At 42.3% G+C, this 555,837-nt stretch overlaps 17 protein-coding genes, 2 long non-coding RNA genes and 3 other non-coding genes across 51 annotated transcripts in view; 15 read left to right on the top strand and 7 right to left on the bottom strand.

The window, feature by feature from the left end:
- The first annotated feature begins 426 nt into the window (after positions 1–426).
- On the top strand, positions 427–19,822 carry c1qtnf12 (C1q and TNF related 12). Its single transcript, XM_030421669.1, has 8 exons — positions 427–2,060; positions 12,916–13,020; positions 13,116–13,227; positions 13,437–13,621; positions 14,861–14,969; positions 15,191–15,284; positions 17,309–17,387; positions 17,480–19,822. Exons 1-8 carry the CDS (start codon positions 1,878–1,880, stop codon positions 17,576–17,578), a joined length of 966 nt encoding a protein of 321 aa, XP_030277529.1. The 5' UTR covers positions 427–1,877; the 3' UTR covers positions 17,579–19,822.
- On the bottom strand, positions 4,332–9,023 carry LOC115584327 (uncharacterized). The gene is made up of 3 exons (XR_003984522.1): positions 8,950–9,023; positions 5,876–5,967; positions 4,332–4,759 (listed from the first exon to the last, which is right to left on the bottom strand). It is a non-coding gene; the product is annotated as an uncharacterized LOC115584327 (long non-coding RNA).
- A 20,693-nt stretch (positions 19,823–40,515) lies between the features above and the next one.
- olfml3a (olfactomedin-like 3a) lies at positions 40,516–48,969 on the top strand. Its single transcript, XM_030423966.1, has 3 exons — positions 40,516–40,887; positions 43,182–43,494; positions 45,923–48,969. The coding sequence occupies exons 1-3, from the start codon at positions 40,777–40,779 to the stop codon at positions 46,705–46,707; spliced, it is 1,209 nt and encodes a 402-aa protein (XP_030279826.1). The 5' UTR covers positions 40,516–40,776; the 3' UTR covers positions 46,708–48,969.
- A 2,236-nt stretch (positions 48,970–51,205) lies between these two features.
- On the bottom strand, positions 51,206–118,724 carry syt6a (synaptotagmin VIa). Of its 3 annotated transcripts, XM_030423801.1 has the most exons (8): positions 90,771–91,134; positions 90,480–90,617; positions 66,926–67,343; positions 63,718–64,279; positions 56,917–57,037; positions 55,757–55,928; positions 54,857–55,007; positions 51,206–53,009 (listed from the first exon to the last, which is right to left on the bottom strand). In XM_030423801.1, the coding sequence occupies exons 3-8, from the start codon at positions 67,102–67,104 to the stop codon at positions 52,938–52,940; spliced, it is 1,257 nt and encodes a 418-aa protein (XP_030279661.1). In that variant the 5' UTR covers positions 67,105–67,343; positions 90,480–90,617; positions 90,771–91,134; the 3' UTR covers positions 51,206–52,937. The 3 variants fall into 3 exon arrangements, with proteins under 3 accessions (XP_030279661.1, XP_030279659.1, XP_030279660.1); XM_030423799.1 differs by lacking the exons at positions 90,480–90,617; positions 90,771–91,134 and adding an exon at positions 118,063–118,724; XM_030423800.1 differs by lacking the exon at positions 90,480–90,617.
- A 25,446-nt stretch (positions 118,725–144,170) lies between these two features.
- On the top strand, positions 144,171–156,532 carry klhl21 (kelch-like family member 21). Of its 3 annotated transcripts, none has more exons than XM_030424123.1 (5): positions 144,171–144,310; positions 150,406–151,490; positions 152,713–153,118; positions 153,658–153,730; positions 153,853–156,532. In XM_030424123.1, exons 2-5 carry the CDS (start codon positions 150,464–150,466, stop codon positions 154,186–154,188), a joined length of 1,842 nt encoding a protein of 613 aa, XP_030279983.1. In that variant the 5' UTR covers positions 144,171–144,310; positions 150,406–150,463; the 3' UTR covers positions 154,189–156,532. The 3 variants fall into 3 exon arrangements, with proteins under 3 accessions (XP_030279983.1, XP_030279985.1, XP_030279984.1); XM_030424125.1 differs by lacking the exon at positions 144,171–144,310 and adding an exon at positions 146,885–147,426; XM_030424124.1 differs by lacking the exon at positions 144,171–144,310 and adding an exon at positions 149,409–149,546.
- On the bottom strand, positions 155,597–167,452 carry zbtb48 (zinc finger and BTB domain containing 48). 2 transcript variants are annotated; one of them, XM_030424115.1, is made up of 11 exons: positions 167,316–167,452; positions 165,440–166,191; positions 165,041–165,348; positions 164,868–164,973; positions 164,680–164,772; positions 164,488–164,574; positions 164,187–164,341; positions 163,962–164,098; positions 162,948–163,112; positions 162,769–162,857; positions 155,597–158,362 (listed from the first exon to the last, which is right to left on the bottom strand). In XM_030424115.1, the coding sequence occupies exons 1-11, from the start codon at positions 167,326–167,328 to the stop codon at positions 157,931–157,933; spliced, it is 2,337 nt and encodes a 778-aa protein (XP_030279975.1). In that variant the 5' UTR covers positions 167,329–167,452; the 3' UTR covers positions 155,597–157,930. The 2 variants fall into 2 exon arrangements, with proteins under 2 accessions (XP_030279975.1, XP_030279976.1); XM_030424116.1 differs by having other exon boundaries at positions 165,440–166,188; positions 167,316–167,440.
- On the top strand, positions 160,096–160,168 carry trnar-ccu (transfer RNA arginine (anticodon CCU)). Its single transcript has one exon. It is a non-coding gene; the product is annotated as a tRNA-Arg (tRNA).
- trnar-ccu (transfer RNA arginine (anticodon CCU)) lies at positions 161,276–161,348 on the top strand. The gene has a single exon. It is a non-coding gene; the product is annotated as a tRNA-Arg (tRNA).
- On the top strand, positions 162,474–162,546 carry trnar-ccu (transfer RNA arginine (anticodon CCU)). Its single transcript has one exon. It is a non-coding gene; the product is annotated as a tRNA-Arg (tRNA).
- nol9 (nucleolar protein 9) lies at positions 167,270–174,737 on the top strand. 4 transcript variants are annotated; one of them, XM_030424120.1, is made up of 13 exons: positions 167,270–167,406; positions 168,332–168,854; positions 168,950–169,160; positions 169,272–169,402; positions 169,568–169,703; positions 170,370–170,466; positions 170,576–170,673; positions 171,168–171,335; positions 171,424–171,676; positions 171,774–171,888; positions 172,393–172,567; positions 173,393–173,526; positions 173,632–174,737. In XM_030424120.1, exons 2-13 carry the CDS (start codon positions 168,390–168,392, stop codon positions 173,746–173,748), a joined length of 2,100 nt encoding a protein of 699 aa, XP_030279980.1. In that variant the 5' UTR covers positions 167,270–167,406; positions 168,332–168,389; the 3' UTR covers positions 173,749–174,737. The 4 variants fall into 4 exon arrangements, with proteins under 4 accessions (XP_030279980.1, XP_030279979.1, XP_030279978.1 ...); XM_030424119.1 differs by having other exon boundaries at positions 167,293–167,418; XM_030424118.1 differs by lacking the exon at positions 167,270–167,406 and adding an exon at positions 167,570–167,995.
- Positions 174,738–186,245: 11,508 nt separating this feature from the next.
- Positions 186,246–248,154, top strand: plekhg5b (pleckstrin homology domain containing, family G (with RhoGef domain) member 5b). Its single transcript, XM_030424104.1, is given in 21 exon segments — positions 186,246–187,118; positions 195,898–195,974; positions 222,382–222,523; positions 223,547–223,646; positions 223,881–223,941; positions 224,309–224,400; positions 224,498–224,634; positions 227,008–227,174; positions 240,404–240,595; positions 241,848–242,018; positions 243,472–243,567; positions 243,789–243,989; positions 244,962–245,072; positions 245,190–245,339; positions 245,435–245,572; positions 245,677–245,796; positions 245,968–246,100; positions 246,500–246,615; positions 246,708–246,865; positions 247,085–247,513; positions 247,515–248,154. Coding segments are annotated over 21 exon segments (3,555 nt in total). The 5' UTR covers positions 186,246–186,994.
- Positions 248,155–262,006: 13,852 nt separating this feature from the next.
- Positions 262,007–288,747, top strand: LOC115585615 (ankyrin repeat domain-containing protein SOWAHB). Of its 5 annotated transcripts, none has more exons than XM_030424130.1 (14): positions 262,007–262,308; positions 265,997–266,058; positions 266,514–266,726; positions 267,448–267,558; positions 271,373–271,429; positions 271,856–271,957; positions 276,813–276,825; positions 277,110–277,114; positions 282,223–282,309; positions 283,620–283,622; positions 284,026–284,028; positions 284,119–284,191; positions 284,541–284,636; positions 285,806–288,747. In XM_030424130.1, the coding sequence occupies exons 1-14, from the start codon at positions 262,176–262,178 to the stop codon at positions 285,976–285,978; spliced, it is 1,131 nt and encodes a 376-aa protein (XP_030279990.1). In that variant the 5' UTR covers positions 262,007–262,175; the 3' UTR covers positions 285,979–288,747. The 5 variants fall into 5 exon arrangements, with proteins under 5 accessions (XP_030279990.1, XP_030279992.1, XP_030279991.1 ...); XM_030424132.1 differs by lacking the exon at positions 277,110–277,114 and adding an exon at positions 277,509–277,511 and having other exon boundaries at positions 276,813–276,824; XM_030424131.1 differs by lacking the exon at positions 277,110–277,114 and adding an exon at positions 279,907–279,909 and having other exon boundaries at positions 276,813–276,824.
- Positions 273,074–428,976, bottom strand: LOC115585614 (tripartite motif-containing protein 16). 4 transcript variants are annotated; one of them, XM_030424127.1, is made up of 7 exons: positions 427,695–428,976; positions 389,444–389,517; positions 368,602–368,673; positions 360,686–360,723; positions 299,530–299,610; positions 298,811–298,895; positions 273,074–275,370 (listed from the first exon to the last, which is right to left on the bottom strand). In XM_030424127.1, the coding sequence occupies exon 7, from the start codon at positions 275,216–275,218 to the stop codon at positions 273,548–273,550; it is 1,671 nt and encodes a 556-aa protein (XP_030279987.1). In that variant the 5' UTR covers positions 275,219–275,370; positions 298,811–298,895; positions 299,530–299,610; positions 360,686–360,723; positions 368,602–368,673; positions 389,444–389,517; positions 427,695–428,976; the 3' UTR covers positions 273,074–273,547. The 4 variants fall into 4 exon arrangements, with proteins under 4 accessions (XP_030279987.1, XP_030279986.1, XP_030279988.1 ...); XM_030424126.1 differs by lacking the exons at positions 360,686–360,723; positions 368,602–368,673; positions 389,444–389,517; positions 427,695–428,976 and adding an exon at positions 300,157–300,478; XM_030424128.1 differs by lacking the exons at positions 273,074–275,370; positions 298,811–298,895; positions 299,530–299,610; ... (1 more) ...; positions 368,602–368,673; positions 389,444–389,517 and adding exons at positions 401,643–402,574; positions 403,117–403,194.
- irx7 (iroquois homeobox 7) lies at positions 296,861–298,467 on the top strand. The gene is made up of 2 exons (XM_030424145.1): positions 296,861–297,160; positions 297,460–298,467. The coding sequence occupies exons 1-2, from the start codon at positions 296,939–296,941 to the stop codon at positions 298,210–298,212; spliced, it is 975 nt and encodes a 324-aa protein (XP_030280005.1). The 5' UTR covers positions 296,861–296,938; the 3' UTR covers positions 298,213–298,467.
- On the bottom strand, positions 300,582–306,931 carry cd40 (CD40 molecule, TNF receptor superfamily member 5). Of its 2 annotated transcripts, XM_030424143.1 has the most exons (9): positions 306,729–306,931; positions 306,066–306,147; positions 304,735–304,857; positions 304,503–304,649; positions 304,315–304,408; positions 302,802–302,860; positions 302,215–302,307; positions 302,097–302,122; positions 300,582–301,216 (listed from the first exon to the last, which is right to left on the bottom strand). In XM_030424143.1, the coding sequence occupies exons 1-9, from the start codon at positions 306,807–306,809 to the stop codon at positions 300,917–300,919; spliced, it is 1,005 nt and encodes a 334-aa protein (XP_030280003.1). In that variant the 5' UTR covers positions 306,810–306,931; the 3' UTR covers positions 300,582–300,916. The 2 variants fall into 2 exon arrangements, with proteins under 2 accessions (XP_030280003.1, XP_030280004.1); XM_030424144.1 differs by lacking the exon at positions 302,215–302,307.
- On the top strand, positions 310,675–352,004 carry LOC115585609 (formin-like protein 13). Its single transcript, XM_030424114.1, has 17 exons — positions 310,675–310,847; positions 312,099–312,227; positions 313,693–313,767; positions 314,196–314,369; positions 314,571–314,728; positions 315,293–315,481; positions 315,621–316,221; positions 316,512–316,677; positions 324,223–324,334; positions 327,416–327,506; positions 330,176–330,262; positions 335,254–335,406; positions 338,960–339,089; positions 339,230–339,262; positions 339,648–339,745; positions 341,698–341,781; positions 350,290–352,004. The coding sequence occupies exons 1-17, from the start codon at positions 310,773–310,775 to the stop codon at positions 350,389–350,391; spliced, it is 2,457 nt and encodes an 818-aa protein (XP_030279974.1). The 5' UTR covers positions 310,675–310,772; the 3' UTR covers positions 350,392–352,004.
- On the top strand, positions 361,510–375,441 carry cbln4 (cerebellin 4 precursor). Its single transcript, XM_030424146.1, has 3 exons — positions 361,510–362,612; positions 366,854–366,970; positions 368,482–375,441. Exons 1-3 carry the CDS (start codon positions 362,346–362,348, stop codon positions 368,677–368,679), a joined length of 582 nt encoding a protein of 193 aa, XP_030280006.1. The 5' UTR covers positions 361,510–362,345; the 3' UTR covers positions 368,680–375,441.
- A 1,372-nt stretch (positions 428,977–430,348) lies between the features above and the next one.
- On the bottom strand, positions 430,349–435,577 carry pfdn4 (prefoldin subunit 4). Of its 2 annotated transcripts, none has more exons than XM_030424147.1 (4): positions 435,425–435,577; positions 434,854–434,961; positions 434,125–434,265; positions 430,349–430,742 (listed from the first exon to the last, which is right to left on the bottom strand). In XM_030424147.1, the coding sequence occupies exons 1-4, from the start codon at positions 435,449–435,451 to the stop codon at positions 430,611–430,613; spliced, it is 408 nt and encodes a 135-aa protein (XP_030280007.1). In that variant the 5' UTR covers positions 435,452–435,577; the 3' UTR covers positions 430,349–430,610. The 2 variants fall into 2 exon arrangements, with proteins under 2 accessions (XP_030280007.1, XP_030280008.1); XM_030424148.1 differs by lacking the exon at positions 435,425–435,577 and adding an exon at positions 435,344–435,382.
- A 1,655-nt stretch (positions 435,578–437,232) lies between these two features.
- LOC115585622 (uncharacterized) lies at positions 437,233–439,411 on the top strand. The gene is made up of 4 exons (XR_003984729.1): positions 437,233–437,629; positions 437,770–437,856; positions 438,279–438,363; positions 439,103–439,411. It is a non-coding gene; the product is annotated as an uncharacterized LOC115585622 (long non-coding RNA).
- Positions 439,412–446,432: 7,021 nt separating this feature from the next.
- bcas1 (brain enriched myelin associated protein 1) lies at positions 446,433–453,484 on the top strand. Of its 8 annotated transcripts, XM_030424135.1 has the most exons (13): positions 446,433–446,762; positions 447,762–447,821; positions 448,203–448,238; positions 448,481–448,696; positions 448,824–448,892; positions 449,688–449,732; positions 449,905–449,946; positions 450,092–450,148; positions 450,429–450,467; positions 451,196–451,318; positions 451,427–451,507; positions 451,828–452,046; positions 452,409–453,484. In XM_030424135.1, exons 1-13 carry the CDS (start codon positions 446,742–446,744, stop codon positions 452,487–452,489), a joined length of 1,089 nt encoding a protein of 362 aa, XP_030279995.1. In that variant the 5' UTR covers positions 446,433–446,741; the 3' UTR covers positions 452,490–453,484. The 8 variants fall into 8 exon arrangements, with proteins under 8 accessions (XP_030279995.1, XP_030279999.1, XP_030279997.1 ...); XM_030424139.1 differs by lacking the exon at positions 451,427–451,507; XM_030424137.1 differs by lacking the exon at positions 450,429–450,467.
- A 7,903-nt stretch (positions 453,485–461,387) lies between these two features.
- znf217 (zinc finger protein 217) lies at positions 461,388–469,555 on the top strand. Of its 5 annotated transcripts, none has more exons than XM_030424111.1 (6): positions 461,388–461,611; positions 464,643–466,004; positions 466,214–466,321; positions 466,407–467,804; positions 467,921–468,045; positions 468,174–469,555. In XM_030424111.1, exons 2-5 carry the CDS (start codon positions 464,681–464,683, stop codon positions 468,031–468,033), a joined length of 2,943 nt encoding a protein of 980 aa, XP_030279971.1. In that variant the 5' UTR covers positions 461,388–461,611; positions 464,643–464,680; the 3' UTR covers positions 468,034–468,045; positions 468,174–469,555. The 5 variants fall into 5 exon arrangements, with proteins under 5 accessions (XP_030279971.1, XP_030279970.1, XP_030279968.1 ...); XM_030424110.1 differs by lacking the exon at positions 461,388–461,611 and adding an exon at positions 461,823–462,173; XM_030424108.1 differs by lacking the exon at positions 461,388–461,611 and adding an exon at positions 461,823–462,159.
- A 43,886-nt stretch (positions 469,556–513,441) lies between these two features.
- The window catches only part of tshz2 (teashirt zinc finger homeobox 2), a 110,176-nt gene continuing 67,780 nt past the window's right edge, over positions 513,442–555,837 (bottom strand). For both annotated transcript variants that reach the window (XM_030424106.1, XM_030424105.1), the window contains one exon: positions 513,442–517,245. In XM_030424106.1, coding sequence (XP_030279966.1) covers positions 514,205–517,245 — 3,041 coding nt within the window. In that variant the 3' untranslated portion in view covers positions 513,442–514,204. The remainder of the gene's footprint in view (positions 517,246–555,837) is intronic.

Raw genomic sequence — 555,837 nt, forward strand, 5'->3', positions numbered from 1 at the left:
GAGTTTGACTTTCCCTCTTTTATTTTGCAGGCGAATGGCCCGACTTCCCCTTTTGGTTCTGGTTCCCCCTGCAGGGCTTGATGCTGACGGCTGCTGTCAGAGGATACAGGAAGTAGGCCGGCACCAGCACGGAGCCATGTTGGAGAGGTCACTGTCAGCTGTTTTGCACTGCAGGCTGCTGCCTCTGGGTGGCAATGTGTTAAAATGTAATAACACCAAGTGGACCAGAAAAGTTTGTGGAGTTGAAAAAAAAAAATCTTGCGGGCACTCAAGAGCTAACATGTTATTTATCCTAATAAGAGCATGAGAGGGCTTAAGTCATTCTGGACAACAGTCGTGTGTTATTTAGCCTTCTGAAACCTGCAATTTACGCTACTTGAAATATAAGCATTACTTTTAAATCTGTTTCTAATAGAGCACCAGGACAAGTTGGACTTTTTGCTGAACATCAACACTTAATAACACAAACAGGACTTGCGCTGCGGTGTGCGACGCAGACAGGATTCTTTGGCTGGTTTTCAAGCAACAGATTACACAAGATAATGCCTTAAGGTCGGAGGGGGAAAAAAAAAGTGCATTTTTATACTTCTTTGGATCTAAACACGGGGCTTTGGGTAGAGGAGGCTAATGCCGAGCCAAAATGACAGACGCTCTCAGACAGTTGCACACATCGCGCACGCACACAACACAAGTCCTCTGCTGCCAAAGAACCTCTTCAGCCCGAGCATTTCATCTATGAGATAAAACAGAGCTGAAATAAGCTAGTTCGGTTGCCAATAGAGGCAAGGGGAGAGGAGAAACAGCGAGAGAGAGAGAGAGAGAGAGAGAAAGGAGAGAGACAGGGAGGAGGGGGAGTGAAGAGAAAGCGGGAGGGAGAAAAAAGGGTGATGATAAAACTCCACTGTGAGCCCTCCTGTAAGCTCAGTCAGAGCAAAAGGAGCAACTGAGACCAGAGGGACAACGGAGAGCCGACAGAAGAGGGAAGCTACCGCCAAACAAATCACAGCACTCTGACGTGAGACTCGCACGTGGCCTGTCGGAGGAAGCACCTGAGCTGACACTGCTAACTGCAGAGCTTTACGTTTTCGTGAAAGTGCTGAGGAACGAACTTATACTATAAGGAGACAAGAAGGAATCAAAGCTCCTGGACCTCATCCATCTCCCGCTGGTCGATTTTGTACACTGAGCTGCTTCTTTTGATCCGGACTTTGGTGGATCCTGCAGCGCTCTCACACCAGCAACAACCCTGCTGGAGTCTGGATCCACTGCTCAGTGTGAGAAGCAGCAGGAGAGAGCTGAGGAGGAAAAGGAGAATATTGCCATCCATCTCTCAGCCCCCCCTCCCGGGCAGCCCACCCTCAGCTTCTGACGCCCCTCCTCTCTGCCTCTTCTTTTGCCCCCTGTACACCCCCTCCTCCTCCTCCTCCTCCACCTCCTCCTCCTCCTCCTCCACACCTCACCCCCCAACAGAGCAGAAAGCGTGAAAAATCTCACTAATGGGTTTATTTGCTGTCAGATCTGCGCCGATCTGTCATTCCCTTGGACCATTCTGCTTGACACATTTCATAGTTGAGTAAGCCTCCTGGCTTCTCTGGCTAGAGTTAACAGTGCCCCTGCAACGCTGCGCTGGCTGAGAGCTCATCAAGAAGGGGAGCAACGGCGGCAGCAGTCAGTCTGACAGTCTCTTCTTGGACGGGGAGTCCCTGAAGCTGCATTCCTCTGGTCTCCTTCTCCCCCCCCCCCCCTCCCCGTTGGGACTTTTGTGTTTTTGTGAGCCTCGTGGGCATCCTCAAGCTTTCTGTCCTCGGCACAAGATTCAGGCGTTTTGTGTTTTTTCTGCAGGGACTCTTGGGTTCTGATTGTCAAGTAGTGTGAAGATGTGGTGTGGGGCCGGGCCTCTGGCTGTGGTGGCCGCAGTGTTTTGGACTCAGTGTGTCCTCCTGGATGGGGTGGACGCCAAGAAGGAGAGAAAGAGGCCAAAGGAGGCCATCCCACCACAACACACAGAGACCTTCAACGCCACGCTCTCCAACAGCGAAGAGGTCGGCGGAAGCATCAAGGTAGTGACGAAATCTCTCCTCAAGTTCGTTGTGTTTGTGATGATGTTGCATGTAGAAAAAAACAATCGTGCAGTTTAAAGTTTGAGATCGAGCTGCAGATGTGTGAGACAACATGCGGGGCGAGTGAAGGTAAAAGCAGGTGTGCCCCTCCAGGTCAAGCCTCAGACAGGGAGACGGACCGAAATGTGTGAAACCCCAAATGGATGACTTGGGAGGTATGCGAGGAATGTGGACATCTAAAGGCTGATCAATGCATCAATTAGTGCGCGCTGCGGGTGTCTGCCACCAATTTTCCAGCCTATGAGAACGAATCGGGATGCAGAGAGCACAGGCGTGAGGATAGAGTGAAGATGTCATGTCAGGATTCACAGTATTATCCCGATAATCATCAAAGTATTTGTAAAAAAAAAAAAAGACTTTAAAATAAGAACAAAAATTGCACTATAAGTCACTTTTCGCTTACACTTAGAGGGGAAACACATTTTTTTATGGCCTCACAGAGAGAAAGCACAGTCAAAGTATCTCGAGTTTATAATCATAAATCATGAAGATTAGATGAAAAAAATGGCGGTAACCTCATCTCCCTGTTGATTTTGGGTCTGGAACCCATCATATTTACACACATCTAATTTAGAAACCTTAGGCAACCATAAATAAACCAAGCAACCAATACAGGACCGTACACCAGTGATTCATGGGAGGATGTTCACAACTATCCCGATGATGAACGCAGGATCAACTTATTGTGACTGTTTTTATTGCCCATCTAAATCAGAGAAGTTTAATATATCAGGTTCATTCCTGCAGCAGGATGTTAAGTGATGAACACAAGATCATAAAAAGCGGAGAGAAAACATTCATCTGTGACTGAACGCTCCTCCATGAAAAACTGCATTTTACAGTGGTGCAATTCCATCTTCAGGAGCAACAGTTGGCCCTTGACTCTGTTATTTATTGGTTTATTGCTGGTGTTGCATATTTGCGAGGGTTTTCCAACGGGCTATTTGTTTTGCTTTCAGCCCACCCATTATGTTGGCATTCTCATATAACTCTCACTGCCCTATATACCAGCCTCCAGCTCGAAACCAGCAACCCAGCCTCTGGAATCCTAACCTTCACCGCCTTTTCCACCGCCACCAAGCAGTGAGGTCTCCTTTGTATCTTTAAGAACACATTGTAGGTGGTTGCGGCCTGGCGGGTGTTTATTTGACTTGGTTTGCCCTGTAAAAGCAGAGGCTATGAAGGATGACCTTGTGTCAACCCTCAAGCCCGCTGCAGATTGCACCCCGCTGGGTTTTCACTCCTCTGCCGGGGGGCCCACAGGGAGCCGGGTGTCTTCACAAACACTGTTTCTCCCAGAGGTCCCTCGCAGGCCTGCTGCCATGATGTAACTCCTGGGAAAGTTAGGTGGGCAGATATTTAAAGACCTATGGCGATGTTGTTCCCAGCCCATTGATTCTGTCATTCACAGGCCCAGTCTGACTCCGCTGTGTCTGGGACATCCGATAGGGGCGGTGCGGCCCCGAAAACTGGGGCAGCATGCCGTGTAAGCCCCTCACAAAGCCCCATAGAAAGGGTCCTGAAAGAGAACACCTCGGTGAGGATTAGCCCCCTGTGCCTCCCTCTCTAACATTCTTTTCATCTCATCTCCCACAATCAGAGGGTAATGACATAATCACTCTTAAGACGCAGTGTTATGCCAGATAGCGTCTTTGCCAAACATTGTCACCTCTGACGAGAACCTGAGCTTTAAGCTTGACATCCGTGGAAGTGGTTGTACTCAAGGTCGCATTTGTTTGGTGCCACCCAATCCAGGTATTCTGTTCAAGAGAAGAAGAAGAAGAAGAAGAAGAAGAAGAAGAAAAAAATGCCACACACGCTGAAAAGTGGTTTCATTTTTCTTTTCTTTTTTTTTGGTAGTTTGTAAGTTTATCCTATTACGCATCTGTTAGGTCCAAGAGAAAAACAACATGTCCGTTGGAGCCGTCTTGGCAAGAAATCTGTGTTCTCAAACAAGCCAAACATTTACACTCCACATTTACATGTTTTTCCCTTGTGCCCAGTGGAAACAGTGGAAACAGTTCTTGTGATGGCATTCGCTTTTTCTATCTGACCAATCCCGTGTGTGGGCTGTTGGCAGCGTGCAGTCGTACACTGCATTCCTCGGGAGATTTTCCATTTTGAAAGTGATCACAATAGTGAGGTGTGGAGTTGTGCTGCGAGTGGAATTTTTTTAATGAGACCGAGTGCATTTCAAACGACTGCGATCTGTTTGAATCGTCACACATTTTTTATTTTTTTTTTTTAAGAGGGAAAGCGTCGAGGGTGCATGTGTGTAAAGTCTTATTGCCCTCCACTCTGAAGATGAGAGGAATCTGTCACGATGAGAGCAGCGAGGGATCTGTGATGGCTGTAATTGAGGGAGTCAAGTCAAACATCACGCCTGGCGTGTTGAGTAATGGCTGGGTTTAGCCCGAGGCGAGGGTTTTTTGTTTCCTCTCTCTCATCCCCAGCGATGATTAATGCGGCAGTGTGTGGGACCGTTTGGATCGACCTCCACGTAACAGACGAGATCGAGCCCCACAGGAAGCAGCGCCCTCTGTGAGAGCTCACACCTTTCACACGCTGCTGGAGGTGTGAACGACCCATCGTCTGTGGAACTCTGCGTCCAACACGCCGGACTTCCAAACATGTTTCATCTAAAAGAGAGCGAGAAAGAGACAAATCGTAAACAGTCTTGTCATTACATCTTTAAATCTGAACGTAAAATAAACGGCTCAGCGATGATGAGTTTTCACCGCACACACACGGAGTGAGCTGTTTTATTTGGATTTGTTTCATTTACAATAGCTTCAGATTGATGCCAGATTTATAGAAAATCCCTTAATCTTGAACCTGATTCTCATCACGTGTTGGTCATGTTCCCGAAAACCATGATATCAGAATTATCGCTGCACTCAACGGTACGTTGGTCTGTGAAACAGCTGGCGAGTGCTGACGAGTCAAAATAACACATTTGATTTGTTTTTGAAACAATTTTCTGATCTGTACATATGATGCGCTTTATAAGAGAAGATTATGAAGTTGCATGTGATGTTTATAATCCATCACACCTGCTTGATAACTGGTTTATAAAGCCTTTTATTGTTTGTCAACAGAGAAATAACTATTAAGGCATTTATTAAGTTACTGTTTGTTTAAGCTGTACCTCTGGTGCATATCTTAACTTTATATAACACTTTTATTTACCTTTTATTTTTTTTACCTTTGAACAGTGCCAAGCTAGCTCCTTCCCACCTGTTGTTAGTCTTAAAGCTAAGCTACGCTAGCAATCTCCTGACTGTAGCTTCACATATATATTTTCTATTTTATAGATAAGAAAGTTGTATCTTTAGTTAATGTGAGCTTTAGAGGTGCTGGTAGGTGGAGTTTGTTACCTTCAGACACAGTCTGGCCAGCTGTTTCCCCCATGTTTGCAGTTTTTTTTCATGCTAAGCTAAGCTAACTGTCTGCTGCTAGCCTCATCATAGTTGCAGCACATACACCAGAGTCATGTTGTGGAGCTCTCGTCTAACTCTTGGCAAAGGAAGCGAGTGAGCATTTTTTCCCAAAATGTCAAACCATTCATTTAAAAATAACTTCATCTTTTTGGCATCCGTCATTTATCAAAATGTGCACGATGTACAACAGTTTGCAGTTTTCAGGGCTGGGACAAACAGCTGCAAAATGAACCCATTGCAGTATGCACTTATGTAACACATTGGAGAGCCACAAATTAGTCGTATAAAAAGGAGGAGGATCTAATGACTCCTTACCTGAAATGAGGTGCCTGCAGTCACACCACGGGGCGAACCTGTTTACCTGAGATGGATCGGGATCACTGCTGCTTTTCAACAGCTCGTTTTACCTACCACAGGGAAAATGAGCACTCACTCCAATTTCAAAGCTATAATTCCTCCACAAAACAGATGTGACACATCGCTCAGGGTTTTCTCTCGACTTGAATTGCCTTTTATGCATCGAGAGGAAGCCCCGAGATGATTTCTCAAGCATAAACACAAATTTATTCACTTTCTCTCACACATAATAAGTGCATACACACCCTTTGTTGGGACAACAGCGGCGTTCAAAATCAGGCCAAATTATAAGAAGCATGTTCGACTGTGTCATTATATAATAACTGTGTTTCATTTACGCTTCCAAACGGTGTTGTTGAACTAATAGCAGCATCCTCATGGTGTGATAGAGTAATTGTGTTTTGCACACGGTGTGGCTGCCAATTGAGTAATAACACAGTCAGGGGAGAACAAAGTCAACATCGCATGCCTAACTGTATTTAGCTCTTCGGCGATAAATCCTCGAGGCAATCTGTGTCTGTGGAGTGCAGCGGCGAGGAACACGGGGGTGGATGCATGACGACTGGGATGCACGCAGGTTAGCAGGATCCCCTTCGTCCCACACAGCCCGGGGATCCCTGCCTCCCGGGGAGGGATCGGCCCAGCGTCGGGCCCGTCCACCCATGCATGGATGACTGCACAGGGAGCAGTACGGCGATGTGAAAACAAGGGATTATAGAAAGCTCTCCATCATCCTGTCGAACCTTAAACCTGCCTGTGCAACATTTTTTTTTTTTTTTTTTATCAGCAGCGAAAAAGTTTCATGTCGTCTCGTGTGTGCGAACAGGTAGAGGAGCAGATAGCGCAACAAAAGAAAACAAGATAAGTTCGACTCGTGGAAGAATTCAGGAGCTGCCTGCCGATGGAGTAGAGTTTCAGGATCTGGTTGCGGCCCCAGAGACATGTTTTAACAGTTGTGTTTGTGTTTTTGGTGGCACGCTGCCCCGGGGAAATATTTTCCCGTTTTATTGCTTCAAATAAATTCAACCTAATTTTCCCCAAACTACATGACAAACACACTTAGAGCAGAGCACATAGAAGCATTATTCATCCAGACCCAAACCCAACTTTCTTTTTTAGGTAATAAAACCTCTTGAAGCTTCTGTGAAGGATCAACAGTGATTACAGCTGATTCACTTATTGATCCAAAAGCTCAGAGCTCATAATACAAACACTTTTATTGCATGCCATGGGTACTAGGCACGATCCATGATGGAGCGTAACTAAGTATATTCACTCAAATGCTGGACTTAAGTCCAGGTTTGACGTATTTGTACTTTACTTCAAGCGATTGTGTACTTTAACTCCTCTACATTTCAAAGGCAGTTCTTTTTTACTTTATTGGCAGGTACACTTGCTTTTCAGATTAACATTTTTCCGTAAAAGACATGTAATAAGTATTCAAATTACAGTATGTTGTTAAATATTGAAGCAGTGTTCACAACCTTTGGCTCATGACCCCTAATAAAAAAAAAGGGATCGGGTGCCTTGGCGTGTTTCAGATGTCCATGAGTTGTTAGCAGGTCCAGGGTTTGATTTTAATAACCGTTCAAGGCCAAAAGAGGTAAAACTATTTCATAACAAAGCAATATAAGAGAGAAGTCCAGAGCATTAAAACACATTTCTGCTGCAGAGCTTTGTTTTTTCTTTTCCCTACCCCATTAATCATCTCATGACCCCTCAAATTTATCTTGTGACCCTTCAGCCGGGCCAGACCCCCTGCTTGGAAACCACTCGACTATATCTCACAGCATATAAAGAAGTTTTGGGACATTTTGGAAAACATTCTTACTGGTTTTGTTGCAGAGAGTTAAATGAGAATACAGACACCGCTCTCATATCTGTCTGTTTAATTTAAGGTGACAGCTAGCAGCCGGTTAGCTTAGCTTAGCTCTAAGATTGAAAATGGGTATGTAGTTTGCCTGGCTCTTTCTAATTGCAGCCCCTTTAACGCTAGCTGTCTGGTTTGCCTAAGGGTTCAGTTTGTAGGATTTTGGAGCAGAAATGTAATATGATATTCATAGCTAGAATTATGCATACCTCCGTGCAACAATCCCTTTGAATTCGAATCAAGCCTAATCTGATCTCAAATAAAATCATTCACTAGATCTGCATCACACTGACTCTTTCAAAGATACCAGCCACCTAATTATGCTGATCACCAAGATCCTTGCAAAAAACGCAATCTCACGATGTCAAGGAAAGTAGGGAAAGAAATCCTGGATCTGCATCAAAACTTAATGGGGTCTATTCTGGGCCGAGACCCATCTTCCATCCAAGTTTCATTGAAATCCATTCAGTAGTTTTTGTGTAATCCTGCTGACAAACCAACATTTTTTTATGTACATGGGTCCTCTTCCATTGCGAAATCCGCCATGTTGCACCACTCTGTCTCTACAGTAGCCCAGAATGGACAAACCAAACTTGGACTCGGGCCTCTCTCATTTTTGGCTGCCATCGTAGAGGAGGCTGAGACGAGGGGCATTTAGTTGGTTGCACTATAGAGGCCAGTAAATCCTACACACTGGACCTTTAACTTACACAGAGACTAAAGTGTAAATATCACAGCTTTAAGGACTGTTTCTTGGCAGTGTGCTGCAACTTCCTGGAGTCTTTGCTGGTTGCCTGGCAACGATTTAGAGGACTGTGTAACAGTTTGACAGAGCCAAGCTAGCTGTTTCCCGCCTGTTTTGAGTACTTATGCTAAGCTATGCTAAGCTAATGTAAACAACAACTATCTTGTACTATGTTGACCTAATCGTCAACTACAACAGTGAACAATCTCACACCAACGGACACTTTTACTTTTACTACTTTAATACTTTACTTTTTTCTACTTTAAGCACATTAAACATTGTTGCGTTTCCACTTCTGCTTCCTTGGACTTGAATACGTGGACACAACACATCCCATTTTTATAGACCTGAGAGTGTCATGATTTAAAGCTCCGTCAGTGAGGATAAACACTGTCTAGAAGATTTAAAGTTTCTTACCTTCAGACAGAATACCTGACACATTCTCTCCGTGCTGGAAAGGCGTGCGCTCACACCTGCTGACAGACGAGGCCACTCACACATCAGCGCTGATCAAAGCCAGAGCCCGGGTGTTCTTCATCAGCTCTCAGACTGATACCTGGATCCGCTCCCTCCCCACTTTGTTCACAAGTTGTACGTGCTGATACAGAGCCGCGCCAAGGAATCCATAGTTTACTTTACGCTGCAGTCAATAGCAGCAGCGAGCGAGAGGCTGAGCACCCCTGACAGGTTTTTCTGTGTCATCAAGCAATATGGTTTTCATGTCTGCATGTGTGTCGTCTTTGATGTTCAGGGTCGAGACGGAGACTCACCTGCACACAATGAATCAGATTTTTATTTTTGGAAAGTTGTGCGAGACATCTCAGCTGTCACTCAAGTGTTACGCGATGTTCTGGCGATGCAGATGCCCAAAATAAAAAAAACTCTGTTCAATGGAAAGATTTGAGCATTAGGTAAACTGATCATTTATACAATGATCTGCTGTTATTTTTTTAAGTTCAGAAATGAAGGTAATAATTACCTTGGTCACAGCCTTTCTTCCTTGAGCACAGAAAATCCTCGAGGGCAAGTTTTAATGGCTTAATTACAATGACGTGTGTTAAAGAGGATAAAAAGTACGACTGATTTCCTGGCAATGATATGCTGTCTTTTTTATTATTATGTAGGGAATGGCTAAGATGTGTAATTATAAGTCACATGTGTGGGCCAACTCACACTGCTTCATATCTCTGGAACACTAAGACAGTGATATGAGCACAGAAAGAAAATGTGAAACTGTGACCTTTTTCTTGAGTTAGTGTCCGCTGGCTCTCATAATTGGGTGGGTGTCTTCTGGTGAAGTGATGATTCAAAATTTTACAATCAGTTCCAGTGGAAATACACTCAAACTGCTGCAGGCAGATAGCTGTGTCACATAGATACTGGAAACAGCTAGCACGCTTTGCCAAGCTAACAGCGGTAACTAGCTGTAGCCACGTATTAAATGGACAGGGATGTGAACGGTATCAATCTTCTATGCAGTCTCTTGTCAAGGAAGCAAATAATTGTAAAAGATGCTGGTTTTAACACCAATTGGCAACTAAAGAGTCAGATATTTCCATCCGCAGATGGTGGAGACCAAAAACAGAGGTAAAATGGAGTGAATATTGGTTTGAACGATAATGTTTCTCTGCAACTCCAAGATGTGTGAAAAGAAACAGGTAATAAGTGCATCATATCCTACCTTAAAGGGGCAAGAATTTTAGTTTAAAACTTATCAACAGAGTTCGAAGAAACGAGAGTTGACGTTATGTCAAAGACGACTATACACTGTGTTGCAGAGATGTACACTGAAGTCAGCATGCTAACAGTTAGCCCTGGCTCATCCTGTCTTGTAATACCACTTTGTATCACACAATGTCAAGAAATTAAGTATTTTTACACTGACTTTCTTTGCTTAACATAAAAAAACAAAACACTGTGCACCATCTGAATTCAAGTTGGTCTCTTTTACTGAACTAAAACTAGCTCAGCTGCCTCGTTAGCTCATCATAAAACACACTTTGTTCAAACTTGGCACATAAAACATTATAAAGCTCACCAAAACAGTCTTGGTTTGTCAATCAACTCTGGTTTGGTCGAAATAAATCCTCAATTTAAAGAGTAAAATGCACTGCGTTTTCATCCTCTGCTGACACCGACTTTGTCTTGGTCCTCGGTCGCTTCACGCCTCTCCTTTTCCTTTTCCTTTTCCTGAATTTTGTGTCTTCCCGTCCCACACTCATGACTCACAGTCTCTGTACTGTGTCACCTGTCTTCAAACTGTCGGTGTCAGAGGCTTCAGATGTTCAGTTCCAGTCCTGAACCCAATTGCAAACTCTCGTCGGCTAAGTGGGCCACTTAGCTCCACAGCTAACTTGCTAACACAGCTAGCAGCTACAGCCAAAGACAGATACAAAGTGAGTATACTGAGTAGAGGTTAGCGGCTGTGCTGCCCCCTAGAGGTTTGGAGCTACTTTGGATTTTTGGCCACTTCTTCCAAATAACACACTTTAAAAGACAGTGATGTGTCGGCGTTGTGTTCACCAAAGTATTTCCCCAAAAAACGCTCGAACTATTCCCATAACTCTGACATAATTAGGATGTCAGTGAAAAATGTACACAGCAGTGGAAAAAGCAGTTTACCCAACAGGCTCTCAAGACTTATGGAAACAGTATTGAGCAGTGAAAAAGTATTCCTGTCTTGACCAGATCAGCCCGTCTTTTATCTCCCTCCAAACCTCAGAATCACAACAAAAACACAGAGCGATTCAACATGCAGCCGGCGCAGCGCCTGTTAAGTTGTTTATTTTGTCTGCTGTCACAGGGAAGAGAAAGTCACAGAGAGCGAGAGAGAGAGAGAGAGGGGGAGAGAGGGGAGACTGTTGCAAACCCCATGTATGAAAAACAATTTTTTATTCCTCTATATCTAAAAGACAAACAAGGACTCACTTTGTTGCGTTGAAACCAGAGACAGGTCTTTTGACAGTGAAGAAAGGGGGCATGTTGGTTTTGCAGATAAGTGATCCGTGTCTCGCTGCCAAACCTAAACAAATTCCATTTCAGGCAGCTCACCTCCGCGGCTCGTCTTTATCTCCTCTTCTATCTCGACTGAAGGCGCGTGACATTTGGCGAAGGGTTCTCGAGTGTAAGATTCAAGCTTTTTCTGTAATTGGAATTCGTTCGGCCTCACTTTTTTTTCTTTTTTTTTTTACGAGAATGAAAACACGTCAGTTGTAGCATAAAAACGTTGCTTCCAGGGAAACTTCTTGGAAGTGTGTTTCCTTATCTCCCGAGCAGATCCCAGCCTCCTATACATGTTATTTATTACAAAGGAGTTATTTCAGTTAAGCCCATCGAGCGCATACACGCAGTTAGGAAACAGACTAACAACCTTAAATCACAACTCAACCCCCCCGGCGCACACACTGTATATACATTTGTTATCTTGTTTATTACATTTTCCGTCATTACATTCCCTCAAACAAGCAGCGTTAATAAAAAAAAAACAACGCCTTTTGGGTGTGAGGGGGGAGAAAGTGTCGGCCATTTTGACATGTTGTTATGAACGGCAGTAATTGAGGTCTGCAATCCACAGAATCTACATCACACATACACAGGCAGACTCATTTTTCACCAGACGGCTCATGGAAATTTTTCATGTGCAAGAAGAAAAAAAAAATCACTCGACGAGAGTTTGTTTACATTCATCTGAGCTTATTGGGCAAATAAGACCCGACGTGGCACCTGAGCGAATTACACAGCATGAACAAATAAGCATTAAAAGTGAAGCCGTTTTTTTCGGAGGAGGACGGCGAGTAAGACTTTAGGTAATTGACAGAGTCGACTGAGCAGGACAGACAGATAGACAGACGGACAGACAGACAGACAGAAGAGAGGTTTCCCCGTGTGACCTTCTTTGGTGTCTGGCACCATTTAATTGTATCTTAGGGCAAGATTTTCCAGCGAAGGATTTAAAGGAAAAAATAATGACTCATTGGATTTAGCTTCCTTTGCATTATGCCCAATTTGCGGGGGAAATATTTAAAGAATAAAATATATGATTAATCTGGTTAATAGCACTTTTCTAAAAGGCTGTTATTATTGAGCGTGTGGTGGCTTCAGGGGAAAAGTCTTCATCTGGCCCGTGTTATGAACTCGGTTTTTCGTGGACGTTTACGTGCATTTTGTCCTCATTTATTTTATTATACGAGAGGGCTTTGAACCCCGCTGTGTATGAAACGTGATCTTTATCGAGTTGTCGTACAGCTCGCCATCACCTCACCACATCATTGATTTGTTTGCACAGTGTTTTTTTCATCGAAATCCACTTATTTTCTATTGATTTATAGTCGAATTAGCTGAATTACTAATGTGGGAAAATTTTCTTTTTCTGCGTCTCTGCAGATTTCTGAGAACCAGAGAGTGGATCCGCTGGGATCATGGATGGACTTCGTCAAAAGACCTGTGGGGAACTTCCCTGGGAAGTGTCGCAAGCGCAAGCGACCCCTGGTAAACCCAGTAGATTGACTCGCAGTTTTCCGAACAATTACTTTTTTCATCCAATTTGAAGCATGACAATACTATGCACTTCTGTCCTCCACCAGCCGGGCCCACCCGGTCCTCCAGGTCCTCCTGGCCCACAGGGACCTCCTGGCTCTCCGGGAGCTGAAGTGACCCAGGAAGTTCTTCTCCAGGAGTTCAAAGAGATGATTAAAGGTGGGACAGTGTTCATTTTTTCACCCCGGATACATTTCAGCTTCTCTTCGGGCTACAAAGTTGTTGTTTCAGAAAACTTGCAGACAAAAACCAGATGACCGTTTGCGCAATTTTTATGTCCACCACATTTTTGGTGTTTCGTCATATTACCATGGTGGAACAGTCTGAATGATCTGCACTGTTCTGACCTGGACATGTTTTTCTGTCAGAGGCTACAGAGAGGAGATCAGCGGCACTGGACAGACAAACCAGCCCCAGCCAGCTACCGACTGCTCTGCTCACCCTGGAGGGGATGACCTCCTACCGACGAATAGAGGAGGCTTTCCACTGCAAGCTCAAGGGACCCGTGGTGGTCGACAAGAAGACTCTGGTGGAGCTCCAGAACTTTCAGACGGTATGTTTGTTTGAAACCAAGTAAATGTTTATGGACTGGTTCAGCTACGCACCCTGTGCATGGCTGAAAAAGAACAGTTTTGGCTAATCCTCCTCTGCATGGTTACACGCTCTATTCTGACCCATTTGCCTCTCTGTCTTAACTATGTTTGAAAGAGCGAGTGTTTGGTAATCATTGCTTAGTTTGCATGTGGGGGAATTATGAGAGGATCATCCCCTCGCTGGTAACTGGCACTGGGAAAAGCATGCAGTGCCACTCTGAGACTCAGACTGGCTCGCTGGTCAAAAAATATCGACTTTTTCAATTCTACACATCACTCTCTGGGCGGCATACAAAAGGCACTCTGTCTCTGACTTGGAATAAAGTGTGGAGAGGACAGAAATAGACACTGTTTGAAACGGCATGCTGTAGTGGAAGAACTATGCCCTGTTGGGATGGGCTGACAAGGCTGCAGGAGAGAGGATTAAGCTTCGCTGTTTAACGTGCTAACACAGCACTATGTTAGAATGGGCATGTTATTGTTTTTTTTACACGTTTCTGCAGAATCCAGAGAGTTTTATCATCATGAAGAATTTAACAGAATAAGCTTTGTGACACGGTGACAGCTCTCAGGTGTAGCTGGCGAGGCAACCGGTAACACGCTAGCTCGCCCAGCTTGCGCTAATTATCAAATCAAGGAGGTTCTCTCTACTTTTTCGGTACTGTGCCGACATGTTGTTCACAGGATTGCACATCATTTCATTTTCATAGCCTACAGAAGTTCTTAAGGTGAAAAGCGCTTTCAGCTAGCAAACTTATCCCCTAATAGTTAGGCTATATCGATCGCTAAAATGTTTTTTTTTTCACAGTAACTAAAAATAAGTTTATGTTATTCTTTTTTCGTGGAGAACTTTAGGCTAAAGTGGATGATGTGACACAGCTAAGCTAGCTACGTAGATAGCTTCCTCCATTTTGGCTCAGCGTTCCCTCAACAGTTTGCCGTTGATTAACAGAACTACATTTCAGATGGGGGCACAAAGTTTTACAAAGCAAAACTCGACAGGAAACATCAATTAATTATGTTATTCATTATTTTAAAAGCTGGTGTATAATAAGCTCAAGTTCCCTTGAGCAAGATACTGAACACATGCCCACTGTTCTGTAGATGAGTTATAGTTTTGAGCTTCCAAAGATGAGGGAGCTGATGCAAATTGTGAACATAATAATTAAGTTTTTTATTTTTTATTTTTTTCCCAACAGCCACCAGCTAAAGGAGCGTTCCTCAGAGGGACTGGAATGGACCAGTCTACCGGGAGGTTCACAGCTCCAATCACAGGGATCTACCAGTTCTCTGCTAACGTCCACATTGGTAGGCTAATTAACTGTTTTATATGGGGTATTAAGGTACATATGCTAAGGTGTGAGTGTCAAAGTACAGTCCTTAACGTCATTGTAGGCTAGGTGTTATTAACTGGTTGATAACTGTTAGTTAGCAAGCAGGCCTGCTATGTTTAGTTAGCCTACAGATGCTAAGCTAGCATGAACGAGTATCTTGATGTTTTTGTGGACATTCTTCTCCTTTCTTTACAGACCACAATGAGGTAAAGAGGAGCAAGAGTCAGCTCAAGGCCCGGGATAACGTCCGGGTGCTGATCTGCATCGAATCACTCTGCCACAGATACACGTAGGTATTCTCAACCACTGAGTACGTTTACATGATGCTTTTATATCGACGTGTATATGAATCCAACAGCATCCAGGACTCTGATCAGCTGAATGCATTTTTGTCTTGATGTTCTGCATCACCTTAGATTGTTCAGAAGCCTGGATACGGTTATAAGTTGTACTCCAGGATTTATTCAGGTTCCTATGAGCAAAACACATAACCGGGACACTTAATGAACCTGATAACAACCAAAATACAAGTTCACCTGTAAACACACTCATCGTCAAATGTGCTGGAGAACTCCCCTGAATCCAAATCAAATATACTCCTCTCAACACTCCTGTTTTTACTTCAGTTGTATCCATGTGGTTTTCATTTGTTATGGCTCTGACACATGCTGTTCAGTTATACCACCTATCGCCAATAAAAGTAAATAAAATTGATCGTGGGAAGTAATTAATCCGACAGCAAAACCACACCGTGCATTCTCCACATTTTCGTTTTGATACATTTGTTTACTTTCCCCATGTAACGGGGACATTTTACTGGTGTTTAATGCTACCTCAACGTTCGCCAGAATTTATGAGCTGTTAAAGGTTTTGTCTGTTACACTTTGCGTGGAACCAGTGTGGCATTTCCTGTATAAAAAGCAGAGCAGTCTTTAAAAGGGAAATGTCCTCTCACTTAGAGCCCTCGTCCCTGTCGCCTGACTAATCTTTATAGACTCACCTTTGACACTTCGGGCTGGCTGTTATATTCTGCAGCGCGGCAGTGAAAAATGCCCTTGTTTGGGATGTGTGAGAACAGATAATAGAGTAATTCGGCCGTTCCACATGGCGAAAAATCACACATCCAGTTGGGAACGGTTCTTTCCAATATTTCAAAATGTCTATTTACATAAAGAATGAAATGGATTGCTCCCTCAAGTCTCTCCCGGACTTGTGTAGCGCTCCGCAGCCTCCCTCTTCGAGCTTGGTACAATGAGGGGAACGTATAAATAATATTATTATGATGGGTTACCTAACCCAAAAGAGTCCTTGGCTTCTTGCGTTTTTCTGAGCCAAAGCCCCAGCCAGTCTCGCCCTCCCACACATGAAAATGCAGAGAATGTGAAATGAGGCTCATTGTGATGGCAGTTGGAGTGAAGACAAACATGATTGATTTGCCATAAAAATGTAGCATTTTCCACTTAACAGGAGCCAGTGCTCTCGCTGTGTGGTTAGCCCGCAGCGATGTTACAATCATCTCTGCAGACTCGGAAAGAACTGAGTAGTTCAAGAAAAAGCTTGTCACTTTTATTATCATGAGAATTGTTGTTGTCTTTCTTTGTCGAGAGTTAAGAGGGACGATACGGGTGTTTTAACATTTAGGGGAATACTTTTATACGCCGTTTCGCTCAGTTGGTCGAGCAGGCGTCCCGTGTACAGAGGCTTTGTTCTCGCTGCAGTAGCCCTGGTATCGAGTCCCGGCCTGGGGCCCTTTGCCCCCCTCTCACCATGTTTCCTGTCATCTCTTGAGCTAATTCTGTGAATAAAAGCCATATAAAAAGGCCAATATATGAATATAACAAAGCTATAACATGACAAAAAGATACACATTTCATTTTCTTGGCTAGTGGCGACCGTGGCTCAGGTGGTAGCGCGGGTCAGCCTATGTTTGGAGGGTCGGTTCGATTCCTGCCCGGCCAATTGTGTCCTTGGGCAAGACACTTCATGGTCGTTGTGTCCTTGGGCAAGACACTTCACCCACCTTGCCTCGTGTGAATGTGTATGATTTTTGTATGTTTGAGCCGGTGGTTGGAGGGGTGGTAGGCGCTGAATGGCAGCCATGCTTCTGTCAGTGGCTACTATCATAGTTTACCACCACCAGTATGGTGTCAGGCGCTTTGGGTGTCTTGAAAAGCACCATACAAATCCAATCCATTAAAAATTACTCTGATAAAAGTGGCCTTAAAGGGACAGTATGAGTCTCCTTTATATAAGATCTTGAATCATGCATTGTGTAAACCACACGACTTATTCCATATATTCATCTGGTTGCAGCTCACTGGAGATGATTGTTGGATTAGAAAGTAACAGCAAGATATTCACCGTCAGCGTTCAGGGGCTGCTGGAGCTACAGGTGAGCAGCACACCAAGTAGAACAAGCAGAAAGAATCTGTACTTGTTTAATATTTTCTTCATCACTGTTGTGTTTTATCTCTCTCTCTGCAGGCCGGACAGTACACCTCCATATTCGTGGATAACGCAGCGGGTGCCTCCATCACAATACAGAACGGTTCAGATTTCATGGGCATGCTGCTCGGCGTATAGCCTCACACACGAGCAGGGTCATCATCCAAGCTGTCCACTGCTGCCGCTTTCATTTTTTTATTTTATTTTTTTTCCAATGGACTGCTTATGAGCACCACCACACGGTACCAAACCACAGGGGGGGTTTGAAGGAAGGAAGCGAGGCTGACATTGACTTGACTGCTTGTCAGACGGTGAAAGGACAGTGTGAAGAACTCAAGGACTGAGTTTGTTTTTCACAGTGCGCTGCCACTTCCCCCCGACGAACTTGGATGCTTGTTGCTTCACCAATAAAATAACCTGAAAATAAAGCAGTGGATATGTCTGTTTCAGTATGTTTATCATGGATGTTGAAGACCGTTGCGGTAAAACCAAATATCAATGTCTGTAATGTTCTCTGGAGAGATGTTTGGGGGGGGGGACGAACATGAGAAAGTACATGTGTGTGTTTCTGTATGCTGACTTTGTTTATATTTTTGTCTACCTGATCTTTTATGTACACTCTAATGAACTATAGTTGTTGTTGTTGTTTTTTTTTATCATGGATTAAATCTCACATTTATATATGTTATATGGTACATAGACTGAGTACACTGGACAATTGAGACATGCTCAATAAACAGAATACAGCCTCAAAACACCTTAGAAAAGTGACGTCCCACGTATTTAATTACATGTTCTGTGAGATAAATATTACTGCATTTTGTGACCGAAATATCTGAACAACTGTATGATCATCATGACATTTTGCACAGACATTCATGGTCCCGACAGAATGAATCTTACTGACTTTGGTGATCAACGGACTTTTAATCTTTCTGTGTACGCCTCACAGTGAGGTTTGCAGTTTCTGAGTGAAATATTGCAACAGCTTTTTGGTGCACAGATTCATATCCCCTATAGGAAGAACTGTAACCGGTGTTAAAATGCTAACATGCTAAACTATGATAACGTCATAACATCTGCATGTTGAGCTCAAAGAACCTTTGTGCTTAAGGCTGCTACGAGCGATATTTATTAATTAAACTAAGTGTTAAACAGCTCTATATTCAAACAGTTATCTCCGCTATAGTGTGTTTGGTCTGTAAGCCAAGAGTCTCCTCCCCCAAAAATACATTTTCTGGTGTCCCTGCCCACTTTATCCAATCAGAAAAGAGAACCCTTTAAAGAGGCGGTCCTGTCTATTCGTGAACACGTAGAGAGCAGGATTCTCCTGTCAGCTGCTATTTCTGGTGATTACTGCTGCGCGATCATGTGGTGGTGTAGAGAGGAAGGAGGCGATTGCCAACTGCAAAAAAGGACAGGAAGTTAGCTAAAACAGCGACAACGCGTACAGCAGCAGCCCCACAGAGCTGCTAGCATAGCTTCCAGATTCTTATGGTGCAACTTCTTCATTGGTCGACACAGTATTTACCGCTCCAGGCCTCTCGGTGGCGCTGCATCACACAGCACCTCCTTGATTTGTTTTTGCTGTAGATGTACAATGAGAATCGAATAGCTAACTTCCGCTTTAGCCCCCGGCCGACTTAAATGTGGATACAATTATTCAATCATGGGACTTGTCTAGATTTGTTAAATATTATTGGACGGAATGAAACAAATGGTAACAGTGAAACAAGTCATTTCGTAGCAGTATCCATCGTTTTTTTACAATGTAAGCTAATGGGAAAATTTTAGTGTCAAATGTGGCACGTTAAGTTGTAATTACACTTTTTAGTCACTACACCAATTTGGCTTTAAAGCTTGGCGCCCGTCCTGTTAGATTGGAGATGCTTCTCATCTTTCAGTTCAGATACTGGTCAGCAGCGATTGGTTGAGTCTGCAAAGGTCAGCACAGCTTGGGTCAACACCACATACACAATAACGGAAAGTAGTTCGGTAATAATATAAATACGTAGTTACTCGTGTTGAACTGTGGGAGATAAATTGAGAAATGCATTATGGCCGTAAGAGAGCTGTTAAGAGAGCGACTTCAGGGTAGGCTCAAGATTATTTGTATTATGGCATCATTAATCACTTGTTTTGTTTTTATTGTATTTTATTATTTTCTTGGCATTTAGATGTTTGTAATTTATCGTGAGAAGCCAGAAACATGGGAAAGCATTTGATATTTATGTTTGAGGAATTGCAGGAATCACGTGTTGATTCACACTTCTGGACTGTTTTAAACCACAGATTGTTACAAGAATAAAATTATATCTTTTTATTATTTTTTTACTACTCATACTATGCTGTAATTTGAAATTAAACTTTTTGAAAATGCTATGACATGGTCTCTGCACATTATTATGTCAGATGCTCATAAATCTCATCAGATTTCTTGTTTTCGGTATCTCAGATTGTCTTTATGAAACGTCTTCTGGAGTTAATCAAATCTTCACATTTCTCTGTGGCATCATTTGAATTGTAAAACACCCCAAAAATACTTCAAATACCTTTGCAAACACTGGCAGACAGCCCAGTAAACTCATGACTGCAGTTACCTGCCGGTAAAATATGACTAAAACATGTTGTTGTTTGAAATGAGACACTCTGCATGTCTAAATCTAATGGCCATTACCTTTCGTCCGATTTCATATTTCTCCAGTTTCCAGTTTAATTAAAACTGAATAGCTGTTGTCCATCAAAACATGGAGCAGTCCAGCAAATTGGACTTTATTACTTCTCTTTGGAGATTATTAGACTTATCTTAAATATCGCTATTTTGTTTCTTGGGTGGTCCCACGAGGCTCTAATAAGAAGGTCTCGGACTTTATTGCACAAATGCTCGTCCAGCCAGTAAAATAATCTTGTTAGCATCATTGCATGAATGCTTTATAATAGAGGCTTCTCATGGAAGCATTGCTGAGATGCCAACTGTCACATACTGTACCCAAGGACCGACCACAAGAACGTTGCACCCACGTGCTATTTCAACCACCTACCGTAGCACACATTTCAGGCAGGAGTGGGCTGCTTGCTGAAAATGCATGCCCAAAATTTGGAAAACAAACATTACGACTGCACAACATTTTTAGGCACCGGGTAATGTGTGTTTCTTATTTCCCCACAGCTTCATTTTCACATAAACTACCAGTCAGGAGAAACGTTTGGAACATGACAAATGAAAATAAAGATGCTGAAAAATAGCTCGGCCTGGATTTATTGTGTGTATAAGGTGATTGCTAAAGCGCGTTCACTTTCCTTTTTTTTTCCCCCCACAAGCTGAAGTCTTTCAACGTGTTTAACGGTGCGGGGATGACAGACGATACACGTTTACATAATATTTGTCTTTTCATTGCTCAAGAAGCAAGAGAATGGCACACACTTGTGAGTTTTGATTGTCTTGTGTTTTTTTTCTCCAAAATGTGTTTAATGACAGCTATGTGAGCATGCCGTAACGCATTCGCTGCCCTGCAGTGGAACACGGAGCCTGCCAAAGGGGTTGCGAAACCACCCTGCGCCACGACTCTGACAGGAATTTCCCATCGCCCCATTATCAGCATCAGACAAGCTGAGTGATTGCAATTACATCTGCCCAAATGCTAAGAGCAACTGCTTTTTCTCTTTTCCTTCAGAGAAGTGAGGTATCATGAATGGCCCCATTGTGAATCTGTGAGGTTTCTGTCTGCCCTGTAAACCAACATAGTCGGGCTGTGTAGCTTTAATGAGGCCTTAATTATGAGATTCCTCTACCTTAGTGACTGACTCATTGGGTGACGGCTTTAAAGCAAATCCCCCTGTGTGCAGGCGTCCTTAAGACAAAGGGAGACTAAACTAAATGTGGCATTTTTAATACCTTATACTCCGTCTGACAACTTAAGATTCAGTTTAAGCAGAAAAGTGAATCCAAACCATGTCTAGTTTTTTGTAAAAAGTGCTGAAGTTTACTCCAAACACTAATAATCAGGCACGGTTGTGAGAGGTGACCATAGTTGGAGTCCAAATATGAAGAAGATGTGACATTTTGGCGAGTATCCAGCCACCGGCCCGGACCCCGTGCTTTCTGTCTTTCTTCTCTGTTTGTCAGCACTTCCTAACATGGCTACCTGCAGAGAGGGACAGACAGTCAGGCTCTCTCTTAGGGATGCCAGGCTCCTGTATATTATGTTTTTAGCATGCCACGGATTTTTTCACAGCAGCCTAAGTTACTCCAAACAGAGGCGAGCAGTCCGAGTCCTGCTGATACCGAGGCGGCCCTAAACAAACCTGTTGCTGTGATACCGTCCCCCTGTGTTCCCCAGGCGGAGAGGAAGATGAAAGATTAATGCAGCGCAGTGGAGCTCATTACCAGCTGGTTTTCATATTATATCCTGGTACCACTTTCTAATAAGCAACCTTTCATAAAAGGGCACAATTCTTGGTTATATTAATGTTGCATAAAGCATTTACTGATTTTTTTTTTTCGAAGACATTATTAAGAAAAACTTTGGGGTTTCTGGGTTGCAGAAATTATAGCTTGTCCCCATCAGGAAAATGGCAACATAGGTCGACTGTGAAAGTGGTTTATAACGACTAATTTGTTGTGAAGTAGTTTAAATGTTGAAAGAGTTTGCATGAGGAGGAGCTCACGGTGGACTTTAGGGATAAACCCGCACAGGACTGTTATCCAACGTATGTTACAACTAAATTTACCAAGATAAAAGCAGCTGTTTTAACCCAGATCACCATGTTTCGCTTAACCTAACCAATAGTTTTGTGCCTAAACCTAATCAAACTCCGACTGTATGATGAGGGTATGTCAGTCATACACTGCGGTTATGTTGTTTTGCTTGTTTTAGCTGCTCCCAAGTTGCCCGCATTGACCTTTTGTTAATGACCCATTACGACTGCAGATATATAGTGTTTTGCAGCGACTGTATTTCGGCTTTGTTGGGCCGAACATTGTCTAGCGTTCATGCTAATAGGAGTAATAACTCAGGTAGAGAAAGTGTTGGTGTCTGTACTTCATCTCTCAGCTGCCACCTCACGATTTGTCAGGCTTTGAATTGAATGAGACAGATTTTAAATTGCATTGTTCGTTCGTTTTTTGCCCAGCAACGTCATCATTGCCGAGAAGAAGACAAAAACACAGATCACGTCTTTCTGCATCGTATGCAGAACATTATCCCGATAGACCTGTGCAAACTGGGTGCCATGACCACTTTTCTGCAGCCCATTAAAGACTGAATGTGTCATATCGTCCTCCCCTGTGTAATCTTGCACTAATGGCGTCTGGGCGGGAATGGTTTCAAAAATCAGACAGCAGCTATGTAAGTATTTTCAGCAATTTAGTTCTCAAATTGCGGCTGTCAACACTATTTGAGGCTTCCCTCAGTCATGCGTGGGCCCTGCAAACATTGTCTCATGTATCTGTCATGTCTACATTTCTGCACCTTCAGAGGTTCAGTCAGCAACCTCTGCTACAGTTACACAAAAAGTTATACGGGGACACATTAGAAACACTTGTCCAGCTTGACATTTATGCACCAACAACCCACCGCAACCCCCAAAAACACACACACACACACACACATCTCACAGCATGGACAGACAGCAGGAAAGAGTCTGGTGTAGTTGGAGTGGAGACGGTGGGTTTTAATGACACAGTATCTCTCAGAACGCTGTTCCCATAATTACGCTCTGTCTGACATGGATCTGTCATTGGCATTGATTGTTTGTCCTGATGCCCACCTCCTTGAGGAGAAAAGTGTGTGAGTGTAGAGGCGAGGGAGGGGGCTGGATGTTTGGATCCCCTCGAGCTGGACAGGTTGCATTCAGGAGCCCACGGGAGGCCCGAACTGGAGCCAATGGTGAGATTGGTATCGTGTTAATAGCTCCACAGGCTCCAAGATACATAGCAGCAAAACCATAAGAGGCACTGGAATGCGGAGCTCCCTTGAATCCTTGTCATAATTAGGGACAATTGCACACACAGCAGACCCAAGACCTATTGTGCTCATTTGGAACCAGCTTTGTCTGACGTCTCTACGCAGCTTATGTCTGGGTGTTTACGTGTGTGTTAAAGGCAGAGTTTGACATTTCGGGGAATGTGTTGTACTTGCCTTTTTGACATCAGTCAGATGAGCAGATTGATACCTTCTTCATGTCTGCGTGTTAAATATGAGTCTACAGCCAGGCGACAGTTAGCTTAGCGGAGATGAAAGGCTGAAAACTGGGAAACGCCTAGCTTGGCTCTGTCTAACTCGATGATTTCACTCGTGGATTTTGGTGTGGATTGAGAAATATTCAAAATTTGACACTTTGCCAAAAAAAAACCAGTTGAGACAAATTAATGAATGAATTAAAATAAAACTGTACCTCCTATCCCAACACCTCCTGCCATCCTATCTCTATCTGGGGATTATCCTGCTCTTAATTTTGGAACAACGGTTCCCAAAATGCTTTGAGGCTGTGTCAGATTTTGTATATCATTGGGAAGGAGGTCAGTCGGACACAGTGACTTTACTGTTTAATCACAACCAAAAATGCGACAGAAATTAGCTCGTGAGCATGAGTGACCCCGGGAGGAAGAGCAGCAGACCGGGCAGAAGGCCAAATAGGTTGGTGTGTTTACCAGGGAAACTACAGATTATAAACCGCCATATCAACACCGTGACACAACAACAACTCCACACAACACAGCTTCTGTGCTTGACTCAAACTGAAACTCACAGTTAGAGCAGCAAAACCAAATGAGTCAACCAATCGGAAGGTGGAGTACGCCTCTTAGCAAAGTGCCATGCTTAGTTAAGCTAACCCTCACTTGACAGTAAACCATCTGATTCACATTCATCAAGCGGACACAAGAGTAATATCAATCTTTTGGTTAACAAGCTAGAAAAGAAATGGACCTATTCCTTTAAAACTGTTTACAGATTCTCAAGTGTCCAGAAACAGCAGCATGTTCCCAGGCCTCCTTATGCAACAACAGCCCAAAGCTCAGTTGTTATGAAAAATCTCAGACATCCAGTGTAATACATGCCTCTCCTTAGGACAGATGATTGGACCTTAAATAGCAGTATTGACACTAATAAGGGCAAATATCCCTCATTATCTTTTCCCCCAGTGATAGCAGAGGACAGAGCAGGAGGGGGGTGCAGGTGAGGCGACTCAGACATGGGTCTCCTGGGAATAAAAACAGCAGACCTGGTCTGGTCGAGGGCTGGCAGCTCATGTCTGAGGGTGTGGCGAGTCTGAGGTTGATACTGTGGATAAGATAAGGCCATGTAGTAATCAGAGTGAGTCCAGGGATGGAGGAGGGGGCCCTGAGTGATGAGGCAGGTGGTTCATGATGGAGTCACATATACTTGGGAGAAAAACTTGGGTTAAGAACGATGACTATACTTGAAAAATGAGTACAGTTCTGTTCATTTTCAATTTTAATTCCACAGAACTGTCTTCTTTTAGAGTCACTTAATCAATCTAGTTAAAACAGAGAGAGGCGTCCCCCAGGGATCAACCACTGGACCACTATTCCTTTTTTTTTTTTCTTATAATAAAAGATCTGCGGTGGTACTCTTCTGTAAGAAGATGATACAATTATTTATACATAAAAAAATATTCACTGTGAATTCAGTCGCACTTCTGTTTGAATCTGATACAGTTCACAGTTGGTGTCATGCCAAAAAAAGTTGCTTTTTGGCACTAAAAAGCGGGTTAAAAGATAATATATATACTTTAATTTACATTCAGTGATGGATCTTTATTATAACAAGCTGCGAGTTGATTATAACAGCCTTTATGTCAACCTCCATGTAGGTGCTGTTTTAGAGAAACATCAACCGAGGTCTTGTCTTGAAACATCAACTCAATGGTTGCAACCTATTTTGTCTTATGGTGATTATTGTCACATCTTTTACAATTTAGCCGTAGTGCCATTTACACTTCTTTTATGACGATTTATTTATGTACATTTCATGCACATCATTGTTATATGTATTACACCCTTTATAGTTTGGCTTTAGGTGCTAGAGGAAAGATTCATGGGGTCATATACATTTTAATGATAGTATATGTAGTAATGGTAATTCATCATTTCGGGTCCTGACACACCAGGCTGAACTTCAGCCTTTGGGTCATTAGTTAGCTTCTGTGGCCATGGTTTTGTGGCGAGTCCCACACTGTTGGAGCTAGTCGGCCATCGTCAGTGGCTTTTAAAGTCTATTGAGAAAGTCGAATGGGTGGCGGAGTCCGTCGGGGACAGAAAATCACTTTGATTTGATTTTGGCTGTTCAACTTAGTGAATCAGTGCATGTGAAGAGAAATGGAAAAAGGAAGGGAAAGCCCCTTGAGCCTGTCACAGTAGTCACCGTGATTTCCCCGATTTAGTGAAGTTTCTTCTCATTTTTTGTTACGCCAGTGCTTTATGCAACTTTTAATCAGACTTGTTCTAGATTAGAAACAGTTATAATAGCAAGAGAAGTGTGAAAAACAATCCTGAGTCTTCTGGTTTCCCTTTTTTTATGATGACTGTCTTTGCGGTGTGTTCAAGTGCAGCTTTTTGGCTTGGTCACAGTCAGCCTTCGTCACTGCTCTATTGCCTTTGCTTTCAATGTTGACTTGTGATGATATCAGTTTTGTTATTGCTTTTATAAGCTATTTATCACGTTTTCATTACCGTGTTTCTGTGCTTGTTTTTCTGTGCACACCACCTACTAGGTGGTCAAATGTAATGACCCTGTCAGGACATTTTTGTGGAGATGATTCATCTCAAGAGGTTTCATCCTTGTTTAATATTAGGATGGTGTCCATGGTGATGTTTTGGTGAAAAACCCTTGAGCAAGCCTACAAGTCTACATAAGTAATTGGTTAAATAAGTGATTCAATATAAACTTGGAGAGGGAAAAAATCTTCACAAACTCAAAAAGTGTATGAAAAAAGCAAAAATATTTAATAAAGTGCACTGAATGGGAAGCGGCATGAGAACAAAACAACCTTTTTCGAGGACCTTCATGTCATCCTCCCATAACACTTTTCAACCATCAAAAGTCAGCACTCACTCCTCTTGTCGTCAGCGTGTCGGTGAAGTGTAAACCTCGAACCCCGCCACACCCTGCCTCCCTCACATCCACTGCAGCGCCATCCATTCGCCTTAACTTTCTGGGTAATCCACCCTTGTTGGAGAGAAAAGGCTTCAGCCGAACCCCACGAACCTGCGCCCATGCCTCCCTCTGCAGCTTGACCCTCAGTCAGTGTCAGCCCGGCCCATTCTCACCCTGCAGGGAGAGCCTTTGTGGTTTTTCATCACTCAGATCAAGACCGTCAAACCGACTGTGTATATCCAGGCGGAGACTGATCCAGTCGGCTCATAAAATGCCCGGGCTTCTGCCATCCATTTGTTCACGTGTGATCTCATATATCACACTTGTCACTCCTGGGCAGCTATAATCTCCAAGAAGCTTTTAGTAGAAATCCCGCTGACAGTGTTATTTGAAGTGGCCTGTGATTATTCACTATAGAGTTTATATATATATATATATATATAGGAAGATCTCCTAAGGTGAAGAGGCGTAGAGTAACTGTGAGGGAAATAGCCTGTAAAGTTATTTTAAGGAAATAACAATAACTTTGCTCCTTGCTGGGACGGTTCCTCCACGGCATTGCTTATAAAGCTGGTGTATTACCAGCTTAATACACGGGGATATAATGAGACGGCTCGTGGGATGAGCTGTTCGGTATGAAGAGGATAAACACAAAACACCAGTGTTCTTTCACACAGTTCGCAGCCTGCAAACTGTAATCTTCCAAATCCTGTCAAAATCCGAGGGATGTATGTTTCACTAGGAAATATACACACCGACTGTATGTACCTCCTATCCTTCACTGCTGTGTGATTACACCCTTAGATGCATCTGAATGAGAAAGAGCATCTCTAGATGTTTTGGCAGGCCTATAAAACCGTGAAGAAGAAGAAGAAAAAAAAAGTGTAATATTTGTGGACGTAACTCTTCTGCCTTGAGACAGGTTTACAGTCTCGTGCTGGCAGGATGGATTCCTGAAATAAACTTTCCAGACCAGGGGAGTGAAAACAACTCCCTTTCTTTTGTGAAGGGAGACGAGACTCGGCCCCGATATTCATCAGTGGGGATAACCTCTGACCCCAGAATCATATGACGCTGAGTGCTGGAGATCCCAGTGCAGCCAGACAGTCTGTCTGAGACGCCATCTCTCTCTCTCTCTCTTACTGACACTTTTCCTCCCTCTCTTTCTCCCCATCTCCCACTTTTTCCTCTTTCCTCACCTTTCTGGCTGACTTAGAGGCTGCAGGAAAGATGTTGGGCTGTGTTTCACTGATTTGAAAAGGCAGTGTACATCTCTACTAACCACAGATATGTTGAAACGTGATATTTCTTTATGATGCAACTTTACTTAGGTACAGTTTTTCATCTTTAACGCTGTACTTCTGATCTGGTTTAGGTGTTGTTTGGTTACCACAAACTAGGCGAACTGGAGATGTCCTGAATTTTCTTGGGGGTTAACGCTCGTTAAAATGTTGAAACGCAGACTCGGACATGGTCATTGGCTTGGCGCCTGTCACCCATGGACTCAGCTTGTCCGTCGAGGGTGCCTTATAGATGTAAAAAAAAATATGGCCACCTGTCGAATTTATACTCCTGACATTCACCTAAGGTCTTGTAACACCGTATGAACTTGTTTTATAAGCTGAGGAAATCTGGAAAACATGAGAAACATCAGCATCGCCCCCACCCTCCCCTCCACTGCTGCTGCCGCTGTCGCCTCCACTCCAAACCCCCCAGATACCAGCACGCAGACAAGACAGGGCTCTCACCGCTCCAAACAATTACCATTAGGTAGGCCATGACAGAGCTTTTCCACACCGTGCAACAGACTGAAACAGCTGCTGACAGGCCCATCTCTCCCGAGCCCTGCCCCAGTCTGCCGCGATGCTCCGATTGTGACACCGGTTTTTGGGGGATAAAGTACTCTCAGGACATACCTCAAGATGACGGCCCGATAAACAAAATACCTAATGCTCCTTCCTGCGACGCTTGATTGGATTTAACCTCGCGTCCAGGAACTGCTAAATTGTTTCCATCTTGCAGCACCGTGCTGCGGCTAATTGTAGCTGCGTTTCAGTCTGATCACAGGTTTTGAACCTTAACGTGACGCAATGGGTGTCACGGCCGATGTTTCGGAGGGGTTTCCATATGAGGCGCGTGGTAATTATAGAGCAGCTATGGATAAATCTCAGGGTAGGATGCATTCATACTTTCACTAATCCAGACATGGAGCCGCTAAACATGTAATTACCTTATAAAAGAAGTATGCGGCATTTACATGCGCGGCGATCATTCAACAAAATGTGGGTGCAGATAATGTGGTGATTTTCAGTCGGATAACTAGCGGGATCTGCATGTTTATGCACTAATCAGTGCTGGAGCACGTTGCGAGCGCCGACATAATGAACTCAAGCAATTATAACCGTAATTTAATGTTCTCTCTGCAGACTATGACCTCATTTTTTATTGCTCTGGTGTTGACAGTAAATAAAGTAATATATGCACCCGTGATGTATGCCGGCGAAACATGACGGGTTTGTTTTGACGAGGCAGGTGGGTCTCTGCTTACAGGAAGAGGAGGCCGAGCCCCGCGCATACATTTTCTGTTCGCTTCACAATTTGGCAACTGTAATGTTCGAGGCATTTCACTCAAGTGAGTCATGGATTCGAGCGGAGCCCCGTGCCAAAGAGGTGTTGGGTTTTTGAGCGCTGCGGTGTTCAGAATGAGGCGGAGAGCGTGAGGTGACATGTTCGGCTGGTATAGAGGATATGGGAGATACTCCTGTAATGAGTGCTTTGTCAGATAATGGTATGCACGAGCCCGCCTCCTGCTATGTTTCCTCACTCGGCTCCAGAGGCAGAAACAGCAACAAGAACAATGCCGGAACATGTCATGTAGACGAGCCCGGGACGCACACGCATGTGGCGCTTGAGGTGTGGCTGGCAAAGTGTGCAGGCAATATAATCTGATTCTTACATGGCAGGCGATTATCTGGGGCTGTGTTGCATTGAATAAATCTCTCCGAGCACTCCCTGACAGCTCCCGAGCTCGGTGGCACCTGATGGAAAATAGACTCCTGCAGTCCAAGTTTACCCGCTCGTATCTCATTCATATTTTAAAGGATCGGCTTACACATTTCCAAGTCTATCAGTGCAGCGCATCTGCACATTAAAACAGTTTGTTCTCGCTGTAATCAGCCAAGTCAGCCCGGATAAAATGTTGGCAGATAACGTTGTACCTGTCAAAGGCTACTTAACATACAAACGTGTCATACCAGGTTCACATTACATGTTTGCGACCTGGCCGAGGCGGCGGAGTTAAGCAAGAGGGCTGCGTTTCAACATTTGAAAGCGTGAAACCTCGGGACAATTTCCATCTGTGTTTGTGGCGACCAAAGGATGATCATTTTGATGAGAAGCTGGGACATGTTTGTGGTGACCGAGGGTGGTATTGGGCAGAAAACACACTCTTTTTCTGACCCTAACAACATGTTTTTATGTGCCTTAACCTGACCAGATCATAAGCACAGTGTCACAGGATAAAACTCAAATTTGAACCTGAAGACATGTAAAGTTGGGGCTAACATTAGATCCAGGAGGGACAGAAACGAAGAAAAACAGGTCCGTGGGCGATAGGAAAGATTAACACCTCGATGGTCGAAAGGATCAAAACAATGATAGCAGATATTGTTCTCTGGACACGACGTGGGTTCTTCTTGAAAACCGAATTAAAGAGGCAATTTTCTTTGGAAATTTGAGAGCTAAAACTGATTCCTGTAGAAACACAACTTATCCCATCACTTTATCTGGTGTCCATGTAACAGGTTAAGTTGTTTAAGTAGGCTTAGGAAACATTGTCCATGTAACCACAGCTAGTGTTGTGTTAACAACTTTGTTCCACTGCTTGCCGGTAGCCAAAAAAAATCTGTTATCGCAGGTTTAACTTAAAGGAACTTTGTGAGAAAAGTTGATTTTTGAGACTCATTCCCAAATCGCCAAAAACTGACGCTTCGGGATGGCGGACTGATCCGTCCTACAATCCGTAAAATCTTTTTTTCACCTTTAATACGAGGCCTTTTTCTGCTGAAAAAGTGTTCTGAGAGAATATGGCAGTGAAAAGGCTGCAACTTTGGAAGATACTCATTGATTTCTGCATCTCAGACTGCCAATGCCTCAAACCATAAAACCTTCAAATAAACTTTGGATTCCATTTTGTTGCACAGAATAAGGACTGTGGATTCTGTCCCTCGTTTTTTTCTATTAGAAGCAATCTTTGAATGTCCAGTGATTGGCTTATGATTACTGTTTTAAGACGCACTTACACAAACCTGTACTTTAAACTCCTTGATATAATTCAGTGCTGGAAACCTCTTGGCAGCACAGAGCAGCGTGTAGACCCAGGAGCTGTGTGGCTAACAGCTGTGTGCTCCTGTCCAGGGACAACTGGCCGTGACGGCATTTCCTTGGATATTCTCTCACATACTGTGTCTTTATTTCCAGCGGTCAAGCTCCCATGCAGCGCCCACCATGGATAAATGCTGCTTTTGTCAAGAGTTTTCACTCCTCTGAGCAGCTGTCCACAGCCCCTCAGGCACTCTTCTGCCCGGGCAAGTGCATGTCGGCTGTCAGGGCAGCGAGAAATGCACATTCAGGATGAGAGACAGTTTTTCATTATAGAAGCACGGGCCAACTTTAGATATCACGTTGAAAAAAAAAAATGTATCTGAAGAAGCCCCTGTACGTGACGAATTAAAACAAGACACACCTGTGAACTGTGCGTACTTGATGTGTGTACATAATGCATACCTCGTTGGAATCTGGCTTGGATACACCTAACACCTCAAAACATTTCACAATTCCCGGTAGTTATATGACTCACTGATGCTCTGCGGATGTTCCCAAAAGTCGGTTTGTAGTCACACTAAGCTGTTAACTTTCCAAGATTATGGGGCCAACAACACAAACACAGAGATCCCCGCCGCAGTCGCCAGGATAGAAATGATGGCACCTCATGTTTCTGCAAACCAACCAACCAAACAACCAACGCTCATCTATGAATGCATCACAAGCTACTTACCATACACGACATGTCTACATTACATGTGTATGACCTGACTGTGAGGGCAGATGTTTGAGTTTGAGACTGCGTTTCAACGTTTATAAGTGCGACAAAAACTGAACATTTTTGATAAAACGTTTGGATGATTTCCGGTCATGTTTGTGGATATTGTTGATGGGAAGTCAGGACATGTCAAGTGTCATTTCTGGCATTAAACACTGGATATTTTTGGATTGAGGCCAGGACAGTTTCCAGCTGTGTTTGTGAGAATGAACATCGGATATATTTGATGGGAAGTCGGGACATTTCCAGACATGTTTGCGATGACAAAAAACAGATTATTTAGATGAGAAGTCAGGACAATTTCTAGCCTTGTTTATGTCGACAAAAACTAGATATTTCTGACAGGAAGTCAGGACATTTTCAGTCATGTTTGTGGCGATGAAAATCTCATATTTTTGATGGGAAGTCGAGACAATTTCCAGCTGTGTTAATGGTGACAAAGACTTTATATATTTTGACAGGAAGTCAGGACATTTCCAGTCACATCTGTGGCAACTAGAAACAGATATCTTTGATGGGAGGTCAGGGCCGGTTCCAGCGATGTTTGTGTGGGTGAAAATCGGATATTTTTGATGGGAAATTTCCAGCTGTGTTAATGGCGACAAAGACTTTATATTTTTGACGGAAAGTTGGGACGTTTCCAGCTGTTGTTATGGCAAAGGAACACAGATATTTCATATTTCATGTATTTTCAGCCATAACATAATGTTTCCCTAACCCTAACCAATGTTTTTTTTTTTTGCCTAAACATGACCGGAGCCACAAAATTTGGGATGAGGCTAACAGTGCCTTTCAGCTGCGGATCACATATGGGAGATGCCATGAGGGTTTGAAGCCCGGCAGTGCAAGTGTGTCACTAATAAGGCCTTGACTATTACCTGGACTGACAGCCAGAGAATGGGAGGAGAAGGGCTGGCTCCACACTGCTCAGTCAGCCAGAAAGCCCCCAAACGGCAGGGCTAACGCAGGTCAAGTGATTTGGCGCCTCGGGTGTATTAAAGCTATTTACAAGGGACTAAAGGATTTACGTTGCTTCACCCATTCGGTCTGTGCTTTTATACGACCTGGCACCGGGCTGCTCAGTTTTCTCTCAATCAATACGAAGGGGGTAATAAAGAACGTCGCCTTTACGGGTGTTTGGCTTTTTTGTTTAGTTGCAGAGGAAAGGAGGTATTTTATGGGTGGCTCCTGACGCCTGGTGTGAAGGCAAACCCATGAGATTATATGAGATCCTCTGCACTGTGTCAGACACACACACACACCCAACATTGACACATACAAGCCGATGCAGACACATTCAGAATCAAAGTCAAAGTTAAAAAAGGTGTCGTACTTGAGTTAGAGCATGTTGGGTAACATTTTACCAGTTATAAGCAGCATACACATTTATTAAATGTGGTTTTAAACACTCTAATATAGTTTCTAAGCAGATAAATTGACATTTTTAGGTGTTTATCGTTGTATTTGTCAACATCTATAACTTCTCCTGTAAGTACCTGCACATTGAGGCTGGTGTATAAACAGATAATGATCAAGAATATTGTGAAAAACAGCTGTAATAATAAATGTCTCTACAACTGTGAGCAACTACATCATAGTGAGTTACAAACCATTTATCTCAATGCTAGGTGGTGTTATGCTCTCCGGAGACTCCAGATCCACTTTAAACAACTCGAAACATATTCTAAACTTTGTGTTATCTGTTCAATCACACGGCTTTTATAGAGTGTTTCTAACTGATGATGCCTCAGAAGTGATACAGACAGAAAACAACATATTTTTGGGGGGTCAGCTGTAAAACATGTTTCAATATATTAGATTTCTGTGTGCTTATAGTAATGATCACAAACTCCCTCAAGTCTTTGAAATAATACGTTTGATATTATTATTCGTATATATTTTGTGGCCTATTGTTCAAATGATTGTGCAGGAATTATTTAAATCTTTTCAAATCTTGCTGTATCAGTTCCTCATTTACCTTCTGTCGATATTCACCTGAATACGGCCAGCAGTTGCTCAAAATATCACCAATAAGAGCTGTGATTCCAGTGTGAGGAAACTCCTCGTATTGTATTTGTGTATCTGGCAGCCCAGTTTGTAAAATATGCTTCAGTGTTATCACTCCCACAAACCACGTTTTAATTAGGTCCGATAGGAAGGAGAAAAAAAAAAAACCAGGAATTTAAAGGGAGAAAAGTTGATTGATTTTGTTGTTATTGTTATCATTTTTACGCATGAAGCTCTGGGATCTGTTTGACCTCAAACTATGAGGACGTTAAGGCCAGTTTCAACAAAACAGAAGCGATAATATCTACTGTACCTCAGGGGACGACGTTCTGATCCAAACCACAATGAAAGCCAAACACACCGACTGTCAAAGGACGAGGAAAAGAACATTTACTCAACTACAGTTGAGAGGAAAATACTGTAGTAACACTTTACTTTTACAGTTACTAGATATTACAAACGTACAAAATAACTGACATGACCATAAATAACTCCGGGGGGGAACTTGTTATGTTGCAGTTGTTTATGAGTTGTTTGCAGTTTGACCAAAGAGACATTTCTCCTCTAAACTTCCTCAACAGTTTGATTTAAATAAATGTAAAGAGGCAAAATTATGATATTTCACGTAAACACACACACAAATGATTACAGAAAACTCTCAAAAGTTGCAGCAAAATCGTTCCTGGTTAATCATCTCACGACCCCTCAGATTTATTCTGTGGCACTTTAGGGGAGACCGACCCATAGTTTGGGAACCGGTGGAGTAAATTACAACCAAACTACATCTGTAGTTGTCAGAACAAGCTGCACCCTGATGAGCTACAACTGCAAAAAGCTGCGTACACATTGATTAATCCTTATTAACAATCTGTTTTGTGCAACATAGTAACCTGCCAGTCAGTACTTCTACTTTATACACTTTAAGTTCATTTTGTTTATGATCAGTTTATTTTTCAATGTAATGTTCTTGCTTTCAACAGTATTCTCACACTGGTGCATTTGTAATCTTACTTGTAACTGAAGGTCTGAGCTCCTCTTCCTCCACTGCGCTCTATACATTTTTCACCTACAGAGAGATGCTGCCATCTTGTGGATAACTTTGCATAGGACTCATGCACAGCGGCGCTTATCAAAGCTCCCCACAGTCTGTTTCTGTCTTTCTTTCCCCCGAAAAAATTGAATCAATGAGACCCGCCCTCCCACAAATATCACAGCAACAGTCGCAGCGCTTCATCGCCGGGCTGAAAAGGTTATGAGTCTGCGATACGCCGATGTTTAGTCAAACATAATGGATCCTGAAGGGTGCCTTGCCCTTTTTGATCACATCACACTACTCAATGGTGCAATTAAGCCTGTAATTAATAATAGATTAAAAATCCACAGTGAATGGCAGACGGCATGAGACGCATGCTTTCAAATCGATTTGGCAAAATAGGAGAGGAAAAAAAAAAAGGGGGGTGAAAACTGTAATTACTCACATCAGTCAAAAAAAAAAGCTGTGATTGAGCAAAACCTCGGAGCATAGCAACACACACACACACACACACACACACAAACACACATAAACACACACATGATGTTACAGCCGTTGGCCTGTCAGTGCCCTCGCCTGCCAGCTCCAGACAGGCAATGTGTTCCAGATTAGATCAAACTCCAGGTTGCCCCTGTACGACACTGCGTTACCATGACAACACTCACAGTCTGGTCTGGTCTATAAAAATAGATGGGGGTGGTGGTGGGGGGGGGGGGGGGGGGGGGGGAGATGGGGTTGTGGTTCAGTCCAGGACTTTGCTGAGATGATAGTGGGCAGCAGACAATCAAAAAAAAAAAAAAAAAAAAAAAAAAAAGAGGGCATGATTGGACCACGCTCATTAGGCTGCTGGAGTATCTGGCTCAGGCTCTTAATCAGAGACGATGATACAAAAAACACTCGGCAGCCTCCGAACCCGGAGTTCTCTCGCTGGTTTGTTTCCTGAAGTCTGCACAGACCTCCAGGTTCTCAGATTGGTGTGCTGCGACAGGTGAGGAACACGGGCAGAGCTGATTGGACCCCCTGACCTCCCCTCTCACCTGAGTTCACAGGTGGTAGTTTACGTAACTCGTTCATATCATGGATGGATTGTTGAACAGGCCGACGAGATGTGAGGGCCAGAGGAGCCAGGACCAGAGTCTCTGTATTAAATGACTTGTTGTAAAGTCAAACTACAACAAAGACACACATGTAATGATTAAAACCTGACATGAAACAACCACAAGGAGAGGCAGAACAACTAACAAAGGGCTGTAAAATAACTACAAAGACACTAAACGACCATAAAGAGACATAAAACAACTTAAAAAAGGACTGCAAACGACCACAACCACACAAAACTATTAAAAAGAAACGTAAAATAACCACAAAAAGCCCCAACAGGACCACAAAGAGAAGTAATCTACCACAAAAGACGCAAAGAGACGTAAAATGACAAAAAAAAAGGGTGTAAAACATCCACAAAGAGATTTAAAAGAACTAAAAAGAGCTGCAAAACGAGCACAAAGACACAAAATTACCACAAAAAGACACAAAACATCCACAAAGAGACGTAAAATGACTCAAAAAAGACTCAAAATGACGACAAAGACTTAAAATGTTGACAAAGAGTTGTAGCAGAACTACAAAGACCTGCAAAGCAACCACAAAGAGAGACTGAATGTCAACAAAAGAGATATAAAATGACTCAAAAGAGCTTCAAAATGACCCCAAAGAGACGTAAAATTACTCAAAAGACTCAATATGAACACAAAGAAACTTAAAAAGAGAAGCCAAATGCAGCTACATCCTTCATTTTGTGTCTCATTGCTGTATTGTTAAACAGCTGTGGCCCTAAAGTTTATTAGACACATGTTAATCACACTGAATGAATAATACAACTTATTGATAACTCACAGTCTTTTGTTGCCAAGAAACAGGGCTGCAGTCCGGCCCGACTCAGCCCACGAGGGGTGAAAGGTCACCCGGTGTCAGTCGGTGTGATGGTCTGTGAAATCAAACCCTCGCGCTCGGCTGCCCCTGCAGAGAAGGTAATCTACAGTATTCGCTCAAATCACAGCAAACTCCTTCCAAGGAGCCATGAAGTGCTATTGACTAATTCCAGCTGTCAATGTGAGAGTGCAGCCGCGAGTCCGACCCGATCAGGCGGATCAACCAGAGAAGAAGACGTGACGCTCGACTGTTTTTTTCTCGTTTTTTGAATAACTTAATAAAAACTTTGGTACAAGCTCGACAGTTTCCTTCAGATTGATTCATCATCTTCATATTAGCTCTGCTGGTATCGTCCGTCTTTTTTACCTCCAAAAGATCTTCTTCTCTCCTCTTTTTATTTATTCAGAAGCAGCACTTTGATATATTTGGCCGTATGAACGCAGTTCTCCAAGTGGCTGCACGGCTTTAATGTCTCACTGCCAACTCGGTCGCCGAACATGAAGCACATTCATTTGTTTACGTCTTTCCAAACAAAGTTCTGGGAAGGAAAAAGAGAAACACACCGGAGGACAACAAAGATGCATCTGATAAAAGTTTGTCCTTTCAGAGAGGCCTGGAGAAAAACAACACGTGTGACCTTTAACTTGGTACGAAAATAAAATGTGATATCTTGACTTTCATTGTACACAGGACAGGGAGAGTAACCCCCGGCAACAGAGAGGTCAGACGCTGCCTTCTAGACGACTGGGAACTCGAACATTTCAGACTATGGTTGAATATTCAGCTTCATTTCCACTTATATAAGTGCAGTTAATTAAAGCGCAAACTGGCGTCTGTTACCTCATGTGTCGTTTTCACTTCTTCATTTCACATCCTCATGCACGGATGACGCATTAGTTGCTGTGTCTTGATTCAGGGTCTGCATCCTTCGAAGGACCCGGCCTTTGCGGTCATCGAAGGCGAGTCCTTCAGAGAGTCCTTGTTAACCGCGTCAGCCGTTGTTAAATGGGACGGTATAGCCTTTGGAGCATTTCTTGGTTTGCGTCACCAGATGTTTTACCCTGACGTCACGATTTTTGCCACCCAGGCTGGTAAAAGTGATGATCTACGCCACACGATGTTGCCATTTTCTCTCTTTCTTTCTTCTTTTTCGGGTGCGCAAAGAATCTTGGGATGTGTGAGGCCACGAAGGAACGTAGCGGTGCATCCTACAAAAACAGGGAAAAGAAGGCCGTGTTTGGAGGAGCCTTCAAATTGGGACGGCCTTCAAATGCTCCTCCGAAGGATGCAGACCCTGAATTGAGACATAGCATGTGAGGGTTTAATGTGTTTTTCCTCTCTGTGTGTCATGTCAGGTGTTACTTTATGTTTCCTGTGCCTGATTGTCTTCCACGCTCCCCAATTGGTTTCACCTGTCACCTCGTTATCCTCCCCTGTCTCGTGTATTTAATGTGTGTGTTACACTTTTTCAGTGCTGTCTGTTTTTGTAATATGTGTCACGCAAACTGGCCGTTTCCTCGATTTATTCACTTTCTATGGTTTAATAAACCCTTTCGATTTTGTTCGTTCTGTTCTTTAAATTCATGTCCAATCCTTTGTTTTCCTGTTGACTCTGCAAGTGTGACAATCTCTCGCAGTTATCAAAGATCAGAGCTGAGGACAACTTAATACTTGTATTATATTGATTACAGTGTTAAAGTGGAGAACGAGCCCGCAAGAGCCGGAGGGGAAGGCAGCCATTAAACCTGCAGCGCTCAGGCCAGCACCCATCAGCTTCCTGGAATCCCCTAATTAACTTGTTCATGGCCTCGTCCAATCAGAGAGGCTCACCTGCAGCCACCACAGCAGGTTCACCAGAGAGAGACATACAAATACACAAACATGCAAACAAATCGCCACAAAATATTGTCAGGGTGCAAAACTTTATACTGTTTACTGTCCAAAACAACACTGAAAGTATATTTTCCCGGTGACAGGACATGAACTGTTCCAGGCTTTAACATCATGATCATCAGAATTATTATATTACATTGGCCCCCAAACTTCACTATTGTCGTTTTATCATCGTTTCGTGCACAACATTTTTATGGCGAGTGCGGCTGTAAATGTTTTCGCCCCTATCCCTCGGTATGGCCTGATGTTTTATTAATAATGTACACTAGATTAAAGCCGCTACAAGGAGCTGTTGATTCTGGCACTCCTGTGGACAAAAAGGTACTAATGCCTTTAACTGGACAGCAAGTGCATTTGTTTTAAAAGCGAAAGTGAAGCATGTATTTATTTTTTATAAACAACTTTTTTTTCACAGCACAGTGCTAAGGATGAACCGAGGGCTCTCATAGCCCGAGGAAAGTGGCTGCTCTGTTGTCGGGTGATGCAGTACAGAACCAAAACGACCTCGACTTTGTTTTTCCCTCATCATCTTTTGTGCGAAGGTGTCACAACAAATTTAAAGTTCCTCGTCGCAGGTACATTTTCCTGATAAAACTTACATTGTTTTACTTTCAGCTGGGCTTGCAGAAGAGCAACCTACATTTTTAAAGTTTCCCAACAGAAAAATCCCAACCACTCATTCAGGCCTCGCTCTACAGCCGCTACTCCAAAATGCATGAATGTGCACCGGCCTGACCTCCTGCTGGCCAGCAGGGAGATGTGTGTGTGTGTGTGTGTGTGAATGAAGCTAGTTTGCCAACTTTCACAAGCTCTTTTTTGCTTTTATTGTCTAAATAAATAACAGCCGACACGTACCTCGGTCCAAAAAAGACTACACCGCACAACAGATATGCCTCACTTTGGTATACAGTATGTGTGCTTTGTGCTAACGTTAGCAAAACTGTTGGTACCACAGTGGTTCAGGGCCTGTGTGCTTTGTGCTAACGTTAGCAAACTGTTGGTACCGCAGTGGCTCAGGGCCTGTGTGCTTTGTGCTAACGTTAGCAAAACTGTTGGGACCACAGTGGCTCAGGGCCTGTGTGTTTTGTGCTAACGTTAGCAAAACTGTTGGGACCACAGTGGCTCAGGGCCTGTGTGCTTTGTGCTAACGTTAGCAAATATGTTGATGCTGCAGTGGCTCAGTGCCTGTGCGCTTTGTGCTAACGTTAGCAAAACTGTTGATGCCGCAGTAGCTCAGTGCCTGTGTGCTTTGTGCTAATGTTAGCAAATATGTTGATGCCGCAGTGGCTCAGTGCCTGTGTGCTTTGTGCTAACGTTAGCAAAACTGTTGGTACCGCAGTGGCTCAGTGCCTGTATGCTTGGTGCTAATGAGGTGTCAGCTAGCAGGCTGCATGCAGGCGGCCAGGACAGGAAGCTGGTCCAGCTTTTTAACACGTCTGAAGGAACTGATTGGATGGGCTTATTAGCAGCCTGCAATAGCCACAGTCACTGGATTTGTGTCTCTCATTTGTCAGAGCATTTCATTTATTGATTGCTGATTGGGATTAGATAAATTCACACTTCTTCCCACTGCTTTTCATACATGTACATGTGCAATTTTCTTTTGCTGGTTTGTTTGTTTATTAAAAAAGCATAAACCTCAAAAGATGTACTTGTTCAAAATAAAGATTTAAACAATCTTAAGTCAATCAATCAATTTTAAGAAATTTTCTACAAAGAACAACAAAAAATGCCTCCAAAAGAACTCACAAATCATCGCTTTGAGTAACACTTTCAATGCCGGGTTGTAACTTGTAATGGAGTATTTTCACAGTGTGGTATTAATACTTTTACTCCAGTAAAGGAGAATACTTTTTCCAGCTCTGATCGTCGGATCTGTTCGGTTGCGTTCCGTCTACAATCCCGGCTGACCTGTCGGAGACATTGTGTACGACATGTGCAACAAACACACACACAGTGAGTGCAGCACACTCACTTTTCGGAGGACAGAGAGGGGTAAGAGGCACAAGGCTCCTCCCTGAGAGTTTGTGAAAACATTCCAGCAAAGTGAGGGCAGTCAAAGAATTGGAAACTCTCAGAGCGGCCTCCGGCTCTCTCTATCCTCCTCACCTCCTCGGCACATGTAGTCGCACAGTGTGTTAATCTCTCAGGACAGGTCTGCAGGGGGAAACAGCCCAAGGAGGGGAAACCTGAAGAGTCCTCGAAAAAACCTGGACGGACAAAGAAACTCAGCTGTCCTGTTTATCGTCTCACAATGAAGCTGGTGTTAGTCCTCCTTGTTTCCACTGCCTGGACCTTCACTGGAGCCCAGTATTACTACCAGGGGCTGATGGATTATCTGGAGAACAGGTTGTTGGCTATCGAGGTAAGAAGAAATGCCCCTTTAAATGACTGATAATTCATCAATATGCTGTAAAAAGTTCTAAGAGAGACCTCTCTGGAGTTTTCTTAACATGATAAATAGCAGTTGATATTTGCGAGTCCTCCTCGTCCTCTTATGTGAATTTTAGCTAACGCAATCCAATTAATGTGATGTCTGCCCAGCTCATCACCCTCGCAGGGGCCTCTGGGGGAAATATCAGTTGATGCACGCAATGCGCAGCTTCTGCCCGGCAACATTACAGTTTCCTTCAGCCTTTAAGACAATGACACAACAATAATGAGTACAAGCTGAACCCTTTGCTGCCATGGCATCGAACATCAGAGCAGCCTAATAGAAAAGACGTGTTCTGCAGAGGTAGAATAAAGCTGCGTTACAGCACAGGGCCTGGGGGAAGCAGCGAAACACTGAGAGTTCAGTACTGTGTGCTGAAGGAAGCTTGTAAGACAGAAACGTTTGTGTAAGGGGAGGACTTTTGTTGGCTCCAGGTGAGTGTGTGGTATAAAACGGAGGATTACACGTCTGGTTACCTGAAGGGAGTCGTTCCAGCAAACTCTTTTAAATGCATTCTTTCGGAGCACATTTCCAAAGCTTGGATCGTTTCCTTTTTCATCAGCCTCTTGGCTGCACACCCCCCCCCCCCCCCAAAAAAAACAGAAAAGAGACAGTCTTATAACTGTAATCCACATGAAATGAATTGTCTATTTACAGCTAAATCCTGCCGTCCTCGCCCCCTGTGGCCTCCCTCCAGTCTCAATTCCAATATGCTGGCTCAACTTCTTGCCTTGACGTGCGCGCGGCAATTCATCAGCAAGTTTTTCATTGGACTTTCATTTCCATTTGACCACAGGCCCACCGCGATGCACGGCGAGAAAATGAAAACCGAGACAGGACGAGACAGTGGAGGATGCGTCGGTTATTACATCTGGCTCTGAATAATTTACCTGTCACCCCGACTGTGTCAATCACTACACCGGGAAACTGTGCTGTATTCTATCTGGTCACGGTTATAATGCTTTGATTGAAAAGGGTCATGGCGCTGTTTGAGATTTATTACGGCAGGCTACGCGACTCCACAGCCGTGCTGCCGGCTCTCTGAGGCTGCTAACAGCTTTATGCTAACACGCTAGCAACGTGAATGCCAACATGCTGCTTTGCAAGTACAGTTATCATGTTCACCATCTTGGTTTAGTGTCTTAGTGTCCAAACGCAACGAATTCAGAGGGTTATCAGTTTGAAACATATTTGATCATTAACTTACTGTAAAAGAGCGATTTGTAAGAGATGTCTACTAAAGTTAGCACGCTAACCAGCCAGTGAGACCGTATAGTAAGAGGTAATAGTCTAAAAAGCCCTCCTAGTTTCAGCTGGGAGATGTAAAAGAAGAAAATTTGCTACCTGGTCAAATCAATAAACAAGATACACTCAAAATATGTAAAGAAGGACGTATTTAAACACTGATTTTTTTTCTTGCCAAACAGAAACAACACACTGTTCACCGTCTGGATTAAGGTTTCTCTCTTTTACCAAACTAAGATGAGCGACAATCACCTCAGGTTGTAAGATGTAAAAATATTTAGGCTCTACTTGCCTTCTTTTACCCACCGCTGATGTCCAAATCTCTTGCTCCCCGTCCTGCCCTTGACCTCTGCCAGCTCTTCTCGTCCCTGAAGCCATAGTCTTGGTCAGGACCGCTGAAAACCACCTCCGCGCTGTATCCCCTGTCATCAAAATGACCTCCGTCGGTCTTGTCCACTCATGTCAGGATGCCAAACCCAGTAGAGCCGGGCCCCACTGCTTGTGGTGACGGCCCAGACAAACTCTTTGGCCCACTGAGCCATGAGCTAATTAGCTAACCGTTAGCTAGCTACAGCCAAGAAAAACAAGGAAAGAAGTTGTTGAATGCTGGAAATGGTATGCTGCCTCTTATGTTTTTGGATCTACTTAGTCATATTCTACAAATTACACCTTTTGAAACTTGAGATACTTATGTTCAGGGTTAGGTTAGGGTTTCCATCAGCCTATGCTTTACTGTGATATACTGGGGCTAGGCTAAAATGCGGATGTTAGCATGCCAACACACCAGAACTATAATGGTAACATGGAAAAATAAAACCTGTCAAACGTTAGCATGTTAGCAAGGACGCTGACCGTAACATTTAAGTCCAAGCTACGCTACACAGCCTCACAGAGAGGCCAGCATGACCTTTAACCCCTGAATCTTGTAGCTGGCAGTTTGTGTGAAATAACTTGTTTTGTGCTCTGCCCGTGTCTGATAGGACCGAATGCAGCTCTGGCACGATCAGTCCCACCGCTACCACACAGAGCTGCTGGATTTCAAGAAGCTAACCGTCGAGGCCATGGAGGGAATAAAGAACGAGCACGGCCTGCTGTTCAAGGACCTCGAAGGAGCTGCGCTGCGAGTGGACCGGGTCGAGCGAGAGATGGACTATGTGGAGACCCAGACTTCCCCTCGGGCCTGCGCGAATAAGGCAGACAAGGTGGTGGAGCAGGGAGCCTGGGGGCTGCAGGAGAGCAGAGGGGAGGAAGAGGAGGAGGAGGACTGGGAGGAGCTGTACTCCAGAGTGTCTGGTGAGCTGCAGGGAAACGTCCTCCGCAGGATCTTTGATCCCTCATTTCCATTCTCGACAGCCCCGTCAGAGTCTGTATAGCGTATATAGGCTGTATGTTCCACTTGAGGTTAAATTTGGAAATTCACATCACGCCAAGATTACACCCACCCACCCCACACTTTTTTGCAGACTCGCTGTCTTGGAAAAGCCATCCCACTGGAAAATGGGAAACAAACACAGCGCTGTTACAAGTCATTTAACGGAGTGCTTTGAGTCAGTGGGCAGTCATGTTTTCCAGGAGAAATGTGGCCTCGTTCAACTCATTTATTTCAGCAGTGCCGCTCGTCTGTTTGTGCTGCCCGAGCACGACATTTGTCATGATAATCTTCAGTCTCCCAAAGAGCGCCGCGGTAAACAACGCAGAGATGTGACTGCTGCACTGAGCGGTTTACTCTGGATACACAGGGACTTATAAACCCTTTTTTAAAAGCTTCACATGGAAAAGTTGTAAAAGAAAAATCACATTTTAATTCCACGGGACGCGTCAGACTTTACACTGGCAGTTTTCACCGAATGTGCCCATTAAGCAAAAGATCTGCATGAGCCAAATCCCAGCAGGAACATTAAAAAAAAAAAAAAAGACTCCTCACACAAAGCGAATGAGGGAAAATATTGATTTCTGTATTATCCTCGCTGACTTAACAAGACGATCGATAACGCATTAATTCAAGAATTATGCTGTAATAACTTAAAAGCTCAGAATCGTAATGCTGCTCATGCTCCGTATAATCAGGGGGAGATTTCTCTCATTTCAAATACATATTGGATGATAGCACAATGCGGCGCGAGAGGCTTTCTCTGTTGCTGAGTGTCAAATCTCCTGTTCCATCTGGAGCCGTGTCTCTGCAGAGAGGAGGGACAGGAAGCTGCCCCGAAGCTGCAGCGTTATTCTCCGAGCTCATGTTCGCAGGACTGAGCTCTGCACACAGTGAGCCATTGTGAACGTCTGCGAACTGACCTAAAACGAACTTTACCGCATTGTAACGGACCCTTTTTTTGTCAGATTTGTGAGCATAATGCTAATTTCGCCCCCCGGACACACCGGGGGAACGTCCTTTGTCCGTGTACATGCATGAAAGCTCTGTATTATTAATCTCTCTCTTCTTTTACAAAAAGCATCCTCATGTTGTCTGTGCTGCACTAATACATCCTCTCATAATGAGTCTGTGTCCAATTTCCCCATGACTGCTTTGAATTTACCTTTTCACGGAGAGCCAGATACTCACTGCTGCAGGCGGCCTGATTTCTGAACGTCGGGCTGCAAATACAGATTTCATCTGAAGGGAGAGCACTTCACCGAAACATGTTAATGGAAACAAATTGAGGCAGCTGAGGATCAGAGTCCAGGTGATGTAATTATGTTAACACACCTGTGAAATATGTGATTGCAGAGAGCGGCAATGTGAAATATGTTGCAAAGACATGAAATTCAGGGGTGTGGATTGATGTCGCAACGATGTTTCTCTCTCAGCGGCGACTCGATCGCCAGAACAAATGTTTGGCAGTGGACAAACCGCAGATACCGCAGTGTGATTATGATCTGGTGAGAGTTCGGCACAGCTACCACTCGGTGAGGGCGAGGGAGGGATCATGTTTTGACTTGAGCTGGAAATTGTTGTGAGGTCTCCCTGGAAGTATCCCGTGGTTTCGGCCTTTTACAAATGTTGAAACACAGTCTGGATCTGCGGTCGCTGGCTTCCCAGTCTGGTTGTCTCGCTTTAATTCCACCTCCATCCCCCTCCAGGTCCTGATTATGAAAGTCAGTTATGGGAAATGTCAGTGTTGTAGCCATGTATGACACAACTATTGTCGTCTTGGTACGATTTTTTTCCCGTACGTTTCTCCCACAGGGAAGCTATTCCTGTAACCGGGTTAAAGAAAGAAATGTGTCTCCCCGTGTGCACCACAGCCTATAATCTCTAGATATTGATAAGAATTGACCTTTTGTTTTGCTTTAATAGATATCTGAGGACGTCTTTTTATTAGTCTTTCAAAAGCGTAAAACACAAGAGCATCGCGGGCATGAGAGGAGTGTTTCACGCTGTGTGTTTCTCTGCACTGGCTGCATGTCCAGCTAACCAGCTCACAACCTAATAACAGCACTCTGACCTTATTTCTGAGGCCAAGTAGCACAGCATGAGTAACCACATTAGTTTGTGGGTTTACGTAAGTAGTTGTAAGTAATTACCAGGAGCATCTACTGTGTCGTTCCTGTGTTTGACTCAACCTTAGACATTGGTGCTCTTCAGGCTTGGTTAGTTGATTTTAGATTTATCTGAAAAACTGGCAGCAACAGCACAACAGGACAGCGAAATGTAAACCTGAGCATGGTTTATTTCTTTAAGCACAAAAGCATGATTCTTCCTTTGTGGTCTCTCTCCCTGCAGACTGTGTGGAAATCATCTCTGGCATCAGATCAGTGAAGATCCTGAAGAGAGTTGGGAGCCCCAAAGGCATGTGGACCAGAGACCCGAGGTCGTCCAAGGTTTACGTCTTTAACGGGACGTCGGGAGACGACGTCTACCAGTTCGACTCTGTCAGGGACTTCTCCCGCTCTCCTGGCGTCACCGGCAGCCGACGGCTCGTGCTTCCCTCTGATTGGATCGGTCCCGGCAGCGCTGTTTATAACGGCTACTTGTACTACATACAGCAGGAGGCTGATACGGACGTGCAGGTGGTCAAGTACGACATGCTGAGCGGCTCGATGACAGATATCGCCATGTTCCCCGTGGAGAGCCAGGCTGCTGTGTATAGCCTCAACCCAGAAACCGCAGCGGACCTGGCAGCCGACGACGAGGGCCTCTGGCTCCTCTACGCCACCAGCGACAGCGAGCCAAACATCTACCTCGCAAAGATGGACCCCGCCACGCTCGATATAGAGCAAATCTGGGACACCCGCTGCCCACGGGAGAACGCAGAGGCCGCTTTTATCGTCTGCGGGACCGTCTACGTGGTTTACAACACCCGCCTGGCCAGCCGCTCCCGGGTCCAGTGCATCTTTGACGTCAACGACATGGTGATCAGCGAGGAGGCCCCGCTGCTCTACTTTCCCAGAAGGTACGGATCCCACGCCAGCCTGAAATACAACCCCGAGGAGAGGCAGCTCTACGGCTGGGACGACGGCTACCAGATCATTTACAGACTGACCATGAAGAGGAAACTCCTGGTCTGACAGCGGGGGAGCGGCGGTGTCGTGTTTTTCAAAAGGCAAGGGGTGAAAAATAGGAGCAGCGAATTTGTTCCGAGATACGCCAAATTCTTTCCTGCAGTCGATTTTAACACAGATCAGATGTAACATCACACATTTCTAAGGAAATCAAAGGGCTTTTGAACCCGTCAGTCACTTATTTCATCCTTCATCTTACGTGTGTAATATAACAGGGAGAAGAAGAAAATGCCACTCTGTTAATTAGAGGCGGTCTATGCGGTGTGTCTGTGTGTGTCCTCCTTTCATTTGGTTTGGCCGTTTGATTCAGGCGAAATCTAATTTCCTTTTGCGCCTCGCTCTCCCTCCGCTTGTTAAGCCAGCGCCTGCGTTTGTCACCGCGAGTTATAAAAAAACACACACACACACAACGACGAGTGCATTTTGCATAAGTCTTTTAATCAAAGAAAAACAAAATCATGTCACAGAAACTGATAAACACATCACATCCCATGGGAGGAAGAGAAAAAAAAAACAACAAACTATTCTCCGCTGTTGATTTTTTTAGACTCGATCAAACCCAAAAAAAAAAAGAAAAGACAGTTTGTGGCGTAAAGACTGTAAATCTATTCTCAGATACTTCTTATCACACACTGGGTCAACTCGTGATTGTGAGTCTCAATTAATGATCTAAAAGGAACTCGTGTGATCGACTTTTTTGGTCTGAACTGAACGACTCGTTGATATCAATCACCAGAACAATTTTTTTCTCAAACTTTTTTTTTTTTCTTTTTTCCTTTTTCTCTATTAGTACAAATACAAAAAATGCTCAATAGAAAATTGGAAATTCAGTGCTATCGTAACAGTTGGAAGGGATACAAGATTCATATCAAGAAACGTTTACAATATATTAGGCAAAGCTGAAGGAGGGCTTCGAGAAACAGTCCATTAACCGAGGCGATGGATTTAACAGGTCTCCTCGACTATGAAAGAACACACCACACTGTCAGAGAAACATATGACCATCATAAAGCACATGAGGAGACAAGAAAGGTTGTTTTTTTAAATTATTTTCAACCACTTTATTCAAATCTTTACACTAAATTTAAGAATTAACAAGGAGGGGTTTCACCATCGCAACAACCGTGTGAATCTCAGACGGCGCAGTGCCGATGCTGTGATGGATTTGCGTCACGCGCGGACGGTAACGCGCTGACTCATCCTCTCTGTAACAAGGGCCAATTAGAGAAATGCCACTGCTCTGTAGACGCTGACCTGTCCACCCATCAGCTGCCCCCGCGCTGTCGTCTCAGAAACCTCGCGTACGTACACACACACACACACACCGAGGCACTAAACAGCTCGCTACTCAAGGCGGAAATGGCGAAAACAGATCTGTCGAGGGTTTGGTCTGCTGAATGCATCTGGCCGCCCCCCCCTCTTGACGATTTTCTCCCAGACGTTTTCACAAACTCTGTGATATATGGAGTCTAACCGAGGGCAAGCTCGAGCCAAAAGTATTACTCGCCCTCTCTCTCCGTCCGCTGAACGAGGCACCGGCAGTCTGGACGAGCCGAAGCCGCTGCCAAGAACATTTTCACGTATCAGATTAAAGATGCTGCGGGGCTGCTGTTGAGATAATAGGGACGCTATTCAATAAATGGTCCTCATATCGAAAAGAAATTATCTGTACAAGCCTTACCAATATAATCTGTGCATGTCTCCTGGCGGGTTTCCTCCTGCCTGATATCACTCTGGCTCTCTAGATGAACATTTCCTGGCCACAAATGTTCCGATGGTATCTGCGCTCGCCAATTACAGAACACCAAATCTACTACGACTGGAAGGTTAACCTGAAACTTGAAGAAACCAAGTTATGATGTTGTAATCACAGAGATGTATGGAGCCTCTACTGCTGATATTTTTTAAATCAGAACTTTGTGAATGTGTGTGTAGCAAAGGGTTTGAAAACTCTTCCCCACCATGTCGTGATAGCCTTTGTATAAATACTGTTATATATATGCTATGTTTTCATTGTTTAGAAATGAACCGACTTCCAGGAAACCAGTAACCTGACTATCAACGTAACGTAGAAACAATAAAAATCTGAATAACAACGAAGCTGGCTCTCGCAGGTGATGAGAAATTATCTTAAAAAAACGGCCAAAAAAAGTGGAAGCAAAACAAATTTAGCATATAAATCATGACGTGCGTGAAGCAGCAGATCTGTGATGACGAGACTGTTAAATTCCTTAAATAAATGTACGAAATAAACACATAAATTCCATATTTCCATTGCATTTTCTACGTGGTTATATGTCATTCGCGGTTCGACTGACACTCTCTCCTCGTGTAATGTAGGGGAATTAGAGCCTCCAGCTGTTTATCTGGATTAACCAATTCTATCAATCGCATAACGCCAGTGGATAAAAATGTATGTAATAAAATCTGGCTTGCAACTGTGACCGAGAAACAGCGTTTCTTGTTTGCCAGTTTATGTGCAACTCTGTCCTCCACCTGTTGAAGTCCAGTGCTCTGAGCTGAAAGGAAGTTTTTGCATTGAGGGAACATTGTCAGCCCATCGAGTTTGGGGTTTGTGCATTGTGCGGCAAAACAAAGAATTGCTCTTCAAGTTGATCTCATCTCATCTCTATTAAACAAACATCTGCATACGAACGCAGACATTGTGTGCAAGGTATAGGTCGATTACTAGCGACTCCTAAAACAACATGAACATCGTTGTTGACGTGTAACAATGACAGATGAACCGGATCGCTCGCAGTTTGGTTAGCTTTGAGCAGGTAAAGAACTACTTGGTTAGGTTTGGGAAAACATTGTGTTTTGGGTTAAAATCAATGTTTCTTCTGTAACTTCAGTAACAAGACGAGGCTACATTATGTAATTGACCCAACTACATGAGTTAGTTAAAAGCCCGGTTTGAGTTACATAAATCTGGCCCGGCATTACTGAAAAAGTCTTTAACTATCGGAGTGGAGAAAGTCACCAGACTCCCTTTGAAAAACGCTCAATTTTGAAATGTGATGTATTAGGAGAAACTACACATTCTTAACTATTTGTGCCTACTTCCGCAAACGTTATACGTGGAAATATTTATTTCTTTGTGTAAAAAATGTTGTGTCCATTTGTTCTCATGATGTCGGTGAAAGCCTATATTTGCATATAGAGCTGAGAAGTGAGATCGGATCACAAGTGGTCGCTCAAGACGCACGTCGAGACGCATTTAAAACACTCATCACGCTTTCCCTTTCTCTTGCAGAACACACCTGTTGTATTCGCTATTATCCTATTTATCTGTTTTTTTGCCCTGACATTGGTTGCGGTTAATTATTTTAGAGACCCCAACAAAGCTCAGATTATAACTCAAACCCTGGTTAAAAGAACTCAGTCGACTTATGTGGCTGTGCACTGAGAAACGTTATTATGAGTCACAATTAGCTCTATTTATAGTCGACCTGTATGGTTGTTTTCATATGCAGTAATTAAGAGTTTCCTCATGAAGGTCCAATTAGTAAGAATTCCCAACTCCTCAACAAATGCTGACGCTTTGGGCCGGCAGCCAACCCGACCTTCAATCCCAAGGCGTCAGTGTTTAATGAGTTGAGAATGAGACTGAAATCTAACTTTCTTACAAATTGGACCTTTAGCTCCAGTTTTCCGTTCTTTATAATGTGGATAGGCGCTGGCTACACCATGAAGCCCGGAAACAGTAGCCGTTTTTATACTGGGCAGCAAGCCGCGAAAGGGGGCCGTCCTTTTTGCGGCTAGGTCCGTGGATTTAGACAGAAGACGATAAATTGGGGGTCTCTTTTGGTCCGCCAATTTGACGCCATGGAGGATACACTTTTTTCCACCCCCATTGCTATGTAAATCCGAGCCGTCGATGTGCCGGATATTGCGTGAGGTGGGCGGAGGTGTCAATGACCTGCACTGATGTGCAACCCGCAGCCGGGGAGTTTTAAAACCAGGAAACAGCTGATCACAGCAGTCAGTCCATCACTTCATCCGCGGACGTCAAGATGAGCAACTGTAAAGCCACTGAGATCCAGGAGATGCTAGCGTCTCCTCGGTCTCTGTAGCTGTCTTCGTTGTCCACTTGTTGTTGTAGCGGCAAGCTACGAACAGTCGCTACTTTCAAATTAAAAGCCCTCCGCTAAGAACCCAGTTCTAAACTCCAGTGGGGTGCAATGTAAAGCTCTTATTTTGAAGACAAATTCGACCTGCTTCACTCTTCACGCCGATCTTCATGTCACGTCACATGTTTACGCCTACCCCAGTTGCGGCCAAGTGGCGGCTTTTTGGAATAGAAGGAATATTACACCTCCCTTTTAGAGAGACAAGGCGGCACATTGCAGCCATCAGACAATAGCTGATAGGTTCTCAGTCTTAAGTCACGTCTTCTGCCCTTGTGTTCACACATTTAAATCCTTGGAAACTATCTATTAATGCGAAACAAAACAAAAAATAGAAACCAAATTATTATAATACATTTTTCTCACCACAAAGCTATATGGAACCTCCTTTTTTTTTTATTTAAAAGCTATAGATACATTACTGTTTTTCACCTGAACAGTTACAGGACCGTAATCTTGGCCTTAACTGGAGATTTTTGTGCATTTTCTATCCGACAAAAAACAAGTTATCGTAAATAAGAACAAACAATATGCAGGGACCCAATGAAGGACTCGTACCGACGTAAACTGATATGCAGTACTTTTCTCAATCGCATCGAATGTCTTCGGAGATAATCCATTGGCCACATGTTGCAGATCAAACATCTGGATGGCGAATCCAAACACACGCTATCCCTGTACAACAGCATGAGATATGACCGGATAAACATCAAGAAAAGTTGCATGTTTCTAAGTTCAAAAAGACGAATATGTTCACCTTTGTTCAGAGTTTTTCTCAGTCATCACCAACAACAAGGCTACAAATATTCAAAATGTCAGTATTTTTTTTTTTTTTAATCTATACCTATCATTATATCTTATCTGGAGAAATGAAACATACATACAGCAACTGGCAGACGGCTTTTACATGAAACTATACACATCCACCAAAAAAGACCTGTTCAGAAAAAGAACAAGAGGAGACGGAGAAGAAGAAGAAGAGGAAGTGCTCTCGAACAAGTGAGTCTGAAGGAAAAGACGTGAGCGCTTGAGTGAGTTTTTCCATTTGGAAGAGAAAGGGTGACATCGTTCAGAAAGCGAACACCATACAGAGAAGGAGGTAAGGGTGTGTAAAGTGTGCTTCACCTGTTCACAGAAACCTCCAGAGCGCCTTTGTTTCTGTCAAAATGTCTATTTTAGGAATTGTGACTCTGCTTGTGCCTTTGTCAGGTTGTTTAACCTTCTACTTCTTGTTTATAGAAATTGAAATAGAAGCCAATTTGCTCTTGTGAACACCAATAATCCAGTTTTGTACATAAAATCTGTCGTCTTGCTGCTTGTTAAAACACACCAAAGCTGCAAAATCAAATCGCCTAATTGAGAATATTTTGGATCCGACCTCTCAGATAATTTGCTCGTGGTGTTTGATGAAACTGGAAGTACAGCAAGCTCAGCTGGGTGTTCGAAATGAATTTCAGTTTTCTGCCATTCACAAACAATAACGACTAATGGAGCAGTTTTTACATCTAACAGTTCAGTGTCGTTTTATGCTAATACGGCACTGTGAAATTCAATGAGAGCGCTGTAGAGTTTTTGAAAATTGCTTCAGATCGTCTCTTTTTTCTACCCCCGGCCGTGTCCTCGGCTTCTCTTTTTGTGAAACTGAAACCGCTGCTCTCAGGGATCTAAAATCCGGCTGAGTTTTTTTTTTTTCCCCCCATCAAAGAGTCTCCGCAGCACAAAGCTGAATCCTCGACGGTTGGAAAGTCTCCTGTGAGGACGCCGAGGTCCGTTTCACCTCGGACGTTCAGCCGGTCTCTTCTGAGGACAGCGAGGGCAGGGCTCGGTCACCACAACACCCAACATTTTCAAATCAGCGACCCCTAAAACTTTAACCCGAAAAGACTGCGCTTCACACAACTAACTGACTGACGGTGGTCCTAGATCAGTTCTTGGGAGTGCTCTGGGACTAGACTTGAGGGAGGGAGGGACAGAGAGAGAGGCATGGAGGGAGAAAGAGAGGGAGAGACAGTGGGGTTGTGTTTCTCCTCAATCAGACAGACGGGAAGTGGATCAGCAGGAGGGAGGAAACCCCCTTCTGGGCTGCTGGGTCACAGGTGGCTCTGCTCAGGGACTCGCAGGGGGCCGGGGTGAGGGGCAGGAGCCTTGGCTGTCAAAGCTGGCTGTCCTCGCCTTCCACTGCAGGACACACAGACACAAGGAAGTGATTCATAACACATATGTTGGTTTTTTTGATTTATTTATTTTTTAAATAGCACCATCACTCTCTGGTCAGTCTGAGCACAGAGCAAATATGTGTGTGGAGGAGACTGTCGGTACTCCAGGAACATGAGTAACCCATTTTTTTTTTAAGCCATTTTCGTGTTTAGCTTGGTGATGGTGCAGGAAAATAACACTAGGGCACTCATACAAGAAGCATAGACTCAATAAATAATACAGATACCCGCATAGAATCTCATCAAAAACAGAGACAAGACTAGATTCTCCGTCTCGGGTCTTTCAATTATTGAAATAATAAAAACAACAACAGAAAAAAGTCCGGGCCCTCGAAACATAACGAAAGAATAAATAAGTTAACAGAGAAGTTGTTTTTTTTTTAAAACATTATCAAATTATAATGTGTTTCAGATAAATAAATGACAGAATAAATTACAAGACTGGTTTACAGGACATTGTGAGTCATTCCCACAATGCCTTGGGGATGTAAACAGAAAGTATGCTGCCATAGATTCAGTGAATTAAGCTTTTCGCCACACATTTTTAGCCAACATTTGTTCAAATATTCGCAAATTTTCCCCATATAAGTATGCTGAATTAACTATTAGCAGCTCCTATTTGCAGTGTACCCATTTATGTTCAGGCAGCTGTCTGGATTATTTCGATTCTGAAGAAAACTTAAAAACGCAATGTTTTTAAGGCAAGTTCTGTATTTATGAGGAGCATCGTCTTTCTTTGATTTCTGGGCAGATTTGCGGATGCTTATTCTTGATGGACATCAGATATTGACATCCTCAGAAAGAGAAAGTCGCACTAAGTTTACAAATGTGTGTATCGCGTCTCTGTTTTCAGATTTGAGGCCGAAAAGGAGTCAAATTTTTTATCCACCAGTACCTTTAAGATCCAGTCCCTGCTGGAAAAACCTGCAGACCAGCACCAAAACCTGTTTGTTATGTTGTGCTGTTTTTTTTCCAGCAGGGGTGGGGCAGCGGCTCTATTGGCAGAAATGGAATGTAAAAGTCATAATTATATTTTCACGAGTGTATCATCCCCTGAAAATAAGAGTCAATGTGTTTTCAGGACTTTAAAATTGGCTTTTTATATACAGGGTTCGAACACATTTTTCAAGGTCAAATTCAAGCACTTTTCAAGCACTTTTAAGGGTCATTTTTAAGATTTTCCAGCACCTTATTGCTGTAAATTGCGGTAAAATACGTATCTAAAGGAATATATATATACTTATGATTTTTTTCTTCACTTTTTATCACAATTATGTACATTGTATTATGCTGTAAACATCTAAAATTATATTCTATAATAGCAAAAACTTCAGAAATTAATTATCCAGCCTGATCCCAATTTCGTGAAAGACACAGAGTTATAATGTCAAGCACTTTCAAGCACTTAAACTAAAATCCAAGCACTTTTCAGACCTTGAAAACACAACATTGAAATTCAAGCACTTTCAAGGATTTCAAGCACCCGTACGAACCCTGTATATATCGACAGACGGAGAGGCTCCTCCTCTGCGGAGTCTGCCATGTTTCTAAAGTGGCTCAGAACAAACTAAATACTGGCCATTGTTTGTGTTCTCCTACACTATTAGAAATGGAGGCTGAGGTGAGGGGTACTTAGTTGGTTTCTATCTGAAACCTCACTAAATCCTCGTACCGGCCCTTTTACCAGTTGTTTTAACCCCAGAACCTCCTACCATGTCTCCCACCCTGTCCTACCCGCCTGCTTGCTCGTCCTAGATGATGATCACACACGGAATACTTCTTTATAAAAGTCTCCAGTACCAAACCTACCTCCTTCTCAGACTTCTTGGACTCCAGCAGGGGGTGCCAGTGTGCAATGGGCTTGCGCGGGTAAGCCAGCATCTCGTTCCAGTGGTCCCGGCCGAGTCCCTCGGCGTGGCACCCGAGTCTCATCACACCAATGATCTCATTATGACCTACCCTGTGGGGACACGCACACACGTACTGTATGAATACATCTGACTTAACCTGACACGACATCTCATACATCAAATACTTGTTTATAATTGCAAGAAGGGCATCTCGTAATGAAAGGAGACACGAATCAGAATCCGGTTGTCCTGGCGATTCTGCGCGGCGGATCCGCAGCTGATTGTCTTCGGTGACACCAGAATTGACTCATCTTTGGACGGCTATCAAAGGAGATCTTGATGAAAGCAGAGTGTTTTGTTTTTTTTTTCCTTTGGCACGCTCGCCGGGGTTATTAGCACAACCTCATTTAATCCCAGCATCATAGCAGCCAGTCAATGAAACGCAGGAGGCTGTGTTTCAAACTGGTCTCTGCTCTTTTTATACTACACGGTAAAAGAAAAAAAAAATAAATAATACCACTCACAGTCTGACCTTTAACACGCCTGTTCTCATTCTGTCAGCTGCACTGCGTCCACTTTTCCTCTTTCCTGTTATAGCTTCACATACTGTAAATATATAAAGGTGCACTCCTGCGCTACGCTGAGGAATAATTCGATCTCCTGCAGATGTATAAATACACTCGGCGTTTCAGCAATAATTCATGTCTGATGTGGTTTTTCCGCACAGAGACATATGCTCTTTCTACTTCATTAAAAAACACAGAATCCGCAAATATGCCGATCTTTAAGGTTTTAAAAATGCAGAACACGAGTCGATTCTCAGTGTCTGCTGGCGGAAGGATTCGAGTTATGTACGTACAGGTCGTAGTCCATGACGGAGATGTGCAGGCTGACGTGGTCCATGCTGTCCGGGGGGATGTCGAAGATGATGGCCTCGTTGTAGGTGGGGTTCAGAGTGTTCTTCTTGATGCTCGTCTTCTTCTTTTTCAAACGTCTGCCGTCACATATGAGCGACACTTTGACGTAGGGATCTGATCGTGGGAACAGAAGGACGGGTGGGGGGGAAACAGTTACAAACAGGAACTGCAGATAATTTAAAAAATCATCGTGTTTTTTGGAAATAACGGAGCGATAATTAGCATGAAGAGGCTTTTTGGGGGGATTATTCAAAGAGAGCAGAGCTTTTTACAATGTCTGCCTTCACATCTTCAAAAGATGTCTGTGAAGATAAAGGCATCAGTGGCCTATTTCATCAACCAGTGTGTGTGTCTTCTTCTCTGGTTTCTACTTAAGCATGAAAGCCACCCTGGAGGACCCGGCTACAGTAATAGCGCATAAAAGTAGATGAGTCAACGCCTTGTGTAAACAAAGAAGACGGGAGGCCGCGGATAGCGTGACGGGGAGAGCTTCCTGATGAATGCCGATTTCAATCTTCATCCCTCAGCGGTAAATCGCCTCGTATGATCCATTATGCTCCGCTTCTGTCAGACGTAAGCTGCCCTGAATCTATAAACAACAAACACAAGGGTTGCTTGCTTTGCAGCCCTAATATGCTCGAAGGCGCAATTTGATAGCGGCCGGGTTTTTTTTACGACGACCGAGATTGAGATAAATAATGGCAGACAGTTAAAGCCCCCCTAAAAAAAATTCCGGGGATTAAAATGTCATTAAACACGGGAGGGGGGAAAAAAATGCCACATCCACTTGGAATTACACCTGAACCCTGGCATTTAATGCACAATGAAATGTCACATTTTCACAAGTGATATCAGTATTAGGGGCTTGGAGACAAAAACGGAGGAGCAGTCGATTAAAATAAACAGACCGCCCTGCCTCTATTTGCTGACAATGTCTTAATATCGCAAGTGTTGAATATTAATAACTGCTGAAATAAACAGAGCGCAGCTGTAGAGGCGGCTCTCCACTGTTTGCGCGCTTACAATTGGACATTCACGCGGGGGTCATTCACTCTGAGCCACTGCAGCTGTAAGTGAATCACACACACACATAAACACACACCTGAGTATCCGGTGATGTCCATGGCCTTGAGGTTCCTGCACTTGATGACGGTGAGTGTGAGTCTGCCCGCGGTGGGCAGGTAGCATAGCGAAAACATGACCTCCCCGAGGTCGACACTCTCCTGTTGGACCACACGGAAACAAAACAAAACAAATCCATTTTTCAGATTCACATTAACATTCAACACCGCTCCTTTTGATCCAGAGCGATGTACGAGCAGTGCGGCGTCTCGTCCGCCAGGTCCGCATGTGCGATCGATGGCATTTTTTATTTATAGTCAGAGCTGTGTAACTGCTCGAGTGCACAGTCAGTGAAGCAAACGGAGCAGAGGAGCAGAAACACTATATTTTATGTGCCACTGTGTTGTCGGTCATCCTCCTCAATCATTAAACTGCAAAACATGGTAAAGTTCCCACAAGAAACACAATCAGATTCTAACAACTGGGACGAATAAGCTGGATAACTGGAGCGCAGAGTAGACATAAAGCTGCGTTAAAGAACTAATATGATGTAAAATAATGCAACTTCTCAATTTGCATTTTTTTGGGGGGGTGAAGTTGCTGCATTATGAGCCTGTGGTTTGGTAACTGCTGCATTGTTTTTCTAATCAGGCACAGGAGGAATGCAGGCGTATTGTTAGAGGAACATTTCATGTTTGTTGTCTTTGTATTGTCGACAATAAAAAAAAGTCTCAACCACCACTTTGTTTAATTAAGGATACGTGTTTTTCTTACAGAGATTCGGCTGAGAGCATCGACGCCACTCCCATGTTACAGCCAGGAGGCGATTAGCTTAGCTTAGCATAGAGAGTGAAACCAGGGGGGAACAGCTAGCATGAGTACACCAGCATCTCTAAAAGCCTGGTCAGACCTGAAAATGGAAGAACATTTTACATTAATTATTCTATTAATGGTTTTATTTTGTTTTTCTTTATTTTATTATTTTATTGTTTATTTTTTGTTTATTTTATTATGCCAACCTTTCCTTTGGTGTTAGCTGAGTCGCTAATGGGCCGGAACTTATTATTTTTTCCCACTTCCTGGTTGAGAACAAACTGAAAAGACAAAAGGTAAAAACAACATACTGTATTTGATAACGCGTTAGCCCCCGTTAGATGAAAGCTAACATTAGTATTCAACCACTTTCTGATTATCATTTGATTTTATACAGGAAAGGGCGGAAATTAACTCTAAAATATTAATGCAACACTGAGTGTAATTAAAGCAGATTGGCTGATTACTGCATGTAATTGCTTTGTGGGTTTCCTGGGCAGCGAGTGCTGTAAAGACTAGAAAAGCTGCAGTGATTCAAATAGAAATGCTCTTTCAAAAATGTGATGATTCTCAATAATTGATCAGTTATGGGTCGAGGGGCAGATGGGACAGCGTCTGGGTCCAGCGTCTGGGTCCAGCGTCTGGGTCCAGACCCGTGTAGTAGTCCGCCTATTAGCGATCTCTGGGGAGGGGGGATAACTCTAACCCTGCATTTTGGTCATTTTTGCTAACAAGGTGGATGGCGTCCCTCCTCAAATCACCTACTGGCTCTAGCTTCATGATTAATGCACGGACATGAAGACGTAGGACGTAAATAATGTATAATTTCAGTATCATTTCTTCGTGACGAAATCATAAAGTTGTCAGAAAAGAAAATGTGAATCAGGAATAATCTGTAGCACCCTGCTTGAAGCACACCAGGAAGAAAGGTCTACAAAGTCGAGCCAACAGCAGCGCAGAGCTAATCAATGAGAAGAGGAAACAACAACAACTGGGCTTCACTTCAAGTCCTTTGTGTTATTAAGTTAAACGTTTCTCCTTGAAAACAATCTGGTTCAATTCTGAAAATCATGGCCGACCCTCCGATCAACTCCCCGATAAAACTGCCAAAACGGCAGAAAACGTCATTATTCTCACTGCAGGTTTTTTATTGCGTTGCCTTCTGATCATGTTCCGGATGATCACCGTGAGGAAATTAGAAACATCAGATTTACAGCTCAATAACTTCCACGTAACGTAGCACGATTACCCACATAATCAACAAGTGAATGAGTCAAGCAGACAGTTTTTTTTGGGTTTTTTTCAGAGAGCGATCCCTTGTGTGAGAATGTGTCATATAATCTAAATCACCTTAGAAACAAAACTTTGCAAACACGAAAAATTGGCTTCTTGTGTGTAGAAACAGTCGCGTTTGAGTCCCGACTGAGCTAATAGCCTCGAGTGGAGTGAAAGTCCTGTGGTCTGTCTCATGCGAGTTCTTAGCCCCATCCTATGAACAGTATTAAGGTCGCACAGACCCCTAATCTCTCCGAATGAGCTCGGTGAGAACCCCGCTGATTGGCAAATCTCCACACGTCTGTCTGAGTGCTGCAGTCTTAGCGTCTCCTCACACACACAGCTGTGCTCCGGCTTCTCTCTGCTGCGGAAGTGAGGGATTTCTCTCTGAAGGGTGTGAAGGTTCAGCCATAATGTGAGAGCACAGCAGAAATGTCAAGTGTTGTAAAAGCATAAAGTGACACTTTGATTGTCCTTGTAGGAACACAAGCTGTTTCGGTGCCAGTCAGTATCATCTGCACGGCATTAATCATGTTTTAGCCACGCTGGCAGCGACACTGCGGGGATGACGGCGTCGGTCTGTTGATCGGTCGTTAGGTCAGACGGGATTACCTTATATAATGAGCGGTTTATTGCTATCTATGAAATTTTGTAGAGGGATTCATGATTCCAAGATGATGTATTCAAATATCTTTGGTGATTCTCTGACATTTCCTCTAGAGGCGTGAAGTCGACACTGGACGGATTGTTTTGTCGCCCTCAGGATGAACTGTTACATATTTGGCGAACTCACCTCATGTTATTATTATCATTAGGGATTTATCTTTACATTTTGTTGAGGGCTATTTTGCAAACTTGACTTGACAAAGCAAGAACTGTACAACACATATTGCCCCAAACCACAGACAAAACGACCTTAAGAACTGCACAAGAACACAAGAAACACGCGATAAATAAAGCAAAAAAACAAAACTACACACTGAGGTTTCAGTCAGCTGATTCTGTGGTTCTGTGCTGCAGCACAGCCTCTGTAACCTCTGCTTACTGTCGGCTGCTGTTTAAAATTCCAACTGATAACGGCACAAAGGACTTCTTAAACTGATCCAATTTGCACCTCTGAGCTCCGACTGGCGGTAAGAGCTCATACTGAGAGTGCAGGGTGAGGGATGAATCACAAAGGATTCTCTTGGCCTGTTTTTAGAACATGATGGTCAAAGACACACTGAAGATTGTAATGATCTGTCTGACTGATGGTTTTCATCGCAGTTTGAACCAGATGCGATAACTCTCCAGAGTCATCACATTCTAATACATAAGAGTGGGGGTCGACTGATATCGCTTTCTAAAGGCTGATATTGGTTATTAGCAATCAAGGAGACTAAAAACCGATGTCCTTTGCAGTAAAAAGGTAAATCTTTGTGTCAAAATTTACCAGTTACTTTAAGATTTAGATTAATTCAGTGTTTATAGGCCATACATTGTGAAGTGTTACCAATCAGATGTTGTTGTGGGCAGGATGCTTGGTCAGAGCCAAAGTTGCACATTTTAAATTAGTTTGTTTTATCGGCAATCCGACAGAAAAATCACTGATACCGATAAGCGGAAAAAGCTGAATATCGGCCAGGGTTGATAATAGGTTTACACAGACAGAACAGGTTTGCAATTACTCTATATGATGAATTAAATCTGATGTCCAAATCAACCACTGCTGTCTGCTCATGCTGGGAAGATACCCTCTTGGATCCGGCACCTTAGTGGTGGAACGAACTCCCGTCCAAAGTCAGGACAGCGAAATCACTCGCCATCAAGACTCTAGACTCATTTGTTCAGACTTCACCTCCACCCCGCATAGCGTGACTCCAGCGGATTTAGCTCTAGCAGCACATGGCTGTTTGCTTTTATCGGCCGGTCATACTGAGACGGTATGACCGTGCATACGACGGCCGGTTGGGCACGCGGCCCTGAACCACAGGCCCGAAACATGCGCCTTTTCCAAGGTCATTTTTAAAGCGGCTGCACCTGCAGCGAAGAGTCTCTGTGTGATCATAACGACACTTACAGCCTCTTGGGTTTTAGTCACTTCCACTTGATAAACATTCTCCTCCATTCATGCCACTGATCAGCATGTACAAACCATCCCAAAATAGTTCAGTCAGATCGAACACACGTGAGAAATGGTCTGAAATCGATAACTCACCTCTGCACTCTTTATTTTAGTAATGCCTGTGTAAGTTGGCGGTATTGATGAATAGCTCTCCTTGATCTATGAACTAAGTAAAGCTCCCTCCCTCCCTCGGCTCGATATTTCTAACTTTGCAGAGTCCTTCGAAGCAGTGTCTTAATCTCACCCGAGACTTGCATTACACATCACTTCATGTTTTGTGTTTTGTTTCCACCCAGCCTCGCCATCTGTGCGTCCTTTATGTTGCCAATCGAGGATTTAATGTGAGCAAGGGATTCTGTCATAAAATCATTTGGCGGTTCAATAAAGTTTGTGTGCCAAGGATAGGCCACGCCGCTGTTCTGCCTCCTAAGCAATAACGTTGAGATTATTGAACGACCCTCGTAGAAGCTCAAGTTCAACAACTGGAGGGGGGTAAAGCTGTCAGAGGTAAAGGCTCCGTGGATGTGATGAAGTGGTGAGGGCTCTCCGGTCCTGGACACGATGCCAAAGACAAGGAACGCTTAGTCCCTGAACACGGATCCTGGACAACATCAGCACGTAACCAAGCCCGAAGAAACATGAGTCAGAAATGTTTCTCTTTTATTTTAGAGTTGTTGATATCTTGTGACTCATCCCTTAATGTGTTCTCATAAGTGACAATTATGTTTGTCGTAGGATATGAATCTGATTCATCATATCGCACCGGTTGATACATCTCCAGTCATTTGATTCACATTACCTGGAATTCAACTCCCTCGACACACTCCTTCCCGAAATCAGACACTTAGAAGACTCTAAATCTTTTGCGATTGTTTGGATTTTAAATGTTTTATTATTGAAATCACTGTTGGATTATGTTTTCTTGAAAGCTGAATAAAGATGCTCAAATGTTGCCGTCTCTGCACACTGGCAGGAGGAAACTTCAGATGGGGGAAAACTGAATCCGTCATCGATTTTTTTTTGGGGGCCTAAAACTAGAGAAAATGTTTTTTTGGGACCATTTTAGCAACACTCGGCACAAAGTCAGTTGGCAATTACATCACATTTGCATTTGTTTTTTTCAGCTCTGCATAGAAATATGATCCATGCGAGAGTGTTTGCTAACTGTCCAGACTGCATCGCCTATCTTAGAGGAGGACTAGGAGGACCAAACTGTAACTTACATTGCTGCAAGTTAAAAGTCAAGCCTTTTGTTGCCTTTTTTCCTGTTGTACCGAACTTGTACCAAACCGTGTCCTCTGATCCCTGGTGTGTATCGAACTGTGGCTTCTGTGTACCTTCACACCCTCGATTGTGCAGCGGTGCAAAGTGCAAACAGGCTGGTTGAAGTTGAGCGTAGATCAGAGCGTCTCAGCTTGTCACATTAGCCGTCTCGTCGCTCTGAAAACAGCTGATCCAAAAGCTCAACAAAAGTGTCACTTTCCTTCGTTCTGTCGCAGAACCTCACTTATTCAGTCCTAATTTGTTGCTGCTTCGTGGCGATGACTTTGTTGAGCCGATCACCTCAACACAAAACTTCAAAAAAACACAAAGAAGTCTTTGAACTACTCTTGGGAAGGCCACTGCAGAAACGTGCCTGGACTCTTATGTGACACTGCGCCAGAAACCGTCTAAGATGTCTATTCTGAGAACAATCTGAGGCCCAGTTTCCACTAGAGTACCAAAAATGTGCTTTGTGCACCGGCTACCAGAACACCCCACAGAGTACAAAGAGAATTTCAAGGTCAGAAAAATACCAAACTGTCAGAGTGCTGCCTGCGCTTGTCATTGAGCTGCCACGAACGTAAAAACCCATTTCGAAGGGCTCATTTGCAAAAACAGTTATCTCGCTCTTGAGTTACTTTCCTAAATAAGGATTTTTAATTGTGCACTCCAGGGAATATCAATCAGACTGGTGTTAGTTCATTCATTTTAGGATGGATATTATTTGTTGCTACAGCTGGGCGGACACTGTTTGAATTTTAATCAAACCTGCGTGTTGTTTTAAAGGACCTATTTGTAAGAAAAGTGGATGTTTGAGTCTCATTCCCAACTCATTAAATACAGTAATGACAGGAATGACACTCTGGGTTTCCCACCTCGTCGAAAATTGACGTTTTGGGATTGTAGGATGGATCAGTCGCCATCCCAAAGCGTCAGTTTATGATGAGTTGGGAATAAGACTGTTCTTTTTTACGAATAGGACCTTTAACTTACCCTACACCATTTAAATTTTCCCTTTTGCAGGACCAGAACCTACAACTTTTATCAAACAAGACAACTGCTTCATCAACAACTACTGTCTTTTAACGGCTCTCGTTAGCTTGGACCTGAACAAAACATCTGACATACCAGAAATTCGTCTGATCGTCTGACAGGCTCAACGTTTTTCAACTTCCTGTCAAACGAAAACCAATTATCAAGTTGGTCGATGGTGATTGATTCAGGGTTCAAATCTGTCTACCCAGTTAAAACCTCCCCCAGACTTCTAGTAAATGTCCAGAGGAACCCGACCTCAGTGTCTGGACCTTTGACCCTGGGTGCAAATGTGACTCATATGTATAGATTGTAATGCATAGTGTATAAGAGAAAAAGCCAATGGATTCTTACACTGGTGGCGTATTGGATTTCCCTCCATATGTTCGTCTCCCTGGAGAGGTCTGACGTCTCGAACAAGTTTTCCAGCACCACCTCCCCGATCATATCGTGTCGAGAAAACCGGTCAAAGTCAAAGACGCTCATGTGGAGCTTCCTGACCGCCAGCTCGTCGTAAGGCACAGGAAACTGGAAGCTCTCGCTGAATGTGGGGTTGAGTGTCTTCCGGTGGACGCGAGTCTGGAACTTCTTGCGGTCGGGCAGCAGGTAGATCTTCACGTACGGGTCGGATGTGCCGCATAAGTCCTTGGCAGGTAGGTCTACTGCCTTGAGGATGTTGACTATGAGGCATTCGTTTTCGTAGTCATACTTGAGAGAGAAGTTAATGGAGCCACAGTTTTTGCTGCTGCCGTTCTTGGACGAGTCCTCTGATTCGAGCGCCTTCTGCTGGTAGAGCTCCGGCTGGATGCGGCCGATGCTGGTGGACGTTTCCTCTTTGTCCGGCACATAATCATTTCCCAGGTCTAGACTGCTCACCTGCATCTGCCTGGGCAGGTGTCTTTTGAATGAGTTGTGCCTGCAGGGAGAGAACACACAAGAAGACAGAAAGAGAGAGTGACAGAGAATGGCTTGTGTTAAAGTGCTGGGGCGACGACGAGCGGAGAAACTGCAGGTGGTTTTTGACTTCACACATTCAAAGACGCGCCAAGCTGACCTCAAACTACTAGCGCTGACAAAGGGTGACTGATTGTGTCGCCTCGTGTAACCTCACATCTTCTGCTAAAGACTGATCAAAGACAACAGCCAATGACTAGCTGGTTCTCCTGTGGGAGGAAATAGCTCATTGCCTGTGGCTTGTTTGTATATTGTCTTTTAAAAATGCATGAGAACAATTACCCTACTATTCTCATGCCACTGTCACTGCCTGGAATACCAATTAATTATGAATTATGTCTAATTTGCAACAGTTAAAGGGGAATTACAGTATTTTTAAACGTGGGCCCTGTATTTACATGCTTCGGTGTATTAATGATTCATACCTGACCTAATATTTGGAATCGGTCCAGTAGATCACGTCAGCTGCAGCCGTGACAACAGCTGTGATGTAAACCTTTGGGGCAACTGCAACTGTCAAAGTTACAAGTTCTTGTTTTTGCCACAGGTTGAGGTTGTTTTGGACCTTTTTGTTGAATAATAAAATCCTTTTTCCAGCCAGAAACGCAAGTCTTCAAGGAAAAGTCTTCCTCGGAAATCTCAGGAAGTTGACGGCAGAATTGGAGTGAAGAAAGTTGGAGAGAGGAGTTTTGAGCACACCTAAACAGCATTTTCTCACTTTCCAACCTGTCAAATACAGCCTGGTTTCTCTAGCATCCCCTCTAGAACAGTAGTATAACGAGCGAGAGGGTCAAAGTCTGGGAGTGGGTGGGTGGATCATCCACTTCCACTTTCCCTCTGGCGACTGGAGCTCCTGTCTCATTTGTGGCCAAGAGTCAAGAGTGATTTGTGTTTGATTTATGTATTAAATAAGTGAACGTATGTAAATAATGTCACATATTTGTTACGTCACTCACAAAACGTACATTATTTGAAACCAAGGTAATAATAGTCTTTTCTTTACCCCAAACAGGTAGGCTTTGCGCCCAAACATAACCAAGCCGCAACCATTAGACAACGTTAATAACACTCCATAAGTTATATTATGTCATATTAACAATTTGTCTGTCAACCGATGTTTATTGTGTATTATTGCTAACAGAGCCCTTCATGTACAAATCTGAAGTAAGATAGGTAGGTAGAGCGTCATAGTTTGAAGTGCTAGGGCCAAATTTGACGAGATAGGAGTGAGAATGTGTTGACCTCGAGGAACTGCCAACAAGAAGTCGTGATTGAACTGATCATTGAACTGTAACAACTCCCCCAGAGCAAGACTTCTGCTTGACCCAAGACCTGTGTATCTGGTTACAAATAGGGTCTTATTATTTAACATAAAGGTTAATCTATGCAGGGAATCTTTTCAGTTGTCCAGACACGAGAATAACAACCTCAGCGTGTCAGTGACAAAAATAACCACTTCTGCTACACAGTTGCCCCAAAGGAGAGAAGTGCAGATGTATCTCAGCTACCAGCTGAGGCAATCTAGAGGGCGGATCCATAAACTTTTTGGCAAATATCACTGATTTACACACCAAAACATGTGAATATAGGGTTTAGGTTTTAACATATTGGAATTCCCCTTTGAGTAAGACACAAGTCTTCGAGTCCAAGTCTCAAGTTAATCCCATGTCATGTTTTCTTCGGCAGGTCAAGACAACCTATTCTAAAATTGGATTCAATTGAATTTTATGTTAATCTCTTTTAATTCACAACTCATCTTGTCTCAGATCAAGTCATGAGTCCAAGTCAATCATTTTCTGTCAAGTCAAGTTGCAAGTCATCAGAATGGGGACTTGAGTCAACATCTCTGCCTTTAACTTTTGCTTTTCTTTGCTTTTTTCCCTTTACCTGAGCAATGGGAAAATACAATAAAAAGGTGCAGCTGAAAAATAAAAGTAAAGTCAACATAAAAATTGCACTGAATGAATGAAACAACAACAACAACAACAACAAAAAGCACAGTGACAGCCCAGCGAGGACCAAACGAGGACCCAGGAGTGACTGATGGTTTGCTGTGTCAGGACTCTTAATGCAAATCTCTGCTGCTTTAATCCAAGGACGGAGAGACGTGTGCTTTTTTAAAGGGTAGCTGCATAATAAGCAGACTGATATTCAACACTAACATGCCGAAAATGTGCAACTCTGCTTACACTGGCACGGCTGTGTCTTTTTTCTCCACTCTGTTCCATTAATTCTCATGAAGAAGCCATCACATATAATTAGCCTTACCATAATGACCTGCAATGAGCTGCCTCTGAGGCAGCGAGCAACACGATCTACAGTATTTACTATAATTAACTTTTGTAGATACCAAAGTGCTCAGATTGAAAATTCCTGCTTTCATTAGAGATATAATAAGGCTATTAGGTGCCTACTCTCTGAAAATACACAATGAGTAGCTGATTTTTCTGACTTTTTTCTTGTATTGAAGGACCCTCTGTGTCTTAAACTCTGCTTATGTGTGCACACATGCATGCTCGTATGTGCCCTCGAGCTTGTTTTCGCATCAATAACCACACGGCACAGTCTTGTGCGGCATCGGCTGCACATGCACATGTATGTGACTAACCGAGTCGAGGAAGTCGGCTCAGTGGTTTGCCTCTGCATGCGTTGCGTGCGGCGCAGGAAGTGCTCCCTCATGGACAGCTGCACATCAGTGGGGATGTCGGGAGAAGTATGGCTTATCTTCACGGCCGCCTCCAGGAAGCCCATCGAGCCCACGGGGTCCTTCACCTTCTCTGTCGCCATGGTGACCGCTGGCTGCTGGGGACTGGGGAGCTGGGGAGGAAGAAGAGGAGGAGGAGGAGGAAGCGGCGGCTGCAGCAGGCGGTGCTCTGGGCCACAGGCCGGGCCGAGGGATGGACTGTGGAAATGGGCCTTAGCGCGCCAAGGCTCACAGCACAGCTTCCAGGAGGCGAGCGTTAGAAGGCCGAGCAGAGCCAGGCCACAGACCACAAACACGCCGAGCAGGAGGCCAGAAGAAGCGTCTGGTGGCGAGCCGCGGGGACCAGAAACAGGAGGATCACACAATATGGACAAACAGATGGTGATTACAAGGGTCGAGGGAGGAGAGAGAGGGAGAGAGAGACAAGCCATTAGGACGTGATTTTTCATACGGTCTGGTGCTATATCAGTGGGTTTTATATAAGACGTGGGACAGTGCGCCGGGAGATGTGCCTCATAAATATTAAAGTAACCTCCATTAGTCTTCAGTTCAGCCAAAGGGTGAGAGCAGCATATTAATGTAAACAGAATTCGGGATGTGAGCATGCGGCGCTCTCGTGCACATGTACGCATATCATTTATGGCAAGAGGGCTCGCTGCGGAGGTAAAAGTAATTATAGTCGGACGGATGATAGACACAAAAAAAAAAGCAAACAATGTAATAAATTTGAATTTTTCTCTCTACTCATGGGAATAAAACCAACGTGTCAGAAGCTTTCCCTCTTAACATGGAACAGATAAAAAGGAGCAGGGCACAGTCAACCTCATTTATTTCCCGCCATTTGAATACGCGTCTGCAGAATGAAAAGACCTGGAGACGCACCAAGAATGCTGACGAGGACCCATCGGCACAGACGCAGGAAACACACAGGACCGTATATCTCTGGTTGTTGCCTTCGGGACGTTCGCCACAGTCCCCTCCATTCTTGATTTAAAGTAATTACATTTCACCTGATACTGGAATGTTGTCCGCGCTTTCAAATTCTTTACATTTTGCCCGATAGCTGTTTTTCCCACACGTTTATCTACAGTAGCTCCTGCAGAGCGGCGTCGCGGTGGCCCTGAACTCAAACACCTCGAACGCTCCAGAGACAGCAGGAAAGCAGCTGCGAGGCCCAACGAAGAAGCTCCTTTTCTAATATTTACCTGGCTCAACCTTCGCCCACATTAGTAAAATATGAGCATCGACAGGCGCTGAAACCTGCAGGTGGGGTTGTGTTTTTTTTTTTGAGAGAGAGAGAATATGTGTGATTTATTATTTATATGAAAAATCAGACAGGGATTGATGTTGTGGTCTCTGGCAGCTGTGGAGGAGGAACTTCTTTTTCTTTACTCAACTTAGAAATTGCAGTATCATAGATGGAAAATACCCGAGATGTGGAGCTGAGTCATTCTGAAGCTAAAGACTTGAAACACGATAACGTGATTTAATTATCCGTGTTTATTTCAAGTTTTTCGGTTTGGTTTCTTGTAGGTGACAATATTTGAATATTATCTTTAATCGCTGGGTATCTTAATCTGTTGTAATCCATCACATTTCATCAACGCTTTCATGCACAAATGATTAAATCACAGAGTAATGCTTTTCTGTGTTTGTAGAAATCATGCCAATAACTTTTTTTCAGTGGCCTGTTTGTTATTTCGACAGCGTTACGTTGGAGACACCGTGCATCGGTGATGTGAAAAGTGATCCAAGAGTAACTTTTAAACCAGAACTTTTACGATACTTTTCAGCTAAACAATCCTCTAATAATACTTATCACGTACATCTTTTCATCTGCGTCTGAATATACATCCGTGCACTGCAGGATGTTATGCACCACAGTTGTAATTAGTTAAAACAGTCATGTATTAGAATTAAATCCAAAGTATTGCTGATTAATAAAACTATTAAAGTGTTAAATATATCATCATTTTAAATAAAACATGCACAAATGGGAGAATTACCCGTTGGCGCATGACGTCCGTCGGAGAGGACGGATTTATTTTCAGCCACAGAAAAAAGAAAACACCTCCTGAGCTCTTGAAAAATATGTTCTTGCCCGTCTAGTTTTGAGAATAAGACGGTTATACGACTGAGGTGCCGGATGCATCTCGTCTGTCTGTATGGTGTAATAATCTCCACAGGTATCTGATAAATACGACTGTGTATAAAGTCTGGTATCACCCTCTGAGACGTAATCGAGTAGAAGTATAAAGCAGCATCACAGTAAACTGCCCTGCTGGTCTGTGATGTCAAACTGTATTACATTTCAAAACATCTCAGTTTCACGAGCGACAAACGACATCTTTTATGTCTGAACTACCCCCAGCTGACCAAAAAGGCTGTAAAAAGACCACTTCCTGCACAAATTAACAGCTTTCATGTCCAAAATTCAAACTAAATGGACTGTCCACTAAGCTGAATTTATAGCTTAGCCCAGCGGTGGACAGGATTTCAAGTCTGGAGGATTTATGCCTGAGGAGGAGGATTTTCTCAGCTGTCCACAGCCCTGGTCTCTCTCCCATGTCATCTGAAATTTCACACAGCTCCCCACAAAGCTTTTCGCCTCGACTCGACTGTCGCTCTCAGAGTCTTCATCCGCCGTCACGGCAAATTGAAGCAGACCCTGCGCTCTGCACCGATATACGAGCGCCCGTGGTGACAGTGTATCGCTACAAAACGCGTTGACAGGTCAGAAATGTGTATTTGAGTACGGAACTGTGTCTTGTTTTACTTTTTTCTTTCTTTTTTTTTCCACTGCAGCAGAATTCTTCAACGTGGAGCATCCACTAAAGCCGAGTTTAGAGTCTGACACTGTGTGACCCTGCCAGACGAAATCGAGACAGCGGAGTCTTACTCGTGTCCAAAACATATATCGATAGTGAAACACCACAACGTTTATATTGACAAATTTCGTCACTTTCGCTGATATTTCCCCGAAAATCATGATGTAACTTCTGGAACTACAGTTCGCATAATGTATGTAAGCAGCAAGTTAATATTGACATCTGGGCTGTGTCTCATTTCAGGGTCTGCATCCTTCGGAGGAGCATTTGAAGGCCAATTATGTCACAACGCCACGCGAAGGCTGTCCCAATCCAAAGGCTCCTCCAAACGCGGCCTTCTTTTGGAGGATGCACCGCTACTCTCCTTCGTGGCCTCACATATCCCAAGATTCTTTGCGCACCCGAAAAAAGAAGAAAAACAGAGAGGAAATGACATCGCATGGCGTAGATCGTCACTTTTGCGGGCCTGGGCGGCAGAAATTGTGACGTAAGGGTAAAACATCTGGTGACGCAACCAGGAAATGCTCCAAAGGCTAGACCGTCCCATTTAACAACGGCTGATGTGGTCTCTCCGAAGGACTCGCTTTCAAACACCACAAACGTCGGGTCCTTCGAAGGATGCAGACTCTGAATTGAGACACAGCAAGTGACTGAGGGCTCTTCTCGTTTCTGTACGTCCATCTTAAAGGTCCAATTCATAAAACAGATGATTGTTGAGTCTCAATCCCAACTTGTCAAATAATCAGTCGGGCTGACCACAAGGTTTCTAAAGCTTCAGTATTTGTGATTTCCTTTTGTGTTAATGAGTGATTTTGGTTTTTATTATGAACCTCCAAACCCTACTAGGTAAAGTGAAAGGTCACATAGTGTTGTCCCGTTCCTATCAGACCAATTCAACCATTTCCAATCACCGGGTGGTTAGAGAGCCCTGGACTAACCGGGACAGAGCTTTAAATCTGTGAGTTCGGACGTTGGGATTCTTTTGCGCCTCCTCGTCTCCTCACTAGTTTGTCCTCCTGACTGTGACATGGAAATCTTTCTCGGCATGTTTTCTCTGAATTGTTATCTCAATTCCTTAAAATGCGTCTCAAGGACAGAGGAGCGAGTCGAGAGGAGGCTCGCCGGTTGTATTTATCGAAGATGACCGGTCAAACTTTCTGCCCTTCCTTGTTTTTTTGCAAAGTGCTGTTCCGCCCACATTCCTTAATGCCATTGCACCTTTAATTTCCTGTCAGTGCAACATAACGCCACGCTGTGAATTGAAATACAAATAAAATATATAAGTTGTCATAAACACTGTTGGCTTTAACATAACCTCAGACAACGCAGCTGTGTCACACCATCACATGTAACTGACATTCTTTAAAATGACGCTCCAAAAGCGCGGACGTCTCATTTTGTTCAACCCCCCAAAATCAGTGGGATGGGAAGGCAACTTTTAGCCCCCAACGGGCTCCCTAAGCAGAGCTCGCTGTCTGGAAACCGAGCAGGGGAACACAAAAGTCCCCCAAAAGATCAGGACCGTTCATTCAGAACCAGCACCGCACCAGCAGAAGAGCCACCAGGGATTTGTTATCAGCCCCACAACAATTTACATCATAACTTTCTAAAGTGTCTCTAAACAGTAAAAGTCACAAATCCATGTCCACTGTGGTGACAGCTGTATTGAAGTCAATGGAGAAACACGCTAAAACCCAACATATCTACACGGACGATCACTTCCTGTGAAGAAATGCTTCCAGGAAATGAGAAACACACTTCAGAGGGCAGCTTCACCACTGATTTTTTATTCTTTTTAATCAACACGTTGTTTGTTCCTCCAGTTCGTGCAGGAAAGGCTCCTGTTCGCAGTGTAATTACAGTCTCATCAGCGGAAATCAAGTCGGACCTTCCCCGTTTGATCGCGATATCATCAGCGCTGTCACTCATTTGCTGCTCTCTGAAGTGTGTTCCTCATTTTCTTGGAGGCATTTCAGTCATACAAGATATGTTGGCTTTCAGTAGACGTTTTTTTTACTGGGCAGCAAATCGCCAATTTGGCTGTCCTTTTTGCGGCTAGGTCCGCGGATTTAGACAGAAGGCGATAAATTGGGGGTCTGTTTTGGTCCACCAATATGACTCCTCGGAGGGTACACTTTTTTCCAACTCCATTACAATGTAAATCTGAGCCGTCGATGTGCCGGCAATTGCGTGAGGTGGGCGGAGGTGTCGATGACGTGCGCTGTTGTGCGACCCACAGCCGGGTAGTTTTAAAACCAGGAAACAGCTGATCACAGCAGTCAGTCCATCACTTCATCCGCTGACGTCAAGATGAGCAACTGGACAGCCGCTGAGATCCAGGAGATGCTAGCGTCTCCTCGGTCTCTGTGGCTGTCTTAGTTGTTCGCTTGTTGTTGCTACTTTCAAATTAAAAGCCCAGTTCCAAACTCCAGTGGGGTGCAATGTAAAGCTCTTATTTTTTAAGACAAATTCGACCTGCTTCACTGTTCACGCCCAACTTTGTGCTCCACGTCACGTCACATGTTTACGTCTACCCCAGTGGTGCCTTTTTGGAAAAGAAGGAATATTACATTTCCCTTGTAGAGAGACAAGGCGGCACATTGCAGCCTTTATTTTTGCTGCAAATGTGCTGCCTTTTCGATCTAAAAGGGGCTAATCTTTTTCTTCCATTAACTCCAATTCACCTGGCACCACAGTCTCGTCACAAAGCAAATCTCAGCGACGTGACGTCCTTTCCTTCAGCTTCAAGTCCTTCGCCTCAACACAGGAACAGGTAAAACCCACTAACAGAGCGGGAGGAGTCGTCACACCTGTCGCCTTCAACTCCTCCGCTTGCATCTCTTAACCTTTTGTTCACATCACATCTCTAAAATTACCCCGCCGCGCGCCAACTTATTCTTTTCTTTACCATTAACACTTCGTACGACGGGTGCCACAACTGATTAAAGTCTGAAAAGCGGCGGAAACTCTCGATTGTTTATCCCTTACGATGGCTTCTATGATAATCACACCAGCTGGATCTTAATCATAAACCTGTCACCGGCCTAACTTCGGCGTGGCAAGGCTAATGAGAAAAAAAAAAACTATAGCACCATGATGTCGACAGTACGCTGAGTAGTTTCCAACATAATGACTACAAAAATAGACGAGTCGGAGCCGTGAAAGCCGCTAAGTTCTCCGTCGTCTTGCGGCACCTTTTAGCGCTCGGAAGACAAGACGGACGGCATGCAGGGAGATAATGATGCGGTGATAGACGGAGCGGGGAGAGAACTGGACGTGAATAGAAACACGGAGTGATAGAAAAGTCATTGTTCTCCCTCTCCAGACAGACGGGTAATGGAGCAAAGCTGTGTGAACAGATTACTCCCTCCGGACCAAACCTCCCCTGACAGCGTGAGACTCGACCGACCTCGGGGTTTAGCACGCTGCTAATGATTACACCCACACCGCGGAGGAGTCGACTATCACTATCCCGCAGTCAATCAAAAGGGTCTTTTCGGATCCTTTCATGCTGCAAACTAAAATCAATACTTCAGAAGCCTGAATCACTCCCTCTGTAAAGCTCCTTCAGGTGGGGTTTTAAGGGCGGGTGCAAAGGGCAAGGAAAGGGAGGCGGCGGAGTGTGAAAGATGGTATTTCATTTATAGAGAATGAAAAACGTCCACGTATTGACCTTCGGGGTGGGTGGGGGGGCGCAGGTGAGTTGCGTGATTGCAGTGACAGCGCCGGTGCTTTTAAAAAAACCGTTGTGGCGTGCTTACCCTTTCCACACACGCCGGAGCACATCGAGCTCTGCGGTGGCGGCTGCTCTCCCCGCTGCCACTGCTCGTGTTTCAGTACGACCTCCGCTTCAGTTTCCTATCCGGCACCGATTCCAGCCAGAGCACGGAACGCACTATCAGGCATTTTCTGCAGGTGCTCGAAAATTTTAATCAAGGTTTGTGTGTTCGAAGAGGAGTCAGAGAGCAAAGTGAGGCCCGGGGGGCTTTTCTCGCTCCCTCTCCTCTCTGATTTGGAAAGTAACCGGGTCATTAGAGGGAATATGCCTCCTGTCTGTTTGCTGTTAGGAATTGACACATCTTTGGCAGAAATAGTCAGCTTCCGCTGAGGGTAACACGCACAGGTGATGTGGACGTCAAAAGGCTGCGAGTTAATTATCGCGAGCTGCAGTGATGAGGACGCGCTGCAGGCTTTGGATCACCAGGTGGAGGCAGGGGTTTTATTGTCACATAAAGGGACGTGTATGCAGTTATTAGAGGGGATGATTATGTAAGTTTTCATTTCGTTGAAGGGGATGCAGGTCTGCGTTTGTCTTTTGGTTTCTGCGCCAAGATTAATTTCTTTTTCCAGCCTTTCATTCCTTTTGTTGTTTCAGAAGGAGACACATATCAGGAAAATAAATCATCGTGACGCAGCTTAAAACGACACTCACATCCCGGTGGGCGGCGTATAGGGGGTAAGGGCTCGTTGTCTGGTGCTCGGAAGGCCACGCGTTCGACTCCCCCAGCACGTTGAAGTACCCGTCAGTAAGATACTGAGACCTCAAATCGCTCCTGATGAGCAGTCGGCACCTTGCATAGCAGCCTCGGCCATCAGAGTACGAATGTGACAAGTGTAGTGAAGCGCTTTGAGCGGTCAGCAGACTGGAAAGTCCACTTACCCTCCATTTGGTAGAAAAGTGGCGGTTGATTTGCATTTTGGAGATTTGTGAAATGGCCAAACTTGTTTATTACTGTTACTATCCACCTTATTCCTGACTTCGTGAGTTTGCCCATGGTTCATAGCGGTATTCGGTTATGCTCTTCCGGTTGAACTGGCTGACCTCGGTGTTTACGCTAACGTAGCTGTCATGCTCGCTCTAAAAACCGGCTTTTAAGACAAAGAAAGCGACAGAATGGATAAAAATCGGAGGTGGATACACAGTTCAGATGTTGTAATAAGTCATGAGGACAGTTCTCACGGAGTGGGCAGATGACATGAAGCTTTAGCCCGGCATTAGCCCGACGTTAGCGAGTAGCTAACGTCGGGCTAATGCTTATCTTATATTTTCTGAAGGTGTTGACGGCGGAGAATTTCGCAGTTACAAAAGCACAGAAGCATACAACTACCTGTACAGTAACACAATAGGGAAAGTACCGTTTAAGAAACACAGCCAGTTTATATTTCTGAAGGCAGCAGTAGCCATCATGCAGTTGCAAGGCAACCGGAAGCAGAAAACCGCCAACAGAAGTAGTTATCTGTCATGGCAGCCCCCATAGGCTCCCGAGGAAACAGGTGGTTAGTAGTAAAACACGATAGTCTGAGCTTTCTGCCGTTTCTACTGTGCTTGTTTTGAAGCAAAACTCTCGCCAAAATGCAACTTAGGTTTTTTTGTGAATGTACCCAAGTCAAACCTTCGTATAAAAGATAATCACAACCAAAGGCCTTAATTCTCCTCCAGGTTACGTCACATTCTGAGATCGACACTTCTCCACTGGCAGGACGGTGGTGAGCGGAACAAGCTACCGCTAACGTGAGTTGTTCAAAAACTCTCTTTTTAGTAAACTCTGTGTACACAAACAATGTTCTCAGTGCTCGTGTTCATGTGTAGAGACCCTGGTGATACTACGAGCAAAGTTTCATGTTGTGTCGAGCCTTCTTAGTGTTTTAAAAATAGAGATTTTGATGCTATTGCTAATTTTCCCGTAGCACTCCCATTGAAAATGAGTTTGACCCGAAAACGAAAATACAGTAAATCTTAAAAGTGCCTCTTTTGTCGTTATTGTGCTTTTACACGAAGGTTTGACTCTGGAACATTCACAGAAAAAGCCAAGGTTGGATTTTGGACTAACTGATTTTCTTTAGTCTGTTTAGTCTGTTGCCCAACAGGTACATTTGGTGTCCGACCTCATGTCAGTCAAAGAGTTGTGACAACATCATTCTAGATGAAAATATAGTCAAGTTACTGTCTTAAAGTCTCGCTGCTTTCCCTCCTGTAGTTATAATAATCAAGGAAATGCTTTCTTGCCTTTTTTAGGTGACACATTTAGCGCCCCATTAATCGATACAGTCCCCGATCGATGGCGGTAAGGCGACGGCTTCCTTGTGCACCGCTGGCCTCGCTCACCTTAAGGCCAGCGTCTGAGGATGGTGGCGGCTGCCGGTGCCGTCTGTCCCCCGTGGCCCACAATTACTCACGCTCGCTGCCTGTCACATGTGACATCTGATATTTCCGCAGGAAAAACACAACAAGTGCAAAAAATAGGCGAAAAATAGACGTATGACAAGAAAGAAAGTTGACTTTTAACTCTCTGAGTTGTCTCTTCAGATTTATATTCCTTCTGACAGGTTCAAACATTTCTGACAAATGATCTATTCCCTCCCAGCCGCCACAGATGCCATCTATATCTACTTTCCTTCTTTTTTTTTTTTATTCTGGCGTCGGTGGCAGCAAGCTTAGAAGTAATTTCAGCCGAGATATTAAGTGTAAGAGGATCATGTGCGGTTGGCTTGTTATTAACGGCAACAAATTTCCAGAGAAAATTAAACGAGTTGAGTGAAAGTACACTTTAGACAACAGCCAGTGACATTTCCTGAAATTGGAAAAGTGCAATGAGTGATTTTTGCGCAGAACGGCCTTTGTGGTTCTTCTACAGTCCTCTTAAATTGTAAATGTTTCCCCAACACACTTGTTTCAAAAGCTGTCAGCGGCGGCTCTCCTGTCTTCTTTCCCGAAGGGGGGAAATAATACCCTCCTAATCTTGATGTGGGTACCTCAGCCATTTTTGGATTTCTGTATCCCATGGTGTCTTTTTCAGAGCAATCAGAAAATCCTTTAATCCTCCAGATCCTCAAATCCTAAAGCCCCACCACATGCGAAGAGGAGTTTAGGCCCAGCAGATCAGCCGGAGGTGTGAAGATGAATTTGAGGCTGCGGATGGAAACATCACACTTACCACCGACTGCACCATGACGAGGGAAAGATGTTTCATTTAAGGGGCGAGATTTCTCTAAATTAGGCTCACAGAAGCACTTCTTTGTAATCATCCTTACTTAATATCTTTATAGGAACGCATTAGTCATTATTGATTGCTTTAATTTGTGGTGCGTCTGTGTGCGGACGGGGAGGATGTAAACAAGTTTTAATGAGCGCGATGGTGAGTAAACACTCGGGGTAGCGGGCGTGGATAAAGATGTTCCTTCCAGCTTAACTGAGAATTGCTTTTTTATTACAGAGTAAACTTCCACTCGGAGCACCCAGTCGTGTTGGCTGTAACGATGAAAGAGACACGAGCCCTTTAAAGAAACAACTTTTTTCCATTATGTGAATTCGCAGCCTTGAGTGGAAAAAAAAAAAAAACGTAATAGTGGGTTCTATATCAACGCAGCGGCACAGAGAGAAGATTTTGGGGGATGAATCTCCTCCACGATATCCCCTGAAACCATCTACTGTTGTTTGTCAGAGGAATCACTCCGGCTGGTTGACAGATCCAACCTGTGAGGCCAACAGATACTGTCAGGTGGATATATGTCCAGATCTCTTAGAGCCGTCTGATGGAGCAGAGCGCTGTTTTTTTCTTTTTCTTTTTTCCCCCGTCTCAGTTTTTGCCAAAATATACGTCGGAGCTGTCGTGTCCAGGAAATGTGTCATCGTGGAAGTGCTCAAAAGCTCAGTGACAGCGGGAGGATGAAGGCGGGATGAGCTAATACTTTGCAGCTGAAATGCAAATATGATAAATATATATTCAACTTTGCTTCATGACATGATTTGAAATGACGATGAGTACACCTCAGGTAGAGCAGCTGTGTAAGAAGATTTGTTTACGGCTAGAAAAAGGTATTAATGATCAAAGCCACTTTAAATTTTAAAGGTGTTATGAGGAGCATTGTTTGCTATAGATGAGGAAATTAATGTTTTTGGGGGAAAATACTTTTTTCTTCTCTGTTGGAGACGAGATGAGAAGATAAATACCACTCTTATACTGTGTACTAGCAGCTCGCAGCTTAGCTTAGCAAGAAGACTGAATCAAGAGAAAACAGCTAAAAAAAATCAGTTATTATCACATTTTATCTTCAAAACAAAATGAGATAAAGCACGTTAATAACTTAGCTTTGATCCCAGTCTTTATGCTAAACCAAGGTTAGCTAAGCTAACCAGCTGCTAGCGAAACTCTCGCCAAAATGCAACCTAGGCTTTTTTTGTGAATGTACCTGTGTCAAACTTTCGTGTAAAAGCATCATTACGACGAAAGAGGCACTTTTACCATTTACCGTATTTTCGTTTTTCTACTAATTTTCAATGGGAGTGCTACGGGCACTTTTACGATAGCATCAAAATCTCTATTTTTAAAACACTAAGAAGGCTCGACACAACATGAAACTTTGCTCGTAGTATCACCAGGGTCTCTACACATGAACACGAGCATTGAGAACATTGTTTGTGTACACAGAGTTTACTAAAATGAACGTTTTTGAACAACTCACGTTAGCTGTAGCTTGTTCTGCTCGCCGCCGTCCTGCCAGCCAATAAGTGTCAATCTCTAAATGCGACGTAACCTGGAGGACAGTTAAGGTGGAACGCTACTGTCTTCCGGCATCAACTATCCACGCAAGATCTCTACATGAATTTTCCAGCTTTTTATTTTAGTATTGTTTCTTATATGAGGCTCCTTTTTCAACTTCAAGGACAATCTAGCTTTTGGCTAACGACAAAACAATGAATTATCTGTGCATTTATATGGAACTAAGCTTTAGGAGCGTTCCACCTTAACTGTCCTCCAGGTTACGTCACATTCTGAGATCGACACTTCTCCACTGGCAGGACGGCGGCAAGCAGAACAAGCTACTGCTAACGTGAGTTGTTCAAAAACCTTCTTTTTAGTAAACTCTGTGTACACAAACAATGTTCTCAATGCTCGTGTTCATGTGTAGAGACCCTGGTGATACTACGAGCAAAGTTTCATGTTGTGTCGAGCCGTCTTAGTGTTTTAAAAAAAGAGAATTTGATGCTATCGTAAAAGTGCCCGTTGCACTCCCATTGAAAATGAGTTTGACCAGAAACGAAAATACAGTAAATATTAAAAGTGTTGAGGATATTTAACATTTTCCCCTCATTATTTTTGCAATTTATGGCACAAACACAGCTTATGTTGATCCACCAACGTGACTCACAGAGCTGGAATTATTCTAAATATTAGTCTACATTGTATTTTAATTCAGTCATATGACAGTTTTCACCAGCAAACGTTTGTCAGCGCCCTTCTGTCTGATTTCACATTGACATTTTTTTTTGTCTTCAGAAATCAACTTGTTTAAAATCAATTTTTCGCCACGTCAAAAAGCCCATTCTCTGCTTCCTCCGTTCCCACTCTCTCACTGCGTGATGAGTCGAGTTTGCTAATGGACTTCAGAGGGTTCATACAATGTGGCAGCGCTCACACTCAATAATCCACCCAGGAGAGACTCTCAGAAAGCCGTTATCTCCTCCACAAGTGCGAAGTTAATCAAAGTGCAGTCTCTCTACTCCTCCACGTCTTCAAATCCTCCAAACGCTTCAAAAAAACAAAAAACAAAAAAAAACTGTTGTCATCCATCCGGGAAAGTTTGAACATTAAGCTCATTAGGAAATTCAATATCTTCTGGCCCGAGCACATTTTTTTCCTGTCGTGTCAAATGTCACTCGGTCGGCTCTGTTCCGCGAGCCAATCGGAAGCCACGGGGGGGGAGAAGGCTCCTGCGGGCGCCATGATTGTGGAGTTCGGGCCAGTATTAGCATCTGGTCCTATCACACAATTAACCTGCTTGTTGACCAGGAGGCCCTATCTCTGTTGCACAGCCTGCAGCGCGCCAGGCTGCCTTTACTCGTGGGGGCTGTTTGCAAAGAGCAAATGTTGAAGTCGGCTGCAGAGCCCCGCAGGCGTGTACGAGGGGAAATAAGCAATCCAGGAAAACCCGGAGGAGGCGTTCACACTTCTGCATATCTGCTGCGATTTACATTACTAATGGAGGTGCGCCGCAAATAACCAATCCATTACTCATTAGCACTCGTGACTATCTGGAGGCAAACAAATAGACATTGATTTAGCATAGTGGGGCTGAATTTAAACCCTCAAAGCTGTGTCTTATCTTTCACACGTAAAAATCAATAATTTCCACGACCTACTGATGGATACATGTGATTTTTTTTCGCCTTAAAAAATGTGCAAAGAGATGCAGAATTGAAAACATCTCGCGTAGGGCACCTAACCTTTTTTTCATTTAGCTGCATGCAGTATTACTTTTAAACATAAAAATGAGTTGCACCCGGAGTCCTGTTAATGTTAAATTGTTATTTTGAAGGATATTCTCTGCTTTTCTTCATAAGACAGCTTGGAAAGATGACAGGAAACAGGATGAGAGCGAAGGAGGGACTCGAACCCTCGGCTGCTGCAGCCTCCGTTGAGAATGAAATAAAAAAATATTAGCACTGAAAATCATTTAAAGCTCCACTAGAAACGTGTCAGAAGCAGCACGTTTCCCCGCTAAAGCTAACACGTCCAATTCAACCATTTTAAATTCTGCTTAATTATTCCTGTGCATCCGTAATTTATGTAATTATGTATTCTGGTGACTATATTTAGAATTATGATTAATTCAGACGGAAGGAAACATTCAGATTTTTCCATCAGCGCTTCAAGCGGCGCCGAGGTGAAAGACTCCCGTGCACGAACACCACGTCGTGTCTGCAGAGACGCTGCACATTAGTCTTGTTTACACACATTGAAGGAAAAAAAAAAAAAAGTTATCTGCTATGTGAGTGGTGCCCAGACATCTTCGCCAAAGAGCGTTGTTTTAAAGAATACGTCTGGAGATCGTCTACATTTTTCTGATTGTCAGTAAATGCATCGTCTCAACAAACAATTACCATCTTTACAGTGATTGTTATATTTTATTCCTCTTTGTCTTTGAGCTTCACTGTTGTCACTGGCTGATGTTGTCACGACCCGGCTCAGAAGGTCGCAGCAGAAAGGGAGAGACTGCACAAAGGCAAAAGATTTGAAGGAATATTTTATTAAATCAAACCTAAAGAAATTCTAAATGAATTCAAACACAACCAACCTTAAATGGTGCTGATTGGGAGCAGAGGAGACAGTTGCTGTGTCTCAATTCAGGGTCTGCATCCTTCGGAGGTGCATTTGAAGACAAATTACGTCACAACGGCACGCAAAGGCTGTCCCGATCCGAAGGCTCCTCCAAATGCGGCCTTTTTTTCCCTCTTTTTGGAAGACGCACCGCTACGATCCTTCGTGGCCTCACATATCCCAAGATTCTTTGCACGCCCAAAAAAAACGAAAGAAAGAGAGAAAATGGCGACATTGCGTGGCGTAGTTCGTCATTTTCGCGGGCCCGGGTGGCAGAAATCGTGACATAAGGGTAAAACATCTGGTGACGTTACCAGGAAATGCTCCAAAGGCTAGACCGTCCCTTTTAACAACGGCTGACGTGGTTAACAAGGTCTCTCCGAAGGACTCACCTTGAAGACTGCAAAGACCGGGTCCTTCGAAGGATGCAGACCCTGAATTGGGACACAGCTTCTGACAGCCGGCCTCCAAACCGGAGCAGGTAAGATCACAAGAATACAAAGAGTCGGTATAAGTCAGACATGATGGAGGCTCAGTCTAGTAAGTAGGTAGGCCTGTATAAGAAGAAGGCCTATATTAAAAAAGCAATTTCATAGGCAACACTTGAACAATGATGAGCACCTTATCCGTCATAGAATGGCTTTTCTGACATTATAACATACTGTAGGTGTAACATTCTTAACACGTCCTTCATACGTAAGTGGGTGAACAGGTCAGCTGCCATCCATAACCACATACAGACGGGAATAGTTTTGAAATTGGTGCGAGAGAAAAAACAGGGAAAAGGAACTGGAGCATTCCCTCGCGCTCAAAGAGTGTAAAGCCTACAACAACCAGAATGCACTGCGCCGCACGGGACAGATAAACCTTCCTCCCTGATCAGCTGGTGACAAACATAAAGCCAATCTGTCCACCAAAGTATGTGTTTGACAAGAGACTGATGGTGATCAGGATCCTGGTTCAGCTCAGCTCAGTCTGATCGAAGCTTTCCAGTCTCTGTTTTCACAATTCACTGAAATACGTTTTGGTCGGCGCAGCAACAGAATCTCAGTTTACAGAATCAGCACCGCCTCGTTTAGACTGTTTGATCGCTGACGAGACGCCCCTCGCTCCATCTGAGAAACGGGGGCGGCTTTCTGTCTCTTGATCTGACTGAACTCTTTGTGTCTGTGGACGCCTGCACTGAAAACAACAATCTGGAGTCGACACAGCAGCCCTGAAATACACCGGATGACACATTCTGGGTCATCGGGACGATTTCCGCAAGACGTGCTGAGTGCAGGCGAGCTGGAAAACAGTTGTTCTTTTGCATAAACTGCCAGCGTTGTACTGATACAAAGCTGCAAAGCTTCCCGTTCAGCAACAACACCTGAAGTTGATATCACTTGAATTCAAAATCGATACCACGTGAGCTCTCCACATGTGAACTGAGCGTCCTGCACCGTCGTACAAACCCACCTCGCTTACACAAAGGACACGCTGACTCCTGTACTGACGCTGAACATGAGCATTAGACATAAATTGTGAGATGCAGAATCCTCCAATATGGATGTAATTCCTTTAGAGACGCTGGGCCGAGACACAGGCTGCATCCAACCAATCCAGCTCCATCCTTCCCTCAGGCGCTATTGTTTGTTTTTTACTTAATATTATCCAGAGCGGCGATGGAGACGGACAGAGACCCCTCTGCGTAGTTTGGGTGATATCAGCCTCTGACCTTGAGTCACCTCATCATCGCTCCGGTCGAGCCCCGAGTCAGAGGAGGTAACATTCCTCAGCCTGCTGACACGTGGTAACGTCTGCATCCTGCCCGATCCATCATCCCCGCACAGCCCCTCGTCTCTCTAATGAATTTTTACCGCACAGAGGGCTATAAATATTATATCCAATATGAAGTCCCATGATTTGTTTTATACGAGATGTGCAGGAAAAGAATATCATAAAGCAGCCATAGTTAGAAACTCCATAACACAAGAACCCATGACACCAGCTGGACTCGCGCGCGACGCAATCGGGTAACAAAGGCTGGCGATTTACGACATCACGAGGGTTGAGAACCTTTTTTATCGCTTTGGCCCCTTCTTCCCCCAATGACACCATGTGGATGTTATTAATTTCCAGGGGCATCACAATAAAGACTAACAGGCTGCAATCCGGTCCCTGTAAAAAAAAATAAATAAATAAAAAAAATATAGCTTAAGCTCATTTTCAGTCGCAGTAATTTTCATCACCGGGGATTTTTAGATGGATGCGCTTACATCCATTACAGGCAGAAGTTATAAGCGCCCGTACGGCACGATGAAAGCTTTCCCCCTCCACTCCAAATGCTCCATTGCCCTGAAATATTGCGCTGTTAATCACGACGGATAAATACGCCTAACAGCCGGCGGGGAGGGGAGACGCCATAGCTTCTTAATGTCTCTGATTAAGTTCAGGGAAAAAATATGTGGGAGCGACCCTAATTGAAATGGAAATATGTTGTGGCATTCTTAAAAGCCTATTAAAAAAAGAAAAAAAAATGTTTGATTGTTTACCAGAGGCTGTAAGGGCAATGGATGTGTGATTGAGTTTGAGAGGAGACAGAGCGAGGCAATAAATCTGCGTACATTAGATAATACAAATATGTTTATTGTTGCTGCTGTTGGTCGCTGAAGCATTTTTTGAAGGAAGAGCGAGGCTGTGCGATCCGTCATTTGAACGGTTCTTTCTATCGAGGGAAGTTGTGTCTAATAACCCTCAAAGCCATCGTTTTACTAAGCTACCCGCATCAGGGCCGTGCTTATTTGTGCAAGAGTGTTGCTTTCTTAGCCTGGCGCCTGCAGGTTCTCTTTTGTTTTTCTTAACTAAGCCCCCCTGTTCACCTTCAGTGTTCTTCCCATTTCATTTCATTGGGGACTTTAGAGGTTGTAAAAACAAAGAAAAGTAGATTTCAGTTTTGTTATTACCTTTACAGGCAATTGTTCATTATCGGATAAACAACTTTTAGGCATTTTCCTGCCAATACCGCAACACACCTCCCCAGAAACATGATCATTCATTATCTCTTCGCCCTCGTGTTGATGCGAGGTCGACTGAAGTTTAGTCCACAAAACATTTCTTTAGCTTCACTGCAAAACGGAGTATCATCTCATAAACAACTGCTTTATTTTTTATGTAAAATTGAACGACCCAAAAGAACATTTAAACGTCTCCACGCAGCTCGTCCTGCGTGATCCAAGTCTCCGGAAGCCCGCAGATCCCAAATTGATTTGAAAAGACATTATTGGCACCGTTTAAACGCAGCGGAGCACCTGCACCCACTTCAGATGGGATGTACGCTAATGCATTTAGCTTGGCAGCTACAGTGAAGATTTCAGCTTTAGAAAAAGGGTGTAAATAATAGTCCGGACTTCTGAAGACTCTGAGGCCGGACATTAAGCCTAATGGAGTCATTTCATATTAATTTTTTAGTTTTTATAAGATTTAAACATCGACGAAGTTCCAGAAATATGTTGTGGACTGATGGGCTGACAGAGATATGGGGGGGAATAGATAATGACCGAATTTTTATTTTTTTTTGGGTGAACATTTCCTTTAATTATGTTGCTTTGCAGGTGTTGTTAGGTGGGTTTTCATATCTTTGTACAGGATCTCTCCGTTTCCATTCTGAATGCTAATGTAGGCTAGTGTTCAGTATGACGCTACAGCCAGGAGAGCGTTAGCTTAGCATAGCATTGCATAGCATGAACATTTTTCACAGGAGGTTGTGTACAGGACTAATTCCCGGCCGGGACCAGAAACTTTCTTCTGTTCCTGCAACTGTATCAGGCCAAGAAATAGTAAAACACAAAATGCCCCGTAAAAAACTATAAATGCTAACGCTTACAACTAGTCTGAACAAAGCTAAAAGAAAAAATAGGCCTAATGTGTCTTTTCCTAATCGGACATCATAGTACATTTCTCACATCAACACAAAGTTTAGTTCACAAGGACACGTGGAATCTTATTCTATAAACCTCCTCGTGCAGTGAAAAACTGCCAGCACATCATTTTTTCTTTGGGGGGGGGGGGGGGGGTTGCGGGACCTTGGCTTGACCTGACCTCCGGCCTCGGGGGCCAATGAATGACGGCAGACAACAACACACCACGAGGAAATGATGCATCCATCACTTGACCGTTGAATCAACCAACGGCTGACATTTGGGACCCACGTGCTCAGAAGGCATCCGCCTCATGATGCATTACAGCTCAGCTGATAACAAGAAAAATGGCCGGCGCTGAGCGCTTCATCGCGAGGGAGCGTTATCGGCCACAAAGAGCCCCGGCACTTGCTCAGCAAGGCGGTTTACCTGCGAGGGTTTAGCAGCTCATTTCTCCGCTCCGTGGCTGTGTTGACTCGATCCATCAAAGCTTGATTAATGGATATTGATTGTGCAGAAGCAGCTCAGAACCTCCCTGCATTGTATCTGGTGGCGGCGTGAAGTATATTATTGGTCAAAACTGAGCGCACTTTGTGTTTAAATGGCTTTTTGTTCTTTCTATTCTCTTCGTGTTCAAATGTCCCGTGAAGCACTGCGACGCCGTATAAACCAAAGTGTATCATTTTTATTACATTTGCAGCAAAGCCATGAATAAATCATTGATTGAAAATGTTTCCTATACTTCTCTGTGTGGACTGTTTATATGTTTAGTTCAGCTCCCAAACAACAACAACAAAAAAAAACCCATTGAAGCACTTTTCTCTTTCTGTGAAAACATTTTGGGATGTAACCTCCAACGCAGGAAAAACGTATCGACTTTTCGGGCCGACCGTTTGAGCAAACTGAAATTTATACTCCCCCGTATATATACAGGACAGAAGACAGAGTCAAAAAGTGCCTGGAGGCTGTTTTTTAGTGTTATATCTGCTGCTGGTGTTTGGGAAGAGATCACAGTGTTCAGCAACAACATCAGGTTGTGATGAAAGATTTGCTTTAAAGCTGCAATGTCAGAATCCGTAAACACACCGAAACCTATGAATGTTCTGGACTGTTAAATTAATTTATTAGCTCAAAAGTTTGGATAGAAAGTGTAAACATAAGAGAGTTTCGTCGATAATTATTTAACCGCATTTTATCAGATCTGAAACCGGGTCCGAGCCCGTCGTCAAATCTTTTTAGGCGGTTGTTCGGAGGGAAACGAAATCTTCAGGGTCAAAACGATCAGCTGATTGATCGATTAGATGACGAGGAAAGAGCAACAATTCTACCACGTTCAATTTGCGAGATTCAACTGCTTATGGTTGTCAGCGATTCCCAACGTCGGGGTCGAGACCCCTCCTGAGGGTCACATGCAACATCCCAGGGGGTTCATGAGATGCATGATGGGAAAGTTTAGGAGGAAATACTGCTGCACAAATCTGAATTCACATCATAAATCTTTGCTTTTTTAATGTTTTAGTGCCTCAAAAATGTCCTCAAGTGATACTACATGAAGTTTAGAGGTCAAAATGAGTTAATAATTGAATTCTGACGCCTGAAGTCAGGTGTTACAGGAAGTCACTGCTTTATTTAAAGATGTTACAGACTTAAATGTTAAAAACATTCTGCCATATCTGCTGATATACTGAAATCTTTTAAAGTTCTGGAGTTGTGATCGATAACTGTGATATTTAAAAATGAAGCACTGACACTGTGCAGATGATACACACGTGATAACATCGGGTAAATAAAACACCCGCTCTCGAATCGTCTCGGTTTCTTTCTGCTCTCGCTTTTGTCATAGACGGTGGCGGTCGCGCACCTTATCTCTGGTTGCCACCCAACACAAAACTGAATAATTCATGGAGTATCATCGTTCTTTTTGTCCGCTTTTTGTTGTGGTTACAGACTGCCCTCACCTAGCTGCGCTTCTGTCTCAAGTGTAATTAATTTGCCAGAGAAGAGACGAAACACACACAAAAAAAAACAGGGTTAAATGTTGTTATATATGTATAGGTCAATCAATTAACCCAGAGTGGAATACAACATTAGTTGCAGCCCTAGGCTCCTGTTTTTTCTTATTTTTAAATCTGTACTATTTTTATTTCCCTTCAGTCTGATATCTGAAGGATGGAGGGCTTCGACTGCTGCGTGACATTCATTAACCCCTCCCTGACTCATTTCTTCTTTATGCTGAGAAGGTAAAAAAAAAGAAGGTGTTGTGTTACTGCACAGATGCAGAAGCTGAAATAAAACAACATCACCAGTAAATCCACTTTATCATTCAGCAAATATCAAGCATTTAACATTTACCTGAAGGCAAAATCATTGTTTCGAAGTAATGATTAACATCGGCAGTAAACTGAGGCGGATCGCTGTTCTTATCAAACCGTTCCAACCTTACATAAATATTAAAGATAATCCTTTATCGGCAATCTTTTAAATGAAAAGGGACTTGTTGTTCCCGGACTTGTCATGAGTATCGATGATCGGTAAGGAGGTCGACCGCGTTCGTTCAGTCAGTCTATCTCAGAGAGATTGTGAGCAAAAGATTCAATAAGGGATCGGTTGGCTTCGTCTGATTGCACAGCGTAGAAAAATGACACCATCTGTGCATGGATTGGCTTTCACCACGCTGTTCCGTCTGCCACCAGTTTCAAATTTCCCGGAAAAACAAAGGCTGAATTACAGCACAGAGGAACCGAAACAGGAAGAGGCATTGATTTACCCGGTCGCTGTCCCCGGGTAACCGCTCAACAGCTGGAATAACTGTGGAAACGACTCACTGCAACAGATTAAGAACCCAAATGAAGACGATGAAAGAGGGAGAGTGATCGTAATCGAGGTAAAACAGGAGTGAATAGTCGGGCATTTACTGGACGGAGAGCGCCAGTGTTGTGTCAAAGTCTGTTCCCCCGTTGATATATGTTTCCCCAGAACGCCGCAACTTGAGGCGGCTCAAAACCAACATTTCTTCTACTCGATCAGTAAGTTGTAAAACCTGCATACGTATCAATACAACCAGGATCAGGGATTTTGTGTAAAAGTGGCACTCGTGGGTTTTTTGGACAGTAGCCAGGCTGCTAACGCTGTCTTTGCGACAGTAATGCTACAAGGAAACACCACGAGGGTAGGACAGTCGAAAAATGTTATATTTCTGCATTAAAGGGGCAATATGTAAGAATCGGCTACCTGTCGAATTCTTACTCAATGGAAATAAGGCGCGGCATATCTGCCTCTAACTGTAACTGTTAGCTTGTTAGCTCAGGTAGCCTCTTGTGTTGTCGGTGTTTACACGAGAGCTTTCATGCAGGACGGACTGGGGCTAGCTGGTTAGCATGCTAACTGCCCTGCAACGGAATAGACGGACGTTAAAGTTGAGGTTGAAAATTGTTATTTCTTCACATTCTGTTGATGTTTTTAAGTTAAAGCAGCGCTGTGTCGTTTTTGAGACGAAATTCAAACTCAGAATTTTAATATTTGCAACATTAATGAGGTTATAATACAAACTCTGCAATATCTACTTTTTCCATGACTGAATGAACAAGCTGTTCTCGGAGGAAAACAATGTTTGAAGCTAGACAGGTGGCAGGGTCCGCCACATATAAACAAAGTAAAATAGTATGAAACTGTGTCATCCTTTAAGGTCAGTTTGTGTATTTAGTTTATTTAGGTATAAACATTCGTCAGTGAGGATCTTTCTTCCCCAAAACTACATAGCGCACCTTTAATTTTCCAGTCTTTATAGCTAAATCTTTACATATTTCCAGCCCCGCCTTACTAAACAACCACCTGCATGTTAGTAGCATCCAGTCACTTCAAGGCTTTTTGTTTTTCTCACAATTCAGAGATGTGCAGGAACATTTTGCTACCTCGTCAGCACCGGCGTCTCCCCTCCTCTCAGGTGCTTTATTTAGAATTGGCTTCTTGTGCTCCCACTTAACAAGTGCAATCATTGTCTGAAAAGAATATCCTCTCGTTAACAAGAGCAATATTGTTTCCCCTCACGGACGGCAGCGGCTGGCGTATTGATCCGTGCCACAGGGCTGTCAAAATCCAGTCCAGTTTCATAACGTGTTGAGACAAATTGTGCCTGGAAGGGGCCCGGCTGAGAGCTCGGCATTATCTCACCCATCCTGCAGCTGTGCGTTCCCAGCTGTGTGCTTTACCGGTATTATCACACCGCTGTGCACTATTGTTCGCACGCTAAGCCCCCCGTCCCCGTCCCCCGCGCACAGGGACATCTTCCAGTCCAGCCTCAGTGAGTGACATTTTAACAAGAAGTCATAAAACATGTCACAGGAGAGAGGAAGGAAGACAAATGCCAGAATCTCTGAATCCGCTCACAAAGAGAAAGCAAACGACCCCTGAGGCTACCCCGATCACACACAATCATGTCAGCCCTGCTCGCCACACACCCACACACACACACACACACACACACACGCATGCATGCCCCCGGTCACATGCGCTTTGTAACCATGTAAATGTGCACACGACCAGAGCGGAGCCGCCACACACATCTACAAACACACACACACACACATACGCAGCCTGCCAGGGAGGGCCACTGGGGTCCAGTCACTGCAGGAGCCAGCAGAAAACTGATAAGGCTGGCTGGATTTGCTTTAATTCTGCTGCTGAACGAGGGGCGGGGGGAAGAGAAAAATATATAACCATCACTGTAGGAACAGGTGGATCCAAGTGAGCCGCAGAGATAAACACAAACAGTGACAGGATTTAACACTCGACATAACAGGTTGTACACGTTTGTTGCAACATTTGCAGCCAGACTCGTGGGGGGGGGGGGGGGTAAACTCAAGGCAGGGATCTCTGCTCATCATCACACCTGAAGTGCTGTAAATCCAAAGTGACAACATGGCAGGCGATGATCAGAATAACACGATTTCCTCACACCCAGGCTGAACGAGAGGCGCAGGGTATCCTGCTGGATCTCTCCCCCTATTAGCCCCACAGCCCTTGGCGCTTCATCAAAGTGTCATGATGCACGTTGATCAAACCCAGCGAGGGCGAGGAAGGGGAAGAGGAGGAGGAGGAGGAGGAGGAGGAGGATTGGGTGGGGGGTGGGGTGGGGTGGGAGTGGGTGAAAAGTGACACAAGCATGTGCAAACACAAGCAGACAGTCTCAAATAGAAAAAAAAAACACGGCACATGCACCACAAAAAGCTGTGACCTGACTTCACATTTTTTTTTTTTTTTTTTTTTACGCTATGCAGCCGAGTGTGCGTCTCAGCTCACCTCCGCCAGCACAGGTGGAGCACGCAGCGGTAGTTCAGCACAGTTCAATAATTGATACGAGCCGTGGAAAAGGACAAATCGATATCTCTTCAATTTCACCGGGGTTCAGACAGACGGCCGTGTAATGGGCGGAGGTGTGTAAGATAGAGGCGGAAAGTGCAGCTGCAGACATCCACTCTGATCAAATATTAACATGGTGCTTCATAAATGATAGAGAGGAGTATGATATAGTCAGGGGAAGGCAGCCACAAAAAAGAGAGAGAGAGAGAGAGAAGTAGAGTTCTATCTGCATGTATTATTCAAAAGTAAATACACTCTGTTAGACAAAGATTACCAATTGAGAGGTTATGCCGGGTTGGCAACGACTGATTGACAAATGAAAAAGCCACCGCTGTCTCGGCATCTGTGTCCGCTCGCCGTGTGTCTGTCACATCCCACAACAAACTGACAACCTGCAACCTGCTTCACGGCGCTGAAATCAAGCCAGAGAAATCAATCGACAAAGAAGAAAAAAAAAAAGAAAAGAAGAAGAAGAAGAAGAAGAAGAAGAAGAAGAAGGAAAAGACGCTCAAAGCATCCCGATTTGAACCGCTGATTCAATCTGCTGTGACAGCTTTGTACTCACCGGTGACAGTGTCTCTCACTTTTCCTCTGTTGATCCCTCTCTCTCTCTCTCTCTTTCTCTTTCACACACACAAACACACACACACACACACTTTCTCCTCGCTCTGTGTGTGCCTCTTTATATTTTCAAACCCCCCCCCCCTCACTCTCTCTCTCTCTCTCTTTCTCTCTCCACTCTCTTCTCTCTCCTCCTCGATCCTCTCCCCGGCTCGCTCCTGAACAGAATGAGCCTCCGCTGCACTCAGGAACCCTGTTTCTATGGCAGTGTGAGCAAGCAAGCAAGTCAGCAGGATGCTGTAGTGCAAATGTCTGGGGGCAGATCCCTCACTCAGCCCCGGCGAAACAGTCAAACAAGCTCAATAAGCCTCTCACTTCAATCTTGTTGTGCTAAAACACCCCGCGAGCCACTTCAACTTCTGTTGCAGCGAGCACTGTTGGGACTAAACACGCAGAGAGAGGGTTGAAAAAACAATAGGAGGAGGAAAAAAAAAAAGCCACTGAGGAAATGTTTATTTGCTCCCTTAAAAAAAAAACACACACACAGGCAATGCAGCAAAAGAATCATGCATAAGTTCAGGAAGGATGAATATACATGAGGACATCCTCATACATATCAAAGCTTTTCTTTGAATAGATGTCCAGATAACACATTCAAAGAGTTGTTTTATATATTTTTCTTTCTTTTTTTTTTATACATAGAATGACATTAGGCAAATGCGTCACGAGGGATCAAAAGGGAGTCTTTTTTTTTTCTTTTTTTTTTTTGGATGAGCAACACATGCGAGCCTGCGCTTTGTTCTGTGTCAAGAGAGCCGCTGTAATGAACACACACACACACTGCTTCAAGAGGCACACACCGTTGATTTAATAAAGCATGGGAGAAAACTGCACCTCAGCCTGCAGCTCTGGCCGTGGTCATGCGACATATTGCAGCACCATCAGTACAATCTGAGGGGAAAGAGAGAGGAGAGAGAAGGAGGGGTGGGTGGTGGATGGTGGGTGGTGGGTGGTGGGGAAGAGAAAGTGCCAGCCCCCGAGTCTTCCCTCTATCTAGATTAGCATCAGTTCCTCAACAGGCTGTGGTCTGCAGAGGATGCTTCTGTGACCGGAGGGCTCCGACTGCAGGAGCGCCTTTTGAAATCAATTGGCTGTGCAACAAGGGGGCAAAAATAAATAAAAATTAATTGCATCTGAGGCGCCGCGACGTGTATGAAATGCCGCAGTTGGCGAGCGTTCAAAAACTGCGATCCTAGAAAGTGTGTTCCTGATGAGACGAACATCAGGGGGGGAAAGGGTTCTTTGCTATCTGTTACTGTGTAGCTGATGCATTATGTATCACTCTGAAACACTCCTGCAGAATGTTTTAAAACTCTCATACGTCGGCTCGTCCTTGATGCATATTTTATCTTTTTTAAATAAACAGGGCACCTCTGAGGGTTTTTGCGAGTGGCGCTTCAGGAAAGTGTCCCAACGCCAACGTGTAAGTGAGAGAAAGCACCGGCTGAACGAATTATAACAACAGGAAAGGAGGAAGCCGGGTGATGCTGTTATTGCATTATTATTATTGCATTAGAGCAAAAACAAAAGTCCGTATAGAGAGGATGTTGAAGAGGATGGATGGATCAGATTTTAAAGGATGCGTTCACCCTAAAATGAAAAGTCATTCCAAAGGACGGGTGGGTGAAATGTTGTAGTCCACAACACGTTTCGGGAGCTTTACATTCTCCAAAACAACTTAAGTACGTGGGCCTTTCTTAAAAATGTCTAAAAAAACGAAACAAAAAAAAAGAATCCATACAGCTCGTCCGGCGCAATAGAAGTCTCCAGAATCCCTGATATCTTCATTGATTTGAAAAGACGTAATTTACGTCCTTCTATATGTCGGAATCTGCTCTGTGAAAGTTAAAAGCGTTAGCACAGCATCGGTCTTACATTTAAATTGTGGATACAGCATCAGAGCTAGAGTCTTGACTTCTTGGGTGTATAATTACCTGGATCTTCCGCTATGTGGAGCTGATCCAGCTGGCTAACTTCCGGTTAAGCACCATGCTACCTTAAATAGAGATAAAAGATTTAATTGTGCGGCTCTTCTAGACTTTCCAAATGTTATCGGGCTTAAATTTTGCTCAAACAATTAATTTCGCGGAGGTGACACTCAAAAAAATTTCTCCACCGTTTTACAGCCGCTTCTTTCACAATGTAAGCCAGTAGGTAAAAGGGTATTTTGGGCCCCAGTCTATCAGGTGACCTTGTAATTGCCATTTTGGCCAACAGAAAGTTAGCTTGAAAGATGTAAATGGCATCTCTTAAATTCTCTTAAAATCAATTTGGCATCTCGTATCTTCAGAGCTGAGCTGTATGCATTGGATCTTTTGACTCTAAGTCAAGTCTCAGTGCAAAATAATTGTGTGAAAGTATCAAAACACAATGAAAATCCACAGTCATGGACTTCATTGACATTGTGATGTCACAACGACACAGCCACGCCCCCAGGATGGCTGCACTGTTGCATAAAACACCAACAGAGTTTATGCAGAAACACAATCGACAGTGAGCTGACCAATCAGAGCGGACTGAGCTTGTGGGCGGGGGTGTTCTTAAAGAGACAGGCGCGTTCAGGCTTTATAGAGGTGCTGCAAGTGATGAACAGTATGAAAGGATAAAAACATAAAAGGATGTAAGTTTGTTTACAACTATGAAGTCCTTTTAACACAAAAAAGGAACACTTAAAATAAGAAATATGAAGATATTCTCTCCACCTAACCAAGCCAGCCACAGCACTGTCTGGAGATAGAGTGGATTCTGAGGGCACAGACAGGTGATGTCAGATCAATGATCGGGTCATCAGATCAAAAAATCTTCCTCTGTTTTATTCCCTGCATTAGGCATGATGTAACCATTGGAATTTCAGGTGAATCTTCATCCGGCGCACAGAAATTATTCATCTACGTGCTGTGGAATGAGAAAATAACTGGTGTTAATGAAATAACTCCTTGGTGTCAGAGATGAGCTCCCGTAAAAACCTGCATCAGTATGTCTGTCTGATACCGACGCTGGATTAAGTTGGGGGATTTCATCAACACTCTGCACACCCCGCTAAGAAGCTTACTGTGATTTTGACTTACAGCACTGTACTTTCATTTCTTTAACAATTAAAATCAAATCAAGCGTCTGTAAGCAGAACAGAGTCTAATATCAAAGAAACAGATGCACCCATAATCCGGCCGGTCCTGTAGTGGAATCTCATCTTTTTTTTCCCGAGCATCGTGTGATGGAGCTACAGCGAACAGCACACACGACAACATCCTTTAAACATTAACAATGCATGACAGATTGGTTTATAAGAAGCGAGCAGCATGACAATCAGCTGACAGCGGCTGGACAGGCCCTTGATGGGGCATTGATGGGTGTAAGCGGAGGGATTGTGATGCCTCAGCTAGAGGTAGACTGCTGATGAGCGTTGGCCAAATAAAATGCCACTACCTGAGCACAATGCGTTATGAGGCGGGACCGTCAGATGGAGGAGAGAAAAAAAACTGCTGTCTTGAACATGATTTATCTGATATCGATGATGCAAACAAAACATAATAATTCCTGGCAAATCTCATTAATCTGGCCAATTACAGTGGGATAATTAAAGGTCAAAATGTCAAACTTAAAGGATGATTAACTGATTTTCCGGTCATGTCAGGTTCAGCGAAAGACCTATAAACACAATATTGGATTACGATCATGCGGTTGTTATGGTTGGCAAACAATTACACATCCTTCACAGGAAAACATCGTCATTCATCTGTAGTCAGTGTTTCCGCCAGCCTGACAAATGTAAGTCCAGTATTCACTCTCCTTTTAGCTCTGTTTTGGTCGTCACCAACTCCTGAGGGGAAACATCTGCTGTTTCATCAGCTGCTAAAGGCTCTGCTATATGAGCAGCCAACCACTTACAGAGCTGATGCAGAAAACAGCCGCTGTGACTGGATGAGAATGGTGGGAGTGAACCAAAACAGTAAAAATTGTTGTCAATAAAACCAAAACAATGGACTGAAAGATGCTAAAAAGCACAGAGCGACAGTGATTCAACTGAGAAAAGAGAAACTCGAGCATTCTCTGAAAATCTCGTCTTTGCTGACCTCTAGTGGTTTAACGCACTCACACTGCTGCCGTAATGTACAGGTGTACTCCAGGACTCTGTGACATCACAGGTGGGTGTGGTTACAGGTGCAACACAGCACCTTTTTTTGACCATAGTCATCAGTAACATTTTAGCCCTGTTACTTTTTTAATACAACAATTCAGAAACTACAAAGTGATGATGAGTAAAATGTGTGTGAACCTACAGATTTATAAATAAATCAAACATTTATCATCTCATAGCATCAAGGTTTCTTAGCAAGACAGGCTCTAATGCACCCGGACAGACAGTACATTTTTCAATACAGGACTTGTAGCCAGGTAGTTACTAGGGAACGACAGAGGACCTATTTGCTAATTAACCCTCTGAGGTCGACTGGCACGCCGGCGCATTCAAATCACGTGGCCAATTTAAGATGACGTAGCAGCAAGACGGAGCCTCGGTGAGTCTCGGTTCCAACGTATGTGTTGGTGTGGCCTTCAAACTCTATACCAGTTTTTAAATTGTGTTGATAGGCCAAGTAAAACCTGACTTACGATAACTAATGTACGCCATGCTTTTTCGCTAACATTATCGTCATGTTTGCTGCGCGTTTGGTGCAGGAAGAAACGATAAAAACGGGTTTCTCTCACGAAAGTGTTTGCAAGCAAAAAAACATTTGTTAACCAGTAACGCATCATCCATTATTTACACAGTAGCTAATGATTAGTTTATGAAGAAACAAGTGAGGAAGGAATCATCAACAAAGGGGAAAAGGAGACTTGTTAACCAACCGACAGGAGCTCTTGATTCCCAGTGTTTCTTATGTGAAGTGTCTTTTAGAACCGTGTTTTTAATGCGTGGCATCAGTACTTTGACTCTGAATCCATCCTCCACCACATCCCACCAGCAGGGACACAGGGACTCACATCTAAGTGGGGCGAACAAAAGGTCAGAGTTTGGCTCGGCTCCCGCCATTGTCAGCGTGCAGCGTCTGCTTTCCCGCGGCTCTCATGAGGCGCATACAGCCGGCGGCGAGGGACGATACCAGCATCAACATAAATGACCAGGCCTCCTGATTATAAATGCAAAGGACTACAGCAGGGTCGGCCCCCAGCGGACTGGAGGAAATGCTCTGAGGAAAACGAGAAACCAGAGAGGGAGCTGCCCATGAGGTCCAAAGTAATGAGGGTCATGACATGGATCTGCAGCCTTGAAGCGAGGCGCTGGAAGGCCCTGAATATCCATACGGTCCAAGGCACAGGGGCCAGGGTCATTCATAGGGTCATCCATATCTGCCGTCGCCCTCGAGTCTTCACTGTTGAGGGACACGGCCTCGTTGTATCAAGGCACTGATGCAGCAGGTATTTGTTGACGACTACACCTGGAGAAAACATGAGGTGTGCTCTTTTCTTTCTCTCTATATAAACTAGTTTTGACGAGTTTTTGCAGAGAAAATGGTCTCCGTGGTGTTGTTCTCTTTGTGTGCTCGCGCTCCTGAAAAGAGCTCAGCGTGGTAAAGAACTAAAAAGCAATGGCACGACAGGATGAAATAGCTGAAAAACAGCAGCAACCGCAAACCCAAATGGAAAAGTAAGCCATGCCACCCAGGTGGTTTCATAGCCTGGGGAAACCGGGGGCAACCAGCAAACACTCTCAGATATGAGATGTGAAGCTAACGTAGGTGTGGGAGAGCACACAGGCGCCAAGCTGAGTGAAAAGTAAGGTTCACTTCAAAAACGCGCCAGAACCAGCAGACAGAATTTATCCCTGGACAACAGGATGAAGTTATTCTCTTCTGGAGCGGTAACCCGAGCATCTGTAGCTGACAAACATAAGTGGATTAACACTGATTAGGGGGCATTAAGGGCAGATGTCTGCCCAAGAGGCCAAGCTGAGAATGCTGCATAGCACAAGATACACTTGACTGAGGTGTGGCTGGTGCTACAATCCCTCTGTGTACAAGCCACTAAGCCACAGAGACCTGGAGTAAGTGGTTTTACATGTAGTACAAACTTGCGGTACTTGTACATTACTGGATTATTTCAATTTTTCTGAAACATTGCACTAGATTATCTGACAGCTGCAGAGACCGGTTACTGTCCAGATGCGGATTTTACATAAAGAATAGATGAAGTCCATAAAACACACATACTGTAGTTAAATATTAAACCGGCGGTTCTTTTTCCAGCCTGTGACCTCTTATATGGAGCAGTTTTTCTTGTATAGGGGCCGTTTTAAAATGCGTCGCATGTATTTGAGTTTAACTGAAGAGACATTCACATTCTAAACGTCTGAGGATGGAAATACCAAAAAAGATCAGATTATCAAATATTTGTTTTATTCTATATGAGTGTGCATCACAGTATTATACAGAGTTGTGAAAAAAACTCTTCCTCTCTCTTTTTCAATCATATCTTGTGACTCTTAGGAGGGCTGTAACCCGAAGTTGGGAACCACAAGACTGAACTACTTAAAGATATATTACGCAAGAATTCTGCAGCGAATTCCTTTATGCATTTTTGTTCTGTTATGTTCACGTTTCCTCCAGGTTACGGTGCGTTTCATCGGCCCGCCTGACCACCAGTGAAGCTAGTTTGTGTTTATTTGCCCTAAGCTAGCAGCAACAGCACGCAGCAGGGGTGTGTGTGGATTATCATGTTTGCATTTGGGTCAATCACTCACCAGAGGCTCTGGTTCTCCTCTCTGTAACGTTGCGTTCACGATTACATTTTCCCTCCGGCAGTCGACATCACAGAACATAAACACCCAACAATGGAGGTCGCTTCCGCGGATCGCTGCTGCAGTGAGGTTGATAAACGGGAGTGAAGATGAATCCCAAAAGTTTAAAGATAATCTAAAAGATCTACTTCCCTCGATTATGGGAAGAAACCTTTGTGACTTTGGGTGTTTATTCCTCCAGAGCGTCTGGCTCTGCACCTGACTCTCTCCTCCTGAACCGACCAGCTCACGAAATAAATACTTCTTCCACCACTTTCTTGAGTGATTAAGAAATTCTCACTACCTCCCTGATATACTGAACCTGTGTCAAGCGCTCTTCAAGAGGATTACAGATAGATAAAAGAAAAAAACGATGAAGAGATACGCCGATGCTGAGGGCAAGGTGGGGGGCGTGATGTCAGAGTCTTTCCTGTTTCAATCTCTTGACCTGTGCGTGCGTTAAGTCGATCTTATCCAGTATTAAACACCGCCTCGAGCCGTCGGGAAGAAAGCAGTTACAGCTTTTCAATACCAATGTCATGATTTCTCTAATTGCAGGTGAGAGCTTCACCTCACATGCAGCTCCTCAAGCGTCTGATTACACTGTGGCTGTCAGGAGATCGGAGGTGAGCTTATCCCGTGATCAGGTCATACCTCGAGTATTGGAGCCGATCATAAAAACAGTCTGGAAAGTTTCCAGGTTCGTAACTAATCAGTCGTTGTGTGAAGAAATGCATTCCGAAGTCTTGTTTTTGTGGCTGACGTGAAGGAGAAGGGTCACAAATCACAGACAGCGAAGTCAAGTCGTCGCTGTCCGCTGACAGACAGAGTGAATACTCAGCTTTAATGGACGACGCACATTATGAGGCTGCTGAGTGCTCCGGCAGACAGCTTGACACAAACGCCACACATAATAATTACGCACGGGCGAACGAAACAAGACAGATTGCAATGAAAATTCCAAAAAAAGCACCCTGCACGCGTCCAGATCAATCACCCCGCAACACAGCAGGCAGCTTTACTGACCTGGGCAGAGGTGTTGCATCAGAAATGCCAATAGTGATCTCAGAGACCAGCACCTCTTCACCAAACTCCTCTACTGGGGGAGTTCAGGCCGGTTTTGGAAGAACTAAAGCCCCTCGTGGCCCCTTCGACACCGAGTTTACCCGTCTTTGATGGATGTTTCTGACTCAGGATGTTTCCACTGTTTCCCCTTGACACTCTTTCTAGGTCAGCACACAGCTCCGAACCTGCTCAAACCCTCTCCCTGCAAAGAACATTTTGTACTTCCAGGGTACAAAACCGTTCATACTCAATATTACTTTTAAAACTGGTTTCGATGGACCCACCGAACAGACAGGATAGAAGTTCAGGGTTTTTTTTAATTGGGCAGAGGTCGGTACACTGACAATCAGCCCAACAGGCAAAGGTATCCAAATCAGCAGGTGAAAAAGGTTGGTAATAAAGAGGAGAAAAGGTTGAAAACACGCCAGGAACAGTATGACAAGAACCAGAAATCTCACGCCGAGGCAAAGACGACGCGGCACAGGAAGGGAGGGAGGACACGGAGTGAATAAACCCGCAGAGGGAAGACGATGAGACGCAGGTGCAACACATCAGGGCGGAGCAGGTAATCATAAACCTGACTGGAAGTGGAAATGAAACAAGACAAGAAGAAAGTGACCAAAATTACAACAGGGAACACTCTGGAAATATGGAAAACAACAGTTCTCGAGACCGTTAAATCCACAAGAAATGGTCCCACCCATTGTTAGTTTTTAATTAAAGTCAGAAATTCAGTTCAACACGGCAGAAAAACCCTATGATTGCATTGTGGACGGCGGTGAAGCCGGCCGTCTCTGTCTGCCTCCCACCCCTCTGTGGTATAATGACAATTCAAACCTCCTTCACACGGACTTTAATTTTTTATGTTTCAGCCTTCAAGTGCGTTCACATTCCTCGTGCAGCCGATAGATAGGCAATATCTATTGTTTTTTTCGAGGAACAGAGGGGCCATTTTCTGCTGCTGCTGCTGCTGGTTTAATTTCAGATTCTCACTCGCTGCGATTCCTTACCTCTTACACAAGGACGTAGAGTAGCCTAAATATACCCAAGAGGGAGGCTTTTGTGTGGCTCATCCGCTCCTTATCGTTCTCTTCATCATGAAAATGTCAGAGTGGCCTGGCACGGTGCGCTTTAAAAAGGGATGGAGAGAGAAGAGATACTTCACCGAAACCTGGAATTGTGTTGCTAATCCCACTGAGTTGCAGCCAAATACCACAAAATGTTTTTTAGAAATCAGTCATCGCTTCACGTACGCGTGCTTGTACGAGCCTCATCTGTATTTGATGCCGTGTGGAATTGATTGTCAAACCTGGAGCCCTTAATCCTCGCTGATTGATAAGCCCAGTTATCCCTCTTTGAACAAGTGATGTACTAATAAACCTGGATTTGCTTTAGTCAAACTTTAATGGAGCCCCACTTGTCGGGGTTTAACAAAACTTGAGTACACCTGCAGCACTTTGTTTTACAGGGTCGAGTGTATTTACTCTCACTGCAGCTCTTCAAATACAGCAGCAAGACTCAGACTGTGACACTCTACCTAACCCTCTGGTGGCACATGAAGGCCTCTTTGGTTGATATAGAAATAATTGTAATATGCAACATCCATATTTGTTGTCAAAAATGTGTGGTTTGGTTCGGTTTAGGCACAAAACAATACTTGGTTAGGTTTAGGGAAAGATCGTACTTTGGCTTAAACCAACTACGTTCTGTCTCGCAACTAACATACGTGACGTAACTTGTGTTACGTAACGCAAGTGATGGAAGTTTGGGATTTATGTTACGTATGTTAATTCAAATTGCTTTGTAATATAGCTATAAAACGAGTGATTCTTGATGTTTGGTCACCAACCCAATCGCCATAGGAAATGTCTGCCAAGCACATTTCTGCAAAAACAAGAAAAAGAAACTACAAAAAATTTTACATTTCTTTATGTTGCTACTTTGCGTTTGTTCAGGTTGTTTAAGCTGTGCTCATGCTCTTGTTCGGCTTATTCCACCGCTTGATTTGGGTCAGTGTCCATCTTAAAATACCTGAATTGGTCGCCACGCTCACGAATGGAGATGGTCCGAATTCCGTAGACGCCTCAAAAAACCAGTGGAACTGTCCGCAGGTGTTCTCAAATACATCCAGTGGTCGACCCCGCTGACTTGTAATACTGCCACCACGATCCTCTCCACCTCGTGGTGTGAGAGGTGGCCAGTAAGCATTTTGTAATAAAAGTGATATGCCAAGTTTCGTACAGATGTCAACCTAGGACGATTTGTAGTTCACCGACATATTAACTGCTGTTATTGTGTCCTGGCGGCTGGGCTGTGATCACAAACGGGACGCGACCCCTGGTTTCCAGAGGGGAGCGTCGTTTCCTTCTTCGTCAGCCCAGTCCTGTTCCTAGTGTCCTTCCTCTCAGCTCCTTCCCTGCTCCCTTGTTTCCTCCACTCATTCTCCGTCTCTCTCCACCTGCACCTCATCCCCTCGTTAGTTTAATTTGTATTCTGTTTGTAAGTCCAGGCAACTGGTGGATCCTTTGTTCCTCATCTGAATGTGAACACCGCGTGTCCCATTTTCATGTATTCATTACTTGCTCTTCTCTTCAATAATGTACACTGGCTGGTTTTCTTGTTTCTGTAGCCGACTGCCACCATTCATTTGTTTTAATCTTGGAGCGCTGCGCTGCACAACTGCAAGGGAATAAAAGGAAGTCAAAGAAAAATTCTCAAATGGTCTCGAATGTATTGATTCGTGACATTTAAGGCTCTCGGGAGGCGTGACATGCTGAATGTGGAGAAAGCGATGAATACAGACGCAACGTCAGAAAACACTCTGACACATCCACCAGGGTGAAAACTCACCGGGGATGCACTCCGCACAATTCGTGTTTCTAATCAAGCATACATCAGGCGCCTCCCGTCCTCTCAGGTCTCAACAACACATTGGATCTGCTTACGGCCGGTGGCCCCGGCGAGAAAATCTAAGTCGAGTTCAAAGGGAGCCGAGCTCAGGCTGCAGGACTGTGTTCCCCAGAGCCCGACGCTCTGAGAATAAGAAAAAAACCTAAATCGGAATCCACTCAGGTATTCGCCTGAGGAGATTTGATACAGCCCCTCTGAATCCTCTCTCACCTGGACCTGGGAGCCCACTCGGTGAGGACGGGGAAGAGGTTGAGAGGCTGCAGGCGTGAGGGAACGTCGAGGGAGCGGAGGGCGTCTTCTGCTGCTTTAATGAAAAGAAACAGCCACAGGCTCAATTCTCTTCCTCTCTCCGGTGTCACGTGAACTGTATTAATTACATTTCAAAACAATCTCATGTGAGTTTTTCACGGATCGCGTTCTTCTTTAAGTTTATTCGCACGCATCTATTTTTACACATGAAGCGAAGTCAGTGTGTTCAGGTGCTGAATTAATTGATTGGGAGATGAAAAATAACTTTGTTCTCATCATCGTTTATGGCACTTTTTCATAACAGCACATCCACATGTAGCCTTTATTGGATTTGGAGAAGTTAATATGCCGGCGACCCAGAATGCCGAAGTTAAAGGTAGTGTTTGAATTACGTTAAAATCACATGAGAGTCTGATTTTAAATTTTTTATAATGTTTCTTCTTTATTTACATATCCTCCTTTTGTGCCAAGTAAAAACATGGCACAATAAATACATGTTTATGCCATTAAATGCATCAAACATGATAACAGAAATAAATGCACGCACTTGCTAATATGTAAAATTTGACGTAAGTTGATATTTCTGGTTTGTAGTCATGTAACTCTTAACACAAGGGTAGTAATTGCCTTTATATTTGTATACTGAAGCTGCAAGGCATAAAAAAATACAGAATTAATTACGTTTCTGGAAATTTATGGGGGAAAATGCAAAGGGGAAATAAATAAATAAGTTTAAAAAAGAGGAATAAATGAATAAATTAACAGTAAATAAATAGTTTGATACATATAAATAAACACGGAGGCAAGTTCAGCAGAAACATCAATTTATGTCACATTCATTTATATTGTTGTGTTATTTTAGTGCATTTAATTGCGTATGAATTAACTCAGTCCTCCAAACCAGAACTATGAGAATGCGGGCATGAAGTGAGAATCAATTTCAGGACGGCGTCATGTGCATATAAATCAAAGACTCAGTTTCAGGGTTGTTTCAGATACACGAGCTGAGAACATTAAAGCCACTGAATCACTGAAAACCGCATCACGTCCGAGACGTTAACACTTGACACGCGGCGGTAACAAAGGGCGACGGGGCTTAAGAAACGGTCAGTTAGGTCTCAGAGTGATTGTTGTATTTTTAGTCCTGATCCCGACAAAGAGCGATGCACAGAAGCTCTCGGGCCGCGGCGCAGAGGGAGATATCAGCTCCTGATCAAGTCAGGCAGAGGCCGGATATTGCAGGACTTCTCATTCGAGTGGTTGGAGCGTCCTGGGAGATTGTTTCCATTTCCTCCCTCAGACTGACCTGCTCCGCTCTGAATGCAGGGCAGCTCTCCAACACTTCCTCTGTTCAGCACTGGCCCGATGCCACAGGGGACTGTCTCTATAAGTAACGCCCTCCTTTCCAAGTGCATAATGTTTTGCATTGTATTCGATCTTGCCGGCGGACTAATTACCATGTGGCTACGGTAGAACCTGTCGGTGGGCAGAGCCGCTGAACGGGAAGGGTACTTATAGAGTGGATTTACGTGAAGGGTTTTCTCAAAGCTGATTAAATCAGAGTCAGCTGTTAAAAAAGTGAGAGGGAATAAAAACATCTTCAAACCCTTTTACATAAGCGTGTGTAGAGCTGCACAGCTGTGTCACATGTTGGTAACGACCAACTATTTAAAGCTGGTCAAACTAACTTTAGGAGGGGATGTTAAGTCATTATTGTATATACAGTTTGTTGCACTGCCCCCAAGTGTCCGAGATCGATAACACTGATTTAAAAAGTGGAACTCAAACTCCTGCACAGGCTGAGATTTCTATGAATGTGAATTTGACAATAACATGAAATTAATCAACTGTTTGCTTAAAAACATAGTCGACCTAATAATCAATTAATACACATTCAATACAGAGCGTTAAACACACATATGTAAAAATATATCCCCTATTTTTAACAGAGTATAACATCAGTTTTCGACGGTCTTGTGACAAACAGCAGATGCTCAGCAGCGTCTCTTGCTGCAGCTGTCACAAACATGAATATTTAAAAGGACGGACGTAGCGGAAATAGTAATTCACAAACGTGACAGTAATTGTGTTAAATACTGAGGAAGTAGATCTCAGCTTATTGATAAACCTGTATTCATTGACATTTTTGGCCACTTTGAAGCAGCAGAAACTAGTCTTGAACATGACATCGACATATCTTGGCTTGTAAATTCATACTTTGAACCAACCACGGCTTTTTTCTATCATCCAACCTGACCGGCCGGACCGCCCTCTGGGACCAGAGGGAAGAGAGTCAGGATGAGAATCATGTTAATCCATCTTGGACTTTACTCAGGCTGCTCCTGGGTGATGTTTGGTCACAGGAAAATGAAATGCATGAAATTAGACTTTTGTTCCCACATCTTTACAGAGACGTCCGTCCACCAACAATGTTGTTAAACTCTTAATGTGATGATGTAATGTTATCATCACCATCTTGTTGCAGCTGCTTACATTCACCTTGACACACATTTTTTTAAAAATGCACCCTCATAATTTTTTCCTATTGTAACTTCTCATGTATAAATGAGCCATTAATCACTGTACATCTTATGTTTGTGCAGCGTGAAGGAGTTACAAACATTTCGCTCATTTTGCAACCTTGTGTTGTCACCTTGACGGTTAAACCTCAGGCAAACCATGTTCACACATCCAGCAGGTGTGCAGCAACATTACCATTCATTCGCTGTAGTTTCTGGTCACCTGACAAACATTAAGTCCTCTATTTTTGGTCGCTGCCAACACCTGAAAGAAATATCCGGCCCTGCAGCAACAAAAAAGCTCCGCCACGTTCGCCAGCTGGCTAACAGCTAAACGTGTGTGTCTGTAAAACTACCTGCTCAGCATCAAAATGCCGACAGGTTTTTATAGGTTTTTTTTTTTTTTTTTTTTGCTGAAACCAGCTGCAGCCAAACACGACAGTATAAGAGCAGCGAGTGGAACCAACACAGTCGAGTCTCCAGGCTAGGAACAGTTATTAAACAGCCAGTAATCAAGAAAACACATGTACATGTAAAATGAATCAAAATGCAAACGTTGCACTGGCGAAATATCCATTCCTGCTGGACTGAAGTGATCATGACAAGGTGATCTATTGGTTTAATATGGATCCAACATTGTAAAGTGTGGTTCGTGTCTGCAGCTACAAACTTTGACTCTTTACCCAAATAAATATTCAGGGTTTTGTCAGACATCAAACATCTTGTGACAGAATGCGTCTGTCAGGACGTAAATCTGACGATGACGCTCCATTAATCACTCAGTAATGCTTCTCCTCTCTGTCTTCATCCGAACCTGACTCATTGAATTCATAAGCGGCTGTTTGGTCAGTAACAGTCGGTGACAGGTGATTAGTTTCCACGCTGATGGCGCACGGACGCTTCCTCACTGTCATGTCGCACGCATGCACCGCATTCCCCGCGTACCCGACTCGGTTCTTAATTACACGCTTGACTGCGGATTAGCTTGTCAAAGAGGCCGGCTACGATCTACCAGGGGATGAATTACCATCTGTAAAACTTATTTACATAAAGACATTTCCATAAGTGACCCGCAGGTCACCGCTGATAGCTTGTAAATTGGGGTGGCTCATTCCTGTCCGTCTCCCGACACGTCTCACCTGTTGTAATGTTAACACCACACTGCAATGTCTAATTGTCGCGGAAGTGATACAGAACGCACAGCAGCTGTTTACTAGATGATGAAATCCATTAAAAGTCTGCAGTGTGATGCCGACTGGTGACACTTGGTTCGACAGGCTGGTGATTTTCCAGTGATTTCCTGCTGACATCTTGCAGGAAACGATTATGTAATTTGGTATTAATGATGAGAGATCGGGGGAAAAGTGAAAGTTCCGACATATTTTTACAGATTGATTTGTTGCGTTGAGTTTAAAAGCAGTTGGTGTTTCCCTGAAAGAAATGCTCCAATGAACATGCTTTTATTCCTCATTCATAAATTATTGGATACTTTTTTTTATATATATGTTGAACTGCTTGCCTTGTTTGCCTGAGGACAGTTTGTACCCACTGAACATTGATCCTTTAGAGCCCCGCGGGGCTGCTGGAGCTGATTCCAGCTGACTGGAGGGCCCGAGGCGAGGCACGCAATCGACAGGTCACCAGCCAGTCATCGGATTGATGCTGAAGCAGATTTCTATACAGATTTCGATGTATCACAGTATTTAAATTTGCAAAACTTTTATGTTTGAGGTGACTGATCAGTGTCCTTTCAAAGAGAAGAAGAAGAAGAAGTTGCTTTTTCGGCTGTCTTCGTTTTAGCAGATCAATTCCTGAAGAGCTCTCCAGATAAGAGGCCAGCCAGAGTTGTAGTAAATTCAAAAACAATACAGTTCTCTCAGTGGCATATTTTCCTCCCACGTGCCGTTAGCGGTGCACATGACATGAACTTCAAGCGCATGATTCCAACCAAACACGGTCAGGAGTCGTAGTTTCATTCTCACAGTCTTGCACCTTCAGTCAGAATCAGAGAACAAGATATTTTTCCGACACAGCTGTTAATCTTTTCTCGACTGATGAGTCAACCCGGAGAGTTTCAGCGCTCCGACTGTCAGCCACGCAACGCCGTCGAAGGAATAAATTACTTTTGGAAAACCACCTTTCACTTCACAACTCTGAACTTGAGAGGATGTTTTATTACTTATCGTTTCTGCGTTTCATTTGCGAGAGACTTAGTGCCTGTCAAACACAGTTTCACCTTCGCTGCTGATTCATACTAACTTTCTACCAAAGCACTGGGAAATATATTGACTTCACATTGTTATCTTGAGATGAGTCTTTATATGATCTCTGACATGAACACCGTTATATCATGACGTGGCTTTAGCGTCTTTTCCTGATGTCATTTTCTGAGCATACCAAACTGTTCTACTGGTTCTAATGCATGCTGATGATTATTTATCAAATATCTTTTTGTGTTTTTATTTTTGAGCAGGTACTGACACTCATCCCCACGATGTTTTTGCAATATCAACATTGAGGGATTTGGTCAAAAGTATCAAGATATTCGAATTTGAGATATTTCAAAATATCAGGATAAGATATTTGTTTCTAATTATTGCCTAAAAACAATGCCATATTTTGGCTATTTTCTTTTCAAAATGTACTCTTACAAACTTTTTTATACATCCAGCAGAGACACTCAAGTTTTGGAACTCACTTTCTGGTGAATCAGCTCGAATTATTTATATATTTCAGAAAAGTTACACTTCTCATATTTGCATTTCCTAAACTTTCTTGTCACATTGTTGTCCAACCTCTTGCTCCAGAATTAATACATTTCAACTACTTTTGTCACAGAGCACAATCTCTATCTGGATATTTATTATGGCATCTAACAGACAAATGAAATATGCAAATGTTATGGATGCATCTGTGAATGAATAATGGAACATGGCCCCCAGAGTGTGTGTGTTGGAGGGTGATTATAACTTCTTGTTGTCTGGCTGTATGTCAAAAAATACAATCCACCACATATTTTACATTACATGACTCACAGGAGTTGTTGTTCCTTTTATATGTATATATATATATATATATATATATATATATATATATATATAAATAACTCCTCTCCTCTGATCTGTTCTGCCACAGTCTGGTGTACGACGAGGGATAAAAACACAAACCTGGACACGCGGCTGTTTTCACTGTTCAGTGTTTCACTAAAAAACCCGCCGAGCAATTTTCCGCCGGTGGACAAGCTGTAAGGTCATTCCATCAATTCTTGTCAGCTTAGGTAACATCATTTCGGACCAGGCAGCGCCTGCTTTGCAGAGGGCGGTAATATAATAAGGGGATGAAATGTCACAACAGACCTCAAATTGCACCTCTATTTTCCTGTTTGGTGCAAAAAAAAAAAAAGGAGGGTGAAAAAAAATCTAATTCCGTCTTTAGTTTTGATGAAACATGATCACCCGGTTGTTTTCTGCCGCCTCCATGACCCGACTCACACACACAGAAACACGTCGGCACACGGATTGACGCTCTCGCAAATGCAGCTCTCGCACGTAGACGCACTTTTCTGTGCCTCCAAGTCTTTTGTCATGAGGTTGTTATTCAATTTGTCCTCCCCCCCTCCTCCCAGTCTCCCTGATTGTACTTTCTTGTGGGTCATGTTTCCTCGGGGGGGTTGTTAATGGCGGTATAAGTGAAAACACAAAATATAGGAAGCAGCAGAGATTCCAGGAAACGGGAATGATACAGTCGGGACGGATGGACGGCCTCAGGCTCCAGATGTTCTAGGTGCTCGGTGACTAACGCGCTTTCTGGCAGCTCGCGAGCGCCGGATTTATTAGGCTGATACAAAAGCAGTCCCGTCCACAAACTATAAAAAAGATGTATCATGGAGTATTTTATCAACCAATATATAAATTGGTGCTCTTCCCCCCCCTCTGAACCTTAAAATACATTAAGAAAAACATCTTCCATCACTGTCATAACAGAATTGAGGACACTGTTGGCAAAACAACGCTGCGCTGCATACACATCACACCCTTGGTTCGTCCCTTAAGCTTTGGTATTTGTATTTAATTTAGCCTCTCATGCGTGCAGCGTCTCTATCTCATTAGTGAGTTAAAGTTTTAATACAGTAGACCGCCTCCTCATTAGGTTGTCACCGCCTGTGGTCAGTTACAGTTTTAGTCGATATGAAAAAATCTCCCTGCCTCCGTCCGCGGGCAGCAGGAACACCTCACACCCTTCAGTTGACTGGACCGCTTATTGTCAAACATGACATGTACGTCACTCGCTCGCCCGTCCGTAGGAGAGTGACAGCACTGTTTCACTGAGTCACTCCACTTATAGTCCATGCATGTCTGTAAACGCAGTGCGATTTAACGCAAACTTCCCCCCCTGAAGGAATTCTTTTGAAAAATCCGCCCCGAGAAGGAAAACAAAAAAAAAGATTCACCGCGCTCCAGATTTAAGGTTGGTATTTTACCTGGACTGCAACACAGGATGTTGTCATGTGGATCGGATTTGTCGTTTATGTCAGCTCAACAAAGCCGAAAGTGTATTTTTACTCCGTCTTTTATATCATGATCTAAGCGAGAGGTCGTCGGGTAAAAGCAGAGAGAAAAACGCTGTTTGTCTGAGGACGCTGACGAGATGAAAAGGCTTTTATGAAACGGACACTTTTGGATTGTACCTGGACAATGCGGGGGTGTGTTGTCTCGATAGCTTTTTATATTTTGTTTCTATTCTCGTGTGTTTCTGTGTGAAAACCCTCTTTTGTTTGGTTCGGGAACTATTCACACTCTGTGGTCCGCAGCGCTGTGTAATTATGTGCCGCCGAATCCCGCGTGGGGGACGAACAAATCCAATTGTATCACAATCCATTCATCCATTTATTTACTTCACAGCTCCAATTATATCAACAGCGAGCCCTGACATATACTTATTATTTTTCACGTCACTGTACAGATGGAAGAGCCTGCAGTCGATATAATACTCAAAACACCTTTCAGTATAATACAACACATCAGACTGCAGCTTTGAAAATGACCGTAAAGTTAAATAAATAGATTTCACACACCTCTGACACTGTCTGAATGAAAACTTAATTCAGCTTATTATACAAACCATTGTCAGGTTTTTATGCTGGATTGTATTAAATAGAACAGGAGAGTTGCAATAAGGATATTTGTGATAATGTGTAACTGTGCATTAAGATCCTCTACTCAAATGTACCGCAAGGGACCTCGAACTGGTTCTGAAACAGTTTTGTCTTTCTTTAAATCAAAACTAATGCACACACCAACCAGGTGAATATCTTTATGAGACAGGAGGCGGTGATGCTCGTGCTGCTTTCGTCCACAGGGGTCGCCAGAATCAACAAAGTGAAAGCTCCTCGTAGCAGCTTTAAAGTGGTAACCTCACAGATTTCCGTTTCTTTCTCTTTGGTGACAAGATGGCGTTAAGCGACAATTGCTGTTTTTTTGTTTTTTTTTTAACAGAGAAACGGTCCCCGTTCGTTGTTGCAAACCTAATAACCGCCACAAGGAAAATGAAAATCGGATCCTGCTGACAAACACACAACACCGAAAATATAACTCAATCTGTGCGGTGACTGACATTACCCCAAAACAAGGTCCACAATTTAGGTAAAGTAGATTTTATACTTGACATTATAAACTTTAGTGGTATCGACCAGTCCAGGAGAAACAGCAACATCAATATCTCCCCTCAGTCCATTTTCTTATTTCAGTGCTCTCAACCTTGGCAAGGCAACGCTGATACAAACTCCTCGCTGACAGTCGCTTTCCTTTTTAGATCGTTTGCCTTTCTCAGATGTGTTTCTGTGATTTTTTACCTCATTCTGCATTTTAACAGATATTTCTTTACATGAAAATGTCTTTAATACTCCATTAAAAGTAGAAATGAAGGTACAGTTATGTCTTATTTTCAGCAAAATACACTTAAAATATCAATCATAAGACTGGTCTGCAGCAGCGTTACATGACTCTGTATGATGTTTAGTATAATTATGGATCCATCTCTCCTGCCATTGTCCTGATCAGTGTCTTTTACATTTCTCGGTTTTTATTATTTTCTTTGCTGGAACGACAAAGTGTTTACATTGTTCAGCCGTTTAGTGGTATCACCCTGTAAGACTGCACATTCATTTGCGTGATGAAACGTTCAGGCTGCATGTCTGATTCTACACCATCAGCCCTGCCAGCGTGACAGGAGTGTGGGCCCCCGAGGCCGAACGCTTTCACCGTGACAGACAGCTCAACAGCCATTACGACAAAAACAGCAACGCGAACCGAACCAGCCGGCGAAACCCCGAGACAGAAGACGTACACAGAGCTTCGTTAGAACAAGAGGGGGAAATGAGAAGACGCCTGACATCAGTGACACGAGGAAGTCAAATGAGGCAAAGCAAAAGATGAAGAACTATTTTCTCTTCTGCTCTTGGCTCCGACCTAAAAGTCAGAGCAGAGCTGTAATGAGAGCGATACTTTGGAGTGAAGAGTTTGGAGGTCCCAAGAGGCTGGATTAAAAGAGTGTGTGTGCGCGCTAATCGAAGCTACAACACTTACCCAATACTTCTAAAAGTCTTGTTGATGATCAGCTGCTGATGCTGACCTCAGTCGTTAGCACCAAAGCCAACTCTCGGAGCTAATGTTAGTTTGACTAGCTGTCTCTATCTTTCGCGTCCATATCCCTGGTTTTAATGTTGACAAGTTTTGACACAAACGCAATAAGATCTGCTTGCAACAGTTGTCAAAATTGGTGATTGCTTGCTTGCTGTGAATGAGAAGTCTGCTTTTGTCTCCTCCTAGACTCAAATCTAGGACTAAAATCAAGGAACCATTGTTTTAAAGTAGTACTGTATCTTATTTAACGATCACCAAAACCAGTAACTGAAACCGTGTAGATCCAGATCTGTATATAAGCTAGCTCACAGACTGAAAAATCTCCTTTCACGTAAACGTAGCTGTCAGTATGACCAGAGAGAGATTTTCATCTTTTTTGGTCCTTTTTTGGAGCCATGGTGACGGCCATGTTGGTGTCCGTGACGTATATTTAAAGCCCCAGGAAAAGCACAAGGCTTCGAAGCAAGTTTTCGTAGCGGCCAAACCGTGATGCGCTGTGGCCCACAAAGACGTTTTCCCGTAAGCTTACATTTTGAAGGAAAGTCTGTAAATCGCTGTCGCGTCACAACCCCTGCAGAATGACTTTTGTCCAACAACATTCAGAAAGTCTAGAGAAGACGCATGATGAAGTTGTTTTATCCCCCTATCAAGTTAGCCGGGCGCTAAACCGAAAGTTAGCTAGCTTGGTCGGCAGAAGTCTCTAGTCTCTAACACCGAACAACACAGACAGTCATATATTTTCACATCCGGGAAGTTTCTTGGCTTCAAAACGCCACCGAGCAGGTTTCATAGGAATGAACGGGACTCCACCGCCGACACTGTGTTCAGAGTTAAGATAACGTCCTTGCGTCCGTTGAGCGAGCCAGAGTTTACTCTACTGTTCACGACAAACTGTGACTTTCGTGACTATATTTAAAACTGATAAATATCATATCTATGATTCACGGCACAACCTGAATAGATCCAACCGTTACCTCGCTTTCCCCGTTGACTGGTCGGCAAAATAAGGTCCGACGGGGGAAACAGAGGGGGTTGGACTCCGCCTCCCTACAGTAACGAAAAGGGACAGGGCCTAGCGAATGGTCAATAGTGTGTCAGTACTAAATTGTAGTAAAATGCTTTGCTCCAGTGAGGCGGAGAGCAAAGAAAAAAAAAAAAAAATGTCCATCCTCCGTCCTGTGGTGTTCGTTCTGGTCCTGTGAGGCTCTCAGCGGCTCTGCTCGCTCGGGGCCTGATTCTTTAATCAATAAACCGATGTCACCGCTCGATATCTGAGCCGAGACCTCGCCCGGCGCGCTGACCTGGGTATCACACAGCAGGCCGCTACATCACTCATCCACCTAACCCCTTCGTCGTTAAAGGGGCCACTGTGTAGTTCGGGGAGGAGAAATTCAAACTCATGAGGTGCTAACACAAAAACTCAGGAATAATTATCTTCTCTGTAACTGAACGAACCAGCTGGTCTCAGAGGAAAATAAGGTGAGAAGAGTTTGTTTAATAAAAAAATCAGTCAATGACGATCTTTCTCGTCTGATTACACTCTCTACCCCGCAGCTACGTAGTGCACCTTTAATGACACTAATGCTTTTTTTTCCCGCGGAGAGCAGCGTCCTGTCAGACACTTACGCAGTGTGGCATCTCCTGCACCGGGTCCAGGAAGACGGATTTTTTATTATTTATTCATGGAGATGGATTCACATTCAAGATAGTTCCACAGCTGGGGGAGCACGATAACATCACTAGAAATTAGCACCTTCAGGGACGTCCCAGCTGCCGTCAGCTTCAGAATTAAAGTGTTGTGGAGGGGGAGGAAACACCAGAGAAAACCGTCAAGAGTATAAAAGAGATGAAGGCGTTTCCCCGGGTCGAGACGCCGCTCGCAGGCTGCTTACAGATCAGGCGATTGGTATTCCAGCCACTGTCTCGCTTTTTTGTTTTAGCGCATACCTTCTAATGAAAAATGTGTTCCACTTGGCCAGTCATTATTTCCTCCTCCCACCGAACCGACTCGCCGACCTGCGCTCCGCCGTATCCGTTTGATTGTAACCCCGGGTGTCACCGCAACACTCCTACGTAAGATCATCTTCCACCTCCTCGGTCTGAAGAAGGGATTAAAGCTTGGATAAACAAATGCATCCACATAAACCTTTCCTAATGCTGGGATCCATTTCCCTGCCCACCTTGCTTGAGTGAACGCCATCGTTTTATTATTCTAATGATTACAGCAATAAAAAGGCTCGGGGGGGTGGGGGGGCCCTTTGAGGACTGGGCGCTTGGTCTTTTAATGTCAGCTGAGACGGACATTTTTTCCGGGTGTTATCTCCCACAGCAGGGACGGACGGCGTCTCCGGTGTTCTTTTGTGGTCTACGGTGAAATGTTGTATCAATAAAACACAGAGACAGTAGACGGCGGGTATGAATTATTGAAAGGCGCTGTGATTCGGCTGGGGTCCTAATCTCCACCGTGCAGTTAATTTGATGTTCTTGTTTTTCTTGTTTCGAGATTCAACCTGCAATGCACCATCCGTTCCCCCCCCCCCCCCCCCTGCAAATACCACGGACGGAGGGAGAGAGAAGGAGCACACCAGTTGGGGGGAGACTAAATGAACGATCGGCTGATGCTAATGTCCTCCGCCAGCCAGAGGTCTTGTTTAATAAACCTCAAGATGAGATGGGCGTGCGAGAAATAATGTGATCAAAAATAAGCCTCGTCGATTCAAGCCCACACACCTGAAGCTGCGGCTGATAATGAAAGTGGAATGGGTAATGAGGGCGAGCGTGGTGTGTGTGTGTGTGTGTGTGTAGGAGGGGGGGGGGGGTTGTAAGAGGATCCTGCCATTCAGGAGCTACACGAGCTTAAGGGATGTGTTTTGTAACCTGGATCAAGGCTCTGGAGAGAATATCAATATCTAAGGCTGGGAGTTGATCAGTGGGAAATGTTCGCTCAGCAGAGTGTTTCCGACGCTGACCCGAGCTCCCATTTATCTCCCTGAAAATAAAAAAATAAAAAAGTCTTGTGTTGCCTTTTCGCACGCACGGCAGGCGGGTTCCCGGCGCCGGCGACTTACAGAGCTTTGATTGGAACACAATCAGCCAGCTCAGGATTAAACAAATTGGTCGATAAAGACAATGGGTTATTATCTCTCGGCTGCATCAGGACCGGCGAATTAAAGTCCCGGGCTTTCTAATTAGTCGTTCTTATTTTATCATAATCGATTTTTGAAACTACTGAGGGGATACTCAGCCACTGGCGGGGAGAGAGTTCAGGGGGGGAAATTCGCTCCGGTTGAAATGAGTCTGCTATCAAGACGGATATAATAAAAACGGCTGCGCGTTCGCAGAGCTAATGCGCTCTTTTTGCTCCGTCACAGAGGAGAAAATGGGGCAAATTAAAGCCGTGGAGTGTATTTTTCTCAAATCTCCTTAAAAGCTGAAGTAGAGAGAATTATGACAATTACAGAATGGTGAAAGGGTGCACAGTGGACGCGTGTTCGGTAACAAGTTCAGTCATAGTTTCAGCAAAAAAACACTCACAGTTAACGATATTTAAACTTGCAGCAGGCAAAGTTTACACTTCAATCTTTCATGATGTTGTGAATATTAAGTGCGCAATGTCAATTAATGTAATTGCTTTAGAATAATGACACCATATAAACCTCACCCTCACGACCATATTTTGTCTTTCTCCCGGGAGAACGAAGTCTAACCGGCGACACTATTTCTGTTTCTACATGCTCTGACGATTTCATTTAAGCCTGAATGAACGAAGGAACCCGTGATTTGTTCTGTGTTGTTTGTAGTTGCTAAATAATCCAGTTGTCTGAAACTGCAATTCAAATTATAACTGAAATTGAGTTTTTGAGCATTATTCTCTAAGAAATTCAGGAAAATGTTGGAAAATGCGCTGTCTCGCAACGCTAAAGACAGGGAGGAAACAATCCTGGACCCTTTCCTTCATCCGGATCTGAACCAAAACCTATTCGGGTCTATTTTGGGCTGAGAACGAACCCCGATCCAAGTTTCGTCAAAATACGTTCTGTAGTTTTTGTGTAATCCTGCCGACAAACCAACCAACCGTCATACAAATGGACACGGATGGAAACATAACGTGCTTATATGGGAGAACAAAGCGTACTGGTACGCTTAGTGAAGTAACCTCCTCCCACTCGCCATGTGAAAGCTAGTCAGCACGTGTCTCTGCCTCTTTTCCTGCTCATCCATATCATTCAGAAAGTCTCAGGAAACGCGACGCTCAAGTTTCAACATCTTCAAGTAGATTCGAGCACCGTATTTCCTTGTTCCGTCTGAAGAACCGGTCCTACTTGCCACTGATCGGCGCTAACTTTGTGTTATTCCGACAGCTGCGAAGTCACTTGCAGGCTGCAGGAATCTCAGCGCTGTGTTTCGCTCTGCATCATATAAAAAAATGATCCGGCTGTCAAAACTCACAGCCAGCAGAAGTCCTGTAGCCTCTGCAGTCCACATTCAGACTGTGAGTCCAATCACAACATGTCGGCGGGTACGGATGAGTCACGGAGAAACAAACAGACAGTGTCGTCCCCCCACAGGTGAACCTCCATATGTCGAGACGATGCCGATATGTATAGACACGTCAATCTAATGTTGTTTTTTTTATTTAATATTTCTGTTTTAAGTGGCCGTTAAGAAACAGTTTCATCAAGAAGCCCAGGAACAGAAAAAGAGGTGAGTCCATGAGCGAGTTGAGAGGCAGACGCTAATTAAGACGCGCTAACAAGTTATAAAAGACGACGTTAGAAGAGACAAAAACCAAATTATAATGAGAAAGAAACGGTCAGATGTTACCCTTGTGACCAAGAAAGTATACTTTAATGAATCAAAACTGGATCTCAGCTATAGAAAACTTATTACACGTATAGTTTCGCTTTTTTTGGCTTCATTTAAAACGTACTTTTAAAAAGTGTACTTCAATATAGATGTCATAGAATTCAACCTCAAATTACGTGAAACAAATATCCACATCCAGAAATACTTTAAGGGACATTTTAGTGTACTTAAATTGCAAATACTTGGTTGTTATTTAGTGTACTTAAAGAAAGTATCCTGTTCATGGTCCTTTCGTATGTTTTCTTGAGGTTAACTTTAATTTAACTTCCATTGGTGATATTTTAGTAGATTTACAAACACTTTAATGCGCTCATTTCTGTTAAGTTGTACTTCTGTGTGCTCTTCATGCATTGTAAGTGTATGCAAGTGCACTTAATAATTCATCTATAAAATGCACAACTTCCACAAAGATTGTGATTTTTATGGAAGTCCTACATTTTAAGCGAACAAATAAATAGGTTATTTTTCTTATAAACGCGAAAAGCTTCCGCTCCAAACAGAAAACAATATCACAGTGCTGCGGTGTATTCCCATTTTTTCCTGAAGTGCTGACTGAGACATGCAGCGAGTTTCAGGACCTAGTTGAAGGAGGCGAGTCCAGATGTGTCGTCTGGAGTTTTCTTCTCTGACGAGGCGATATTGCAGCATTTTAGCAGCTTTCAGGCGTCCTGTTTGTCGAACGCAGCACTTCCTCTGACCGGATATTTCTCTCTGTGTGATCTATACGGCACCGAAGACAACATATACAAAGAGACATTCCATACAACCCCCAACCTACATTATGAGAAGCAGCTTGTCTTTAGCTCCCATGTGGCAGAAATAATTTACATCAGTGACTCCATAACATGCAATGGCAGTTAATGTCCCCACAGCTCTGCAGTGGACGCCGGTGGCACTGTGATGTACGTTCAATTCCTCCGCTGAGACTGATGCGAGGTGACAGTGGATTTGGTCAGGATCGGTGTGACATGCACTCTGAGAATAGGAAGCACTCCTTGAAAAGAAAAGAAAAAAAAAAAAGGAGCACGACTGATATTTTCCTCTTTGCTGTGCACCTGAAGACAAATCAAATATACAGGAGGAGCACAAATCAGCGCTCACAGACTCGGAAAGAAGGAGAAAGTTACCGGTGTGGAGAAGAAATCTGAAATTAGATGGATGTGTGAGATTGCGGTGATGGTTATCTGGTGTGCAGTAGATCCTGTAATTGGTATGAAATCACATGTGCTGAAAACCACATTTAAACAAAGTGGCTTTTTTTTTTTTTTTCAAAATTGTGCCCTGAATCATTATTTCAGCTCAGCTATCTAAAGATCTCTACACCGCGAGAGCTCAGGGAAGCCTTTGCTTCTTTTTTTTCTTCTTTTTTTCGCCGCGATTCTTCACACACCCTTCGGTCATATCTGGTGTGAGCCGCGTTTTAACACCACGTCCGCCGGTTTCCTCGGCTTTTAGACAGTTGAAGCGACGTTTCATGGATTTTTTTTCGCAAGGCAAAGAAAAGCACGCACTGTCTGCCAGATCCCGGAGAAGAGCTGCTCCGTTAACAATGCATCTGAAAAGGGGGGGGGGGGGGGTATTACAGGAGCTGGAGCCCAGCACAAGTGCCAAAGCAACAGCTGCGCAAGGGCTGCAACAGATGTGTAAATTAACCCTCATGAATAAGTCAAAACTCTAATCCAGGAAGTGTTTGGAACTCTATTATCATGTGTTCGTATTTGTTGTTTCAGCCGTGCACTTCTGCAAAAGGTTCTGTTCGTTTTCCCGTCTCGTTTGCTCTGTAAGCCTGAGTGGTCAGGACAGCATCAGCTGGCATTAGTCAGCCTCAAGGCTTATCTGTTAAAGGTATAGAAGCTGTGCTCTCTGGAGCAAACTGGGCGGTCAATGTGAGTTTGTTTTATGCACCTACTGCTCTCTCTGTTGCCCCGGGGGTCAGAAAAACTCATTAAGATGTATTAATGGCTCCGTCTGAGCAGCCATGATCTCTGACCGCACATGTGGTAAACAGGAGGAGAAATAAATAAACCCCTCATTTAAAACGAGGCTACTTTTGGCGTGCACTTACACGCTGTGGATAGTAAAAGCATTTCAACACATAATCCCTTTTAAATCAGCAGTGGAGCTCTTTTTTTTTCTTCAAAAGCACACACGAGGAAACGCTGCTGGCTCTCACTCAAAAAATAAGATGCAGGAGTTAATTATGGTTCTTACCCGGATCTTTGTGGTCAGAGCTGTGGCTGGACAACAGGGAGAGGTAATCCTGACAGGTGTCCTGATCCAGCAGCGTGCTGTTGTGGAGGCACAGGTCAACAATCAGGGTCACAGCTCTCTGACAGACCATGTCATACTCCTCTCGGTCAGAACTCATGCTCCCAGCAGCATCCTCAGCCGTCGTGTGCTCATCCAAGGGGACTAACACACCCACACACACACACACACACACACACTCGGCAGCCTGGCATGCAGAAGATAAACGCAACTTGTCTCCGTCCTCATTCTCCTTCTTCTTCTTCTTCCTCTTCCTCTTCCTCAGTCTGGCAAGTCTGTTTACACACAAACACAACCGACCGAGTGTGCATGCGTGTTTGTGAGTGAGTGGGTGAGCGAGTAAGTAAGTGTGCTTCAGTGTGTGCATGTGTGTGTGTCGACGGGCCGAGGTTGTGAAGTGCATTTACATGTTGTTTGTGTGCTGTGACATAAATGTGTGTGTCAGTGTGTGTGTGTGTGTGCCATAATGTGTAAGGACTTAATGAATCACATTTGCCCTCAGGTGATGTAAGGACTGAATTATTGCATCACATATTTACTGAAAGAAGCCACTCGGATGAGACAAAGCATTCAGCGAGCAGCCCTCCACATGCGACCAGGCACCAGAGCCGAATGACCCCCCCATCCCTCCTTCACCACCCGTCTCTTTATCGCTCCCTTTTTCCACATCACTCCCTCACACACACACACACACACCCCCACCCTCCTCTCAGCTGAATATAACCCCGCCACCACCACCACCACCACTCCGGCTCCGAGTGTGCTCAAACCAAAATAAAAACATAACGACCACTGGGCTTGTTTTTCTCAGGTTTGACTGCCGCGGCCGGTCCCTGCAGGTCAGAGTGTCTCCCGTGAGGAGTTTCCCCCTTCGGGCTGAACCACCTGTGACTTGCCGCCGACGATCCCTCGCCGCTCTGATCCTGATCCCTCGGCTGCTTTTAACGACCTGTAACGATGAGGGTGTAACTGTGTGTGAGAAAGAGGGGAGAGACCAATTTGCGAGGCAGCATGCGATGGGAGCAAATGTCGAAATGTGCGCGCTTGGTTTTGTGACATCTCTAACCCCGCGGCTGTGTGTAGACGTGGACCGCGAGTGTGAACGTGCCTCGAGCGAACCCATCTCTGGTTAGCTGATCCTTCGAGGACACAATTCAAATTAATTTCTCGTATCTGATAATTGGGAATTAATTAACTTTCAAATGTGTTTATGTTAAAATCAAGCCTCTGAAAATGAGCAAATAAAACCCCAGGTGATGCATATGGAGAGAAAAACTCTAATTGACTTGACTTTTTTCGGCTCTGTTGTGTTGAACTATGTGTGAACTCGCCTCACCTCATCCCTTAATTACGTTCTTACCAGCTTAACCGTTAATCAAGGTAATTCAATAAACCCTGTGACGAACAAGGCGTCAGAAAAATGATTTCATGCCAATCTGATTACACCGCGATACTGAGTTTAACCAGATCTCGGTTGACTCCCTTCCTTAATTGAGTTTAAAACCAGGGCGTAAATGCTACACTGTCCACGTTGGTGGGTGATTGTTCTGGGATAGCTTCGATAATTGAGCTCGTCTCCGCCTCCCCTGCCCTCTTCGCTTCCTTTAAAGTTTGGATCAAGGGGTCCAGTGTGCTTCCTGTTACTGAAGATTGGATCTATTCTCTTTAAGCAGCCGTGATTTACAGGCAAATAACAAATTGTTTCTGGCTGCGGGTTTTCAAACGAGTCAATTACTTCTGTGCGTCTGCTCCAGCTGATACTGACTCACCCCCTTTTTTTGCCCTGCAGCCTTGTTAATGCATATTGGTTCACTGCTACCTCCATTCGCATTCACAAGCGAGTGGTTGGATGTCAGAACAAAATGACTTAATGATTCCTTCCAGTGCTGCTAACACTCGGCTGTAATGGTGGTAGAAAATAGACCTGCGGTGTTGCAGCTCTTCCTTGTGACATTACATTATTTAGAGGGTATTGTCCAAGGATGTCTAGAATGTCAGGAAAGTAATGCTACTATCCATAATGGCTCCTTGTTAGCTTGCAGTCTATCATTTGAGTCAGCGGGGAAATAACCCGCCATCAAAAAGTGAATGCACCATTACCAGGACGAGCCTCCTTCCCTCGTTTTCACATTAATAACATCTATCTGCTACATACACACGAGTGTACAAGGAATAATATATACACTGTAGTACACAGGTGCAGTTAGCCGCAAGTTTAGCAAAAAAACACTTCTGACGTTATGATGTCTATGTATTATACACTGAAGTTAGCATAGTGACAGGCTAGCCCCGACCCGTCCAGGTCCAAAGCTCCTGTGCTAGCAAAGTAAACAACAACACTCTCTTGGTTCCTGAGCTCCCAGTCTGGATCGCTAGCTGCATGGCTAACTTGCTAATGGCAGCTACACTTGGCAGCAGCTGATGGTCACTCTGGTGATATGCCGCCCTTAATTGTTTCGAGTATGAATAAGACAAGTGGCCATGATTGTGAGCTGCGAGGGCAATGCTCTTTTAACGTTGTGTTACATTATGTCTATAAAATCCCAAGTGCTTCATCCAAGTGCTCTTCAGCACTCCACCCGGCACTTTTGTCTGAGAATAAAACGATACAGACACGCCGCCCAAGCAAGGCAGAACACATTTAGCCAAACACATTTACACATTTATAAAACAATAAAATAAATAAGCAGCACTAAATAACTATTATTTTCTATTATTCAAAGTATATTCAACTCAGAAATGTCATTCCAACAGCCCCTAGCTCTGATGGAGCTCGGGATTCATCAGGAGGACGGCTGCTTTTGGACGTGTTGAAGAACACAGAACATGAATTAACATTAGATCCTGAGCGATCCTGTTGCTGTGTGGGGAGATGCAGTTAAGATGCTGCAATGCAATATATTTCTCATTAATGATATATTATTTAACCCACAGATGACTCTTCCGCTATTAATCAGAATGTTCATTTTATGACCTGGACTGCCCAATCTGCAGATTGTCCGCAGTGCCGATGGATATAGTCACAAATTATACATTTACACGATTAAAGTTGAAGGCAATGTTGTTTGGGCATATTCGTGGAAATTACCCTCTTATTTAGAGTCTTACAAATGGGTAAACATAAAGATATCATGTGTTTTTCCTCCCTCTCTAATAGCTGCAATCTATATTTGGTTTATTGTCTTGTGCGAGTTTGGTTCCTATGCTAATTCTCATAACATTCAATCAGTAACTTAATGCATTAGCCTGGAGATGATGCACCTGCTGGTATCCAGATTTGATCATTTCCCTGCAAGCGAAGCCTCTGCTGTATACATTTGATTTCCTCCTAATGTTCAAACTGCTACGCCAACCTATGCTGTATAAGATAAAACACACAGTGGAAGTCAGCAGAATAATGCAACAGAGGCAATAGTACAGTATGAACAGCAGGCTGCATCAAATCAAAGCAAACGTATTATCAACACTTTCCTGAACCAGACACAGTTCTACTTATAAGTTGTTTTACCCACTATAAGTAAAACAGCATAAAACATTGATTAAACAGCTCAGATTTAACCGTGCAGTACATTTTACCCTCTTTGTTAATAATTCACAAGGCACAGAACACAAAATAGTGTCTCTCATAAAAAAAAGTGTTTCCACGTCTAAATAATTTAGCGCTCCGCAGCTACAGAAAGTGCTTTAAGTGTGTGAATTAATGCCATAATCAAGACAACTGCTGAGAGAGCTCGTTTCAGATAACCACTTACTAATAATCTTAAAACATTTCTGTCTGCTGTCATTAGGAATTCCTCCTATAGGCCATAAATAAATGAGGAGGGTAGTGGTGCTCACGTTGGTGATTTTGTAGAAGGTGCGGGCATATTTTTCACAGCAAATGAGGGGGTGGTGGCACAAGAGGTCCTCGGTTTGATATGCAAATCAACTTCGTCTGTGGCAAATCTTTTCGTGGTGACAGCCCGGTGGCTGCAAATGTTGAACTTGATTCATTGTGGCAAATGCATGACAAAGGGTTGGCTCACTCAAAGCTATGCTAATCAACATCAGCACTTCCAAACCTGTCCTGCGGGCCAAGATGGCAGGATTTCTACAGTGTATAGTGAGTGTGTATCGGTGTATTCGAGTGTGTGTGCGCGTGTGTGTTTCATTGTCACAATGTGTTAATCAAAGATTCTCCACTCAGCTGTGGGGCAACGAGAGAAATATTTATATTTTGACTCAAAGTTAAGCTCATTAGCAACAGTCGTTCATTGTGTAAGCGGGATTTGATGGATGGTGCTGTGACGCTTCAATACAACAGATGAAGCCGATGATCTGTGAACAAATAGATCTGCTGATGGATATCACACAAGAGCCTGTAGGATTTACATTGAGACGCACAAACACTTGCTATTTCCGTTACGCCCCCTAAAAAAAGGGGCTTAAAGTGCTTACGGAGTTGCATCACAGTGTTTCTCAATGAGGCTGAGCACACAACACATGATGTATGACAATGACATACCCGCTGTATGGATAAGGATCAGCATAATCACTGTGTCCAGGTGAAATGTGCATACGGTGCAATCTCATCCAAACATGTCGTGAATGTCACTGAGACGAGGTGTTTAATTGAGGTCCTGTCAGCGCGGCTAAGAGGAGCGAGGAGCGACCGGCGGCGTGCATATTAATCCCGAGGCATGTAAAAGCTACCGGCTTCTTCAATTTCATGATCTCACGGTTGCTTTGCAGGTCAACACAAAGCAAAGCCAGAATTAGCCCAGAATTAAAGGGCCGCTCCCTCTTTTCATGGACCACTGAGAAGATAAATCATCTCTGTCTCTGAGAAATAGCTGTTTGGGGCGAGTTTTCAGGTTCCTTAAGGGTTCAGCTATTTAAATTTATGACTAAAGGAGCTTTTTTAATACAGCACATAGCTGAATTCGACACTTGTTCGACGATCATAACTGGTCATTATCATGAAAAACCAGTAGGGGGTTATGGTCGAGAATGATGTTTTATATTAGCACTTCCTCGCTTTATATAACAATGATTCCTAAAGATATAATACATCAAAGTGAATCAATATTGACCTGGATACGCTGCATGAGATAGATGGAAGCATGAACCAATAAAAGACTATGGATTCGTGGAAGCTCATCAACCTTTTGCCAAATGTTACACTCACTTATTATATGTCAATGTATTTATAGTTTATCGGTATTTAATCTGGGCTGTTGTGAATTTCCAGGAAGTTGTGTGCTGGAACTTGATACTGACACACTGCTCGCTGTTGCCTACAGCTTCCCTTGCTTTATGCTAAGAAAGGCTAAAAGCTTGTGTGACGCTTGTGTCTTAAATTTTGTAGCAACGAGTTTACCCAGCAGACATCCATGCACTGGAGAAGAAACTATAACTGGTGTCACTTCCTTCTTCTTCACCAAACTCCCTGCATGTGCACTCATTTATCATTAAGAGCTAGACAGCCACGCAGCACTCTCACAGGCGATCACAGTAACGACTGCAGCACCTTCTCCGTGTAGATCACTGTCGCTCGGTGTTACTCATCGGTTCTGAGCGCAAATGAAGGCGGAGAAGATCAATGATGTCTTTGATCCATTCTCTGGGCTTTACAGAGGGAGATGCAGAAGAAAGGCTCCGCTTTGAAAGTTTGAATCTAAAAGACAGCGAGTGGTGTAAGGAGCATATTAATGTTGTATTTTGTATTTCCTTTTTCATGTTTGGGTGCATTATGTGAAGCCATTTGAACTGTTGTTTCATTATGAAACATATTAAATCACCTCCCTAGATCTCAATCTGCTGGCAAAGCTGTTTGTCTACGTATCTGGGAAAAAAAAGCATGATTATTACTTCAGACGGTTAAAGTAATGTATTAGCTCTATCATAAAATGTGTTGATAGTCTTTGCATACCAGCCCTACAAAACAATGAAAACTGAAGGTCCCATTTCCACCAAAAACCTGAGCTGGTTTCACCATTAAGGTTCTGAAATTAATCCTAAGAGGTGGGCGCTCTATCTGGCAAAAACAGATTTTTGGACTTGCCGAGATTTAACATAATCGCAGTATGCTTTTTGAACCATATAGTTGAGCCCTACCCGCAATCCAATCTGGTTTTTCCCAAGGCCGTGGGAAGCGTTTAAAACGTGGGGGCTCTTCCCTCGAAATTTTTATCATAGAGACGATGTCATTTCATGTGTTCTGGTGTATTTTATAAGTGGTTTGATGCCTTACTGGGCTAAAGTAGCATGAGATGAATTATTGGTGGGCGAACATTTTGCAATTAAACCCGGAGAAAGTGCCCCAGATCACATATTTGAAGATAATAAAAAAAGCTAAACGTATGTAAATTGATTAAATTACTAATTTATAACTGCCTTGTGGCGCCTTGGATAAAAAAATACATATTTGCTCATATTACAAATAGATAATAACTTGGATTTAATCACCAACAAGAACTTTTGCTGTTTCCTATTTAATAAATTCCATAACCTCAAGTTATTACAACAGTTTTTAAAGATGATAATAAAAAAGAAAATCTTACAGCTAGAGCTCCTCTGTGCCTTTATACCCCTTTATCCCCTCTTTTGTTTACTTCACTTGTTCCTTCAATACCTGGTACAACGGCTGCTGTTAGTGTTCTGACAGCTTTACTCCTCTTGATATAAAATTAGCCAATCGTCATAAAACCCATTGTCTACAAGACCGGAACTGCAACAATGCTAACTTATTCATGAGTTTTCGTTGTACCGGCACAGTGCTTCCTGTCATCGCAGCTGTAATTTACTATATTTACCGGGCAGAGAGGCATAACAGCCAAATGGAATCCACAAAGCATATGCAAAACCAAATATGACGGTTTTTAGCCTTGCAAGTGTGAACAACATAACTGCCTATCACGCTAAACTAAGACTTTGGCTGTGTTTCAACAGTTTGCAGTGGCCTTAAATGTAACTATGGGGGGAAAAGATATTTCAGCTATATATCATCTTGTCACTGCTGCTCGGTCAGGGTTACCCCTCTGGCCCGAGACGTGGAACATGTTGCTGTTTGTTCCCCCGTGCAGATTTTCTGGCACCGGCAACATGTTTACAAGTCACGGTCGGCCAAACAGAACTCAGTACGGCAGAGATGACTGAATCTGCATTGTGAATCATTCCTGCTTGTAGGTGAGTGTCCAGTCAACTGTTCACCAGATCAGACGGGGAGGCTGCCTGGTTGTGAGGAAAAAGTCAGCCCGTGAGTAGGTGGAGGAAACTGAAGTGGGTGTATTAATGGCCGACTGGAAGGATGAAGTCAACAAGTGGGTAGATTCATTAAAGGATGGAAGATTGGATTTGTCTTAATTTCTAGGGATGTGGCTCTACAGCTGGTGGTGTCGATCTGTTGGTAGGTTGGATGGTTGGTTGGTTGACCACCTTGACCCACACTGATACGTCTGAACAACTATAGCTGGCATGAACTTTGACATTACAGGTCGGCAAAGAATGATTCAAGATGGTGACTTCTACTGACTTTGATTATTCTCTGACATTTGTCAAATGCAACCATGAGGCTCAGATTTTTGTTTCAGTTTAGTTTTCATGTTTTTATGTCACGTATCCAGTGAAATATCTCAACATTTTTCACAGACGTTCATGGTTTCTACATTATGTCTCCTAACAATACAGTGCCACACCTAAACAGCTCTATAGGTTCATTGCCAACGACTCCCACAACACGACTGTTGCAGCGTGCCAGTAACTTGAACATGGTTAAGTTTAAGCACTATAACTACTGGTAAGTTTTAGGAAGTCACCATGGTGTGGGGGTCAAAATTAGCACGTTACTTATGCACATTCAGTTACAAATGTACCAGCAGTCCGTACGTAATTTAAATTATGCTACATACGTTATGCTACGTACGTGACGCCAATAAATCAGAAAATGAACTCAGCGTTTAATGTCCTGTGCTTCTTTCTCCCAACTGTCAACCCTGTCTCGCTCCCTATGAAGACTTTTTGCTCTTTACGCTGATGAGTTCATCCTTTGCTGCCATAATCACAACAATAACAGCGACACAGGGAGGTCCTATTGATGTTAGTGATCCCCTAACTGTCGTTAGTGCCATCGCTACAGAAGAGAAAAAAAAAATCTATATCTATACATCTGATTTGTTTACTACCATACTAATTATAAATGTTAGCATGCTAACACGTTACATATTAAACATTATTCTTGGGAGACATCAACATGTTAGCATTGTAATTGCAAGAATTTTAGCATCAGGGTCACATCGAAATGCATCCTGCAACTTCTTCTTCAAAGATCTGGCTTCATTAAACTTGATAAAAGTGTATTCTGTCTTGCTGTAGCATGACCAACCTTAAGTATAAAAACGACTGTGGTGATGGATTCTTCCATCGGTGCTGATTACTGTCAGTGTTTAGAGGTTTCTTCTTCTACTTCCTGAACCCTATAAACCCCCCAGGGACGCACTGCCCCCGGGTGACGTATATATGACCTGATAGGCGTGTTAATAATCGAAGACATTTATAGCTTCGCATTGAGCAGGTGCAGAAACACCGGACCCCGCGATGACAGAGTAAATGAGCTTGTTCTCATTTCAACAGGGTGAAATGACATCTAGTCACCATGGCAACTGAACCCACAGATGAACGCAGACTTAAGAAATTATTGTTAAGGGGCTTCATGAGCAGAAGACAAAAGATAAATCTATATATTTAATTAGCAATGGGTCAGAAACAAACAAACAAAACAAACTCAAATCCCTCAGGAATCTCACAAAATCCTCTTGTGTGTTATCGAGTAAATGCAGCAGAGTTGTTTTTTTAGTGACTCATCCAACGGCGGGTTTTGACGACACAAGACGTGCGTGAGTGAGTGAATCAAATGGCTCCTGGATCCCCTCGAGCACACACTGAAGTGCTGTTAGAACACCTTGAGATCCAGCGGCCCTTGGAGCAATAAAAATGCAATATACATGTGTTAAATGTGGGCAAAACAAATCAGTTTGTCCGTGTTTAGAAGCTGCTGCCTCCTCCCCTACCTGATACATTCTGCCTCACCTCAGCTTTCCCCAAGCATGAAACCGTTCAGGCAGAATGATGGGATGTTTGGGCACGGCGGGGGTAGCGTGAGATTTGTTTCTGTGCAGATAAACACTGCTTTGACTATTGTCTCAGCCTTTCTCGACATTTTTCTGTTTCAATTTCAAAAGCGTGCAAGGCAGAAAATAACAATAACGCAAGGAACCAGCAGGTCCAGCGGCTCGCCTAATTGCTTCTGATATCTGAGTTGTCCGTCGCCGGGATATGGAAAGAGGTTCTTGTTTTTGATGCCGCTCCGCCGTGACAAATTCTTGCAAATTATACCGTGTTCGGTGTTTAAACAAAAAAAAAGAACGGTCTCAGATTCACAACAACTCAGGGCAGAAACAAGGATAGAGCCATTAAAACAAACAAAGGTTATCCGAGCTAACTAGCAGCAGAGGTTGACAACAGTTTTGTTAACGACTGCGTGGAGGGTCTTTGTTTACGCAGCTTTAGCATGCTGTTGTATCACAGGTAGGGCATGAGTTTAACAAGTAAAACACCTCATTTAAAAAGTTTGAGTATCATTTCACATGTAGCTTTTGTCAAATAAGACATTACCCATGAAGCAGCCAATCCCTCTGGCCCAGTTCTTGTTGGAATAAAGGTGTTAAAGGAGAACTTCGGTCGATTTAAACATGCAGCTTCATTGCTCAAGCTACCCTTGACTTGCCAGTACCGAAGACGCGAACAAATTTGGTCCAGCCATTACAGAGCTCCGTGAACGGAGACTTAGCATTGAACACTAACAGCATGGGGTCAGAACTTTACACTGTGTTTTAAGCGTCTTCACATGCTCCACATCTCACACCAAAAGGTATGCAACATCAGCAGACACCTTAGCACACAGCACTGTAGCGTGTATGACTCAAACTGAATAAAAAAGTAGTTAAAACAGTGTGTTTGTGCAAGGAGCTACTTACCTGTTTGTTGACATCCGCGTCTTCCGGTAGCTAGACTCGGACGAGTTCGGGAACAAATCTGTTCGGTGTGTTCAGCTGTGTTGGAAGCTTTTGGAACCGCGTGTACAGCGTCTGCTCCGATTCAACTCGCGAAGTCTGAGAACATTGGCTGTTGGCCAACTGAGCCATTGGATACTCTGATTGGTTGTGTGCTAGCTGCATGACCATTCAGATTGGCGGTGTGCTAGCGAATCAGTGCGGTGTGTGGGAGGGGCGGAATACTGTGTGCGCTTTGTTTGTCAATGCACTCCGTACCGTCATTTCCTGTTTTCATGTTTTGGATTACTGGCGCGAGACTAGTGCCACCCGATGTTAAGGTGACTTACTGAATCTCGCACAAGCGCAGAACATACACGCTACTGTGTAGCCGTCGAAGCGGTATGTTTAATGCAACTTTTCTGCCAAATGGGTCAGACAAGAGGCAATGCAGTGATCAATATAGACAGTAAGTCACTGGTTTGAGTCTTGGAGGTGTGTGGGGGCCTTTAGGTGAAGTGTTAGGGCTCCAAACGAAAGGTTTTGTTAAAGGCACACAAGTATTACGGTCATAATGAGCTTGAATCAATCGCCACTAGTTTGCTGATGTCTTGGTAGCTAACTAGCAAGCTGACGCTCCATTGTTAATGCTGATTTGTGCGTGACAAATACTCAGACGTATTTCAGTGTCATACATTATTTATATTGTCCTCTGATTCACTACCTCAGCCTGCCTCGTCTTTCCTCCCCTGAAAGAAGAGGCAACAAGAGATTGCTATGATAAGTTTGATTTCATTACATATGCTACGCTTGGAACGGGCTCACAGGACTCCTCTGAGTCTAGACTGGAGGGTTAGAGAGAGGATCTAAAGGAGCGTCTGGGTGGTGAATGGAGGGAGGCTCTGCGGCAAACGATGAATACACATTTGAAATTGCTGCGACATAATTGGCTCATGCATATCGACACCACTCCGGCCAAACTACACTGATTCAATAATTATATTCTTGGTACTTGCTCTAAATGTAATGAACTGGGAGAAAACTGCAAACTTAGTCGAGCGCGCGCACAGCTTGTCAAACAAACAGGCAAACGTGCTTCTATCACTCTTGCTGTCACTTATATTTCACAAAAGTTTTTTATTAAACATGCAAATTTGATGTTGACTCACTCACCTCTATTCTTTCCATGCTTGCAATAGCTTTAGATGAAACAGCCTCTGTCACGGTGATGTGTCTTACCTGTTGTCGGCAATTGTTTCAGCAATTATGAGGCTGTTTTTCTCAGAAAGTGTTTGTCGAGCAACAGCTTTCTTTTGTCTTCCACCACGATGTTGCACACTGTGCAAAACAGTTTCCCTCCGCTTGCACGCAGAACACCAGGGAATCGTTTTGCAGAGTCTTTAGCAGAGTTTTGTAGGTAAATGTGAGACATCTGCATCTTTCAAATCTGCAAACAAGGAAGTGAGTTTCCCTGAAGTCAGTTCAGGATGTGAGCGAAGAGGACTGCCATGATTGGTGAACATAGCAGGACTACAGGGATTGGTCAAATTTGCGGCAAATTTGCAGTGATTGGGTAAAATTGCGGTTTATATTGCAGTTAAACCTATACAGTGTATGTCTAAAACAAAAGGAATGCAAAGATGCAATGTTCGAGCGCTGCATTAACGGAGTCGGATGGAAAAGTTTTAACCAGCCGGAGTCCTTAACTTCAGCAGACGCCATATAATTGTGCCTGACGGGGCGGAAAAGAACGCGTGCACCCGTAGGTGTGTGTTGTGTTTTCGCCACAGTCGATCAGAACCGGAGCCGATAAACACCGGCGACTCCTGCAGAGTTCATTGACGTGGGTTTAGATGCTGATTGTACACATTAACAATGAAGACAGATGTTAGCGGGTGTGAGTGGGTTTGTTGTCCAGAGTGAAAGACGTATTGGACTCTCTCCGAGGTTTTCAACAGGCTGCCTCGGCAACAGTGCTCCCCCTTCTCTTCACCAACTGGCAAGTCAAAGATCCCCTGGAACATAAAAGGTCCTATTTTCAGTGTGATTTTAACATTTTGCCTTTTTGTGGCAAAGGGGTCCTTTGATTTGCGAGACCCTGTGCCCCTTATTGAACCAGTTTCCGAGAGCAATTTTTTAAATTCTTTTAAGCATGCAGAATTATCATGTTCAAGGAGCAATCCAGCTGAGCACACTAACAGGCAGGGCTCTTTGTTTCCCTAATAATCAGTTGAGGTCGTCCTCTGCCCACCACCACTGAGTAATCTCCATCCATAATAACACAGCTGCTTCGGAGATGTGTCAGGAGGCAGATGCCCCCCAAATCTAAGCGCCTTTGGTGAGGAGGAGGCAAATCCGCTCTTTCGAAAGACAGGCTGCAAGGAACATAAGGCTCCCCAGCCCTCCTAGGGTTTAATGTCTTATTATTTTCCACAGACAGTACCAAAATGAACAGTTTTGTCAGCAGGGACGCTGCTGTGCTGGTGTCACTTCCTCTGTGCACACTGTGAGGGAGGGAGGCCGCAGGCTGAGAAATGAGGAAAAAACTACAGAAACCAGCTTTTGCGTTATTAGCTATTCATTTGGTTGGAATCTTGCATCTGAAGATTATATTGGGAGGGCGCTGGCAAGAGATCAGTCTCGTACTCAGGATTAAATAAGGTTGAGGATTGGCGAACACGAGCATAAAGCCAAATATAGCATTATCCAATTATTTCTTTCAGTCGCTGTCACAGGCCTGGAGTGTCACCACATCTGTGTCTCTGTTCCGGTTGTAACACTGATTGAATTTCTATTTAACACGTTGTTGGATTATGGCTGTTTGTTCATTTGAACTGGATGAGTCACATAAGTAACGAGCACGGTTAGAAGAAGTGGCCGGGGTGAGCAACAGAGCGCTGCGGGGATGACGTATCCTGTAGGCTAACTCGGAAGCTGGCGTCGCTCCGGTGCCCTCGACAAGAAGCCTGTGGGATTTTTCTTTTGGATTATTGCAGGAAAATAAGATGCGTGGCAAAGACAGCGTTGATTTGTTGTTCACCAACAGGATCCTCACAGATAAAGACCGCTTCTGTGACCTAAATTCAATCGTAGTACGCAAAAAGCTAATATTGATGTTCATTTATGCTCCCTTCGCGTACGAGAACAGTTACGTCAGCTTTATTGTTTTTTAAATGATATAACCGTCACTGCCCACATACAGGCCTTCCGTGCGTCCTTCATGTTGGCATGTTAAGGATTAAAACCACTAGAGGAAGCCGCTCAGAGTCAAATCTTTCTTTTATGGACCTCCGGTTTTCCTTCACCACCCAACTCACATTGATTTCCTGTCCAATCTCCTCCCAGCTGGTCTGTAGTAATGGTTTGTCCCTGTGCCCGAGCGACGTAACATCATACATGTCTAAATCTTCTCACCAATTTGCATAATCTCTCCTCAAAAGGTTCCGCCATTTTTAAAACTTCTACACTACACTGCCTTAGCTGTAAAGACGTACTAGTCAGTAGATGTAGAAGAGGCTCCATGTTTGGCGTGACGAGTTTAACGACCCCGATAACTTCTGTAGTCTCACTTTTTTCGCAATATGTAATCAGAATCAGAAAAAGATTCATCAGGAACAGAATTATCGTCAAGAAGGATTTCACACCAGCGAGGAATTTCTCTTGGTGGGGAAGGTGCATACATTGTAGACAATAAACAAGACTAACACTGTAATTCAAACGTGGGGTACTAACTACCTTAAAGTGAAACTCTCGCCAAAAAGCAACCGAGGCTTTATTTGTGATTGAATAAGCATCAAACATTCGTGTAAATGCATAATTATGACGAAAGAGGCACTTTTAAGATTGACCTTAGTTTCGTTTTCGGGCAAGCGAATTTTCAATGGAGTGCATGGCAGAAAAAAAGGGTTGGTCCGGAGTGCGACCTAACAGGCAGGAGAGTAATGGTGGACCTCCTTCCTGTTAGGAATCGCGGATCGACACTTTTTGTCTGCCATGACGGCAACGCGCCGGAGATCCAGCTCCAACGGTGAGTAGTTCAAAAACCTTCTTTTTCATAAACTCTGTGTACACAAACAATGTTCTCAATGCTCTTGTTCATGTGTAGAGACCCTGGTGATGCTACGAGCAAAGTTTCACGTTGTGTCGAGACTTCTTAGTGTTTGAAAAATAGAGATTTTGATGCTAGCGTCAGAGTGCCCCTGCACCCCATTGAAAATTAGCTTGCCCGAAACTACGGTAAATCGTAAAAGTGCCTCATTCATCGTAATTATGCTTTTACATGAAGGTTTGACTCTTATTCAATCACGAATAAAGCCTCGGTTGCTTTTTGGCCAGAGTTTCACTTTAAGCATCTGTTTTCCACTGACCTTATTCAGGGTGTACTCACGCTGGGCAATCTGTACCGTGCCAGAGCATGTTTGACCCACAGAGTTCTGTTTGTTTGACTAGTGTGAGCCGTCCGCACCGTGGTCAAGCACGGTACACTATATTGGCCCTGGCACGGTTGGAAGTAATGTACGGTTGCTCATGAACGAGCACAAGCGCGGGTACGACGAGGTAAGTAGGTAAGCGAGTGTGAGTGCGTCCTAAAGTGATCTTAACAAAAACCCAATCAAAAGAGACTTTGAGAGGAGGGAACCAGAAGTGTTTATTATCAGGTTTCTGTGGCGGCTTTTGCTCAGGAGGTAGAGCGGGTCAACTAGTAATCGGGAGGTCGCTGGTTCGTATCCCGGCTCCCTTTAGCTGCATGTCGAAGTGTCCTTGAGCAAGATAGTGAACCCCGAATTGCTCCTGATGAGCAGTTGGCGCCTCCGCCATCAGTGTAAGAATATGTGTGTGAATGTGTGAATCTGACAAGTGCTGCAAAGCGCTTTGAGCGGTCAGTAGACTGGAAAAGCGCTGTAGAAATGCAACCCCATTCCATTTGGGTCCCTGTTCATGTCTTTATATTCTTTACAGAAAGCTTTTTTTTTTATTCCTCTTAAATTTTTTTCCCCGTGTCCTACAGGCAATGACATCTCTAAGGACAGCTGACTGACGTTGGAATAAAGTGGACTCTGAGTGTTCAAAGTAATTATATAAGGCGAGACGACTAATGCATACTTCGAGGCTCTCTACTTAAAGTCTCCCATGGTCGCGGCGATGATGAAAATTCCATTTTTGCACATGCCAGGGTAGTTAACATCCTCCGCTTTTTTTTTTTTTTTTGTTTGACTGTGTCACTCTGTGCCTCGTAGCTCTCGGCCATCCAGCACTCATGCGTAGATTGTGTGACAGCATGATTAATTGCGTGGTGTTCGGGGGGGGGGGGCAAAGCAAACTAAGCAGATGGATATGTGAGGAGTCGTCGGCAGTGGGGGAGAAGTAACTGTTTACTCCGCTGTGTGAAAAGAGGCGACTGGTATCGTGATAAATGAAACCGCAGAAACATTTCGCTGATGTCCTGGGAAAAAAAAAAAAAAAAAAACGCTGTCTAGGAATCTCCAAACAATATATTTTTCCCAGGAGGATAAATGACTCCTAATCTTCCATTTAGGCACTTTGATGGCCTCTGTAATGGCGGCATAAACCATCACGGTCACATTCGATTTGAAAGACTGAGAACGGACGTCGGCCGGTTTTACTGCGAATGCAGACAGAGAGAGAGAGAGAAGAGAATAGAGAAGCTCTTGCAAAATTCCCACCATATTTCTCTCAGTGTGCACTCAGCAAACGCAGATGTGCCAGCGGAGGTAATATCCACCAGTAGTGTCCTGCTCATCAACTGCTGTGATTGGATTAGACTGCAGATTATCATGTAGGCTGGGAGCAGAAAACCATTCCTTCAGAAATTATTAATCACAACAAACCAAGTCTAAAGTGATTTTCCCGCCCCTGAGAATGCATCAGCATCAGGAAGAAGAAGGAAAAAAAAACAGCCTTACATATGAGATGAATTATAATCTGCACCTACAAGCGCAGCACAATACAGTCGGGTGCATAAAACCTGCATGTTTATGAGTTCCTGGTCACCAAACACAAACGGGAAACACATTTCAGCCACTTGAATTTTCAATCTCATCTCTGACACTGACAGGTTTTGCGTGATTAAGCCGTGGCAATTTTAGTTTTTTCTCCTGCAATTTCGCTGGGCAGAATTGCTCAGCGATGAGAGAGATGACGGCGGATAGCGATCAAGACTCGCAGATGACTGAACACCGATGGGTGTGTTTTACTTTTCCAATTTGGTTGTAATCTCACCGGGGCATGTAAACACAGGCTGGATGAAAGAGGGAGAGAGAGATAGAGAGGGAGCGTGCTTTAAGAACACAGAGGTGGCCTCAATGTGTAATTTGGCATTAACCGCGTATTACGTGTGACTCATGGAAATAACCCTGACAAGTGAATGTTTAACAGCGGATTTTCAGTCTGTGATGGGGATTCTAATGCACACACACTGTGACGCCCGTTTGGAAGACGCTCTTTGCGCCACGGCTGACAGCACATGAACACTGGAGCTGTGCTCCTGCAACGTGGAACAACAAATACAATGTGGCTTGTGCGGATCACCTTTGAGCAGAGGGGAGTCCACCGCACCGCTCTGCCACGTCTCCATCGCTACATGTCAACAGTACGGCGGCTGCGAGACGCTAACTCGCGAGCACAAACTCTGAGGTGTTGGGAGAAATGTGTAAAAAACACGGCGACTTGAGATATACATGTCGGAGAGAGTGCGGCGGGGAGTCATGAAGCAGCATTTTAAGAAGTAATGGATGTTTTGATTTTGCTTTGGGGAAGTCAAAGTAATTCCGCTGATGTGCTAAGATACGGCCCCCGCTCCGTGTGAATCAACCTAATTATCGCGGACAGACAAATGGATGGTGGGATCCTGATGTAACAATGCAGAATGCAAATATTCGGGCCGTTAACTGGAATAAATCTACTCTCAGGTGTGTTGCCAGGCGCTGTAGGCAGTCGTAAATAACCCCGCAAATAAAAGGTAATGAATAATGATACGATTTTGAATGCATGAATAGTAATGACTTTAAAAAGAACTTGTATAGAAAAAGTTAAGAAGCTTCATTTATCCGGGGAAGACGCACAACAATGGCTCCTCGCAGGGGAGAGTCATATGTGTGGACTGACAGTGAGGTGGAGTTACTCCTCAGTGTCACACCTGAATATGAAGTGAATGACCCGATGGTCGCGATACGGTTCCTCGAGCAGATCACTGCCGTTCTAGACGATACTCGTGGTTCCATCGGCTGCTCCACGGCAGGTTTTCAGCAGCGACTCTCTGCTCTGGTCCACGGAGAAAACGCGCCAAGTCTATTTTTGACGGAAGTGGACCAGAGCCACGTCGAGCTGCACAGAGCGGATCGAGCCAGACAGGAAGTCAGACTGCAGAACGGCATAGTGCAGTTTTCTGTGGCACCTCAGGATCTGGAAATATTAAGCATAAAACACTTAAAACAGACAAATAACTCAACGATTTAACTACGAATCCGACTCAACCACAGCAGAAGTACAAAAATTAAGGCAAAATGATAAGATAAACACAATCTGTGCAAAATATCAGGTGGACACGATGCTCAGCTTCTCAAACGCTCCTGGTGGGATGCTAAGTCACGTAGAGGACGTAACAAAAGAGCGCCCAGTGGGATCCATGGTGAGGCCGCTGTCCAAGCTGCCATTGTTTGACGAGCTACGACTGAGAACGTGTTGACCATGAAGACGAGTTGGTTCAGTATCTCGAGCCGCTGCTGAATGTTGTGCTTTTCTCCGACGCCCGGATCCACAAATAACACACCTACTTATTCATCGCGGCCGGGGTGCTTTATTACAGAGCTCTTCAAAGCTGTCACCCCGCGGAGAGGCTCCGCTGTGCAACAATGAATTTGGAATTCAATTAACTAAAGCACATCTTGACCTTTGATATTGTCGCACAGCACGAGAGGGGAGTTATTATGGTGTGTTATATAACCGTGTCCTGGTGCAACATGCAAAACTGCATGCGTGTGCAAGGCACAGCTTTGTTTTCTTAACGCATTCAAACTTTTTTTGCAAACTTTTTTCCTGCCGTCATCAGCAGCTCTGCGTTTGTCGTTTCTGCACCTCTTCTTGCTTTCTCCGTGATATTTCATTTCACTTTCTCTCGCGAGCCATTGATCAAACTTCTTCGTCAGGCCTTTCCTTCATTTTCTGTCTCCGGGGAGATGTATTGACATTCAAAGCTGCCGTCCGTCATATCAATAATTTACACAGCGACTGTGCTGTGCCATTAAATATACATCAGAACACACATGAAACAAATGTTCCTGACGTGTGGATGTTGTATCTGTAACTACTGTCCAGTCGATTAAGCGCTGCGCCACGAGAGCGCATCGTAACCGGAATGTTTGTCTACATTTATGCCCATGGCAACGGATGATATGGAAATGGTTGATGGATTAATTGATGAATTATGCTCTTTAGAATCAACGTCACACAGTGCTCGGAGGAGTTCAGCCATTGTTCCATCTGAGTTATTAACGTGAATCCATTTTTATTTCCACAGGCCCAAACACAGAGAGGGATAATTGACACGTCTCATTTAAGGCGCACTGCAGGCATCAGATCCAAAACAGCATTTTGGAATAAAAAGTTGTTATTCAGGCAGAATCTAGTTATTTATTACAGACACCCCGATATTCATTTGCAGTAAAAAATTAAACTGTCAAGACTTTGAACAACCGGTGATGAAATAAACCCAAGAGCTGTTCTTACGTACAGTTATGTGGGACTTCAGTATTTCCATTTTCTGTTTATACTTCCACAATATGTATTTGATACTAGTAACTTTGCAGATTCAGATTATTCAGTGTTCATAGCAGGGTTCGTACGGGTGCTTGAAATCCTTGAAAGTGCTTGAATTTCAATGTTGTGTTTTCAAGGTCTGAAAAGTGCTTGAATTTTAGTTTAAGTGCTTGAAAGTGCTTGACATTATAACTCTGTGTCTTTCACAAAATTGGGATCAGACTAGATAATTAATTTCTGAAGTTTTTGCTATTATAAAATATAATTTTAGATGTTTACAACATGATACAATGTACATAACTGTGATAAAAAGTGAAGAAAAAAATCACAAGTGTATATATATTCCTTTAGATACGTATTTCACCCCAGCAATAAGGTGCTGGAAAATCTTAAAAATGACCTTTAAAAGTGCTTGAAAAGTGCTTGAATTTGACCTTGAAAAATGTGTATGAACCCTGTCATAGGCTATTAACTGTAATGTGTTAACAATCAGATAGTTTATTTTGTTTGGTAATCTGACAGAAAGCAGTTAGGGGTTGGGTTTACTGACACCGATGATTGGAAAATGGCGAATATCGGCCCCACGATACGATAATTAATTGCTGTTCTCGTCTTCTTTGACCAGACAACGTCACTCAGCGCTCATGATGGATGGTGGTTAGGTGAGTGGTGGTTCTATTATGATAACATGACAGTCAAGGATTGTTAAGATCCACAGTAGTGTAGCTGCTGGCAGTGGGAGGTCATTTCTGTCAGAATTCCAAATTGTATTGTTCAGAAAGTGACATGATGACGCTTCCTGATACTGATCATGCTGTGATCAAACTGGGCAGGTCCGGCCGAGTTCTGCTGATGAACCTGCACTTACACCATGAACAGCAACACAACTTTTCTACACACAACTGGTTGAACAAACAACGTGGCGATGAAGATATCAGTAGTTAACCTGCGCTCTGAGGTTTGGTCTTTCATTTTCTGGAGGCATTTCTTCATCAGAAGTCATATGAAGCAGATATGTTGGGTTTTAATCTGTTTCTCCCATTGACTTCAATACAGTTGGTACCACAGTCGGGCCCCAAAGCCAGATTCGGTGACATGATGACCCTTCGTACTTTTGAACACTTGCGCAAAAAAGACATAGAAATACTACAAATGGATATCTTAAGGATTCTGTGGTGAATAACTCTGAAGTTACTTTTGTTGATGTGAGCCATATCTTGTCAATCATGGAGGCAATATACATTGTGAGGACATATTGTATACTAGAATATATGACATGTGGAAATATCTAAGGTCAAGATGTTTTCAGAATGCCGACTGTATCTATGGCATATCCGTAAGTGTCACTGCACAAACAAATACAGTCCATATACATTTCATATCATAACTCTGGATTCTCTGTGACATTTCCTCTGTGACATTTAGCTAAAATTGATGAGGACCCAAATGCAGTAACACACAGGAGGGAAGCAGGATTGGGAACTATAATCTAAAAGAAAAGCCAAGAAGTGTGATTGCAGAAAATACAAAGTAGCATCACAAACGCTGACAACCATAAAAAAAGGAAATTCAGTAACAAACACAAGGGACAGAAAACTAGCAACTTACCACAAGGAGACACTGGAGGAGAGAAACACAGGTGATGACACAGGTGAACACAGAAGAAAGGGCGGGAAATCACACAAAAGGAGGAAATGAAAAGCGACACACCACGCCACGAGGTCAAGATTTCAAAATAAAACAGGAAATCACATGATAACAAAACAGGAACATGACATCCTCTGCATGTTCACATAACACATCTGGTCAAATATGGATGAAAGATACATTTTCCAGATATATTCTGGACTTGATTTAAATCTTGTTAAATCTTTAAATCTTTTCTGAATTCTCGGTAGAATCCAGTAGTATCTTAAGCATGTTTTGTCGGTAATATTGCAGAAAGTGGGCTGATTAGTTTAGTTTTAGACATATTGACATATGGAAATATGACATCAATATACAGGGATGTATAACTACCTATTTTTCTTAGCTTATTACAGCCTTTTGTCATATAAAATGTAATTCAGTGAGTAAACTTTGTTGTCGAAATATGCCTCACCTACCCGATAAAGTTAAACCTGTCATAAATAACGTGGTTTATTGCTGTGCGTGCTTTACGCTGGCTTACCCTGCAGCACGTTAGCTGATTATCTCAGAATTTCTTTAAGCTGCTTTATGGATGTAAACATTTTTTTTTTTAAAGACATGTCATTCTCAGTGAGTTTAATCACACTGAAACATGCGATGTGTTTCATTTCATTTTATTCTGTTTATTTGTCAGGGTTTGCTCTGGAGGGGAAAGAAAATATAGAAGGGAAGATTTCATAAATATGCATGTATATACAAAGAGATGTACATTGCTATAAACAACTTGTCTCGATGTCTGTGCTCTTGTACCAGCTGCTGCTGCTGCTGCTGCTGCTGACGCTGTGTGTCCATGGCTGACCTCATGTTTCTCTCATCCGCCAGCATCTTCCTCAAATCTTGTGCATTTCCCGTGTCTTTGTTTGAAATCCCTCTCCAGCTTGGCGCAGGCTGTCTCAGCAGACACCAGCTGAATATAAAGGAGAAGTTGATGGGTTTGTTTTCCATTAATCTAAAAGAGCAACCAATGAATGATTCAGTGCTAATTTAACAGACAGGTGTGAATGTAAAGCAAATGTAAAGTGTAATCGAAGGCTGTGCCAATAAAGTATTTCATTGCCAACTTCCATTGTCTTGGCTTTTCCCACAGGTACAAACTCACACCTACTCTTGCTCGTACTGGAGGAAGGATTAGTAAATGTTGTTAGCATCCGGCTCACTGTTCTGATCTTGTATGAAAAAGTCTGTCCGGCTGAATCTCTCAGCTCCTCGCTCAGCATATTGTTCTCGTTCCTTTCCAGCAGGTTTTTGGACACATTCTCCGCTGAATCTCTGGCGGGTCTTTCAGTTTATTGTGAAATGTAATACTTGCGCACTGGGGCCGCTCCTCCACGTGCATGAGGTAGCATCACCTGCTGCAGCTCCTGAACCTGAACAAGTGTGTGAACCAAGACATCTTGCAAACTCAAAGGACTGACGCATGCGATCCTCAAAGTGTGTTTGCTGTGCAGTTTTCCCTCTCTTCATTTTCGTCTCTGTTTTAGCGAAGAAAGCAAACACAGGGTCATTTGATATTTGACTAAGCCAGCCAGCTATGGGTTAATTCACTCAAGTGAGAGTTGACGCTGCATCAGCATGATGGATGGGAACTTTTTAACGGAGCGTCTATAAACACTGCCGCAGCACAGAAGCTATAATAACTCAAAATCTGATGGGAATTATTTTAGCTTCTGTGTCGTGGTTGATGTCAAATGATGTCTGACTACTAACTGCAAGGAAGTGTATTAAGTAAATTATTACTCTACGCAGACATTAACATTGTAACGTAATGTATTACTTTTAATTAAAGGTAACTAGTAATAAGTAATATATTGCATTTTGTAAGTAACTTGTCCAACCCTGGTTGTTACTACTGTTGTGTCGGCTGTGACTCAGGGGAAGAGCCAGTATCTTGTCATCGGAAGGCAGCTGGTTCAATTCCCCTGGTCTGCATGTCGAAGTGTCCTTGGGCAAGATACTGAACCCACATGTTACCATCAGGCTAACAACCCACATGAAGGCCGGTTTGACCAAAGTGGCCCTAACGACTCTGTAAGGACACTCCCACACAGGGTTTTAAACTAGTTTCACCGATGTTGATGAAGGTTCTCAGTCATCCAGGTGATGGTGAATCTAAGTGCTGTTTCGTAGACAACTGGACTTGTTTCAGTTTCTTGAAGATGTTTCACCTCTCATCCAAGAGGCTTCTGCAGCTCTAACTGGAGGGGAGTTGACAGGCTTTTAAACCCTGTGTGGGAGTGTCCTTACAGAGTCATTAAGGACATGCATGCGCTCTGACTTTCAGAGTAATTAGGGCCGCTTGTGGGCCGCTGGTCAAACCAGCCTTCATGTGGGTATGTAGCTTTAACCCAGAATTAAATGCATGCCAACTCCCCTCCAGTTAGAACTGAAGAAGCCTCTTGGATGAGAGGTGAGACAGTTGCCTACGATTCGGCATCTAAATCTACCATCACCTGGATGACTGAGAACCTTCGTCAACATCGGTGAAACTAGTTAGTAGTTACTTAAAACTTTGGAAGGACCTGACACACAGACCTGTGGTTAAATAATGGATTTAGAAAGTAAAGCGAGGAAGCTTTAAATGTATTTTCCATACAGCACAGTCACAGCTGGACTGATGTACAGTAAATGTCGCAGCCCTGCCATTAATAATCTAACCCCTCTGAAAGTATCGTTTTACAGCAGCAAAGCCAGCCAGCACAATTTAGACAGACACACCCAGACGTGCCAAGAACTTTCCATTATAAATTAATGAGGGAGATATGCGTTTTGGTGCTGAGAGCTGTTGGTCAACAGTTGTAAATGTGGCTGTAACACAAAACTGTGAAAATGTCTCCATCTAGTGACTGAAGTGTTTTATTTCTAACCTTGTGTGTGTGCATGTGTGTGTGTAGCACTGTGACATCTTGGATCCATCACTGATTTATACAACATTTGAAGCCAATAAGGATAATAAAGGAGTTTGAATGACTGCAGGATCATAAATAAGTTCATAATTTGTAATATGATATATGTTTGACTGCTCAAAGTGCCGACCCCACAGATAATCATCGGTCTATCATTATCTGTCGACAATTTTGGGATGTTTTCAATTAAAATCCCAACATATTTCACTTTTATTGCGCATAAAATCGTTCACTTTCTCACTGAGAGCTAGATGGCGACACCCTGCTCTCATCCGTCTGGGAGCAGGGAGTCTTATCAACTTTTAAGCAAACATTATTTAACATGCTAGGGAGCTTTTAAATGTGCTGTAAGGTAGATTCTACTCCCCTCATACAGAGCCAGGCTAGCTGTTGCCCACTGGTTTCAGTTTTTCTGCTAAGCTAAGCTAACGTAAGAGTGGTGTCAATGTCAGTAAAACTCTACTGTTTATTTTACAAGCACGTGTTCAGACTTATGGCTCAAACACATCCGTGTTCACACTGGGGACGATAATCAAATGTCAGTCGGAACTGAATTACTAAACCTCAGTAGGGTGATACAAAATGTCAGCTACAATGTGAGAACTTCCTCTGTGAGCACCTCATTTAGCGGGACTCGTTCAATGTCACCGCGACCCCCTTTGGAAGACGTCCGTCAGCAGTTCCCACACTGCCTGAGGGACACAATGAGGCCAGAGAAAGTTCTTCAGCAGGTCACTCTTAATTGCCCTGCAAAGGGTATTTCGCCCTTTATTTTAAATTCCACACCGTCACGTCCTTCTTGCCGCCTCATTATCCCCCCCCTCTGAGAGATGGAGGTAGATGGATGTACATGTGTCCTTCATGGTCTGAATTTTAAGCAGTTCATTGAATTAAACATCGTGATAGCCTGGGAGGAAATCCCCTGTCAGAGCTCTGCTGCTTAAAAACTGGTGCAAAGCGGCCAAGGGATTCATTTATTGATTCGCACGAGAATCATTTTGATTTTAAGGCCAGTTTTCACGTTTTTGTGACAGGTTTTGTTTGTTTGGGTCGAGAAATAACTTTGTTTTAGAAATGAGCCTCCAATGCTTCGAGCAAACACCTCGTGTTCAAGGTTTATTCGCGCAAAGATTAGTTCTGAGTATTTCTCCTTGCAAACAGTTATTTTCCAAATGTGACCACCGGGAGATGGAAAATGTTAACGATGCCTGAGTTTAGTTTTAATTAAAAGATGAGAGAGAATGGCCAACACTCCGAGGCACGGAGGAGGACTGCTGGGATTTCCCTAATTTCAAGCTCAGACTTTTTGAAATATGAGCTTGTCTCGCTGATCACACCGCGCCGTTTGCAACCACAGCATCGCTCTAAGGATTACTTGAAACAACTTTTAAAGGAGAATGCGAGAGATGTTTGTGAGAGTCGAAGAAGACATAAATAAGGAAAGTTTGATAAGCAGCTCTAAATTAATCCCACTGAATCCCACTTTCTCTCTCAGATTTGTCTGTTGATTATAGTTCCTCATGATCATCCTGTCATTATGTAAACATAACAGCAGCTCAGCTTTAACACAGTAGCCTAACAGTTAATCAAATGCTAATTTAATTCCCTCTTTCTCGCCCTTGAAGCTTCGTCTCACACCTTATAAATTTACAGTATCCTGATCTGGTTACATGTGATGTGGTGGGATTCCTGACATCATTCATTAATTTTCTTCTTTCACGTGTTTTTCTCCTCTTGACTTGTCAGAAGATCTCATTTAGACCCTTTTGTCTTATTCTCCAACACTACCACCAGAGGTCTCTATACATGGACCATTAATTGCAGGCAGCCTAAATCTCTCTGAATCACATCATCTTCATATGTAGATATATATGTGACCTTGACACGAAACAATTGGTAAATTTTAGCCAATTCAGTCATTGTGTTGCCTCAAGGTGTTTTACAGAAAAGAGAAACCTCACACAAACAGTAATCCTTAAGTCAAATGCCAAAAACCTGAAGAAAAACTGTCACCCAGTATCAGACAGGTGGGTCAAGTCAATTTGTTTATGTGTGGCGGACCCTGCCACCTTTCTAGCTTCAGTGTTCTTGGGACATTATCATTTTCCTCAGAGAGCATCTTGTTTATTAATTTTATAGACACTAGTTCGTATTATCACCTCACTGTTATTGCAAATATTCAAATCCTGAGTTTGAATTTCTTCTCTGAAACTACGAAATGACCCTTTAGGTTAAAAACCTGCCAAGTGTTGCATTCAAGTACTCTTTCTGAAAGTTTTACAAGTTTGTATTTGTGTAATTATGGTCTGAAATAAATAAGAAACTATTTTCATAATCGCTTATTTTGGTGATACATGGTTTCAATTGGATATGCTAAAATATGAAGATTTTTTAAAAATGTATCTGAAAATTAACGCGTGCCCTTAAACTGGCAGGTGTACATTAGAAGCCTATGTTTTGGTACTAAAAAAAAAAAAAAAGTCTGTCCCTTTCTTATGTAGGATTTTACTATAAATAGACTGTTGTACGCTGTTTAAGAGCTGAATACTTCTCCCAGCTCTGTTAATGAATTAAAGTTGATTTCCCGACCGGAAACTGTCGAGTTTGGGCTTGTCTGCGTGTTGAGTTTAATATTTCCGACAGCACCTGAAAGCATCACTGTTACAGTGCGGAGTGTCATGGCGCAGAGGAGGCCGAACAGATCCGCGCCGTCAAACTTTCATTCCAGCTCGATTTCTACCGTGTTAACGCCTCCTACTCTTTAGATACGTTCACATCAGGTGAAGACAAGAACTGGTAAGTTGTCTAAAAGTGAGTTGGCGTGTTTGTGAAGGTGGTTATTTTCTATAACAGACGAACGGTTAATGTTAGCAGCGACGTTACGTCCGTTAGAAAAAAATAAAATAAAATAACGTTAACCTGACGAGCGTCGTAAAAAGATGACATTACTGTAATGTTGGCTGTAAAATGGAGCTCCTCGGAGTGTTATTTGGTCCGTCATTAACATTATTGGAAATACCCGTTTGTATATCACTTTGAGAATGAAGTCATCATGTTGTCGAAAGTTGATTAAGCTAGCTAGACAGAAGTTGCTAAACAGTTTTCACCTCGTCGTGTTGTTGTGTCATTAGCATAATGAGTTAGCCTCAGGTTATAGTGACACTTGATCTCTGTGTGTTGCTTCGGGCCTAGCTGTGTGTTTTGAGTACATTTGAATATTATCATCATGGGCCAGACATGTTTTTTTTTTGTTTTTTTCCAGAGCAGTTTCAGACTGAGGCCTCACTGTGCTCGGCATGTCTGAGCTGCATGATGCAAATGTTTATAATCACTTCCAACTGTAAGCCTCGTTACAGAAGCAGGAGGAGTTAGAGGAATGTAAGAGGCAGAGGGAGCTCACTGCCTGGTATTTGACATGGTGGTGAAGTCTGAGACATACCATGAAAAAGGCCCTGTGGTTGGAACTACAATGTTATTCAGCCCTAGACGGGACTAATCAGTAATATGCTGTTTTACACCTCTCAAAATTAGTCAGAGATACTGGGACATTTTAGTGTTTGCACCTGTTGATGATGTGTAAGAATGAATTCTTTGTGTCAAAATTTAAACCAGTGGTGGAGGAATCTAAGCACAAATTTACTCAAGTACAACTTTGAGGTACTTTACTCGAATATTTCCTTCTTCTGCTACTTTATACTTCCTCTCCTCTTTATTTATTTGATAGATAATCAGAAAGTACTTGTTTATACTTGGCTGGATATGTGCTGACTGAACCATGCTTAATAATGGGTTGTTGATTTTAAAGGGAAGTGATTGAAACCAATATACATTTAGGCCTCTTTCTGTGTGCGTTCGGCAACAATACCAAAAGTGCAAGGTTCAGATGAGACACTGCTGTATCACCACACCAATGATGCATCCATTCCAACACCATCCCCTTATCTGAGAGCTGCTGCTAGTAGCCTCGTGGCCCTCCTCCGTGGGGAATGAGAGGAGTGTGGCGTGGTTGCCTTTTTTTGGCCAGGCCAGGCTCAGCTGTGGAGAACCAGGGGTTTATGTCACTCCGCTCTGATGGTTGCCTCGGCCCCAGCGGCCCGTAGCGACAGCACAGAGAGCAGCTGTCTTAGTGTGGCTGTTAGAATACCAGGTGCTGTTCTGGACCGCATAATTCTGAGTACTGTTTTTTCCCAGAATGGGTCAGCGTGTTGAGGATTTGATGTCTGCATTGCCGCAGAAGACAAACCTTCCAGGTTATATGCAGCTGTTCATCACTCAACACAACTTCAAAGTAGACAACTTAACATTTGCATACTAAAAAACTAAATATGGCTAGCCACGCTTCAGCAAGGTAATCCTGCAGACAGTAGAGGTTTTGTTCTGTAAGGATGACTGATACAGAGATGGAAAAATTGCAAAACACTATTGAAACCTTTATGCAAATTGTCTTTGGAAGTAATTGCAAGCTCGCACCAGCAAGGGGCAATGCTAGCAGTCAAACCAAGAGACAGAGACCAGACTGTAAGCAGTTACATGTAAGATGAGCCTGTTTCTCTATTTACCCTGTTTACAGGCACAGAACAGCTCTACTAAGACTCGTAATTTTATGAAGCTGTGGCACAATGTCATCAAGATGATGATGATCCTTTTATATATGTATTATGTTTCTGTTGCACTGAGTCTTCTGCCTTTGAATTTCTTACTTTTTTACTCTACTAATATGGATCATGATCTGTCGGTTTGTCAGCCCACCACTTGGTCCAGATTTAATTATCTCAGCAACAATGTGATGGATTGCGGTGACATTCTGTAAAAAGCATTCATGGTAGCCAAATGGAGCAATCCAACCTTTTTAATCAGTGATTACTTCGACAACAGACGCTACAATCACAAACTCTTACGTGCAGCAGAGTCGAGGCACAGAGTAAGGACTAGAGACCAACAAGATGATGGAGGAGGAATTGTTGTTGCAACAAAGCAAAAAAGAAAAAGCGCCTATTTTGCAATATCTCAGATTTTTACCCAATGCAAATAAAGAACCTGATAATGTTAGTGAGGGTAAAGTTGGTTACCTCACTGACAACTTGGAGATGTGCAGCCTGTAACCTGCAGCTGTTCATCAAACATCTAACTGAGTTGCTTCTCGTCTATTATTCCCACAAAAAACTACTCAAACTACTACCTGTAATGTTTCAAACTAATCTGCCTTCAGATGGCCCCAGTCTCAACAACTAGCAGATAGATTCATATGAAATTCTTACTTAATCCTCAGTTTTTATATCTAGCACATCAATCAGGTCAAAATATACTTTGCCCTTTGTGATAGGTCACCTGGTAGGGCCTGTGTACTCAGACCTACTGAGTCCTCAGCAGTGGCCCAGGATCAATTCCAACATGTTGCCCTTTGCTGCATGTCCTCTCCCATTACCTGTCACTCAGTTGTACTTTGCTTATAATTGGCAAAAGTTTGCATGCTGACCTTTAAAACTAAGGAGAAACATTTGACCCCAACATCAGCACGTAAACGTTGTCATGAGCATGGTAGCATGCTGACATTCACTGTGAATAGTTTCAGTCACCACTGTACTCTATTACGTTCTTGCAGAGCTGCTGGCTTGTCTGTAGACTGTTGTTGTTGGATGTTTTAAATCTGATTCAGATGCTTTATTTAGTCAACGACTAACAAACAAAGTAAAAGCAGACTTTCTATTTACAGTGATTGTGATTGATTCACCAGCCCTAACCTTTTTAAGGAATAGTACATAATGTTCGCCACCAATCCTCTAGAGTTTTTGCCAGGACGTTTCTGAAGTACTGTGACTAACAGCATTGTACGTCTCTGAGTGTTTTTGTCCTGAATGTAACTGCAGGTCATGAGTTCATCTCCAGGGGGCGGACAGGCTAATGTTGTTATGGTATGTGTTGAAAGGGGGGCATAGGGTCTCTTTCACCTATATCACCATCCTGCGTAGGTGATATAGTGGCTGTTACACAGGTCTCTCTCTGTGCTCCTCACTCATAGCAGTGACATTGTTTCCACTCTCCACTGTTTCCCTCCCTCTCACCTACTCTCATGTTGTTCCTTCGAGAGTATAAATTTCTGTCAGCTATTCTGGGAGCTGGTTGGTAAACACACTGATTAAAAGTTGCTCAATACCATACTCACAGTAAGAGTATAAATCCACCTTCTATTGAAGGATTTTGATATATTTTCCTCTTCTTGTAATGTGTAGTAAAAGATAAAATGGTGAAAACAGATGTGACAGTAAAATTACTCCACCTTTTTTAAAATAACATTTTCAGTCAACTGAGTGAAAGGAAAGCTCGTCACTGCTATGTATGGAAATGCCATTATCGCGTCTAAAGTTAGGACTTCCAGAGAAGTTACGAAGATGTGTTTTTTTTTCAGTGCAGGTCGGGTTGTAAAGTCCTGTTTGCCCTTCAGAAGAGCAGTTTGATCCCTCACAGACTCTGTGTGCACCGCTGCATTGTTGAACCCCTGTGTGGAATGTTTTGGCCAGAGGACCAGGGGCTTTATTACAACCTTTAAACAAATCTCTGAAAGAAGATACCTGTGTATTTTGAGAAGGAATGATCATCTCCAAATATTGACACAAATCCTCAATAGGCCTTCCAGTGTATCCCACAGGTTCTGAATGTACCCTGGTGGTGGGTGGCACGGTATGTGACGGGCAGGTCCAGTAATAAACTAGTCAAACAAAGGTTTATGAATAACTGTATTTATTGGAGATGTAGCACACAGCTCATAACAGTGCTGGTACTGGAGGACAGGTCAGTTAGCAAAATGATAATTAGAATCGTCACAATCAGAAGAAGCCAGACTCAAACAGGAGGCAGAAAAGTTGTTGTCATGTTGTCTGCCTTCTCTCTCCTATCGTTCCTGTCATAGTCTCCAGCTGTTCTATCCAATAATAAATGCACAAAAAGCACAGCAATTCAGAAATAATGAATCTCTAACCATCTAATTGTATGTTGTATATCTAAGTATAAAGCGAGCAATCTCTGAGAACAGTTCATACAATCAGCTTCACACTTTGCAGGTTTGGTGCTGAGAATTCAAGCAAGTGCAGTGTTGAATTTGGTGCTATTTGGACACACGGCGACACATTGTTCAGTATTAATACATTTTGAATAAACGGTGAACGTCGCTGTTTGCTGCAGCCCCCTGGCTTCATTGCTTTGCAGACAGAAGCTGGGCCCCCATATGATCCCCCTCAAGTACTGTTGGGGAAGGAGACATAAACAAAATGGAAAGTAGCATGTTGCAACAACTTGCTGTAGCAACGCTTGGCATTGGGGAAAAACAAAAGCAGAAGGTTAAATGAGTCTGGATGAGCAGGGAGACATGGTCAGCACAGGAGAGGAGATTTTGAGTTTCTGTCAACAGTAGTATGCTTGCTCTGCGGAGCCTCTCTTATCATTTGTTGTGGTCCAGCTTGGATGTTCAAAATGTAATCATCCAGATTTTAAATTGTATATTCTTATAATATGTTGTACCATATTGTTTGAACAAGCTGCACTCGTACCGTTAATTTGAACACATTGATGATGAGTTTGTTTTCGACCGACAAGCTCCTCCTCCTGTTTGTCTGCTGCCATCAGAGCAGCGCTGTGGTTCTGTGGAAACTCACAGCAGAATATTATGACAGGACTCTGTGTTTTGGTCTGATGGTGGTAAGGAGCCCCGGGCTCAGCTGGTTACTCTCTCAAAGACCACTCACTTACTCTGACTGACCACAGAGTCATACCAGTGAGGAGGGGCGAGGTCATACTCTCCCCACAGCGACAGCTCATGGTATGTTAGGTGCTCTCTCAAAATCCCCCCCCCACCCTGCCTGGAAATGGACACTGCTGGTGTATTTATAGCCCCTGAGCACAAGCGAGCTCTCTTTCTTAAACGCGAGTGAGGAGCTGGTCATATTCAGAAGAGTCGTGCTGAGCTTGGCTGTCGTATATTCTAGACTGTTGTCTGCTGTCACTTTGCTTGTGTAACGCACTCAGAGGGGCTCGTCAGGTAGGGAAAGGAACAGTTTGGGTGTATTTAATCAAAATGTATTGATTTGTTTCAGTTAACGACCTGTTTCATGTTTGGTTGTGTCATTTCCCAAAATTACCACTGCTGACCAGTGAAATTAACTAAAGGAAATGAATCGAGTGTGTGGTTTGGGGTATTTTCATCTGACACTGATATTTAGAAATTGAACTTCAAGCATGTCTTCTATGTTTGAACTTATGTTAGGACCTTTTTTTAACTGTGAAACTTTCTTGAATGTTGTTGAAAGTCATCATAGCCATTTCCCATTTCTGTCATCATTATATACCACTGTTTATGGATTCAGTTTGACATTTGTATCCATGTTATAAAGCTGCCAGGATTAGTCAGTTTATTGATTTATCAATTATTATTAATTAATATTATTAATCCATTCAACATTTAATCCATTTTTCAAGTGAAACTTCCACAATTCTATCTGCTATTTGTGAGCATATGCTGTTTTTTTGTCTTGAATGACTGTAAACTGATTATTTACAGGTTTTGGGCTGTTGCTTAGTCATAAAAAGCTATTTTAGATTGTCAGACTTTTTGACATTCTAATGAGCAAACAACTCGATTATTACTCAGTTACTCAATCAATCAAGATGGTAATTTAAGTTGATAGTACTTATGGTCATCCGTACAATATTATAGTAATAGCAATATTGAGGAAAATACTAAACAGCTATTGTGATATTCGATTTTGTCTTAGCCTAAGAATATTGCAACACTAGTTTGAGGCCATATGGCCCAGCTCCACTTGGTACATATTACACAACATACAAATGTATGTAACATGTGGAATTTGACATATGTTTTTGTTGTGCATCTGTTCCAGATAGAAACAGAATTCTGAGCACAACCCACAAAGACTGAGACATTCAGAGAGAGGAGACATGGAAAAGCCAGTCCTGCAGACACAACCGTCCACCCTGCCTTTCTTCGACACGGCCCACGCCTTCAACCTGCTGCGGGGGATCCATGAACTCCGTGCTGAACGGAAGTTTTTCGATGTGACTCTCTGTGCTGAGGGACGCGAGTTCCACTGTCACCGCACAGTGTTAGCCGCTGCCAGCACCTACTTCAGGGCTATGTTCGCAGGAACGTTGAGGGAGAGTGCTATGGACCGAGTGGTTCTTCACGAGGTGTCAGCTGAGCTTTTAGGCCTTCTGGTGGACTTCTGTTACACTGGACGTGTGACGGTCACTCAGGACAACGTGGACGTCCTGCTGAAGACGGCTGATCTGTTTCAGTTCCCCTCCGTCAAAGAGGCCTGTTGTGCCTTTCTGGAGCAGCGGCTGGATGTTACCAACTGCTTAGAGATCCAGGACTTTGCAGAGGCCTACGCTTGCAGAGAGCTAGCGTCCAGTGCTCGCCGCTTTGTCCTAAAAAACATAATGGAGCTGGCTAAAGGAACAGACTTTGAGCGGTTGCCGTGGAAGCGCTTGCTTGAGTTTGTGTCAGACGATGAGCTTTCTGTGGACAAGGAGGAGACAGTTTATCAGATTGCAGTGCGCTGGGTTAAGGCTGACCTCCAGCGGAGACTTCACTACTGGCCCGAGCTCCTCCAGCAGGTCCGACTGCCTTTCGTCAGGAGGTTCTTTCTGTTGGCTCGCGTGGAGAGCGACCCACTCGTCTACCTTTCACCCACCTGTCTCCGCATGGTGAACGAAGCTCGCAGCTTCCAGTCCTGTGAGTATGACCGCCATGACAGGCCCTGCCACCGCATGCGGCCGCGGCCATCCACGGGACTGGCAGAAATCTTGGTGGTGGTCGGAGGTTGTGACCAGGACTGTGATGAGCTGGTCACAGTGGACTGTTACAACCCTCAGACCGGACAGTGGCGCTACCTGGCTGAGTTCCCTGACCACCTTGGAGGAGGTTACAGCATCGCTGCCCTTGGAAACGATATGTATGTCTCAGGTAAGTTATTGTAACAGATATTTTGCATCAGATGTCATTATTGTGGATAGAAATTTAGAATTTCCTATTCTTGTGTGTTTCTTGAGGCACTTGAATAGTTAACTTGTGTCCTACTTACTGTTGGAGAAGTCACAGACATTGTGCAGTGGTTACCATTGCTGTGTATATTAGAATCACTGTGGTGTGAAAGCTTGAGTCGGTAGATTTCCATTCCCGCTCCTTCATCTTATGAAATGGTCGTCTGACTGTGCTTATAAATAAACTGCAGCTCTTTGGCTAGTGGCTCTATGTGTGAACAAGGCAAAGTGAGGCAGGACATGGTGTGCTGCCAGGACAGCAGTGGTGCTATCATCACCATCTTCTTCCTCATCTTCACCACCCAGTGGACTGGCCTATCCTGGAGAGAGTGTGTTTCCCCTGAGAAATCATCCCAGAGCTTCACACAGAGCTTGTGTTTCCTGTAAGACTTTGGTGGTGGGCCATAAATGTAGTTCACTCCCTTGATGACAGAAATAACAGGAGCATATGATTGCATAATGTCGACAGGCAGATTTTGTTTTTATAACCTCAGATACAATTTCTGTGGAATAACATTTGAGATATGATTATTTATGTATTTGGTGCTAGGGATATTTAAATTTTTAATGAAAATGTATTTGAAACTTCAGAGCACATTAGGTTTTTAATGGCAGCAGAGAAGGTTGAAATATTAAATCTTTGCATGTAGACCAATAGAGGAGGAAGACTGCCAAATACCTACATCACAGAAGATTTGCTGTAAAAATATGGAATGAAGAGAGAGTCTACAGATCCTATCAAGAGTCCTAAAAAGCTGTAAATTGTCAAATTTAGGCCACTATTTCCATTGTATGAAATGTCTTAAAGTTTAAGATGGATCTGCTAGCTCCAACAGTCAGCTCCCCATGAAGAGCCAGACAGGCAACGTCAACACAGTTATCAATCAAGTTTTTTTCTTGGTGGAGGTTGGTTCCAAATCAAAACGCAGCTAAAGAAAACGGTTTCCAGTGTCCAGTTTCTCACAGTGGTTGAGCGCCAAAATCCACACTGGATGATGTTACCCAGAATCCACCAGGTTAACAGATAAGCCTCATGCACTACCAGCCAGCCAAACCAAAGAAAGCAGTAATAATATGACTACTGAAGAGCATACTGTTCAGCCTCACAGTATTAACTGTGTAGACATCCTGTCTGCATCCTCCAGGTGGCTCTGACGGCTCTCGCCTCTATGACGGCGTGTGGCGCTACAACTCCAGCGTGAACGAGTGGACGGAGGTGTCCCCCATGCTGAAGGCTCGCGAGTACCACAGCTCCTGTGTGCTGAAAGGTCAGCTGTACGTGGTGGCGTCTGACAGCACCGAGCGCTACGATCACGCTCTGGACTGCTGGGAGGCCTTACCGCCCATGCAGCACGCGATGGACAACTGCTCCACCACCACGTGCAGCGGGCGCCTGTATGCTATAGGCTCTCTGACCGGGGAGGACACCATGACCATCCAGTGCTATGACGCAGACACCAACCGCTGGTCCATGGTCAGCTGCGGACAGCTGCCGCCGTGGTCCTTCACACCCAAAACTGTGACCCTCAAAAGCCTCATCTACTTCATCAGGTGAGTTGCACACCCAAACCAGATCTTTATACTTTTATTTAACATTGTCCTCCTATGTGCACTGTAAAAACAATCTGCTCCTGAAACTGAATGGCTTCATTTTTTCCAGTATTGCGCTGACATACAGTTTTGTAGGTAACTTGAATATTTCCATTTTGATGCCTCTTGAACTTCTAATCCTGTTCTAAAACTGTTCAAAGAGAAATAGTCTACTGATAAGACTGATGAGAAAATAACATACAGCTCATCATGAAAGATTATACGGGTCATTTACCAACCATTTTGACTTCTGAGTGTCATCCACTGGACTAAACTACGTAAACCTTTATATAAACATGTCAAAAGTAGCCACAGCAACTAGAAAGAAGAGTAAAATGCTGCTTATTTTAATACAACTACATTTAATTTAGAAGAATTGCAAATGTCGAATTTTACTTGTATATTTACGTTATGATATTGTTACGTAACGTTGGCTTTAAAACATCTGAAGCAGTAACTGTTTTGGCAGCAGTTTGACTTGGGTGTGTTTCTATTTGTAGGGATGACTCGGCTGAGGTCGATGTTTATAATCCTCAGAAGAACGAGTGGGACAAGATTAGTCCGATGACCCAGGTTTGTATTTCACGCCTGACGCACTCTAATGGCTTGCTTTAGTAATGACCATTTGTGATCTCTAATAGTCCTCGGATAATCATTAATGTATTTCCTGTCTCCCAAAACAATCTTTTATCCAGGTCCATGTTGGCGGCAGTGTGGCAGTCCTGGGCGGCAAATTATACGTCTCTGGTGGTTACGACAACACGTTTGAGCTGTCAGACGTGGTGGAAGCCTACGACCCGACCACCCGCACGTGGTCTCTCGCTGGACGACTGCCTCAGCCGACCTTCTGGCACGGCAGCGTCAGCATTTTCCGACAGTTCATGCCGCAGGTGTCCAGCGCCTTCGAGCCCACTGACATCCCCGAGTCAAACGCCATCCACCTGCATCGGCACCAGCGCCACCAAGCGCTCCACAATCTCAACAACAATATCAACCAGAACCAGAACCAGGATGTGAACCCAGCGCACTGAGTTTGGACCTGTGACATTGCTCGCCCTCATTTGTGCCATGAGTAGTTTTACCTCATCACTATGCTGAAGTGAGAAGAAGACTGAGCTCCTTCTGATCCACTTGACTACCACGCTGTCATACTGATACTCATTCAAGTCTGTTGAACAGATGATGACCTTATATTTGTTCAAGGTTGGAGAAGATAACCAAACCAAAGGGTTAGTTCACAGGGTCGGGTTAGGCCCGAACAGAACTAGTGTGCGACCTCGCTGGAAACGTTATGATTTTAGTTGTTCAGAACGGCTACAACCAAAGGCAGAGTGAAAGGCTGGCCTTAAAAAGGGGGGGGGAGGAGTGATATGATTCAGTTACAGGGAGAACAGTGTAAACTTTCAGACTGTGCCTCATTGTGTTGGACTGAATTGTTCACATGGAATGTGAGAGAAGTAGAAGTGTGAAGAATTAAAAAGGAAAGCTAGAAAGAGAAGATGAAAGCGTGGCTCCTGTCCCACAGCTGACCAATCACAGCGTGTCGTGGGCGTTAATGTCAGATTTTTAGATTTTGGAAAGTTACAGAAATTGTTGCAGTGGAGAGCGTCCCTGAATCTGTTTGACAATCTGACAATTCTGAAGAAGCAAACTGGCAGCTTCGTCCGAACTTTTGTCTTGTAAAGCCATTGTCCTCGAGGATATCAGTGTCCCGGACAAGTGGGAAAAATTCTAGTCAGACATTATCTGTGTTTCCTGAGCTATAAACCAATCACCCAACTTGTAATACAATTCAAATTATGCTTAGAGGGAATGACTTTCACCAAAATTATGGACTGAGAGATTAAAAGTACTTCACACTAAACAAAAGGTTTTTACTGAATAATGAAAACTCTGTTCTCTGCCTCATTTTACTGCATCAAGCAGTGATGGTGATGAGCTTATCGTTGTCCCCTGAGGCAGGAGAACGGACAACACCCACTGTACTCCATTTTACACTACAAGATTTATGCTTGATGTCTGTTTCCAAGCTGCCTGTTTTGGTTAAAAGAAAAAGACGTCTGTTCCCTTAAGTTTTCTCTGTGAACCATCCAGGATGTATGGAAGAAACAGAGCCAAATACGGTCGGATGTTTCTGCGTACGGACATCATTCCGTTGGCAGTGAGTTACAGAGTTTTCTGTAAAAACACAAAGACATTTACATTTGACATTCTTGAAGGGAAACGTACATATCATGTTAGCAGGTCTTGAGGTACTACCGCATATGTGAAAGAAGTTGTATAAAGCTTTTTCTCTCAGAATGAGTCGCGCAAAATCTGATTCTGAGTCCAACTGATTTGCCTCAAGTGGTCGTCGAGTTGCATTCTGGGTTATGTAGTTTTGGCGAGACAATCTCTGGTTCTGCTGCTTTGATTTGTATCCTTTTTTTTTTTTTTTTCACCATGAATCTGACATTGTTATTGGAGTGTGATGCTAAAGAGTTCGAGTACTCTTTCATACCTTTTATCATTTTGAATCCCAAAGAAGGAGACCAATGTTCGGTCAGAAACGGCAATAAATCTGTTTACATTCCAAAACGGACGGCAATCACAATCGACATCTAACACTAAACAGACCATATTGCTGAGCAGGATGGGTTGGAATATGTTGTACCCACAGGTGTGCTGAGTAATCCTCTGTCATCATAGTAGAACTTCAGGATGCATGCGATGTTAACTTGCGAGTGATAAATACGCTGCGCAGCATCTCCCTGTGTCCCTCCCAAACCCTCAAACTGGGCTTCGTCAGCCTTTGTAACCACCATTCAAATGTGCATGAAATATTTTCTTTAAAAAAATTGTATTTATGGATGTTTTGTATGTTTTATTTATGAATATATTTGTGCTGTGGTTGCTTAAGATGTCTCTACCTGTTAGTTGCAAGAACTCGTGGTAAATGTCTCAACTGGAAGTGCAGAAGAATCTCAGTTTGTTCTCATGTAAAATGATTTTTTTTTTTTTTTGCTTTAATGGTAATAGTATTTTTTGAGTGTTTTTACAGTGACGTCGATGCATCCTTGTTTTTCTTAGTTTTCATACGAGTTTGTGTTGTTGAATCGGTTTTGTAAATACAGTATATTCTTATCCTTACGTACTGTGTTTGTATAATGTTTACAGAGTGGTTACCTGAAATGAAAACCGCAGGCAGGTCTGAGAGTTTTATTTTGCAGAGTCACATTTGATGAGCTTGTTAGCGGGTTTGCTAAACATATTTCTTACAAACGATGGACAGTAGTTGTTGCTGAGAGTGAAAAGACAAACGCGTTTAGTTTGTTATAAATAGCGAGAGGAAGCTGATGTGTTCACTTATATAAAGCTGAATATTTTAACACTAAACCATTAACCTGTGTAGCGTCTTAATTCCAAGTAAGAATGTTCTGATGTCTGTAAAGAATGTGCATCTGTTCCAACATGTTCACTGAGGAGATGGTAAAGCAAACAATTCATTTGGGTCATTAACCTAAAAGGTGCCCCGTGGGGTTTATTGTCAACAAACAAAACAAGCATTTATATTAAGTGATCCTCACAAAAAAACTCTACATTTATATTTAGGTCTAACAAATGCGTTGAATGTAAAAGTAAATATCTGTCAAGCTCACTTGAAATTATTTGTATCCATGTTTAATCTATGCCTAATTGTTGCTACCCACACGTTCTACTTGTAGTCAGAAACACCACAGGGAACTTTTAGACCAGGGACTCTACATTGAAATAAATCAACATACACAGCATCTCCTCTAGTCAGAGTCTCAAAGCAAAAGTTTGACATTTTGGAAAATATGCTTGTTAGTTCTGTGCTGAGAGATGAAAAGATTGATACCACACTTGCATCTGTTTGGGTTTAGCTTAGCTTAGCACGAAAACTGGGAGCAGGGAAACGGCTAGCCTGGCCACCAGCTTTAGTAAACTACAGCTCTCTCATTAGCACATTATATATTGTTTAATATGAACAAAAAGTTAAATAAAAAATTTGAGAGAGGTTATAGGGGGAAATAATTTAAGGTGAACAGTGGTCAGGTACTCCCTGTCTTGGGTTATTGTGCTAAGCTAATATAAGCTAACAGCAGCTAGACGGTTAAATGAAAAGAGGAGGCACTTTCAAAAAAATACTTGGCACGTGATTGGACGAACCATCTGTCTATGCTTCAACCAATCAGATAAATAGTAGGAGAGCACTGAACCAAACTCTCACTAAAGGCAGTCGGGAGGAGAGCAAAATCATCTTTTCCATCAGGAAAAGCTCGCAGTGCAGTTCTTTTTATCTCCTTTCAATTAAATATACTCTCCAGCTCAGATAACTGACGCTAGCTGCGGCTATGCTCATATCTTTAGGGGACGCCATTGTTGCCGAGGACGCCGAGGGGATGTGAGAGTGGTAACAGTCTTCTCATCTAACTCTGAGCCAGAATGAGGGACTGTATTTCCCTTCAGTAACAAAACCGAGACTCCTTTGAGGGCTGCAGTAGGCACATTGATGAAAAGAGGCTTAATAAAACAAGCCGCAAACATTTTTTTCACATTCAAGCAGCCGTCACAAGCATGCAGCTCTCTCACTGTGTAAACTAATAAAGCACGACGGATCATCGCTGCTCCTCTCCTGCAGTCAGAGACTCAACAGTAGCTCAACTCTGATGCAGTTTCTTTATCTCTGGCTCTGCCTCAGCATCTCTTTAATCACGTTTAAGTTCTAATTCAGGAAGCGGTCTTCACAGTAACAGTCTGGTCTTTCAGTGTTCAGGTTTTACTCTCTGATATATTCTCAACCACTCCCTCCATGTCCATCGAGGACTCGTACGCCTCGGGGACCAGCTGTGTTTGCTGCAGGACCTCTGGCACGGAGAAACTCTCGGCTGCCGCGACATGTCCCAGGTCCTGGTTGGACACCACCTCCTCTATCCCCACGTCGCCCGACCCGATCACCACCCTCACTATGCAACTAGAGCCGAGGCCGTTCCCGGACTCAGGTCCCAGGTTTGCGGCTTCCTGGATGTCGTCTGCGAAGGGATCCGTCTCCTCTGCGACCAGCAAGGCCTCGCCTGCGTCAGTCGCCTCGTTCTCGCCGGGACTCCGGTCCACATCCTGCACGATCACGTTCCTCAGTTTTCTCTGCCGGGGGCTGTAGTTCTCGGTGCGTTTGTGGATCTGAATGTGTCGTCGTAGGTGTGCCTGGAAGAGAGAGCGCGTAGAGAGAATCCACAAGTCAGCGTTAAAGATGCATTATGTAACATTTCCTCATTCAAATGTCAATAAAACAACTTCACCTTTGTTCTGTATTTTCAGTTGTGCACCTGATTTATCTAAAATATATCCAACAATGTTCGTACAAGGTAAGGGTGCGTTTCATTCGGTCGACCGGTTACTGTAAGTTCTGAGGAAACACCAGATGATGAGTCAGGGAGTGACGGAGGAAGCCGGTGAATCTGACTAAACAGCATGAAACTTTAACACATTATCTCGTCTGTGAACTCTTACTTCGTGCTGAGTCACATCTGCTGGCTTTAGTGGTTTATTTATGAAGACAGCTCCAATGATCTCACTAATTCATGACTTCTTTTTTTGTTTGATTGAGAGACATCTAGTGGTGGAAAATAAATACTGCGTGTTTAACTGATAAGTCGATGCAGTACGCGATGACGGCGTTGTGACAAAGATCTGGAAAGTGACTCAAAAAGCATTACGTGTCAATACAAGTAAACACATTGAACACTGGAGCTCCCCACAGCTTCGTTGGCTGAATGGATGAGGTACTGGCCTCCTACACCAGGGATTGATTGAGTCCCATGTGCAGTGTGATCATCAGCAGAGTGGCGCAGCGGAAGCGTGCTGGGCCCATAACCCAGAGGTCGATGGATCGAAACCATCCTCTGCTAAGATTTACGCACACTGAACAATGATGTGATTAAGCATCATGTGGTGATGAGAGGAATCTTGTCAGCTTTTACAGACGAGGAACAGGACAACAACAGATTTTGTCACGTTCAGCCGATCTTTGAGAATCGGGATAATCCTGAATATCCTCACATGAAGGACTTGAATAAGCTGTCCGGCTCATTGACGTACAGTCCTACATCTGTTTCCTGACACGAATTTAAAAGTTAAAGGTGCACTTGTGTAGTTTTGGGGAAGACGTTTGAATCAGAAGAGGAAGATCTTAATCGGCTAAACAACCTAAATAAACAAACTGTCTTTTTTTTCCTGACTGGCCTTAAAAGGACGACACAGTTTTATTCTGTTTTACTTTGTTTATATGTGGCGGACCCTGCCACCTTTCTAGCTTCAGGCAGTGTTCTGACCTGATTTTCCTCTGAGAACAGCTTGTTTATTCACTTATGGAAAAAATACATATTTATACATTTAAATTATAACCTCATTAATATTGTTAAAATTGAATTCTGAGTTTGAATTTCCTCTCAAAAAACAACACAGAATCACTTTAAAGGTGCACTCTTTTGTTTTTTATTTCATAGCTTATTATAATAATATTATAATATTTTGATGATTATCATGATAATATCATGAATCACAATTATGTTGTAGGATAATTGTGACTATTTATGCCTTAAAAAACGTATAAGTCATTTCAGTCATTTTTTTAAACAGAAATGCCCCCAAAATTCACTGGTTGTAGCTTCACAAATGCAAATATTGGCCATTTTTCTTGGTATTTGCTGACAGTTAACTGGATATATTTGGGTTTGTGACTGTTCGAGAGATCTGTAGACAACATCTTGAGTTTTGGGAAACTGTTGAGGTCTTTTTTTTTACAGACTAAATTATCAGCTTGGGGATTTAGACACAATGAATGGGCACTGAACACATTTACCTCACACAAAGGCATTCAGCCCCGTCACAGTAGAGTGACTGTGCGCACTGAATACCACTGACACTCCACAACAGCAGCCTCAGTGGCCTAATGGATAAGGCACTGGCCTCCTAAGCCAGGGATTGTGGGTTCGTGTCCCATCTGAGGTGTGATCATCAGCAGAGTGGCGCAGCGGAAGCGTGCTGGGCCCATAACCCAGAGGTCGATGGATCGAAACCATCCTCTGCTAAGATTTACGCACACTGAACAATGATGTGATTAAGCATCACGTGTTGATGAGAGGAATCTTGTCAGTTTTTACAGACGAGGAACAGGACAACGACAGATTTTGTCATATACAGCCGATCTTTGTGAATCGGGATAATCCTGAATATCCTCACATGAAGGACTTGAAAAAGCTGTCCGGCTCACTGGCGTACAGTCCTACATCTGTTTCCTGACACGAATTTAAAAGTTAAAGGTGCACTTGTGTAGTTTTGGGGAAGACGTTTGAATCAGAAGAGGAAGATCTTAATCGGCTAAACAACCTAAATAAACAAACTGTCTTTGTTTTCCTGACTGGCCTTAAAAGGACGACACAGTTTCATTCTGTTTTACTTTGTTTAAATGTGGCGGACCCTGCCACCTTTCTAGCTTCAGACAGTGTTCTGACCTGATTTTCCTCTGAGAACAGCTTGTTTATTCACTTATGGAAAAAATACATATTTATAAATTTAAATTATAACCTCATTAATATTGTTAATATTCAATTCTGAGTTTGAATTTCCTCTCAAAAAACAACACAGAATCACTTTAAAGGTGCACTCTTTTGTTTTTTATTTCAAAGCTTATTATAAAAATATAACATTTTGATGATTATCAGGATAATATCACGAATCACAATTATGTTGTAGGATAATTGTGACTTTTTATGCCTTAAAAAACGTATTAGTCATTTAAGTCATTTTTTTAAACAGAAATGCCCCCAAAATTCACTGGTTGATGCTTCACAAATGCAAATATTTGCCGTTTTTCTTAGTATTTGCTGACAGTTAACTGGATATATTTGTGTTCGGGACTGTTGTCGAGAGATCTGTATACAACATCTGGAGTTTTGGGAAACTGTTGAGGTCATTTTTTTTACAGACTAAATTATCAGCTTGGGGATTTAGAAATAATGAACAGGCACTGAACACATTCACCTCACACAAAGGCATTCAGCCCCGTCCACAGTAGAGTGACTGCGCACTGAATACCACTGAAACTACACAACAGCAGCCTCAGTGGCCTAATGGATAAGGCACTGGCCTCCTAAGCCAGGGATTGTGGGTTCGAGTCCCATCTGAGGTGTGATCATCAGCAGAGTGGCGCAGCGGAAGCGTGCTGGGCCCATAACCCAGAGGTCGATGGATCGAAACCATCCTCTGCTAAGTTTAAAGCACAATGATGTGATTAAGCATCATGTGTTGATGAGAGGACTTTTGTTAGTTTTTACAGACGAGGAACAGGACAACAACAGATTTTGTCATATTCAGCCGATCTTTGTGAATCGGACTTGAAAAAGCTGTCCGACTCATTGACGCACAGTCCTACATCTGTTTCCTGACCCAAATTTAAAAGTTAAAGGTGCACTTGTGTAGTTTTCGGAAAGCAATTCAATCAGAAGAGAAAGATCTTCTTCGGCTAAACAAACTAAATACACAAACTCTCTCTGTTTTCACGACTGAATAAACGGAATAAACAAACTGACCTTAAAGGACAACATGAGGTATGATCTTACACTTTGTTTATATGTGGCGGACCCTGCCACCTTTCTAGCTTCAGACAGTGTTCTGACCTGATTTTCCTCTGAGAACAGCTTGTTTATTCACTTATGGAAAAAATACATATATATAAATTTAAATTATAACCTCATTAATATTGTTAATATTTAATTCTGAGTTTGAATTTCCTCTCAAAAAACAACACAGAATCACTTTAAAGGTGCACTCTTTTGTTTTTTATTTCAAAGCTTTAAGAAAATTTGATGATTATGAGGATATTATCATGAATCGCAATTATGTTTGAGAACAATTGTGATATAATGTATAATTGTGACTTTTCATGCCTTAGCAACCTTTTTTTTTTAAATTGATGAATGGATTAAATAAATTTTTTAAAATGGAAATGCCCCCAAAATTCACTGGTTGTAGCTTCACAAATGCAAACATTTGCCGTTTTTCTTAGTATTTGCTGACAGTTAACTGGATATATTTGTGTTCGGGACTGTTTGTCAGACAAATCAAGTCATCTGTATACAACATCTGGAGTTTTGGGAAACTGTTGAGGTCATTTTTTTTACAGACTAAATTATCAGCTTGGGGATTTAGAAACAATGAACGGGCACTGAACACATTCACCTCACACAAAGGCATTCAGCCCCGTCACAGTAGAGTGACAGTGCGCACTGAATACCACTGACACTACACAACAGCAGCCTCAGTGGCCTAATGGATAAGGCACTGGCCTCCTAAGCCAGGGATTGTGGGTTCGAGTCCCATCTGAGGTGTGATCATTAGCAGAGTGGCGCAGCGGAAGCGTGCTGGGCCCATAACCCAGAGGTCGATGGATCGAAACCATCCTCTGCTAAGTTTTATGGCCCAAATACTGTGATCATTAGTCAAGACAACAATGTGGAAAGGCCATTGCTAGAAGATCACAGGTGCCTTGTGGGTAATGTAGGTGTAACGCTAAATCAGATCAACTGATGTTGCGAGTGATGTTTGCGTACCTGTCGAGTGAACTTGTAACCACAGTCGACGCACTCAAACTTCCTCATGCCCTTGTGGCGGCGCAGGTGAACACGAAGCTGCTCCCTCGCTGATGAAGAAGAGACACATCAGTGAGTCCGTCGTGATGTGTTGACTGATAATGAAGTCAAACCGGGTGTGACATCACGGCGTATCTCACCTTTGAAGGTTTTGCCGCAGATGTGGCAGCAGTGGGGCCGGCCCTCCTCGTGCTTGCTGGCCTTGTGGCGGACGAGGGCGCCTTTCTCCGTGAAGCGCTGATCGCAAACATCACAGCTGAAAGGACGCTCGCCGGTGTGTGTCCGGTTGTGTTTATCTAGACTGGCTGGTGTCACAAAGATGGTGTATCACAGAATGATTAACATGGAGGCAAAACGGATTACATGCTGTCTGATTTCTGGTTCTGGTCTTGGCTCTCTTAACCTGCCAAAGTAAACAGCAGGTGTCTGTTTCAACCGATCCGACCCCAGAACATGTTCACGATGAGTGATTACAATATCTCCAGACTCCATCAACAAACTGCACAATTCTGAGAGTTGTTTCATGAGGATGAACTTAACAAACTTCGGAATAAGTCTAATGGCAAATTCTAATTCTCATTCAGGCCTTCTTGTTAATTCGGCATTAAAGGCAACACAGTAAGACGTTTCTTTCGCTGTAAGAAGTGTCAGTGCGTCACGGCATCGCTGCACCGGCCTGTGGAGCGTCATATCACCCAACAATAAGCAGCTGCTTGAACACACTGATTAAACTGATTTTACTATTTACACTAAATTTATAAAAGATGATTTTTTCAAAAGGTAAACATGTCAAATTTTACAAAAAACATACACGGTAACCAATTTAGTGTACTTCTTACTCAATGTGTGGAGAAAAACCCCAAACTCCCTTAAGAAAACGCTCAATTTTATGTGTTGTTGAGTTAAGATAAACTTTACAAACTTTGTGAAACGTAATCTATGACAAAGTCAGAACTATTTAAGTCTTCTTGTTAATTCGGCAAAAGTTAAAGATGAAGATTTTTTTTTTTTTTGTGTAAAAACATAGTATCTGTTCGTCCCAGTGACGTACATGAGTATTTGCACGGATACACCCGAGACGCAGGTTTGTTGATGCCTCTGATCGGATCGCTCAGGACAGCCTCGTGGTTTTGTTCACAGTGATGGAGGATTACCTTGTGTCCTGAAGGTTTTGCCACAGAGGTGACACTGGTACGGCCTCTCCCCGCTGTGTATACGCAGGTGCATGTTCAGGTTGTTCTTCTGGGAGAACGCATGGCCGCATAAGTTACAAACAAAAGGGCGCTCGTTCCTGTAAGGCAGAACGGAGGAAATGTTAAAACGATCTGCACTGATGCAATCATGGTTCTTACTTGCCAAGTCCAAACCCGCTGCGGTACCTGTGGATGGCTTTGATGTGCATCTGCAGGCCGTTCCGGCTCGACGCTCGGTGGCCGCACTCCTCGCACACGAACGGCTTCTCTCCTCGATGTTTGGCCGCTTCGTGCACACGCAGCTCCGTCCGAGTTAGGAAGGTTTTGGGGCACTGTGGACACTAAAAAGTAAACGAAAAAGAAAGATGTGTTTTAACAAGGTCACAGGCTTCTTTCTGGAATTCAATCATGATATTCTGATACACAATTTAAACCATGAAATCAACATTCATCACCGGGAAGTCGAAAAACGGTCAGGAAAACTCACTGCGTGCGGTTTTGGATACCCGTGGACCTTCATCATGTGATTCGTCAGGTTTTTCTTGTGCATGAACTGTTCTGGACATGTTGTACACTGAAACCCAATGAAGATATATTGAAGATCTCATTACTGATTTGTCATAATAATAATAATAATTAATAATGCGTTCTGTGTTCATTAGCTGCAGGCGGGCCGGACCTTGTGGGGCATTTCTCCTGTGTGGGACACGATGTGCACACGCAGCTCTTCTTTACCGGCAAACGTCGCGGAGCACGTCACGCAGGTGTACGTCTGTGATTTCAAACACGGCACAGACGCTCATGTTTAACATTGTAGGACCTTACAGCACCAAGCACACTGAACTGACTGAATGTTTTCTCACTCACCTGTACTCTGGCACAGTCCCTGACCTCGTGTATTAACAGATTCTCCTTCCTGAAGTACCTCTTTCCACACTTCACGCAGCCGAACGGCCTCTCGCCCGTATGTCGCCTGTGAAGAAGACACATTAGTGGCTGCTCTCTTCACATTTCAAGGTAAACACACGGGAGCTGTGTACCTGTTGTGGACTTTGAGGTAGTATTTGCTCTTGAAGGATTTGTCACAGATGGGACACTGAACAGAGTCCTTCCTGGAGTCTTCCCCCACGGCCTCACCGTTCTCGTTCTTGTCCGTTTTCGTCTGGGCCTTGCGCTTCCGCGCCGCCGACGCGGATGGAGATAACGAACTGGGCTCTTCAACGGGAACGTACTCCTCGTCTGTGTCTTCACTGATGCCCTCAAAATCCCCCACATCGTCGTCTTCTTCTACCTCCTCAACAGCCTGCCGAACACCGTTGTCATTCACGTCAGTCTGCGTCTCGGTTACCTGCAGAAAATATGACATGTGCAATAATAACCACTATTCATCTTAAAAATCATTTGTTATGCTTTTCCCTTCATGTACTCATGTGTTCTACCTCAGTTTCACCAGTCGGCTGGTCTTGGTTTTGGCTCTCTGCAGCATCCTCACCACTTTCCCTCTCCGTGGGAGCGACTGAAGGTCTCTTGCAGGATTTTTCAGGGGCTGTAAAATCACTGGAGGGACTCTCGTCAGTCACCAGCCGCCTCGGGCCCTTCACAACCCGACCAGAGCGGGTGGTGGTGGCGGCAGTGATGGCGGTGGCGGGGATGCTTGAAGTTGCTGTGGCGGTTTCTAAGCTGGAATCGTCTGTTGTGCCTGCGAGCAAGTTCTCCTCCTTGACCGAACAGGGAGGGGTGGTGTCTGATGTGGACTTTCTAGGTCGGCCTCTCTTGCGCTTGAAAGGAGCGGGATCCTCAGAGGTTTCCTTGAACTGCTGACAGAGTGCGAGTGCCTCTGGTACACACAGGCTGGCGGCGGCGTGCTGCACCTTCTCCAGGTTGTCTGGATCCAGCTTCAGCTCTCCGGTGTAGACGAAGTTCAGCAGCAGCTCCAGGCCGTCGTCGGGGCACTCCTGCAGGCAGAACTCCATGCAGGGAGCGGCCGGCATGCTGGGCTGCTGGAACAGTTCGCTGAAACAGGCGAGGATGTTGCGGTGGGCCAGGTAGACCACCCCACCTCCCACGTTCAAGACTGCATCACAGAACCTCCCTACCGCCCTCTGCTGGTTCAGGGAGGCCAGGACACGCTGTGCATGGCTGCTCTCGGCTGCAGACATCCCTCCAGCTTCACCGCGGACTGCTGCTGCTGCTGAGACACACACACACACACACACACACACACACACACACACACACACATCACGCTGTATGTAAATAAAGACATTTACTAATGCAAATATTTACTCCAGACGTTTTTTTGCATAACCATTCCATGTTTTATCTGCCCATCAGTTCAGAGGTGTTCAGTTTACTTTCACATATGAGAAAATAAAATGTATAAAAAAAGACAATAAAAACAAAGAATAGAGCAGCTGTTTTAATTCTCTGTCATCCTCAGTGTTTACATTGCTCAGCAGTTTGTAACTCTGGTATTGAGTGGCGCTTTGTGAATAATGTTTATTATCATTATCGTGATGCAAATGATCAGATAAAACAAGCGACTTGAGGACGCCGCAGTGAACTTTTAAGGAGGATGCGAGGAACTTTTACCCATTCTTTCTGACATTTCAGGGTCATGAAGATTAATCAGAAAAAGGGAAATCAATCAACGACAATAATCAGACCACACACACACACACACACACACACACACACACACACACTAAATCTTATTATCCCAATGTGCAATTTCTGCGTCTCCATGTGCAACTATGTAAATATTTTTGTATATTCTATTTACTTATATTTCTATATATATTTTACTTATTAATCGGAATTAGGAATACTTTTTATTGATCCCTGAGGGGACATTTCTTGCATTACAGCTGCTCCCATTCAAAGTCCCAGAAATTTGCAGAAAAATAAAAACTCTACATAAGCAAGAACAACAAAAACAGAACAAAAACACAAGAAATGTACATTTTACAAGAACATATCATTAGAATTAGGACTGTAAAACTCTTTTAATATTGCAAATCTCCCTGTTGTGGCACTAATAAAAGGATGATCTTATCTTATCTTGCAAAACCAGACATAAACATTTATATGTGAGTTGCAGAGTTGAGCTTCAGATCACTAACATCAGGCCAACCTCTTGAAAATAAAGCTAAGTGAAGCACACTTGCTACACGGTAAATATGCTGCAAACGTCACATTTCAAGTCTCGGCGCAGCTTCCTTTAAATTATCGCAAACCCCTGGCTACCTGCGCACCTCGACGTTTGTCTCCTAGCACATATTTTAAGACGCTCCCTTAGCATTATAGGTTACGCACCCGCGAGCTGCATCTGCGAGGCTCACATCTGCGGAGTCGATGAAAACCAGGTGTTCACTCGTATCTGCTCGAGGAGCTGCATCGGCTCTAGGTGAGCTATAAGGTAGGAATAGTTAGAAAAGCCGCAACATGCAGCTTCTTCTTTTTCGTTTTCTTGTAGGCCCCTAAAAAAACTGCAAAAGGAACCGGATGTGACGTCGTTTACGCGACTGAACTCCGGGATAGGTTTTTGTTGTCCGTTGTTAAACGTCAACACGCACAACAGTGAAATTAAAACCCCTATAAACACAATTTGTATTTGAATTTTTAGTTCTTTAATCTACTTTTAATTTCCCTGTGAATATAAGAATAAAGTGGAAACGTTTTGTTTGATAACGACATCGTAATTCTTTAAAAAAAACTCCGGGTAAGATCATAGTCGACCATCGAGAAGCGGCGTCTGTTTGTGCTTCACACATGTAACTAAGCTAGCATGCTAGCTGTGTTGTAGTAGCAGCCGGCCAGCTTCCTGGATTCACCTTTTGCTTATTATCAATGCTGTCCATTTAGGAAAGTCATTAAGGATCATCTAGACAGTTCTGCGTTGTTCTCCCGGCAGCGGGGGGTAAGTTTTACACATCGGAGTGCAACAACGTTAGCTATCAGTTAGCGTGTAGCTTTGACAAGTGACGTTAGCCGTGGTAAGTTTACGCCAAGTTTAAAATTCACGCTGCTTTGTTGTTTTGTCAGCTGGTTCCTCTTTCCACATAGTATGCATTCATTTATTATGTCTCAGCCTCACATCTTGAGAAATGTACACATAAGAAACATACGATACATGTTAGCTAGTTCGTGATTAGCTTAGCTTTCAATTGCCATCGCCTTTACTTGCAAATTAAGCTAGCTGTGGCTTATATGTTGTGAAAATAAATATTGTGCCGAATGAATTGGTGAATGTTAATTTGTTGACATTCTTTCAACTTGTTGGTGACACCTGTCCCCTTCAGATGCTAATTGTGTTGCATCTCTCTCTGCAGGCTCCCCCCTTTTTGTATTTCCTCAGCACCCACATGAATAGTCACTGATCACACAATCATGAAGAACAAACCCAAACAGGCTAAGGGTAAATCTCAGAAGTGGGCGGATGTGAGGGGCAAGCGCTCCAGGCCTCCCATCAACTCCTCGGAGCTCAACTCCAGTCCTGTCATGGCCAGGATGGTCAAAGAGCACCAAGCCTCTGTGAAGAAGAAACCCAACGTGAAGAGACTGAAGAATAAAGCAAAAGCACTCTCCAACTCCAAGAAAAAAGAAACTACTGAGGCTGGATTAAAGAAATCTCACACGCAGGCTAATGGGAGTGCAGCGTTTGCGATGGACAATGAGTCAAATGACTCGCAGGACTGGAAGGAGTATTCCCAGTCCGCCCATGGGAACGGCGTGGAGACCTCAGGTGTCGTGGAAGATGTAAAGCCAGGTAGACTGGAGGGAGAGGCCCTCCATTACTGTGCAGCGAGGGATGATCGACAAAACCATGCAGTGCTTGTCATGCAGAAGGATCAGGTACACTTTTAAGATATTTAGGCACAGATCTGGCAACATTTGAGACGTATAACTATGTCATTTCTGTGACTGAGCTTTACATGACTCTCCTGCAGACCCTGTGTTTCCGCGGGAAGTGCTTTTTGACCTGTCTGTACGGCCGGGTAGAAGTGATGGGGTTCACCATTGAAGAAGGCCAGGAGTCCTATCCTCTCTTCTCCCCAGCCTCACATTGTCCGCTGACCATCAGAGCACTGGAGAGCCCCGTTCGCTCCAGAGACGGCAGAAACGAGGCTTCAATCATCCTACAAAAGTATCTGCCAGCAGGTAAACACATGATCAACTCGCCTGCAGTGTTATGAGAGAGTGATGTAACGATCGTATATTCTCTTTTGTGTTATTGTATGGACTATATTTTTGTGACTGTGCATTTTGCAGCGGCACGGAAGAACTTGCTAAAAAGGATCATGTCAAACTCGGCCATCATCCTCCTGGAGCCCATGGAGACGCCTCTGACACGATTCCTGGGAAGTTTCACTGATCTCAGTGAATTATTCAGCCCCCCGATGGTAGGTTGACTGATATTTCTACATTTAGCTCAATATTGACCTAATCTCAAGAAAGTAAACTACACTGGAGTTGTCTTAGAACTGCAATCAGGAGAGGATTTTGTTAATTTTGAGAAGGTCAGTCATGTCTAACAGAAGGTTTTTTTCTCCTTGTGTGTTCTGCAGAGTGAACTCATGTCAGCTGTTCTCGACACTCCACTCAACGGTTTGGGTATGATGCCCCTGGTCAGAACCGTCGAGGGGCTGAATATCTCACCGAGCTACAGAGATGCTCTTAACACGGTGGTCAGCGCCTGCAGAGGTCAGCTCTTCTTACACGTGCACTTCGTTACATATGTGACAGCCAAATTGAGTATCTAATATTCTGAAATGAGAAGAAATTAACTGGGTCCACATAGTTTAACAGCTAAGACAAAGACCATGTATATTAACGAGTCCAAAAGGGGACCTTTGTAAAAGATTTTCATCACTTTTATATCTTATCACTCTTCTTCCTCCCTAATAAAGGCACAGAATGGCTCCCGAAACATTAAATTGATGAAAAATGTCATTGGAAGATTCAGCGCAAGGAACACTTACATCAGAAGCGAAGGTCCCTTGCACTCAAGATTGTCATAAATTAACACCCAAGAGGTGAAATGAATAAAAAAAAGTCCATCATTGATGTAGAGGGAAAAATAAAAACCCTCTTCCTTCTTCATATAATTAAACTTTCTTACCTCTTCATCGTTCTCAAGTGTTAAAACAACCGCACCAGACCAAACCATGTGTAAGCTTTGTGGCTGCTTCTGTCATGTCTGAATAAATCCAAACAAACATTAAAGTAACAGACACTTATAGTTGGAAATATTAAAAAGCTTTTACTTTAACAGAATGATTAAGACAGCAGTGTTACGTCTTCCATGTGTGGATGTCCAAACACTCACATCTGATGGAAAATGACTTGACAAATGTCTTTCGTTCACAGGAGACATGGACGGTTGTGCGGTTATCTTCGTATGTGGCACCAGGAATGTGGGCAAGTCGACGTTTGTCCGCGTCCTCATCAACACCTTACTAAATCAGTGAGTTCTCATCTTCATATTTATGAGCGCAATTTATATTTGTGTATATATATGTTCATAATTAAATGTGTATATTTGTGTGTGTGTGTGTGTGTGTGTGTGTGTGTAGCACAACAAGTGTAGATTATTTGGAAGGCGACCTCGGACAGACAGAGTTCACTCCTGCTGGTTGCCTGTCTATGTCGACTGTCAGAGAACCACTTCTGGGTACGTTTTAAGCCTCTTGTTACTCTACAGAACCTCCTCCACAAAAACCTATTTAATAATAAAACTTACAGTTGTGAATACAGCTGTTGTGTACATCCATGGTTAACTATTTAAGGTAGTATTCATCTATGGTTGAGGACTCAGAACAGTTTAAGATGCGATGAAGATTTTAAACACATGGTTCAGCGCTTCCTTTGAGTATTAAATGTTAGAGGAATAGGAACATTTGGGGGAATTATGTTTATTCCCTTTCTTGCCAAGAAAAATTGAAAACGGCATGCCTCTCTTGTTCAGTCATAACAAAATCAGAAAGAAAACATAAAAAATCTTTTCACTGGGTTTGTTCCAGGCCGTTTCTCAGCTGCAGCTTCACTGAATTCACTGCACATTTCCCAAAATGTTGAAGTATTTTCTGAACCATTTTCCGTACATGTGTTATTTCTTTTCTGTGTTGTAAAATGGGATTAGTAGACTCATGTTGTCTTATGTTTCAGGTCCTCCTTTCACACATCAGTGCGCACCCGAGCACATGATCTACTACGGTCAGTCGTCATGCGAATCAGACTTGGACCGCTACCTGGAATCCCTGAAGTCCTTGTGGCGCAGACGCTCCCAAAGCAGAGAGACTCCCGTCATTATCAACACCATGGGCTGGGTCAAAGGTCAGCTCACACCACTCTGACAGCAGTGGAACTTTAAATGTGCTAATTGTGACCCTCCTGAACGTGTGCGTGTCTCGGCTGTCCGCAGGGTTTGGATTTCAGCTGCTGGTGGACATGATCCGCTTCTTCCCGGTCTCGCATGTCGTCCAGCTCGGTCACAGTGGCATCACACAGTGTCCACCTCTCACTCCCGAGTTTCTGAGGACAGCACAGGGCTTCCAGACGCACCCACCTGCCCAGACCGCTCTGGACGAGTTCACAGAGAGCCAAATTCCCCCCAGAAGTTACACTCACCTCATTGTACAGTCAGAGTTTCAAGGAGTGGCGCGCCAAGGAACTTCGTAAGTTCAAAATATGAAATGATCAGGCTGTGTCGGCATTAACAGCTAAACACTTTCCTTTTTACGTAATCTTCCGCGGGTGCGTTGTAATTTGCAGGAAACACCAGCGCAGTAATGAGCACAGAGAGTTGTCACTGCTGGCCTACCTGAGCCAGCTGCAGTCTCCTGACCCTGGACCAGTTAGACCTCTGCACAGCCTCACCCCTTATCAGGTACATGAGAATCAGGATCCTACGCTGACTGTCAGTCGAGCTGCAACTAACGATTATTTTCACAAGTTTTACAAGATTTTTCAGTTTATAAAATGTCATAAATGTGTGAAAAATGCCTTCATAATTTCCCAAGTGACTTCTTCAAATAACTTATTTTGTCCAAAACCCAAAGACTCTTTGTTGACTTGGTAAACTTTGTCTACGGTCGTAAATGGCAGAGAAAATCCTGTCATGTAAGAGGCTGGAAGTAGAAAATGTTTGACATCTTTGCTCTAAAAAGAACTTAAACGATTAATCAATACTCAAAATACTTGGTAACTTATTTTTTTACTTCGGATCAATAAAGCAGATGATTGACTAATCCTTTGTTAGCAGTTAACTCTGATTAGCATAAATGCTTGAAGCAGTAATAGTCAGCCAGCCCGTTCACCTTATTTCTCAGATTAAACGACAGAATTATTGTTTTAATTAAACACCAACTGTTCTCCCTCTTCTGGCCTGCAGGTGCCGCACACAGCGCTGGCTTTAGGTGTGATCCACTGTGAGATCGCGCCCAGTCACATGTTTTACGCTGCCAATGCCAGTCTGGTGGGACTCTGCTGCCTGGGAGAGAAAGTAACAAGCAGGGGAGGCCCAGTGCTGCTGTCACAGGCACCCATCTGCCCATGTGTGGGTTTTGGTACGTGTCCTGCCAGCCTGCTGTATGAACGGCCAAATTCATTAGTAGTTTGATGCTTTAATAGTTTTGTTGACTTTGACTTCATTTCTCATTGTTTGGGGTCCCAAAGACACAGCACTGCTATAAGTCTAGAAATAGTTATTACAAGATTAAACTCTTTTCCTGCTGTTCTTCTAACCTAATTTCAGTGTGTATAAAATAGGGGAGAGGTAACTCTTTCCCTTTGCCACAAACTATGAACGGCTTGACCCTGACCAAGTCTGAGACAGTAGCACCTGAACCTGAACCGGAACTGAACCAGTAACAAGTGTTGTTTTTTATGTTTGAGACTCAGCTTGTCTGTTTACCCTGATTTAACCCTAACCCTTACAGACAGTAGATGACAGTGAAAAGGCATTGTTCCATGCACGTAGATAAACAATAAAATAATGAAGGCAATGTAACCGAACATACATAAGTTCTTATCTTTTGTCTGAACCTGGCCCGGCTGTCGAGTCCTGACAGGTTATGGTCAGTTATACCTGCTGTCTTATGTGTACCACATGCTCATAAAGCGTTATACTTGCACCAAATAAGCAAACATGTAGGGTTTTATAAGGTTATATGGGAAGAAATGTATGCTATGTGTGTTTGCCAAAAAGTCAGCCAAAAAGAAATGTTTATTGTTTCATCTTCTAAAGTCATGTGTTTAAGCACTTCTAATAAAGTAAATAATAAAGTATCTAGGTGATAGAATAGTGATGAGTATAAAGCCTCAAAAAACAAAAAACAAACAAACAAACAAACATTAAAATTAAAGTGTATTTACATGGTAATGTGTTCCAGGTGTGCTTCGAGGTGTTGACATGGAGCGAGGTCTGTACTTCCTGCTGACACCTGTCGATCCTTCCATCCTCCGCAAGGTCAACTGTCTCCTCTTGGGGGCGATATCGCTGCCTTCCTGCATCCTCACAACACAGGTCAGACGACAGCTCTGTTCTTCGATACATAATACACTTTAAACATTTGTCTGAATTGTAATTTTTTTTTTACCATGACTCATGTTGCCTTTGTCTGTGTTTCAGCATGGCTTTGAAGGAGAGAGGCCCTACGTCACTACAAACTACAGTTTTGATCTCAACGGCGCAGGAAAGCTGCGCGTCTTCAAGGGCCTGCAGAGACCCAGCCAGATAGGGATGTAAAGACATTTTCTACACGCCGTCGGTTTATTGCCCTTTACTCTTTTTGACTGGTGTCTCAAGCCGAACCAAGTCAGTGATGGCCTTTTGAATGTCCAGAACTAGGCTCCAGCCAGACAGTGTTTTTTTTTTTTTTTTTTTTTAAAGTCAAGTTTCAGTCTGACGGAGCAGCCAGTATCACAGACTCTGCAGGAGGAGACGGCTGCCTTCCTGTTACTGGACTTCCTCTCTGAAAGCCCTGGGTGTTCCCTTCACGTCTCACAGCCTCCTACTGTACGTACATGTTGAAGCCGCTGAGAAGGAGTTTTCTGTTTTTTTCCCCTCTCACACGGACAATAATATCACTATTTGTAGTTTGAGCTCTTGTTTGGTGTCTCTACATTGTAGGTGAAAATCCAAAAAGCTGCAAGTGAAAACAAAAAAGCTGCCAGATATTAAAAGTAAGAAAAAACAGTAGCTCAGATTTTGTGCTTTTTCTTGCTTTCGAGTGCATTTTAGACCCGTGTTTGTTTCTTTTCACAGTCGCATATTTATACATCCGTGTAGATGTAGATTTCAGTCAAGCTACGACCATTTAAATCAGTATTTCACAGTGCGCGGTGTGGTAACCGATTCAGACTAGAGTTTATTTGAGACAGTCGGATAAAAATGGCCACTGCCAAGAGATCAGGTTTTTTTAAACGCTTTTGCATCCAACAATCAAGTGAAGGACGGAACAGGACGGATCTTTCACACGACACTCTCTGTAAAACCTGATGGACTTACAAAAGAAAGAAGCCCATTCTCTCAGTATTGTGTTTTACTGAAATAGCTATTTTTTATTGCCGACTCGCTCTGCTTTAACTGTTGTACATTTGGTATCGTGTTAAAGGGACGCAGTAGTACTTCCTGCACTTGTAGGTCATTCGAGATGTTTTGTAAATGCCGCCTGTTTTACGATTTCTTATGTAGGCCTTTTGTTGGATATAAAAGATAAAAAAATGTGAACACAATTTTGCTTGTTGGTGCTACTTTTTTGAAACCTCCAGGGGGCAGTGTGTGTGTACGCTGGGATCAATGCGCTGAACAATAGCAGATGTTTCACTTAACAGAAAGTCTGCAGGGCAGGAAGCCTGCAATAAAAAGCTGTCCAGACACTGGCCTGTAATACTGAATAACTCCTAATGTTTCATTATGCCTCGGAAAAAAAATCGAGACTTAATTTAAGAAAATGACCAACCCCGCCTGACAATTTGTAACTGACCCTTCAAATTATCTGAGTGGAGGAATTGAAGCAGGACCCGGCCGTAAACATCCACTCACGCAGCGAAGAATTGCTAATTTGTTAAGTGGGCTGTTTGAACATCCCCTCTCTGCCCCCTCGCTGCTCTTTGTTCGCTGTTCCCCGCCTCTTTATTGAGGGTGTGGGAGCAGACAAACACAACACGGCTACATTTTGGCAGAGTCATTGTTTTGGCTTTGTCAGGTCAGATGTTTTCCCAGAGACCTCATGCAAACCAGAAAGAGTGATCTCTCTGTAGAGACGCCAGGAGACACGGTCAACACGAACCCTAACGATTGGACATAACAACGCACTTCACGAGATGCGTTTCATTGCAGAAAACAAATTAAAACGGCTGTTTATTTTATAACAAGCGAGCACAAATCAGACGTTTTGAATGAGACAGTTATTTTTTTTTTTCTCACTCTTGGATTTATTTGATGCAGCTGCCTTTTATTTGCAAACTTCAAATGAAGGCTGAGAGTATGTTAAACTCACCTGCTGTTACCTGACTTTAAATTGGAAAGAGGACACTTGTATGCACATCAAACACAGCTTAGAACCTGTTTGCCCTCACGTGGCTCAGAAACATAAATACAAACAAACAGTCCCTGGATCGTCGCCTCTCCATTATGCAGATCTGCAGTTTTTCCCTCAACATTGTCAAGAAAATGTGTTACGGACACGACAGGCAAAGTCCTGCAGAGATCTTGTTTGTGTGCCTCCACTTCAGCCCTCCGTCTGTGCCAGAACTTTTTGTGACGCCGTGGCTCCCAAACAAACGGTGCATCTGTTGCCCGCAAAGACAATTGTGCTGAGCAAAGTAACAATACAGAGGCGGTGTGCCATTATGACCGCTTAAATCCCCCCTCCTGTTAGATACAGCTCAAAAATACATGGGAGATTCAGAGAGATTTAGCAGGCGATGTCCCGATACGGCTTGACTTTTGAAACCACAAGAAACTACTTTTGTCTGGCCCTCTCTTAGATTAGCCAATACATTATTTATTAAGTCAGTTGCTAATGAACACAAGTGTTGTGTGTTTTTCAGGTAGTAAATATTAATTTCCAAAGCCAAGGGACGTGTCATTAGGTAACACAGCTTATATTAGACATATATCTGTTTTCGACTGAGAAATCTAAAGTGTAATGAGACCCAAGAGTATATCAAGGTTTAATATAATGATTCTGTATTGTATTTGGTGTGGGAAAGTTTATAGTGTACAGTTACATTTGTCAAACTATTTTATGCTTAAGTACTTTTCTCCTGTAAAGTGAGACGTAAGCTAACGTTACCGTTTGAAAATGCAAATACTGAAGCATAAATCGAACCTTTTCCTTGTCCCATTTGTTTTCCATAATGGTACTAAACACCTAGACTATCCAAAGGTTGTAGAATAAATAACATTTTAAAAAAACACTGTACTGGCCTGAATTATGCTATGCTATGCTATGGCTAACCAGCTCCTATATTTCCATGTATCTTAACATTAACTTTAGCTGGAAATATGCTGAATTTTTGCCACTTTATCCTCAGTTTCAGCAATACATCATGTATGTTGCTATCATTTCCTTATTTTTTTTAATGGCTTTTCATTGGCTAGAAACTAAAAAGTGGTTAAGAATATGTTTTAATGACTCAGAGGGATAGCATTAGTTTACACTAGCAAAGCAAAAAAAAAAAAAATCAACCACTGTCAGTTATTATTGAGAAACCGCTAACATTTTATTAAATTCCCCTTTATTTAAGGTGGAATGGTGTTTCTTTGTTAATGTTTTCACTCATTTGGACTATTTTTGGCTAACACGCGAAAACTCATTTGGTACAACTGAAAGCAAATTAATGTTTGACCGACTCACAAAGTTTTTCGTGCTAGCATTAGCTCACAATTGCTAAAACTGCAAAGATTTCTAGTTTTACCGTCCTTAATTTAAGATGGAATGAAGAAAGGTTGGTGTTTTTAAATAATTTGTTTCAGCTAATACATTGTGACTCGCTTGGGACAACCGACAGGAAATATTTAAAAGTTTTAGTGCTAGCATTAGCTCACACTAGCTAAAATCTCCTAGCAAAAAAAGTCAACCATTATCAGTTAACGCTAATAATGAGAAACTGCGATGTTTTAGTTTGATTTCACTTTCTTTAAGGTGGAATTAAGAAAGGTAGGTGTTTTTTGTTAATCTAATCATTAATTTTGACTATATTAAGCTAACATGCTATAACTTGCTTGGCACAACTGACATGAAAGACGCCTGAATGATTAACTGATAGCACCCGCATTAACGTTAGCTCAAACTAGCTAAAATCTGCTAGCGAAAAAGCTAAAACCCTCGTCAATTAATATTATATATATAATGAAGATTATGTTAAATTTTCTTTTCGCTGATACATTGTGACTTACTTGTGACAACTAATGGGACAGACACCTAAATGTTTAAGGACTCGACATTCTTTTAGAGCTAGCATTAGCTCACACGAGCTAAAATCTGCTAGCAACAGCATAGGTTCTTTTGCAACGGTCGTCATTTCAGCCGACAAAATCAACGGTTGTGATGATTCTGAGAAACTGCAAATATATGTAGTTTTGTCTCCCTTCATTTAAGGTGTAATTAAGAAATGTGGGTGTTTTGTATTTATTTGTTTCAGCTACCACATTGTGACTCGCTCGGGGCGGCGGACACCTGAGCGCTCTGTGGACTGAATCAGCCGGAACCTGAACGCACCTCTGAGCCAGAGGTGCGTTCAGGTTCCTGTGCTGCTCAGCTGATGTGCCGTGTGTATCTCTGGCGCCTCTAGCTGAAACACTGCGCCACTTGAGAGACACACCGCACTCGGTCTTTGTGGATCCAGGTTGTGTGAATGAATGGAGCAGAGCCGATGGTTGATCACAGAGAGAGAGAGAGAGAGAGAGAGACAGAGAGGGGCGGCGAGGCGAGACGAAGCAGCCGACAATACGCGTTCAACTTCGGCTGTTGTGAAGTTGATAGACGCGGAGCTCCATTCACGGATCTGCTGATTTGAAGATCGGGGGAGAAGTGTTGTTCCTCCGCGTAAACCGACCAACCGAGCTTCACCACCAGACGGGGTGTTTTATTTTCTCTCCCCCTCCTCTGGACGTCGAGAGGGGGCTTTTTTCTCTCTTTCCTCGCATGTTGTGCAGCCAGCAACAGGTTATTTACAGCTTTAGCACGGCGTCCGACTTGCAGCTGCAGCTCGGCGGGTAACTTTTTTTTTTCTTTCCTCCGTCGTGTGGAAGAAGCAGGAGAAGAGAGGAGGAGGAGAAGGAGAGGGGGGGGGATGCTTTTTGGCCACTCTTTTCCTCCGTGCGTCCAGCGGGATGTGAGCCGCAGCTTTGTGCTCGCCACCGAGCAGATCCGACACGGCTGAGTGTTTTCTTCGAGGAGGAGGAGGGCGAGAATACGAGGATGCCATAGAGGAAGACTGCTAATTAAACATCGCTAGCTCTGAAAAAACCTGCCCGAGACGGACAAGAGACCACTGCGAGGGGAGCTGGTGTCGGTGTGAGCCAGGGAGAGGAGCGGGGTGGAGGGGGGACTCTTCCAGAGGAGAGGACTGCATGCATAGATGGTGCCGAACAAGTGGACCATGAATTCAGTTCTGCACAAATCGCCACCGAGGAGCTGGCTTGGTCTCAGATTACGACTCAGTAAGTAAAAATTCATGAAGTCCAGGCTGCTGATCAGCCCCCTCTTTTTTTTTTTTTTTTCCAAGAGTCGTTGCCTTGTATCATATCAGCAGCTGTTGGAGAAGTCAGCATCTTAAATCACCTTGTGTGTTAGTCACTGTGTGCACTGAGGAGTCAGATAGGAAGGAGACCAGAGGAGCTCTCCCTCTGTGACTTTGATCCTCCAGCAAGCAGATCTTTGTTTCATGCTTTTTTTTTCCCCCCCCTCCAGTCATCAAAGTTAATGGCTGGATTTGGATAAATGAGCTAAGTGATTATCCCAGCTGGAGGCAGAGAAGGAGGACAGTACACTCCGATCTGAGCTTCTCCTTCATGATGAAGGGCTCCTCTGACAGCTCGGCGTAAACTCAGATGATAGATATTACGTCCTGTAAATCTCCAACCAGCGCTATTTATTGTGTGCTATCTCTGCTCCCCTCTCTCTTTCCCAGCACATCAGTCAGATCAAAGTGAAAATGTTGGTGTTAAAGGGCTGTAGCTAACAATTAAGTTATTAATCTGCAATGTGGAAAATGCCCAGAGTCTGAGAATGAGTTGACAAAAACAGGAGATGAAGAAAAACAAACAGTTACATTTAACAAGATGTAACGAGTGAATCTTTCACAGTTTGGCTTCTTAACTCTCAAAACTGTCCGTTTAATATCCACTAATCATTTACTGGACTGACTGACTGACTGACTGACTGATTGATTGATTGATTGATTGATTGATTGAGAGTTTCTTTTATTTCCACGTCATGCACATGTCTGACCCCTCAGGACACCAGATGTGCTGTTGCAGTGGTCGAACATTAAATGTGAATTAAATTACAGGTTATTTTGCAGCTCGGACGTAAAAAACACGATATTCCGCCTTTTCCCTCCCGAGCTTGACAAACGAAATCGGCTACAAAAAAGGTTCCTGCTCACGCGTATCATAATCATCCAGCCCAAAGAAATCAGCATAAATGGAGGACATTTTAGTGTCTAATCGTCTGTAGTTTCATGTGTGATGTATGCAGCAGCGCTTGGCAGTTCATGGGTTTATACTGTAAGCACGGAGTTAAAGTTTAGCAGCCTTAATTGGTTGAGTCTGGTACCCTTCAATGTTCCAGGCCACCAGAGTCTTAAGCCTGTCTTAAACACACGGGTCTAATCTGGGACCAGATGTCTTGTCTGGTCTCTGTCCACCACCGAAAAAAACAAAAACAAGGGCACCAAAAATCTCAGCTGATGCTCTTTGATGATCCGTCAGGATGTTAAAGTGTCAACTGTCATAAAGGAAGTCGTTTGTAGAAAGGCTTCATTATGAATGTGGCCCTTTTTAGGAGCTCTCAATCGAACCACGAGATCCTAATCAGAAGATTGAGTTTGGTTGGAGCTGTAGAAGAAGGAGTTCTGGTTCATGAAGATGCGGCTTATTTTGTTACGGTGCTTGAGAAAATGGTGTCGGCACCAGGTCCATTAAGTGTGCGCCGTGGCGTTTAAGTTGCATCATGTGACCTTCATTAGCTGATGGAGTTTCCTCAGAAGGTGCTGAAAAAATGGAAATCTGAACATCTCCAATTAGCTGACAGCTGGGCACACTCCCATCATGCCCCTGGAGGTCATGTGATACGACCGAGCGCTCCAGAACAGCCACTAAATGGACCTTGTGGTGAGGTGGTTCTCTTTGGCAGGATTCTGGGCATTTTGAGGCGACAAAGCTGCAGATGTCGGAGGGAACGTTTGGAGTGTTTAGTCTTCCTGCTGCACGGCTCGATCCTGAGTAGACTGGTATAAACTGGGTGTGTGCGTGTTAGTGTGTGTGTGTCAGTGAATTCTGCCTGGCTCGTGGCTTGTTACAGTTCAAACTTCCTTCTTCAGACTCTCTTTCCATTGTTATGTTTTTTTCCCGGCAGTAATTTCCTTTCTCTTTTCCACTCTTTGCACTTCTGCCTTTTCCTGATGGGGCTGCGGGTCACAGTTTGCTCTGTTTCATGTCTTTTCTCTCTCGTATCCAGCGTCATGTGCAATGTTGCAACTCATCTTTACATTTGCGCACGTGAAATCTTTTACGGAGGATATGTACTGCATGTGTTGTTGCTAACAGACCAGACTAACTGTTTCATGGCTGTAGGTGATTATGATTGTAGTCTTGGTTTTAAAAATGACTTGGAGGCTGGAAGTTTGCCTTCCACTGTATCACAGTAAATACTGGTCAGCCATCGAAATGCAGCTTGTTTTTTCTCTGGTTGACGAGATATGTGTTACAAATTACGACGGAAAACAAACTTTGCACTGATGCAGTGGCTCTCTGATCCTCTTCCTGGTATCGGACAGAAAATTCATTTCCTTCCTTGCATCATATACATTCTGTACTGTGCTTCCTGTACACGAGCTTCACTGCAGCAGGGATAACCTATAGGTCATATAACACACAAAAATGCTTTTTATAAGATCAGATGTCGTAGAATTTTTTTCAACCAACAGTTCAACTTAAAGATATATTATGGAAGAATGGAAGCAGACCTCTCTCTATATATTTTGTTGAGTGCGTGCTCACATTTTCTCAAATATAAACTCCATTCCTGTCAATAAATGGCTCCGGAGAAGAATCCAGTGCGACTCTGGGTGTTTATTCCTCCAGAGAGGTCTGGCTCTCCCTCTCACGTTGAAAAAATTAGTTTTTTTATGTGAATTTTCTGAAGTGTTTCTAAGTATAAAGAATAAAAGGATAAGGATGCAAGCAGGCAATTCTCTTAGCTTAGCTTAGGTTAGCAAAAAACAAAAGATCCCAGGAAGTGACTGCGTTAACTTCTAATAAAACCACAATGTTTTATGTAAATATTAACAAATCAGATAAAGCATGTTAATATATGAGTCACTCATATTTTTGAGCCCAAGCCAACTTCAGCCGGTGTTTATGCTATGCTAAGCTAAATGACTCCTGGATCTAGATAAGAATGGTATCAGTCTTCTCATATAACCCTCAGCAACAAAGCGAAGTAATTGCTCAATGTGGAACTATTTCTCAAGGCTCACTGAGCTCACGTGAACACAACAGTATTCAGGTACAACAGGTGTTTTGGTCTTCTACACTTCAGTCAAGTATCAGTGTCGTTGTTTTCAGTCGCAAATGAAGTCATGAACGTGCTCGTAGCTGGAGGCCTCCGTCGTATCTTTTCCCGTCATCCCTTTCTCTCTCAGAACACTGACGGATCGTTAGCAGAAGCCGAGACTGTTCTGCTGCTCTTAACTCTTCGGCTCTTATTACCCCCATTCTCAGCGCGTTGTATAGCTGTTATTCTCTTTTTTGTGGGACATCGCTTCACTACAGAAGACGTGTTTCTCGGTTCAGATTTCAGATGATGCACTGTTTTCGTAACCCTGAGGGCTCTTCTCCTCCGTCCTCGTCCCATCCGCTGTTTTGCATCATCAGACAGAAAAAACAATCTGTCCGGCTCTGTTTGCCTTCTCATTTAATTTGTGTGCAGAATCTTTTTAATCTAACGCCGGCTTGTGTGTTTGTTCATCGTTCAGTGTTTGTCTTTACATTTTGATATGATCGACAAAACCCCACATTGTCTGTCACCCTCCGGGCTCCGTGTTGAGAATAGACCAACGGTGAGCTGCTCCTTTTCATGCTGTGCAGCAGATAATTAGAGGGGCTACGTTAAGGTCACACACACAAACACAAACACACACACACACACACACACACACACCTCCTTAAGAAACGTAACGGCAAATGTTTACCTCCGAACGTGTCCTTCCACATTTTTAACCTCCACCCTTGCTCTAAATGACTGTTTATGTGTATTGCTGCCTTCCACATGACAATAACTGTACTTTTAGGGAATAAGTGTTTTTGATTCCTGTCGACTCTGTTATTGGCTTCTCAACGGCAGCCCCCACTACAATTTTAACCAGATTGTTTCAATTTTGGGATTATTCATATCAACAAGTTTGGAAGAGTGGCTGTTTGTCCTATGTGAACTGCTGGTTTAAGGATGGACAGTTAAATTACACGACAGCTCGTAGTAATGGTCGTGCACACGCTCTTCTTTCAGCAACGTGGTTAGGGTATATTGGAATACATCAGTTGGTAATATGGTTTAAAATCTGTTTAGGGTTTTTGAAGTTGTATTTTAAATCTAGGTACCCTATCTCTTCTTGGATTTAGCTTCATGAAAACTTGTTCAATCATCTGCTCCCTCAGGATAAACTGTGGGGATCCCGTAAGTTTTTACCGCCATCATATGGTCAAAAATGTGATTTGTCTTACATATTTAAACAGAAAAAAAAAAATCGCCTCACTTGACCAAGCACATTTTTGGCAAAATGTGGGTTATACAGATGAATAAATGACCAGGCACAGGCTGTAACTATTAGAGATAGACAGATTGTTGGGGCAGATATTGAGCATTATCGCTGCCGGTGGGTTTTTTGGTTATTTTAAAATGTGCTATTTTGGCTCTGAAGCAACAGTCTTTTTTCGTCTGTGGTTTCACTTAATGTCCCGCCCACAACACTATCTGATTGGTCACATTTCATGAGTAATAACCGTTAAACACTGAATAATCTATATCAGTAAAGTAACTAGTAACTAAAGCCATTAAATTGGTTGATATGATGGCTGTATAAAGTAGCAGAAAATGGAAACATTCAAGTAAAGTACTGTAAAATTCCACTCAAATACACTAGTTGAGTTCATTTTATTACATTGTTGGTTATTCTAAAAGAAGTTTATACATGTGTGTGTGTGTGTGTGTGATCTAAATCTTTGGATAATTTCTTCTTCTCGGATTCACACCGAGAAGTCTTGAACCTCTCCCACTCTCAAGTTTGTCGGTGAAGGGTTAACCTCGGCCCGTTTGATGGGCCACCTTACTAAATATAACCCAAAACCTCCTCCATATGGGCACGCACAAGCCTTCAACTGCACTCCCTCTGTCAACACTCTGCCGCACACACTTTTTTTTTTCTTCCCTGCAGCGCACACACACTCGAAAAGGCTCATTTACAGTCTTGTCGTACACCCGCTCACACACTCATTTCTCAACACACCATTAATACTTTAGTGAGTGTGATTCTACTGGGAAGTTAGTTCATTCATGCTCGGCACACAAAGAGGTTTTGCGTTCCGTTTCTGGCTCACACTTAAACAAATCCGAGGTACTCGAGTCGACATTGGTTCTTTGTTAATGAGCCTCAGAGTGAAGTAAATATATTTGTAACAAAGAACTCAGATGTTTTAGTCATATTTAATGGCAAACATATGACATATTGGCATCTTTAGAAACACTTGCTAAGAGTTAGATGAGAACTTTGATACTTCTGTCATGTGTGTCCCTTTATATGAAGCTGCAGCCAGAGTTAGAGTTATTAGCTCAGCTTAGCACAAAGACTGGAAGCAGAGGGAAACACCTGGCCTGGCTTTGTCTAAAGGTAACGGATGAGTGATGGTTTGAAAAGTGAAAGTGTGCTTTTGTCGGACTATTCTTTTAATGTGCAGGCAGACAACATCAAAGCTTTTTCACTAAAATAATTATGCTAACAACACTCCGAGCTGCCCCTTACGTCCATTGTAAAAACTGGCAGTGAGGGGTTTGAGAGATGAGGGCGTTTAGGAGGAGGGGCAGGTCTAATTAAAAGATTGAGTTGCATCATGAGAAATGTAGGAACCAGTGTTTATACACCAGAATTAGTGAGTAAACCAGGTTTTTTAAACATGTGTAAACCGTAGAAAAGGTAATTGACTTCTTTCCCATTGCCAGAGGCAGAACTTAAAAACCTTTTATTAAAAATGTATTGATCCATAATATTCAAATTGAGACACATCGTCCTCTCTGGAGCTGAGGATGAAATAAGTTAAGATGTAAAGCACCTCACTTCGTTCTCATCTGTGTTTATAGTTGAACATGTGCAGCACCAATCAGGCAGCTGGTAAGGATCAGGCACTGACATGTTGGCCAACGACAATGTAGTGCTTCTTTCTTTTACTTCAGGCTCTCTTTCAAACTAGACTTCAACTGTACCATGTCGAAGAGCATCTTGAACAGAAATGGAGGGAAAAGCATTAACAAGCCAGTGTCAGTAAATACACGTCATAGCATCTTGCCGCAAAAGGGGCAACAATTAGTGTGTCCACCCGGGTGTTGTGTTTTCATCACAGCCGATCAGACCCGGAGCCGATAAACACTCGCAACTGTTGCAGAGTAAATGAAGATTGTACCCATTCCCATTAAGGACAAAAGCCAGATGCAAGTGTTATTTTTGTCCAGTGTGAAGGGAGTGTAATTGTCTTTCATGAGGCCCCCAAACTGAGAAAACTAAGTTGCTGGAGTACTAAACGTTCTAACTTGACAGACTAAATTCACCTACATCCTGGTTGTGGTCATTAGACTTTAGCTTAATCGGATGACTGGATCTAGATCATGTGTGCCAGCACACAGCTGCCAGAGCCTCTCGCTGTGGAAAAAATACGTGTCGGTGTTATCATTCGGTCCATTCCTGAATTAATGTAATACGATTTTGTTTCATAACCAAAATATTTTCTGTGTGAGGTCAGATCAAAATACCTTTGGATGTCAGTTCGAGTGCCAAAGTGGAGGCAGGTACTTTCTGGCCTTGCGGCGGCTAAAAAAAGCATCTTTTTTTTATTAAAAGGTGATCTAACGGATGCTGATGAAAGCGAGGCTGTCTAATACCTCCTCTGCTTTGCTCTTTGTTTCCGCAGTAGGTGGAAATTGGCCCTTGTATTTGTAGGCCAGTTCTCATGCTGCACGACTGCTCTCTTCATTAAAAGGGAAGCCGCGTGCTCAAAGCTGCTTCAGATTATTACCATATGTCTGCAAAGCCCAGAGCTGAGCAGCAAACCGGCTCCCATCCTACCCTCTAATTTCTTATCCCAAAATTGGACATGTGGGTCGTTGTGTGTGACAACGTCCCTCCCTTCCCCCGGCCGGTGCAGCACATTCTCACAGTATTTCTTCTCCCATTTTAGACGCATAATAGCAGTGCATCAGCCTTTAAGCGACACTGGGGAAAATATTATGCCTTGAGTTGAGATATCTAACTCCATGTTGTTTTAACCCTTGAGCTCTTTCTCAACGATATTAAGAGAAGTGGAGCGTGTTGTCTCGGACAAGCATCCTCTAATCAAACCCCTCTCGGTCATTTTTTTCATCTCCAAGAGGCCAATGTGTGCATTGTACCTCCACAGAAATAACTGAGCTCAGTCACCACAGAGCTGGTGCATTCATAAAAAGGAATAAATCTTTGAGGAGACATAAAGGGCGCGGGCACTGATTAATGCAGAAAAATGTCAGCCTTTTACAATTTGCGCAAAACATAAAGCGAGTCCACTCTGGATGTGGGTGGAGGTTTAAAAGAGATCTTTGTGTCACCCAGCCCAAAAGCCATTGGCCCAGATTGCCTGTCCCAGCATGCAACGCACCTCTGCATGAATACAACACTTGTCTGATGGAGTGGGCAGAAAGCCCCCCCATCGCCAGGAGATCCTACACAGGGCTTTAACATGAGCAGCTTGCCTCACACACAAGTTTTGTACAGTTTTAAAAACTTTGCCATGGATGAAGTCGGGGCTCAGGGAAGGCAACAGCGCAGGACATTTAACTTGCTGCTGGAGATAAGTTTGCGACATCTTTTTAGCTGCTGGGCGTCTGTAATTTAGTCAGGAATAGCTCTGTTAAATGGATTAGAAGAGGGCAGCATTTGGTGCTTGTCAGCAGCACTTGGTGGGTGGCTTTTAGTGGATGATTAGTGGAGAACTGAAAAAATCTACTGATTCAACTGAAAGAGGCATTGAAATTAAGGTTGAGAGAAATGTGCTAGTCTTCTGCTACGTGGGGCGACTTGTGTTCAGTTATATTACCTGTTACTAATTTAAAAAACCTGGATGGCAGAGGTAGAGCTTATTCCAGATTTAGAATCAATAATATGGCCCCCTGCCTGGAGGTGTAATGGATTGTACTTGAGGAAAGTCTGTTTGCTCACTTGGACCAGCCTCGAAGCAGAATCAGACTTGGACAGAAGGTTCAAAGTAAAGTGTTTAGAGGCTTAGCTGGATGAGGTAATTGTGCAGGTGCTGGTAGTTGGCAGAGTGTAGAGTTGAGTTGGGCTGGCATGGTTTAAATTAAAAAGATGGCTGATGAGAAGGTTGAGTTGTTGATTGTTTGCAGAAGTTCAGGTCATTGTTTTTTGGGTGGGTCAGGGGTTGCTTAGACACATCGGTTACAAGTGACGCCGTGGAATGAGTTTCATTCTAATTAGCATTAGCTGATTAGTCATTAGTCATAATGTTCACGTACTGGAAGAAGCGTGGAGCATATGAGCTGGAGGCACTGCCACCCTCTCTCAACCAAATGGGAATAGAGCGCTACTCCTGGTCCTCATCCCTGGACGTCATCCATGATCTGTGTGGTAAGCGCCTGTATAAGTGGTGGATTTGTGTGTGTGTGTGTGTGTGTGTGTGTGTGCACGTGTGCACGAGTGTGAGGCTGGGCGGTGGTTTGATTCTTATTATTTTATTTTGGATTATTGTTCCAATGCCAACAGTTGGGTCGTTTTGGGGAGTGAACATTTAAAAAAAAAAACAGTGATAATTAAGTAAAGGATGTTAAAATGTACACTTCACATACTTTTATGACCCCCGCCGAGGTTGTTTGTTTGTTGGTTGGCTGGTTTGACAGCAAGATTACATGAAAACTGCAGAACAGATTTTCACGAAACTTTGATGAAGGGTGGGTCTCGGCCCAGAATAGACCCCAATAATTTTTTGATGCGGATCCGTATAAAGGGGGCAGATCTGAAATTTTTTTTTTGTCACTTTGACGGTTGGGCCTTGTATGCACTCTACTGAGTGCAATTCTAGTTGACTTAGAATTTTGTACACATACCCGTTAACCTACCTCCGTCACCAGTGTGCTTCCACAACGTCATTCACATATCGCATTTCCCACCCGCCTCACCTGTACTCAGCGTTAAGTGCTAATTAGCAAATGCTAACATGTAAACGTACCAAGCTCAAATGATTAACATGGCAAAAATAACATGCTAAACATCAGGTAGTATTATGTTAGCATGCTGACCACCGTCGAGTCCAACGGAGCTGCTAGCTCAAGATATAAACTTGGTTCAGTTTGACCTTTTTGCCATGTTTTAAATCTCTTTATTTCTAACATAACAACAATATGCAGCGTGATAAAAGAAGAAGTAGTAACCCTGTGTGTGGTTCAGACCTCCTCGACAGAGCCTCATCCTCATTCATCTAACATGACAGGGGTGTTCCAGCGCGACACTTAACATTAATCAGACGTGACTTGACATTGTTACACGCAACTTTCCTTCAAGCGGATGATTAACTGGTTCACTTGCACATGAGCTCAGGATATAGGCACCATCATGGAAAGCTTGTTTTTTTTCCGTTGCTCTGTTCCTCCGTGGAAAGCACTCAGTGACCTGGCATAAAGACAACCTCACATGAGAGAGAAGAGAGGCAAAGAGCGGATGAGACCAGCTCCACCGATGAAATATTTACCACTGAAGAAGTGCATAGCTGAACTGAAATGCTTCCCTGTCTCCTCTCAGTGCTTTTTTGACGTGGCACAGGGGCACTTGCTTTCCGCTGTGCCGCCCGATTTATGCCATTAGTGAAGGGGAAGTGATAACACAGGGCTGGGGAGGAATGTTCTTCATCCTCTCCTCCCTGCCAGCCAGACTCTTGGAAATCCGGCTACTTTCTGGTCAGCTTAAGGACGCTGCCTGCTGAGGCAGACCTGCTTGGCAGAGACCGAAAAGAGGAATGCCACAGAGGGAACAGTGAGGCTTTGATCCTTACCTTTTCACCATCTCTGTAATTAAGCCCCAACTTCTACAGAAAACATTTCCCAACACTGTTGGAGCTTCTCAGCTTAAAGATGCCCTTTTATTTTCTCCAAAATAGAACAGAATCCAACACAAAACTCACTTATGCTTCATAATTAGAGCCATGACTATGTTCCCTGGCCTTGGAACACCATGAGACTGAAATTGAAAATTGAGATTTGTAGTTGATCCTTGTGAAACTTTAACAAGGCTAGACACATACAGACCTGAAGCAGCTCATCTGTTTTCAGCATTTTTAAAGCAGTCTTCATTTTACAGCCAGTCATCCTCAGCGTTGATCGTTAGATATGTGTGTCAACATGCTTTAAACTTTGCCTCAGAAGCGATCAAAATACAAAAAATGTTTGGGTCGTTCTCTCAGTACTAAACATTTTCTTGTTCCAGGTTAATGAATGAAAAGTTTTACTCCTTTTCTTTGTACATTTTTGGAAATTCCTCTTCGTCTTCTTGGGAACACTTTTGGGTTTTGTCAAAAAAACAACAGTATCTTATGTGAAATCATGAGCTCACTACTGTGTTAGAGTTGGTAACAAACCACAGATGCTGTTCCTCAGAGCTTTTGCGTGTCATCACAATCCAACAATGGAGGTGTGACTGGTTGTGTTCTCACATATTGTTTTCCTTGAAATTTCGTAAGAAAAGACACTTGCACAAACCACTAAATCTTGCAGACACTTGTTCAGTGAAAGGAATAATCGGACACCACAGCCATTACTCACACATGGTTTCCTGAGGGCGAGGAATAAGACGTGGATAGACAGTTTATAGATTTGTCAGGAACAATGGTAAGATTATACAGTAATAAAAACAATTGTTTGTGGAAGCTAAAACATCTATTTTTTTTTGGAAAAGTATGAACATTTTTGAGTAGATTTCTATTTCTTTGGCACTTTGTGTAGGTCAGGCGACACATTAAACATCAATACCAGGATAGTGTGACGTACTGTATTAACATTGATATTGAAAAAGAAAGGAAATATTTTTTTTTCTAGCATAAGGGCTCATGAACAACTACATGTTCTGAGGACTGTAGGTGGACTCGCTGTTTGAGTGACTGCACCAGGAAAAAACTTTTGACGTGAACAAAATTGTTGTTTTGCGAGTCCTAATTTGGGTTTCAGTTGAAATATCAGCTCATGGCTTTATCCCAGCTCTTACTTCCCACCATACACTGCATTCACCAGGCAGGTCCAAAATATCCCCAGTGTACGAGCACACGCTGGAATTCCTCAGGTCATAGTCAGCCACGAGTTCCAGTAACAGCAGAACATGCTGCTATTTTGCTTGGAGTTTAGCAGCAATAAAGCCCATAAAAAGAATAGTCTGACACGAAAAGGCCACACCGTTATATAACAATCAGCCTGTACTCGACCAATTACTGTACTTTCTGACATAAATGCCCTGAAAAATTCAAGAAATGCAGTAATCCCCTCATGACCCTTCTTAAATACGGTGACAGAGTATTGAGTTTTCGACTAATGCTCTACCTTAATGTCGTACCGTCGTGTAGTCCCCTGATGTGCGTGGTGAGACTTAAGAAAGCTCTGTTTTGTAAACTGTCTTCGCCATCAGATGATTCCCAAATGAGTCAGCAGAATAAATGGGTTATTTTTTGGTTTTCTTCGTCTTGTAAGTTGAAAATTGTCGACGTCTCCTCCACCCCTCTCTGGAACAGTTTACACTTGTTGTTTGGTGGTTTTCAGTTTTATACGTGGGGACCTCGGGTTTGCTCAGATGTGGTCGAGGCGGGAGAGAGACGTAGGGAGGGGGGTTGCAGAGTGTGTGATGCACATGTGTGTGATTTAACCGCTATGGGGGTAAAACAACATTAAGCTGGAAGGCTGCGTCCTGCCCCCGCTGCCACTGAACCCTCAGCATTGGAAACAGCTGCAACCTGCTCGTGCTTTAACGTCTGCTCACCAGGCCCAGACTCATTCACCTGTAGCGGGGGGTTCAGGTGTAAAGGTTTGAGCTTTAGGAATAAATTAAGACAAATGTTGTGCTCTGTAATTAGGACTTACCTCAGTTTATCACAAGCAACTTATTTTTTACTTATTTAACATGACACATTATTTTCACAGCAAGAAATTTCAAAATGGGCTTAACAGAAGTATTTTTCCCTTCTCTTGCTCAGGCCTGTTGGTCTGCACATCTATTGATCTGACCCTCCTGATAGGTCAAACATCCCCACCTTCCTTACATCCTTGTCATCTCATTCCACATTTAAGTTTCGTGTGGTCTCACTTTCCTGTCTCTCTGCTCCCCTGCATGTGCTGATATGGCCATCGCTCCGCCAGGTTCCCCCGGTCCGTATGCCATCCCGCCTGCCTGCCATCTGTGATCGTCTCTCAGGAGCCCTTTTCATAACCACCTCCTGCCAAGGAGTTGCATGTCACATTACATACAGGGTGATGGGGTTCTTAAAAACATGATGTGAAAATGAGGAGTGCAGTCAAAAGGATAATCTCACCCCGTCTTCATGTGCCATGATGCGATCTCACCAAATAGAAGGGCAGAGTAAGGCATTCTTAACATTCCTCATAAAAACGTGTGTGAGTCTCACAGCTAAACGTGGTCTTGGCTCGGCCTCTCCCAGCCTCAACGTGGAGTACTGGTGAGGCTCTGAGGGAGGCGGTGGTGCAAAACGAGATAAGCACAACTAGTGAACATGGCGACGACTTGGTGGAACCTTTTAGGAGTTTGATTTGGTTTGCGTCGTAAGAGACTTCTACAGCTTTGTATCCCTAAACAAACTTTAATACCCGTACCTTGACTTCAGTAACAGATCCTGAACAATACTTCTTTCTATACCAGTGTAATGAAACCAGTTTTTAACCGTAGATCACATTACACATACACGCGATGATTCCCATCTTTAGGCTTAACCTAGTGTTATTCCCGTGCACTGAGGCAGCCAATCACCAGCACTATTAGATCTCGGACCAACAAGCATGCTGCATACTTATTGGCTCACTGCTGATGATGAGATTAACTCCTTAGGTATTGAAATTTGGTATCAAATGAGAAGAGACTTTATGATACCTAACCCTACTACGATCTGCAACCCCGTCATTGCTTCTGCTGCACCTGTCAAGCTCTCCAATATACAATGATAACAGTATCAAATGTACCACTTGAAATAGTACTAACTATTATTTGAAACAATGGTCCCTTGGCTTTGAACAGCAGCAGGCCTCTTATGTTGGCAACAGTCGTTTTTGTTGGCTGACCTCACAGTTGTAGCCAGCTAGAGTTTTGGTAAGTGCTCAATTATTGTACGAGTAAGTAATGTTATATCGGGCTTATTTGTTTGTCACTCTACATTACAAGGTTGTGCACTTGGATAACTAATTCTTTAGATAAACAATCTGGATATTTCATAAAGTATTGCCTTGTTTATTGTGCTCTCCTTTTTCCGTCAAAGCTACTCCAAATGTACCCAGACACTGACTGCTTGAGGGCTGAAACTAATGGCTGTATTGATTATTAATTAGTCGCTCAGTTATTTTAATCAGTTACTTAATAATTAATTTCCCCAGAGCATTAAGTGACATCTTTAAATAGCTTGTTTTCCCTTACTAGCAGTTCCAAGTTTAAAGGTATTCAAGTTACAAGAAGACAAAACGGAGAGAAACACTAATCGTCACATTTTTTAAATCTAGAATCAACCATTTCTGGTGCTTTTTGCTTGAGTTGTTGGGGATTGACCTCATGATCAATCCACTTATCGTTTCAGCACTACAGTGCTTTGACATTCCCTTGTAGCTCGCACACATGAAAGTAGAGTAAGGAAAGAAAGCGCAACTTACTAGAAAATGCAAGAACCCTGACTTATGTACACTACTAAACTTAGTTGCACGATGGTCAAAAACTGAGGAAGTTGAGTTTGACAAGTTGGAATACTTGGAGTACTTCTTGCGTGTTCAAGTGTGCATCATTACGAACTCACCCCCCTCCACTGCTGTGGCTTATTTATGGGTGCCTAATGGGTCTTTGCCCCAGGCAGTGTCTCTCTGTGGTGAACAAGCCAGTGGAGAGCTGTGTAGATGGGATGCTCCACTGTCTCTTTAGTGTGCAAGCTCATTGTCTGCTGTCACGTGTGTTCGTGTATAGTGTGTGCTTGTGTTTGCTTTTGGCTTAATCAGCACTGCTGAGTTCAGGAATTCCAGTTCATCAGAGAGAGAAAGCGGGAGAGTCAGCAAGATATGAGCAAGTAGGACGGAAGATGGAGCTCAGCAGATAATACAGTGATTTTATGATACAACAGGATGGACAGGTAGTTAAACAAGGGCAAAGAGTTTAAGGGGTGAAGGAGAAGCTTGAGCTTAGACCAGCGGGAGGCAGACTGGATTTGAGGTAATTACGTAGTTTGTGTGATAGCTTTTTTAGAATCAAGTTGAATGAAGGTAGTAACACTTTAACCCATGTTGGCCAGTTAATTTGCAGTGCCTGCAATGCACCTTGTGCATGACAAGCCAACAAAGCCCCCAACTGGAATACTATATGGCCCGCTGTAAACCCGATTTTGAAGTCTGACTTATCACTACAGATCAAATGCTTATTTATTTTTCGCATTTCGTCAGTTGTGCTCTGATAACTGGTTCCATTTCCAAGTCGGTACTTCCAAGTATGCAGATTTGGCTATTAGCACAAAACCTTGTAGTCATTTAGCTAAATAGCTAATGTAATCTATCTGATACAACTTAAGTTTTAGTTCTTTGAATCTCAGTCTTGAATCTTCGGTCATTATGTACTCACACTCATGCCAATTGAAAGTAGGGTGAAGTTTTGTAGTCTACGAAAGAATTCTGGAGCTTCAGAGCTAAATAGCGTTTCTACATTTCCTCTTCAATAACTGAAGTAGATGGGGACTTGTTTTAAAACAAGACTGAATAAAAACAGAAAATGTTTCCGCAAAGCTCATCCCGCGTAATCCAGGACTCTCCAAATCTCTACTGTAGTCGCTAAATTAAAAATATTTGAGAATTTGAAGTCAAATGTGATCTTGTGACTTCAGGAAACTTGGATTCAAGTGAGGGAGCTGTATGGAGCCTTTTGGTTTTAACCTGCAATTACTGATTTTGTGGCCACTTGGGGGCCTCGGAAATGAGCTGTTATGACATGTTATCACCTTTTAACTGAATATGGCTGACTTCTTGGCAAACACTTGTTTATCTCCAAGTCCAGCTGATACAGAGCAACATTAGCTCTTTTTTTACTTTCCACCTGATGAATGTGATTCATGTGTGAAGTTCCACTTGCGGTAAAGACGGTTCTGCCTCTTTGGGAAACACTCCATAAAAGCTGGAGGCTCCCTCTGCAGCCTGCTGCTTGTAACTCCTGAGGGAGCCATTAGCTTGAGGCCCCGCTTGGCAGAGGCCACAGTCGGAGCTGAGAGTGCGTCTCGGCCTGCTCCCAGCACAGCAGAGACGCAGCACAAGTTTGACAAAGTACACTCTGTCTTGGAGGAATTGTTGGAAGGTGTTCAAATTGACTTTTTAGGTCACGCTAATGTCATGGTACTAGGGATGTCGATGCTGGTTGGTCCGCCACTTTGGTTCAGACTGAATAACTCAACAATGGATTGGCATGAAATTTGGTACATATTCATGTTCCACAGAGGATGAATCCTATGGACTGAAGTGATTTCCTGACTTTCCTTCGAACACCTCCAGCAGGTTAAAATCAGATTAATTTTGACGGATTAGCACAAAACTTTGTACAGACATTCATGGTCCCCAGAGGGTAGATCTTCCTGACTTTGCCTTTTGTGCCACCAAGAACATGACCTTTTTGTCTTTGAGTGAATGTCTTGACAACTAGTAGATGAATTACTGAGAAAATTGTAACAAACATTCATGTTCCCGTCAAGATGAATTGTAACACAGCATGTAGCGCCATCATCAGGTCAAAATAGTCAATATGATAAATAACAGAAAAGAAATGACTTTCCCATCAGCCTCTAGTGTAATTAGTGTGTTTAAAGTTATTAGATGGTGAAAAGGTTGACTTTACACCTGCTAAACAGGTTAGCATGTTGAGCACGTTAGCATGTTAGCATGTTGAGGTTAGCATGTAGCTCAAAGCATCACTGTGCCTAAGTACAGCCTCACAGAGCAGCTAGCATAGTTGTGGACTCTGCCTTGTTTCTACTCCCATTGAGCAAATTCATTGCAGACAGGTTGACCCTTCCCTCCACAGTGGGGAAGCCATGGGCTCTGTGGTATGCACCAATTACAGTGTTTTTCCCTCTTCCCCACAAGCCCCCTTGACCTGTGAGTGTAGCTGTAGCCAAGTGGATGACTCAAGGTGACTTGTTTCCATACACCAGCTCAGACAAGAGCCTTGGCTGTTTTATCATTTCTTTCATGACGTCAGATTGTTTGAAGTTGGCCTTAAATTTCATCTATCAGTTGCCTTCGTTTTCTAGCAGAAGCCCGTCTCTATCATGGATTATTTTGTAATGATATTACAAGTGCAGCTCAGCCAAATAGGGAGATATGGCATTACAGTGAACAGGTTATCTGATCTCGCTGGAAAGGTTTTACTACAAAGTCCCGTCATGCTCAGAAACCGGAGACTTTTTGGAACTAGCACCTTTACCGTCCGTTCCGACCCCCCTCCGGCTGTTTCTGCTCCTCATCCCAGCTCTTCCCTTCTCCTTCCTGCACATGTATTCTGTTTTTGTCATTAGGCACGCAGATAAATATTGTTGCGCTCAGGCTCTGTGTTATGATATCTTTATCGTGTGTGTACATGTAGAAGATGTAGACCTAAACACTGCCTTTTATCATGCCCTCAATGCAGCATTGGCTAACCAGTCAAGTAGATTTCAGAGGTTTATTTGACAATGGTGATTTGTTACTGTGGAGTGGAGTACACGATGAGTGCACTTTGGTACAAAAACCAGAACGAGGCTTCCTCTCACTTGCTCCATATTCTTCCCGTCTCTTTGGTCGTTTTTCATTTCTCTCTGATCTCCTCCCAGCGACACACCCCGCCCTCTTTCCTCTGTTTACCTATCCTCCGAGAAATCTCTCTAACCAGAGTTGTCTTTTTTCACTTTATGACATGGCTTCTTGGTCCTCTGTGATGGTGTGAGAGTGTTTCTTGTGCTCATAGTCACTCTCCCTCCCTCTCTTTCACCCCGTCCTTATATAAACACATGCAGTGACTTCAGTCTTCGTGTCTACAGTTTGTTTTTACAGCTTTACCAAGAAAGGTGTGTTAATGGATGTGTGGCCGGCTGGGTGGCTGGTTTGGTGTTTGATGTGATAAAGAGCGATGTCTCAATTACTTGTGTGTTCTGTTTCAGATGACAAGCCCGTCCAGGAGGAGGACTGGGTGGCGTGCCAGCACCCTGAGTGTCCTGAGCGCCGGAGGGCTTCTAAGGTAAGACCCTTAAATCCGCCAGGTCAACTCAAAGAACGTCTGTGCCGGGACTGATTTCACTGACAAGAACGACACTCAGCAGGCTTATCTTGAGAGTCTTCCCGTCCTGGACAATCTCCTTATCGCCTGTCCTAACTAATATTTTTTACTTAAAGTCTCAGTGTAGGCAATACCTTGAGATAAATGTACTTAATTGCTTTCTTCTGTGCTTGCATGTCCATATGCAAGCAATGCTACGGAGGAGTGCTAACAAAAGGTGCTACTGCAGCAGCTTTAGCAAAGCACCTATTATGAGAAGTTGGCGACAGCTCCCGTTACATCATCGATTCAGCGTTAAACAAGACGGCCCAGTAAACTGTTTGTTTTGGTTCAACAGCCATTCGTAATTCTCGAAGCTAAGTTCAGAAGTTAATTAACTTTGTGCTTAACTCACAGTACACAAGCCTTATTTTTTAATGCTAAGCTAACCGTCTGTAGACATGTGAGTGGTATCAATGAGCTTATCTAGTGCTCCGCTAGAAAGCGAATCAGCGTAATTCCCAAAATGTTGAACTACTTGTAGCTGTCAGAGCTGTTATTCTTCTGACAAAGAAAAATGATGATTGTGAGAGTTGTGATAGCTTTAATTTAATTGTCATTGTGGTTGCAAAACATCTTTATTTTCCATTTAAGTAATGATTAGAAGTGTTTTTTTTTGTTGTTTTTTTGTTAGTGTATAGATTAGAGTTAATAAGGATGCAGAAAAGAAAGATCGGGAACGACATGAGGAACAAGGGTCCACCGGCTGGATTCAAACCAGGAATATTGCAATTAGAGACTGTGTAATTTAATGCCACAACATGACACATTCAAGTGACAAAAACCGCTTGGGACCGTCAGAATTAGGAGTCTCATCAGGACCAAAAGAGTAAATAGTGTGATGTTTTTATAGAGTGCGCAGTGAAGGGGAGGTCTGGGTGGTTGAATGGGTTAACAAAATGTCAAACTTTGCCACGCGTCACTGCTTTTCGTTTCCTGTTTCATACCAAAAGGCAACGTTGGTTTCCTTCAACGGTGACCACAATTGTTCCAGAATCCTAACCAAGTGGTTATTATTGTCACCATGATGACAAACAACCTTAACCAAGTAGTTATTTTAACCCGAGCAGTGATCTCTCCCTTAACCCTAACCAAGTCATTTTGTGCCTTAAACTATCCAAGCTTCAAACTTACAATCCTTTTTTGCATCAGTGATTTGCAATGGTTTTGGGAGACATTGACAGATGATGATGTCCTGCAGATAGAGACATCACATCAGAAAACACTTGTCGTTTTGGGAGCAATTAAATACATGGTAGTAATTTGCAGAGCCTTTGACATGGTCAGCATCTCAAACTCCTGAAGCCACCGAAACAACCCAAAAAGTGCATTTTATTGCCACTTTAACAGGCACTAAAAAAAAATGAAATGGCTTCAAAATGAAGGTGCACACACCCTGACGCAACTCATGTCGGTCCCCTTAAGCTTTTGGCTCCGTCGGATGTCCCCAGAGGTCACTGGATCTCTCGTGTGTTGCATTACCACACAGTGAAGGTGAAGCAGCGAGTGGCAAAGCTGCTTTTCTTCTTTTAGGTGTTAAAAGGGGCGTGAGTGTCGGGGCTCTGTGTCTGGCCACTAGACTGTGAAATGAATTATTCCTTTGAAGCCACTGGTTTCTGAAAATGGGAGTCTGGCCAGAAGACCAAGGGAAACCGACATAGTGTCTGGTCTGTCTGTCTTTCTGTCCCTCGACTGTTTTGGTTTGTCAGCTTTCTCCTGCCACAAGAGCCGGGCATTAGACGGATTTTCCCATTGAATCAAGATGTTGTCCTTTGCCGTCCGCTCTGCGGAAACAAAAGGAAGGGAAAATGACAGAGAGTAGACACGGTGAATTCAGTCGGCACGTGTCGAGAGAGAGACGGTTAAATATAGTTTTTCTCCATGACAACCCAGAATAATAAAGTGGAGGCAGAAGAGAGCCAAAGAGCTTAACCGGAGCTATTCCTCTGCATTTTTCCCTGCTCCTCATGTTATTGAGTCTTCCAACCCCACTTTCTCTGGCCCCCTCTCAAATGACAAGGACCCTCCTTTTTAAAGATAATTTTGCAGAGTTGTTAGTAAGAAGGTAGATGGTGGGTTTAAGTTTCTAAGTGTTTTAAAGTAGCCTTTTGTGTTTGTTTGACCTGCTGTCGCACAGGGAGGAGGCAGTGCGGGACAAAACATGTCTGACGCCACCGGTCTCCTTGGTCAGGGTCAGGGTTGATGGTGTTATGTAAGGAGATTAGGGAAAGACTGGCGGCCCAGTGTGGACTGGGACAGACGGACAGGGCGGAGGAGGAGGAGGAGGAGGAGGAGGAGGAGGAGGAGGAGGAGGAGGAGGACAGGTTGAAGGCAGAGTGGTCAAAACAGACAAAGAAGACTATTGACGACCATTAGCAATGACTGAATTTGTTCTTTGATAGATTACATTTCAGTTCATTGATGTTTTTGGTGAAATTGGTTGCAGTCGAACAAGCTCTAAACACAACATAATATTAATAACGCCTTCTGAAGTTGATGTATACATTGGAATCCCGTCTTTCCTAACTCTGATATCTGGCTCTTCAGCTGCAACATGCTCGGCTGCGTCTATATGCTGCTGGTCAGGGAGGGTGCAGGTTTGTTTATCAGAGCCTTTTTGCTGAAACAGCTGCCTGCATCTGCTAAAAACGCTGACAAGAGCATTGCGAGTGTATCAAAACATTAATGTTGAACATCATTAAAGCTACACGCCACAGCGACAAGCGACCCTTTTCAGATATATGTATTTGTCCCTGTCAGTATGAAAGTGTTTAGCTTTAACCACTGTAGCACTCTGATGACAACTTATTTCAAATGTTAAACTTCAGACTAAAACGTCAGCAGCTCAGCTTGGAGTGTATATTGGACACAGATGCACTCATATTTCAAGTGTTAAGTGTTTTTGTATGTTAGTTATTGATTTAAGTCACTTTGTGGAGATCTGTTTTCACTTCAACATGAAAGAGACTTTCTGTTGATTGGTGTCATGATAAATCTACTTTAATTTAATGCTGTCAGACAATAACAAAAAGCTTCCGGGGGGATGAAAACTGTTCACAGACGCTGTGTTTTCTTTAAGTTTCACTGTTTCCTGTAATTTATTTCTGCTGTTTCGCTGTTCCTCAGCTGCGCAGTCAGTGAGCAGTGTCGAATGAAAATATAACATTTTCAGATTTTTGCTTTCAGTGCTCAGATTATTGCGTCATGCCAATTTCTTTTCTTTGCTTTGACCCCGCAATGATCTTTTCTGTTCTAGTAATGATAGGATATCCCGTGATTTCACAATATTTCTGCTGATATTTTTCTTTCATTACTGTAAGATGTGAAGTGAGAACAGCGAACAAATGAGTCATGATAGTTTGGGCATTTCAGCACGATGATAAATAAGAATGTATTGTGCCGCGTTCTCGTTCCTGAGTGTTTTTCTCGCTTACCTCAACCTGAAGGCTGTTGCTCAATAGTTACGCATGTATTGCCTGTACCAAGCTTTAAGCAGCAGGGGGCAATGTCATGACGAGCCTGCTTATCCTCTTCCAGAGCTTACTCACTCGCTCTGCATTTGTTTCACAAGTGAGAGGCACATTTCTTCGAAGAATGAGAAGCATAAATATATCCTTTTGACTTTAGCCAAGTCCACCCACTAAACAGATTTAGATGCATCAAAGAAGGCATTTTTTTTTTACCCAGAAAATGAAAAACATTAAACTTTTACATTTCATTTTAAGAGTTTAAAAAGTAAAGCACTACGAATAGGCTCTTTGATATTCTGGCGGCTTGGCAGCACGACACAGAGCAGACACAAACACAGACGGACACAGAGAGAGAATCTAAGGCCAGTCCTGTGCTGCATTTAAACCGTTTTATTCCCAGACAGGCCTGCCTTTGGTCTCCTACTGCCATATATCAGCTCCTGACGGGGCTGCGTCTCTTCCAGTCTCGGCATGACTGGCCTGGAACTGAATGAGTTCACCTGCACCATAATTTACTGAAATCACACCAGGTGTCAGCCTCTGTACTCTCGCTGCCGTAGCTCAGCGCTGTCACCACATTACACAACACCACTCAAAGGCTACTAGGAGGCTTTCAGATGGCCCGACACATGTGTTTCCAACAGGGCTCGCTGGTGTTTTCGAATACTTTGCTGTGGGTTCCTGCAAGCCAGTGGGATTTAAAATCAGTCTGCAGGTGTCTCGCTGGCAGATGCCTTCAATCCAGAGTTATTTCTTGGCTTGAGGTGGTGGGATTCATTTCAGATTATGTTGGTTAGCGCTGGATGCTAGTCTGAGCTTGCTCCCTGGATCTAGACTCCAACATGGAAAGGCTTATTATCCCCGATTGCTTTGCTCCCCCCCCCCTCCCTCCTCTTTGTATCTATCCCTGTCTCCCTCATTTCCCTCCCTCCCTTCCTCACTCAGCTCTGACAAGACAGGACCAGACAAGACAACTGGTAAGGTGTGGGTCGCCTTGGCAACGGGCCCCTCCCAGCCCAAACAGCTGGAGGCACAGGGATAGTGTGAAAAGCGAGTGGGAGACCGAAAGGATGAAGAGAAGTTTCAGTCAGCTGGCTTTGAATTTTTGTTCTCAATCCCGGTCTCATTTTTTTAATGCACAGTTTCGTCATGCGCATATAAAATGTGGACAGGAAACGGCAGAAATGTTAAAAAATTGCCAAAACGTTTTTCAGGGAAAAAAGAGTGAATTAATAGAAAAAAAATATATTCCAGACAGTAACATTCATAACATAAATTCAAACCATCTGATGTTTGACTGCCGTTCTTTTAAATCCGTCATCTCAAGTGCCTTTTTCTTCTGCAATGGTTTACCACCAACTCTACATCAGTATAATGGAGGCAAACAATAACTTGCCTTTTCTTATACAGTTTCTCTGGAGATTCTGTTAAAACCTTTGCTGCGATTCAGTGGAAACCTGGCATCTGTGTCTCACGCCGTTACTCACTCCTCGCCCCCTTTTGTGTTTTTGGTTGGCTTCCATTCACTCCTTTTCTCTTCACATCTTTTCTGTCCCCATTCAGTCACATGTTATGAGTAATCATTTGCTGAGGTTTTAGTAGAAGTAGTATGATGTTAGTCAGACAAGCATAGACGCATCCACAAAGAATGACCTTATTACTAGAATTGAATTATTTAAGAGGCTGGTAGTGTTTTCGGGTTGTGAGACTGTGTATGTGGGTTTTATCATGGCGAAATGTGTTCCTTGAGATACCGACTGTAGCGGGAACTAACCACTAACACAGAGGTGATGTTGAGTTTTTTTCCCAGGTGTTTATATGTCGGTCTTTCTGTAGATAGATGTTTGTCAGCGTGATAACACCACAGTTGTGCAAGATACCCTCACGACACTTATCAGTTTTGTAGTTTAGATCACAGTGAAGGCTGAGCAAAGAGGCCCGGATTAGACACACTTGGCCACACTTTACTTCCCTGGCCCACATTCGTTTTGATACAGTCATGAAACTTTTAAAATGAAAGTCGATCTTGAAGATAGGTGTAATAAATCATGTAATAATGTAGTAATGACTACTGAGTAATCACAGGTTGGAACGTCAACATGTTGACAGGTTTTGCAGCCGATGTGATCCCAACGCAAGGTGGTCTGTAGTGATAGTTGTCATATTATATTTTCTTTTCTTTTCATGCATCTTTTTTGCTTTTCTGCAAAGACTGATGCACTGGCTGAACTGATTCAGCTGTAACCTTTCTTTCCGCTGACCTGCTCGGCCAAGAAATCTCACCTAGCTGACACTGACAGGGAGCTGCTAACGCTGCTAAGTAAACACTCTCATTTGGGCCGGATGCCCACTTTCTATATGTGTCAAAAGGCTGACGGCTGCCCAAGGTATTAGTTGCCATTTACTGGTAGAGAGGATTAAGTTTTGGGTGTCATCCAGATACACTAACAGTCTAACACCTTCCAATCCGCCTGATTGTAGTTAAGGTCCTTTTAGGCAAGTCTTGCCAGTTGGCATCCATCTTGGCAACCCCCCTTGAGCAGTTAACAAGACAAGGCCTCTATCTAAAGAGGAGAGAAACTGCGTGTATAGAATCACCAGTCAAATATGATTTAAAAACTGCTCTAAAGGTTTTTCTTAGTAGTTATACTCACTCATATTTTTGCGCATGTGCACAGTTCGACGACACCGACTTCCTGTACGCCTCAATCCAGAGCCAGATCACTTCTCCTGCATAGTGGGAGCAGTCAGACGGTCACTCAGCATGTATGGACTGTGGGACTATTTAAAACAGCTGTGTGTATCCTCTAAGTTTACCTGCCTCTCCTCCTTATCTTTCTTTTGCTCTTTTGAGGAATATTCTGTTACCATTCAAAAGGTCCTGGAGGGCAGAACCGCTGTGCATTTTATGGCTCCACTCAGCCAATTGTTTTTCTTTCTTTGCCTTTTTTCTCTCTGTGCAACTATTTCCATCGTCTTCAAAAGTAAACTGTCACCGTTGATTAATTCAAAAAAAGGGAACATACTATATGTTTGTCAGCTATGCTCGATTGCTACCCACATGTATTTCTCACATCTTGTATTTTACTTAAGTAACTGGAGTGACTGCAGACTACAGAGTCCTTAAATTAGTTTTCTGGGGAAAAAATGTAAAAGGAAGTGACCTCAGCTATAACTGTAAATTTCTTGGAAAGCTGACTTTATGAAGTAATGCAAGCCCACTAATGGAAATAGTCTTCAGTTTCTCTGATGACTCTGGAGTCGTTAAGTCATCAGGGGAGCAGAGGAAAAGTTACCTAATCGCTTTTTCAACAGGAAACCGACTGCTGAGATACTCGGGTGTTAATGTGTTTATGAAGGGAAGGGAGAGCGTGCAGGTTCTTTTTCCAGCATTTCATCCCTTCTGCTGAACACTCGCAGAACTACTTGCTCACACAGCAGCTGCACTGGGGACAGTTTTTTGGGGGTTTCACTGTCTGTGAAGTAGTTAGAAAAGTGACTCTTCTCTAAGAAAGCAGCTGTAAAATCAAACTAGCTAGCCGTTTTCAGCGGGGTTTATAAAATCACTGGAGCACTGTGTGACAAAGATAGCTTCATGCTTAGATTTGTTCATGCACCAGTGTCAGACAGTACACTCATTACTGTTCCTGGTTGCCTGCTGAGTTTGGTGAGACTCACTGCTGCAGTTTGGTTTGACTACTAATGGCTAGACTACTTGTAGTAGAACCGGCTGACATATCAGTTGGCCACTATTACTGGCTCATATTGGCCTATCATATAACAGTATCAGCTGTCTGATATGCTTGGAGATTATCTTGTAGAAACAGATGCTTGGAACGATTTATAGTTATTAAATTCCCGTTGCACTGATGTTATTTTACACTGTAATGTTTGTTTGATTACCACATATGAGGAATCGTAGAAAAAAAAAGGTGTGTAAATCTGCTGATTAATGATGTCAGAGTCAGAATTATTTTTCAACATTGGAGTATCTATCAGGCTCTGACATGTCGATGACGTCAGTGTTGTAATCGTTATGCATATTGATTTTTATACTTTTAATTGTCTCCAATTAATTTCCAATCACATATTCCAACATCATACAAACTTTTTTTATCTACTAGATCAACATAAAACACAAGTAGAACAAGAACATGACACAATTTTATAATCACTTAACGTTGTCGTGTTTTATTTTGGACATATAATAAAGCATTGATTGTCAATTCATTCAGTTAATTTTTGCTTCTTTGTGCAGTGATTAAACAAAATTAATGAGTCTTCAGTCATGCCAGCAGCCCGATAGAATGTACTGAGGCACAGCGGTTCTATTAGCTAAATCCTTAGCATGCTACAATGCTCACAATGACACTGCAAGCATGCTGATTTTAACTAGTATAAAGTATGGGGACAGATTTAAACTTTGACCTGATCATGGCACAAAATACGAAATAAAGTCAATGGCTCACCAAAGTTTTTCAGTTCATCCAGTGGATATCTGCCCCAAATTCCAGGGTGATGCATCCAGTCGTTTGCAGAGATTGTTCTCTCAAAGATTGTTGGATGTCTACAAAATTTTGAGGCAATCGATGCAATAGTTGATGAGATATTTCAGTCTGGGCTGAAATGGTGTTCAGACTAACAAACTTGCCAATATTGCTAGTGTGGTTAAAAGGATTTGGATACACGTGCCAGGTTCAGTGAGCGTTTTGTGGCCCAGTTGGCTGATGGGCCAGGCTTTAATTACACCTGTAAACTATCCAGGAAAACTGAAGTGCATTCAAAACTCATCACTAACGTATTACTGTTGTTCGGTGCGTCCAATAATGGTGGACCCTGGCTGCTTGTATTTGAACTTAAAAGTGTTTCATTTGTTGGAAAAAAACTCTTCACTTACATCACACCGGCTGACCCTCGCCTGCACAACACTGTTAATCATCCAAAATCCCTGGAAGAATCCAGTTTGTTTCGTGATTGACCAACCTGAGTTTGAGAAACACTCATTGTTTGTTTACATCATATTTTTGACACAGTAATCAGCTTTTGCAACTATGACTATTAGTGTGAGTTTACAGTAGGTTGACATCACGAGACATCTTGTAAATAATTTCACTACATGGAAACATTGACTAGATCGTCACTCTTGCTTAAGAATAAGCTGGTAAGTTGAGTGCCAGCGAGCCTCATCTTATCATACGACACACGTCAGCTAACGATAAGCGATCTTTATGTATGAAACGCATGTAATACAACACGTCTTTTTAATCCTGTCACAGACAGAAACTCAGACAAGGCATTCCCATGTTTATGTGGACATTTCTCTGCAGTATTGTAAGACTGGATCCCAGCCACTCCAGCAGGCTACGACAGGCTGGCAGCTCCCCTCGTGTACAGACACACAACTGTCAACCAATCACAGAGTGTCTTCCACTCAGCTGTACTTTTCCAACCCTATGAGATGTGTTAATCCATAAAGAGAAGCCAAATGAATCTTAGACAGTGACTCATTTTACGTCAGACCACAGTCACCGAGGATTTATGGAGAGGTGACTATATGTAATTGGCAGATTCTAGTGAAAATCTAACCAATACACGCGCAAACTATGTGGTTTTGTGTTTACCAGTGGAAGACGTGTTTCCTCACAATTCAGTGAAACCTGTAGACTCTGAAGAATCGGGTGAGACTAAACTGCGTGCTTAAAAGTGTGTGCGTGTGATCTTAAAATGAGACTACGTGACTTTTTAAAAGAACACATTACACGATCGTCCTCTTACAAATAAGAAGTAGATTTAATGAGTAGAGAATACACACATTTTAAACTCAATACCGTCTGTGTTGTGGCTGCTACAGCACGACTTTGTCCAGTTGTTTACAGCGGCTGCTGTCATGGAATGTTAGGTAATGGTGAACATGTTAGCAAACAGTCACCCGTGTACACATCCAGTCGATATGAACCAACAGTATCGTTCATTTGGAGTCATGATTGTGCCCCTTAAAGTTCAATATTTACTCATTTTTGAGCTCTGTTTTTGGTCTCCACCAACTCCTGAAGGAAATATCTGGCTGCTTAGCCACAAGAAACTCCACTCCATAGTCGCCTGCTAGTCTTGACCCGTGTCTGCCTGTTGTTGGGCAGGTACTGTAGAGTTGATTGACAGATTTTTAGCAGACAACAGGTTTTCTCTGCTAACAAGAACGTGTAAATCAGTTGCAGTTGCAGGCTGTAAAAACAAAAGAGTTTGTTGAAAGATGCTTGACTGTCGAGTAAGATGATACATTTCCTTGGGTTGGTCCAAGAGTAACCCTGACTCTGGCTTTTATGTCTATTCATCATCACCGCTGCCATCATTTCTACATCAACTCAACTTATCTTACTTTGTTGCAAGATGCACCACTGAGCTTTATAGGGGAACTCCGGTAATATTAGAATCCAGGCCCTTTGTTTACGTGTTTTTTTTTTAAAATATGTATATGATTCATACTGACTGACTCAACTAGAAATGTTCCTCTGAACTGAAAAGGTGGTGAGTTGTTGCAGGACGACGATGGTGGAATCATGAGTCAGAATTGGAGAGTTTACAGAAAGGAACTGCCGACAATGATTTATGTACAGCGTCTTGGCTGAATAAATAACTGATTTTCAAATATCTTATTATTTAACAGAAACATCTCCATAGGAATCGGCCATGTGATGTTGTCAGACACAGAATAACAAACTCAGCCCGTCAGTGGCATAAACAAGCACTTTCGGTGGATGTGAGTTTGACAGTTGCAGTTGCCCCAAAAGATTACATAGCAGCCACTAAACCCATGTTGCACACCAACACGTGTAAATACAGGGCCGCATTGGAGACTCTTGCCAAAGTAGTCCAGGGTTCAAGTCCAATCTGTGGCCCTTTGCTGCCTGTCATCCCCCCTCTTGCTCTCGCTCAGTCTCTCATCCCATTTCCTGTCATCTCTCTAAGCTGTCCTATCTCTAATAAAGCAATACAAAGGCTCCAAAACATAATGATTGGGGAAAAAAGAAAAATACCGGAATTGCCCTTTGAGATCAAATACTGACTCATGATGTAACACCACTGAAATGTGGAAAAAGGGGGGTGTCTGTCCGTCAGGGTTAGAGGGAAAAAAATCCGTTAGACATGCTTCCAGTAATAACAAACAAGCTGGACACTGACATATGTGTCCATCCATACAATGTCTCATCAGGGAAATACAAACACTAGTATGAGGGTCGTACCAGTGACGCCAGTCCAACCCCCCAGGAGCATCCCAGTCAGGAAGCAGCATCGCAGCAGACAGGGGAATAACAGGAAGAAGGTACCTGATGGACGCTGTGATGGAAACGACCTTGTATGGGCCGACCAATATAGCCGGGGTTCAAAGACTTAAGAGAAGGCCCCCAGTGAGGAGACGGATCGAGAAAACAACCCCCCTAAATCCCTCGCATGCGAAGAGCCTTCTCATGGCAAACCCCACTAATTGTTGGTTTGCTCTCCGTGTTTCGAGAGTGTAAACAGCCGCTCCTTAATGAAATGCTGTGAGAATGGCAGCCAGTGCAGCTTAGTTAGAGAGGCGATAATAAGCTTTGAAAAGATCTCCAATTCAGAACGTGTTATTATGGCTGTGGAAACACTTGCTCCCTAAATCACTCTTAACTGAAGCCAGCCACGAAACCGTGGAACTTCCAGCAGCATCACGGGGGAAATATTTCATCTAATCCTCTCTCCTCTCCTTAAACGTCTTTTTTCTCACACCGGCTTGCTCATCCTCGTTATCTTCACGCTCACATTTCCCTTTGTTTTTCCCCCTTATTGAACTGCTCCCCTTGAAGATGTGAAAGAATTCAGAGCTTATGGTTATTGAGGGGTTAATGCCAAGGTCAGGCATCAAGAGAGGGTCACTCGTGTTCAGCCCAGCCCCACCCCCCCATCTCTGCCTTTAACAATGGCAGTACCAGTGGGGTCTAATCCTTTTAGAGTAATTGCATTGTGCCGTCCACTCTTTTAAATATAACCTCTTCTAATTAAGGCTGACAGCGGGGGATGGCGGGGCAGACATGGATTCAACAGGTCGCCTTGTTTTGAAGACACGGGACAAGGAGAGGTGGGGTCTGTGCTTTGAAAACCCTCCCCCCCGCCATCGTACTCCAAACATGAGGCCCCCCAGCCTCAGGGGTTTAGATTGTTTTTGTGAGCTAGCTAATTGCGGGGGATTTAAACGTGGTTCATCTTGGATTAACCTGAATGACAAAAGAACGGAGAGTAGTGGGCTGAGTGTTTGCGGTCAGTGCAACAGACTCCAACAGTACATTAGGCCATAAATCATACTAAGTATACTCAGCTATTACACCATACACCCACACAGCACTGCACTCTCCTACTTGCACCACACCGCACCATTGATGCAACTAGTGATAATTGCCATTTTTGCTTTATGTCATAATTATTTGCCCGATTATTTGCTTGATTCTGTGTTACTCAGAGCCAAAGGTAACGCCTAGAGACACCTTGTCTTGTCTGAGAAGTAGCACAAGACTCACAGAAAAAAACATACAGTTGACAATGATATAAAACAGAGAATGGTGTGCTTATTCCAGTGATTATTACTTTTAATCCCAAGGTCTGATAAACTTACATTTCCCCCAAATAAGGGTTTAATAATGATAAGAAAGTGTTTATCATCAGTTACCATGCCCCCAAAGGAATGGAACAGAAGGGTGTTCCTGGTTGAACAAACATTATTATAATTTCACAAAATATTATTTCCTGACAGACATAAAACTGGTTGTGAACATCAAATACCTATAATTTTAAGAACACTACCACAGCAGAATTCAATACCTATGCGAGCAAATGTACAAAGGTATGATAAACGTACATTTTCAGAACATTGTGTAACCAATGTGGTGACGAAGGCTGTCTGTCGCCACAAGTTATCTGTGTCTCAGACAAGAAGCCGCACTTGAACACACCACAAAGACTGCGGCAAACTAGCTTGTACTTTTTGCGCCTATATGCGCGGAAATAACTCTACAAATCACCAGGTGGTGGTAGCCTGGAATCGTCCTTTCAAGAAAGGAAACCAGAAGACTGTGGATATATATGTTGTTATGATCAAGCTGCAAATGGCACTGGCGACGAGGAAGAAGAATAACTCTAAGCCACGCTAAGTTGGTGAAACCGTAGATACAACAGTGACGGGCTAAAAGGAGTTTCTCTTTTCTTTTCTGTTTCTCTTCTCGGGCACTTGTTCGCTTAGCCGAACAGCCAGAGAGATTTCTCTCAAAGAGGATGTGCTGCTGATTCTACACGCTCAATTGGCCAAAAAGCCTCCGACGAGGACGGACCAGTGCTGACTATCTGGAACACACCGCAATAACCAGAGCCACAGTCATCAGCCTGGTGTCATTGGCCTTAAACCCTCTAAATGAATAAACTCTTTAAATATTATAGAAACAAGCTACATGTCGTCATATTTGACAGACTGGAACCAACTGATACTTAATTGTTTCTGCTAAAAGAAATGATGATTAATTGAACACAATTAACATGATTAATCACTTTTGCCCAGAGGTTATCTGCCACTGTGACATCATCATGTAGGCGGTCATACGTGACAAAACTCCTCACAAGCCACAGAGGGCTTTACAGAACTGTTTTCTTAGAGGCAACATAACAAGAAGGTTGACTTTATGAACTTATTGCAGATTAATATTTAGTCAGTGGACTAATCATTTTACACCACACCCAAGGCATTTATCTCAGGATGGAATATCAGATGATATTTTTCAGTATTCCTCGTTTGACTTTTTGTCTTTTCTTTGATTGATTGGGGATGATCTTTATGTTGATGTTGTTTGTGTGTTGGTTGTGTTTGAATAGATTTACTTCCCCCTCCGCTGCTGGTCATAAACCCAGCTGAACTCCCTCATTTAACCTCCTTTAACCTTGGGGCCAAAGTTCAAATGAGCTGCTAAATCGGGCAGGGGTGTGGGCGTTCGGCACGGACACGACTCGGTCTAGAAATCCAGTGAGCAAACATCACGCTTTTTTCTGAGTTTCACCACGATCAGCTGTCACAAAACTGTTTATCAGACTGAAAAAACGTTGTTATTTCTCAGGGGGGAAAAAAAAAGATCAGTTTCAGTGGGAGTTTTCATGAGTCAGCCAGGATGTGTGCGAGCTTGTGGGGGTGTGATTGAGAAGGTGGGCGGGGTTGATTTTAAGTGTGTGTATGTTAGTGTGCGCCTGTGTGTGTGTCTTCCCCAGTAGACCGCTGTAGTAAACAGTGTGCTTCTCAACTCTGTCACCGTCTGTTCGATCCCACCAAGACTGTCGGATTTACTCCGTCAGGTGTTGTCATTTAAAGATTGGGATTATTTTTACTGCTCTGACACACGTTCACTCATCAGAGGGACTACAGAACAAGTTCGATTCAGTTTGGGACTACAACTTTCACCACCTGCTCTCTATTGGACCTTGGAGATATTGACTGGTTCTTCTACTGAAGCTCAAAGAGGTTTCCTTTCCTTGAGAGTGGAGTTTTTCTATGGTGGGTAAATATAATGTAGAACAAACTTTATCCTGGATTCTGATGTGATGACACTTTTTCTGTTCAGTAGCGTTGTGTTGTCTCTTATAAGTCTTCATTCATTCTCTGTTAAAAACAATGAATTACAGAGCTAAAGTAGGAAGTCTCTCCTCAATTAATCGGTTAGTTGTTAGAGCTACAAAACATCAGAAAAGTTGATTGTGCTGGAAGAAAAGGGAGAGCAGCAGTTTCTCCCAATTGTCAAATGGTTAATGGAATAATCTCTAAGGATCAAGTAATCGATTTGTCTGTATTTGTTGTAGATCGAAGATAAACGTTCAGCATTTACATCAGGAGAGAAATGTATTGCCTCCATCCAGTCGCATCACAAATGTTAAACAAATTTTGAGAAAAAAGAAAAGGCAAATGATTCTCGTTTCCTTGCTTGTTTCCAGTACAGTTATGCAATTATTAGGAGTGATTTCATTGAGATAAGCAACAGGTGGCGCTAATTCTCAGTTTGGAAAATCATTATACCGTTACAGTTACCGTTTATGAAATGATGAAATGATGAAATACAATGTAGAAAAACACGCTGGACATTTCTAGTTAGTTTCATGTATCAATGTATGGAAGGTCACATCACATCAGTGTGGACCGATGAATCGACATCTGTCGTTATTATATTAACATAAAAGAGTTAAATGTTACGTCAGGACGCAAGGGGGTGAAATGTTCCCATCGCCATTGACCTTTTCTACTGCAGAAATTTAAAGTGCGACTAATGATTAGTTGTGTTTTTTTTGTGAAATACCTGTTTTTTTTTTCTGTCTGCGTGAGGCCGTGAATGTAGCGCACGTTAACGTCTGTACAGACCGGCACTTTAAGTCTGTTTTTCCTCCTGTGTCTGCAGATTTCACATCTGCTTCTCATATCAACACACCCGTGTACCCCCTGGCACCCACCAGCCTTCTCTCCTTTCCATATTCTTTCATTGGAAGTGGTTTCCAAATAATTAATTTCCATGTCATATTTGGAGCAGCCTGTGTCCAAATCACATTTCTAATTTAACTCCGAATACTCAGCTCTTTTTTTTTTCTTTTCTTTTTTTTTTTCCTCTCACTTCCTCCTTTTTTGGTCTGGTTCACCGCCCTCCTGTCTATCTCTCTCTCTTCTTCTCCTGCCCTGAAGCTATGGATAGGAAGGCTGGTTGCGTCATAGTCCAGCCAACATCGCCTGAGACAGCAGTCGGCACACTTGACTTTGTTAGAGCCGAGAGAGAGAGACAGAGAGACCAGCTGCCGGTGAGTGGTGCTTTTCTCACAAGCTCATATTGATCATCCCTGAACTGAATGGTGTCGAGCTGGACTGTGTGTAGTTCTTCACTCCTAAGAGGATTTAGTGGTGGGTCTGTCCTTAAGAGGCAGCTTGAGTGTGTTGTTTTTTTTCTTCTCTCAGTGACGACACCATGACAGTGGCATGTGTCATTTCGGTGTCACGTAAATATTTGGCTGTGCTGTGTGGGGGTCAGACGTGTTTCAGCCGAAGTGGAATGTCATAAACAATTAAAGAAAACTGAAATCTCTCCAGCTTCTGCTCTAAAAATTCATCCGAAATACAACCTATAACGAAATTACAGAAGAATTTCCTGTTGCCGGTAATTGTTGCAGTTTTTGTTTACGTTTGGATTCAGTTGAGAAAAAAAAAAAAAAATGTTGTGGGCCATGTCTAGTTGTCCCGAAGGAAGATGAGAAGGTAATATTTTTCTGGGGCAAACTTTGCTGCATGTTGAAACATACCTTTCACTGGAATGCATAGTCCGCTTCACAAGAGAGGAGCTACAGTATTTCCTGTGAGCATGTTTGTTCCTGAGTTTGTTTCTTTTTTTGGCAAATGCTGAAGTGTAGTGTGTGTGTGTGTGTGTGTGTGTGTGTGTGTGTGTGTGTGTGTGTGTGTGTGTGTGTGTGTGTGTGTGTGTGTGTGTGTGTGTGTGTGCGCGCGCTGTCAGATGAACCTGTCCGAGTATTTGCATCGCTCTCTGCTGTTTGTGATATTGGCAGGGGGTAACGGATAAAACGAGGTGTGACAAAGTCGTTGACGCACCATCAGGACAGTCTTTTGCATATTTATTACCCGAGGAGAAAATGCAAAATGTTCCATAATGGACTTTGGAGTTATTAACTTCTTGCTGTGCTGCAGGATGAGCGTGAAAGTGATGTCACTGAGCGAATGGTATAAAATGAGTCCATTTCTCCTAAATGTCTGTAGTGTGTAATCTGGGAAAAAACCCTCCTCCCCCTCCATGTGTCACAGTGCAGGGGAGGATGACATTATGAAATGTTTGTAATCTGATGTCCAGATTATATCCAAGGCAAATGAGTCACTCAAACTGTTCCTCAGTGTCATATGAGCCTGATATGTATGTTGTCAGAACTGTTCTCAGAGTGTTGACGACCTTTGTAGCTGCAAAGATCTGCGAAAAAGCTGGGAAATTAAAAGAAACAACAAAAAAAACCTGAGTTATGCAAAGTGACTAAACCACTGGCTCGCTAAGGACGTATTTCCACTGCATGATACGACTCGCTCTGCTCGACTCGACACGGTTTGGTACCTGGCACCTTGTCGGTTTTGTTTCCCACTGCAGCTGGTCCCTTCTCAGCGTAGGTGGGATTCTTGGCGTCGACGCGTGAAACAACATAAAGATATAGGAACAATAGAGGTTAAATATCCTTTCGCTTTTGAGATCTCATGTCTCGCTGATTGGCTTGGCTGACCAATCTAGCTTTTGATACCTCTCACGTGTATTTAAAGAGATTCAAAGGTGATGTCATCTTTGGCCTTTGCAAAACACAAAACACAACAGCAATAGTGTAAAGAAACTGATTAAAAGTGTGTTAAAGCTGCAAATGTTAGCATTCCTGGCTAGATAGCTCGCCACCCATAAATGCCTACCTTGCATTACTTCCACAGCGAAGTGCCATCTGATTTACAGACTGGAGTTACAGGTTATATGAGCGGAAGCTCTGATCAGGACCTGCACACACCACCTGTGTGGCAGATTAGATGCTGCTACTGTATTAGCATTTAAGCTAACGTGAGCGACTCTGTGCTGCTCTTAATTCGGTTTGAAGAAGTTAAGACTTCAGCCAAACGTTTCATCCAAGATAGCTTTGCAGTGCATTTCCCAAACTCATCCCGTAGTCCTCACGCTTACATACTCGTCTATTATATAAGTGAAATCACAAGGGTTACCGAGGAGGGCGGGGCTTAGCGAGCTGTCAACTGTTTCTCAACCTGTTGGACTTGATGACGCTGTATTCAAAGGTCTCAGAAATTAAGTTGTAACGAGCATAAATGATCCTTTTACAGTATCAGTTACATGTGTTTAAATGTTCAGTGTGACTTACGGGGATCATTACGTACACCTGCTGTCATCCTTTTATTTTCACTTGCAGTTATTAGCTTTGGATGACTTCATCCCCCGTTAAACGCCCTCCTCATCCCACATTTGAAGTCTGCGAGTGAATGAACGCTCACCAGAGTTTAGTGCCGCGGCTCCTTTTGATGAACACACTCAACATGTGTTGGAGTAACACACGCGCACACACTCTCCTGAGAGGGAGAAACACAACAAGTGCCTCCGTTTGAGTAATTCCATATGTGTACGAGGCGTACGGTACCAGAAAGAGGGAGAGTCGGTTAATAGGGAACAGCCATGCAGACAGGCAAGGCAGTCTTGTTGCATAACTCCTCGCCGAGCCAGAGGACAGATGGCGGCAGAGTAAAGCGAGCGCGCGTCAGTGGCTCTCTCCCATGCCACTCCTCAACAGATGCATCGTTTATTTATTGAAAAATAAATCAGACCCGGGCCGGGCCAGCCCAGCTCCCCTCTTTGATCTCCTGCAGCCTCGCTGGCCGCTGTTTCTAATCCCACCTACTGGCCCACAGCTAATGGCAATTCTGTGTAATGTTTAGGAAAGCAGGCCCTCTCCAGAGTACGTAAGGAGGCCCCGTGGGGTCGAGTGCTTGCTCCCAAGACGACAATGAAAACAGGCTCATAGATAAAGGTAGCAGAAACATCACATGTGGCACGTGAGTTTGACATGTTTGATGAAGAGCATTTTCAGTTTTTTAAAGCTTTTCTTTGACAATCAATCGTACTTAACATTGTAACAGATTATTGTAATGTTAGATGTATCTAAGAACTAAAGGATGTCTTGACAGTTCAGTTGTGTGCAGGAAGGTGAGTTGCTAGAGGAGTTAATGCCTGTGGATCCTGGGATCGAACCACTAGCCTTTCAATTATTGGACGATCCTCAACAGTCACGGTTGAAGCGCAGTTTGAGCAGACCCCAGGTATTCAAGAAGCTTGTTCCACAGTTTGGGAGCATTAAACAACTAAAATCTGCTTCACACGGCTTGGTTTTGATCCTGGGAACACTGAATAAACCTGTCCCAGATGTCCTGAGGGATGTGGATCTTTCATAATGTATGGTTAATCAGAGATGTATTCAGGCCGAGGCCATTTATTGCTCTGTAAACAGGTAATAAGATTTTCCAAAAAATCATTCCTTTGACACACAGGAAGCCAGCGTGGGGATCAGATCCGGTGTTTTGTGCTCCACTTACTTAGTGGACTACAAAGGAAAATGACTTGTGACGATCTGAAGGATTAAAGCAGAAAGAGTTGGCATTTGACAGAGAAACATTTAGCTTTAGATGCATGTAGACACAGGATGGTACACTTGTGTTTGTGTAGTCTCTGCACTGTGTACTTTGCTGTACTGATGCATGCACAGGTCAAAGGTCAGCACCCGAGTGTATTTGACTGTAAAAATGAGACCGTGGTCGTCTTCCCTCGAGTCGTAGACTATGAACCACTGATGACGTGTACTGGTGTCTGACTTTTGGGTCGTCTTTGATTAGTTCGATGCTGTAGACCGTATGAGTTGCTCTGACCAAAGTCTGTCTGGATGTTTGACTGACTTCACTGCAGTCATACTATTTGAACAAGACTGTGCATGACTCTGCCTCGTCTAGCGCTAACCAATCATTTGCGAGCGTGGGCGTGTTTATTGGGATGCGCTGGAGCTTTGCTGCTTTTCTCTTTCTGTGTGTTTTTCTGTTAAGAAAGAGACAAAAAAAAAACAACGGCAAAGCCCGGGCGGGTTTTTGTAGGAAAAACAAGAGGGTGAGCTTGTTGGCTCGAAGCTTCCATGAGCGGACTCCTCCTGCCCCTCATGACTGATGAGGAGGAGCGGTGTTAATGCTAACATAACTCACTGCTGAGGAGAATCTCGACCCTGTTGCCAAATCAGTGATGACTTTCATGTTGGGACAGGACCTTAAAGCAGCCTTCACTGTGGGAGTGGAGTGATGGTAAGCATTAAAGTTGGCCCGTGCAATTAAACACGGTGTACCTGGATGTCACCAGCAGTCTCAACACAGACTGAAGTACAGCAAAAACATTTCAGTGGGCTTAACAATAAGGTTTTAGCTCAACTTAACCAAACATAATCCTCCATTGTCCCCTGATATGAAGCACTGGTAAAGCCGTTGTTCTTTGTGTTGATTCAGGTTCGCTTTGATTTCGTCTTTTCTATAGAGAGTGTGTGTGTGTGTGTGTGTGTGTGTGTGACGATGGCCGCTTGGAACAATGAGTGTGCTCTATGGGTGTGGGCACTACTATGACAAACAGCTGTGTGTGTGTTTATGTGTGTGTTACAGAGCAGTGCATTTGTGGGAACTTGTGTTTTCACAATAAGAGATAAAAGAGATAAAAGATAAGATTTTTTGTATTCTCTTGCAGAATGTTTTTCTGTTAGATGCAGTTAATGTATGTGTTGTTCATAAACGCAGCTACACTTCCTTCAGTCCGACACAAACACACAACGGTAAATGGTACACAATAAAAGCTTAATTAAAAGCTCGAGCTGGAGCATGTTTCCTCTCTTGGCCAGCTCTGTTGTATAATACCTATCCTATTATTATACATCTGGTTGGCTACTTTTTGTCTCGTGTTGACACTAATTTCTCCACATCAGGGGTTGGTTTTCATAGCCAGGTTTTTATTTTTAAACCAGTCCAACCAGGTAAAATATTCAGATTTGTAATGCTCAGACAATAACGAACCTCTTGTCAAACCTTTTACCTCTCCCTCCCCTTTTTTGTCAGACACGAGCAATGTAGAAATCTGCTTCACGTTGATGCCCGATGCATTATGGTTTTGCGTTGTCCGCAGAAGTCGACTGGGCTTCAAGGGTGAACTGGTGAGAATTTGGTGGTCAAAGGTCAACACCACTGTGCTAACCCTAACCCTAACCATATCACAGCATACAAACTTGATGCAGTGATACTAATTTGAGCATGCCCAGACTGCCACCAGCAGCAGATTATATCATTTGTGGCTAATCTAACTAAAATGGAAGAAATCTTTGTAGGTCTGACCTTTTGAGTTTCTCGGCAACAGCACACATGGTTGTCTGGCCGATGGCACTAATTAACATTCATTTTATAACACCTAAAATTAAACTTTTGGCTTTTCACTGTCTGGTTAATGCACTCTCTGCAAACGGGGCGTCTGCACTGGGCTTAGCCTCATTCTCACTGCGTGGGATGGTCCCAATAGAAAAGCTCCGAGCAGTTAACCAGACTTAGAAATGCCAAACCAACCTCTTAGTCCTCACCATGAAAGTCTTGTCATGAAAGATTGTTTGGAGACACTTCTAATAAAGAATAAATCTCACCTTTTGTGAGCTTTTCTATGGGAACCATCCAGGACAGTCTCCCAAACAATGGGAGAGAAAGAAGCCACATGAGGCCAAAGTTTGTCATCACTCTGTAATACCATCGACCGTGAGTGAACTCATATTCTATACTCAATACTCTCATGTATTTTAAGCAAGTAACTAAAATCCCCAATACAGTCGATTTGTATTTCATATTTTGTGCTGTTTGTCTTTCGGTCTATTTCCTGATTTGCAGCTAGATTACATTTGTATATCTAATTGAGAAGTTTTCTTTATTTAAAACTTTAGTTATAGATTTGGAAAAATAACGTATCCAGACATGATCAGAGATTCAGTTTCTATAACAATGCTGTCAAACTTAATCCCTCTCATGCGTTACGCAACAAAACAAGAACGGCCCATTATCTCTGTAAAGATACACCACCATAATAATTAGCTGTGACAGAAACTATAGCCTATGGCTTGAATACCCTTTTGTCTTTTTTTTACTCCTCAAACACACATGTGTTCAGGGTGATGCGTGCGATTACATAACTGCTAGGTGTGCTCTGGCAGGACAAGCTGTTCCGGAGGAGGGCTGGGTAAGGTTAGAGGGGGGGAATTGTGGTCAGGTTGCAGACTGACAAGATGTGGAGATCATTACTGAGCAGATTCTCTCTCTGCTCCTCACTGCAGCCCTGTGATGGATGGGCCTTGTATCACATTGAGTCAGATCTGTAATCTGGGTTTGAATTTATCTACGGCCTTTCCCTCAGCGTGTCACATAATTCCGTACACAAAGACTGATTACCCACAGATTTTCCAGCCTGCGAGGATGTGGCAAGCCGACAAAATGTATTTTAAATGTTTTAGTCGGGAGCCAGAATTGTAATGGTGGTGAGGACGTCGCAGCCAAATTGAAGTGCCAGGCTGTTGCTGTAAACCCACAGTTTCCATCCTTAATTATAAATCACATTTAAGACATTTGAATCACAAGCCGATATAACTGTTCCCCCCACTTTAATGTCTTTAGCATCAGCTGTTGTAGTCGTCTTGTGCTCTGTAAAGCTATTTGTTTGCACCGAAAGAAGATTAATAATTAAAGTGATTTAATTTAAGTGAGCGTCTACAGGATGTGTTTTAAAGTGTGTTGGAAGGGCCCTCGCATGTTGCGAGCCAGCGTTTGAAGGATTTAAGTGTTAAGGTAATAATCCTGATTCACCTCAGAAGACTCCAGTCGTCTCCTTCCAAACAAAAACGGCTTTATTACAGCGGAGCGGCTGGTGCGCGGTTCATCGATGACACAGCCTCGCAGCGGGCATGCCTGCCTTTGCAAGTCCATGTACGTTTATGTGCGTGGAAGTGTTGCCGTGTTTGCAGGATGTGTGGAAACAAGGGTGCATAAGCAGGTGCCACGTGGCATTGGATGTGCTAAGCCAAGACGAGGGCCGCTGTGGGGCCAGTGTGTGTTCTCAGCTGTTGGGGAAGGGGGATGAAGGTGGGGCTGTGTGTGTGTGTGTGTGTGTGTGTGTGTGTGTGTGTGTGTGTGTGTGTGTGTGTGTGTGTGTGATTTCATCTATAGTCACTCATGCTCCCCTGAACCTCCCCACTAATCCAGCAAGATCTGAGAGCAGCATGCGGGGGCGACACGCGACACACACTCACATGACAAGTGTTGTCTCGCACACATTCATACGCTCGCAGTACGAGGCACGCATGGCCTCCCGTCAGCTGTTCGGCACGGTCACATTCTCCCGCAGTCAGCTTCGCTTACACCCTCCCACTCTTCGTTTGTGTTGAGAAAACTGATCCGGAGTAATGAAAGTCAGGTTGTCCTCATACCTGAGTATCAATCATCCATCTCATTTATAGGAATGTTCAGTATTGCAAAAATCCCTGTTGGACAAATCCAGAGCTCAAACTCAGTTGTTTTAGGTCCATTTTCAGGTATCTGCCACGCATCTAAGACTATAAGCTTTTCTTTTTTTTCCAGTTTGGTGCTTTCTGGTAACTCGTAGGGCCTTTTCTTCATCCTGTGATGCACTCGCTTGTCTTGGCTAGCTGTCAGATATTTTCAGCTACTTTCGTTGAAGCAGGAATGTGAACACCCCAACTTGATAGTGAGGAGGGCCTACCGATCTAGACTATTGTCTAAATATGGCATCTGATTTGCTCAGATTTCTCTGGCCCGGCCGTCTGTCTCTGCACCTCAGGGGGAACATACCACCTCTGTGTGATGGGACATTTGACTCTACTACACGAAAATGTGCGAGCATGTGTTGACTTCAGAGGAGCATAAGTGGGTGATGTTGTAACAGCTTTCTGTGACTTGTCTGCTTCTGCCATGAAGCTGTCTCTGTGGCGGCGTGGCCGTCAAGTGGTAAGATAAGTCACTGACTCAGTCGGAGGTGAGACACTTCACTCACTGTACCTGCAGCTCGTTGAACGTCACAGTTAACGTCAACTGCAACTGTTGAGAAACGTCCTGAACTGAATAGCACCATAGTCACAGTGAGCACAGGACTGAACAGGATCCCATTATGTTGAAAAAAAGGTAGAACACACCTTTCTGTTCCGGCTTGAAATACCTCAACAACTATTGGATGGGTTGCCATGACATATTTGGCATATTTTGCCAAAATGAATCCTACTGACTTGGGTAATCGCCTGAGTTTTGCCCTCAGCTGTACTTTGTGTTTTTTTGTGGTATTTTTCATCGTGATATGAGACTATATATATCATCTTCAATTTTGGATATTGTTATTTTGGGATCTGGCATAAGTCTTTTCCTGGTTTTAAAAGCTTCAGAAGAGTAAAGTGATGTCATTTCCTGAACTTATCAGACTGTTTTACTTGTTTTAATACTTTCCTTTACCCGCTTAGTCATCATATCAACATTAGTGAAGTAGCAGTAGTCATGCCAACAATATTGTCACAACATCAATATCAGGGCTTTTGTTCAAGGTATTGTGATGTTTGATTTTGTCACATGCTTTTGAGGCTATTTTGAAATATTGAGATATAGTGTATATCGTCTAAAAATATTGTGATATCTTTTTAAAGCCTGATAACCCAGCTCTGTTTGGTTAAATGTTATTTTAAGATGCTAAACATAGCAGATGTCACATTGCTGATTTGTGATCGACTGTTTCACATTTTGACGCATCTCAACCTTGCTTTAACCTTCTTTATATGGCATAAGCGGCCCAACGTGAATATCAGTGCATTGTTCGAATGTCAGACGATAAAGCATCACTTATTACCAGGTAATGACAGTGTTCTTTTTTTATTTGATGACATGATTGATGCCGTGAAGTTGTGAACAAATTGCGTCCATGCTTTTTTTTATGTCCATCGGATGAATGGCAGATAGCTTTGTGATAATGCCAGGATCTCCACAGCTGAAAACCGCATGTTGGAAATACCTGCTCACGTCTTTTTATGTAAACGCCATCAACGACAATAGATGACATGTGAGCATGTTGAAGGGTTGTCCCTTTTTCATAGGGGCCGGTATTAAACAATAGCTCTTGTATTTCATAACTGCTGCAACTGAATTGAGAGGAAGATTGCTGAAAATCCAAAACAATGAGCTAAAAGATGCTAAAATGTTCCCAGGTGATCATTTTCGTGCGTCATCACTACGAGAGATTCCCTCCATATGTGAGTGTTTATTTAATCTGTTGTTCATATAAAAATATTGGTAATACTGGATCAAAGATGAATACTAATTAAAACTAATATCTTATTTTAGTAGACTTCATAGTAAATACAACATTAGAACGGTCCACTGCTCATGTTTCTTGCTCTGCCACACTTTGTTTTAGTTGTGTCCCCATGTTCCCATATCTCAGCAGTTACCTTCGTAAGTACAATATTATCATAACTGATAGGGACGAGCCAAAACTATGAAAATAAGACCAAAGTTGTAATAAACCGGATTGCAGTTGTCGGAGGAGAGCGTGTCAACAAACAGGGCCGTTTCTCGTAGCCTCACTGACTCTGGTCTCAGTCTCTTTCTATTTAAAACCCGGTGGGGGGCTCTGCCTGGGTATGGTGACCCTGGGTGTATGAGAGGAAGGGAGGAGTCGGTGGTGGTGGTGGCAGCCGACCGAGAAGAAGGGGAGAGAGAGGAAAAAGAGGAGAGGACCCTGGCTCGTGGAGCTCAGAGCGGGGCTGTTTAATCTCTGCAGGACCGTCAGATGGCTTTGACAGAGCACAGGCACCAATTAGGCTGCAAGATTAGGGGGGCTTTGTACTTCTGAAAAGCTTCTGGATGGACCTTCTTTTTTTTTTTTCTTCCTTCCTGCCTTGGGTTTATATCTTTACTGGGACTCCTCACCCTCCAATAACCCTTATCCCTCCCTCCTTCCCTCCCTCGCTCCTTCTGTCCTCTTCAAGCCCTGCGACCTGCTCCTTGAAATCTGCGATTATACCTGGCTAGACATTGAGAGGAGTGGATTAATAAGGCAGCTCGACAGTGTGGCTTGACGGGGGCGCGCTCGCAGAGTGAATTAGCAGGCCAACGTGGTGGCGAGTTGGATGTTTATTGGGGTCCTGGGAGCCTGCTGGCATGGATACAGAGGCGATTTGCAGGAGCGGGGGCGACTGCTGCTCCGGTCTGCAGAATATGACGGTAGAGTACCAGGGGAGGGCAGAGAGAGAGTCAGTTTGTGTTGAATTCTACGTTACTTGATGGCACTTAAACTCTGTTATGTCTAGCAGGAGCATTTGGCAGTGCATATGCATGTATATTAACAATATAGCTACTCAGGACGGACCAATGTCGCAGCGTTTAGTCAGAGGATGGCGTCCATGTCTAGAGTGTTTACATGAAAGCTACATTCCCGAGCTCAAACCCCCCGTTGTGCACATACACACATATTTACACACACTCACATGCGCAGATACACTGCTCCTCTTGAGTACATGGAAACAATGACAGGAAGTACATTAGTGGGACCTCCATTGTATCTCCCCATACGTCCTCGCTTCCTGAGCCGGGTGTGGGTGATGGCGAGAGGGGACACAGGGTGGAGTGACTAGATGTAGAAGAGCCCTCTGGTGCCACCCGGACACCGCTGAGGTGAGCGAAAGAATAGTAAGAAGGGGGAGGATGGGGCGTATCTGTCTGGGCCGAGAGAGAGATCCTTAATCCTGCAGCCTTCTGCTGCCCGTCGCCGAAAAGTGTCCCAGTTGCTGACCTGTGGTCAGTTTCATTGTTTCACCTCTCGGGATACCATTTCAGATTACATAAGTGTAAGCTTGTCCCAGATCAGCACAGAAGGTGTAAAAACTAACTTTAAGTCAATTAGTTGTCCTCCCGCAGAGGGGGACAGATGGTGGGAGGGTGGGAGTCACCGAACCTCAGGAATGCCCGTGGCTGCCTCTGTGGTCATTTAATTGTGGCAGAAACAATAGTGAGGCAGGGAGCTGTTTATTCTAAATGTGTGTGACTGCTGTACCCTTTCACTTTGGCCCAGTCTGTTAAAAATGTTTTTGTATTTTAATGCAGGGACCTCGTGTACTTGGCAGTTATGTGATTTAACTTTCTCTTGTCCTCTTTTTCCCCTCTGTGTCTCTGTTTCTGCTTTTAGGTTTGCCACCACCCAGACTGCCTAGACCTGAATAGCAAAAGCCCCCTTCACCTGTGTGAGTCATGTGACTCACGCTGCCATTCAGAGAACACAGACAACATGCACTTTGACCGGCACCCCCGATTTGACTTGCAACCTCAAGGTAGACCTGCTGCTGTATTTCTTTATTTGGTATTCGCCTCTTCCAGTCATGTCATACCCGTTGCCTCATTACAGGATGTCACTGTGTAATTATCAAGGACACTGAGACGAGTTGTTGTCTACATAAGGCAAATCATGTAAAACATCTTGTCCCATAATCCATCCTGTTAACGTCATTTAGAGATGACTTGGAAGCTAAAGTACGTGTTGTTCCGAGCAAGTAGCTTTACATTCTTTCAAGACAAAGACATTTTCACAGCGCAGGAGTAGTTACGTCTTTGAATTGACTTACAACAACCTGTACAGCTGCGTTGATCTCTTCCATGCCTCTGGCAAAGGAAGCAAGCTATGCAGGAAAATGACGTCGTCAGCTCTAATTGGTTGACTGTTTTTTCCAACTGGTAGAAACTGCCATCATTGGGCGCAATGCAAACCAGGCTAATGCTAATGAGCCGTGCAGACTATTTAAGATTTTTTGCCCACGCCCCTTGAGAATAGTGGTTAATTGAATCTGGCAAAGTCTGACACTGTGGGGCCCAGGCTACGACCTGGATCCTGTCATTTAGCCTGTGTTTTTATCTGCACTTTGCAAATTAGCACCAGTAAAGGTACGCTGAATTCGCTATTAGCAGTTCCTGTTTGCAGTGCACATATGAATGCACATGCCACTATAACTGGATTTGTTTGAGAATGAAGCAAATTTAAAGACATGAGGATTCTCAGGCAAGTTCCAGAGTTAAAGGAAGAGTGTGTTTTCTATATACTTTAGATTTATGGACGTTTATTCAAGATATACATCAGAGATAATCATCACAATAAACCTCTGATCCAGACTAACAAGGACACTGACTCCAGAAAGAGTGGAATCTCAGATAAAGAGAAATTAAAGTCAATCTCTCCGCATGGTGATATAGCACAAGAAGTGCGGGTGATCAGTTTCCTTTGGATGAAACGACCATTTAAAGCTTGATATTAAACGTTGTGATCCAACAGAAGGACTGACTGTTGTGTTTTTGACCTTTAGCCTCCATCCTGGCCCGGAACGTGTCCACGCGCTCCTGTCCCCCGCGCACCAGCCCCCCCTCCGACCTGGAGGAAGAGGATGAGGGGAGCAATGACCGCGGGTCAGTAACCCTCTGTTATATCATGCTAGTGCTCATGTAGTCCTGCCTGTCAGTAGAACTCTTTTCCTTTTACACTGGAGGATGATTTACAGCCATGTAATGTGTCTCTGCTGACAGTTTCTGATCACTTATTTCCAGGTCCCCACGGTAACATTAAACATTCTCATATGTTGGGTTCTTTTGAAGAACGGGGATATAAAAAGGTATGTTAATGTGTGTGTAACTGTTTTGCAGGGAGCGTAAAACAGGGGGGATGAAGTTGGTGAAAAAGAAACCAAGGAGACGACACACTGATGTAAGTAATCATACAGACACATGGGCCTCTGTGTGCAACGTAAAAAGTCCCCCCATGAAACAGTAGATTCATTTCTGTTCCTGCAGGGAGGGTACTGCTTCTTCACTTCAAGATATTTTTAGGGAAATATACCGTCTTTTTCACTTATTTGTGTGTGTTTGATACAAGCACAGCTACTATTATTCTCCGCTGCGATGATATAACATAATGGTCTCCCAGGCTGCTCTTTGTCTCAGTCAGGCAGCGTAGTGAGAAGGAGCCCCCCTGTGGATCCGCTGAGAGCTCGCATACAGCTCGAGCCCGGGGTGGGCCGGCAAAGCTGCAGCCCCACCTGAGTAAACTAACAGTGTGTCTGTGCCCCCTGCAGGACCCCAGTAAGGAGTGCTTCAGCCTAAAGTTCGATCTCAACGTGGACATCAACACAGAAATCGTACCTGCAATGAAAAAGAAAACCCTGAGGTGAGAGGGGGGAGGAGGAGGAGGAGCGGCCACGCAGAATGTGTTGCAAGAGTTTGAACCATAATTAACAGCTTCCTGTTTATCTGAACTTTACCAGAGAGGTTTTAGGTCCAGTGTTTGAGAGGAACGGCATTGAGCTGTCCCGGGTCGACTTGTTCCTGGATCAGTCCAACACGCCGCTGTCCCTCAACTTCGAGGCCTACCGGTTTGGAGGACACTACCTCAAAGTCAAAGGTAAAAACACCACGTGACACATTCATGGATTTCAGCACAGATTCAACCCCACCTTGCGATTAAGCTCTATTCTTTAGAGTATAATTTATAGTAAATAGTGAAGCTGCATTTGGCCTCGTCTCTGGTAGAAATGAAAGAAAAAGCAGCAGAGCACAGTTTGCACTCATTCAGAGTATATTTAAGCCGTTCTGGTCTAGAAGCACAAAATATGGCCGGATGGGAGGATCGGGAGTGGAAGTTCATACCAACCTGATTTATCACTGCCTTTGCTGAGAAAAGCAGGTGTAAAATGTATTTTATTGGACACACACTGTGGGAGAAACACAAGCCAGATCAGAACAGTGAGACCTCGGACAAATTGCAGGAAATGAGAAGATGTAAAGATAGAAACTTTACAGAGAGTTTTCATCCAAAAGCAACTATGTGAGAGTTTGGATTTAACTCGACCTCTCTGCTTCCCTCAGTGGGCTCCTGCTCGAATATGTATTTTTTTTCTGACCTTAAACAACCCGCAGCAGGACCAATTTATTGTTTGAAGCAGGCAGTAACACAAATACAGCTTTCCTTTAGCAGAGGGAAGATTGAGAAGCACGTTCACATCCAAAACTGTCTTCTGTTTATTCACGTTTGTCACATGCAGCAGCAGAAAACACTTTCTTTAGCAATCCATTGCTAACGTATCAAAAAAGATGCAAATCAGATGAGCTGCACCTGGGCTCTATTATGTTTGTGGTCTTTTGCATTTTCCATCAATTTTGCATTCGAGATGTTAGATTGCAGCAGGAATAATTAGCCATAACGGTTCCACAGAAAATATATTTCACTTTGATATTATACTATACTATTTGATATTTGAGTCCATCAGTGATACATAATAGTGTGAATAGCAGTTCAGTGGTATGTGGTGGTGAGATATTTCTAAAGACACTGCTGGTAGCATGGTAGGTCATGTTGGCATTGCTAATTCAATCATAACTGTACTTGTGAAAGGAATACGGGCAAACATTCACAACATAAACTTAAATTATAACGACAGCTTTAGAAAGTGTTAATCTTTCACTTTGTTAATAGAAAGTGCGAAGCCGTTTAGTGTTCTAGATCAAAGTCATTCTGTATTTTAGACATCACGCTATTCTTATCTTTGTTCCTTCAACAATGACTAAGGGGTTACAGACGGCATTGGCCAGTTTCCTCTCGCATCCTTGTTTCTGACGAGGAGGAAAAGGAGTGGACTACATCCTTGGAAGACATCCTAACGAAGGGAAAAATTGTCACTTTCCTGCTCAACCTTGTTCCAGAAGATCATTAAGATTCCCATGACTCTTAATAACACAGCAGCAGCTTGATGACTCTGCCAGCTTTCTTTCCCCAGTGGAAACTGGGAATGGTGCCTCTCCTCTACGATCGCTGCAGTTAAACTTGTTGCAGCCTCTGGATCAAAGGCCCATTTAAGCTTTCCATAAAAGAGATCCTATGCCATGACTAACTGCTATTTCGTTTGAAACTGCCACCACCCCGACTCACACCTCTTGACCACAGTCTGGAGTTACACACAGTCTGAAACACAGAGGTCGAGGGCAAACAGTCTACAGCTGTTTAGTCACGTGTTCTGCTCTGTTTGGTTCTGTATGGTTAACACTTTCCATCAAACCTCTTTTTTTCCCTCTTAAATTAAAGCATCCACAACTAAGATTTTTATTTTAACAACAGATCACATAACTACTGTTGGTAAAGCCACTCAGCTAGATTTTTGCAAGTAACTTGGTTTGGTTCACTCTCATCGATCTCAGTGTTGTTTTTTCCACAGTAGGAAGCTGTTTTTCAGCAAAAAAAGCTTTAAAAATGTCTGCACGCTACCCGAAGAGGAAGTAGTTGTAGCATTTAGCAGCTAAAGATGCACATATTTCCCTCAGAAGTTCATGGACACCAAAAACTGAGCTAAAAGAGAGGGAATATTGGACTTAAATTTACCAGATGGCGAGAAACACAACTGAATAAATACTGGATGTGTGATTGGACAGTGTTTAATAACAAGTTGATAAAATGTCACTGCTTTGTCCACAACTACATTCAGCTGCCATAAAGTGGCCAGTCAAAGTCCAAGTTTGTCCAGGTTTTTTCTTCGACGATGTTCACAGGGGCCTGTTTGAGGCTTCGACTTCAAGCAAAAACACTGAGCTGAATACTTTGGGTGTGGTGTTCTGTTGAAAATGACTCAAAACCGAAAAAAAAAGAAAAGTGAACTTGCAAGTTTCTTCCTGCGCATTGAAAAATAAACAAATTATGACGAGCAGATTGTGCAAGTTTACGAGTTTTACAGGATTATTACCTGAACAGCTAAATCTCCTGTTTTTTGTTTTTTCTTTTCTTCAGCACGTCTAGGTGATGAGCTGAAGGTGGAGCAGGGCGTGAAGGATTTGCGGTCGCTCAGTCTGCCCAACATGAAGCCCTCTGCAGGTCAGAGCCCCTACATCCTCACCCCAGGCAGCGAGAAGGTGGAGCATGGATCCCTGGGACGCAAAGAAAGCGTGGATCTGTTGGTGAGTTGCATCAGTCTGAACAGGATTTCATTTTTAAGGTGGTCACACGTAATGTGACGCTCCGGCTCATTACATACGAAACTGACTCTCAGACTCATCAAATCAAAATAAACCACCCCTTTAAGACAAACACAGACACAGACAGGGACACACCCAGTGACTCGCAGTGCTCTGCCACACCCTTTACTGTTTTCCATAACTTCACCTCCTCTTCCTTCACTCCCATGATGCCTTGTGACACTGCAGTATCTCATGGTAATCCCATCATGACCTCATCGCATTGCATTACCTTTATCTGTCCAGCACAACCCTGGGAATGTATTTTTGGATTTCCGCTTCAGTCTACTGCCAGCTGTGTGTTTGTCTTTGTGCGCACGCTCGTGTATGTGCCTGCCAGCATGCCTGCTCGGTGCTGCCGACTGATCCCTCGAATCTCGTACGGTGATGAGTTCACTCAGGAACACTCTGTGCCACTTCAGCACTTCCTGCGGCTACAGGAAGTGGCTGTTTTGCTGCTGATGAGAGATGCTGAGAGGCTGAATGTAGCCTGGAGCATGGAAACAGGGCAGACGGTCATCAGGTTCACGTTGTGGTGTATACTGCAGTGACACTGGCCTGGAGTTCTAGCTCATAGACACAATAAAGCTGTTTTTTCAGCACACCACCTCGGACTGGTTTGAGCAATTCAACATGGACTATTATTTAGCCTTTTTTTTTTTTAACCATTTATCTGTCAGTTATTTCTTTTCACAAACTGATCAGATGTACGACATTGCAGTATTGTGGTTTACTGCGATTGATAAATTGTGATATGGAAAAAAACCCAGAAATGTTCACCATGTAGCTTGAATAACTCAATAGAGTAGGCAATGTCATCATAGGTGGAAGGTATTAAATGATGCGATCTTAACGTTCAGCTTGAATACAGTGAAAACACATCTAACACGATGACACAGCTGTGTTAACTTGCCTTACTTTACATTTCACTTCCTGTAACGTGACTCTTCCGCATGCTTACCTTCCTATGTTGATTTTGAAACCGTACACCGTGCAGCCGTAATGATTGTGGTGGAAGATTTACAACCTTAAAATGTTTATTAATGTTCAAAACAAGCAGCATTTGATTTTAAATATAAGAAGGCTTCTCTTTTCTAGCTGACAGCTTGGAATGATAACAGGCGGCAGCAAATCTAATCAGCTGCAGCGAGCTTACCCTTCAAATAAACTTTTGCTCCATGAGTTTGTTGAAGTGCTTCCTCCAGCTGACTTTTGAATGTTTCCAGTTGACTCATTTTGAAACAGATTTTGCAGTTACAGTGATGGCTACATGCATGATTGTGTGCTAAAAGACTGAAGCTAAAGCTAAGTAGCTTTGGTTCTGTAATGGCAGCGTGGAGCTTGTTAATTAAGACTATGTCGTTAGAGCATAACTAGCCAAAAAGGAAAGGAAAAGTCAAATTTTTTGCTAACGAGTGCGTCATATTTTAGAATCTAGACACACAAGAACAAACGATAAATGAAATTGCTGAACAGCTGAACAAAATGAGCGGTGATTGTTGCTCAGCACATATTAACCACATGAACAGGCCTTTTGTCACTGCTGTGTACTGATGCCAGGTGTTTAACAGTTGCTCAAACTTGAATCATCATCATGGAGTCATCCATGTGCCCTCTAGTATTATGAGTGTATTTCCTGTTTGGTAGGACTCACACACACACACACACATCAAACCCTACCAAGTGTTGATACGAATGATTAGGGAGAGAATTTGGTTCCCATCTGATACCAAGTAAAACCAGGATCACAGATATAAATCACACTTTCTATTCTTTCAAGGTTAAAAGGAAATAATGTGCTGTCCTGTAAGAGATAAATATGCCATGTCCACACAGACGGGGATCCTTCGCTATAACCTAAACCATCTGTCTTTGTCTCTACGTGATTATCTGCACCGCTCTGCAGATGTCTTGATTTGTTCAGTGTTCGCAGGTTTGTGCGTTTAGCTTGTGAGTGGCCCTGTTACATGCTTGAAACAAGTCATTGATCGTTAAATACCCTTCTGGCAAGTCTAGACCCACTTACAGGTGAGTTTGATTCTGTGTGTGTGTGTGCGCTCGTGCACACACTGTAAACAGACTGGCGTTGATGTCATCGTTGCTTCGGGCAGGGGAACAGGTAGTGGCTTGGTTAAAGCATTTTAATGCCATCTGTGGCGATAAGTCACTAAGTGAGTCATCAAGCACACACATAAACACTGGAGGTCGCTGAGGAAAGCAGAGTTTTTAGTCATGCAGTCATTTCTCACCAACTTGTGCCATGTGGTGCTTTGTTGAGTTTGTGCCATCAAACTACCAGCAGTGTGATTCCTACTTCACTGTAGCCACACTGCAGGTATTGACTTGTCAGTTTTATTGGCTGTGAATGTGGAGAGAGTGATGTGAGCGATAAAATCAGTGGCAGTGCAGTCCTCAGGGGGGCAGTGAAGAGCTGCATCTGACGCGTCTGTTGGATATCTGGTGAAACACATCCAGCCTCTGACTGATGGAGGTGTTTCTCTTGTTTCTTCACTCTGGTGTTTAAGCTTCACTGCGTTTGACAACAGAGGACTGCTTTCCCAGAAGGAGAAACGTTTCTCTGTGCTCACCATCAATCTAAAAGTTAAACACCTAGATCCTACAAAGGTGACATCACAACCAGTTTGGACCCAATCATGGTTCAGTATGTAATGTACACAAAGGTGATATAGAAACTTAAAGAGTGTAAACACTGAGAATGAAGTAGGAGACATCTTGTAGTTTGGCAATAAACATTTTTACATTTTCATAGATTCTGGATTTTTTCAATAACGTGGAACACGCAGATGCAGTGTGAACAGTTTTTAACAAGGTGTTTACCAGAGTATTGGTAGAGTATTTTCTGTTTAAAAGTGGCTCTATGTAACAGTTTCCTGCAATTTACATGTATTATCACCTTTTTGTTGGACGTATGTAAGCGGATTGTAAACTTGACGGGAAAAATGAGACCTTCACCTTCACTTCTCGGTTTGACTGTGGATTTCCTCATGAAGGACTCGGGTCAGATCGTCTGGGAAAATCCAAAGGATGTGACTTTATGCACGTTCTGAAGTGCCCAGTGTCAGAGCCTGTCTTTCTTCGCTAACAGAGAGCAACAGTCGCTAATTTTAGTTTCGAAACGGAGTTCACAGAGATTTCCACAGATCCCCTTTAAACATGTTTGTTGAGGGTATTTATACAAAATAGCACTCACTCAATTGGCAATATTTGCTGTTTTGTATTCTTTCATGATGGTAAATATATATTAGCAAACTGCCAATACAAAACAAGCTGTGTGAATAAGTCAACCTGGGTTCTTGGAAGTTGTTGAAAGACTATTTTGATACTTGAATTGGCTAAACCGAGAAAATATTCAGCAGATTATCCAGTAAAGAAAATGTGAAATTGTGAGTTGCAGCCCTGAATCTCCATTTCACTGTCTTTGGAAACTGTTTGTTAAGAATGTCTCATGAATTATTTAAATCTTGGACCCAAATAAAAGTCTCTGACTATAGAACCAAAGCTCATTGAAGCCTCTTGATACTTTTGTCTTTAACAGACTCGACATCAGAAACTCTGTGATCCGTTTTGGGTGCCAGCCCGTGTTTTATGAAAGCTCCCTGGAGGACAAAAGCTCTACTTGGACATGTGGGCACTGAGTGAGGTCTTGGAGTTTCTATGGCAGCAGCTTTGGCACTCCGCCGTAAAAAGCATGCGTGCCTCCTCTTTATGGAATCAAGAGCCCTGCGCAAAAGAAGTTCAGATATTTGCCTAGTGACCGGACTGATGGCCTGGCATGGCAGCGGCTTGTGCCAGGCTCCGGAGGAAACTCAGCCAAGTCCTGTCCTTTTCTGTGTCCAGTTACTCTTTTGTTTTCGTTGAGGTATTTCAAGTTTATTATTGCATGCATGTTACATTTTATAGGCTCTGGCAGAGTCGCGATACGCTGCAGAGAGCTTTGATGATCCAGATTGATTATTTTACGACAGGGCGCATCGGCCAAGCTCTCCGATTGGTCAAAGGCGCATTCCAACCTCGCTGATAGTTCCCATAAAGCACCGCTGCCCGTCTGTGTCTCGCAATTACTGCACTATCAGCGGATAATGCATCCTTTGACGCCCTTAAAATATCAGCAGGGCATCAAATCACCTTTGATACTGACCTGAAATATGTTCAACTTTTACCCCGCGCAACTCTGCGTGCGATCAGAAAAACATTTTTATTACAGGAAGGAAAAATCTAATGGCCTCAGTTTAAACCTTTGTTGTTAATTCAACCGTTTACAGTCAGATAACTTAACGAAACTAAACTACATCTAAGAGTTGGGATCCCCCTTCTGTCTATTCTGTAGTAGCTGTGACTCATTTAACCTGTTTGTCATGTTGAAGTCATTTGTCTCCCCGGGGGTCAGGGCTCAGGAAGCTCTTGTTCCATATGCGGCACCAGTGTGACATCAGCTCACAAAAGCAAAAACAAAACTTTGTATACATGCTAAATACTGACATTGCTTTTACAATATCACAGCAGACAATTCACGGACTCGCTCCACTTTCTTTTTTCCTGAGAACAGAAACTGCAACTTTTACAGTCGTCATAAAGATAAGTGGCTGTCTGGGACTTTGTGATTTCCAGTAAGCTCATACAGTACATTGATCCTCGCTCTCTGTTGCTCTTTTTTATATAACGAAAGGCCATCAGTTGCCATAGCACACTGAACAACACTGCCACTCTGTCCCAATCCACTGACGGTCTCATGTTAAAGAGATAAAAACCCACGTAACAGGGCAAAGTGTAATAATTTACTTTAAGATTATTTAAACTAGTGCTTGTTAATCACAGTGACTAGGATCACATGACAGTTTGCAGGAAGACAGTTGGGGCTTTTCCAGAGACTTAATGTGAAGTAATTGATCCTCCATGTGTGTCAGTGCTCCCACTTCCCATAATGCACTCTTCCATCACATCAGGAAAAAAACTTCAGTTCTAAGGCCTGAGGGTGTCAGACCTCAAATTTTTCTTATAATGCTCCAAAAGCTGTGTTCCTGTGAGTGTTCCTATTGACCGGTCTAAAACTTTGCCAATTTGATTCAGTCGATATTAATGTGTTGCTCTTTGTGAGATATTTGCAGTATTTTTTAAATAAAAAGCAGGACTTAATTGGGAAACCTGCGTGTTGTTTCCTCACTAATGTTAAAAGATGATGTAACCAGAAAACTTGTATTAACACTGGAGGGATTCAACGATAACTTCAGGCTTCACATTGATCCTGAAATGATTTTTTCGATGTTGTGAATCGACGGAAAATGAATCTTCAACTATGTTGATTATCAATGAATTATTGTCTTTCAAGCAAAAAATGCCAAACATTCTGTTGTGCATGCAGGGAGAGGCAAAGAAGAGGTTCAGTTACTACTCTTCCTGTGTAGTGATCTTTTACAGACCGAACTAATAATTAAAAAGTTGAGATAATAAATGATTTGATATTGAAACAAAACGTTTCAGCCTTAAATCAGATACTTCCTGATTTAAAAAAATAAATAAATCAGTCATTTATCAATTTAATTTAATTTGCTTTTATTTGGAACATTAATAATTAGATATAATAACGTTTTTTTTGTGTTTTTTTTGTGGCTAAATGAAAAAAGGGGTCTCAAATCTGAAATGTATTATTTTTGTAGTTCAACTGAAACTCTTGTGACACCAATACTGACCATTTCTAACATTACTTAATTAAATATACAGTATATATCCATCTATCATCCAACCTTCTTCATATCCTGCTCCTGAAATGTGAGAATTGTAAGAAAGTTGTGATTACTTTTTTTTCCTGACCGTTGGTAGTCCAAACGACAAACACGTATGAGTTGATAATGGAGATAAACTTTTGCCGCAGCCCTCGTTCACACATCTTAACCAAGCCTTCTGTCTTCACCTCGGGGCCGGAGGAGTTTGTTTTACAAAAGACATGGGGAGGTAAATAGTATTGTTTCATAACAACTGGGTGCTTTGGAAATACAGTAGCCTCTAAAAGCCTTCAGGGCTGAAGACTGTGATGACGCAGTGAGCTGACGAGACGGTGAAAGGAGTGGCAAGTGTCTTGAATTCTTAGCCTTTGTGTAATGGGCCTAAAACAGAGCGACACGTGTATTTTCTTCAGAACTGAGGGATTAACGTGTATTTTGAATGACACTGTATTCACGCGGCTGGATTCAGCTCATGCAGTGCGCTCAGTGTACTTTGTTATGAAAGGCAGAAGCAAGTGTCACTTGTTTCCTCTTTGCGGCTCAGACGGTGTGTTTCGGCCTGTGGATGGTAATGTGTGGACATTGTTCCCCCTCTTTTGTCTCTGACTGCTCACAATAGGGACAATCAATACAGAGTCCCTTTGAATGCCTCATCACCATGTCTGATCTGAAGAGCTGAAGAGGTGTTTCTGTACAACAGTCGGTATAGTTTGTTAATAGAGTGAGAAGTATCGGTCATTGAGTTGATAATGTCTTTGGCTTACTTGTTAGACTTAATTCTTTGCTTCCAAGCGTGCGTGAGGGCCGTAACTGGTGATTATTTTTATTATCGATTGATCATTTAGTCTACAAGCCCAAAGTGACGTCTTCAAACCGTCAACGCCAAGGCCAAAAACCCAGAGACTCTAATAAATGACAAAGAAAAGCAGCAAATGTTTGACAGTTTGCTTGAAAAATCAGTTGTAATTATTAACCATTAATAACCATTAATCAGTTATCAGGTGCTCTGACATCAGGGGTAGTTTGTAAAGTAAGACAGAAAGAAAATACTGACATGTCAGTTAATGATACAGTATTCATTATGCAAAGGATTGTTTAGACTTACAAACTAGATTAATTGTAGCCTATCAGAGCTGCAGTGATGAGTTGATTAATTGATAAGTCAACCGGCAGCTATTTTGATTATAATTTCATAGTTTTTGGGATTATTCAATCATGAAAATAGAAAAAATAAAACTCAGATTTTTGCCTCTCCAGTCTGAGAGTTCTTGGTTTTATATCATTTGAAAGTGAGTATCTTATAGTTTTGGACAAGAAGTTTCCTGGAAACAGTGAATAAAATGTTTCACTATTCCTGTTTTCTAAATTACTCAATTTCAGGGACTAGATTGTTTTCTGGACGTTTTATACGTAACATAACTCTGTGATTATTGAAAATGAAGCTCACAGTACTCACTCGTGCCTGCGATACTGTTTCGCTCCTACGTATACTCGACACATTCTTCTCTTATTGCTGAATTCAACTTGTCCAGTCGAGTACGTGAAGAATTTAAATGACGCGTGTTTTTGCAGCTCACTCTTTAATTAAACTAATTACTCAAGGTGTTAGGAGACCATTTACGTGTTCCCCATTTGGTGTGGGAGGAGCTACATGCTGAGAAGGAGGTGTGTGTGTGTTTGTTTCTATGTGTGTGTGTGTGTGTGCTGGAAAGACAAAGAACTTCCCCTGATGCCTAAAGGTGGAGATTACTGCAGGCTGAGCACACACACACCTTTATGGTTGTTATTTGTGTGACCGTTGGCCTGCAGGTTCAGGTAGGCAGTCAGACACAAGATAAATCGCTGCGATGCTTCAGTCCGCTCTGCGCCTCAGTCCGGATAGTGACTTCTTCATTATGGATTCATCCTGACTTTTGGATCTACATCTGCGCCTCTTTTATTTCACTCAGCCATTTTGTTTGGTTTCCTGAGGCTTTTCTGGATTTGGGTTTTTTTTTTTTTTTTTGCGACTGTGCAAAAAAATGGTTCGTTTTGGTCGTCTGACGTCGTGGCACAGCTGGGACCTGCTGCATGTGGACTCAGAGATTCCTGAGTCGCCTCCTCCTGATGTAAAACCAACACCAAGCGACTGTCAGGTGAGACGCGTGCTGACACGTCTGTGTGCATGACGATATCGTGATCAGGTGTCATTTCTTGCTGCGTTTGTTGGCGGCAAGAAATGACACCTAAGCTTCCCAAATACAAGGATTTGAGCTTTTCCCTGTCACATGTGTTAGTAAACTGAATATATTTAGGTTTTTGATTGTTGGTCAGACAAAAGAAAGACTGTGAGAACATCTAACAGCCATTCTTCACACATTTTATTGACTTAATGATAAAGTGAGAAATAATCAGCTGATTAATCCAAATTGAAAACAATCTAATCTCATCCGCTCTGCTGGAAACATCAGAGTTCAGATGTTTCTGTGTGTGTGTGTTGGTGTGTATTGGGTTGAAGTGTAATGGTGGCTGGGGCCTCATTGCATCAGCAGCTTGAATGATGGAGGTGGTCGAGTAACAGCAGCATCTCTCACCTCAGGCTGAGGCTGGTGGCGGTCATCTGTTTGGTTTTTGGAAACCGAGGCGGCCTTGAAACGTGTCGCATGTTGTTCACCGCGGGGGGATTTCTTGTGGTTTCCATTTCCTGGTTGTGAGTGTGTGCATGTGAGTGCGTGCTTGCGTGCGTGTGCTGGTGTGCGTCCAGGATTTGAGGAAGGTCGGCGCACGCCGTTTTCCCATCGTTAATCAACCCACCTGATCAAGGGGAGCCGTTATCAGTGGGCTAACATAAAGGCAGTAGCAGGGGGCAGAAGGACCGACGGGGGCGATGGGGCGGGGGGGATCTTTCTTTGTCAACACTTATTTTAATACAATCCCTCCTATTTAAAGATTTTCTCCTTTTCAGGCCAAGGTTAATGCCACAAACCTTAGTGATAAGATAAGGACACATGGCTTGATATCGTTAACCTGACTGCCCCCCCCTCCCCACCCCACCCCACCCCACCCCACCCTCCTCCACCACAAGTGGCAGTTCCCAGAGCGAGTAGCTTTGTAAAGAGAGCTCGCTGCCCTCTGTCCTGACTGACAGGTTTACACAGGAGGCACAAGGGAAACCTTGTAAACATAATTAGTTGAGCAGACCCGACTAGAGTGGCTTAGTGTTTACTACGAGGGTCTATTTGCTGGAGCTAAAGTAAAGTGTTTCAGGATTGTTACCTGCAAGAAACCAACTAAAAATAACTAGAATGTTTTAGTGCTGCAACTAATTATAATTTTCCTGATCCATTAATGTCAAATACCTTGAGTAATGAACCTAAAATAATTGTGAAAGCACCTTTATAAATAGATTTTTTGTCCAAAACCAAATGATACTATTAAAAAAAAAAAGATATTAAACATATAAAAACAGCAAATCTACACATTTGGAAAGCTGAAACCGCTGGATTATCAAAATAGCAGCATGTTTTCACCTCTACAGAGTTTTCAGACTTCTCTGCTGCTCCTGAAGGAGGAGTCGTGCTCGTGCTTATCTGCAGCGGCATAAGCAGCCTACCAAATGTGCTGAAACATGCAAAAGTAAACAAAGGGAATTTCCCGTTCGGCCTTTATCGGGGCATTTTCTTTTCCTTGTTTTGGTCAGCTAGCATGGCATTGTTTGAAGGTCTCCAGGCAAAACATTTGATTCGAGATAGCACGAAGAATAGTGGACCGACTTCAAATAAGAGAAAGGAACGAAGCGTCCCATCCGTGGGGAGTCAGACACCCTGTGAATGACGCGGTCTTATATGGGTGGTGGTTTGGAATGATGCTAATCTTACATTAGTTGGAAAAAAGATGGCTGATAGCAGTGAAACAACAAAAAAGGTGTGCATTTCCAAGAAGTGAGTGATTTCTATATCTGCCAGCCTGTTGAGACGAATAAACGAAACCGCATTTGGCAAATCCAAGCACCAGGATGTGTGTGTTTGAATCAGGGAGCTCCCCACAAGCTGTCACCGTGACTCCACCTTCCACCCCCCCCTTTTTTTTTAACTCGCCCCGGCCCTGCCTCCTCTTTTCCTGCCCAACACAATGAGGCAGGATCCTCCTGGTTGCTATGACTTCAGCCCAGTGTCTGTGTGAAATGCACCCACTGACTGTTTAGACAGCAGGACAGGACAGAGATACGTCCCGGTTCAAAGAGAAGCTGCTGTCGGGCACGGCGGGACGCGGCACCCAGACACCACGCTCGGTGAGCAACCCGGACCCCGTCAGCTGGAACGGGACGTTTTCAAGAGCGAGTGAAGTTCAACGCGAGGCTCTGGATGGGGGAGTAACGGGGCAGTGTTGAAGTTGTCGCTCAGCCTCTCCGGACCGATCTGTGCATCTCTGAGTCCCGGACGGCGTGGATGTGTTTGTTCCGCAGGGAGAGAGGAGGCTGGAAGTTGAGAGAGCGCAGCAGCTGGCTCCAGAATGGGCTGCGATCCATGAATCCAATTGGAGGATTAGGATGGTTTTTGTTACTTTTGACATGCCTCTGGCTTCAATGGTGAGCACTGTTAATGTGGTGGGAAACTGCTGGTAGCTTCTATCCCTGTGTCCTTTTTAATTACAACTTCCTGGCCTTGTCTTTGTCTCGAGATTTTTAACGAGTAAGTGATAATCAAGATGTTTGCTTCCTTTATCCAAAGCTGCTAAACATACATTTCTAAGTTTTACAGATTTGTTCTCATGTAATTGCTGATAATTTTAATGGAATAGCATCAATGTTTGTGTTTTTCTGTCTTTATCACACCTCGTTTCCATTGAAAGGTAAAAGATTTCACGTAAAGCGAATGCAGGCTAAACTAACAGGGTTTCGGTTCGCCCACTCGTGTGCCGTCAGCGGCTCAGGGTCCAGACTCTCCCTGTTTGCCCACGGAGGCCGAACACTTCCTGACACCTGTGTCCTTGACCGGTTGGCCCAGATTTTCCCCCCCAAAAGAGAAAAATCCCTAAATGGGCCCGAGCTCGTTTCCCTTTCACTGAAGCGACAGTAAATTTGTCCCCTTTCACTCGAGTTTTTGTCTAAACGCCAACACGTCTATTTGCAGTTCAGTCACTCTCCTCTGTGGCAATCAGTTAAAAAAGATAAAAGGACTAGAAGCTGTTTGAAAACCTGCAGGACCTCCCCGAGTCAGATTTACTATCTCGTTATGTAACCCTGCACAGAACACTCATGTGCCTTTTTCTCCAGTTAAGTGGTTTCACAAAGACTTTGCGTCGATCTTCCTAAAATGGGATCCTGTGTAGCGCAGAACAATTTGACCAGAGCTGTTCATAATATTTACATTTCATTTTGTTACATACACATACCGCAGGGTCACTGTATATACTTTGATAAGTCATTATCGACAGTGAAGTGAAAGTTGTTTATTTTAGTAGCTGGAATGCAAAAACCTCAACTTTCTTCTTTTGTCTTTTTTTTTTAATTCTCTGTTCTCGTTCGTGTTGTTTGTCTTTGACTGTCCTGCTCCAGCCAACGTCGCTCTCAGTTTTACAGTTTTAAGTTTGATTCTCTTCTCTTTTAACTTCTTCTTTACATCCGGCTGCCGTAATTCAGAGGTTTATTTTATTGTCGTTTTACAACGAGTTGCCGCTGTAGTGGATACTTCATTGTCTTTTGCCAGCAGGGTGAACAGTCGGTGGCTGTTGGTGATGTGTTTTAGTGTCCTTCGGGCCCCGTGCAGACATCTCACTCCAGCAGTATCGCTGATTCTCGGAAGATGCGCCCCAACGATCTTCTGGGCGGTTTTAATCAAGCACTGCAGAGCCTTCCTGTCCTGGGCAGTGCTCCTCTATTTATCCTTCCCAAGTTTGAATTCAGAGGATGTTAGCGAAGGGTTGATACAAGTCTGAGAGATGAATGCTGGGAATGGAAAACTGCACGCTGCATGTTTTTTTTTGGGAGGGGGGTGTAAAAATAATTATCAGTCATTATTCTGCTACAAAGATGGTAGAATTGACTGCGGTTCAAAGTAAAGTGCAGTGAAATGGGGTCCTTTAGTAAAGCTGCAAATGATTATCATTAAGTATGAGGCCTCTGTGAAAAAAAAAACTGAATGTGTTTTTGAAGGGGAACATTAAAAACACACATTAAAGACTGTTTACAAGTGTTTGGGTGAATGATTGCATGTGACAAAAAATGTTATATCAAGTCTTTTGTGGTTTTTGAGCTGTGTGAAGTCTGATTATTGTTTGACTTGTGCTGAGAACTACAGGTTTGAACTCTGTTGTTGCAGCGTTAGAAAGAAGCGAGACCTCTGCAGCGTGCGTCTCATCTCTGCTTGAGACGAGCAGCTGGAGGCTACGTTAACCTCCGCTAGTATCAGAGCGCTCTGTTGGTGTTCGTTGATATCGATTTTTTCAAACATCTTCCCCATCGTGATTCTGACAGGCAGGCCCTCTTTTAAGTGTGCTTAGTGTGCTCATAATACAGCAGTTGACTTAACAATTAAGGGTATTTTATGCCATTGCATTCAGCTGGAAATTTCTTTAACCCATTAAATTATGTGTAATTTACTTTATTGAAGTTGCATTTTTGGTTTCGGGGTTGTTTGAGGATCGCCGCTGAAACCAAACCTGCACCTCTGTGTAACTGATGACCAACAGTCTATCAGCTTTGGGCAAAGGGCATAGGTGTTTTGATTGTATAGTGTGTGTGTGTGTGTGTGTGTGTGTGTGTGTGTGTGTGTGTTTACGTTGGGGGGGGGGGGCAGCGAAAGAATTTCATTGGAATGGTCGGTCACAAACATCGTCAGTGTCCAGGAATGTAAGTTTCCTTGTCACTGCGTTTGAAGGGGGGTCGATGGCCCTGCTGGCGACTGACTCCCCACCAACAGATTCCTCACTCTAACGGCAAAAACAACTGTTTCCTCAGATACTGAGGTGGCCCCTGTTTGTTTGCTTTGCTGGTTGCTCATAAAGTGGACAGGGATTGCATGAGTGAGGGCGCGCGGCAGGGCCTGCTGACAGCCTGACAATGGAGGGGGGAACAATGGCCAGACTCGGGCCGTCTGTTCTTATGGAACAACCTCCCGCCCGCTCCTTGTGATGTAATGAGCGTTCAGTTCAAGGAAGCGGCCGTCCTTCCCTCTCCTGTTTGTGTCTGATCGTTAGGGTGCCTGTAATGGTCCTGCTGATGTCATCCCTCGTGCAGAATTCCCCTCTGATTTCCTGTTTATCCTGTCTTTGTATGTTTCTCTCTTTCCTTCATTGTCTCTTTCCATCCGTCCGACTGGAAACTTTTGTCCTTCCTCTTACGGTGACAAGTATCACTCGTGCCGGCCTGTCTCCTTTCATTTTCTGTTTTCTGTCATTTCATTGTTTCTTTTTATGCTGACATAATTCTTAATTTTTCTCTCTGCCCTGCAGGGTCAGGCGAGAAGGAGGAAGAACATGACAGAGTTCCTAGGGGAGACCAATATTCCTACGCCGGATGCTCTGGGACAGATGGGTGGCTCGCTGCCCAGTGTCGGGGCCGGGCCGGACAGCTGGAAGAACCGCGCTGCCAGCCGCTTCAGCGGCTTCTTCAGCTCCAACGCTGGAGCAGGACCCTTCGGCAAGGTAACGCTGGTCAGGCAACATGAAGCACGTGAAAGTAGAGGCTGTAAAACTGAGATTTGAAAAGCTGCAGGGAGCAGTAACGTTGCCCCAACATGTCTCAGATTTTAAAAACACATTAAAAGGCAAACAAAACAGTAGCGGCAGCAGTGGGAGGAGGTCGGAAGGCCAAATCCCCCCGAGTCCTGGTGAGGCAATTTCCCTTCAGCGTCTCCTGACTCACATGCTTTCCTCCCAGCAACGGTGGAAATGAGTAGGTGGAGGGAGAAGCCTCGCTTAATTCTATCTAATGCTAATTTTAAGACTCGACTTTCTCACACGAATAAAAGCCCAAAGGAACAGCTTAAGAAATACGCTTGTTGGCTTTTCTTTTTTTTTTTTCGCAGAGAATTACAGGAAAAGATTGATACTTCTCTTGGCCAACAATCAGCTCAGCTCAGCATAACAGGAACAAACAACTAGCCTGGCAAACAAAATCTGACTTCCAGCTCCACTGAAATCCTTAAACGCAGAACATTTCCTTTAACGGTTAAATCAGAGGTTTTCAACGATAATAATAATCCACTTTTATTTTACTTAAGCAAACACACACACACACTTCTGTTGTTTCTCCCCTTCTGAGGTCACATCCTACACAGTAGCAGATGTCACATAGAGACAGTATCTGTCAGTCACCTGTCACTGCCCCGCTCATCTCTATTGACCCAGAGTGTCCCCCGTAACCCCCTCAGGGCCAGAGATCCCTCACCAGGACCTGGACCTCTTGCACCCTCCATATTGTTGGGATGAACCACTGTCAAAACCTCTTTTCACAAAACTGGAAAGAACTGGAAAGGGTGGTCGCCGATCACTTTTATTCCTGGAGCTGTTGTACAATTTGTTACTACGCTTTGGTTTCATGAAGCATAACCACAGGTCCATCTCCCCCCTCCTCGCTGTAGCTCTTGCCTCCCACTCCCTTGTCCTCTATTGTTAAAGTGGTCTCAATGCACAGAGCTCATTTTCATAACTACATAAGGCCCGCCAGGCTGAACAAAGGCCTGAATAGCAGCTACTGTTGAATTTAAGAATTAAGGCGCCAGTACGGACAGGATTTATATGCTAATGCGTGGACTCGTCGTTACTTACAGTTTAAATGTAACAATAAGTGGACAGACAAAAGACAAGAGATGGACAGCTACTCGCACATCTCTTCTAGATGTCACGCCGTTAACCTCGTTCAAACTAATTAGGTCCCATCTCCGTTTCGTCACAGGAGCTGGACCGTCTGGAGCAGCTCCAGAGCAAACTGCACTCCTACACGTTGTTCGGGCTGCCCAAGGTGCCACGGCAGCTCTCCTTCCACCAGGACTCCTGGGAGGAGGAGGAGGAGGAGACCAACCTGGCCATGGAGGACAGCTGGCAGATGCTGCTCGACAACTCAGAGGTAAAACAAACACTGACAGACAATGTGTGTTGTGTGTGTGAACGGGGTGTGTAGCTCTTGCTAATTACATCTATAGATGTGTTTTTGTTTTAATGAGATGTTTCTTCTCTAATACACCTTACTTACAATTACCTGAAATATATTATTATTAAGACCTGTAAGAGATTTTATTTATCATCTTTTGCTTTTAGACTGAACAAAAGTCGTACAACCTTTGATTCGTTCTTCACAGACCAGCTGAGCACTCGACCCACTTATTATTATCTTGTATGCATTCCATTTTTTCCCAGCTTTAGTCCTTTTATTTAGACGTTTCAACACATTTGTTCAATATCTTGGTTCCGTACAGTCACTGAAATACAAAAGTGTGCATCCTGCTCATATTTCAGTTCATAGTAGAGGAGTTTGCACCAGAGTCTGGTTTAAAAGTAGCTGATTTTACTAACAGCTGGCATCGAGCAGCAAGCAGAAACAAGTCGCGCCATTTTGAGACGAGTCCTGTGAGAGAGGTTTGTAAACGTTTATGGCCTGCCGTGCTATTATCGTGCATCCCTCCCAACATTTAAGAAGGGCGGCCCTACACAAACACAACTGATGGAGAATGATAGTGTAGACACACTTCAATAAATAAATGAAGGGACAAAAGCTAAATAAAGACTCTTATGTGAAACTTCAGACGTGCTCAAGTATATTAGCACAAAGTATATTTCAAGTATAAATCCGTGGTGAGGCAACATTTCTCCACGTGTTCCCCAAAAAAATCACAGTAAAACCACTTTTATAACCCTCTCCCTCCTTAATAATTCTTATTCAGTCCCTTATCAGCGTTCACATTGATAAACACTGACAGCTGATTGTCTCCTGCACATACATATTTGCATCCTGCTTCCTGCTCTGCACCTGACTCACTTCCTTCTTCTTGTATCTCTTGTCATACCTGTTCTGATGTCTAATTTCCCAGAACGATGCTGACAAAAAAACAAAAACGGAATTGCAGTCATGACAGGAACTGTTCAGGCCTGTGTAAATTATAACACACTGCCTTCGTGACTTCCACCTGTTAATGTGTACACAACTAATCAGGGCAGTCAGACAATGACTATCACTTCTCAGCTGCTGTGATGCCTCTTTACTGTACATTCAGCCCAGACGGTAAAGTTACATAAGACGTATATTACTGCCAGTAAATTCCAGATGTTGTCCAGTAATCAACGTGCTTTCAACCACTACACAACATTTCTTGCTGTGTATATTTAAAAAACAGACTATTTCTTGACAGACTGGTTACTATAAATGGAAAATGTCAATTATCAACATTTGTGCACTCTAACAATAAACAGGACTGGGCTGATGAATGAAATGATGAATGCCATGATTGCTGGAATACTGTATTCATCAAGAAGAATCTGGAAATGTTTCTGCTTCGTTAAATCAAATCATCTGTGTTGGACAGACGCTGACAAGGCGACAGTTCCACCAGCAGGAGGCGATATGGGAGCTGCTGCACACGGAGGCCACCTACATAAAGAAGCTGCGAGTCATCACTGATGTAAGAGAACTACTGAAGTCTGCTGACACACACACAGATAATGTTCTGATAGTCTGACTGTTGTGTAAGATGAACCGGCTTCTGTACTGAGAGAGATACGAACACAAAGAGCCTCTTATTGAGTGTCAGAACAGAGAGACGTCTTTTATCTCCGCTCAGTGAGACAGAGATTTGTGTTTTAACCTCAGATCTGATAACCTCCAACTCATATTCTTCTCCAGCTGTTCCTGTGTGGGCTGCTGAACCTGCAGGAGAGCGGCCTGCTGACGGAGGTGGAGCCCGCCAAGGCGTTCAGTAACATCCAGGAGATCGTCCTCCTCCACACCTCCCTGTGGAACCAGGTCATGCTGCCTGTCCTGGAGAAGGCCAGGCAGGCCCGGGCGCTGCTCGACCCCACTGACCTCCACCACGGCTTCAGGACGGTCAGTTGTGCCTTCATTGTAAATATACTCCATCCCCACATGAAAAGGTTATCAAGGAAACCGTGACCCCGTCTGTAGCTGTGGACTTTACCACAGAACACTGATTAGTTTGTAGCTTTAACCAAATATGCAGGCTAATAAGTCATTTAACAAGCTGATGAATGCCTGGACTGAAGGTCATAGTCATATCTTCTGAGTGATTATGATATAGAACACTGTGTCACAGACATTATGGATTAAAGGCTTAATAATATGGAGTCCAAAAAAAATATAACTGAATACATGTTTTCTCCTTCTCCTCCCTGCTCCTCTCTTTTCCATTTTCTCTTTCTGCTTCATCCTTTTTTTCTTCATCTTTTACTTCTCCTTTTTCTCCTTCGTTTCTTATTCTTCTCCATCTTCGTCTCTGTCTCCTTCTTTTCCTCCTTCCATATCATCTCTTTCTTCCCCTGCTACTCCATCTCCTCTTCCTTCTCTTCCTTGTTCTCCTTTTTCTCAGACATTGACTTTTGTCTCCTTCTTCTTCTTTTTTCTCCTCCTCCTCCTCCTCCTCCATTTATTTCAGCTTGCACAACATAGCCTGTACTCTCAACTTCTGACACTTTAGCATAGCTTAGTTCATTCACTCCAAACCAGTTGATGGAAAAGCGGCAAATTCTATTTTTCTTAAATCTTTTTGCAAGATTTCAAAAGTTAACTTCAAATTCACTCGACGGTCTGATGGAAACAGAGCTTATATCATAAATGATACGGTGAAAAGATCTGCACATTCACATATTCGACTCCCAGATTATGTTTCCATGTAACCTACAGTTCACATTCTTTCTCTGCATCTTGGCTGCCTGTGTTTCTTATGACCCAATTCCAAATTCCATCGTGTTTTGAGACTGTGGCAGAAGTAAATATGTTTTCCCTCCTGACGATGTGAGTAATTTCTCTGACGCATGTCTTTGTTTATGTTTGTGTGTTCAGTTCGGCTCCAGGTTCCAGCCCTACATCCGTTACTGCATGGAGGAGGAGGGCTGCATGGAGTACATGCGCACGCTTCTCAGGGACAACGAGCTCTTCAGGACCTACGTCACGGTCAGTTCTCATCCCAGACACCTTCAGTACGCCGTGTGCCGATACAGTGCTGGTTAGCTTGAGATTTTTCTGGCTCGTAAAAAGTTTCATTTCCTCTCTTTGTCTGGCTCGATGCAGTGGGGAGAGACGCACAAGCAGTGTAACCGTCTGAAGCTGGCAGACATGGTGGCGAAGCCTCACCAGAGACTGACCAAATACCCACTCCTACTGAAGAGCATTCTCAAGAAGACGGACGAGCCGTCGGCCCGCGACATCGTCAACAGCATGGTGAGGATGAAGGAAAAATGGATAACGAATGCTGTTTTTCTAATTAAGAAAAAAAAGACTTATAAGAGTGTATTTCTGTGTGTTTCCTCCTCAAGGTGGCGGCTGTAGAGGGCTTCATCAACAGCGTGGACTCACAGATGCGACAGCGTCAGGACCATCAGAAGCTCACCACCATTTCTGCCCGTATCGACTCGTACGAGGCTGTAGAGGGCAGCAGTGAAGAGGTGGAGAAGGTAAGAATCGTTTTATGAGGCTCGATTGCCTTCCCAGCTCTGACACCACACTCAACGAAGAGTCGGCTTCATGCTCTCATCTTTTTTTTTTTTTTCCTCCTCAGATCCTCAAAGAGTACAACCGCTTCGACCTGATGGCTCCCATGAGAGGAACGTCACCGGAGGAGATCCGACAGCTGCATCTGGAGGGAGCGCTGAGGATGAAAGAGGGCAAAGACAGTCGGGTACGAGCGACTCACACGGCTGCTTGTAAACACGCGACGAGCTTTTATCTCGATGCTCAACATCTGGTTTCTCACGTCTGCGCCGCCGTCGCCTCACATGTCGCGTAAAACGGTTGAACAAAAAGTGCGTCTGTCAGACCTGTGATGAGTTTATTTTTTTTCCCTCTGTAGATGGAGGTCTACTGTGTCCTGTTCACTGACCTGCTGCTAATTACCAAGCCAGTGAAACGAGTGGAGAAAGTTAAAATCATCCGCCAGCCTCTCCTCATTCACAACGTCGTCTGTAAGGAGCTCAAAGACCCTGGTGAGTGTTCAGAGGCAGCAGCTGATGATCGATCATTTTCATGATCGATCATCTTTTTCCATCTTCTATTTCTGCTACGTCCTTTTCTTCTTCATCTCCGACTTCTTTTTGTTCTCCTTTTTCTCCTTCATCTCTCTCCTCCTCTTCTACTTCTCTTTGTCTCTGTCTTCTCCTGCTCGTCAGTCTCCTTTTCCGTCTCTTCCCTCTTCCTCTCCTTCTTCTTCTCCTGCTCCTCTTCTTGTTTACTGCAGCATGACATAAATGAGCTGATGTAACTAAATGAAGCTTGATAATTTAGAGTTCTACGACAAAGACCTGAATGCAGTCGTGACACTGGATTAATCAGCTGATGCGTTTTCCCCAGCTGAGCTTGAGTTTTCGTGTCTTTCGTCTCTGCAGGTTCGTTCATCCTCATCTACCTCAACGAGTTTAAGAGCGCAGTGGCAGCCTACACTTTCCAAGCCAACAGCGCCGCCCAGGGGCGAAGCTGGATCGATGCAATCTGCAATGTCCAGGTTGGAGGAGACACTCCATATCTTACAAAACGTTTAACAACACAGAGCAGAGACAGATTGTTTCTAATGTGGCGGTGTGATTGTACCTGCAGAACCAGCTCCAGAGGCTCCGCACTGAGGAGGTGCTCCGGCAGCAGAGCAATCTGAAGAGATGTACGGGGGGCGAGGAAGAAGAGGAGGAGGAAGATGAGAGCAGCAACTCCACCACCAGCTCCCCATGCCTGAGGCACAAAGACCAGCAGAGCTCAAGGTACTAAAATACAAAACTATGATCTAATATATCACTAATTTAAAGAAGAAAGAGAACTTTCTGAACTTGGTGCAGGTTTTTAATAAAAAAGGAAAATAAATCTAAATATTTTTCTACATACTATTATCATTGTATTTTAAAAAGTAAAACCTTCTGGAATCCTTACTGTGGACAGACAAACTTAATTATTTAATTAACCGACCACACCTCTGCTTTCAGCCAATCGGATGGCTCCACTGAGACCCTGTCAGTGATGGACATCGATGAACCAAGCGAGCAGTCAGAGCCTCCATCCCCCAACATGAACCTCGGGGGAACCACTAAAACAGACTCTGATGTGGCTCCTCTCTCTGAGAGCTGTGAGGTCCAGCAGCCTCAGACCACCAGCCCCTTCAGAGTCCCCTCCATTGTTTTCTCTGAGTGTGAGGAGACGGGGCCGGACGGCGAGGAGCTGGACCCCCAGTGTCGATCTCTCTCTATGGACAGCGCCTACGGTACCCTCTCGCCCGAGTCCCTCCTGAGAGAACTTCAACCACAACCCGGCCAGAGTGAAGGAGAGGAGACGGAGGAGGAGGGAGACAGGGAGGGCGAGGAGGCCGAGCAGGAAGAGGCAGGGATTGAAGAGGTAGAAGAAGAAGAAGAAGAAGAAGGAAGAGGAAGAGGAGGATGCTGCCTCGCTGGGGTCCCAGCTGTCAGTAATCCAGTCCTGTAAACCTCGCCGGCGGCCTCACGTTCAGCCACGACTCAACTGCCTCCAGCGGGTCTCCTCTTTGACCTTATCCCGCTCGGAGGACAATCTGCTGCAGCGCTTGCACGGTAAAACCCCCGTATCTCACACATACTCACTGAGCTCTGAGGAGCAGGACCAACCAAAATGTAGGAACGTGGACACACCAGCATTGCCACACAGCCGGAGCCTGACAGAGCTGGACCAGAACTGCCTGGAGCTGCTCTCCGGCGACCTCGACCAGTCTGACGACTGCCTGAGCGTCAGCATGCCCGCCGACAAACTGTGTGCCTCGCTGAGGAGGGCGGAGGCCATGCACGGCTGCACGGCGCCGGCTGGACCGCGCAAGAGCAACGGGTCCCAAAGCAACGGCTCGGACGGGGAAACGGCTCCATCTGCCCGCGTCGAGAGGAAGAACGACTCAACAGCCGGCGGTGATTCAGGGGAAGTGGCGCCCAAAAAGAGGAAATCACCGGCGCAGCAGCACAAGAAGCTGACCCTGGCTCAGCTGTACAGGATACGCACCACTCTGGTCCTCAACTCCACACTCACTGCATCGTAAGTCATCACTAGAGTCACACCAGACGACTAGATTTAAAGGAGTAGTTGCACAGTTTGAGAGTCGGCATGTAGTAGATGTAGATGAGAGGATCTCAACCACTCATGTCTGTACAGAAAATATGAAGCAACGGCAGCTCTGGTTAGCTTAGCTAAGCATTATTACAGAAACAAGAGAAAACCCACTTCAAGCATCTTTTGAGCTGACTGATGAAAGGCATGGTGAGCGATTCTGGAGAGAAATAGTTGATTGTTGAGTCTGTCAGTCCTGGAAAAGAGACTCACCAATCAAGTGTTTTTCTTCGGAACGGCTCAGCCCTCCTTTGACATGCTTCATCGTGTTTGTTTGAACTGAAGCTCCAGGAAGTCACTGTGCCCAGCCTAGAAGAAATCTGATGTAGTTCTGTGCAATAACTTCTAAAAGTTTCCAGATCTTTGAGGGTGAAACAAATTAGAAATAACGTGTTAATCAGGGATCTTTAGTGGATTTTGTCACCTTAAGCCCGGGGATACACAGACGCTAAGCTAAGCTAACTGGCTGTAGCATCATATTAAAGTACATTTCTCATTTCATTCCTTTAATTAGAAAATAATCGTATTGAATTTGGTTCTAAATGCATCATTATTTTCTGTTGTGTTGAGAATGTGTGTGTTAATGTTATTGTGTGTTCTGTCTGTTGCAGGGAGGTATAACCACTCTTCCACACAGCTGATCGGTGGCGTGTGGGCACGATGAGGAACAACACTTGTTTTGCTTCGATGTGACTGAACTTGTCGAGACACAAATGCACTCTCTCTCTCTCGCCGCCCTCTCCCTTCCTGATGCGTTCTGGACTCTGATTAAACCATTTTTTTGCATTTGGACAATAACAATCTTTTTTTTTTGTTGCTGTTGCCATGGTTTCCCAATTTACTCCAATGGAAGGGAGAGGCAGAGAGGAAAATTAACTGATTGCACTTTGCAACGGAAGTAGCATAATGGGGGGGGGCGCGGACCTGTGGGCGCCCCCTGGTGGAGAGGAGGTGGAGCTGAATCCTGCGTCTTCTCCGTCTCCGTCGAGTCAAAGAAGAAAGAGGGACACAAAGTCTTGAAAATCTCTGCAACACGGACGTCCTCTTAACATTTGTACTACTCCTGGATTGCTTCAACAAAAGAAAAAAAAATTGTAAAATTGCACAGTTATCTATGTTAAGTAGAAGAATCACTAAGGAGTGAATTTACATTTACAGTCACACAATGAATTTGAATTTATTGTTTGCTGTTTGCTCGTGTACAGATGTGTGTGTATGTGTGTGTGTATGTGAGTGAATGTGCGTGTTTGAATGACACACGGTCCTCGATATCCTGACTGAACCAAAACTGATCTCTCCCATCTCCTGTGAACACGCTGACACAGCCAAAGATGGAAGACCCGAGTAGATCTCCCCCCCGAAACGAAACAAAAACGTGCACCCAAAGGTCCCAAAAAAAAAAACAGACGGAACAGCTTCCTTCTTCACTGTTAATCTTGGGTGAACTAACGCCATTTGGTTTGTGGAACTAACGAGATGATGAGGTGATTTTTTTCCTGAACAACAACAACAGTGACTGAACATGGCTGACGAACAAGTGTTTTGAGGAAACGTCCTGCACTATCTGTATTATGTCTTGAGCACCTGCACCCTCTGGAGGCCGACATGTATTAAAAAAAAAACACAAGTGCACAAAAAAAAAAAAAAAAAGAGAGACACTTGCCTGTTTTTTTCTCTGTGTTTTTGTAACACTAGTAAGAGATTTAAGGAAAAAAAAAAAGGTTTGGGTTGGATATTCTGTTCTGAGTGAATCTGCAGAGCTGGCTTTAGGTTGTTTTTTGATCGACCACCACGGAAACTTAACATTCACGCTGACGTTCAGCTTTATCAGATCAGTGATTTATAACCTTACTCCAAACATCGCCCAAACCAAAAAGGTTAACTCTGTTTACTTTTAGTTTTTTTTGTTTATGTGTAATATTTATTATGCCTGCTATGTTTTATATATAAGATATTGTTTATATTGTTTTTGCTTCTATGATTTGTACATTTTTTTTTTGTGGATGTAGTCTTAATAATTTTTGCCAGGCATGAATGTGCTATGAACCAAAATCATGTGTTTTCCTCTTTCAGGAATGACTTTAAAGTGTCTTAAAAAAATAAAAAGGCTAAAATACTGTACAATCCCTCTTTTTTTTGTTCATGTTTTAATGGTTTAATCCGTTGTAATGGAGTGATTTGAGGAGGGGAAAAGCTGAATGGCGTGGCATTAAAACAACGTGAACTGGCCGTACCGCTCTCGTCTCTCATTAACGCAGACAGACAGCAGGTGGCAAAAGAACGTGTTCGAGGGTGAAGAAGAGTTACAGCAGAGAGGTCGCGACCGCGCCAGGCGGTAATTCATCACATCGTCCTACTGACGTCATGTGTTAAAGCAGGAACTGTGGCTCTGAGCTGCGTTTGTTATAAAGTTGAAGTGCTGCACTGATATTTTTACCTACGTAGGAGTTAAAAAGTCGTCAAAGTGTATAAAAATGAAAATCATTTAATGGCAGAATGACCCCAGTAAGAGTTTATTAAATTCTATAGTGTATATAATACAGTGATGTAATGTAGTACATTTACTGAAGTACTGTAGATTTTGGAGGCAAATGTCCTTTTCACTTCACACAATTTTCTTTTAACTTTCTTTTAAGCTTCATGTAGATTTCTTGAGTGCAAGTGAATTATTATTATTTTATTTATTTATCTGATTGGCAATCAGTTGACAAATATATTTATTAATTAATATGCCATATAATGCACATACATGATACTGAACATAAAATAAAATAATCTATAAAATGGGACATAAATTGATATTCCTGCTTCATATAAATGAATCAATGCCCGCGTTTATTTTCAACATTATCTTCTTTACGACACTGATATATGACTGATGCACTCGTTTGTAGGTGACATTTTGAATTCTTTCATATGGAGCACTGAAGCTGCCAAAATAAGAAATAAATAAAAAAATAAAAATAGAAGGATGAATTTATAAAATGTAAATTATTAAATGAACTTATGGTAAAGTTTTTTGTGAAGGTGATGTAGGTTCTGCACATATTATAACATATTCTTCATTTAAAGAAAGACATGACAAGATGTTACATAACCTGCAAACACACGATAGAGAAATTAAAATTCTCTGGAAGATTCCTAATCTTTTCTACTACCAATACGGAAAAAATAATTTGTCTTGAAAAAAATGTTTTCAGTGTTTGACACATGTGTGAACATTTTCACTGACTGAAAATTTTTGAGTAAGACTTGGAAAAAAAAAAAAGAATTTCGCTCATGAAGAAAAATTCTGACAAAAAATGTTCAAATAAAAAAAAAAAAAAAAGAAAATCCTGGAAAATATTTCTTTCTTAAAATTTTTTTCACTCAATAAAAAAATATTTTGGAAAAAATTCCATTCAGTTGGTTTAACACATGAAAAAAACACAGTAAAACATAAAGAAAAATAAATATAAATTCACTCAGTTTCACACGTTTCCTCAGAGGAAGAAATTAACAAATTTTCCTAAACAAAGAAAAAAATTCACTCGGTTTCACAAAAAGATTGTCATGACAAAACGTGCTCACAGAGAGATGAAAAAAATAAGGAACTTTTTTATTCTGCCAAAAATATTTTTTCACGTATGAAAAAAATTCTTGGAAAAAAATGTTCACATAAAAAAAACTTATTTTGAAAAAAATGTTTTCACTAATTTTCAAACATAAAAAAAAATCCTGGAAAAAAGTTTCAATTATTTTTACACATTTTCACAGACAAATTAAAAAATATTTTTCATCCTGCCAACAATTTAGCACATTTTTTCACACATGAAAAAACAAACAAAACTGACAAACACATTTTCCTGAACAAAAGAAAAAAAAAAAAGAAAATGAACTTTGTTTCACAAAAAAAGTTGTCATGACAAAACTTTCTTCACTCAGTGTCACGTTTTCACAGACAGAGGAGAAAATTAGGGAACTTTTTTATCCTGCGAAAAATATTTTATTCATGCAAACAAGTTCAGAATTTTTTAAAAACTTTTTTTCACACATGAAAAATAAATTTTCCTCGGAGAAAAAAGGTTCTCTTGAAATACACAGTTTTCACCCAGTTTCAGACATGGAAAAAGTTCCTTAATTTTATTTTTTTTAAACCAAGTGAATGTTTTAGAAGAACCTTTTTTTCATTTTTGAAACTAAGAAAAAAAAAAAATTCCGGATTTTTTCCTTTTTTATGTGTGAAATCAAGTGGAATGTTTTTTCTTAGGACAATTTTTGAAATGTTTGAAATTGAATGTTTTGAAATTGAGCAAAAAAAGTTTTTTTCAAGAGAATTTCCAGGAATTGTTTGTTTTCAATTTTTCAGAATTTTATTCCAAAGTGAAAATATATTTTTGGCAGGATAAAAAAGTTCCTTAATTTTTTTTCCTGTGTCTGTGAAAACATGTGAAACTGAGTGAAATTTGTAGTTTTTTCTTTTTGTTTAGGAAAATGTGTTTGTTTGTTAGTTTGTGTTTGATACAAAGTGTGAAACAAAGTCAAAATAATTTCTTTGGCAGGAAAAAAGTTGCTTTCTTTATGCGTCTTTTCTGGAGGATTGTTTTTCACGACTGGAAATGTTTTTGTTATTATTCATGTGTGAAACAGTGGAAAAAGGTTTGGGTGGGAGAAAAAGTTCCTTCATTTTTTTTTGTCACCTGTGAAAAAAAAAAATCCCATGAAAACAATCAATTCCTGAAAAAAATTCTTGAAAAAAACTTGTTTTACTCAATTTCAAACATGAAAAAAATTGTCCATAAAAAATGTTCCACTTTTTCACATGAAAAATAACACATTTTGCTGGAATGAAAAATGTTCTCTTGAAACTCTAAATTTCACCCAGTTTCAGTTAGAATCTTCTATTGTGTCAAACATATTGTTTTTTAACTCAGTTTTACACACAAAGTTTTCCACATATTTTCATATAGATGGCAATTCATTTTTTTTTTTTTTTTTTATTTTTTTTTTAAAATAGGGAACTTTTTCTCCGACCAAAACTTAAACATGAAAAACAACAAGCAAAGTTTCCTGGAACACAGACATGAAAAAAAAAATCTTCCTGAAAAAACTGTTTTCATTCAGTTTCACATGTTTTCACAGACAGAGGAAAAAAATTTAGGAACTTTTTTATGCAGCCAAAAATATTTTTTCACACACAAAAAAAAGATTGACAATTTTTTTCACTTGAAAATAAAATGATTCCTGGTTATTTATCTCCTAAATAACAATATTTATTGATTTATTTTCTTGCATCATCATTTATTGAGTAACTTATGCAGATTTGATTTTGGCAGTTTCAGTCCTCCATACATGGCATCTCTTAGCACTATATGACTGTTTGATAAATGGTTCATAACACATGGTTATTTCGGTGAAAGCAGATGTTTATTAATGTACAGTATCTGTAAATAACTTTTCCTATGAAGCTATATTTGTCATTATTGTTACTTAATATCCGTTTATACATCAGTCTTGGATTAAATGTGCACACAGGAGGAGTTCAAGTTGTTGATATACATGAATAAATCCTTAGAAATGTTTCTATAAACCATTTATCAAATGTTTCTAAACTGCTTATAAATACTTAATATGTGGTTAAAGTAGCAAACTGCTGTTTCGAAGCACTTATCATGGAATTATTCAGGGTAACTTGGAGTTTAACAGAGTTCATCTGCTCAGTTCAGTTTCTGGGAACTCAGTCAGATCACATATCTTGTCCAGCTGTCTGTCTGGTCCGACCGTCTGCTTCTGGTTCCCAGAAAGTTCCTGTGAGCTCAAATCTGACCCGACCCGATAACAAAGTGTCCGGCACACATGCAGGGCAGAGGCAGGGCCCGATGTCCCGCAGTAACATCGTGGCCAAGGTGTATTTACAGGTGATTATATCAGCTAATCGGTGGATTACAGCATGTTGAGTCCACACAAGCCTCTAAGCTGCAGAGAAAAGACAGCGCGGTCCGGTGGGATTTTCTGTTTAATCTGGTCCCAGAATGCAGCGGCCCCTCCCGCCCTCACATCTGGCCCGTCAGGATTTACTCTTGTAATCCTCGATTTTAAAACAATTTTATTATGCTTCATGGCTGATACGCTGGACTTTAATTATTAAAATGCAGCTTTCTACTTTAGCAATGAAATAATTACACATCCGTGTTCTATTAGCCTTCGCTAAGTAAGTAATGAGGTTGTGCCACAGTCAGCTGTGGCTGCGTGACGGCTGCAGGCCGGACACATCCTGTAGATTATTTCCAGGTATGTGATGTTGAGACGAGGCAGGTCGAGCCGCTGTCAGGTAGAAATCTGATGCATGTCACTGCTCGCAGGAATGTAACGGTATCATATTGTTATCGTGATATGATGCTTTTGTATCGTGACATGACGTCAGTGTCTTTTCCTGGTTTTAAAGGCCACATGTAAAGTGCAGTAAAGTGATGTCATTATCTGGACATATCAGATTATTCTACTCGCTCTGATATTTGCCTTCATCTACTTTGTCATTATTTTCACATTACTGATGACTATTTATCATCCCTGCAACATTATCGCAATATCCCGAGGTATTTTGTCAACAAGCAATTTGATTTTTGTCTTGTTTTAGCATTTATGAAGTTGCTAAAAATGCTTTTTAAAGGCAATTTCAAAATACTATACTATATCTATATATATGTATTTCAAAATTAGCCTGATAATAATGATGTATTGTTTTTCGAACGTATCGACATATCTATCAAATAAAACAATAAATCAAGGTTGTTTAAAGTTGGGGTTGTTGAACAAAGTTGGCCAGGTGTTCCCCGGACAATGTTTTTTATTTTAAATAATGACAATATAAATGGATCTTGATGTTTTCTGTCTTTCAGCAGATGAAGCGGGTTGATGGTAAGAAGCTTTTACAGAAGTCACGTATCTTGTAGTGCTTGTATCGTTTCCTTTGCTTCTCCTTGTCCCTCAAATACCAGAAACAGCTGGCAGCATGTTGTTTAAACGCTCAAAGCAATAAAATTCAAAACGGTTTATTCTTGTCATCCATGTTGCTCCCACATTCCAACATGAACACAGTGGAAGCTGGAGAAATGATTACCCAACTCAGAAAATAGGAGCATCCAGGAGGCAGGCGAATTCACCCAGAATCTGAAAATTGTGTGGTTATCTGCTCATCCTCATTTTTCGTTGTGAGCTGCAAAGAAAAAAAAAACAGCGTTCTCCTAAACAGCTGAAGCAGATGGGGACTTGTTTTAGAACATCAAAAAAAAAAAGAAAAATGATGAAATGGCTCCGTACGGCTCGTCTGGTGCAATCCAAGTCTCCAGAAGCCCCAAGAAGCCCTGAATTAATTTGAAAAGACCTCATGTACAACTGTGTTAAAGCTGATTCTTCACTTTAGCTAATAAGCTAAAAGCGTTAGCACAACATCAATCACACGTTCAGGGTGTGATAAACACCTTTGCAAATTATTTTAGGACCTCGAGGCTTCCAAAGCCTAAAATTATGCCGGACGGATGTTTATTTACACTTTAAAACAAGTCCCCATCCACTTCAGCTGTTCAGGAGAACGCTGCAGAAAACTTCACCTGACGTTCCATCAGCACGGTGGTGACTACAAAACGACTACATTTTCATTCTTCGGGTGAACTGTTCCTTTAAGTCTCAGTCCTGCTACAAAAGCTAAAAAAAGAAGTCATTTAAAAAGAATCAATTTCAAACACTAGATGTGTGTGTGTGTGTAGGTACAACACGCTCGTCCTCTGTGTTGTTGTTTACATCGCGTGGTCGTCGGTGCATTTCTCTGCAGTCGGCTGCAGACGTCCGCTGCACACAGCTGGGGGGCGGCGGACGGGTTAACACCACCTGCTGTGGCAGATGTCAAAAACCATGCTGTAAAAAATGTCCGATTAACACAAAGGGGCACTTTGGCAAATCCTGATTATAGGAGCACTTTCATTTATTAAACTCTGCCAATCCCCTGAACTCTTTCTGAGCGGGGATTAAAACCAGGTAGACACCATTGTCTATCTAAACAATCCCTCTTTAAGCTCTAGCGGTTTCCTGGTGCCCTGGACAGGCCCGGCTGGCTGGTCGCCTGCCTGTAATCTCAGTAGGGGCTTATAGGTCACTACAACCACTACACATTCCCATTCATCAACATCATCCCCTTTAGAAGCGACTAGGTGATTGGATTTAGGACATGTTTTACAGGGGCTGGAAAAAAAAGAGAACAGCGAAATAAAGCGTGTTTACAAGAGCTGTGCTGTGAAAAGGCCCACGGACGGGCGGCAGCCATATGGAATGGATAACCCTGTGAACATCTGCCCTCGATCAGGACCGCAGTGGCCGCCATTAGACCGGTGGGTCTGACCTTCACAGGAACATCTGGACGTCCTCTGCTCTCGACGTCCCCTGAACGCAGCATTTTACACACAGGTAGCTGCAGAGACCGACGAGGGAGGTTTAAACTACCAGTGACGATGATGCAGGTTAAACATGATGTTCATGGTCAACAGCAGGGGTCGGATTAGATCAGTGGTGAAAAGTAACTAAGTATATGTACTCGAGTATAAGTCTCAGATATGAGTGATACTTATACTCCACTACAATTTGACAGCAACTCTTATAGGGTCATTTTTTACTCAGTTACATTTAAAAATAACTTTATTTACCAGGCAGATTCTGAATAATAATACAAATTACAATCACATTACATTATTATCATTGTCATTATCATCATCATTATTATTATTATTATACATAATGTTTGTATTGTAACAGGTTAGAGTATGAAGTTACCCAAAAGTATATTAAGTAAACTAAAAGCAGCTCTACGTTTACAAGCTGCAACATTAAAGTGACACATCATTAAATATGGAATATATCATATATATATTTATACTTTCAGTATGTTTTGATGCCTTTACTTGTGTACTTATTATGTACGCAGGACTTTTACCTGTGACTACTTTTACTGGAGAAATGGATCTGAGTTCTTCTTCTGCCAAGTTGATTTGTTTCACAGATTTTCAGAATTCAGAATAAATGCACCGCTCCTCAGATTGTGTGAATTAAAGGATAAGTTCACCCCAAAATGAAAACTGAGTCATCCTCTACTCACTGTCACGCCGATGAAAGTCAAGTTTCAGATTCGTAGTTCACAAAACATTTCTGGAGCTTTGCGGCGTTCTCACAAACAACCGAAGCAGACGGGGACTTGTTTTATTAATCTTTTTTTCAGACCCAAAGAGATGAAATCATTCAATGTTTCGAAAAAAAACCCAGCAAAGACTACAAAAATAAATAAATAAAGGGAACAGTTATATTTAGAGGAGCATATTGTTTTGTCATCTGCTGGCTCAAGTTGCCCCCCGCGGGGACAAATAAAATATTTTGGATTGAATTCAACTTCTCTGTTTTATTAATCACCTCGCGACCCCTCAGACTCGCTCAACTAAACTTGTTGTATGTAAAACAGCTCCACCTCCAACAGCTACAACAGTACAAGGCTGTTGATGAATCAGAATTAATGTGATATATAGTAATATATATATTATTTTTTTTACATTTCTTTATCAGTACTGTTATTTCCTCCACCACAGGTCTGTCTGGACGCCCTGAACCCTCCACACAATCCCCTCCAGCAGCAGAAAGGTGATAATGTATTGCCAGCTGCTCTCTGGCATAAATTCATTCCACAAAGACGCGGCATATGCTCGAGGATCAAATGTCTTTATCCCGGTAAAAGTTGTGTTGTTTTCTAAATTAAAAGAGCATAAGGTCCCACTTTCACGCGACAATATAAAACTCAACCACCTCAATAATTGTATCAGCTTATAAGAAGCTTACTGTAATTACAATATTGTCTTCTTAGAGCGGGACGGCCCTAAAACACGAAATACAAATCACCCATTTCTAAATTAAATGGAGACTCATTCAAAGGGGAAGCTATACGAGAAAAGGACAGAGGGATTAACATGTAAGTCCGCCACATTTAATATTTACAGCACAATCGCGCAATTAATCTGACAATGTGTTCTGTGTCTAATACCTGAGCCGACTGGTACTGGACCATTATCACTGTGTGCGCCGCGGGGGAGGAGGGAGGCTGTTGATCCAAAGTGTGTGTGCACTGTAACCCAAAAACAACTTTCAATTTTAAAGAAGGTTGTTTCTTTATTCAGCCTCACTGTGGTGACGGGTTTTATAGATCTAAACATGGGCTGTAAAACGTAAGAGTCAAGCTGCTGGCTCTTAAAAATGGGGCCACACGACAAACTCTGCACTCAATGTTTAAATTAAGCCAGCAAGACTTAACAAGGAGAACTTGTGACAAGCAACGTTTGTTTCCTCCATAGTGTCGTTTTCTAGCTTTTGGATGAATAACAGACAGTGGCGTGCGCAGACTTTTTGAAGGACAGGGGTGAAAAGAAGGGCACTTTAGCGTGCGTTTTGGCTCCCAAGAGGGCACTTTAGCATGCGTTTTGGCTCCCAAGAGGGCACTTTAGCGCGTGTTTTGGCTCCCAAGAGGGCACTTTATCATGTTCTAACCAGCCAAGGGGGCAGTTTAGTGTGTTTTGCCAACCAAGAGGGCACTTTGGCCTGCTTTTTTGGCTCTCAGGAGGGCACTTTAGCGCAAGTTTTGGCTCTCAGGAGGGCACTTTAAAATTAAAAATGCCAAGTCACTGGCTTACAGAGTCCAAGGTCACACCTTCAAGTGTCTCGTTTCATCTGGCTTAAAGTTCAAAAACAAAAGTTATTCAGTTGACTAAAAAAACAAAAACATATCTTTGTTATCTTCACGTTTGAGACGATGGTTTAGCTTTCAACATTTTTGCTTCAAAACGACTTGAACAGCTGGCTGGACCTCAAGAAATGTTGCTTTGTGGTAGAAACTAATCTCACAGGAGAAACTTTGCAGATTCAGATAAATAACATGAAATATCATCAACACATAAATGATTATGAGCAAGTACTGAAGTATAAACTATTTAAATACCTTCTTGGATAAGCTGGAAACTTCATGCAATTGCTGCTAATGCTTTTCCTTATACAAGATTATGAAAGCACGACTTTTTCTGTATCATAGTTTATCGACTTATCACAACGTTTAAAACATTTTGAGAAGAAAACTTAAATTGCAAACCCACAATCAGCTCTTTTTGAGTACAATATGAATATTTCACATTTACAATCACTTTAAATAATGAGTATAAGGAGCACCTTCTTCAGGTGTGTGCTCATGCGTTTTCGTAAAGGCTATAAAATAAGAGCTGATAACATGAGATCAGCTATTGATTGATCCTCAGAGGGGAAGTTTGGCTGCTGCAGCGACACAAGAACTGAAAGATGTACAGACAAATAGAGAGGAGACACTTTATGACAAAGGTCATGACATCCTGAAGAGTTGCTTGGGAACAAATGAGGAACTAAGTGTTAGTTAACCCTTAGTTAATGAGTAACTACTAATAGAGTTTTATAGAGTTGCTAATTATTAGTCAGTAATAACGTCAATGAGGTATGAATCAAGAACAACAAGGTAATCATGAATTACTAGAGAACTGACCTAAAGATGAAATATTAACAAAATGTTCTAAGAAATGTTGCGTATGCCTGATGCATGACTGTAAATATTGATAGCTGTGTCTGTTTGTGAGAGAGAAAGGCACAAAATGGCTGACTAAAAGATCGCTTGGTCAGTTGCCAGGCATGGATATAAGACTGACACCTAGTCGTACTTAGTCGTACTCATTTAATACAAAATACTTACTTAGTAAGAAGTACAAAATGAAAAAGCATGACAATCCAATAAAAGATGTGTCTCAATCAACCAGTAAAGACATTTTCCATAAAAAATATTGATAAAAATAAGACACATTTTCAGGAAAAATAACTGAAATCCAATAAGAAGGGAGTCCTAGTAGCTCATTTAGTCCAGTCTGAGGTTCCAGTCCGACCCGTGGACCTCGACCCATTTCCTGTCGTCTCTAAAGCCACAAAAGGCCAAATAAATACTTTGAGGGAAAAAAAATGAGAAGAGGACGGGGTTTTTTTGTCTTTATAGACTTCAAGAAAACAGTTGAAATGTCAAGAACTAAGCTGAAATACAATTTTGTCGACTCTTCTGGTCCATCAAATCCAGTCAGAGGAGCGACTGACAGTCTGTTTATTACTGCATCCTTTGAGTGAAACGTTCTGTGTGTAGAGGAACAATCTCTTCAAAGTCCTCATACTGACGACTACACTGAGAAATCATTTCACTGTCACTAAATCTAAATCTGAAGTACAGTTTCACCACCTCATCTACATGAGACACTGTTGATGTCGTCTCAGCAGGTCGGCCTCAGTCTTGAAATGTCAAGTTTATTCTCGACATCTTGACTTTTCTCTTGAAGTGCAGAATGGAAAAAAAACAACCTCCTGATCTCATTTTATTTCACCTCTGGCCTTGATACTCTGCCACAGTTTCACATTCAAACAGTGCAGGAAGTCGTGTTGGCTTTATCTGTGAATCACTGGGTCACATGAGCTGAAAGCTACTGAAAATAAATGATATCTTTTAAAAATATGGGGGAAAAAAAATGAAAAGGCACTAAAATAAATGTAAAAAAGAGGTGCGTCTCATTCAACCAGTACAGGGAGACATTTGGTGTTGAGTTCGAGTCAATGGTGTCACATGACCTGGGAGCTAAAATATTAATGAAAAATATGAAGACTTTAATTAAAAATATTAAAAAATATATTTGAAAAACTGTGAAATCCAATAAAAGTGTAGAAGCAAAAATACAAAATTTTAAAATTATTAAAGGTTAAGTAACACTATGTGATTAATAGCGTAGTAGGCTATATGTAAAAGTAATGACACATGTAGTAGATAATGTCATAAAACTCTTCTCTTCTGTATTTTGTATTGAGTTGACAAACCAAATAATGTGCAATAACCCAAATTTAAACTGTAGCCTTATTTATCACACTGTATATAAATAGTTATATTTCTAGTAAAATGCACATTTCTTATATTTTGATTCTATTTTTTAATTATTCTTGCTTATTTACAGTTTTTTTTGTGCATATTTTCTAAGACTTTTGAACAGGAGCAGGAGTAACACTAGCAATTTTCCCTCCTCGGGGATCAATAAAGTGTTTCTGATTCTTAATCTGAAAACATTATACGATTACATTCAGAAAGAGATAAGTTTCATTCATCCAGTACAGGGAGACATTTTAGCTTTTGAGTCCTCGGAGCCAAAATATTAATGAGTAATATGAATATTTTGTATTAAAATATTGAAAAAATACATACAAAAAAAAAAAAAATTCTGAAAGTCAATATAATTGTAGAAACATAAATTTTAAAAAGTAGAATAAAGATTTCTTATATTCTTAATCTATTTCTTTATTATTCTTGCTTACATATATATTTTTTCTTTTTTTCCTGCATATATTCTAAGACTTTTGAAAGGAGTGGCTACGTAAGAAAAGCAATTTTCCCACCTCAGGGATCAATCAAGTGTTTCGGATTCTGAAAAAAATAAAAATAAAATTATATGTAGCCAAGTGTAGTACTGCAATAATACATAGGCTATGAAATATGGTAATAAGTAATAAATAAAAAATAAAATAAATCAATCAATCAATCCTACAATGTGAGTGTGTACTGACGGACAAATATCAGTTAAAAATAAATAAAGATTAAATCAGATGCTGTGTAAATGAACACAGGATGGTTTGAGAATAAGACGCCGAGTATTTGAAGGGTTAACAGGAGGAGGCGCAGCAGCGGTCATCTCCTCTGGGTGGAGTGAAGTTCAGACATGTACGATACAACTAATTAGCCCAGAGACTCTGCTGCTGCTGCTGCAGGATGGCTCACTGAAAGTGTATTAAAAGGATTATATAGATATAAAAACAGACTTTTCTTTGACTGTGTGAACGCTGAGCGGAGCTGAGATGTGTGATGTGAGTGAGGAGTCGCTGCTGGATTACTTCTGCTCCACCGGAGGCAGCTCAGGCAGAGTCAGAAACGCAGACTTACTGAAGACATTTAAGCCTTTTATTGGCCACAGTGACCTGCAGCTGCGGGGTGAGTAACCTGTCGATGTGTTGCGGGTGAACATAGATGAAAATGTGCGACAGAAAATGCGAGGGAAGTGTGATTATTCTCGGTGCTTGTTGGGTGGCATTCATATAAAAAAAACAAAAAAACGACCGCGTGTTTTCCCTGACAGACCTCATACTTGGATTAATATGATTTTGTATTTGAACGCAACATCCAGCATCTGCATCAACAAAGCTGGGGTTGTTTTCTGTCCTCTCATTGTTCTCCGTTGAAGGCAGACATCTGGTTTGCATTATAAGCCCCTTCGCAGAGCTGCAGCTCCAGCAGGAGGATTGTGTCATTTCCTCCCCTCAGGCCAGTTGAAGCTGCCTGGTCCCTGAACGCAACACAAGCCCATCACCATGATCACCACAACATGTCACTGTGCTGAGTGTCATGGAGGCTCCTGTGGCTCCTCACACTGAGCTGGAGACCCTGTTACAGATTCACTAGGCTCTCTGCTGCTCCTCTCCACCCACATACTGTACACGATGCTTATGTAATCCTCTTCTGAATCATAACACCTACATTCCTCTCATATTTGGCCTCTCAGATGAATGTTTTTTGGTGTGCTGTTATGCTCACTTTTGCTAGGTACACCTAGCTAACACAGACCTGTTACAAATCCTGCCCATCACATTTTACAATTATGTTATTATAATTATGTCAATTTTAAAGGAAGAAATAACACAAATCTAGCTGTTAAAAATGTTAAAAGTTAAATTCAATGCCAACGTTTGGTCTGGTATGATCAGTTGCTTCTGGTGGCTAACGTTACGTTAGTTTACACTAGCTAGAGCTGAAACTCTTTATCGGTTCGTTAATAGACAGGAACTACATTTACAGATTTTTATAACAGTCATTGTTTCAGTCACTTTTTGTTGTTTTTGGGTGTTACCGTGATGTGCTCTTTTGCTAGCTACACCAAGCTAACACAGCTAACACTGCTCCTTACCACCACACTTTAAAACTCAATTTTATCAATATCAAAAGAAGAAATAACACAAATCTTGCTGTTACAAATGTAAAAAGTTAAATTCAACACCAGCGTTTGGTCTGGTATGATCAGTTGCTTTTGGTGGCTAATGTTACATTAGCTTACACTAGCTAGAGCTGCAACTCTTAATCAGGTCGTTAATGAACAGGAACTAAATTTACAGATTTTTATAACAGTCATTGTTTCAGTAATTTTTGTTGTTTTTGGGTGTTAGCGTGATGTGTGCTTTTGCTAGCTACACAAAGCTATCAGAGCTAACACTGCTCTTTACCACCACACTTTAAAACTCAACTATATCAATTTTTAAAGAAGAAATAACACAAATCATGCTATCACAAATGTAAAAAGTTAAATTCAACACCAGCGTTTTGTCTGGTATGATCAATTACTTCTGGTGGCTAACGTAACTTTAGCTAACACTAGCTAGAGCTGCAGCTAATAGACGGTTAATCAGTTCATTAATGAACAGGAACTAGATTTACAGATTTTGATAAAACTCATGTTTCAGTAATTTTTTTTGTGGTTTTTGGGTGTTAGCATTATGTGCACTTTTGCTTGCTTTACCAAGCTAATGCAGCTAACACTGCTTCTGTCCATCACACTTTAAAACTCAACTATTTAAATTTTCAACTCCGTTCACAGATTTTAAATACAAAGTAATTGTCATTTTTTGTTATTCTTGAGTTTTGGCATAATTTGCACTTTTGCTAGCTACACCTTGCTAATGTAGGCTAACAGCCCTGTAGGCTAATATATCCTTCCATCGTCACTTTCAAAAGAAGAAATTTCACACATTTCTGTTACTAAAGGAAAAGTTAAATTCAATAGCAATAAAACACAATATTACTCAACTAAGACATTGAGGAGTTTTGCTGGTATGTAGTCTGGTATGACCAATTGCTTCTGGTGGCTAACGTTAGCTAAAGTTAGCAAGAGCTTCAGCTAGTCGGTTAATCAGTTTGTTAATAAACAGAAACAAAAAAACTACAGTTTTTGTTAATAGAGCAATTGACATCAGTCAATTGAGAGAATAATTGCTGGTTGCAGCATCAGTGTTAGCCTTACTAAACTTCAGATATATTACCCAGTTAGTTGTCTGACTTTTACCTACTTTGTTTAACTATTACACCACAATGGTTTTTTTTGCTTAGTTACACAGGAATGTTTATCTTGAGTTTTGCTAACATGAACTTACGTTAGCCACCGGAAGCTAAGCTCACACCAAAAAAAAGACCGTGGCAGAGTGCGTTAGCTGAGCAATAAGGAGCTTTTTTGTACATAAAAGAAAGAAAAAGAAAAATCAGAACAGGAACGTTGCGCAATTGATTCCTCTGAAAAGAGCTGGACAGACAGGATTTATTGCATCACTGTTGTTTTAGCCTGCATTAGTTTTAACCAGCTCTACCGAGAGTAAACACGTCTTATTGACACACTAAATGATATCTGCAGCGAGATGTTGCAATACTTTTGGCCCAGAAGACAAATATGATCGTGTGACGATTCATTATCTGTCCACCGAAGCATGTCTTTACCTTTGGCACTGCCTGAAACACAAACATATTTCAACCTCCCTCTAAATGATTATCCAAAGTGACCTTGTATTGCCGTCGCCAGCATGTTCTGTCCAGATGCTATGTCAGCACTGCAGTTGTCGACAGAGGTTTAGGGAGAGCTGCCTTGATACTCTGCCATCTGACGAGGCCGTCCAATTAGAAAAAGTGCTTCCCACACAGTTAAGGGGGCTGTCGTTGCATGTGGTTGCAGATTTCCACGTCGTAATTGTGATGATAGTGTTTTAATCATAATTAAGTCCACATGCATGACTGGATGTGGACCTCTAATGGGGTTTGCTTCTTTTCATCAGATCGGGAAAGAACTGGGGCATCGGTGGGAAGTGTGGCGGTGTCGTTGGGGGGGGGCTGGGGTGCACATGTGTGGTGTTGTTTGCGCAGACCTTTCGGCTAATAAATAACTAGCGCACACAGGGTGTCAGTCGCTGAGGCTGGTGAGGAATTCTTTTGTTGAGACAGATGTAAGTGGCAGCTTCCTTTTGGATTTCCTGTTGTTGCGAGCCGCGCAACTATCTCGCCGCGGTTGTACTTTTTCCTGTACGACGTCAGGAAAAAGGAAGCACTTCAATTGTCCACATGCACACCTTAAAGCAGCATGAATGGAATACCTTGAAAACGTGCTGCTCGTGTCCCTGATAATCAGAGAAGGTCGACTCTTAATCCCGCCGTCTGCATATCTGCAAAGAGCGATGGCGTTATCTGATGAGGTCGACCAGCTCGTCAGCTGGAGTTGTGTTTGGTTCCCACAGGAAACATTTACCCGACGTCTTAAATGACTCAGGTTTCTGCCTCGTGGGGATGAACTGGGATCTGATCGTATCTTGGCTGGAGGGGGAAAGCCCTCTTTCCTCTGTTGTTTGCAGTTTCCACTCGTCTGTCGTAAACATACACAAACACGTTCTAGACGCGTTTTTATTCGGACGTATTTACAGTAAACTTAATTCAACCTCCTTTCGGTCCCTTTTCTATTCTGTCTGATTTTATACCACGTATTTTCTGATTTTCCCAGACATTTTTATTGTTGGAACCACTTGTGTATTATCACTGCATGTGAAAGTATTTGAAGTTATATTTAGTTTTCAGGTTTTTTTTCTCTCCCCTGCAGCTAAATACAGAGAGGAATTCAAGCTCATCATCGACCGAATCGCCGTGGTGAAGTCAGAGAATGTGAGTGAACCGTTTGCATATTTTTACCTTTTGTGGATAAAAAGCTCGGCTGCCATCGTCTCCTGCGTCCTTATCTCGACCCTGAGGCATAAACATACTATATACATACGTACGGGAGATGTCTCCTGCGTCACTGAAAGGTCTAATGTGTGTTTGTAACTGCATATTTGACCTTTGCCGACTTCCTTAACAGTTGGAATGTCACAAAATCAGACTTGTATGAACACATATGTAAGGAGAGTACAAAGAAACGTCCCTTCTTCAATAGAATCATTCTGCACAGAGAAGCTTAAACATCCAAGTAAAGGAACAAGAAGGAAAAGACATTTCTGAGCCTCCTAGATAAAAAACAACAACCATTATTGGATGAAAAACACAAATAAAAGTACAAAAGTCTTGTACTGTTGTTTTTTTCTACTTTTCAGTGTTATATTGTGCTTTTTTGTTTGTCACAGGGTGAGAAGTATCTCGTCCTAAAGAAGCGATACAGGCAAATGCTGCATGAGCGAGACGCCAAACATCCGGCGGCAGACGTGGACGGACGGCGACACTCGAGCCCGGCCAGAGCTCCGGCCGCGGCGCGATGGGACGCCTCGACTTCTCCTCCTCGACAGAAGGAGCGGCAGGATGAGCCGATGTCGTGCGGAGAACCCGACAGCGCCGCCGAGGTGAATTTAAAATCAGCAATCTATTCTACTTGAAACAAAATAAACCGTGGGACAAACTGAGGGTGACTCAACATCAACACTGGGTGCTAAAATGCATCTCGCTGACTCTGGTTTCACCCCGACACACACACGCCGTGTTTACTCCTCATGTGAATGACGCATTCATCTCTAAACAAGGCCGTCTTTGTGAGCGCGCTCTGCCTTTTCTCTGCTACAGTGTGTCAGCGTTCGATGACGGTCGCGTGGCGCATTCAGTCACACAGAGCGACACTGTGCAGCAGATAAAATGCTCTCTCCTGCGGCTAAGCTAAGTTATCAAGCTATGAGAAGAAAGGGAGGGTCAAAGGGCTTTTTGTCTGCACATAAAGGGCGGAGCTGTTTGAAACTAATGCATAGAAGCACTTTACTGTTGTCACAATAAACAATCGGTGATGGTTTAATGCACAATAATCCTCTGGAAGTACAATTTTACATATTGTTCCTGCAATAAACTTAAGCATTTAATCATAGATTTGAAAGATTAATGACGCACATGACGCGTTCAAACGGGCGGCACTAAAGCTAAATAGTGTTTCGTCTGCACCCAGATGGGGAAGTTAAGTGCAAGCAGAGTGCTAATGCTGTCTGTTAACCTCAGCCGCCACACGACACGGCTCAACGTTTGGCCCGTTCACACTCGGACTGTTTGAGTTCACGGCACATTGTGTCTGTGCTCCTGCAGGACCTGCAGACAGGAACAGCCCTCCTGCAGAAACATCCTGTCCCGCCGGGCCAGGAGCCCTCGGCACCGAGCAACGAGGAGGACGAGCTGGACAAAGATTCAGGGTCAAAGGTGACAATATGGCCGACTGAGAGGTGGAGTTTGGATACTGAGCTGGTTCTCACTGTACGAGGGCTGCAGCAGTATGAGATTTGATAACCATCCCAGACACAATTACACTAAAAGGAATGAAAAAGAGGGTTTTATGGGGGTATAACTGCACAAAATATATTATTTCCTGACATGAAACTTGATATAAAGCAGAGTCCTGCACGGGTTCGGGTACCCGCGGGCACAATTTGGATGAAACGGGTGAAAAATAATGTCCTGTGTCGGACACGGGTGCGGATCGGGTTGGACGCCTAGAGAGCGTCATTTTCATGGCGTCAGGTGCAAAAAAAAAAAAAAATCATTAGCGACACATCTACAAAAATATGCCTGCATTTCAAAATGATAAGCATGTACGGTATATTTCATATGAGCTCATTCATGCGTGCTTGCGCCCTCCCAGAACTCCCATTCCCCACGCTGGCTTACTTTCATTTTTAAAAATTGCGTCAGTCTAATTTTGCTTCGGGTGCGGATCGGGCGTCGGTATCAATTTATAGCGGGTCGGCCCGGGTGCGGAATGTAATTTGTGCTACTGTCGGGAAACGGGTCGGATGCGGTTTTAAGTACGACGGGTACGGGCGGGTGCGGGTTTGCAAAATAAGACCCGTGCAGGACTCTGATATAAAGTTGTCATCTATTTTTAAAAATGCTCTTCAGGTAAAATCTGTCTACCGCTGCAACCCTCCACTGAACAAAGTAACAGCAGTGTAGATTTTCTGCCCACCTGCACACTGTTAATTATAATGAAGTGATAACACGTGTACAGCTAGATCGCTCCGTTTCTGGACAATCAAGGCGGGAAACGACTTTCACTTTCTGAGTCGCAACAAGATGTTGTTCGTCAGTTTACTCACGCCACAGCCGCACCACATGACCTTAGAAGTCCTCGGATCACTTTTTCACACCTTTCTGTCTCGTAATCTGGAGTCTTGAAGTCGTTCTGGTTTGCACACTACATGAGTAGTGAGACAGGAGCGACTCGGTCCAAACAGTCCAGGTTGGTTTTGGCTGATTTGCAGCATATAAACAGGGGAGAAAAAGAATATTGTTAAGGGTGGTTTATGGACTGAAAACGTATAACTGACCGTATGGTAATGTTGTGATCAGAGCAAGTAGCAGTAGCTGGTTCATGAGTCGCAGACGGGTAATTTCTTCGTCAGTGTTGATCGATTTCCATTTTTAATTGCATTTCCCAGTGTGTGCTCACCGGTCGATCACAGGAAAAGTGATCTCCAGCGAATTTGCCCATCTATTAATCGATTCCATCATTTTTCAAGCAAAACTTGAACGTTCGCTGGTTCCAGTTTTTTTTTTAATTCAAGGATTTGTTGCTTTTGTTTGTCGTGTATGTGAGTAAATAAAGAGTCGTTGGGTTTTGGACAAAAGACGCAATTTAAAGTCATCATCGATTAATCGTGAAAGACGTTAGTCGCAGATTAAAACTATCTCACAGTCACTGAAGGGGATAACCACTGTCTCGCCGGTCGCTGCTCACGCGCGCTTCCTTCTTCGCCCACCAGGTGGTGCTAAGTAAATTACCTGGATTTGTAACCTACAGCATGTTGAATATGAGTGGGAGGAGAACCAGTTGGGGGAGCAGGGAGAGAGAGGGGGGGGGGCGAATCTGCATTTAAATGAAGCCCTCTGTTATTATGTTAAGCAGCAACATGTTGGAACTCATTAGAAAGATAATAATCATTTGTGCCCATTAAAGAGATTGAGATTCATCCCAGCGGAGAGATACTACGTGGCCGCCCTCGATGACCCGCTCAACAGACACATGAAATATGTTGGAGGGTGTTAATGAAGCGCCCGCAATCAGATGAAGTGTGTTTGCTGGAAGTATGAGTCACAGCGGTGAACTGTGTGTGCTGACGGACGGTTCACACTACAGAAGCTCACCTGGCTGCTCCACTCTCATACGCTGTTCTTAATCACAACACCTGAGGCTGGAAGCTTTGATATTATTCTCTCCAGACTTGACAGGAAATATTGTTTAGGACATAATGACACTAAATGTGGGCTGACTCACTGATAAGAGCAGGTTCCTTTACGTTTAACGTTGAGTCAGCCGGAGATGACATCAGCTTAAATATCAAGTTTCCAATTCGAGGTCCAGCTTTACTGTTAATATATCTATACTGTCATACATGTGAGCACATGAAGTACATTGCAGTACATAATTTCCAGAGATAATTTGAGCATTATTGAATTAATATAATTCATGTAGGGAAAATAAAAGAGTTTTTGTCGCTAAACTTAATTTAACTAAAATTAATCTTGGATCCTTTTTGATGGGGTGCTTCCCCTGTCGTTGTTAATGAGGGGAGGCACCGCGATGAATGAAAAAGTTTAAATTGGCCGAACTACAGTTTAACAGAGCTGCATGTATATTGTAGCTCAACTGTCGTACATCATAAGTCCACTTGAGTAAAGAACACGAGGAGAATCTGACGAGAGTTTTCAAAGTTTACAAAAGCGTCTGCTAAATGCCCTGAATGGAAAATGTCATGAAATAATAGTATAAAATATCATTAGTGTCCTTTTTTCTACATTTACATTTTACATTCAGGGCGTTTAGCGGACGCTTTTGTCCAGAGCGACTTACAAGACGTACGTTTGTCACAAGAAAGAAACCACGACAACATATCACCATCGATAAAGTAAGAAAGAAGCGGTCAGCTCACTTTGAAAACCCTCGTCAGATTAGTTTAGTTCTTTTACGTCGGTTTGACTTCACCCGAGACAAAACATCCAGACTGTAACGATCAGTCAATTAATACACGAGATGACTTGCATCAAATTGAATCATCAGTTATTTTGGTGATTGATATAATGGTTCACTTTATCAAGCTGTTGCAAACCGTTGTTTTGTGTCACTTTGGTTTTGGACCGCTGGTCAGATGAAACCCCGAAGCTGTGGAAAACTGAGCGATGATTCCAGACCAGATGAAAAACTTCACAAAATAATCAACAAATGAATTGAAAATAATATGCCGAGGCCCCGAAAGCTGCTAAAAATAAAAGTGCTGGAAGAGGGTTTGGAGTTGTTGTCATGTCTCAGTGTTTCCTTTCATGCCCAACAGTGTTTTTCCTCTGCGTGTTATTACTGCTCTCCACCGAGAGTGCAGGGAAAAAAAATAAAAAATTGGACGTGTGCTGGAGCGGAATAGGCTGGATAAATACAGTCCCTCCACTTTTCATGTTCGGCACGCTGACGGGTGACAGTCTGAGCAGGAAGACATGAAAGGACCGAACGTTTTTTAACACCGTGTCTCCGTGTGATCTGAGAACAATTTGCAGTCGGCTTCTCCTCAAAAACTCAAAAAGTAAAAAACCCCTCTGCCCACTCTCACATAAATCAGCCGGAGTGACACTTTTACGCACCGCCAGAGGGGTTTTTCTGTTGAACCCTTGTAGACTGAAATGGTGACAAAAACACACACACACACACGCGCCCTGACTGTAGGCGTGTTGTTTTTTTTTTGGGCTAATTGTTAATTGGATTGTTATTCATTACCCCCGAAGTGTGAAAACGCCACCTCTGTCGCGCTTGTCTCATTACCTCTCTATCTTGTCTGACGCCCTTTTGGTCAGCTGGAAAACATCACAGCAGTGTGACCGGTGTGTGAAAACTGTGTGTGTGTGTGTGTGTGTGTATACCCTGTGATACCGGATCATGCTGTTATGGCTGATGCGGTGCAGTTAATTTGTGTCACACAGCTTTTTTTGTCACCGCTGAGTAATAGTCGCCTGTTTTTTTCTGTCTTTTCAGTCCGAGTCGGAGCAAGACGAGGAGAGCACGGGCAGTATGGGCTCCGCGGCTGTCGCTGTAAGTCCTTTTTTAAAAATGTCTTTTCTTATTTTTATCTTATTAACGAACACTTAGAGGCATTATTTAAAAGAGTCAAGTCTCCAGAGATCCTCTCGGTGTTAGACGATCATTAACTTCTGATCTTCAGAATCACACGTCCACTCTGGTGTCACTGCTGTCGGTCCTGGTTCCCTTAAACCACGAACAGAAGTAGAAGTGTGAGCTGTGCGCAGTGTGATTGTGGGTGTCTCCCACAATGTGTCAGTCGGCAGTGACTCAGTCGTTTGTAGGAAATGGATTACTGGTTTTGTAGCATCAGCATTATCAAAGGGAGCCCACAACAGGATGTGGACAGTAGGGTGTGTGTCTGGGTGTGTGTGTGTGTGTGTGTGTGTGTGTGTGCACATCTGAGCTCCACCTCCTCCCCTCCTCTCTCTGTAATAGCTGGATCCAATAGAGAAGGAATGGATCTACTCTGCTGCCGGTGCTCGAGTGCCTGACCTCTCTCAGCTGCTCAGACAGGACCCCACGCTGGCTAACAAGAAGGTAGCGCCGCCCACTGCTCCACCTCCTAAAGGATGATTCTGTATTTTTTTTTTTTTTTTTTAATTGTCTTTGGACATCTGTCGTCAGGAGTTGAGGAATTTGTTGTGATCACACGCTACCACAAAGTCTGATGGGGCAAGAAACACGAGCAGCCAAACGTTCAAACCAAGGTCAATAGTTAGACGCTCCACTGATCCAGGACCAGTCTGCCACAATGACACACACACACAAACACATGCAGCAGCCTCACGCTCAAGTAAATGAAAAATCCACATAACAATAAATAAAATGACCTCAATTTCATAAATACACAGTATCTGTTGACTAATGTGTGTCAGGATTCAACTAATGTCCGTCACACTCCAATATGACCAGATTCATTCTGACTTTTCTCCCCCACTTTTTCAAGACTGCTTAATAAATCCTCTTTATTGACTAAATGAACAAACAAAAGAAACAGTTTAAAGAAAGCTCGGCTCATTTCTCTGAAGGACATAAACGCTGAACATTGTGATGCTTCAGGTGGAAAAGTGCCTCAGTTATTGAACCAATCACTACGTTTGTTTAAAATAACCTCGGCATCGCGCTCTAGCTTACACGCTCTTTAATTGACTTTTTCATCATGTTACTTCAAAGTGCATTCATCTCATTCATCTAAAAAGCATATTTGTTACTTTCAAACATCATTAATAACGTTTTCATGTCAGGTCCGAGGCCCAGGAGACCCGTAGAGACACAGACTGAAGGAAACGACAGCTTGAGTTCATCCAGAAGGAGCTGTTAGTTTGAGATTGTTGCTGTTTAAGATTTTTTAAAAATGCGAGCAAAGCGCCACGGTACTGTAGAAAGAGCTCAGCAGAAACATCAGATTTGTTGGACCTCCCGTGTTGAGTTTTATGTTTCTAAACATCACAGTTTCAGCTGAAAATGACAACAGAAATAAAGAAGTCGCATTATCTCTGCAAAGCAAACAAACTGCCAGCTGTTTATCTGGAGCGACTGTTGTTGTTGTTGTGGGTGCGACTTCACACTGATTTGGTCGATATCCTGGAAAGAAGTGCGAGTGAATCAGCTTTGACAAATACTGTGGAATGAAGACGAGAAGAAAACACTTGGTCATTGTTGAAGAAATGTTTTTATTGATAATGCAAACCATCATTTTATTCACACATACCATGAGTAAAGTCTGTTAAAAGACTCTTTTTGAGTGATTTCCTGAACTTCCACACAATCAATTAGTTTGAGCAGAATTACAGCAATGTTAAAGTAAAGAATAAATGATCTCCTTATCGATTACGATCCTGACAATTACACTTTTATACCTGTAGTACCAGATCGGACTCATTCACTGGAAGAGAAACACCACCACGCACATGCACGAATACAAATATTCCACACACGTAGAGCACAGAGAAGTTTACGTTCGACTGCAGAGAAATGTCAGTTCAGGCAAACAAAAATGATCAGTGATGAAGAAACTCAATCATTTACAGAACTGCAAATGGGATGCATCAAAGTACCGCCCCATAATGTTTGATTGACAGGATTTAAACGCAGAATTCGATCCTCTGTCCCTTAAAGGACTTCCGTTTATTCCAGTTTACAGAACTCAGCAGTGTTTCCTGTATTCAGAGGATAAAAACCAACATAGAGCGGCTCGGTGAATGTGGTCCGGACTCTGTAGATGAGGCTCATGGTTTCACGGACGCTGTAGAAGGACAGAATACCTGCTCTGTGATCGAGATACACTCCTACTGTGGAGGACCGAAGACATGAGACTTGAGTGTTGACATAGTTGTGCCAAAAGACATACCAGTTGTCGGAACATCTTAATGCCCAGGATTTATCGTTGTGACCAAATTTACATTGATATCTCTTCCCTGCTCTGCTGATATTCTTGTATGCGACCGCTATGTCAACTTTCCCGCGCCACTTCACCTCCCAGTAACAACGACCTGTCAGACTCTCTCCGCTCAGGACCTGACACTGTAGAGTGAATCTGTCCGGGTGACTAGAATAAGACTGTTCTTCTTCCATATTTGTTGCCTTTCTGTTGTCCTCAGATAATAAAAGATACGTGTGAGCTGTGTTTGGATCCAGCGTCAGTTCACGCCAATATTTTAAGAATTCAGCTCTGGTCTCGGGCTCCGGTTGTGGCAGTAAAACATCCACTTCAGTCACTGTCAGTGAGATGTTTGTCCATTTCTCACTCAGAGCGTCCTGCAGTTTGTCTCTGACCTCGGTCACTGCCGCTGTCACATCCTCAAAGTACCGCAGAGGACGGTCAGTGAAGCTGAGCGAGTCTGCAGATTCACTGAGTGCTGACAGCGAGGGGTATTTGTGTAGAAACTGGTTGTGATCCTCTGCGTTTGAGAGCTGGTCGAGCTCAGCGTCTTTCCTCTTCAGCTCAGTGATCTCCTGCTTTAGCTTCTCCTGAAGCTCTTTGACTCGACTCACTTCAGTTTTCTGCTGCGATTGGACCTGCAGCGTCACATCAGAGCGTCTTTTCTCCACGAGACGGATCAGCTCGGTGAAGCTCTTCTCACTGTGCTCCACTGCTTTATCAGCAGAGCGATTGATGGCCTCCACCTCCCGTTGAAGCATCTTCACATCTTTCTTTCTCTTCTGGATTCTCTGCTGGATGTGTCGGCGACACACCTCCAGCTCTCTCTGCCTCTCAGTCCTCTCTGCTGCAGCTGACACTGTGTCGTGTCCTTCGTGTTCATCCAGGGGGCAAATATAACAGATGCACTGCTGATCAGTCCGGCAGAACATCTTCATCACCTCCTCGTGATGAGGGCAGATGTTCTCCTGGAGGTGTTGGGACGGTTCCACCAGCTTGTGTTTGGATAACGACGCTGCGTCATAATGAGGCTGGAGGTGTTTCTCACAGTAAGAGACCAGACACTGCACGCAGGACTTGAGTGCTTTGAGTTTTCTCCCAGTGCAGAAATCACAGGCCACGTCTTCAGGTCCAGCATAGCAGTGCTGAGCAGCGGCAGCTTGGAGTCCAGTCTTCTTCAGCTCCTCCACTAAAACGGCTAACACTGTGTTTTTCATCAGGACAGGTCTCGGCGTGTAGGTCTGCCTACACTGAGGGCAGCTGTAGAGTTTCCTGTCATCCTCTTTATCCCAGTGGGTATTAATACAGTTCATGCAGTAGCTGTGTCCGCAGGGAACGGTCACCGGATCCTTCAATACATCCAGACAGATCGAACAACAAATAGTTTCCCGGTCCAGCTGAACTCCTTTCTGCGCCATTTCGCCTCTACGTCTGACAACGACTGTCGACTGCAACTACTGTCTGATTTTCACTTTCTAATAACTGAAACCAGTTTAAGCTCTGATCAAGACAACATGTCTCTGCAGGTCTCTTCCACTGTGTCAGTCACACACATCTTTAAACCGTAGATCTGAAGGGGAGGGAGCAAGGAAAAAGAAATGAACAGAGTGGAGCTTGCTCTGTTTGACAGCAGGAAGATAAAGGGAGGGGTATAAAGCTGATGATTCATGATGGGAAGAGGAGCGGATCGATAGAGAAACTGTGTCTCTGTCTCTCTGCAGAGCATGTGAGAATGTCGATGGAAGGGAGCGGTAGAACAAGAGCAGTATCATTCTCTCTGATGGAGTAACGTCTAATAATAATAATAATAATATCATCATAATAATAATGTAACTACATCATCTATCTACATCTAATGTGTTGACATGATGCGCTGTAGCTGCTTTGGTCCAATAGGTGACCTCATGGGGTTATTGTGGCCTTGGCAATTAGATTTTTTAGTCTTTGTGTAATAAAAGCCAAAGTCCTTGTGAGGCGACTTCTCAGTAGCCTGATTAGCTTGTCATCTTTTATTATAAGGAGACAAAGAGTGATATTATGTCTTATGTCCTCTGAAACATTTGGCAAAACTCTCCACAGCATAAAAAAAAAAAAAAAAACGTGTGTATCAGTCTGCTGTGTGTCTTTGCTCTGGTTGATACATATTAAACTATTTAGTTGTAATAAAGTATCGAGTTGTGTCTCCTTCAAACGGGAGACATATTGTATCAATAAAATAAATATAAATATTTAATAAAACCCATATCTTGCAAGTGCAACATCTTTTTTTAAATAAAAATTGATAAAACAATACGATATATTGAGCATTTCTACCGCAGGGCCAAGGAACAAAGAACCCTTTGAGCATCTCACGAACTGCATTTTCGACTGGAGGCAACAGACCAAATTAGCTAAATTCCTACTGTAGCTTCAAGCACCTCAAAAAGTCCCCACTCCAGGGTTTGGTACTTTCCAAAGTTCAGGAACTTTTGAGTTGGAGTTTACAGTCCAGGACGCTGCTGATTGGTTCACGACTTGCGTACAACTTTATTCACAAAATAAAGGTATTGTGCACCTCCGCTGCATTTCTTGAGATGTTTGCTGACATTAAAAACACGGTGATATTGTTGGATTCCTGACTAATAAAAAAGCAAGATAGATACATAGTGGGTGTGACTGAGAGGGAATAAACGAGAGGAAGGGAGGGGGTCTGAAGTCTCCATTTGGCGTTCAAACATTAGCATCACGCCACAGTCCAAACAAAGAACAACATGATGTTCAGTCTGTTTTTGCATCTTGAAAAAGCAAGTTTGCCTTTAGGTTTTTCTGTCATTTCATCTCCGTTTCTTCACGCAAATAGAGAAGTACAAAAGGGACTTTCAAGCTCCGAGTTAAGTTCGTTTGGGTCCACAGTTTCTTGCCCCGTTGGAATTTGTTGTTATAGCGATGTCGCCCTGTTTCAAGATCTTGGATACAAGGTTTCACTAACGTATGCTTTTGTGTTTTGTGTCGTTTTTTGTCGGGTGGAACCAGGACTTCACCTCGGTGAGTATTTGATCTGTCACTTTGCAGACTGTATGTTGTGAAGTAGCCGTATTTATTATCAACTCACAATCTTGTGTTGGATGTTTATTTTTAATAGAGCTCAACAGTGACTGCTTATTTTCTGAATGGCTCCAATTCCAGAATTGAATTTCCAATTCATTCCCTCAAATGTTGTTTTTAGAAAATTCAGATGCATATATAGTTTTAAGTCTTAATATAGCCAAACAACTATCGGGATTTTAACTACTTTTCCTCGTATCCAAAAAATGCAGCATGTCAAAAAAAGGTTTGTGGTAAATGTAACATTAACGTTCATGGCAGCAGTGACTCGTGACTTTTGTGGGTGTGGTGAACATTTTAATGGTAATCGTGAGCTCCGCCAACCAGAGACGTCACTGCTACAGTGTAGGATTGTGGGTAGTGCAGAAATTCTCTGTTTTTCTTAAAGAAGAATAGATATTACACAGATTTATGGCTTCTACAAGAACATATGCCAACGTTTTCGCAATCTCAAATCTCATTGTAAGTCTGTCTTTGATGGTTACCACTTTATGGATGATAATAAAAAACCTTCGGCACGCCACCGCTGAGCTCTGTTATTACATGATTTTTGTCTGACTTTAATTTCTTTTTTCATTTTGACTCATCGTGGCTCCCGACTGTGACCATGACCGTCCTCTTCAGGGGGTGAGTTTCCTCATTCGCACGTCTGTGTGTAATAACCGAACAGCGAGGTTACTGCAGCCTGTTGAAATGGTGACGAGCTGCATTAGAACCGACCATAATTCGGCTCCGCGTTTCTTGATCTTTCATCTGTGACACAAAACTCCTCGCTCTCAGACCTGCGCCTCTGCTTGTGTAACTTTCACAAGCTCACTCTGCTGAGATTTTTTCCCCCTAATAGTATTCTGTGAACCCTGTGTTAAAACATCCAGATCATGCATTTCAAAGGTCCACTATCAAAAGGATTATGAAAGATAGCTTTTTAGCTCCTGTGCCCCCCTGACAACCCAAATCCTTTTATTTGTCTCCCTGTGCGCTTAAGAGATTTGAGCTCATGTTTGTTGTCCCTCCCCTGTGTCACAGTTCTCACACTGTCCTGTGGCCACGGCGGACCACCTTCTAAGAGGAGCCCTAAGCCTCTGCCATCCCCACCCGGACAAGATAGCATGGCCGCCATTGAAGTGTAGGGAGATGTGGAGGGGAGATTAAGGAGAGTCTTAATGCCCCACAAAGACTTCACCCACTTAAAGATAATCTGAAAGTAATAGAGCAGGCTGGGATTAATTGTAGAACAATGCAGGTTGTGTCCCTGGGAAGGTGCTAAGTCCCCCTCAGGCCTCTTTGATGTTCCCTTTAGCCCTCAGCCTTTCCCCTGTTCGGCAGAGATGGATGCCTTTCCACAGATAACGTACAGAGATACCGTACAAAAGTCACAAGACTCATGAGAACCGAGTCCGTGAAAGAAAGAGTTATTATATCTGATGTGCAGCCGTCACCTCCCGACTCTGCTCGACAGAGGTTATGTTGAGTGTATCAAACGCCAGGCTCTAAATCACATGTTTGAGCAGGACTGAAGGGATTACTCTTCATCCTGGGAGGACTTAAGTGTTTCCTGTTCTGACCAAATGTTTGTTAGGATCAGGTGTTTTTTTTTTTTTTTTTCCCAAGATATGCACTTCAAGCAGCGGTTCAAACACCCAGATCTCACCTGAGTACCCTCCAAACAGACATAAATCCTGAGCGACACGATTACACGTGGACGCACCGAGTACACGTCGAGGACACGTTTGGGATGTGATCTCTCGGACCACATTCAGAGGTGGTCTGGGCTGCATGTGACCGCATTCTTTTAGCAGTATGTACGCAACGTGTCCTGAGCCACAATGAAGGACCGCCCACTCAAACGACGTCCTCCACGAAGCAAAAAGCAGAAGCCGCAACAACAGACAGCAGTTAGCGGTAGATCTAATCTAATCACCGAACTAGTCGTTGCAATATCCCGAGACTCCCTTAACAAATCGTGCAGTTTTGAGCGTTGTTGCATGAGGAAAAATGTAAAGTAAACTTTGCGAAATGGCTACAGCAAATTCTAAATCAGTCAGGTCTTCTTGTTAATTCGGCATTAAATGCAACACATTAAGTTGTTTCCTTCCTTGTTTGTCCTAGTATCACTGTAGCAGTCTGTCTGCTTGTGTGACTTAAATCCTGCTGTTTGAACAAACTGTTCAACTGAATTCTTAATTTACAATAGATTTATGACAGAAGACGACATTTTATTTGACAGTAAACATGTCAAATTGTACAAATACGGTAAACGGTCATCGATGTAGGCTTCTTTTTGTGTCGCCCGTGGAAAAAGTCCCCAGACTTCCTTATAACATATCACAATTTTGAAAGGTGTTGAGTTAAGGGGAAACTTTTATGGGGTGTGAAACGCCATCAGTGACAAATTCTGTCAGCAGCAGATGTTTAAGAACCAACTGTCCGTTTCATCTGATCTAAATATTGGATTAAGAACTGAAATATTCCCAGACGGCCTTTCAAATTTGAGAGTTGTCGAGTGAAGAAAAACTTGCTTCTGCGTCTAAGGTGCATGTTACCTGCCAACATTCAGCAGATGTTTTAGCACCATTTCAACCGATTCACACACAATGTATAAAAGGAAGACGAGATTTTATTGACAGTAAACATGCCAAATTTTAACAATACCGTAAACATTAACCAATGTAGGCAACTTCTTTGACGCCTGTTGAGAAAGTCCCCAGACTCCTATGAAAACTATATTCATTGTCTAGGACGAATTCTTAATTATTTGGGCCATGAGGATATTTCCTTCTTTAAGTGTCCCGGTGATGTGTTTGTTTATTTGCATTTGGAGCTGTGAAGTGAGATCTGATCACAGGTGGAGACACATCCTAACGCCAGGTGTGAACTGATGGACTTACAGCTGTCCACTTGTGATCGGATAACTCTCGACAGATGACGAACACCACGTCTGATCAGTCTCTTTTTTCTCTCCCTGCGCTGCTCGTGACGTGGGCCTCTGTTCCTGCTGTGACGGACTTCCTCTGCCACACAGTTTGTAAGTACATCATTAGCCCATCACTCCTACTCTGTCTTCCTCCACATCAAGTGTCAGGCACACTGGCCTTTGTGTGTCTCCTGTTGATCCGAGTCCTCTTTGGCCACCACTTCCCTCACTGGGGAGCGCGTGGCGGCGACAGAGCCGTCCCTGAGTGATTGGACAGGTGTAGGGGGGTGGAGGGCACCCCAGTGGGCAGGAACAGAAACGAGAGGCGCAGGAAGGGAAGACGCCGCATCCTGTTCAGCCTCGTCCATCACCCGCGCCCACTGGGAGAGCCGCCGAGCCGCCCGTCAAACATCCCTTCGGCCAATCTGTCTTCAGATGTGACAGGGGACGGACAAAAGAGACGGAGAGACTCGAGCCAGACAGCATCTATCACAATCTGTCTGCCAGACGCTCGACACAGTGAGGTGTAGCTACGCATCGCTCCCAAGGTCCCTTCAGTGGGTACAAGCAGACATTTTTCTCCTGCTAGCTGCTGGACAGGCTCGTCGTGCCACGATTAGCACAATTAGCGTCATAGCCTCCAAACACAAAAGGACTTGTGTCCCGTTCAGCCAATCGACCCAGTTCGTGCCTCTCGCGTGTTATTGTTACATTCAAGCGACAGAGCTGAACATCTGTTATTGACTCGTGATGGAGTTTAACAACACTTACAGCTGTTCTGAGGACTTTCACAACATGTTCTGCACGTCACAAGACAAGAAAAAGACATTTTCAACCTAGTTACGGCTACATTTCCTCAGCCAGTTACCTGGAAATGAAAATATGAGCCTATTTTTGGCATTATAATACAACAATATCAACAAATACAACTGATAGCAAGATGTTTATATTTTGGTTCACATTAAATAAACTAAGAAAGGACACACAGTAAGTCATTTCGTGAAGACAGCTTTGTTTGGACTTTGGGAATACAGGTGTTACCTACCGGGCCTTTCAAAGATTGACAGGTAATGGGGTTTTTTTTGTAGGCTCAGCTCTGTGACTTCAATGTAATATAATAATGTAATATAATAGACGCATTATAGAACGAGATACCAGACCAAAAGATGGTCCAATGAGAATTGCTCACGTGCCACATATCCCAAAAAAGTTTTCAGGTTTCCCTCCTTCTTCTTGTGAGAATGTTAGAATATTAAATAGCTTTTCTCAGCTTGATGAAGGGATCGAAACTACAGTCTTTAGTTAATAAGTTACAGAATAGAAAGAGTCATAATTAACCATGTTTCGGTCAACAGCGTTACTGTAGTCTTTTAAATGGTTCACTATGAGGATAATGCTTATTCCCCACTGTGCTGCAGGGGAATTTTCATTTTTTTTAAAGAACTCAGTGCTCAGTAATTAAGAACATTATTTGAGGAAGGTGTGAATCTGTTTACAAATGTTACGGATATTTACTTTTTTCCATAATGGAGCATTCTTTGTCACATATCAGGACTTGAGATATTCCCAGTTCTGCCGATGAACTAACACCAAGTTATTTAATTGTTCTAAAAATATTGTTGCGCTTGGATAAAAAACTGTGTAGAGCTAAAAAAAGAGAGAGAGAGAAAGAAAAAAACAAAACAAAAAAAGGCAGTTTCTCATCCAAGAGTTTCTTTCTGAAGTTGCCAGACATAAATAACAGATATTGAGGTTATAAGCTTTTCATCAGGTAATTCTGAAACGGTTACCATTTGATTTACCGTGTTAAGTGTCGGACTAAGAAGCGGTGGATGTGGTTTTACTCACACCGCCGACATCTGCACCTACACTCTGCTTTCACCTGCTGATGGCCCATAATTACGCAGCTTAAAGTGTGCACGAGATCACAGCTCTGGTCCAACAGGTGGATGTGGTTTGCATGTGACTCGTGTTTTTTTTCTTCGAGTCTCTCTACTTTTGGACATGTGTGGGTGTATCTCTTAAGAGTTGTGTCGCGTGGGGCCCCCAGTGTTTTCCTCCTTGACGTGTGCTGACAGTAGTGCGCTGATGTCTGGGTGGGTCTCCGCTCTGCAGGTCACACTAACATCATCAATCTTCCCCCCCGGTGACAGGCGGCCGGGCCCCCCAACCGTGGGCACAGTGCTGTGTTGTTTTGTAATTAGGCTCTGTTAGATGGCAGGAAACCATCTCTCCATCGCTCCTTCTCACCGATCCCTCCATCCGTCCCACTCCCCTCTGTGCGCAGCTGGCTCTCTGCCCTCTCGCGGAGCCAATGAGAGGCTCGGCTTTGACGACTCGTAATGATGCTGCCGTAATTATCGCGGCTGACAATAGTCCACAAGAATGTTCTGAGTAACTCTCGTTTTCCTCCGCTGCACACAGACGGCGCTGCACTGGGCGGCTAAACACGGCAGCGAGGACATGGCCGCTCTGGTGGTGAACGCCGGTGCCGACGTCAACACCAAATCAGTGAGTGATGTTCTCATCTGTAGACAAGGATTTTAAAAGGGCAAATCCACCTATTTAGTTCTCTATTAACCACTGAACAAGATGTACGTTTGAATACAAATAAAACAACTAAATACACATTTATTTCCTTGAAGGAATATTTCTGACATTCTGGGAAAAATATGTAATTGGATTCTGGATGAGAGTTGTATGAAAAGACTGATGAAAGTACTATAATAATAAATAATTATATACGTTTTATGATTTTAAAAGGGCAACTCCATCTGTTTAGTACTGCACATCAATAAATTACAGGGATTTACACAAGACAGGGAAATTATCCCAATTCAAGCAGCAAAAGGTCAAAATATCCTCCCTGTTTCCTTAAAATACTGGATCCTACATTTCCCATAATGCAACTGAACAGCATCTTTCACATAGAGCCCTGATGTCTGAGCTAGTTTCTGTAACTCAGCGAGGATTTCCTTCATCTGTCTTTCTGGAAAAAGCTGAAAAACAACATATTCCTGTTGTTTGATTCCTATATTCTAAGACAATCCTCTGATTTCAAAAAACAGAATTATTTCTTGTCAGTGTACAAAAAGGACCCACTCCCATGAAGATCTACCAGCGCAGCAGCATGAGTTCCATACCTCCATATTCAATAAAAAGACTTCTACAATCATTTTCCCAACTTCTGTCTGTAATCATCAGACATGTCTGTGTTAACGCCGACGTCTCGACTCGCTCATGGATTCCTCTGTTGAGCTGTGATGTTTAACCTGCAATAGACTGTAAAACCAGCTAAAATAAGCAATTGATGGTGGGGTTTGTTACCTTTTAAATCTTTTACTTGAGTCTTTCTTCAGTCCTCAACGCCAGCTGGACAATGTTTGAGTGCTGCCTAAAAAAGACGAATAGGATAATATCACAACTTCCCTAGCTTCAATGCAACGCGGGACGTAGCATCTTGCAGGAAAAGGGCGAAAATTAGCGTCGTGTTTCCATTCCTGCCGATTGAAGCTCGAGCCAGTAAACACCTGTGACTACTGCAGAGGTCACTGACTCTAAATACTAAATAGTAATTGTTCTCTTTACTCGTGAAGATGAAAGCCAGATGTTAGTGTGTGGGATTTTAGTATCTGATGTTTCATCCCAGCTCAAGCTAACCCTGACGACAGCACCTGGGTTTTTTATCAGAACTTCAGTGCTCGTCACGATGAGCAAACTAAACTTCATGTGTCAGATCAGTGGAGTGCCCCTTTAATTCTAAGGTTAAGTGCAGTTTTCTCAGTAACGTATTAATCTTTTCTTTTTCTTCTCTCTTGCAGCATGTGAGTATCCAGTATTTAAATGGCGAGTTGACGGGTACGTACAGTGACCTGTTCGATGTTAGCGGGCAACAACGTGGCTGCCGGTTTCTTCTTCTGTGCCTCTCGGTGACGTAATGCGCCGAAAAATGATCTCTATGAAAATCCAGCTGTGCAAATGAATCACAGCAGCACGTGTTGTCGGGCTTGCAGGAGCTAATAAATCATGTCATGTCATGTTAATTGTTTCCCAAAACAGTGCGTCTATGTGCGAGCATGCACCACTTGAGAACTTTGCAATTTTGGGGAGAATTACCAGGCAATTATGTTTTTATCATTATCTCGTGTTTCCATAACCTTTTTGCTAATTTGTGTGTTTTTTTCATGCCGTCGTCATTGGCTGCGTTCCGGGCCTGGGAAACTCTAGGGGGTAGGTATAGAACACATGGCACAGAATAAACGTTTTAGATTTTCTTTATGGATGTTTTCCTTTTGTTTAACTCTTGTTCTTGTTCTGCAGGGATACACACCTTTACACATCGCAGCGTTACACGGTCATCGGCATATTCTAGACCTGCTCGTGGGAACATATGGTAAAAACTTGCTTTTATTTAACCCATTGGTGCCTTAAAAAAATCCTAGTTTTGCTTTTAAACGTAACATGATTCAGAAATTGAGCCTCTTTCACACCAACGTTGACAATAATTGCCAGCAAATTGAATTAAAATCTTAATTTAATGTAAGATACAGGATCTGCAGTGCAGTCAATCAGTGTAAGAGTGACAGCCGGTTCCAATCTGAACGTGGGAGGTTTTGTTTACCTTCGGATCGCGGCTTGTTTCTCAACGCTTTAGGTGTGAGGTGTCAGTGAAGAAGCTTAAATACAGCCGCCCCTCATGACGAGTCTCAAGTCTTCACAGATGTCATTTTTCTTTTTATCAGGGGCCAAAGAAAACTTACGGGACTACAGCGGTCGACTCGCCCTCCAATATCTGAACATCAAGGAACCAGAGTGTCCGGAGGAAGACTGCGAGCTGCGTGAGTTTCTCACACTTACATATTATTTGATGAATAATAAATGATTATGTTTTATAAATTTTAAAAAAAATCTTTTCTGACTTCTTCAGTTACATGCTGTTTTTTTTACTTATTCTATTTATTATGTTGTATTTCTCAATGTTTTGCTGTTCCCTGAATTTTTCTATTTTAGTTTATGTGCCCATGTGATTTTGAAACACAAAATAACGTTTATTTACCTTCCTACTAAATTAATATTATAAGGACAGTACGCCAGCTTTTTATATGCAATATGTGTTTCAATGTCTCAAAGAGTTAGATAAAGCCTTTGAATTGTTTTCTGACTTAATTACACCCAACCAAAACTTAAGTACATTTGTAAAACAAAGTAAAAAAAAAAAGCAATTTGGGAAAATTTGGCTCATTTGGAAAGTAGGCTAAAGAGACCAGTAACACTCTCACGCCTGTTAGCCTGATACTAAGCTACTGCAAGCAGCCAATTAGCTTAAATTAGCTTAGCAAAACAAGGTAAACTGGTTTAAATTGCACCAATTAACCAATTATATCTCATTCCATTAATCTATACAACAACTTGTAGTTTTATGTGTGTGCCGCTCATTTTGCTAAGCTAAATTCAGTTCTGGCTTCGGCTTTATATTCAACAGCCTGTTCCTTTAAATTGGTTTGCTCTCTGAATAGCCTATAGCCTGTAGCTGGAACAACTAAAAGCCAGTAACAGTACTGAGGTGATTTATGGAGTTTCCTAATGGATAGATATCGGTAGCATTATTGCTAAAGTAACTGCTAAATGTAGCTGCTGTTAGGTAGCTAGCGCGGTTAGCCGTTGTATTTGCGGACTCCTCCTCAGCCCAGTGAGAGAACATCCTCCCTGCTGTATTCCTTGATGTCACAATGGCCTTCATCACCTGACCGTGTTCACTGGTAGCAATGGTACCTGCTACTGGCTACAGAAAACAGCAATCAAAACCAATGAAAAGTCCCTCCCAGCTTTTATAGGGAACATGTAACTATGACAAAACAAATAGCACTCCGTTTGCTGTTTCATGAATACGAATATTTCAAAACTCCACAGATCCCAGATGGAATACTGCATGACAAGGTAGCTTCTTTATCGTGACGTGGGAATCTCCTGTATCAGTGACCTTTTTATTTGTTGTGATACATCCCAGCCTTTCAAGTCACTCAGGCCCGAGAGCGGAACAGGAACAGGAAGTTGGCGTCGTTGTTCCACTCCAAGAAGAAGTGGGGCTCGGCGGAGGAGCTGGCTCCGATCGAGGAGGAGAGGACGGCGTCGCATCAGCTCGTCCTTCCTGCGTTCAGACCCAGAAAATTCTCCCGCTGAGGAGAAACAAGACGCCGCTCTGCTACACTCGCGTATATTCACACACACGATGTAAACCTACAGTACATTTTTATACAAAGGAAGTGATAACGTGTATTTATTCTGCACACACACACATATTGAAGCCTGTGCTGTTAATACCTGCGCTTACTGACACAATCCGATTGTTGATGCTTCAGCTCCGACGGATGCGCCGTTGAGTCGCGTGCTCTCGATATTCGTGCTTACCACAGAGTATTCTTCTTGAAGCCTTTAAATGTTAATGAATGTCGCTAAATGTTACGTATGCCTTACGATTTCAAACGAGCTCAGGCCACATCGCCTTCGTGTTAAACGAGTGAACAACTCCGCAAAGTAAACGCGTCCAGATGATGAAGATTAATTCTCACCACGAGGCTGCAGATAATTAAGACTTTTGTTACCGTCAACAAATCCAATGAAAACACCGAAGGCGACAGCGTTTGAATCTGTTCCCTCGTCTGTGGCTCGCAGCCCTCTTTAGTTCCCACCAACCACAAATATCTTTCAAACAAACATGTCACAAATATATTCTTTGGTTTAAAAAGAGATAAATATTTCATTAAAACAGCCGAGCACTGTAGTTTCCAGCAGACGTTACTCAGTCATGCATTCACTCATTCAGGACTCAGCTGTAGATCTGACGTTCCAGTCTGTATTTGTCGGCAGGAAATAATCAACGATGCCTGAGGTCATCACAGCAGTGTGGCTCATTGATGAGTTTTAAAATAGCTGTAAGACAACAGCGGAGCTCTTTTGGTTTGGCGATTTTTAAGATGATTTGTGTGTTTTTGGCCCGTTAGCGATCATCCGTGCTCAACAGTCTGCTGAATAAAACACAAGCTGTCAGACAGCGTCAGTGATTTAGATTCATGTCCGCGTGGCGCTGTAATCGACATGCAGAGACACTTAATTTTGTAAAGTGTGTCAGTAGAGCGCATACCTCCACCCAGGCACATCAGCCCCCCTTTTGTACTCAAGTCACAGATACGAGCCACCAAAATACGCCTGATTTTAAATCGAGATCAGTGCACTATTTCCTGAGAAATCATCGGAAAAAGTCTAAGCAAGAAAGAATTCCTGGATCCGTCCCAAATGTTACCTTCTATTCTCAGCCGAGATCCATCCTCCATCCAAGTTGTGTGGAAATTCGTTAAATGGTTTTTGTGTAATCCTGCTGAATGTTACACTCACTCAAAAAGCCAGACAGTGTTGGTTAAAAAATTAAAAAAAACACCTGCAGCCGGCACTAATGAGTTAGAATAATGAAACAGTTTAAATGAAGAAATCTAACCTTTACATTTAATTAATGGTGACTGAATTTGATTTCTTCGTTTTTGCAATTTATCTGCAAGGGAAGGTTTTAATGTAATCTGCTGCAGATCTGTGGTGGGATCTACGACTCTGCCCTGCTCTCCTCCCTCCAGCTTTAAGAAAACACCACACAACCCTCGACCGGATCATTTTCCTACAGTCCCTAGTTGTGATGAAAATCTTTATCCTTCAGCTACGAGTGTGACAACTCAAGCTCTTCATGCAACAAAGCCATTTTTTACATTTTTACATTTTTTGCGATTGTTTATTTTGGTTTATAGACGAAGTAGCTTGTGAACGCAGCTCTGCTCGCTGTAGTCGACTGATATCGATTATTAGAAATCGACGAGACTGAAAGCTGATACGTGGGACCAATTTTCATTTGAAGTAGAAGTTCAGTTCATTAAACTGTTGTTAAGTACAGTTTTCAGGTACATTACTGTCAGGTATTTCCATTTTCCGCTACTTTACATTTCCTCATTTCTTTGATACATTTAGTTGCTTGTTACAGATTCTGAGCATTGAGTGTTTGTAGGCTATTGATTGTGATGTGTTACCAATCAGAAAGTGTTGTCGCCGGGACATCGTGTGAGAGGATGTTGCTTTAGAGCCAAGGAAGCACATTTTTTTTTAATTACTGGAATAGTTTTTGCAAAAAGCTGAATATTGACTCGATAACTGTCCGATAATCTGTCTGCCCCGTATTTCTCCTACGTTATATATTGTCCATGAACGCACCAGCAACAAACCCCAGCTAGGAACGGAGTTATTATGAGACAATAACTTTGATAGATGGTTCGGAATAAATCCAGCAAATAGTAGAAAAACGGTATAAAATGTTAAATGTGCTATTTTTAAGTAAGATTCAGTTTCCTGCAAGTTACATTTCGACCTGTTCTGAAGAAAGATACTTTTTGAAAAAGGGCAAAAATTAGTTTAAAGAAGTTGACAGGAGCGTCTTTGCAATTTTTATTTAATGTTACGTCAGCGTGTTCTTTAAATCGGAGCCATTTTCTAATGATTTGAGTGTTTTGGGCTGCAGGTAAATTCTCTGTCACTTCATTTAACCTCCTTTGAAAAACTCTCGTGTCAAACTGGTGATTGTACTTTAATTTGTCGACCCTCTCGTGTGCCCAAGTGTTAACTTTTGCAAAAGAAACTTGCACTATTACATTCTGAATGAAGTGTCTTTTGGTTTAAAGGGCCTCTTTGTGTTGCTCCCGGCGTCCTTTGTTGTGTGAACGATGCTCGTTGGAACTATTTGTTTATAATTTTGCAGCCGTTTTAAAAAGCTAGTTATGTTTTTTTTTTGTTCAACTTATCGTGTAATCTAAGCTTTAAAAAAAGGAAGAAAAAAAAATGCCTCTGTTACATCTTTTGCACAATATTTATATAATGAAGGTATTTTGGTATTAAATCTGTATTTTATAAATCAAACTGTGTGTCTGTGTTTAATGTCACGCGCTCTGTTTTTTTCCTCCTGCATTGTTCGTTTTGAAAAAAATAACAGTAGTACGTCATTGTGTGCGCCGAGCGGCTCTGCTGCTCATACGCACAAGCTTCTCCTCACAAAAGCAGAGAAGAACAACTTTGTGATAATGCGTTTTTTTTTTCCCTCCTTCTTCTTTCTTTCATTCGGCACAATAACCCCCAAGTTTTTTTAAGCCGCCTTTGATCTCGCTTTAACTACCTGACTTTGCGGGCTACAGATGGAGTAAATATGGGCCCTCCTAACTCTCCATACGGCTTTAGACCTTAATTCCTGATTAGCTGAAAAGGGCAGCACTTGCTTTTGGGTCCTGGATATCAGACGACACAGAGGGGAACAGAGGCAAGTGTTTTTGTGCTTCATTTTTGAAGCGAGGATGTTTGGGGGGGGGGGATAAGAGGGAGTTTCTGTAATAGATACTTATCTTACTGCCCTCAAGCCCCTCAAACAAAGTCCCCCTCTGAAGAGATTATAACCCAGGGAGGGCACATTAACTCTAATCCGATGCTTTGAGGCCTCGCACCCCCATACCTCCCTCTGCCCCACTTATTCCAGCCCCTCTGTTGTCGGGGGGCTACCTTGTATCTGGTGCATGTATGAGCAGTGCCTGTGGCTACCCACGAGGGTTGTGTGTGTGTGTGTGTGTGCGCATGTATATATGTGTGTGTGTTTGTGTGTGAGTCGGGGGGGGGGTGGAGTGACTGTTTCAATAGCACGCTGACTCTAATGAAAAGCATTGAGGGGTGCATACTGCTGTGTAACTGATTCCTCTCTCTGTAGAGATTAGGCGCTACATTGTTGGTTCAGTTGCTCATTTCCATGAGAGCACAGCCTCCCACCAGCGGCTGCGTGGCTTTGTTATTTTGAGTTGGAAAACACAGAGCCCAATGTCCCCGGCTTCCTTGTTACCATTGTTTCACAAATAGGCCAAAATGTAGATGTCACGTCACAGATGCCCAATAACCTCATTAGCTGCTCGCTGTGAGGCTAAAGACAGAAAATGATAAATGCACCCACTTCAGTTCGTCGGCTGCGGAGCTTGTGCATTAACGCTCCTCTTAAAACTTTTTGTTCAACTGGAAAATGAGGGAAAGAATCTTGAGACACACATCCGGGGAGTTTTCCTCCAACTTCTATCTTGACGGAGGAGAAGAAAAAAAACAGAAATGGCGACTTAGTTAAAGAAAAACAACATATTTGCCTTTTTTATGCTCCACACAGGCGTAACTGAGGCAAAGAAAACACTGTGCATCACCATAGTAGATTTATAGTGTGAAAAAAGCAACACTTTTCTTTTACATCTCCTTATTTAGCATTAAAAAACATTTGATAAATTGTTTATAACATTGTGTAATGCAGCTGTCAGCTAAAATATATCACTGTATCTCATAAACTGAGGCGGGTGTGTAAACGAGAGGGAATGACAGCTGTAGAAGATATATCATCATGGGAGATTTTATGATTGTTGATCTGTCCTGTAGCTGCATACGACCGCTTTATTGTGAGTTATAAACTAGTTATTCATCTCTTATATGCCTCTTATAAATTCTAAGTAGGGGGACTTGTTGGTAAAGAATTTAACAGTCTTTAAGAGACAGTTGGTGACGGTTTTTGCATTAAAATGTCTAAAAAAAAATGACAAGATTTGCTGTGTTTGCTGTGTATGTTGTTTAGATGTGTACTTATATTATCCCAAATGTTTTAACAATGTTCAAACTCAGCATGGGATTACAATTTGAAGATAATCGTCACAATAATAGAACTGTTAAAATGACATTAAAGCATTTTGTAAAGAAACAAACACCCATCCTGCGTCACGTCAACATTCACCAAGAAATCAATCCAGGACTCGACTTAGACAGCTTTTCGAAGTAAGGAAAATAAAGATTTTCCCAATTTACCACGATCAACTTATCCGGGAACTTATATTGTCACGTCCCTGGTTCAAACACAAGGAGAAATCCATAATTCTGTGGTGATGTCACGTTTGTTTTGGACCGTCAATCGCTATAATTTCCGGGGAAACATGAGATAAAAAGTCAGGAAGTAAAGAAGGAACATGAATAAAACTTTTAGACCATCTCGTCTCTGATCAGATGGATTAAAATCAGCCACAGTGGATGTTTAACGATGAAAGCAACAACTTGTTCTCATAGTTTTGGTTGTAGAACCCTGACGGCAGAAGTTACATACTGTGCGTTTAAAATGATAAATGCAAAGATGATTGAATTTAACATTGTCACGCTCATGAATGACACAGATGGAAACACTGTTGGCAGGAGAACAGTCCTCCTGCTGTATGTGCAGAGGAACCTGCAGCTCGTGTGTACAAACAGGGCGCAGCGAGCTAACAAGCTGATCCGCAACAACGAGCACACAGGGGAGGCCGCTCTGACCGGGCTCATGCAAACCGGGCCAGGGCTCTAGCTGAGCAGCCACCTACCGGGGCCCGACACAGGGACACTCCAGCAGCAGCAGCACCAGCTGTCACACCGGCCATCAGGGCCCAACCAACGCCGCCTGTCACTCACCCAGCGGAGGGCCGTCAATCAGCCCGCACCCAGGAGGGAGCTGGGAGGCGGGCCACCGGCCGGCCCTAAACAAAGACATACTTACATTTGCAAGCGGTTTCAGCGCCACTACTATTTTGAAAGAATGATAGAGTGGTCCTGATAAGAGTAATGACAAAGGACAAAGAGTGGAAGGGGGTCTGGGAAGAGGGGGTCAGATAGTAAAGAGGTGGGAGAGCTTGATAACATTCACACTTTGCTTACATCTCTCCATTTGTGTTGGTGCCCCAGGAAAATCTCATTAGGGAGGAAAATTGCAGTTCTGGTTGGAGACCATTATATGTGTGTTGTCAGTTGATTCTCTGCGTCTTTAACTATGTAAATTCTCCTTTTTTTTTTTTTTTTTAAATGAATCTTGAAATGTTTCTCTGTTGGGAGTTTAATCTCAACATATTGTGAGTTATTGATGCACAACGCGGATATTTTTCTAATAGGAAAACCATCAATTTAACATTTCTGTATTCTATAAAGGTCCAGTTTGTAAGAAAGGTGATTTTTGAGTCTCGTTCCCGACTACAAATGCTGACGCTTTGGAGATTGTAAGTCAGGCTGGCGTCCCAAAGTGTTAGTTGGGACTGAAACTCAAAAACCAACTTTCTTACAAAATGGACAGTTTAATAAAACAAGAAGTTTAGATCAGCAGTTTAGCATCGAGAGGATACGAATGACTAAGACGTACTGAGAGAAGATGTATGATTTATATTCCACAGCTCTGATCAAACCAAATCTAACTGACAAAATCAAGAACGATTCTGACAACAAAGGTGCAAAAAAACATCAAAAAAACATCAAAATGTAACTGAAATGTTCTGACATGATCTGTCAAATTAATTAATAATCCAACCTTGCCAATAATCAAATGTTTTATGTCACTGAACGCAGTTTGACTCCATATTATCAACTCTGTTTGTCTGCTATAAATGGATTATCGCAGTAGAACGAAACAAAATACATTTTAAGTAATCGTGCAGATAACTCATCGCCCTGTATATCCTGAACACATCTTCAAATTCACAATTTTTTCATCTTTTTTAATGTCTCATCCGTTACAATTCTCAACATTTTTCCATACAAGATTATCGTGGCACATATTCAATCAAATCCATCTGTAACTTTGTTGAAAGTGAGTTTTGTCTCCTTTTATGGCAAAGTGTAAGGAGGACAGAGAGACTCTGTAACCATAAATGTAAAAAAAAATAAAAATAAAACAATACTGAAATCCTAAATAAAAGACGTACGAGACGTGACATCATCGCTGGCTTATTCGCACGATGCACCCAAAATCAATCTAATTCCCTCTCCTCCTCCTCGTCCTCACTTTCTGAGAGTCGACTTTCTCCCCTCTCGGTATCTGCCGCAGTAAAAATAAACTAACAAGCGATAGGTGTCGGGGACTGTGTGGATTCTCTCCAGGCTTTTGTTGTCTTGTTCACACCTACCTATGAGCCGTTCTAATTGCATGTTCAGTCCCTTTGTGGGCCTGCAGGTAGGGGGATTGCCTGTAATTGAGGTCACGCCGAAAACCTTTTGTCCCGACCCGCTCATTAGCCCGTCACGCTGTCGTTCTGCATTTTTTACTCCCCAAAGCCAGGGCCGTGTTTAAACTGAAGCGTCTGAAGGGGTCTGAGCTGTGATGTGGAATGTGCAGGAGGATCTGCAGATAGAGGAGATAGCAGACATGTTTCCATACAGAGGAATGACTCGGGAGATAAAAGATAATTTCATCCTGTTTGCTATCTGAGCTCGGTATCTCTCCGGGGCACTGGGGGACAATCGCCTTTTCCATTTGGTCGCTTTTTTTTCCCCTCTCCTGTAAACGACCGACATCCTAACGGCAAACAGCACAAACTCGACCTGTCAGAGCAAGACCAACACCTGCATTGTGAGCGGGCTGCCAAAAGAGGAAGGGGAATGAAAAGAGGTTCTGCGAGGGGGGACAAAGGCCGCTGCCCTGAGCTGTTTGTGTTGTGAGATGTCGACTACTGATGCTCTAAGCCTCCTTCTCTTTGCACTCTGCTCGGCCCCCATTGTTGCTCTTGTTCAAATTTGCTTTAGGTTCCGTGGACCCCACCCAAATAAATTCCTTCTTTTCCCCCCTCAGCTTTGACACTTTTTATCCGAGGCTGGCCACAGTATCCGTCTCTCTCTCGCTCTCTCTGCACATTACGGACAGTCGTACACAAGTTTACACTCAGTTATATCAGAAACACCTCTCGGGATGATGCAACACTTGCAGGGAGATGATCAGCGACTCTGCTGATTGTCAGTGGGACTAATTAATGAATTGGCGGGTCAACAAAATGCCAGACTATTATTAAAAAAAATGCTGCAAAAAAGTTGAAGCCGGTTTATTCATGAAATGTGCTAAAAGACCAAAGCAGCAAGTCTGCAACCTGATAATGTGCTTTCTGAAAGCGTTCTTCTTCAAATAAAAAGGATAAAAATGAAAACAAAATACTTTAAACATACGACAGAAGCACGATGAAACACAGTAAGAAGGCTCTGCTAGGCACAGTCGAAGATGAGCGAGCTCTCGAGGCTCCAGAGCTTCAACCAAGTCATCGAACAAACACAGGACTGCATGTTGTTCCTCTGAACCAATCACAAGCTGAGCTGACTGCAGTTGGGACTGTTTCAATAAAACATAAATCATTTCCAATTGTTTTTCCACTGTGTGAATGACTCTGATAATTGTTAGAGACTGTTACTGACCAGCGAACAGTCGGCAGCGTGTCCTCAAGAATCCCTCACAAGGTTCAGACACACATAGAAAAGTGCATTACATTTATTAAGCAGATGCTTTATTGATGGTCTTCCAAAACACCTCAAAGAGTTCAAGTTCCCTGTTGCATTTTGTGTTTTTTGTGATTGCTTACTTCAGATCAGAAATCTGCAAATGAGAGAAGAAATACTTTTCATCGGCAGTGATGGAAGATTAAGTATTCAGGTCCTACGTTCAAACCTGACCTGAGGAAAAAGTTCAGAAGTTTCAGCAGCAACATTATGAAAATTAAAATGACTCATTGTGCAGCAGAAAATGTTTTTTTCATTATTATCCACTGTGTTATTGGAGCATCATCACAAATTTCATAAATGCGTACGCATAATTTTGTTGTCGCTCGTTGAGGTGGAACAAATTTAAAATATTTTGCATTCTGCTGAGTATTTTAATCTATAATACTTTATACAATTAGGTAACTAGCAACCAAAGCTTTTCAATAAATGTAGCTGAGTAAAAGAATACAGCGACAGTACTCGAGTAAATGCAGGCTACTTCATGTCATTCCACCACCGTTTATTAATTTCTTAACATGGCTGAGAAGTGAATCAGTGCTCAGTTGCAGATCTGATGTTGCCTAACTTGTTGTAAACACCCTGCAGATTTCTCTACAGACCAAAATACTTTTACATTTTTATACTTCTAATCAAATCACTACTTGGATATTTTGCGTCCACAGATCTCTCGGTTTTTGCACCTCATCCACTCGTCTGCATCTTATAACGAGATAGATCAGAGTCCGTTAATGCAACGAAGGATCAGAGAGTTGAATACACACCTCTCCAACACAGTTTCAACATCACGACCTGGACGACGGTTGGATTTACTGCAGCTCTGTTGCATTAGGCTGGATTAGTTTCAGCCAGTTGTACCTGACAAACTCACAACTTTGCGTGTAAATTCTTAATAAGCGACCGTAACCCAGTTTGCTGCAACAAGGGAACAAATGTATTACAACTGCATGATTGAACTTTCATCCCTGTTACATTCGGAAGATTAATTATTTCTCAGTTACAAAAGGTTGCTTGTATAAAGTGTAAAAAGTCAGATTTATGCACGAGCTCAGACTCTGAATGGTGTTACAAATCAGTTTTGAGTTCATTAGGGCTCAATCGGATTCAGTCATGGTTATTTCAATTACTTTAAATTCAGCAAAAATAGAGGAGATATTGTTGAAGTTCGCCGTGTCTGCTTTTTATTTTAAACGAGTGTCATCGAAAGCAAATTTAGTGAAAACTGACTTACTGACGCCGAGCAACTGAGAGAAGATGAGTAAATAAAAACTAATGACACCGTCTTGGGTCGGTCCACTGGACATGTGGCTACATGTTGGAGGAGTTTAAATGAAGAGACCAAAAGAAGGGAAAAAAACAAACGAAACTGAAACAAAAACTTTAGGTCATGAAATCAAAACAAGGAGAATTTTAAATGGGGCATCCCGAAGAATCCTCCCTGAACCCTCTGAATCAACACTCCTTTAATGATTCTCCCACCTTCTAATAAAGGTACCAGAACCATCAGAACCAGACCTCTTCACACTGTTAATATAATAATCAAAATGATCACAGATAAGAGGTGTGCTGCTCCTTTGAACTCAGACACTCAGATTAACTGTGGAGCTTTTGAAGGGCATGAGTGGGGGGGTGGAGGGGGTGAGGGGGTGAGGGGGGGGCAGTGGAATAAGAAGTGTAATCTTCTCCTCTTATCTCTAACAACCCCCACAACAGACACACACACACACACACACACACACATTAGCATCTGTTATCTCACAATTATCATATACATTAGTCAACACCTGTTTCACTTAACCTCGTTTAATTAGGGGCCATTGAAACGTTGCGCTTCAGCCAAAACAAAGCCATCCGACATGTAAAAAAAGGCAGTTTGTTGTGCTTCAGCCAATAAATTAACAAATAAAAAGAGAGAGGCTGAATGACAACTGTTTCATTTCAAGTCGAATAAATAATAATAAAAAAAAAGAAACTGCCAGACGTTTATTTCGCTTTATTTCCCAGCGACACTTTTACGCGTGCGTAAAACTGCACTTTGTTTGTTTATTAGCGCGGTTTAATGCCATCGAGAGGGTTAATTCAATTCAGAGAACTACAGATCTGTAAGTGATGAAGTTTGAGAAGCGACAGCAGAGACTGGCACGATGTTGTTAACTGAATTCAGCTCGTTTTTTTTATTTTGAGGTCTCCGCTGATCAGTGCCAGACAGGAGAAGTGTTGAAACTGTCGGGAAAGTTACACCGAACTGGTGAAAAGCTTCCTCGTCGTGGAAATTAAATCGGAAGCCAAACAAAAACATAATTAAAATGATTTAAACATGAAGATCTGGGACAACATGAAATAATTTTAATTCTAAAAACTCTGTCTGTGAGCTGCTTTTGTAGAAATTAAATTAAATTTTTGATACATGTCTTTGATACAAGATGTTTGGTTGTTACGCGGAGTTAATTCTCGGGAGTCTTTCTCCACCTCTCCGAAGAAAAAGGCTGCATTTGAATTGAAACTTCAGTCCTCTCCAGAAATCGCTGTGTTGCGGATAAGTAGCACACATTTAGCCTCTCCGCGAAAACGCTAAAAGGAACAGCGGAGGGCTTCTTTGATGGGATTTATTGCCAGTGAAAGCTGTGGAGTCTTTTGAGCGGAGCTGTCAGTCAATACCAGAGGGACCTCCCCCGCCCTCCCCCCCGGCACACACACGCTGGCAGTTGGGTGTGTATAAATAGATCCGGGAGGTTGGATTGCCACTCAAACCTCGACTCGCTGGGACGCAGGAAAGATGCCCGCATCGCAAACTGGATTTGGCAGCTACTTCTTGGAGAGGAACATCAGCATGCCGACTGGATATCAGATCCCGGTGCTGGGATGCCCGCCGGCTGTGCAGCAGCAGCAGCAGGCTCAGCAGCTGGCAGCGATGGCGGCTGGGGTTCCCATCACATACTCAGGACTACAAGGATACAACTTTATCCCATACACGCACCACAGGCCCATCACACACATGGTGAGTTGATCATTCACAGCATTTTCCACACGAGAAGCTTCACGCTGCAACCTTTTACAAAAACTGTGCGTAAAATCTGATGTTGAAAAGCTGAATGCGCATAAAAAGCATCATCGTCTCAGATATGTTCTGCTGTGTCAGCTTGCAAAGTCTAAAAAACATTTTTTTAAAGAGGATTTCTCCTTTATTGCATTTCTATTAATAAACCCTACACTCATCGTCCTGTGCGCCCTGGGTCAAGGGTCGCCAACTCCGTGCGTAATTTCTCGCTCCTAACGTTCCTTCTTTCTATTTTCCAGAGCAGCGGTTTCGACTTGAAGGCCGCCTCCCCCTACCATCACGCGCTCCTGGCTCGTGGAGGAGCTTTCTACCCGCCCTACCGTCCGGGAGCAGCCGAGGACCCCGGCAGGGTCGCCAAGGTGGCCACCCGCGAGAGCACCGGGGCGCTGAAGGCCTGGCTGAACGAGCACCTGAAGAACCCGTATCCGACCAAGGGCGAGAAAATCATGCTCGCCATCATCACCAAAATGAGCCTCACGCAGGTCTCCACCTGGTTCGCCAACGCGAGGCGACGCCTGAAGAAGGAGAACAGGGTGAGCTGGGCGTGCAAGGGGAAGTCGGACGAGGAGGACGAGGAGCAGGAGGGAGAGAGCGACGACGACGACGTCTCTCTGCAGAAATGTCACCTGGACGAGCCTCAGACGGAGCGCGCCGACGAGCAGGTGGAGAGCGCGTTGGACGGCGCGGCACCTGCGGACGCGCGTTTGGAGATGCAGCCGAGCAGCGAGCGCGAAGACTCAAGAGAACTTGCACTTGTCAAGAAGGTAGAAAAGAGTGACTCTGACGACGCGCCGTCCGCTTTGGAAAGTAAAGAAAACATTAGCAGCCAGAAGCCCAAAATCTGGTCTTTGGCTGAGACCGCCACCTCGGAGACTGTGAAGAAACCTCTGGACAGTTTTTACCACCCGGCCGGGAAGCTGTGGGCCGAGTGGGCCTCCAGAAACGGACTGTTTGTTCCCTCGTGTTACACCACGCAGCATGAAATCGTCTGACGCGTCCGTTTGGAGACAAATTAAAAGAAAAAAAAGACACTGTCCACATCTTTTTGCACTTTAAAACCTTCAGACCTCAGGGATCCTCTCCTGAAGTTTGCAGTGAAATGAAATTCTGTTCTGAGACCAAAGACTTACCGTGTGACTGTAAATAAATGTAGCTGTATTTTTCCACCACAGACCTGTAAATTATGTCTCCTTTGTCTAATCATGAAGAAATATTTTTGCTTAAATAAACTTCAGCTTCTAGCGAAATCCTGACGTGTTCTGCGTGTCACTTGCTTTGCGTAAAATTGGGAAATTAAGCAACGTAGCGAGGAAATGTGAGAAAGTTATTTGTGTTTTAAAGCCTTTGCACAGAAGGAAGTCTTTCCTTTAACATATTAACTAAACTTCGTGTGTTTCCTGTTGTTCATGTAAATCGGATGAGCACAAAGACAGTATTGGCCTCACTTTGCATATCAAACCACAAGTCTTTTCAGTCTCCCCAAACTGGTTCCTGGTCAGTTTTGTTGCTTTTTAATCCCTCAGCCATGAGACCGCAAGAGCTGTTAAAGGAACAGTTCACGAAATGAAGGTTCAGTCGTTACGTACTCACCCATGCTGATGGAAAGTCAGGCGAAGTTTTGTAGTCTGGAAAACAATTCTGGAGCTTCAGAGTGTCCCTGCGTTGTCCCGAACAACTGAAATAGATGGGGACTTGTTTTAAAACGTAAATAAAACACAACTAAAATAAACATTAAACATTCAGGTCGGGTTAATCCAAGCCTCTGGAAGCCCTGCGATCCAAAGTTGATTTGGAAAGATGTCATTTACCTGCTTTCTTCAAACAGAAATGTTCCACTATAGCTGCTCAGCTTAAAGCATTAGCAAGCATCCCGTCTCAAGTGGATGCAAGAGCTCCAGTCGAGGGTGCGAATTAGAAAGTTTAAAATCAATTTGGGGCTTGGATTACGTCGTGCAAGCTGTATGAAGTCGTTGTAGGTTTCTTTTTGTTTGTTATTTACATTTTGAAACAAGTCCCCATCTACCTCAGCTGTTTAAAAGAACGCTGTTCATCATGTGAAGCTCCAGAAATGTTTTGTGCTGCATTAAACTTCACCTGATTTTTTAAATCTACACGGAGGGCGATACATAATGGCTGAATTGTCATTTTTAGGTGACTTGTTCCTTTAATTTTCTAAAAAATGGTTGTGTATTTTATTAGCTGATGGCAGCAGCAGCAGCAGGCCCAGAGGTCTTTTAAGAGGTCAGTAATGTTTCGGGGTTCTTCACCATCAATCACACGGGTTCCCATGTAAATTCAAAGGGCCGTACCTCCATTAATCCGGGGATAATGAGAAAGCCCCTGCAGCAACCGGCCCGGGATGCAGTTGCTTCACCTCTCCGTGCAAATCCCTACAAACAGGAACACACAGAGGGGAGATTAGCTCCTATCTGAGCCCCTGTTTTCTCACAGCAAACACATGAATACAACAGAATATAAAAGGCTTTCAACTTAAAACTGGGTCTGCTTTTGAGTTGGACTTGTACAGTGCTGCTCAATGACTCCTCTCTGGTCTTTATTATTACAGTTTCAGTCTTGGCAACAATGTGGAGTCACTGTATTGTGAGGGTCCATGAAACTCTAGCACCCCTCTGAGGAAAACAGGAGTAACAGCACGATTTACAGCATTTAATTGTTTAAACTGTGGGAAGACTACAGGTGAAGTGGACAGGTGTATGCCCGAATTTTAAAAATTAAACAAGTCAATTATTTCAGCCGAATTAGTCCAGCTCATAAAAACGCAAATGTCTTAGAGGCAATTAAGATGCGTTAAGACAACCTCTGCATCCAATGGGCGCAGTTTGCGTCAAATATCAAGACTCTTCTCGGATCAATAACTCATTCAAATCATGACAAAAATATATAAAACAAATATTTTTAGATCCAGTGAGTCTTACGCTTCCCGGTGATATAATTATTTCCGATGAGTTGCACATAAACGTCCATAAATCCTCTTAGAAATCACAGACGGGTCGCGTAATTCCAGACTCCCTTGAGAATCTTCACGTTTTTAAGTTTTCTTCACTATACCAGCAACGCGGTGATAGTTTTCTGTAAAACCATGAGCACAGTGCAAACAGGAAGCGCCTGTGGTCAATTCGGCATACTTTTAATGTTGCCAATGTTCCAAAATGGAGACAAATATAGGCTAAAATAACTGGGCTCGAGGTGTAGCTCAGACCATGGACGACTGCTAAGTCCACAGCCATGACATGCTTCCTGTTTTCATCCCCCAAAGCTTCATGGGAAGTTTTTTTTTTCCTGACTTTTAAAGCCCTGATTTAAACAACACACACTGACAACGAGCAGGAAAAGTACACACTTCACTGGTGGCAAACAGTTTAATGCAAATTCAAAGCTATTAAATTACACGCTGCTGTCATGCACAGTTATCACCGAGTGCCTCATGCAAATATACAGAAGTACATGCAAACAATTCACACGAAAGTTGACGACCACATGTAAATACAATATGAACACACAGTGAAAAACGAGCCCTGTCTCATAAAACTAATGCAGTCCAGGAACACACTGTAGTACGTCTATTTCCTAACGTCATCGCTACAGATCACTTTAATTTATTGTTAACACTTATGGCTATATACATCTTCACATGGAGAATTATTTACAACAATACACATTAGTCTACATTTGTAATTACATACTAGTGTCAAAACTATCTGTGCACTGTGTTTGCGACTCCTGTCGGGAGAGCTGCTCCGTCTTCCCGTTCTCTTGTGTCACCAGGTTTCCTCGGTCGGTTAAAGCCGTCGGTGACATCGGCACGCTTAGCTCGTCGTCTTCCTCCGGCGTCCTCGTGAATCCCTCCTCCTGCGTCGAATGCATGTCAGGTGACATGGACTCCTCCTCATCGAGAGGATCTGGCTGTTCCGGTATGAAGATATGCTCTTCTTGCAGCGGCTCGCTCTTTTGTTCCCGGCAGGATTGGAAACAGCCCTGCAAGAGGAAAGAATGTAGAAATATTAGAAATATAGAATATTGTGTTTTCAGTCACAATTTTTGGTTTTCTCTCGGTGTGTTTAAATGCGCAGCATTAATCAGATCACTCCACGTGGGAATCGTTCAAATAAACGTAAAACCTGGTTTAATTTTTCAGGTTACAGGATTAAAAACATCCCTGTAAATGGATTAATCTAAACTAAATGTTTAAAAATAAAAACAGTCGCATTTTTGGAATATACGCTCAATCGTTTTCTGTAGAGAGTAAGACGGTTGGCTTAGCTTAACACAAACAACATGAAACAGCTAGCCTGGCTATTGAAAAGTGAAGAAAACATGTCCAATTTGTTTTATGATACTTTAACATTCGCACAGATTAAATAATATGTAAATTAGTGAGCCTTAGAGGCAGATTTTGTTACTTTTGGACAAAGCTAGCAGTTTCCCCTCTATGTTTCCAGTCTTTATGCTAAGCTAAGATGATTACCAATATAGCTGTTGGAGCTACACGGAGCCATTTTATGTTGTTACATTTTAAAACATGTCCCCACCTGTGTAAGTTATTTAGGAGGATGCTCAAGTACCTCACAGTTGTACTAAAGTGCAGTACTGAGCGTGCAGATATAAAAGTGGGATCAATCTTCTAACCGACTCTCAGAAAGAAGGCAAACAGCAGAGCGTATTTTCCAAAAAGCTAAACTGTTCCTTAAAAGCAGGGACATCGAACACAGTCACTGCTCGTAAAAATATAATGTGAACATTAAGCTGAAGTATTTGTGTTGTTTACAGAGTATGAATGTGACTTAAGTGAATAAGCTACATGAGAGACTGATGAAGTCGTCAACAATGAAAGGAAAAAAAAAAAAATCACATTTACCTTTACCTTTTCTTCACCGCATTTGCCTAAAACAGAAGGAGAGAAAGATGGAGAACGTGAGCACATCAAGTGTTAACTCATTTAACACTTAAGTGAGAGCGTTTAGAGCAAAGTGTACCTCTGCACAGATAAAACAGGACCACAGCTACAATTATGGCCACAATCATCGAAACCACGATGGCGATCACAACATGTGTCCGCAAAGTTCTCCCTGCGAGACAACAGAGAGAGTCAACACTGAACACACAACAAGTCGACAACCTCACCATCTATCGTCAGCCAGACAGTGTGGGTAAAGTATGTCCCCCGCCACAGGAAATCGGTTCACAGCTCGTCACTGACAAAACTTTCACATCCGCTTACAGTTCAGCAGAGGACGCACGAATAAAAAGGTGTGGAGGGAAGATGATTTTCAGAGAGGAATGCTTTCATTTGAACTCTAAATAAAGTGACTCCGGAGCTTTTTAAACACAGCGGAGTCCACAGAACACACGTGTAGTGTAAACACTGTGTAGGAGAAGGCTGTGAATGCCGCAGTGGAAACCACAGACCAACATAGATTTACTAGATGTAACACCTCATCGCCTGCAGAGTTTCGTTTTGAGCAAGACGCCACCAACCGCACAGCTGCAGATGGCGGGAGAGTGAAAAAAAAAAAATAAGTGAGAAGACTCTTCATTTTATCAGCCTACACACAGAACTCACCACAGACGGCGTCGGATGTGCTCGTTCCTCTTTCTTCAACGTGTTGTCCGAGCCCACATCTGCAAAGAATTTCAGAGCGTTAATGTGTGTTTTTTTTTTAAAAAACTGTGTTCAGTAGATTCACATTCAGGCGACTGTTCGTCCTGAAAACATCCAGAACTCTGCCGGAGGGATCCGACAGCCTTCTCCCTTCTCCCCTGACAAGTCACCCTGACATCTGTTCGATTCGGTCGAGATCTCTGATTGTGGTGGATATGACACACGAGTCCAATCATTCTCATACTCCCACTATCTCCTGGTGACCCCCTCTTACCGCTAATAGCCATTTTCCCACGAGAGACATATTATCAAGGGACCTCAGGTGATTCTGAAATCACCACCTCGTGTCTGTGTTTCGATGACACATCGGCACCTGACACGTCTGAGTTCTGCTTTGTGTTTACTGACATTCGGTAAAGTTGGCATGATGTTCACAGATCTGAACGAAGCTTATGAGCATGACGTCGTCAAAACACCAACGACGCCTCATTGATTCTTGACAGAAGACGAGCTGCAACCTAGGGTTCCTTTTCTTGGTCCTTTGGTGCAGCGGCTGTCGGGGGACCGTTTATAAAGTGCAACACCGAAAATCCAAAGTATTCTATAACTTTCACCAAAATGACTTCACACATCCCCAAAATCTGTTATTTATTCTCTATATTTTTCATTATTTTACCTCTAAATATTATTGCCATGAGTCTGCGTTAGTCTCTAAATCCACTGCTCAGTGTCCCACGTTTCTTTTCAATCACTTGTGAAGCATTTTGACACGTGTGACATGATTAAAGTTTGATTTACTGATTGATGGATTGGGTACACCGCACAATAATGAAATCACTGAACACTTTCGTTTTCTCTGTCAACCCATTAAAAGTGAATCGCACCGGCTGAACAGTTGTCGGCTGCTGTTAAACCGCTTATGAGCCGCGATCGAATTTCACAATTTCTCTGTTGACTGACAACAAAAAAAAAACTGCTGTTTACAACGTAGTACAACCCCAGATCACAGCCCAACGATTCACACAGGACTGATACTATCACAGTGAACAGATCCTCTGTGCTCGGTTGAAATGTGCTGGGTAATATGTGGCGGGTTTTTACGGACATGGCTGATTCGCACGTGATTGAAATCACAGACGTCCTCCGCAATTATTACAAATTATTAGAGGGCCCGCAGGTCAGATTAAGGCCTAAGAAGCATTTGAGTCTCTCTCTCCCCACTTAATCTGGTTTTTCTTCCAATTATTTTCTGCGCTAATCGACAAATTGGAAGAAAAACAAGGTAAAGTGGGACAGTGACAGTGGACGGACAGTGAAAATAAAGAACCCTAACCCCCCAAAAAACTTTGGGCCCTAACTTTTTCAGCACTGTGACCTTTTTGCCGACACTTGCCTAAGAAGATTGAAAGGGATCTCCTGTGTATGGGGTGTTGCGGAGTCTTTCAATTTAATGTTTTGTAGTTTCAATACTTACGTTGTCCATTTCTTACAGCCGACGACCGATGACTCCACATCAGAATACGTGCCGTCAGGGCATTCCTCACACACCGTGTCCAGTGAATGGTTGCCTGAAAGACAATCATGCCGGCCACAGTGGATTCAGCACAAGTGTGTACAGAAAGCCGATCAACCTATACAAGTGTTTTAAAAGACGTGTCGTACCTGGGAGTTGAACTCCAGAACCTCGTTTGCAGAGGCTGTGCGGCACACAGGTTAAACAATTTTTCGGATCGGAGCAGTGGAATCCCTCTTTGCACATGCAGATGCTTCGTTTCTTGGGGTCGTGTTCAGGAGTGTCAAAGTTGTTATCTGAAAGGAGATCGGACACAAGCTGCGTCAAACATACATCCATCAGTACGGGAATGTTTTTGTTAAACGTGTCACAAAGTCTTACTTTTGTCGCAGTACGGCTGACGTTCACACTTGGGTTCCTTCGTGTATCTATCCTGATATTCATCCTTATTGCATGCTTGGCACTGAGGCTCCTCACAAGTGCCGAGGGACGTCATGCTGGTCCCTGAAAAACAAGAGCGAGGCGTTAAAGTAAGAAGAAAACGCAGCACAGGGCGACGTTACAGCATTTATCTCAAGTGTGCGAAGTGACATACCGGTGTTTAAAACTTCTCAACAACGCGCGTAACCTCTCCTCAAAATGTTCTGCAAATGTTAAAACTCCTTCCTATCATCCTATCATACACGATGGAGCCACATGCCTCCACCCCGAGTCCAGACCCCCTCCGGTCCAAGATGCTCCGGCCGCAACTCGACTCCAGTCGATCCCACTTCATCCCTCTCTTCCACCATAATCATCGATCAAACACAACCCCTTGTTCTATCCATCTCAAACCTTAAAGCCATATTTAAAAAAAAAACTTTCATGCTATAACATTGTGTGTTAGTGAATGTCTAACCACTCCTTCCTGTGGATGTCAGGACAGAGAAAGTGAAAGAGAATCCAGTGAAGGTTAGGAAGGATGCTAAGTGAAAGCAGAAGTATTGACATCAGTTTTGATGCAGTTCGAGGACTGTTAGCCTCAAATGTGTTGCCATCTTTTTATATTTCATGTTTATTTAACTCACATCGAAGGGATTCAAAAGCCTAGATTTACAGCTGGATACAAGAGGATCCACATTGTTCATATTCAGTGAATGAGCTGAAGTCCCCCTTTGTGACCTGGTGCTGGTCCAGAGTTGTTTCAACCTGCACAACATTTTAAGAACCGGTTTTCTCTTCCTCAGGCATGAGAGCCGTTATCAGAGTCCCTTCATTCAGTCTCCATTTTTCCCAGAACAGCTGTGGCGGACTACATCGACTTTTTCTTACAAATCTTGCTCCCGGCTTTGCACAAACACGCCCAAACATGAGCGGTCCTCGGACCACTGCTGCTTCCATTTTGGCATCCATATTGAAAATCTTTTGTTCATTCTCCGATACATAAACCAGTCCAAGCTAAAAAAGACGGTTATAAGCTTTTAATTCATGTAAAAAGTGTTTTTCTTTGTTATAGACCAAAAAGTGCTGCTGCCAGTTTTCCTGCCCGAGAACCAGTTCTCCGCCTCTGGAACCGGATCCAGAGTAGAAACTGGCTCCGAACCAGCACCTGAACGGCCTCGGTGGAAAACGGGTGATTATAACCGTCTCGGGGTTGGTAACAGAAAACGAGACAGACCACTTCCTCACATGATGCTCTTGAAAGTCAGCTGAGGGGGTGGGTGTTCACATACCTGGTCCACACATTTTGCAGCACTGGCTACGGTCCTCATACTGGGTGAGCGGGTCGCACTGGGGCTGAGCGGCGGTCAGCACCTGTGGGGGGGACAGAGAGTGTCGTTACATACGCCTGAATAAAAAGCCATTTAAAGCCTCAGTTTGGTGTGAAGGGCTGTTTTTCTCTCTGTATGACTGTTAGTTCACTTCCTCACACAGCAGACTGTCTCAGGGGCGTGACGGAAAGTCCCAAACGTTCAACACACTGAGGCTCACTGACACACAGCAGCCAGGTGCGCTTGGCTGTGTTTTTTTTGCTGTTAATACCATTATTTGCGTATGAAGGGTTCAGTTAAAGTCGTGCGTTAACCCCCCCACACTCGTTGTTACAGGAAAACGAAAGTGAAAGTAATGTTTCTAACAGACGCCAGTGCGCCACTGGGTGTAACCTCTCCAGAAAGAAAAATGCGCACAAATACGAGCAGATGCGTGATTAAACACACACTCCCGAGTAAAAAGCACAGAGAATAATACTGAAATAAGTCTGAATTGAAGCCTGCGACGACACATCTGGATCAGACAGTGTAAAAAAAACAGGACCCTGCGCTGAGCTGAGCCACCTATTCACAGCAAAAGAACCGAACCTTTTCAGAATAAAACACAACAATCGGCACACTCACCACGAGAGACATCAACACCATCATCTTCATCATCCTCAGAAGAAGCGGATCCGTGTTTGTGAGTCGTGTTAATCGCAGCATTATCGCGTCTGTCCTCTTCCACACACAGCAGCAGTCTGACACCGCTCTCAGATCAGCTCAGTTTTAAGTCTCGGCTCCTCGCAGGGTATTTCCTCCAGTAGTTGGAGCTGTGCAGGGGAGTTTCACACTTGTCTCTTGTTTGACCATTTCCTGTAACAGCGGCCAATTGTAGCTCAGAGTTTAGTTCCTTCCCTCATAACATCAGGCTGTTGGATATGTGAATATCCTCATATGTCACCGCTACAGCAGCCACAGCTGGAGTTTTTAGACTAGAAGTAATAAGTTGTTTCTTCTTCTTCTTCTTCTTCAAACTGCTGTGAAGGTTAAAGTTCAGCAGCAAAATCATAGATTGCACTCCAAAACAAGTCACGGTATTTAAAATGTATACAAGTAAACAGTATCAGCTGACTTAAAGGTGCATTATGTAGACATTTCAATCAGGAGAGAAAGATCTTCACTGACCTTAAAGGTGCAATTTGTAAGAAAAGTGGATTTTGGAGTCTCATTCCAGACTCGTCAAAAACTGACGAGCGGGTCGGCCGCCGTCCCAAAGCGTCATCATTTGATTTTCACAAAAAAACCACACATTCTTCTTCTCCTGGTGCGTCGCTGCAGCATCCCTTTTCACAAAGGGACGCCCTGTTTTTAGCTACAGAGTGAGACATCTTGCCGCTGGTCAACCCTTTTGATAAGAGGCACACACCAGTCCAGACAAGATAACCAGGCTAACAGCAGCTGCAGTTAACACCAGCTAGCTGTTTTTTTTTTTATATGCTGCCCCTTATTTGTTTAGAGAATGAATTCAACAGGTGACCAATTTTATTTATTTATTTATTTTTACATATTGCACCTTTAACACCTAAAAAACAAACAATCCAAAGAAGGCTTCATGAGCTTGTTCTGCGTAAACCAGGTCTCCAGGAGTCACGAGATCCCAAATTTATATGAAAAAAATGTTAATTACACCTATTTTAAAGCCAAAGTCTTCACTGTAGCTGCTGAGATAAAAGCTTCAGCGTGCTCACTGTCTGAAGTCGATGCACTAACCTGGAGCTGTTTGTTTGTTTTTTTTGCTCAGTATATGAATTATCTTTTTTGGGGGAAATTATCCTTTAAAGTATCAGTAACAGGTCAGCATTATATTATACATGTTGCATTATTACTGATGCATGAACATGAGCAGGTTTGTAGTGTCGCATTGTGCCGAGGTGGAGTAAAATATAAACTGTCATCATTAGTTATAAATAAATACATATACATACACAGTATTTATGATGAAAACTGTTTGATTGTAAAGTGTGTGACTTCTTGTAACGCCTCTCAAAGGATCGATTGTTTTCATTGTTGTGGACCTCCTCTGTTCTCTGGTAGAGCCTGAAGTCCCGGTTCGAGGGATTCCCCGAGAACTTTTCACGCGGGGGGTTTCCCCGCACGGACACCGTGTAACCGCTGCTGAGGCTCGACTCCACTGCGCATGTGTATGACATCAGCGGTGAGGTGAGCCCTGTGCACGTTCTGTTTGTTTGTTTGTTTTTGTTTGTTTGTGTTTGCTCACACCGAGTCATAGAAGCTGCCCGCCCGGCTCAATTGTGTTGCCCGCGTATTCCTGCAGTTACGGTATAGGAGCCGGTTGCGCCCAGAAAGTACGAGGACTCGATTTCTCGCAGCTCTTTTCCTCGCTGGAAATTCCAGTTCCTCGTGAATGCCAACATTTAAAATGAAGACATTCCAGTTTACATTTTTATTGGAATATTTTCACAATGACACATCTGAATTGACTGCAGCAATGTCAAGTCACAGCGGATCTAAATGTTAAAGGGAGGATTAGAAAGTGGACAGATAACTTTTATTTAGAAGAAGTAGACTGAGAAGTATTTTTTAACCTCTAAATTTAGTTTATTTTTCCATCCTTCGCACTGACATTAGTGTGTCTGTTCTTCTATTAGCTCTGCTCATGCTATCTGAAAGTTAAGCGGACGGAGGGATGGTGGTGGTGTGATGGGTGAAGGGTCGGGGAATGTTAAACTGGAAACTTTCCATCCCTTTTCACTGGAACACATGGAAAATTCCCTGAGCTGATGTATTCCTACTCACGCTTTTCTGTTCCTGCATGAAATATGAACTTATTTGACCTATTTCTACAATTCTACAGGATAAAATATGAGATTAAAGTCCAATATCAGTGAGTAACTTCTCATAAAAGTATTCACTGATTAATAAAATTGTAAAACGATACTGTTGATAATCCGTATTTCATAGGTGAAGTCCCTCCGTATGTTTCTGTTGAATGAGGTGATATTTTCACTTACTCATTAGATACTTAATTGTGGTGCAAACCAAACCACGTGCAGCTGTCTCCTGTCACTGATAATCAGCAGATCTAGTTCACGCAGTCAGCAGACAACTCACAGTCATATCAAACAGGAAATCAACTGTCCAACACTGTCAGACTGATTACTAATATCATATAAACCACAACTTTAACTCTAACTGCAAGTTATTGAGTTTTCTGATGTGCATTTGTCTCGATTCTTCCATTACTGTGACCTCCAATCCTTCATTTTAATCTCCAACGTCACTCTTGTGAGACAAATACCTGAACATCAGTGCAATCTGATTAGAAGAAAGAGCTTTTTTTTAAGGTATGTAGACAATAATATTCTTGGGTTATAATAAGTCTAAAGAGGCAAAAAATCTACTACAACCTTTGTATCCTGCACAGTTTGCCAGGCAGTTAGAAAACTAATATGTGTGTTCATCATCAGGCAAAGAATGAGAAGGTGATGCAGGTGACTTTACCTGTATGTACAATAAGAATTGTACGGTAAATTGTTCTATTTCTTGTGGATAAAATTAGACAATTAGATTCTGAGCAGTAGTCCTTGAGTAATATAAATTGTTGAGAAAACTCAATTCCAAGGCCACTGTCCTCACTGTTTTTTAAAGTTCAAGTCAAATTCAGTCTCTTAAGTTTGGAAATAAACTAAAACCATAATTAATTTTTTCTAGAAGAACTTCGATCTTTGAGTTTTAGCAAGAAAAAATATCTGTACTCTGTCCAAAATGTCTTCACAGTGAGCTGCAAACCTGATTTGACATTATTTTTATGTTTGATTTAATTCGTTTTCAATCTAATATCTGAAATACAGATTATGTTCTTCTTTAACTCAAAGACTCTTGTTTTTCTATAACAGGAAAAGTAAAATAACCTCACAAAAGATTAAAGGAGAAGTTCAGCTAAAAGTGGATGTTCAGTCATGGTGAGTTGTTTTGTACTTCACCTAACATTTCTGTTAGTTTCACAGCAAAACAGTGTCGCAGCGCTCAAGTGCACAACTGAAGTAGACTTTATTTTAGGACTTTAAGACGTTATTTAAGCCCATGATGCTGCATCATGCTTGTGCACCCACAAGTTATTTTATGATTACTTATTAAGTATTAAATTCCCGTCTACACACAATTTTTGGGGTGAATGTATCCTTTAACAGCAACACCTACAAAAAAGAACAGTTTATTTTGATGCTTAAGAGTTGTATTATGGAGTGAGGACGCCTTCAAATTAAGAGTTGTATTGCATCCTTATGGGTATTGGGTGGAAAGAGCTTCAGGTTTGTTGGCGCTCTCTGCTGGATGGAGCCGGCCGTGCAGCTGATAAGGCACATTGTCCTGCAAGTGGAGACATGTAAGCTGACTTGGAAAGGAGATAAAGCCTTTGTGTTGTTGTGGGTGTGGCTGAAACAAACCTTGCCTGCCTTCACCTGGCAGAAGTGTAACCTGAGCTGCGTGACACAAATCACAGCGGTTTACCCTCTGAGAGAGCAAGATCCTTGTTTAGGTGTTGCATGAGGGGGAAAAACACACACACACACACACACACACAAAAACACACAGGTCGTTGCTGTAAAAGAGGATCAGGTTTGGACTGAGCGATTGCATGGATTATTGTGGGGAAACTAAAACGTTATGATGCCAAGTTTAGGATCAAAAAAGAGAGAGAATCTGCCCAGAATGGACAGACACGCCGAGGACCTGCCACAGGTAAGATTTAAGTTGATATTCTTGGACCAAGCAGCAAATTCTTTAAAATAGCAAGTGGCAATTTCTGTTTCAACATCTGTGCGAGAGCTGGAAATGCTTCTGCAGCTGTCGGCGTCACCGGCTTTACTGTACAGCCTCACTGTACTCAGCTCCTTGGAAAACTGACCTCTCGCTTTCATTAACGTCACTCCTGAGCCCTCAGGAGGATACAAAGGTTCGCCTCAGCGTGAGGGGAGACTTCTCAGGCATTTTCTTACTTCCTCAATTCACGCTGACTTCCCTGCTGTTAGTAGTTTCCCACAACGGGACCTTTGCTTTTACCCAGAAACCAGACAGACAGCGAGTGATTTACGGAAGGCAGCATGTTCCTGTAACAGCGTGTGTTTGACAAGATGCACCGCCTGACTGTGCTTCGCTAACGGAGTGGTTCCTCTTTACAATTCCACCGAGCTGATACTGACTAATCTTTGGCCTTTTTATCAGCCATCGCACATCTTTTAAAGAGCGCAGAGGGAGTGTTTCTGTGCGGTATTTGTTAGAGCGAAAAGGAAGAGCATGGAAAGCACTTAAGGAAGTTATAAAGTGGTTATACACCAGTTATTCCTGAGTTTAAAACATGGAGAGCTTTAAAGCTGCACTGTGTAGATTTGAGGGAAGTTATTTCAATCAAGAAGAAACAGACTGTGCCTGAAAAAAACTAAATAAACAAACTTGTTATTTTCACGCCTGAATAAACTAAATAAACAAACTCTTGTTAATTTCACGACTGAATAAACTGAATAAACAAACTGTCACGCTGTTTCACTTTGTTTATATCTGGCGGACCCCGCCACCTTTCTGGCTTCAAACAGGGTTTTCCTCCGAGAACGGCTTCTTTATTCAGTTACAGAAAAAAAACTAATATGTCTGCGTTTTTTGTGTTCTTACCGCATTGATATCGTGATTATTACAACTCTGATTTTGACAGAACACGGTGCCCCTTTAAAGGGCTAAATTTAGTCTCTTTGCCGTGAATACTTTGGGAAATATGAACCATAATTGTTCACGTACAATCTGTTTATATAACCTCTTAAATGTGTCTTAATGAACATTAATCTAACAACTTCCATTAATTTGTATTCATCAATTTAATCTACATTATCCAGGTTAGACAACAGTTCCTTATTCACAGCGACGGCTTGCGAGTGTCAGAAGACGAACGCGTACGTGTGTGAGTGCAGTTCATCATTAATGTTGTCGTTGTGCTTTCAGTTGAGCAACGAGATGCAGCTGAGCATCATGAACAAGGTGAAGAACGGAGAGCTGTCCATCGAGGACGCGCTCAACCTCGCCAGGAAGGACGAGAAGAAGCTGCTCAGCCAGAAGAGTCCGGCTGAAGAGGTATCACTATCATGAACTGAGCTTTCTCATTTCATTTCGAGGAGAAAGGCGAAGTGTTTGGAGCTGGGTGATCTCCTCCGTGTCCTCTCAGATGCCCCCGTGGTAGATAAAACATGATGAAGCGTCCTTGCTGTGCCCAGTTTCATCTTTACCATATATTCTACAATACCTATCATATTACGTTTACATGACATGTATATGACCGCTGCTTCACTTCAACTGAGTCAATTTAGCGGCAGGTCAGGAGATCTTGCCAGCCGTCTTTGGGTCAACAAAAGCAGGTGATTTTAGCCAAACCGTGATCTTTTCCTAACCATAACTAAGTGGTTTTTGGTGCCTAAACCTAACCAGACCTCGACAGTTTCAACATATCTGCATGATATGGGAATATGAACATACAAACCCAACTTTTTTTCTGGAGAATTGGATGAAAAATGGGATTAAGTGCCCAATCGAGTCGCCCTCAGAGAGAGTTCACTTCTATCTGAGAACCTCACAGTGACGCGACTCAGAGACGTTACTGTGACCACAGTTTTCTTGTTTGCTGATTAAAACAAACCAAATACAACATATCATTTAGTCAGCTTTATTGTGAGGTCTTAACGCTGACGTGAATCTAAATCACACGGGCATGAGCGGTATCCATCTTCTTGTTTTACTCTCGCTGTGACGTCCTTTTATTGCTTTGTGAATGATCTACTTGTGAAAAAAGCTGCATGAAACCCGTCTTGTAAAACACAATTGTTTCCTTATGCATGTGTGTGTGTGTGTGTGTGTGTGTGTGTGTGTGTGTGTGTGTGTGTGTGCTTCTCCTTTGTAGTTGTTTTGTTAATAAGCTGCTCAGCCTGCTGGATCGGTCTTAAAATAAATATTTTACGGACCACTTTAACCCGTCTGGTAAACTTTGATGAGTGATGGAATGTAACTAAAAACATTTCCTGAAGTAGTTTACTGTAGTTCTACTTCCACTTGAGTCTTTTCTTTTCCTGACACTCCCGTCTTCTAATCCACTACAGAGCGGAATATTGTCGTCCTCTGACAGCTTTAAATAACTGGTCACTTTACTTTTTAAGATTTATAAGCCATGACATTTTGTTCTAAATCAAACATCGTAATAATAAATACAACTACGTCTGAAACCACGAGTGGATTCATTTATGTGAAGCACTTCATGATATAAACCTCTCAAATGTGAAAAAAATGCTACATTTTCTTTTAATTGTTTGATTTTAAAGAATTATTTTGAGGTTTGGACATTTTCTTACTTACATTTACTTCGGCATCACTTCCAATAGAGGACTTTAACTTGTACATGAGTAATTCTCACAATGTTATTAGCAGTTTTACAAGACATTCTTCCTCACCTTACCAGGAAACAGAGAACAAAAGATATTATCCCTCGCATTACTAAAAGGTGTTTTCCCACAACGAATGACAATCGGCTCTTATTTGGGTGTCGTTGCAGGAACAGCAGCGCTCGCAGTACAACTTCAGCGTTCACAAGCACAGCCGCTACAGGTGGCAGAAGCGGGTTCTTCAGGTGAGTTGAGAAAAACAAGAAAACGAGACTAACGGCTCCTGTGCAAGACTTCCCCCGTCTCTCCGAGCACCCAGTCCAAACACATCGCAAACTGCACGGCTAACTGAGCTAACTAGCTGACTGCAGCTACAGTTAGCAGCAGTTAGTTGCGTGATATGCAGCCCCCCATTTGCTTTAATTTTGAACTTGAAGGGTGGCTAATTCTTATGTAAGGCGCTTTTAAGATAATATTTCGAGAGCAATGCCAGGACTGATAACAACATAGGATTCATCCTCTGCCATGAAATTTGTCTGTCAAATAATCAATGGCAATCCATCCAATAGTTTTTGAGATGTGGGAAAAAAACTGTAACAGAACATCAAATTTTATCTTAAACAGCAGATGTGCGCTCATACTAATTAAATACCTTCCCATTGTGACGACCCAGATTGATTTCAAGACCAAAATGCTGTGCAACATCGAGAAAGGCATCATCAAGCGACAGTTCGCCTTCTCCAAAGTCAAGAGTTGTGACGATGGAACGGGTTCGAGGTTCACCATTTCCTTTAAAGGACACCATGACTACGAGCTGGAAGCCACTTCACTGGAAGACAAACACAAGGTGAATTTATTTCACTGAGCATCTAAACCGCAGCACCTGGAAACCCATGTTAAATGTATTCATGCTCACTGAGACTGTCGGGTGGTTTACGTTCCGATAATTTATGCTGATAAGACGATGAAAGGCGTAATGCTTGTTTTCCTTTGTGGCCACTTGTTATTGATGTTATTTCATTCAGATGTTTCTTTCTGTTCTGCGCAGATCATTCAGCTCGTCAATCAGATCATTTACGGGAACATATACAGTGACCCTGGAGAGGGGAATGCAGAAACACTCCAGCAGCCTCAAGCTTCGCAGAGCCTTCGGGAAGGCGTCTTGTTGCTCCACCGAGGCGGCCTGGCATCCTTCAGATGGGTCAAGTACGGATGTGTCTTTGTTATGTAAAGCTGCTAAAGCTGTCAGTGATGAGAAATTATTTGTGGCAACTCAACATTTCTGCAACCGACGGATATGTTGAAACTTTACTTTTCTTTATGCTTCTCCCGGTTCACATTCGATTCCACCTCCGCCGCTGTTAGATTTAATTATCGGTTGCACATTTCATCCAGTGTTCTCGACACATGTTGGATTATTTTGTGACAACGCTGTGCTCATGCTCTTGTTATGTTTAGGCACATAAACCACTTGGTAAGGGTTAAGAAAACATTGTGATTTGGCTTAAAATACCTGATTGGTCGCCACAAACATGGCTGGAGATGTGCCGACTTCTCGTCAAAAATTTCCTGTTTGAGTCGCAACACTATCACGACTGGAGAATGTCCCAAGCTCTCCGTTAAAACATCGAGAACATCTGGCGATATTTCAAAATTGATCAACTCTGACAATTTCAGGTCCTTCTGTAGATTATTCCAGGAATCAGGGGCACATGTGTTCGAACATGGTGTTGTTGTGGCTTAAAACGCTCCTTCTCTATTTTGTCCCAGATATGAGGTCAAGCTCCACCCGGGCCAGCTAACTCTGGTCCCCTTCAGGCGACGAGGCCCCGCTGACGGCGAGGCGCCGCCCATGGTGCCCGTGTCCACCGTGATTCACCTTTCAGACGGCGACACCAGAGTGCAGAAACCTCCCAACTTCGACACGTTCACTCTGATCACCCACAAAAATGAATACCAGTGAGTGAGGATGAAATAATGACAATATCAAGTGGTTAACGAAACATCAGCTGTTTATCTACAGCTTTACCAGAGTGTTTAATTTCAGTCACTTGTCTCTGCTGATGAGGGGAAATTGAGTTCAGCTGATTTATTGCAGGTTCCGGGTGCCTCTACCCGAGCAAACAACCGCCCCCGAGTCCGTCCAGACGGAGCGAGATGCTTGGGTCCAGGCCATCCACAAACTGTGTTCGGACTGGAAGAGGAAGTCCATGGGTGAATACGTGTTCATGGAAACGATGGGTCTACAAAACATAAGCATAGCAGAAGAGTCAGAGGACTCGGACACAGATCCAGAGCCCAGTGGTGGAGATACGAGTCCCCCGGTTGATAATGAAAACGCAGAGCCTGCTTCAAGTGGTGGAGATCAATTACAAGCCGGTGACGCAGGTCAAACTGATCCTTCAAAGCCCGTCCCTAAACCTCGCAGCCCCAGGAGGACCTCTGATATTCTGCCTCCCGTCCCGTCATTACCCTCTCCTTCACCCGCCTCCCCTCGGCCCTCACCTGCTCACGCCACCCTAACACCCTCCCCCACGGCCCCAGAGCCTCTGTATCAGAGCCCATCCGCCATGAGAGCGCCTCCACCCCCGCCCATCGCACCCCCGCCACCCGCCCCACCTTTACCCTTCAGAATGAAGTCACCTTTCAAAAAAGCACGCACCAAGGCTTTCCACTGGGATGTGGTCGGCTCAGAGAAGGTAAAACTTTTGATTACAGTTCAGTAGAAAGCAAAGAAAAGGATCTCATCAGTGGGAATTAGTCACATTCTAATGAGGTGTTTTTTTTTTGTTTTTTTGCGGGGCCAACACAGAAAAGATAGTTTCAGCCCGGTTTCACTTCATTATTCCTCATTGCATCATTGCTAAGAATGATTCTTTGCTTTGTCTGTCACTTATTGCTTCCCCGGCGCTGCTCTTTGGTAATGTTAACATTGATTTCCTCATAAAACGGAGTTGTCTCACTGCGGAATTAATTTGTGTCTCGGCAGATTGCAAAATCATTTTGGATACAACAAGGAAGCGCCAGGAGGATTGAAATCGACACGTCCCGCTTATATGAGCAATTTGCCGTTAAAGATCTGGGGACGCTGGGCGCGCCGGAGCCGAGTAATACCCAGCACATTATGCTCAACCAGAAGATTGCACACAACTTCAGTGAGTAGCTCGACAATAGATGTGTTCCTGAGTGCCGAGGTGAGGTTGCTTATAAAATACTGTCCCCCGCAGCAGATCATTTTCAGCTCTTTTATAGCGGAGATTGGATTTTCTCGGCAAAATAATACGTCTAATTTCCGCGTGGTGATGAAAAAGCATTCTTCCGGATGAACTCGAGTAAAAGGAGCTCGTTCCGTCTGCGGATTTGGAGGCCGAGGTGTGAAGTGAACCACCTCCACCAGAGGGAGGCACCACATAGAAGGATCTCTGCAGAGGCAGCGTTAATGTCAGTCATTAATTTTCATAAATTAGACTTTAAATGCCCAATTAAAGAGAGGCTGACCTGAGAAGTCTTTTAAAGAGGGACTTATAAATGCTGCCACTTTGCTCTTTTAAGCAGTAGCGCTGCCACGGCAGCTGCAGAGCGGGCAGATGGATGTTCCCGCTCTGTGTCTGCAGGGGGCAGTGTGTCACCGGTCCTGCAGAAGCCATAACTGCCCAAACAATCCACAAGAGCTATTGTGAAGTGGAACATACTCTACGTCTCATCTAATGGCTTTTCACTTTTGATTAACTGAGCGTACGTGGTTTGTATATTTCAAGAACCCGTGCCGGGGGGAGAACATTTCAGAAGCCTCCTTCCTCGCGAGCTCCTCCAACTGTGAGGGCGACGCAGATGTGGCGGCGGTTGGCGGGGCTGCTAAATGGAATCAGTGTGAGCGCGCGGACCCGGCAACATAATTAGAGATCACATGGTCATGAAATATGGATGGGAGATCTGAGGGACAGCGACAGAGATTTCCCCCGTCTTGATACAGAATACCTCAGCAGTCGGAGAGACTCTGCTCCTCCCCTGACCTGGAAACTTTGGTTGTGTCAGGAAGCAGCAGCTGAGTGATGACGGCCTGCAGGCAACCCGAGGCCAGGCTTCCTTCTGCTGCATGCTTTAGAAAAACTGTAGACATTTGAAGAACAAGGGGAGCTCTCTGTCAGGCTGCGTCTCTTCCTCTGGTCATATCAACACTGACGCAGAGAAGAGCAGTGGAGGAGGAAAGATTTCGGATCCGCGACTTGATAAAGTTGCAGGATCAGAGTTTTGTAGCGTGCAACCACACAGATAATGTGCCCTGGCGTTTGCTTGAGTCAAATCATTGAAATACATAATAAAATTCTACCAGTCTGAGATGAGATCTGAACGGACGATGTGTACAAGTGACGAGAACACTGGGTGACAAGTGCGACCAGTAATTAAATCCAACAACAGCGGAGGTGGACGTGCAAGGGTTAGATGCACGATACGCTCATGTATGAAAAAAAACAACAACTCCATGACGAAAATAGAGGATGTCACCTAAAGTGGATGCAGCTTCCTTCCCTCTGAGTGTTTCCCTGCAGTGTTACTGTTGACACCGCTGTCACAAAGGCAGCGTTAGTAGCAGAAACTGTGATATCGGTGCTGTGAAAAGGCAGAGTGAAAACACCTCGACGGTATTAATAAGCAGGCAGGTTTTGTTAGTGATCCAGAGGGAGGAACGCCAGTGTTGCACCTTTCTCAGATCCCGGTGATCAGGGGGAAACACGTATCGACGAGGGAACAGACTTTGACGCGACGCCCGGTGCGCTCTCCATCAAGTTCACTCCTGTATTACCTCGGCTTCTATCGCTCTCCCTCGTCACCTTGAATGAATGTAAATCGCCAGGTGCCATCAGCAAAATGTGCTTCAACTATGCACATGCTTACACTTACGCTAAACCGAGCAGAAGTTCTCATCATCCAGAGAAAAGTCACCTGTGAGTGTTTTACTATTATATGTCATGTTTTCTAGATCCTGGTCAAGGTGAAGCTGATTTGAACTGTTACTGGGTAGTTTAGTGCAGCGGCAAAAGGAGGAAGAGAGTATTATACCCTTCTCACATTTTGCGGAAGTTGGAACAACATCGAGGAAAGAAAACAGGGCTGAGCTTTTAGTTTGATTGTAGATTGCAGTGATTCTAGTTTGATCGTCGATTGACTATTAAGATTTTTTTTATTTTACTGCAAACTTTGAAATACAAAAATATGGTAACATAACTTTACAATAGAAACTAGCTTCATACATGGTTTATAAAGCATTGCATTATGTGTTAACAGTGAAATAATTAGTTAAAGTTTAACTATAAATTTACCATTCATGGTTGTTAAAGAGTGTTACTAACAATAGGCGAAGGGGCTCCTTAGGACTAAATCCTCTTAATTTGGTAGTCTTTGGTCTAATGTGCATCTAGCTTATTCTTAGGTTTACATTCACTATATTTTATAATCTCTTGTGTTTTATATGTGAAATCTAATCTGTCAAACTGAATTGTAGAAGGAGTGGACGCTAAACGCTAATACCCAAGAAAAGTACCTACATTTTGGACTTAAATAAATGGCCCACTTATACTAAATTACTGCATTTGTATCGACGATATTGACCTAGAATTATGATCGATACTATAAATAAAAGACGATCATTTTAAGAAAACACAGGAAGTCCTTCAGGATTCAGCTCACTCTGAATAAAATCATCTATGAATAAAATCTGTTAATAGGTCTCCACTTCCCTCTCAGCATCCCCCACACGATCACACACACACACACAAACACACACACACACTCACACACCCTCCCCGAGCCCGTTTGCCTGTTTATCACCACAAACCTGCCTAAATTTGTGCTGTTTATTCAGCTCATATCTCGCCCGTCGCCACACTATTTATTCATCTGATCCCATTACACCTGGAGCCAGTATGCATGAAACACCTCAGCAGACAGTCAAGACCACACCTCCGTCAGATAATACGTGATGCACGTGTGTAATCAATCATTTTAAACACGAGCTCAGAACTGTTGATTAGCGTCAGGTTTAATGCGCGGGGGGGGGGGGAACTCTGTCTGTATCCACCGCGGCTTAAAAAACATCATGTTGTTTAGCTGTTGCACGCTGAGGCAGATGGAGTTGGACGGCCTGAGCGGGTGGTTGTGTTACTGCCGTGCTGTGGGTTTGTTCAGTGGTTTCCTCTGGCGCATCAACAGTGCACAGGACAACGCGGTAATGATCCGTGCGCTTATTTATAGTGTTGTACGTAAGTGCTCGACAAGAATCCGAAAAGACCTTTGGCAACGAGATTGTAGCTCATATTGATTTTTCTGATTGCATTCTTTAAAAAGAAATACCAACAGAGCAGATATAAGACACATAGAGAAGCTTGTGTGTGTGTGTGTGTGTGTGTGTCCTTTAAATCCTTTAAATTTAAATCAGTTCAAGTTTTAATCGAGTCTGATCAAATGAAATGTGTTCACACAGACGCGCGGCCGCAACATGTCTGAATGTGAGTCACCTTTGATGAGATCAGCGGCGAAAGACGTCTTCAGATCCTGTTGCAGCTGGTCAAGGTGGAGCCGAGTGCTTCTACAGTTGAAGTTGAAGAAGTTTGAATGCATTAATCACTTTTATATTGACCACAGGCAAAATCAGACCTTCCCCCGTCTCTCTCGGTTGACTATACATGCCTGAGGACGATTTATTTAAGTCGTTGAATGCGTCTGGACTGTGGATGTCTTTGTGAAGGACTCGGGCTGGCGCCTCTCTTTGCTCCACCAACAGAAAGACAAGAGTAGATCACATCGGATGGCGGTCAACACACACCTGAAGTCATTTGCAACTTTTTAATCAGACATACTCTCGATTAGAAGTGGCGAGAGTGGTGTACAACAGCCATTACAGCAGTCTGTTGCTGTGTCTCATTTCAGGGTCTGCATCCTTCGGAGGAAATTAGAAGGCCAATAATGTCACAGCACCGCAGGAAGGCTGTCCCAATTTGAAGGCTCCTCCAAATGCAGCCCACAAATGCTCCTTGTTTCTCCTCTTTTTGGAGGATGCACCGCTACTATCCTTCGTGGCCTCACGTATCCCAAGATTCTTTGCGCGCCCGAAAAAGAAGAAAGAAAGAGAGAAAAAGGCGACATCATGTGGCGTAGATCGTCACTTTTGCAGGCCTGGGCGGCAGAAATCGTGTCGTAAGGGTAAAACATCTGGTGACGCAACCAGGAAATGCTCCAAAGGCTAGACCGTCACATTTAACAACGGCTGACGCGGTTAACAAGGTCTCTCCGAAGGACTCGCCTTCGAAGACCGCAAAGGCCGGGTCCTTCGAAGGATGCAGACCCTGAATTGAGACACAGCATGCATATCCACACTGTTGAATGTCATCGTATACTGACTACCGCCACCTGCTGGTATGGAGAGTTACCTCCTCTGACAGGGGTGCAGATAATATGAGCTATTTGGCCGTTGGCTGTAGTGTTTGCGGTGTGTTCAAGTGCAGCGTGAGGTGATGCAACCTGCTCTCTGATGGTGGTTTGGTGTGTCTGGACCCCTGCGCCGCCCCAAGGAATGATTAATGATGCAGGAAAGAAGAAATAACAGTTCAGCCGACAGATTTTTGGGAATGTTAGATAATTTGACCTTTTCGGGCAAACAGCTATTTAAATGTAAGTGTAGCTCTGTTTGAACTGTATGAACTTTCCCCAGAGAGTAGAAACCTTTGGAGCAAATTTCTTTTACCCCCCCAAAAAGGAAGAACTTCTCAAAAGTACAGGAACTTTGGGGGTGGGGCTTACAGCGCTGAACTTTTCCAATTGGTCAAAAGTACTTCAGCATTGCATCTTAACCACCAATCAAAAATAAATAAGATGCAGCTGCAAATCAATTAACTTTGATTTTGTTACATCGATTAGGGTTACAGAAGAAAGCACATGACAGATGGAACCATTTAATTACTGTTGTATAGTTTGGCGTAAAAATGCTTTTCCATACGTCAGTGGGCTTTGGACTTTAGACCGCGATGGAAACACAGACAACTAGTCTGTTAAAACAATTGCACTGGGTCTAAAGGTTCTGCGTAGTTTGGGGGGGAATGTGGTTTATTTGTAAAGTTGGGTGTCTTACAAGAACCCCAACAAGCTTTTTTTTGTGTTGGGTCTTAAGTTGGATTTGTTTCATAAAATGCCATATAATTGAAGTGGATAAAAAAAAAAACCCAAAACATAATCCCTCTGCAGTGTTGTGGATCCGAAGTACTGTGCAGCATAAACATTCAAGTACCTTAAAAGTGCACCGACGCTCTGTACTTGAGTAAATCTTTCCCCCACTCGCTGAGAGCCGCTGTGGTTTTGTACGATCACGGTGCATTTCTGTCGAGACTGTGTGTCCGACTAATGCGGCTCTTCATTGAGAGCCCCCGTCGCACGCCGCCTGTTCAATGTCTGGAAATGTCGCACTGCTAATTAAAAGTACACCTGTGGCTCCCTGCACCCAGTGGGAGACACTCTCCACCTCTAAACTCTAATTTGCTCGGCCAATGCACAGTTTGTCTGAGTGCAGATCAACAAAGGGCCTCGACTTGAACTTGTGTGTTTCTCTCTCCTGAGGACGCTTGTAGCGCTCGGCATTATTCGGATGTTTGATGTCGTGATTCCTCATTTGAAAATGTGACACGACGGCCTCTGTTGGTCCTGACGGGGGAATAACTGTCTCAGGACTTTAATGTCAAGGATTTAGAGACGTGTTGATTACGGCGTTGCTTCTCCTCTCACCTGATTATTCTATTCACTCTGTCATGAGCCGATTTTCAACCAGATTGTTGATTTGGATTAGAACATTTTAATCCCTATTTTGTAAGTCAGCCTTCAGGGACAGTTAAAGAACCAGGCTTTCTGCAAAATATATGCAGTGGGCGGTGCTTTTCTGACCTAGAGCACACCATGGAAATAATATAATTTACCGTCCCTGTTATGCGCCAGTCGATCTCGTCCTCTGCTGGAAGGTGAGCTCTCGGACCACGTTTCCTCCTCAGTTTGCAGACATTTTCAGTTGCTGATCCCAGGGTTCGTACGGTTGCTTGAAATCCTTGAAAGTGCTTGAATTTCAATGTTGTGTTTTCAAGGTCTGAAAAGTACTTGGATTTTAGTTTAAGTGCTTGAAAGTGCTTGACATTATAACTCTGTCTGTAATTAATTTCTGAAGTTTTTGCTATTATCAAACATAATTTTAGATGTTTACAGCATAATACAATGTACATAATTGTGATAAGAAAAAATCATGAGTATATATATTCCTATAGATACGTATTTTACCCCAGCAAAAAGGTGCTGGAAAATCTTGAAAATGACCCTTAAAAGTGCTTGAAAAGTGCTTGAATTTGACCTTGAAAAATGTGTACGAACCCTGTGATCCTCTTCTATGAATTAGTTGCTAACTGCTGCTAGCCACTTTTAAGTCTCCCTCGAAATGTCACATATCTGTCCCCTACCATAGATTTAATAATACAACCAGATGACGAAGGCAAAGATGGCGTCTATTCTATCCAATGAGAACTGCTCACCTGGCACGTTTTTCTATTCTCTGGGTTTACTTCCTGGTTGTGAAGCCCACTGAATATACTCAGTAGTGTCTCTGTCTTCCAGCTCAGCCCAGAAACTTTTTTACAATTGTAAAACTTCCATGAATCAATAAATCATAATAGAAGGAGTTGGAGGTGTCCTGTCAACAGTTTTACAGACTTTAATGCTGCTGTATGGGCAAAATGCTGTTTGGGCCAAAGGGACATTTTTTGCTGCACTACCACGAATCACCACTGGGTGAAATTGGAAGTACGGCTGAGCAGCATCCTCACATCCAGGTCTAAATATCTCGACTGTCTGCTCAGCGAAAAACATTGACCTCCCAATACATCCTGGAACCTTTAATAAATCAAATCAAATCACCCAAATCACAATCACATTTCCTCAGCGGGCTTTAAAATCAGTACACTGAGTGACATCCTCTGTCCTTACACACTCGATTTGAGAGAGGGAAAACCTGCCATATTGAGAAAAAGGCGAGGTCGTGTAGAGGCTAACGTCTCCTGGCTTGTAGCTAAATATTTAATGGACAGCGGCTTCGATCTCCATGAGACAGTTTATTTTACAACATGTCAAAGAATTCCTTCCACATGTCTGACAAAGAGCTTTCAGCTTTTTAAAAATTATGGGAAGAGAAGTGTTTGCTGCATGCAGGGAAGAAGAGAGAGTTTCACGTCAGGGAAAGTTCCGACCACAAGCCGGTTGACAAGCGCACAACTTTCATGAAAGGAAGTTTAGATGTGATGATTTCCAAATGAACGCCTGAGCGTCTGTCCGGCTGAAGTTTTGTCCCGTTCTCCAGGTATTTACATACATGTCTACAACTCCTGAAGCTGGATCCAAATGAAAGCGCTGCAACGCTCCTGAATTATGCAGAGGAATTTTCTGCTGAACAAAAAAAAAAAGAAAGTCCCATCAGCTTTGACTTGATGGAATGCAAATTTGTGCATTTCCCTTAGGCATTTGGGGGAAAGTAATTAAGCAAAGGACCCTTTGTCTTCAGAATGCTTTTTAAAAAAAAAGTCATTTCATCGCAGGATAAGAAGAAGATCTGTCTACAGGAAAGCTTTCACGTCCTTTTGAGTGTGTTAACTTTTTCCCCTAATCTTTTGTTCTGCCAGACATTTTCCTCAAAAGTTTTCCGGTGCAACCAGGAGAGCTGAAGGACAAACTGTTCATCATTAATGAGGAAGACGGAGGCCTGTCTGATGAGCACATCACCTCTCTGAGGAGGTAGGAACTTGTGCCAAAAAGCGCTGATTTGCATTCATTCCTGATGCTGTGACAAGTGAAGCTGAGAGGTGAATGACTTTCCGTAGCCCGGAGTCTGCGGGCGGTTCATGTGTGTTTGAATTGGCAGAGGCAAAAAAAAAAAAAAAAAAAAACTTTGGAAACCAGCGGCTTAGCAAATCGTCAACAACAGATGTGAATGAGGGACGAGGAGAAACAGGGGAAACCGCGGCTAGTTCATGTGAGGAAGACGCACAGTCTTTCACGGTGTGCTAACACTAAAGAGCAGATGCCAGAACCTTTTACCAGAGCAGCTCACTAATAAAAGTTTCATCCGAGGTTATTTACGGAGATGGAAACTATCGACATGCCCTCAGGAATATGAGACTCAAAGTGGGTAAAATGCTTCCTGATTCTTACCTGCAATTTACTCAGCGGCCTCGGAGGCTGACCTCCTGGAAGGAGAGAGTGATCTAACGTGCTGTGTGGAGGATTTTTATTTATTCCATGAAAACACAATATATATTTTAATGCGCCGTGGTGTAGGCCTGAGGAATACAATCTTGAAAAGAACCACTCCCAACAGGTGCTGCAATATTAATGACCGGTGCTCCTCTGGTGGCACGCGGCCCGGCTCATGAAAAAGTGAACGCCTCGGGTTTGAGGTCAGAAATGACAGACGCAGGAAGTCCGATTTAGGACGAGCAGGGGGTTCAAATTCAGTGCGAGTGAGTAAATAGCGGCTCCCATCAGCGTCTCGCTGCTTTATAGAGGCTGACGAGGACCATCAGCGCCGTTTGGCTTTTAATCACTCGCCATCCTCCGGGCCATTGGAAATCCATGTAATGGCATCAGACCCGAGGGAGGTTGGTTACCGAACAAATACATGTGATGACATGAAGACGCAAAGGTCAAAATAAGGAAGTGTTTTCTGTTAGAGAGAGAAAGGAGTCGTGACATACATTTTTAAACAGATCTATAGATCTATAGTTAAGTGTGTGGCAGGTTTTTTTTTACATTTAGACTCATCTATGTTTAATGGGTCTTTTAGGGGGAGATTAGCTCGTTCAACAGTGCAGACGAGGAAAACAGCCGCACAGTTTAAATGTATTCATTTGCCTTAATGTATCGTCGGCCCAGCAACGATGCCAGACGCGGCAGCTGCGAACTGTCAGTGGCTTCGTATCCGCGCTGCTCCTCAACTTTCAACACCACATGACAGGAAAATCAATAAGCTATACAATATAGATGAATGCAGTTCTTGCACACTGGTTGCAGAACTGTCAATAGTATAAACATCCATCAATCAATCAGTTCTGAATAGAAAGATGAAGGGTAATTTATACGTCAGAACGCCTGTATGTGTTCCAGCAGCAGAAATCCAACTCATTACTGCACATACAGTCGACTGTACGGACACTATATACACTTCCAATGTGCACTCTTCCCCCTCAGTGATAAAATATTCAGCGTGGCACCTACAGATTTGGCTGTGGAAGGGAAAGTTTCTGCTCTCTGCGATTGTTGTCAAGCTCTCCTGTATTCTGTCTGCTGAGGTTTCTGTCTCTGTGTGTATTCTTAACCACATGACCGCTTGTTTCCCGTCTGAGGCGGCGCCTTGGAGCAAATACAATCAATATTTCATAATGACAGTGTATCAGTGGCTATGCGTAATGTGAAAGGGGTCACGGGGAAAGGTGAAATCTCTGAGATCTGCAAGCTTAAAAGGTTTCTTTTTTTGTTTTCTGGACACAAGCATGACCTCACACTGACGCATCTGTTGCTCTGTGACTGCTGGGTTTGTAAATAAGCAGATGATCGCTAACAACTTAGCACGTAGTGGCACTATTTAACCACCTTAACCACAGAAATGTTGAATTTGAGGTCTGGTTATTAAACACTTGGTTAGAGTTGCAGACAGATTGTGTTTTCGGCTTAAAATACCCACTTTTGTCGCCACAAAGATGACAGGAAATGTTCCGACAGTCGCTCTAATTACCCAGTCTTGTCAAACAGTGGTCTGTTTCACCTCGCCGTCACCTCTGAGACAGACCGACAAACCGACTTACCCACAAGTGATGTCACAGGATTCTGGGTTGCACCTGTACATCAGTGCAGCAGGGTGAGAAGTTAAACCACTGGAGAGCAGCAAAGACAAGATTTTCAAGTAGTGTTCAGTTGAAGATCTCTGACACTGATTTAGTGACTACACACCGTACAAATTAACTTAACTTAATCTATATGCCAGATCTAGCAGATGTGAGTTGTGCGCCACCCCTCGAGGTGCCTGGAAAGAAAAAGGCTAAATGGTTGGATAAGATTTCCCCCTCATGATAAAACGCAACTACATTCTTGTAGTTTTATTGAAATGCAGGCATAATGGAAGGAACAAAACCATTAAAAGGATAAAAATAAAAGAAAACACTTGGTTTGTGTTAGGAAAAAGATCATGTTTTGGTTTAAAGCCGCAATATGTAGGAATTGGTACAGTGTGATTTGCTACACATCGGGTTTTTCAGTGTAACATCACAGCTGTAAATACAAATCCAGGGTTTCTGTAACAATATTATCCGTTGTGATGTCAGATAAGCTAACTAGCTCAGTTAGCAGCAGTTAGCAGTTATATCAGCGACAAGTGATGCTATCTGTCCATCAGGAAACAGAATGATTTTGAAGTCGTTTTAAGGTCAAAATGTTACATATTGTTGCTTTAAAGAAACGTGTTGGTCGCTAAAACACACGACCGGAGCCGTCTCTGGTATCACACTTATAAACGTCTCACAGTCTTGAACAGTGGTCACTGGCTTGGCAGCGTTCTCGCCTGTAACTCCATCACCATCCCCCGATACGAAAGACAATGTGGTTCTTCAGCCTATGACACATATAAATCTGAACCTATCAGTGGTTGGCAGTAAGCGAAACTGTAAAACACAAGTAAAACTGTGTGGGCGGGGTTTGATCTGCTCTGATTCAAACCACAGGAACCTTTAATGTGAACAATCTGATTTTCAAGACCTTAAGGCGTTTTAAAAACAAGCCTGGCTTCTAAAAAGTCACGTCATTATGCTTGTTTTTATGCTCCAGGTACGTTCCCACCATGGACGATGTGGAAATGTACAAATCCCACAAAGGACCTGTGGAAGAACTGCACATAGTGGACCGCTACATGATGGAGGTACTGTTTGTTTTCTCACCAGAATCAAGATTGTTTAGGATTTGACCCTGACCTCGGCACAATTTTATGCAGCTCCTCCTCATGTTTGTTGAGTCTCCACTCACCTGCCTCCTCCTCCTCCTCCTCCTCCTCTTCCTCCTCCTCATTCACACACTGTGGTTGTCATGACGAGCTCCTAGCATTCATGGGGTTATCACTCTCACAGCACGCCTGCAGTCGGATGACCGGTGTGTGGTTGGCTAAAGGCTGCAGGAGGGGGAGCAGATGAAGAGCAGGAGCACCCTACAGTACCATTCAGGAATATTTAACTCCAGATAAAAGATTTCATATGTATGAGACAAGGCGGCTTCTCCTATAACCTTCTGGAGGAGCATGCCATCAGTGTTAGGACTGCAGTCGCCCTGAATGCGGCTGAACACACACCACAATCAGTCCTCTTTAATGCCGCCGAGTCAAGCAGGTATAAATGCTGCACTTAATAGGAGCCGAAATGGCTGAAATTGAAACTCTTAAGATTAGAGGTGATGGCTCATCCTTTGAGGGGTTTTTTCAAAGAGTGATGTTCGGCAATTAGATTGTCATTTCTTACATTTTCCCCCGAGAAAAACATTAAATTATTAAAGAAAATGAACAGGCTGACACATTCGTTTTTGAATCGTCTCCCAGTTTAACAATCTGTGGCGTCGTTATGACTCAGAGCAGAGTGTTTCCTCCATGAGCTGTGCGGGTTCGTTTGTCTCTGCTGCTGTCTGCACCGCACTGTATATCCCAAAATGCAAGTTGACGGTTGATCCACAACTTCGGTTGAGAAATTGCTTAGTGGATTTCCATGATGTATGAGTGGCCGTCAGGGCCAAAAAATAACATCATGATCGAATTAATCGCGATCATGATCCACGATATAAACTGCTACAGTTTTCTCAATTTTGAAATACCCTGTAAACTTTCTAAGCATATCACCAGAGTAACCACTAACTGCTGCTAACTGTAGCTGCAGATGGCTAGTTGGCTAAGTTAGCCGTGCAGCTAGCAGTCCCATCATAGATACTGTATATACAACACAACCCAGTCTAGGGGCTTGGAGAACTGGGGGAGCGTTGGTGTTGTTTTACCCCACATGCACAGGAGCTTTGGATGCCTGAGTAGAGAAAGTGAAAACCGTTTAATTCTTTAAATTCTGTTGTTAATTCAACATATTTTTGGACTATTTTAAACCAACATTCTTACATGTTGGACCTTTAAGACAGTTGTTTTTTGGCACATACTCCTCATCTGCCATGTTGCAACAGTAGCTGTAGTTAATCTGCAAATTAATGAGATCTGTCATTGTCAAGATCTATTACATTTACTCGAAGTACCTTTCTGGTCTCTCGACACTTTCTGCACCTGACTTCCTCCTTTGCAGCTGAATTAATCACTGCAGCCACTGGAGGGCGTCACCGTACAAGAAGCGTAAATATAGGTTGTTGATAAGCTGCTTTCACAATCGACCTATATGGCTGTTTTTCGAACACCCATGTGCTCGTATTATCGATGCGAGCAAGCTAGCATGCTTCCATTAGCACCCCTGTGCTAGCGTACAGCCTCACAGAGCTTTTAGCACGGTTGTAGATGCTAACGTCTTGTTTTCCTTCAGACCCGTGGAGACTTGTCCTGTTATCTGTGTAACACCTCTGAATAATCACTGTCCTCTGTGGAGGCATCTGAGAACAGATTTTCCGTCATTAAAGAGATCGGTTGATACATTAGTGTTGAAGCTCTGACCTTTTCCTCCAGATGAAACAAATCATAATCACGCTTCGGGAGGCTTCATTCCCTTACGCTACGCTGTACATGAGGTCTGTGCATGCTCTTAAATCATGTCTGTCACGCTTTTCACCTGCTCTGTACCAAAGCATGAAGAATCCCTTTTCATATCTTAAATTTAAAGGCAGTTTGCAGTTAAGTAGGTGAAATGTGAGAGAACGTGCTTACTTTAAACGCGCTGACTAACGTCTGAACACGGTTTCAGCCGAGGAGGAGTAAAATTATCAGAGTGTTACCTTGGCGTGGAATCAGTGTGATCTGTTAACCTCCTCCTCGCCCCATTACCAAGCATAAATGTGTCAGAAAATGTGATAAGATGAGGAAAAATGGATCTTCTGAGTGCGGAGGATGACACATACTGGTACATTTCTTTTTATAAATAGCCAAATGATTACGCGGCCTTGATTTCTATCACTAATCCTAATATCTCGCCTTAACCATCCGTCAGACCGAGTGCCCTTTGGCTTTTTTGGGGAGATGGCACCTGAGCACGAGCGAGACGGTCTGACAATGTGGGGTGATTTATTGGAGGTTACCTCGACTCAAAGGTCGACTAGGCAGCTCAGCCAATCGTTTCGAGGTGTCAAGCCTTCAGTTTCTCTATTAAATCAGCCCGGTCGACGGGCCCGCAGCACTCCACTTCTGCCTGAGGTTCTCTCGCCAAAGAACTTGAGCCATGCGAGAACAAACCGCAGCCATCCGATGACTGTGTCGTATTGCGGCATCTCCCTGCAGCACTGCTTTTTAAAAAATAATTCAGAATAATCACATGGAAATAGGTTGTGTAATGATGTGATAATCGCGCTCTCTTCTGCATACACACAGCCCATTACGCTCACATCCTCTCTCTCTCTCCGCTACAGATGTGCAACGTCCCCTACCTGAGCACACAACTCGACCTCCTGCTGACGCTGAGGGAGCTCCCGACCGGCATGAACGACCTGCAGCCGGTGAGTTCTTTTACTCGATCAACCTACGGAGTCCAGTCAAAGGTGGAATCAGAGGGTTTTTAAAAGTTTGTTCCGTTCCTACGAGCTGCAAAAAGGGTGAAACCTGACAGCCTCCACAGCACACGGCCGAGCACGAACATGCAAATTTATTCCATAATGCAAATGCTAATGTTCAGTGACATCCGGACTTGAGACGTAAATGAAAAGACCATCTGGAAACAAACCGACGTTAATACATAAAAGCTTTTCTCCCCTCGGTTTGAGCTTTGTGTTTGAAGTGGTGGGTGAAGTAGTTTCTATTCTATTTGCCTGATGCTTAAGAGTCTTGAAAACAGACAGGCATGAGAGGCACTTTAAGACGCCGCTCTCCGTTTGATGAGGCAAGAAAATATGTTTCTTAATCAAATCAGGTTCCTTTTTTCTGTACAAAGTTTTTACGTTTATCAGAAACCCACTTTGGGGGTTTTTCACTGCGGCGTGGAAAATATTCATCAATTCAACTCCATAAAAACTTTTGGAAAAAGACAAATGCTCAGTATGCACCGTATGTCACTCCTCCCACTATCAAACAAAACGGTGAAAACAAAAGAGAGCGAGTTTGATGATGTCATGATGTATCGTGGGAGTTGTTTTCTTCATTGTTAAACAACCACCATTGCAGATAAAGATCTATCGGAGGTGACTCAGGCAGAAATTTCTTCTTCACTCTCTGTATTGTCTGGTGTTACCATATCGCCACTGAGAGGTGACCAACCTGTTACCTTGAGTAAGATTCAACCCACCAGCCAGAATAAACACTGTCATTGTTTCTTGTCGTTTCTGTAAACTCTGGATATGCTGAAGTTTATGTTTATGTGAATTTCATTAAGTGTACATTTTCAATTTTATGTTGTGACAGCGCTGTGCTTCAATTGTGGTTAGGCTGCACTACAGAAACCACTTGGTTACAGTTAGGAATTTATGTTTTGGCTTAAATTACATGTTTTTTTCACCTCAACACTGTCCTGATGTCTCAATACCAGGCTTCGTAGGCAAGAGGATGGCTCGAAATTGTCCTGATGTCTCGCTAAAGATGGTTGGTGTTGTCGCTAAAAACATGCCTGACAAATGTCCCGATATTTCGTCTACAATATCCTGTTTTATTGCCACGAAGACGGCTTGAAATGTTCAAACATCTCATCAACACAGCTGGAAAATGTACTAACATCCTGTTAAAAATACTTGGTGTTGTTGTTACCAGCACTACTTTAAAATCTTCCGACGTCTTTTTCAAAATTATGCAGTTTGTTGCCAAACACAAAGAAGAAAAATGTACTGACGCCTCGTTAAAAATACCTAGCGTCGTTGCTACAAACACGTCTGGAAAATGTCCCAACGTTCTGTAAAACGTATGCACGTTGTTTCCTCAAAGATGGCTTGAAAAGTTTGGGACATGTCGTTAAAAATATGCTCATTTGTTTCAGCAGAGGTGGCTTTAAAATGTACTTCCATCTCGTAAAATAGCCAGTTGCTCACCATTGACACCTCTGAAAAATGTTGCCAAAAACAAACTGCTTTTGTCTTGTCTTTTGCTTTTGCTGTTAATATAATTCATCTATTGGCTTATTTTTTAATTTTCTTAACCCTTACACGTGTATGTTTAAGGCCCGGCAGAGCAGCGGATATCGCAGGTTCGGCATTACTCAGACTAATCGCTGGCTCTCCTATAGACGGCTGCAGTTTATTGGCATCGAGGGCCGCAGGGTGTGAAGATATTGCAGTCAGACGAGAATACCTCCCAGCTCTTGTGTTCTTTTTTTCATGTGATTCTCTCAAGCTTCTGTTCCTTTCAGCATCAGTGCTTCAGCCCTAATCTCCTGTCTGCTGACTGTCTGGGAATGAGGAGAAACAATGGATAAGAATGATGGCACTGTAATCCATTGACTGTGACAGCAATTTTTCTTTGTCTAAAACGCGGAGGGGAAACATATCGTGTGCCAGCGAGATGACAAGACAAGAAAGATTAGCAATTTCATTAAGTTTCAATTTACTCTGGGCTTTTTTTTTTCCCTTTCTCGCTGCTGTTGTTTCACGTCCTACTTGTGACTTGAGATTTATTACAAAAAAAAGGCCACTTTTAGATCTAACTTTGGCATTTTTGTGCAGGTACAAGAAGCACTTTGCTTTCTAATCTACTGTCAACAGCGGAGTGTGGCCCTGCCTCACGGTAAAATATGTTCAAACATGGAGAGGTTGGGGTCCTCTCTGTCGGACAATACTCTTAAATCCTTTGATTCTCTGACACCGCAGACTCCCGTAAAGCCCCGAACATTAAGGAGGATTTACCCGCCACCTGGCAGACGGGGCTCGAGGTAGAGAAAATGGAGAAGTCACCAACTGGGAGATGTTTCTCACCTACAATGTGCACTGCCGGTGACACCGACAGGTTTTACGCTGCATTATCGACTGTTTACCGCACTCGGTGTGAAGCCGTTTCAAAATATAAATATGAGGCAGACACACAAAGGCAAAGTCAGTGATGCGGTAGACAGCAGGATGTGCTCAGGACCCGCCGAAGCTGTGATGTGCTGTGTGGAAAAAAACGAAACGTAGCTTTTTCGGCGGTTTCTGTCGATCGCACCTCCGCTTTCCAATTAAGTCGCGACGAAACTCGAGTTAGAAAATCTTTAGCCTCTGCAGCTTTGACAGAGGTGGAACAGAAAATGTAGCCGGTGCACCAGAGGGGATTTAAGTCAAGTCCCTCGGATTTGATTGCTCGACGATGAGCGTGGATGCAAATACAGAGCGATATGTAGCGAGATGCTGGGCTGTAGATTTGTTCTCGCCCCGGTAAGGTCCCTGAGGGTCCCTTAAGAAAGACTCCGACAGACACGCATTTGCAGAATCGACCTGTCTTCAAGTTTTTCCGTCTGTAAAACAAAAAAAAAAATACTGTTTGAAAACAATTCTGAGAAAGCATAAAAGCTCACCTGTGTCGGTTTGTCGGTGTGTGTTCTCGAGTGTGGAATGGGCTCATTGTCGGCCCTCAGCGCATCATCAGAGATTTGCATTTCCATCTGAATGAGGCTAACCGCTTGAAGGTGTGTTTCTAACTGATGACGTGCTCGGCTTGTGTGGCGGTCAGAGAAGCGACTGTAAACACTCCTCCTCCCCGCAGCACTATCGGGAAAAGCCGTTTCCAGCGATTTGGTGGCAATTCTTCACAATAAAACTCCTCCGTTATTTGAAAGCTTTGAATAATTATGAATAAGCAACATCGAGAAATGATGGATTCGCACCAGCGGTAACTTGCAGTGAATACAGCGAGATAAACCAAACTAAAAACTTTCTCTCGTGTTTCCTGCACAGAAATGAGTTGAGTCTCGCAACACAGCCGGCTGTTGGCAGCTAGCGGGAGAGCTAACGCGGCCCAGTCGTCAAGATAAAAATATGGCCAGTTAACGTTAGCGCAAACCACTGTTACATTCACATTTGTACTTGTCAGACGCTGCTAATTACACGTCTATGACTGTCTTGTTCGGGAGGTAGAGGGGATGGTGGTGAAGTTAGCGGAGAAAGAGCTGCCAAGACAATAACAATAGTTCGAGTTTGTAATTGAGACAAAAGCGTGACACCCCCAGATATATCTCAGGAGACTGTGAGACAATTTCTAGCCATGTTAGTGGTGACAAAAACAAGTATTGAGTCAAAACTTGATCTTTTTCAGACCCTAACCAAGTGGTACTTGTGCCTAAACTGAACCAGATCATCAGCACAGCGTTGTCACAACATGAAATAGAAACTGGAACCTAAAGAAACGCAACGTTGCAACACAAAGAGATGAAAAGTCTAGATTTTTGCTCATGAGTTGGACGGCACGCTCTGTTTTTAGTCTGGTTAACTTCCTCACAGCCTCCGCCATCCAGGGACGTCTCTGACGGCCTGAATACGTCTCGCCTCCACCCACATTGTTTGATCAGGAAGCGGCGTTGAAGGACATCCACACTCATATTGAATTATTTAATTAGAGCAGAACCGTGCTATTAGGGACATGTAAACAAAGTTTCTACCAACAGAATTTTATGTCTGTATTTTGTCTTTCAAGGAAGGAGAAACAACATCAGACTTTCCATTTGTAGATAACGCAGATAATAATTTACCATTTCAAAGCAACAACATGTGACAGTCCCAGAGAGACACAGTTGATGTTTGAGTCTCGTCCCCGCACAGTCAAATCCTGACGCTTTGGATTGGCAGCTCTGATCGCACGCCGACCCAAAGCGTCGGTATCTGACGAGCTGTGGACGAGACTCACCCATCAACTTTCTCTCTCCAGGACTTCACATTTTGATGCTTTAAACGTCCGTCCTTAAATCAGACGCCTCGAGCTGAGCCGTTTCAATTATGTCTCGCACAAACCACAGTGGCTTTCCATTATTGTGCAGAAGGTTCCCGCACACAGCTCCTCTTAAAACGGGAGCATATGGTGGGTGTGTTGCCGCAGGTTGGCGTGGACCTTATTTCGGGAAAAGCAAACGTATGATTCCCTCGGCTTCAACTCCTTTTTCCTCCTGCACACCATTTGGCAAAAAATCCTAAAAATCCCACTTTCAGTTCTTTTTTCAGTACGATTTCCATATCCAACAGTGCCGGTTCAGAACCGGTTAAACAGGAAAATGGTGCGATATTCTCAAGGGATATTTGCTCCTGACACAGTTACAGACCAGATAATGATCCTGCCAAACAACCGAGCCCTGATTATTCATTTTATGAGGTCAAACACGGTGTTGTGTTGTGAGATGGCTGTTTATCTTTTATAATGTAAAACACTAAAGCCTTGAGTTATTTTTGGTCTCCAGTCCGTCAGCACACAGAGCCCCAGAACGCGCCACAGCTCTTATTCAACGTAAATTTCACAGTTGTTGTCTGAAGAATTTAATGCCGCAGCCTCCGTGTGGCTGGATTACAGATCAGAAATGACTTTGCTCTGTGCCCCTGTGTTTGTCTTCCAGCTGATTAACCAGAAGATCAGGATGTGCACACAGCTCAACAACTGCAGGCCGTTTGTGTCCGTGCTGGAGTACCTCCTCGCCATCGGCAATTACCTCAACGAGAACGCCAAGAAGGAAAAGGCCAAGGGATTCCGCCTCTCCTCCTTAGCTAAAGTACGACTCCACCACTGTTGCCTGACCTTTGATTGAGCTGCGGCACAAGGCTAATAAGACTACTCACTGATATTCACAGCGAGTGCTGCTCGTCTTTCGAGCCGCTTCCTGCGTCGGCCGCTCAGGTTCTGCTCAGATCCTTGACGCGGTCCTCCTGACAGGTGTGATGGCGTCGCTACCTGCCGTCACAGGAGGAATTTAAACTTCGCACAAAAAGCGTGGCCACTCGTGGGTGAATCTCTTAGAAATGAACATCATTAAGTGCAGTCAGTCGGAGCAAAACGTCTGAGCCTGTTTTCTGGTTTATTTAAAAGGAACGCTTTGACCTTTTAGGCAATACACTTCTGGCCAAGAGTTGGATGAGAGGATTAATACCTTTCTCGTATTTTAACGTCCCCTCAAAAGCAACTTCAGGAACCTACAGACACGTTAAAAACACAATGAAACAGCGGCAGCTAAAGATGATCTGTAGCAGCCATCATCAGTGTCATGACAGTCCGGGGAGACATGTAAAGTGCATGAAAATGAGTAGCAAACTGCACATCCTGTATGTATCCATTTATTTCACCTCCCTTTGTCAATATACAGTATTTCCCTCGACTCCTTTAGGTCAAGTCAAGTCATCAAGCAACTGGAATCAGTGAGGTGTTGTTGGCGGTATATATCTGTCGAGGAGCAGGAGCTACCCTTCAAGGCCTTGGCACACCAAGTCCGCTTCTTTCTGTACGTTTTTTTAAGCCCATCATTGGATAAAAAACGAGGCCAGACAGAGTCATCAAACAGTGAAGGGGAGAATAAAGGAAAAGACAATCGCCTACTAGGTCCATCCAATCCTGAAAACAAGGCAAGAGCGGGGAGAGTTTCAACCTGCTGTAAAACGGAGCTGGGGATTTATCCCGGTCATTGCCAGGTGTTTTTCAGGATGTCAGCGGTCCAATCTGATAGGCTAGGAACTATACCTGAACCACACATTGACGCTATAAAAAACTTCACCAATTTCTCCAAACACAGTTGATCCTGAAGGTCTAGTTAGGGAGTACAGACACAGAACATCAGGGTGTATTCATTTTCAAACGTGCAGCGGACTCGGTGTGCAAAGGCCTTTAGTGTCTCTGCCGTAAATTGGCTCATGAAATAGATGTGCAAAGCATTTTTCTTTCCTGAGTACGGACTTCATACGTCGTATACATAGAATCATGAAATTATTTGCCTTTCACCTTTAGTTACTGTACATATTTGATCCGGCGTCGGGTTCCATGGTGATCCACCGGCAGGGGTGGGACGACGGTAGCGGTAACGCACCTCTAAATTGGTAAGAAGAGGGTGACAAGACAACACGGAGGAGCAGCGAAATTGGTGTGGCACATAATCCTCGTCAAACCCCAGCGTGTTGTTTTCACACCTCGTCTTTTTGTACAGAGTCAAACAAGATCCAGCGTGTTAATGAGCGCGCTTTAGAGTTGATTCTGTTTCTCTCTGACGGAGCCGGGCCAGCTGCTTCTCCCCGTTTCTGGTCTTTTGTTCTCACCGAAGCTGCTGGACGTAGCTTCACATTTTCCATGTGAACAGAGCGTGGTGGCATCCAACTCTCGAATAGGAAGCGAATAAGCATGTTCCCTAAAAATGTTAGAAACTATCCCTTTAAATGCCCAGCAGCCGTTGGATGTATTGTTTTAAGTGTTGTCTGAGGTTCGTGCGAGTATTTTCTTCCCTTTCCCTGAATTTAGTTTGAACCACTCCTCTGTCTACTGGGAGGGTTTTAAGGGGCAGTGTGCTCTCGGCACCGAAGTAAAACGTCCTCTGCTCCGTTAATGAAGCCGAGGCCTCGCTCTCCCCTCAGAGGTGTTTCCAGGTCTAATTGAGAGGAGTAAACTGTTGCAGCTTCAGACAGACTCTCATCAAATTAATAGCCGGCTGCTCCCAAGAAAAAATTATCGAATTTGTCTCAGTTTTTGATTCTTGCTTTTTTTTTTTCCCCCCTCGCGCCCGCATCAATACTTGGTGCATGTCTTGCGTATACGTACGATCCTGAGAGACGGCCGCGGCCTTAAATTGGTAAACAACCTAACCTAGAAAAAGACCGTGAGAGTTTATCACTGGATGAGAGAGAGGTCCTTCTCGCATGTCAATTATAAAGCGCAACATGGCTTGAATTGTAAAGTCCTAATTACCCTTTAATACAAATTAAAGCACAGATACTGCTGCTGTAAAAAAAATCAGGACGAAAAAGATATCAGCTGCCACTCAAATTAATCTGTTTTTAACAGAATCCAACAATTTACAAATCAGACAGTAATCTATTAATAATATGAACCACCCGAACTGTGAATAGAGAAGTATTTTAACTAATTTCTGTGTGAAAAAACACTGAGATAATTATAGACATTTAGTGTAGAATTGGCACCAGAAGCAAAAAAAAGGGGCAAGTAGAAAATGCAGAGGGCGAAAAAAAGAGGAGCTGGTCCGCAAGAGAGCACTTCAATCACTGATAACACAACATTTCTTCGCTGATTTATATTTTGTAGTTATCAAATGAATTGCAAATAACTACTACTGACTCCAGTTGTGTTGCGACCGACTAATAGTGTAATAAAATCCTCTGAACTGTATCGGAGTAGAAGTATAAAGAAGCAGAAAATGGAAATACTTCAAGTAGAAGCAGTACAAGTCAAGTTATCAAGTTAAAATGTTACTTTGGTAAAGGTGACAGTCACCAGTGTGAATAGTACTCGAGTAGAAGTCTTGTATCTGATATTAAATCGACTTTAAGAATCAAAAGTAAAAGCAAATTGTACATATATTTACGCGCAAGTATGTGCATGTATAAACTGTCAATGGGTCGACCGATTATTGGATCAGATATTCAACTTTCATCGGACAATCAGATTCAGTTTTTTAATTAAAATCTCATCGCTTTGTTGCAGATGCAGCTGTGAAGTCTTTTCTTCTCACCGGCACAAAACACAGCAGGCACCAAACCTAACGAGCTAGCTAATAGAAACTGCGAACAGGCTGCAGTCTGCAACAATCTCAATAATTCAACGTGATGTAAAAACAATGATACGTGATGTAAAATTGCAGAAAAAAAGACTGAACGACTCTGTGTACTTCCATTTAGTTTAACATAAAATCCGGCATTCATGTTTGAAATGACAATTTTCAAGGTTAAGAATACATTTCAAAAGAAATTTCACCTGCAAGTTACACTTCAAGTAGTGGAAAATGGAAATGCCTTAAAAAACACAACACATACACACAGTTAACAAGCTGTTCTACACGTAGTTTAGAGGTTACATTGGTATTCACGCTCGCAGAAAAGGCTTTCAAATAAGAATCCCAAGGTTGACAATATAAATAGGCGACCCAAGAGGATGCAGAAACATTCTATGCATTATCTCTCTTTGGCCTTCAGCTAGCACAACACACATCTGTCTTGTTTCCTTTATGTCTTGCTCTTAAGTCCTTGAGCCGTGTGGCAGGAGACTACAGGGTAGTGGCCCCCTTTTGTCATACCTCTGGTTTTTTTTTCTCCATCTTTTCTCTCCGTCCACAGCTCTCCCAGTTACGTGGGAGGGACAGAAAGTTCACCTTGCTCCATGCCCTTGTGGAGCAGATCATGTTGCATGAACCGTGCCTGGCCGCTTTTACCGAGGAGCTGGCAGAATTTGAAACTGTCCCTGGAGGTATTTGCTAATCAAGATTTGATCAAAGCTGTAAAAAAAAAAAAAAAAAATCTGTGTGGTGCCGTTTGGTTGTGGTCTGCTAAGTGAAACGTGCATTTTCTGTGTGAGTCACTTCTTTTTTACCTCTGTTTCTTGGATAGCGTCCATCAAAGGCCTGACCGCAGAAGTGGACGGTGAGTAGATCGCATTTTACTACCGCGTCCAACGACTTTGCTGAGACCGCTGTAATACTGACCCCACTCTTTCGCGCCAACGCCAGTTATTCGAGAGGGGAAGTGCGATAATAACATTTACTAGATCCTTCTGTGATCGCAGTGTCAGTGTACTCTGTTAAAAAACACCCTGATCTCATTGTCTAGGGAACATACGGGCTCAATCCAATAAATTGTCTGTGCGATGACTTACAAGCAGTTGCCACAAGCACAAATACCGCAGATCACCGCGATCACACAGGAGACAGCCTCCGATTTAAAGCAGCTATTTGCTTCAGTGGTCAAATGTGATGGATGGTAATCAAGGTGTGTGTGTTTGTGTGTGTGTGTGTGTGTGCTGTTTCAGTGCTGAAGAATGATCTGCAGAAAGTCATTCAGTACAGAAAAACATCCAAGAAGAGAAATGCCGGCGTTCAACACCAGAACTTCTCCAAAGACCTGAAGGTGAGCTGGTGAATCCTCCTCGTTTGTTATTTATTTATGCGTTCATTTAAAAAGGAGCGACGCGACTTCTTGTAAACACTCACAGTATCGACTGCGCTCATTGTTTCCTGCACAAGTGGATCTGCTAACTATCCGTTTCGTGGTCTTTTCTCTTCTTTCATTGGCGCACACCGTTGCCCTTCATGAAGCATCGTGTAAACAAATGCATTCTTCGGATATGCTCGGGTAATGTCCTCTGAGCAGCATCCACGTTCTTGCAGCAATATTTTTCACACCCTTCAGTCCCTGTGAGCCCTCCTGTCTGGGACTGACACAATCTTCACACCACTTTCATTCACACGGGCCTCATATATATTGATAACGCACTCTTAACAATGTTGAAAGGACCGCTGACGTCCATTGAGGAAAACTATCCTTAAATCTTCTTAAAACCAGCGCCCGCTCCATCAAATTGTACTCTCTCATAGATACCAACCACCTAAATACTCCCGATATTTTTTTAATCAAGATCCATGTCTTATTCCCTGAGAAATTAACGACAATATTGGAAAAAAGCCTTATCTTGCTAGGTAAAAGGAATTTGAGAAAAAGTTCCTGCCTCTGTCCATTTATCTGGATGTGCTCCAAAAGTTGATGGGGTCCATTCTGGGCCGAGACCCTTCCTCCATCCAGGTTTGGTGGAAATCTGTTAGTCTGGTAGTTTCTGTGTTATCCTGCTGACAAACCAACAAACCAACAAACCAGCAAGCAGACACGGGTGAAAACATAACCTCATGGTGGAGGTAATTATAGAAAAGCCATGTGGTGCGAGTCAGTATTTTATCCTCATGATCTCTGATGTGAAGACTGGCACTCTGGTGACTGAATGTGAAAATGAAAAACTGAGGGGCTGAAGTTAGGGAGCGTCTCTAAAGTGGATGCAATTTGCTGTAATACCAAAGACGTCCACTGGGTGTTGAAGGCGAGTTTCCCGTAAAAAAAATTGTCACACAGCTAGTAACACAGCAGTGGTTGGTCGGCCAGAGAGAGTAGGCGGCTCACCCGTGACATGACAGTTTTGTTTGTCCGGTTCTCTGCTAGCGACGGGAGTAAACGGCTAAAGTTACTGTTGACGGTCATGAACGAACGAACAAAGAAAAGACCGATAACAGTGGGCGATTAAACTTTACGGAACAGGTGCAAATAGCTTTCATGTGGTGTTGTTACGGAGGCGTGGCAAAGCATCCAACTGACAACTGACACTGGATCTACGGGAAGCAGTGAGGTCCAAAAACACACCAATATGCCACTTTAAAATCGGATTATTACGCAAATAAACGGTCAATAAACACTGTGTAGTACCTATAAACATTATTTCAACGGCCATTATGAGGTTCCATCTTATGTTTATCAGCCTTTACGGTTGCTTAACAAAAGATTAATAGTATGTAAATGTATATAAAAATGTGCTTTATTAATGATGTTATTATAAAGGTTGACCCCGGGCCTTCTTCTATTTTAAACACAGCCTCCAGTTTACCTTTAGCCCGGTGCACTTCTGTATGTTTACAACCTCCGTTGTGTTCCGGCCCCGACCGCGACCCAAAACTTGATTGGTGGAAGTCAGAGTTAGAGAGTTTATTGGCAGGAAATTAAAAAATAAATCCCAAAATGTCAAACTACTCCTTTAAATTACTCCTACAGCAGACTCCACAAATAATTCAAAAGCAGCTGTAGCATACAAATGAGCGTGCAAGTGTTTTTTTTATTGCACTCAACTACAGTTCAGAACTTCCCTTTTATTCTAAACTTTACGCTGTTTTTTTCTATCCACTATATAAAGTGTGCGCTGGTCCTTCAGGAGGCTCTGCGGAGTTTAACCCCTCAGCGACAACAGTGGAGTTAAATGACTGAACAAACTCAACAGGAGCTCCTTGTGCTCTCTCTCTTATCTCTCTCCCTCTATCCCCCAGATGACAATTGAGAAATACAACACGGATCTCTCGGCATTGACGAAGACGTGTGAGGAGATGAAGAAACTCTACTCTGTCACGCTGGTAATCCTTGAGTTATTATTTCAATATCTCTTTTGTACAGCCTCAGAGATAGATCGTCCTCAGCCCTCAGTAGCGTATAGATGGCCCCTCTTCAATTATTTGTCATCGTATCTCCCCACCCTGCGCCGGGTGAGAACATATAATTCAAAGTGAGAAGTCCCCAAGGTTACATCCCTTTTTTTTTTTTAACACAAGGACATAGTGCATCTTACATATAGTGTGTGTGGCCGCGGCTTCTGCACCATTTAACGGGCGAGCGTAGCCGATTTGCAGCTTTGAGAGATGCCTGCTGATCTTTTTTTTTTTTTTTTTTTGGAGGATTTGGTGAGCAATTGCCGCCGTCTGCTGTCGCCAGAGAGTATGAAAGACAAGTTCATCCTGACCCCTTGATGTGCGATCTCACATCAGTGAATGAATGGACGGTCTAGACATGATTGAAAACGAGGAGCAGGAGGAGAAAGCCATGTCGTCTTTGTAAAACAGCTACGTAATAACACTAAGGACGCATACAGGGGAAGTTCTTGAGTAGAAAAAGCAGTCGGAGGAAGCTTTTTGTTGTACTTGACAGCTCATCTTTAAATATATGGCTCCTCATTCATACTTGAGCTATTTATGATTTAAGCTCTCGCCGCTGTTGACTGGACTCTGGGACCAAAATGATGATATTGTTTAATGAGTCAGAGAATCGCCTTCAGCGTCAGATCTCTCATACAGAAAAGTCCTCCGTCTCACATATCATCAGATTTATTGGCGCTACTGGTCCCTGTGTATTCTTTTATAGCATCGTCTATAAAGGGGACGTTTTCTTTGCTCGCTAACCTGGTTAGATTAGGTTTATAGAACTCAAGCCCACTTTTGACATCTTAACAGGTGCTACATCTTTTTTTTTCCCCTTATAGACTCCCCACCGAAAAAAACAATCAATACAAAAGTAGTGCTTATTTTTTCTCGCCCATCCCATATCTCTATGGACGATCCATCATCGGAGTGTGAGTCCACCTCACCCTTCCCTCTGTGTTTCGGCGCTGAGATATTACAGTGCTGAGCTATGAGCTTTAGGCCTGGTAGGGAATTGTGTTATATTAGACCCTCAATTAGATTCCTTTTTTTTTTCTTTTCCACAACTTGCACACAAGTGAGCAAAAAAGGGAGGCTGGGGGATAATGTGCTGTAAAGTGAGCACCACGGAAACAAGAAAGGAAATTGTTCTAATGCTCAATCTGTTCTCTAACAGTCTGTATTTACATCTCTTCTTTTGATAAGAGAAATCTACAGGATGTAATGATTTCACAAGTAAAGGAAAAGGGCAACATGTTGGTTAAAAACTGCTGATTTCTTGCGCAAAGTAAGATGAGAAATGAGAAAACTGACACTCACACACGTCTGTACGGTTAAAATGAAGCCAGTAGCTGGTTAGCTTAGCATAAAGACTGGAAACGGGGGGAAACGGCTAGCCTGGGCGACATCTGGGTAAGAAAGCACTTTGTTCTTCTTCGTCTTCTTCCTGAAGTCAAATGTACGACTTTATTTCCTGTTCAGCAAGGAAGAACGTTGGACACTCACACATGTCTGTACGGTTAAACTGAAGACGTAGCTGGTTAGCTTAGCTTAGCTTAGCATAAAGACTGGAAAGAGGGGGAAACGGCTAGCTTGGGCGACACCTCGGCAAGAAAGCAAATTCTTCCTCTTCGCCTTCTTCTTAAAGTCAAGAGCATAACTTTATTTCCTGTCCAACAAGGAAGAACGACATCACGTTTCCTGATGTCGTTCTTCCTTGTTGGACAGGAAGTAAAGTTACAGTCCAGTTAGACAAAGGTTGTTTGTTAATTTACAGCCAAATGTAATTGCATACTACACATTTTGAAAAATGTACAGTTAAAATATTGAGAGAACTGCAGCATTGTTATTTTTGTGTGAAGTTTTAGAACTCATTAAAGAAGAATGTTTAAATCAAAAGCTTATTTTTACTCAGAGCAACTGAGAAATCAATAACAAGATGAGACCATATTTGTTATGTAAATTATATCATTTGTAGATATGGAAAAGCTAAATTACTTCGGGGAGCGTCTTTCCCCCGGACAGGTTTATTTTTAATTTTTCAGCTTATTTTTGGTGAAACAACTGCATCATTTCTCACACATTTGCGTGGTCATACTGTACATTCTGGCAGCACATTCAATTATTTCTGACTGTTAAGATGAATAACCCCAAATGTTATTGAAAATGTGTCGGGTGGTGTAGCAGCTGTGACCTTTTTCGGAGTTAAAACAATTTGACCTTTAACTGTAGCGTCGCCTTCAGGCCTGGGGATTATTTTTAATGACCAGGAATCATCCCTGTGTGTTTTTATCAAAGTGGGACCAGTGGAATCAATACATATTTATATATACATATTTATATTTTAGACTTCAATAATTAGCTTTGAAGTGGTTTTTTTTTTTGGTAGCATCCCTATCTGTGCCCTCTTCAGTATTTTCAAACATAACAAATTTAGTCAGAATCAAAGAAGAAGGATTTTTACAGATGCCCAGTCCTGAGTCTCCAGATCCACCTGCTCCCCTGATTCCACTGCATGTGGGACCCCGATCTGTTACTGTGTGCATGAAACCCCCTCTGCACATGCAACAAACCCCTTTCTGGAGGCATTGGAAAAACATGATTGAGACCGACCGTGCTGTGTTGCTGTGCATGGAAGCAGCAGGTTGCGGAGAAGGCATCATATTTAGCCCCAGCCTGCCGCGGGGGAGGAGAATTCATAACGATGTCCTCGAATAGCCAACATGCTAATTTATTATACATAGAAGGGGCTCATTAAATTTTTGGTGGGTTGATTTTTGGAGAGGCCGTTTTATTTATTTTATTTTTTTCTTGTTCCTCTGGAGGCAGGATTTCAAAAAAAAAGTGTTAAACAGAAGGAGACGTTTTATGTAACGTGCCTCGCTGTAACATATCCGAAAACTAAAAAGTCAAACGCCTCGTCAGAACGCTAACAGCTGACAGCTAAGACACGCGGCCACAAGTTTCTCTTCAACACATACATTTAGTTAGGAAGACGCGATATAACATGATCGATTCCACCTCTGCTCTGCAAGATAAACTGCTTTTAATCCTGCATTTCAAGCAAAGAGCTTAAACCTGCAGTTCAGAGATGATGCAAATGCTTCTGCTGGGCGCTCTGAACATTTCAGTGTCTAATCTTGTAACTTTTTGTTGTATCTATAATGGTAGCAGGTGTTTTTTTGTTTCTTGGCTTTGGTAACACTTTTCACTATTTAGCATTTATAAATAATATATGGTTCATGTAGACTGTTTATGCACCAGCCTTGCCTCCAATATAAGGAGGTGTAAATGCTGATAAAGACATTAAAAGGGCGATTAGACATTAACATTACAAGTTGAAAACATTGCAAATTCATATTAGAGTGAAGAGGAACAGTTACTGTGTGTCAAAGTAGTTTATGTTCCAGAGATATCTACTGGTGTTAGCCCGTCCTGTCTCTGAATACCACTTTGTACTGCAAAAGATGGGAGTCTGATAGCCGATAGAGTCGATAGGTGTAGTTTCAGCTGGGAGATATAAAAACGGTGAGTTCTCTATGAGTTTCTCTGTCTTGTACTGAACTAAAATGAGCTTAATTGCCTTGTTAGCTCATCATGAAACAGACTCTATTCAAACGCGACATTAACGTAATAAAACTCTCCAAAACAGTCTAGATTTCCTGTTTGAAATAAATCCTCAATTCACCGAAGAAGACTAAAGATTCACAACGAGACGAGTTTAACTTGCACCGACGCGACTGGATGAGACGATGCATCATCTCAATTGCAGCGTCTCTTCGCCGCTGGCTTTTTTCTTTTTTTTTTTTTTTACAGCTGAATATAACTTGCAGCGCCTTAAAATATGAATGAGCGCAGTCATAGCGAGTTGCTTGCTACAGTCGCATTTACTAGCAATGATGAAAAGGCGGAAACGAGGCGTGTGTGTCTCGAAGCGAATGTGTGCGAGGGAAAGAGAAAGAGCAGTGGAGAGGTGCAGAGTGGCTGCGAATGAGAGCGGAGGAAAAGAAATAGAGTTGCCAATTAGGTAGTAGGCGCTACTTACATCGATTACATGCATTATGCTCTTAAACCAAACACCAGCGACCTGACAGGCTGAGTCGCAGGCAACACCACCAGCAGGCGCGAGTCGAGCTGCAACATGTCGGTTCACATTGCTGCAACTTCTCCCCTGCGATGTGCTAAGTCGAACTGGGCTGAGGTTGAGTTGCATGCAGACTCCAGTCAGCTAATAGGGCCGAGTAGCTCCACGGCTAGCTGAGGCGCATGCTAACGGCAGATAGAAGCTTCCGCCAAAGCATAGCAAGTACGGTACAGTGAGCACTGTATACTTTTGGAGCTACTTTTGAAATTCAGGCCATTTCTAACAAATTATACTACATGTACGATTTTACGAAACCATTAAAAACGCCCCAAATTATCGACAGAATGTGAATAAATAGCGATTTGATTTTATGACGCCTCTGGATTGTGTTCCAGCGATAGCCTTGGCCCATATTAGTCCAAAGCTCCTCCACTAGCGATGTGAGCACTAACACTTCCTTAGCTCCCGATCTGAACCACTAGCTGCACGGCTAACTGAGCTAACTAGCTCATGGTAGCTACCGTTAGCAGTAGTTAGCTTTTACTCTGGTGAAATATCGCCTCCTGTTTGTCTTGAGTGTGAACTGGTGGCCAATTCTTACACATTGCACCTTTAAATGTTTATAATGTATAGTGTTTACATATAGTGGTGTAATTATAACCATATATTTTAAATACTTTATATCGTTGTCGTTGGGGGATTCTGATCACCAGTTGTGCATTTTGACGTCGAGCGTGGAGATAAAGGAGCATCTGAAACGCTGATGGACAGAACCAGGCCCCCCCTTCATTCTCCTTCAGCCATTTTGAAGCGCAGCTGTGGATTTTTGTTGACTTCACTCGGCATGTGTTTGTAAAAATGCATGCAAATATTTAACATGCACAGAAAAAAAGAACCATGCTGATCAACCAAGAGGCTTTGCACAAGCTTCCGTCACTCAAACCGAGTGCAACGAGAACTCTAGAGCCTCGACTGGCTGGTAACATCGGACATTCCAGGCAGATATTTGGGGGAAAGAATGCAAATGGGCCTGATTTGCACATCTGATGCGAGAGTGTAATATATTATAGAGCGAACAGGTGTTAATAATCCGATGACATCCCCGTCTCGCTTTCAGGGACTCTTTGAGAACAGACACCTTACAGCTGGGTAAACCTTTGAGAAGGACACACCAACACAAACACACTCGCTGTCAGCAATGACAAACTGAGGCTTTGAACGCACTAACAGACTTTTTACTTACAATACAGCAGGTGTCACCCTGCCAGTGTAATCTCTTATAGACTCGACAAGTGATTACTTGTTATCACTTAATCCCTTTGTACATATTAGATTGATTAAAGTAAGTCACTTCTGAATAATACCCACAAGCGTTTTCAGTCAATTGTGCCTGTTTATTTTCATCAGTTTGCAAACGGTTATCATCTCCTGGGTTCTGTTTTAAAGGTCAAGTGTGTAGGATTTATCATAGTTCTGTTTTAATTAGCATAATAACCTGAATATAAGAATAATTGTGCTTTTGATTAACCTAGAAAGAGCCTTCTTTATCTAAAGAGGGAGTGGAATCTGCCATGTTGCACCACCATGTAGACTGTAGAGAGGGAATTTCCTGTTTACAGCTTCCATTGAGGGGACGGGTGAGACGAGGGGTGTTCAGTTGGTTGCAAACTGGAACCTCACTACAAGATGACAGTAAATCCTACGCACTAGACCTTTAATCCTGCAGCGGGAGATCATGGCTCACATGATCCTTTTTAAATGGATCTAAACATCACAATGGCAGCAGCATTCATCCTCTCTGCAGCAGACTTAAGTCTTCAGCCATGGGAGGGGAGCAGAGAGTTGATGGCTGTCAGAGATAGTAGCTTTCAGCACAGTGTATGTTGTAGTTGTTAGCATATTTATTATGAAGATACTCAATGAAATAACACGACAAAAAGCGAAAATATCAAAGTAGGCGCTGGAGGAAAACTGGATTTCAATTGCAGATGAAACTATCAAAATCTTTGTACTCAAAAACTAAAATATGTACATAATTCAAATAAGTTGCAGAGTGATATGAAAATACAAAAATACCAATGTGGGCGCTGGTGGATCTTTTCCATCGCAGTGTTCAATCAAGGTGTGTTTTTTATTCAGCGGGAATTTGTTTGTGTTGTCTTCCATTTATTCATCTTTTTTTTTTAAATAAGCAGATTTCTTTGCTGCATGTTCAGAAGTAGATTGTTAATATTGGTGGAAAAGGTTCTGCTTTTTTAGAGAAAGCTCTCAGGTCCAAACAGGAACAAGGCCTCTGCTGCGGAGAGCTTATCTCACCTTTACAAAACACATTTATGTATATTAAATCTTAATTAAATCCATTAAATACCAAAAACACATGGAATAAATGTGGAGGAAGTTTTGGGTGGTAGAAGCAAGAATGTGTTGTACACCTGCATCCATGTGGTCGGGTTTAATAAGTCATCTTTCTGTTGAGCTGAGCCGAAACATCATCATGAAGAGACATTTGGCTGATTTGATTAGGCCCATTGAAACTCAGAACCTTGAAACTGTAGTTGTGCGACTCTGTCATTGACCACTGACAATATTTCTGCCCCCGGAAAATCAGCTGCTGTTTCCATGAATATTACACAAAAGAATAATTTGATTTTACTAAACCTATTCATTTTCTTGTTAAGAGTCGGATGAGAAGATTTTCTATCACTCTCGCACCTAAATGGTAAATATGAACCCACATCCAGATAGCTTAGCTTAGCATAAAGACGGGAATCTGGCAAAAACAGCTAGCCTGGTTGTGTCCAAAGGTAACAAAACCTTACTTTTAGCACCTCTACAGCTCACTAACTAACACATAATATATAATTTAAATAATTTATTTTACGTGCCAAACTATTTCTTGACAGGGAACAGTGAAATCCTGGGGTTTCTGCTGGCTGAGCTAACAGTTTGATAGCTCCAGCAACGTAGTTAAGTAGTAAAGTCAAATCAAAAGTAAAGAAAGCAAACAGGGGTGAGATGAGAGAAGATAATCACCCACATTAAATTCAGTCTGTGGCCAACAAATGCATGTAAAGCTAACGTCTATGTGTTGGGGGGACTTCCTCTATTTTGGAAGCAAACAAGCATCTATCCCAAAATGTCAAACTATTCCTTTAAAACGTTTTTCTTTAAGTGAATCTAATACTGGACTTAATTAACATGGCTGTTTAAGATTTAACACACTGTTTTAAAAGTTGACTTTACTTTGAAAAAGTCAGGAAACTAATTACCTCAGAATTATTACATGTAAAGTAGACAACTGAATTTAAGTTTAACGAGCTTAAAAGTTTTAACAACATGTATTTAATTGTCTACTTGACTTGAGGTAATTGGTGAAGTCACGCGGTCAGATGTTACAGTGTAGATAAACAGGGTCAAATGTTTAATTAAGAGATATCACCATGGAACGTCTCCAGTTGATTGACTTACATTAAGACAATTATAATTTGCATTACAAGTTATCTGAAGATGTTATGTTTAAACATTCAAATGACGCATTATCTAATTAAAAACGGACTAATTTTGCATTCACAGAGTAGAAATCTGAAAAATGGTTAAAGCAAAGTTCAAAATTCTTGTTTCGTTTTGACATTTATCACTCCAATAATCAGAAAATAATGTAGCTCAAGCCAGTGTCAGTTAAATAAATGTCCAAAATCAGAAATCTGAACTAAATTAAACACTGAAATTGGGGGTTTTAACATTTTCCTCCAGCTACTCTGAAAGAAGACACACTACTGAGGCAAAAGGAGCCCCAAATCTCCACTTCATATCATTAGTGAACACATCCTGAAGAGTTCAAGGAAGCGGCTCGCTTTGACTGCTGCGAGATCGATAGTAGTTCTCCAGAGAATATGGACGTATAGCTAGAATGTTTAAATCTCTTTAGTGAGAAGTAAAGAAAATGAAGAGCGAGCTACAGCGGCACAGAGCCTGAACTTCAACCTGCACCGTCAGCGGCATGCAATCATTCAATTACAACGCTTAACCACTGCGACCCCTTCTTATAAAGCTTGACTCGAGAATTACAAACATTTATATGCCAGGTGACCCTTCACCACCACCGCGGTATAAGTATTAATTCAGCAGTCTGTCTAAGTAGACTGAAGGAATGAAGCGCATGCTGAGAAAGTATATGAGGTGATTATATCAGAAGTCTGTCGTTAAGAAGAATGTGAATGACCTCGGCAGCAGCTCGCTAATGAAAGTGAATGCAGCTGTTAATTGTGAGATGTGTTCCAGGTCCCAGGAAGTATAATTGCTGTGGGGCTGAAGTTTCTGATTCACGAGCGGCTCATCCTGTTTTTTATTTCTTCCCTCTTGTCAAGGTTAAATTCGGAGAGGCGGCGGATCAGGACTCTCAGGAGCTCTTTGGGCTCATCTGTCAGTTCATCCACGACTTCAAGAGGGCCCACACTGAAATGATATGAGGCACAGGGCGCATATTGGTACCCGGTGATACTGCAGCTGTGCTTATGAAACAAACCGAACTGATCCTACACTCTTTGTCAGAGTTCGGGAAGATTAAAGGGTAGGTTCACCCAAAAATGAAACTCAGGCCCCCCTCGTGCTGACGGACAGTGAGGTCTTTTTTTAGTCCTCAAAACATTTGTGGAGCTTCACAGCCTTACAGCCTTCACAGCCTTACAGCTTGTCCGGCATTACCTTAATCTCCAGAATTCCCAATATCCCAAACTGATTAGAAACAATGGGATTTACACCCTCTGTGCACAGTCGAGCTTGTTCAACTACTTCACATTGAAGCCGTTAGCTTAGCAGCGAGCACATCCTCATACAGAACAGGTTGTCACCGTCTCCCCAAACAACATGACCGTCGCAGTGTGACAGCGATACATACCGGACCTTGATGTACAGTCCCAGTCCGGTTTGGTTTAGGCAAGAAAACTACTCGGTTAGGTTTAGAAAAAACAGCACAACACAACGGTACGCCTACCTACGTTACCTTTACGTTATCTACGTGACGTAACTTTACTAAGCTAGGACATTAAAAACAATTCAGTGCTGATGTCAGGAACAGCCATCTCCTTAATCAAAGTCCTGTGCTCGACCATCCCCAACTTCAGACTATTTCTCTATTTATTTTGCCCATTCTCAGTCGCAACGCCACAGCCGCCTGGGTCAGATGCTTCAAAGTTTGATGTTGTAGAGACCCCGGGTAATGGACTTGGCACCTCGTTGTGACCAAGAGTCAAGATTGATTTTCATTTCTGTAAAGTTAGTCAGTTTACATACGAATATAACCGAACAGATGTAACGTACGAGATCAGTCCAATACAAGACTGAATGAGGTTATTTTAACCCAAAGTAGGATATTTTCCTAACCCCAACTGAAACAAGGCCATTTAATAAAGTTTATAGCAGGCAAACAGTCATATTGGTCATAAAGTGCCAACTGTTCGTCAGCTGGCTTTAAATGAAGAACAAGAGAAATATAGGTCATAATAAGCTGCTTTCCTCTTTCACCTATATGCTGTTTTTTCTGATGAGGACAGGCTCTCAGCAGCTGCAGTGATTTCGGTTTAGAAAAGGTAGAAAACAACGACTTCTCAATCAAGTTGGGATCTCTGGGCTTCTGGAGACTTGTACCACGCCCAATCTAAAGAGTGTTTTTTCAGTCCTAATCAACTTCAGCTCAAGCGCCAGCAGTGTTTTTTTGGACCATGACACTTGACCTGACTTTCCATCAGCATGAGGTTGAGCAGATAATGACCACATTTTCATCTTTGGGTGTACTTATCCTTTCAGATACAAAAAATATGTAATTTTAAAAGGCAGCATTTTATGTTGGAGAGAGTCAAATGTTGTGTGGATTTATATTTTCAGTGACTGTATTTTTCTCCTGCCTTGTTGTACAGATATTTTATTTCCTAACAGTTATTGGATGTGATTCATTGTACAGACATACAGTGTGAAATGTAAAGTGATGCACCTGGAGCACAGGACGACAATGGCAGCAGAAACCAATTCTGTGAATAAAAAAACTGATCCTCGTGGCATCTTTTCATGTCAGAGGTTGTTGTGATTTGTGTCTACTCCATGACTCCTGGATGCTTGTTTAAAGATGAATCGGTAATGAAGGATTTGAAAGCTCTCGGTCGTAAGAAACACTCGGATGCTGAAGTGTGCAGCTAATACCCACGGCTCGGCGCTGGCAGAGGAACAGAGGAGACATCACTTCAGAGGCCAGCTGAGGCTGGAGTGTCTGATTATTTCGAACACGCAATCCTGCTGTGGGTCGGGGACGTTTCCTCCCCCCCTGCTCTCCACGACGAGCTCCAAGGTCGCCTCTGATTAAGGACCACATCTGCAGTGTGGCAATGACATGATGAAAAGCAGAGAATTCCCCTTCAAAAAGGTTAAAAAGGTATTCTTAGCAGTGGTTAGCGCTGATTCATGTGGTAAACAGGCCGTGTGTGTGCCTGACATTTTAATCAGTTGACAGCAACAACGTGATCCGTAGACATAACTGTGAACTGAAGTAGGATAATGAACGAGACCTCACGCCGAGCAGGACAAGTCGCACTTTCACATCTTTGTTAAAAGAGAAAAACACTCGTTTTAATTAAAACTTTGCATCTGCAAACTTGTTTCATTAGCAGGAAAAGTGCAAAACCCATTCATTATCTTTTTTCCCCCACCGAGCTTTGTCTTTGTATTATTTTTTCAACTTTCCAATTTGTCAAAATTGTAGCTGGGTGGTTCATTAAAGGGACGACGCAGAGTCTTTGTGCCGCTTTTGAAATTAACAAGAGGTTTCGGTGTCTCTTACTTTGTGATTCACTTTTTAAGAGACACAGACAAATCGAAGCGTTTATTTTCCCATCTTTGCGCGACACAGTCTGAAGTGCGACATTTTTCTTGCCAAGAGAATGAGACCTCGGTTCGTCTGGGCTCTGTTGTGCACTTCTTTACAGCTGGTAAGACAGATAAGACGTTTTAACTTAAACGTCTCTCAATTTACGTTTTTCTTTCCACATGTCAGGATATTTCCATTCAATTTTGGGTGAATTTTCCAAGCTATGACAATGTTTCCGACCCATTTCAGACTGACAGTGACACCCTCGAATCTGCCAGGCTTACAAGTATTTGCAACACCAGTGGGATGGTTTCCTCCAAGTGCCCCAGTGAGAAAGTTCATTGAAAAACAGCCGCAGCAGGAGGCTCCGACTGTGAACAACATTTCGGAAACAAAGATTCATATTTCCAGTATCTGCAGTACGAACTGCTGGGAGTGCTTACATATCGGCCCCTAGTGGTCTTAAATGCTGCCTCTATTGCCTCTTTTTTTATTATTGCTGCACACCAACTTCTCCGAGCTGCCTCATTGTTTCACGTTATGAACAAAAATAATCATGATGTCCAAGTACATTTACTCCAAACACAGGAAGGTATATACACCGTACTCGATACTGGACTACATTTGTTTCACTGCTTTAACAGAAGCAGAAAAACTAAATGTCAAACCATGTTCTTTGAGTAAAACTTATGGACCCCTGTGAATCGGAAGGTACGAAGGAAAAACACCAAGTGCCGACAAAATCAGGACACAAACTCACACCGATCACCTCATTTACAATCCAGACTGGATCTTCATAACAATGTTTTGGTAGAGAGAGCTTCATCAGATTGTAGTCAGGTCATAACCCGACGAAGGTCTTTGTACCACGTTATTAAAATCAATTCTTGATTGCGAGAGAGGTGAACAGCGTGCAGCGTGAGCTTCTCCTCATTCTTCAAATGATGCTGACCTGTAATGTTTGTGATTAACTGAAGGATCGAGCGTTGCTTCATGTGTTGAGAAAATTCTCAGACTCCTTATCCGCGTAACCTATTTCAGAAAAATCCCTCCTGGGATTCGCAAAAGTCGAGAACAGGCTTTTTTTTTACTGGACCCGACCGCAGGAGACGGCGGGCGGGCACAGGTTTGCAGAATGCTTATTCCAAATAAACCACGGGAACGGATTGTCTGAACAGCGGGATCGGACAAACACACCGGAACAGCAGGAAGGGGAAAACACAACAGGACGACTCGACCGAGACCGAAGTAATGACTGGACTTCAATGAGGGGATGAGATGCAGGTGGTGGAGGAACACAGGTGAGGGGGACGAGCAGTGGAGAGAGCAGGGCAGGAGCTGAAGAACTATGGGAAGAGGGCTAATGAGGCTGACGCAGGGCAGGTGGAGGGAGAGCAGTCCGTTAGTACTTCTGTCCACGGAAAAGATCCGAGAACTCCTTCCTCTACTGTTGACACAGTTTTCCTCCCTGTGGGGATTACTGACGGCTTATCTCGTCTTATCTTATAATGTGCACAGGTGTTACCAACAACATTAACAATGTTTTATTCAAGTTTCGCAGGCAGGCAGCTGTGGCCGTGTGACATCGAGCCTGCGTGAACAAAAGCAAGGAAACCAAAAACTGAAGCAGCTAAAACGCCATTTCATTGTCCACACCGCCGCTTTTCTGACTGTGAAACGTCAAGTCATCGTCAGTGAAAAGATGCATTGTTCGGGTGACAGGGTTACAGCTCCCGGCCCACTCTGCGTGATTGCAGGGTGAGTTTATGTAAATCCAATTTAGAATAGACGCACGCTGAAATGCAAATGTGTGAATGTATACGTGCAAGCTCGTTCCGAGAGGAATACTGCTTAATTGACAGCTGAGGGATTTAAACAAATTCACATTTAATCAGGGCGCGCGCGTTTCAACAGCATCGATGTTCCTGCCTATTAATTTAAAGCTGCTCAGATCAAATCTGTTGACAAAGGATTCAGTGACTACTGTGATGTCTGCTCGTCGTCGACCCGCAGGGAATCATCGACAGACACCGCAGCTCACCTCGGCTCTGCAGATTGTGTTCCCGCTTTTGTTTTACAGTCAGCAGCTTTTTCAGCGTTTTGGTTCAGTCTCGCCGCTCTTGTCAACCCCCGTTTTCCAGCGGCACGCGGCAAATAAGCTCTGTTAAATCCCCCCGTATGGTACCTGCACGGCACCGAACAACAAACGGAATGAACACGGAGGAGCTTTAAAAATTAAGATAACTTGAGGGGGACTGACTCTATAAATGAGAGGGAATATTGGACTTTCAGATGGATTAATCAGAACGGCAGAAACTCGCCTCCAAATGAATACTAATCCAGCCACATGTCCGCTGCTTATTCAGAGAACTAGGCTAACTTTTTTGCCGTATCAACTTTGATATAAGATACGTAAATATGTTACATGTCTGCATTGAAATCTCTAAAAAACGACAGGGCCAGAGAAATCCACAAACAGTGTATTTAGTTGAGTGTAGAGAGTAAAAACGTTCAAACCCCAAGTCTTCCAAGACCATTCAACGTCAGATTTAATGGTGTGTTCACAACCGGAAAAGCACATGTTTGCCTCGTATTACTTGTTAAAGATTGACAGCGGGATGGTTTGTGTGTTTTTTGAGTGTTTAATCACCCCAAACAACCAGACTGATATTATTGTGCATCAGCCGTAAACTTGTGAGCAGTGGAGACGCAAGTTTGTACGAGTCTGTATGTTTGAATTCAAGTCAATCTCTCATTAAACTCAACACTTGACTTGTTTCTTTCTCTCCTCTCTGTAACTTTACCTTCATGTTGTAAAGTTCATTTCCCTTCCAGCTCCAGTCAGAAGTCAACGCTACAGAACATAAACACCTGACAGTCGCTTTCGCCGATGGCTGCTGCAGTCAGGTTGATAAACAGGAGTGAAGATAAACCAACGCTTTGTTCCCATATTAAAAAGTAATCCAAGTGCTCTCCTGCCATTGGTCAACAGCTCCAGATCAGAGCAGGATCTGATGTGACTCGGGTGTTTATTCCTCCAGCAGGTCTGGCTCTGCACCCCACTCTCTCATCCACAGCTGGTCGACTCTGATCAGCTGAGCAGTCAAGATTGTTTTTTTTCTCTTTTGTTTGAGAAGCACGTGAAATTACGTATTGTGCGTTTGAGTGGTGTTAATGTGTCAATACTGTGTTTACAGCTTGTCTGCACTGCGGGCCAAGAAATCTAGACAAATACACTTTACTGCCGATTCCAGCTCGTTAAATCTTTTCTCAGACAAAATATTGAAATATGACTGTGACAGATAGCAGCTGCCTCTGCCGGTGACTGGCAGCTCGTATCTCCGGTTGCCTCTGGCCTATTGCCTACTTCGTTGCATTGAAAAAGCACCACTTTGGATGTATGTTTAATTAGTGTAAAAAGTATATACAATGACTTCGTACGAAAAAAAAAAAAGCCTGTGCCTTTTTGAAGATTACCAGAGCCGCTCATTATGTGCGACAGGCCTGTCCGCCATGATCAGTGTGTTATACGCAGAGTACATACTCTCCTTTTTGACTACTAATTAAATTCCTCAGAGACTTGTTCTTTTTTTATCAAGACCCAGTGACGGGTGTGAGGTTATTTTCTTCCTTTTTTATTTGTCCCGTTCAGATGATAAAACGAGTCCCCTATAGAATTAATTTGCCTTAAAAGGAAGTAATTGCTGGAGGGAGCAGGTAAAATATTAATGCGATTCGTGTGCTATCTGATGTCGTCTCACCGCGATGGCGGGTTTGGCAGCGACAGAAATTGCGGTACACACACACACACACACACAAACTGATGAAAGGATTTTTTTTGCTTAAACTGGTTTTCTAGTTATATAATGATTGAACTTCAACTCAGCCTGACACGGTGACACGAGTGCTCGAGATAATGTTTGTATGTTTCACGGTGAAGCAGTTTTCAGTTACCAAGGTCCTCCAAGAAGACAAAGATTGCGACGGTATTACCTCAAAATGAAAGTTCTTCCACCGCATTTCAAATCCTGGAATAATTATTCAATGAAAATAACAAGTTGCTGAGAATAAGACGAAAGGCTGCGAGTCTCTTGACCTTCGAGGTCGTGGTTGCGGAGCTTGACAGTTCCTTCAATGCGCCTCGAGCAAAAAATGAACAAGCGCTTATAAATTATATACATTTTAAGAATCCAACCCACGTTTTATATTAATCAGGAGCTTCATTCATGACACTATAATTTTGGAGTTCTACTGAAAGAGAACACTCCACTACTCTGATCAGTCACAATCTCATGTTAGTGCAGAGCGTCAGATGGGAATAACAAACGCAGCCCGTACTCTACTTTGCTTCTGAAGCTAAAAGGAAACAGAAACTGGCTGTCAGGTGAATTTTTCTTCTGAAATGCAGCCGCATAGAAGAAAAAAGTTGTTATAATGGAAATAAAGAGAAGTATGCTGCTTGAGAGAAATATATTTATTACCGTCTACCTCTAACTTTGTATTGATGCTATTGACTCAATCAGTGATCATCAAAAATAAATGTTTTTAAAGAAAAGTTTCGTATGTATTGAGACATCAACCCAGTTGCCAGGATATGATGTTAGCAGTTACATTTCTGCAAACCGCAGTTACATCCAAACTTGTACGTGTCACGTACCGTAACGAAATTCGTACGGAACGTGCCAGACGTCCACCACAGTGGGAGGTGGAGGGGATGGTGCTGGAGTTACAGGCTGCCAAACAGGTGACTGCAGTTCCAGTCTGAGTTTCAACATTTGTAAATGTGACACCACAAGATATTTTTTTTTGGTGAGGAGAGCTTGGGATGATTTATCTGTGGGCCTGAAACTGGATCTTCTTTCACTGGAAGTCAGAACATCTGCAGTCGTGTTTGTAGTGACACATCTGGATTTTTTTTGATGAGGCTTCTGGACATTTCCAGCTGTGCTTGCTGTGACTAAAACCGGTATTTTAAGCTGAAACATGATATTTTCCAAACCTTAACCCAGTTGGTTTTCTAAAAATGTATTATTCTGGGGAAATTTAGGGAAACTGTTTTCCCTACATTGCCGTCTTCACAGGTTGGTACATTAAATTTGTATTTCTGGGATCATCTTTAAATCTGCATAATATTACCTGACACTCCTACACTGTAAAAATGATTACTGTAATTTGACAGTAAAGCTCTTTTATAAATTATTTTTTAATTATTTCAAAGAAGTAAAGATGAAATTCACAGTAATATTCTGTGTTTCTACATTAACCCAGACACCGTTTACAGAGAAAATACATTATGATTCTGTAATAAGCATCTGTAGTTTTTATAAATGTACAGATTTACCGTAAATTCATAGTAATTTTTCAGCAATACTATGTTTTCACATTGACCTAACCATATTTTGCATGTAAGCATGTTTACCTTGTAAAACGACAGTATTTGTATTGCCTAATTACAATATTTCCTTGTAATGTACCATTTTCTTTACGTCGTATTGTAATATTCCAAATAATTACCCATCAGGCACTGCAAAAGCATGGCTCCAGTACTTTACTGTGAGAGCTAAATGTGAAAACCTGCTGTTTGCTATCAGTGAAGGATTATTTGGATAATCAGACGACCTCGCGCATCACCAGCTGAAGTTTCCTCAGCACAGGAACATTGGGTCAGACAGGCAGCCCTTCAAATGAAAGTTACATTTTTTCCCCTGATACATTTCCAAAAGAGTTTTCTTGGCACATTACAAGCCATCGCCTCTCATCCCTGAAAACTCCATTGCCATGGAAACATATTGACACGCACATTAGGCACGAAAAACCATTTGTCAGAGCTGGGTGATGACACACATCTCACAAAATGGCAGCTATTCAGGGTTGTCGTTGTGATACTCTCAGATTGTCTTCCATTTACAGATGGATCGGCGCCCAAAACAACACAGCCCTGTGATAATTGGAGTCAGTTCGGTACAATTTTGCATTCGAGGATCAGAAGAAATCCATTCCAGAGAGCGAACAGTCATTCATTTGTGTCATTCAAGAAGTTAAAGGAATGTATCAGATATCCAATAGACGGAGAAACAGTGCGACACATTTATTTTGTGATTTAAATTCCTGTTGAGCGGAGCTGGCAGCGACTCTGGTTACATAAACACGGCTCTGATTTCACCGATTTCCATTTTTTTTTTCCCAGTGCGGACCACCACCTGTAATCTGCTGATGACAAGCTCTACTTGACTGCTCGCTACGTCCTGTTTTCAAACATTTAATCTGTCAAACACTTCTCAGCGCTTCGTGTGTTGGCACAGGCTGATTCGTGTCAGGGTTCAGGTCCATTTACTTGTTAGGCTGTTTAAAATTCTAGCGTTTCAGCGCTCTCAGCAGTGTGACCTAATGATTTGTTGTTGTTCAGCCACAGAGATCAAAAAGGGCTGAATTCATGAGGGTGAATTTAATGGGAATGGAAGCGAATCCCCATCCATGTATGTGGATTTGTTTTCGGATCCAGGTTTATTTTAATGTAATTGCACATACAAGACTTTACAAATCCAATAATTCAAACATGTTTCTGAGGTCTGTCTGTTTCTGTTTTTTTTACAAACCCCATTCAGCATTCAGCGTTATGGTAAAACCTTTGCACTGCCTTGAATATTTTAACTTGTGAGTCTGTTCAGTCGCAAAAAAAAAGAAGAGTCCTCTCTTACCCTCGCTCTTACCCCGCAACACAATTTATTCATTAAATGTAGGGTCCCTCTGGACCTTCCTCAAGATATTTCAAACAATTCTTACAACAATGATCTCAAATGGAAGACTCTGCGCTCATTCATTGTGCTCGGGTGAGGGTCAGTTCCTCCTGCGGGAGCGTCTCTCAGTGAGTATCTGTGACGCGAGTGTTCAATCCGTCACATTACACCGTAAGAAAACGGCCACACGGCAGAAGAGTCTATCCACAGAAATTACACAACCTTTGAATAAAAACATCGGCTTTACAACTTCTATACGTCATCGAAATGATGTAAAATATATAAATGGGTTGTATCTTGAGTGTGTCATACGTATCCCAACAAACAGAGCACGACACGCCGTTGGATCTCATCATTCGCTCCTTTAGGGGGATAAAGTTAGCAAAGTAAAACATCCAGTATGCTTCTATTAGCAGTTTTCCCAGCATGCATTGTTTGACGGTTCACCTGTGTTCCAAGAGCCAATCAGACCCTGCGTATTTAAAGGATCATTGACAAATAAGTGAATGTCTCTTTCGCGTTTGGGTCCTTTTTCCGTTAAACATTACAACACAACTATAAAAGTTGATCTCTTTTGAATCACTACAAAATTCATTCAACTTGTCTTCTTAAATGCATTCAAATGATTTTTTAAAGGCAGCAAACGCACAATTTTAACTGTTTTTATCTAGTTTCTGTTACCTTACACAGGTTGTAATTATTCACAGGTGGGTTTAAAACTGAATGTGTTCAAAACTCATGAAGAAGTCGATGTGGAAGGTTGTTAGAAATAGTAGTTTGTAGTAACTCAACTTTTTTCTTAACTCAAGGTCCACTTGTTAGATTTCTTCTTGCGGCCTTCATCAACAACAAATATTTCTAGGTACCCGAGGAGTTACAACTGTTGACAAAAATCTTCAAGAAAAATCACTTTGTGTCCTTAAAACTACATCAAGTGTCTTGTACATTGTTTATTAAAACCTTTAAAGTATTCTAAGGTTTATTTGTCACATCAAAAAGCAACGTGTGCTGTGAGAAGTGATGTGGATGAGCTAAATGACCGGCGTGGAAAATGAGAGCGAAGGATATGATTTCAAGATAATATCATTTTAAACATTATCTAAAAACACTTGTGAGTGTGAACGGCTGTTTGTACCTACGCGTCAGCCCTGTGATGAAGTGGCGACTTACCCAGGGTGCACCCCTCCGATCGGCTCCAGCCCGTGACCCTGAAAAGGATGGAGGAGTGACAGTTGTCGACGCTGCGATAATCATCAATCAATCTTTATTTGTACAGCGCCAAGTCACGACCAAAGAACTCCTTTTCTACACGTTTGTACGTTCAGCTGATGTGTTGTGCTTTGACTAAAATGATATAACTTAAATGGATTTGCATTAATTTATTGGAAGGGAACAGAACTCTTAAAATCTGTCTATCCATCTATCCATCCATCCATCTGCTCTGTGAAGCTGCAGCGGCGCTCTGCGGGTTAAACTGTGCCGGTGCCAGCTCGCGTCGCACTTTGTAAGTCAGAAGAAGGACGTTAAAATTGATCTGCTGCTTTGTGGGGAGCCCGTGGTGACACAAGGACGGAGTGGTGTGCACTCGTCTCTAATCTCTTGTCAATACTCTCACCAGGACACTTTGGAATGACTTGTTGATTTATGGCTGCAGGAGGTGACAAAACAAGTGCAGATCACAGCCGCTGATGCTGCGCGATATATAAATGCATCAAACCCAAGATCCACTGTCTTCTTGATCCTTCCTTACATGATCGGGGAGGTGATCGCTTTGATTACTGTAATGCCTGTGAAGTTAGACTAGAAGCACAGACTTCAGACATGACACCATATAGAGACTAAAGGTCCCATCTCTGACTTTCTTTCAAAGTTGAGCCTGAAAGATGTTCAGCCCACCTGTGCAATGAGATTATGATGAGTCACTGCGTTACTGTGAAACCTGCAGCCGGGCGGTCAGGGGAGCTCAGGCAGTGCGAGAAACACAGCAAAAAAAAAACCCTCTTGCTGGAGGGCATTCCTGGCTCTATACTTCTACATTTCAGACCTTAAAAAAAATGGAAGAAAAAAAAAAATCATCAGAAAAATGTGTCTGGAGATAATTCTTTTACCTATTTGTTCCCCCCCCAGATCCGAGAAAATGACAGCTAGAAACTGTAGATTCAGTGGATCCTCTCCGCGTCATTAACACGGTCCAGTAATGAATGTGTGTTTAAGTTGGGAGATATTTTACAGGGAATTAGAGAAGCATAAGCTTTTGGCAAATTACGCAGGGAAAGTTAATTATAACTTCTGTGCGTGCGTAAAGTGGATGCCGGGGCGCGCACACACACACACACACACAGACACGCAGCACCATCACTGCGGGAACATCTGCTGTCAGACGCGTTGCTCGGAGTGGGAGTGAGGGCTATGGACGATTCATCGACTGGAGGACTGGAACCGCTTCCCCCCTCAAACCCTCCACATGTTCTGCTTGTGTCTGATTTTGGCGCTCTGAGTGAAGTATGACGGAAAATGAGGCGCGTAGACGACAGTCGGTGATCTCCGCGTTACGTTTGGTTTAAAGGTTTTTGATTCTCATTTCTTTTTTGATTTTCTTTTGGGTGTACGTCTCGCTCGGATATGGCACATTTCTGGACCCAGTAAGAGAATATCAGAGCGTCAGAGGGCGTCTGCAGGCGGGGGAGACCAGCGGAGAGGACGCGGAAACTTGGTGTGGCGCAGGAGACGGTCGGCGCTGCCACAGCTGTCACACGGAGAGGGGAGAGAAAGAAAGAGGGGGAGAGAGAGAGAGCGAGCGAGGGGGAGAAAAAAAAACAAAAAAAAAAACATGGTGAACTCCCTCGTACTGGTGCTCAGCTGGACTGTGATCTCTGAGGTGGCGAGAGCTCAGAATGACACGGAGCCCATCGTCCTGGAGGGGAAATGCCTCGTGGTGTGCGACTCGAACCCGACCACGGACTGGAAGGCTTCGTCCTCTCCGCTCGGCATCTCGGTGCGCGCCGCCAACTCCAAGGTGGCTTTCTCTGCAGTCCGGAGCAACAACCACGAGCCGTCGGAGATGAGCAACAAAACGAGAATAATCTACTTCGATCAGGTGAAGGCGCTTTTTTTTTTTTTAAATGAACTAATGAGGTGAAAAAGAGGTTAAATTCGCTCTTAATTGCACTTTTCCTAATGATTCTGCTCTCTCCCCCCCCCAAAAAAAACCTGTCAGTCTTTAAGTCAATTCGCGTCCTCTCTGTTTGTGTTTCATCCGTGACGCTTCAGTTGTGACTTGTCTTGGTGCAGACACATTAAAGCGCATCAGAGTTTCGGTCTGAGCCCGAGTTTTTGCAGTTGGCATGTGGAGTCGGCACAGGCGCGCATCTGGCCTCTGGCGCGCAGGCGGGATTGTGGAGAGTTGGCTGTGATCCTGCGGTGCCTGCACACGCACTCATCTGGGTTTGGGTTTTTTTTTTTTTCGCCCTCGAGCCAACCCCGTGCACGCGCGAGCACGGACACGCGCGCACCACCCTCACCTACACGCACACACCAGAAAACAAGAAGACTGCGATTAGTCATACAGCGGTGGGCAGCGCAAAGGTGTTCACAACAACACCCCTCAGCTGATCCGCTGAACTCTCATTTGAATTACATAAGGTGATCTCTCGCGGTCGTAACAGCTGATCTGATTGGTGTGGATCGGGTGCACGCTGTTGCTATGAAAGCCCACATTTTTTTAATTTTTTTTGTCAAAGGTCCCGGTTCAGCTTCGGTCTTGAAGAGGTAGAGACCTGAGGTGTTGGAGAGCTCTGCAGGTGGTGAGAGGAGCCCCCTGCTGCCTCCATCAGTCAGGAAGAAGTCCATGTTCACGTGCTAATGTAAATACAGTATGTCTGACATCACAGGAGGGTGCTCGAAACCTTTTAGTGACACTCAGGAGGCAGCGTTAAGTGCTGCGCTGGCTGACACGTTCACATTTTATTTTATTTTTTTTAACCTGGAAAAAGTAAGAGAAATGTATTTAATTTATTATTTTGACACTTTAATATTCATCAGGTGATTCTGTTGTGGAGTGGAGGGCTCACACGTGGAAAAGAAAAAGAAAAGTGAGGTTGCTGTCGATTAAATTGTCATCAAGCATCATTTTCGGTCTCCTGTGTTGGAGGGAGGTTGACTGCCGGGTTCACGTCTGGTGCCTTTTCACAAAAAAAAAAAACAACCAAAAAAACTGTGTCGCACACCCAGTTTGTGTGTGAGCAGGGACGAGTCTGGTCCACACAATAGTGTCTCCTGAATTTAATATTTATATATTTAACCTGTTCGCACCCACCTATTTTCAGTAACTTCACCTATTTAGCATACCCAAATGGAAAAGCTGATAACACAAGAACTACAAGTCCGAGATGGATGTATGATACGCCATTTGAAAGCTGACAACCTCTAGTTTCTGTGAATGTGTTTATTTAGCATGTACCATACAGACAACCAAAATGACATCAGTTCAAACATGGCTCTAAAACATTTTTTTTGTCTTCGAAAATAATAGGTCATATTTGAATAACAATAACTAGGATGTGCTTTATGTAAGGCATATGGCAATATAGCACATACCTTCCTCATCTTGTCAACTACACCTGGGTGAAATTTTAGACTTCTAGGCCTACCCTTATGGGAGTTATGGAGGTTTTAGTTTGTGGTGTCACTGGCGTCCACGAACCTCTCCAAAACGTCTCCAAATGGCCAAATTGTGCCAAATGCTTTTACTCACTTCTGTGACACTGGAAACATTACTGAAGCATTCTGGTGACTATAAAACCTTTCTCCATGATTCAAAACATAATTTATTCACACATTCATTTGATGGGTGGTTGGAGGGGTTTCCACACGCTTCTAGGTGGCCATATTGAGATATTGTCATGTGACAAGACACTACAGAATAGTTACCATTATACAAAAATGACAGACTATACTGAACTGAATTTCAAACAAGGATTGTATTATCTATCAATACACTATTACTGTATGTATAACTGTGCCAATATCAACAAAATATTAGTGTTTGCCATCAAAGTCCCAAGCACTGCGTCGGTGAAAAACAGTCTGAAAAACTGCAGTGGACTGGTTGCCACTCTGGTCTCCTGCTGTGGTCCGGGCTGTCTCACCGGCATGAAGGCAACTTGAGCAGGCTCAACGTCGTCATCCCCTACATCATGCCACTGTTGTTCCTCCGTGTGGGAGCTATGTGCTCTGGAGGATCCTCCTCTTCTGCCCCTCCCCCGGGCACGTCTGGCAGCACGGGAACGTCCAGCAGTTGGTGTAGAAGCTGCAGCGTCCCCTGAGCCAGAGGGGGCAGTGAAAGATGCAGCGGGGGAGGTAGCACTGGTGGATGCAGACGATCGTTGCCGCATCTGCCGACCACCTTCAGCAGGAGATGGGGTTTGGCGTCTGAGTGTCCTACTTTGAGGCTCCCAATCCACGTCACTGTCAGACTGTGACCTACAAAACACAATGCAATGCACAAATGTTACCAAATATAATGAAAAAATATATAAATGCATTTCAATGGGGTGTTATTTACATAGGAAACAAATAAACACGGATATGATATTATATATTACACAAAAACATCAGGGAAATAACTGTACATAAACAGAATAATTGAATTGGGGGAATATTCCCAGTGTCTGGTCAGTGAAAAAGATCTAGTTCAATTTGTTTACAAGCTTGAAAAAAAAATCTAAATGAAAGGGAATTAGAGGATAGTCTGTCCCGGGGGGTGGGGGAAGAGAGAGACACGGACGGACGGACGCTCATCGCCGTCAGCCGGGGGACGGACGCTCGTCACCGTCACGCGCGGAGTATAGCGCCGCTGACCTAGCGGTATAGCGGTGTAGTGCCGCTGTTCCACCGTCTGGGGAGAACCCTGCTTAGGCGGGAGGCAAAAACGCTTGGGCGCCGCGCCTAAGCCGTATAATGGCAGGGAAAACCCTGACATTATAGAATAAGATTACAAGGATTACATAACTTTAGTTTAGTGTTTGAGTAGCTAGCTAGCTAGCTAGGCTTAGCAAGGCTAATTAGGCCCTGGGGCGCTAACCATTTAGCATCATTTATGACATGCTAATGTATACTGTACTGTTCACTGTAATCATAAAAAAAAACCCCACCCACTAACTTTCATTCAAATTTCACTCATGGCTAAATAAATAAATAAAACATGATCAAAGATAACGTTACTCACCGATCTAAGATGTCGTCAAGTCCCTGAGCGAACATCTCCTCTCTCTCAGAGTCATACTCACTGTCTTGACTCTCATCAGATGATGCTATAGTCCATTCCTGGTCATCTTCTCGGATATATTTGGATTTCTTCCTGGCTTTCGCCATTGTAAACTCTGAAAATGCCTACGAAGAAATGCAAATGTTTGCTGCGTCTCTTCACCATGCGTCTGCTGCGTAAAGTCCGCCCAAAGTCGCCAGACGCACGGAAACCCCTCGGCTCATAAATACCTGACCTGGGCACGCCTGCCCTCATTAGAAAGGTAAAATAATTGGCTAGAAGCCTGAGTGATTGACATGTCGATAGCCAATACGCTATTCCTATACTAAGGCAGCGGAAAACAGTAAACAAAGTATATTGGTCCTTCAAACAGGCAGCGCTCGATCTACTTCAGGGGCTCTGCTGGGGTGAAAACTGAACAGAAAAAGATGGGGACACTTTTATTTTGTAGCCAGCAAAGTGATGAAAACAAGCATACCCAACATCACCATACAGGAACTAGAAAACATTTCGGTGCGGCCGGTAAAGTATGGACTTTATTTGCTGGACAAAGTTGGCAGACGGTAAACAAATGGACTTTACAGGACGATATTCACAAGCTGGAATAATTTTATGAAAAACCATTTTGATGCTTTTGATCAGTGGATTCTTACGGACAACTGGAATATAGATAATTGAGGAATGGACACATATTACGGCTTTATGGCCGCTTCAAAGGTAGGGAGTCGCCGTGTGTTTCTTGTGTCTCACGTTTACCATGCTGGTGAATATCAATGATTTATGGTTTGGTGCTCATGATTTTTGCAAAATTAACTGGATGAATGAATTGCGGAGATTCTCCCCTTTCTAACGACGTATAGTATGTCCATATTGATGAAAGTTGAAGCGGGATACGTCACTGCGCAGTGTAGACATACAGTCATTTATCTGAAATCGCCCGTCGGCGGGCGGGTGGGTGCGGAGAGGTTAATCCCCATTGAAGTGGAAGCCTTTGTTGAGGTGCCGGCTATATAAACACCTTTTCACAGTGGTTTTCTCTGCTTCTTCTTCTTCTTCTTCTTCCTCTCTCGTAGATTCTCGTGAATATAGGAAACTACTTCACGTTTGAATCAGTTTTTTTGTCCCCGAGAAAAGGAGTCTACAGCTTTAACTTCCATGTCATTAAAGTGTACCAGAGCCAAACCATACAGGTAATCAGCGCTTCGTTTATTTCACAGCTGTGCAGCTGAAAACTGCTTTAGTGCTGGAACAAAATGTCTCACTTAGGGACTGTACGGAAATTATTGGCGTGTGAGGTGGAAAAACTAAAAGAGAACACGGCATTACTTTTTATTTTAATTAGACATTCCTTTTAGAAAACCAACTGCAAAACCCTCCCCCCCAGCAAAGTAATATTACAGTATTGTCCTGTCAGCAATAAATACTAAAAGAGGCAATGGATAAACAATTTAAGACGGTGAACCACAGAGGTTCCCAAAGTGACGGGGAGCGCCCCCCCCCTAGGGAAGGCCCAGAGTTAAAACGGGGCGTGGCGAGGCGGCGTGGGCGATGACTCTACACCGAACATGACAACAACCAAAACAAAGACAAGGAAATACGATGAGGCGTTTCTTGCCCTGAGCTTCAGCGTTCGTTAACGCGGTCGCTATGAAGAGAAACCACAGTGAATCTACTGGAGGATGACTTGTGACGGCCTGAGACAATCGACCTGGTCTTCCCCCCCCCCGCTGGTGACCTGTGCCTCATTAGATTTTTTTAGTAAGGTGTCACACAGACACAGTAATGTCAATGGAGTTACAGTTTTCATAGGTTTTCTAATTGATCCATCTTAAAGGGGAAATTTCTCAAAAAAGCCTTTTACAAATACTTTCCCCAAGTATTATTTTTCCAGCTTTGTTTTGATACTCTTTTATTTTATTTCATTTTAGTTATCTAATAAAAAAAAAAGTACAATTGTAGTACTGATTTTGTTGATCTGATCTATCTGCACAAAGAACAAGACACACAAAATATCTCATGATGCATTAAAGGAATAGATTTTAAAAAACAAAAGAAAAGGGCAGATAAACACATCTCAGCGGAGAGAAAAACAAACCGAAGAGCTAAAACAGAAAAAAAAATAGACAAAGTAATAAACGTATGTTTAAAAATAAACACGAATTTCAGAAATGTCAGATGGTAAAAACGGCTGACTGGGGAAAGACCGGCACACACAAAGAAAACTTGACTACTTCAGCTCATTAAATAAGCACTTTGCTTTAATTTAAAGTTTGTTAAAGCTTAATGTAACGCTCTTTAGAAATGTGCCTAATAAATAAAGTTTATTTGTATTAATATTAATATAAAATATAAATCTGGGATGATGACAAATCCCCTCCCCCTGCTTTTCCAAAAAGTCAGCCAAGCCTCACTTCAGAACAAATAATAATTAACGTACAGTCCCTTAATATGAACTCACTGACTGCTGAGAAGCAGCTGTTGGATTTACGTTTTGCCTTCTGCTTGCTTAAAACATTCATGAATGAGAATAAATGCTTGGTTGTAAGATGCAGACTAAACCTGAAATACCTTTTAGTTTCTCTTTGGTAGTTATTTTTTTTAATCAAGGTCAAGTTACAAATACGAGATGAACTCTGTTACTGTGTTCTCAAAACGTATCATTTCCTTTCCACGTTGCTAACTGTTATCTCTGTCGTCCCAGGTGAACTTGATGTTGAATGGGAAACCGGTCATCTCTGCCTTCGCGGGCGACAAAGATGTAACTCGCGAGGCGGCCACCAACGGAGTTCTGCTCTATCTCGAAAAAGAGGACAAAGTCTACCTGAAGCTGGAGAAGGGGAACCTAGTTGGCGGATGGCAATATTCAACGTTCTCCGGCTTTCTCGTGTTCCCTCTGTAAAAAAAAAAAAAGAAAAGAAAAAGAGAAAAAAAAGAAGATTGTAAGGTTCACTGACTTCTTCATACTGTGTCGTCACTGTATAATCAAAACATTGCTGCTGCTGCTGCCTCCGTTGGATCTTGCCGAGTGGTTGAAAGAGTATAGATGGAGCTGGATCAGAACGGAGAGAGGACATAAAGACTTCGCAAATCATTCTCATTCTCTGGGAGTGCCGAGTCCCCGTCCAGATGAGAGAGACTTGAAAATGTTCCCTATCGCTACTGTACGTTCCCGTCACTCAAGCGGCCTCGGAGAGGAACGCTCAAACATCCCAGATGTACTTTTCAAACTCTGACTTGTCGGAATATACTTAGCATCCTGATTTTTATCATGGCAACTGTTGCATTCAAGTACATCTGCCTTCTTGCGTGTAAACTGTATATGCTCGTGTTACTCGTGTGACTTGTCATCACCAAAGTATTCCCATTGTGAAGTGTCGGGGGAGTTTCCTCTGTTGATCTAATCGTTCCAGGCCGAGTGTTGGTCTAATGAGAGGGATGATTAGTGGTGAAGGTCACTGATGACCAACAAAATGTCTATGTGAGTTACTTGATGGAGCAAAATACTTTGAAGCTGATTTAAAAAGGGCAATTACAGCAATTTGCAAAGTGTGTCAAGTGATCAGAGGCCTTGATGTATTACTGAACAGGTCCTCTGTGCATGTCCATGGAAAGAGGTGCAAAACGACCCCCCCAAAAAGATACAAAGTGACCCTAAAACCATTATAAAGAGATGGAAGGACTATAAAGAGATGTAAAATAACCTCTAAGTTGCACCTCAATGCGTCGCCAGCAAAAACATGACCGCTGCAGTGGACCAGCAACAGATGTCATATGGTCGAACTTTGGTTAGGTTTCGGCACTTAAAATACTCAGTTGGGTTCAGGAAAACTACATTTAAGCTATGTTAACTGGTTTTACACTGGACACAAACCTCCTGAACAAACATCTTGTGCCTGTTTAACTCGACCATCTGTCCCTGACCTCCTCCCCGTAAGGACTTTATTTAACTTCTCCTCGTGTCCTCCTTTGCAGCTGTAATACATAAAACAGCCACTAGAGGTCGCTGCGTAACAAGAAACGTAAATTCAGGCGGTTATATCCTCCTTTCATACTTGACTCATCTGGTCGTCTTTTCCGACGAGGATGGGCTTTGTTTTGCCTGATGAGCTTTTCTGAGGTAGCGATGACAAATCCACCACAAAAAGATCAAAATTGACATCAAATTGAACACAAATAGACAAATAGAGAATTGAACACATAGGGACGTGAAACGATTGATCGTTGTGATCTGCTGTTTAAAGTCCTGCTAACACCTAGGAGCGATCTGGTGGCCTCTCACCTGTCTGTGCCCAGGGGCCCGTTGTGTCCATGAACATAGGTCGTATTTAAGCTTCTTCATGCTGGCATTTTGACATTTGTTGACGTACTATGGTCAGTTTATTTTTTGGATTTGTCAACCTCATCTCCAAGAAATTACATCCATATCCCACCCACTTGTTTTGCTGAATATGTTTTGAGGGAAACTTGCCTGGATTGTTATTTTGCACTCTGGTACAAAACTGTGACTCTTTTCCCTCTGGAGACTGAAGTTAGCATCCCAAGCTCCGTGTCCGAGTTGAGTTTAAGCAATAGAAATGGCTAGAATCAATATTTCGATATCAATAATGAATCACTTGACTATCTGTATGTGACCTGTGTTGCTCGCAGTGATAGACGCATACAGATTCATCGCCCGTCTCTCTGCAGGTCCCCTTCAGATCTATGGAGGGTGTTGTAGTGTTGCAGCTCACGACAGCTGTGTTTCGCTTCACTCTCAGCTTTTTATCACGTTGTTTTTTAGCTGTAGCAGCAGCTGTTTTCAGCAAACGAGCTCCGATAAACATATAGTACGCTACTTTCCCAGCTACCAAGCGACGGACAGACAATTTAAGCAAGTGGCAGGTGAGCATAATGGAGCATTTAGCAGCGACAGAGCCAGATAGCTTCCAGAGGAATAAACTAAATATTGAGTTATATTCATCAGCTGGACACAAAGATGCTTCCGAATAAATGCTAATGTTGACTTGATGTGTAATGAGGCAACTGTTTCTTTCTAAATTAGCCACATTAACTTAAATTAGGATAATATGTCAGAGTTTATAGGTTATTTCTGTCAACAACAAGACGCCACAAAAATCTGGCTTAAAAGCTTTGAAGTTGGGGAAATGTGACAGGTTTGGTTATTTATGTTGCCTTTTTTCAGTTTCTAACCAAAACCTTGATTTTTTTTTTTTGCCTGGACCTTCACTAAACGCTTTGCGGCTTAATCGTCATCACAAAAGTCTGCTACAGTGGGTAAATTAATCACATTTTGTGACTCGACAGATACGTTCATTAAAACCTTGGTGTCACAAAAACAAAACAAGATCCAGGCAGCGTTTCTCCCCAAATGAATTTGTTGTTGAAAATTAGGAGTGTGTAAATGTTATTTCTCCCTGTCTATTTATTGACTTGCACGAGCCAGTTTGTGGTTTATGGACCTTGATTAAGTTTAATGGGCATCTGAGAACAATAATTGGTTAACACGCTGATAATAGACAGATTCCTGTCACAGTCGGTGAGCGTAAACAGCTTCCACTGGGCAGCTGGGATAACTGATGAATTAATAAACTCCTTAATTGTTGCTGTTGAGCTCAGCGCGCGCTTACAGTACGTGATGGCTCTCCTCCTTCATGTCTTCAGCAGAGTTACTGTCTGCCTTACTGCAGTGTGGTGCTGCTGGTGCAGTCTGCAGCTGCATTGTGAAAAATCAACCTTAAAGCTTGCAGAGGCTTTTCTGGAGAGCTTATTTTAATCATCATTTCAGCCGGAGATGGTAATCTGCACACTCGTCAGGTTTAACCTCTCTGAAGTGTTATTTGGGGCGTTCACTTTCACCAATCAGACTTTCGTTGTGTGCCGTTTGCTGACAAATTTTCGCTGGTGATTGATATGTTGCCCGTGGCACCGTTGCTGTGATTTTTTGTAAACGGGAAATTGCTTGATGGAAGTGATTCTTTAGTTCTTCCCCGGTGTTTGAAAAGAGGCAAATGTGAGAATGAAAAGCACCGTGCAGCTTCAAATGCCGCTTGAAGGTTTTACAGCTGTGTTTCAATTCAAACAGGCCTGAAAATGTTCTCACTCAGAATCAATACTGAAAACATGTTCACGGACACATAGCGGGACAGAAAACGGTGACATTAACTGAATCATCCTGATATTTTTTATTACACTTTTTAAAATGTGTTTTGCTAAACTGAAACATCTTTTGGGTTGACATTCCGTTACATTCGGTTTTGCTTGGTTTAACACAGAATGACTGAGGAGGCTGGACTGCGTCACTGAAATGATTAAAGCTCAAGTGGTTTATTACATTATTACTTATTTCGTAATATTATTTCGTAAAAGATGCATTCGTTAATCAGTGGGTTAAGTTTTTTTTAATGCAACGAGACAGACAGAAGTTGGCAATGTCTGTTTCTTCACACCAGTTATAAGTTAGAACTTTCCATGCCTTTTTATGTTGCAACTTTATATTTATTTAGGTTCATTTTCCATTTTATCTTCAGACAACACTGTGCTGATGGTCTTGTGGGGTTTAGGCACAAAAACTCACCTGAATGAGTTTGCAAAAAGACCAGGTTTTCTCGCCACAAACATGGCTGGAGGTGTCCTTGTTTGTCCTTTGAGATGGTCTGTATATCCAGCGATGTCACACTTTCAAATGTTGACACACAGTCTCAGACTGTGGTCGGTGGCTTCCCAGCCTTCTTGCCTATCCTGCAACTCCACCACCATTACATCGCTTTTGATATGACACGTTTTATATGAATGTCAATGTGGTTTGTAGCCTCTGACACAAACAAATGTGTACGTATCAATGTTTTATCCTGGCAAATGGGCCGTTTAATGTGATCATTAAATATTAAAATTAATTCATGTATTGAATATTGAAGTCAGGCTATAAATGATGAATAAAATCGTGATATTTGAAAATGTATTCCAAAAAGTAGGTTTTTTTTTAAATATGTCATGATAAGTTTTGGCAAATTTCTTTAATTTAAAGATACAAAACAAATACGTGACAAGAGCACACATTACCAACAACTAAAGAAAAATGTATGCATACATCATTCATTCACTTTAGATGTGATTAATATTTGCCTAACAATGCCCTCGATAGTTATCTAATTGTATGAATTAATTCCAAATTGAATGAATAACAGTTAATTAAATGTGCGAATGAATACGATGTGTGATCTTTCTAGCACATTCCAGCATCCATGTAGATGCCAGTATTTATTTAATATGTCAACATTGATCCACAAGTTGCAGTCGTCTAATTCTGGGTCACTTATTTCACATCCTCATTTTTAATGCTCTTCAGATTGGTGTATGTGTATGCATGATTTATTTAGTCCACAACAGAAAAGGGACTTCAGCAGTTTGGATTAATGTCTGTGACTGTAGAACTCAAGATATTTTCCAGCATCATCAAAGAGTTGAAACACAGCCAGTATCGTCAGTCTGTATTCACTGCAAATTAGGCTCTTTTTTTTTTCCTTCCTTTTACACATCTTTTTCTTCTTTTATGTGTGTGTAATATTTAATGTTTGGAATATGTTGTATGTTTGTCCTTCTTTTTTAAATGCTGCTACATCACAGTAGGTCATATGAAATATGTGCCAGTTGGTGATGGGATTTCTTTTCTTTTCACCGGAACGATCTAAACAATCACCCCAAAGTTTATCAGTGTTTTAAAAATCTGTGAAGAAACCAATCAAGACAAAAAAGATGATTTCATAAAGTGAAATTATTTTCAATTTGGGAGTTTGTGGAAGATAACTGAGAAGCCGTAATAACTAATCAGAATAGTTGAGCAGAACTTTCATTTAAACTAACAATCCAACTTGTGTAGATTAATTTCTGACAAGATTATTGGCAACACTTTGCCGTAAGATACACAAAAATCGAGAAGTTACTGAGGAGAAGGTGAAGAATGAATTAGGAACCACTTGATAATTAACTGATAATGAGTAACTACTAACTATACTAAATAAAAACATAATGATAAATGAGTCAGAACAGACTGGGAGATAATGCAGTAATGAATCATTAGGTAATGATTAGTTAACAAATATGTGATTCGACATACTGACCTAGTTCTTTAGTACCAACAACTCATTATATAATAATAACTTAACCATAATTTACTCTTTATATGCCCTCTTAGTAAAGTGATATATAATTCTGAGTACTTACCGCATACACGCTTTAATGACTAATTAATCATTAGTTACACTTTTAGTAATGCCTCAAGTAAAGTGATACATAATACCGAGTAGTTACTAAAAAGCCACTCATTACTTCATGATTATCTCAACTCGCAACATAAACAGTAACTAATGATTAAATAATAAGTTATTAATTGAGATGTTAGTAGTTTATGCCACTTATAGTTTGGTGTAGTAAGGTTGGTGTGTCGATTCACAGATATTTATAAACTAATTAAAACCCTTATGATTAATTAATATAGTTTCCCCCATTCTGTTCTGTAATAACTCATCATTATCTACTATGTAGTCCTCGATATACAGTTATTCATCACTCAATAACAGGATTATCTCTGAAGTATCACTGTCTTGAAACAAGATGTCTGATGCTGGAAAATTCTTGAGACGAGTTGGTTTACATTTACATGAACGTTTTAAAAAAAAATACATTTCAACACCATAACATTTCTTCTATCATTATATGTTAAAAAGATGACCAACTTAATTATCCAGCATTTTTAAATTCATACCAAAACGTTACATAATCGTGTCTCTTTTTGTGTTTTCAGTTTGGCACTTCAGCACTTTAACACAAGAAATCCAATTTCATTTATTTCCTTTTTTGCTTCTTTGATTTCTGTGTCCTTCCACATCAACAGAGGATGAGTTGGGGTGGGGCTCTGCGAAAGATTTCCTAAAATAAATTCAGGCCTTACTTTGTGAGAATGCAGCCTTTGTGGAATTTGAAACAGTGCCCTTATCTTGATTTCATCATCGTACGAAAGGCCTTAAAAACAGACGCCTAAAGCTGTTCATGACTTTTCTTTTGTGCAGGTTTTTCTCATCGGGAGATAAATTTCATGTCATATTTGAAACGCACAGAATGGTGTAAATATAAAGTAAACATCAAATGTTTACAGTTGTATGTTGTGATTCCTAAATGATGTGGACATCAACTTATTCAAAGTACAATCATCTAAAGCATATCTGGGGAATTGTAAGCACACAAAAAAAGCTTAAATCCATTAAAAGCAAGATGTCAAGTTCATAGCAAACAGGCTGAACTGATGGTGTTTAATACAGCTGACTGCTGGTTATGCGTGAAATTGTATCACCACTCCAAATATTCCGCCTTTGGTTTGTATAATCGTTCAGAAATGAGAACTATATCGACAAATCTATCTATAATTAAATCATAACACGGTCTTAACTCAATAACCAGTCATGTGGATTGGTGCAGAGTATACTGTGGTGCTACAATTCCATGAATAACAAACATGTCGTACATTTTGAATAGAAAAAAGACATGTGACCCGTCTCATTAGTAATTGTGACATGGTATCATTAGTGGACGAACAGAGGTTTCCAATGGCCTTTTATCTAACATGTTGTATTCATTTGGAATTAAAAGTGGCGGTAACTGTGTTGAAGCCTGTTTTTCTGATGTGTGTGTTACATCTTGAAAAGAGCAGTAATACCCTCTGTTAATGAATCTGAGCCTAAAATCATTTGCTGGGAGATTATCTGCCGGTGCAGCTTGATCTGTTCCCCGGGTGTGTTCACGCTGTCAGATTGACTGTTTACGAGATAAGAAAAGATCCAGCTAGAAAGTCATTTTAAGTAAACTGCATATCTCTCGACTTTACATGAATTTTATAAGACAGCCAACAGAAGGTCATTCGGAGAACTTTTACACTCTTTGGTTTTATGGTCGTGTAGCTTTGGGAACAAACTCTGCAGCATAAAAGCTATACGGTTGCAGGTGCGCTGCGATGAATTTCAAACCTAATTCTGACCTTTCTACTGGCATTTCAGAGGAGAATATTGAGGTGTGATTGAATATATTTTCTCTAAACAGTGTAGCACTTTACACGGACTGATTCCAGCGTTCGGTTCTGAGATATGCAGAGCGCCGTTCACTTTGATTGCATCCGCTGGGACACATAACCCCTGAACTGAATTATAACTCAGAATTAATCCAAGTAAAACAAAACACGAGCCTTCTCTCAACAGAGAAAAACAACATTTATCCCAGGTGTGGTAAAAGGTGTCAACAACACCCACTTTTAACAAACACGAGCACAAGCGTGTGTCGGATTACATCGTGGGTTTCCACAGTTTGGTTTTTAAAATTCTGTTGAAATGGACACTAAATGCTGTGTTGGTTCAGTGCAGTTCTGCTCACATTGCTTTACAAAACGTTGAACATGTCATGTACACCTAAAAACAGTCACACAAACAGCAAGAAAACCTTGTTTCTTTAAAAGAAGAAAAAGTAAGAACATTGTAAAGCCGTTTCTGAGCTTTACACTGGCACAGATGTTTGACTATATGTCTAAATAAATAATGAGTGACAGTTTGCTAAACTTGGTCACTAAAAGCACTTGTCCAATCACGGCTCAGCAACTGTAACTAGGCACAGCAGAGCTGTAACACACAGAAACGCTATGCACGGGGCTCTAACAACAGCTGCACACGTTATTTAAAAGAGACAATATGTAACACATCAGAATCATGTCAGAAATTGAGTTTAAAACATTTAAAAAATGAATCAGCATTATGAACAGCATGTGAAGAAGCAACAGTGTTGACATTATGTTAAAGATTTTTATATACTGTGTTGCAGAGATGTCTATACTGAAGTTAGCTTGCTAACCAGCTAGCCCGAAACATGTCATCTCTTGTTATACCGCTTCGTGCCACAGGAGGCAAGAGGCAAGAGTCTGACAGCCCCTGTAGTTTCATTTGGTAGATGTATGTGAGTGGCTACGTTTTACAAGCTCTTTAGCTTGTAGTGAGAAAAATCAACTCATAAAAAGGTCGCAACTGAAGAATTATTTCACTTATGTTACTTGCCAAGCAGAAAAATAAGACTAAATTCAAGAAAATGCACGATGTATGAGCTTTGTGCGCTCGATGGTGCACACTCGATCTTATGGTCTGCAGTCAAACAAAGAAGATTATTAAAGAGCTGTGAATGTCATGCATGACTCAATACATTTCAAAGGTAGACTTGCATCCTCTGGATAATATAAGCAACAACTTCCACAAGGAGCTGCTAAACTGTTTTTATTGTTGGTACCACAAGTGTTGTAACTAGTGACTTTTTAATAGCAGTGATCTTGTAATGTAAAAAGTTAACGTTACTTTTGAAAGTAACACTACCCTACTATATTTACAATACAATGCTGGGGCTACTAGCTACCCTGCAAAACAAAAACATTGCTGCTCCTAAACTCAAATTACACTGTTAGTATTAGCTCATGTTAACTGGAGGATGATTAAATCTGTCAACACAATCTGTAGCTGTAGGCCAGAAATGAGGAGCGGCCTTTTGTTCACTTGTCTGTAAAACTTAAAACCCATTGTTTCAAGTGTTTGAGTGGAAAATGTGCCGGCATCGCCACTGTGCTAGAAAAGGAAATATGACAGCCGTATAAACAGTCAATGAGCAGGACAAGTCTTGGGAAACCATCAGTTGGCATTTTCATGGTCCACATGTAGTGACCCTCTCTCTGTCCTTCATCACTCTTCTACTTCTTACGATGAAGCACATTTTAATCTTTATAGTGGCTGAGACGTTGGCCTTGAGATGTCTTCACTGATCACACGTTGGCATAGTGGCAGTTTCTTTCCATCTAGGTAACAACACATCTAAGAACAATGACCGAAAACAACGAGGACAATGCCGGCGGTGTTTTTTTTAAAAGGTCTTAATTCGTCATAATCCTCTCTGCTCTTGTATGACTGGAGGCATCAGTCAGTACTTGAATAAGTAAACAACTTTTGCAGATAAGACAGCTATGTGCTTCAGGTAGAAAAAGATGAAGATGAGGGTTGCATGAGTCATCAACGCCGAGTCTTTCCATCCACTCTGACTAATTTCTGTAGGGGCGACGGACACAATAGCAACATTTTCTATGATATGGGAAAATAGTGACAATGCCTGTTCAGTTTAAGGCATACAAATGCGACAGCTCTGGAATAAACAACTGCTTTTGTGATGCTTACATCGCCTAGTTTACGTTCAAACTGTGGGGGAGGCGTTGATGCAGTTCCATAGTGATGTGTCTGAAGCAGTGTGTAATGGATTGCATTATATTTTTGGAAGTGTTGCTGTCATTGTGTCCACCCTCTAAACAGCCCGGTGTAGTCAGAATTCACTCACCTATCTGTCTATCTGACTGCACGTTTTTAAAGAAAAACGTGTAGCTTTTCAAGCATAACAGTCAGAAAATTGACCTGTTTTTTAAATAAATAAGCGCAGGAGTTTTTTTCTCCGTGATAAAGAGTCAGCCAGCCTTGCGGCATTCAATTGTTAGAGAGGTTGCCAGGGACACCTGTGAGATCTGAAGCCTTTGATTTCCTCCTGAGTGGAGGAAGGACGTGCTGGCACGCAGCTGCTGTTATGGTGTCAATTTGTAGGATACCTGACTGGAGAGAAGATGCTTCATTACACATGAGACAAACATAACATAAAAGGATGGAACAATGGAGGATAATCACTGTTTTATCCTCACTACCTGCTGACCTTTAACGCTATAAGACTCTAAATTATTAGCGCTTGTGACAAAGGAGATACAGTTCAATGCAACACCATTTTAGGTGAAGAGTTTGTCCTCTTGATACTAGTACGCCTATAGAAGATGGGTCAGCCACATTTAAAGCAGCGATAATCAACATTTTTATGGACAATAGATCACTCAGACTACTTTTATATGAAAGGTGTCACTCATACTGATGAAACCACGGATGATTATAACCCGATTCTGCAGCTCAGTTCATCCCTACAGAGACATATTATATGCTTTTTCAGGTTCATTGTTTTATTTTGAGTTGCTACTGTAATATGTTCACATGCTCTAATGTCCCAAAATTGCGTCACTTCTCTTATATTGCCTCTTCAAGCTCCCCTCCTGAAAAGTGCAGTCTGCTCTGATTGGTCAGATCGCACAGGCCTGAGCCGGGAACACTTTTTAGCTTGCACTTAGCAGGACTTCTACCGTGAATATCACCAAAGTAGGCATTTCTAAACCAAAACCTTTACCGCTGCACATTAGAGAGAGAATATGAGGGCACTAAATGTGACAGCTTCTTAACAGTCTTTGTTTGGAATGAGCAAGCTAACTGCTAATCAAAGTCACACACACTTTTCACACAAATTAAGTCCTGCAGCTTCTTTTTTTTAGACATATGTAGCTATATCGTTAAATTTACACACAGCAGCAACATACACACACACACATCAGTGAGGATACCAGAGCAGAACAACAAAGCTGGCAGTAAAGTTATCAAATCTATAACTCAGTATTTATCTTGACTATCCAGCATTACCCCAGAGTTGGGGTCACTTTATTAGCCCAGCAGCGTGCCAACACCTGTTTTAATATGCGGACTTACAAAAATTAACAGTCAAGCAATATATATCATGGCAAAACTTAGTCTTCCAAACTGAAGTCATAGACAGTCGGAATCACGTTGATAATGTGGTCTGAAATGAAAATCATCCTTGAGCTTGTGAAGTTGCCAGAGCTGTCAGAGCGTAAAACACACACAATTTAGTTTACCAGGTGGGGACATTAAGACTTGTGACTTCTAACTGCAGAGCAACTCCTGGCCAGTTTGTATTTTGTAAAAATAAAAATGGTGCTGGTCTCTGCAGCTAGCAGCAGAGCAGCTTTGCTTGAATCTTGTGTTCAACATAATGCTAGTGCTACCGGTGGATCTCAGCAAGAGTAGCTCTCAAGCCCTGGGCTACCATGGATCCCCCAAGTAGATTTAAACATTCTTTGTATATCATCACTCATGTCTGATCACTTTTCAAGCACATTTCTCTCGCACAAATTGCAAACAATATTATATTCTGTGCTCATAGCCATTCTCTCTGGCATTTCTTCAGGGCACCTATTACCTCAAAGTGTGGCAATTTCAATCAAAGCCAAAAGTTAATGGTATATCATCTTTCAGACAGCTTCAATCGTCTCAGCTAAACTTGTTCGTCAATGCCTGTGCATTATACATCAGCCAGATCAAAGCATCGGCCATTAAATGATAACATGTTATGCTTCGCAAAAATCTAGGGGAAAAAATACGCATGACAGCGTGAATTCAGCTAAACCGGGTTCCAAACAATTTAATGAGCATAAAACCAGGCTGCTGTGAAATTTGCACTTTCATGCCGTGCACATAGGCGGAATACGTAAGCGCTGTATGCAAATAAGCTTGGAACGGAATTGCTGAATCGTTGGGCTTAAGGAGCACGACAAAAAAAGGGCGTTTTGCATGCATTGCGATTCTTCACAGCACCTCTGTGCCTGCAACATGCCTTATTCTCATTTCTGAATAGTAAATGAAAAGCTCATTTGGCGAGGCTCAGAGGCTGAGGCTGGGGTCAGAGGGGCTGCTCAGGGTAACTCAAAGTCGCTCCATATGATGAGATTTCAGTTGGTTCATTACTCACATTGCTACCTTTGTAATTCAGGCAGCTGTCGGTGTCTGGAGGGACCCGGTGCTGGAGAGAGGAAGCCCGGTATTTTTGTCAGGAAGAGAAAAACAAGAATAGAGGCGCTAAATCACAATGTGTCCATCATTTCCAGGTGGAATTTATAAAACGGCAGATATTTGTGTCTGTAGGACCGGAGCCTGTATGGCAATAGTGTAGTTTTACCTGGTCAGTGAGCGCAGCATATTGTAATATTGTAGCATCTACTGTTTTATTCTCCAGCGTTTTCTATATTTCAGTTTTCACTATGTTTCACAAAGGTACAGTACAAATACATGTTCTGCATCTGTCTCAGTTAGATCCTTTTATATCAAACACGCCCACTAAACCAGTTACAACGAAATGTTCAACATCTACTGATCAAAAATCAAACCTAATATCTCCAACTACAAAGCAATGAATCTCTTCCTGTCCGTCTGGATGTTACCGTTTACCTTAAGAATGGTTCATTGGATCTACTTTAAACTTGGCAGGTACTGAGGACCGAAGGAAGTGTAGTGTTGAATTTGGTGCATGCAAGACATTCAATATAAATACATTTTGAATAATAAACAGCCAATCCTACTCTGTGCAGCGACAGGAGCATGACTTCAGCACTCTGGCTTTATTGGCTTTGCAAAACTGAAGCTGGGCTCACACGTGATCCCTCAGGGTTTCCCCTACATGTAATTGACTGTGGCGCACCGCCACGGCAAAATAAAAGCCGCCACACCTTCAAAATTCAGGCATAAATAAATCCAGTGTTAGAGAAAGGAAATATTTTACCGTCGACTTCCACCGCAGTCTTTGACGTTAACTAGCATGTTGGATATTTTGCTTGATAATTAGCTAGAGGATTAAATGGTCACTTAGAGCGGAGTCCTGCACGGGTCACCGCATCCGACCAGTTTTCCGACACAACTTACATTCCGTACCCGAGCTGACCCGGTAGAAATTGATACCGACGCCCGAAGGAAAGTTGGACGGACGCAATTTTTAAAAGTGAAAGTAAGACAGCGTAGAGGGAATGAGTTCTGGGAGGGCGCAAGCACGCATGAATGAGCTCATATGAAATATAAATGCTAATAATGACTGATGATAAGTGACGCCTTGAAAATGGCAATCGTAAAACCCGACCCACCTGTCCAGGCGTCCGCATGTCCTGCATCTGTGTCCGACACAGTACATTATTTTTCACCCGTGCAGGACTCTGACTTAGATAACTCCTCTCTTGAAACAAGTAATAAAAGTAGCATATTTTTTTTACAATATTAGAGCTCATGATGGCTGTGTGAGAGCATTATAACCCTATGACATAAGTATAAATAAAACCTAAACCTAAACTGACGACCCCCCACAGTCTCAGAAAATACTGGGGGAAACGCTGTCCCTCTCACGTGATCAAATGGGGAAGCAGACTTAAACAGAATGGAGAGTAGCGTGGTGGAACAAACTGCTGTCGTATCATGTTGCAGTGAGAAAAATTAAACGCCGAGGGTTAAATGGGTATGGATGTGCAGCCAACACTGGTTTTCTATTCTTCAGCAAGAACTAGAGGCCAATAATAGTATGCTAGCTTATGTTAGCCTCAAAGCGCTAGAATGTTTACCGTTGCTTGGTTGCACCGTAATCTCCTCTGGGACGCTTCTCTCTGATTGTTGTGGTCCGACTTCTAAAGTATCAATGTAAGATTCAAATAGATTTGTAACAGTAACCATAACATATTCGATAATAAGCTTAAAGCCCCCTCTAGTCAGTATTTCTTCCTGTATAATGGTTAACATTCCTTCTCCGGCAGAGAATTGGTTAATAGTCATATGTAATGCATTACCATGGCAACCAGACTGCAGAATGGATGAGCAATAGCATGAATATTAGCAGGAATAGCGAGAGCCGTCACTCAAGCATAAGGTCTTCTTTAGTACTGAGCAGCCGAAGAGTTTATTCGCGGTCAACCTGAAGTGCGTATTTAGAAAAAGTACAAAATATAACCAAAATGACAAAATACACTGGAGGGGATCTTTAAAGGGGCACAATGTAGAAATTCAAACTCAGAATTTTATCATTAAGAATATCAATGAGGTAAGTATACAAACTCGGATGTATTTTTCTATAACTGAGTAAACAGGTTGTTTTCTGAGGAAAATAAGCTCCCAGAACACTTTCTGAAGCTAGAAAGGTGGCAGGGTCCGCCACAAACAAACAAAAGTAAAACAGTATGAAATTGTGCTGTCCTTTAATGTCAGTTTGTTTATTCAGTCATGAAATCAACGAGAGTTTGTTTATTCAGTGTTTAGGTATTAAAAAGATTTGACAATGCAGATCTTTCTCTTCTGATTAAAATATCTTCCCCAAATCTGCATAGTGCACCTTTAAGAACAGATCTGTTCTGAACAGCGTGTCTTGGACGGGTACTGCAAGAGTAAATATAAATTTCAGGTTGCTCATTTTGCTGGTGCACTGTCAGGCGTCTGACATAGAGCAAAAGTGAAGCAGCCACAGAAGGCTTTCCGCAAAAAATAAATCAATATTCTACGTTGTGTTATTACATTTTACACCTGGGCAATAAGCAGTGTACATACACCCACACAGCTTACTTTGAAATTATATTTCGAAATCTTTTTTTCGTTACATGATTTAGTAGCTATAGCTGTTAATTTGATATTAAACACGCACGTGGAAAAACCAGCCCTGCCATCTTCCACTCGACTCTTCCTCCTTGACGTCTTGATGATATTAACCACAAATGGCATGCCCGGCTCTCAGGATATTGTACCGCTCTTCTGAATGCATTCTTGAGTGAGGCGAGCTGCATTATGTAAGGAAAAGAGCTGCACGTTAATGGTAATGTGGACAGCATGATGAAGATGAATTACCATTGTCTCGTCATCCGTCTCCTTTGAAACCCAGAAGCAAGGAAGGCAAGGGGAAAGAGAGACTACTTACTGTTATGGCAGCTCAAGAATGACTCATATCAAAAGTGCATTAGTGGCCGTGATAAGACAATAAGCATGTAAGTTGGGAGGGGGAGGTATGCAACATATATAAAGCATCTCCCCGTTTTAAAAGACATACAGAATTATAGACAGAACAGTCTCACAATGGATATGTGAGCAATCAGAAATAGCATCAACAAATCAAGCAATGACCTTTAAAACTTCCCTGAAGCTAAACAGGATGCAGCTGAGTAGAGTTTAATTTGTGTTCTTAAATAGCTCATTATATCTCTCCAAACCCATATACACAGGTGAGGGGCTAAATACTGATTCCTGCTGTTCTACCTCAAAGTAAGGTGCAGTACATTATCCACAAGTACCAAAGATGACTGGCACAAATGAGAGATATTCATCCTTATAAAAACTAAACCTGCGTTTGTACTCTAAAGTGTGATTTCGTGCCCTCTTAGTGTGTTTCAACATGGATATAATTGCAGTGTGTTGAATTGTGCCCGCAGGAGGTCCTTGACATGACGAGCGTAGACTGTACGGACACAGTCATCTCATCGACAAACACTTGTACGACTTCAGCTGATTGCAGCGATCAAATCTCAAGCAACTGGGTAATTTCATACATATCACATGATTCATTCTTCTACTTTCGTGGATTTTAGAGTGTCGTTATGTTCGACTGAAATGGCCTCTAGAATTAAAAGGAAAAAAAACATTTGATCTTCTTACAGGATTAACTTTTGTGTAATCAGCCCAGTCAATGAATTACATTTTTGTCCAACATATGTTCAGTGCCAATGCAGAAAATACTGTGTCCATGCAGGAAATCAGAATATGTCTCTGAATACAGGCCTGCGTGAATACAGTTTTCGTTTTTATTTACCATAACCATAATCTTTCCCTTATTTTAACTTGTCCCTTATGTAGTTGTCTTGTGCAAGTACAGCCCGTTCTCACTCTTTGACACCATAGGCAACCCTCTAGATAAGTTCTCGTTGGTCAGAGTAGTTTGATGGGTCGTACACTGACATTCGGTCTGGAAACAGATTTTTGAATCCCATTTTGACCTGAGTTCTATTCCTTGTGTACATGAAGAAAGTTACAAAACTGAATGTAGTTATTTTACCCCAAGTATGATTTTCCTAAACCTAACCCCAAGAATCCTTCAGGCATGTTTTCACCATGTACAGCCGTGAGACGGGAGCTGATCGTGTTTCCACTGGCTGCGCCGCTGCACGTTCTAGCAGCAAAAACTGTAGTTGCCATATTCGAATCGTGTAGAAAATGAGACGTTGACAGTGACATTAAAAAATAATCAGTTTCATGTTTTAGATTTCGTATTTAAATGATAATAATACCAGTGTGGAAAATACATGTTCCCCTACTAATTCAGGATGGCCAGTGGACCTGTAGCAACATCACCTGACGTCCTCCTTTGCCCCTATGACAATTTCATCAGCTAGAGGGCTTGTCACTTAAAACTAAACATGTCACTTTGGGCCACTTGCTAAAAGTCTGATGTAGTTGTTCTCTGAGCGTGGACAGTATCAGCTGTTTGTTTTGTTTGATATCATCGTCATGATCACAAAGAACAACAAGATATGCTCCATGTCCTCTCTGACTGTGGAAAACAATGTTTTGCCTCAATCATATAAAATATGAAATCACACCGACAGTCTAGTTTATCTGTTGCCCTACAATATGAGTTCTTTAAATAAAGTATAGGAAACATGAGACAAGCTCACATAGATAACACATAACTGAAGTCACAGGATATCTGAGCCTTAGGCAAAGTGCTTTTGTATCCAACATGGGGCTCATGATGTGAGCTCTAGTGTTGAAGTCTCACCTTCAACTTCCATCTGGTAGAATAATGTAGCACTTCCTGCAGGGAGTAATATTTTCTGTAAAAATCTAATAGGCAAAACATAAGTGGTGTTATAAGAAAATAACTTCTATTTGACAGGGTTTTTGAGTGGTGGCGTGTGTTCCTCAAAGTGAAACCATATTCACTGTGGTTTTGTGGCGTAAAGAGAAAACCTGCTGAATATACACACGCAGTGTAGCAGCTGTTGTGATGACATATCTGCTTGTTTGGTATAATTCGAAACCACAGCGGGGTTCTGGGGGTCCTACTCTCTATAAAGTTTCCTGCATTCTGGTAACATTTGAACAATGATAACAGCTAAATAACAAGTCAAATGTAAATGAATTTTGTGTGTCAAATAATTTCAATTTGACTTTTAATTCTCAGAAAAAAACAAAGAATAATTTCCCCTCTCATGTAAATCTGTGGGACAATATAACATTTATCAGTTTCATTCATCCATTAATTTCTGCCCCATGTCCTTTAGAGAGTCTGTGCCCACCACCGGCACTGCTATACGTGTGTCAACCTGGGGATTAACTCGGTGTGACGCCTGTGATTGACAAAAAAAAAAGAATGTGGCAGTTTTTGCAACCTCTTTTCTTCTCCCTCACGCATCTGTTTGTTTAAAAATCCTCCCTTTTCTCCATTTCTCTGTCCGTCTCTCACTCACTGAGTAGGACGAGGTGTAACAGTAGAGCAGACTTCATGCTGTATGATAACTAAAAGGGACAAAGTGTGAAAAATTGACAGGAAATTGGGAGAAATACAAGAGAATTGTGACCCCAGGAGGAAACTGGGAGTGGGGAATGAAAAACAGGAGACTCCTGGGAAAATCGGTTTGCAAGTATGGTCAAAACCCTTAAAAGCATCAGATGTACCTTGCAATTTAAAAGTTGTGCAGTGATAGATTTCAATTAATTTCCTAGAGACTGTTCTTAATCCTAACCATCAACCACCAACAATTTGCCGCAATATTACCCTCCCCTTGGCACTGACCCCAAAGTCAGTTATTTACCAATTGGTTACAAAGCTTTGGTCCCCAGTTTGACAGGCTGTCCCCAGTTGACTGGTCAAAAGTCTGAAATGCGTCCTCCAAGTTTCTTAAGTCAGAAATGAACACATAGTTGTGTTTTTCAAGGTAACTCCAACCTTAGCCCAAAACCAAGTACTTAACCTACAATTTTTAATATGGGGACTTGCTTTTGTCCCAAAAGGAAGGTTGGTCCCCATATTGTGTAAACACACTCATGTTCCCACAATGTGAGTATCACAAGTCCATAAACACACACATACACACACACGCCCAAGCAAACAATCCCCTTTCCTTTCAGGGTAAAGCCTAGCAGATATAATAAACATCCTTGCCTTGATGAAAAGGGATTACTTATAACTGAGTCCTTTGAGTGTACGTCTGCTGTAAATGTACCTGCAGCATACGGTTTGCCTTATTTTCTGCCTCATACAACAAAGCATCTTCAGCCATCACTTAAAGATGGTCCAGTCTACAGGAAAAATACTCTTTTGGATTAGACTAACAGATTGTCTCGTGTTTTTGCAATTACCCATACTTGAGTTTAGGAGCTCAAAGTGGCTCTTAATCCCTCTTAAAATCAATGCAAAAAAGTTCAAAAGCAGTCATACGTGGTTTGTTATGATTTCTTTTTTTAAATCCAGCAATTAATCTTTTTTTTCCAGACGAAGAGTTCAGTCAAGAAAAATAACTGTGCTTTCGTTGTCAAACCCTCTGAGTCGACTCTTTATGAGCCTTCATATCTGCTTAATTTTGACTCATCTGTCAGTTTGTCAGTCAATGTTAATGACTCATTAATGAGATATTGTGCTCTGCCTCACAAGGCTTTGTTTAATCAGTCCAGTGTTGTTGTCTCACAGATATCCTCTTGCCTCATCATCAGTGTCTATTCTCTGACCTCAGCACACTGTACCCATTTTTATATCAAAACCTAGTCAGTGCTTTGATAGGTTTTTGATATAGTGAGTCCCTGGGACCCACAGCTGGTCCTCTGAGTGGGTCCCCAACAAAAAGTGTGCTTTCTGACAAACTTCAGTGTTAAACCTGTGGTTGAAATTGTGCTTATATACAATACAATTCTGAAAATAAACATCTTTAATAAATAGCAAATGTATTGTTAATTACATGTACATCAATTGTGTTAATAAACACTGAAATGCTTTAAAAACTATTCATCATGCAATCGTTTATTGTAAAGTTGCAACTGATGTTTATAATACTGTCTAAATACTGTCTATAAGCATTTTTTGAGTATTTTTTTTAAAGCTGCAGCTGGTGTTTATAAACTATTAGAATTGCTCAATAACTGTTTCATAAAGCATTTAACTGTTAGCTAACAGTGACATAAATACTAAAGCAACATTATGTAGAAATTGGCATTTTGTGCAATTGGCACCTCCCACAGTTTCTAAGTGAAACAACACTGTGGCAAACACAAATCCCTGTTCTGTAACAATTTGTCAGATGTAATGTAGGCGCTAACTACAAACAAAAGTCATTATGTTGTAACAATGTAATGCTTTGATTCTGAAACTTTAACTTAAATCTTATTAACTATAGTTTTACCATTTATCATTATTCAGTGTTACCACATCATGTGTGTTTGAGAAAATGTTGCTGAGGATATGAATAATTATCTGGACCAACATGGTCTTTTTTTTAGCTGTCTCTTCAAACCTTCACAGAAATGTTCAGCGGGCATGTCACAACAATTAAGTCCCCTGACTGGGAGGGTTTATTCATCACGCCCACAGCAGTCCCACAAGAATACCTCCCTCCATTCCTGACGGCACCTCGGTCTAAAAACACCCCTTTGGGATGTCTATCTAAGGCATCGCTGGGGTGACTCTTAAAATAGATTAATATCCATTTATAATTTGATGAAGAGTTTTGCTGAGTCTTTCCCATGCTTAGGGGGGAGAGCTTTTCTGTCGCCGCAGCACGGCACAAGTGTGAGTACACAAATTCAGTTTTCATCTCTCATAGTCCAGAAAATGTTATGAAAACACTGTCCACCATCCTCTTTCTGTGTACCACATGAAAATCAGCAGGTTAGCACAGCCAGCATGGAGCTCTATCAAACCTGAGGATCAGCGTTCAGAGTCCATTACAAGCAATCATCTGCACTGCTGAAGTGTCCTAAAGCAACACGCCGCATCCTTAACTACCACTTCCCCCGCAGAATAGGCAAACAGTGACAGAACCTCCCTATCGCCAGGTCATTATTATTATAATGGACAACCCATATGATACGAGGCATAATGCCACTAAGACTTGGATTGCTTCATTGTAAAAGGTCTGTGGCTGCACAGATAGAGCTGCAGTACAATGTTGTGACAAGCGTGCTGAATAGTTAATAAGAGAAGCTCTTCGGTCTGTATGTGCGCGTTTGCATTCATCATTCTGTGCAACTAACATTCTGTAACCACCTTAAATGTGTTCCTGGGGAGATATTGGAACTTGCACAATAAAAGAACAATCTAAGAATACGGCAAATCAAACCAGTTGGAAATTGACAATAGATGCTCCTCAAGGTCTGGCAAGCAGTGTGCATGCAGGTCTGCTTTGATACCGAACACTGTTATTTACTGTGCTGTTGAGAGTTCATTTCCCTGCGTCTCTCCACAGAGATATTTATGACCCCAGATAAAAGTGTGTGTCGGTTTCACTCTGCGCCACAATGATTCTTCATGTATTTCCATTCTCGTTCTGTAACCGACACACCCATCAAGATCAATTCAAAAACAGCTGAAAGGATTTGGCTGGGTTCTTTCCTCCGTGAATGAGTTTGTAATGGTGTCTTACAGTTTTTTACTCTCACATGGATATTTGAGGCTTTTTCACAGTGTTTGCGACACAATGGTTTAATGACACGATGAACCTTGAGATGTATTTGATATATTATACGTCGTACAAAATATTTGAAGGCTTTCTATATGAATTGTTCTACATGGTCCCCAGGGGATGAATCCCACTCACTTTGTTGGATCATGTAAAGGTTTTATTTTTCACATAGAGAGTCATCAAGAGGCGGGTGTGATAGAGCCTCAGGAGAGAGAGGAGAAGAAGAAAGAGTGGGTCACTTGTCTACACGATCACTCACTGGCTGTTTTAGGCTGTAGAGCGGGCGTAGCAGCTCCTACTGCTATGACCTGCCGTTTGTCATCATCTCATGATCTAGGTGGTGAAGAGAGATAATGGTGTCTGATGTGAAATTACAGTCTTTGCACAGATAACAACATGAAAAGGCAGCCACGATGCCATTTTTTCATCATTTAATACACCATCTCCATAATATCTCCATTTTGCATTCTGATGATTTTTCTCATGAAGAGCTACAGCAAAAGCAAACATCTGTACTCCAACTTCATAAAATTGGGACAAAATTTTAGACGCACAGTCGTGGTCCCCGGGTTGCGTATTCTATTACTTGTGATCCCCTGATTGGTTCAGACATTCATGTTCCCAACAGGAGAAAATGTAATTACATGGATTATCCCCTGGGTTTTCATCCAGTGCCATCCTCAAGTTAAAACTTTAATTAGTTGAATACTTTTGCTCACGACCAAATGTCTGAAAATTAATGAGATCTCCATCATCCTCAGCTGTACATTATGTTCAGTGCATTGGCTGCGTAAAATATGGAAAAGTGAAGCCAATGTGGAACTGCCTTAACCCTGCGTTCTCTTTAAAGGCCAGCAGGGGGAGACTCACTCGAATAGGGTGAAAATGACCTTCTAAACTCGATTTATCAGCGCATAAACAGTTTATGGTCTCTCTCGCTGGTCTCAGGTCATCTTTCTACAGCATATATATGATTCCATATATAACTACAGGTTACCTCATATTGATTATAATTCAAAGGCTATTAAACAATGTATAAGAATATATGAAAATCCACGCGGAAGGCTGCAGGGTCTCTGCAGGTACGAAATACTAACACACCTTTTTTTACCCGTTCCAGTCTCCCTCTCTGTCTGTTCCATCTTCTTTCATCTTGTTAAGTCTTGTTACGTCGTTACATCTGCCTGCGTGATCTGCACTGATAGGTTGAAATCAGTCTTGTGATGTTAGGAAAGTTTGAGAATGATGCAAAAATATTTTTGTCTGACGTTGTTCTTATCAAGTCATTAATTTTCTACTTTTTTTTAATCTAAAATTAATATTGTGGGTATTTCTCATTCTAGCAAAACAGTCTGATCATTTTCAAACTTTCAGTGATACCCTGAAGAACGGCAACTTATGAAAAATAAAACATTTCATTAGACAGTTCAGCAAAGTTTTGCATCAGTGCGATGGGAAAAAAATGCAGAAAATCAGAGCGAGAAAATAAAATGCAAGCGTAGTTAGTCACGTTTCCTCCTCTGGGTCAAACACACACACACCATAATGTCCTGACGATGCCCCTCAGAAAGTGGCTAATTTGGTCTCATCAGCTCTTTCCATAATCATGAATCTGATGATGACATGAGAATAACAGAACAGGGACCCTGCTGTGGGGGCGGGTTACAGAAAAAGATGCAGGAGAGAGAAACTTTCTGGCAACTTGGCAGCAATCACAACAATGTCCAACAACAATTAAGCCTCCTGAGAAGGGAGCATGAGGATGTGCTTATTCAGAGGGTCTCGGCGAGGACTGTGCTGCCAAACCCCAAGATGGTGCATGCCACGAGATCCAAAGCAGACTGCTCAGTCAGTATGCAGCACACAGAATTAGTAAATATCCATCTGTCTATCCTATGTAGCTAGTATCCAAGCTGCTGGGATACAGTGTGTTTGCCTTTGGGTAATAATCATGTGTTTTCGCCTCAAGAGCGTCGGCTGAAGCAGCCTTGAAGTGCAGCTCCGTCAAATTTAGTGATATTGGTGTGGTGGCTCAGCTGTACATTGAGACACAGACGGGGACAGGGGCAGCAAATGAAGGATGAAGGTTTGTCTAGAAGTCTGTGTATGTGTGTGTGTGTGGAGACAGTGGTGACAGTAAGTCGGTGTGTGGGTGGACGGATGGGTGGGCCTTCATCCAGTTGGGGAGGAAGACTTATTGCTGTGGTTTGAAGACAGTGTCTCCAGCATCCAGGACTGCTTCACTTTGCAGACTCCAGTGTTACATCTTCTAACACTCACTGTATTCATTTTACTGTATCATGACAGCCAAGCTATCACATAAATATTTTTTCTTGTGATTTTCATTCAACAGAGTACAGCAGGAAACATCGAGCCGAGTGCCTCCAAATGCAAAAAAATATTTGAATTAATTATAGAGGATTGTCAATGAGATGTGAATGAATGTGGTTTCTTATGCCATCAAGAATAATAATTACCTCGGTGTGATTTGTGTCATTTAATTGTACAAGTGTTTTTATTTTTGCTTATGGCCCATTAAGTGGGGGCGGTAATCTCTGACGGGGCGAATGGAGAACAATCTGTCTCCTCAGAAGCTTATTCAAATCTCCCAAGATCCGTCACTGTCTATTGTTATTATTAGTTTTGGCATCAAAAACTAATTTAGAAATCAGAGTCGGATAATTAAAAATCCAAACTAAATCCCATCCCCAGAGGAGAGAGTGCATCGGAGAGCTGAGACCGCTGCCAGCCGAGCCAGCAGAGAGATAAGAGTCTTCAGGCGGGATGCGTTTTATTTTCTGTGACGGCAACCTTGTAAAAGGCTGGCTGATCTCTGTCTGTCACTCGCAAGGTCTCAGGCCATCTCTAAGTATCTATCGCTATCCCTCTCTATTTTCTCTATAGAAACCACGTCATAATTGAATAGAGAACATGTGTGTGTAGAGATTTCAATCTGTGGTGAAATATAACAAAGAAAATTAGTCGAGTGCCATATTTAAAGATGCAGTGTGTTGGATTTAATAACATCAAGCAGTGTGTTTACAGGTTGCAACCAAAGAAATACCCCTTGTCTCACCCTCCCTCTCTAGAGCCAGTGTTTGTTTGTCCTTTCTGGGCTACTGTAGAAACCTACTTTGTGACCCGCTCCCTCTATAGACATAAAAGGCTCATTCTAGTCAAGCTCAAACAAAGTTATTATTTTCAGGTGATCATACACTGATGAAAACGTCATTATGAATATTATAATCAATTTCTGCGAAAAGATCCACCGAAATCCAACAAAGTAGACCTTTAAAAACACATTTGATGAACCTGTGCTTTAATTTTAACGCTACTTCATACTTCTACTACATTTCAGAGGCTATTACTGTACATTTTACATGACAGTTTGGGTCATCATAATGTAATATTTTTACTTATGTCATAGGCTATTTAGGGAATGCTCTCACACAGCCATCATGAACGCATGGGCTTGGAATGAACATTCATGTTGTAAAGAAATATTTGTATTATTTGTTTTAAGAGAGGAGTTATCCAAGTCAGAGTCCTGCACGGGTGAAAAATATTGTACTGTGTCGGACACAGATGCGATCGGGTCGGACGCCTGGAGAGGCGGGTCGGGTTTTACGATTGCCATTTTCAAGGCGTCACTTATCATCAGTCATTATTAGCGACACAAATGATAAGCATTTATATTTCACATGAGCTCATTAATGCGTGATTGCGCCCTCCCAGAACTCCCATTCCCCACGCTGGCTTACTTTCACTTTGAAAAATTGCGTCCGTCCAATTTTCCTTCGGACGTCGGTATCAATTTATACTGGGTCGGCTCGGGTGCGGAATGTAATTTGTGCTACTGTCGGAAAACGGGTCGGATGCGGTTATATATATGGCGGGTTCGGGCTGGTTTGCAAAATAAGACCCGTGCAGGACTCCGCTCTAAGTGACCATTTTAATCCTCTAGCTAATTATCAAGCTAAATGTCCAACATGCTAGTTAACGTCAAATACTGCGGTGGAAGACGACGGTAAAATATTTCCTTTCTCTAACACTAGATTTATTTATGCCTGAATTTTTAAGGTGTGGCGGCTTTTATTTTGCCGTGGCGGTGCGCCACAGTCAATTACATGTAGAGGAAACCCTGCATCCCCTTTTCTAGTTACATTAAAATCAAACACACAATTATTTAGCGACTGCTTTGTTTTTTTGATAAACATATAAGGGGTTCACGCTTCTTTAATGTGAGGATTTATTGCTTTATATACCCTAACCCTAAAGTTTACATTCCCATTTTCTATTGACCACTGATATAAAAATAAAGACAGCGTGACAGCGTGCTTTGACAAGAAGCCAGCGTTTGGTTTTGACTTTAAGCCTGACCACCGACAGTTAGCTTCACGTTAGCCCGAGGGACCGCACATAGCAGCACTCTATAAGTCCTGGCCTCACAACAAAGATCCGCCATTGGCTCATGACACAACACACAAGACAACTTTGAAGTTCGTATGAGCATCTTGTAGAAGTTAAGTTTACGTACTACAAACTCATTTTGTTCAGATGTGTACAAAGCTGTAAAGTACAATGAGCATTTTCTTTTAAATTCAGTAGCAACGTTTTACAAAACCTTAAATTTTGCAACTTGGCAAAACACTTAAATCATGTTTTATATTTATGTGTATAGGCAAGTCATGGTGGCAGAACACTTGCTGTTTCAAATGAGTGTTGAATATACGTCATTGCTAGTCTTGCAACTGGACCAGTCTATCCACTAAATGCAGGGAGACCAAACGGATATAAAATCTCCGTCAAATTCTCAGCGGGACAGCAAACAAACCTGTCCCTGTTACACTGAAAACCAAAGCATCAGTGGTACTTCACTTCTCACTAATCGAGGCTGTCGAGCACAGGCAGTGTCAGTGGAGGGTTCGCAGCCTCGTCAGGGACACCTCTCACCCCGGCTTCTGACTGAGCGCCCTCCTCCACTCCGGGAGTAATCTTTGTTCCAGGACCGGCAAGCTCAGGAGCAGCTTCTTGCCCTCAGCTGTCACTCTGCTGAACCCTGCACCACAGAGATACCACTGCCTGTACTGTATATATCTATAGCTTACTGACATATTATTAGGATTTCTTTCTCAACTTATACCTTTCAAATGGAACTCCTCTACTCTTACTCCTTTAAATATGTGCATTACTCTGCAGTTCATCGCTTTTGGATGCATTTTCTTGTCTCACTACTTTGACAAAGTTGAATCTAATCTAGTCTAAGCTAATTTATTCTCCACAGATTCTGGCCTGGTGTCTTAATTGCATCGCGTCTGAATTATACTGACCCTGCGAACTGCCTTTGAAGGCTCCTCATGATAAACTGTTTATGAGGTTCAAAGAGAATTGATCCATGTGAGTTGCACCGTTAAGGAACAATACTGTAGAGCCCATTTCCTCCAAGCAGAGCAGGTAAGTCTGCGTTTCATTTTGAGAGAAATCCATTTCGACCCACCGCTGCAGAAGTAAGAATACAACCCGAAATGACCCGCAGAGACACTCGAGTTGTAGCGACCACAGCACATTGTTTATAAAAATTCATGTAGGTTTTGTCAGCTTGTCCAAACATGAATAAAATACCGCTGAGAAAACAACCGCATAAAAAATGTGAGTCGTTCTCTCTGCCTGGGACTATTAAATCTCATATTAAGCCTTCCAAAAGCAGTCAATACCCAGAATCTGAACCATTTGATTCACTTCTGGGATCAAATCTCACCTTGCGCATTTGTCGGTCACGCTGCGTTCGGCCTCGTTGCTCGGCTTAGACAACAGACAGCTTTGAAGATTTATAAACATTCCACCGTGCTCTCGTCTAGCCCATAATTTACAAAATGTCAACATCCCAGACAATAATAGCTTTAATTTGACACTTTAATAGTCTTTTTGAAATATGCAGCAGGTGCAAGAGCTGTTCACACATGTAAATTGCCTAAAATGAGAGCAAGAGGTTCAGTTGCGCCCTCGCAGACATAAAAAAAAAGTTGGCGAGATCTGGTGTTATAGTGCCTAATAACAAACAGCAGCAGCTAAAGAATACGTAATCCATCTTGATGCGACATCTGGCTTGTCTGGAGTTATACAACAGATGGAGACGAGCGCTCTATAACTGTGAGACGGTCGTGTATCCTCACAGTCGGAAAAATATAAGTCCAGACCAGGTCCATTTCTCTGCACAGATCCCGTCTCCCCGGGCCTGAGGCTTTATCCTCTCCTCACCTCGACACTGTGACACGTGTCAGTTAATCCATGACTCATTGAATGTGCGTGATAAAGCACTGTCTCCCAACTTCCTGGTCAAAAAAAAAACTTCAGTATGACTTAAGTTAATAAATGGATCAATCAAAGCTGGATTTGAATGGTTTTCTGCCTGCCATCTGAGATGGGGATTATTTTCTTTGCTTCCTTCAATACCTCTGGAAATTCAGATATGATGAAATAAGGCTGCATGTCATTAGAAATTAATGAATTCAAGAATATATTGGATCACGACCTATGCTTGTCAAATCTTGTTAGTTAAGGAGTGTGTGAGAATTATTAGGGGTGGAGGTGGGGTTGGGATTTTATATTTTATTTCACGTTTTCCTTGTGAGGTTAACTGTAAAAAAAACAGTAAGTCTTTTGTGTGCAGTGCTATGGGTATTAAACATGTGTTTCACTGTGTCCGGTCTCTGTAGCGGCGCTTTATTTTCACATCAGAATCAACCCTTCGAGCCACTACGCCAGTTTATAGACAAAATAAATGAATTTTATTGGTGGAACACGTAAGTTTTCATTGCCAACGGTGGCTCCCACCTTTATGATTTGCATCATAACAGAGGGAGGACCGTCAGCCGTGGATTGTAACAAAGCACCTTTTCTCAAATACTGAACATAATAAAACCATGCATCACAAGATGTGATGATATTGAATGTTTGTGAAAAACATTTCAATTTTCCCTCCTGTTGTATTACTTTTGCCGTCATTGGCGCAAGGTTATCAACATGTCTACCGCTAGCAGCCTGGCTATTGTGCAAAACAAAAAAACAACCGTACGAATCCCAATTTGACCAAGAAACCTAACTTCAGAGAGAGTAAAATACCCAGTAACTTACTGATCTAGTCGAAAGAATGAACCGCCTCGAGTCCCAGTGGGAAGGGGAAACAAGTACCAACCAGGGAACAGACTTTGACACAACACCACAGTGCTCTCTATTGAGGGAGGGCCTGTCTGTTCTCTCTTGTTTCACCTAGGCTTCTATCGCTCTTCATCTTCGACTTCATTAACTGCTACCTGGGGAGCTTCCTGTTCTGCAATGTTCCATACTTCATCCTTAACTTTTCCGGGGAAACAAACATGGATGGTGCCATTTCTTTAAAGCCAATTACACTCTGCACCCAGTATTTACTTTAGTGAAAAAGATGACGACTTCCAGTTTAAGACTTAAGTTTAAGGTTTTGAATGCAACACATTCACATGGTTGTGGTGTTCTTTTACAGTGTGGAGGACGAGATATGACTCAATCATTTCAGGCCACAACATAAACTAATTTTATTGATATTTATTTGAACTATTTGGAATCTGTAGTGGGAGAAATATTGCGATGCTTGAGCCAATCAGCCGCCGCGGACCTGGTGCCCTCTGTTCAGTTCACTCTTTGAGTGTAATAACTGTTTATTTAACATTAGAGTCACTGTATTTCCACCAACATTTGTTATGTTTGCAATAAATATGTGCTCTTGCTTGGAAATAATGGCCGGCAGGTATTCATTCTTATCGAGGGATGAGTCCAAGAAAAATATTATTAACTCTGGGAAAGGTTTAGCTTTCAATAAAACAGAAGATTGAGTCCTCCTCCCTTCTCCAAGAACTTCCATACAGTCCCTTATATACAGTATATTTTATTTAAACTGGATGTTGTCATTTGTTTTTTTTATACACCTCTTACTATAATTGAGATCAGAGTCTTTTGGTTCATTATCCAGAAATATTGCCTAATCATTTTAAACACAGTGTACCATTAGAGGATCCCACTGTAATTAGCACACTTTACTATCCTTTACATTGGTTTGCAATTACCTTGGGTGACGAGGCATCGAGCCTGAAACATGAAAAAAATTGATTGCCCTATATTTCTCCTAATTACAACAGCTGTGATCAATTTTGGGGTTGTTGTTGTGTCCAATTACTTACTTGACCGAATCCCCACAGTCCCCTTGCACTGGAGCTTTGAGCTCAGCAAACGAGCTGCTGCCTAATATTGTCGAGGACATTTATCGTCAACGTAGAGATTCACTGTGGTGTAAATATATTTGACACCAAACTCATTAGCAACGTCTAATCTCACATTTCTTCCTCTAATTTGGCCTACGATCCTGAATGATAAGGAGACACTGATTGTGCCTTCATGTATGTTCCAGTGTGAGCCTGAACAGAAAGAAACCAGTCAACACACCTCCCCTGTTTCTCATACTTTACCCCTTAGTGATACACTGTAGTCTAATATTCTGCTCTTATACAAAAACATATTTATCATCCAAAACCATGCAGCAAATAATAGACCAATTATTCAGTAAAAGGAAGTGCAGATTCTGCATAATGTCAGGTTCCTAAAATGCAGCGAGTTGACGGTGCACGATAAATTTTGTGTAAGTGCGTGACATGCCTTCGTTACTTGTGATTTAACATCTAAAGTAATTGCCCAGGTGTTATTTTCTGCAGATAAGTTCAGTGGCACGGCCAAAAAGTTACTTCCTGTGGTGCAACAAGGAAGATTAAAAAAAAAATTATGCGAGGCAGTGGTGAATAGCGTATGATGATGTATGATCCAAACAAATCTTCCTCTGGCTCTCAGACAACAGCACATAGGCGACTGGTATCCTGATGTAATTAATCTCCATAATCTTTGCCAGTTCAATAAGAGCGCTGGTATAGAAAAAGAGACAGACTTATTTACACACAGGTGCAGTTTGTAATGATGATGACCCGCTTTATTACTTTCAAAGTGCCATCAAAGTTTACTTTAAGATATATTAACTCTTTTCCCACGATAAGCCAGATGACTTCGATCATGAGTCAGGTTATTAACACACCACAAGAAATACCTTGTTGTGAGAGTGGACGAAGGCAGCGATGCTCAAAATAATCCCTGTGAGGTGTTTTCCAATTTCATGAGCTCATCCTTCAACGTCAGTCTTGCCTATTTCATTGATCTCATATGTTATCTCAAATTAGGAAGCCCTCTCGTCCAATAATGACAGACGGTTGACGCGTCCTACCTTTAGATTCGCTCCTCAACAAGGAAACACCAACAGACAAACAAGAATGGAAGGAAAAAAGAAAGAAAAACAAACATACAAAAAAGATAGAGAGATGGAACACTAAAAATCCGACAGGGAAAGAGGAAAAACAAACAAACAAAGTAGGAAAGAAGGAAGGAAAGAAAGAGAACATTTCTTTGGAGTCAGTGCAGACGCTCATTAAGTCTGTCATTATGCTAATAAATCCAATTATCTGTCAGCTGTTGCATGCTTGCAGCCATGAAAACAGAATTCCACACTCTAATTCTTCAAAATTGTCAGGTTTTAAAGTTTTACAACACTGTAATAAAAAAAATACCGATCATTAAAAAACACTTTAATGGCAAAGTGAAAAACTATCCAAATAAATTACAAATGCAAAAGACAGGCTTTTCCCCTTCATTAGACACACCTGAATCATCACTGATGCAGCCCTTTGGTTTTTAGAATTTGCATGCTGAAATAAATGGAGATCAGCTGTGAGTAATGGAGGGGTTTCATTAGATTGTGGTATAAATACATATGGAAAAGCCAAACATTTGCAGCAACAGCAATGGTTTATAAACAACTATGTAAATGTTCTGGAGGGACTGAGTCAGTCCTGAGTCAGATCTCAAGCCAGTCGAGAGTTTGTGGCTGGACTTGAGAAGTGCTGTTCACTAAAGATCCCCAATGCAACATGACAGCTTGAGCAGTTTTGAAGATGAGGAGAAATTGCAGCGTTATGATGTGCTGTATTGAACTGACTTGGAAGGGCTGAATACTTATGCAAACATTTACTTTATATTTAAAATTTCTAATTCCTTTGATGGAAAGGGGCTTATTCTGTTGGGGAGTGTCAGGCCTCAGCATATCATCAAAGTAACTGACAACTGCTGCTCTTTGCTAGCTATCCTTGGCTGTAGCTAGCTACCGTTGGCTTATTAGCTCATGGCTCAGTCAGATCTACGGCCAGTGGCACTGGAGTTTGCCTGGACCGAGACCTCAGATCACCACGGGTGATGGGATTCAGCTCAACTGGATTTGGCAGCCTGATGTCTGGACACTGATATTCTGAACACAGGCTCCAAGACTGCCAGATGTCAGTTTGAAGACAGGGGATACAGTATGGAGGCGATTTACTGTGGATCTGACCAGGACTATGACTTTAGGGACGAGAAGAGACGGCAGACGGGGATATATTCACTGGAGCAGAGAGAGTTGGTCCTCAGCAGTGCAGTGTGCAGTGCCGGAATATTTTCACATCTTACTCTTCGAATTAGGGATTTATTACGACCAAACCTGAGGCGATTGTGGAACAACAGACCAAGATTGTGGGAGAGAAACTTAAATTCAGAAGTTGTTCGGTTGTATTTTTCTGTTTGGCGAGAAAAAAAACAGTTAATTCAGTTCAGTAGTTACACTAAAAGCTGGCCTTGTATCTCCCAGCTGAAACCACGGGACAATCGCCCATCACCTCTTGTTGGTGCAAAGCCAAATTAGAAGACAGGATGGGCTGACTTCATTTGACATAGCAATAGCATGTCCTACAAATTGCTCCTTTAAAAAGGCACATTGCGTTGTAAATTGCCATTCAAACCAGTGATGTTGGGCCGAGTTGCTGAGACACAGACGCCATTGGCACCATTACCAGACACAGTACCATCAACATGATTTCGAAGCTGTTATTTTACATAATGTTGCTTTGAATCTTATCTGATTTAATGTTGTGAGACAGTAAAGCATGAAAACTTTCAACAAGGGTGAGAACTGTTTTCAAGCATCTGTAGCTACAGCAGTGCTGACTTTTATGGCAGTAATTGTAAAGCTGTCTCATCTAACACGCCCCCGAAATGGCAACTGACTCATCTGTGGCGCATGTGTATGAGAGGAATTACAATCAAGCCGTCATTACCTTGTGGCCAATTGTACTGGTAATTCTGCGAGGATGACAACAGGTTGGCCGGCATTAAGGCTCATCTCCCTTTGGCTAGTTCAGCACCTGCCTGCTGGCCACCGGCCTAATTTTTTTCTGACAGCCTCAGCAGGAATGATTGATGCCCGAAGGCCTCTGATGGTGAGCGTGTCTCGGTGCCAAGCTGCTCCATCCATACAGTACTTCCTCTTGAATTAACTAATTCAGGTCACACCTGTCATCGCAAACACCGAAGTGAAGTCCCTCGCAGGCTTACCGTGGACGCACTGTCTTTGGAGATAAGCGGGAACTGTGCGGTGCTGATAATAGTATGGAAATTGTAATCACCTTTGGGGTACTTCTGAAGCAATGTAGGCTGAGAAATGTGTAGATCTGCATTGATTAGCTGATGCTACACAATGCTCGTGGCTAACAAGGGTTTTATTACGAAGGTACTCTGCTGGCATCCAGCAGTATAATGAATAGAAAGCTTCTTGTTTACCTTGTTTCAGAAACAGTGGCCACTATATATTTATTTTCTTTGCTGTGAAAGATTAATTCCCACGGCTCTCTAATCTCCATCTTTTTCCAGACCCTCCTCACACATATCATAAGACCACAGATATGGGAACACTTGAGCTTTTTCTCTATTGTTTGGCGTTGATAATCTTCCTCTTTGCTTTGTGTACGATCACCTGAATGTATTGCGGCATACTGAACTCCTTATCCTCCTTTTTATGCCACACACATACACACCAACACACACACGCACAGGGCTCTTTTAGCTCCAAAGAATTTTAAACCTCCCAATGTCCTGATACTATTGCATTTTTCATTGGTATTTTAAGCAAAGAGTTGTGAGGTCTTAGAAGTCAGCTGGCATTAATTCCTCTGAGGCAGAGGGATTCAACTTCTCCCTGGAAAGAGGCTTAAAAGAAAGTTCTCCTGCTTCCAAATGACTAAAATTCTCCTTTCTCACATATATTTCATACTCCTTAGTGGACAGGAGAACAACAGGTAATTGAATGCAAATGGAGTTTACTCTGTTTAATCCCCCAAATTTAAATACAATAACTTTGATTTTACTGAGGTTTACCATTTGTATGTTAATCGCAAAACATGGCTTACCAGAGAAGTTGACCAATTGCCTCATTGTTTTCCATGGTTGTGGGTTGTCAGGGCTGCAGGTGTATACATAATACATCAAGGCAAGACGAAATACAAAGAAACTGAGATTATTAATGCTGCTTTGTGGAAAAAACATGAAATTTATTGTGTTTTCTTTTTCAAACTACAATGAAGAGCTAGAATATCACACACCAGGAGAGATTTTATTGCATTAAGTGTGACGAGAAGCATAAATTAACTGAAATATTTTTCAATATGCTGTACAGTTGAGGTTGTATCAGGTGCCATGCGTCTAAACTAAATTAACTTCTCCATCCGCATCACATTTATTCTGGCCAGTTTGGAGAACCAGCGATTAGCATGTGTGCTACTGTGGGCAGCAGTTTGAACGAAGCCAAATTTCTGGCACAGGGAGACGGCCGCTGTCTGTGGCGAGGTGACGTCCATAGCGAGGTGGGCGTAGCCTCGCTCTTTGCAGAAATCGAGGGCCTTCCTCGTCAGCTGTGACCCCAGGTTTCTGCGGCGCCACGGAAACACCACAGCCATGTGGGATATCTCGCCGTAACTCCCGTCTCCGGCTTCCTGTGCAAACTCTGAGCCTCCTGCCATCACGCCTCCATTGCAGTCATCAAACCTTTCACCTTCCCCCTCTCCCCTTCTACCCGTCACTGCCACCATCCCCACCACCTTGGACTGGCCGTTGACGTCCGCCTCCGCAACCCACAAACCGTTATCTGGGTTTTCCAGGTAGTTGGCTTGAATGTCAGCCATGTCTGTACTCAGCCTCCTCGTCATGTAGCCTTCGTAGATCTCGTGACAGCAGTAATAAATGAGGCCAGCCCATGCACTGCCAAAGAGTAAAGCTTGGAAGTATGAGCTGCCTCCAAGCACATAACCAGCCATGGAAATGCTCAGAGCAATGCCAACGTGGTCTGGGTGGCTCATGGCCTTGAAGAAAGCCGGGTATACGTGTTCGAGTATCCCATCGCGAAAGAGTGATTTGACCACGTTTTCATCTGAGGGGCTGTATTTCCTGATGGAGAACTGAACTGCATGAAAGAAATGGGGGGGGGGGGGCAAAGAATGAGAGCTCAGTAAGATTATCCTGGCTGTTGTTGCAAAAAGAAATTCCTGCAGGATTTCACAATGGGCTCAACACGCTCACGTAACTCGTTGTTACAATCAAAGCACCTCTTACAGGATCTCACCCCTTTTCATTTCTAATTTAACTTTATTCCACATGAAAATAAAACCCTGCATTTGAGTATGACAATCTGAGGTGAAAACCACAATTAAAATGATTATAGCCTTGTTTTTCTGTAAGAATTCAAGAGCGAGAGTCATTCTGAGAGGCATTACAATTAGGTCTCAATAGTGGCTATGATGGAAATCAAAGCAAGGTGAGGTTTCCAGAGGCAACAAATAAAAAAAGGTACTTAGATTTGGTGAAATGTGCTGTGTGTCATTCAGGTATGTTAGTACTGCTATTCATTTCTAACCAAGCTGTCTTATTAGCGCTCTTGTTCATAATCACTTCAAAATATTTTTGAAAAAGGTATAAAAGATTAACATAATCAGAACATCAACTTACAGTTATTTTTCTGGGCCATTCCGACTCCTTCCCCTCGTCTTTCACTCCAGTCTGAAGGACTTATCGCTGCTGCTCCCACTGAACTTAAGCAACAGATTGTGATAATCAGCCATTCACAAAAGGGACTGAAATTAGTCTGAGCATGCTCACATGTGAGCAAACACCCCACACACACACACCCCCACAGAAAAACTTGTGGACCTTAAATGACTTTGAGCACAACTGCTACCGATATATAAAATAATGATTACACAATCAGTTTTAACAGTTCGACTGAGATGATGCTGATTTTGAGGGAGTACGCCTTAAGTTTAATTGAGACTAATCACAGTTTTGCTTTGATTTTGAAAAGTGGAGGTCTTTTTCAAACATCTTAGTTAGCTTAGTCAACAGAGTAAAGAACTCCATCATCGGATATCTAAAGGAGGACGAGCACAGATACGGAATATATTAAGTCAGAAAACAGCAGAATGAGAATCCAGCACTCGTTTAGTAACTCAGATATTTTTCAAAAAAAAAAAAATTGTTCTTATTAACTTCGTTTAGGGTGCTTCAGTTTTTGGTGGTGTTCTCTCTGGAAGCTGCTGTGGATCTCCACACTGCGTCTTCCCCTGAATATAAGGTGAAGGTAAAATTAATATCGTCTTGCCCCTTGACACTCGAGTGTCCTATAGTGTCAGTGACTGTGTCTTGAGCAATAACCTGGTGGCCCTCTGACATGATTAAATTTCCTCAGCAGGAGAACGGCCTTTACACCTGTTTAAATCAATAGCGCTGCCTCATGAATCCATGAGTGCTAGAAGGTCAAGCAACTCTGGAACTTTCTCAAACCATTTCACAACCAGCATGTGAATTCTGAAATTGTGCAGCCTGCAGGCGAAATCCCTTTCAGAACTACTGTATTCACAATTGGTTATTTCTCCTGCTTATGATAGGACGGTTTTCTGATAAGGAATATTAAGCCCCTTTTCAAACACGCACCTAGCTTCGTAAATGGATGATGGAACATATTGGTCTCATATTTCAACAGAGAGACCCTTTTACTTTAAAGTGACAATGGCAGCCTTACAAGGTCAGACCATGACCGTAAGTCATCGAATGGCATCAGATTAACATAAAGGCTTCCGCAGAACAAGGTTATAGAATTTTATTTTTTTTTATTATTCATTTATTATTTATATTGGACAGATTAAAATCAATGAAATATATTTCTTACGCAAGTCATCTCTAATGCCTACAGAAAATAAATCAGTTTAATAAACTCTAAGACACTGTGAATGAGCTTATTTTACATAAAAATGTAGCCTTTAACATTGGAAACATTAAACGATAAATATCTGGAAACATAGAGGTAATACAGTCAGGTAAAAGGCATTTTGTCATATTATCATGTCAGTTTAATTAACATAAACATGGTCTAGGAAGGCAACAAAAACTGGCAGTCAGTAAAAACAGAAAAAGCAGGCTGGGACAAGTCCCCAAAAACTAAAAGAGAAATACAAATAATGTAACTGAGAACAAACCAGAAAGGCAAAGGTAGGGCCCTATGATTTCCGCGATCACAGAATCGCAGACGGAATCGCGGAATTGGCCGATTAAAACGGAATCTATTGTTAAACGCGGAATATCGCGGAATTTGACATAATTTCACTGAAATGCTGTTTTCGTGTTGAAGAGGAACGTATGTCTGAGGAAAACTGCACGGAGGGAAGCAAATCTGGGTGGCACAACAAGTCCCCCCCCCCCCCCCCTTCAAAACAATGTAAGCATGGCGAAGCGGCTGTCCACGGCTCCATCTTCGTCGGCGAAAAAACTGAGAGACTCGACATTAACCCCTCGGTGCAGAGCAGTTCCCGAACGACTTGTATGTGTCAGGTGAACTGTTGTTTTGCAAAGAAGCAGACCTGAGAAATCATAATTAAAGTTGTAATGTGAGAGAGTTAGCCACCTGTCCGATTCATATTATCAGCATATCACCAAAGTGACTGTTAACTGCTGCTAACAGTAGCTGCTGTTAGCTAGGTAGCCCCGTTAGCCACAGCCCTCTTAGCTGACTCTGCCTGGGCTGGGAGCTCAGAGGACAGGGGGAGGGTTGGTGTTTTCACTGTATAATTCAAAGTATAATTTCTCATTTCGTTGGTAATCTTTGCTAATTTTTTGAATATTTACAACTTAAATTCAGAACAATTTTGGTATGCAAACATTTACTGGATCTCCCTGAGAGCTGACCATATGTCTTTATTCAATGAAACCAAAATTAAACCCATAAAAACAAATTATACTACTGTATGTAGACAGTATGAAATCAGATGTTTTTGATGCACTTTAGTGTACTCCATGGTACAGTATTGAGGAAATGTGTTTGTCACCTCAATAAATTTAAGGTAATTTCTATTTAATTTGTGTACATCTTGTCATTTACATTAAAGAAACACTGTTTTAGTAGTAAAATAAGAGTAAAAAGTTTAAAAAAAAAAAAAACTTCCCCAAATTTAAATGGAAAAAACGGAATTCCCAAAAATTAAAAACGGAAAAAACGGAATTTGGGAAAAAATAAAATGGAAATTGGGAAAAAATGAAACAGATTTTATAGGGCCCTACAAAGGGAATAAAAGCCAGAAAACTGAGACACGAGGAGAAAACACAGGACTGACATCTGAAAGAGGAAAACGACTAAATACACAAAGACTAATTAACCAATGAACCAGGATTTAGGTTTAGGCACAACAAATACCTTGTTCGGTTTATGTAAAGAAAAGATTTTATTGCATGTTGATGAAAACATCATTAATGTATGTTTCAAGGTATACATTTCTTCAGTATACAGCACTTCATCGCCACAGGCAATAACAATTGCACATGATTGAAATTAGCCAAAGTGCCTCAGAGTTGATTGCATAAAAAGTTACATGAAGAAAAGTCAAGAGTTTCCCTGAACACTAAACACTAAACCACATGCTCCACTTCTGAAGGGAACATGAATGCCCAATGAGTTGCATTTTTATTCATGGACATGTACTTGGGCAAGGATTGTAAGAGAACAAGCCTCTTTGGTATGCTTGTCATAGAGCCACCACATTAAGGGATTAAACCATAACATCATTGAGTTTTACCCCCTCAAATCCAGTGGCTAGTCATCATTCGAACACACCTCATACAACTTTATTTCAAACCCACTGCTTCTCCAGAAACTCTGAATTAAATCTGACTTTCCTTGTGGCCTCCTGTGCCGTAAAAGTGCCTTTATAGAGAGCTAAAAACACCTCCTCACAGATTTCCATTTAGTTCCAGTCATCTCTCATTCTTATAGTAATGCATTTGCTCTTCTATAGACTATATGTGCAGAAATGCTTCAGTTTTTATGATGTGGTAATGCCGGAAAGTGCCTCTGCCCAAGTAAAACATGGTTATTGAGTTCGACCTGTGACTTTCTCCAAAGCAGTACATGAGAGTGAGAGCTCATTCTTTCCTGTACATCACTAATGGCACTTTCTCTCTGTGCAGGGCATACAGTATCTCTGGCAAACACAAAATAAACACAACTCTTGATGGAGATTCACTTAGGATCTGCGTTTGGAGAGACCGCATTCACTTTTACATGATTAATGTCTCACTCCGACTGCACAAAAACATCAAATGAGAGCTGTCCAGATGAATGTGTCTCCAGTAAAAGGTCAGAATGACATAGAACTGAATGTACAAAACATGAAAAATCTCAGTAAGAATTATATATTCTGTGATCTATGGCAGGAAGAAACAAGAACTATATTCTATCTTAGAAATTCAGATCAGATTTATTCCATTTATAAAGCCTAAAATCATAATGACCTCAGTGGGCTTCACAATCTGCTCAGTAAACGACATCCTCTGTCCTTCGACCCTCAATTCAGAAAGGCTGGCATGGCTCACTCCCAAGATACCAGCACAAATCCCCTGTTAAACTTTACACTTTGATTATTATTATGTGGCTTAAATAAACCGGATGCAATGTGTTGATTAATGAGCTTTGGAGGAGCTGTTGCCAGAATTCGTTGCATCCCGTCTTAATTCAAAGCTGACTTTGTTTTTACAGAACAATCAGAGAAAATCTGCCAACAACAAAAAAGGAAGATAGCACTGGGGAGGTTTACACCTGCCTCAATTACAAATTCTCTCTGTTTGTGTTCTGCCCTTTTAGTCACAGATTGTGAAGTAATTGTACTGAGAATCCAAGGAGCACACCATGTTTCGGTTATCTTGTAACACTGTTTTAGATAAAAAGAGATACAAAATCGTAATGAAAAGTCTGAATTCACAACAGACCCAGGAGCGGTGCCAGGTTGTCTTCTTTCAAGGCTTACTTTATGATAATCTTACTTTATCCCAACCCAAGTCACGCCTCCTTCTCTGTAACCGCTCAGACACTTCACCCACTGTAAGCAGACACAAGTGTCAAAATTGTCTCACCTGAAAGTGAGAATCCAAGTTACTTTTCATATTGGAAATAACAGAGAGGCAGTGCTCCCGTACGATGCTGCGGTTCACTGTATTTTGATTTCGACGGAATAACAGCAGCAACAGTCTTGACACATATTGTACGGGAGAAAGATAATCGAGTCAGCTGAAAACAATGTGCGAATAAAGGATGCTAATTACCGACGTTACTGAGCTTCACTCTGAAGCGCAAAACATTTCAAGGCTTTATATGCAACATATGAGGATTTTATACTATAATAAAAGCTTTATAATAATCACAAAAGCCCTGCGGGACTTTCTTTATATAATATGTTTTTTCCTGATATCTCGGGGTAAATATTTTAATCTAATAGATATAAATAAACTGTTGGCAGTGCACATGCAAAACACCAATATGTTGAAACTACATTTCTTTAGGTTCAATTTTCATTTCTTATCTTGTGAAAGCACTTGACAGCTCAGCTCAGCAACAACACAAATAAAGATAAGCAAATAGGCTAACCCCTCAATTTAATTGTATAGTCATGCAATACATCATTAGAAAGCTTGGATTCTTGTGACTCTAATCATGTGAACAATTTCAAGATAAAGCTACAGTAGCAAGGTTCTTTCAAAACACAAACAATCTAACAAATAAGCATACAAAGTTTCGTCGAATCACCTGTCTGGGTGTTTCAGCAGTGCATCAAACTCCGACAAAAACAGTCCTCTCTTTTTTCCAAATGTACATTAGAAAAACAACCCGAGATCCTGAGATGGCAGCCATTTGATTGGCAGCTCATTTGAGTAGATATAAGCTTTTATGACTGCCCTACAGCCTAACACAGCCAATGAGTAGACAAGTGGTCTACTCTCTCCTGGGTCACTCACACGCCAGCCTCCAGATTATTAATGCATCATGTTGCCAATGAGATTTCAAATTGAGTGATATATAGTTTATAATAGTTTAGGCACAAAAACCACTTGGTTGGGAAAATATCATGTTTTGACTTAAAATAAGTAGCCTAACAAACACGGCTGGAGATTTTCTGACGTCTTGTTAGAAATTTCTGTTTCATGTCACCACAAACACGGTTTGGAAATTGAAAATGAAAAAAAAATAAATGTTGAAACTCTGTCTCAAACAGGGGTCACTGGCCTGGCAGCCTCCTTCTGTAACTCCACCACCATCCGCTCCATCTCCCGATATGAAAGGTCAAAATCATGTAATGTGAACGTGATATGATGGCAGGTGACGGCACTAAAGCCGTTTCTGCTACAGACTTGTATAGTTTCTAATTCTTGTACTGGGTGTATTTCAAACTTGTATTTTTTTTTAACCTGTTCTGAAAGATTTCCAGAACAAGCCAAATGCTGGTTTATTGGTCTGATCCTGGGAGTGCTCCGTGGGAGCCGGCAGCAAAATACCCTTATCCTTGAAATTACTTTGATTCAGTATCTTTTCACACTGCGTGAGCAACACAGAGAGGGTTGATATTTAAGGCATCTTTTTGAGATAAACTGTTGATATTGGATTTCTGGCCTGTTGTCAAATTCTTGTTAATTAAGTCTAAATAAACTCCACACAGCCACCAAATTAAAAAAGAACCACAGAGTAAAGGTGGTCTGTTTGCTCTCTCCTCCTGAATACAGAGTGAACAACCACAAAAGGCTTTTCAGCAGAACTATATTGTGGCTCAGGCTCATCCCAGGCTCTCTGGGGAGAGCTGGGTCAGACAAGGAAGCTGCAGCAGCAGCAGCCTGAAACTAAACTTCATCTATCACACTTAAAAAGCTGCCCACCTCCACCTTGCCACCAATGTGCCAGGAGATGCTGGTGGATTATAGAAGGATTTTGTAGGAAGATAAAGCTGTAAATAAACATTGGCTTGTTTTTTATTAGGGGACGCTGGTTCTGTTTAAGGTTAATTATTGACTTGGGGACATGGCTCAGAAGAATATAAGTCCCTGCATGGCTGTGGGCTTTATTAAACAACTGATTTGTTTCACAGATGGCACATCTGGAAGAGCAGCATCTTAAGGAAATCCTGACTAAACAAAAGACACAGTATAACAGACAAAACATGATAACAAGGAGGTAAATAAGAGAAATACTATATACTACATTTTATCCACTGAATTGCAGTCACTGTGATGTGGCAGAATGAGCACAGAAATGGGCACAACTACTACTACGCTTTTACTATATGACCTTGATAATGCTAAGTTTATAAATACATGAATTGCTTGACAAACCTTAAGATGAAAAATTGGCAAAGGTAGAAGCGAGAGGAATTAAACACTTTGCAACATCTTTTCATCTTTTCTCTTTTGGTTACGCTTCTAAGAAATCAACACTCATACGCTTCTGCATGAATAATTATAATTGGGAGACACATTCTGAATTTAAAAAAAGATACTTGATACAGGTATTTTTGACATATTTTATACTGTGGTAAACCATTTCAAAGAGACAGTTCACCCTATAAAAACCCAAAAGTGCATATGTTTCCTCTTCCTGTGTTATCTATTCATCTAGATCAGGGTCACATGATACAATTTTGATTGATAAGATTGATTTTGTGAGGTCAAAATGTTATGTAATAGGAAAACAACTTTACACATCAAGTATGTTCACAGGTTTTGGCGAATCTTACTGTACATGTGAAAAAAGTAGTATAAAGCCATTTGTGGCTACAGAGGGAGCTGCATGTAATCTCAAATTGCCTCCAGCTATTTCACTCTGTGGCTGAGTTGCACTGTGGCTAATGTATGCCCCAGGTTCTGAAAGGAAGATGATGTTGATTAAGGGCCCAAATGATTTTTTCTATGACCGTGCAAAGTGCTTTAAAGTAAAGACTGTTTTTCTTTATATAAAAATGCATTAGGAAGCGTGCATCTAACCATGGATCAGAGGCTAGCTAAGCTAAGCTAATGAAGCCACTCATCTAAGCAGAACGCCATTAATGTTTAAATCCTGCTCTGTCGGGAGTACGAGCCTCTCGTCCATGAGTAGACGGACACTTTCCTCTGCGCAGTGATATGGTTGGTCAGTGTTGTTCGGTGGAAAGAAAATAAAGTTGACATGAAACAGCTGACAACAAAGTCTGTGGATTATCTCGAGTTACCATTTCAGGAAACAGACACTCAAATTTATTTTTTGGGCGCTTTGAGCATCACAAGCGGAGTGCAATCTAGGACCATTATGTTAAGGAAAAGGCAGACTTCTCTACGGCTGATATCTCCAAAACTAAGTAACTCAAACTAAATCGATCTAAATGGATAAATGGCGCTGCAGGTGAGAGGAAATACATGTATTTTTTATTTTGGGGTGAACTGTCCCTTCAGACTTACTGACTAACTCATCCCATGTCTCTCCTCTGAAATTCTGTTTATGAGAGTTTTAACCATTCACCCATTTTAATCTCATTATTATTTATGTGTTCTTTCTACCCATAAAGTTAAATATTGTCATTTTTATTTCTGATGTTAATGCACGACAATCTGATGGAATGTCCCGTTTAATGTAGGTCTTAATTTTACACAGCCGTGCCAGCAGAGAAGTGGAGCCCATTATTGGCACTTTCAGCTATTTATGTATCCATGACCTGGTAGTGCCCTGAGTTCATTTAAAAGTAAACAGCCTCCTATTCAACTGAGAGGATTTTTTAATGGAATCTGCTAAACTGTATCCCAAAATTGGATTAGATGTAGATAGGATTGACGCATACAATTTTTCTATGCAACAAATCATTTGCTTTGATATAACATATTACAAATGCAGATCCCATAATGCACTGTGCATAAAAGCACGGCTCTTCTGTCTTTTGACAAGGTGAAAGCACTATTTGAGAATGCAAATTAAAGTCTGCGATTGAAAGGATGAATTAAAAAAAAGGCTATTTACTCCATCAATTTGCTGCATATTTGAGAATATTATTTATCATAGTGACGCTCCAGTAAAAGGCAGATATTCTAAAATGTCAACAAAACTAAAGCATCCTGCTACTCATTACGGCCGTACAGTAAAGACTCTTCAAGTGACCTCTGACCTCTGCCCAATTTCAACACTTTACCTCCAGCTCTGAGTGGAACTATAATTAGTTACGCTGATGGAACAGCAACTGCTGCATTGTATTGTCAAATGGTTTGGATCATTGGCATAGTGTGGTCAGTTGCTTTTATACTGAGAAATTCAATTACTTAGTGTTTTTAAAAAAAATCAAACCACTTTGCTTTCCTCAACCTAACCAAGTAGTCTGTATGCCGAAACCCAACCAATCCAAAGTGTGAGCACATTGTACACCTGACCCTGGTATGTTGCAATGGTGATGTCGCTTTGGAAGTCACTGGCAATTGACCTATTCAGTCGTTTAGTTTTGAGGATAATAATACATATTAATTAACTTATTACATTGATGTGTTAATGTCCATGCAGCATTTTGACGTAGTATTTGGTCAGGAAGGAGATGGTTTAAATACAGTATATACTGTTAGTTGGTTCGATCTATAACAAGGCATCTTAAAAGTATATTAGAATATTGTGTCAAATCTTGATTTGCACAATAGCTGTTAGATTAATGTATTGGAGGAAAATTACAATCTTTCCTTCGCAAATTGGGGAGATGTACAAAGTAGGATAAAACAGAAATTCTATATATCCATCAAGTGAACACAGTATAAAAATGAATACATTTTACTGTTATATTTGGACACAGCATGAATGTAATCGGGGGAAATGGCTAATGGGCTCTCTCCAAAGAACTTCGTAAGCGCTAAACCTTTAATCATATTACCAAAGTTCAAGTTCAGTCAAGGTTCAAGGTGATTTATTTTTCATTCAACAATGCAGGCTTGCCTAATGAAATAAAAGTTTGTAAACTCCTTCATGCAACACAAACATAGAACACATATACAGTTATATGGAGTCATGTTGAATATGCATTGGGGTTAATGTAAACAGTAACAACAACTTGATCTACATCTTCATATTAAAAGTCCGCCATCTGGTAAACACAGTCCATCATCTTTGATTGTGTGCAAGCACCAAGCATCAATAAAGTAAACACAGAGTCCATTTTCTCTCGTACTGCTTTAGTTCTGCGCTCTGTTGGCTCAGAACACAGCTTGATCTAGGATGTTGTGATGGAGTCAGGTCTCTGTAAAGATGTAGGCACAACACAATCTAATTTCCCTTGTGTCCATTTCAGCAGAGCAGCATTACGTCCAACTGTGACTGTCTGTCATATACTTGTTTTAGCAATAGAGCCAAGCAAAACAACTGGTAAAGAAAACAAAAATGTATCAAAATTTGAAGGAGCTACCGGCCACTGCATCTGCCTGAGCCACTGTTGCACAGTGACATGCAAGTTCTGTTTGTTTGACCAATTCATCAACCCCAACTTCAACCCTGTTCGGACTCTCTTGTTCTTTACGCAGTTGCTTGAAATTGTTCATGTGTGGTATTTGGACACATCTGCGCTCCACAGATCTTAATGCTAAATTAGATTTTGGTGTTTGTACTGCAAGCAGTTTGAAAGTCTAAAATCATGCTATTTTCACACAGATTGAAGTGACTGGGCTGCTTAAATTAGGGTAGCTTAAATTAGGGTAGCTTTCTCTGCACTGATGGCAACGTATGGCTGGTACTCACAGTACGCCTTCAACTTTGCTTTCCCAGAAAGTGCATGTAAATCTAGGTTGTCTTTCTTCAAAGACTTTGAAAACATCACACTTACTAATACACAGACAGAGGCAGGCTCAGTGAAAGCAAATGAGGTTAACAGCTACTCCCCACCTCAACAGTGAGAACTTATTAGGAAATGCATTGTTTTGACAAACACGTATGTGACAGGATCAGATGCACATTAATGTTTTGTCACAATTGTCTTGTGTTGGAATGTGATTACACAACTAACCATGTTTGATCCATACACTGTGAACAAAGAAACATGGACCTCATGCCGTTTCTTCCAATCCATGAACCTATATCCAAGAATATTTGTTTCATTTTTCTCCAAGCATGTAAACACTTATTAAAATATGAATTGACAACAATTCTTTTCATCCTACGTCCAAACTGCCCCACAAGGGGATCTAGTCATACTGCCAGTTCAAAGAGATTCAAAGTTAGATCACACAGTGTGGTTTACAAATGCAATGATTGAAAGATAAAGATATGTGTCATGATGAAGGAGGCTGGAATTCCCAGGATGCAATGGTTTTTCATCCTTTTGTACTGGCCTCCGTAGGCAGGAAATGCTCTAACCCATATGCTCAAATGAGGCCAGTCTGTTAGATTTTCTCCACCAATGGCAACGCCCATTTCTAAACTCAGAGTTCACTTTTTCAAAACTCTTCACACAATCAGCACAGCAGAAGGTAATGTTGACTAAACTGTAGATAACTTTCCATTGCTTTGACACAAAATGAATTTAATGACCACAACTTTAAACTTTCCCCCCTCCTCACGTTTCCCTGTAGAATTACTGGCAGCGCTAGCAACATGGCTACCGCTAGCAGCCTTGTTACTGTACAAAGTAAAAAATAAGTGGAGAAATCCCTATTTGACCTTGAAACCTTGATCTCAGTCCAATGAAAACACTCAGCTATTTTGACAAGTAGCCAGGTTCTTACTGATCTAGTTGAAAAAAAAAAAAGACTGGATGCCCATCCGTTCACTCGTTTTACCTCGGTTTCTATCACTGTCCCTCTTCCACAGTCATTTTAGTTGTTCCGTCATTACTGCAGAATTACTACCAGGGAAAACAAGTCCTCTTCCTGTTTTGGTTGCTCAAAACACCTATACAGCCATAAAATACCATGTACACAACAATGTAACATTTACCTAAAAATGTTGTATACTATTAAAACACTGACTTGTAAAACTTTGACTGAATCAAAGGATCTGACTTCTCCATCAACTACTGCATGTTGCTCTTGTTTCATCTAAATGAAAGTTGAGTAGACCAACCACGGCTAAATTTTATTTCAGTAGTATGCTTTTCAATTTCACCCCACGTAAACACTGTAAAAAAGTACAGATCTATGGAATAAGTAATTCCCAGTAAACACGGAAAAAAGCTGACTCCACAGAGTGCACTCAATCCCACAGAGGAATTGTTTTCCTTATGGAGGTGAAAGTTTATGACCCACTGTCCACACAATAAGATATCCATCTTGGATGCAATGAATGCTGAATGGGTGCACAAGATTGTGAATGATCACGCATGCTAAAAGATTCTTGCCCTGGTTTATTGCAGTAGAGAACATGAGGTAAGATGTAAATGAAAACATGTGGCCAAATGCAGACAGCAGGATTGCTGTACTGTCTCTGTAGCTGCCAATACACACAGAATCTATCCATCGGTATAATGAGTTTTGTTGGGCAATACTGGAATTACCTTAGCTTCAGAAAATAAAGCCGACTGACGTATATTTTAGCATTTTTTATTCAGAACTGTGACAAATACTTGCCTAATAGACGGGTGTGATTCTTTCTGTTGAAACAGAATTTCTGTTGCAGAAACAATACATTATTTTAGCGACTTCAAAGACAACACTGGTACAATGCATGCTTCCTGTTGTTAGTGTTTTTAGGTCATCCTGTAATGAGTGACAAAGTTTTACTGTTGGGAGACAAGTGCTGTCAGTGTGCTACAAGAGTTGTTTCTGAGATGTTTTGGGAGTGTTTTGGTTGCATAACAACATTTTGGATCTGAGGATAACTGCTGCGCTGAGCTTCCTGTTGGTAATGAGAACTATCTGAAGAGCTTTAAATAGAGGAGCTGACAGTGTAAGATTGTATGAAGAATATCTTTATATCTGTGAGTAAATACACAGATTTCCTGATCAGTTGAAATAATGATATTTTTTGTTGCAAATCATAATGTACTCTTAATGCAATTTCTTAAGATGCTTACTAGGTCTTCCTTGAGACCTGTTAGTTGAATTCAATTAAGTTACACTGATCAGCCACAACGTTAAAAACACCGACAGGTAATGTGAAAAACATTGATGATCTTGTAACAATTCAACATACTGCTGAGAAACCTTGAGTCCTGGTCTTCACGTGGATGCCACTTGACACACACCACCCATCCAAACACAGTTGTGGACCAAGTACACCCCCCCATGGCATCGGCACTCCCCAATGGCACTGCCCCTCCAGCAGGACAATGCGGCCTGATACACAATAAAAACTGCTCAGGAACAGCTTGAGGAATGCAAAATAGAGCCCAAGTGGTAATCTTGCCTCTAAATCTCCCAGATCCCAATCTAATCATCCTGTGGGACGTGCTAGAACAAATCTGATCCATGTAGGCCGCACCCCTGAACATACAGGACCTGAGGATCCTGGTGCCAGACACCACAAGACACCCCCAGAGGTCTTATGACCATACCTTGACAGGTCAGAGCCATTTTGGCTGCACAAGGGGAATCTGCACAAGATTAAGTAGGTTGATTTAATGTTGTGGGTGTCGTGTTTAAGGATACAATTTAAAACATCCGAAAACAGCCATGGACTAAACCTAAAAAACACACATCAAAGAAACTCCTGTGTTGTGCAAAAGTTTAATGCAACAGTTGCAACTTTTGGTCGGATTAACCAGTGCATCAATTATGCTGTTCTCTTCCTTATCCAATCTACACATACATTTATACATAAGGTTCCTTATCAGTGTCTTACCTGTGGGTGCATTTTTGTTGATAAATGACTTTCATTATAAATCTTGTCATACAGAATAACATCCTCACAGCGTCATTGTAAGCAACTGTAAACATCTCTGCACACTGCTCCTTTTATACCAAAGATGAGGGGCTACAGACATATCTGAACCATTGAGCACATTTGAAATTCACATGTGTAGAAAAATAAGTGTGTTGTTAAGTGCATGATTTTTAATTTTCTATGAATCGTCTATAAATGGTGACCAACACATTTGACCTAACTGCACCACTTTTCCAGGAAATACAAAATTTCCAAAAAAAACTCACCAGAACAGCCATACTTCAATCAAGGGGAATATGGAGCTAAGAATCTATAACCAGGCACACCAGGTCTGTCAAGCAATTTTCAATACAAGCTAAAGTGAGTTCCGTACGGGCTCTCATAAGAGCGATATGTATGCTAAATCCAAGTATGTTTCCCTATAAGACACATCAAAACAGGGTCATTTTACAGTGAATGACATTTCAGTTTGCATTTATGTAAACCTATAACACAAGGCCTCTATAACACAAGGCCTAACAGACTCTAAGATGCTATAAGTGAACAAATCTGCTGCTTATTCATGTGTCGTTCGCATGAATCATCAGACGATGCTGACTTTTTGCCCGAACATGCAATTTTAGCCTCAGTCTTGTAGCATGATGTTAAATACTGTATGTTCCCATGAAACAGCTAGTGGAGTGCTATTTGCTTTGGCACAGTTTTAGCAACTAGGGAGGAACTTGTTTCAGATATTGATTGGCGTTACAGCCAATAGCGCTGAATGTGCGTTACGCTGACCACCATTAAATCAATGTCTTCTTCGTTCTTGTCTTCTGTGTTCAGAGGAGTTCATTGCTGGTCAGCAGTAGTTAGCAGCTACTTCAGCCACTCTTAGGCTAAACCTCTCCACCGAAAGCTGAGGGAAAACTAGAAGGTACTTTATCAATAAAATATGATCCAAATTCTGCCAAATAAGTGAATAAAGTCATAAAGTTATCTTTTAGGAGAGGATATCAAGTCATGTTTTTAGCCAGTAATCTGTGGGGCTCAGCACCCAGAGACACTTTGGCAGCATCCTTCCATGGCAGCATCACTGAAAATAAGGAAGTGCTAATGAGACCAAAGGTTAGTGTCATTAATATTTTTGTTTTGTTTTCAAGACAGTTTCCACAAAGTCTACAGTAACATAAAAGTATACAAAATTACTTCTTTGCCATTGCTGGACCAAAAACTGTAGCCTAACATGTATTTTGTTTGCATAGAACAATTAAGACCCCTTTTACTGGGTTCTCACCTTAAATCAAGTCAGCTAGACACATTATAAAGTCGATTGTAGACAAAGTTTTCAACCAACAGAGTAACTGTTAGCTAATTAGGCTAGCCAGCTACATTTCATTAAGCCTACTAGCAACAGTCCTCAATTTAGCTGTTGAAGGGTCTGCTTCTATTTACTTTTGTGTCTTCTTGTGTCCCAAAAACCTTAACACTAACCTAATTTCTGACAAACTTCTAGTAACAAATTGGCAACCGCCATCTGTTACTAACAAAGACAACGCTTGGCAAAGAGTCAATAATCATTACTTTACTATTCTGGGCATCAGATCTGCACCATGTGGGAATGTAAACAGCTGTTGAATTTAAGCAAAGCTGCATATATGCAATAATTAATTTTGAATTGACCTAGAAGAACATTTGTGTAGTTAAACTAGAAGAGAGATACAATCTTGTTTAATACCATGACAGAAACAAAGGGCACAGCAGCAGAGAGGCAGGTAGAAGTGAAATGATCAGTTCCTTTATAATATAATTTTCTGGAAGCTTAAAGCTACATGACAGTTACAGCTTTTGATACTTCATTAGTGTCATTATCACGCCATCAGTGAAATTAAACACCATCAGTTCTGTTAATTCATAAATATGACCTCTTTCCAAAATTCTCCAGAAGTTTCACTTTGCAACACTTTTCTGGCAGTCAAATCAGCTATCAGAGTACTTTCATTTCATTTAATGAAGTTAGGATCATATTCAAATCTTGCACTGGCTCATTCTTTAAGCCCACAAAAGAGCTTCAGCTTAACTTTCCCAACCTCAACCTAGAAAGTCCTTTGTGTTGGTCATTCAAGCCAGGATTTGCTTTTACATTTATAAAAAGATTCACCTGCCATACAGTTCACAGAAGTGTCATAGAAATAGCCCTTTAGACCAATGTTAAGCATTTTACAACTTAAGTATCTGCCAGTAGAATTTGCCTGTACTGCATAAAAGCCTGCAAGATCATTTATCAAAGGGTCAAACATTAACTGACAAATTTCTGCGAGAAAGATTATGTCATGAACCTCCACAAACCAATCAATGGCAACAGAAGTGCTCAGTTCTTGTATTTAAGCAGCAATGCTAATAAAGTATTATCATTCAGAATTATGCAATTAGATTATTCAAGATTCAAGAAATTTTATTGTCTATTACAGTGACAGAAAATGTTCTCCAGTTAGGGCTCGAACAACATGAAAAAAACATTCACACCCATAGTTTTTATAATTATTAATGTATTAATGTGTACTTGACTTTAATGTTAAAGATGGTGAATAAATTAAAAAAATAAATTATATAACATGTTATTTATATCGCCGATGCACTGTTGAGCTTATGCAACCACAGGGTGCATGAAATAACTTTTAGCTTAGTAGCTACAGTGAATACTTGAGCTTTAAAAAGTGTGTAAATAGCATCTTTTCAAATCAATTTTGGGTCTTGGAACTTATCCTTTAAGTAAAGAGATTTTTTATACATGATGTTGCTGCGGCAATGTGATTGTGTGTACTACATAAAATTGATTCAATTTGATTTATTTTCTTTGCAGACTTTGTTGATTACACAAGATTTCACAATCCTCCTTCAGCCATCTTCAGCCACAAGTGCCAGACACATGCAGGACACTTTTGGGTAGTTAAATGACAATCAGGGTTTGCTTTTGTTTTCCTGAGCTTCATCTAATCAGACCACTTATAATCCGGCTAGACTTAATTGTGCTGCAATATTGTGTTTTCCTCCCCATCACCTTTTGATGCTATTCTCCTCTGAGCTGGTCGAGTAGCCTAATTGAAAGTATTCAATAGACAATTTGTTGGCAGGATGACATCTGCCTATTGGCTCACGTCAAAGTTACATTTGCCAGTTGGAGCTGCGTGATGTGTTGAAACCAAAACCGAAGTGAAAACAGCTCGGCGCCCACTGAGGTGTTAATAGAAGAGATTGAGCAGCAGGATCAAGGTGAACAACACCCACAGACATCACAGTGTCAGGTTTTATAATGGGATTCATAAACCACATGAATGAGGATTTAAATGGAATCCAGTAACACAGATGAATGTATCGCTATGATTTGATGAACCTTTTGCTGCTCAGCCACGGTGCAGATGCTCATTGTGTTTGTGCTCAGATTTGGACGGTTGTTGACCAGATAGATTTAATTAAGTGGAAAACAGACAGGTCATAATTCATTCTTGTTTTCCCAATTCTATTTCCTACCATTTATTAAGCTACGAGTATGCTTTAAGGAAGGGGGGAGAACATGAATACCAAGGTGATTAAAGAAATCACTAAACAGCCTGGTATTGCACTGAAACACAGAAAAATGTCACCTTAAATGACGACTCTAGGAAACCATCTTTCGTGCTGTTATTTGCTGCCGTTAGAACATAAATTGAAGCTAATTGGGTGACAGCGGCGCTGAGTCGGTGCAACACTAATATGGCTGAAGGATCATTGGTTTAAACATCTACTTGGGGAAAATCCTGCCACAGTCAATGTGAAGCATTCATCCTTCTTCAGTAAATGCCATCAGAGTAACGTCGCTGTGCAATATACAAAACTTTAGATTGGTCTGCTGAAGCTGCCCAGCAGTCATCAGCTCAGCGTATGTAGTGGGATTGGACCACCGAGGCTGCGGTGCCCTGTGGTGTGTGTACTTACAAACAACACTCCCTCACTGGGGTAAATTGAAATTTGTCTCCAACACCTTATTAGCAACAAGACGAAGAGTCTACTAGCAGCTCTGTGAGGCTGTACTGAGGCACAAAGGTGATGTTACGTTTTATTCCTCAGATTGCTGATTTTAAGTAGGTGCAATGTTTGCCAGTGTCATGTATGGCTGATGGCTATATGTAGTGCTGCTGGAAGTGTTATTAGTTTGGAAGGTATTAAGTCAGAAATCAAATAGTCATAATTACCGTGCTAAGGAAGTAATGTTTTTGGTTCAATGCAATTTGTGTGTTTGTTTCTCATACAATATTTCATGTCATCTTAAAAGTATGTCAGCAACAACCTATCAAGGACCTATCGTTCTTTTTCCAAATGATTTTAACATAAAATAAGGCGCAAGAGAACGTGACTGATGTTTGGCTAACTCCTCTTGATGCAACCTTAGCTAACGGTTAACGTTAGTTGTTAATAAGGTAGCATTTTGCTAACATTAGATGTGACTATACAATTTGGGGTGTCTGTAAAGATCATGGCATCTCTGTAATGTGACTTTAGGTTAGCTAGCTCCTTGGGTAGAGTTTTGCCAACAGGAAACAGAAAACTTGACCAAAGTGCAACCAGGTACTTAGCTTGCTCAACTGTTATGGAGCACAAGCTTAAATGGGCAAATACAGTGACTCGATATCACAATCAGAGAAGTAACTTGTTACAGCTCTTTCCTTCTCGTTTCTGATACCGTCACCTGAATGTATGTATAGCCTGATATCCAGTACATATAAATAAATATTATTGGATCAATACATAGACTTGTGTACTTGAATCTAGCATTTAGGCTGTACATGAGGCATTTCCGGATACCGGTATTGTATTGGAGCAACCCCAATCACAATCCACGTTGACTTTAGCAAAGCACAGCCATATTTTGAAATAATTCCAATAGGTTTGGAAATTTAATCCAGACATTTACGGTGGCTGTGCGCATGGATTTTTTAGCTGAAGTGTGAACTACTGGCCTTGGTGGAGTTCTTGGCTCTCCAAGTGTCCTTGTAGTTGTTAAATTGTTACATTTGTTTTTGTGTCCACCTGCCCAGGGACTGCAGATGGAAATTAGGTAGTAGATAAATCAAGGACAAAATGTATCTATTCGTTGAGATTAAAAAACTTTTTTGTAGCTTACATGTTTTCTGACAAATAATTATGAATAATCTAAACTGTTGACTGAAATCCCAGAATTACCAAAGTAATTATAGTTATCCTGGGGGGGGGCATGAATGTCTAGACAAAATGGCATGGCACTTTATCGAATAGTTGTCGAGACATTTAATTCAAGGAAAAAAATGTCTGCTTCATGGGGGAAAAGTCAAGAGATCACCAAAGTGATTGATTCATTGTTGGGATCATTAATGTCTGCACATAATGTCTCCGTGAACCATCTAAGAGTTGTTGAGACATTTCAGTAAAAACAAAACATGTCATTAGAGGTTGCATTAGAGGAAAAGTCAGAGGATAACTAATGTCACTGGGCTTAATCCTCCTGGGAACATTTATATCTGTACAAAATCACATGACAACTTATTCTTTAGCCCTTTGGGGCCTTCATTACCCAGGGCCCGGGACAATTGACCTGCTGTTTCTCCTCTGTTGGGGGTCCTGTCGAGCGTTTAGATTGCAGAATACACCCGCATGAACACCCCTTTACTCACCCTCCCCTTCCAAGTGTCTAGAATCAGGGTGCCCTAGCCTTGCACTGCTCTAGCTGCACCAATTCTCTAACAGGTATAGAGGGAAATTCACTGGATTGTTTGGATGTCTTGAAACCAATCAAAAACATCTTGGGCAGCCCTTAACTTGTTTTCATGTGGGGAGGCAAGTTATAGGCATTATATCTGCTAAATCCCAGCAAAACAGAAGCTAACAGTTGTTAACTTGTTAAGTTTCATGCCATAAACATTTATTTTAGAGTAACTTGTCTTGCTAGCAATGGTGATTTTGCTCAGGTTAGAAAGAAAAACAGTCTCAGCAATTTTCAGCAATTCATATCATCATATTTTGATTTTTTTTTTTGTTTTCCCTAAAAACATCTGGTGGGCCAGATCACCTCTATGGCAGGCCAACTTTAACCAACAGTTAAAGCTCTGGTGTAGAAAACCTAGCGTAGCAGCTAAAAATGCAAAATTCCGTCTCAAGAGCCATTTTTTGGTTTGTCCGTTCTGGGCTACTGTAGACATGGTGGAGCGACATACTGGCAACATGGACCCACACCTTTTGCAGCTATAAAAGTCTGTTTCTAAAACAGTAAGAACACAACGATTCTTAGTGTGATTATACACCAATGAAAATGTAATTATGAATATTAGATTCCATTAGATCCCGCTTCAAAAATCCTACACACAGGACCTTTTGACCGCACATCTATTGTGGCTAAAATAGTTTAGAAGAAACTCACCAACTCAAGTTAGAAGTGTAAAGGTCAAATAAATTCCGTGCAGAGCACTAATCAGAGACAAATATTTAGTGAGATCTCAGCTGTCCATCACTTCTCAAGAGCAATTGATTCAAACTGTCTCCCAGCAGCGTGGATGTGTCAGTTTCTTCAAGGTCTTTGCGACGTAACCCACATAAATTTAGGCTTTGGTAATGATATTCATTGAAATATTTGGACGCATTCTGCCATCTTTCATATGGTAAGTTACGTGGTCTATTGTTCCAAGGTGGATATGGAAATGCATTTCTGAAGTAATATTCTCTGCATATTAGAGGCCACCGATTAAAGCAGATAACTGATGGAAACTTACAAGCCGAGACTCCCCCGCATTTTTTGGGCACGCAAGACACAGACTTGATGATACATGAGCGAAGGTTTTAATTTCCAATTCAGCAAATCATAAATGAAAGATAAACAAATCTTTAAATAAACCACCGGATGTTGGCTCTGGGACACCAATTTGTTTTCAAAGCACTTAGAAGTCTTGATTGCTGCAGTGATGCTGCACACACATACACACACACGCACACAGATGCTCACTGAGGGATCGGTCCACACAAAGATGTGTCTTCATCATTCAGATGATTCATACGCTGCCGCAGTGGAATACTGCCTTTATTGTCTTGGCTGATCAACTTGACAGACAGTAATGAAATGAATGACAGACGATATCCCCTCATACTGCTCAGCCTCCACAGATTCAGAGTCCCTGTCCGCAGGAAGTGAGGGAGTGAAATTCATTACCAACAAATTCATTAAACTTGAGAGATCAGTTTTTGGTACGTCTGCAGTTTTTGAGCCCTTTCGCTGCTTCTCTAAACGATCCACATTTGCACAGGTGCACTGCTGCGTTGTGCCACTCACAGCCCCTGACACATGCTCTTTTCACTTCACTCAATCTTGCTTTGTGCTTTTTAGGCTTCTCTTCTTAGCCCCCATGATACAGCTACTTGACATTCTCCTATAATATGTTTCAGTACAGCTGTCAGGGCTAAAGATCCTCATATCTTGTCGCATCACTCAGATAGTCAGGAGAATTTTCAAGTGCAGTTGACAAGGGCTTACAGGTAGTCCTCTGGTCTAAGACTACACAAACAACTATTATCACCATTGATCTATCTGCTGATAAACTGTTCATTAATACATTTGGTGGGTTATTTTGCAGGTCGAATACTCAAAAATACAATGACAATTTCATGTCAGCAAATGTTTCGTCTGGCCAACAGTGAGAAATCACAAGATATACTTTTCAATTTCAAGAGAGAAAATCGGCAACTTATTATCAGAGTGGGTGGGGTGATTAATTCTCTGCTGATTAATTAGTTGCTTAATAGTTTACACTCTATCGAAGGCATACACCACATAAATCACTGTTCAAATCCGACCAGTCTTAGCTCTGAGCTGTTCAATGAAATATGGGAACACTGTATAATATCATTCATTAATGAATAGTAATTTGTAGGGAATTTAACTTTACTTACTAGTTATATAATTGCTAACAAACAATTAAGTGCTTTATAAGTTATTTATGAAGCAACTGTTTATTTTAAAGTTGCAATAAATGTTTATAGTGCTTTGTAAAATAGTAATCACATAGCTTTATACTGCTTTTTCACATATTCAGTAGTACTCCACAAGACCCGTAAACACCCTTTAATGTGCAAAATGGAGCTCCGCTTTAATGATGGTTATTACTATTAAGTGTTACACATAAACCTAAACAAAATATATATTCTAGCTTCCTAAAAGACGAAAGTGTGGGTGAAAAAAAGGCTTCTTGCTGATGACAGAAGAACAATATTCTGTCTGCAAGGTTTTTTTGTTTTGCAAATACAAAAAAGAATAGCCACAATATGACTGCGTGGCCTGTGACAGGTGGCGTGTTGCATTGTGCTTTTGACGAGCAGTGAGATTCCTCCTCACTTGTAACGTCTAAAAGCCTGCTGCAGACAGAATAGCTGTAAGTGATGAAGAATGGCTGTAGCTGCTATGGATTTTTCAAACCGTCTGGGTTGACTCTCCTGACATTTAAGCTAACGTGCAGAGACAGTGAGCAAACACAATTTTTCATTGTAGCCCCAGTGTAGAAAAATGATGAAGTGTGCACAAACTCTTTGGTGAAGACGTTGGATACCAGCGGATCCTGTCTACTACACTGTACTTTATTGAGAAAGTGAAGGTGGACGTGATCAGAGGTTGGTCTTTGCATACTTTAAACCAAGAGCCCAAATCATTATCTCTTAGTTAAGTGTGACACTTTGTTTAACAACATCTCCAGTCATGCCTCTGCAGATTTCTGTAATTTCCTCTAAATCTCATTCATAATTCTTCCTCCGGAGCCTTGATGCCAACATGACGCATTTCTCGTATATTTACAATGTGCAGCTATATCCAATCAACTATAAGAGCTCATCTTGATGCTGGTTAGAGCTGTCCGATTTCACTGTGAAATTACTGGGGAGACAGAGACACCCTCTGGTGTGTTTCTGCTGTTACTGGCTTACAACAATCAAGAATATCAGATACAAATGTACATTATTTTCTGACCTAGCCTAATTTGTACAGTTTTCAGCCATTACTGCAGTATGACACTCATTAATAAATCATCAGACTCTGGCAGACTGCATCCCACCTTTACAATTTTTCTGTACTTGCTGCTTCTGTGTAAATCATTCCAGTTTTAAAGAGTTATTAATGTTCAATATAATGGCACCGTTGATAGATATCAACATCTGTGTCATTAGATAGGAAGCAGGGGAGTGAGAGGACAGATAGGAACAAACAGATAAAGAGACAGAGAAAGAGAGAGAGGGGGCAGAGAGTAAACAAGGCCATCTGGGAAATAAGGCCAGTCAATTCCATGTGCGCTCCTCTGAGCTGAGGTTTAACAAGCTGTGCATAAAGACAAGCCTGTGTGGGTGGAGTTCCTCTTAATCATAGCTATGAATGTTCAGCAGGAAACCATCCGGGAGGAGGAACTTGTTAATTGAGATCTTGATCCTCCAGAGGTGTCTGCTATAACTTCACGCTCTCCATTTATTTTCCTTTTTTTTTCAGATATTTTATTAGCTCATGCAGGCTACACTCGAGGGCACAGTTTAATGAGGTTTGTGCATTGTTGATATTTGTGAGAGCCACCAAGCAGCCAGCATACACAGAGAATTATCAGGAAAATGGGAAGAGAAGATATTCACACAACAAATTCAAGATCTTCTACCGGAATTCATTACTAATCGTGTGCTTTAAGGGCACAGTTTTTGATTCATGAATTAATCTGCTGAAACAGTATGTATGCTAATAAAATAAACATATTTTAATCTATCTGGCACCGACATTAATTATCTACACACTCAGTATTCCACACATGTGACACCAGATGTGGAAATGATTTGCATGCTTTCAACATTTTGACTCTCTGCCATTTCTATATCAGATACAAGGATCCTGTTAATGATGTAGGCACCATCACAGTGCAGAAGCCGGCCACTAGCTCAAACTTTAAAGGGTGACTCCACCAACTTTACACATTCAATACTACTCCAAATGTGAAAAAAAGTAGTATAACGCATTTGTGGCTCCAGAGGAAGCTACATGTAATCTGATAAATTGCCTCCAGTGACCATTGACTGTATGAAATAGTGGACATAGCCACTGTGACACCACCCATAGGTTTCTGAAGAGCCAGAACAGAGAGATGCAGCCACGCCCCGTCCGGTGGACCAGCATGGGAATTTATTTCGGTAATAAAATGTATGGGAGTGAATGAACAGACAATTAATTTCCTGATCCTGTTTGAATTGTGCCATGAACTACAAGTATGATATTTGTCAACATGAAAGATGATTTTTCAAATTGAGAATGTCGCAGTTTGTAATAAAAGGAATTAAATGTAGACTGTGAAAAAGAACTTAATTATAAAGACTACACAGCCAACAGTCCTGTCAGTAACGTCGTCTCATTGAGCGGTCACAATAAAACTTGCAACTTAAACATAGTACAGCTGGTATCAAGCTGCACAAAGCTGGATACAATGGAAACAAGCTCAACTTAATGGAATAAAGCCATCATTAATGTAAGAAATGGCACCTGTGCTTTTCCTACTTTGACAAGTCAAAATGATTGCTGTGGAAAGGGCTTATTACGACTCTGTAGTTGTCATTTTCACTTTCATTCAGTTGATCGGTGCTCAATAGAAATCTTGTGCGTTAGGATCAGACTCCTCCTGTCTTGTTTTAAGTGCCTTCAACTGTTAAACCAGCTGCTGTCGTTGTCGTTGTGACTTCGACTTCTGACTTGGAAGCACCATAAACTCCCATAAGTTCAAAGTGGGGTAACAGCCATCACCATCTTGGCAGCACCAAATATCTATGCTAACCAAGGACAGTGTTAGTGCCGCATTAATTCCTATAAAGCTACTCAGTGGAGTTTTGAAACTGACAAAGCTCAACTTCCTTCCTGAAAAATACCGAATCTTCCGTCGTGTCATGGGGCCCATTGAGCATGCGCACCACTAACGTTTAGTTGAGCGCTAACGGCTAACTTGAATGGGGTTCAAATAATTTAATCATTCTATACTTCTAGCTAAGAAAAATAAATGTATACATCATTTTACAGACGTTTCTTTCACAATGTTAACTTATGGGGAAAAGTATTTGGGGGCCGCAGTGCATGTCTGATGTTGTAATTAGTGTTCGGCCAGTACTACAACCGGCTTCACAGCCTGGCGCTCTTCTTGGGAGCTTGATGCTAACGCGATGCTAATCAAAAATGGGTGAAGAGGTGGAGCACAGGTGGAGCTGAAGCCAGACTTGTTACTTATAAAAGTTTACTGACAGTGTTCCCACGTAAAGAAAAGCAGATTTCATCTCATGAGTTTGACTGCGGGTTCATTTGCCTCAAACAGCCACAATATTTAACCTCAACTGAACATTAGCTTAAAAGATGGCAAGCTAAGTTAGCACTCACCACATTCTTTTAGTCGTACTGCAGTGTCTTCTCCATCTCCCCTCTGTATAGTCATTAAGTAAAGTATATTTCCTCCTTCCAACAGTCACTTTTGAGCACTTAAAACCACTTTTGAATCCCAAAAGTAAAAAAAAAAAAAAACTGCTCTTCGCCTCCTGGTGTCTTTCCTCCAGAAGCTCCACAGCTTGTTGTTAAAGCTCGTTAACAGAGTCGCTCCTTGATCCATAACACCTGTCTGTCTCTTGCTCCGGTGTGTTAGTCCAGTTAACCACACAATCAGCCATATTATTTGTCCAACATTTGCATTAAAAACTCTGAAGAATCAGAATCAACACAACAGATAAGTCCGAGGATCAAGTTCAGTGGCTGTAATGAGAAGCGAGCAGACACGTGTCAATCAAAGCAACCACGCCCCCAATTATGCATGAATTTAAACCTTAATGTAATATAAACCAGTGAGTTATATTAACATTCATCCCTGTACAGCTGCCATGAAGGGGCGAATTACTTATATAGACCAAAACTGTTTTTTATTGCAGGCTGTAAACATGTTTATTTTTGTTGTAAAGACGGGCATTTTAACATTGACTCATTTTAGGAGCCATGCCTCTAGTGGACATTCAAGGACCTGCAGAACTAAGTTGCATTGTGGGTAATGTAGGCACCATAATTAAAAAATATTCAAATATGAGGATGTGTGTCTGTTCTAGAATCTACATTGTAATCCTGTAAGCAATCATTCGCACATAAACGTGAAAACACTCAATATATTTACTTTTTTGGGGTACGTGTAATTGTTGGTCTAAAATTATTTTCCTAATTTGTTTGTTCTTGACTGACTCTGTTAGTTTTGCATGTTTGGAATAGGCCTCCATAATATCTAAAATCTCTGCAGCACAACTCTTTTTATCCATTAATCTATTGCTTTGCGTTTTGTTGTGCTTGTGCAAAGACGAATCAGCAATTGATCATTTTAACATTTTGTAAAGAATCACAAGTCCTCAATCTAATTAGCGCACAGGAAGTTGTTTTCCTCCCTTTGCTCACAAGCTTTTGATCTGCCATCTCCTCTAATCATCAGTCTATCTGAGCCATGTGAGAATTTGTTAGCTTGCTGAATAATCAGTTAGAACAAGAACTGTGTGGGGAAAACCTTCAGGAAGTGAAACTGATTTGCCTAGATTAAAAAAAGCAAACATTTGGAAGGGCTAAAAGGCATTTGTTAGAATCAGTTCAATCAGATGTCAGAATGATTTTACTAAAAAGTAAAATCCACTAATGAAAAATATTATATATATTATATAATATATATAATTTACTCAAGGGATGTACTTCAGTATAATTGTGAGGTTCTCCACTATAGTTCAGAGGTTAATATTGACAGGTTTCTGACAGCTACAGTTACAATCCACAATACAATATTTCCCCCGATATTTGTAGTGCTCTTTTGGGGGGAAATAAATTAATAAATCCTCTTCCATTAATAATTTAGCAACCCGTCTGATTTATTTTGTGACCTTTCAGCAGGGCCTGATATCAAGGTTTAGGTTTCACCAAGCTAAACCACCTGGTGTGTTGAGTAACTTAATCAAGCTCTACTTTAGGTTGATAAGTTAGTATTAACAACTTATTTACATATCTAATAATCAGTCAGTCAGTCAGTCAGTCAATGCTTATTTCTTTAAAGAACAAATACCTTTTGCTATGAGCTGCACTTTTGTAGTGAAGGACTTTAAATGCAGCACTTTCGTTTTTATTATTGGTAGAAAGGATTTTTATACTCCTTCCACCCGTGCAGTAATATATTGGTTGAAATCCTAATTGAAAGTGTCCCTGTCTGTTTTCTAAAAGGAATAAAACACGCTGAATTTTCAGTTTGAATTAAAATCTTCACTTCAAGGCAGAAGCCCAGACTTGTTTGTCTCAGTCTGTCATAGTTTGTTTCTTTCCAGCCTTCCTAATTATAACACCTTTACTCTGAGGCATGACTGAAACAATGTTCCCACAGATTGGGAAGAAACAAGTAAACGCTCTGAAAATCTTAGACACATGTAGCTCAGTCTCTCCGTCTCTAATCAGGTTCATTTTCAGTAAATATTTCAGCTTTTCCTTTATCCGTTTGCATTTTGTAAACATATTGATCAGTAACAGATGGTACTAATTTCACCAACATGGTTTGATGTATTCAGGTCTGTCACAATAACTAAGATATAGATGTATTGTGCATTTGTTATTGACTGATCGATATATGTACATGACCTCTAACATTTTCCCTGACCTTAATATTGCCTGTTGCGTTCACATTTAAGCATTTTATTCATTCCTTAGGTCACTGCTCTTTCAAGTACTATTCTACTGTGTAATTATATCAGTGGCAGACAATGTCTTAAAATGACAAAAATATCGTTGCAATCCCTGGAAGGGCAACAACAAAAGTCTGAATTAAGGTCAAGCAGATTGAAAACCTGGAAAGACTTTATGCAAAGACAGCACAGCACAGTGATGTGCCAAAGAGACATTCACTACATTTAATCCTACCTGAATGGCAGTCAAACAGAGTGATTTCAGAGATGAGACAAATTCTTTTTTTTTTTTTTTTTACTTCAGTTTGATCAGCAGAGGGTGAAAAACATTAAATAACAGACCAATTGAAATGTGTTCAGATTATGTGCATTTATTTACTCTCCAAATCTTTACCTTTGTTGTCCTCGTGAATTTGTTTGTTTGCCGAGTCTAAACTGAAGACAGATACATCACGTGAGTGTAAACAGAAGCCAAAAGCTGCAAATCTAAGCCGTTCATGCGGAGTCCTACTTGATGTTTTCGTTTGGCAAACGCTCTGTGGATCCGACACGAGAGCAGAAAGAAAGAAAAAAAAGTCCACGTCGGGGCAGCTGTCAATGTCCATTTCACTGCTCAGCTTTCGTCTGCCTCCAGGTTAATGTTGTTACCAAACTTGGCGTAGAGCTGGACCTTCAGGTCACCCAGCACTTGCTGTATCGCTGACACTCGCTCCTCAAGGCCTCTGACCTCCTGCTCCAGCGCTTCCTGATCACAGAACATGGAAACTCAAATTACATGACAACCACAACAATATCAACACATGTAGCAGGACATTTCCTTAAACAGGCTTTAATACAGTGCTCCAACTAGAAGACTCAGAAACTCACACTTCAATGGCAGATATAGAACAAAACACTTAAATCAGTATGCATATCAGTCTGCACAGAATTATAATCAGTAGTTACTTATGAGTTGAAAAGTGAGCTGCTCTCAACGTATTTGTCATTCAGTGTGTGTAGCAGACAGCGCCACATCAATCAGTACCAGCCTGCGCAGGGTGCTTGGTTGGGTGATGAAACAGCAGCAAACACAAGGACAAATAGGAAGATCCTGAAGTGACAGACGGGAGGGACAAGATCTAATCTCAAGTCCCTCGTGGTCAATGTCTGCCCTCGCTATATTTTAGCGGCTATAAAGCCTTGATACTACCTGGCTCGTCTCCCAAAGGTGCACCAAGGAGGATCTCACTCGCCCCTTATGTGTCACCTGCCATCTGGCCAAACAATGCCATCAGACACAGAGGCCTGAGCATGAACCCAGCCTGAGGCCTGTACTGCGAAGGGGGCTCAACATAGCCAGGCTTTGTGCTCATGATGCAGCTCAACAAAGCCCCAAGTCCCCAAACAGAGTTAAACGGTACTGCGACGGTGGTTATCAACTTACTTTGTCAAGTCCGGTTCTCTGCTTTGTGCTCTGCGCGCGTACATGTAAAAGGGGGCGTTTGACGTCATATTATTCTACTTCCGTGCGAAAATGGATCGATCCCGGGCCACATATTTTACTCAAGATGAGCAGATTCTTATTATGCAGGACTATGAAGAATTCAAGGACACAATCACGGCAAAAAGTAACACTGTCGCCGCCAGTAGAGCGAGGGAGGGCTGCTGGCAGAAAATAGCTGACCGTGTAAATGCGTAAGTTAACAATGATTAATATTAAGATAAATATTATATTAAGCCCTTAGTGTTTTAATTTCTGAAAGCTCAACATTGTGCAACTTTTACATATTAACCCTCATCCATTTAAAAAATAAATACACTGAAGTAACAACTATCTTTTTTCATTTTTGAATGATGTCTATATTGTTTTCACATTTTACTGATCTCAGTTATAGAATGCGCGTGTGTGTTTTATTGAAAGCGAGGCTGAGTGTGCGTAGGCTCGGTGTTTTTTTTTTTTTTATTACTGTGTCGGGATGAACAAGCAAATGTAGCGACTGTCCCTGTACAATGACAATAAAGAGCTTCCTGACAGTGAAAATCGCTCAGGCCTGTAAGATTTGTGTTTGGGTGTACACTGCCCTACAACGGGTGAAACATTGATCAGTTCATCAGTTTATTCAAGCCACATCAAAGAAATAATTAACTTTGCTCATTATCTGTGACAAATAAATACTAGGTTGGCCTAATTAATATTTCATATTGCATTTTATTAAGATGTGGAAGCAGCAGTCGGACATGGCAGCAAGTTAGAGCCAAATACAAACACATCATTCAAAGTGGTATGTAGCCAAGCTGCCCCATCATTTTGTCAGTGTGGATAACATACTGTTTCCCATTTTATTTTAATATATCACTATCTTAAGCCAACAGGAAGAAGAATGAAAAGGGGAAGATTTCATTATGCAAGCAAGTAATACTGATGATGTAGAGGGGTATGAAAGTAGCCTACATTACCAGATATTTTATAGAATCCTTCCTTAACAAGCATTGTGCTCAAATGACTTGGGAACACTACAAACACGCAACACGCAGTGTTCTTGCTCAGATTTGCTGCATCACCAACTGAATGTAAAAAGGTTCCCGTGGCAAAAAAAAATGAAGGGCTACACAAACAGTTTGCCTTACAGTGAGCGCACAGCTTCTTCGAGTGGCATTCCTGACACTCGGCTCAATAAGTGAGCAAATGTTCCGTATTCCCTCGGCTGAAAATCTATATCGCTCATAGAGAATTTCATCAGGAAATGCCAGCGGATCAGCGCGATCTCGAAGAAGCCGCTCACATCGTAGTGCTGCCAGAATTATTCTTGCTCCCAGGTCCACCGGGTTCTCAATGAATGGTGACGCCATCTCCGAATGATTTACACAGTGAAACAGCGGCGCTTTTATAGCCGATTTTAAGCTGAAACTCTGAACATAACCTGGTCGGGACCAGGTTATGAGCTAAGCATAAGTTACCATGGTGATCTAGCCGGGTTAAAAGAGAGCCACCTTTGTAGTACAGGGAAGCCTGGCTTTAGACTCAACATACCTCGCTAACCCACTAAACTGGCTTCGCAGTACAGGCCTCTGGGGGGAGGGAAGTGGTGTTGTTGTGTACAATCCTGATGAACTGCTTTGGAAATGTTCTCACGTTTACAGTGCTCAGGAACAACTATCTGTGCACATTAACTTAAAGCCGAGAGTTTGCTGAGAAGATGGACAGCACGCTCAGAGTCTTTTTGTTATCAGACTGAGGCTGGCAGGCAAACAGGGATGACTCACTGGTTAGAGTTTTTAATACATCTTAACTTTATTATTTCATTAAAGCAGCTCTCTCCATCAAATCCCAAATAGAAGTCAAATATAAGTTATAATATGATGCATCAGAGAGCGCATGGAGCATGTAAAAAGCTTTTTTTCATTGCCTTTGGTAACTAACCCTGACTTCTCTGAACAAATTGATTCTCAAAAGGCATTCAGTCCTTCAACAATCTTGTGATCTGGCTCTTTTGTCAGTGCAGCTGGGTTATGAAAAGAGCTTTCAACGCCTGCATTTGCTACAGCTTACTGTAAAAAATAATGTATTTGTTAGAATGAAAGATTTCTGGGGCGACATTTAGCTCAGTGGCCCATGTACAGAGGCTTTGCCCTTGCTGCAGCGGCCCCGGGTTCGAGCCCCGGCCTGGCGCCCTTTGCTGCGTGTCACTCCCCCCCTCTCTCTCTTAACCTGTTGCCTGTCATGTCTTCAGCTATCCTGTCAATAAAGCCAAAAGGCCAAAAAAATATATATATATAAAAAAAAAGAAGAAGAACATTTCTAAACTCATTGCCGGGAAGGCACAGCTTACTTTTTCTGCCAAAACACACAAGCTTCCCTTGTAAGAAAGAGTCAGAAGTTTTACAGTTTGTGATCTGACATTTTGTCTTAAATAAGATCAGAGTACATCGAAAGAAGACGATAAATGTGTGAACCAATCTTAGTATTTACTTACTTATTTTCTCTATTTTTGCTTGTTATCATTATAGATGCTATTTGCTCATCAAGCTATATTTTGCAATGAGCGTTATATGTCACATTTTCCTAAACAGTCCTTTTAACTCAATGGGGTTCACTCACTGATGACAACAAGTCTGAAGAGTAGACGAAAGTATGTCAGAAAACCTACCTTTGCAGCCTCCAGCATCTCTTGTGTTTCTTCCTGCGAGTGGCTGACAAAGACATTGCCGATTTGATAGGGGATCAATAGAGCGTCGTCGTCTAACATCATGAGGTCATCACTGGCATCCTGTAAGTTCTGCAGCGATTTCTGTGTGGAGACAAAGGCAGACCATTGAAAAGTCTCGAACAAGCATCACCACAACACTAATGTCACTTCTGGATGGGTGTGACATCAGCAAATCTCATGATGTTTTTTTTCCATCTGAAAACTTGTCATATATTTGACGCCACCAAGATCCACTGTGGCTCTGATGAATTTGATCCTGTTAGGCTAAGTAGCGTCGGCAACTACAATATTAGAAACTGCCAGATGTGACAATCAAAAGCACCAAAAACTGAAACCTCCCAAGTTACTATTAAGTTTAATCAACACCTCTTTAAAATCATCCCATAAAAAACAGACCATAAGAATCCTCATAAGAGTGAGACTTTTCGTGATAGACAGCTAGCAATATTATCTCCTGTCAGTCAGTTAGGAGTCACAGTATCACAGCTGGAGTGTCAGATATGAACACAGTGATTGATCCCATCCACCATGATTATCCATAACAGTTCTTGATCACAGCTGAACACTCAGTGAACCCTGAGAGAGAGAGAGAGAGAGAGAGAGAGAGAGAGAGAGAGTGTGTGTGTGTGTGTGTGTGTGTGTGTGTGTGTGTGTGATGTGACTGCTCACTTTCTTTGCCTCTATTTCATTCTTCAGCTCTGTCACCCGACTCGTGTTCCTGGCGAATTTATTGATCTTCTGCTGGTCCTCAAACGTCACATTCACATCTTCAACTGCCTGCAAACAGGGAGGAAATTGATTAAAATGACATGCAGCTAACATCAGTTGAACCGAACATGGCAACAAACAAAAAGACTGCTGGTTAGCTAACGCGAGCTAGGAAGCTATAGTCGACAATTTGAGTAGTGTCTGTCAAACATCACGTCCCTCGTACTACTAGTTATGATCGCCACCATCTGGTGCAGTCTCGGGTCTCTCTGTCATCTAGTATCAGAATAAATCCGGCTGGCTAGTGAGTTAGCTAGCTAGCATGTAGCGGTAGCTAGCTGCTATCATTAACATGAGCTTGCACGAGGGTGTGACCACGACTTTACCCGTTAAATCTCACCAACACAAGAAGCAACTGTGGCTAATTTTCCTCGCACACTTATATCTCAACTGGTTTTTGACTACACCCCGACATGGAACAGCGACGAGGTGGCTCGAAGACAAAATATAATTTCTTGTGATTTAAACTTACTACAGGTCCCTTCATGGTGGCGGCCATCTTGGCTTCCTCGACTGCACAAAGAGAGCGGGACTCAACAGGACGACAGGGCCACACTGCCACCTAGCGGGCGGGAAAGCCTCGAGTTTTACCTTAAAAACGAGTGTTAAACTTAATTTTTTTTCAGTTTTCTCCATCTTATAGCACCGCTTGGGTGTCTATCGATCCAACACATGCTTTAAAAAACAAGTCAGGTAATGTGTCATGGCCTCAGATGTGACCCTGAACGTGACTCTACTTCATTTCAACACACACACTAAGCTAACATGTTTTATCTCTTTTCTCTACAAGTCTGAATTCACCCTGTATAATTATTCATCTCAAAATAAAATATGCAGCGCTGCTCACAATATGTCAAACGAGTTGTAATATTAAACCGGAACTGCGGCTCTGTAAATATTTCTACAGCAAACAGAACTGCACCCAAGATCAAATATTTGCATAAATTCATCTGCAAAGATAAAGTACGTTTAATCTGATTCAGACCGGCTTGCAGAAGCCATCAATGGACCCAATGCCACAGCACAGACAGGGGTATGTGATGTCGTGCAGCAGCCGCAGCAGGATATAACCTTGAGAAATCATTCTGAACTTAGTTTAACTCTCTGATCCGTTCCTCCCTCCAACCCGTGTTTTTGTCACTGATAAAACTAGTGGGCTGCCACGCGTTGGTCCATCATGAAGAGTTTGCTTGAGGTCTCTCAGCTGCAGGCCTTTGCATGAAGTCAGAAGAGCACAGTCCAAACCAGGGGAATCCAACTCCCACCTCAATGTGCAGGCTATAGGCGACAATCGGGACATTGTGCTCGTGGATTCCAAGCCTCGTCATAATGCACTCGATTCTGAGCTTTTACACGCAATTTGTATCTGCAGTTGTTCACGGTGAAACTCCATCAGATCAGTTTGTGCTGAGAGGCCCCGGAGAGTGAAAACTAAATGTTGGGGCTTTTTGTCAGCTCACAAAAGGAACAAGTTATCAGTAGAAGATGTGAGAAACAAAAGCAGGAAGAGATCAGCTGATGAACTAAAGTTAGTTTTCCATTGATCCCTGAAGGTCTCTTAAACGGGCCGATTTGTATTGATGCATCAGAGACAGCGTGGAAGTGTTTAAAGACAGCCGAATTGACAGGCCCCCTCACAGACATTTAAAGACGACTCAGTGGGAGCCTCTGAAGAAAGATGATTCAATTACACAGCGCTTTGTTCGTCTTGATTAACTGTGATAACGAAGCAGATACTCATTCTCTGCAACACAAAAACACATTTAAAAATCAGATAATCAAGGCAAAACAGTTTGATATTATAAGTGATGTCTAAATCTTTAAAGGGGCGCTTTGTAATTGTGGTGAAATTTAATGTCAGGATTTTAATATGATCAATATCAAGGAGGTAATTATATTGAATAATCAGGCTGTTCAAAGAAGAAAGTAAGGTCAACACAACACTGTTTGAAGCTAGAACAGTGGCAGGGTCCACCACATGTAAACCAAAGTATTAAAACAGTATGAAATTGTGTTGTCCTTTAAGGTCAGTTTGTTTATTCAGTTTGTTAGGACATAAATGATTCTCCTCTAATTACAATGTCTTCCCCAAAACTACATAATGCCCCTCTAAAAAAAAAATCCTCGCTCAACATGCTCTGATATAAAAAGCAGCACCTAAATTAATGTAATGCTTCAAAGTTTACCCTTCAAAATCAAAATAACCAAGTTAATAAATGATGTCGTAAGTGCTAACACATTTATTTTTGTTTTGACAGTAAAGAGGCGTGCCAGGCCGATATCCTTAATACACATCCTGCTACATCCCAGCGACATCTGTCAACAAACAGGCGCCGCACCGCCTTATCAAAGTGTGACTGAGTGGAGCGTAACTTTAATTCTGATGTCGTCGGGGCATTTTCAGACAAGAGAGATTACTGTGAGCTAATCATGTGCCTCTGCTGAAGTGCACCAGCTCTCTGTTGGGCGGATGGCGGGTTGTCCACTGGAGGAAATCCAATTGATCACCTGAAAACAGTCCCACCCATTTTTAAAGCACACATAAAGTAGCTTGTTAACAATAGCCTATATACACAGTTGGGCAGGAGCAGCAAATCCATCTCCCTGACAGAGTGTCAGACATATGTTTTTCTTAAGGAGGATATCACTCGCTTGACTTGCTGAGAAGTGTGACAAGGTAAGATATTTGAATGACATGTGAAGTTAAGACAGTTTGCCGTCACATAAAGCAGTTTGTGCCTCTGCTTTTAAAATGCAGCTAAACAAAAGTATGTTTCTGTTGTTGTTGTTTTTTTTCCTCTGTTTAATTTCTTTCAGTTGAATCTGAGCTAAACGCCTGTGTCTGTAGGGCTCAACTGGGAAAAAATGGGGAATGAGAATTCCAAGAACAAAGAGGCGACCCAGGTAACGTGATAGGAATGTAGATGATCGTCTGTCTTGGACTTAAGGTTTGAATGGTTCAGGGCTATCTCTGTTTCACGTAGCCAACATAGACCATTATTTTATTAGTGCTGTCATGATGCTGACATTTCTAACCTCGACACAATACCTTGAAAAATATCAATATTCAACACTGTTCTTGGCACGACGTATGGGGGAAAACACATTTAAGGCTTGTGTAATGTGTGTTAAGAGCAACAGCACCTTAGTTAATTTACTTTTTGACATGGTGGGAATAAGTAGGCACTACAGCAGGTCATGTGTCAACAGAAGGAAAAGAATGCATCTACAACTAAAGTACTGATACTGCAAAAAACTTAACAAGTATCTATGTATTGATATGTCGATACTTTTGGCAACACTCAATATTAAAGTATGTGTTATAGAACGGGACAATTCCTGAGAAGCATGAAAACGGATCCGTGAACGTCGTCTCTGCAAACGTCACATCGAATGGATTAGAGATTGATGGTGAGTCAGCTGTTTTTTTTTTTGTGTGTGTATGTGTTATGAAGTCAAACATGATCTTGTTAATGTGTGATATATAAATCCAAACAGTGGCACTATCAAATTCTTTCAGTCTTAACTTGAACCTAATGATAAGTGCACATTCAACTTATTTTGATTGTTCTTTTATTTTGTCGTAGGCCTGTCGCGTCTCGTTTTATGGTAAAAAAAAATTGCATATCGGATCTTTCTATGTCCATGTTGGCTCAGTCCTTTGGACTCCTATAATGCTCTGTAAACACAGTGACTCCCAGCTGGACAATGTCAGGAGTCTTCCAATGTAAACTATAGGCGTAGTCTAAGACATTGACAGAAGACACTGTTTATCCTGTCACGGTGTGCTTTGCAGTGTCAAGGATTCCCGCTTTGTCTAACCAGCTAATGTTGACGCTGCAGATAAAGATAATGTCACTTTCTCACATCGACAAGCCCGCGTTTACTTGATGATGCATTTCCACAACTATGCATGAGTTAAATGGTGCACGCGAAAGGCGTGATATTTAAATAAACATTAATATCTAATCATAGTGACAAGTGTGAACGTCTCTGGACTTCAGTTTGTCAGGAACATCATTTAGACAGTGTAATCTGACCTATAAATGAAAACTATAGGTAATGTGATCACAAATTTAAATCTCCCATTTTGAGAATTAGTGCAGCTATCCTGTTCACATCTTGATAAGGGGCTCTTCTTTTTTTGCAGTTAAAGGTGAGACAGTAATCCATCAGAATGGCGGGGCCCCCTCCTTAAACCATTCCACTGAATCAACCGAGCCTGATTATGTTGTAGTCGAAGCACAGTGTCAACCTGTCGAGGCGGCAGTCATTTCCCAAATCCCTGAAACCACCATCCAGAAGGAGGAGGTCAAGAAAAGTAAGGAGGAAAAAGGTCGTCTTTTCGGCAAAATGTTCAAAAAGAAAGCAGAACCTCCGGCTGATGTCAAGAGTGTTCCAGAAAAAGAGAAGTCAGGTGAAGATCAAATGGATGCAGGTCCTCCAGCCACTGAACCACAGCCGGTAAGTGCACTCATTACTGTAAGTTGATTTTTTTTTCATCACACATTTTCAAGCAAACAACAATTCATCAATTCTTACAGATGCTGCCTGCAAAAATCCTGATATAGATCACCTCTGTGCCGTAGAGATTTATTGTTCTTGTTCTGTTCTATTGCCAGAAATGTCCTGGTGAGTAGGTGGTAATTACCAAGTAACATCTTTGAAATTTCTGTGAAGTTACCCCCCAAATTACCACAATTGCCTCAAAATATACTGAAAATGACCCCAGTATTATTTATTAAAAACATTCTGCTATTTTCCTAAAAGCAGTTAATAAATAACTGGCAATTTCTTGAATATATTTCCAAGAAACTTCCAATTGTTTTCTTCTTTTCCAAGAAAATTTCAGGTAACTGTTGTGGTAATATTAGGTTATTTTAAAGAAAATCCAAGTGTGTCGCTTGGTAGTTATCACCTAGTTATCATGAAATGTCCAGACCTGTAAAGTGAAGTGTTACTGCGAAGAAAAAAAGAGAGAAAAAGATTTAGCCATTTAAAAAAACAAAAAATATGTAAAAATATATATATTTTTGAGACATTTTTAAAAATGTATATAATCAGGCTAAGTGCCAAAGACAGGAGGGTAGGGAAGTCAGGAATACTTGTTGGTTTTTGTCTTTTTAAGGGATTTGTTGACACAGAAAAATATAATCCTTTATATTATTACTAATAATATAATAATAATAATCTCTTAAACAATCTGCCTGCCACTCTTCTGAAGTCACTTGAATTTAGATTAGATTTTGATAGCTGTACATAAACCCTTCCTGCGACACACCATCCATGCAATACTACTACCTGATTTAAAAACGTTTATGTGTTGTTAATTCACTGACTTCAGTTGTGACCTAAACTGGTTCTGAAGCGTCAGATTTTAATATTATTTTCAGGTTTTTTTTGTTTAGTGTTGGTCAGGATGACTGAAAAGTGTCCAACTCTTTTACATATATGGCACAGAAAACACGTTACAAAATAAAGCAGTCCAATACAACAACACAACAAGTTACAGAGTTTAATAATTAAAAACTCTGTGACAAATATATATATACATGTATACTTCATATGTATATATGTGTATGTATAGTGTATATGTATATATGTGTGTGCATATATATGACTCAGTCACAGTGTGATCAAGCACATGGTCATCATATGAATCCCGAATTACTGTGCAACTATATTTGATCTAAACATGAATGTTGATTTTTATGATAAAGGAGTCGGGCTCAAGTGGAGACGAAGCTGCCGCCATGATTGTTGCTGAGCACAGGGAGGACTTTGAATATCTACGTCAAAAAGCCGAAATGTCAACGCAAACGGACAGAAAGGCCGAAGCAGATATTTCAACGCAAACTGGCGAAGAAGGTGATGATGGTACCACCACTAATATCGCGGGCCCAGTTGAAGAGGTTGTCGCAGCAACTGAAGAAGATCGGCTAAATGAATCCGTTGTCATCGCTGAAGAAGCGGTTGAAGAGATGACTGATCAGGAACCCCGAGAGAACCAGACAGCTGGGATCATCATTGAAGAGGTCGTCATGGAGAACATTATATATGAGAATTTAGTGTTCAGAGCGGAGCGGGTGGAAGTTACTGACAATTTTGAAATCACCCACATCGAAAACTACAATCCTGAGGAAGAGAGAGTTCAAGAAACTGAGCCAGAGGTTGCTGCAGAGCCAGAAGCCATTAGAGAGGGTGAAATTACTGTAGAAGAAACACATTTTGAGGAAACTGTGAAACTGGTGGTCGCTAGCCTTCCGAAAGTGGTGGCAGATTGTGTTGAGGCTGTTTTGGCTGCTGTTTCTGAATCCACTGACTTCGCTGTTGTAAACACGTCAGAGCCCAGTGTGGATGAAGTAATTACCGAAGTCAATAGTGAAGGAGCCAGAGACATACCAGCTGATGCAGTGCTGATTGAAACCACTGAACCTAAAACTAATGCCGCCACTCCTGAGACCCAGAAAGCAAATGGTGTTGACTCCCTGCACGAAGAGCCAATGACTACAATGACGGAAATAACCTCAGAGGTTGTTTGCGAGGAGCCAGATCCTCCATCTGCACACAAAGACATGCCTGAAAGAGAACATTGTGTCCCTCTTGTGCCTATAATTATAATAATGAAGGAATATTCCTATGAAGGGGTCACCACTGACGAGGCTGTGGCGGTCGAGTATGTCTCAGGAATGAGCGAGGAAGCAATCATTGTTGAGGCTCCTTCCAATGAGCTTATCACCACTGAGGAACTCCCCCAAGATGCTTTAAATGCTCCGGCTGATGAAGTCAAACCTGAGTTCATACCGAAAGTTATTACTCCATATGAGAAAACTGATGTTTGCGAAGGTATGACAGCTGATGAGGAACCAGAAAAAGTTGTAGAAGCAGAACCAAGGCCTGTCATTGTCAAAGAAGATGCTGAGATGATTCCAGAGGCAGCAATTGATGCCCTCTCTCAATATCTCGAACTTCCGGAAGCTCCCCAGCAGCCTGCAGTGCATAGCGGCTCCCTGTTTGAAGAAGAGGTCATCGCTGCAACAACCTTTGTGCCTCTTTCTGGAGAACGACAAGCAAAGGTTTCCATTCCAGGGGAGCCAATTGAGTCAGCGGCTAAGGAGATGAATGAAGAAGCTGTAATCTCAGAGGAACCTACAGAAGAGAATCCAAGCCCATGTGAAGAAGATGCAACCACTGAAGTGTTGGTGAACATACTAGAATCAGTTGTTGAAGTGATTTCCGAGAGGCTTGTAGTCACTGAAAACATCATTGAGGCACTTGCAGATGAGGACGCTACAGGAGAGTCTGAGCGTTGTGCTGCACTCCAAGAAGAACCTGTAGTGGAGAATGTTGCCCGATCTGTGGTTGCTGTTGAAGAGCCAACTGATTCCAGTCATGTTATTTCTGAGGAGCCTTTGGAGGAGAGTATGAGCCCTCTTGTGCCACAAGTGCAAGTGGTTATCCTGAAGACAATTGAAGATGAAGTTACAGCTGAGCCAATCAATGAATCAAATCATTATTGTGATGTTCTAGCAGCCATTGATGAGAACTCTGGGGATTCTCAAATTGCCACTTCAAATGAGGCTGCAGCAGAGTGTTTTGAAGCTGTTCTTGAGACCATCGTAGAGGAATTCATTACTGAGGATGCCATCACTCCTCAGGAGCCTGTAGTAGAAAATGAAATTACCCTGGAAGAGGCGGTCATTGCTGCAAGACCTTTCGCGCCACTCTCTGGAGAACGAGAAGCAAACGTTACCATTCCAGAAGAGTCAAGAGAGACAACTGCGGAGGTAATGAAGGAAGAAGCTACAAAGCCAGAAAGTGTTGGGGTGGACACAACTGTTCAAGCTTCATCCAATGAAGAGGAAATTACCCAGATTGCTAGTTCTACCGAAACTGTTGAAGAAAAAACTGAGGGATCCAAATATGTTTTGGCACAAGCTGAAACACCACAACAAACTCCTGTAATCTTAGAGGCACCTGTGGAAGAGAATCCAAGCCCCTGTGGAGAAGATGTTACCACTGAGCGGATGGAGAACATACTAGAATCAGTTGGTGAAGTGAATTCAGAGAAGCTTGTAGTCACTGAGAACAAGGTTGAGAATCCTTCAGATGTGCCACTGATGGATGCCACTGGAGAGTCTAAATCTTGCTTTCACGTCCAAGGAGAATTTGTAGAGGAGAAAGTAACCCCAGCTGTTGTTGTTCTCAAAGAACCAACTGATTCCAGCCCTGTCATTTCTGGGGAGCCCATTTTGGAGAATGTGAGCCTTCTTGAGCACCAAGCACTAGTAGCAATCCAGACAAATGGAGGTAAAGTTTGTGGGTCAGATAGCTGTGGTGACATTTTAGCTGTCGCTTATGAGAACACTGAAGATTCCCATATTGACACCTCAGATGAGGCCGTAGCAGAGTGTGTTGAAGCTGTTCTTGAATCCATTGTGGAAGAAATCATTGCAGAAGGAGCCATCACTTCTCAGGAGCATGCACTGGAAAATGCCATTCGCCTGCAAGTAGAGGTCTTCGCTGCAACACCTTTCGTGCCCCTTTCTGGAGAACAAGAACCAAACCTTACTATTCCAGAGGAGCCACGTGAGGCAGTTGCTGAGAAGATGGACGATGAAGCTATCAAAGCTTTGTCAAATGAAACTACAACAGAGCCAGAAAGTGTTGAGGAAGATACAACTGATCAAGAATCATCTACTGAAGCAGGAGTCTTCAGGGATGTCAGGTCTGATGAACCAGTTGAAGAAAAAACTGAAGTATCTGAAGATGGTTTGACACAAGCTGAGACACCCAAACAAATCCCTGCAATTTCAGAGGAACCTGTATACGATAGTCCAAGCCCATGGAAAGAAGGTGCAACCACTGAGGTGAACAAAAACATCCTAGAATCAGTTGTTGAAGTGATTTCAGAGGACATAGTGGAGGAACCTGCAGATGTGCCACAAGCAGTCACCATTAGAGAGTCTGAGCCTCGTGTTTCATTCCAAGAAATCGTGGAGGAGAACGTCAACCCATCTGTGGTTACTGTAGAAGAACAAACTGCTTCCATTCATGTAATTTCTGAGGAGTTTGTGGAAGAGAGTGTGAGCCTTCATCCACGACCACCGCTAGTGGTCATCATCGAGACAACCGATATAAAACAAACAGAGGAAGAAATCCAAGAATCATTTCATTTTCATGACAATTTAGCTGCCGTTTACAAGAACTCTATAGATTCTCAAAATGCCACTTCAGATGCATCTGTAGCAGAGTGTTTTGAGGCTGTTCTTGAGACCATCATAGAGGAAGTCATTACCGAAGATGTTGCAGCTCAGTTTGTGATTTCAGATGAGGTAGGACCAAAGATGTTCACAGAAGGAGACACTGAGCAGAAAGTGGACAGTATTTCAGGTGTGAACTCAGGAGTTTCAACACGAAGTGCAGAGATGACTGACGATACACCCATCACAAGTTCAGACATGGAAACTTTACTTGCGAGGTTGCAGTCAGCATGTACATCCATTGTTGAAGAATCAACATATAGGCTTGATAGTTTAAACATGTCTTTCCTGGGATGCAGTATAACTGTTACCATTAAAGTGGCTCCAAAGGAAGAACGGCATTGAGATGTTGAAGGTTTTGTCCTCAAGAGTTCTTGTTTAGAAAAATATTGGTCTACCTCTTTAGGATATCATGTGTTTAATTTATATGCAGTTGTAATTGCAACTGGATTGTGAAATGATTTTTGTTTTATAATACTGCAAAGTGCCTCTATTTATATATGTCCTCAACACAAAAAACACAAAAGTATTTAAACATTTTTCAATAAAATGACGAATGAAAACACTGAAAAATGTTGCGTTCGTCCAAGACTTTGTACATTTGCATTCTTTGGGTCCGTTTTTAGTCGAATATAGTAGTGACTTTGATGGGAATATGACATTTGAATCAGGCCAGACTTGAAAACTGGTTAACACTTTCAGGGAACAATATTAAAGGGTAGCTCCACCACTTTGTGTGTTTTCAGGTCTTAGAGGGTACTATTGTATGTGTGGTAATAAAAAAAAAGTTGTATAAATCCTTTTGTGGCTCATGAGGAAGCTGCATGTAAGCTGATAAATACCATCCAGTGATGTCAGTCGGTAAGTTGCATTGTGGGTAATGTAGGCAGAATTGCACTTTCTAACACTGTCAGACAGTTTTAAAACAAATGATCAGGAGACATTGTCTTTCTTGCAGTCTTATAACTTTTTTAAACCCTTGTGCCTACATTACCCACAATGCAATTTAGCCACTGCGTGACATGACTAGAGGCAATATATCAGATTACATGCTGCTTCCTCTGGACCCACAAAAGACTATATTTATAATTTTCTTTTACATATGCAATATCCCAAGACCTGCTAACACACTTTACTGTATATAATTGGTAGAGATACCCTTAAACCATTTACTAGTTACTTATTAGAATCCATATAAATCACATTTAAGCTCTGTGTTAGGCATAATAAAGTGCTTAGTCATGCCTTATTCTGCATAAACATATTGTAAAACTACTACTATTGAGTTTTCCCTCAATAACTTTATGCCTACAGCTTACTGACAGTAATGTGGGGGGTTGTTGCACATGAATCACACCACACTTTAAAATTGGCAACTTGTTGAGAATGACAGACTTTATTTAGAGTTATATAGACACTGTAGTTGGTAGTTTTGTGTTTTGTTGCGTAACAATGGACAATATTGATAAGGTGTTATTAAAGGGGACCTATGTCGTTTCGGAGAAGAGGTTCAAACTCATAATTTTAATATTTATGGTATTGATGAGGTAATTATACAAACTCTGAAATATAAGTAATATACATGAGCTGTTCTCAGAGGAAAACAAAGTCCCCACAAACACTGTTTGAAGCTAGAAAGGTGGAAAGTAGAAGGAATGAAACTGTGTTGTCCTTTAAGGTCAGTTTGTGTGTTCAGTTTATTCAGGCATGAAACAAAGAGTTTGCTTATTTAGTTTGTGTGGGCATAGAAATCAGTCAATGAAGATCTTTCTTTTCTGATTAAAATATCACCCCCAAAACCACATAATGCACTTTTAAAGGAGGGTAACTATTCTTGTAGTAGTGCCAACTTATAAACAACTTCCTTCATATTTAAGAAAAAGTCTTCCTTATCATCCTAGGAGTTGTAGAATAAGGTCATTTAGAATAAGGCATTAATAAGTGCTTTTTATTGACTAATAATAAGCCAATATACTACTACTATGCATGCTAATAATCCAATAGTTAAAATGTGTCCCACAATCTAAAGTGTATTTCTAAAAACTGCAGTAAACAGATCCAGTAAAAATGATCGTAAAGTCAGGTTTGCTCAGTTTAAAGATATTCACCATCAGGACACAGCAAGGTATTTGAGTTTCCTGACATTTCTCAGGGCATAACTCTCACACATTGTTGAATATCAATGAGTGAGGGGTGGGACACACACATTAATAAAAGGGTGATTGTTGACAATGCCCCGAGTAGGCAGAGGCATGGTTGGAATTGTGCTCCCATCTCAATGCTGCGATTAAGACACTCACTGCTTGCGTATCAGCGCCGCTGCTCTAACATAATTCTCTAAGGCTGATTCTTTGTGATGGTGTATAGGAGACAGATAACCTAAAGCAAGAAGCAGAGTCGTTACCGGAGCCGGAAAGTGTGACTCCAGGCCAGAGTCCAGAGGAAGAAAAAGCTCCTGAAACTGAAGACGGAAACAGTGATTCTGCGGAAAACCAAGAGGACAGTAACCCAGAAGAGAATCCAGTTATGAACTTCTTCAAAACACTAGTGAGTGACACGATTTGAGAAATTAAGTGCGCTTTGTGTGAACATGATATTTCTAATCGCTTCTCTTGTAAAACCAGATTGCTTGGGTAAAATTAAATGGGGACTTGCTGAGATTTAATGTGCAAAACAAAAATTATCCTATTATCTTCAATTATAAGTGAAGGAAAACAGCTGATTTAACAACAAAAATTAAATTAATGTGTGTGTTCTGATTTTTACTTTGAGCTTCAGTGAAGAAAGACAGTAATTTGCCGGATAAAGTTGAGATCACTGATGATAAAGTCAGTGACAACTCTGTGTCTAAATTTTATTTAGTGTTTCTGTCTGACTTATTTATTTATTTTTTTCTTACTCTGCTTTGAGGTATGTGAAAAACAGAGTTTAATGGAAGTATCTATAACTAAATCTGCCATTATGACAGAGCCTGATGGAAAACCTACGACAAGCAGCTATTGTGTTCCCTCATCATCGTGCTGTCTTTTGGACCCATGCTGTTTTAAAGAGTTACCATTGCCCTAGCCCCATGCTAATCAAGTCTTTGAACATGCGGGAATGTGGTGGCCTATTGTTCAACCCATAGTGTGAGCTCACAAGGGAGGCCTGTGCAGTTGGAAGTTGAGATTTGTGAAGATAGAGCAAGGGCAGGCCTACGCCATCTCCGGAGCACAATGGCTGTCACAATGACAGCGCATGTACTGTATGTGCTCTGTCAGGGACCTCAGTGTGCACTCTGTGCCTCAGTTAGCTTATCATAAAGGCCTATGTCTGCATTCATGAAAGGCTTCTGTTTTATCTCAATAATTTATTTTCTGTTGCTGTTACATCAGCTATATATGCTGACAATTCTCAAAGTTTTACACTGCAGCTTCATTATAACTTAACATAATACATACGGATTTGACATTTGGAGGACAAGCTCGGTTGTTTTTAATCTTGTTTTTTGTGCTGCATGAATGAAAGTTAATGGAGACCGGTCATTGTCCTTCCCTTGTGGCACAGGTGACTCCCACTAAAACAACCAAAAAAGAAACAGCTGCTCCAGATGCCACAAAAGACCAGGTGAACATACGATCATGAAGCATTACATGATATTATACAACATGATTTATTAATCATTGTGGGTTTATTTCAGATGGTTATGGTGTCCTTTTTTTGGTTAACAAAGCTTTATGAGAGATCTCGTTAATGTTACAGGTTGATTATTTAACTAGTTCATAATACATTTAAGATATAGTCTTGATTATATATTCCCATTTCCTTCGGGAAATGTAGTTTTTACAGGGTTGCTAGCTGGTATCCGTTCCTATTAGTGTCTGTTTCTGCTTGAACTGAGGTTCCAATACAAGTTCATTTCATTTTTTTAAGATTGCTTTCTGTAGACATTTGTTTGCTTCAGTTTAACTTCATCTCTAACTGCTTCCTCTTTCCGTTGCCAAATAGTCCCAGAAGGAGGCCCAACCAGCTGCAATCACTACTGTGAGCAAATTGCCCATTAAGTGTTTAAATTTGTGTAACAGTAGCGATATTTCTTTTGCTAATGTTGCATTCTACATACTAATTCAATTTCAGTAATTTATGTAAGACGAAAACCTGATCACTGCTTTGCATTTATCTTATCGTACATCACCTACAATTTTCTTTTCTGTGTCATGTCTGTCTGTGTGGACAGATGGTTTTCCACAGCAAAGCATTATTTTAACACATGCTCTCTTGAAAAGGTTGCACAAGTGTCGGAGCCGCCTGCAGCACCCAAAGGAATGTCAATCCCACCACCACCACCTCCAGAGCCGCCGAAAATGGAAATCAAAGGAGAGCCAGCTGCCAAACCTGTAAAACCCACACCGAAAGAAGAACCAAAAGCCGCTGCGAAGGAACCCGAGTCCTCAAAAGGAAAATCAGCCAAAGATACTCTGAGCAAATTCTTCCGCCCAAAGGTAAATAAACTGCAAACACAGGTGGGATGGTTCTTTATATAGACTCTCAGTGAATGCATCTTCCACAGTCTTTAAGATATACGTACAAACGTACTATAGAGTGAAACATACTATATGTGAATTCGAGGTACTGCTAGGTCTCAAGGCATCCAAAGGCAAGGGCGCTTCAGCAAGTGGAGCCAAGACTGCAGCAGCGGTACAGTAGATTACCGTATCCTCAAACTAACCACGGCTCATCCCGTCACTAACCGAACAAGAGCTGATTTGTCTGGAGGTGGAAGAAACTTAACAAATTGCTGTCTCAAATTTGGAACTGCAATTGGGAACAATAGTATTTAACTGAAGAAAGTTTCATATTACCACCAATGTTTCTACCACCATCCATTTCTCCATGAGACATTATATTATCAACATTTAAATTTCCATAGAGATTAACTTAATCAAAGTAGTTCAACATTTGGGGAAAAACACTGCCTACTTGCTTTCTTTCCTAGAGTCAGATGAGGAGATCAATACCACTCTCATGTCTGTGAGCATAGTTTGGAGCACAAGTCCAGAGGCAATTAGCTTAGCTTAGCATCAAGACTAGAAAAGGGTAAAAGAGGAAACCCCTTCAATTTAACAGTTTGTTTAATCTATGCTGTCAGTTAATTCCATCTCAATGTGAACAACAATTATTCATGAACCAGGCTCATAGTTCCCCCCTGCTTTCAGTCTTTATGCTAAGCTAAGCTAAGCTAAGCTAAGCTAAGCTAATCACTTCCTGACTTTGACTCCATACAGACAAGAGTGGTATTGATCTTCTCGTCTGACTCTCAACAAGAAAGCTTTTCCCAAGATGTCGAACTGTTCCTTTAACCAGTTTATATTAGTCAGTGCTCTTTACCATGCTAACATGTTAAGCTCTTCATAATTAAAGACCTTCCTCTGCTTGTTCTTTATGTCTTGCTGGCTTCAACTAACAACAAAAAACCCCTTCACTGTCCTGCAGACAATCAAGGACGCACCAAAGCCTGCAGTAGAAACAGAAGTACAGGTAAACCAGAGAGTCTGCTCATTCCTCTCAGGAAATGTTATATAAATATATGCTCAAAGAGCCTTGCTTTGAATCGTCTTTTAAGGATGTTCATAACAGACAGTGAACTACATCTTTTTCAAATGTCCATCTTAATTTGCATCTCAGAATATAAAATAGTTTTGCTCTGCAGGAGACACCAGTGGAGGTGCCAGAACCAGTTGTAGAAGTCCAGGTAAATCAAAGGAGAGGTCTCACTCCTTGGGTGATTTTCGGGGAGTGGAATAATCATTTGGACCTTATTACAGTGTATCACATCTCCACGTTCTAAGTCACATAGGTTTATTTTTACATGTTCTGATTCATTTGCATCTGCTCAGAGTGAGACAAGTGTTGAACCTCATGAGACAGCAGAGGAGGTGGCGAAGCAACAGCAGGTAAATGAGCAGGAAGCGCTCGAGGATATTAATTCTTCATGTTCTTCACTCTACAGGCGCCTCTGACACGATGTTACAACAGATGTACCAATTATAATGCTGCACCACATATGACCTTTCATTCATTTCGATTAACACACATGAAATTTGGCATTTGCATGTTTTTGATTCACTTTACATTGTATCACCTATTTCTGTTTGTTGGAGTCAGCCGATGATTTATCGCATTTCATTCAGCATTTGAATCGATGGGAAAACAAGTATGTTTCCTCTCCTGCAGGTGGTGGAAGAGGCACCACAGCCAGTAGTAGAAGATGAGGTAAATCAAAGGACGCATTGGGAAATCTACCAAGAGTTACAGTAGATTAGAAAATCTTAACCACCCTCCTGTCTTAGGCAGGTTAGCCTAGCTTAGCATAAAGACTGGAATGAAGGGGAAACAGCTAGCCTGGGTAGCAAACTCCGCTAACCAGCACCCCTGAAACTCACCAATAAACACGTTATATTCCACAAAACCACAGCTTTTTGTTTTGTTTTGTTTTGTTTTATTAACTTTCCATTATGACTTTGTATTGATTGAACTAACAAAATATAATATCAATTTAATTACTTTTGGACAGAGCCAGGCTAGCTTTTTCCCACCGTTTCCATTCTTCAAGGCTAACTTTATCAAACATCATATTAAACAGGTATCAAAATGGTATCAATCTTCTCAAATCTTTACAAGAAAGCAAATAAGCACATTACCTAACGTATCAAACTATTCCTCTTCAGGAGAAGAGCCTCATCTTCAATTGAGATACATTCCCTTCACTATTATCTTTCTGTCTTTTCCTTTTACAGACAATCACTTTCTTTACTTTTCGTGCATGACGGTGTGGGCTTCTTCATTCTTACAGGGGCCGCTTCTTATCAGACTCCCCCCATTACCTCTTCTTTTACTTCACAGCAGCTCCTTCCTACACCCTGTCAGCTTCAACGATGATCATGCATTTAATGCATAAATAGCTGATGAAATGTATTCTCTGCTCTTTTTTTTTATTAAAGAAGGTGGATCCCTCAAAAGCCAGCACCTTGGAGGCTGCTGCAAAGCCAGAGCCACCACCCGCTGTTCAGGAAGAAAAGAAACCAGCCTCAAAATCCTCCTTCATGTCTCTCTTCAAGCCTAAAGTAAGGACCCCTTCACCCACATTTTTATGGGTCTTTAGAATCTCTTACATTAGTGTGAATTCTGGTGACATTAGCCAACAGAAAGTAACAGATTCATGTGAATTTGAGGAACTGTTAGACCACATGACTGCAAAAGTCCAGGCGGCCTCCACAAGTGGAGTTCGGCTCCTCAGGAGAACAGCTGGAGTGGTAAATACAGAAAAATGACCTCTTGAGATGAGACATCATTAACCAGAGTAATTTCATCGATTACATCTGGAATTAAAACCTGCTCTAAGTATTATTATGTTTGTCCTTTTGTTATTACATGTGAGAATCATAACAAATTACATCCGCGCTTCTGTGGTCATTTCATATAATGTTGCCGTCACTAAGACACGCTGGATCCTAACAACACTGTCACTTTAATGTCTGATGTCACCTCAAAGCCCATCTGAGCACATGAGATGTTATAGAATCTGTGGGAGTGAAATCATTCAGTTTCTCATTATGCGTCGCAACACTTCCAGGCTGCTGATCCCAAGAAGGCAACCCCCGCCCCAGCTGCAGCGGCAGAGGCAGCTCAGACAGCCAAGGCCAAGGAGGAACCAAAGGCAGCGGCCAAGTCGTCAGAGGCGGCCGGGGATAGCAAAGCAGCTTCAGCGGCCCCGCAAGCTGGGGATGAACCAGCCAGTGTGCCCAGGAAACTGGAGAAGAGGAACTCCATCCACTTGTTCTTTAAAAATCTGGTAAGGAGAGAATCTCTTTCCCTGCAGCGCCGCCTGGTAAATATTGTTGCAGCTTCACCTCCACTAGATGGCGGCAGATACTCATCAAGTAACTAAAGGCGTGGGGCCCTGCTTCACAGTGCAGTGCACATGTTGTTACACACCCTGACAATTGTTTTGCTGGGTTTGGTTTTAATATCCTACAGTTAAACTTACAGTTAGGAGCTACTTTAAAGTCGGAAACGGTTTCACACAACTAGCATCAAAGACGAAGCTTCCATGGGATTACATGGCTCTTTAAAGAAAAGACTAATGCAGCAGCGGCTGTAATGAACAAACATTCATGATTATTTATGATTTTTGGTCTTCCCTTTAAATTTCAGGGTCAGAGACGTAACTCCTCAGAGGCCGGGGTCCAGACGGAGCCAGTCACTGTCACTCCAGCAGCTGAGAAGGCCAAATGAAACCAAAAGCAACACTCGCATTTCCCTGTACAGACTTCCCTGCTCTTACTCAATCTTTATCCGTCTCTCTGTTTCTCATCTCCATTTCAACTCCCAATGAATAACCGCATGTCTTGTTTTTTTTTCCGTTTTTGTTACGGCTGAGAATACGAAGGAAAAGTGACTCAGAGGATAACAGCAAGTGTGACAGAGATGAATAGTGGGCAGGAAGTTGACTAAGTGGTGACTTGAAATGGTTAAATGTGAGGTTATTGAGACATATATATATATATTTTTAGTCATATAAATGTCTTGACAAGTAAAGCAATGTAAGTGTGAAGACTTTTCTACAGACATTTAATGTGACTTCTCGCTGTCCTTTGCAACCTAACACTGGGCTTCTGCAATAAGACAGTACGACGCTTTGCTTTCAGCAATTAATTTGTCAAAACCGGTTAAAACACTTTGTCATATAGGTTCTATTTTTACAGTTCATGCCAGAGGAATCATGCAGTAGTAGCAATGCAAAGGTTAATATAAAAATGATAACACATACATCCAAAATAACGGCTCCTCAAAGCAGTAACAAAAAAGGAGCACGCCCATATAACTAATGGCACTTATAGATTTTTTTTAACTGTATGTACGCTCTATGTAGACTAAAGCACATGTACTAAGAGTCATGTATTGGGCCATAAGGGAAAATCACAATCTTTACTGTTCTGTGGGGAGCTGATTGTAAAATGTTGGTGTTAACAAAAAAATGCATCCGAGGTGACAGAATGGTGTCGTCGTGCAAATGTGTCCTCGTGGTGCTTTTTCTCCGTGGTCGTAAATCACAGCTGATGAGCTTTTAATTTGATTTCAGCACTTTGTGTTTCTGTCACTTAATGAGACGTCTTATGGTGTTAGCTCGTTCGGCATATGTGCAATTAATACCGTGCTTCTTGTTTTGCCTATATGTCTGTATGTGTGTAACTTCGGCTACCTTGAAGACAATAAATATTTCAACATTTGTTTGTTCTTCATCAGCGTGAGCTACGAGGACGTTGGGAAATGTAATCAAGAGCAACTGCAAGAATATGTGACTCAGCGAGAAAAAGTAAATATGACCAGATTAGATTAGATTCAGTTGTTATTGCGCAGAGTGCTGAGAAAAGAAAAATGCATTCGGCCTCTAAGCAGAGGTGCAAAAAGCAGTTAAGTGCAGAGTGATGTGCATTTATATAGACTCAACCAGGGGCCAACGCTGGTACACCGTGAGGCAGGATTATGTAACTGGATTATGTAATGAGGATACAACAAAAAAGGTAACTGTATCCTGGTAAATTTACAGAAAAGATACATTAAGTAGAAAAGAAGATCACAGGATTACAATTTTTAAAATAAAGAGTGATACACCAGCCTGTAACTGCATCAGTACTTCACAAGTCTCGCACAACATCAATGTGGTCCTCAGTGAAACCAAATACAAGATAAGATTAAACGAAAGTCATGTTAATAATTTTGAATCTCTCTTGTCTTTGTATGCACGTTTGGAATTGAAGTAATCCAAAAGTAACAGAAAGAAAAATCAAGTTAGATTACTTTCATATTGTGATACTTGGATGACATGACTGAGGTAGAGGTCATCAGGTAAAAGTAACGCTCTCAACTTTGCCCACCCTACAGTTCAATTTGGTCCAGCAGATGTTTTCTAGTGAAAGAAATAGATAAATAAAAGTATATCTAAAAAGAAAATTACAATAATGTCTAAGCAGGTTTATTTTCTGTGAGGTAACAACGCTCTTTAAATGTGGAGCAATTAAAGAAACAGTTCATACATAAATGAAAATTCAGAAGTATCTATTCAACCCTGTGCTGATGGAGACTTGGGTGGAGTTTCCGAGCCCACAAAAAAGCAAAACAGTGTTGCAGCTTTCTCTTGAACAACTGAAGCAGATGGGGACTTGTTTTAAAATAAAAACAAAAAGTTGTTGAGGAGAATGCTGCCATCGGTATTAGGGGTCATTAGATAATTACTGGAACTTTAAAGGATCTTGGGATCCTCATACCAGTTTGCATTTTAACAATGGGTGCTAGCTGTAGCCTGTGGCACACCCTAAAGCTTCAGTTTTTGGCCCTTGAACTAAACAATGTGAATACCTGAAGATGTGTTCAGTATGAACAGACGTATAGACTGCAGGTGTAGGTACAAATAATGACAATAGGTTGGCAGAAGTGTTGGGGAAACTACTTTGCAAGCGTAACTTGTAAGACTACAAGTAGTTCAGCCTGGCAGTAGTTTGAACAAATTACATTTCTGCCCCTGGAGAAATGTAGTTTGTAAAACTACTGCTAAAAAAAAAGTAGCTTTAGCAACTACTTATACTCATCATACTCATTTAACTCAGTGTTAAATAAATCAACATATGGTGTATGTGAAACAAAATATAATAGCCTACAAAAAATTCACATGCCAGAAGAAATATGCTCCTCAAAACGAGAGGAAAAAGCCGAAAAATGTCAAAATGATTGTTGTTTTCGGCTTGCAGGGCTCACATGTGAACATGTAGGTCGTGTCTGCAGATGCATCTATATCCAGCATGTACATGCTCAAATATGGCCGTGGTTAGGCTGGCACGTTCGGGGCGCATCGGGGGTAACAGGAGGGTTGTCCATGACGTGCTTGTGCCATATGAGCGCTGCCTTCCTTGGCACAAAGACCCGCCCACTCTGTGAAGCATTTGAGTGCTGCCAGGGCGAGCCAATCAGAGGCAGCGTTGGCTTGGTATGTCACGAAATGTTTCATGCCTTTTTGAAAAAATAAAATAAAACGAAATGTATGTTATAAAGTTCTTTTTTAGATAACAAAATATTTCATGTTATCAGTCAAAATTGTAATTTGTAAACTGAGTAGTTAAACTACAAAAAATGACCCAAAAAGTAGTTGAATTACTTGACGCAGCCCAAAATATGAATGTCGTTTAACTACCAGCAAGTTACAGCAAATTGCAGTTAAGCTATGTAGTTCAACTACATGTAGTTTACGTCTCCCCAACACTGGTTGGCAGTATATACAGAATAAACAGCCAGAGGCAGAGAGTCATCAAATTCTTTCATCATTGACATCCAAGTCAAGCACCAACCCTGTGAGCTAGTTAGTGCAATGTAGGTGTGACCCATGAGTCATAACTTGCCATGCTGGGTGTAGAAGCAAATACACCTCTGTGCCTCGTAAGTCTCACTCCTCCCGGTATTTACTTGTGTGGCTGACAGACAGGTGACAGACAGTTATCTGACAGACCCGGGTGCGGCGCGGGCCATCATTTGTAGCCGACAGACAGAGACGACTGCTGGACATCACCTATGAATACTAATTCATACATTTTTCAGATTCCGCGAGACACCTTAGAGATAAAAGATGTAAGACAAGATCTAAGGAATTGTATATTTCAGGTAGAGGAAGCCCTCAAATCTTCTTTTACCTTTTTATGATGTAATTTCTATGATGGATAGCAGAGTGTGAAGTCTTTGGAAGGATGTGTTTTAGATAGTAATGTCTGAGACCCACCATTCACCCACCATTAAGTGATGAGTCGCGGCCCCCAGAGGCATAACTCACACAGCTCCTTTGTTATCAATGAGACACACTCCTCTTGCATTACCCTCTATAATAGGTGTGATCATTTTAAATTGTGCATCAAAGTAATTGCCGTGGCACTGAAGGAGAAAAAGTGAGGTAGTTCTTGCACCGTATGAGACACGAGGTCCATTGTCTGTCGTTTCCCCCTGAGGGTTGTTTCAAATTAAGATGCAGTGTGAGGGTTTTTTTTTTTTTTTTTTTTTTTTTTGCCAAGTGTATTGCTGGTATGTGCGGAAGAGCTCCGTGTTCATTACCAAACATTAAATCATGTGAAACACTTAACATTATTTTAAAATGAAAACTTTATATTACCCTCACTGAACCTCCGCACCACCAGCTCCTTATGCTGTTATGAAGAAAATTCACTCAGGCTTTTGTGCATCTGGGCGCGAAAAAAGAGACGGTGCAGGCAGAGATAACAGCCGCATGTCCCTACATGCAGGGTGACAGAATTGGAGGCTATTAAAGAAAGGCTTATGTGTGTAATTATGAAGGCAATCAGGCCGGTCAACACCTCCTGCAAAATGACAGGCCGAAATGATGTGGCTTAATAAAATAAAAACAGTTGTGGGCATGAATTTAGCAGCGCAAAACGACTGTACACCGCACATGATCTGCTTGGCCACCATGTTGCAGCAGTTCATCCCAGGACAATGAATGTGACTGTGTGAATGCTCTGAGCTCAGAGGGGGAGGAACAAGGGAACAGTGGGTCGGGAGGCCTGACAGGAGGCCTGCTGTCAGCACTAATGTGCATCACGGCACTGCTCGCCAGTAACAGGTCCGTTCTGTGGGGAAACATCAGGGTGAAACAGCCCCAGTGAGAGGGCGGTTAACACCGACTCCGATCTGATAAAATATAAACATCAGCGGTGAGCTTGCCTGTGCAGGACGCTCTCATTTCACATTAACAGAGGGTGAATCAGCAGGTCCTGCAGGCGCCACATGTGTGTGAAGGAGGCATTCTGATGCAGATGCTCTCGAGTGATTTTGGTTTGTCGGGGAGTGTTACATCCTGCTGGAGGGACAAAAGGCTTCAGCAGTCGGATACCAGACATTCTACAAATGACTTGGGCTATTTTGAAGCTATTCAAAACCCTGAAACATTCACGTTCTGTGCTAAAATATCCGCTTGATATTCAAATAAAAAATGTGATCACGTTTTAACCTCAGTTTTATGATAACACGTCCAACTGTGTGTTGAGAAGAAACATGTTAAAAAAAACTACACTGTAAATTAAGATGTTTAAAGGCTCACTCCGGCTATTTTACACATTTAAGTGTATTAACAGGTTTTGTGAATTAGTGCTGCATATGTGAAAAAGTAGTATGAAGCCTTTTCCGGCTCCAGAGGAAGCTGCATGGAATCTGATAAATTGCCACCAGTGATGTCACTTAGCGGTTGTGTTGCATTGTGGGTAATGTAGGTGTCAAGTGTTGAAAAGCTGATCTAACATCAAACTGCTAAAAAAAACTGTTGGGCTCATTATGGGCAGTTTTTGGCAGCAGAAGCAGACACCACCTTTTTTCTTATTCTGCCTACATTACCCACAATGCAGCGCAGCCCCTGGGTGACACCACAGGAGGCAATTTATCAGATGATCACATGCAGCTTCCTCGAGTAGTAGTAGTAGTAGTAGCAGTTCTCCCCCTGCTCTGTAAACACACTTTAATGTGTACGACTCGTGCAGGCAGCTGTTCACTTTAAATGCCTCCATTTCCTTTTCTGTAGTTGGGTTGCTTCCTGAAAAGTTTGTTTTGCGAGTAGAAACAAACACAGCAAGTTACAGTCGGAAGGTTAGAGTTAGACATGCCCACAAACAGATAACATGCACTGCGCTGCAACGGAAACAGAATGACAAAAGTAAATATGAGTCACAATGAATTTGTTTGCGGCTCAGTCATGAATCAGAATACAGACAATATTATGCAAATCTGAGACTCACTGAACTGTATCTTTAGGACTGGCATGATGAAGTCCATGATCCCCCTCTGCGAGGCTATTTAGACTGATTTTGTGTCTGTATTCAGAGCAAATCTGTCTAAACTGAGGTGTGGTAATCCTAATCTGCCAATTTCCAACATTACATATTTATGTGATTATGTTCTTAGACAGTGTCTGACAGAGGATTTAGGTCAGGAGAGTCATCATGGGGAAATTAATTTCTCCTGGTTTTGATGATCAGAGGAGAAACTGTTGAACTGAAGCAATGTCATATGCTCATGTTTTTACTTGCATATCATTTATCTTATCATCTTATCTTATTTTGCTGAGCAAGCGTGGCTGTCCACTTACATTATATTCTCGTTTTTTTGAAGAATATTAAAAGGTGCACTAGAAGAAAAAGTAAGACTGATTTTTTTAATGCCTAAACAAACTAAATAAACAAACCCTCTTTGTTTTCATGACTGAATAAACCAAATAAATAATCTGACCTTAAAGTACAACATGGTTTCATACTGTTTGCGGCGGACCCTGCCACATTTTTTAGCTTCAAACACTGTTCTTGGGGACCTTATTTTCCTCTGAGAACAGCTTGTTCATTCAGTTATGTCTAATATAAATATTTCTGAGTTTGTAGTATTACCTCATTGATATTGTAAATATTGAAGTTCTGAGTTTCTTCTCCAAGACACAAAGTGCCCCTTTAAGTATTCAGCTCACACAGGGGCCGTACAGACGCCGCTACACCGGCAGCAGAACAAAGAGACTCCCCATCTTTTCTATTTGTCCTCACCGGGGGACCACAAATATGTCAAACATGTGCAGAACTCAGAAAAAGGAATTCTTTTGCCGACTGATAAAAACATTTCTCTGACGATCAACAACACAACAGCTGGTTGCGTTGAATAAACATGACTGGCTTTGGGGGGGGGTGAGAGAGGAGATTATATATTATCAGTGTCTTTCAGGAGCGACACCAGGATTATGAAAGAAGCCGGGCTGTGAATCTGGAGGAGAACAATGCAGTCAGCTGCTCCCGACACGTCAAGACAAAAAGAAGCCACCACAGCCTTCCCCTATTCGCTGAGCCAGTTCCTATCAGGCCTGTCTGTCTGCTGAATACATAATCACTCATTCAAACATTCGGGGGGGTTTGTTCAAAGATGCTACTCTATCTTTAATTAGATTTCACTGGACGCATACGTCCATTCTCCTTTTTCCGCAAGATGTGGGACAACAAGTTTGGACGTCGTGCTAATTTACATTAGCATGAAGTCAAACAACAGGACAAAGTTAACTAAATAAACAATGTTTGCCCACTTGTTGCTGTCATTACCACAACAGAGCAGGAATACCGATGACATAACTGCAATATAATATATGAGTAAAGATAAATATTTGTCTTGTTCAACATCAGAACGTGGTATAAAGTAACTAAGTACATTTACTCAAGTACACTTCTTACAATTTTGAAGTACTTCCCATCCAACAGCTGGATGTACTTTTTAGAAAATCCTATAAAACATAAGACTGCATCAAAAATAACATTCCAGCGATAGACTGTAATGATACAACTCACATAATCAGATCATCCTGCCTAAATACTTTAATACTTTCTGTGCATTTTGTAGCACTGCATCTCTGTAACTATACTTTTATCTGTAATAGTGTACTTGGATTAAAGATACGAGTACTTCCTCCGCACAGACTGTGCTTTTTATGATCTCTCTCGGCAGTTTCATCATCTCGAGGCATCATACTGCTCCTCCAGATTGATCGTCTTTCACAGAGCCTTTGTGGTCACAGAACAATAGGAAATGAGCGGGAGGCCTCAATGTGTCACATGTGGTGCCTTTGATTAACATACTAGACTTGTTTGTGTAACAGGATCTCGGGGTGAGGCGAGAATGCCAAAAAACTGAATCCGAGTGTTTTAGCAGGGGGTATAAAAAAAAAAAAAGAAAATTATCTTAATTTCTGTGGGCAGCACACGCGAGTGATTGAGCCTCGCTGATGCAAAACACACACGGGGATGTCTTCATTTGCACTCGGGAGGACACTTTGTTTAACGCGCAGTTTGACCAGATTTGAACTGACAAAATAAAAACATTTGAGGATGCTAAAACGACAGGCACGTGATCTCGACATTTGCGCCCTGCTTGTAAACACATTCTTCACTGGTGAAGCCTTGCCTGCCGAACCTGCGCTTCTGCTCGTGCATTGTGCTGACCTGTTTGGTGACAGCAATAATCCCGAAACAATTATTAATATAACAGTATCGGGCTCAACAGTCCTAATGAGCCTGAGCAACAGGCAGGATGAGGCAACAGCCCAGGCCTGATGTGAGAGGTTTGACTTCTTCTTCCAGTCTTTGTTCACTGTTCTGCCTCTGGGAGTGGTTTCTGATAAAAGTTATTTTTTCTTTTTCCTCTCTATGAGGCATAGCTGCCATTCAGGAGAAGGGTGTGTGTGTGTGTGTGTGTGTGTGTGTGTGACTCAGTGCAGTGTACGCTGGAATCTACTGAATATCCTCATTGATCGTGGATGTATAGCTTTAAACTACAACCGCTGCCTGTTGTCTCCACAGAAGGGTGGAGGAGGGGCTGTTATTTAACTTCACAGCTTGTGGGTGCTACTGTAGGTGATGCTCTCTATCTATAGAAAATATCAGCAGCACCGGTTTCTGAGTTGAGCCATCGACATAATTTAGCATTATTATATAGCCTGACATATGTTGTAATAGGCAGTAGAAAGCATCTCCCTTGTATTTATAGGGGCGTTATGTAGTTTTGGATCATTCTTTATATTTAAGATAGTAATGAGGTGATAGTACGAACTCAGATATATTTTTTATTTCTTAACTGAATAAACAAGCCGTTTTCAGGGAAGAAAGATGAGAAGGCGGCAGGGTCCGCCAAATGCAAACAAAGTAAGTAAAAACAGTATGAAATGAAATGAAAACAAAGACAGTTTTGTTTATTTAACTTGTTTAGTCAGTGAAGAAATGTTATCTTCTCCCCCAAAACTACACAGTGCACCTTTTAAGAACATGTTTAAATCAAATGTGAGTTTATGTGACAGCTCATCGAATAAATGGGACATAAAAAAAAAAAGTGTCCACGCTTTCACATAGTGAAATAGGAAGAAGGGCTGAAATCTCTCATGACTCAACCAACCTGCTTCTGCAAACACCCTCATGTTACTGTGAAAAAAAAAAAAAAAAAAAAAAAAAGTTTGAGGCACCCCTCCCCCATCCCCACATGGTGGCTGATGCGTGACGCGAGAACGTGGAATAAAAGGGCTACACCTCAAGTAGGTTTTCAATGCAGTGAATCAAAACCTGAACGTTGCGTGGGCCTGTGGTGACACCAGTCAGAACCGGAGCCGAGCCCATTTTATCTTTTATATATAAATATATTCATTAAAGCAGATTTAGACAGGTGAACTTGAAGTGAGTGAACTAAACAGGGAAATAAAAGAAGTTAATATTAGATGTGACTGTATGGGAGACTCATCCAGAGCAAAGGCAACATGACAGTGACTGAAGGCTGTCAGAACATACCTGTCCACGCAGGTGAGTAGCTGGGCTGCCTTTTCTAAAATACATATATTATACAAACTGCATGTTTTTCTTTTTCTTTTTTTTTTAAATCTATATTTATATATAGATAAAGTCATAGTTATGTGCTCGGTCCCGGTCGGGTTATTCGCGACCACGTGACCGCCGTGTGGAGGCTTTTGAGGGGCGCCGTGCACGCGCTCCATCTTCCCTTTGAGAAGCAGTTGGGAGAGCGCGCGCCTCGGAGCTCAACAGCTGCACAGTGAGGACGAGTATGGCTCAAACAAATTGAAATAGGTGAGCTGTCCACCACCACCACCAGCACCAGCAGCACCACCACCATCACCAGCAGCAGCTCCACCTTCACCTCCACCAACGCGTTCGCTGTCGTGAATTAAAAAAAAAAGAAGAAGAAGAAGAAGAAGAAGAAGCGACTCCCAGAACAGAAACCCTTGAGTCCAGGTCGCTCGTAGTATCCCCCCTTCCTCCTCCTCCTCCTTCTCCACCACCACCTCCTCCTCCTCCTCCGTGTGTGTCATTATTAATCCGGAAACTCTCAGTTGGTAGGTATTGTTCGGTGAGTTCCTAACAAGAGTCGTAAAAGAGAAAAAAGTCGTGACGGTTTTGTAAGTTCGCGAACGTTAACGTCGTCTAGGGGGGAGAGAGTCCGCAAGCTCGACAGAACTTCGGCGACGTTAGCCTGTCGTCAATTGAAGTGAAGTGGAGTGAAGAAGTGAAGTTGCTCATCGTGGCTGTATTAAAAAAAAAAAAAAAAAAAAAAAGCTCCGAAAAAATCAATAAGCAAGCGACGTGAGTACACAAGATTTTGCAACCCGAGAAAAGTAACGTAAATCCCCCAAACACCCGAAACTACATTGAGAAGTGACCGTTTGTTTAGCTGATTGTTAGCTAGCTGAACTCTTGTCAGCTAACTATCATGACTGAGAGGCTTGTTGATTTGTGGTCGCTCCAAAGAAGAGAAAGCAACAAGACAAACCTCGTGTTCTGCTTGTTATGCACGTATAGAAATGTAATAAGCCTGTCCATCGACTGTCGAGTTAATTAGTTGTGAGCTTTTTTTGTTTTAACAGTGTAAAGTAACATTAGTGGGGGTTTTAAATGTGCTGGATACTGCCTCTGGAAACATGTGTATGTGTGTTTGCTCACTCCAAAACAAGCTATAGAGAACATAGTTAATGGGGTCAGCATGTTAAGACAACTTAAAGTTTATATTATTTAGGAGAATTGGGGTGATTTACTGGAAAATGACTGCTTTAACAGTTGGGATTTCCCCTTTTTATCAACCACATCGCCCAGTTGTGCCTCTGTGTTGGTGATGTCATGTGCATTGATTAGATTACACCACTCAAAATTAGTTAGGGATGTTGGGATACTGGAGTGGTTCACTTGAGTGTTCATTCTGTGACATATCTGATAGTTTGTTTTGTGTTTTGTGAATATTCTTTGCTCCCTGAATAGAATGCGACACATTTCATTTGACTTTTATTGCGTATGTGCAGCCATCCCAATATCCCTGACTGAATTTGAGTAGTGTAAACTTAAAAAAAAAACTTGTATAAACACCGAGATGCTACATCAGGCTGTGGTATGCTTTCACTGTTGGCACAGCGCCTTTAAAACTTGCTGATCCAGTTGCTCCACTCTTGTCTCTGTCAAGTTGAGTGTCATCTGAATGTCTTTTCCAAGAAGTTCATGGTGCATGGTGAAAGACTTACTGTGACAAAACAAGAAGGAGGTATTCCCAGTGGTCTCAAAACAAAACAAAACTTCCACCTGGAGCCAAGCACTGTAAATGTGCGATGTGAGTCAAACAAGGCAGCCAAAGGATTGTCGGCTAGTGTAACTTGCAACCAAATTTCCCTTGGACACAACGGTGCACCATTTTAACTTTTTTTTTTGTTGCCTTTATTGCCATTTCTAGAAGGTAAAACATGCGGAAAACGTACTTGCACCCATATTCCTGTTCAGAATCATTCAATTAATGTGATAAGAAATTAATTAAAAATTTATTATTGGTGCAACCAGTGTAAGAAGTTAGTCAGGAGACCATGAGGTGTCTGGCTGTTGTTAATTGTTTTTAGTGCATGTGACATTTCTCAAGTTTCATTTTTGGGTTTAACAAGCAAAGATAGTTGTAAAGTGAGAAGTTAAAGAAGACCAGACCATTGTTTAATATTACTTTTAATAGTTTAATGTACTAATATTTAAATACATTTATATTCAACTTCAGTTTCTTGTTTTATAATCAATAGTGTCTATTAACATTTAGGGCTGCACGATATGGAAAAAAAATATCAAATTGTGACAATTTCTGACAGATACTGGGATTTCGATATGAGTCACAATTAGTGGAAATGCATTTTTTATTATAATTTAAATTTTCACTGAAAAAAACTATTGAAACTGTATTTATATGACAAACAAACGCACCTGGAGGCCAACATTTTAAGTCCAGGAGATCTCAGCAGCACTTCTATGTTTCATTATAATTTGTTTTTCTTTTTTTTTTATTTTTTTATTTTTTTTTTTTATACACATTTTACCTTTTTATCACATAATTGAAGCTTCTTGTTATTTGAATATTGCACTTAGCCTTATTGCTATTTTGATACGAGCCGATTAATTGTGCAGTCCTATAATTGATTGTCATTTTGAAGTAATGTAGTTCACAAACTTATTGTTGTTTTTATCAAAAATGTGAGCTGGAAAGACGGTATGAACCTATACATTAAGTAACTATAATATCAAGTCAGCCAAATTCTGTAGCTGATTTCTCACAGACTGAGCTTAATATATAAACTAAGGTATAAATATGTTTTATCAGTGGCCAGAGGAAATGAGTTGTCTGTGCAGTTGATTGCTAAAAAGATACATTTCCTGTTTCAGTGTAAGGGAAGACAACTCTCTCTATGTGGTTTATTTTAAACTGATATTTATCTCTAGTTAGGTTGTAGCTACCTGACTTGTTTTTGTAATCAGCATTGCCTAAAGACACTTTTTCCCTTTTTTTTTTTTTTTTTTACAGGTTGGTAGTCATCTGAACAGTGTGAGCAGCAGAGGACAATGCCGACTCACTCGTTGCTGCCGTGTGTGGAGAGCCCCGATGGACTTGCTCAAGATATTCTTATTAGTAACAATGCTAGCATCCCCGGGCCTGTCTCTAGCAAGACACCACACACCACCTACTCAGAAAAGGCTGCGTTGCAACCCGGAGGAAGCGTACCATTATCTTGTATGTTCTGTGATCAGACCTTCATGCATCAGGATGAGCTGGGACCCCATGTATTAACACAGCACCCCACCACTTTCTTTGAACCGGCTGTGCTTCGAGTTGAAGCAGAATTCAGGATCCCAGGAGAGAGACCCCGGCCGAAACCAAGCAGCCTCCCTGTGGAAAAAGAGGAGGTTCACAGCTGTATTGTGTGTGGTCAGGTTTCACAAGATGCCAGTGAGCTGGAGACCCACATGAGGAAACATAAAGACTACTTTACTTACTGCTGCAATGTGTGTGGGCGGCGGTTCAGAGAGCCCTGGTTCCTTAAGAATCACATGAAGATGCATGTTAAACCAGGACCAAAAAGCAAGGCCCAGCAAGACCTGGAGACCCCTGCCACAGTCAATGGCGTCGTCCAAGACACTAATCCAGAACCTGTAGTCACACTTTACAAAATGTGCATGGTTTGTGGCTTTTTCTTTCCAGACCATGAAAGTTTGGTCGAACATAGTAAAGTACATAATCGAGAGGTGGAGCCTGGCAAAGATAAAGACAAGGAGAACATGGACGGCACTACTGAATCCCTTACCAAACGGGAAACATTTCTTCATGGTCTAAAACTACAGCCTCGCTCTACAGAAAATAATTTGCAACCTGAGAGATCATCAAAATGGATTCCCCAGCTGGATCCCTTTAACACATATCAGGCCTGGCAACTTGCTACAAAGGGCAAGATAGCAGTCGGTCCAAATACTACTAAAGATATTGGTCAGGAAGCCAGCACAGACAATGAGGAATGTGGCTCTGATAAGGAGGAGTTGAGTAATATTTGGTCTGAAGGACAAGGAGACAAAGCTACAAAAGAGGTCCTTGGGAGGGAGCTCCGGTCTCAGCAGCAGACTGTGATGGAAAACTCAGCACCGCAGCGGAGGTCTCTAATGCAGAAAGATAAGGACAAAGAAAGGCCGACCACTTGTGAGGAATGTCAGAGAACCTTCAGGACCTATCACCAGTTAGTTCTCCACTCCAGGGTCCATAAACGCGAGAGAGGTGGAGGAGAGAGTCCAACCTCTGTTGATGGAAAGCTGTCAAGAGCAGGCTCATTTGAGCATGCGGAAGAAGGGTTGGAGGAGGGCTTTGACGAAGCAGCATTGGCAGAAAACATGGGTGCAGGTACATTTAAGAGCCAATTACACGCTTGTGCTTCATTCATACTGTCATAATTGTGATTTAGGAATCATTTTACATAATAAGCTATGTTACCAAGTGCTCCCTCTGCTGATTGGAGGGATAATTACACCAGGTTTTTGTGATTTTTATTTTTTTTTATTTTGTAATTTTCCTTTATATGTATTTATGTATGCATTTGTTTGTTTTCAAAGGTGAAGATGGTTTTGATCGATCAAAGGTCAGATCAAAAGAATGCAGTTACTGTGGCAAATCATTCCGATCAAGCTATTACCTCACAGTTCATCTGAGGACCCACACAGGTATATTAAACACAGTTGGCTTCAATGGTAATATATATGCGGCTTATGCAGCAGGTCTAATTCTGTTTGCTTTTGACTGTTTCAGGTGAAAAACCGTTTAAGTGTGCCTACTGTGACTACGCTGCAGCCCAGAAGACTTCACTGAAATATCACCTGGATCGGCGCCACAAGGACAAACCTTATGTAGACATTCCCAGCAGACCCGTGCCTTTAATGCCCTCTCCTAATGGTAGAAAACATGGACATGACAGTGAAAGTCCTGCTCCAAATAGACCCACACTTTGGGCTTCTGGAGCAAGATCGTGCAGCAGTGGAACACCAGAGGACGGATTTGATAGCATAGGGAGCAAGCTTAGCAAACCACTCGTCCAGGTGAATGCTGAGTGTGAGAAATTAATTGCCAAGTCTGCTTACTCCCCGATTGATGATGTCGTAAAGTGCCCCGTACCTGTTAATCTGAAGATTGAAAAGGAGGAGATAAAAAGCGAGAACTGTGAGGCCCCATTAAATCTGTCCCTAAAAGTGTCTATCTCCATCCCTGCCAGTGCAGAACCCAGACATGCTTTAATTCCAATTGCCTGTTCGTTTTGTGCATATAAAACCATGTACCCAGAGGTTCTGATGATGCACAAAAAGCTGACCCATAAAGACAAGTCAGACAGTACGAAAAAGAATGGACTTGTAAGCATTTTGAAACAGAAACGATTCACAGGTTGTCCCCCCGCGCTTGATGGGAAAGATGTCGCCCCACTTCCGATGTTTGACCGTCGCCACCCTCGTCGGACCAAGTCCCCGCTTCGTCAACCAGCAAAACCACAAGAAAAGACTTTTGTTAACCCACCCCCTGCTCCAAAACGGTCCCCTGTCCATGCACCCCAACACGATGGTATCCAAGAGACCCAGCGAGAGAGACCTCAGAGGCCTAATGTTGATCCACTTCCCAGTCAGGAATTCTCCAGGTATACAGAGCTCCTGAGGAAATCCAACACAGGAAGCAAGTATGTCTTGGACCGTCCAGGCCCCCCAGACAGAGTGGGCATTGGTGAGAGGAGTTACCCAGCCAGAAATGGTGTCATTTGGCACTCAGACGCTGCCAGGTTGTGCCTGTCGAGCCGATTTGGGAGCCTCCCCCAGATGGACTTTGGTGAACCTTCCAGCAAGAGATTAAAGTATTCTGTACCTCCAGGCAGGGAAGCTGACACCGGTGAGAAGCCTGGCTTTAGAGGAGCAGCAGGTGATGGATCCAGCAGGCTGCTTATCTCAGGGAGAAGTGTTAAAACCACATCACAAGGGTCGGGTCCGTCCGCAGTGTCGGAGAACTTGGGACCTTTGAAGGCTACATCTACAGCGATCGGAGGAAGTCTGGACACTGAGTGGGGCATGATGAACCTCCTGCGCTCCTACACGCCCAGTGACCTGGCTTCTCTGTATCACAGCACACCAACCAATCCCTGTCATGGAGGACTGGCCAACCCAAGAGCAGGTACGTATTAGATTAGGAGAGGTATATACAGTAGAAGAGTTTTTATTCAAACTAGGCTATTATATATCTGCATACTCTAGCAGTTTGTAAAGTTAACAATAAAGATGTTTTCTCAGGGGGCAGAACTGTGCTGTACCAACACTTACCAAGTCTGCCCAACCTTCAGAGGAGAGACCCCTCAGGCCTTTTCCCTAACCAACGCTATGGGACCACTGACAAAAGTACCTAATGTGGCACCAAGGTAAAGGGCTGAAAAGTCTTTTGAAGTACATAAAAACAGAGCTTCCTTTTCACTTTCAAACCCCGACAGGGACCTTTTTGAAAACTTGTACCTTGTACATAAAAAGTATCTCTTTTCCTTCTCTCTAGATTTGAACTGTGCTGCTACCTTATTTTGGACAACCTCTTGAAATGTTTGTTTAATTGTACAGATGGTTTGTGCTCAAAAGTCTAATCTCCCCCTAATTTAATAGCATTTCATTAGACGGAAATTTATTTGCATTTCAGAGACCTTTGGTGAACATTTGTTTTCTTGTTTTAACGGAAAAGTGCAGATCACCTCTCTCTGAAGATATTCCACTGGTGTGCACTCTTTTCTACTTAAAATTGTCAATCCATGTTTGACCCACTCTAACCTTCAGATATCTGTAAGTGTCTATGACATAACAGTAAATTGTGTATGTGGGATTACAAAAATGTATATCTGTAAGCTTTCGGTACATAAAAATTGTATTAAGCAAAAACGTAAGAAATCTAATTTGTGTGAGAAATTGCTGCTCTGGTCAATTAACTGCTGATGTCCAGACCGTAATTAAGCACTATTCTTTTTTTTTTATTTTCCAAGGCACTGAAGGGTGTGGGTGTTTTTGTCTGTGAATATCTTGATGGCTTCGGCCCAGTGGTTTACAAACAGGCCACAGTTACAAGTCCTGTGTATTTCTGAATTGGTCTACCTCATTTTGTGCTCTAGACTGTTACGTTTGTTTAAAGCTGCTGCAGCTATCGTGTCAGCTGAGTCTCTACACCCAGCCGTCTATCAACTACAGACAGATGTGTTGAGTTAGAGTATAACTAGATGGACTGTGTGTTGGTCAGGCACCACATGAAGCTCATCTGGTGACAGAACTGCTGAGGCCATATCGACCCTATGGCGCATGATTGACTGTAACACAATATGGGTTGTGGATTTCTTTGATACACTTTGTATTTACAAGCCGAGTTTTAAACACAGAACAGACTTTGTGGTTATTTTTTGTCCTTGAGTCGATCATCTGCTTTAGTGGTGCCTCCGTAAGCTGGAAAATGTACCAAATTTCAGAGTTCTATTTGTGTATTAAAAGGTTATGCTGGATTATTTGGACTACGCATTTAATCACTATTCAGGAGTTTGTTTTTATTATGCAGAGTCTTGAAAGTGTTGTTGTGTTTCAGGTGTCAGCAGTCAGTCCCAGCTAGTCATCAAGCAACCATTTAAATGTGGTATGACTGTGTGGTTAGAAAAAAGTACAAAAGCAGCTATGTTAATAATGGCTCAAGCGATTAATTACACACTGTGAACAAGAAGTCTCAGGTTAACTCATCTGTTGTGTAATTGAGTATTTTTGCCACATTGAAAAAGGCTTGGGTTAAGTTATTTCTTTTTGTTGTTGTTTGATATTCACTTAACGTTTACTTGTGTAAAAATGAAAATATTGTTTGAGATCTGTATGACACATTTCAATAATAAAGTGAGAGCGAAAAGTTCTTGGGCATTTTTTGGTTCCTCATTGTGTTGGCACCTGACCACAAACAGTCTACCAAGCGCAGAATGCAGATTTAGCTGCAGTTCAAAGATAGAAAATGTAAGTTCCTTGGGGAAACATAGTTGATTATTGAGTGTCAACCTCAGATTGTCCAGTACTGACGCTTTGGGTTAGTGTCTCTGGCCTGAAGCCAACAAAACACATTATGACGGAGGGAGGACTCTCAACAATCAATTATCTTTCCCCAGGAAGTTTTGCTGAAGGCCCTTAAATGCATTCAGTGGTTATAAAAAGTACCCATAAATAGAGTAGTCGAGTAAAAGAAAAAGGCATGAAGTTGTAGTAAATGTAATGAAGTATCAAATATCTTCTGGCAACTCTGTTTTGAAGCCGGGTCCGCCACATATAAACAAAGTAAAACGGAATGAAATTGTGTTGTCCTTTTAAAGTCAGTTTGTTTATGAAGTCATGAAAACAAAGAGTATTGATTTTAATACACAGTCAATGAATATCTTTTTCTTCTGATTACAATTTCTTTAAATTGAAAATGTACCATTGTTAAAAATGTGCAAGTAGATTTAGATCTGGATTGCTGACAAGCATTTGGTGAACAGTCCCTTTCCTTGTTAATGACTCAGATTGGCCACTAGATGGCAGTATTTACAAAGTCTAAATTTAAACCTTGTCAGATTGTGGTTTTAAAGCCATGCATGTTCAACCTGAATAGAATCAGACCTATGTAGTTAAGTTAGTTATGATACATCCATATATCACGGACAGGTTGAGAATGAAATTACAGAGCTGCAGTGCAAAATACCAGAGTGTTTATTAGCCTTGACACAATTAGAAACTGTATTTGAAAAGAGCTCTATTTGTTTTTCCCACCCACACTAATGATTATGCTGCGCCTGTGGTCACACCCTAATTGGTCGTGTCACACAGGTGTTGCCTATCAGCTGTCAAAGGCAAACACACCTGGTATGACATCAGCGGAGCGGCTGAAAGTTTTAAACACAGCCGTGCTGCTTTGTGATTCCGTGAGCATTTTACGCCTTGGAAAAAGCTTCCTGAGAGAAGTTTGGTAATGGCTTCTACATCTGCAAGACATGAGCGCACCATTGTTGAATTTCTCCATATCCACACACACACACACATATACACACGGAGCAGACTGACAAAACCTATCACAACGGTGCATTCTGTAAACAACAAATTGCAAGAGACAATCTTCAGCACATTGAACACTTTAAACTTTGATTCCGACCCCCCTCCTCCTCCCTTTTTGAGTAGACCACATCTGTTTGCTGTCTGTTCCCCTGGGCCAGCACTGTGTAATCTATTGCATTAGCTCACATTAGTGCATATCGCCCATGGGCCTTGGTAATCACAAACGCAAAATGAGCATTTCACTTAGCATCACCCTCATATTCCCCCACACTGTGGCAAACTTAGTGCAAGCGCGTGGCAGAGAGCGCCAAGTCGACAACAGCTTATGACATGCATCCCGTTACTCTCAATCCCCGTGTCCAGAACGCTGCGAGGGTTTTCATGTCAAATGTCCCCGTGATAGGCAAAGATACACTTTGAATTTTCTCTCTGTTTATTTCACTGGTCTGAATGTTTTTTTCTCTGTAATTTGAAGGCCTGGAGAAGTGCTAGATTTTGTGCATTTCTGCCAGAAATGTGTCCTGACATTTACCTATGTCTTTATTCCTTGCAGACGATTGGTACTGCAGGCCTCCCCTTCATTAAACTGCATCTTCGCAGGGCACACAGGAGCCTTAGATAATGTGTGATTTGATACAGTAATTTTTTTACTTAATTTATTTGACCACATCTTGCGTTTTTCTTCCTTAATGCCACGTTTCATCGCCAGTCATGCACAGAGATTTAAGGCCAATCCAAGAAATTGTTCATGTCTCATGCAAATACACATGGGATCTTTTTTTTTTTGTTTGTCAGAATGCATTGGCATGAACCACCTGAGGTCTTCACGGCTCCTTATCGAGTTTCTTTCATCTCATTAGGTTTTGTGTGATAAGGATTCGTGCAGCAGCCATTTTAGCGCACAATCCAGTACACAAATGGCATTTTATGCTTGCGTTGCCATCCATTAATCTGCTCAGAGTGTTTGGCTTGAGAAGAGGTTATGTTTAGCTGAAACATTTATCTGTGACTGAAGATGTGCTTAGCAATTCCACCCCTTCCTCTTTCTCTCCAGTAGTATGACGATCAAATCTCCTACCTCCCCTCCCTCCTTGTAAAGTAAACTTCATGTTTTTCTCCATCCCCTTAAGTGCTCTCTCCTCTTATTTTCAGTCCTTTCATCACTCATAATTGTTGCCTCCAGATTGTCAACTTGCATGAATTAGCAATTGGGCCAACAAAGCGGATACGGTCAATTGTTGAATATCCTGTCAGAATTTGAGGCAGAAAGTCTGCTCTGGCTGTGATTGCTCATCATCGTCACCCCATTCCTCTGAGGAAGAGGAGCAATGTAATGGTTCCCACAAAAACAGCCCCTGGCCTTAGGAAAGGGATTTGGGTGTCTGGAGACAACAGGGGCCATATGGAGCGGGCTGAGATAGCAAGGCACATGTACAGAATAATGGATGACGTGTCATGTTTCATGTTGCTGAGAAGCCATCAAGAGACTTGGTTTGGGGAAATCAAAAGGCTCACATACAGCAAAAGCGACTGTTGGACCATTTAGCATTTTTTGTTTATTTTTATGTTGGGTGAGTGCTGAACATCGATATAGCCTTGAAAAATGTGTTGTTCTATTTTCAGTGCCTTTTGGTCTGCGGAGGTTATTTGGGAGTAAACAGATGATGATTCTGGTTGGCTTTTAGGCTAAAACATGAGATCATAGCAGACAGATTTAACAGCACAACAACGTGTTTCTGAAAAGAAACATTTCAGCCGGTCCTCACCAGAGAAATCCTTCATGCAAGGAGCTTATTAAGACACGTATTAACAATTAGGCGGACACCACGAGTGGCTGTAGTAATTAGGACGAGAGCAGAGGCAGCCGAGTTGTTGCGATAAAATGTTTGCACTTAACATTTCTGCAATCCACTGATACTTTCACACTGTCTGTGTCATACATACTGAACTGACCTTATATAATATGTGTAATTCCAAGTTCAAATTACATGTTTATGACCTGACTTTCATAGTGGGAGGTGGAGGGTGGTAAAATTAAGCGAGAAGACTTGCCAAGCCAGTTACCGCTGTTCGAGACTCGGTTTCAACATTTGTAAGCGTGACGCCACTGGAAATTGTCATGAGACCGTGAGACAATTAACAATTTTCCAGCTCTGTTTGTGGCAACTTAACAAAAGGATATTTTTGATGGGAAGTTGGGGAATCTCCAGCGCTGTTTGTGGTGATCCAATCATTTCAATCCAGAACATGATCTTTTTGTAAACGTAGCCAAGTGTTTTTCTGGCCTAAACCTAATCAGAGCAACAGCCGCAAGAAAAAAATTCCAAGTTCAACATAAAGATATGTAAAGTTGCTCCATATTGGTTGTAAGTATAAACATACATTGCCACTTTGGTCCGAACAAAGACGTCTCAATAACCACTGAACAGACTGCCATGAATATTTTTCAGTCATTCACGGTCCCCAGAGGATGAACCCTAACAACTCTGGTCATCCCCTGACTTTTCCTCCAGTGTCACCAGCAGGTTAACATTTGTGCGTTTACATCAAATAACAAATTTGGTAAAAATTCCTGTTCCCACCAGGATGAATCTTTAAAACGCTGGATCGCTAATATCAGGTCTAAATTTAATGTGATCAGCACTTCAACTGCAGCTGAAATTTGTGTTCAGTGCCAATTAGTAAACATTAGCATGCTAACACTTTTTAGTAAGATGGTGAACACATCTGCTTAGCATTGTCATGTGAGCATGTTAGCATGCTGATGTTAGCATGACAGCACTGCGAGGCCATCAGACATTCATTGTCCCCGGAGGGTACATCACAACAACTCTGGTGATCCTAATAACGAATAACAACTATTGCATGGATTGCCACCAGATTAGCGTTTAGCTGACAGCACTGCTAGGCCTGAGTACAGCCTCACAAAGCTGTTAGCAGGGCTGTACGTGTAAAAATCATCACAGTGAGATAAATAAACCCAAAACATCAGTATCAGGTATCCAGGATGTTGTGTGTGTTACAGAATGTGAAATCCACGGCTGTTGTTGACATAAAGACTCTTCTGTCCGGAGCGCTCCAGTCGGGGGGGCTCTGTATACTTAGTTCCCCCCCCCCCCTCCTATCTGCTCTACCTGCATGTGGAATAAGCCGAGCACCTCACCTCTGTTTTTCTCCCAGTGTCAGAACTACACTTAAGTGCTGTTTCCGATACCCATGAGTAAGCCCCATAAAAGCTGCCCCATCGCTGCAGCGTTATTGTTTCTTGCGGATGATTGATTGATGGATGAGGGCTGACACTTCAATGAAGCCATTTTCACTGGCATCTCTATCCGATGATGTGCAGCGTATATTTTCCATCCACGCCTCATTGCTCGCCTGTGTCATTCCTGGAACTTCATTTACACCATGTTCCCTGAAGGACCTTTTTTAGCCCCATCTCCCTTTTTCTCTCCCCGGCTCCTCTTTTTATCTCCTCTTTTTTTTCCCCATGCCATAAAATAATGCTATTTCTTGTCGACTCTGGAGGGGCCTGGAATCATTTGCAGAGAACGATAAAACCAAAGGCATGGAGGGGTTATTTACAGGAAGTGTAACACTGACAGGGTCCCACTGTTCGGCTTTTTTCACTGTCAGATGCCAAGTCCACGCTGAGATGGGGCAGGGCTGTGATATACATTTCAAACGCGCTCGACACACACCGCATGCACACGCAATCATTTACTGTTATCTACAAGAGCCAAATAGGGACTTCCAACGTCGCAGATCCTGCCGAGATGTGGTCCAAACATACCAGAAAAACATGTTAAAGTATATTAGTTCAATGACAGTGTGATTGAGGTGCCTTCTCCGAGACAATTGCCTGTTTTTGCTCATATGGGGAGCAGATGGTAAGCAGGCATCAGTGCGGCAGGCTTTCTGGGATGACAGCCATGAGATTCCCCCTCAGGTGCCATTGGAGCCCCTTTAGAAGGGGAGAGTGATTGGTAGGACATGGCACCTCCTAAGCAACTGTTTTTTCCTGACTTTCCCCGTCTTACAGTTCTCATCAACAAGATACAGTGCAGCACATATTACGTTCCGTGTCACCTAATTATCTGCTTCCTTCTTTTGCAGCTTGGATCAGATGTGGAAGTCAGTTTATTTATGACTTATGATACGATGCTTTTCAGAACATGCTCATAATCCTTTAGACTGTTTATATGAGACAATAGTTCTGCTGTAATTACACTTAATACATGTTTTATTTACTGCTAATTAAACGTTGGTTCATAGAAACAAATAATGAAATGCTCCATAAAGCATTTGTTAAACAATTGTTTATCATAAAGTTGCAGCTGATTATTACAATATCTTGTAAATGGTTAATCAATAATGTGTAGTTCATCTATAAGCATTATCTGGATGGACATTATAGAGATGCAACTGATGTATATAAACCTTTACAAATTGCTAAAAACTATTAACTTATGCTTGATTAATTACAAATTAACCATTTATGAGGCTATTTTAAAGATTTATAAAGATCAGCTGAAAATTCACAACAAAAAACTGCTAACTAAATGATTTATAAAACATTTCATTGTTTATTAACAGTGAAATAACTACCAAGTAAAGTTTAGCTTACCATACATTTACCATTTATTCACAGTGGTAATTCTGAAGTATTACCGTTGCTTTGATAAATACAAATATATATGTTTACTATCTTTGCTGCAACAGTCCAGCTTGACCGATCTACTTATCATCTACAAGAAGAATATGAACAATGAATAAATGACTTTTAACACAAAACCATTGTGAATTGCTATGAGGAGACTTATAGGTGTTAAAAAAATTTATTTGTTGTAATCATATACAGTCATAAATCCTATAGTCGTATATGTGTATGTACATTAATAAACAGTTTATAAGCAGATATAATTGTTTATAACATATATATTATGATCACGATTCATGAATTTAAGAAACCTTTTAACCAACAGAAATTATAGTTGTATTTAGTAGTTTATAATGTAACCTACAAAGGATTTGTGCATCATACTTACATGTTTAATAATAACTATGAACTTGTAGTGAGTTATTTTAAGACGCATCCTTATTTTGAACATTAATATTTACGAACAATTAAAACCCTTATCAAACATGTGCACCCATCTATCCGTCTTTACTTAGAAAAGCTCGCTGTAACTATGAATTATGTTTGAAGCTGTTGGATGATGATTATTTAAACAACTAAAGTCAGCATCTCATTTATGTTGATCATAACTGTGTGCTGTTACAATCTGAGCCTGGCACAAGAAGCAGGTTGACTCTGTTATCTGAATAACTTTGCTGAGTGAAACCGAGAAACTCTCGACAAAACTAGAACATGGTCTCGTCTGAAAAAGGCCCGATCTGTTTATGACTTAATCAAATCCTCCAGATAATCCAGAAAATGTGTAAAGTAATGTTTTTTTTAAGAGGTTGTCAACCATTTACTCCCTAAAGTTAAGTGTTCACTGTTTACCTGAGCACTTGTGTGAAATTGTTAACATGATAGCACTGCAGTTCTATTTGCATGATTATCAGATCTTACACAGAACTCGATGGTTTATAATGGAAACATTTGTATTTCTATTTTCTATCAGTTAATACTTCTTAATGTTATGCAAACATACTCATTCGGCATTTATTACTATGAAAATGGGGCTTGAAATGAACCATATTTCTGAAAGAAGTCCACGAAAAACCAATTTTAAGATATCTATATATTGATTCACAATTATTATATATGGTGTTGCAAAAGCTTTATGTGCAAATCCCTTAAAGGCAAGTTTCAAGTGGATAAAACACATTTAGATATGATAACAAGTAAACTGTGTTATCAAACATAATTAACTGTAATCAACCGGTGATAAATGTATATTGAGCCTCAGCAAAGAGCAAATGCATTAATAAACACATACACACAACAAAATGTCCTTATATTTGTTTACAACTGCATTACAGTGTGCTACAAACCATTAATTGTGCGCATACAGCCAATAAATTCTTAACAGAGGGAGTTAATTTACTCTCCAGACCATAGATGTGATTACAAAGACAAACAGTCTGGTTCCAGGTTTAAGCAGAACTGCCTGTGGGCTATATTAAGTGATGTTAATGTGTTATTTTGAGCCTCCGCTTTTGTGTGAAAGCATCTGCCTTTCAGCACCTTGAGATCGAAGCATACCCAGTTGTGGACTAAAGGGGGGAAATGAGAGGACATAATGCACAGTTGAACACATGATGCATTTACTGTGTCGGTGTGTCTATGTGTGTGTGTGTGTCGGCTCGTGTACTTGACCTTGGCTGCTGTAGGACATTTTGGTTCATCAGGAAAGATGATTGTTTCCTTTAAAAGATATTAGGAGGTCTGTGTCTAAAAGAAACTGACATGGCTCCCTGCATCCCTGATGGTTTCCACTCCGTTTCTTTTATAGTCACTCAATAGGTATGGGAATAGTGTCCCACCCCAGTATTTATACATTAAGCAAGGTCCCCCCATCTCTTGAAACAAGAGAAGGAGCCATCATTGGCCCCAGAGTATAATTTGTTCCTTGTCCACGTTGTCATCCTTTATCAATAATCACCTTGGAGGGGGTGCTGCTCTTGTTCGGAGTAGATTGACCTCTGCGGTGATGAGGGTATGTAGCGCTGGTCAGCCGTTACCACAACCCATACTCGACCCTATAATATCCCCCGATGAGGAGTCTCAGAGGAGTCCCCTTATAGCCTCTGCTGGGGCAGCAGGCAGGTCCCCTCCTGGACCGTCACCACCTCCAGTAAACCCATCTCAGATCTGTCACTTCCACAACACGCCTGGTCAGAAGGAAGATAAAAGGCCTAATTCCAATCCACGTGTTTCCTGGAGAGGTCACTTGGGAAATGATTATAGTTTGTGCCTTTGGTGCTCGGAGGAACTAGCATAACAAGGTATCATAACTGAGCTAACTGATGTGTTAGTAGGCTTTGCAATGATAACAGTCTTGTTAACCTAGATCTCCATGAATGATAGGCCGTTGTCATGTTGTGGGGTTTTTGTTGGTCATTCCCTGTTTTATTTTGTAGGTTCATCCTCATGTGTCTTGCTAGGACTCTCCACTTCCTGTCTTTGTCCTTTTCATACCCTTTTTTCTGTGTGCACCTTTGTTTTCATTTGTTCAACCCCTCGTGTGATTAAGTCTATCATTTCCCCCTCTCTTTTGTCTGTTTCCCCATGTCAATCCTGCATCTTTTCTCTGTTCTCCAGTCCTGCCTGTGTTTCAGGTGCTTCATTGGTTTCTAATTTATTTAGATTTTCATTAGTTCTCAGATTCGCCCCCGCGTGCTTCTTCTATTTTTTTGCAGCCTGTTAGTTCCATTCTTTGGATTACAGCTTCTTTATAAAAGCTCCCCTTTTGTTTTTCAACCTGCCTGCATCTGTCGTGTCTGAATTTCCTCACCTTGCTTTGCCAAAACTTAACAGCTGTATCAATTATTCTTACGAAGAAGATTACCGTCCAGTTACCATGGAAAATGCTGGTTCTGGTTAAATGACTAGCTTGCATTACATTGTTTACTCTGATTTGTGCATGACAGTCTTGCATTATTTACATATTACAAAGTCCAACAGTGAAGTTGCTGCACTTGGTACCACTTCTTTTACAGCGCGGGCAGGCACAGGCGAAGCGTCGGTTGCTATGTGATGCTAAATGCCTAAATTGTGAGCCTCTATGCTTTTTCTGTCTCTTTTCAAATGGCATTGTGATAACAACACAATAGAAATCACCACACCTGAAAATGGCATATTAGAAAATGTCCAGTTGCATCTATTTTGAAAAAAATGCCAGTGACAGCCGCTGATGACATATGAGGGTCTTGAAGGGTTGTCTCATTTCATTGGGGGAGATTTTAACCACTTATCCTCGTAACTCTGTTCTGAGGGCAAAGGGAGCACTCGAAAACGCGGGGTAGGGGTACAAATTGGAATCGGATTGAGCCATAGAGTATCCGGTTTATAAAGAAAAATGAAGGAAGTAAGAAGCGGGGATGCTCAGGCCTGTATTCCCCCTTTAAATTCATCCCTTAAAACCATTATCTGATTGCAGTACATTTACATTTGAGCACTTTGTTATTCCATGTTGTGGTGTAATTCAAAAAAAAAAAAGAGAAAAACCCAACATGCGCATGAATGAGCGGCTGGGAAAGGAGGAACAAGGAAGTTACGCATCCATTCCGCAAAGCAATAGGCCTCCTCTTCTAATGCGATGTGACACTGAATACTACACACAGAGAAACAAGTAACCTCAAATTGGGTTATTCTTCCTACCTGCCAGTAATCCAGTTGATAAGCACTATACATGTAGATTTCTGGGGAGCAGAGAAATCAGATTACCCTGAGCTGAACTGGGATTTTCAGGCTAAATTGGCTGTTGTTCCTCGGGTCTCTCATTCTATCAGGATGAATGAGGGGAAATAAATGATTTGACTTTGCACCAGATAAATTGTCTGCACGGGAGCGCACATAAAGTAAACACGGCTGGGGTGGTTGTGCGTACGGAGACGCACCACATATATATATTTTTAATACAAAAATAGAAGTTAAAAAAGAAACAACATAACATAAGATGTTTTCTTGTGAAGCTGTTGCTCTGATATTTAGGGCGATAAACTAATCTAGAGGCCACAACTCTGCAGTGTTTCTTCTCTCATCATCCAAACACAGGATTTGTAACTTTTTGGATTTTGCAAAAGGCGAGCAGCATCAACTACAGAATAATGAACTGTAACGTTATTAAACAACAAAGACGAATCTGGCAACGTGAAGTTTCAGAAAGGTGACTCAGAGAAGCAAGGGTTGAGAAAAGTCGGAACAGAACCAGGATTTATCGGTTTCATGAGGCCAATCCAGATCCCAGAGCTGAGGACATCAGGAGCAGCAGTTAGCGACTGAGAGGCTTTAGTTTGACACACTGCAGCTTCAGCTAAACGCTAACATTCACATTGCACCATGCGTCTACTGACAATGCTAACATGCTTATGTTTAGAAAGTCTAATATCACCATTTTAGTTTAGGGTGTGAGCATGCATACGTTAGCTAGTTAGCGCTAAAGACATTAAAGTTGAACCTGATGGGAGAGTCTTTAGTCTTTGGCTAACAGAGTTGGCGACTAGCTGATGAACATAAGGGAACATTTACTGTCCAACGAGACAAATGTTTCCTTGAGTTATTAGAGACAGAAGACAAAGCTCACAGAGAGACCATGACTAAAAGCACGATTCCAAATAAATGCTATTGTTGCTCTGTTTTGCATAAATCAGCAGCTATTTGCTAACAAATTAACCGCAGCAAGTAAAAATGTAATACGTCTGTGTTGTGCTGCCCTCAAGTGTCCAAAACTGTAACTTTTAAGTCTTAAAGACGGAGCCAGACACATAATCTAATTCATAGCAACAAAAATAATCCCTTTTTTTCTGGAAAATTAAGTATCTTTCCGATTACTTCTGAGTTAGTACAAGTGAAATAACAGCCTCCATAAAGCCCGAGACATTTTTTATCTTTGGGATTAAAACGTGGATTTATCTTCATCCTGTATATCAGCCTGACTGTAGCAGCCATCAACAGAGGCGACCTCCATTGTCAGATGTTTATGTACCTCCGCAAAACCCACATAGCTGGTGGTGAACACACCATTAAACAATCGCTATTGCTGTTGTATGAAATCTAGTTGATTCATCAGACTTGATTCAGGTACAAGTGTGAACAGTTGAGGTAATTTTTTAAAGTGTATTTATCAGGTTACGTTTTGTCGCATTTGTGAACTTCCTCCCTCATTCTGTCCTGAAGTTAGAGCAACAGCAACCAAATTAAATGACCTTTATGTTGAGCAAACTTTGGGTTTGAACATTGTTGCAAACATGTGAAATAACCCAAGAATACAACTCAACAAAATGTCTAATAGTTAGTCATTTAAATGCAGAATTTTCACGTAAGCCTACCTGATAAGTATAGCCATCGCAAGAATGTGATATATTAGACCTGTACTGCAAATTGGCTCATGTTCACAATACAACAGTTGAAAACTTGGCAAGGAAACAAGTCCAGTTATTCCAATTTCCAGCAAATAAAAATCACAACACTATTTTTTTTTTAAAGGAACAAATCACCTGAAAAATGCATGGTTCAATGAATAGAGACTAAATTCTAAGCTGTGCCTAGTTTCTCCACGTAAGTAATGTTGCATTTAATGCTCCGAGAACACCGTTTTGCCAGAAAACATTAGAATTCAAGCATTTATTCGGCTCTCGCTTCCCCCCATGTGTGACATGCATGTAACGTCTCAGCGTGATTCATAACCCAAACAGCTCTTTTTCGTGCATTGCAAATAGCCAGAGTCTCAGCCTCTCCTCTGCTGTTTTTGTATTTTCTAACATGACACATGAATCCCGGGTGGCCCTGGAAATCAGACAACCCAGGTGCAACACTAATATCCTCCCAGTATCCAAACATTTCCTTTAAAAGTAACTGGCACATTGGGGCCCATAAATTAGAGCCGAACGCTGCTCAAGATGTCTGGCTTCCAATAAGACCGTACCCAGAGCAATAAACTTTGACATTGCTGCTTGAAAAATGCCTGCCCTTTTTCATTGTCAAGTGTTACAAATTGATGAAATGAGTTCATCGATGTTCCCTGGTCATTATCTCTCCAGTGGCACTTTGTTTTACAGACAGTGGGAAAAGGGACAGTGCAGATTAGAGGCCCAGGCACAGTTTATCAAACAAAATCTAATATCATCCATAAGAGAGGAATCTGGAAATCAATACTTCATTACTAAATTGTTAGTGGGGATGAAGAGTAATTGTGTGAGTTCAGAGATGTGTCTCGGCGGCCGGGGCATAGGAAGTTCAATGTCACCCGGGAAGTGATAAGTAAAGGCACTGATGGGAAGAAACATTTCTGTAATGGGGGGTGCTGGAGGAGGGCAGTGGCCTGAGCACAGAACAGACAATAGACACTGGTTTGCCATTGATTGGCTCAGCTATAAAGATGGAATGGTTTAAAGAGCCGGAGCAGGAGGAAGAGGGGGAGACAGAACGAGAGGGAGAAAAAGAGCAGCACCTTCTGAATTTACCCTTGTCTTGTCACCAGTTTTTTGTGCATTGCGTAAAGTCGTCTCCTTTGGTCACTCCGATCAATCGTCCGGTACATTTGCATCCTGACAGAGATAAGTGCAATGATGAAACAGATACCCTGCAAAAAAAATGGAAGAGCGCTTGATGACATGGCCATTACCGTTGGCTGAAGGTTTGTCTTTGAAATGGCTACGCGTTAATGAACGCTAATAAATAACTTTAATGATTGATCTCAGTCGTCGCAGCCCGTTCTGTAATGTTTACAGTACTGTACATCCGGCGAGCTGTTCGGCGTGTGATCTTAGCAGAGCCCTCCAGCTCCTCTTTTGTTCACGCTGTGTGTGAGGTCACATCAGTGCAATGAGCACATCACCTCCGTGCAGCCTGGCACAGCCTCATCCCTCTAAAAGCTTGTGTCTGGAGTCCCTCTGACCTGTTCCCCTGCCTCACCATGTTCAGCCATGCAAATCAGAGTGCCTTCAATTTTGAACATTCATAAGCCGAACCTGCAGCCTGTGTTTGGAGCCAGTGGGAGCTCGGAGGGGGCACAGTGCAGCCCGGCGAAGAATCGGTGACTTTTAGATTTCGGTGAAAGGACAAAAAGTGATGCCCAGGTGGGTAGAGCGTCGTACTGCGCCAAGCCAAATGTGAAATGTTGTCGCTGTTATGTTTTAAATAGATTTTTTACTTGTTTTTAATGTTTTAATTGTGTGGATGTTAAGCAAAACCAATTAGGGCTGGAACAAATTCATATTCAGTCATGTTTTTTTTTTATTAACTGATTATTTGTTGTCGATCAAATGTCAAAAAATAGAAATATTACCCATGACAACCTGGAATATAAAAAAAAAGCAGCAAATATTCACATTTTAGAAGCTGGAACTGGTTCACATTTGTTTTTTTTGCGTCATAAATGACTGAAACTTGAATTTTTATGACAACTATCTGTTTATTTGACATAGAGAACACAACAAAACTCATGAAAACAGCCAAGTAATGTCTATGTGCCTGAGAAATTAACCCTGATGATGTCATCAGGGTTAATTAGAGTTCGGTTTGAGGCATCAAACGTTTGACAGAAAACTTGTGATGAAAACTGAAAGCATGATGTTTGACAGATGAGGGGATTTAACAGGCAGATACATTCTAATGAAAAGAAGCACTTGAGTTGCATTATGGGAAATTATCCAGCATTTTGGAAGCTTCACTCATACTCACCCAACTTCCTGAAAGGGCAACACTAAAATACTTTTCTGGATGGACGAGATGTATTTGCTCTTTTCCGGACTGACTTCCGCAAGAATCCGATTTTCAAACTGGCTCCACTGGTGGTGGAGCTCTCTTACTGTGGATCTGATTGGTTAAGTCAGCCCGTGATTGGCGGTCATAGACAAGTGGTTCGTCCAATCACCTGCCAAGTATTTTCTGAAAGTGCTTGCCCTTTTCCAAACAGTTTTGAGTGTCTCCTTTCTTTATATAACCTTTGTGAGCTCCAGTATTCGCCCCCTTTTAGCTCCATTTTTGGTCTCCACCATCTTCTAAGGGAAACATCGGCCTTAGCAGCTCCTAAACGCGTGATTATTTTCATGATTTTTCTTCTTTTGCATCTGGAAATGATGCAGATGTGACCGATGAGAGTAAATCTACGAACTGGAAAACCAAAACAATGAGCCGATGATGAGGATGAAACTCTGTAGAACTGAAGGGAAGTGCAGGATTAGCGACAACTGTTTTCTTGTTTGTCTCTACAGGCAAGCTCCCTCATATCAACTCGGCCATTTGATCCAATGATGATATGAAAAAAAAAATATTGATTATAGCAGCTTGAAATCTTCAGAGCACCAAAACATGGATTCTACGGCAAGTGCGAGGCGGAAAAGGCTCAATATTCGGAGGGATTGTCTTACAGTATGTTTCTTACACCTTTCATCTGAGGTATGTGTAAATATCCAGCGCTGCAAATTCTACAGATGGAGTGGTTTTTTTTTTCTAATTAACAAAAACACCACCCCGCTTACACATCAAAAAGTAGCGGCGGGAGTGATATAACAAGCTGCTCGGATTCCAGATCCTCTCATTTGGTAGCATGTTTGAATGTTCAGCAAGTATACCGTTCCATTTAAAAGGAGCCGCTCGCCGCTGTTGACAGAGATAAACATTTTTTTATCGCGGTGCTTTGACGTCGGTGAAGTGAAGCTGACAGTCCGGTAACAGGGGCCGTTCGCTAATGATTTTTGAGCAGCCCCCAACTGAGTCCTAAATGTCTGCAATATCCATAAACAACTCTATACTGTCCAATTAGGCAGACAGAGATGTACTGGGCTGTCAGACAGATTTGCATGGCTAAGCACCTGAGATCCAGAGGATGATGAGGGGGATGGTTCACCGGCCAGGGAGAGAATGTGCACAATGGATGACTTTCATTACGGCATTACCGCTTTACATACACACTCATCCAATTACTGCCTGGATTAATTGATCATCGTACCTTTTCTTTTTCCACAGCGCCAGAGAGCCGGAGCTGGTGCGTTTCTTTTTTTTTTTTTTTTCTTCTTTTCCCCTCCCTTCTGTACCAACTACACGACCCGCTGCTTTCATTCCTTCTGCTCTATAGCTCCTGTCCCACGTTTACAGCCAGAGCTCTTCATAAAAAAAAAAAAAGAAAAAGTCTGAGGGGACATTTTCAGAAGGGAGGGAGTCGGGTGGGGCGGTGGGGGTTTGTTAGAGGAAACCGTCGACGGCCACCACTGTGAGGACGCCATTTGCAGGATCGCATACATTGGGAATAATTAGAATTTATGTGTGCTCGTCAATCCCGCCTCATCCTCTTTCTCGGCTGTAGACCCATCAGTGGTCAGAAGGGTTCACCGGAGCATGACTCATCCCTGAGTGCGTTTGATCAGAATGAATTATGCCCTTTAGATTCATTATGGCACTTTATTTCTCCTCTCTGTCCTCCTCCCTTGTCCGTTCAGCACCGGGAATGAAATGTACAAGACAGGGTACATATTTTATTGTATGCATGCTGTCATGCACGCACAGTTAGGGAGAAGAGGTAGACAGTGGCGGGTTTTTTAGCCTAGCTGCCGAAGATAAGGCGCTTTTTTCCTTTCAAATAAGAGGCGCCGCAAAGTGCTTCAGGAGCAAAATAGAGATATCCCACCGCACAGGCCCTCCGAAACCTCATTGGGAGATTTATTGGCGCCATCTTGCAGATAATTCTTTCTTCTTCTTTTTTTTTTTTTTCAAAAAAAAAGCACAACTGGAAGACTTCAAATGTGGCATCGTGAAACCACTTTAATATGACAAAAATCTAATTGAACCCACGCTGTTTAGTGTACGGGGCTATGACAAGTGCTAATGGGATCATTTAAGATCATTTAAAATACAAACGAGTCTTCGCTTTCTGTTCATTAATTACTGCTAATTATACGAACAGCTAGCCTTGTCGGGGCAGCGCATTCGGGCTGCCTGTGAGTCGTGAACATCAGGTCTCATCCCCCACCCCACCACACCACACCCACCCACCCGGATGATAATGTGTCGCAATGGTAAGATGAATAAACATCACACGTCTTAACTAATCTAACTTAACCTGATGATGGTTTTATGTTCCGTCCTTTTATTTTGTAATTTCTTTGTTCTTTTTACCTGTTTTTGTGAACTACTTTGTTAGAATAAAGTTTATTCTCATCCATTCAGTGCATTTCATGAACAAGTTAGATATTTGTGACTGAACCGAGCATTTTCGAGCCGCTTCACATCTTTTATTTTGAAAATACGAGATGCCTTCCTCGATGCCTTTCAGGTATCTGCATCCCACAACTGTCCGTTCGTGTAAATACAGTCCGCACAGCGAGATTCCACCAGATTAAGTCCGCGGCATCATTTAGACCGAGCAGATTGCATCAACTAATTTCTGCATTTTTAATTGTTTTTTTCCTCTCCTCCTCCTCCTCCTCCTCCTCCTCCTCTTCCTCCTCCATGGCCTCATTCCCCTCCAGGGAAGGAGCCCAGTCTAACAGAAAAGGTTAGTAATCTCTGATGCAAGCAAGCTGCTAGATTTCAAATCGTGTCAAGTCTGTCTGTGTTAGCGTTTTCAGCCTGGTTAATAATGTAGTTACCTATCCCGGTTCATTTAAGCGTGCTAACATTACCTATCCAGATTTTGAAAAAAAAAAAAAAAAAAAAGAAGTGATATGTGAAATAATTACCAAGTGGTCAATCTTTCTTTCTTTTTTTCTTTTTTTTTACTGTTGTTTTCAGCCTCTGTTCGGAGCTTCATCAGTAATCAAGGGTTAATTTCACACCTCACTGGATTGCCTGCCTTAATCTCTATTCAGTGTAATTAAATCTGTCCAATAAAGTGAGCTCTTTTCCTCTTTGTTCTCTCCCATCTCCTGCTCTCTCTTTTTTTTTATTGTTTTACACCCATCACATCTCATCGTCTGAACTACAGGCCATCCAGCCCCGCTTGACAGGCAGAATCTATCCCTAAAATTAAAACATTCCTGACCAAGACTGTAAGAGGGAATGAGAGGGAGGGAGAGAGAGAGGGAGAGAGAGGGAAAGGAGGGAGAGGGGGAAGTCTGTTGAGCTCCGGAGGAAAAAGGGAAAAAGGGAAGCTGACACATCCAGTGTCTATTTTACGTTTCTCTTTTTTCTCGTTCCAGCCGAACGGAATGTGAAGATTTGACCCTGTCAATCAGGCCTCTTGACAAGTTTAATCACGGTGTGCCCTCTGCAAAATCATGGCTAAATAGGAATGCAAATAATAGAGCGCTGGGGCCTCTTATAAATGGTAATCAAGAGGACTAATCAACTGACAGGTCCACAGATCTGGCTTGCTCAAGGAGTCACTCAAACTTCTGTTCTTTTCTTATTCATTTTTAGGCACTTTCGCATTTTTTTTTGGCAACGTTAACGCAAAGACAAATCAAGGTCTTTATGTCAAATTCTTCTAATCAGATGCATGTAAGCGCTTATTTATGACTGTGTTTTTTTTTTTTTTTTATACTCCTGAGTGTTTTTCCCCTCAGTGGAATACGAGACAAAAGGTTATATTTAAGCCTCGTAAAGGGTATCTCTCCCTCTCTCTCTCTCTCTCTCTTTCTCTCTCTTCTTCAAGTGAGACCAGCCAGCCATTTCTGAACAATGTAAATGAGTCTTGCCAATCCACTCCTCTGTGATCTGCCACAAAAGTCAAGGGCTCGGTGAAGACTTTGAAATGTTGATTCAGTTGAGGATGGTGACTTCCCTTCGCACCTTTTAAAAAAAAAAAAAAAAATACAGCTGATCTGAAGTTTTATGTGCGCTTGAAAGTTGTGAAGGTTGCCTCTCTCCCTTCCTCTCTCTCTCTCCCCCCCACAATTGTCAGAGATGTCAAAGCTAAATATGAAATTCCGTCTTGCCCTGACTGCATCAAAAGTCGGGGCATTTTTTTTTTTCCCCCAAGTCCATAAGATCTGAGAGAGGGTTTTAAAAAAAAAAACTCTCACCGCAAAGTCTATGGGGCTGAATCTTTCCCCGTCTGAAAATCATCCAAACAAAATCACCTTATCGCTGAAAATCACAAGTTGAATTGGGAAACCACGACCAGAGCTAGTGTCTTCGTCAAACGCCTCCGTTGCTTTATGTTTCCGAACCTGTAATTTCATTTATTTAGAAAACCTTACATTCAGACGTGGGGTAAATTGGATTTGCCTCGCCATAATTATACATGATTTTTTCGATGGTTTGGTTTGTCACTGGGAATAAAAGGGGTTATATGGCACGTCAGCTGGATCTAACGTTTTAAAGACTTACACTTCTCCGCTCGCTAATGATGGTTTACAGGCCAATTCTCTGGGGGCAGTCTGAGTGCTTCCAAGATATCACGTCTTCACAGGCAATCCACATAACTTAGTCTGGCAATGCCAAAGGGAGGTTTTAAAAGACGAGCCAAAAAGCGTGAGTAAGAGTCGTGTCTGAAAACAGCAGCGTGTATAAATCTGTGCAAACAAAACATTACAAAAAAACCCCCTCAAATCCTCTTTCACCTCCTCCCTCCTGCTCTGCCTCGTGTCTCTTAATCGCGCAATTTAAAACACTGATGGGAATTTTTTTTTTCAGAGGCTTCACCGTTGATTTCTTCCTCGCGTTATAGAACGCACCGTGGCTGGAGCACGTGGCCGCGTCGTATGGAAAAAAGGGAAATCGCATCGCTGATATTCTTGTCGGATTATAGTTCAGTAACATTCGGCCGCCTGCCTCACCTGCAGAGGAAGAAGATCAACATCCAAACAATGGGAGCAGCCAAGACCAGACATCATTAGGGCTTCTTAACACCTCACAAGACACAGACAGACTGACATCCAGCCAATTTGGCCATGAGCTGAGGTAGCTACTTGTAGTCTGCAACCTCACTATGGACTAATGATGGTCTAAGCCTGTCTTGGCCCTCCTCACAGGCCCTGTTTGATCAGGTACAGTAGAAATCCAGTGTGACATGAAGTTCACTATACATTCAGCAGTATTTACCTGCTTGAATCCCATCGTGGGGTTTTTTTGGCAGATGATCAACATGAGTGCTATTTAGGCTGATTGTGTATCAGCTTGTGGTGCCACTCTGTTTGGGCGGGATAATGCGTTAAGAGAAGGTCAGAAAGAGCGACGGATACGTCGAGAGATGCCTGCTCGCGTGTGATAATGCTGAATTTCACGCAGAGCACAAGTCAAAAACAATACAAGTGTGCGATCATTTGGATGTTTTCGCGGCTATTTGGTGCATTTTGATTAAAAAACAACCCCCCCAAAAAAAGAAACAGGAATCATTTGGCAGCGACAGACTATCTCCGCGGGACCGCAGGCAGCTGGATGGATGGCATGAAGGCAAATATAAGCAGGAGTGATGCACAGTATTTATAGCATCCAGATAACACTAGGTTGGAAATTGACAGGCCCACCTAATGATGCTCCTCAAAGTGGCATGGATGCAGACGAGTGGACCTCTTCAAATGGGAGGCCAATCCCTGCTGACACAGGGGATAATAGCCCAGCATAGAGCCCATTGTCTGGGCACCCCACACCATGGCATTTGGAACTGAGCTGCCCCTGTTCCTGCGGACAAATGATCCGCACTCTGCCAGGGAATGTCAGCCATCACGTCTCTCAGTCAGTCTGCCCGCATGAGGGATGACGGCAGAGGCCACTTTCTCGTAACCCTATTGGTTTATGAATAATTAGCCCGGCAGGAACAAATAGTGTCACAATCCTTAATGGGATCATATCGTATCCACATCCATCCATCCGTCCGTCCATCCATCCATCCGTCCGTCTATGAATCTGTATTCAGAGACACGAGTTTGAAATGACCCGGGCTGTTTCATTTTGTTTGTAGAAGCACATTTGTACATGAGTTTAACCAGCGCAGTCGCCAGGATGAAATGTTAGCAGTGGATGTTTCTGCAAATCAAACATACGTACGTATATATTTGTCATAGGCCGAGTATCATTTGTATAAAATGTGCCATATGACGTTAACGTTACATGTTTATTACATGACTTTCACGTTGGAAGGTTGATGGGATGATGGAGGAGTCACAGGCGACAAGGCCACAAAACCAGCGACCGCAGTTCGAGATCTCGCGACCATTTCTAGGCGTGGCAACAAAAAGCTAATACTGTTGACTGGAGGCAGGGTCATCGTCAGCCATGTTTGTGCCGATCAAAACAGGTATTTTAAGCCGGGCCACAATGTTTTCCGAACTGTAACCAAGTGGTTTTGGTGCCTAAACTTGACCAGAACATGAGAACAGCTTTGTGAAGAAAGAAATAGAAAGAAGAGACGTAGAGCTGCAACCCAAAGAAACGTAAAGTGGAGGCCCAAATGCAACCGTGTCTCCTGTACGTTACGTTCAACAACAAATAGGAAACGTAATGCCAACCATATTACATTTTGTTATTGAGATAATATGGAAATGTTAAATGTTGTTTTACATATCAGGCAAGTCATAAAACATCCGATAATTCAGTAATATGTTGACTAACAATAGCCCTTTTTAGATAGAAAAGGCGGCACATTTGCTCCAAGGTAAGGACGGCAATGTGCCGGCTTGTCATTCTGAAAAGGAGGCGTAATATTCCTCCTTATCCAAAAGCCGCCTCTGAGGTAGGCGTAAACATGTGACGTGACGTGAAGCTCCAAGTTGGGCTGCGAACGGTGACAACGAATTTGTCTTCAAAATAAGAGCTTTACATTGCACCCTATTGGAGTTTAAAACTGGGTTTATAGCGGGGGGGTTTTAATTTGAAAGTAGCGACCGGTCTTAGCTTGCCGACACAACAACAAGCTAACACAACCAAACAGCTACAGAGACCGAGGAGACGCTAGCATCTCCTGGATCTCAGTGGCTGTCCAGTTGCTCATCTTAATGTCCGCAGATGAAATGAAGGACTGACTGCTGTGATCAGGTGTTTCCTGGTTTTAAAACTCCCCGTCTGTGGGTCGCACAACAGTGCAGGTCATTGACACCTCCGCCCATCTCGCGCAGAGGCCGGCACATTGCCGCCTCGTTTTTAGATGGCAGGCGAGGCGGAAATAAGTGTACCCTCCGAGGCGGAAAATCGGCGGACCACAACAGACCCCCAATTTGCCCGCCTCTGTCTAAAACCGCAGACCGAGCCGCCAAAAAGACGGGCAAATTGGCGACTTGGTGCCCTGTCTAAAAACGGCTAATGTTTTTCAGTCATTTTTCCAAAGTTTCAGGTCCTTAAATACAATATCTGGTTTATTTTGGGGTTAGATTAGAAAAAGATTATTGTTAACAGTCACTTGAAGAATGACACAAGAAATGTTTACGTATCTAACTTTTAACTGTAATCACTTTCTCTCTGTTATGTTAAACAAAGTGCTGTTGGTGCCTAAACCTAACCAGACATCAGAAGTCTCACTTTTTCGTGTAGCTCTTCCTTCAACAAAAATGCCAGTAAATAAAACAATGTGAATAAAGTTTATCCGACAAAAGCAAAAACAAAAGCTACTGCTGAAAAAATACATTAAAAAAAACTTCCTTTGGGCATTTTTTTGTGTTTTTGGAGACGATCCCTGACTTCAACTCTTTATTTTTTACTGTCGAGTCACCAACAGTAGCAGCTTCTGTCTGAGATCATGAGGTAAATATAACAGCTGTGCAACATCTGTCACGCCTCACACCGCACTGCAGGTCCGCTGAAAACTGATGACAAATCTGTAAAGAAAATTACTCAATTAATGTACTTGTACTTCTATCCCACTACATCTCAGAGACGCTACGTCCGTCTGACAGCTGTAGTTACTCTTAACGTTGGAATTTTTCCAGTTTTTCCAATTTTAGTGTACTTTTTTATCTGACCAGTTAAAATCCTGTATCTCCACATCTGGCGATTGCATTGCAATTAATATCTTTTAAGCTAAATTAACTATGAACGCCCCCATTTTAAGGTTCTTTTTCTAAAATGACATACCGAAATTAAAAGCATGACAGCTCCCACATAGTTTGAGACTCAGGGATGTAATAAGTGTACCCTTCCTATGTTGGAACGGTGTTCCTTAAGGGGTTAAAAACCTCTGAGATGAGCTGCTGCCAGTTTTTTCTGAGCTCATGGCAACACAACTTTCTAGAGATACGTCTCTCTCAGAAGACAGCGAAGCTACAAACGTAAGATGATCTTATAGAATATTATGTCCTGCTTGTAGATTAAACTACTGAACAGTATATCAGCATAACCTTAAACATCTGCAGCAGTGAAAATGAGCCAAACACATTGATACAGCAGAAATATGAATCCAAAAACATCAGATATAAGAGGAAAACACTAATAATTTAAGTACATTTTGCTATCTATCTATCTATCTATCTATCTATCTATCTATCTATCTATCTATCTATCTATCTATCTATCTGTCTATCTATCCCTCTCACACAGGGTCTGCTGTGTTATAATTGCGAGTAAACAAAAGAAACTCTCTACAGTCATTATAAACCCACCCACAGCTGCCACTGGGACCTCCATTAAGCCCAGTGTTCCTGAGATGCTCTGGTCTTATCTGATTCATCAACAAGACGTTGGCTGGCATGATTTATCTATGCCACTTACTTGTTTTCATTTTGCCCGGGGGCTGCTGCCAGCGTCAGGGGCTTCTTTTTTTACAATGTGACAGCTCCATCTCAAGAGAAAAGACTCCCCATGCAAAAACAGTGCATCAAAACAAATAAGGCCCGAGCCACTTAAGAGAAGTGGCTGCGTTCAGGACCCATTTTCGCTGCATGTCAACCAAATGATGCAACGGCACGCACAAATCTGCATTACTTCTGTGCCTATGCCTTTTTTTTTTTTCTTTTTTTTTTTTTTTTGTGTGTGTCTGGATGCTCCATGTATGAGGCTAAAAATAGGGGGGCTGAATACAAATATGCTCCATTATGCATCTGTTGTTGCTTTTATAAACTTGACCCCAAAATTATGCATAGTGATTTTTTTTATTTTTTTTATTGATTATCTGTATTTTTCCCTCTCTCTGCTCTCTGCGGGCCACCGTTTATACCCATCGTATTTGTGCACGAAAATCCTCCTCCACCTAGTTTACATCTCTTCCCCCCTTTTCCCTCCGTCTCCACTTCCCACCCCCCCCCAAATCTACAGGCAACGGGACGCTCTTGTACATTAAATAAGAACTGTCACCCTGGGCAACTTGCAGCAATGAAGCATTTATTCTGCCTCACATTTCCTGGCACTTAGAATTATTTCCTTCATGCCTGATAACCAAATTACAATATGGCAGGTCTCCCCGGAGCCACAGGATTGTTAGTGCCAGCTCACAACATACTTTCAACTGATGTGGCATTTCATGTACAGCTGCCAATCAAAGCCGGCAGAAGGGAGAGATGTAAATGAGGGCGGGCCCGACGGTGTTCAATTACCGCTCTGAGCTCTGCATAATCCCCCTTCCCACTGACTGACTGACTGACAGCTCCACATTCCTCCTCATCCCCGGCTTTCTCTCTCTCTCTCCCCCCCCCCCTCACCTCCCAATTTCACTACCTTGGTTTCGCCTCATACTGGGACGTAGAATCAGACATTGGAGGGAATTTCTGTCATTTCCATTTCCATTTAGACAAGTGCGAAGAAAGAAAGAAAGAAAGAAAAAACACATTATCTGGCATCTGAAGGACCGCGAGAAGGAAGAAGTCAGAGAGTGAATTAATGCTCACAACAAATTTCTTTACAATTTGTGACCCGCAGCTCAAAAGCAAAACAAAGTCTCCTATACAGGCTGCGTCAGTGTCTTTGCCTCCGTTGAATATGATTTTCTCCTTCCCCATTATAAGAGAATGGGAATTTCAACAGCTGAGTGGGCCGAGAGATACTCTTAGCTGCCTACTCAGCATCAACCTTTGGTAAATACTCAGATTAAGAAGATCCATGAATAGTGCCGGTATCTTTTGCTCTTTCTGTCATAAAGACGCCTTTAGATTCCTCTTAATCCCCCGTGTTAAAGGTGCGCCAGGCGAATGGCTTAAGCAATGTTCTGCTTGTGACTGAGAAATGATGCCATTAGACCTCGCAGGGATCCGGAGATGCCGTGTTTTTGTGCAGGGGTGTTTTAATACCACAATGTATCATCGGACGTAATTCCATACCGCTCGCCTGGCTTCATTTAATTTTAAAATATCAAATTGTTTTTTTTTTTTTCTTCCTTCTTCTCCACAGTCACCTGACTCCCGCCTGCCACCGTCTGCGTCATTCTTCCCCCCTCTCGTCTGTCTAAAACTGGCACTTTTGTTGCATTCCGAGAGGTTGATAAATCAATCCATCAAAAAATTCTTTGCGGTGAAACTCAATCAAGAAAGGTCATGTCGGCGGGAAAAGAACAGATTAAATTAGCATTGAATTAGACATGGAAAGTGAGCTCTGTCAAAACCATCACTGTGCTCAGCACAATTAGAATATGTTAATTATGCATTTCATTAAGGGGCCTCAGCGCTCTTTGAATGTGAGATGAAATGTCACTGGTGTAGGCAGCCGAAAAATGGAAGATTGCCAGGCACAACTTTCTTTGTGCAATGTGTGACACCTTCATTAACATCAGGGATTGCTAGTCTGATTAGACTTTTTTGTATTAGTTTAAGCCTTTAGGCTTTCAAATGCTATGCCTTTTTTCTCCGTTTTGATGTGGCAGCTCAGACCCCCTTCTCCATTTCCAGGCAGATATTGTCTACGGTTCAATTCTTTGTTTAAAATCCTCCGACGTAATGCCACGACACTGGACGTAACATCTCATTGTCTTTGTGTAGATGACGGCATTTGCTGCCTCTTTGTTTCACATAATCTTCGGGTCACTTTGAGCCATGCGAGACTCGAGGAGGCAGATTCCCACACTGAGCGCTCGCACCGGGGATATTCAGGGTGGCCTTTATCACATGGCGTTGACAGAAATCTGTGGACGGTGATCATATTCAGTTTTAGATTGTTGGTGTTGTTGTTTTGATAGATAGACGCAGAACTGAAGCGTGAGATAGACAGACAGATAGATAATCAGCAGGAGTGGTGTCAGTGTTTTACAACTTGCCAGATATGTCATTTAATAACATCTATATTATATTGGTGATAAAATATAATATAAGCAGCATTACGTGTGCTATTTGTTGTTATGAACTTAACATTTAGGAGACAGGCACATGTTTGGGCCTCCACTTATTCTATATTCTATCTTAGGTCATATTAATGTCATTTTGAACCATTACAGACTCTAGAGAAAAGGGGAAACTGTGATTCATGGTTGGCATTTTAACCCCTTAACAACACGTGCACCTTCTATTAAAGCTATTATCAAAATCACGCCATACAACCCAGAACTCAGACGTGTTCAAACTTCCTGTTTTAATGTGAAACTACAGTAACACAGCCTTTATTTCAACTTCCTGTTTTCCTTATCCTTGTTTTTGTTTAGTACAAATCATGTTTTACTCAATACATGTAGGTCAGTGAGTAAAATATGATGTTATTTTGTAAACTGGGCAGCAAAAGATAGATTAAATTATGTATTTACACAGAAAATAAAGCAATCTAGATCATTTGTAACAGCTTCTGGTCTGAATCTGAATATAAGTGTATAGATATTACAAATGTAACTAGTAAGTAAAGCTATAAGACAAATGTAATATAAGTAAATGTAAATGTTCTATTTTTTAGATAGATAGATAGATAGATAGATAGATAGATAGATAGATAGCTAGATAGATAGATAGATAGATAGATAGATAGATAGATAGATAGATAGATAGTTAGATAGATAGATAGATAGATAGATAGATAGATAGATAGATAGATAGATAGATAGATAGCTATCAAAGCTGTCAGGCAAATGTAGTGGAGTATATACCGTTGGATATTTGATCCAATAGATTTCAAATAGTAACTTTGTCATGGTACATGGTTTTAACTGGACAAACTTTATGAAATAATGTAATCTTAAAAGTAACTAGTAACTAAAAAAGCTGTCTGACAAATGTAGTGGAGGAAAAAAGTTCAATATGTTCCTCTGGGATTCGGTGTAGAAGTACAAAGTTACTTAAAATGGAAGTAATCGAGACAAGTACATGTGCCTCTAATTTGTTCTAGAGTACAAATGTAACTTAGTATATCTAGTTACATTACCACGATTACCCATTGATCCACCAGAGATAGATAGATAGATAGATAGATAGATAGATAGATAGATAGATAGATGGAGTAACTGTAATATTAAAATAATACTTTAGTTACCGAAGCTGTCAGGCAAATGTAGTGGAGTATATACTGTTGAGTAGTTGATCCAAGGAGTTTCAAATAGGTCCTTTCTCATCCTACATGGTTTTAACTGAAATGAAGTAATGTAATCGTGAAAGTAACTAGTAACTAAAGCTGTCTGACAAATGTAGTGGAGGAAAAAAGTTCAATATGTTCCTCTGGGATTCGGTGTAGAAGTACAAAGTTACTTAAATTGGAAGTAATCGAGACAAGTACGTGTGCCTCTAATTTGTTCTAGAGTACAAATGTAACTTAGTATATCTAGTTACATTCCCACGATTACCCATTGATCCACCAGAGATAGATAGATAGATAGATAGATAGATAGATAGATAGATAGACTCACAGTTCCATATGTGTACGGCTCTTCATCACAGTAGAGAAGCTGCAGGACAGACTTATCTCTCCGCACTAGTGATTAACTTCTGAGTGAACTCGGGAACATCCCCCACACGGTGTAATGGTTGACAGGTCATCATATCGTATTCTGTGGCAATCACGCCGAGAACAGATGAGAGGTAAGTGAAAGTTGGGAGCGCGCGGCGGCGGGCTTACATTGCAGATCAGCCAACTTTTAAAACTTCATTAAAACAAAATGAAAGCACTTCTCTGGCACACTTAAATTAAATCGAAATGCTTTGGGAAGAGATGATGAAAGCTGGGAGTGGGAGCTGTCTGACAATTTCAGCGCTCACATACTTTCATGACACGAGATGATTCTTGTGTGCTGAGAGTGAATCGCAGGAATGATTGTCTCTGGAAGACCCCATCTCACAGATGTAATATAGATGTCTTGAATGAGTGACTACCTGCTGGTGTGTCTTTGTACCCATAACTTAGAATATACAGTACCTGTAGAATAGAGCTGCGCCACAAGATTGCCTTCTTTATGCCGACCACAAGAGGGTTAAGGAGGTGAGACCGAAGCTGGGGATCAATTTCTTTACGTCTTTATGGTTTGCTGTATAACCGTCATTAATGTAAAATCAATCACTGCTTGGATATTACATTTTCAATAAGGAGATTTCCTCTTTTTTTTTTTTTTTTTTTTCTTATCAAGGACTTTAACACATACAGCATCTTCTGCAGAGCCCCTTTATCTTGGCGTTGAGCGGATGTGTTACAGAGTGTGACAGTTCATATTTTCCTGTGGCTACTTTTCACTTTATCCACCTCGCACGGTCAGCAGTACGTTCCACATGAGAGATGGTTCAGAAACATCCACAAGGATGAGGGTCCTGTAAACGATGACGCCGGATCATTCACTGTCTCCGCTCTGTTTTTCTTGGTTTATGGCTGATGGTGTGTGTGTGTGTGTGTGTGTGTGTGTGTGTGTGGATCTGAAGCCATCGTGACACGTGCAGGACTGACTGCTCAGATGGGAGAAATCCAGCACCTTCGCAACTTTGCCACAGGTGTGTCATTCGACTTTTTCTTGTTTCTCTGTCAAGCGTTTGTCACATTAATACCTCAGCCGCCCTGACAGTCGCACTCCTAAGAGAAGTGGAGTAATTAAAATGTATCAATCACTTGTTTTAGCACGTGAAGCCATTCTGTTTTTTGTTCCCCCCCCCCTCCTCCCCGCGTTTTGATCTGATATGGACGGCAATAACAAAAAAAACGAACAATGAAGGTGTCATGTTGGAAAATAATCTACTTACAGGTCGGGCACTGCAGGGAAGCACTCGATCACAAGTGAAAAATGGAAGTCTCTGTCCAAGGCCTAAATGTATTCCATGGCCGGAGAATGAACTTGCCGCCCATGTGACATATGATTTACACAGGAAAAGGCCTGTGACTCTCTACAATGATAGATCTCTGCCTAAGTCTGCCTGGGCTCACTCTATGACATATAATCCTTCTCTTTTAAGTTGTAAGATAGAGATAGATAACAAAATGCTGTATTGATTTCCCTGTCTGCACAGTGGCTGGGTTTTTTTTTTAAGACTGCACATGTCCACGTCCGCATCTTGACCACGGTGACAACTGTCTCTGCAGCTCGCGCCGCCGCTGTTGCTCACATTTGCGTCATTAAATCAATGTAGCTCCTCTCGTACGGCTACTCGTTCTGCATATAAACAAAAATAAAGAAAACACCGCAGTGTTCTACGGGACAACTGATGCCCTTTTTCTTTTTCCTTTTTTCTTTTCACAGGATTATTTATCTGCAGACACCTGAGATGTTTTCTATATGTCACGGCACGGCTCTGTGCACAAGACGTACTGTACATCTACTTTCACCAGTGTAATTTTGTTTACACCGGAGCTGTTATTCACGCTTGGAGAGGTAGCCTTTTTCATAAATCCAGGAACTGTTATGACTTTGTGGCATTAGTTCACACATGAGGCTGGGCAGGAGGCATATTTCACACACGCACAGGATTGATAATGTGCTCAGAAATAGGTCATTTGTTTGAGTTTAGTTAAAAGATAAAGTAAGACCTGTGGTGTGCTTGATGTACATTTACATGTGTAATCCATATGCCTGAAAGTGGCCTTCACAGGGAGAGGGTTCACTCGCAACCTGCATCCCTTTGACAATTTAGACAATAACTGGTGTGTTAATTATTATTTGTGGCGAAAGATAAATAATTATCTAAAAAATGGAAAACATACAACATTATAGTGAATATTCCTACCTCGTATCTATCTCTCCAATTGTATTTTTACATAACTTAGATCTCATATTTGTATGTAAAATAAACATTTGTTGAGATTAATGTAGTTTTTATTGCGCAGAAGAATAAAGAAAAACTGCTGTGTTGGTTATCAGTGCAATCAGCTTATTAAGACCCAAATCTACATTTATCGTTCTGAGCTGACCTCTAGTGGTCGCAGTGATTATGACGAGAGAAAAGGAGGAAGTCAGGTGATGTAGTATGAAGCTTCAGACCTCAGAGGCCCGACTTCATGGCATTTGCAGACTCAAAGACGTTTGTGGAGGCGTTCCTTGGGAGTCCACGAGTGCTGAGGGCTGTCCAAACCCACCATTCATTCAAGTCCACAAGGGGCCTAAAGCGACTTTCTGCACACTTCAGTAATTTAAATTCCCCAGAGTTCATTGCAAAAAATTCAACCACATTTCATGTCAACGTATAGGCTGTAGAGGTAATCAAGGTGCATTTTGTTATTGCAGCATTAAGGTCTGTCTAACAGCGGCCTGTAACTGCTGTGCAGTCTCGTGTTCTTGCAGACGAGTTCCATTAACCCAAACTATGATTTTTTTCCAAACATAACCGAGAAGTTTTGGTGCCTAAATGTGACCAAACTACAACAGTTTCACAACTTTAGCCACGTGACGACAAACGTCCGGTACGCCTGTCGCTGGTTTTTGGTCATTTGTTTAATTTTGGAAGTCGACCTATTCAGTTGCGTAGGTTCAGTGTCATTTATTTCTAGGCCTTCTTAAAAGCTAATTTGTTAACCTTTTAATCCCTTAATTATAGAACCTATGAAGTATTTTCTTTGATATCATATGTAGAAAATACTTACCCCTTTTTTTTCAGGCTGCAAACACGAGAGAACTTGTGTTTCTTTTGTCCACCGGTGGCGCTGTGGAGCAGGATTTAATGTCTTTTAAAAACCTCCTTCGTTAATGTTTTTGCGAGGAGGGAAAAAACGTTCAACACATTTGACGTGACATGATTTGACACGATGTTTTGGTGAGAAATGCTGAACGTAAACATTATTTTTGTGTGTTTACAAGAAAATCTCCCAGGGCACATTTAATTTCATGTTCATGATATCCGTGAGCAAATGCAAATGAAACTAAATGAACGTTTCTGGGCTTTAAATCGCCAATCGAGTGATAAAGAGCGACAGCAGGTCCTGGTGGAGCAGCACCGCCGACTACACACCCCCAGCCGACTTCCTCTCGCTCTGGTCTGGCGTTTTCTGCCTCCGTTTCTTGGAACCTCTCACACTTGTGGGAACTCTCTGCGTCTCGAGGATGCAGACTCCAGCGACAAGAATTTCATTTTCTGATGGACCTCCTGGTAATTCGGCCTTAAATCATCAAAACACTGTGTGTCAGACCGACAGGAGGTTCGCTGCCAGAGCCCCGTGTTTTCTCCGTCTGTCCTCGTCTGGGGCTGGAAAAGTGAGCTGCAGCAGAATGTCATGTCGCATTAACACAACCTGATTACTATTCCACATTTAATTGGAGTTATATCACACAAAAAACAAAACATGTCTGAGCATATTCAAGCTCTTATGGGTCATTAGACACCATCCAGTAGTTTTGGGAGGCTTTTTTTTTGTTGTTTTGTTTTTGCTAGAGGCCCGTGGACCCGGGCTGTGTTTACAGACTGAGTGAAATAGCTTAAATCTGCTGGCGTCAATGCTGATTCATGTCAAACTGAGTGACAGGTGACCCGAGAGCCGGCAGCCAGACAGTGAGACGGATTACAAGTGAGCAAAACGCCAACAACCTCTGGCCTGCTGTGGGGCAACAGATGACAGCGGAGGAGGGCAAGAGGTGGAGAGCTCTGTGCTCAACCCCCCTCCATCCCTCCATCCATCCATCAACCCATCCCCCTCCTGGCCGCCATCCACTCAGGCTGACTGATAGACGGGGGAAAACCAGAATGTTCAGTTGTTAAAATAATACAGCTCTGTCAGAATTGTGTCACATGTTACGGACTCGGTGTTTTAAGCATCGCTGCTACTGTAACTATGTGGCATGTGGTTTGGATTAGGGCACACATTAAGGTCAAGTGATATTTGTTCAAGACTTCTCACTCCCGGCTCGTCAAATACGGCGGAGCGGTCAGTCGCTTTGGGCTCGGTCCATACAGAATCGGGCATGTTTCTCCGGAAGTTGATTCTGTTTGTCGTCTTTTTCTGTTTCTTCATGTTCTGTTTTTTCTGTTTCTGTTATGTTTGCTGCCCTCGATCAAATGAAAAGGAGGGCCGGCAGTTTTTTGTTGGCCCTCAGGCTTCAAATTCAACCTATCCTCACACCTGAACGACTGAACAGTTCGACTGTCAACGTCTCCCAAAGCGGCATATATCTCCGTTCCCAAAACAACGTGGCCACACGACTGTCGCAGTGTAAAAGCGAAACACGTACCACCTAGATAACTACTTTGTTTGGGTACTTCTGTAACTTCCATTGATAACGTCTGTACGTTACATATGTTACAGAAATGATGTTATGTGCCTGGTGTTTACTTCTGGTTTCTCACCGGATAATAACAACGGTCTCCTGAATGAAAGTCCTCTTCTTGTTTTATCAGTCCACCGTTTAATCCGTAATAACTACTGCAGTCTGGCAGGTTGTGGGCGCCGCCAAACAACACGAGTAACTATGATTCATAATAAGAAGCTGAAGTCACTGAAGTTTACAAAGACTGCACAGCCAACAGTGGCATTAGTGACATCGTCTCGTTGAACAGTCGTCAATACCTGCAACTTAAACCTTGTAGAGTCGGTCCTGTATGTTTGCAGCTCGCAGAACTGATGAACTTCCCTTTCACATAACTGCAACTGTCAATATTACCAGATCTATTGTGATTTTCATCATTTTTAGTACCATTTCCGTACTGAGGCAACGGCCATGTTGGTGTTGGTGACAGGTGTTGAGCGAGACGATGTAGTTCACACAGCGTTAAACACAAAACTTGATGGTATTTCGTGTTATTTTTGCGACAAACTGTGACTTTATCGACTTGGGAACTTTATATTGACAAACTCAAATGTGTGATTCATGGCACAGTTTGAACAGGATCAAAAAATAATTTGTCTCTCTCCGTTTGCAACCATAATAAGTGTTTCTGAAACCGGACGGGGGGTGACTTCTGCACTGTGGGACCTATTTTTCTACCTAAAAGGCCGTTTTCTTCAGGAGGACCGGCTCTGCAAACTGTGACGCGGTTCAGTAAAGGTACCAAAACGACTTGGTTAGGTTTAGGAAAACATCCTGCCTTTTGTTAAAATAACAGTCAGTCAGTTCACTCACATCATGCAGCTTTTGTGAGTTAACTAAACTGTTGACACTGGGAATCTGCTGCACTGCTGCGCTACAGGGGAGCTTCCAGTAGCGATGCTGGAGGGGTCACGACGCTGTCAGCGAGAACAGGCTGGATCTGTTTTGTGTGCAAAGCAGTAGATTGTGAAAAAAAAACTTGCCAATCAAAAAGGTCATTTCTTTGTCATGTGCTTGTACAAGCAGTAATCACTTCCTGGCCCTATAGAAGTGAGGGATCAGTGTTTCTGGCTTTGGAGTCGACGCGGCTGCAGGTCAGGAAGTGATCTAATAATAGGAAGGTGTGAACCGTATGGAGGGAGGGGGAGGAAAAATGCTTCAGCTTGCCTACAAATGTGTAGTGGCAAAAAAGAAAAGCATTCGCGTGCCCTTGTTGACTGCTGGCTACAACAGAGCCAACAAACCCTGAATTCTCCTGACAGTATCTGAGGGGTCCAAATCCAATCCAATCCAATTCCGGTTGTTAGTTTACAGCGAGGACGACCTTGCACAGAGCTGACAGTCAAATTCTTTCCAGGCTCTTTCCGTAGGTTTTTTTTTATTTATTTATTTTTTATATCTCTCCGTGCTGTGAAGTTAACAAAGAGTATAAAAACATTTTGCAGCTGAATGTCAGTGAAACCAAATGATTTAAAATTTCAATATTCTCTAAATCTCTAACGTCTGAAATTCACACTGTCAGACAAAGTTGTCCCACAGAATGTCCCCATCTGGGCCAATCAGCGACTAATGTGTCACTTAATTTTGAAATGTAATTTCCCCTCGGACCAATCAGCGCGGTTCTAAATGCCAGACAGCAGTGGTGAGATGCATCATTCTCCAAGTTTCGTCAAAGTGAGATCAGTCATGTCTGATGTTTTGTGTTTGACACATAAATGAGCAAACAGATGTTGCACAGCTCCTCTTCGGGCTCATCTGTGGAAGTCTGTAAAAATCTGAAAACGCAGCTGTGAGTTTCACCAGAATTCAACAAGTCAGTAAATACTGTCACTCCTTTAATAGACCAGATGATCAATATTTCAAAGTCACTGCACTATTTGCTTGAATAAATGCACCACAACTTTTTTAATGACTATTCCATTAATCTCGAATACAACCTCTATTTATTAAAGCTGCGGTTATCAATATTTCTTTATGAGCGATGGACAACATGACTACGCATAGTGTTACGTGACAGGATCTCAGATTTATTGATTTGGTGTCATGGCCCGCAACGGAAAGATGTTTTCAGTGAAAGAAGCTCTGATAGACACACAACACGCTACCTTCCACCAGCGGACAGACGTAGTTAGATGCAACCAAGCACTGTTGCTGGTGGAGACCAAAACAGAGTGTGAAGGAAAGTGAATATTGGACTTAAACTCATCAGGTGGCTAGAAACAAATCTAAGTAATTCTAATGTTTGTCTGCGTCTGCAGCCCAATCACCAGAATAATGTACATGTATATGTGCAAATGAACATGTTAAAACTTTACATTTCTTTACTTTCCAACTTTTTAATTTGAATACTTAATTACTTGGTTAGGTTTAGGCACACAAACATCTTGGTTAGGGTTCGGAGAAGATCACGATCTGGCTAAAAAGTATCTGTTTTGGTCACCAGATGGCTAGAAATGTACCAACTTCCTGTCAAAAATATAAACTTTTAAGGAGACTTAAGTTCTCCTAATCAATGTTGAAACTCAGTCGTGAACGGAGGTCGCTGGCTTCGCAGACTCCCCTCCATCTCCTAATTTATAAAACAGGCCGTAAACATGTAATGTGAGCCTGATATGTAAAATATTGCAGAAATGTGAATGGTTCATGTGACATGTACAAATGTAAATGTTTGAGCATTTTGCAGAAACGTAAACTACCAATGTGTGATCTTGCAACTGAGCCGGGGTTTACAATCATTTCAAATAACAACTTAACATGATGATAATATGTCATTGTGTTTAAAGCTTATTTCAGCTGCCTTCTTCTCTCACTGCAGGTTTAAAGTAAAAAAGAAAATGTGCTCTACGGAAGCTTCTGACCTGGTTTAATACTTTAAATGCAGGTGGTGAAATGAGCCTCATTTCCACTGTGGCCAATGTCAAGCTAGTCTCTCATAGACGGTGCTGGAGTAAAGTCTGGATGCACCCACTTTTCTTTCTGCTATAGGAGAAAAAATGTAACAGGAGGACTTTTGGGAGGCGAGCCCTGGCACTGAAATGGCTAAATCCCTGCAAATAAAAGCTAAAAGCTGCTAGCTTGTTAACTTTTGCACCGTGAGCGAACGAGTTAGGGGTACGATACTCGGATGGCAGACGAGGAGGAGGATGCCAGCTGAAATATTCGGCCAATAGCAGGCTCACACCCTCCGTCTACATCTGGTGAGTCAGACTAATGTCAAGCTGGAAAATTACACCAACAATACATCCATTGGGCGCCTGATCCTACAGTAAGCTGCAGTCAATTGCTATCTTGTTTCTTTTGGCACTGGCTGTTGAGTTCAGTTTATCTTTGAAGAACATTTAAAGCCCCCTTGTCACACACACTGGCACTCTCCGGTATCAGAGCCGCATGAGAAATGGGTTTCTGTTGGCTAGAATCTGACAAAAATGACTGGGTTTCTGTTCGCTCCCAGCAGTAACTCTTTCTGGGTCCTGCTATGTGTTTCGTTTTTTTTTGAGAGCTGTGCGTCTCTGTTGTCCAGACGTCCTACAGGAGAGGATGTAGACGTTTCTGGACCATCTACATCTGAATCTTCACTGAATCATAGTCGTATCGTATCTACATAATCACTTATGGCATCTGAATGATTTTAAAGACGTACTCCACCACCAGTCTAGTATGGCAGTCTTGTGGGATTGTTGGACTGATGATGGACCATTAAAAGAAAAAGGATCAAATTGTATTCAGCAGAACCAGAGATCATGTTTCACAGATTCTTCTTCGTCTTTTTCTTCGTCTTCAAAAAACTGAAGCCTACATTATCCACCAAGCCAGGCACCAGCATAAATCCTGGAAATGTTCTTACATTTCTTCACTTTGCATTTTTCGTCTTTTTAGGTTCAGGTTCTAATATAATGCCATGTTATGGTCAGGTTTAGGCACAAAAAACAGTTGGTTAGGATGCGGAAAAGATCATGTTTTCTAGATGTCCTGTGGTGCCCCAACTACCCTTCAAAAACATCTGTACCCACAGTGCAGCTTGACTGCTGACAGCTCGGTCTGATACTTAGGTGCATTATGCTAGTTAGCCGCTAATGTAGCCTCAATCTGCATTGGGTCTAGAGAGCTCACTTCATTCTTACTCCACCCCCTCAGTTTTTTATTTCAATTACGAACTTTTATTCTCCAGCTCACTGCACCACTGACTCAGGTGACATCACTTAAGGCAAATTATCATATTCAACACAAAAATACATTAAAAAACATTTATCACATGTGCAGTGGTAGCAGGTTTAAACCCACTGTGACGACAGCCACTGGTTTGGGGACTTCTGTTCTGAAGCCCTGAGTTTGGCATGATGGCCGGCGCCATCTTGGTTTTTTGGAGTCTGACATCACAGGGTGGCCCTGCCCTAAAGCGTCACCTGCTTAATCGCCTGATTCACTCTAAATAAGACCATAGTTCACTAAACGAACATCGTGCTGTATTGAGAAAGGCTTAAAACTAACGACTAAGAGCGTAAGAAGTCGGGCCATTTTCTCATAAGGTTACATACAAGCTGACTTTGTCTTTCAACCAGTGGAGTCGCCCCCTGCTGGGCCAAGCTACTTCCACTTCCATATCAGACCTAAAATCTCCATCCACTTATTTTCCTGTCTGTGAGTACGATTCCTCAAGACCTGCAGAAAGAAACTTTGGTGTGTAAAATGTGTAGGAGTTCCCCTTTAATGAGAACCGCCTCTACAAATCCGCATGAACATGTAGTAAATCTTGTATAAGGTGGTTAGACTGGAGACACTTGAGTTGGACCTTTACTGGGCAAAGAAAAGCATAAAACTGTTTAAGAAACATTCAACTCAAATTCTTTTTCGCCATAATATTTTCACTTTCCCTCTTCAGTTCTGTCCTTGCAGTGCTTTTGTTCCAGACACAATACATACAACTTCCTGCTGCGAGGTCAAAACGCAAAATATCAAAAAGATACGAAATGTGAACATACAACTCAAACATCTGAATAAGCCTGCGAGTCACATAAACATCTGCTTTCTATCTCTCAGAGGTCCATTATGTTTCCAGCCTGTTCCCAGATATTATCTCTATCCTCAGCTCACTCGTGGATTACTCAAAATTGTTACATTGAGTTGCACATGTTTCCTACCGTCGAATTAAAGCCTCCTAATAAGCGCAGGTGTCACCCCTGTCACTTGCGTCTGGCCATTTTGCGTTTTTTTTTGCCCCCGTGAGTCCAGAGGATGCTCGGGGAGGCACAAGCAGCCAGTCGGCAAGAATTAGAGCAGCGTCCGTGATTGTGCTGACGTCTGCAAGGGGCTAGGCTGGAGATTAAGCCCAATAAAAATGTGTGATTTGTTGCTTTCATATTTGGAAGATGTCAGCTTCAATTTGAGCTAGCACGCTGCCTTGAGGCAGGCTGTGTGACAAATATGAAGGATGCACTGATGAACTGCTGGCAATCAAGTGTTAGTTCTCTCATCCACTATATGATGGCAATGAAATCCTCCGCACATTGTTTTACAGGGGGTTCGGCCACAGCTAATGGTATCCGTTTTTATACATCATCAATCAGCTTTAAAAAGAAGGCAATTTGATTTATTCAAGCATCTTTTGTTACACTTGTTAAGCATCAATTATTCATTCATGTTTCTGCTCAAATTTTTCTACTAATACTGAAAAAATATGACGCTTACCCCCCAAAAAATGCACCATGTAAAAAGGATTCTTCTGGTTTTTAATTTAGTTTTAACCGGCGCCATAAATGTCTTTTCAGGAGCCATTGATTTGTATGAAAGAACAGTAAATAAAATTGAAATTATTCACATGTTACTTTGGGAAGCAGCCATCAAAATCTCATATTACACGCTAAAAATCACCGGGTGGAAACTGTAGTTTGGGTTAATACAGCGCAGATGCACGACTGGATTAATGTAACCCTTCAGGTGGGTTGTTTTGGCCCAAATTTACTGTAATTGTTTTTTATTTTATATTACTGTTTGGTAATTTGCCAAAATTAAATGTGGCTGTTATGAACCCAACAAGCTCAGCAGATTATAAGTGTTTGCAATATACTATATTTTATTATCATATCATGCCCACATTACACTTTTACTACCTGACTTTAATGTCTTGAAGTGGGAGGGAGGTTACAGGGCGATGACTGCCAAGCCAGTGACCGCTGTTCAAGCCTGTGTTTCAACATTTTTAACTCCGAAAGCCTGTTGTGTTTCAATATTTGTAAGCGTGACACCTCTGGATATTTTTTCAAGAAGACCTCGGGACGATTTCCAGCTGAGTTTGTGGTGATGAGAAATTTTTGACAGGAAGTCAGGACATCTTATTAGTGTCTGTCATGAAACTTGATCTTCTCCCGAACCCAACCAGCGTACAATCACAGCATTGTGACAAAATATAGCCAACATTTATTCCAGCTCGTCCTCATCAGAAAAACGATCACATAGGTCGACTTTAAAAGCAGTTAATTAGGACCCATATTTAAATTTTCTGGCGGGGGGAAGCGACCTCTAGTGGCCGTTATTAATACAGCAGTATGGGGATGTAGTAACAAGAAACTCCACAACCCTTTTAATTGGACACAGTGTTCTCATGTCCATTCATCCTCGACTTTCACCCATGAGAATGCTGTTTATGTCGAGTGTGACTCCAAACGTAAACGGTCAGTTTGTCTAACTTACTAGCATCGTGAAGTTACATATGTAACGTTGCTATTTTAACCTGAACCACACATGTTTTCCTAAACCTTACCAATTTATTTTCCAGCCTAAACCTAACCAAACTATTTGCACAAGTTTATTATTGATTCATTCTACAACTGTTGAGGTTTTTCCAGCGAGCCAGGCCGGGCTGTAGAAGAAGACATGTAAATACGAGACACAGCAGGGTGATGCTTTTCTTCATGGGTCAATCATTTCTTAATATTTCCCTGATAATTTCCTCAGAGGGTTACTGGAAATAACTATGTAAATTAGGTTTAATTATGGGGAGAGTACAGCAACACTTCATAATAACTATCATTAATACATTTCACATTAATAGTTAATTAAATGCAAGTTCATATTATTTCAAGCAAAACCTTTATAGAGCAACTGTTTTTTGCAAAGTTGCGACTAATTTTTATAATATTTTGTAAATGGTTCATAAAGAAAAACGAGCATATGGGAGGAGGCGCCCTCTAGTGGCCGTCACTGATACAGCAGTAAAGAAGTAAGTAAGTAAGGAAGTCGGGGGAAGGAGAATAATGAGTGAGAAAGTCCACATCGTGTTGAGGTCGGGATGGATGGACTTTCACCCAGGTGAACGCTGTTTGTATCCAGGGTGACGTAAACGGTGAGTTATTTTAGTTACATACAGCTATTTTCACCTAAACAACAACGTCTTCCTAAACCTAACCGTTGCATCGATCCTGTTGTTTCAGTACAAAGTGATGAATGTTGTTTTTGGATTAACATGCAGTCTTTTCAGTTGTTTAGGTATGAGGATGTGTTGTTCATTCAGTGTAACCCATTATTCAATCAGTGCTATATTGATCGGATTTGGGTCATTTTTGGGTTATTTATAGTGTTGGTCAAAGCCTCAAAAGCTTTAAAATAAATCAATCATTACCTTTTTTGCAAATTGAAGGCAGTCGAGAATATATATAATTACAAGCAGTCGTTACAAGTGAATATCTAAAAGACGGAGAAAAGGAGGAGAAACCGTTGAAAATCCAGAACGTGGAGCGGGTCAGGATCATGTGGACGTTGCAGGGAGCGGGTCAGGATTGACTGACTGTTTAAAATTCTGGAAGTTTGAAAATACCTCATGCATTATAACTGAAGCACTACCCCGAGTTCTCTGAGTTTAATCCTTTTTGCGAGTGCTTCATCAACCTTCAGCTTTTCTGACAAGACAGAAGTTTCAGCATGTATGATTAATAAGATACAAATGTGCAACTGATATTTGATAAATGACTTTGGTTTCATATTCATGATGTACAATGAATATGCAGCACCAGGGGCTTAGGCCTACTTGATTGATCAAATGTATTCCATTCATCACTTATTTTTTTTTGTGCTTAATTAGCATATTTGAAGCAACACCATTAACAGCGGAGGACTATGGGCTATTTGGAAAGATATGATGTATGTTGGAGAGCAGACATACATGCATTCTTCTTTGTCTTGTAGCGCTCATGTTCTCAGGAGACAGAATTCATTATGAAGCATATTTTACAGATTATTATTTACAAGGAAAAAAGAGAAGAAGAAGAAGAGGTGCAGCATTTAGGCGGATCATTCTTCACCGCCCTTTATGTTCAGAGTATTTGCTCCTCCACGTTTTTTAAAATATAACACCGTGTCAGTGTATCTGCAGTGGCACAAAAGCAGGTAAAAAAAGGGACAAATGTTCTGATATCTCTGTGAAAAGGAATGGAGGGACGTAATGCTCTTTCTAGGATATTTCTCAGAGGGACGTAATAACCTGAGGACTTTGGGGAGAATAAATGGGAGAAAAGGGAGTTAGGATGTGGGTCATTATAGCTATAAGTTCTAAAGCCCTTCATTAAACACATGAGCTAGTCATTACCCTGCTGCTGTGTGATGAACATTTTGAACCCTGCTTCCCCCCTCCTCCTCCTCCTCCTCCTCCTCCTCCTCTGGTTTACAGGCCAGATGATGCAGAGAATCCATGCTTGTCTGGCACACAGGGCAAAGCAAAGTCAGGCACAGTGTAAATGTTTTGTGTGTACCCAAGCAGGCAAATTCTGATGCACATTTGCCCTATTACAGCACATCAGCATCAGGGAGACGCACGCCAGTGCAAGCAAGGAGCGTACACTTATCATTATTTGATAGCATGTTTAATGACAGATTGACAAAGGATTTGCAAATGCGGGCTGGCGTCAATTTCGCTAAGGTCGGGTTTCACTGCGTCTGCAACGCAAGTGTACTTATGTGCATAATTTGATTTTTCATCTAGGCTATTAGAAGTGTTTCAGAAAGTAACTCCAAGCTGGGAGAAATGTGAGCACTCGTGATGGTCCGAGTCCGGCAAAGAGACGTCTCCGAAGCTGGAAGACATTAACATTTGGTCAAATCAAGGATACTAATGGAGAAAATGTTAAACTGGTCATGTGTTAGCTGAAGATTCTGACAAGCTTCACTGTATTCAGAATGATTAGTTGAGGGAAAATGTCTGAGATGTGTCTGGATTTATTATAGATTCCTTTATATTCCACTCATCTTCTTGGCATATATTTTTATTTTATTCTTATTTTACTTATGACTCATCTATTTATGTCTACATGTTTTAGTATGTGTGCGAGGCTAATTGCTCCTGGTGGGATTAATAAAGTTGTATTCATCTGAATAGATTCATCATAAATGAGACATATTTTCAGGCTCACGCTTTTATTTTGGGTTACTTATTTATTTTTTTCGCTCATGTCTCTTTAAGGTCCTTCCTCCCGAATACCCTCCTCTGATTGGTCAGCTCACACAGTAAACAACAGCAGAGCAGCTGTGCTAAATCAATCCTTACACACCAAACTGGCCCGGAGGCATTAATTATGCACATCTGTGACTCAGTGACGCAGCGTGATGTCACAGAGTCACTGAATTTAAGGCGGGACTACTGACGAGGCGTTTCAGGAGCAGTGTTTTCTGTGGGAGAAAGGAGCTTCCGTTTGACTGTTTTAACTTTCAAGATCTTTCAAATGCGCACAACCGTACAGAAGAGACTGGAGGGAAAAAAAAATAAAAAATAAAAAAAAATAAAAGGTCTCCTTTAACTAAATATGCTCTTATAATTATTTTATTTTTTAATGAGAGGAACCACAACAAAGGGAAATCACTGCCCAGCTTCATCACTGGCGTCTGCCCACTGCTCTGGCTAATGCAACAAAAAATAAATATGTGTTTACTTTCTCTGTACAAACTGTGCGTGTCCATGTATGAAAACGTTAACTGTGCTTAATATCTATCATAATCAATCAGTTTAAAACCGAGACCGTGTGTGTTGGTGTGTGTGTGTGTGTGTAATTGCAGAAAGCTGACTGTGTTCTGTAATTAACCGCGACATGTTAGATATACAGTGTGATTAACTGTGTTAATATGCAAACATCCAAAGTGAATTGATATAAAGCATCAGAAGAATTACGCGTTTATTTCACTTAATTACCTGTGATGTGCCACCTGAAGGATATCAGTATTTAATAACTCAGGTGTTTCCCGTTAAGAGAGCGTCGCGCATATTCGAAGAAACAGAAGCAGCTGATGATGTGCAGTCTGATTTCCTCCCGTTACAGTTCATGCACCTTTCAGATGATTGCATGTTAACCCTGGTGAAGTTTAAATTGAGTTTGCAGCCGTACTGTATAGCATTTCTTCTTTTTTTTATGTGGTTACAATAAATCCCGTGTTGACTTTGACTTATTGGAGCAAATTACGGTCAAAGACGACGTATTTCCTTCCGTGATTGCACTGAAATTTCTTTGATTAGCCTTCGGGGTGAATCTCAAAATGTACCTGTAGCCTATAAATGCACTGAAGAATGATTTTGTATCCACTTGTAGGGAACATGAAGTCAAGATAAAATCTATTTTCAATAAAAAATAAAAAAAAAAGTAAAAATCATGCGCTGCCCTTTTGTTCTCACAACACAAAGAGTCCCACTTTCATTTAATAAACACAACCAGTAATCTTTTTCCCCCCTCCTCGCCGCATCTTAAGGACAATGCTTGCTTCAATTTAGAGGAAGTTGCTCCTCTAAAACATAATGGCCCTACAGACAAATCAGAGATCCATCGGCGAAGAAAAGGCACTAAATAATTTATAGCTTTAATCTGCTCACTGAGGTGTGTGGTCTTTGACAGTAATTATAAATGCAGGGAGAAATTATAGCTGAATACTTTAACTGCATTAGGAGTCATCTGATGAACAACGTGATTGCCTGCTCATTTCCAACAATAGGGGGCAAGTCGGTGTCACAGCATTCAAATCACCACAGTGCCCATGTGCTTTTTCCCATTTACCATCAAATGTCAGTCGGCCGTTATAAAATAGAGATTTGATGGGTGGAGGTAATTGAGGACTTGATTGCTTGAAAAGAGATGAATTGCATAAAATGTTTATGAATTTAGAAGGCAATTATTTTTAATAGCCTTGAAATAATAGAGCTGGAGGAAATATGTTTAATTGTTATGATTCCATCTTGCAGCAATAGCAGCGGCGTTCGCAGGGAAGCAATAAAAAAAAAAAAAGAGTCTGACACGAAAGGCGTATCAGTGCGGTGTATCTAAAAGTCATGAGGTACAGAAGAGAATGCAGCGTACTGTACAGAATGAGGATGTTGTGCTTTGTCACACCGAAGATCTTTAGGGATTTCAGAGTAAAGGAAGACATTTAAATATGGGATACTTCAGGGTAACGCTTTTTTCTTTGTGGGTCAATATTTTCCTGATGATTTCCTGGAACTAACAACGTAATTTGGTTTTAATCGAAAGGCAAACATGTTAACACTTAATTTATAGTTCATTAAACAGGAGCTAGGAATGATTTCAAGCAGTTTATTGCTTCGTAAACCATTTATTAAGCAACTGTTTGTAGTAAAGATGCAACGAATGTTTATATTATTTTGTAAATTGTCATAAATATTGTTTACATTATTTGGGTGGCCTTTAAAGTTGCAGCTAATGTTTGTAAACCTTTACAATTGCATAATAAATGGTTTGTAAACAGTTTGTTACCCATTAAGTAACTATTAACTAATGTTTAATTAACTATGAATTAGTGCTCTCACAAGATTAGATAATAATTTCACGATTTTCGCGGCCAGACGAATTCACGGTTACGATATTATCACGATATCTATTGAAATTTTAAAACAAAAGATGGAGCAAATGTATCTTTTGCTTTGTTTACTGTGAGTTTTGTCTCTTTTTTGGGGCAGGAAAATAACCCTCAAAATACGGTCGGAAGATGGAGAGAGACTCTGTAACCATATCTTTAAAAAAAAAAAGGGTACAGAAAGAACAAATAAATTCAATTACTGGTGAGAAGGCGACCAGATACTCCAAAACAAAGATGCACAAGGCCGAAAAACATCTTCGCTACAGTTTTTACACAATATTATCATATGTTTAATATCAACACAATATCAATATGTCACGGTTATCATGAATATTGTGATACTGCGACACTCCTCCTGTGAGTTAACCATTCATTAATGATGGTTGTTATAAAGTGTTACCTAAAATATGTTTTACTTTGAGAAAGGCTCATTTTAAACCAACGTAAACAATAATGATTCTATTTATTGGAATCGTTAAACTCCATATATGTTGAATTGTGTCCACTATGTTCAGCTGACCTGCTGTGTCTTGGAGAGACTCCTGGTACAAAATTACATCAGTCTTTCTGGGAAACTTCTTCGAAACTCGTTAGGAAAACAACCCAATAATTTAATAAAATGTTAGTAACGGTTGCATAATGTGAAAATATCATTTTGAGCAGAATTTACTGGCGCTTGGTCAGCGAGTTTGACACTGATCGCAACAAACTCAGGCTGCTTACTTCACAGGCAAACATTTCAAGAAAGAAAATATTATTATATTAATAACAATATGAAGAAAAAAGATAAACAAGCTGTTATCAAATGTTAACTCTTTATTTGAATAAGTAAAAAAAGGTGCAGGTATCACAGGTATCATCTGTCTTGCTGTTATCCTTGTTGCATGAAACGCACTGTTTTTTTTTTCTTTTCTTCTAAAATATATTTACATGTGAAATATCCTAATCGTTTTCTTTTTTTTAGTCATGTACAGAATCCGAGTCTAAACTGGTGATTAAACATTTATTAAAGTGCTTTTTTTTTTCTCTCTCTCTCTCTCTCTCTTCTATCGTTGCAACACAAAACATCTTTACGTAGCGATACACTGTACAGGATCCGCATGAGTGGTATCATGTGTCGGGCTACCTGTTTTCAAAACAGCTGCACGGTTTTCTGCAGGTGTACTGTGTCACAGAAGTTGTAAAGTACAATTAGTTCATTATTTTTGTCTTTGAAATACAATTAAAACTTGACATATCATACAAATAAATAGTAGTCATAGCCAGGGCTATTGCATGCAAACATCAGCAATTATGTTTCTTCAAGCAGTAATACATTTCATTACTGGTGATGCATTTGAGCAGGGTGCAAAAAGTATTTCTTAGTGTTTTTCCTTATACAATTTTCTAACCAGTGTGTCTTTGCTGTGCGCCATGAATTCTTTTTTTTAAAATGTCATAATGATGCACACTACACAACGCTAATCGAAACAAAATGGTTGAAAGATCTGACCCGTGTGTTAAAATAAAAAAAGAGGGGGAGAAAAAAAAAAAAAAAAAGTGACAAGAATATGAAAAAAAACTACTCTTTGTCCATCTCCACGTACTGTGAATGGTTGTCGGGGGATTTGCTGTGAGTTTTACTCAAATGGAGTTTGACTGCGTGATTGCTCGCAAATGTCCGACAGCAGAGCTTACATTTGAACTTCGCGTCAGTGTCCTCGTCTGTGACCAGAGCCTCCGTGGCTCTGACGCTGAGGGCCTTCGACAGTTCTGGCTCCTCTACCTTCGTCTGGTGCTCTACCGGCATTTTGCACATGTCTTTGATTTGGAACCCGAGATGGGATTCCAGATGGGAAATGAACGATGCCGGCGACCTAAACTGGGAAGCGCAGTCATTGCAGTAGAAGACCGGGTGGCCCGTGTCCATGTTCTTCAGAAATTTGGTCCCTCCGGTTTTCCGCAGTTGGTATTTTACGTTCGCTAACCAATGGCTTATGGTGGTCATGGACAATCCAGTGAACTTGGAGATGTGCATCCGTTCCTGAGGGCCGAGATCTGAGAGCAAGTATTTCCCCTCAGAGGTCTGGAAGAGGCTGGAGGCGAACTGAGCTTGCAGGATGAGAAGATGGCGAGGATTCCAGTTGGACTGTCTGCCTTTACGCTTGTGGACGGAGTACACCTCGGCGGACACGTCCTCGAAGCGCCTGACGTCCGATTCCAGTTTCATAGTCGGGATCCTCGATGGCATGGAGGGTTTTGGCGTTGTGGCTTTTGGAAGTACTTTAACCATGTCGGCGATGTCGGACAGGGCGTATTTCTGCGGCATCGGGGTGGAGGGTTGTAGTATCGAGGAGCTTTGCTTGCTGTGTTTGGATTTCGTCAGGTCTATTGGCTGGTCATCAGTAACATATAGAAATCTGTTATCAGGCCTGTTTCTCATAGCATTTCCGAGCATTAAAGCCGGTTTCTCGCTGCTTCTGTTAATGTCAGCGAAAATGGACTTGGTGTGAGCAGATAGTTTATCTGCTCTTGAGTTATTGGGCTTATTTGCTTTGCCCAGATGATTGTTCAGAACTGACTGCAGTGCACTAAGAGGGTTTATGCCAAGTATCGCCGCAGTGTCACTGAGAGGCTCTGAAGTGCTGCTGCGTCCATTGCTGGCAGAGGGGCTCGGTGTCTTGCCTCTGTCAGAGAAATCTGGGCTCAACTTCCCTTTGATCGCCTCGCTCCCTTCATTCAAACAGTCTGCATCAAGCTTTGAAGAGGAAGAGGAATCGTCCTGACAATCGCTGTCATCATTCTCCGCCAGATCAAACTTAATATTCTGACTTTCTTTACCATCGCTAATGCCAACCTTTTCTTTTTTGATGTCCACGTTTTGATGCTGTCCCTGGGGAGCGTCAACTCCCGCAGCACCGTGATACAGCTTCCCCTTTGGGGCGATCGGCCTCAGCTTGTGGTTAAACGCCTGCTTCAGCTGAGCAGGGGGAGATGCAGAGAGAGGGGCGCTTTTGATGATGCCGGAGAGCTGATAGGCGGCGTGAATGCTCGGATAGGCACTCCAGCTCGGCGTCCCCGTTTGAGCTTTATTGATGGCAGAGGCCACTGTGTTGGCTAAAGATTTAAGGATGTCCCCTCCTCCTCCTGAGTCCTGTTCAAGATCCTCCTCACGGAGATAAGGGTACTTAAAAGCCCCATTGCCTGGCTTCTGATCCTCACTCTCTTGCTTGTCATCTTTAGCCTCAGTTTCTTCCATTTTGTCTGATGTACCTTCCCCCTGGCTATCCTTCTCACAGCTCCCAGGGGAAGAATTTTTTGGAGACACCTTTTCTCCCTCAGTGTCACTGGCAGCCGGCTCGGCTAAGCCCTGGATCTTCTCTATGGCCAGGGGGTCGAGCGCTAACTGTTTACCCTTTTTAGAAGCAGAGTTTGTGACTTTGATGAAGTGTCCAGTAACCATCATGTGCGTGGTGAGTTGCTGAAGGGTGTCGTGGGAGCTCCCACACTCCATGCATTTAAGAATCTGAGACTTGCACGTCTCAAACTGCCAAGTGTAACTAGCTCCGTTCTGATAGCCGTAACGATTGCTGTTAGCATTTGCAATGGTGGCGGCCCGTTGTGCCTCAGTGTAGCCGGAAACACCAGTCGTAGAGTCAGGGGAACAGGGTCTCACCGTCTCAAAGGCCCGTTTCTTTGCTGGTGGCAACAATTTGGGTGTGAGTACTGGGATTGGCTCTTTTAAAGGCACTTTTTGGTAATGCTTAGTTTTAATCATGTGGACGCTCAAATCCTGGAGTGAGTCAAAAGAGTGGCCGCAGAACATGCACTTCAAAACTTTCTGCGCGTCCTCTTTCCCTTCCATGTCTTGCAAATTTCGTTTCCTAGACTTCGAGGACGAAGCAGAGGAATTGCTCTGTTTGCCATGGTTGTTGTCCTGGTAGTGCCCGCTCTTGTTCATGTGGACCGTCAGCTCCACAAGAGTGTCGTAAGCGGCGCTACAGTCCTTACAGCGAAATCGGCTGGCGCCCGTGAACACCGAGCCGCAGGGTTTGGTGGTTTGTCTGTACAGGTGGACGGAGCTGAAGAGGTTCGGTTTGGATTGAGGCTTTGGGGAGAGCGTCTGCTGCAGGGTCTTAGAGAGGGCGTCCTGGTGCCAGTCAAACTCAGTCTTGGTGCTTCCGTTGGTGCTGTCACAGTTGGCTTTGCTGGTGTTTTTGCCAATTTTCAAGTCCATTCCGATCCCCGTCCAGTAGGAATCGGAGAGAAAGTTTGCATAGGCCGCCCTCATTTTCTCCAAGCTGCCGCACGTCTCCTCTTTGTGTTTGGGCGCGCGACTTTCGTCATCCCGCTTGCTCTCAGGTGGCGGGGAGGTTTTGAAGTCTGAGAGTCTGTCACTGCTGTCGCTAAGGCGTGACTCCAGCTCTGCCTCTTGATTGGAAAGGACACTAATGGGAGAGTTCTGGTTGCTATACGTGTTGGTGCTCTTGTTGTCGAGCTCCCTGTCCTCAGACACTTTGGGGCTGGTCTTCTCGGAGCATTCCTCTTCGGTCTGAGTGTCGTTCTCTCCGTCTTCCTCGGCGACGGCATCCTGAAGAGCGGCGTCTTCATCCGGCATGTACACTAGGAAAGGAAGAGACATGGAAATAAATGACATTAAAAACACAATGTGGGAACAGCAGTTTAGTGAATTTGATCTTTTAATTTCCACGGTGTATTATTTAGACGACACAGATAACGGCACTGAGTATTTTTTTTTGTTTTTTGTGACAAGTCACAGAAGCCATTTAAGACAACATAATGGCGGCTTGTTTGTGCCTTTGGGAGGCTGGAGAGTGTAGCAGGACATAATGTCTTTACTAACAGACTGCTGCTGGTGTAACGGCACCATGTGATTCACGACAGGCCATTGACTTAGTGCTGCGTCCAAGGTTTTTCTGGCCTCAAGTTGAGATGTTTACAACAATCATTGGCCACTGAGTGACAAAAGGAAATTGATTCTTCTGGGGCACGTTAAGTGTTATTGCAAATGACCTATTCCATAGTGATTATGGATGCCTCAAAACTGCAATGAAAATGTATGCCTCCTGTTCTTGATAACACCTCAGCTTTTTCCCTGAAGCCACATGTGAGGAATGGCTGGACACAAACTCGAGACGTTTTAACGTCCCACGTTCCTCCGTCAATAAATAAGGAGGCTCGAGTTAAAAAGGTGAGAAAAGATAACTTCAGAGGACGTTCACCCGTTTAGCCAAAAATAAAAATATGTTGCAAATGCGAATGCAGATGAACGCGCTGATCATGCCGGGTGGGAAAGCTGATTCAATTATCAGCGTTAAAACGAGACAATTTCCCCCCAAAATTACTGGCAATCTGTCACGTCATTATATTTTCCCTGACAGTCTCATAAACAGCAATTACTTCTTTCATTATTCACCTGTTCATTCTCCCAACTCATAGAAGCACAAACATTATTGCTTCAATTAACAGATAATTAAACAACAGTATTTCTAATTGACATATTTCCCATCATCCAATTAGTGGGGAAGCTCTGACTCAGCATACGAGGGGGGCTTTCGCGTGGCTGCGGGGGTCTGCTCGACAAAAAAAATATGAGCGCTGCTGCAGAAGATTAGAGCGTCCTTTCTGACAATCACTATTTCGGATAATTTCAAATCTAGCCACCCGACAGGCTCCAGCGCAACAATATCCCGACCCGCGTTTGCATATCTTTTGACGACATCCTGCAGCAGATGCAGTTTGTCAGTGTTGTCACATATCTGAGATGTTTTCCGCCCTCATAGTCACGCTGGAAAATGTGCATTTTGGGAGCGACGTGGCAGATGTGCTCCGAGTTAAATATGAATGGGACATAACAGCCCTGTCCAGGCACTTATGCATTTCACGTGGTTAATATTTCTTTTCTTGAATAGAGGGCACTCCATGTGGGGATGGCTGAAGCGGAGCACTCAAGGAGTCCCACACTGGGCGGCCCATAGAATGTCTTCCCTTCTTTGCCTTCTGAAAATAAGACTCTTTTTTTTTTTTTTTTTTTTTTTTATCAATATTTCACAAGTGCCTCAAGAGAAACCCTGGAGGTGAATTGCCTGCCAGCTAATGGATGGAGATGGAGATGGGATTCGGACTTTCAAAACAAACATGGAGAATGGGGCCTCGTGAACAAGACCCTGCGCACACACACACACACACACACTCACACCCCGAGAGCCCCGATGTGCTGTGACCTTGATCCACCGCAAGAGGGATGTTTTGATTGGCCAACCGAGATCTGTGATGGCCTCCAAAACACCCTTGATGCTAAGGGAGAGAGTTGTCAAGAGCACAGAGGTATGTTTTATTTATAGTCTTATATATAGTATTCACAGTGAAGGAGAACACCAATGGCTGTGACAAGCTCCCAGTTGATGTCCTCTCCCATCAAAGTCGTCACTAAAACTGATGGACTGGTACGGACGTACACCAAACAGGGGAGATGAGCTTTTTTTTTTCCCAGTCCGGCGGTGGTTTAATAGAAAGTGTACACCCATCACGTTAGAGCCATTTCCTGCATGTTTTACGTAGCCTTAAAATCCACCAACAGATGCAGTAAAACTTCACCTTCCCTTCTTTGTGAGACAAATGTGCTTCGTAAGAAAGAACGGCGAGTACTTGTTTCCTGGAAAACAAGCACTTACACGTCGTGATATCAGATTTAATGTGAATATTTGTGCCTTATCGTGGTATTTGAGGGTTGGAATTGACAGAGATTAACAGCTGCCCTTCCTGCTGTTCTATGCCTTTCTATCAGATGCCCTAAGTAGCAGACATCCAGAGGCACCAATTAACCTTCTGGCAGGGATCACTCCGAGATACCCCGCGCGCCTAACGCTGCTTTCTCACACCATGTGTAACTGTGCTTTGCCAGCTCGCGCTCTCACCACAGCGCCGCTGCCACGCCGAGCTGCATTACTCCCGAATGCAAGATCAGACGCGAGGACAACACAGCGGCGACAGCCAAAAGGTCTTTACATCATGACGAACTAGTTTTTCAGGACGTGCTCCATAAAACATCACTGTTCAAAGTCTGAAGATTTGGTGACTCATTGTGTAAACCAAAAGTGAAGAACAGCCGGCACGTTCTCAGACACTTTTTTTTTTCTTTCTCTTTACAACTTGAAAAGAAAGAGAAAGAAAAAGGAAATGCCTGCTTTGAAAATGTTGTCTGTGAGGCCGAGCGAGGCGACTCCCGGCGTAACTAGCCTTACAAAACAAGAGGCTGGCATGCCTCGCCTGAGATTTAGCATGTCATAAACTGCTGTAAAGCCTCCAATCTGTGTCACTACAAATTTATATCTTCAGACAGAGATATGCAAAGGTCAAAAAACCTGAGGTGTCCATCATAAATCAGGCAGTTGAAGTGTTTATAACCTTTATCCGTTAGAACAGACTCTTGGCATAGCGAGGCCTGGATTTACTGAAGCAGCAGCCTGTTTCTGAGCCAAAAGCTTTTTTCCCTACATCGAGAGAAACCAGCTAACTGCATAGGAAATAGCAGATTACATTTACTGCTACATTCATGGCAGCGCGCTGTCCAAGTGGATTGCTGCTGAAGGCTTACATGACAATATATTTACAACTCAACTTTAAGCATTAGTATCTTCAGAGAGCACGATCCCTTTCTTCTCTCCCCCCCGTGTGAGTGAGTCTATTCAGAACGTGTCAATCACGTTTAGAAATGTGCGCGCCAGATGTAAAAAGGCATTCTGTTTCCAGTGTGAACGTGCCAGCAGAAACTTTTGTAAATTTGAGAACATCAACATTTATCCCTCGGAAGGTCAACATTTCCTTCATTAATCTGACAAGCCACAGAGACTTAGCAGCCCGAGGAGCTTAGCTAATGGACAGCTGCAATACCCAGCGCAGGACTTTGCGAGTATCCGAGGTAACACTATCTTCAGAGGAGATTGGGTAATTCATAGGTGCCAGTGACAGGTCTGCACGTCTGTGCCACTTTCCCCAGCGCTCTCCGGTTGTCTCAAGCTACAGTTTTTGCTGCTCGCAAATCAATATCTCTTTTTACTTCTCATTGATTGCCTAGTGGTGGGACCAACCTAAGCAGGACTGTTATGACATTTCTAGATTTCCCCCTGTCCTTGGAACAATCAATTACACGCGCATGGCAATCAAAACCTCTTTGCAAAATGAACCTGCTCCATGACATTTTCATCTCCCGGATTTATGCCATGTAGAGGGAAAAAAAAAAAAAGAGGAGGAAAAAAAAAAAGAATAAAAAGGAGGCCCTGCTGGAGAGGCAGAGAACACGCTAACAACGCAGGTCAGGATCACTGAACAATCTGCAGGCTGTCTCGGTAACGATCATCTGCTTCTCCTTCCTGTTTTCACTCACATGTAAGCAACGTGCCCAATTAATTGTGTCTGTACATTTAAAAAAACACAAAAAAAAACACTTAGTCACCGCGCTCATCTGCTGTTATAAATAGGTGTGAAATGTCACTCAAAAAGTACTCGGTGTACAAAACATAATTCCAAAGTTGCGGGGCTCTTTTGTGCCTGCGACGTTGGAAACAGGGCGGCGTGTGTTTATGAAAGTCACCGCCGAGTGATTTCTTCTGTGAGCTATCATTAGAACGAGACACACACATGTCACAGGGTTTAATATTTGACAGTGATATCTGACTAACTCGGTGAGCAGTGCGCGTCAAGATCAAACAGATACATTGTCAGACATCCCGATGATAGTCTTGATGACACATCTGAAGTTAAGTCTGAGCCGAATTACATGAGAAATGGCGAGGAGCTAATTCGGAGCCCCGGAGCCATCTGTAAAGATCTGTAAACACCTCTCTCTTCATTGTTCCCTGTCAGGAAACAGTCTCCCCGAGCCCAAGGACACTGCAGAGTAAAGAGAGAACAATCACATCCAGGCTGCTCCCTTTGATGAAATTTATGTGGAGGTTAATTGATATCAGAGAGTAAAACAGTTCTAGACTTGCTTTTTAAACAGGAACGTGTCATTAGTTCCTCTTTGACCCATTGTTTCATTTCACCTCTTTAAAATGACTCCGATGATGAGTTCAAAACCGTGCGGACTCTATATTGCGTCGCATTTTGCATTCAGCAGTTATTAACAGCGTCGTGGTGCACATTCTAGTAACATTAAAAAAGAAAAATCTATAGATTAGCGATGAAAAGTGGTCTTAAAAGCAGCCACGAAGCCCCACAAAGTGGTATTGTTGCAATCTTTCCGAGGCTTTCGGCTGCAAAGCCGAGAGACGGAAACACTCACGTTAATTTTTGTATGCATGACGGAGATGTTACTTAAAGCGCATTACTTACTTCACTAAACACGGGCTATTCATGCAGATAAATGCCTTGCTTTCATACACCCTCAACTTTAATATTTAATGGTCTAATATAATCAAATAAAAACCCGCAGCTCAAAAAAAAAAGACACGGACAACTCGAGGACAGATTGTGAACACAGCAAACGGCACAATGTGTTCAGATGGACCCAGAGCCAGATTAATATGATAGGATCGCAAATATGACACCATATCCTGCCATCTGGCTGTTCATTTGGGCAAAAATGATCACAATAATTATGGCAATTAATCAAAAATGTTTTCACAACCAACATTCTGTTAACTAAAAACACAGAGAACTTTGGAATGCACAATCAACGCGCTAACAAACACAAAAAAATATCCGAGGGCGGTCTGAGCCACACAGCCTGTGAGCCTGTTTAGTTTTGGTTTATGGTTCCATTTTTTATTTATTTATTTATTTTTTTATGTAATGATAGAAAAGTGGGGGATTTTCTAAAAGTCTGTCCGCTCATGTTGCACGGATGCTAATCATTACATTTACTGAGCCACATCAGATTGCCCTGCCTGAAGCTCCAGGAGCCCCCTTCCCCTCCGTGATGTCACCGAGCGACGCTGCTCCTTTTGATGCCTACTAGAAGCTTCTGCTCCGAGACGCATCAGTCGGCCCGCTGCCTAATTGGAAGTGAGCGGTGGGAGAGCATTGCAATCTGCACTCCAGCACCTAAGTCATCACTTTGAACGTGCCACAGCCGCCGCATCACATGCAGTTGCCTGGTGTTGCATCTCACCAAAGGGTCTCCTATCAGCGTCGGCAGGAGAAAAAAAAAATGATACACGCGACGACATTCACTTCCTGTCTCGTAGACCGTTAGCAGAGCAGCAACACAGAGCCAGGTGCATATTTGTCGACTAACATCATTTCATACATGGATGGAACATGTGATTTTAAAGGGCTGCTTCGCCCAAATTGCAAAAGAGGTACATTCAATGGCCACTTTGTTAGGCGCTCGTGTAAAATCTGATGCAACACAACACTCAGCCATAAATTCTACCCGCCGAAAGGTAAAACTGTTAGATTTGATCGACACCGTTAGTGATCTACCTGTATTTATTGTGATTCTAATGTTTCAATGTATCTAAATTCAACCCCAGTGATAGGTTGAACTCACATTTTAACAAAAACTGAATATCATGAATTTGAAAAATGGAGAATTTGTGGCCGATCTGTTGTATTGAATTGAATAATGTTGTATATGTGTATCTAATAAAGTGGCCAGAGAGTTTCTATAGACACGCAGGTTCTGCTGGTTTTATCTGTCCAGGTTCTGAATCACTTTGCTGAGGTGGAAAGTAACTTGAGTGCATTCAGTCTGCAGTACTGCTCTTAAATACAATTTTGAGGTACTTCTACTTTGCTTGAGTATTTCCATTTAACGCTACTTCACACCAACATCACCACCTTTACACTTTATCTGGTAGCTGTAAGTTACTTTTCACATTGAGATGACACATACAACATGTGATCAGTAAACAAAATATGATGCATTGTTATAAGATTAGATTAGACTATGTAGTAGTTTACAAGTAAGCAGCTCAAATTAATTTCAGCTCAACCAACTACAAAATGAAGGCGCCACTTACATGTTAATGCAGCAATAAAAACAACCTGATCGTATGATATCATAACTGACTTATTCTACAGTAAATCTTTTAATTTGGAGTTATTATGGAGTACTTATTGTTACTGTTACAAGAGAGCGACCAAATAGATTTTTGGGTATATTAGGAAGTAAAAAAATTCTAATATTGACATATGTGTTGCAATAATCCCTCACACAACACTTTGGACAAAGATATGTGACTGAGGCCGGATCTTTTACAGCTTATTGTCTAAAATGATATCAGTGCACTGAAACTGTTAACTTCACTGGGACTTTAATAATCATAAATTACCAAAATAATGTTGATGAAGGTTCTCAGTCGTCCGGGTCATGTTAATTCAAATGCTGTATTGTGGGCAACCGAAACAAGTCCAGTCTTACTTTATATCGGCACCTATCAGACAGCCTGCAGTATACGTCGATCACGATATATCTGTGGTGGGCCAGTATCACAGATATATCAGTCAGGCTCTATCTGCTACTTTTTACTGACAGTAAGTAAGTGGTGTGAATTCTTCTTTCACCACTGCAAATCTGGGAGCACCAAACAAAATTCCATTCTGTTGAGGAGGCAGCAGATATCTCCAAACCAGGGTAGATAAATCCTATCTGCATGGCTGGACAGCACTACGGGCGAGTGAGAAAATGTGTGTTTTCTTTTGTTTGTGATTTGGGTGAAAAACTCCTTGAGATTACAGCCCGTCGAATGAGCTGCATGTGCCGTTTTTTTTTGTCTGAGCAGTTGAACATAATACTGTACGCAGCGTGACTGTCTCCTATTTGTCCTCTTCTGCTAACAAGGAAAGGTAAATATAAACAATTTGGTGCGCGTGCGGGGTAACGTTACAACTGAAGAGGCTTAAAAGCCTCGGTGTATATTTGTCAGATTATAGATGATCTTTTTTTTCCTGCCCCGACTGATACAAAGTTCCAGTCGGCGGAGCAGAAGCAGGGACGGCTTCGGCTCCAGTGTATTTTCCACTAGCGGGAGGGGAGCAGCCTCGCGTCGCTCTGTCACCCGGTTTCTGAAGAGCCCGTGACACGGCTCTCCAGGAGCGACATGATGAGGTCTGATGGTTCCTTTCTGCAGAATAGCAGTTTACCCCTCATTCACCCTTATCAGAGAGTGAACCCATCATCTTACGGCGTGCCACTCAAACCGCCGCGCATATTGGAGCTGACCAGTCGAGCAAACAGGGCGGTACTAATAAAAGACCATCTTGCTTTGGTTCAAATTTCCCTGATTGAATGTCAGTCAGGAATGTTTGCGTGGCAGCAAGGGAGGAAAGTGGGCCATCGTTTAAAGGACCACTGCCTCGCACACATAAGGCCTTTGTTCTAGTTTTATGAGACACTGAGTGAAAGGTATGATGGCCAGCGCTCGCCTTTACGTGCCGTTTGTTTTCTCATGCTCCACGAGCCCGGCTAAATAAAGGGCTTTTCGATTCAATTCCGATCCAGTCATCGTTGGGTGTTTGGTAAACGTGCGCTTCGTTGTACGATTCTTGTTTTTATTTAGCATTTTCAGCTGCGATAATTATCTTTTAATATCAAATTTGGACGTTTATTTTGTCGTGACCTCGCGTGTTGTTTCATGATTTAATATTTAAGTATCACAAAAAGCAGCTGGCGGCGAGTCTCTCCTTCTCCTTCTCCTTCTCCTTCTCTGTTGTTCCATTTAGTCTTCCCCTGAGATCAGCAGACGTATATACAGTCCATACAGTCCATACAGTCCCCGCATCATAAACTTTGCATGAACCCTAAACACTGGCCCTCCCAAACAACAACAGCCCTCCATCAAGGTCAGGCCTTGATGAATCTGATAGTGCAGCTGGAAGAGACTGTGTGTATTCTATTAAAACAATCTGCATTTCACTAAGTCTTCCCGCCCGCTCTGTCCCTGTATGGATCTTTCATTAGGTTCTGGATGGGCTCCAGCCAAAGCTTTCCTTGTACAAGCAGTTTTATGCAGTTTTCAGCAAAGGGAGGCATTTTTTCACATTCCAAGTTCATTAATAGTAGATTGCCACTTTTTCCCTTCATTAAATACAATGAGGCTACAGAGTGAATTTGCAGCTGAAGCGTGGTACTGTCAGTTTTCTAGTGGGACCAAAGGCTGCTTCATGGCAAGCATAAAGGGGGAGAAGCGAGCCCGCCAAACCTGGAGCTCTGTGGGACAAGACGAGCAACAGCACGAGAGGCAGAGACGGCTTCAAAAACAGCCCCTGCTCCCTCCCATTCACATTCATTTTAATGGCAAATTTGTTGTCAAGTGTCCTCCACAAAATGATTAGGGCCCGCTGTTTTCTGAAAAGTGCAAACTTCTAGATTTGCCTGGTGCGCATTGTCACTTTGACAGCCCATTCTGAGAACAATGGCTGCCCAAATAGTGAAATGTGTTGGCACCCAATAGTTGAAAGTTTCCCCTCAAAACAGGCTTTCTGCTGTTTGTGGGTATTCTGCTGTGTTGATATCTCGATGTTGATTAGAATGAAAAAGGAAGCCAGTGAATTGGGCTCCCCAGAGCAGGCACATCAACCATTGTAAGAGATTGACAGTCACTCCATTGAGCCAATTATTTCTGTTCATAAGACCTGTTTCTATAAAAACTGTTTAAAGACTACAGTCATTGTTCGAGTGTCTGAATTAAACTACTGGTAGAATTTACAGAAACACCAGCAGCATTTAACGGCAGCACTGCCCACTTAGCGCCGCTTTTACTACATGGAATAATTACAGACGTAATATTGTTTCCACTGACTGTTAACGTTGAATAATTCTCCGAATTAACGCATTAAAAGAAACAACGTGAACGCACTCAAACCTGCACTTTTTATCTTTCGTGTTCATTTTTTTGGCTGGTGGGGGGGGGCAAATTATCCTCGCATCAACCGACAATAAAAAGATAGATCATAAAAAATCAGATGCTGCTCCCGCTTCGTGTGGGATATATGTTCGTTAATACCGCACCGCAAACACATCAAAGTTGTTCAAATATTTCCACTGGAAAAGTCAGCGCAACAAAAATATTTTCTCTCTGCTGTATCCTCATTTAGCCTACGAGTCAGCGGCGTGACATTTGTAAGGTGTTCAGCTGTAATGGAGGAGGAGTAGGTGCCGACTGCAAGACGAGCGCAGAGCCTTTTTATTCATTGCATGGGAGAAAGTGGTTAATTTATTGAAAAGAAGGTAGGCGGACGAGGCAGCGGAACGGAACTGATACCCTGCGTGGCTGTAGGTTGTGCACCGAGGGGGAGGAGAGAGGGGTGGGAGAGGAGGGTTGGTGGGGTGGTGGTGGTGGTGGTGGGGGGGGGGGGTGGAGAAAAGAAAAAAAAAAAAAAGGGAGGTTGAGGGAGGCGGAGACCAGAGCGACAGAGGAACGGTTAATGGAAATGAGTGACAGGCTTTCAGAATGATTTACAACGGGTGGCGCTGCGGCAGAGCCAGCGCTTGATGGATGATCCTGAAAGACGGAGACGAACCATAAATCATGTCTTTGAATCATTGACAGAGATAAAGGAGGGGGAGAAAAAGCAATGGCATTGACGTTCATTCTTCCAATAATGTACATTGACGAGTTACACTACGGAGCCTTAATTAAAAAGTGAACACGGGTCTTCTCCCTCTCTCAACTCCCCCCCCCCCCCCCCCACACACACACCCAACCGCCCTCCTCCTCCTCTTCCTCCTCCTCCTCCTCCTCCTCCTCCTCCCCCCGCCGGCTCCTCCATCCCTCTCTTCTCTATTGCGATATCAATGGTAATTAAAGATGCAGTATCCGCGGCCCCTGTCCCACAGCCACTTCCTCCAAGCTTCCCACAGCAGCCGGATTAGATAAGTGCTCTGCTAAAAGATAATGTCACCCCTCAACAATATCAATGTGGGTCTGGCCCATTTGTTTCTACATCTGTAAACACACACACATAAACTGAGTTGAGCGGCAGGCGGGGGGGGGAGAGAGAGAAAAACAGAGAGAGAGAGAAAGAGAGAGAGGGAGGCTGGCTTTATTTCTTTTAAGGGAAAAAACAAATAGGAGCTGTGGGGCTGCGCGCACACCAACGGACAAAAAAAACCCCAAACCGTCTCCAGTTACCGAGGTTACCGTGTGAGTTTTAACCTATAAAGCAGAATTAAATATTAAGCACGAGAGGATTTTTTTTTTTTCTCCCCTCGCTTGTCTGAATAATAAAAAAACAAAACAAAAGACACCAAACATGCCAGCGAATTATTCTTCCCACCTAAATATATATATATATAAAAAAAAAAAAAAAATTGTGTTGTTCCGTCTTGAGTGCAGATGGCACTTTGATAAACAGGAGGAGCCCTGTAGGAGCAGAGAGCCCTGAATGAGTGGCATTCCACATCAGCTGAGCTCCCTTAAAGTGCACACAATAGAGCAATGAGGTGAAAGTAATCCTAAACATCTGTCTTATGTGTCCTACACGCACAGGCTGTTTGTTCAAGTTCTAGGAAAGACATTAGCAAAGAGGGGAGAGGGGGAGAGAGAGAGAGAGAGAGAGAGAGAGAGGAGGATATATCAATTCATGCACTAGTTCTCCAAAGGGATTAAGCAGGGGCCTCTGTTGTCTGTCCTCTCGCTGCTCTGCTGGCAAACAAAATGGAGAAGACTGCCCTACTAACGCAAATACCCTCTTTCATGACATACTGTAGCGAGCATGTGTTTAAATGAATACTTAAAAAAAAAACTGCAGCACAGTGCGCGTCGCCCGTGATTGTTGTTAATTATTCAAACTTTAGGTTTTTTCCATAACCCAGTTTGCGAGGCCGCTATAGGAATCACAGCGCGACGTAAAAACAAAACAAAACAAAACAAAAAAACTGCGTATGATAAAGAATTCTCTTCGCAAGTGTTTCTCGATTGGCTGGTGGAAAAAAAAACGCAGCCGGGCCCCGGCGCACCGTCCTGTTTGACGGCCGTGTCGGGAGACCGGGGGCAGTCGGTCGGTCAGCCCGCAGCGTATGGGGATATTCACCGTCAGAAAACTGAAAAGACACACAAAGCTGTCCCTCTCCCCGCTGTGAGAAGACATTTTGGCAAGCTAAAATGGAAATGAATACACAATGGTCATCTTGCATTGAAAAGCTATGGCAATAATATTGGTCAGGCATGAGGCTGCCCTGCCCAGTGTGTGTATGTGAGTGTGTGTGAGTGTGTGTGTGTGTGTGTGTGCTTGTTTATGAATGATTCATGCTGCAACACACACACACAAAAAAAAGCAGCTCACACTCGGGGGCTTCACGCGATTTGAGGATCGTTTTCATTTGAAGACTTGAAGTTGTTAATATCATGTTTGATCGCATCCTTGCATCAAAACACAGTTTGATGGACAAGGGAAATAATTACTTGTCATTCACGTGTCTGAGGTTCCTCTGCTCTCCTCTTTTGTTGCTGTTAAACATGTTCCTCTGTTAAACACTTTCTCCTCGCCAAACTCCAAAACACTCTCCGAGTCAACTTTCAAGTCGCACTTTGGAATGAAGAAGAAGAAGAAAAAGGGAAAAAAAAAAAAGAAACAGTTTTATTTGATTCAGAAAGGAGAGAAAAAAAAAAAAAAGAAAATCCGTAGCGGTGAAAGCGACCGTTCAGCTGAATGAATCAAAGGGTTTGAGTGTAATGAACTTCTCGGAGTGTCTGTCATTAGCGGACAATAGCTCTCGTTGATCTTAAATGGTCTTAAAAGATGATCCATACAGTAATGAAGCCAGCTCTGCTGCTGGCCCGACGCCCAAAACAGGACATAATCAAAGTCACGGGGGATACACTGGAGCTACTGTTACCACACAACATCCCTCCACTTGCCCCTTTGTTTCCTCTTTTATTAAATTAAAAGCAAGGGAAATCTGTTTGTGGTTACACTGTAGATTCTGAATGCTAAATATTCAAATTCATAGCATGTGTTTCGGGGGGGGGGGGGCCGTCAGCTGGGCCCCAGAGCAGCAGGACGGCTCGCAACCAACTGGGTCTTTTGGAAAAAGCAGCATGTAGTGTCCAAGGCCCACCCTCCTCCTGACTCTTCAGCCTGGACCACCCTGCTCGCTGTGTTATGCTACATGACAGGACGATGCTGCTCAGTCCTTGGACCCATCGCATTGTTTTTCTTGGACCATGGTGAAAGCAAATAGCAGCTAAAGGGCCCCGGCGCTCGCAGTAAAAACCAAAAACCCGTGCAGTCATTCATCAAAGTCCAGACAACTCGCTACACCCCCACCACCAGCTACCAACCCCCCCTTAAGGCATGGCCATCTCTCTCCCCCCCCCCCCCACACACACTCTGGGTTTTAACTAGGACTCCAAATAATTCCAGAAATGACAAATGATACTTATATCTCTGGCCTGTGCCGAATCAATAAGCATGCAGAACAACTATCCATCTTGAGAGGTATCGACAGACGCGGCTCGACATCGGCGGAGAAGCACTTGGTGGCTTTATTCAGGATTGGGATGGGAGGGGAGCGGGAGAAACAGTGCGCTCACTTTTAAATTACAATAAACCACCCAACACTGTCAACAATCAAAAAGGCTTTAGAGGAGCTGCAGCATCCGGAGATATTTTCTTAATAAACAAACGCAAAGAGGGCGGACACATCCTGCCGACTGACCATTTATGAAAATATGCACCGCATCGTGAACTGAGACGGGGGTTATTTTGACAGTAGCACCTGCACATGTTTACATGGCAGTTGTGTGCTGGGTATGAGCTGATGGGTGGCGATATGGCCCCTCTCTGGTCCCCCGGCTGGATCGGAGCAGCTGACAGATAGCACTTCAGAGCAGCTTTAGCTGCAGCTCCCCTTGAGGGGCTGTGATTGATGACTCGCACTGCCACCTAGATCCATTTTCTCCTCCAATCTGACTCCTCACAGGTAGAGTGGAGTCCTGCACCCCCTCCTCCATCCCCCCCCCACCACCACCACCACCACCACCTCCCCTCTCTCATCTTCCTTCAAATTCAAGTGGACTCATTTACGCAAAGCAGTTTACCAACAGAGCGCCTTCAAAAAAAAAATCCACTCTGAGCAAATTAAAAACAGAATCGCACGGAGAGAATAATCTGAACTAAACGCCTCGCAAAGCCATTTCGATCCTGAACATTAGCGATCGGAAAAGTTAAGGAAAAAAAAAAAAAACAAAAAAAAAAACTGTGAGATGTTTTGCAGGCATCATGTCATTAGCAGGGAATATGTTAAGACCCAGGACCCCTGCAGGTCTGAAGGCATTTAAGAACAGTTAGCTTAGCCATCTGGTAGACAATTACACAGGAACAAACACACCGCCTCAGCAAATAAAGCTTGGCTCATCAATCACCAGAATGGCCAGAAGTTGGCCTGTTATTCCCTCTGATTTAATAACCCGATGAACTGCAGCGCTATCCACCACAAGTCTTCCTGTGGATCAACATCCCAACATTCACCAGCAGCGTTATGAGAGAAGCTCAAAGTGTGAATAACACACAGTGGCAAATTGCTTTTTTAATTCAACATTTACGATACATTTAATCAACTGTAGATGTTATAAACTATCTCAGTGCTTAACCAAAGAACAAAAGGAAAAAAAAGAAGAAGAAGAAGTTGATTATGTCTTTAAAATGACACTGTAATTTGTACCAGGCTGCCAATATAAACGGAAGCGAAAAAGAAAGTGCAAGGTTAAAAGTAAAAACATTCAAAACATTCACTTTCCAGTTTTGAGTAGTTTACTTAATTAACATTTGCCCCACGCTTTTAATTGCAATCACACGTCCCCATGGGACCTGAATGTGGATTGTCTGGTAATTGCAGATGTTGATATGAGATGGTGACACAATGTCAAGTCTATTTCTGAAAATTACAGAACAAAAAGGAGGATGATCAGGAACGCACAGCCGCCGTGTGAACCACTAAACGAGGGGATTTTTTAATAAACGTTACACGTTACAGTGAGGAAGTGGCACTGTGCCTTCACAGGCAGGGGAATGAAACAGATCCCTGCGCATAAAATGGCTTAGACGCAGCCCAAATTTCACCTGGATGGAGGTCAGTCTTTGTCAGTTTCACCGGGGTGTTCTCTGAGCCAAGAACATATTCATCTGTGTTTCTGGGTTGTGGCCTGCGTGGCCTATGTGGAAGAAAAGAAGTAGGCCACCGCTGCGGTCTCCGATTCTCCTCTGTACACGCGTCACCTGCCAGCTCATGTGGCCCAGCTGAGATGTGAACAGGTCTGGCAAGAACCAAATGTTTTCATTTACCTCAGGGGCATCTACACTCTTCTTTAGCAGGCGGTGGCAGGCTAACATGTCAAGATACTGGCCCGGGACTCTGGGCCTCTGGGAGAGGTCACGCACTCGGAGCTTAGGTTCAGAAAACATCAAGATATAACTCACTGCAAGAGGGGAAGGCAGGCCAGGCCTCTGCGTGGCAAACTGCTGCAGCCTCATAGCTAAATATTACCAGGTAGCATCAACATCGCATGTGTTATTAATGCAGCCGTGCAGACAGACCAGAGGTAGCTCTGGATCAGTCTGTTTCATAGCAGATTCCGACACCTTGAAACCCGAAAATGTGCTTCATTACACCTTTACGCTCGGATCTGAAGTGTGTTCACATTGTTTGATGGATCCACATTCGACTGGGCAGCAGGGGGTGGCGCTGCTTCTTAGGCTAACCTCAACACGTCTATTTCTAGCTGAGGACTTGCTGACAGCACATTTAACTTTGTGATCTGCACATGAGAGACAGCTAACAGTTGCTGACAGCTGAAACACGCCGAGCCCCCATTTCCCTATACGGTACCTTATTGACTGTTTGCATTTGATGAGGACTTCAACCAACTTTCAGATGACAAAACCAGAAAAAAGTCTGGTAGGTGGGTACAAAAAAAGATATCATGAAGGGAACGGTTGGTTTCCAGCCAGCTCATGGAAACCAGTGGTGTCTTTGGGGAGGTTCTGGGAGGGGTGAGGGTGGGGGGGGAGGGGGCAGCGGCTGTCTATAGAAGCCTGATTTATGATCTACTCAGTTTTGCATGTGTGTTCACAGGTTTCTGGGAGTTACACTCAATTAGAGCAGCAGGGGTTAGGAGTATGTTTTTTTGTGAGGATAAGTTAAAGCTCGACACGTTTATTTCTGCCAGTGCAGCTGAGGAGCCGGTGACAGCCTATCAAAAGTCGTTTTCTTTGATCACCCGACTCAAAGTGTGGGAAATAGTAACCGTCCCTGACAAGTGAAAGGGAAAAAAAAAATCCAAAGGAACACAAAATGTTTATAAAGCGCAATCTTAAATACCAGTCAACACAAACCGAGAGCAGAAAATAACCGTGTGGTGAAGATGAAAATGTCATCACTTAGCAGGACAACAAGAAGCTGACAAATGCAGTGCTAATCAAATTTGTAAATTCAAATTAGCTTAAATATAATTCTTGCAAAGCATGACCAGGGAGCTCGAGTGAAACCAAAGACTGAGGAGCGACTTAATGGATTCAGCAGGACAAAATCCCCAATTACAAGTTAAATGCCATGTCCCTTCACAATTTATATAAAACTACTAAATCTTATTTTTTTTTGAGACGTTTAATGATTGAGCCAGCCAGCGAAACAGGGAGAGCAAAGTACCAGCGCGAGGAGTTACTCATATCCCTGTTGAAAAACTCCTCCGTTTAATGATTCACCACTAAGGAGAGTCCACACACTTCCAGAAGAATTCAAATCCCTTTTCCCACAGCCTCTTTCAGTCCGTATGATAAATGACACCCGTCATTCCGTCGTTGCCAAACAGCACAGAGGGGAATTGTACTGATATATGATTCACAAGAACAGGAAATAAACTCTGCCTTTCTCTGTAGCTCTCCCTCTTGCCAAGTAGGACGGACCTGGACAGTGTCAAGGCTCTCATGGTGGAGGCAGTGGGAAGGCTGACGGCACTGAAACCCAAAAAGGGAATAGACAGTGGGTTTCCAAAATGAACTCTCCCCTCTCTCTCTCTCTCCCCCCTCTCGCTCGCTCTCTCGCTCTCGGAGCTTCTGGTGACTGATGAAAGGCGAAAAGAGCCACCGCATTAAAATAACAGCGGCATCTATGGGAACGAGCTTAGGAGGATCAAAAAAATTAAACAGAGGGCACGCTAAAGTCTGCAATTATCAAACAGGGGAGGAAAAAAAAAAATATAGAATGAGCAACCTCCTTCTGCCCCCAATTACAATGCAGCAAGTGAGGCTAATTACTGCGCCTTGATTATTTCAGATTCTGAGTGAGCGAGAATGACAAAGACTTATAGAGACGGGGTGCAAGTTCAGATAAGGCTCGCTCACACGGACTGAACGTATAGAAACCGACGCATGGAATACTGTTTGAATTGGAAAAAAAAAAAGAAAAGACGTTTGCATTAGAAACACCTCATCCGACGCTCTCTGTTGCCTGTTCTGTTAATAGCCGCTGACGCAGTCGCGCTAAGTTGGTGTTCTTGTATCAGAAAGACAGACGGAGAGGCACATCCTGCTGCTGTGCGGCTGCTCGCCTTCAGGCTAGTCCCTTCAGGCCAACGCTCAGCGGTAGGCCTCCCACTTGGGCTCAGAGCGCAGGGATGTGCCCAGGGCCAGGACCAGCAGCACTCAATCACCCAGACAGCGACATCCTTTCGCCATCACCATCAGAGAGGCCCCTTTGGGGTGGTGTGAGGGTGGTGGTGGTGGGTGGGGGGGGGGGGGGGGGGGGGGGTTGCTGGGGGAGATATTTATGAGCGGAGCGTTCACACACACGCCCATGCGGCTGCGATTCCGCTGATATACTGTCGGCTGGACTGTGGGATGGAGCCATATAGTTCATCTCCTCCTCATTTTTAGCCCCTAACCAGACCCCTGTAAGTGCTCCTCTGAGCTTTACAGGTTGGGTCTGATGCAGGAAGCAGACAGCGAACGCTGCACCGCATTTTAAATCGTGTACCCCAAATGTGAACGCGGATCTATAGACTTAAATAAAAAAAAAAGGAGGGTTATTGGATCTCATCATCAGCGACTGCTTTGTTTGGAAATGTGAGCCAAATGACCAGAAACAAGTTGCATCGGGGAGAGGAAGAAAAATGAGGATGCACAAGCTGCAGCAGTTTTAGGATTATGCGTTACAAAAGACACTTTGAGTCAAGCCCGACATGACGAGCGGCATATGTTTACCTAAGAGGTGTATTTTAATGCCTCTTTACCTTTGATTTCGGAGCAGAATAATTACAGAGGAAGCCATGTAAAACCCCGTGGCAGATTAGGGAAGTGAGTTGGAAATGGGTTCAAATTGTCGTTCTGAAGTAAAGAGGCTACTTTGCACCACAAGGGGTTTCTTTCCTCAGGCAGGCCAGGGGATTAAAAGAAGCCATAAAAGGTCTCTGTAATGGCATCAGTAATGTCTTGCTGCCATTAAAAAACGGTGGGAAAAACATCTGCTTTGCATTTTTCACTCCCCTGCTACTCATTTGTCTTTCAAACTATTTTAGAGAGTGCCTTGGTTTCAGTGCGCTCAGTTTTTTTTTCAGGATAAGGTTATTTCACAGACTTCATACGATGAACGTTTGCCTCACATCAGGATTGTATCTGCGAAATACCACAACGAGGACTAACTCCGTGTGGTCAGATATTGTGAAACAGTTTGTAAACTTGTTGGGACTATTTGTTATCTTGAGTAAAATTGCAGTTTGACCCGTGAACTGTAAATCTGCATCCGAAACCTGCAGCATGTCACAAATTCCTTTGCGGTGATGTGTTTATTTTCTCTCTCTTTTGCCAAATAATTTCAGTATTCACACCCAGATCGCAAAATATACGAGCCCCTCCTCGACTGAGCTCCTTGATTGCTTTATGGCTTGCCCCCCTAAGCATTAGAGGTGCGCTGTCCTTCCACCGGGCTGCTGGGAAGCTGAGGCCCTGCAGTAATCTTTTATCTGCTAACCCTTTAATAAACCATAGCCTGCTTCATTAGCTTCCCCTCACCGAGTGATTGATCGGTGCCAGTCACAGAAAAACCCCGTCCTCGCTCTGTCTACCTCTCCGCAACCAAAACTAAATAAGGCACTTTTTTTGTCAGCCAGCTACCACCCATCACACTATTAAAGGAGAGTATTCAGCGTGAGCCAAAGAGGGAGTGGCATCAGCCGTGGATGGCAATGCAACAGTGTTCCTTTTGTTCAAAAAGGCTGGGTCAAAATCAATTTATAGGATGCACTATACTGGGCTCGGTTTATTAGATTCTTATGGGTTCAGATTGAGTCTCGACACATGAAAGGAAAGAGAAGGGAGGGGGAAAAAAAAAAAAAGAGAGATTCAGAGACATTTCAACAATGAGCCGTTCACGCAAAATACATTAAGAATGCAGCCCTGACTGAGAAAAATTAGGCGGGATTAAAGGTGCAGCTTATGGACTGGATGACTCATTATTTTGCTTATTGCTTAACAAGTCTCCCATTATTATCAAATCGCACTCACTGTGATTCAATCCCGCTCGTTTTTGGAGCCGTGGATATAGATGGAAAATCAAGGAAAATCAGATCGAGTGGACCGAAAAAAGTTTTGATAATGTCCTTAAATTACACGTCGGACGAGCGATTATAGTATTTAAGAAGTAAAAACAGTAATGAGACACCTTTGTAGCAACACGGGGAAAACTGCGCGCGAATAATAATTCAGAGGAAATTACCCGACTGATGAGAAAAAAAACGCACCATAAATGCTTATTAAGATACTCGGAGTACGACATCCATTTGCGAGGGGGACAAACAACGAGGCCGAGTTAAGACGCTAAACATAATGTAAAACCAACGGGGAAGAAGAAACATCCGAGATTACGATAAGAGTGGATAATACGGTATTACTGTAATAATGAAATATCATTTCCCCGTCCTCCATTAGCAGCTGCACTCTTTTCTCTTTAGTAATACCTACAGTGTGTGTGCTTGTGTGATCCCTCACCGCTCTACAGCGCAGGAATAGAGAGATACAGAGGGGGGGAGAGGTGCTTGATGCTGCTCAGCTGCAGTGATAAAGTCAGTAATATCACTATCTCGCCCTCCTCTCCCAAGAATTGCTATAAACCTATTTCGAAAATTGCACCCATATATTCAGCGAAGACAGTTAGCTCATCCCGGCGACAGTGCAAACTTTTAGGCTGAATTATGTCAGTGTCATTCAGAGGGGTTTATCAAAGAGGGTCAATAACTCACAGACCCAAATCTGAGATAGGCCCGGCTACCAGCGCCTCTTTCTCTTTCTCTCTCTCGCTCTCTCCCCTCTCTCTACTACAGGCAGCTGGTGTGCTGCCACGGAACAGCCTGCTGCTATTGCTCAGGACACAAGATGGTGCCCAGTCACACTACTACATGGCAACACCGTGGAAGCTGCGCAACTCCAGTACAAGCAGGCACAGGAACACGTTGTGAAAATACCGGATGAGTCACCGAAAAAAAAAACACACCGTCCTAAGAGTCAAAAACTAACTTTGACAGTCCGGGGCTGATTCTCCCCATCAATCATTAATCTGCTGATGGTGTTTCTCAAACTTACTGATTGATCTTTTTGTCAATAAAATGTCAGGAAAGACAGAAGAATGCCCATCAAAATCTCCCCGAGTTAATATATTCAAAAGTGTGGTTTTATCCAGTTTTTATGCAAACTGTCTTGGAGAATGGCACGACACACTTCTCCTGTGAAAAGCTAGCTAGTACCATTTCCTGGAACAAATTGTATGATGGGAACCACTCTGTTGTTGATGTTACTCTGCCTGGATCAAACTGCCTAATAATATCACAGACATTTAGAATAATGGATTTCGCTTCAAAGGTCAATCAAACTAATATCAAACAAGCCGTCATACATTGTAAAGCCTGACCGATGCTGATTTTAAGGGCCAGGGTGCCAATTTCAAAGACACATTGACTGAAAATATACTACCAAACACTTGTGATTGTTACTGTTTGCAAAAGTATTCACAATGGAGATACAATCGCAATATCTGTAAAAAAAATCTACGGAATCCAAAGGTGGTGTCTCGCTTTTTACTTTCACTTCTGACATGATTCTACACGATGGTCGTTGCCACACACTGTGGTAGGAACTAACTAGATAGGTACTCCACCTTCTTCTTCTTCTTACATTAAGGGCATTACCACTACCCACTATGACAAATCTAGAACAATAGGGAAATGATTTAAGAGGCGCTAGATTATTGATATCAGTATTCCATCTTGTTATGAACTCTGACATCTGTGCACCAAACTACAGAAATGTATTTATGTAAATAACTTTAAATTAAAAATGTGTTTTAAGCACGTTTACTAGAAGCCTATAAAATACATACAGTACATATGACACCATTTCTAAATTACCCCGAGCATCTTCTTCATTAAAAGTTTTCATATCGGCGCATATCAGACAACAAACGCCGACATATGTTTGTTTAAATAAAACCTACAAACTGATATATTGGTCAGGCTCTAACAGATATATTGATACTTTTTTGTTTTGATGCGTTTTTGACAATTTTGGATTGTGTTCATCTTGGGTTATTGTCGCAAGTGCTAAGGTGTATAATTTAGTCGGTTGTTTTCTGTGTAGGGTTATTTCATAGATTGAAACTATGCAATTTTAATTTGTACTTAGAGTGATTGTTACGTTAATCAGGACCCCAGGAAGACAACTAAGCACTTTGTGGAAGCTAAATAAAGAATGAAGAATTTCTGACCTACAGTCAAAGTTAATTGTCATAATCAATAATAATAACAAATACAAAGAGTCACATCTGAAAACTGGAACATGTGACATTTTGGAAATTGTTTGCCTGAAATGATTCAGTTATCAAAATAGTTGCTAATTAACTTTCTGCCAGCTGGTTAAGTAATAGTTCAGCTCTATTACGCGCTATTCTTCAGAGTCAGATTCATAATATACTAATTGCAAAAACATATCCAGCTCCTCTGTTCTCTGTTTTCTCTTTATAAATAGTCTGTGTGGCATGTGTCTTTTGTTTTCACATGAAGCGACGATGTCTGTCTTTCTTAACAACCGCTATGATTCAGCGCTGACAAACACTGCGGCTCAGACAGACATTTCTCAGTTTCTAAAAGCGACCTTGTGTTTTTGGCACATTTACTAGAACCCTATAGGCTTTATCACCGCGCTAAACAACAAAAAAAAAAAAAAAAAAAAAATACAATAAATGCATGATGCCATTCTGCACCATCTTAGGCTCAAAACACATTTCACCCTGACACTTATCTGCAATTAGCCATGTTAGATGTTTGTCATGTGCAAACACTTTGCAGAATTTGACATTCATTTGATTCTAATGGGCTTTTTTCAGTGGGGGTTTTTGTTGCCTGTAGGACGTTGCAGCGCAAACGCATGACTGTTCACAAAAATACATTTGTCATTTGGGACAGACTAAATTGCTATCATTTATTGTTAAAACAGACACTTTGTATTTTCCTCAGTAGGTCAGACTGGATTCAAATCTCCTTTAAATCTGAAGCCTCTCAGTGGGACCTTTGCCCCGGCTCTGTCTATAGTCTGAGGGGTGATATCACCTGCAGCTGTTTACAATTAGCTCAACTGTTTCCCGTAGCGGTGCTTAAGTTTTACTCACCTCCTTAAAAATCTGTATTTTCCAGATGGCCTCACATTGAAGCGCCTTTATATACCATTATGCAACTGAACCTGCGCAGCCCACAATAAGAATTTCATTAATTTTAAAACAGAGTCATGGAAAAAGTTAGTGGACCTGATTCGGTTTAAGCGAAGGGATGGCCAGCTCACTTTGTGAGAAGATTCTGACTAAAGCTCGGCTTCTACGGTTACAAGAACCGTATTAATTTTCAGGTTGTGGAATGTGTCGAGGAAATTGCATTATGTAAATGCGCAGGTGACATCGTGTCAACCAAAATACAACCTTTTTCAGCCGCGCTGAGAGACGCACCGGCTGCTTCACACAAACTACTCTGCTGCGTCGGTCAGCAGGAAAAGTGAGTTTGGGTCAGAGTGATACGTGCCCACACACACACTCTGTGGAGAGTTAAAGCTCCACTACAAAAGAAACGGAGGTCTATCAGACACCCACAGCCGTGAGCTATTTGCATCTTGCAGGCACCCTCAGATGACAGACAGTTGCATGAGTATCCACATGCTTTACTGTACAGAAGGATAATTCTGTTATCATATGTGGCCCAGATTTGGAGCCTCACAATACAGACTTAGTTCTGAGCTCCATAAAACCCACTGGTGAAAACTATCAAGTGCCATTTTTGGAAGTGAGCTGTCACTACAAGAGAGAGAGAACAGTGGAGTGGAGTATCTGATATGAAGTCGTCCAAACCCAGAAACCACTTCAGAGAGTTTTCATATGTCAAACTTCACGTTTTGGATCGGGAAACAAGACCGAAAAATCAGATTAATACCTTTAAGTCATTAAGTCATCATTTTGCAACTAGCTGAATTTTCATGCTTAGTAAAAACCTCTTTAGAACTGTAATCTTCTATCTGCAACAAAGAATCTCACTGATTTCCAGCAGACTGAGGTTGCGTAATAACTGCTCATGTGCTTCAGTTTTTTAAATCAGCACAAACAGTTACATGAGCGGCGTGTTCGAGGTATGGCAGCGTGAGTTTAAAACTCCCCTGAACGGCGCGTCATGAATAACGATCAGTGCGGGATGCTTGCAAACCATATACATGCTCTGCTGTATACGCCTGAAGGGCAGGAGCGCATTCCAGCGAGTGGAGCGACACCGCTCTTTATCCAGCCAGAGGTGGAGATGATCCTCTCTCACAGTGGGGCCTTCCCTTTGTGTACATGTGTGTTTTGGGTTGTCCCGGCAACTGGAAGCCCGCTCCCTCATTGGGCCGGGCCGCCCCGCCCTGAGCGCTCTTGTGCGTAGAGGAGGGCAGGATCCTGCTCGTGGAGCTGACAGTCTACCTGAGGTCTGGTTAAAGTAGGCGCATGTGTGTGTTGAGTATATATGGCGTCATCAAAGCATGCCAATAATTACAGAGCTGGGTTATTACTGTATGTGGCTGTTATTTTCATTAGCATTCATTTCCCGTCTCCGGTAAAAGAGTAAATATCCACCCACTAGTTTAATCACAGGTTTATTTCAGACCAATGCAGTTATCGCCGTGATATCATCAAGCCCTCATCACTTGACGCTGAATGAGATATTTATTTTTTACGAGAAGCAGACCGTGTGGAGTAAAGGCAGACAATGGTGAAACTTGAGTAATTCGACAAAGAGCCAAGTTTAAGACTAAAGGATTACTGTGCAATGATCCACAGAAGGATCCTGACACTACTGTACTGTATTATCATAATAATAACCCCGGGCCCCTCTCTTTTTACTTTCGGACATGGCATGAGACTAATAACATGGAACTGGTCGTGTCCAAATGGGAGCGTGTTTGCAGGTCTTTGCAGATTTACGTTGCATTGAAATGCAGGCAACCTTGGCAGGAAATAAGAGATGGGAAAAGAGCCAGCCTTTCATCATTTTCCCCAAATCAGTGGAGGAAATGAATATGGATGCCCTCAGGCGTGAGGGGAAGGAAATTCAGGGGCTGATGAGGTCCCTAAAGGATGCGTCTGGACAGTACCGGAACTTTTCAGCTGGGTCGCTGCCAGAGTGCGAGGGGCTGCCACGGAGCATGTAGGAAACACATGCAAAACATAAAGGCACTCGCACATACAAACACACAAACAACTGCAACGGCGTGTGCACACAGTGACTGATTAGCTGACAGGATCACAACCCCTTTTTCCTTTTTCATTCTAACATACAGAAATGAAGGGAAGCAGTAGAAAAAGAATGACAGAGGGCAGGGACTCGGAATTTAAATTACACTGGCGTGAAAGTCATCTAGGTGTGTTCAAAAGACACAAAGCAAAATGTTCCTGAATCTTGTGGATACAATCTGACTAAAAGAGGAATATGTCCATGTGGCACCTGGCTTTCATTCTCATGTTTCAACAACCCTCGTGAAACCCTCGCAGACATACTCATACAGAAACTTCTTCAACTCCTACTAAGCCAGCCGCCGTCGCAAGTCTCAAAAGGAAGAACTAAATCGTTATCACACACTTGCAAGGAGTTGTATAGCACGGACGGGAGCTGTGGCATAAGAGGATGTGGCAGACGAGGCACAAGTGAAGGGGAGAAAAAAAAAAAACTGGTCAGATACACCGAGCCGGCAGTCGAGGATCAACAGTGAGGCCGGAGTCGCAGTGCCCCCCTGGAAGTTGGGTGCAACGGATTCACCACATCAACAACTAATTCACTGAGGGAGTGAGGAATTCCTGGTTAGGGATTATAGCTGGCTTCAAAGGAAGCTATTCAAGGCTGCAAAAAAAAAGAGCAGCGGCTCTGAATGGAAAGAAACAAACCACATTCCGAAAGGTGGAAGTGCATATCAAGACACATGAAGTGGGTTGTGATAACTGATTTAAACTGTTTTACATTGTTGAGCGTACTTTTTCTGCTGATTTAATGATGTTTTTGTGCCTGCAAGGTCGGCTGTCCCATTATCCCGCTGTTGGAGACCAACAGTGAGATTAGAAGTAATTTGGCGCAATGTTCAGGGTTTGAGCCGGAGCACGCCATTGTGACAATGACCTGTCACTACAACCTCGCTGCACCCAACTGCCCTCCATTAAATCACAGGCAGAGCTGCGAGCAGGCTTCTCATTTTTTTACATCTCATACGAGGTAACAACGTTTTACTTCATGCGTTTTTTTGGCGATCCAGTAAACTAGAGTGCACGTGGGGCAAAAAAGTAAGCTTGTTAGCGGAATGATACTCTGTACCTGCGAGTTAGCGATGATTGCGAGTATTTGAATATGCAACCTTTGGGTCAGATTTTTAAGGACCTTAAAATGTATTGGCAGAAATTGAATATTATATTCCTAATTATGGTTTCATTAGAGTACAATCACCTGAAACTAAATTGTGGTGTTTTTGCTACCTTGGAATGAGCCCTTCATGTCTACAGATGAGCAGGTCTGCCATGTTAACAGTATAATGTTAGTTTACTTAAAAAAAAATCAAGGAAACCCATTAACTCAAAATCACTCGGAAAAATCGACTAATCATTTAAAGTTGTTTAAAATTTTGAGCTTGTACAACTTAAATAGTCTACTTTACTCTGTAATTCTGATGTAATTGGTTTCCTTGCTTTGTTTTTTTTTTTAAAGTAAAGTCAACTTTTAACATGTATAGTGTAGCCAAGAATGGTTAAACCAAGGACTGGCTCCCGAGACAGCCTTTGTTTTCCATTTTTTTCTTTTTTCTTTTTTGGCATTTTCAGTAGCCATTATCGGCTCTCCTGCACGCTTGAAAGGGGGGGCGGTGTTCAGTTGTTTACGAACTGAAAACTCACCGCTGGATGACACTAAATCCTACATATTGGTCCTTTAAAGTCTTCATCACGTTAATCAGGATCACACGACGCTAGGAGTTGAGCAGCAGCTTGTTTTGTCAGTCTGATTAATTCTAACGTTAGCTGACGTTAGCTCGGCAGCCAATGTGCAGTCAGATAGCTGTCAACACGATCAGTTCTGATGACGTCTGACGTGTTCAGCTTTGATGATGCGACTGAACAACACTTTGTCAACAACAGTCAAAACATCATATATCGTTTAATGTAATGATTGGCGTAATGAAAACAAGTATTTTAAGATACCACAGTCAAGTTGCTACTAAATGTTAGCTGGAGTAGATTAGTCTGGTTTTAATGGTACAGAAGACGTCTAATTAAATTCTTATTAACACATTTGTTATAGGCACAGACATACTGAAACATAATGGTGAACTACTATATTGATCACTACAGCTGCAACAATTAATGGATTAATAGATTGAAAGAAGATTAACCGGCAACTTTTTTTGATAGCTGATTTGTTTTCAAGCAAAAATGTCAAAAATGTGCTCGTTCCGGCTTCCTAAATTAAAGGGTTATCTCCTTTTCTTTGTCATTTGCGATGGTAAATGAAGAGTCTTTGGGTTTTGGGAGTGTTGGTCGGACAAACAAAGTAGTTTTAAGATGTCACTTTGGGCTATGGGAAATTGGGAGGAGCATTTTTAACAATATTGACAAAACAACTGATAGATTAATCATGTAATTGATAATGAAAATAACTGTTAGTTGGAGCTCCGTTTGTCACCCTATTTTTCATCCTTAAATCGTTCCTCATTTGTAAATGGCTATGGAAACAAAAACATCTGTAGATATGTTTATTCTAACATTGCTCAGATAATCCTGCTCAAACACTAAATATCAAAACATTAGATTTACCGTAGGTGTGGTAGAGATCGAGTGCACTCTGAGTTAAAAGCAGGTAAGATCAGGGATGTTTTTATATGCAGATATCATTCGACCACAACCGCAAACCAGACTCCACGCGAGAGTGATGACGGAGCAGATTATACTCGTGTTATTTCCAGATCCGTCACTGACCAGCCTGCTGCTCCTGCGCAGGTCACTCTGTGTTAAAGTCAGGGCCTTTGGCTAAAGCAATGATCTGTGTGTGACCTCTGTTACATTTTAGGGATGAGTGGGCCCCAGGCGACAGTTACCAGGGATACACTACAGCACAGAGAGGACATGTCAGTCACTAACAGAGCGGGTGAGACACAGAGCTGGAGGGACAGGTAGATATTCAGACAGAATAAGAGCCAGGAGTAACGAGAACGAGCTCTGACAGAAGGACAAATGGCCACGCAGAGACAGGCAAATGCAAACATTCAGTGTTGTTTCTATTTGTTAATTTCACGAGGGGATTTCTTTCATATTCCCGAACAGAACATTTGGAGATCTGAAAACAATATAGTTTTTTTCTTTTTTTTTTTTTTTGCTCTATGAGTGCCGTGAGTACAATGAGACAGACATGAAGACAGGCAGAAAGAGGCGACTCCACCGGACAAAATGTCTTTAGGGTTCCCAATAGACTCTGTTTCACCAGACTGAATAGCTTTGCTGACTGCCACAACACTGACCTCCTACTGACACAGAGAAAATGACCACTTTCTACAACTTTAAAATGGCCTGGGGGGGAGCACGAGACACCGGCACTGAAAATACAACAGACAATTGCTGACTCAATGTTTGTCAGGATATGGGAAGGAGGAAAATGTGTCCTTGACAACTTAAACGGTTTTGGATTGAACACGACTTATTTTGACAGTTCTATATCAATGACTTTTTTCGCGGGCAGACGCGCGCACACACACTTGAAGACAAAAACATATTCTTCAAAGGGACTTGAGTGAAAAACAAGCGAGGAATAGAGGATGAAAAGAATAACCTTGTCACATCTGATGTGCTCTCGGGAGGATGACCAGGTCCGACCCGGGTTTCCTGTGACGCGTACACCTGTATTCTTATCATCAGCCTAATGAAAAACAGCAGTAACACAACACCATTATTTTCTACCCTCCCTGAGGTGCAATGCAGGCCTATTAGATCCCTCAGCTGATCCATCTACACACATACTTGGCCTCACAGACTAAAAGCCATAAAATACTACTGTAACATATTGTACTATTATAGTTTGCTTTTAGAGGCCTCCCTGTCACTCAGTTAATCTTAAGAATGCTGTTCTGGTTTACAAGTAACAGCTGAAAATCAAGCCCAGAAACACGTCTCCTTGTCTTGATAGGCAGGATGACTTATGGCTGGCCCGGCGAGCAACCTCTTGAATGTCTGGGCTGAGATATATGACGAACAGGCAAATGTGGGAGGACATGGAGTCCCTGAAATTCTTTTAAAGAGGGGGAGGGTGATGAATCTGCATCTGCTCTTCACAGTACAGCAAATGTCGACATACTGTAAATATCATCAGTGAGGTCATGGGTATCGTTATGTGTTTGGTAGACGTGCGTAGCCTTGAAAACATGAAAATAAAAAAGGGAATACGCTTCCCCCCGGTTGGCGTTTATTGAAGCTGAATCCCATATGCCGGCAGAGTTTCTGGAAGGTTTGTTGCCAGCTGGACGAACCATACTGAAAAGCCTGACTTGCTCAATCAGTTGTGGGCTTAGCGTCATGAAATCTGGGCGATGATGACATCACCCCGCGCCCACGTGAAGCGCTTGTGTGCCGTGTCGGTGCAGCTCCTCTCCTGGCAGTCTTTGGCATGATGTTTGCTCTCAGTCAGACACAGTTGGACCATAATTAGACATGCTGCTTCCTGTACAAAGACCTCCCTGTGTAATATTAATCATGTGAGGATAAAGTTGTAAATCCATCCTCCGCGGAAATTCCCCCTCTTTCATGTACTCTCAAAATGGAGAAAAAGGGCTCTTTCTGTTACGGCAGTTTTTAATCAGATGTCAGCAAAGCGAGAAGCTACACGGGCCTGCGAGATCTGCGAGTGATAAGGGTTTTTTTTTTTTTTACGTAGCTTTTTCTCTCCGAGGCTGTCACAGAAAACAAAACAAAATTGGAGAATAACCGGCTTGTGATTGTAAGGCCTCTGTAAACCAGTCAGGTTGCAGTCTACGTCCATGTCAGTCCTGACTCATTTGATATATGTAGTCAAGACTTTAAAAGCAGGGCTGCCTAAAGTGGGACTCGCCTTAAGGTTTGAACCAGATGCTTGTAGTGGAAAAGAAATGTACAGATGAACTTTAGAAAAATCATACTAATGATTATATTGGTTTGATTTTTGTGAGGCATAAATCCTCTTTAAATATGAGTGACTCTTTGCGCAGGACGCCAGTCAATTAGGGTATCTTGGGATCCTTAAAACGCAATTAGATTTCAGTTTTGGCCACCACAGCTTTGAAGAGATCTAATAAAAGGTGTGAAGTGTATTTTTTGGTTAAGTGGAAGGACTATTTTTACAGAGGAGGACAGAGGACTAACAGAGAGCTTCGTCACATGGTGCAACCATGATCATCTGAAGATCAATATCAGCAGAACCAGCGGAGCTTGTGGTGGACTACCAGAGGAAAAGGAGGCCAGGGAGAGCGAGGGGAGACGGGCACCGAGCGGTGTTAGTGTTAGTTAGTTTTAGTAGATATAAACTTGACTTAAAGTAAATATATAGTGTTAAAATATTACTTCGGTGAAAGTGAAAGTCACTCATACGAACGGCACTTGAGTAAAAATCTCTGATATTAAAAGTATCAAAAGTACATGTAAAAGTAAATTATACAAAAACTACATTTAAATGTTTCTATCAGATCCAATATTCAGCATTTTCCTGAATATCAGAATCAGTTCTTATCCGAAAACAAATAAATAAATCCCAAACTGTTCTATTTTAGCTCTAATGCAGCATGTAATCTGCAAAGTAACTAGTAACTACAGTTATCAAATAAATGTAGTTGAGTAAAAAGTACAGTGGAAATATGAAGAAGCAGATCATGGAAATATTCTACCACCTCAAAACTACACTGAGGTACAGTACTTGAGGAAATGTACTTAGTTACAATCCATAACTGGACCTGATACAAGTACCTCGTTGGACTCACAACAGTCGAGCCCTCTTCAGGTCGCGACAGAGCAGACTGTCTCTCCAATTCTGCTTATTATTAGGACTTGTTTCCCGTTCGAGTCAAGGGTCTCAGGAAAGAGGATGTCATTTGCTGTACAGATTATAAAGACCCATCAAGCAAGAATGTCATTTGTGATACATGGATATACAATAAAATTGATCCATTTTGGTTTCTATTAGTGTGTAAGTTCATCGATAGAAACAAGGAACAGAGTCTGACAGAGCACAACTTGTGGCCATGACAGTAGAAAAAGCTTCAAACATAACTGGATGCTTCAGACACATCTTCAACCCCGAAGATCTGCACAGTCAGCAAGGTTTAAAGTTGGGCGCCCAAGTCTTGTGTCAGTATCTGACTAAATGTGGAATATGGTCACAATCTCCCCTTCTGCTCCTGAGTTATGGCCTTGACTGATGGCCAGAAAAGTGTTTTTGTGGAACAATATGATGTCACAGTGAAGTTGACCTTTGACCTTTTTGGATATAAAATACCATCAATTCATAATTTTATCACTTTACACACATTTGTGTGAAATTTTGACATAATTAGAATCCATGTCCCTGACCTTTGGCGACCAAAATCTAATCAGTTCACCCTTGAGTCCAAGTGGACTTTAGTGCCAAATTTGGAGAAATTCCCTGAAGGCATTCTTGAGTTTCCAGAGTTCACAAGACTGGGAAGGATGAGTTGACAACCCGAAAAAAAAAAAAAAAAAAACCCCAAAAACTAAATCAGATCATTAGAAAAGCTTGAGTGTCTGCCACATGCTCTGATGACACGATCTCCATCGTGAGCACTGGGTTTCTGTGACAATGAAGAGAAACACTGTTAGTAGATTTCGTGAGGGTATTTAGTGAAATTAGTTCATCTTCATGGAATATCATGGCATATAAAATGCTGCAGAATAATATTTTTGGTTTCCCAGCATTCATTTTCTTCTCTAAATTAGACCATTCGTCATGCGCTCGTTACAAAGACAGTCAATTTTGAACCAATTCCAATTGCCTCTAATTTTTAACTGAAATAATACAAGATGCACATTTTTCATCTGCCTGACATCCATTGACTTTATTATTGTCTGGAAATGCCAGACTGTGGCTGAATAAACACAAAGAAAAGTCAACATAATTCACATTTTTTTAGATGAAGTTTATTCCGAGGTGTAACACTCTTCAAGTAATCAAAGTCAAAGCTGTTTTTTTAATATACTTTTTCATTTATTGTTTGGAAAAGTTGTTTATTCCAGGCGCGAGCAATTGACTCAAGGTCGGATTGCAGTTAACACGACCAATAAGACTGATCACTTTAAGTAGCTCGTAAGCGTGTACGGACCGAGCCATAGGCTACAACACTGACATGTTGTGTGCTTCTGCTTAATCAAGTTGTAAGTACAACCGAATTATTCTACATTCATCAAGGACACCTAAGCTGTCACTGCTGTTTAATGAGTATCAATTAAGCTGTTTCAACAGACTAGCTCAGCACATACTGTAGACACAAACAGGCAGGCGCAGCCCCGAGGAGCAGGCTCTACCACACCGCGCCGCAGAGTCTCTGAGGTAGTTTAGGTACAGGATTAGGGTTAAAGCAAAGCACATGTTCGGCATTTTTTATTCAGACGACTATTAAAAGATGTCTTCTAGTTCATAACACGTAACGTAAACTCATGCTTATAGCCATTTTTGTATGATTAGCAATTAGACTGCTCTTTGTTTTATAGCAGGTCAGACATTTTTTTTTTGTTTGTAACCTTTTTCTGGAAATGGATCTTTTTATGCCTTTTTGTTTTTTTTGCATGTTTGAACTTGAACGCAAGTCCTTTTTTAAAGGTAATCACGAACAATACCGTTGAATTTAGGCATGTACTCATACTTTAGTATATTTGAGCAGATAGAAAAAACAATAATGTGAAGAATTTGATGATTTAAAATTGTGTTTCTGTAGATTGATAATTTGTATACACATTACTGCGATCAGATGTGTCTTAATTACAAGCATATCAATTACAAAATCTCAGCCAATAACAAAAAAATATAGATATCACAACAACATCTGAACCTGTACGTCATTCTTTGTCCCGTCTCTGTTGTGGCTTCAGAGTGTCAGGGGCCAAATGTTAATGTGTATAATAGAGTGCATGATCCACTGGACCCCCCGTCACCAGGACAAACAAACTCTTTACTCTTGTCACTTTACATTTAGTTTGACGCTAAAACTTGTTTGCTGGCTCACTAAAAATTATCAAATGAGCCGTTCAGTATTTGAAAGCTTCGCTAATTGGAAAAGCCAGAGTTTGTATCCTCCGAATCAGTGTTTCTATTGAGAGAGGAGTTTGTTAGACAACAACGCTGAAAGCATTAACAATACATGGGAACAATTAGCCGAGCTAACGGCCGTTGGTTGGCTTCCAATTGAAATTGCACTAATTCAGACGGTTACTTAACTATCTTTTTATTCCTTTTGTTCTGGAGCTGTTTCAAGCAACATGTAAACACAAATGTTGTCACATGTAGTTAAACCATCTGATGGTCTAACTACCACTTTAACAGATAATAAAGGTTTGCTACTTTTTTGCTTTTGCCGCTTAAAAATACAATTTTCAAGTGATTTTATAAGCAGGAATATAATTGCTGCCATGTTAAATGTGACCTCTCGTATAATGTCACTCAGTTTAAATCATAGTTAGTGGTAATATTTAAACATTTCTGCATATAAATGTCAAAAAACGACAGACCTCTTTTCTATATTTTGTTGAGTTGTGCATATTATTAAAAAATTTCCAGCAATCTTAAAAATCCGGTCTTTACATCCAAGATCCGGGGAAGCAGGTTTACTAGCTAGCCAGCCACTCTATTTTTATCTGCAGTGGTGTTTGTTTGTTTTGACTTTTTTTACCCATGATGCCATGCTGCTTCCCCACATTACCATACTCTTGTCTTTTGTGGCAGAAATTACATACTGTGCCTTTAAAGCCATTTACAGTAGATGGGAGTTAATTATAGGGGTGCCGACGCCAAACTACCTTATTATTTCTGATGGAACGCATTCAGACATCCGGACGATATAACATGTATTCTAAATAAATAATGCATAAATTATAAATAAAAAAGATCAGAAACATAAGAATAATTATGCGCTTAATTATGGTGGAATTTTGAAATGCATTATTTTGCTCTGACTGGCTGATTAACCGATTCATTAGGACTGATGATTTGCTAAAGCCATTTAAACACGTTCTTGATTGGCAGTAATAACAGTTTTGTTTTTTTTTCTCTGCTAGCGTGTGACTGAATTGTACAAAATGTTGAAAGCCTCTGTTTGACCCGCGTGGAGAGACGGAAAGATCACAGGCCAGCGAGGTCAACGCAGCCGGTGAAACATTGACTTGATTCATCAAATTAGGTCCTATGTAATTGCGCTGCATGACGACTCATAAAACACGTCGGCTATAAAGCTGTCAGGAAGCCATCAGCCTCGCGCTAAATGAAGTTACAAAAGGTGCAAGGTTCACAACTTCATACAGTGCTCGGGTAAAGTGTCCGCGAGCACTTCCTCTGGTCGTAACCTCACTGGGTGCGCGGCCATCAGGAGACTGAGGACCTGCTTTCACATCTGCATTTACAGCTTTTACATTAGTTTTAACATAATAACTCCTCTTATCTTCCTCTGTTTAAGAAATATGTGTTGCCTATATGTAAGGCTGCACAACACAGTTGTTTTATCTTCAGATTTTATCGGGGTTTGTTCACACAATCATGTTTTCTGACGTCTGGAGAATAAGATGTGGAGACCAGGGCAGCACTACACTACAGTTCTTCATTATAATGCAGTTTTGTTGTCACACATCTGACCTTTATCAAAAAATTGGACATTTCTGCGATTTGGATGTTGCACTATACTTCGATTTATTGCGGAGCCCTAATAACAGGATATAAAATGGGAATGTGTTGAGTTACACCATTTTTTTTACTGACAAATATCCATTTGTGAGCTGACTGTGGATCATTCGTTATTATTGGCAATAGGGATGTCACAATATAAGATTTTATCTACAAGATTATCATGGTCCAAAGAATTCATGATGACGACATTATTACAATATATCGATAAACATTTTCTTAAAAAAGCTCAAACAGTTCAAATTCATTTTTTACTTCATAAAGTTTTGTCTCTTTTTTGGCAAATTAATTACAAGGAAAATGCTAGTGTGGGCTGGTTAAGAGAGTCTTTGCCATTTTATGGTGGGGTTCATCAACGTTAAGGTGCATAACCCTCACCTACTGTGACAAAGTGAGAGCGGAAACAAGACTTTATTATCATTACTATCATCATCCTTTTATTATCTGGATATCGAGGTTATCCTCAATGGGGGCATGTCGCGATAGCCTTGATTAGCGCATAAGGACTGCAGCTACAAACAGTACGGGTGCTTGTGAACACGTCCTACATCAGCGACACCGTCTCTGCCGCTGTCGTCTCAAGTGCACCATGGCAGCGGCTTAATCAACAAATTTGCTAATTTCAAAAATCTCCAGAACACCTGAATGCATATTTAGCGGACTGACCTCTCGGAGTCTTGCGGAGCGTGCAGTGTGAAGGCAGTTTACCTTTTGTAATTGTTACAGATCACACCATTAGCACAATATTGTCATAGCTCCTGCTCCTGCAGTCAGTAGCAGCTGAGGGTTAATTTGCATAATAAATCTTAATTGAAGCTCATTAAGGATTTGATAAGAAGCAAATCAGGTACACCGCGGATAACTTAAGATTAATGTTTTCTCGGGTTTTCGTCGCTCACACGCTGAAGGGAAATGTCACATTCATTCCAGGCATTTTGCACCATTGCGAGGTTCATTATATGACTTTAAAAATGAACTTTTAAGATGAGGGAAAAAACAACAAATCAGGATCGTTGTCTTTAGAGTATAGCAGACTTTATGCTTTGAATCATCTAAGGTGCTCTGCATTGAACACCTGAAATAAGTGGACAGGGATTTTTAAAATATATATATAGATAGATATGACATAGACCTAATTCAGAAGCATTAAAGGTTAAATTAACCTGATTTGGTCAGGATTAGCAAAAAACCTGCTTTAAATCCTCCTCCTTGATTAAACAGCTCTGAAATCAGTGTGCAATGATTTTTAAAAACTGCAAAAGACTGTTTTAAAGATAAATCTCTCCTTCTCTACATATATGACAAGGAAACCTGATTCAAAAGTACCGTAGGTTATTTTAACTTGATCCGGCTGTGATTGTTTTTAAGACCCTCTAACCATCTGGCCAACATGCGCGCCCTCTGACTGACTATACATGTAGGTCAACTACAAGATGGATGTCCTCGCTTAAAACTTCTTCGACTCGTTGTGTGGAAAAGAAAAGAGGTGACGTGCTCCTGACAAAACTGCAGACGATGTGAATTACAAAAGATACAAACGACGGTGGGAATGTCCATCATTACAATAACACAAAGCACATGAGCCGCGGTGCTTTTTTGACCATAAACCACAGCAAACGTTACCATACCTCCTCTGAGTAATCAATACCAGGCCCACGGTGCTACTGTATTAACTGTAAGCTCGCCTAACATTCTCATCCTCTAAATCCACACAAATGAACAAGCCGAGCTATAAAGTCTCCTCCCCATATTTTCCTCTGTAAATCATTACATCTGTTGGGACCTGGACAAAATACCATAACATAATTTCTTTTGTACTTGGGATGTCTAGCAGAAATAATGAGTTTTAGCCCGCTCGCAATAAACTCTCCCAATATTCTAGTTATTGTCAGACTTAATGAGTAAAAGGAGAAAAAAAATAAAAAAAATCATAACAAGAAATAGTCTCTTTTCTGCAGTGATGATCACATGGAAACATTATCCACATGAATCACCCCAACGGCATATCAAATTGTGTCATTTGCCTGGAAACTAGTGCAGGTCTCAGAGGGAAGGCAAGGTGAATGAGCAGTTGCTGTAGAGAGGTGCAACACTGCACAGGCACTTGCTTTGAGACCAATCATAACAGGCTGTTTTTTCCACACAGGAGAGCGCCGAGCGGGGAGGAGAGAGATCACTGTGCTGGAGGGCACAGGAGTCTTGGTTCTTATCACCTAGACAGTGCACCACCCTGTCTGCCTCTCACGCAAACAAAAGCCTTCGCAAACTATTAGCTATCTACACCTGTCACCGAAGTGGCATGCAGGGGGAAAAAATTCAATGAGATCACACCAAAAACCACCTGACTTTATTTTACTCCTCTTTTTTTTTTTTTCTTCTTTTTTTTCCTCCGTAGTAAGAATATACAGCGTGAAAACTAGCTGATGAGGGGAAAGTTATTAAAGGGTATCTCTGTGGGGAGCGCCTGCAAGTTAAGGGGAAAATTGCAAGCATTGCAACAAAGTGTAAGAATATGGTTTTGGTGTTGCTCGTAAGCCGACGAGAATTTCAAGGCCGGATTTGATCAAAAAACAAAAACATTTGCCTTCCTGACACCAATCCAAGAGAGATAGAGAGCAGAGGAACTGTTTTAATGCCCTCTAATGACTCTGTCTCTTTAAATCGAGGCAGAGTTTTACATTTAAACTGAAAGAATCCGACAAAGTGTCCAAAGACTCTTTCAAACTACCTGCTATTACGTACACATTTAAATTTACGGATTCTGAGTTGTTGAATGGGCATAAAATTCACATTTTAGCCTTGAAAGAAGTACATGAACAGCAAACCCACGTTTCTACGATATTCAATTATCAAAATGTGAAAAGTGAAACTGTTCGTACGGCTACAATCACACGCTCTCAAGGCCAAAAAGGAGCTTTGCCTCATTGTTTTTTATGTTTATGTTATTTTTTCCTCTTTGGAGATGATTTGCTCCACTCTCTCACAAAAGTACAATTAAAAACCTGGAGAGGAAAAAAAAAAAAAAAAGAAGTGTGTGAGGGGGAAGCAGTCGCATGTAATCTTTATAATATTGTTCCATTAGTCATTTTCATAATTGAATCGTTAACTTGATTATTGAGGTACTAAGCCAGTAATGCAACAGCCAATGAGAACCCCTCGTTTCCTGCGGTTAATCAAATCGTTGGAGTTTTTGGGGAAAAAAAAAAAAAAAAGCTTAGAAGAATTAGGAGGCTGTTGTGAACATGTGATTGGAAAAATGATCAGCATAATCATTGCGATGCTGTAGCTATTAAAGATCAAATGTAGCCTCGAAAAACACAAAAGAACAAGCACAAAACAAACACATTGTCTTAAAAGAACCTTTGAATTCAAGTCCAGGGAGAGAGCATCATTCTCTTTTTGATCTCAATTCATATTAACGGTTAAACAAATTTAAAGCGAATCTTAGAAAAGAAAAAGAAGCGTCGTTATAATGGCTGCAGACAAAAGAACAGTGTGGCGATACAGAGGAGGGAAAAAAACCACGAGGGTGGTAATCTGGTATTAAAAATAATAATAATAGGACACCCTTGTATTTGGTGCCATTTTTCCCCCCTCCCCGCTTTTGTCATTCGAGAAATGGACTTCCTTTTTTCTACCTAAACTGGATAAACAACATCTGCCTTGATCGTAGGATGTTTTCTGAACAAACCACTTAGGAGGAATTTTCTACTAGCCAATTCCCACAAGCTGCTGTCAGTCACTAGCTGGCACTGCAACACTTAATGCCTTTGTCTGTTCTCCAATTTATCTTGTTAACAGCAAATTGGGCTAACGGTTTGAGGCACAGAGCTATTGTAAAAAAAAAAAAGAAAAGAAAAAGAAAAAGAAAACCCGTAAGAGGAATACTCCCACGGCCGCAAAATAACATATGGCTGCCTTCACTCAAAAATGCATCCCATGCACTTACAGGGCTTTAGGTTTACACCATATATAAACCTGATACACAAATTTCACCCCTGGAATCTGCAGCCTGATAGGCCTCTGTCTTGGTGATGCTCCCCCCCCCGCCCTCTCCACCCAGTGATAAAGCAAAGGTTTAGTGCATCCTTTCCCTGGACCGGTGAGTAATTGGCATTTTTAAATTACCATACAAACCATGTATGCAAAGGAAGTAAATCAGATACAACTGGCCTTTACTAGTGCGTCTGTGGTCTCACGTTTTACAAATATGCCTATTAATAATACAATTCCCCGAGGAGATTACAAGCACCCCTAGATGCCGAATGTCCTCTGAATTGATGCCTGAGCTGGGAATGGTGTGGGTTTTTTTTTCTTTTTTGTTTTGTTTTTTAATAAACACCATTTCCACCAAGAGGGATACTGCATCTTTAAGAGCCCTCCAAAAAAAAAAAAAAGAGAAAGAGAAAAAAAAAAAAAATGAAACCTATTCCTTTGCATCTTCCATGCTCTTATTTCAATACTCCTCTCTCCTTGTTCCCCCTCCACACATCATTAAACATATTATTATAACATGACTGTCAGCCTGCGTCTCTCTTCGCTCCATTCTTGCTCTGCCAGGTAATCAATTTGTCGTCACTCTCTGTAACCCCAGTAAAGTCATCAAGTGAAATGAGTTACAGCTGCAAAGAGCCTTCAAGAATACGGGGAGGGGAGAGAGAGAGAAAAAAAAAAATTGAACGCGAGAAAAATGACAACACAGCCCAGGAATATTCCACCGCTTGATAGCACATCCCAGGTCTTGAAGATGAAATATTAATGCACAATTTGTTTATCTGCAGGCCCACATCTCTCCAGT

Source organism: Sparus aurata, chromosome 7 (genome assembly GCF_900880675.1).
Source record: "Sparus aurata chromosome 7, fSpaAur1.1, whole genome shotgun sequence".
NCBI lineage: Eukaryota > Metazoa > Chordata > Actinopteri > Spariformes > Sparidae > Sparus > Sparus aurata.

Coding starts and splice junctions, on each gene's coding strand:
- c1qtnf12 (XM_030421669.1), top strand. CDS start 1,878: ATGTGGTGTGGGGCCGGGCCTCTGGCTGTGGTGGCCGCAGTGTTTTGG. Junction 2,061..12,915: donor AGGTCGGCGGAAGCATCAAG/GTAGTGACGAAA, acceptor GCGTCTCTGCAG/ATTTCTGAGAACCAGAGAGT. Junction 13,021..13,115: donor GCAAGCGCAAGCGACCCCTG/GTAAACCCAGTA, acceptor GTCCTCCACCAG/CCGGGCCCACCCGGTCCTCC.
- olfml3a (XM_030423966.1), top strand. CDS start 40,777: ATGAAGCTGGTGTTAGTCCTCCTTGTTTCCACTGCCTGGACCTTCACT. Junction 40,888..43,181: donor ACAGGTTGTTGGCTATCGAG/GTAAGAAGAAAT, acceptor CGTGTCTGATAG/GACCGAATGCAGCTCTGGCA. Junction 43,495..45,922: donor GCTGTACTCCAGAGTGTCTG/GTGAGCTGCAGG, acceptor CTCTCCCTGCAG/ACTGTGTGGAAATCATCTCT.
- syt6a (XM_030423799.1), bottom strand. CDS start 118,522: ATGCACTTCACAACCTCGGCCCGTCGACACACACACATGCACACACTG. Junction 67,344..118,062: donor CTCTGACCACAAAGATCCGG/GTAAGAACCATA, acceptor GCTCGCCACCAG/ACGCTTCTTCTGGCCTCCTG. Junction 64,280..66,925: donor GAGCCGACTTCCTCGACTCG/GTTAGTCACATA, acceptor CTCTCCCTGCAG/GCACAACTCATTCAAAAGAC.
- klhl21 (XM_030424123.1), top strand. CDS start 150,464: ATGGAAAAGCCAGTCCTGCAGACACAACCGTCCACCCTGCCTTTCTTC. Junction 153,119..153,657: donor AGCCTCATCTACTTCATCAG/GTGAGTTGCACA, acceptor TTCTATTTGTAG/GGATGACTCGGCTGAGGTCG. Junction 153,731..153,852: donor AGATTAGTCCGATGACCCAG/GTTTGTATTTCA, acceptor TCTTTTATCCAG/GTCCATGTTGGCGGCAGTGT.
- zbtb48 (XM_030424115.1), bottom strand. Junction 164,575..164,679: donor CAGGAGAAATGCCCCACAAG/GTCCGGCCCGCC, acceptor ATTGGGTTTCAG/TGTACAACATGTCCAGAACA. Junction 164,099..164,186: donor CACATCAAAGCCATCCACAG/GTACCGCAGCGG, acceptor TCTGCCTTACAG/GAACGAGCGCCCTTTTGTTT.
- nol9 (XM_030424120.1), top strand. CDS start 168,390: ATGAAGAACAAACCCAAACAGGCTAAGGGTAAATCTCAGAAGTGGGCG. Junction 169,161..169,271: donor ACAAAAGTATCTGCCAGCAG/GTAAACACATGA, acceptor TGCATTTTGCAG/CGGCACGGAAGAACTTGCTA. Junction 170,674..171,167: donor TGTCAGAGAACCACTTCTGG/GTACGTTTTAAG, acceptor CTTATGTTTCAG/GTCCTCCTTTCACACATCAG.
- LOC115585615 (XM_030424130.1), top strand. CDS start 262,176: ATGTGTGATGTGAGTGAGGAGTCGCTGCTGGATTACTTCTGCTCCACC. Junction 266,727..267,447: donor AACCCGACAGCGCCGCCGAG/GTGAATTTAAAA, acceptor GTGCTCCTGCAG/GACCTGCAGACAGGAACAGC. Junction 271,430..271,855: donor TGGGCTCCGCGGCTGTCGCT/GTAAGTCCTTTT, acceptor TCTCTGTAATAG/CTGGATCCAATAGAGAAGGA.
- LOC115585614 (XM_030424127.1), bottom strand. CDS start 275,218: ATGGCGCAGAAAGGAGTTCAGCTGGACCGGGAAACTATTTGTTGTTCG.
- irx7 (XM_030424145.1), top strand. CDS start 296,939: ATGCCCGCATCGCAAACTGGATTTGGCAGCTACTTCTTGGAGAGGAAC. Junction 297,161..297,459: donor ACAGGCCCATCACACACATG/GTGAGTTGATCA, acceptor TCTATTTTCCAG/AGCAGCGGTTTCGACTTGAA.
- cd40 (XM_030424143.1), bottom strand. CDS start 306,809: ATGCTGCGATTAACACGACTCACAAACACGGATCCGCTTCTTCTGAGG. Junction 306,148..306,728: donor TGGTGTTGATGTCTCTCGTG/GTGAGTGTGCCG, acceptor TCCCCCCCACAG/GTGCTGACCGCCGCTCAGCC. Junction 302,861..304,314: donor GGCTGTAAGAAATGGACAAC/GTAAGTATTGAA, acceptor AATTCTTTGCAG/ATGTGGGCTCGGACAACACG.
- LOC115585609 (XM_030424114.1), top strand. CDS start 310,773: ATGATGCCAAGTTTAGGATCAAAAAAGAGAGAGAATCTGCCCAGAATG. Junction 313,768..314,195: donor GGCAGAAGCGGGTTCTTCAG/GTGAGTTGAGAA, acceptor GTGACGACCCAG/ATTGATTTCAAGACCAAAAT. Junction 324,335..327,415: donor CACATCACCTCTCTGAGGAG/GTAGGAACTTGT, acceptor TTTATGCTCCAG/GTACGTTCCCACCATGGACG.
- cbln4 (XM_030424146.1), top strand. CDS start 362,346: ATGGTGAACTCCCTCGTACTGGTGCTCAGCTGGACTGTGATCTCTGAG. Junction 362,613..366,853: donor GAATAATCTACTTCGATCAG/GTGAAGGCGCTT, acceptor CCTCTCTCGTAG/ATTCTCGTGAATATAGGAAA. Junction 366,971..368,481: donor ACCAGAGCCAAACCATACAG/GTAATCAGCGCT, acceptor CTGTCGTCCCAG/GTGAACTTGATGTTGAATGG.
- pfdn4 (XM_030424147.1), bottom strand. CDS start 435,451: ATGGCCGCCACCATGAAGGGACCTGTA. Junction 434,962..435,424: donor CCACCATGAAGGGACCTGTA/GTAAGTTTAAAT, acceptor CCCTGTTTGCAG/GCAGTTGAAGATGTGAATGT. Junction 434,266..434,853: donor ATGAAATAGAGGCAAAGAAA/GTGAGCAGTCAC, acceptor GTCTCCACACAG/AAATCGCTGCAGAACTTACA.
- bcas1 (XM_030424135.1), top strand. CDS start 446,742: ATGAACTTCTTCAAAACACTA. Junction 448,893..449,687: donor GAGCCAAGACTGCAGCAGCG/GTACAGTAGATT, acceptor ACTGTCCTGCAG/ACAATCAAGGACGCACCAAA. Junction 450,149..450,428: donor AGGTGGCGAAGCAACAGCAG/GTAAATGAGCAG, acceptor CCTCTCCTGCAG/GTGGTGGAAGAGGCACCACA.
- znf217 (XM_030424111.1), top strand. CDS start 464,681: ATGCCGACTCACTCGTTGCTGCCGTGTGTGGAGAGCCCCGATGGACTT. Junction 466,005..466,213: donor GGCAGAAAACATGGGTGCAG/GTACATTTAAGA, acceptor TTGTTTTCAAAG/GTGAAGATGGTTTTGATCGA. Junction 467,805..467,920: donor ACTGGCCAACCCAAGAGCAG/GTACGTATTAGA, acceptor ATGTTTTCTCAG/GGGGCAGAACTGTGCTGTAC.